Source organism: Bos indicus, chromosome 28 (genome assembly GCF_029378745.1).
Source record: "Bos indicus isolate NIAB-ARS_2022 breed Sahiwal x Tharparkar chromosome 28, NIAB-ARS_B.indTharparkar_mat_pri_1.0, whole genome shotgun sequence".
NCBI classification, from domain to species: Eukaryota; Metazoa; Chordata; class Mammalia; order Artiodactyla; family Bovidae; genus Bos; species Bos indicus.
This window is the reverse complement of record NC_091787.1, coordinates 29,374,947-29,837,499: the sequence shown is the minus strand read 5'-3', so window position 1 is coordinate 29,837,499 and position 462,553 is coordinate 29,374,947. Positions and strand designations below refer to the sequence as shown.

The 462,553-nt window shown below is 42.4% G+C and overlaps 13 protein-coding genes and 1 long non-coding RNA gene across 69 annotated transcripts; 10 read left to right on the top strand and 4 right to left on the bottom strand.

Moving 5' to 3' along the window:
• Positions 1 to 2,829: 2,829 nt before the first annotated feature.
• Positions 2,830 to 58,203, top strand: CAMK2G (calcium/calmodulin dependent protein kinase II gamma). Of its 22 annotated transcripts, none has more exons than XR_011564642.1 (23): positions 2,830 to 3,016; positions 4,370 to 4,464; positions 15,452 to 15,511; positions 22,731 to 22,785; positions 23,644 to 23,709; positions 25,896 to 25,968; positions 26,117 to 26,219; positions 26,648 to 26,731; positions 27,166 to 27,260; positions 27,828 to 27,950; positions 31,765 to 31,848; positions 32,122 to 32,164; positions 34,670 to 34,732; positions 36,632 to 36,675; positions 44,965 to 44,997; positions 47,215 to 47,283; positions 48,412 to 48,456; positions 49,895 to 49,943; positions 51,143 to 51,256; positions 53,215 to 53,290; positions 53,645 to 53,747; positions 55,436 to 55,680; positions 56,171 to 58,203. XR_011564642.1 is itself a non-coding variant. In XM_070782020.1 (23 exons), exons 1-22 carry the CDS (start codon positions 2,952 to 2,954, stop codon positions 55,666 to 55,668), a joined length of 1,743 nt encoding a protein of 580 aa, XP_070638121.1. In that variant the 5' UTR covers positions 2,832 to 2,951; the 3' UTR covers positions 55,669 to 55,680; positions 56,171 to 58,203. The 22 variants fall into 22 exon arrangements, 21 of the variants coding, with proteins under 21 accessions (XP_070638121.1, XP_070638120.1, XP_070638126.1 ...); XM_070782020.1 differs by having other exon boundaries at positions 2,832 to 3,016; positions 4,394 to 4,464; positions 53,645 to 53,739; XM_070782019.1 differs by having other exon boundaries at positions 2,832 to 3,016; positions 53,645 to 53,739.
• Positions 58,204 to 58,610: 407 nt separating this feature from the next.
• Positions 58,611 to 67,160, top strand: NDST2 (N-deacetylase and N-sulfotransferase 2). 4 transcript variants are annotated; one of them, XM_019953736.2, is made up of 16 exons: positions 58,614 to 58,942; positions 59,592 to 59,689; positions 61,074 to 61,113; positions 61,194 to 62,526; positions 62,727 to 62,814; positions 63,114 to 63,268; positions 63,455 to 63,640; positions 63,905 to 64,033; positions 64,163 to 64,345; positions 64,432 to 64,528; positions 65,162 to 65,285; positions 65,414 to 65,588; positions 65,769 to 65,939; positions 66,040 to 66,149; positions 66,347 to 66,449; positions 66,557 to 67,160. In XM_019953736.2, the coding sequence occupies exons 4-16, from the start codon at positions 61,522 to 61,524 to the stop codon at positions 66,680 to 66,682; spliced, it is 2,652 nt and encodes an 883-aa protein (XP_019809295.1). In that variant the 5' UTR covers positions 58,614 to 58,942; positions 59,592 to 59,689; positions 61,074 to 61,113; positions 61,194 to 61,521; the 3' UTR covers positions 66,683 to 67,160. The 4 variants fall into 4 exon arrangements, with proteins under 4 accessions (XP_070638119.1, XP_070638118.1, XP_019809295.1 ...); XM_070782018.1 differs by having other exon boundaries at positions 58,611 to 58,942; positions 59,592 to 61,113; positions 66,040 to 66,112; XM_019953737.2 differs by lacking the exon at positions 59,592 to 59,689.
• A 119-nt stretch (positions 67,161 to 67,279) lies between these two features.
• ZSWIM8 (zinc finger SWIM-type containing 8) lies at positions 67,280 to 81,282 on the bottom strand. Of its 4 annotated transcripts, none has more exons than XM_019953733.2 (26): positions 80,767 to 81,282; positions 78,466 to 78,619; positions 78,127 to 78,221; positions 77,784 to 77,956; positions 77,500 to 77,607; positions 77,303 to 77,384; positions 77,064 to 77,184; positions 76,463 to 76,664; positions 76,138 to 76,313; positions 74,778 to 75,771; positions 73,915 to 74,046; positions 73,606 to 73,785; positions 73,321 to 73,504; positions 73,016 to 73,114; positions 72,373 to 72,497; positions 71,714 to 71,954; positions 71,457 to 71,615; positions 71,127 to 71,355; positions 70,659 to 70,948; positions 70,279 to 70,502; positions 69,276 to 69,761; positions 68,849 to 69,032; positions 68,574 to 68,750; positions 68,292 to 68,411; positions 67,859 to 68,037; positions 67,280 to 67,758 (listed from the first exon to the last, which is right to left on the bottom strand). In XM_019953733.2, exons 1-26 carry the CDS (start codon positions 80,972 to 80,974, stop codon positions 67,555 to 67,557), a joined length of 5,526 nt encoding a protein of 1,841 aa, XP_019809292.1. In that variant the 5' UTR covers positions 80,975 to 81,282; the 3' UTR covers positions 67,280 to 67,554. The 4 variants fall into 4 exon arrangements, with proteins under 4 accessions (XP_019809292.1, XP_070638116.1, XP_019809294.1 ...); XM_070782015.1 differs by having other exon boundaries at positions 67,859 to 67,969; XM_019953735.2 differs by having other exon boundaries at positions 67,859 to 67,969; positions 68,873 to 69,032.
• A 1,936-nt stretch (positions 81,283 to 83,218) lies between these two features.
• Positions 83,219 to 84,523, bottom strand: CHCHD1 (coiled-coil-helix-coiled-coil-helix domain containing 1). Its single transcript, XM_019953973.2, has 3 exons — positions 84,357 to 84,523; positions 84,115 to 84,233; positions 83,219 to 83,541 (listed from the first exon to the last, which is right to left on the bottom strand). The coding sequence occupies exons 1-3, from the start codon at positions 84,478 to 84,480 to the stop codon at positions 83,428 to 83,430; spliced, it is 357 nt and encodes a 118-aa protein (XP_019809532.1). The 5' UTR covers positions 84,481 to 84,523; the 3' UTR covers positions 83,219 to 83,427.
• A 10-nt stretch (positions 84,524 to 84,533) lies between these two features.
• On the top strand, positions 84,534 to 93,430 carry LOC109553797 (uncharacterized). 2 transcript variants are annotated; one of them, XR_002180098.2, is made up of 4 exons: positions 84,534 to 84,661; positions 84,928 to 85,569; positions 90,547 to 90,710; positions 91,578 to 93,430. It is a non-coding gene; the product is annotated as an uncharacterized lncRNA (long non-coding RNA). The 2 variants fall into 2 exon arrangements; XR_002180097.2 differs by having other exon boundaries at positions 84,561 to 85,569.
• Positions 93,431 to 94,899: 1,469 nt separating this feature from the next.
• On the bottom strand, positions 94,900 to 101,727 carry FUT11 (fucosyltransferase 11). Its single transcript, XM_019953663.2, has 3 exons — positions 100,895 to 101,727; positions 100,150 to 100,775; positions 94,900 to 98,681 (listed from the first exon to the last, which is right to left on the bottom strand). Exons 1-3 carry the CDS (start codon positions 101,600 to 101,602, stop codon positions 98,534 to 98,536), a joined length of 1,482 nt encoding a protein of 493 aa, XP_019809222.2. The 5' UTR covers positions 101,603 to 101,727; the 3' UTR covers positions 94,900 to 98,533.
• Positions 101,728 to 101,799: 72 nt separating this feature from the next.
• On the bottom strand, positions 101,800 to 124,521 carry SEC24C (SEC24 homolog C, COPII coat complex component). 3 transcript variants are annotated; one of them, XM_019953948.2, is made up of 24 exons: positions 124,369 to 124,521; positions 122,437 to 122,636; positions 119,282 to 119,417; positions 113,130 to 113,305; positions 112,553 to 112,918; positions 112,097 to 112,233; positions 110,789 to 110,857; positions 109,391 to 109,502; positions 109,033 to 109,160; positions 107,758 to 107,896; positions 107,440 to 107,555; positions 107,142 to 107,266; positions 106,793 to 106,984; positions 106,513 to 106,606; positions 106,182 to 106,298; positions 105,669 to 105,839; positions 105,084 to 105,180; positions 104,845 to 104,990; positions 104,482 to 104,620; positions 104,222 to 104,340; positions 103,939 to 104,118; positions 103,500 to 103,691; positions 103,176 to 103,265; positions 101,800 to 103,027 (listed from the first exon to the last, which is right to left on the bottom strand). In XM_019953948.2, exons 2-24 carry the CDS (start codon positions 122,606 to 122,608, stop codon positions 102,887 to 102,889), a joined length of 3,354 nt encoding a protein of 1,117 aa, XP_019809507.2. In that variant the 5' UTR covers positions 122,609 to 122,636; positions 124,369 to 124,521; the 3' UTR covers positions 101,800 to 102,886. The 3 variants fall into 3 exon arrangements, with proteins under 3 accessions (XP_019809507.2, XP_070637956.1, XP_019809508.2); XM_070781855.1 differs by lacking the exon at positions 124,369 to 124,521 and adding an exon at positions 122,733 to 122,752; XM_019953949.2 differs by lacking the exon at positions 110,789 to 110,857.
• Positions 124,522 to 129,038: 4,517 nt separating this feature from the next.
• On the top strand, positions 129,039 to 140,259 carry SYNPO2L (synaptopodin 2 like). 3 transcript variants are annotated; one of them, XM_070781928.1, is made up of 5 exons: positions 129,039 to 129,277; positions 130,547 to 130,698; positions 131,105 to 131,619; positions 134,815 to 136,339; positions 140,184 to 140,259. In XM_070781928.1, the coding sequence occupies exons 1-5, from the start codon at positions 129,173 to 129,175 to the stop codon at positions 140,239 to 140,241; spliced, it is 2,355 nt and encodes a 784-aa protein (XP_070638029.1). In that variant the 5' UTR covers positions 129,039 to 129,172; the 3' UTR covers positions 140,242 to 140,259. The 3 variants fall into 3 exon arrangements, with proteins under 3 accessions (XP_070638029.1, XP_019809427.2, XP_070638030.1); XM_019953868.2 differs by lacking the exon at positions 140,184 to 140,259 and having other exon boundaries at positions 129,041 to 129,277; positions 134,815 to 138,486; XM_070781929.1 differs by lacking the exons at positions 129,039 to 129,277; positions 130,547 to 130,698; positions 131,105 to 131,619; positions 140,184 to 140,259 and adding an exon at positions 132,743 to 132,897 and having other exon boundaries at positions 134,815 to 138,486.
• A 577-nt stretch (positions 140,260 to 140,836) lies between these two features.
• Positions 140,837 to 148,650, top strand: MYOZ1 (myozenin 1). Of its 2 annotated transcripts, none has more exons than XM_070781940.1 (6): positions 140,837 to 140,944; positions 142,338 to 142,428; positions 143,329 to 143,507; positions 145,413 to 145,683; positions 146,051 to 146,216; positions 148,140 to 148,650. In XM_070781940.1, the coding sequence occupies exons 2-6, from the start codon at positions 142,356 to 142,358 to the stop codon at positions 148,369 to 148,371; spliced, it is 921 nt and encodes a 306-aa protein (XP_070638041.1). In that variant the 5' UTR covers positions 140,837 to 140,944; positions 142,338 to 142,355; the 3' UTR covers positions 148,372 to 148,650. The 2 variants fall into 2 exon arrangements, with proteins under 2 accessions (XP_070638041.1, XP_070638042.1); XM_070781941.1 differs by having other exon boundaries at positions 140,843 to 140,944; positions 142,315 to 142,428.
• An 8,120-nt stretch (positions 148,651 to 156,770) lies between these two features.
• Positions 156,771 to 286,779, top strand: USP54 (ubiquitin specific peptidase 54). 13 transcript variants are annotated; one of them, XM_070781914.1, is made up of 24 exons: positions 156,777 to 157,272; positions 167,265 to 167,306; positions 223,964 to 224,820; positions 227,345 to 227,437; positions 242,380 to 242,514; positions 244,142 to 244,255; positions 244,395 to 244,477; positions 244,897 to 245,002; positions 245,113 to 245,259; positions 246,918 to 247,067; positions 248,719 to 248,887; positions 250,304 to 250,474; positions 252,985 to 253,116; positions 253,287 to 253,667; positions 253,931 to 254,159; positions 255,069 to 255,202; positions 257,946 to 258,113; positions 260,559 to 260,678; positions 261,596 to 261,791; positions 263,600 to 264,987; positions 279,276 to 279,394; positions 279,995 to 280,135; positions 283,603 to 283,789; positions 285,479 to 286,779. In XM_070781914.1, the coding sequence occupies exons 3-24, from the start codon at positions 224,674 to 224,676 to the stop codon at positions 286,036 to 286,038; spliced, it is 5,070 nt and encodes a 1,689-aa protein (XP_070638015.1). In that variant the 5' UTR covers positions 156,777 to 157,272; positions 167,265 to 167,306; positions 223,964 to 224,673; the 3' UTR covers positions 286,039 to 286,779. The 13 variants fall into 13 exon arrangements, with proteins under 13 accessions (XP_070638027.1, XP_070638015.1, XP_070638022.1 ...); XM_070781915.1 differs by lacking the exon at positions 156,777 to 157,272 and adding an exon at positions 157,516 to 157,644; XM_070781916.1 differs by lacking the exon at positions 156,777 to 157,272 and adding an exon at positions 158,386 to 158,472.
• Positions 286,780 to 288,658: 1,879 nt separating this feature from the next.
• PPP3CB (protein phosphatase 3 catalytic subunit beta) lies at positions 288,659 to 336,577 on the top strand. Of its 7 annotated transcripts, none has more exons than XM_070781931.1 (15): positions 288,664 to 288,834; positions 303,582 to 303,782; positions 304,482 to 304,606; positions 307,435 to 307,546; positions 309,335 to 309,480; positions 309,746 to 309,885; positions 309,993 to 310,070; positions 310,176 to 310,270; positions 313,007 to 313,132; positions 320,381 to 320,458; positions 325,714 to 325,740; positions 327,803 to 327,884; positions 328,623 to 328,720; positions 333,533 to 333,562; positions 334,965 to 336,577. In XM_070781931.1, the coding sequence occupies exons 1-15, from the start codon at positions 288,750 to 288,752 to the stop codon at positions 335,141 to 335,143; spliced, it is 1,602 nt and encodes a 533-aa protein (XP_070638032.1). In that variant the 5' UTR covers positions 288,664 to 288,749; the 3' UTR covers positions 335,144 to 336,577. The 7 variants fall into 7 exon arrangements, with proteins under 7 accessions (XP_070638035.1, XP_070638036.1, XP_070638037.1 ...); XM_070781930.1 differs by having other exon boundaries at positions 288,665 to 288,834; positions 327,800 to 327,884; XM_070781934.1 differs by lacking the exon at positions 333,533 to 333,562 and having other exon boundaries at positions 288,659 to 288,834; positions 327,800 to 327,884.
• Positions 336,578 to 336,724: 147 nt separating this feature from the next.
• Positions 336,725 to 349,253, top strand: MSS51 (MSS51 mitochondrial translational activator). Its single transcript, XM_019953818.2, has 7 exons — positions 336,725 to 339,191; positions 345,502 to 345,746; positions 346,013 to 346,168; positions 346,787 to 346,911; positions 347,103 to 347,669; positions 347,976 to 348,069; positions 348,333 to 349,253. Exons 2-7 carry the CDS (start codon positions 345,526 to 345,528, stop codon positions 348,550 to 348,552), a joined length of 1,383 nt encoding a protein of 460 aa, XP_019809377.1. The 5' UTR covers positions 336,725 to 339,191; positions 345,502 to 345,525; the 3' UTR covers positions 348,553 to 349,253.
• A 4,387-nt stretch (positions 349,254 to 353,640) lies between these two features.
• Positions 353,641 to 379,343, top strand: ANXA7 (annexin A7). Of its 4 annotated transcripts, none has more exons than XM_019953953.2 (15): positions 353,643 to 353,824; positions 355,897 to 355,960; positions 357,118 to 357,172; positions 359,173 to 359,377; positions 359,953 to 360,054; positions 360,668 to 360,732; positions 361,143 to 361,208; positions 365,263 to 365,365; positions 365,582 to 365,676; positions 368,135 to 368,248; positions 368,489 to 368,659; positions 371,369 to 371,539; positions 371,620 to 371,695; positions 372,745 to 372,857; positions 375,233 to 379,343. In XM_019953953.2, the coding sequence occupies exons 3-15, from the start codon at positions 357,119 to 357,121 to the stop codon at positions 375,353 to 375,355; spliced, it is 1,458 nt and encodes a 485-aa protein (XP_019809512.2). In that variant the 5' UTR covers positions 353,643 to 353,824; positions 355,897 to 355,960; position 357,118; the 3' UTR covers positions 375,356 to 379,343. The 4 variants fall into 4 exon arrangements, with proteins under 4 accessions (XP_019809513.2, XP_019809512.2, XP_019809514.2 ...); XM_070781937.1 differs by lacking the exon at positions 353,643 to 353,824 and adding an exon at positions 354,143 to 354,166; XM_019953954.2 differs by lacking the exon at positions 355,897 to 355,960 and having other exon boundaries at positions 353,641 to 353,824.
• Positions 379,344 to 379,427: 84 nt separating this feature from the next.
• On the top strand, positions 379,428 to 461,686 carry CFAP70 (cilia and flagella associated protein 70). Of its 2 annotated transcripts, none has more exons than XM_019953771.2 (28): positions 379,428 to 379,875; positions 381,584 to 381,686; positions 382,876 to 383,065; positions 387,465 to 387,563; positions 387,733 to 387,812; positions 392,744 to 392,923; positions 395,061 to 395,243; positions 398,045 to 398,139; positions 401,819 to 401,918; positions 408,882 to 409,016; positions 417,806 to 417,976; positions 418,161 to 418,241; positions 420,564 to 420,655; positions 423,953 to 424,013; positions 424,323 to 424,517; positions 425,878 to 426,009; positions 430,944 to 431,069; positions 433,133 to 433,266; positions 433,379 to 433,494; positions 433,693 to 433,917; positions 445,148 to 445,306; positions 445,990 to 446,111; positions 447,854 to 448,006; positions 448,439 to 448,600; positions 450,725 to 450,814; positions 455,441 to 455,542; positions 460,023 to 460,070; positions 461,359 to 461,686. In XM_019953771.2, the coding sequence occupies exons 2-28, from the start codon at positions 381,624 to 381,626 to the stop codon at positions 461,437 to 461,439; spliced, it is 3,375 nt and encodes a 1,124-aa protein (XP_019809330.2). In that variant the 5' UTR covers positions 379,428 to 379,875; positions 381,584 to 381,623; the 3' UTR covers positions 461,440 to 461,686. The 2 variants fall into 2 exon arrangements, with proteins under 2 accessions (XP_019809330.2, XP_070638028.1); XM_070781927.1 differs by lacking the exon at positions 379,428 to 379,875 and adding an exon at positions 379,902 to 380,187.
• The last annotated feature ends 867 nt before the right edge of the window (positions 461,687 to 462,553 follow it).

Genomic DNA, 462,553 nt, shown 5'->3' with positions numbered 1-462,553 from the left:
ACTTTGAACTGCTCCATTTTCCTCAGCTCAAGAGTAAGTACCTTTATGGGGCAATGGTAAAGAATCCACTTGCCAAGGCAGGAGACACAAGAGATGCGGGTTCAATCCCTGGGTCAGGAAGATCCCCTGGAGTACGAAATGGCAACCGACTCCAGTATTCTTGCCTGGAAAATTCCATGGACAGAGGACTGGTGGGCTACAATCCACGGGGTCACAAAGAGTCAGACATGACGGAACATGTATGTACAAACCCACTCTAAACTTGCCTTCCAAAACTAGGACGGGAAGTGTCTCTCAGTCAGGGGGCTGTCCTTGGTGTAATTTTCAGAGCCTTCAAAAGAAAGATCACCAGAATGACAGAGGGTTCACCTAGTGGGGCCCCTCTGGTGATTATCAGGAAATCCATTTCCTGTGTAATCCTTCCCTGTGCTGTGGGGGATTGAGGGCTGGAGCTGCCCGGGAGACCAACTGCAACGGAACATCACAACTCTTGGACCCCATGGGGTTGCCGTAGATACTGTTGCAGAGGGAGCTGGCAAGCTTGTTATTATTTATATGTATCTGCCCTCTAATTGGCATGCGGTGGCTGGAAGTTGCGTGGGTGCGACAGCAATGGGGATCAAGGAAGGTGTGTGCCAGGGTGTGTTTGTGTGTGCACATGAAGGCATGCATAGTCTCCAAGTTGTCAGAGAGGCTGTTGAGAGCAGCGGGAGAAGCGAAGTAGTAGAGCCCTCACCCTCTGTCGAGAACAGGTCAGGTTTGTGATCCTGCTTTTCTGTTTTCCCCTGGGATACCCTAGGGGCCTCCTTAGAAGCCTTGATCTGTGCTTGCTCTGTGAGAAGAAGTGACATGTCCCTTCATTTTCTCACTCTGCCTTACAGTAATGAATAAAAGTTTCAGCATCTGGAGGTCAGCAACCAAGTTGTCTTGAGAGCTCAGGAAGGACACATTGATGATTAACCACGATGCAGGCCTTGTTTCTGGACTGCAGGCCAGCCTGCACTTCTGCCTTTAAGGTGGATGATTTACTGTCATCCCTGTGTGTAAAATCTCACTGCCCTGCCCCACACTGGCACTTGGAACCAGGCTCTTACCCCTGTGCTTCAAGATAGGAAGTGGCCTTACTCCCCAGCGCCTTACTTCCTGTTGCCCTGGGGAGGGGTGGGGCACGATATTCAGTCACCTCACCCCTTTCCTTCGGCCCTCTGCCCTTCTCCCAGGCAATCTATTAATTCTTTTCCTCTCCCATTCCCTTAATCACCCCTACTGGGCAGTCTGGTTCTCAAACCAGCTCCAAGGGCTGTTGGGTAAGGAGAGGAGAGGAGCCCTGCCTGAGAGCTTTGCTCCACCCACCCCCTGGGGGAGGAGGCCTGGGAGGCTGGGACACCTCTCAGCCTCTCAGCTGCCTTCTCCAGGCTGGCGAGTTAGCCTGCTGACAATGGAAGCCTGACTCCCAGTGGGCGTCCTGCTGTAATCAAGACTGAACAGCAGCAGTTGGCTGAGCTCTGCCCTGCCCAGTGGGGGCTGGCCTCTAGACTTGGGGGGTACAGCTGCCCAGGCAGGTCAGGAACCTGCCCAGACTGTTTCTCTTCCTCCAAGACAGTTATGTGTCCTGTTCCTACCATCCTCTGACAGTGGAGACAAAGAGATGGTAACTCCCTCTGCCAGCATCCCAAGGAGTCCCTTCATCCCACAAATATTTACTAAGGGTCTGAGGCTGAGTAGAGAGGTGAACAAAGGCAGCCCTGCCCTATTACAATTTACTGGGAAGCCAAATATTAAATAACGAGCACAGTTCTACTTAGGTACCAGGTACTATTCTGAATGCTTTATGTGCTTTAGTCCATTAATACTCAAAACTCTGTGAGGTAGTTAGTTACTATTCTTCCCTATTTTCAGATAAGGTAACTGAAGCACAGATGGACTACTTGACTTGCCCAGTGTCACATAGCTGGTCAGTGAGTCGTCCGGAAACCCAAGTCAAGCAGTCTAACCCGAGTTCACACTTAAGACAGCATGCTCTTGTGTGCTGCCTCTCATACCAGTAAACACATCATTATACAATGTGATGAGCCATAAATAAAAACAAAGGGTGCCTGAAGGAAAATGGGATTATTTTCTTCTTGCTTCCACTTGCTCTTCCAGCCCACACTGCACTAAGCCTTTTCTAAGTGGTTCTCACTTCATCCCTTTCTTTGCTGGCCAGAGAGAGAACATTCTCTCATCTCTAAGGCTGGAGTGCAGGAAGGCAGAGTTCCACCTGCATCCTTCGCCCTGGCCTGGTCTCCCTGAACAAACCGTGCCTGAAGGATTTTATCTAATAATGGCCCTGACGCTTACACAAGTCTAGACTGTCAGCTTCCCGAGGGAAGGCTGCTGAGAGCTGGCTCTGCACAGATTGGGGGCGTCTCCCAAGTTTTCAGTGTGACACGGGCGTTTTTGACCTTGGCCCTCTCTCGTCGTGTGAGCCGGACTCGGGGCTTAGGACTCTTACCAGAGGACTCGGTGGTCCAGACCTCTACACGTTCCCAACACATGCATACTTGCACTCACATCCTGAGCACTTGTAGGGTCTGTCCTGGGACAAGCCCACAGGTCAGGAACCTTCTAAACCCCTCCGGGTGGCTGGGGTCTGAGACCCCCACCCCCAACCCCGCTTTCGCTCCCCGGTGCCTCCGCCCAGCCCCAGCGGCTCCCCGGGCGGGGCGGGGCCGGTGGCGGGAGGCCCCTCCCCCGGGGCGGTCCGGGGGCCGGGCAGGGGGCCGGCGGGGCTGGGGGCGGGGCGGGCGGGCGGCGCGGGGGTGTCCCTCCCTCCCTCGCTCTCCCCGGTAAAGTCTCGCGGTGCTGCCGGGCTCAGCCCCGTCTCCTCCTCTTGCTCCCTCGGCCGGGCGGCGGTGACTGTGCACCGACGTCGGCGCGGGCTGCACCGCCGCGTCCGCCCGCCCGCCAGCATGGCCACCACCGCCACCTGCACCCGCTTCACCGACGACTACCAGCTCTTCGAGGAGCTCGGCAAGTACGGCTCGTCCGCCGCCAGCCGGGGCCCCCCACACCCTGCCCCTGCCGCCCGGGCGCTATGCGGCTCCTCGCCCCGCCCCCCGGCCCTGCACCGGCCGCTGCAGCGCCCCCTCGGCCCGCCCCACCCCCAGCCTTTCCCGCCAGCCGCCTCCCGGAGCCCCCTGGCCCCCAGCTCCCTGCCCCGCAGCCCCCTCCGCGCCCTGCAGCAGCTGCCCGGGCTGCTGCACCCCGCGCTGCCGCGGGGACTGCAGCCCCCGGAGCGCTCCTGGGCGCCCTCCAGCCCCGCCCCTTCCGCACCCTTCAGGCGCCCCCCCAATCCCAACCCCGCCTGTTTGCTGCCCCCTCCCCACTCCGTTCAAGAGCTCACTCAGCACCCTGTCCCGTGTCCCACGCGCCTGAGACTCAGGACCCTCCCCGGCCCTGCAGCTCCAACCCTGCGGCGGTGCCCGGGTGTGGGGGATGCTTGGTACCCGGCCCCGCCCCCGGCTAGTGCCGCTTCCAGGATCCCAGCCCCGCTGCTGGGCACTGCTGCAGCACCCCCGTCCCCTCCCCCCATCCCTGCAGTGGTCCCGGGAGCCGCGCGCCGCAGCCGCAGCATCCCCCTCCCCTCCGCACTGAGCTGGCCGCTGCACCAGCCCCGGCCCCCCACCCCCACCCGCGGCGCCGAGCCTGGCCACTGCAGCCCCCGCCCAGCCCGCCCCCCAGGATGTTTCCAGAGCTGGAGAGTGCGAGCCCTCATTGAGGGGTGGGCGGCGTGTAGAGGGAAGTATCATGGGGAAGGGGAGTTGTTGATGTCTGAGACCCACAACTGGATCCTCTCTTTCCCTGCTGTCAGTTGAGCTAGGATGCAGTGGGATGAAGCCGGCTGGGGGGATTTGAGCCTCACTTTCCTCCCCATGGTTGAGGGAGACATGTATTAGAAAGACATACCCTCTTTCTAATCTCTCCTTCCCCTACCCCAACTATTCCTGCTGAGAAAAGGGCAGGGTCTTCCTTTCTCCCGTCTTCTTGGCTGGGACTGCAGGGCTGTCCGTGAGATGCAGCAGGTGTGTGTTTTAAGCATCTCCCACCAGCTCTTGACGCACAGCCTGAGGTTAGGGCTGTTGCTTTACCCAGAACAGATGTGGGTGGGCGTGGGAGTAGCGTGGTCCTCCACCCACATCTGTTGAGCGGCCTGCAGAGGCCACATCCTTCTGCCCCATGTTGGATGGTGATAGTCACTACACTGGTATGTGTGTGTGATTTTGACTAAAGGTCTGGTGATGGGAGCATCACTGTCTTCAGACCTGAAGTGTGTTTGTGTTGCTCTGCTCTGCTCCGTGTCCCAGTTCTTTCCCCCTTCTCCCTCCAGGGGTGCTTTCTCTGTGGTCCGCAGGTGTGTGAAGAAAACGTCCACGCAAGAGTATGCAGCAAAAATCATCAATACCAAGAAGTTATCTGCTCGGGGTGAGTATTCCCCATCTCAGTCTCTCCCTGGGGTGCCTCCAAGGGCTAGTGTTCTTCTGAAGAAGAACCAGTTGGGGGTTGTGGCTTTAGCTCTTGGAGAAGAGTTGGAATTTCAGGGTGGGTGACATTTGAAGCTAGGCAGAGAATTATATAGGGAACAGATAGAAAAGAATGAAGATGTAAGAGATGTTGATTGCTGCTAGGAGGAGTGGTCCCTGAAGGCTCAAGGGAGTTTGGTTTTTATGGAGGGGGAGGATATTGGGAGTGGTGGGTGGCTAGCTCTTCGTTTGGGGCATTTGGAATCTCTGTGTTTGGGGCAATGGTAGCCACTCCAGGCTTGCACTAGTCTCTGTGCCCCAGTGGTGACTTAAGATGGAAATGCAGTAAGTGAACAGCTCTGACAAACCCAGCCTCCCCCTACCCACCAGGCGGCAGAACAGACTCCCAAGGGAAGGGAATCTGTAAACATCAAGGGAGGCTGCTACTGGCGAGGGCTTCTCGGGAACAAATCCTGCCAGATGAACTTGATTGCTTTTTTGATCAAATTACAAAGTTGGTGGTGCAGCAGCAGATGCAGTCTGTCCTGGGTGGAGGGTGATGCCTCATGGTCTGGAAATCTCAATGGCCTGGTCTGAATATGAGCAGCTGGGCCTCAGGATCTGAAGATTGTGAAGGCCCAGGCCTGAGAGCCTAACTTGTGAGATGCTCCCAAGTGCCTGGGGCTGGGGAGGGTCAGGCCCTGTGCTTCACACCTTGAACCTTCTCTCCCTGCACCCTGTGCTGGGTTCTTGCCAATGTGAAGTCCTCTTCATAGCTGTGGCGAGTAGGGAGGAATGTGGATGGGTCAGGTCATCGAGAGCTGCAAAGTGTAGTCCTGGGACAAAGGTTATAAGACTCAGGAAAGAGTTAAGACTGGGCAATAGAATGCCCTGGAGAAGATGTGGGCCATGACTAGTAATGACCTGGGCATCTCTGGAGTAAGAGATATAATACATGTCTCTAAGCATTGGAGAAGCTGTAAACTTAAGTGGGCTTCTTGTCAGTTATCCTGGGACCTGTTTAGCAGGTCCGTGTCCGCCTCCTGGCTGGGAGGACCGCTCTCCATCCCCACAAGCAGGGGTTGACTCGTTGTCTTCCTCCCAGTCCCTGTCTCCTGCTGTTCCTCTACATTGGCTATTAAGTTGACTTATTTGTTTGTTTTCTTTCTCTCTGGGTACCTTGAGTCGGAGGCGATGGTTGCCATAGAGATATGTGGGCAGTCAGATGCCCTCCTCCTTTGGAGAGGGGGGACAGTGCAGTGGTTTGGGCTTTTTGGCAGACATCCTCTGGCCAAGGATGCAGGGTGCAGGCAGGGATGACGGTTTGAGAATGGATACCTCCCCGTACCCACACAGCATAGCCCGTGTGCATCAGTAACGGGGCTGGTGTCTGATGTCTCCAGTTAATGATGCAATGCTTTGCTTTCCCAGTCTCACCGCTGTCCTCTGACCCAGGGGTGAGGGTGGGAGAGACAGCTGCAAGCTGAACTCTAGGGTGAGGAGAGCTGGTGTGGTGACTTTATGGAGTTGCCTGCCTTAGGCTATCTTTTTCTATTCCTTCCTTACCCACCTGAACTTCCCTAACCTGTGCAGTCACGTCCCTTTCCAGGCTTCACCTTCTTTCAACCTTGTCCCATCTTTCCCAGCTGATATCTTTTTTCCCTGCCCAAACTGGATGAGGTTTTATTTCCCTTTGATTTTTTTTCTTCAAGAAGATTCTTGTGTAAGATCATATGCTTCAGGCAGCAACTCCCCCTCTCAAGATGGTTATGCCAAAACTGGGGCTCTGTTGTGTGGCCTGTGTGCCAGGTTAACTTTGGGACAAAGGCCTGGTCCTGGCTGGTAGGTACAGTGCCAAGACTGTTTGGAGATTGAGAGTGGGAGGCTGTTGTCTTGGAGATGGAGGGAGTTGTCCGGGGGTTGCACTGTAGGTGTGGGCGTAGGGGATTTGAGCTCCCGGGGAGGGTTGGGCCAGGGTGCCCACTAGGCTAGTGCCCGTGGGGTTAGTGAGTGAAGGCCGTGGCTTTCCTGCAGCCTCTCAGTTTACGCTGTATATTTTATAAAGGTGCAGCGGCTGGGGCTGGGTTTCACTCATCGCTGTCTGTCTGTCTAGGGCTCCACAGGTGTTGGATTTCTGTGTCTGGGAATGTGGTGGGCCCACCAGGGTCATCCTTGAAGGTCTGAAGGGCGTATGCTGAGTCTCTCTGCCCGTTCCTTTCTTGTTTGTGATTCTCTGTGCTGCAGAGTGAAAGAGAGAGTGTCAGGCTGCTTCTCCTTGTCCTCCGTGGTGAGGTGGCCCAGGAGGCATGGGGAGAGATCCCCTGGTCTTCTGGGGGGTCAGCTCTGGATAAGAACCCTTTTGCTCTGCTGTTTCTTATCATGGTGGCCTCAGGGGCCCATGATGGTGGCTGTGCGACATGGTGGCTGTAGAGAGCTGAGGCGGCTGAGTGTCGAGCACTGTCTTCGTCTGCGGGTCTGTCTGCGTAAAGTCACTGAAAGTCACATAATGTCACTCCATTTGCTTTGGAACAGCAATAGGTGTGGAGTTGGGGCTCTTAAGGGAGCCCGCGATTCCAAGCTTAGCTCTCAGCTAGGCTGAAGGAGGCATTTAAAATAGGCTTGGATGCAGAGCTAGTGGGCCAGGTGATGGCAATGATAAGTCGTTATTTTAAGATTTAAGAGCACCCCCTCCCCCAGGAGCCTGAGCCCTTATGTCTTCTTTTATTTTTAAATCTTCAGATTCCCTTCTTATCTTTATTCATATGCATATAGATTTTCACCTCGTGGAACATAACATTTCATATCCCACTCTCTTGCTTATATCCAAACCATTTCTCATATTGCTACAGTTGAAGGGCAAATGGTCCTTTCTTTTTTCTACGTAGTTTAGGATTTATCCTTGGAGCAGTTTACATCATACGAAATTTCTCTATTTGGACCATTTATCTGAATTCCAGTTGCTTTCACTGGGAAGGGATGCTTAGCCTAACTAAGAGGTGCTATGGGAAGCAATATTATGAAATCTGTTAACAGCACTTGCCTTGTTTGTTTATTTATTTAATCTGTATACCCCATGTGAAGAAATTTCTATTGAAGTTAAATGTAAGCAAAAGCCTTCCCCTTCCCCAGGACCTGGGAGGTAAGGATGGGAATCATATCTGTTTCTTTACATATATGATTGATACATATTAATACAGGGGCCTGATACATATTGATAGAACAAAGTGCCTGATACATACTGAGCCTCCTATACAGGTTGAATGAATGGACTGTGTAACCAGCCAGATTGCCTTTTGGCTTTGGCTCTCAGGAAACTCATAGCCAAGTTGCTGGAACCCTTGTATCCTGATACTGGCTTGGGTTCTCTCTGATCCGTGGACCAGGCTGTAGTCCTGACACAACTGTAGGAGAGAACAGATGAAGTTAAAGACTTGTGCTTGGGGAAAAAGACAAGTGGGAGATATAGGAAGATATTGCAGCTTATCATCTTCCTTCCCTGTCATAAACGGCCTTTTAGGGCAATGTCAGGACTTCCTCTAAACAGCAGTTTTCAATTTTAGTGTGCAAGAGGATCACCTTGAAGACTGGTTAAGAATGCAGATTCCTGGGCTCTATTCAGAGATTCTACTTTGGGAGGTCTGGGGTGGAGTCTCAGAATCTACACTTTTAACAAGTGCCTTAGTGGATTTCATGCAGGTGGGCACTGAGCCACACATTTAAGAAATGCTGTCTAAAAAGCGACAGCCGTGACAGTTGCTCTTGCCATGCTCTTTGATATTTACCAGACACACCTTGGCCCAGCCTTCTCCAGGTGGTGTCTCTACTGCTCTGTGACCATCTGTGCACACGGGCTGTTCTGTGATTAGGGGCCTCTTCTGAGCCCCCAGATTGGGGTGTCAGTTCGCGTCCGAGGTTGTGGCAAGCTGAGTGGCTGTAATTGTGGCATGTTGGCCACCAGAAGGGCAAAGGCTGTGCCTTTCTTGGTCCAGCTGGCCCTGGGGACTGAAATAGGATCCCCCCGGGTGGTGCCAGCTGCAAGTCTCCACCCCCTTGGTGTTGGCCTGAGTAGCCCCCATGACATTTGTGTCCCCTGTGGTATCTCCAAGTGAGACTTTCCTGTTTAAGGATGAAGAGAGGGGAGGGTGATGCAGCGGTGAGTGGGGCGGGAGGAAGAGATATCTATACAGCACTGGAACGCTGGAATTCCGGGACTTGAAGCAGTTAAGGAGGTTAGATCCAAAACGGCGCTTTCCTCTTGAGGATAAAACAGACCAATTTCTGTGGACAGAGAAGTGAGCATCCTGTGTAGAGGTGACTGAGCTCCTCTGACTCTCCCCGCTGGATGAGGAAACAGCCTGGAGGCCCCTTCTTCATGCTAAGGGTCGGTTTCATCATCCAGCCATGCTGTGAGCTGTGTGATTTAGCTCCTACAACACTGGCCTGCCGTCCTGCCCACCTGCCCCTTCCCAGAGTGATTTTGGGTGCTAGCATCATAGAGTGGTGATGCAGGTTGAAAGGGGCCCCATTCTGTAGGAGAAGCCCCTGCTTGCTTCCTGCTGCTTGCTCTGGGCCTTGTCAGGAGCTGTGCTCCAAGCTTCGAGGCTGTGCTGAAACCCTAGAGGTGAGTGGCTGACCCCATTCTCTGCGGAGGCTGGAGGCAGAGAAGGGGTGGAGTGGGTGTGACCAGCTCTTGCCCCATCTCTGAGCGTGCTGTGCTCTGGACAGCCTTGGCAGGCTGACAAGGGCCTGATCCCATGGGTGCCAAAAGGGTGGTGACAGGAAGAGATGGGCACTTTGCACCTTTCGAGTACCTCTCGGCAGAAGCCCTTTGTCTTCTGTCCATGGGCCAGGCAGATCTCCTTTACAGCCGGTGGGGAAACCAGAACGCAAAAGACTGGTTTGTTTGTTTTCAGCTGTAGGCATGCCAGTGATATTGCCAGTGCTCAGATCCCAGCATCTTTAAGCAGTGTGGTCATCATTTACCCTTTGGCTCTTCCCTTTAAAATACAGATTCTGGATATTTTGTTTCTGTGCTAAATCCTGATAGATCACCTCCACACCTCTCCATCTAGACCCAGAGCTCTGAGCCCAGTGAAGCAGATCCCTCCCTTCCACTGACTAGGTCTCGCTCTCGTCTGAACATACCTCTGTGGGTAGAGACCGCTCTATGGTAGGGATGTTTCCAGCCACTTCCCCCCCAAACGCCACCTCTACTTCCTGGGCCCTATCAGCAGCAACTTCCCATCTGCTCCCCTCTTCTCTCCTCCTTCTCTTTCCCCTCCCCCAGCTTGCTGCTGCCCTGGGAGGAGCTATTTTTAGGGGCTGCTTCCTGGGATGTTTTACTTGGGGCTGGTTACCATGAAGGAAATGTCACCAAAACAGTGGGCATAGGCTGCAGGCACCCAGAGCCCTGCTGGGGGCACGAAGAGCTCAGTGGCTGACCCTGTTCTGGCCTTCAGAGTGTCCAGAGGCAGAGCCTTGCCTTCTTGGGGCTTGCTAGTGACCCCATGGGGATTTTCTCTGTCCAAGCTGGTTTGGGAAGACTTTCACTATGGGCCTCTTCTTGGAGCCTCTCTCCTTGTTCTCCTTAGTTAAAGCTTTTCTTGTCTTAAGATCCAAAGACCAGAGTAAGGCTCAGGTCTTCGTGCCACCCAGTTAAAACTGCTTGATTTAGGGCTGACGAGAAGGGAAGGACACCAGTTCAAAGGACAGAGCCTTGGGGGTTCACATGGGGACTTTTCAGGCCCCACTGGGCTGTTTTCACAGCCCTCAGCTAGTCCCCAGGTATATGGATATGAAGGAATTAGAAGCTGTGGCCCCTGCTCTTATGTGATACACAGACTTTTGCTCTTAATTGGGGACTTTGCACCTTTAGAGTGAGATTCAAAGAGGAAGGGCTGTGGCATCACAATGTCAGGGTGAGGTCAATGGGATTGTAGCTTGGGATTCCCAAGGCTAGGGGCTGTTTATAAGCAGCTGGGGAATGTGGATTATGACACCAAATCCCGGTGCTGCCCTTGTTTCTACTCCTCCGAGCGATGCCTCAGAGGGCCAGAAGGGGGAAGCAAGAGGAGACGCCCACACAGAGCATCTGAACTGGGTGGGCTGTGGGAAGCTTTTCCTGATCCACGCTGGGACCACAGGCACAGACCTTCGAAATAACTCCGAAAAGTCGAGGATGTCATTGAGATCAGAACTTGGGGAGGGTCCCCCTAGCCAGAGCAGGGCTCTGTGTCTTTTCCCGCTTAGAGTGGGCTGTATGTTTAGATGTCAGCAGGATCTTAGTTGAAGTCCATGCTAGCGTTCATGGTTTTAGAGACGTCACTGAATCAGCCCGTGTGTTTCTGCAGGGCTGTGGAGAACCTGGCTGGCTCTCCCTGCGCTCCATCCTGCTGGGGCAGGAGTGTGAGTTTGGAGTAGGCATCATCCCTCGGGGTGCTAGGGGAGAGGTGTTTCGAGGTCTCCTCACTGTCTGCTTCCTCTGCTCTGTATCTGGTCACGCCTTTGCTTCCTTCTCTTCAAGGGTATTCAGCCTTTGTGGTGCCCTGACCCCAGTCTTAAGCTCTTGTTCAGAAGGCGGGGGAGGCAAGGGATCCTGGTGTCCAGGGCCTGGCCCTCACCTGAGGGTGCTATCAGGACGGCCTGAAGGGGGATCTTGATAACGGCCGCTTCTGCTTTCTGCTCCTGTTACCACCTAGCTCTTGAGGGGGAAATCCTTGCAGAGGGCTGTGGTTGGAGCTGGGCTGAAGGCCGGCAGGGGTGGGTCTCTCCATGGCAGTAGCACACAGGCAGGCAGGAAGTGGCCCTGTGCAAAAGCGGGAAGTGGCTGTTGTCAAACAGGAAGGGGGGGCTGGGCCGTGTGAAGGGGTGGGGACGAGCCCAGTCGAAAGGTGGGTGGGAAGAGGGTCAGCCTTGAAGAAGGTCTGGGCTGTTCTCTAGGAACAGAGCTCAGCGGTCACTGGAAGGAGGGGTGTCTCAAGGGAGAAGGCCGCCTTCGTGACGGGAGCAGTGGCTGATGTGTTAGCACCTTGGGATGTCAAGCCAGGGCCTGGACCTACCACTGTGGACCAGGCCAGGTCAGTGGCCTTAGCCCTTCGGGACTTGGGGATTCTGAGTTTCGGACTTCCCTGGTAGCTCAGTTGATAAAGAATCCGCCTACAATGTGGGAGACCTCAGTTTGATCCCTGGGTTGGGAAGATCCCCTGGAGGAGGGCATGGCAGCGCACTCCAGTATTCTTGCCTGGAGAATCCCCGTGGACAGAGAAGCCTGGTGGGCTGCAGTCCATGGGGTCACAAAGAGTCAGACATGACTGAGTGACTAAGCACAGCATAGCATGCTGAGTTTATAGGACAAACCCTGCAGCTGGAGAAGATGCTCTGCAAACCTGACTTGTTCCTGAAACATTGCTGCTGCTTGTACGGAGCCCTGTGCTTCTTCCCAGACACACAGTGGAGAACAGGACAGGAAGTGAGGGGGAAAGGGATGGGAGACAGCAGCTGCAGGGGTTGGGGTGCTGGCCGCCTGAGCGAGGATCCTCCTGAGGAGCAGGGAGAGCGTGGTAGGCAGAAACCACACGGCTCATTGAGCAGAGTTTCAGGATGGCAGGGTGCCACAGCCCGTAAGGCTGGGGCCGAGGATGACCAGGGCTCCCACAGACAGTGGCTTTAACTGGGCCGTCCTCTCTCGGAGGTTACCCTGCTGGTAGCCTTCCCCTGCAGGCTGAAGACACCAATGGGCCCCACCCAAATGGGAGGCCTGTTATGGGGCCAGGTCGAGGGCTTGGTTAGTGTTCCAAGACCCCGTGACTGCCCAGGCTGATGGAGAGTGGGTCCAACTCTCTCCTGTCTCTGGTGATGGCCGTGGGCACAGGCCCAGCCTGGGAGACCTCGTCTGTCTTACTGCTGGACCCTTGCAAAGGAGGCTCTCCCTGAGTGCCAGGCACTCTGCGGAGCATTTACCCAAAAACGTCATTTAAGCCACAGATACCCCTGCCTTCATTTTAGAAGTGAGGAAACTTTTTCCCAAGCTATGTACCTGGCTCGCTCTGTCACCTCCGTTCCATCACATGTCACTCTGTGCCGAGGCTGTCCTTGACCATGCAGTTTAAGTGTGCACTCTCCCACTGCCCTGCTTTATTTTTCTTTATTGCACTTGCCATGACATCTAACATGCCATCCAGTTCTTACGGACTGTCCCCTAACCAAGCTCCACTAGCGTATCAGCTTGCTGAGGGTGGGGACTGTTGTCTGTTCTGTTCACTGCTGCATCCCCAGCATCTGAAACAGCACCTGTCGCATAGTAGGCCTCAGTAAGTATATTCTGAATGAATAAATGAGTCTCAGATGGGTTTGGGACTCACAGCTCTAGGACTCCATCTGGGGCTGTCTGACTCAAAACCAGTGGGTTAATAGCCAGACTCCATGACTGAGGGTCAGACCAAGGACCACGGCACAGCCTGGGGTTCAAAGAAGACTTGTGCAGAATGTGGTACTCAGCTCCGTGGAGTTAGGGTCAAACTGCGTGACTGTCTAGGACCCTCTGGACCCTGGGCAGCTCCTTCGAGGAGCTGGGCGTGTGACTGTCTCTTCTCTTCCCACTCTGAGTCACTGATAAAGCCAGAGCTCCCGTATTTTTAGTGCCGTTGCTGTTGTGGAACTGGAACCATTAGCCAGTAAGAGACTTAAGGGAGGAGATAAACATTAATCTTCTGGGCCTTCCCCTCAGCTGCCACCTCCGCATCGCAAGATACTGCTCTCCTGCACCTGCCCGGGCAGCCCAGCCCGAGAGTTGCGGGTTGGAGGGTGTGAGGTGAGTGGTGAGAGAGAGGGCTGGGGGGTCTTCAGCTTTAGTGGCTTGCTTGGTACCACCATCCCACGACCAGGGCTGGGGAGGAAGGTGGGGTTGCCCTGACATCCCCCAGTCAGGGCTGGAAGAAGCAAGCCCCCTGTCACCAGGCAAGGCTAGTGCCGCTTCCTCAACTGCGCTGCCTTCTGGAGGTCCCGGCCCCGAGGGGTCGCAGGCAGTGTGGGACTACCTGGGGCTTTCTTGGCTGCATCCCGGTCAGTCACCATACCGAACTCAAGGGTGGGAGAGAAGGCCTGACCCAGATCTCTGGGCAGCTGGGATAGATTAGCTGGGCAGCAGGAACTAATCTCTGCCTGCCCCTACCTCCTTCTTCCACAGAGCAGAGCCATCCCTAGAGGGAACGTTTAGGATAGAGCTGAGGGTGCTTGGTGAGACAGTAAATATGAGTTCCTTCTCGTCTGTAATCCGTATGTTATCTCAGGCAGGCCTGGGTTTGAATTCACACTTCTCTCCCATTCCTGCTATAGGACCTTGGGTGAATTATTTAACTTCTCTGGGCCTGTTTTATCATCTGTGAAATGCGGACAGTCAGTGTCCTGCCTGGTAGGATGGTTGTGAGGGTCATGGGAGGCTTTACAGAGGCTCTTTGCTGTTTAGGTAGAGGTGGGGTGGGCACAAGCCACTACCAAGGGACTCAGGACTCGCTTGGCAGGTATGGAAGGGACAGTACCCGCCTAGACCTGTTGGAGTTGGGGTGAACTGGACTGTGCCCCTAAAGTCTGGTGTCTTGACTTGATGCTCTCATTTTTCCTGATCCTGTCATCATAGCACAGCGATGGAGAAAGAGGGCTCTAGGCTCAGACCACCTGCCTCTGGTGCCTGTTTGTGTGACCTTGGGCAGGTTACTTGAAACTTTTAAGTCTCAGTTTCCTCCTTTGCAATGTAACTGAGCTAATCAGATCCTCCGTTTCACTGGGTTTCTGTGAGGATGAAATAAGATTGTCTGTGCCTCTGCCCAGCGTATAGTAAATACTTAATAAAGAATAGTTTTTACTAGTACTGTCAATGTTATTGATAAACCATTATTAAGCCTCTGATGTGGAAGGAACTCTAGGAAGCATCACACAGGGAGGTGCCACTCTGAAGAGCTTGTGACCGAAAGATACGTGATTTAAATGTGTGATGTGAGAATTATAAGAGGTGCTGTGGGAGACAGAGCTGGGTCATGAGGAGAGAAGTCACAGTCTACTGGGAGGAACAGGGAAGACTTTGTGAAGGAGGTGGTTTTGTGGAGTTCAGCAAGTAGAGATGGGGGTAGAGTGGCTGGGGCTTCTAGGCTACCTTGTTTTAAGCAGTAGCAGCCTCTCTTTCTGTGCCTGGAGCTCTGCCTTCCTCTGGAAGGAATCAACTACCACATCTTGCTTAGATTTGTGGGCTCTTGGATTCTGGTCATTTCACCAAAGCAGCGTGACCCCAGAACATGCATGGCAATAGGCCAGAGCTCCCAGCAGTGGGCAGCCAAGCGGGTCCTGGGAAGAAGCAGGATTTCTGCAAAATGGGCATCGTAATACTACCAACCTCCAAGAGTTGTTTTGAGACTAAATTAAAAGATGTATCTGCCTGGTGTAGAAGTAAGCACTCAATAAACATTAGCTTTTTTTTTTTTTTCAAATTATCAGTCTCCATTGTCAGCATGGTTATGTTTCAGGATTGCCATGAAGACTGCATTAGAGAATATATGCAAAACTCCTAGCACAATATATGTTCATGTAGTAGGTGTTCAATAAAACTTAGCCATTATTATTAGTATTTTCAACAAGGAAGAAATTCTGGACACCCTGGCCCAGTAAAATCCCTGCTGTGGTGGAAAGAGCACCAGAGTTTTAAGACTTGGATTCAAATCCTGGCTCTGCCGCTCACTAGCTTGGGAAGCTTTCCTAAGACACTGCTTCATGGCAAAAGGTTGTCATTAATACCTGTCTCCAGAATTGCTGTGACCTGCTATGTTAATTCAGCAAATTGTTTAAAAAAAAAATAAAGAGGGCCATAGTAGGTGCCTAAGAATTGAAGGCATATGAATAGCCAAGTGGCCGCAAATAGAATGGATGTCTGATAGCTTTCGTTTTCTCTCTTCCACTTTTAGATCACCAGAAACTAGAACGTGAGGCCCGGATATGCCGACTTTTGAAACATCCAAACATCGGTAAGTGCCCTTATATAGAGCATGTCTTGGGCATTTTGTAGAAGGTGGCGAGAACAGAGATCCACTGTTTTTGTGTGGGGAACCACTTCTGTCCCTGGGCGTCTGCCTGGTGCCTTTTTTTACCCAAGCAGGATCGCAGCTTGGAATTCTGGGGTGTTCTAGTTTAGAGACCTGAGTGTCTCCCTTCCTGTGGTGCCATCTCAGCGCTGGGAGTGAGGCATCGGAATGTGTTTCAGGCTCCCTTTCTTCCCCTCTCCTTCCGTCTCTGGGCTGAGGGCTGGGTCTTCGGCGTGTGAGGCTCGGGGCGAGTGGCCTGCCAGCGCCCCTCGCCGGGGGCCTTCCGCGGCCATCAGCAAAGGGTCTGCACTTTGTTTCTGGCCTTGAAAGAGTTTTGTTCCTTGCTGCGGTGTCCTGTGCACTCTGGGGGTTTCCATGGCGCTCCCATTCGTATTCCCCGGAGCCAGGAAAGCAAGCTGCCCACCCGCCTGGCTTCCCTGAAGCAGGGGTGGCAGGAGCCACTCGGCTGGAGAAGGAGAAAAAATTAAGAGGATTTCTCCCGCTCCCACCCTGACTCGGGGGACAAGAGCACATTGTTGGTTGTTCTAAAGCCTGAGGAGGTTTGCCTGCCACAACCCACTCTGGCTCAGTTTTACATTGTTCAGCTGAAGTAGTCTTTGCCAAAAGCGTTGGCCCCGATTTGGTGCTTCTCTCGGAGGGGACAGAAACTGGGCTGGCTTCAGCGTCTGAGCAGAAACCCGAGGCTTGACTTGAGGTGGAAAAGCAGGGAACATCTCCTAGGTTTTCCCTGAAAGCTCCAATTATCACAAAGGACAGTGAGTTTCTATGCTCGTCAGTTCAGTTCAGTTCAGTTACTCAGTCGTGCCCAACTCTTTGTGACCCCATGAATCACAGCACGCCAGGCCTCCCTGTCCATCACCATCTCCTGCAGGCATGGCCTAAATATTAGGGGTGCTCCAGAGGCTGCCTACTCTGCTGGGTTGGTAGCCACGACTGTGAGGTGACTTGCTGAAGTTCAGTGCCCCCTCCTGAGCTACTCAGCCTCCAGCTTCACAGGCCTAGGACTGGAATTTTCACCATGAGCTCTGACACGGGAGAGTGGGGTCGTACTCCAGCCCGAGGGGAAGGGAGCGTTGAGGTAACCAGAACTGAAGCCACGCACAGCTTTATAGATGGCAATCAGCAGCTTGGCTTACACGCGACACAGATTGGCGTAGCTGGTACTCAGTTCTGCCTGGTGCCGTCTTGCACGAAGCCAGCCCCTCTCAGCCCACGAGTCCTGGGCTGGGAACCTCTGAGCTCTCTGAAGTTCAACCCTCACCTGAAAACACCATGGTGGGGACCAAATTGTCGCCTTGGGTAGGAGAGAAACGACGAGAGAAACAGCTAAAACAGCAGTCACCAACTCAGGCATGTTTTGTTTGGCTGGCTTAGTGGTTTAAAAATATTTTTATTATTTGCCAGTTTTTTAAAATGAGATTTCACATTAAAAAAAAAAATTCTATTTCCCAATCTTTCAAATCAGAAGATTTGGCTCTGCTGAGCCCACATCCATGCCTGGCCAGAATCAGCTGGACCTGGGCAGTGACTGCCCCCTTAGCCTGCTGGCCACTGTCTATGCTGTTAACTTTCTACTGCTTACCTGGTCCCTCTGGGCTTTACGAGCTTGTCACTCTGAGCTAGCAGTGGCAGAACAGGAGAAAAAAAGCTGGTGGGTGACTAAAGCCATCCGCAAGCACAGAAGCATTTTGGTGTTCCAGTCCCAGGTCTCAGGGTCTGAGGACAACTTCCTTTCCTTACACCCCAAGTGACCAACTCATAGAGCAACGATGAATTGCCTGCCTGGAGGGAGGGGAGAACAAAGGGTGGGGTCCATGGTGCAGGAGGTGGAACCATGTCCTCATTACCTGCAACATGGGTGTGATTGACCACAGAAGGGTCAGAGTGGGACAAAGACAATTGAGAACCAACCAGAAAGTACAGAACTGGAATTCTAGCTGGAAAATACTCCAGCCTTCTTTTACTGTGCTTTTGAAAATTAGATATATACTTTTGAACCTTTTAGACTTGGTTTGGTAGCCCCTTCTTCTTTAACCACCAGTCCCCAGCTCAGAATCAAGGCAGATGGAGGGACTGTCTCCCCCAGCCATCTGCTCTGCTAGGGAGACAGCAAAACTCAGGGAAGACCAGGCAAGGCTCTCTCCCTTTGTCAGTGTCTCATTGCCTAGAACTGTGCTTTCATTTCATGATTGCTCCCAGACCCTGGGGGCCTTGGTCTGAGGCCCTATTTGGGGTCAAGGGAAGGGAGAAGGAAGGGTGAGTAGTCAGGACTATGTCCTGGGAGAATGATCTGGCCAGGCTGTCCGTCCTCCAGTGGGAACCGGGACTCCTAGAGATGAGGGAGCTGTGGGTCCAGGAGATGGGGGTTGCCATGGATCTTGACCTGGCTTGTGGCAGAAGAGGAGCCCATTTTGTCCGCTTAATTCGCTGTCCCTCTTCTCTCTCCACTGCTCCATCCTTCAGAGCGGTGGCCCTTTTGGCTTTAGCTGCTAATTGCATCCCACAGGGATACTAGTGGATCAGCCCAAGAGTGGTGCAGAGGTGAGGAAGCAGAGAGCACGTGGTCCACCCCTGATCGTTGTCAGACTCACCGGCACTTGCATTCAGAAGGGTATTTGGTACAAGGAGCCAGGCACCCCCAGTTTTTTCTCTTAATAGATACTCTACCCCAGGAGTTGACAGTCTGTGGGAAGAGTGGCCCCTAATGTAAAGCATGGTCTCTGGGTGATAATGCTGTGTCAGTGTAGGTTCGTCAGTTGTGATGAGCTTGCTTCTTTTGAGATGGTGATAGTGGGAGAGGCTGTGCGTGTGTGGGGACAGCGGGTAGGTGGGAGCTCTCTGTGCTTGCCGCTCAGTTTTGCTATGAACCCAAAATTGTTTTAAAAGATAAAGTCTTTTTTTAAAAAAAGCCTGTTGGTTTTGAGGCATACTGCAGAACCTAAAAGAGCCCTGGGAGAGTGGCCAGAGGTGAGAGTTGAGAGGAAGAAACGGCAGTAGTGCTGACCGTCTAGAGTCTGAATGAAGTGTCTTCTACCTGTGATCTGCTTGCTCCCTGCTCTGAATTCCTCTAATGAATAGACTCTGTCTTCCTTCGTGCTGAGCTGCCCCAGCAGTTTCGATCACAGCCTAGCATTGTGGTTTAGAGCAGTACTTCTCAAACTTTCATGTGCTTGTGAATCACCTAGGGATCGTGTTAAAATTCAGATTCTGATTCAGTAGGTCTGGGGTGGACCTGAGCTGCCCCACGTCTCCAGGTGAAGCTCCTGCTGCTGGTTCAGCATGCGGAGAAGCAAAGGTCTGTGGCCTTGGTATCCAGTCCTCTGGGTCTGAATCTGGGGTTTGCTGGGCAGCTGTGACCCCTGGCCCATGATTTTACTTACCCGTGCCTCCGTTTTGTCATCTATGCCTCCTAATGGAGTTCTGAGAAGGTTGAGCAAGTGAACGAGTCCTAAGAAATAAATGGACATAATGAAACTGGAGATTCCAGCTCCCAGAAGTAGTCCCTCCAGCCCCAACTCAGTTCACACATGTTTTTCAAGCCTGGCTGCCTTTTACGTTGGGCCCAGGCCACACACAGCTAATAAATAGTAAGTGTAGCAATAACAGTTGCAAAGAAAGAGATGGAAACGTTGGAGCATAGGCAAGCAGCTCCGATATCGTGCCCACCTGCTCCTTCCTGGAGGGCAGCCTTTACTCCCCTGCCAGCCCCCTGGGATGACACGACCTCCTCCCCCGCCCTGTATTTTCATGGGCATGAACAGTGATACTTTGTCAGTGCTTTTTTGACCAAAGTTTGTTAGTTAAAATGTGGCATACTGTCGGGTGGTTTTTAAAGAATTGGAAATAGCCACAAGATTTGGGTTGTGGCTTTGTCAGTACATGAAGGTATAAGACACTGAGTATGTTGTTTTTGGCCTGTTCTTCCTTCCACAGTTTGTAAAGAACAATAACTAGGTTTACGACTGTAATGCAGCAAATGCTTCATGCTTCTTTTCCCAGATCTTCCTGTCCAGGGTTGGTCTGGTTCTCTTGGCCTCCATACCCTCTCATGACTATGGAATGGCCTGGGTATTGGATTTTTTTTCCCCCATACATCCTTTACTTCTCCGCAACAGCCCCTAATGCTTGGTTATGTATTTGTATAAGTGCTTCTTTAAAGCCCGTCCCCCCTGAAGCTGCTGGGTCTCTCTTGTTCACAGCTGCGTCCATGGCATGAGCAGCCACGCCTGCTTCAGGGAGGCTGCCACAGGGACATCGTTGAGCAAGTCAGAATGGCCAGGGCTAAGAGGGACAGGTTAGAGCTCCTTTGCCCAGGAGGATGGAGAAAGTGACTCCCTCCGGGCAGTTCTACAAAATTAGGGATCTTAATATTGGCCTGCTTTGGCCTCAAGTCTCAGCTCTGCCACTCAGTGTAACTTTGGGTGGGTTTCTTTTGGAGCCTCTGCTTCCTGTCCTGTTACACAGACGTTAATAGAAGTACCTACCCCACAGAGCTAATGCAAGGGTTCAATCAAATAACATGTGTAAAGCTCTTGGCATAATGCCTGGCACATTGAAACAGCTCAACTAAGTGTTAGGTATTATCATTTGGATCTTTATTATTGCGAATCTGCTAGGTTGGCACTTAGAGTGGTGCAATCAAGTTTCTCCTCTTGTTCTCAGCCCCCTGTTCATTTTCTCTACAAATGGAAAGAGAAAGATAGCAGTCTTGCTCAGTGGTGGAGCCTTCCACACCTGTCCCTCCTTGCCTTGGCCGTGCCTGGCCCTGGGACACACATCAAAGCGGAGCTCTGGGCTGGGCGGCCTGGGAGGACTAGTCTTCCCTCGCTGCTCTGCTCAGCTGACTCTCCTCCCCGGCTCCTCACACCTGGACTCTGTGTGTGGTCTTCCTGGGGAAGGGCAAGTGCCGATGACTCCCTGTCTGGGCAGAGGCATGGGTGCCTGCCCTTTTTGCCCTTCTGGGCTCGGGGCAGGGGGTGGGGTGTGTGGGTCTGGGATCAGGGGTCCTGGGGAAGATAGCCAGTGCCAGGACTCCCCTGGGAGTCACTGTTAGCATCGTGCCTGCTGCCCTGTTAGTGCCTCCTGCCGCTGCTGTTAGTCACCTCCCTAATGAAGCTGGTCTTTAGCTTCTGGGACAGCTGATTTCCAGGGGATTATTTGTATTACACACTTTAATGCGTTTTAATAGCAAATTTTTAATTAAATGGAAAGTCCTTTTGGAAGCAAGGGAGCAGCAGCTGCAGCAGGGCTCAGCGTGAGCCACCCATTCCGGCCAGAGAAGCGCAAGTCAGGAGTGAGCCACCCATTCCGACCAAAGAAGCGCAAGTCAGGATCGGGGGTGGCAGGGCTTTGGGGGAGCTCGCCTGAGCGCGCCTGGGTTAGTGAGGGGAGGGGGGAGGCAGGGGTCTGGCTGTAGCTTCTTCATTCTGTCACCCACAGGCCTAGAGAAGTATGAACTTGTTCGCCCAAGTACAGGAGAGAATCATTTGAGGAGGAGGGATCTTAGGAGTACCACCCGCCTTTGATTCCGTTGGGAAATCGCAGAAGTACTGAGTTCTGGTGGAATTTTGAGGTTGAGTAACCAGATCAGATCTAATAAGGTCGGCAGTATGAAGCATAAACAATTGCTGGGCCCTGGTTCTCGCCCTGGCAGGCCCGAATCCTCATTTGTCAAGTGAGGAACAGCACAGGGCTCCAGTGAAGGCTGAGGGCCTGGATTTTACATTCAGCCCATCTTGCTGTAGGGCAAGGGGAGGTAGGGAAGTGCCTCAGTCCTGAGGAGACGCCCTCACACTGGAAATGGAAGGTATCATTCGAGCTGGTGGGGCCTGACACACAAGAGATTTCTTTGTATCTAAGAGCTTCACTGGTCGGTTTGGTGTCAGGCCATTCCTGAAGTGAGGAGCTCCTGGAACTGTGTGAAGGTCAAACAGAGGGAGCCCTTTGGGACACAGGCTCTCCATCAGGCGAGTGCAGATGAGGGAAGGGACCAAGCAGGAGGGTTGATCAGAGCAGACATGCGTTTGCATTAGAATGATGCTGAGGGGGGCGGTTGGCATTTAACCCCCTGAGGTGGCTTTGTGGGCAGAAGCTTGAAGAGGAGACCTCAGCAGCATCAGGTTGGGCTCTTGCCCAGGAGCTCTGGAGGCTGTGAGTGGGAAGAGATTCTGCTCACCAGCCTTTTCTTTCGCTTTTACTGCAGCTCCATGCAGTAGCCTCCCGTACCCATCTTGTGGGCACATTCGTGAGTGGTTTCTCTCCAGGCTCCACTGCTTTGTCGCCTCGGTGTGTGGGCTCCTCCACATTTCTTGTAGGAAACAGTGGTATAAACCAGTCTTTGGAGTCAGAAAGAGCTGGGTTTACATCTGGGCCCACCAGATCTTTGGCCTTCGGCAAGAAATTCTATGCCTTTGAGCCTCCATTGTCCTCATCTGTGGAATGGGAGTAATACGTATCTCGGAGTGGTCATCAGGAATAATAAACTCCTTGAAGTAGACACCATGTCCTTCCTAAATCCTACCATCTACCACACACAGCACTCGATACATACTTGTAGCTTAAGTAATGTATGCAAAGACCCTAACTCAAGGCCTGGCATGAAGTCAGCACTTAATAAATGGTTATTGTCGTTGCCTGAATCTGTGTGTTGCCTGCTGGGCTGTGCCTTTCCCACTTCTTCCCCTCCCCCCAGTTCTTCTGCTCCCATTTACTCCAGGGTCTCCCATCTTGCCTTTCTCTGTCCCTCTGCGGTCTGCATCCCTAGGTGCTTCTTGCTCTGCACTGCACCCTCACACATCACCCTCACACGTCACATCCCAGGACCACCTTCGCTGGGACCAGCCCCTCTCAGAAGAAGGTTTCTGCTTTTCTCCGTCTTGCCTCACTTCTTAGCCACAAAGCTTCTGTCTCTCGCCTACATCTGAGGCAGTCTGAGATGGCGACCCGAGCCCTGGACTGGGGTCTGGTCATCTCTGCTCTGTGGCTGCATCTTGGCCCCAGGGATGCTGGGCATCTGCCCCTTCTTGGGAAAGAGTCTGTGGGGCTGACAGGATGGGGCAGGGCTGGGGTGGCCAAGGAGGAGAGGAGTAGGCTTTCCAGGTTTTCTCTCTGTTAATCTCTGTCCCCATCTCCTCTCTTGCAGTACGCCTCCATGACAGTATTTCTGAAGAAGGGTTTCACTACCTCGTGTTTGACCTGTAAGTGCCACTTTCTGAGGGTGTGGGGGCCTTTCCCTTCAGCTGGCTCAAGAGGAAGGCTTGGGAAAAAAGCCCTAAACTGGGTCTTCAGCCTCTGCCAAGGGTCCCTCTCCTTTGCCCGTGGAGAGGGGTTTGATTTTGAACATCCTCTGGTCATGAGCAGATTGCCGAGGGCCTCCTTCCTCACTCAGTGGTTCTCCAGGGCTCTGACCCTGGGGTGGCATTGCTCTTGCATTTTCTGTTCAGCAGCACACCTTGTGCAGATGCTTTTTTTCCCCTTGTTTCTCAGTGTGTTGTCCTTAGCGGAGATACACAACGTAGCTCTTTGCCTGACCTTAAGAATTCTGGGAAATTGAAGGCACCTTTTATTAGTTGTAAACTGGGCTCCCATTGGTCTCTCCTCCACTCTGGTTGTGGTTTAATGTCTTAAAAGTGGTTCTTCACCTAATGGAAATGCCTCTTTGGTATTTTCAGGGTTGGGTCTCTGTGTCCTTGGTCTCATTGTTCTTCAGCTTCAGTAGTAGGTCAGTCCTTCTTGGGCAGCTGGATCTTAGTATTCATATTGGTCTCAAATAAGGCTAAGACTGTTTGAATAAGTCAGTTATTTTCTCTTAACTGCCTGTACATTCATCTCTACCAGAGTATTAGGTAATCTACAAATTATAGACAGAAATGTACAGGAGGTGGGGAGGGCTCACACTGTCCCAGGAAGCAGCTCCGTTTCATTGAAGGATTGGTGTGTTCTGAGCTTGCAGACGAAGCACATGTAGAGTTGCCATGTCTCTAAAACCGTTGTACAGTGTGGCTGTTGGTTACCTGTTGGGTGCTGCCTCCTCTGACCCTCTTTGTTGGTTGCAGTGTTACCGGCGGAGAGCTGTTTGAAGACATTGTGGCCAGGGAATACTACAGTGAAGCCGATGCCAGGTGAGACGAGGGCCCTAAGGTGTAAGTGTGCCTCTTAACCATCTTAGGGGGCAGGGCATTGTGCCTGTTGGAACCGTCTTTGGGAGCGGTCAGAAGAGCTCTTACCTGGACAAAGATTCTGTAGGGTTGGACTCAGGCTACATTCCATGGGCATGCTTAGAAGTTAATAATTCAGCACTCCCAGATCAGTTTTCTGCAAAGCTCTTACAAATCTCTTTCACCCTGTCACACCAGAAATACCTTTCCTTTGCACCACTGTATACTCATGAGGGCCCTAGGGCCCTCCCTATCTCCACTTTCTTCTTCTGACAAACTCTACTGCATACAAGGCATCCTGGGAATGATCCAGAGATGGGGAAAACATGGTTTGTGTCCTAAAGGAGTGTAAACGTCTGGGTTAATAATCCAACCAGGGAACTTACTGGGAGATTTCAGCCACCATCACCTTATGTCTTGACCACCAGGACCAGCTTTTCAGGTTGGAGGACCATTCCTCGGCCACACCCCTCAGCCCCCAGCCCTCTAAGAAACCCTGGCAGCTTCTCCACATGACGCAGCAGAATTCCTCCCACACCACAGCTCCTGGGCACTTGTTTGGTCTGCCTTTCCTGCCCCGGCTCCTCCCCCACCCCAGATTTTTTCTGAGGGTGATGTCCTGACAACCTGATTTTGAGTGTCCTGCTTGCAGCCTCCTCAGGCATATGTGGCAGCTCTGGCTGCCTCTGGGGGCGTGGAAGGGGACACACAGCTTCCTCACAGATTTCTCAACCCTTAGAGGCCAACGTTTGCTGATCAGCTTCAGATGCTTCAGCCTCAGGAAAAATTCTCAAGTGGGAGATGAATTCCAGTGCCAGCAGGGGAGGACCAGGCTCTGGGGCGGGAGGAGGCGGCGGCGATAGCTCGGGGAGCCTGCGGGGAGGAGGGGGAGCTGGGGCGGTGACTGTACCAGTGTGCTTGGCCTGGCTCTGCTGGGACACTTCGCACTTTTGCCATGTTTGGCCAGAAGGCTCTCCCTGCTAGCTTGGCTCTGTTCTAATTATATATTTCTGTGGAGACTCGCCTCTTCAGCTCAGTCTTAAAGTCTCTTCGGCCTACTCTTGGACCATGTCCTTATGGGGAGGCCTGAGCCTCAGCCTCCAGGAACCCAGCGAGACACTTTGGCTCTTGTGGAAGCCCCAGCCTCAGATTTCAGAGGAAGGAATACTGTCAGTCCAGGTTACTGACGTTCGGGCTGGATCATTTTTGGTCGTGAGGGCCCCTCTTGTGCATTGTAGGTTTAGAAGCATCCCTGGCGTCTATCTGCTGGATGCCAATAGCACCCTCCCTCTCAGTGGTGACTACCAGCAGTGTCTCCAGGCGTTGCCAGATGTCCCCTGGGGGGCCGAAATCAGCCTCTGGTTTTCTCCAGTGCTCTGGACTTCTGGTGCACTCCACCGGGAGTTGACCACAGGCGTGGAGGATGGTTTGGAAAGTGGACGGCCTTCTAGAATTTGAGAATCAGCTGCCGAATGTGACTCTAGGCTGGTTTGTCTTTTTCTGTGCAAAAGCATGATGAGAAGTGCTCTTTGGGGTGCCTCTTTGAAACTCTCTTAAGTGTCTTGTTTCTCGATGATGCCTGTGTACTCATTTCTCTCCCCTACTAGATGATAAACTTCAGGGCAGGCACTGGGTCCCCTATACAGCTGGTGCAATACCCAGCCCGGTGCTTATAGGTGCTTGATAAATGTTTACCTACCCCCAAAACAACTTAGGCTTGGCTGGACTATCCTTCCTGAGTTGCCACCACAAGCCTCTTCTCCAAGAACACAGTTACTATAGGGGTTAAGAGGAAGGAGGAAAGGGTTGGATGGTGGGTGTCTCTTTCTCAGGAGTCTGAGGTATTCTTCCTTGGAAACAAATTGGATATGTTGAGCCTTCACAATCTAAGGAGGCTTGGTGGACCCTGTTCTAGTCTATCCTCTGCTATTATCTAGTGGAAGACCCTGGACAAACCACTTAGTCTGCTTGGGCCTCAGTTTTCTCTTTTGTAAAGTAGGTTGAACAGATGATGTCCAAAGTCCAAGGTTTTAGCTCCTCTTTCAGTGATGCTGTGTGAATCCGTTACCCAGAGTTAAGTGCTTTAGTCTACAGCATGTGGTTGTGGATGGTTTTACCCTGCACTGACCTTTCTTTTTGTGCTTTTGCAGCCACTGTATACATCAGATTCTGGAGAGTGTTAACCACATCCACCAGCACGACATTGTCCACCGGGACCTGAAGGTACCTACCTCCCGGGTCCCCTTTGCCTCTTGTTTGTGAACCACTGGCGCCACCTGGTGCCAGGTGATAGCACTGCATGGTCCCAAGCTAGGCTCCCTCTGGGCTGAGGGATTGGTGCCTCACGAGGCTCTCTGTCTTCCTTATACAGCCTGAGAACCTGCTGCTGGCGAGTAAATGCAAGGGTGCTGCTGTCAAGCTGGCTGATTTTGGCCTAGCCATCGAAGTACAGGGAGAGCAACAGGCTTGGTTTGGTAAGAGTGACCCTGTCTTCCTGGAATGCAGCTCCCGCCCTTCCTCCTCTTCCTGATCTGCCTTCCTCTTTCAGAACTACAGGCCAGACCCTTAATGGTCCTGGCCTCCTCAGAGACTGGAGGAAGGGCGGGCACAGAGCTCCCCCTGGCCCTCCGTGACTCAGTACAGTGAGACTAGCTGCTGTCAGCACTGCGTTCTTGCTGCCTCTGGGGACAATGGAAGTTCCTTTAAGGCACACGTATTTGCCCTCTGGTTTAGATTCCGGGCACTGCAAGAAGCCCAGCCCGTCGTCTCTTGCTGCCCAAGTGCTGAGAGCTTATGTAGCCAAATCAACAGGAGTAAGAAGGGACTTGGGGAAAACTGCTGATGTGGATTTAATGAGAGAGAAAGTGGGTTCAGTGTGCCTCCGCTCTCTCTTCCGCTACAGGTTTTGCTGGCACCCCAGGTTACTTGTCCCCTGAGGTCTTGAGGAAAGATCCCTATGGAAAACCTGTGGATATCTGGGCCTGCGGTAAGCCCATTCCACACACTCAGCTTTTTGGTGTTAAGGGCGTTCAACTTCCAGTGATGACAAGAAAGAGGCATTGCTATTCCCTGTGGGTCCCACAGGCATCTGGTATATGTGAAGTCACAGCATTTGCTCTGGTGTCCCCCGGGATGGCTGTTCCTTTCACAATCTCCTCCCCAGCTTCCCAGACGATGATGTCTCCTTCTCAAAGAGGGATTTACCCATGCCTTAGTGGGTGGGTTGTGCCTGAAGAAGTCCTAGACGTGGCGTGGTGATGTGGGGCGTAAAGCACAGTGGCACAGCATTGTCGGCTGCCATCCACCTCTCTCTCTGGGATGGTCCTTGACTTTCTGGGTGGCTCAGAACCCCATGTGGCTTTTCTTGGTTCTTTAGCAAAGCAGGTGACTGACCCCAGTGACCTGTATTCTGTCTTGTAGGGGTCATCCTGTATATCCTCCTGGTGGGCTACCCTCCTTTCTGGGATGAGGATCAGCACAAGCTATATCAGCAGATCAAGGCTGGAGCCTATGATGTAAGGACCAGTTTGTTCCTGCCCCTCTGTCCAGGGGAAGGGGGTGTGCTGAGTGTGTTGCAGGGTGTGGGGAGTGTCAGGGATTTTGAGAACCATATAGGCCTCAATTCTTGTCACCACCTGTCCCAGGGAGCAACTTTTTTGCACAGCCATTGTTGGTGGCGGTAAAATCATGGAGTCCACTAAAGTCCTTTGTTCTGTTATTTGCAAAGAATGGCGTGGCTATGTAGTGTGCCGAGTGACACAGAGATAAGAAGTGTGGCAGCTCCTCCCACTGCGGTGGGGCCTTGGGCACAGTGTTGAGCAGTGGGTTCCTCCTCATAGGGAGATAGAGTTGAACCAGAAGACATCAGGGTCCCCTGGTATGATATTCTGGCATTCTAACCATGATTGTTCTGTTTTTCTTCAATCTTTAAGCTGACTCAGGCCCTGGGATACCCAGTGCTTAGCCCACTTCATGCTAGGCAGCTTTCGATAGTTAACCAGGGTTAACCTTGTAACCCTGGTTACAAGGGGTATAAGGTGCACAGATTTCATATCCCTCCTTCTCCTGTTCCCATTTCTTAGTTCCCATCACCAGAGTGGGACACAGTGACTCCAGAAGCCAAGAACTTGATCAACCAGATGCTGACCATAAACCCCGCAAAGCGTATCACAGCTGACCAGGCTCTCAAGCACCCATGGGTCTGCGTAAGTGTCTTCTCCTGAGGTCAAGGTGATCCAGGATATCTGCTCTCAATGTGCTCGTAGCACTGTCTTTACCCTCCTTCTTGTGACTAGAGAATAATCATCTGGGGCCTTGAGCTAAGACGCTGCAGAGGGGACAGGGGACTGGGTGGGGCCCAGGGGCAGCATATGTCACCAAGAGAAGCCAGGGGAGTGAATGGGACTAACTGGCTTCTCTCTGACCTTCCCCCACTCATTTGGCAGGTATGACTTAGTTTTGCCATTGAATGAGGGCTTAGGTTGACCCTTGCAGGCTCTAGTTGATGACAGAAAGCAGCCAGCAGAACTCAAAAGTAAATTGCCATGCCTAGAATGCATATCCAGATCCCAAATCAGACAACTCTAATGAGAAGGTGATGAGACCCAACAAATAAACAAAAGGGGCCTGTGAGCAATGAAAAAGAGCTCCTGAAGTTCAGTCACAAAGCTCATCCTAGGAGAGCCCCCAGGCTATCGATGGGGTTGTCATCATGCTCTGTTTTTGTGTAAACTTCTATCTGGCTGCAATATCTTTTTTCAAACAGGGTCTGCTATAGTCAGGCCTCCTGACAACCATGATGCATGTATTTATTTGTTCTTTTCCATGTTTACTGAATGCCTCTTTGGTGCTGGTCCGTGTGTGCTGGAGATACAAAGATGAATAAGGCCTGGTGCCTTCCCCCACAGATCTCAGAGATGATCTGGGGAGACAGGCACCTAACGAATGTATAGGAGCCCCTGCCATCGCTGGTGGGCAGTGGGATTGCTGAAGGCCTGGAGGAGGTGAGCTCTGTCCTGGTTCTCGCAGATTACTGGAAGTTCCCCAGCATGATAACCTGCAGACTGAGGTTAGCACGAGCTAAGGTGAGAGGCCATGGGGAATTATGGCGAGATTAAGGAACGTTAAGTAGTTTGGTGGTAGATGAAGGTAGGGCTACAGGAATATAAGAGAACGAAGCCAAAAATGATTCCAGTGACATACAAATTTCTGCCTAAGGAGTTTGGGTGTTATTCTGAAAGCATAGGGAACCATTTAAGAGTTTCAAAGAGGGAATGAAATACGCAATTAAGAAAGATCACTTTGGAAACTGTGTAGAAAATGGAATTGAAGAGGCAGGGGCAGAGAGAGCTAAAGAAGCTGTTGTGGTTGTCTAAGCAAGGCCAGACAAGGTTTCAGCTAAGGGTAATGATAGGATAGGTGGGGTGGCAAGGACTGGATACATTTGAGAGATATTTGAGAGAGGAGATAAAAAGGACTCTGTGACTTTTTGGATTTGGAAATCCAAATCCACTTTCTGGATTTGGAAAGTGAAGGTCTTTTGAGAGAGGGATCTATGCGAATTGCCAGGTTTTGAGTTGGTAACTGAGTTGGAGGGTTGTACCATTCACTCACCCAGAGGAAACCTAGAAGAGGAACACTTTTATGAGAAGAGATGATGATTTTAGTTTCATACATGTTAAGTATGAGGGCCTCCAGCTGGAGACATCTCGTGGGGAGTTAGGAGTATAGAGAAGAAGTTAAAAATCAGAAATACAGGTTGTGGTCATTTGTGTATGGATGGTGTTGGGGCTATAGAAATAGATGGGATTGGTTCTCTGCTAATTGAATCCTTACTGTGCGTTGTTGTAAGAGAAGATATGGCCACCAGCATTTAGTGGCCCAGAGAGGAGCCAGCAAAGGGGGCTGCGAATGAGAATGTCCATGGGAGAAGGAAGATCAGGAGATCCTAAGAAACAGGAGGTCTCAGGAAGGGAGCGTCTGTAATCAGATGCTTCAGAAAGTCCATGATAAAGATGGAAGAGAGCCTGTTGACTGTGACCAGTTAAAAGCATTGTTTCATTATTTCACTGAAAGAGGCAGTGGAGGCAGAGAGACTGATGATACTGCTTAGAGAAGATGGATGAGTCAGGGAAATTTTTAAAATCTTGCAATTGATTATATTGTGTTGACTGCAGAGAATATTATCCAGAATAAAGGGTTAAAAATATTGGCTAAATTTTGGCTCAATGAGACCTGTAGAAGGTGTCCTATCTACTAATCTGGAAGATAATTTGACTTGTTTTAGAAAGTGAAGTTGCTCAGTCATGTCTGACTCTGCGACCCCATGGACTGTGGCCTACCAGGCTTCTCCGTCCATGGGATTTTCCAGGCAAGAGTACTGGAGTGGGTTGCCATTTCCTTCTCCAGTGTAAAAAACAAAAAAAAAATATATATATATATATATATAGAGAGAGAGAGAGAGAGAGAGAGAAAGGCTAACTGAAGAACCAGTGTTTGGAAAGCACAAGAGAGGGGCTCTGGAGCCCAGGGCAGGGGGCCAGCACATGAGGGGTGATGCTTCTGAGACCTGAGATTAGGTTGCAGGGGGGTGAAAATCAGCTTGTGGGGGGAAGGCTGGAACTGAAGAAGTTCTTGCTTGATCATCTCTCATTTCTCTTGGTTTAGAAGTTTACACTTTGGAGGAGGAAATGAAATATGATACACAAACATACACACCCCCACTCCAGAAGGTAGACAGAAGGGAGAGTTGCTTCGGGATCCAGGAAAGGCAGAAGCCAGGGATGAGGGCAGGGATGGCAGGGTGGTCCCATGCGGGTGTGGGCACCAGGCTACATTTTGTAGGTTTAATTTTTCTAGCAGACTAGCCAAGATATCTGCCATCTATGGGGTCACACAGAGTCGGACACGAATGAAGTGACTTAGCAGCAGCAGCAGCCAAGATATAACAAGAGCAGAGTAAAGGGATAAGCCACTTAAAACGGGTACTCAAGAATTGTGGGAATAGTATGTTCTGGGGGCACGTTTGTGGGCCCTACTCCCTATCATCCTGTACATCTCAGTAGCCCCGGAGGACATCTCTGTATTAGGGTATTATGTAATAATTGATGCTTGTATTGCTGACCCTGAGTCATCAGGGAAATGTAAATCATGTCCAAGGGACTCTGTTTAAAAGTTAGCAGTAATACATTGAAGAAAACTTCCCATCCAAAATGGTGAAGAGAATTGATGCTTCATGGTAAAGAGCCTCAGTGTCTCAGATCACAACTTCATTTAGGACCTTGTAGGGGGCTGCTGGAGAAGGCAATGGCACCCCACTCCAGTACTCTTGCCTGGAAAATCCCATGGACGGAGGAGCCTGGTGGGCTGCAGTCCATGGGGTCGCTAAGAGTCGGACACGACTGAGCGACTTCACTTTCACTTTTCACTTTCATGCATTGGAGAAGGAAATGGCAACCCACTCCAGTGTTCTTGCCTGGAGAATCCCAGGGACGGGGGAGCCTGGTGGGCTGCCGTCTATGGGGTCGCACAGAGTTGGACACGACTGAAGCGACTTAGCAGCAGCAGCAGTAGCAGCAGGGGCCTGCTGAGAGGAGCTTTTGGAAAGAATGAATGCTCTCTGTAGAGAGCAAGACCCCTTCCTGTTTTCTCACTGCCCAGAACCTGGAGTGCTTTAGGTGCTCGCTAAATAGTAGGTGAAGGAATAACTGCTCGCGGATCACAACACACAAAATACTCGCACTTTCCATCGCCTCCATCCCCTAAGGAAGATCGGAACGCTCTCTCGGGCACCCTCATCCAGCATCAATTACCAGCGGTGTTTTCATGTTCAAATTATTGTCCTTACATAACCTTGAGTTTTGGGTAGAGCTCTTATTGTAAAAGCATTTTCACATCTATGACCTCATCTTATCTTTGGAGCAACTGGGGTGGCTGAGCACAAGGCCACCGGTGCTGGGACTATGGTGAGGGGCAGAGGATGTGCCTGGGGGCTCACAGGCCTGTCTGTTTGGCTTCCAGCAACGGTCCACGGTGGCATCTATGATGCATCGTCAAGAGACAGTGGAGTGCCTACGCAAGTTCAATGCCCGGAGAAAACTGAAGGTGAGTTGTGCCTCCTGGGCCAGGCTGCCAGCGTCCTGAAATCGTATCTTTTGGCAGTGCGCCCCCTGCCCCATCACAACAGGAGAGAGAGAGTGAATCTTCCTAGTCATCACCCCCATTAATCGGCCGACTGGGACAATCTCTCATGGCTGGAGCTGAGCTATGAACATGGTACCCAAGGAGGGCCCCTTGCCAGCTGTTGCACTCTGCCTGAGAACAGAGCACGCTTCTGGAGAGCCTGATGGAATTCACAGGACCCTCTTCTTTTTCCAGGGTGCCATCCTCACAACCATGCTTGTCTCCAGGAACTTTTCAGGTATGTGTTCAGCTGTGCACTTGCATTCTCTGAGGTGAGTGGGTCAGGATGGGCCGTTGCCAGGTATCATGCCATCCCGATGCTGGGTATCTCAGGCAGCACCTTGACCAGGATGGTGAGGATGCTGTTTGGAGGCCCTGCTACGGCTGAGTCTTGTAACCTGAAATTCTGGGGGGCTTTACTTGACTTCAGGTTTATGATCGGCATTTCCTAGAACCTCGCAAAGAGTAGCCTGCCCAGTCTTCCATTTATGTTGTCCTTGGGGATTCTTAATTCTCTGAAGACTCTCAGCACTTTAAGATTTTAGACAGTCTCAGGGGCACTGGAAGATGTTCTTGGGAAAAGAGATGAGATAGAGTGAATCTTCCCAGTTACCCCCATTAATTGGCCGACTGGGACGATCTCTTCGTCGTTGTGTCCAAGCAGCGATGACTAATAGAAATCATTCCAGATGTTTAAACCATTTACAGCGACTATGCTTAAAATATTCTCTGTGATACCAACTGTAAAAATGAAGAAACAGGCCAGCAGGATGGAGGGAAAGGAACTTGCTTAAATTTGTGTGCGGAATTGGGAGTCTTGGGACCAATAATTTGTAAATCACACTTGACGTTTCTTTTTAAGATGCAAGACACTCCACCTTCCCGAACTGCCCCCCCACCCCCGCCCTCATCATTGTTGGCCTTCCGTTGGGAAGCATCATGGCTTTTCTGTGAGGAAAAGAGTAATGACAGGACTTAAAAGACAGAAAGGTCTCTTCCCAACTTGCCTTTTCCCCTGGTCCTCCCTTCCCCTCCCTCCCAGCCCCACTGGCTTGACAGACTTCCCCTGCTTTCTCCTAACCAGACTCCTGCCCTTGCTTTCCCTCTGCACAGCCATGGTGTGGAGGGAGGGGGTGTGCAGGAGGTTCAGGTTCAGCTGGATGCTCCCTGGGCAGAGATTGCTCCCTTGAACTTGAGTCCATGGGCCTGGCTCTAGTAGTTCCTGGTAGCCTCCAGCCTTGCCTCTGGGGTTTCATGAACTCTAGACTGCGAGCCACAGGGCCCCGGAAGGTCAGGAATAGACAGTGAGGTGGGAGACTGTCCTCCTCAGAGGGACCTGTGACCCTGGCTGGGGCTCAGTCTTGCGTTGTGGGCACCCCAGAAGGAAAGGCTGTGTTTTGGCTTCACCTTGCAGATGGGGATAGGAGGGCGCAGTGAGCTACTTCCAGCAGAGGTGGCGCTGTTGTCCTGCGTCGGGCCTCTGGTCAGCTACTTCTGCTTACAGCTTCTATGTTCTGGGTTTAAGAAAGCCCTTCGAGAGGATGCTCAAGGGCAGTTCTGTGCCCACCCTAGAATGGGGTGATCTGTTCTCTCTCTGAGTAGAAGAGATGTGAAACAGGCTGCTAGGAAATCGATAGCATGTGCCCGGCCATGAGACAGCCTCCGCGTCAGCTTCTTCTGTCCATTTCAGGAAATTGGTGCCCTAGTTTCAGGAGCTCGGTCTCTGTTAGGACACAGCACCTTCCCTGGTCCCTAAAGAGCCTCCTGTCCTTGCTGCTCAGACTCTGTCTGGCCTTCACACTCACTTTGCCCTGGCTCAAGAGACACACACACACAAAATGTTGCAAGCATTCCAGGATAACCTCTTCTGCCCTGACTCTGGAACAGGTGAAGACAGAGCCTGTCTCCAGAAGCTTCTCTAAAAAGAGGTGTATACAGGTATAATCAAGAAGAAAGGGCACTTGGTGTGCTTCTTCAGGAACAAGTGAGGCTGTCTTCTGAGTTGATCCCAAGTAGAAAAGTTCAGCTTTTCCCTGGATTCGAGCAGGTTGGTTAATGGTGAAATCGGGGCTTCTACAATGTATTGCTTTAGCAGCCTTGATTTTCTTTCTGGGCGCTCATTTTTTGGGCATCTCCACCTTTGGAACACTGTGAAATACAGCCTTTCCTGGCCACCTGCCTTGAAGAGGGAAAGTGACCTGTGTCTCTGAGAAGCTGGGGGCTGTGGAGCATGGTGAACTAGGTCCACAGACCCTCCCTGGGCCCCAGGTGCCTGTCTCTCTACCATTTGGAATGTGGGCGAAGGAAAGGGCTGCCATCTGAAAATGTCCTTTTAGGTCCCCTCCGGAGGCAGGTCTGCAGATGAGATTCCGACTCCTCACAGCCTTAAGCTAGGGCTGGGCTGCCTCGGAAAGGACGGCCACCCCTCTCCAAGTCAGGTTTGGGCCTGCAGACCTTCCACCTGAGGTGGTCGCGGGACAGGCGGAGCCCCGGGATTTCCCCACGACCTGTCCGAGCCTGGCCCTCTCAGGTCCCCAGACTGCTGCAGGGCTGGCTGCACCTGCTCACCAGCCTGCCCCCGGCGCCTCCGCTCCCCCAGCTCGGCCGGCTTGGCCACGCCGCCCGGATCCTGCTGTGCGCGGCGGCAGCGGGTTCCTGCGCCTCGCGCTGGGGCATGCTCGCTGCTGACTGGCCCCCGTGGCTTTGCGGCAGCTCTGTGCACTGAGAGACTGTATCCCCTCAGTTGGCAGGCAGAGCTCCGCCCCCGCCTCGCCTGCCGCGAGCGCCGCCGGCCTGGCCGGGCAAGGTACGTGGCATGAGTCCTCCCCGACCGCCTGCCTCGGCTCCCTGCCACCCCACCAGGAGGGCCAGCATGCCAGGCCCGCTCACCAGGGAGGCGAGTCCCATGCTTGCGGGCTGAGATGGGCATGCCGGATGGACCACCTAACTTGGCATCTGCGAGCGCCTCGGTGTTACGGAGCCCCCTAACCAGCCGTGCATGCTGGGCGCTTGCCAACTCTCAGGAGGCAATAGCCTGGGGACGTGGAGCTGGGCAGCAGGAGGCTTTCCTCCCAACGCGCCGCCCGCCTGACAGCCTGGCCTACCTGTGAGGGCTGCGGCCAAGGCGACCGAGACAACCCTGGCCTGGCCGGGACCTGCGCTGGGGGCCAGGACTAGGCTTCAGCCGCATTGGTAGGCCCCGCCCCGCCGCGGGGGAAGCCACGCCCCTCAAAATTGTGAGGTCTGGCCTTGCAAGCCTCTGGGTCTGGAAGGCAATAGAGTGCAGAAGCTGTTGCAGACAGCCGTCCCTGGGTTTGGATCCTAGCCCTGCCTCACCCTGAGCAAGTCACAGCAGCTCTCCCAGTCTTAGTTTCCTCATCTCTCCAATGGAGCTAATAACATAACAATTAAAATCATTTTTGACTAAGGCTGTCAACGCTGCCTGTAGGAGAAGACTTGTCCAAAAAATATTCCTGTGGCTGAGACCCCACCCCAGATAAATAAAATCAGATCCCTAGGGCATGGGATAGGCATAAGCTTTTTTTTTTTTTTCCAAATTCCCAAGTGATTCTAATGGACTATCAGAGTTGAGAACTTTGAGGTATGTAAAGCACTTAACACAGTGGCTGGTCAGGCATAGGAGTAAGAGCATAAAAAAATTTTTTTTTCAGATCACCCCAGCATTAACTGGAGATAGGACCGAAGTCTGTTTTTGGAGGTCAGAGTTGTTGTGATTCTCACTGGAGACCCAGCTTGGGTAGGAATGGCCACCTGAAGGGAAGAATGGCAACAGTGTTAACACTTGCTGAGTGCTTGCTGTGTGCCAGGCACTCTGCTAAGTGCTTTTCATGCCACGATCCCATTTTATAGATAAAGAAACTGAGGTTCAGAGAGATTAAGTAACTCACACGGCTAGTAAGCAGTAGACCCAAGATGCAAGCCCATCAGAGTCAAGGTGGATCAGACAGTTGGACTGATTCCGTCTCCCTGGAATCTCCATCCACTGCCTGCCACCTTCCTGAGGCCTTTGTGGCCAACAGACATCACCATCCTTCCTAGTGGAGCTCATCAGCATCAGCCTGTCCCTGGCTACAGTCTGTCTGCCCAGTCCTTTCTGCTCAGTGGGTCCAGAGACTAGACTCTGAGGAAAGGGTGGCATTGAGGACCTGCCCAGTCAAGGCTTCAGCCCCCCGGCAAAACCCTCCTGTAGGTGGTCCTGGTCTCTATGTCTGTGTGTGTCTGTCCTCACGTCTGGTCTCCTTCGTGAACTGTGACACTCTTGTTTCTTGAGAACACTCAGGAGATGTCTTGCATCCTTGCAGCTTGGCCGTCCTGAGAATTTCCATGGCATCTGGGGGTGGAGCCCTCGCCTTTCACCCTGGCATTCTGCTTCCAGGCCTAGGTGGAAGCTGTTGAAGGCAGAGTTCCCAATCGCCCAGGCAGCCCCAGTGTTGACTGTGGTTTTCTCCTAAGCCCGGACTGTCCTTGTTTCTGCTGAGTTATCCTGGGGTGCCACCCTGTGGGTCTGATGCTGCCTGAGATGCCCTTCTTGCTTTGGGGCCTCAGGAAGGGCCTCATTTAGGGGTTTCAGGAGACTCCTGGCCCTGTGTCAAACATATCAGTCTCTTGTGGATCCAGCTGCCAGACTTCAGGTTGAGGAGCGGGTACAATGCAGGAGACTTGATTTTTCTCTTTGTTTTCACAGCTGCCAAAAGCCTGTTGAACAAGAAGTCGGACGGCGGTGTCAAGGTAGGTGTCTCCACTCCTGCAGCCCAAGTGTGGCCCTTCTCCCTGAAAAGTCACTCCTGGGACTCCTTGGCACTTTGTCTCCCCTTTCCCCAAGAACCTCCCTATCCTTGCTTTTTGCTTTAAGCCAGAAACCTCTGTGCTCAGAACAGCAGGTTCCACTGGCCTGGGAGGGCAGAGGGATACGTGCTTCACCTGACCCTAGCTTGATTGGAAAGACTCAGGAGGTGATTCAAACTATAGTTCGATAGAACTGAATCCTGAACTTGACTTCCAGACACAGGTTTTATCTCCCGGGCTTGACTCTCTGGGTTTTTTAGGTTATTGGTTAATCTTATTTTCTTTTTAAAGCACAAATCCATTTAATCAAAGGAAAGCAAAGTTCGCCTGGTTGACTCAGGGCACAAGGCTTGGGACCTGAAGCTACTATCTTTTTTCTCTTTTTTCTGATCTCCAAAGCACTTCCAGAACCCAGCTCAGATACTGTTGAGGGAAAGCGTCTTGAACTGTCTTGAGGCATAGGTGCCTTAGAAACAGGCAAGGGACTTGGTTATCACAGCTCATCTTCATTTGCTGAGGAAACTTTTCTGGGGGATCAAGGCAAGAGGAGGGACCAGGCCCCATAAACAGGAAGTCTCAGTGGGAATGGCTACTTGGCCAAGGTAGAGGGGTCCACACAAAGCTCAAGGTGTTCTTAGATGCTTTGGGGGCAGAAAGCGCCCTGGGCTGGGGAGATAGATAGGAGTTCATGCTATCTTGAAACCTACCAACTTATATCGCAGAGAATTTCAAACCATTATCATGCAAATCTTTAAATTAAGACAGAAGTTTTAATTAGACTTTTCCCTGGGATCTTATGTTCCCCACTGAGATAGACCTGTGCCCCTTTCCCTGCTCCCATCCCTTCCTTTCTCTCTCATTTGCATGCCTGCTTCCGTGTACTTCTGCCCTAAGGAGGGGAGCTTGGGCTCCACACACGCCTGCTGACATAGAGCTGGGGTTGATGGCAGCCCCTCAGTTTCAGGGTTGTGCACTAGATGGTGGAGCCAGATTAGGAAAAGCTGTATGTATGTGGACTCAGTTGCTCAGTCGTGTCCAACTCTCTGTGACCCCATGGACTATAGCTGCCAGGCTCCTCTGTCCATAGGTTATCCTGGCAAGAAAACTAGAGCGAGTTGCCATTTCCTACTCCAGATCTGCTTGACCCAGAGATTGAACCTGTGTCCCCTGCATTGGCAGGTAGATTCTTTACCACTGAGCCACCTGGGAATCCCTAGGAAAAGGTGGTCAGTTTATTTAGAGATTTTGCATGTGTCTTTCTGGAGAAGAAGCTAGAATCTGTCTTCACAAAGTGTTTATTAAACACCTATCAGAGGCTCAGTGCTAGGGGCACATAAGAGGTATAAGAGGAGATGCAGATCTCATTCAACCTCAAGAAGTTTCAAGGTTAATTAATTTAAAAGGAGAGTGGACACAGCTGGGATCAGCTAAGCACTGAATGGTATATGGACCCTACAAGGGATGGTTCAGTCCAAGAAGCTTCTGGGGAAGAAACTTATTGGAGAAAGCTACAGGATGTAGGAAGATTGGACCCAAGTCAGTGATTGCCTTTAGAAAATGGAACTGGAGGCAAGGGCAAGATGGGGAGGCACACCATTATTTTTTTTTAATTTGTATACATGTTTCTTTAAAATGGGAGTGTATTACTTCTGTAACTTAAAAACAAAAAAAAAAATATTTTATAGGTTCTATTATACATATTGATGTTCTCTGCTCAACTGAAACATGAAATATATGGTAAAGGGATACAGAAAACACAGCTGGACTGGTCTCGTTGGGCAGAGAAATTGGAGGTTTGTGTGTTAGACCACAGGAAACACCATAGGCCACTGAGCAGGGAAGGTTAAGAGTGATGTTTTCGAAAGACTTGGCTGAGTGTGTAAGGGTAAATAGAGGATGGTAGTGTCAACCACAAATTGGCACTTGCCATTGGTACTTACCATCTGCCTCTACAAGAATTAAATCATATGTTGCTGCAGGTACTAATTTCAACACCCCCTGAAAGGAGTTCAGGATGGAGAGCTGAAATGAGGCACTCTATGCTCTGGTAAAAACTGGCAGAACAGGTCTTCAGATAGTTAGATATAATCAGGAGCCAATTTTATGAGCCCAACTCATTCTTATACCTTCCCATATCTAGAAAACCACTAAAATCCTTCATGGTGACCGGTGTTCCTCATGACTAGCAGAAACCTTCTGGAAAAAAAAAAAAATGTGTTTGATTGCATGTACTTCCCTTTTACCAAAATCACACATATACTGACCTTGCCCTCTATTTCTTTGGAGCAGTTTCTCAGAGTTATCTGAGGTGCTGTCTCCTGGGCTATAGTCCTCATTTTTGCCCAAATAAAACTTAATTCACAACTCTCACATTGTGCATTTTTAAGTTGACAGTAGGAGCTAGACACAGAAGTATCAACTAGGGCTTATTATAGTCTGGGTATAGGGTGAAGTGAAGATGATGAGAAATGTAAAGAGTTAACATTCAAACTAACCAGAGGAGCACAGGCCAACCGGCTGGAATAGGTGCTGCCTGTGGACCATTGGTCCAGCTCTGCCCATGAGTGCCAGGCTTGGATTAGACATTAGCCCTGATAAGTATGACAAAGGATGTTCCCATTGGATTCAGGGATTAAAAGAGGGTCCGTCAAAGGTAATGTCAAAGGACTGTTAAAAGAAATGGTGGTATTTCTGCTGGAATGGGGAGTAGTGAAGGAATGTTTTAGAGGGAAGAGAGATTTTCTTTTGAACCACATTGAGACTGAGACAGGTAGAGATCTGGGTAGAGAGGTCTTTTTTTTTTAAGATTTATTTATTTATTTTTGGTTCTGCTGGGTCTTCATTGCTGTGCACAGGCGTTCTCTCGTTGTGGCTCCCAGGAGCTACTGTTCGTTGTGGTGCACGAGCTTATTGCAGTGTTTCTTTTGTTGCAGAACACAGGCTGTAGGGGCATTGGCTTCAGTAGTCGCAGCACAGGGACTCAGTAATTGGGGCCCGTGGGCTCTAGAACACTGGCTCAGTAGTGTGGCACATGGCGCTTGGTTGCTCCCCGGCATGTGGGAACTTCCCGGACCAGGGATTGAACCTGTGACCCTTGGCATTGGCAGGCAGATTCTCAATGAGTAGACCACCAGAGAATGGGCGGAGAGGTCGTTAAAGCTGCTGGTATTGCCCAGGGAGGTCAACTGGATGTGCAAAGAGGGACTCCCATGAGTGAATCTCATGAGTCCACTTACTCAGCCAGTTCTGGGTCTGAGGAGCTGGGAAGGCAGCAACATGATCCATCCTTTAAAATGTTCACCGTGGGAGAGAGACAGGGAAACCACGAGTTCTGGTGTGGTCTGTTAAGGTCAAGGAGGGAGTTGCATGCAGGATAGCCACTGGGGAGCAGAGAGACCAGCATCTGAGCCAGAACAGGAAACTGAGTTTGAAGGACTAGTTGGATTTTGCCCAGTTAAGGGGCAGGAAGAGAAAGACATTCCAGGCAGAGGGAATAGCGCATGTGAAGATACATGAGTTTGAAACAGCATGATGATTCTGGGAACTCTTGTTAGCTCTTGTATGGCAGAAGCAAAGAGTGGTTGCACAAAATAGGACCTGAAATAAAGCAGTGACAGCTGAGATGGTGAGAGGAAGGTTAAAGGTGTCATCATTAGGGAATAGGTTTCTAGCAGAACTTTGTAGTTCCTGGCCTCAGGCACAGCTATGTAAGACTAGCCTAAGGAGCTAGGTAAAATACACAGATGCCAAGGTCCAGCCTGGATTTCAGATTCAGGAAGCCTTGGGTGGAAGGAAGAATCCGACTAATTCCATTCCTCCATATGAATCCAAAGCACACAAAGGTTTAAGAGTCCAGGAAACTTCAGGGTTATCTGTTTTTAAGAGGCTGGAAGAAGAATCAGCAAAGGAAATGAAGAAAGAGGTAGTCAAAGAACAGAAGTGTACAACAAAGCCAGTCCTTACAGGAACACAGAAACGCAGGTTAAGGCAAACAGAATCAGCAGTTAAATTGCTTTGGGGAACCTAGCCCAGGGTCTGACCCTGATTGAGTGCTCCATAAATGAGTCTTATGCTTGGGAAAAAAGACTTTAAATATAGAGGTGAGACCAGAAACTAAGATGCAAGTTTTTAAGAAGGGCATGACCAACCAAAATTCAAAGGCCAGTAAGAGATTGGGGAAAATATTCCCAGCAGGTGTGATGGGATGTGCTGCGCTTCACTGCTTCAGTCATGTCCTACTCTTTGTGACCCCATGGACTGTAGCCTGCCAGGCTCCTCTTCCCATGGGGATTCTCCAGGCAAGAATACTGGAATGAGTTGCCATGCCCTCCTCCAGGGGATCTTCCCAACCCAGGGATTGAACCCAGGTCTCCCACATTGCAGGCAGATTCTTTACCATCTGAGCCACCAGGGAAGCCCATTAATGGGATGAGTTAATATTATTTTTATGCAAAAGAGCTTTGTATAATAAATAAGAATACCCTCTAAAACCTGCCAGATGAATGGTCAGTGAAGATGAACTAACAATATGAAACAGGAAGTAGCATGGGCCAACGAACGTGGGTGTTTGGTCTCACTGGTGTCAGAGGCAGGTTGAAATGCTTTACCATTTTCACTTTTTTTTTGGCCACACCATGTGGCATGGGAGATCTTAATTCCCCAACTAGGGATCGAACCTGTGCACCCTGCACTGGGAGGGCAGAGTCTTAACCAGTGGGCTACCAGGGAAGTCCCCATTTTTTGACTCTTAAGTTTGTGGTAGTGGTGTAAATCAGAAGGACTCCCTCCTAAAACAGCCTGCGTGTCAAAAGCCATAATAGTGTTCCTATTTTACCCTTTAGTTCTAATTCTGGGAATTTTTCCTAAAGGAATCATTCAAAATATGGAAAAACTGAAAGCAGAAAGATGTTCAACATGACGTTATTTATAACCATGAGAAGATGAGAAACATCAAAAGCTAACAAGATAATGACATGGGGAACATCAAAAGCCAATAAGATAATGACTAAATAATTATGGGAATCTAATTGACCATTACAAAGTTATTAATTTTTATGACTATATAATGATAGAAATGTTTTAAGTGGAAAAATGAGGTCCAAAGCAGTACATACACTACTATCTAAATTTTGTTTAAAAAAAGTTTTTTAGATTATATTCAGTGTATAATAGGTGAATAGAAAAAGAACCAGGAGAAAACCCACTGAAGTGTTAATAGTAGCTTCACTGCGTGATGGGAATTTGGAAACTTAATTTCATATATTTTTCTGTATTTTCTACATTTTTCACCTAGACTGTGTATTACTTTGATAATCAGAAGAAAAATTAAGATGCTATTTATTTTTAAAGTAAGGTATTAAAAGAAAGGAAGGATAAACTCATACACAGCTTACAATGATGCTTTTTAATTGGATACACAAAAGACTGGCAAGAGTGATAGGACTCTGGGTGTTTTTTCCCCTCTTTTCCAAGCTGCTTATAATGTGGTTGTGGTCCTTTTATAATCAGGAGTAAGTATCTAATAATGAACAGCGTGGTTGGATAAAAGTGCCGCAAAAGCGGAAGGAAAGGACAAGGCAAGGTGCGGGGTTTTTTCTTTTCTGGGCCTTCTTGAGCGTCAAGGTGATAATCTGTGTTATGAGGGAGACCTGTGAAGCTGCTCAGAAGATCCTGAGCTGTCAGCATCCCAGACCGTTATTTTAGATCCCATCCTCCTTTCCCAGCCCCACCCCACTCCCCAGTTCCTGCTGGGAGTCCACAGGGAGATTTCTTTCTTGTTGTCCAGAAGTTTTCACAGATGCTCTCGGATATTAGCATTGGTTTGAGCAGAGAGTCTTCCTTGCGAACTTGAATTTGGGGACTTCAGGTTCTGCTTGTTGCTGTTGCCGCTGCTAAGTCACTTAAGTCGTATCCGTGTGACCCCATAGACGGCAGCCCACCAGGCTCCCCCGTCCCTGGGATTCTCCAGGCAAGAACACTGGAGTGGGTTGCCATTTCCTTCTCCAGTGCATGAAAGTGAAAAGTGAAAGTGAAGTCGCTCAGTTGTGTCCGACTCTTAGCGACCCCATGGACTGCAGCCTACCAGACTCCTCCGTCCATGGGATTTTCCAGGCAAGAGTACTGGAGTGGGGTGCCATTGCCTTTTCCGCAGGTTCTGCTTAGGTTTCTTCAAAAGTAGATGCCAGTGACCCAGGGTCTGCGGAGGAGCAGAGCCCCTTATGAGGACAGACTTCTCACTGAGAATAGCTCGTGCATTCCACTAGTCCCAGGCCAGCATGGCCATCCAGTCTTTAAGGAGAGAGGAGGGAGAAATAAGGAAAGGAAAGAAGGAAGAGAGTGAGGAAAGAAGGGAGAGAGGAAGGGAGGAGAAAGAAAAGGGAGAGAGGTCCTGTTATTTTCCTTAAGTACTGTTTGAATGTTTCAGTGTGGGAAGGACGCTTGAACCTTCTTTTGGTTTAAAATTTTAAACGTTTAGTTGTTAAACATAAGTGAGGTGTGGTTCTTTAAAAAATGATCTGGAAATTAAACAGTGCTGCTGGCTGCAGGGGAGGAGGCCTGCTCTGCACAGCTGCGGGCAAAGCCCTAAAGGAATGGAGAAAGAAATGGAAAGAAGTCTGCTCACCTGGTAGAAACTAACCCATGAGTAGAAAGGATTATCCTGGGTTTTCCTACAGGGCAGTTTAGGAAAAAGAGAGCCAGTTGGGAGCAAATTGGGAACTTATTCCTCATTAGTTGAAGCAGATGGAAGAAAGTGAAGGCAAGATGTGAGTGAAAGCAACCTGCATGGCCTTTGACAAGACCAGCCTTGGGCTGTGCCCCCGCAGAGTTTTCGGTGCTGGGATTCCAGGCGAGTTAGAAGCCTGTGCTCTGCTTTAACCCGGGGGAAAGCCACAGTTAGCAATCAACAAACCCAGTTTAACTCTGCAAACATTTGTTGATCGAATGTTAACTCTAAGACATTTTGCTCAATTGCCAAGACAAATAAGATACAGACCTTCCTTTAAGGTGTTACCCCTCTGCTTGGATAAAGTGATAAATATATATGAATGTAAAGCAAATCCCTCTTTTTTGGATAACTTGGAAGTAAAATCTCCTATGTGAGTATATATGAAAGGGTAAAAGCAAGAGGCCTCATTATATTTAGATTTTCTTTTTCCTTAGATCTATTTCTAAATTGTGAGCCATTCTTTTAAATACTTGTAGTCCCCTTCTTTTGAAACAAAACAAAACGCATTCTCAAAAATGTCTTCTCAAGTAGAATATCAACTTCTTGAGGGCAGAAACATCTGTCTGTGTTCACCATGCCTAGAACAGTCCTCAACAAGCATTTGTTGGGTATTGTTAATGAATATGCAAGTCAAAAGACAGACAAACACGTTTAAAGAGGACTCCTGTCTCCTGGCAAGCTACTGATAAAATTCTTAATTACCTTTCAACTTTTAGACATAGTCTTCTGAGATGTATTTTCAGTGTTCCACACAATCTTTATTTTTCTTTGCATGTTTCATATCTGAACATAAAGCTTTTGAGCATCTAGTTGAGACTAAGGCATCCGTGCTTTCAGTGTTGCCCGTGGTTGGCATCTGTGTGGCCGTGTGATCACGTTTAACCACCTGCACTCCTGATGTTCCATTGCCCCCTAGTTGCAAAATGCAATAAAACACTGAAATCTTATACATGAGCATGGCCATACCAACAGAGAAATGGGTGCCAAAATATGATGTTTGTCAAATGATTTTCAAAAGCCCAACATCTTTGAAAAGTTATCGACGTGCAGTGAAAAAGTCTAGGTTCCGAAGTGAAGTGCTGTTAAAGCAGCTTTGACTCTTTACCTGGTAACTGTTCGCTCAACTCTCAGGCAGACCTAGTAGTGAGAGAAATAATCCTATAGGTGAGCTCAATAAACCGAAACCCATAAATTTGCAGCAAAACGTTACTTATTCTCATAGACCTGTGGCTTAATCTCCATTAAAAAAGTTTCTCTGAGCAAAGCTGAGACACCTCAGGATATACTCAGTGTTTGTGAACCTCCCTTTCTCCGGGTCTGGAGGGATGTGTGTGCCTGTCCGTCTAGACGCTGTTTTAACCCTTCTGGTGCTGGACTCCAGGTCTCCTCCTCCTCCTCTCTCCTGAGGCAGAGCCCACGCTGGCGCACTAACCTGCAGCGTCTCTGTGCTTCTCTTCTTACCTCCTCTTTCCCCTTCTCTTTCCCTTTTGCTGTGGTGTGTCCAGAAAAGGAAGTCGAGTTCCAGCGTGCACCTAATGGTGAGCCTTGCCTGCCCACCCATCCGCCCGCTCCATGCTGCCTGCGCCCGCCTGCCAGCCACGCAAACCCATTCTGCCATGTGCGTGTGCTTCCTTCATCCTCACTGCATGTCTGTGCCGTGCGGGCAGGTGTGGCCTGTCCTGCCAGGCGGGGTCCAGTGCCCGAGGTCACCCAGCGGCCTCAGAACTAGGCATTGGAAGGTGTGGTGTGGCACTCCCCGCCGCAGCGCTTGGACTGCCCCCAGCAGCCCTGGGGCAAGATGTAAATCTGGTAGGGATTCGGGGCCAGGTGGAAAGCACAGGGGGAGACCCTCACTCATGGTCACTCAGGAGGAGAGGCCCTGCTCCCTGGGCACGAGCACTATTTCCTACGGATTGGCAGCCAGGGGGCCTCCGTGTGGAGTGTGGAGGAGCCGGGTGGAGGCTCTGAGCCTCACTCTCACTCAGCGGCTTTCCCCTGTGCTGGTGCCCATTAGCCGGCTGTGCCCGTGTTTTGTCCTTCCCACCCCACCCACAGGGGCACCAGCTGAAAGGCTGCAGAGCTTGTCTTCTTTCTCAAGAGACACAGAGCACCCAGGGGAATGCAGCAGCCTGAATCCTTATGAAACATCTATTGGGTTGGCCAAAAAGTTCATTTGGATTTTTCCATAAGGTGTCATGAAAAACCCAAATGAACTTTTTGGCCAACTTGATATTAAAGCCAGAGGTGGGGCTACCTGGGTGACATCCCAGCCCTCCACAGATATGGCAGGTTTTACAGACATGATACAGTCCTTACCCCGGGCCAGGGTCTTTGTCTCAGCTTTGCAAACACAATGGCTTTGTTCAATTAGCCCCGAATAGGTCCATGTCAGCAGCTGAGTGAGGAGGGCTCTGCACTTTTTGGGGGGATATGGAAGAGAGCAGAGCTTTTGTGAGATTAGGCCCACATTCTGTCTATTCCTGGGGCCCCCTTCTCCAGCCTGCAGAGCTCAGCAGAGTCTTAAAGCACCTGGTACCTGGCTTGAGGTTCCATGCCGAGCCCCAGATTTGGGAACGTCTCAACCACTGATAGCAAGTTACAGCTTCAGGTGTGGTCCAAGGAGCCACAAAAGAGGCTTCCGGGCAAGAAGAAGTAGGGCAGTCTAGAGAGCTTCCTGGATGTGTTCTGGGGGAGAAAAAGCACGTCCTCGCTGCCAGTGTGCCCTCCTCGGCACCCCGCACATTGATGGTCGCTGGACATTTGTGTGTCTGCATGTTGAAGAGCTCACAGGCATCAGGCTGCTCCTTAGTGGCTCCTGGTTCCACACGGACTCCCAGTGAGACTCAGTGTATTTATTGGTTAGGGGATTGTAAGAGGCAGGGAGCATCAATACGGCTCCTTGCCCTGGAGATCGGCCTCCTTCCTTCCTCGCCGTCCTCTTCCTGCCTCCCTTGCTGTGCCACTCAGCGTGATATTCTGAAAGGCAAGGAGATAGCCTAGTGGCCTGCTGCCGTTGGCCTGCTAGACAGCCTGCTGTTTCCTGAGGACTGGGACTGCTGACACAGCTCCCACCTGGACCCACCTGCTGCTCTTTGGAGTTCTGCCCTTATTCCCAGCTGATCACGTCTAAGATCAGTCAGACAAAAAGGCCAACAGCACAGCCCTGTGTCTGCTCCCCCGGGTCAGTGGTTGCCTTTTGTATCCAGAGTCAAATTCCACCCCTTTCCTCTGTGGATACTGTCTCCTCGACCAGGTTTTCTTTCTCTTCTTGTTCCTCTTCAGATCAGGCTTCAATCTAGTGTTGTAAGGGGAAGGAAATGCAGGTGGCAGATGGAAAGGGCAGCAGGAGGCTGCCCACAGGGACCCAGAGTTTCTGAATGTTGTTCTGCTTTCTCATAAACTACATTTCTTTCCCCCTATAAAGTGAGAAAATCTGAATTTCTCTGCGTGAAGTATGATTGTACAATGACAGGGCACCTAGCATCAGCAAAGATTTCTGGAGAGATGCTTTTCAAACGAGTCTTTGGGCTCCTTCCACCTTGAGGATGCCTCCAGGGCTAGGTCTCTGGGTCCCTCCAAATAATCTCTGATCATCTGTCCAGCCACTGCTCCCACCCCAGAGTGTCACGGGAGTGTTAGCCCACCTCAGGTCTAGCGCCTCCGGACCAAGCTGGGGGACAAGGGAGGTCTGGGAGTCAAATCCAAGCAACTTTGGTGACTCTAGAGGAACTAAACCATCTGTTTTCTTGTCTCAGCCACAGAGCAACAACAAAAACAGTCTCGTAAACCCAGCCCAAGAGCCCGCGCCCTTGCCGACGGCCATGGTACCTCCTGACTACGGCTTCTCCGCCCCTGCCCCTGGCTGCCTCCCGCTTCTGCCCGCTTCCTTCTCTCGCCCCCCTGCCAGGCCTCCTTGGCCACGTCCCTTCTCATCCCTGTAGAGCAGGTGGCTCTGTGTACTGCCCCCTCGTGGTCCCGCTTGGCCATGCTCCCTCCTGCATGGCATAACTGCTCCTGCTCCCTGTGCTCTTGGGGGGGAAGAGTGATCAGGGCTCTCAGCTAAGCCTCCCAGCCCCAAATGGGTCTGCTGGGGGGCCGGGAAGGTGAGCTGCTTCTAAAGGGAGAGGGTAGGAGCTTCCCTGGGCTCTGTACCTCAGTTCTTGAAGGCCTCCTTGTAAAATCTGCCTCAGCCCCTCCTTTACAAAGCAATGAATAGGAAGGGGGCCTGGAGTCCCCCACCTCTGGATGGTGCTGAGGTGTCTGGGAAGCCCCCATGCTGTCTGAGTTCTGTCCTGGCGCAGTCAAGGGCACTAAGTGCTCTCAGGGCCCCCTCTGCTGCTGGCTAAGTGGAGATGGCTGGGGGGTGACTGGGAGAGAGGGAGGGGAACCGGTGCTGCTCCCCACCTCCTCCTCCCTGCACCCTGTCCCCCAGAGCTGCCTGCTGAGGACAGGAACTTGGGGAGAGGTAGGGGTGGGTGGAACAGGCAGCAGTCTGGGCTCAACTCGCTGAGGGCCACCTGTGAATCTTTCGGGGAGACCTCAGTCCACTCTCCCAGTATCCCTGTCTCCCACACACCCCCTGGTGAGCACTGTTGGCCAGGCCCAGCCTGTACCCTCAGCCCCACAGCTGCTCCAGAGTACTTGTCCCATGGGAGAAAGGACACTCAGGTCTGGCTGCATTTGAGAGCAGGGGCCCTTGTCCTCAGCTTCCCCAGTACCTGCTTCCATTAAGTACCAGGCCTCTCCTCCTAACCAGCCAGTGCTGTCCCCTAAATCTGGGCCTTCCAGCTGCCTGGGACCCAGTTGAACCAGGATATTTTGTCTTGTAAGAATGACTGGCGAGCAGGCCTCAGTGGTCATCATAGGGTCAATATTCGAGGGCTGGGGTCCCTCAGGGGAGAGCCGTAGGTCCGTTCCCAGGTCAAGAGGGTAACTTTCATCTTCTCTCACAGGAGCCACAAACCACCGTGGTACACAACGCTACTGATGGGATCAAGGTGAGTGGCTCCTGAGCTGGCCTCCTGCTTTCCAGGTCAGCAGGAAACAGGTGGGCTGGGTCACAGGGTCTCAGGGTCCTGGAGACAGCAGCCTAGAGGCTGCGCCTGGGGCCATGGTGTTTGCAGGGTCTAGGCTGGGGGCAGCAAATGGCCTGTCGTCACAGTGTTCCGGGGAAGGACATCATACCTCAGTGATTCTGAGCTCAGGCTCTAGAGGCAGACAGGTCTGCATTTGCATCCTGGCCCTGGGCCACTGGACAAGTCACCCTCCCACTCTGCATCTCAGTTTCCTTATCTGAAAACTGGAGATGCTAATAATAATAGAATCTTCCTCCATGACTGGTGAAGCTTAAATCAGAGTAAACATTAGCTAGTAAAACAGAGGCAAAAACATACAAATCCTAGAGCATTAATTCTCCATCGCCTCGTTCCTTGATGTCCTCAATATCCTTGTCTCCTTATTTTTACTACCATTAGTAAATATTTATTGAACCATCCACAGCTCTGGTTTACAGAGGTGACAAGAGGAAATCTCTCTCCACAGGTGTAAGGGAAGCAGATGATAAACAAAAACTGTACAAATAAGATAAAATCCAGTAGCGATAAATGCTATAAAGAAAATGTCACAAAGTAAATAGAGAACGAACAGGGCCTCTAATTAAGTGGTCGGGAAGGGCCTCCTTTAGGAGGTGATATTTGAGCTAAAATACTAAACAACTGGAAGGTGGCAGCCGGGTAGACCCTGAGGCAGAGTGCCCTAGACAGTGAGGATGCGGGGGTCGGGGCCTGGCGCAGAGGAAATCAGAGCTCAGAGCATGGTGAGCAAGGAGAGGGAGGCAGGAGGGTGGTGAAGCTGGAGGGGCAGGCGGGACCTGCTTGGTCAGGTTGATATGAGTTTGTATTTTTTACCAGCAGCAACAAAAAGCTGTTAGAGGCTCTTAGCGGGGAAGTAATGGAGTCCAATTTACACATCGAAAAACTGGCCGTGTTATGGGCAAGAACTTTAGGGAAGAGGCAGGTGTGGAAACAGGGAGGCCAGGCAGCTATGGTATGAGTTCAGGTGCCAGATATTAGTATCTTGGGCTCAGGTGTGCATTGGAAGAGAGGAGGTAAGACGCGATTTATTTTGGAGGTAGAACTGACCGATTTGGTTTTAGATTGGATAATTGGGACATGAGGGGAAGAAAGAAAGGCATCAGCATCTTATAAAATCAGACCTCCAGATTTTAGCCTGAACAACTGGATAAGTGGTACATTTACTGAGTTAGGGAAGACTCGGGAGGGTGTTTGGGAATCAGAGTTTTATAAGAGTCACATGGCAAGGGTCTGATTCCTCCTTGCAGCTCCCATAGGAACACTTACTCTGCTTTTGTTCGGCTTGGTTCCTCTGGTTTCCAAGGGCCTGAGTTTATAGAAACTTGTTCTTTTTGGCCCGCAGGGCTCCACAGAGAGCTGCAACACCACCACAGAAGATGAGGACCTCAAAGGTAGGTGTTGGCCCATAGTGGGGAAGGGGCCCCAGCAGTGTCCCGAGGGGACACCTGCCTCATCTCCCCCCAGAACTGAGATTGGTGGCTCCTTGTACCCTAGGAGAGGGTTTGGCCTAAAAGCTACTTTCCATGGGCCCAGGGATGAGGCCCCTGTCTCGTGTTGCTGGGCTGGGCAGGTGGCTTCTCTTCTTTGACCCCACGTCTAGGATAGTTAAACGAGGGCTTTTCCTGAGCCTGTCCAGGCCCAGGGCTCAGAGAGCTGCTCCTGTCGCTGCTACAGTGTGATAGCCCAGATCAGGGACATCTTGAGTCCCCGCAGAGGTGGCCTGCAGACGTCATGAGCCATTAATAAGGTCACCAGTGATCCCAGTTTCCCGGGCACTAAGGTAACTCCCCAGGATGTAGAACTTTGGGCTCTAAAACTAGAACAGTCCTGGACGCGTTGGGGTTGGTGGGTCACTCTCGTCACAAAGCCTTGGCATGAGTGACGGAGTCAGAGCCACATTTGGCCCTGCCCCAGTGGTCCCGTGAGAACACCAGCTTAAGTTTGGGCCTGGCCAGAGTGCCAGGGGACATGGGAAGGCATGGCAGGCCAGACCACTGTGAATCTCTGTCCGGCTCTTTGGTTTGGCCTCCTGGGATTGCTCCCTTTGCCTTCAGTAAGAGACCTTAGGCCAGGTTCTCAGAAAAGTCGGAGGAATGTTGCAGCTCACAGCTGAGCGAGCACACCCGAGGCAATAAGGGAGCAAGCAAACCTTTGGTAATCAAGAAAAGAAGAGAAAGCAGAAATATATAAGGCAGCAAAGAACAGTGCCTTCAGGGCTGCCGGGATTGAGATCAGGTCATTTCAGTTCTGGTGATACTGGCAGAGTAAGCGGCTCCTTCACTGCTGGGCTCTCGACCCTGTAGCCCTGGTCCCTAGAACATCTTCCCTGGGAGCAGGGCTCCTTGTACAGGCTGTTGGAAGGCTCCTCTGGAAGCCGCAAACCCAGGTCTGTGCCCCTTCCTGGGGCTTTCAGCTGGGAGGCCTCTCCGCCAGCGTGGACGTGGTCCCAGGTCCACAGCAACCCGAGGCATCGCCTTGCCTCGGTTCTTCAGTGCCACGGGCTCGGGTCCTGTCCGGCTTGCTCGCTCACCTGCCTTGTTTTGTTTGTTTTGGCTGCTCTGCCTTGCCCTGCCCTGCCCTGGCTGGCTAGCTGCCCCGCTCCGCACTGGGAATGGCAGCTCGATGCCTGAAGGACGGAGCTCCCGGGACAGGACAGCCCCCTCTGCAGGCATGCAGCCCCAGCCTTCTCTCTGCTCCTCAGCCAGTAAGTGTGAGGGAGGCACATTCTGGCTTCCGTCTCCCTGGCTCGTCCTGAAGCCCCTCAGGGATCCCCCCACCCACTGCCCAGAGCTGTCAGCCCAGCCCAGCTGTCATCTAGTGACTACAGCTTCGGGAGCTCAGCCTCTGCTGGGTGGGGGAGCTGATTGGAGGTGCTGTTAAGACCAGACAGAGGTCCTTGAGACCGGGGCCCAAAGACATGAAGAAAAGCGGGTGGAAGAATGTGGCAGGAGGGAAGGAGTAGAAAGCCAGTGGGATATGCAGAGAGCCTTGTCTCAGTGCTGAGCAGGAAGAAAGGTGGAGTCAGAAGTCGGGCCCACGGTAGTGGGTGTGAGGTGGTGGAGAAATTCATAGTCAAGAAAACGTGTTCCCCTCGGTGCTTCTTGAGGGTCAGCATAATATCACACTAAGAGCTTGGGGTGAGACTGACCTGAGTTTAAATCTAGCTCCACTACCTTCAAAAATGCATAAAGTAGCTTAACCTCCTGGAGCTACAGTTTCTTTATCTGTAAAGTGGTAATAAAATGACACCTCAGAAATATAAATGGGATAGTGGAACATCTTGATACGATGCTTAGCTGGTTAGTGGTAGCTTGTATTTACATCTTCAGTTGTGTTTTTGTAGAGGATGCCTTCGTCTGCTTCTTTCCCTCCTACCATCGATACTTCTAGAGTTTCTAAACACGAGCCTCTTCACCCGTAGGGCCCCAGTCAGGTCTTGCAGATGGGCTTGGTGGGGTTGGAGAGGGTGGATGTGTGTGTGTGGGTGTCTGCGTGTGCACATACCTGCTTGCCTTTGGAAAGTGGATGAAGCTCTGTGGTTCCCCTAACCTCCTGCTTATTCACCCGAGCCGCCCTCCTGATGGTGCTAACGCCCGTGGGGCCCCGTGCTGGCTGTACCTGTGGCTCCACTGTCCTCTCCCAGTTGTGCCCCTTGGCTGTGCTGTTCTAATGCTCACATTTGTCTTGCAGCCTCTCGCTCATGGCCTGGGCCAGCCTGGGGCTCCGGTCAGGGTTAGGCTGGGCCTCCCTTGCCCTGGCAGCGCCCTCTGCTAATAGTGGCGCTCCCTGTAAGTGAGAAGGAGCGTGTCTCCTGCTCATGAGAGCGGGGTGTCATCAGCAGTCCCTTGGCTTGGAATTGGGGTGGGGGGCACTCTGAGGGCACCAACTCTGCCTGCCTGTCAGTCTGAGCCTTGTCCTTGGTTTTCCTGAGGGACACATCCTGGCTTGAGAGCTGGTATGAGATTTAGAGTTTTTCCAAGGGTAAATGGAGCTGGTAAGAGGCTCCATTTAAAAAGTGTTTATAGTTCCAAGACCCTTTACCCCAAAAAGCCCTGTGGAGGAGACGAATAAGGCGAAGAGAATTAAGCATCCATCCCAGGGGTCTATTCATTCTTTGGAGCCCTCCTCAACCCTGGCTAGAGTCTGCTTTCAGGCTGGCTGGTGCCCAGAGCTAAGTTTTGGACCACTCTGTGAGGGCTGGGGGGATGGGGGGAGAGCTGGTAATTGAGACCTGACTGAGCCCCTTCAGGTGAGAGAAATGAGTGGTGGAAACAGCCATATCCAGGAGATGCTTCTTTGAGAGCCTGAACCTGTGGGGATGGGATTCAAAGACTGAGGGCAGAGTATTCACAGGGTGTCAGCCTCCTTGGCTTTAAAGACAAGAGTGTTTTCTGCATCCTGGTTATTGATGGAGAGGGAGGCAAAGGCCAGAGGATCATAAGGCGGGCTTTAGGACAAAAGGGTCATTAGCTCTGTGGACAACAGAGGGCAAAGGGAGAGAACGGTGGGCTCGCTTTTCCAGAGAAGGGCCTTAAAGAGAGAAGAGGGATGTCTTTGTCAAAGAAATCACAGGGGATTCTCTGATGGATTGGGGAGGGCTTTGCGTCACTTGGGAGAATCCCAGTCTCACATGGGTAAATTGCTGGATTTTTCCCCCTACAGTGCGGAAACAGGAGATCATTAAGATCACAGAACAACTGATTGAGGCCATCAACAATGGAGACTTTGAGGCCTACACGTGAGTAGAGACCCATTTCCTTGAGATCAAAGTCATCTCTCAAGCCTTTCCCGCCTTTCAAAAAGCAGCTGGGATCCAGGGAAAAGAGAAGGCTGGGCCTTGGGCACAGCATCTGAGTTAAACACCAGGCCCCTGGGAGCCCTTCCAGGTAGACGTTGGTGATTGAGCCCAGCCATGGTGCCCGGGCTGGTGGGTTGAAAAGGTGGAGCTAAGCTGCTCAGCTGGCAGGGCCCTGAGATCTCAGCCATCTTGTCAGGCCCAGCCTACAGCTCACCTGCTGCCGCTGGAGGAAGATAGACAATAATTCTCATAAAAGACTGATGGGCTGCTTTTTTTTTTTTCCCTCCCCTCTAGGAAGATTTGTGATCCAGGCCTCACTTCCTTTGAGCCTGAGGCCCTGGGTAACCTCGTGGAAGGGATGGATTTCCATAAGTTTTACTTTGAGAATCGTGAGTGGGTTCGTGCTGCCGAGATACTCCTGCCTGCCCCTCACCCCCTTGCCTCTGTCCCCGCTCAACTTCTCCTCTTCCCAGCCGCCCGCTTTTCCCTTACTGGGCCTGCCTGCCGCACTCTGGTCTGTGTGCTTGCCTCCGGGGCGCTGAGGATGGTCTTCAGCTGGCATCTCCAAAGGCCCTCCTCCCAGAGCCCCGTGTGCCCCTCTGTTCTGCAGCAGTGCCGCTGTATAATAATCAAGGCCACTGTATTTCTTTAAGCCTTACCTCTTTCCAAGGCACTTGGAAACCATGAGAGGTTAGGTTGAGATGATATCAACGAGTAATAATGAAGCTCTGTGTCTGCAGGTTTCACAATAGAGGAAATTAAAACCAGGATAAGAATGTGCAAGCAAGTAACAGGGCACCGTTGGCGACTGTGAGGTCGGAAGTTGTGGCTAGGGTCCTCCTTCCAGCCACTGAGGGAGACAGGAGTCCTGGCTAGGGGTGGGTGGCTGGGGTGTTGTGCTCCAGACAGTTCCTGGAAGTCCCAGAGCATAAGAAGCTAATTCATCACCTCCTCCCATCTTTCTTTCCACTAAGACCATCCCTCTCCTTATTTTTTTTCCTCATCTTTCCCACTTTATCCTTGGCCTTCCCTATCCTGCCCTGAATTTTATTTTCTCACTGTTTTCTCTGCTAACTACCATTCTCTTCATGTCTCAGCTACAGTTATAAACCCTAGGTTATCTAAGTAAGTCTATTAGCCAGAAGCAATTCCAGAGCTCACAGAAATTCTTTGAAAGGTCTTGTGTGGCCCCTAACATTCGAATTGAACTAAAATGTGAATCTCAGTAAAAGCAACACAGTTCATGGTGTTTGCTGATAATGGCCACACATCTTCTTTTGGTTTCCCCCCAGAGGATCCTGGGGGCTCTGGGAGTACCCTCAGCTTGGTGCTTTGCTGACTTTATTTTTTTTTAACTTTGGACCTTTATAAAAGTCAAAAATCAATTTTGAATATTTTAAGTTCCTGGTTTTACTCTACAGCCCTAGTTATGGACAAGCCAACCCTTATGAGGGCTTCCCAGATGACTCAGAATGGTAAAGAATCCACCTGCCAAGACAGGAGACAAGGATTTGATCCCTGGGTCGGGAAGATCCCTTGGAGAAGGAAATGGTAACCCACTCCAGTATTTTTACCTGAGAAATCCCATGGACAGAGGAGCCTGGCCTGCTACAGTCCATAGGGTTGCAAAAGAGTCAGACGCGACTGAGCACACACAACGCTTATGAAATCTAAACCCACCTGTCGGGGTAGAAAGATTGTCACAGGCTTTCGTTAAGATAATCTTGAGTTCAGATGTTGTGTGGGCAAATTACTTCACCTCCTTGAGCCTATTTCCTTATCTTATAACGAAGAAAATAATATCGACCAAGGAATATGGCTCATGCATGTAAAACCCGCAGTACATTGTCTGATTAAAATACTAGCTGCTGCTAACACTGCTCCCCACCTTTCTCTTCCTTTTAAATAATTGAAACTAATCTAATGGGGTTTCCCAGCCTCTGGAGAGTGTATGGGGGAACTTGGCGACTCCCAGAATGGTTACTGGAGAGAGGGTGAGACTTGGGAAGTGCAGGCTGGGAGGAAAATGCCCGTCCCCAGGCCTGACGCCCTCCTACCTACCTCACCCCGCCCTGCCCACTACAGTCCTGTCCAAGAACAGCAAGCCCATCCACACCACCATCCTGAACCCACACGTCCACGTGATCGGAGAGGACGCGGCTTGCATTGCCTACATCCGCCTCACCCAGTACATCGATGGGCAGGGTCGGCCTCGCACCAGCCAGTCGGAGGAGACCCGGGTCTGGCATCGCCGGGATGGCAAGTGGCTCAATGTCCACTATCACTGCTCAGGGGCCCCTGCCGCACCGCTGCAGTGAGCTCAGCCACAGGTGCACCTGGTGGGGCGCGGGGGGCTGGGACACGTGGGGTCAGAGGAGGAGGAAGGGGCTGAGAGGTGGCCTTGGGGGAGGACATTCGGGCCGTCCCAGGAGCGCAGTGAAGGCCGGCAGTGTGGTGGTTGCAATAAGTTATGCTCTCAAGTCAGACAGACTTGGGTCTGGCTCCATGACACTACATTGGGTGACCTTGAACAGGTTACTTCCCCTCCCTAAGCCTCATTTGCCTCAGCTGTTAAAAAGAGGGAAGGAGCGAGCTGTGCCTGCCTCCTTTGTTGTGAGATTTAAATAAGGTCCTTGTAGGTAAAGCAGTCAGTAAGTGCTCAGCAAATGGGAGGCGATGTTCTGTTTAAATACTAGCTTCCCCCCTCATCCTCCACCTTCTCAGGCAGAGTTGACCACGTGTATAATTGTGTTTAAGTCTCTGGAACTCCTGTGTGCGTACTGTCCTCTGTCCTGTTACCACGTCTGTCCTGTTTGACAGGGGCATGAGGAGATCCCAGCCGGAGGTCAAACCTTCGCAGCCAGTGGCTCTGGAGGGCCTGAGTGACAGCGGCAGTCCTGTTCGTTTGAGGTTTAAAACAATTAAATTACAAAGCGGCAGCAGCCAATGCACGCCCCTGCATGCAGCCCTCCCGCCCGCCCTTCGTGTCTGTCTCTGCTGTACCGAGGTGTTTTTTACATTTAAGGGGAAAAAAAAGAAAAAAAAAAAAGATTGTTAAAAAAAAGTGGGATCCATACCATGATGTGTTTTAAAACCATCGACAGCCCTTGGGCTGGCAAGAAGGCAGGAGTCTGTGTGATGCCCATCCTGGCACAAGCAGTGGGCTCACCCACCAGCCCTGAAGAGGTGAGCTCGGCCTCTGGCCTCCATGGACTCGGGACCAGGCAAGAACTCTGACAGAGCTCTGGGGGCTGTGTGATGTGACTGCAGCCTCTGAGATGGCCTGCCTGCCCCAGGTCTCGGAATGGACTTCTTCAGAATTTGTATACGCGCCTAGAACGAGGCTTATGAGAACACCGTGGCCAACAGACCTTCTTGGGAGAGAATGTGGAGCTCCCAGCCTGCCGTGGAGGCAGCTGAGAAGCAGTGGCCTCAGGACTGAGAAGCAGGGCCCGGACGTTGCTGTACTCTACCATTTAGCGTAGAAGGGAAGAGAATTGGTGCTGCAGAAGCGTGTCTGCTCCGAAGCTGATGAGAAACCTCGTGTTAGTCTGACATGCACTCACTTACTCATCCATTTCTATAGGATGCACAATGCACGTGGGCTCTGATCTTGAGGCCCAATCCTAGCAGCTGGGAAGTGGGAGGGGTTGCCGCTTTGCTTTGTGTTTGTTTTCTTATAACTTAGCAAAGAGAGAGCCAGGCCTTGGTCTGGGCTCCCCCTGCCAGCTTTGGCAGCTCTGTTTCCGTGCTGACTTGGACCATCTTTGTCTTGCCTTCTCTCGGTGGTGGTCCCTGTGTTGACTCTCATCTGGGCCTGGGCCCTCTGCCAAGTGCCCCTGTGGGATGGGAGGAGTGAGGCAGCGGGATTGAGTTGATGGTTGTTTCTATGCATTCGGGCTGCCCTCAGGGCTGCCTCCCTTCTTACTCTTCCCTTGCTGCACGCCAATCTCTTTTCCTGTCTTTGAGACTGACTTGACTACTCTGGCAAGAAGAGGTATCCTCTATAAAGAGACTTCTTTACTGACCAACTGAAGTATAGACTTACTGCTGGACAATCTGCATGGGCATCACCCCCGTCTCACCTGCATGTACCCAAAAGAGATATCCAGAGCCAAGGCTCCTACCTTCGTTGTCCCTCTCTGTGCTCAAGGAGTTCCATTCCAGGAGGGAAGAATGTATACTCTAAGCAGATAGCAGAGATGATAATGGAGGAGCAATTGGTCATGGCTTTGGTTTCCCCCCAAACAACTGTGCAGGTCTGTCTGCACAAATGTCTGCACTATTGGGGGAGAGATGGGTAGACCCCAGCTCCCTGGACTGCCTTAAGGAGGCACAGGAGCTGGGAGAAGAGGCAAAGCTACAGGTTTACCTTGGAGCCAGCTGAGAAGAGAGCATACTCACGGGTGCTGGTGCTTGGATTTAGCCAGGCTCCTCCGAGCACCTCCTGCATGCCCCAGCCCCCGGGTCCCAGCCGTCTCCCGCCCTGCAGCCTGCAGTACCAGCACGCAGACACCTTCACCACAGGGTTTGGTTTTGCTGGCTTGAAGACAAATGGTCTTAGAGTTCATTAAGACCCATAGCTTCATATGGCTGCTCCAGCCCCACTTCTTAGCATTCTTACTCCTCTTCTGGGGCTAATGTCAGCATCTATAGACAATAGACTATTAAAAAACAACACCACCACCACCTTTTAAACAGGAAATGGAAGGCATTTGATGCAGAATTTTTGCATGATGACATAGAAATAATTTAAAAATAGTGTTTGTTCTGAATGTTGGTAGACCCTTCATAGCTTTGTTACAATGAAACCTTGAACTGAAGATATTTAATAAAATAACCTTTAAACAGTCCATTGTGTTACTGCTGTGGGAGGCTTATGCCCAGAGGTTTAGATTTAACAGCCTGGGTTACAAGGCTTCTGGTGGAGAACTGGACCTTCTCCCACTCCTTTTGGACCCGTTTTAGAATAAAACTTCCTCCTAAACTAATCGGCCTCCAATCACCCCACTGGATTGCTGAGGCGAGTTTGGGATTGGGGTTGGGGAGAATTTGCGCTCTTCGGAGGTGAGCTCCGAGGCTCGCCCCGCCTCCGGGCCCCGCCCCCGTCTAGGGCCGCCCCGCCCCCTCCCCCGCAGCCCCTCAGTGTGCCGGCCCGGCTCCCCCTCCGCCGGGCCGAGTGGAAGATCCCGCACCCTCGTCCCGCCCCGGCCTCGGGAGCCGCGCCGCCGACGCTCGCCAGGCTGTGCCACCGCGCGGGAAGGAGGGGGGCGCCTCTCCCGGGGGCGCGCGGAGCCGGCTGTCTCTGAGGTCGCGGCTCAGCCGAGCGCTGGGGAGCACCGTTCAGCAGCCCGGCGCCTCGGCCGCGCGGCTGGCAGGCCCAGAGGCGGCGGGAACCCGAGCGGGGCCGCGAGCGGCAGCGCGCCGCCTCCCCCTGGTGGGAGCGGTGGTTGGGCCCGGCTGCGGCAGAACGTTCGCTCGGAGATGGCGGAGCAGCCGCGACGCGGCCCGAGGCCCCGAGAGCAGGGAAGCCGGGCAGCCCCGGGACGTGGCGGAGCCCGGGGACAGCGGGGACGCCGCCCAGTCCGCCGGGTGAGCCGCCCTTGAGGAGACCCCCGCTCGGAGTGTGGCCCCCGCCCACGGTCCCCGCAAGCTCTCCCTTCACAGATTTCCCTCAGTGTGGTCACCGAAACCGCCCGCAGGGGCGTCCCCGGCGGCCCCTCGGGGCGGCCCGCGCTCCCCTCCCCCTGTCCCTTCCGCAGGCCGCCCTGGTCGTGGCCTCATTCCTCTTGGCTGGTCCCCTTTGCCCCGGGTGCCTCCTCGCCTCGGGGCTCTTCCAGCCCGACGCCCGCCCCGATGTCACCGCAGACTCTCCTCCGCGCGCCCCTAGCCCCTTCTTTCCCCTTGAATGCTTCACGCCCTCCTCTCTCCATACCCACCTGTGAACCCACGTTCCCCCTAGCTGGGCCCTCCGTCCATGACCCCAGATGCCAGCGCCCCACGCTCCTGTCGCTGCTCGGTCCCCCTCCTCCCGCGGCATCTGCACTGCTGGTCTCCCAGCGCGGGGCCCACACCCCCGCCTTCCTCAGCCCCCACCTCAGTTGCTCTTCTCCCGCTGTTGCGCACACATTCAACAACCCCTCCCCGGCCGTGGTCCAGCTTCGGTATTTATCGTCCCACCTCGCGCCCTCCCCCAGGACTTTCTCATCACCCCTTCTCTGAATATTGGTGCTTCTTCTAGGTCCGAAGCTAAAATGCAGTGGTTAAGAGCAGGGCTGGAGCTTGACAGGCCTGACTTTGAATCCCAATTCCTCCATTGACTGAGCTGTGTGATCCTGGGCAAGTTACTAAGCTTCTCTGGACCTCAAATTACTCATATGTAAAACGGGGATATTACTTACCTCTTAGGACTGGTGTGAGCATTAAATATAGAGAAAGCTCTTGGAAGAATGTCTGGCAAAGATAAGCCCCCAGTAAATGTTAACTATTATCCTTAACATTATGAGTGATCACCCCCCAGTATCTACTTCCCCCATTGTACAGTGATTTCTTCTCATTACTGTGTTTACTGCAAAAAGTTTCCTCTTAGGATTCACCCCTTCCCATCACCATTTTGATCCTTTCCCAGCTCTCTTTTCATGCCAGTTAGTTTTACTCAAGCCAAAGCTGAACTGTTCTTAAACTGTCTTTCTCAATTCTGAAGGACCCCTATCTCTGCGTAATCACCCCAAAATGTGTATGTGTGGGGAGTGAGTGGTAGAAATTGTCAGCCACTGGCCTTACTGGAAATGATTAAGATGGGGAGAGTGACAGTAAAGCTTCTAGTTGGTCTTCTTAAGAAAGTCTCTGAAATGTAGAGCTCTTTACAACTATTCTCCGATGGTACTTTCTCCTTTCTCTGTTATTGATTGGATACTACTTAAGCTCCTGTTGCTCTCTGCCACCCAGCCCTACTCAAGCTTGCTCTGTTTCTGTAATAGGACTCAATCCTTCATGTCTGTCTCGGCTGGCTCAGGACCCTTCTGAGCTGTTTAGTGATGAGAATGTAGTACCATCCAGGCTAGGTTAGGAAGGAGAAGCAGAGTGGGTAGGGAGACAGACTCTGGTTTCACCTCTCTAGCTTGTCTTAGGTGCCAGTGATATGGCCTACTCTGGGGCTGCATTTTTATCACCCCTCCTGACATTGGCACAGGTGAGGTAAAGAGCAGGGGTGAGTAATTTTTCACAAGGAGTGGGGAAGAGAATCCTCAGGTTCTGGGCTTGGAAGGTAATAGAATGATTAGCTAGCACCATTTGTCTTTCCTCTTGAATTCCCCTATCATAGTGTCCACTGAACTGCAAGTTCGTTAGTGCTGTTAGCCTGAGATGTTGGGTTTGATAGATGAGGGAGATTAACAGGCACATGAGTTTCCTCTTATCTGATATTTCGTTGGAACATGGGACTTCTGGGGCTTTCCTTCCCTTCTTCACAGGAAGACCAGAACCCCTACTGGCTGACCAACTGCTCAGTCACAGGCTGGGAACTCCTTTCAGAGCAGGTTCATTTTCAGCCTCCTGGGCTATTTGGCCTCTTACTGATGGGAGACTTGTTCTCTTCCAGACCTTGGATATACTGCTTCAGTTCTGAACTTAGTTCAGGGAGGAGAATTTAGACAGCATTCTAAGAAAGGGAACAGGCTGTGAAGCTAAGGTATGAGACTCAGATTGTGTTGTTCTTCTACAGGAGCTTGTTCTTGGAGAACAGACCATCCTGTGAGCAGGAGGTAAGAGAGATGGGGTGAATGGGGGGGATGGATTAATGACAGTTTGAAGGAGAGAAGTAATGCACCAGTTTCTCTTACAGGTTGTGAGGAACTCTGTCTGACATCTGATGTGACAAGCTCAGACCGGACCAAAGGTGGAGCCTGACTAGACTTGCATCCTGAAGGCATGGGCCAGTGGGCCATGGTGACCTGAGACCAATGAACTCTGTCCAATTGCCCCCTGTTGCCCTTTCTACCTCCTCTACCCTATACTAAGGGGACTTGTTTCCGCCTTCGCAGGGAGCTGACCCTGCGGGAATCCCTTTCCCCTCTTTTCATATCCTTCTACCCTCCCGGAGAGCCTCAGCCTATAGAACTCCTACCTCCCATCCCCTGAGGTGGTCCCCATCCCTGCCTCACCTCCCCGCCATGCTCAAGCTGTGGAAGGTGGTACGCCCAGCTCGGCAGCTGGAACTGCACCGCCTCATACTGCTGCTGATTGCTTTCAGTCTGGGCTCCATGGGCTTCTTGGCTTACTACGTATCCACCAGCCCCAAGGCCAAGGAACCGTTGCCCCTCCCCTTGGGAGACTGCAGCAGTGGCGCAGCGGGTGGTCCTGGCCCGGTTCGGCCTCCAGTCCCACCCCGGCCCCCCAGGCCTCCAGAGACAGCGCGAACTGAACCCGTGGTCCTTGTGTTTGTGGAGAGTGCATACTCGCAGCTGGGGCAGGAGATCGTGGCCATCTTGGAGTCTAGCCGTTTTCGTTACAGCACTGAGCTGGCACCTGGCCGAGGGGACATGCCCACACTGACGGATCATACCCGGGGCCGGTATGTCTTGGTCATTTATGAGAACCTGCTCAAGTACGTCAACCTGGATGCCTGGAGTCGGGAACTGCTAGACCGGTACTGTGTGGAGTACGGTGTAGGCATCATTGGCTTTTTCCGAGCCCATGAGCACAGCCTACTGAGTGCCCAGCTCAAGGGCTTTCCCCTTTTTCTCCATTCAAACTTGGGGCTTCGGGACTACCAAGTGAATCCTACAGCTCCACTCCTACATCTCACACGTCCCAGCCGCCTGGAGCCTGGGCCACTACCCGGTGATGACTGGACCATCTTCCAATCCAACCACAGCACCTATGAACCAGTGCTTCTTGCCAGCCTTCGGCTGGCTGAGCCCCCTGTGCCAGGACCAGTGCCTCGCCGGGCCCGGCTTCCCACTGTGGTGCAGGACCTGGGGCTTCACGATGGCATCCAGCGGGTGCTGTTTGGTCACGGCCTCTCCTTCTGGCTCCACAAACTAGTTTTCGTCGATGCCGTTGCATACCTCACTGGCAAGCGCCTCTGCTTGGACCTTGACCGTTACATCTTGGTAGACATCGATGACATCTTTGTGGGCAAGGAAGGTACCCGCATGAAGGTGGCTGATGTTGAGGTCAGTCTTTCTTTTTCCTGACTCCAATTTCTTTCCTTAGAAGCTGTTTCAGGCTCTGTCCTTTCAGACTCCCTCCCTTGATTCTAAGCTTGTCATAGGTAATGCTCCCTGCCCTTTTACAGGCAAGAAGAATGCGACTTCTCAATTTTCTCCTTAGATTGCTCTCTCCTGATTTCTCATGTTCCTGCTACTCTTCCCAGGCCCTGTTGACCACGCAGAACAAACTCAGGACCTTAGTCCCCAACTTCACCTTCAACTTGGGCTTCTCGGGCAAGTTCTATCATACTGGTGAGCTCGTTCGCCTGTTCCTTCAGCATATCAGTCTTAGTTTGATCTGTCCATCGTGGGCAGACAGGTTGGAGAAAGGGGGCAAGGTTTGGGGTCAGAATGCTATGAGGAGCTAGTGGTGGCTGGGAATTTCAGTTAGCATGGGTGGCTGGAGGGCAGGTTGGCAATAGGGAGAATAGTCCTAGGTGGGCAGAGGTCAGCCATGTTGTCCCAAGGATGGAAAGCGGTTCATGTTGGTACAGAACGAAGGAGGACCGGGGCCTAACTGGCTGTGGTCAGTGGTCAGTGTGTGGTCATAGGGACAGAGGAGGAGGATGCTGGGGACGACATGCTGCTGAAGCACCGCCGAGAGTTCTGGTGGTTCCCCCACATGTGGAGCCACATGCAGCCACATCTGTTCCACAATCGCTCCGTGCTGGCTGACCAGATGAGGCTCAACAAACAGTTTGCTCTGGTGAGACCTTGGATCTCTTCCCCATACTTTTCCCCAAAGCTAATGCTTCCTTTTCAACCTTTCCCTAGCGGAGTACCCTTTCCTTGTCCTTTCCTATTTTCTTTCTGTAGAGGCATCCCCACCCCCTTTACCCTCTACTCCCCAAACCTCACCAGGTCCTGGTGAGAGTCTATGCCCCATTCCCAGGAACATGGGATTCCCACGGATCTGGGGTATGCTGTGGCCCCCCACCACTCCGGCGTGTACCCCATCCACACACAGCTCTATGAAGCCTGGAAATCTGTGTGGGGCATCCAGGTGACCAGCACTGAGGAGTACCCCCACCTCCGCCCTGCCCGCTACCGCCGTGGCTTCATTCACAATGGCATTATGGTGAGGGACTCCCAGTACAAACCTCAATCAAACTCCCACAATCGGCCAGCCTCCAACCTGCATTATCCAAGCTCGTCCATAATAATAGGGGGTAGAGGGGTGAAAAGTCATAATGCATAGAGCAAGAGCTTTATTGCTGTAACTTCAAGCTGTCCTCTATAAACCCAAGGAATCCTAAAGTGCCTCAAATCTTCTGTCCTTCATCTAGTTGTCATTCTACCTTCCAATCTCATCTCTCCCTGTTTTTTCTTTTTTTTCTTTCAGGTGCTGCCGCGGCAGACATGTGGTCTCTTCACTCACACAATCTTCTATAATGAGTATCCAGGAGGCTCTCGTGAACTCGACCGGAGCATCCGAGGTGGAGAACTCTTTCTGACAGTGCTGCTTAATCCGGTAAGGTGCTGAGAGGAAGGGCTAGAAGATGGGACAGCCGGTGTTTGCAGGCTGAGACTTTTGCTCACCAAGCCCGCTTTTGAAGTGGGGTAGGCTCTCCAAATCTGACATGCAGGCACCCCCTTTCAGATCAGCATCTTTATGACTCATCTGTCTAATTATGGAAATGATCGGCTGGGCCTGTACACCTTTGAGAGCCTGGTGCGCTTTCTCCAGTGCTGGACGAGGCTGCGCCTACAGACCCTTCCTCCTGTCCCTCTTGCACGAAAGTACTTTGACCTCTTCCCTCAAGAGCGAAGCCCCCTTTGGCAGGTAGAGGTGGAGCTCAGGCTGACCTAGAGACATGATGGGGGTGGCTGTTGAGGAAAAGATTATCTGATTATTGGCCTCCCCTTCAGAATCCCTGTGACGACAAGAGGCACAAAGATATCTGGTCCAAGGAGAAAACCTGTGATCGGCTCCCCAAGTTCCTCATTGTGGGACCCCAGAAGACAGGTGAATCATCCTTAGCCAAGTTCTGTTGCCTTGCCTTAAATCCAGAGAACTCTCTGGCCAAAGAATTTCCTTCTCATACCACCCCTCATTAATCAGTCCCTTGAGTGACTCTCGTTTCGGCTGTGCTGGGTCTTCGTGGCTGTGCGGGCTTTCTCTAGTTGCGGCACGTGAGCAGGGACTGCTGTCCAGTGTGGTGTGTGGTCTTCTCGTTGTGGCTTGTTGTGGAGCACAGTCTCTAGAATGCGTGGCGAGCAGGTTTAGTTGCTCCACAACATACGGGATCTTCCCCAGCCAAGAATCAAACCGGTGTCCCCTGCATTGTCAGGCAGATTCTTAACCACTGGACCACCAGGGAAGTCCCCTTGAGTGATTCTTAACCTGGTTGTATATCAGAATTATGTCTTTTTTTGTTGTCATTGTTTTTTTAAAGATCCACAAGTGATTCCGATGCACAGTCAAGGCGGAGAACCATTTTAACCCTTCCCTGGACCTCTCTCTAGCTTTTCTTTTCTCGCTGTAGTTTGGCTAAAGGGTGTTTTACTACCCAGAGTGATTGTTTTCTGACCTCTTTCAAGCTGATGTTGTTGAGCTGGATTCTCTTCCACCATGGCCTGGACTTTCTCTCCCATTTAGGGACCACAGCTATTCACTTCTTCCTGAGCCTGCATCCAGCTGTGACTAGCAGTTTTCCTAGCCCCAGCACCTTTGAGGAGATTCAGTTCTTCAACGGCCCTAATTACCACAAGGGCATTGACTGGTGAGACCTGGGATGCTTCTCAGAACATTCCTTTCCTCTTAAACCTCCCCCATCCTGCTTCTACCAGCACGGGCATCTGGCCCCTTCTCTATGCAAATTGTCTTCCTCTCCTCTCTACTACTTCCTAGGTACATGGATTTCTTCCCTGTCCCTTCCAATGCCAGCACTGATTTCCTATTTGAAAAAAGTGCCACGTACTTTGACTCAGAGGTTGTACCACGGCGGGGAGCTGCCCTCCTGCCACGAGCCAAGATCATCACTGTGCTCACCAACCCTGCTGACAGGGCATACTCCTGGTACCAGGTGAGTCTGAAGCTAGGGACACATTAGAAAAGAAGTGGTGACCACTGGAGAGACAGGAAGGAGTGAGGGTCGGGAAAGGAAGCTAGCACCTTGGGGAGGGGTCTGTCCACCAGACCAAGAGGAAAGGCAGAGTAATTGTCAGGTCACCGATTCCTTCCCTTCCTATCCCTTGTCCTTCAGCATCAGCGAGCACATGGAGACCCAGTTGCTCTGAACTATACCTTCTACCAGGTGATTTCAGCCTCCTCCCAGGCCCCTCCAGCACTTCGCTCCCTACAAAACCGTTGTCTTGTCCCCGGCTACTATTCCACTCACTTACAACGCTGGCTGACTTACTTCCCCTCTGGACAGGTACAGTTCCCCAGTAGCCCTCACGGGGGTCCCCTTCCTTTTCCTGTCAGCCCAGTGGCTTCTAAGGAATATAGAGGGAACCACATCCCTGTCCCTTTAGTTGCTGATTGTGGATGGGCAAGAGCTGCGTACCAACCCAGCTGCCTCAATGGAGAGCATCCAGAAGTTCCTGGGTATCACACCCTTTCTGAACTACACACGGACCCTCAGGTGGGAGAGCATGACCCAGGGGAGGATGACTCTGGGGGAAATGGGGACGCAGGTTGACCATGTCTGTTTGGAAGAGAAATGAATTTACCCTGTCTTGCAAGGAGAGGCATGTGTCCCTGTGGGCTGGGAGAGGTAGTAGTGTTCATTTGTGGGGCCTGGATTTCTTTTCTGTTTTATGGCCTTTTCCTGTTGAGCAGGTTCGATGAAGATAAGGGATTCTGGTGCCAGGGACTTGAAGGTGGCAAGACTCGTTGTCTAGGAAAGAGCAAAGGTCGGAAGTACCCAGATATGGACGCTGAGGTAAGGAAAACCAGGGACAGGGTTTCCCTCTCCACGTCTAAGAGCTATCTGATCCTGTCCACTCCTTACTATTCTTACTCCTCTGACTTCATTTTTTCTCCTGTTAGTCCCGCCTTTTCCTTACGGATTTTTTCCGGAACCACAATTTGGAGCTGTCAAAGCTGCTGAGCCGGCTTGGACAGCCAGTGCCCTCATGGCTTCGAGAAGAACTGCAGCATTCCAGTTCGGGCTGATGTATCAGCCTCTTGTACCAGCAAAAGCCCCCTGCTTCCCTAAGGGGCAAGCCCAGAGCAGGGCAGTCCCTCCCCCTTCTACCTCAGTGGCCTTCAGGCCTGGGATGGCTGAGAAGGGTAGGGCATCCCTTTCCCATAGTTTTGGGGTGTAATAAAGGGGATTCCCTTGATACCCTGCAAGATGGTACTAGGCACCTTTGGCCCATGGTCTTGGAAGGTGGAGGGAATGAGAGGGTCCAGGCAGAGGGTAGAGGAATGTATTAATCCAGTGCTTTCCCTCTTCATCCCCAGCAGTGTATCTACCTATACTGGCTATGGGAGGGACCCCTTACCGTGGGATCAATGGGATCTACCTGTGGCCCGGCCTCCCTAATGTCATTCACATTGAATGGGGATGAGGTCGGACGATGGCTCGTAGAGCTGAGTATGAGCCCCAGCTGTGGGCTAGAAATGACTTTAATAAACGTTCTTATTTTTCTGTTTTGTGTGCCTCGCTGGAGTGGGAGAAACCTAGAATAAAGGAAGTATCCAACTTTTCCTCTGCCCTAGTTCAAGGTTCATCCACACATGGAGGGAAAGAAGGGAAAGGCCCAGGCAGACGAGAGTAAAAAAAGTTTATATATTTATAAATGCCAAATAAATACCAGAGGCCACCCAATGCCCGCTCCCAGACAGGGCTGTCTCCCCCAACCCTAGGCTCCTAGGGTCTGAGGCATCTTGGCCCCAAGCTACAGCCCAAGAGCAGCTGCCAGTCTGGGCTACTGGGGAACTGAGTGGGGATGATCTGTCCAGCCAAGACTCATTACCCCTTGGTGAGGGGCCCCCATAGCCACAGGCCTGTGTCCCCGTATAGGGCCCTATGGGGGTCAGACTCAGGGGGAGAAGGTGGTCATCTCGAGTGAGACCCGCTGCCACAGCTCCTTGGTCTGTTTGCTGCGCTTGAGATTCTGCAGGATGTCGTTGAACTGCATCATACCCATGGGTGTCAGGCAGAAGGCGCTGCGAGCGCTGCGGATGGCATTCACAAAGTCGTCGTAGTCGGCAGGGGTCAGGTGAATCAGGCGGTGGTGGATGTACTGGACGGGGTGAGGAGGATCAGCCACTGAGCACAGGATCAGGCCCCTCCCCCTGCCTGCCCAAGTGTTTCACCCTGCTCCGTACTGCCCAGGTGGTCACCTGCATGTATGCCTGCTGGCAGCGCTGCACCAGCTGGTGGAAGGCCGGGGCACGCAGGTGGTTGTGGGCGTGAGCAGGGCTCAGCCGCTGCAGCGTCTCCATGACGATCTCCTGCAGCACAAACGGGCTCAGCACCCCCTTGGCTGCCCCCACACAGAACTGGTGCACGTAGTTCACTCCTGGGGGGCAGGGGAGGGGCATGAGACGGGGGTGGCCACCTCTGCCCTAGGGACCCAGCTTTACTCTCTCAGCTCTGGCCTGGCAGAGAGCCTCCCTCCACCCCAGGAGCTGAGGTCACCCCCCGCCCCCCGCGCACGCACACATACCCGACCAAGGCCTCAACTCTGAGCAAGAGCTAGGAAGGAGGTCTGGGATAGGAAGGTTGGGGAAGCAGGTGAGGGCGGACAATGGTCCTGGGGAGGGGAGGTGTTACCCAGCTTTGCCGCCAGCCCCAGCAACCATTTGACATCATCAGTGTAGGGAGGGGAGCGAGAGAAGTTGTTGGGGTGATCGTTGTGTGCCCGGCGACCCAGCATCTCCAGTGCCAGCATTCCTGGGAGAAAAAGGTGGGACCATGGAGAGGGTCCATCCCCTACCCCTTACCTCAGCCTATCACCCAGTCCCCCAGTAAACAAACTAAGAGATCGGGTGGGGAAGGGCCACTGAAGAGCCTCTGGCACTGCTGGTCAGGGTGCAGAAAGGGACGTCCTCTCACCGACGCGGTAGGCAGCATGCAGGTGGTGTAGGCTGTGCGGGTTGACAGGCTGGCTGTGGGTCTCCTCCTCGGGTGGTGGAAAACCCCCGCTCACCAGAGGGCTGGGCTGTGTGGTCAGGGCAGGCAGTGAGGCACCCTGGATGGCTGGAAACGTGGAAGCTGGATGGACACTGCTCACTGAGGGTAGGATGAAGGCCATGTAAGGAACTCAGAGCCCAAAGGGGGACCGATTCCCTCCCCACCTCCCCTGCCCAGCGTGCCACCCCTCCATTCACCTGTTCCCTGTCCCCACAACTCACAGGCCACACTGGTGGGCAGTGGGAGCCCTGGCTCTGTGTGGTAGGGATGTACTGTGATGGGTGCCATGGAAGGGACGGGGAAAGACACAGCAGTGGCAGCAAGTGAGGGGGGAGTCACCGAGTAAGGGTACTGAGCCCCTAGGAATGCAGGATGCACACCCTAGAGGTGGGGAGAAGAAAAGGAAGATAACCAAATTGCGTTAGGATGGAGCTCTTTCCCGTTCATCCCAGGCCTGGGCATCCCTGCATTTCTTAGCGTAGTGGGGCTGGTCCCCTGACTCTCAACCCCCTCACCAGGACTCTGGGACAGCCCCATCATCCTCCCGGAGTGCCCTCCTCCAACCCGTGAACCCCCAGTGAGCTCCCCGACATGCCCAGCCTCCCAGAAGAACACTGGTCTCACCTGCGGGTATGCAGAGCTGGCCACTGGGAAGACGGCAGGCCGGGGCATATGAGGCATGGGGTGGGCGGGGTGAGCTGGGTGGGTGAGGTATTGAGGGCTGCAGGGCAGGTGGGGCTGTAGAGCAGTGTAGGGGTGCAGGCCAGGGGAATGACCATGCCCCAGTCCTGGACCTGGATATAAACTGGACCCCACCGAGATGACTGGCACCACTGTGGCTGCTGTCACTGCTGCCGCCGCCACTGTAACCGGCTCAGTCCCTGGGCCCCCCCTGCCCTCAGGCAGCCCCCGCCCAGCCTCCCCAGCTGCCCTGATCCCACTGGCACTACAGCTTGTAGCCCCTTCACGGGCTGTGGATGAGCCACCTGCTGTTTGCTCATATAGCCAGAACCACTGGTGAGCAACCTCAAACAACACTTCGGGGTATACGCCCCCACCCTTAGCCGCCTCTTCCACTGCCATGCAGGCCTTCTCCAACATCAGGTTATCCTGAAAGGGAGGGGCAAAGAGGGTTAAGGATGAAGGGCTTTACTCAGGGACAGTTTTAGATGACAAATGCTGATGTCTTCTTCAGAGTTGGCTGGTTCTGGGGAGGCAGCCAAGGTCAGAGCCAATGTTCAGAGTCAGTGTCAGAGCAGTGAATGCTTCACACAGACAATGAACAAATCTCTGTTGACCAGCAGAAGTCAAGACCCAAGTTGCAGTCCCAGTTCTAACCTAATGTAGCTACTCCCAGCCAAGTTCATCATCTCCCTCAGGCCTTCCCCAAGGACTCCACCCCCAGTGATAATCTCTCTGGTATAGGAACAGTCCCATCCTTAGAGTTGTAAAGGATGTAATGGATGTTAAAGCACGTTACTATGTCAACTGTCACCATGAGAGGACCAATCGCATAGTTCATGAATGCCAGGATTGTGAAATCAAGACCTGGGCCATCAGTTTTTCCCATGCCCAACCTTCCTGCCCAGATGTCCCAAAGCAGGTCCCCAATGGCCTCTAGAAATACCTGCTCCTTGCACTGCACCAGGGCCCGCTGGATCTCATTGGGGTTCAACGCATGGGCATGAGGCAGGCAGCTTAGGGCGAGTTCCGCCGCTGCCCTCACCATGTTGGAGTCTCGTGCCCGTGATGCCCTGTCAGCCAGGGACGCAACCTCAGGGGGCGTCAGGTGCCCATCCCAGCATTCTACCAGTATAGTCAGGGCTGCACTGCCAATCTCCATTGCCTGGCCTTCAGGAAAAGGAGAGAAGAACAGAATGTGGTTAACACAGGCAGTGGGAATGGGAATGGTATCTCTCCTATCGGGTCAGTAACTACAAGGATAAGGCTCTTACCACCATGCATTAATTCCCTTCCCATACCCAAATCAAAAGATACTAGACTTACCTGTAATCCAGGAAACGTGGGAAGAGTAAGTACGTGAGAGCCAGTTGGGAGAAACAAAGTTGTGCAGGCCAAGGGCATAAAGCCCGATCTCAAAGGCGCAAAGGTGCAGGTTGCGGTGAGGACCCTGGTGGCCCCCTGAGGAAGATGGGTGTGTGAAAATGGAAGTGCTGCTGTTGCCCCCTGCCTTGATCAGCACTGTCTTCGCCAGCTCGAAGTAGAAGTGTGCAGCTGCCTCTGACGGCTGATTGGGTACATGGGGGGCATGACTCTCGGGACGGCGGCCCTTGTACCTGAAGGGGCAATGGGGTAGGGACCGGGATTGGGGTTTCTCTGAAATGGGTGTCCAGGGAGGCTGGAAAAAACCAGGGAAGTGAGGACACTGAGGGGGACTGGTTGCATTACCCTAGGGATGTGGCTCTCGGGGTGGGCCAGGGCAGAAGAGAAGGGTATTTATTTCTTCCCACTGACCTGCCAACTTCAACAGTCTTCGCCCGGGCCCCTCCACTGGCACTGGCCCGGCGACTTCCACTGGAGGACGAGGAGCCAAGGGAGTCTGAGGAAGAGCTGCTGATGCTGTCACTGTCCTGTCCTCGACCCCAGGAGGTAGGGGCCCAGCCCCCTCTCAGTGGCCTCCTGCTTAATGTTGGGGAGCTATCCGACGTTGTTTCAGGGGCACTGCTGTCAATGCTGGCCATGCCTAACCCACAAGACAAGTCAGTCTCAGAAATGTGCTCCAGAAGTCAGACTCCAACCTTTAGGAATATCCTTCCCTCCACGTCATCCCATGGGTTGTCGTACCTGTGTGCTTCTTCTTAGGCCGCCCTGGTGAGCCCCAGCCCCGTCCGTTGTAGCCTCCACGGCTGCCAAGTGCCAGGCGGCTGGGGACCTTCCCCTCTGGCCTTGGGGTCAGAGCTGCTTCAGGTGGAAGACCCTCACAGGGGGAATGTGGGGAACTCTCTACATCGGGAAAATAGGACACCGGGATGAGCCTGGGAAAGGGGACCCCAACATGGCTCCAGACCATTCATCCCCCCTGCCCAGTGCCCCCACCTCACCAGGCACATTCTTCTCTGTGAAGCCCTCAGTGGGGCCTGGCCCAGCCCCTGCCACACTCCCTGGCTGAGCAGGCCCTGCAGAGCCTGAGGTCAGAGGCTGCAGGGCCCCTGGGGCAGATGGGCCCCCATGCTTTGAAGGAGACCTCTGGCTGGCTGTGGCCGGGCGGCTGGATGAATAGAATGAACTCAGTGTCTGTGGTTTATGCGTCTGGCTCTCTCGGTCCAAGAGTTTGTCTAAGATCTGAAAGAGAAGCGGTGACAGGAGGACCTTTATCTCCTGTCTTCTATTAACTTTTCTTTCTCCTTGTAGCAGCTTAAAACTTCCTCCTCAGGTAGGCTTTCCTCCACAGGAGAACCTTCTAGAAGAGAGGGGCTGGCTTACATGTCTTGGTATGCCCTGTAACACTGACCACAGGACTGAGTATATTCATATTCAATAAATATTGAAATGAATGAACGACTTTATGCCCTCTTCTCTTCTTCCACCTCAAGCCCAAGCATTCCTATAAGAACCAATGGTCTCTCATGTTCCTGACGAGGTGTTCCAAGATTCCCCCGTTATCTCCTTAAAGAATAGCCCTTTCTCATCATACTGGAAACCCCAAGAAAAGTAAAATGTGCTCTCTTTGCCTGTTAACCCCAGTGCCGCAGCCCCTCACCTTCTTGAGTCTGGCCTGGTCGTCTTTGTAAGTGATCATCAGGGCCAGGGCAAGGTCGCCCTTCTCCCGGCGTGTGCCTTCACACAGCAGTGGGTGCTCTGCCTCACTTACTGTTGTCTTCATGCCTGTGAGAAAAGAGGTGCCCAGGGGGTTGTGAGTGGCCAGAACTCCCAGGACAGGGCTCCCAGCCACCAGCGTGTGAAGTAAGGGGTTCAACTGTATTCCCTGTGGAAGGTGCCCACTGCCTAAACTGGTCTGCTATCTGAGACTTTCATAGTTTGGCCCCTCTACTGTCCTGATACATCCATCACTTCAGGGAAGCTGGGCTCCTCACTCTCACGAAGACTTAACTGCCCCTGTGTCTTCATTCAGTGTTTTGTCCACCTACCTGGAACTTAACGGATCCTTTAACACATCCCACACTCTATCCCCTTCCTAGAGCTTTACCCTAGAGTTCGATTTTGCTGTCCTTGTAACACCCAATGTTCATAGCACACGTTTTTGCCCTAAATTCTTGACAGTCTTGTAGGCCCTACATCTTACGCTAGCTTTCCCCTTTCCACAGAGGGCCCATGTCTCAACGCCCTTCAAGACCTGGGCCAGGCTTAGCTCACACATGGGCTCAAGACACTGACAGACTCACCCAAGGCAGCAACTGCTGCTTCAAATCCCAGCTCCTCATCCCCGGGCATCTCGTTGTTCCAGTTGCGACTTGGGGGTCGGGAACCCGTGGGAGAAACCACTGGATAAAAGTTGGGGTAAGTTACATAGAAGTAACATGGGACAGAATAAAAGGGAAGAAACCCAAGATGTTCATCATTCTAGATCCTTCTAAGAAGCTGTCCGATGTGTCTTAAAGGGAGCTCAAAGCCTTGGGGCTCTTGGTTTCTCTTTAGAGAAAGCTACCCTGCCCCAGTTCCCCACTTTCTGTTGAGTCAGGCATCATACCTGGAGCACAGAGCACATCAAAGATGAAACTGGCCAACATGAGAGGCAAAACTGGCCGATAATCACAGAGCGTCCCCTCACGAAGCTCCTCTGCCCGGCAGCGCACCGTACTCATCTCACTTGGACCCAGAGGGATCTTCTTGAGCAGAGTGGCCACCTCAGACTCCTGATAGGCCAGCTTCACCTGAGGGCACAGGGAGGAGCTCAGACCGCTAATACCTGATGGACATCAAGGTGCAAGGCTCTAAGGAGATGGCAGCACATGGTCCAGAGAGAACCTCTGACCTCCAAGGCCTTGGTAGAAGCTGGGGGCCGCTGGAGCTCCAAGGCAAACATGCCCACTCGGAAGGCCAGGTTGTGGTGCTCTGGACGCTCACTTAGCACTGTCAATAGGAAAGCTGCCTTGGTCAGTGTGTTCGTAGCCACCCAGGTCTGGCGGCTTGTAGATACCTTATTCTTCTTGCCCTAGTGAGGGAAGCACAAGGAGGCAGGCAGATGAGTCTGACTCACCTTGGTGGAAGAAGAAGGAGACTCTCACCTGGGGGTGTGGGGGAGGGTTGGGGGTGATGCAGAGGGAAGGGTAAGGGGTCTCACCTTGGCAGGGGGCGGCTCTACCTTGAGGTCAGGTGGGTTGGCTAGCAGGTCCTGGGCAAGTTCCACGGTGAGGCGGGAGGCCTCACTGCTGTAGCCATGCGCATGCAAGGCCTCAGCACAGGCAAACAATATCTGGATAAAGGACATGGGCACCAGACGTGTTGAAGCCCTAATGCTCCCAAGGGGCAGGACACCACACTCACTCAGGCAGCACATCTCCCGTGAACACCGACTATCCACTGGGCCCTGTGCCAGTCCCACCAGAAACTCACAGCCAGTTAGAGACACAGACACATACACAGGTGTGCAGCCAGCCACTACTGGGAAAGGTCCAGAGGGGAGCAGATGGGGGGATGCCTCGCTGGGACCTGGGGCAGTCTCAGAGAAGACCTTCCAAAGGATGGGATCTCTAAGATCTCTGAGGCATGAAGAAGGAACAGGGGCTAACCAGATGAGGGAAAAACAGTCCAGACAGACCGATCCATGCACAAGTACGGATATAGGAGAGTATGGCAAGATATGGGAATGGCTCAACTGAGTATAGTACAACAGTAGCTAGATGAAGCTGGAGAGGCAGGCAAAGATCACAAGTGGAGCCTTGCAGGCCATGCCGAGGACCTTCATTTCCACCCTAAGGGCGGTGGGAAACCACTGAAGAGTTAAAGTAGCAGAATGACACAACCAAACATTCTAGGAAAATCAGCAGACAGAGAAGAGAATGGACTGTAGGCAGCGAGGCCAGTGAGGAGCCTGCTACAGGATTCTAACCATCGCACAACAGTCCTCTAACTCCCAGAGGCTGATGGTACCTCTCCCAGCTATGGCCATGGGGCACCCTCCGAGTCCTGTCCAAGTCCCCTCACCTCCATGCGGCTCTCCTGCTCCAGCGGCTTCAGTCCAGCAAACAGGTCGTGCTCCTCCCCAGCCCCACCCTCGGCCTTCTCTTCCTCGCCCCCAGCCCCGTCCTGGGCATTCAGATAGTATGCCTGGTAGTCGTCATCCTCCTCGCCAACCACAGGGGCTGCCTCTTTGGTTTTAGGGAGTCCATTGCCACTCTCATCTGTGGAAGGGAGGTCGTCCCGGGTACAGAGCTCCCTGGGCAACAGGCCAGGGGGGCCAGCAGAGGCTGTGGGAGGCTCAGGCCCTTCTGAGAAGTACACGCCACCATCTTCTTCGTAAGTATCTGGAGGTTCAGGAAGGAAGGTAGAAGGGCCTCGCGAGCCACCAGGGTGGGGGCAAGGTGGCGGGCTCTCAGGGAATCCACCGAAGGTGCTGGCCTCTGCACCCAGGGCCAGGCTGCTGTCGTCCAGGCTCATCTCAGCCAGATCCGGCTCCAGGGAGCTGTCCTCACTGCTCAGCCGGCGCTTGCTCCCGCTGCCCACTGAGCCCTTGCCCCCACAGCCAGCCCCACCCAGCGTTTTGGCTTTGCCCCCACCTGGACCCATCTTATGCAGTGCCTTATCTCCCCCCTCAGCCGAGAGGCGGCGGGGACCCCGCTGTGACGCAGGGACACCCTCACCCAATCCCTTGCGTTTGGCCCCCGGCTCCTTGGGCCGCACAGCTGGCTCGGCAGGAAGAGGCCGGGGCCGCTCCCGGGATTCTTCCAGGCCCCCATTGCGTGAGGCGCCTGGCCGAGGGGGCAGGGCTCGGGCCCAGCACAGGGCCAGCTTCCGGTCAGTGGCGCTGTAGGTGACACCGGGCAGTGGGTAGGCCTCTTCCCAGTTGAAGTAGCAGGCCTCCACCGCCGGCCGGAAGCCAGGGAAGAGCCGCTCCAGGGTCTTCTTGTGCTGTCCCCGCTTCACGTTCTCAATCACCTTCAGCTGCCACTGGCGCAGCTGCACACACAGTTCCCGGCGGCTGGGGGAACAAAGAGGGGGCACGCTGCTGGGAGGTGTGGGCGGCTACACTCTGTACCAAGGAGGGAGGGGTGCAGAGGGGGCGATGACGAACCCCAAAAGTGGGTTACAGGGAAGGACCCTGGGAAGCACTTCTTGAGCCAGCCCCACAGACATCACTTGAACACTCAGGGATTTGGGAGAGTGGGCTACTTACGGAAGGGCCTTCCAGGAAAAGGACTCATAAATCACTGGAAACCTAATGCTCAGCACCTCCCATCTCCCCAGGACTAGAAGAGTGGTAAGTGTGTGTGCATGAGGAGATGAAGGCTGGGTCATCCAGGGCTGGGCTGCCTCCGGACCGTGGTGAGCCTTGGGGGAGACTCACCGCTGGGGGCTGAGTGCGGGGTCCAGCACGGCCAGTCTCCACAACGTGACCATCTCATCACACATGCTGGCGCAGGCATGGGCCGCCACCTCGGACTGCCCATTGCTCCGGCCTGTGTGCCCACTGGCGCTGCTGTGAGAGGCTGAGGTGCGCACGCTGTACCACCAGCCTGTTATCTGGAAACAAAGAGGGCTCTGAGATGAACCTACTAAGTCAGAGAAAGACAGAGTAGCCCGCTCCAGTGTCCCTGTCAGCAAGAAGGGGGTGCGGCTGAGAAAGGGAGAGGATGAACCAGCATGGGGTTACCTGGCTCTGGGAGAACTACCTGCTCATAGGTGAGGCACTGGTCAGTGAGGATTTCCAACAAGGGGGCAGCATTACTGTCCCTTCGCTTGAACATCTCCCGCACGATGCTAAGCAAGTTCCAGACGCCCTCTGGCTCACGGCCCCTCAGAGGGCGCAGCAGACATGCCCATTCGGCGGCGGCCGGAGGCTCCGTGGAAGACAGATACATGGAGTTCACATCACTGTGAAAGTCGCAGAGTGGAAAATGATGACCCTAAGATGGGGCTGAATAAAGCAGGTGAAAGAGCAACACGACTTTGACACAAAAGGGTTCAAAACACAAAGTACAGGGGAAAAGTATGACCCTGACAAAAATTCTTAATCGCTCTCTGCCTCAGTTTCCCAGTTGCTGAAAGGAAGAAAAGTAACGCATGCTCTACCTGAGGACAGACCACTCTGTGACTACTTAAAATTCTCACCACCCACTGATTGCACAAGTAACGTCTCCTCTGCACCAGGCAGGGAACCGACACAGGGAATGGAGGTGGGGGAGGCGGGCCCTGACGAAACAAACGACCTGTCCACAGCCTGGAGGAAGTGCCCCTTCCACCACAGACACGGCACGAAGAGACCCAGTTTACCTGAACACCACAGGGGAGGGGCCGCAGAACTTGTGCAGTGTCTTCTTGATGTTGTCGGTGAGCGTCGACTCGTCCAAATACCACGTACTCTGATCGGAGGCGGAGGGCCCTGCTGTGGGGTCTGGGGGTAACAAGCAGTCAGTCACCTGGAGGCAGGGGCTTGGATCTGCCTTGGTAAGTGGCGCTCTGCATCCCCAGCTTGCTTGCTTCCTGCTACCCTTCTTCCTCACCACACTCACCCGGGGCTCCACACACTGTATTGATGGCTGTTGACTGGGAGGAGAGGAGTTCATCCAGGAGACGTTGGGCTGTGGGGAGGATCTGACCAGAGAAAGGGACACAAAGGCAGAAGTGACCTGAGGAGGCCAGGGCCTCACAGGAAGGCTGATACGCAGCCCTAGAGCTGGTTGGAGAAGGGCGTGCCAACCTCCCTCACCTGCTGTGGGAGCTCACTGATGAGGTACTGAGCAAATTTTTGCAGTTGGTCCCTCTGCAGCCGAGACAGGGACTCTGACACGGGGGCCCGCAGGCAGACTGCAGAAGCCTGAAGGGAGCACCGAGAGAAGTCAAACAATCTGAGGAAAGACTTGCCGACACCGGAGCTGGGGACAGAGAGGCAGAGTCCAGGAGGCAAAGGGGTTCACACTGTGGCCAGGGATGCAGCAGAGAAGGAGGGGATGGAGTGGAGGATAGGGCCAGGATAAATGGGGAGGGCCTCACGTTGTGGATGCGGAAGAGGCAGAGGGCCACGACATGGGTGCACCATTTGGCCCCAGCACCACAGGTGCAGCTGCAGGAAGTGACTCGGCAGCGGTCAAACATCACAGCCACGTTGTAGGCTCCTTTGGGGGGGACCATCTGAGGCGGCACCACTGTAGCACTCAGGTGGAACCCTGGGAAGAAACGTGGGTATGGCCAGGGAGGGCCGCCAAGACGCAGGCATCTGCGTTTGAACCTGTGGTCATTTAGACAACCTGCTCCAGCTTCTTGCAGTAGTTCCTGAATTCTTAACACAGGGAAAGGGAGGAGCCAGAAGTACCACAAGGCAGGACAGGACCCATACCTATCTGCAGAGGGTCCTTCACAGCCCTCATGCGGAACAGCTGATCCCCTCGCTGGAACTCATCTGCACTGCCGTTGGCCAGGCAGGAATAGAGTCTGTGAGTGAAGAAGAGGACATGGCCATGTGTATCAAATACCCTACAGACCCTGTCAGAGACTGCCCTGCCCTGGGCACTCTCCCCAGTGTTACACCTTCTTGGGGAAAGTCCCAGGTACTCCCTGCCCCTGCTGTCTTTTTACCACAGCCCCAAGCACAGCATCTCCTCTGCTCCTTGGGAAGCCTGGCACACAGGCGCAACTTCAGGGCCCCACCCCTCCACCGTCAGGCCTTTAGACTCACCGAATATCCTCTTCATTTTCAGGGAAGCTCCAAAAAGCAATGCGCAGTTGTAGCTGCTCAGGCACTGGGGGGTAAACTTTCTCCACCACTTCAAATGGGATATGAAATGCCACCTGCTTTGCTGACAGCTCCACCAGTGGGATCACCAGTCCATCTACGGAAACAAAGGTCAAGGTGAGGAGAAAGAGGAAGGGCAATGCAAAGGGCCATGATTATTCAGCACCAATGCCAGTCTACATCTTGGGGTCCCCCACTTTCACTATGAAAGGAGGACATCTGGATGAAAAACCAAGGGACCCCCTCTGTCAGGATACATTAATCCTTAAGACTCTATCTGAGGAAAGGGAGCTAAACAAACCCCGGGCAACAGCCTACTGGAAGATGCCTGGGATGTCCCAGAAACTCCTGGCCAAACAGGTGTGTTCCAGGGTCCCTGAAAGTAAGGAGTCTCACTTGGCTTGGCATCTAGTTTGCCATACACCTGGCACTTTAGATTCATATTGCACTATTAATATATCTCACAGTCATTCTCTTCTCTAATTGCTTTTTTTTTTAACTATCCTTCTTCTCTAAATGACTCCGTGCCTCCACCTAAGGAGGAAAGGCAGTCTAGAACCCAGAAGAGTTTAAGAGAGGAGCCTCCGGAAGCAAGCGAGTCTGCCCTTTCTTTGGCACTTGAACCCTGGCTTTCCACAACAAATGCCCTGGAGTGGGGGATTGGGAAGGGGGTTAGGTTATCCTAAGGTAATCTGACTGCTGCTCCTGGAATCACCTGGAGTTGAATGTAGTTACCATTCAAAGTATAACACATTGTTTTAATCAAAAAGATACAAAAAATTGCATATTTCACCAAACTGATGGATTAAAACACATATTAGAAAATGATGGAGCTGAAAGGAACTTTTCTAAATAAGTTAGTTTCCTTTGGTTCTTCCAGTCAGTGACCGAAAAAGGGTCGGGTTGGGAAGGGGTGGAAATGACGTGTTTTCCTAGATTTTAACCTGTTCAAGAAGATACCAATATGTTGAAAACTTTTTTTTAAAACTGGAGTATAGTTGACTTATGTTAAAAATCTTCACCATCTTCAGTTATTTCCCTGAATGAGGGAGCTCTAAGCCCCAAGACTACCCACACATGCAAATATGAAAGAAGCAGAGCGGCCACAGAAGACCCACAGCGAAACTGCCGCCGTGCACGTGCGTGTGTGGGTGTGTGTGTGTGTGTGTACAGGGCATATGGTATCTAAGTGAAGATAAATATTATCACTTCTAAGTGGTGACACATGTAAGTTACTCTCTTTCCCTAAGGAGTGCTGGAAATCTCTGCAGGACAGTTTGAAAAACAGGACCTTAGAATGTCCACAGTAGAATCACAAATTAAACCCCTCAACTGGTGAAAAAAGTCCACTTCCAATGAAGCCCAGGAAAAAACTGTGCCTTGAGGAAGGCAAAGAAAGAATGTCCTGAGTCCTGAGCCTGCAGGACTTCTGCTATCACGACTCTCCTCTTCCATCCTCTTTAATAAAAACAAATCCTTCACAGCATTAATCAGTTAACTCACTGAAAGACCCAAGGATGGAAGAAACTCAAGTGAAAACAATGTTTCATGAGACTCTGGAAACAAGTATCTACACTCCTCCCCAGGCTCCAGGTGACGGAAATCTAAGGTTTTAATACATTGGTCCCAGCCATGGTTTCTGACTGGTATTCAATTCGGCCAGGAACCAAGCCTCTGATCTAAACCTATGTGACATCTGCTCTCACCAGCCAGTTCACCTCCACTTTCCTCTGGATGGAATCCCTTCTTGGTGCAGCTGGGATGAGAGATCATCACCTTGAAAAGCAGCTCCAAGTGCACTTTGCAATGGGGTGACACCTCAAGTGGTCACTTCTTCACAATCGGCCCCCTACTCATATTCATTTCTATTCTCTGCCCTGCCTCAGGCTGAACTGGATAAGTACTCCCAGGTCAAAGTGGGAATTCCCTTTTACCCCATCTCTAAGGCCAACGAACGACAAAAGATCTACTTTCTGTTGTTAATCCTATCCAACTCAGGATTCCCCAGTCATCACTCCAACACACACACACACACGCAGGTGTGGAGAAGACAGCCCCAGGAAGACCGGAAAAGCGCGCGCGCACACACACACACACGCAGGTGTGGAGAAGGCAGCCCCAGGAAGACAGGAAAAGCGAGTCCTGAAGTCCGTTCTAAGCTTGGGACAGCTCCCCGTCCGGGACAGCTCCCGGTTAGGGACAGCTCTAGAGAAAGGCCGGAGCACGGCCAGCCCACTCTCTCACCTCGCATTCTGGTACCGCCACTGCCACCTCCGCCACCGCCGCCAGTGGGGGAATTGGGCCCCGCTGACTGTTTGCGCCATCCCCGCCAGTTCTGGCAGAGGCTCTCAGCCTCAGAGATGAAGGAACAGAGCGAATCCTCCTCAAAGCGGTCCGAATCCTCGAAAGAGAAGCGCTCTCCGTCCTCCCACTCGGCGAACATCAGCTCCATGGGGCCCGCACCCCCTGGAGCCGGGTCCCCCCCCGCGGATCCGGGGCCTGGGCCGCCGGCCGGGGACTGTGGGGACGCCCGGGGCCTGAGGGGCGAGCCGGGGCTGGGGGTGGCCGGGGCGCTCAGGGCGGCCGTGCCGGACGAGGATCTCAGGCCTGGGAGAGATATGGGACGGGGCCTTGCCCAACTGCTAGGTGTGAACAGGGATCGCAGCCAGACTCGGAGACTCAGGGCCCGGACGAAGCGCTCGGCAGCCGGGGCCTCTTAGAGGCTGCGGCGCCGCCTCCCCCATCAGCTGATCTGAACTTCCGGCCGCGCCGGCCACCACCACTTCCGCCCTCACGCGCCCAGGAACACGACCCGGTGCGCGCGGACAGAAGGGAGCCGTTTAAATGCTACTTTTATTTTCTTTCTGGAGCTCACCCCCAGTACCGTTAAGAGAAAGCCAACCCCCCAAAAGTATACGAAATGACTGTAGATCCCAGCAATAAGTCGGCGCCCGTAACACTCCCAAGGAATAAACAGCCGCCACGCATGTCGGGAATTGTAGGCTGTCAAGAGACAAACACAGGAACCATTGGGTGGGGTTATTGTCCTAACTCTGGATAGGCCCAGGGCCCCACCACCTTCTGGGAATTGTAGTTCAGAAGCCTGCATTCCAGAAGACTTTTTATGGGGCCTAATTGGCGAAGCACCAGGAAAAGAAGGCATTTGATTTCGGGAGGTGGTAGTACTGTTGTCAGTGGGGCCTTTGAGTCTAGATGTTCCTAACCTTTTCTATGTGTGTGCCATAGCAACCTGGTGAAGACCCGGGACCGCCCCCCCCCCCGCCCCCCCCCACCCCGCCACCGGCCCCCGCAATAGTATTTTTTTAAGTATTTATTTATATATTTTTGGCCACATGTGGAATCTTAGTTTCCTGAACAGGGATTGAACCTGTGCCCCCTGCACTGGATGCAGAGTATTAATCACTGGACCACCTGGGAGGTCCCTCAGATTGTTTATAAATAGACTAAATCAAAGAATTATAAAGAAAATATTTTATGTTGATATACAATTATCAAAATATTAATAAATTTAGTTCAGTTCAGTCGCTTAGTCGTGTCTGACTCTTTGCCACCCCACGGACAGCAGCACGCCAGGCTTCCCTGTGATGAGTATAAATATTGAGACATCTGTAACAAACTGTAAGGTATAAAATATTGTGGTTTCATATAGGTATTGCTAATAATAGTGTTGTTTCCCAGTGCTAACTGAAATACTCAATTTCAGTTGTGGTTAAAGATAACTTTTTCTGTTCTCATCCATATTCACAGACCTCTTACTGGGAGTCTATTGACCAAAGGTTAAGAACTTCAAGGCTAGTCCACAGTACCTAAGCACGGAACTTCTTCCTAACAGCCTCAGCCGGCGGAATAGGCAGTTGTCCAGTACTCCATCAGTGGGATATGTGGTGGTATGGGGTATGTGCTTCAAGGAGGCATGGCCCCTTCATTTATCTTAATAATTATCCCACTGGAGCTTTAAAACCCCCGCTGATCCCTTTGTACATTTAACGGGGATATTATGTGCTGTAAAGTACATAAAAAAGTTAACTCAGTTATGTCTAAAAGGGCAGGCTATAGAATATCAAGAGGTCACAAAAGCAGATAATGACACTACTGAACAGGTAATACATAAAGATGATAATTGCCAATTAAGTCTTAGTCTCACCACTTGGGGGAGTCCCATGACCAGATCTCTGGAGAATGGAGATAATCAACTCTATTTGATTAATCTTTATTTCCATGTGGAGATAAGAAACTAGGATTGTCAGATCTTTTGATTTTTTTTTTTTTTTTTTTAAGGGAAGCGAAAAAGTGGACTTTTTATGACAGTTTCTATTGTGGTCAGCTAATTTAAATTTTACCTGTGTGGGCCAAATAAAATTCATCTGCAGTAACTGTGGGTTATTAATTTGTGAGCCTGATTATTCCAGCAGCACCTTACAGAGGCTATGCACAAAAATAGGTCGTCTCTAAATATACTTACAGATGATGGCAAAAAACTGCACATACGGATAACAACCTTAACGCATCCTAAGGCAAGGGCACTAAATGGTATAAAGGACCTCAACTGCAGGACAACATAAAGGTTTTTGTCCTGCTCCTGGTGCAAATCAGGGAGCAAACACCTTTCAGAATGTAGGGGAGGACGCAAGGTTCAACTACGGTGGGAGTACCTAATCCACGACAAAAGGCCAAGTTCTCTTCAGAAAATTTTATTTCAAAATAAAGCAAAATTTCCACCCACATAATGTTTCCAAAGGGTAAAAAAAAAAAAAAAAGACAAAAAAAGACAGTGTTTTGCCTCTTTCTACTCTTCAAAGAGAGCATGGCAGTGCAAATATCTCTAAAATGCCTCTGTTTAATTCTCAGAAGCTAAGTCCAGTCATTGAAAATGCTCCTCCATTTTCAGCTGAGGTGAGGCTTGTTAGGAAACCTCTGTAACAGCTTATTCAACTTCCTGGGAGGTAAACTCCCCAACTCTCCCAGATCCTCCTGGATTGATCTCATTTTTCGGGCTGCCTGAAAACACAGAACAAAAATTAAAATGACAGCTCTTAAGTTGGCCCTGACCTAAGCTAATAGTTCTCACACAACCCAAATTACGCTAAGGTGTTACAGCCTGGAGATCTGTGTCATCTTCCCAGTTCCCTTTCATTCATAGGACTTGGGATCCACGAATGATTGTAAAATCTAAATTATACAATTTAGTATACAATTCCCAGTCGGCAATTTAGTCTGGAAACTAAACAATCTGTCCTTTACTGTCTCTAGTTTAAACAATAATGTCTATTTGAAAAGCAATTTAAACTTTAAAAAGTGGCTTTCCCATGCATGTCTTCACTTGATAAAAAAAAATTCTATAAAACGAATATTAATTATTAACCTCATTTTGCACCCGGTAAAGCTGAAAGCAATGAAACAAATCTCTCAGCATCACAGCGATTTCAAAACAGTAACCTTTCCCACTCTGGCGTGATCAAGTAGCTTCCAAAAATCTCCTCTCCCTTTCAGAATGAAGCAAGAGCAGAAAGAACCACTACTGTATGCCCCCTATTTTCCTCTCAAAAGGGCACCCCAGAAGCCTCCTGTCACCTCAGCCCTCGAAGCACAATCGAAGAAGTCGCGGATCTCTTTTTTGCACGCTTCGTCGCGGAATTCATTCTGCTTCCAGCAAGCCATCATTATCGACATCTCCGTGATACAGGTCGCCTCTGGAGGAGCAGAACGGGAGGATCCTCAGTCACAAAGAAACCCTTACTTTCCGACCCTCCCACCCAGTAGCCTTCGGCACTATTCCAGCTTCCGCTCTGGGGCCTCCAAGGCTGAGGACTCACCGCCCTTCTCCCGGCGCCGTTCCCCCACATGGTTAGCTAGGATGAGAGGCTTATTGGGCTTCAGTATAGGCTTCCGCGGATTCCCAAGCCGTGCTAGCCGACCCCGGAGGCTTGGCGTCGCCATTGCGCACGGAGCTCCCGGCAGGCTCTGCGGCGCCGTGCGTGACCCTGCGTGACCCCTACGAGCCGGATGAGGTTCGGCTGCAACCCACCCACCTCCTGCCCCGGGATGCTCTTCTTTCTTTTCTTGGCGGGGTCGCCTTGATTCCGGTTTCGGACCCTGGCTGGTGTAGACACTTGTGCAGGTTAGGAGGAGAATCTTTGGGGCTGTTTTGTGGGTCCACGCTGACTTTTGTGAGCTCTGGGCCCTGAAGTCTTGGGCAGTACTGAGCCAGGAACACCCAGGAAAGAGCCCAAGTTTCGGGTGGTAAAGTCTGCATTAGAGAGTGATTGACATAGGCAAGGACAGAGAGGATGGGAGCGGATCAAAATGTGAGACTTTAAGGTGCTAACTTGGGAATGATTTAATTTTAATAAACCTTAAAGAACTGTTGGTTTTGATTACCTTTAGAGCCACGTCGAAGCCGTGAAGAAAAATAGATTCATTTATTTGAACAGCTGCTGCGGCTTAAAGAATCGTTTTTGTAGGAGACAGGCCTACTAAAAGGCCTGACAAAAGAATTAAACAATCTTGCTGAGAGGACATGACTCAGTATGTGATTCCTGAAGGAATCCAAGAAGGAACAGAAAACATCTTGAAAGCAGGATGGACACCTGGGGTTGGAAAACCATCAACAGACTGTTCCTATCCTTGGTGCCTGGGAGGCACATAAAGATTACCTGGGTCTCTGTCCTTGAGGCAGAAAAACAGGGATACAAAAATATTAAATGTTAACTGCACAGGATTATCATTGAAGGCCACCTGACCTGCTATGCTCATGTAAACACGTACAAGGAAGTCTCAAAAAGTATAATAAAGCAGACTTGAAATCAGTTTGGGCGCCTTCACCTCGTGGGGGTGTTGGTTCCCTTTCTTGAGTGTTTCTCATTCTTTTGCCACGGTGGCGCTTTGGGGAACCCGTGCTGTCGAGCTGGACTAGACAAGTGGCGCCCCAACAGGGACCTGAAAGGGAAACCAGCTTTCGGAGCTTCTCCTTAGGAGGCAAGGAACGCAGGGAATTCCGACCGAAGAGGTGGACGTGGAAAGTACCTGGTGAGTACACCCCATGGATAATTCAATCAGAGTAACAATGGGGCATGGGTTGCCGTTTCCTTTTCCAGAAAATCTTCCCGACCTAGGGATCGAACCCTGATCTCCCGCATTGTGGGCAGACGCTTTACCGTCTGAGCCACAAGGGAAGCCCTAAGCATATATGCAAGTCTTTTTTTTTTTTTTTTAGAGAACTCCATGATTTAATCCGCGATAAATACATAAGTACATAATTCGAAAATCCAAACCTCCACCTATATGCAAGTCTTAAAAGACTTTGTTGAAAAGCTTGGGAGTGCAAGTTTCTCATTCTGCTTTAAAAGACTTACTTTCTGCTATTGAAAAACATTGCTATTGACTTGATCCAGATAGAGGGACTTTAAGGTATAAAGAATAGCAAGAAGTTATGCGTTGCCTATGCAGAGCTTATCATAGTGGGGTATCATAGTGGGGAACGTAGTCCTTTGCCTGGTCACTGGGAAATCTTATTAGCACTGCGCTAGGACCTTTACATTCAGAAGCCTCTGATTCTGAAAATTCTGTAGAGACAACACATGAACAATCAGAGAATGAATCTCGTTTATATGAGAATAGTGATTCTGAAGGGGGAAAAGCACCTCTGTGCCCCAAATGAAAAGAGCGAAAGAAAATAAAATCATGTGGGAATAATGATCATTTTCCCATGGTTAATGTGGCTCATCCTTCAGCACCCTTAACAGAGCCACCCCCTTTAGATCTGCAGACTCCGTGGGATGACGGCATTTTGAACCTCATCTGACAGTGCCCAACCATATTTCTCCCTTTCAAAGGGGAATTAGACAGGCACAACTACAAGGGGATGAAGATGCCCTAGCCCTCCCTGTGGTGGTCACTCAGGTTTCCCCTGGTCCACAGTATCCACAAGGTGCTATTACTTATGATTATCACCCTCTGCCTTTTAAGACAGTCAAAGAGATAAAACAAGCGTGTACACAATATGGTACTAACTCTCCATATACTGTGGGTTTAATTCAAGGACTTTCACAAGCTGAAAGGCTGATCCCTTTTGACTGAGATACGGTTGCAAGAACTTGTTTTTCATCCTCTGAATTTTTACAATTTAAAACCTGGTGGAAAGATGAAACAAATCAACAAGCTCATAAAAATGCTGCTTCAAATCCACCTATTAACATTTCCTTGGAGCAGCTGATGGGGTCAGGAGGATATTTTGGAATACAGGCTCAATTACAATTTGACGATCAGGTCCTCTCCCAAGTACGATTTGTATGTTTAAGAGCTTGGGAAAAACTTAATCCTCCTGGACATACTACTCCATCATTTACACAAGTTAGACAGTCTAATGGAGACACTTATGTTGACTTTATAGCCAGACTTCGAAAAAATTTAATGAGCTCGGTATCTCACCCTAATCTAAGGGACATGCTTTTACAGCTGTTGGCTTATGACAATGCTAACTCTGAATGCCAAAAGGCTCTCCAACCTTTAAAAGCTCAGGAAAGCAACTTGGAAGATTATATAAAGGCGTGTCATGATACTGGATCAGAACCCTATAAGATGCAGTTACTGGCACAGGCCCTTTCAAAAGGAAAAAAGGACAATAAAATTAAATGTCATGGATGCAGAAAACTGGGACAAATGAAAAAAGATTGTAAAATAAATAATAATGATCGAAAAGGGGAAGCTAAAGCCCCTGGATTATGTTCTAAATTTCAAAAAGGAAATCACTGGGCTAATCAACGCCATTCCAAATTTCATAAAGACGGGACTCCTCTGTTGGGAAACACCTTTCTGGGCCGAACTAGGGGCTCCCAAAACAATCCGTGTTCATGGAATGCAGTCCCATTCACATATCCCACTCAAATATTAGAAAACAATCAATCTATGATTTACTCCCAACAACCTCGGGCAATGGCAACCCACTCCAGTGCTCTTGCCTGGAGAATCCCATGGATGGAGGAGCCTGGTAGGCTACAGTCCATGGGGTCGCTAAGAGTCAGACATGACTGAGCGACTTCACTTTCACTTTTCACTTTCATGCATTAGAGAAGGAAATGGCAACCCACTCCAGTATTCTTGCCTGGAGAATCCCAGGGACAGAGGAGCCTGTTGGACAGCCGTCTATGGGGTCGCACAGACACGATTGACGTGACTTAGCAGTAGCAGTAGCAGTAACCTCGGGCAGCGCAGCAATAGATATTCCTGCCCTAGATAATCAATTATTGATGCCATCTATGAGAGTATGTAAAATTCCTATAGGAATATGGGGTCCTCTTCCAAAAAATACTGTTGGACTTATGATTGGTAGAAGTAATCTAACTATAAAGGGCATTCAAGTACAAATTGGAATCATTGAAGACTTTGAAAGGGAAATTCATGTTATGATGAGTGCTAGTATTCCATATCAAATAAATAAGGGAGACTGAATTACACAACTCCCTTCTGTTGCCTTACATAAAGATTAATCCCCTAGAAAAAGAGAAGGAGGATTTGGAAGTACGGGAAAACAAGTATATTGGCAGACCTATGTTACTGATGAGAGACCAAAACTAGATACAGAAATAATGGGAAAGAGATTTTCTGGGCTCATGGATACAGGAGCTGATGTTTCAATAATAGCTATAAAACATTGACCTCATTCCTGGCCATTAAATTAGTTCCTACTGTTATAACAGGAATAGGGACTATGAATATCTGTCAAAGCTCTCAAACAATGCTCTGTAAAGGCCCAGAACAACAAACTGCCACTTTGCAACCTCTGGTTGCAGATATTCCAATCAATTTTGGGGGACGAGATTTATTAATGCAATGGGGAGCATATGTAACCATACCCACTATATCCCCACAAGCTAAACAAATTATGGCCAATATGGTGTATAACCCTTTCCAAAATCCAAATTTATCCTAGGGGCCACTGCTTCAAAAAAGACTGCATTAAAACTGACTTGGCTTTCAGAAAAACCCATATAGATGGAGCAGTAGCCCTTAACCAGAGAAAAATTGGAAGCATTCTATGAGCTAATACTAGAACATAAAGAACAAGGACATATAATTGAATCTACTAGCCCCTGGAACTCCCTAGTTTTTGTTGTAAAAAAGAAATCAGGTAAATGGAGAATATTAACAGACCTAAGAAAAATTAATGCTGTAATGGAACCCATGGGAGCCTTACGGTCAGGTATTCTCTTACCATCTATGATTCCTAAAAAATGACATCTTACAATAATATACTTAAAAGATTGTTTTTTTACTGTTTCTTTAGATCTTTCTGATGCTCCTAAGTTTGCTTTTACTGTCCTAGCATTAATACCAGTCAGAGATATCAATGGACTGTCTTACTTCAAGGATGATGAATAGTCCTGCTGCTGCTGCTGCTGCTAAGTCACTTCAGTCGTGTCCGACTCTGTGTGATCCCATAGACGGCAGCCCACCAGGCTCCCCCATCCCTGGGATTCTCCAGGCAAAAACACTGGAGTGGGTTGCCATTTCCTTCTCCAATGAAAGGACCTTAATGAAAGTCCTACTTTATGTCACATTTTTATTAATCAGCCCTTATCTATCATTAGACAAAAATATCCCCAGGCTTATGTTATACATTATATGGATGATATTTTATTGGCTTATCCAGATAATCAGTTATTGCACCATATATTTTTAGACACTCAAAATATATTGAAAGAATTTGGCTTAATAATTGCCCCGGATAAAATATAGAAAATAATTATTTGGGATACATTCTTAATCATCATACAGTATCCTCTCAAAAGATACAAATTAGAACTGATCACCTTAATACTCTGAACGACTTGCAAAAATTATTAGGAGATACTAATTGGTTATGACCTACACTGCTGCTGCTGCTGCTGCTAAGTAGCTTCAGTCGTGTCCGACTCTGTGCGACCCCATAGACGGCAGCCCACCAGGCTCCGCCGTCCCTGGGATTCTCCAGGCAAAAACACTGGAGTGGGTTGCCATTTCCTTCTCCAATGCATGAAAGTGAAAAGTGAAAGTGAAGTCGCTCAGTCATGTCCGACTCTTCGTGACCCCATGGACTGCAGCCTACCAGGCTTCTCTGTCCATGGGATTTTCTAGGCAAGAGTACTGGAGTGGGGTGCTATCGCCTTCTCCGATGACCTACACTGGTTATCCTTAATTATGCTTTGACAAATTTATTTAATACTCTAAAAGGAGATACAGATCTCAGCAGTCCATGAACACTTAGAGCTGAAGCCAATCGAGAATTACAAGAAATGAATCAAGGCATGCAACAAAAACAGTTATCTCGAATTGATATTCAGCAACCTTTAACTGCTTTAATTATGCCTACACCTCATTCTCCTACAGGAATAATACGGAAAAATGAATTTATAATTACAACAGGTATTTTTACCCCATAAACAAACAAAATTATTGACTGCCTATGTAGACCTTATTAGTAAATTGATTTTTAAATCGAGGACTCGTATTCAACAAATTTCAGGATATGATCCCAAATATATAATAGTTCCTTTAGCTAAAGGTCAGATAGAATGACTTTTTGCACAAAACATGGAATGGCAGATAGCATTATCTGATTTTATTGGTACAATTGATTGTCACTCTGGGATTTCTTTGGAAGGAATGATGCTAAAGCTGAAACTCCAGTACTTTGGCCACCTGATGCAAAGAGTTGACTCTTGGAAAAGACTCTGATGCTGGGAGGGATTGGGGGCAGGAGGAGAAGGGGACGACAGAGGATGAGATGGCTGGATGGCATCACTGACTCGATGGACGTGAGTCTGAGTGAACTCCGGGAGTTGGTGATGGACAGGGAGGCCTGGTGTGCTGCAATTCATGGGGTCGAAAAGAGTCGGACACGACTGAGCAACTGATCTGATCTGATCTGATCCATCTTCTAAATTAATTTTCTTAAAAAACATGTTTTTAAATTGCCTAGAATAACTAAAACAAAACCTATTGAGTGTGCTCCTATCTTTTTTACAGATGCAAATAAAGAATGTAAGGATGGATATTATGGTCCAACCACCAAAATTTGGCAATCATCATATTCATCAATACAACAAGCTGAAGTAGATGCCATAATTACTGTCCTGTCAGACATTGTAATACCCATTAATATCATCTCAGATTCTCAATATGCTGTTAAGGTAAGTTTCCAGATAGAAACTATTCATATTCCTGTCTCGGACCTTCCCATTCATCAGTTATTTTTGAAATTACAAGATATAGTTAGGGATCGACAATTTCCATTTCATATTACTCATACCCGCTCTCATTCTCAATTACCAGAACCTTTATCAGAAGGTAATGACCAGATTGATGTTAAATTAACTACATTCCTTACTCCCACTTAGTTTCATGCTTTAACTTACATTAACGTCAGAGGATTACAATATTGATTTCAGTTATCCCGACAACAAGCTAAGAATATTGTTTCTCAGTGCCCTACCTGTCAGACTTCCACAATAGTGCCCATAAATCAGTGCCCGTAAATCCTTGTGGATTATATCCTAATGACTTACGGCAAACTGATGTTACTCATATGCCCTGTTTTGGTAATTTAGGTTTAATACATGTTTCCATTGACACATATTCTGGAATGATTTTTGCTTCAGTTCATAATGGAGAGTCAACTGTTCAATGTATCCCTCACTTACGACAAGCTCTTGCCTATATGGGCCTACCAAAAACTATAAAAACTGACAATGGGCCTTCTTATAAAAGTCATATCTTTCAAAAATTTTTAGCTGACTGGTCTATTAAACATATTACAGGCATTCCTTATAATCCTCAAGGACAAGCCATCATCAAACATGCCCACCGAACTTTAAAACTTATACTACAGAAACAAAAAGGGGGAGGACAGTATGGCTTGGGACCTGTTTCCCCTAAGGATAAAATAGCTCTAGCTCTTTTTACTCTAAATTTTTTGGACATAAGAGGGCTATATGAGAAACCAGCAGCTGAGGTTCACTGGAACTTTTCACAACAGACTAAAGATACTTCCCTTAAAGTTTCTCCCTTACAGGAGGTTTGGCAAAAAATATTGTGGAAAGAGGACAGGGAATGGAAGCTGGATATCATGCTTAAACAAGGAAGAGGGTATGCTCTTACCTTAATAGAGGAAAATGAACACCAATGGATCCTGAGGAGGAGAATCTGGTATTGGAAAGAAAAAAACATGATTTGATATAGACCCACCCTCCAGACTTCTGACGCATGCCATGCCGCATCTTACGTTAGAACTTGGGCCTGCCAAGACCAAGTGAACGTGAACTGCCACAATACCCACTTGGGGGCAGAAAAGTTATCACAGGAAGCTGAGAGCCTAGTTCATCATCATGGCCTTTCAAAAACATCTGCCAATCTACTACTGGCTATGGTAACCCTTATCACAATGTCAGTAAGTGTTCAGGCTGATTCCAGTCATCATTATTGGGCATATATTCTCAATCCTCCTTTATTAAGACCCATTACATAGGAAGATTCAGTATTCCCATATTTGTCAATGATTCAGCCTGGCTTCCTGGTCCTTATGATCCAAGCCTTCCTTTAAAAGAGGAAGAAGAAGGACAATCTCTAAAAAATTATACAGTAAGAACAGACAGCACATCCATTTGTATAGGATTTGGAGAATTCTGTTTAAAGACGGGATTCTGGGGATGGCTTTCTATTGTAGAAAAGCCTGGAGAGAATAAGAACACTTTTTTCTTATTAACAGCACTTACTTTTAAAGAAAGAGAAAATTCCACCATACATTATCGTCCTCCTAATCTCCCAGGCTATGCTTTTAAGAATAGGACATGGTATGGATGGAGGACTGGATCCAGTGGAAAAATGGTAGAGGGTCTGAAGGTCATCTGTTACTAAATACTCCTGAGGGACAGATTATAGATTAGGGCCCTAGAGGAACCCCTAAGATTAAAGGAACAAGTATTTCTAGTCCATGGATATATCATAATAACACACTTGGTACATATGGAAATGCATCTTTGATATGGCATGGAGAGGGATTTGCTCCCCCCATTCCTCAACTTATCCATCACCCAGTACATAATGAGATTTGGAAGATACCTATGGCTTTAAAAACCCTTAAGGCTTGGAATGGCCATTATACTGAATATATCTTAAATGATCCTAAGGCCACTTTTAATTTTACTAAAAATTCTACTCATACTATTCAGGCCTGTGTAAGATTACCTTTTGTGCTTATGTTAGGGCCAGCGATATGTAACATCTCTACTGGTCTCATAAATTGTATAAATCATTCTTTTTATACTTGTTTAAACAATACCATTCCTTTCAATGAATCTTGGCAAAGTATTTATGTTTTAAAAACTTGGACAGGTATTTGGATACCAGTGGATTTACAAAGAGGCTGGCAAGAAAGCCCTACTCTTTATGCCATAGAAGAAATTATAAAAGCAACTTTAAAAAGAACAAAAAGATTTATTGGTATGTTAAATAGCAGCTATTCTGGGAATTATAGCAATAACCACCACTACAGCAGTGTAGCATTGCATCAATCTGTTCAAACTTCATTTTGTACAAGATTGGCATAAGGATGCAGACGTTCTTTGGTCCACTCAACAAAAAATAGATGAAAAATTGGCTTCACAAGTGGCTGGCTTACAACATACTGTTATTTATTAGGAGATCAATTGGTAAGTCTACAAAAACAATTAAGACTAGAGAGTGACTGGAATTACACATCATTCTGTGTGACTGCACATAAATATGTATAATCAATTGACTTTTAACTGGGATAAAGTTAAACGACATTTACTAAATCAAGGAAATATTACATAAGATATACAAGAGTTACAATGTGACATTCTAGACATGTTTAATAAAAAACTTGATGTGATTACTGGCTCTTTGCTTAATGCTATAGCTGATGGACTGTCTTCCTTAAATCCTCTCAAACAAATCAAATCCTATGGTTATGGACTTATAATTAGTTGCAATGTTTTATTCTGTTTTGTCTCTGTATAGTCTGGAGAAGAACATGAAAGCAGCAGCAGAAACAGTTAGCCTTCATTGACTATATTCAGTTATCTACAGAAACAAAAAGGGGGAGATGTAGGAGACAGGCCTACTAAAAGGCCTGACAAAAGAATTAAACAATCTTGCTGAGAGGACATGACTCAGTATGTGACTCGTGAAGGAATCCAGGAAGGAACAGCAAACATCTTGAAAGCAGGATGGACACCTGGGATGGAAAGCCAGCAGCAGACTGTTCCTGTCCTTGGTGCCTGGGCGGCACACAGAGACTACCTGGGTCTCTGTCCTTGAGGCAGAAAAACAGGGATACAAAAATATTAAATGTTAACTGCACAGGATTATCATTGAAGGCCACCTGGCCTGCTATGCTCACATAAACACATACAAGCAAGTCTCAAAAAGTATAATAAATCAGACTTGAGATCAGCTTGGACGCCTTCACCTCGTGGGGGCGTTCATCCCGATCCCCGCTGTAACTTTGAGTGTTTCTCACTCTTCTGCCACGGCGGCGGTTTGGGGAACCTGTGCTGTCGAGCTGGACACGACAGTTTTCTCATTTGTAGTGATCTCATTGGATAGGGTGAGGTTTAAGCACTTTCTCACATTCATTGTTTTATTTAATCTTCTCGCCAATCCTGCTAAGATACTTTGCAGTATCATCTCTATTTATACACTTGGCCCTTGGATTGTAATGCCTAGCTTTAACTAGACTTGGTTCTAAGTGACCTCTTCTACCCCCTGCCCCTCTGAAGTGACTTAGCTGTTTACAAAACTCAGTCCAAAGATGTACCACTGATGCTCAAGGCATTTACACATGATCTCCAAGAAATGTTTCTGGTAATGAAAGGATAACTTGGACAGTCTTATAGTTCATAAGATGATTACTTTGGAGGAGCAGTTTTTATTTGGTTATGTAAATTGAGTGTGCGCTAATCACTTGTCAGATATTTAGAATCGTCCCATTTATCTCCGTCCCATTTATCTCCGCATGACTGGCTCTTTTTGTTCTGTTGAGTCTCACTTGATGTCAAAGAGGAGTTCCCTGACTTCCATGCTAAACCACCATCAACATGTTTTATTTTCTTCATAGTATCTATCATACTCTGGATTATCTTATTCATTTATTGTTTGTTTACGGCTTTAACCCCAACACCCACTTAAAATGTACACATAATGAGAGAAGGGACCTTGTCAATCTTGCTCAGTGCCATATCCCAAGGCCTAGAGTAATGCCAATACATATTTGTTAAATGAACAAATGTTTGCAATATTTTTGCAAGTCTCCAACTTTACCATGTTCACCCCAGAAATAAAATCAAGCAGAAGACACTGTTTAAAAAGAAGCCATTTATTAATACAAAATTAAACCTGAGATAATAGAAAATAGCAACTCTTGGGAATTATAAAGGCATCAGCCCCATGCTCCACCCCCACTCCAGCAACACAAATAAAGTTGATTCCTATTGGACACTTCTACCACTAATAACTTCAAGCCTGCTGCAGTATACAGAGCAGGCTGGGCCCCAAACCACAGAAAATTCACATTGCTGAGAAAGTGAAGCCTTTAGTTGGAGAGCCATGTGGCTACTTCTGGTTCTGCTTTCCCTTGTGGAAAGGTAGCACCTGGCTTACCCTGCTCTTTTGTGAATACTTTTGTGGTAAGAGGAATAAAGAAAGTCTCCGAAGCACTGACCACAAACCAGGGATGAGTCTCCACAATCATTCATAAACAACTGGCCTACTTTGTACATAAAAGTGCTAAGGTAATGCCAGTTGAACTGGTGTAATTAAACTGGAGAAGAAAGAATGATTCTACACCTTGCATAACCATTGCCTACCCATTTTATTGCACATAATGAAATTTGAGTCCTAACCTTAGTTTGCACTTGGTAATACTGTATTTTGTATACAATATAAACCGGTGTCTGCATTTAAATAGTTTGCACGCTTAGAAGTCTAAGTCCTGAATTTGGCTTTTGTAAGAGTCCGTACTATATCAAATTTTAACATTAAGTATTTCAAAGGTCTGTCTTGTTCTTTTCTGCAAAAGTCTAAACAGAAAACTTTCTATACTGTTACGAAGGGCCCTTTTTTTTCTTGGCTGCTCCTTGGGGCATGTGGGAACTTAGTTCGGGACCAGGGAATTAAGGATCAAACTTACCCCGCTGCATTGGAAGGCAGAGTCTTAAACACTGGACTGCTAAGGAAGTCCTGAAGGGCATTTTTTATTAAATAAAATGAAAATAGGGAGTTCCCTGGTGGTCCAGTGGTTGGGACTCTGCTCTTTCACTGCCACGGGCCCAGATTCAGTCCCAGGTCAGGGAACTGAGGTCCCACAAGCTGTATGACACAAAAAAAGAAAAAAAGAATCACCCTGGCAGTGAAATCCAGCCTAAATTATAACTTTGGTTGGCTACATCTTCAAAGGTCACAATAAGTGTGGGGCCCTAGTGGAAGCATCATATATGTATATATGAGAGTGGAAATCCAACTGCGACCCCATGAACTATACACAGTCCATGGAATTCTCTAGGCCAGAATACTGGAGTGGGTAACCTTTCCCTTCTCCAGGGGATTTTCCCAACCCAGGGATCAAACCCAGGTCTCCCACATTGCAGGCAGATCCTTTACCAGCTGAGCCTCAAGGGAAGCCCAATATATATATGAACACCCCACATATATAAATGTTTATTGTGAGATCTGTTGCAACATTTCCATTTTGTGGGATATTATATAGTTTCATGTCAGCCAAAAATTATAAAGTCTCTGATCTTTACCCCATTCAAAGCAAGTGCCATTATGTTTTAAAATAAACACTTGATGTTAGCTTTGATGTAAATAGCTAGATTTTTTTAATTTAAAAACAAACTGGTATATCACACATAGAACAGCTTAGCAGGCTGTTCAAAATATTAAAAACAAAACCTTACAGAAACCCAAGGTCCTATTATACAGTCTATACTGAAGTCATAAGCATCATCTTCCTCTTCAGTCTTTACAACCACATATATGTCTGTAAATAATGTGTGTATATACACATGCATACACACTAAACCAGATATATTGATAAGCTATGGGAGTTCTCTAGTGATAATTCATTAATACATTACAACCAGTGTAGTTCTAAGATCCAAGGTGTTCTTGTTCCACTGCCCCAGAAAAAGCAGATGATCTCCCTCTCCATTAAGCTGTATGTTTAAACCACAGTAGTAGAAGTGTTTGGCTACCTCCCCAAATCTAACAGCTTTTTATTTAGCCAGCCACTCATGATGGCTTAAGTGGTCTTGCTTCATCTCTCATTCCCTTGGGTTTAGGGCCTTAGATGGACTTCATCAAAATGTGGCCTCAGTAAGTGCTATAAAGTTATGTACTGTAACAGTAATAGAATGGATGAAGTTGGAATGTTTATCCCACTTAAAAGTGCCACAGAATATGAGATAATGTGAGATAATTACTAGAGCTATATTGCTGGGCTGATTCTTCCTCCATAATTTTCATGAGTTTTTGGGGGAAATGGACTTTTGTAGCATATAAAGATAATAAAATAGAAGAATTCATTAGGCAGACAGAAAAAGACCAAAGACCTGTAACAATTTGTGCTTTGATTCACATTGACCTATTTTAACCTTTTGAAATGATGATAACTTTTTCTGCTATCATTTGCAGCCTGAGTCTCCATCTCTAAAATAGAGCAGGATGATTCCTTAAGTTGACGTGATATTTATTAGCCTCTGAATTTTGATATTCATGAGGTGAGAAGGAATTTCAGATATGCCCTAGATATGAAGCAAATCAGCACTAAGAAAAGGTGTCCAATCTCTAGCCAGTTTAATGCAGGTGGGAATAAGTGTGGGAATGGTGGTAAGGCTACTCCATCTCCAACAGAAATTGTGGAAAACCAGGCAAGAAAAGCCACTCAAAAAAGCTGACATGAAAGGCAAAGTAAGTGATATAAAAAAATTACAACTCCAGAGAGCCAGAATACAACCCACCAGGAGTTCTGCTTCACCACCAACATAAATAGTTTATAAAGCAAGAGAGAGGAATGGAAATTAGGAAAAGGTGTTGAATAATAGTGGTTTATGAGGTGCATGAAACTGGAGCCGATTAGACAGAGTGAAGTAAGCCAGGAAGAAAAACACCAGTACAGTATACTAACGCATATATATGGAATTTAGAAAGATGGTAATGATAACCCTGTATGCGAGACAGCAAGAGACACAGACCTATAGAACAGTCTCTTGGACTCTGTGGGAGAGGGAGAGGGTGGGATGATTTGGGAGAATGGCATTGAAACATGTATAATATCATATAAGAAACGAATCGCCAGTCCAGGTTCGATGCAGGATACAGGATGCCCGGGGCTGGTGCACTGGGATGACCCAGAGGGATGGTACGGGGAGGGAGGTGGGAGGGGGGTTCAGGATTGGGGACACGTGTACACCCGTGGCGGATTCATGTTGATGTATGGTAAAACCAATGCAATATTGTAAAGTAATTAGCCTCCAATTAAATAAATTTAAATTTTAAAAAAATAATGAGCAGTTTAAAGAATACAGGAGAGGTTTTCATACTCTAAACCTGGCCCGTCTTACCTCATTCACAGCCAAGAACTAACATGTCCCAAATCATGACTGAGAGGCTGAAAGAGCTAGAAAAAGAAGGAGTTCTTTAAAAATTCTGTTGATCAGCACCTTGAATCAAATGGGGTGTTTCAGGCTTCTGGTTCCCATTGAATCAAAAACTGGATGCCTCCATCTCTCGTGAGAAGAGGCTCTATTACCATAGGCTGAGACCCTGGCTACACATGATTAGAATAAAATATCAGTGGATATAACTTACTCCTTGGATTCATGGTAAGACAGTGTTCATTAAGGACTTGTGCATTGGATATCCTTCATGTCCCATGGTTGTATAAGGACTTCCATCTCCTTAGCTGTGTCAAGTTAAATACTTGTATGAGCAATTAGAGATTTTGGTTCCTTTTCATGAAGATCTCTGTTAGGTAATCCCAAAATTTCCCCTGAAGTGTCTCATTGTTGTGGATCATGGCAGTGAGAGCTTCCCCCTGGTCCAGACCTTGCCAATAATCTTGCAGCCACATCTCCTTCCAGCTGAAACATCAAAATGAGAGTTGGATTATAGAGCCTCAGTACAACTAGGAATCCTACCTTTCTCCCAATGGCCAAAGAAACCTTCAGCAGATACACTGATTTCTGGTTAGGACCAAGGATCTGCTTTGAGGGAAGGAAATGTGAAGTAAATCCAGTACTAATCTAAGTGACAGGCAGTGAGCCAAAAACACAAATTCATTATCCAAGCCCCCCTACACACATACACATATCCCAGTGAGTTAAATTTCCTGACTTGCCTGCTCTTGGTCTCCAAATGTGGAGGGAATTAAGAGGTAGGCAGAGCAGGGGCCAAACTATGGAAACAGTAATCTTCCTAAGAAAAGCAAGTGAGTGTATTTAGATGGTTACTTTTTATGTTACACCTGTTTCAGTAATCAAGAAGTGCAAGAGTATCGAGTGTCTAGTATCCAGTATTTAGATGGTTACTTTTTATGTTACACCTGTTTCAGTAATCAAGAAGTGCGAAAGTATCCAGTGTGTAGATGAGCCATAACGTGAATGTTTCTCTTTTTTTAATGTTACACTTTTCTTCTGATAAATCATAATATGTTCTGCACAAACTAGATACAAATTACCTGATGTAAATTACTGGATACAAATCCACTCCACTCCCAGGACCAAACTGTGCCAGCCCTCTGCCGCCATCCACTGTCCACGGTGATCTCTGCAGGTCATTCTAGCAGTCTCTCTCAAACATTATCTCACCGCTCCCCTAACAGCTGTGGTTTGCTGCAAATGGCTTCAACGTTTTTATAACCCATCTCCTATGCTGACCTTGTTTCCAATGCCACCACCTTCTGCTGCCTACTTCAGTAGCCTCCTCACTTCCCTTCTAATCCACATTGGCCACAATCATTAATCATCTTTTGAAAGCATCCCTTCTATTCTGTCTAGGACAAACATAATTTATCATCCAAATCAGGGTAATTTTAAGAGTCAAAGGAGATGCTGTTAATAGTTAGACCAAGTTAACAGGCATAAACCCTGATTACTGCAGGCAAACCTCCCTGGAAACACTAATGTATTTCTCATCCACAGCCCCACCATGTTGAAGATGCTCAATAAACAGCTGAGTTGATTTTCAGGACAGTCCAGCTCCAGGGCCTGGTATTCAGAATACGTATAACCTGGCCCAACTTTGTCCCTCATCACTTCCCTAAACAGGCCCTCTGCTCTAGTTGAAGCTTTTTTTGAATCACTACTACAAACACCGTTTATAAAAGCTGATTTTCGTATGTTGTTGCCCTCAATTACCTCTCACATTTTCTACTGCTCTTTCGCAATTTGTCTTCTCTTAGATTCTTGATACCTTAAAGGCACAGTGACCTCATGTCATAATTTCCTTATACAACATCGCCTCAGCACCCAGGGCTAGTTTATTGCCTGCAGGAAGCAAGTCTGTAACTCATTTGATTTGATAGCCCCAGGGGACCCCAGCTATCCTTACCTGTCATTCTCAGGAATCTCCTCCACACTGCCAAACCCAGGTGTGGGCACTGGGCAGTCCATGTGTGAGGGCTGGGCAATATAAGGCTCAGGGACCGGGATGTTCCCAGGAGAGGCTGCGTGGGCCTTCTCGGCATCCAGCCGCGCCAGTTCGTGGTCACAGACAAAACACTCGAAGCCGTTAAGGTAGTTAGGTAGTAAGGGGTCATTCACTCCCCATTCGCGCTGCTTCAAACTATCCAGAAGGAACTGGTTAGTGATGCCCCCAGGTTGCTTGTATGCCAAGTATTTCATATATTCTTCATCATTTTTGTCCAGGAAGTCAATAAACTCTGCCAGCTTCTGCGGCGACTCAAAGTCGTCAATGAGGATGATGGAGTGATTGTTCGGCATCCAGTCCCTCACAGAGGGAGAGCCGCGGTACACGGGCACAGCACCGAGGTGCATGGGGCGCCACAATTTTTCTGTCATGTAGTCGTCGCAGATGGCATTTTCGAGAGCCAAATGGAATTTATAGCGGGACAAGAAGGCCAAGAGCTCTGGATCCTCGGTGGTGGCTGTGGCTGTGTCCCGTAACCGCGGCGCGGGCAGCTCCCGATTCTGCAGGCACTTCCCATAGGAGTCCACCTGAGAGGGGTAGAGCACGGCCATCAAGAGGGTACAGCACGTCGGCCAGGACACCAGGAGTCCCGGTCTCAGCCCCACGCGCCACCCTCCCCTTCCCGCTCCGCCCGGCCCTCACCCACCGGAATGTAGCGCATGAGCTCGCGCACGTAGCGGTCTCGGTCCGCAGGCACGTCGCAGTGGGACTGCAGATAGAGCAGCGGCGCATAGCCGCGGCGGCGCCACTCTGCGCGCTCCTCGAGCGGAGGTGCCGCGCGGCGCAGGTAAGCGATCCCTGGCAGCCACTGCAGCGGCAACGGGTAGTCCGAGTAGCGACTGAAGGTGGAGGTAAGATTGAAGAGGCGGATGCCCGGACCATGGCTCAGCAAGAAGTTGTTGAGGGGCGACTCCTCGTGCAGAAGCGCCCAGCTCTGGTGCGCCAGGCGCGGAAGCGGCGCCTCAGACGCGCGGAAGTCGGTGCCGTAGAAGAGCAGCGCCCGTGTCCGCGAGTCTCCCCGCACCCGTCGGTCTCGGGACGCCACGCACGCCCCGCGCGCGCACTCGATGCGCTCCGAGTCGCCCGGGAAGTGAGGAAACAGCCCCGGGCTCCACCACAGCAGCACCGGCAGGTCCACCGCCTCCTCCCTCCCGGGCCGCGGGGCCCCCGGACTGCGAGCCACCCCCACTGCGCCCAGCGCCGAGGGAGGCCGGAAAACCGCGCCATCCCACGGCTCCGCCCACTCCGCCTCCCCGCCGGTCTCCCCCTCCGCCGCGAGTCCTGGGCCTCTGGTCGCACAGACACCAAGCACTCCCAGGACAGCAAGCACAGACCCCGGGCGGCCGGCCCCCATGTCTACTCTGGCGGCCGACGGCCGCAGCACCGGTCCCCGCCTGGCTCTGAGTAGCGATGGGTCCTACGCCACAGGGGCATGTGGCGCATGCGCGGCTTAGCGGCCAGCTCAGCCGGCCACTTCCCCAGAGCCGCTAGTCCTGGCAGGAAGGACTAGAGGGAAAGTGATACGTGGCAGAGAAAAATGACGCTACTGGATACATCTTAATTTATTTTTATTTCTTTACAAATTAAAGATGCATTGAAAAATAAACCAATGAAGAGAAATGAGAGGTCCAGAGCAGGGGCATCCCAGGCTGGGAGCAGGCAAGCCTGGCCACCATCAAGCCTAGCCCTTGTCCTGCCCCAGCCAGCTCGGGTTGGAAGATAACTGTCAGCCACTCTGTCAGTTCCAAAGCCTGAGTGGTGTCCTAGCAGGAGAGACTAGCCACTTCTGCCTCTCTCCCCAACAGCTTGGAGAGCAGTGTTTCCAGCGGAAGCTCAGAGTGGTATATAGGCTGGCTCTGTGAGGTATTGCAAGTTGATGACCAGGCTCCCTACAGAACCATCCAGTGTTGGGGCCGCTCTGGCTGGAAAGGAGGCTAATACCTCTCCTAGGTCTCAATGTTCTTTGCAACTATTCCCAGGCTCCTTCATTTCTGATAATGTGTCTCTGTCCACCAAGGGATCATCAGTCATTGCAGGAGAAAGAGCAGTGGAAGCAGAGCAAGAAAGCTAATCAACCACCCTCAGTCACTTTGAGTTGGCTGTTGACTTCCAGGCCCAAGAAGACTGACCACTTTTCTACCATCTACGGCCTACAGCCCAGCTCTTGTGCACCTGTATGTATGTTTTCCCTAATATAGGAAGTCATTGATGACAATGAGCTGAATTAGCAGCCCCTCCCCCCGTAGTAACCCCCTGGGATCTCTGTGCCTTCCCACCTGCCCTTCTCTTCTTGGAGGCTGGTCCAAAGGGACACATAATATTGCCAGGGTCTGGGTGGCTTCAAGTCCCCCAACACCAAATCATATACAGTGAACTGAGAAACTACATTCATTACGACAGGATTAGCAGGAAAAGGAGGATAAAGTGAGGGGATAGGGGCACCTTCCAACAGCAGGACACGACAGAGTGGTAGGATACTTGAGCCCAGAAAGAAGGTGTCTCCTTATACTTCCCCCTCCCCCCAAAGAGACTGAGGTCAGCTTACATGACATATAAGATATGGAACTGTCCCAGTTTCTCTGCTGTCCTGGGTACTTTCTGGAAGCTGGCCTGGACCCTGTGCTGTTACCCATGTGCTCTAGCTCAGAAGCTGTCGAATCTCCTTGTGCATGTGACAGAGAAAGTCCACATAGGATGCTCCCCCGCTCAGGCTCTTGTCTTCCACCAGGAAGTGTTTGAACAGCATCTCCAGCTTGTCCTCTTGTTTCACCACAATAAGCTATAGTCAGAATACAGGGTCATGAGGCAAGGCTGAAGAGAATTAACCACACGCCCTGAAATCCCATTATCTAGTCGCTCACTCTCCCACCCCGCCTTCAGAGTGAGGACTTGACAAGGTAGGAAATGCAGGTTTGGATCACTGTTACCTTCATGTACCGCGATCTCTGTGCCCTCAAACTATCAATGAGGCCTCGCACCTTCTTAGACAGCAGATTATCCAGAACTGGCAGAACACTCTGAAACACAAAATTCATTTATCCTTATTGTAAGGTACGCTGAATCCAGAAGACAAGATGGGGCAGCACAGATTTACGCATTATCTGAAATATGGAAGCCTGTGAAGAATGACAGCACCCTCCCTCTCGGTGTCCCCTGCTGCTAAGAGAATGAGCGCACTAACTTTACTGGCTTCTGCTCTCATCACGAAGCCTACTTCCACACCCACATTCTCCTTGACGCCCTGCCCTCACCAGGCCACTGGTGATCTGACTGAAGGATGAGACGCCGAAGAGGCTCTGGACAACACCCTGCTGGACACTCGCTCCCACCCAGAGGAAGAGGTTGAGCCCGTTCTCCAGCAAATATATATCCCCATTGCTCAGACGCTCTTCAGATGCTCGGACTGCTGGTGGTTCAGTGGTATTCTCAATGGGAGACTTTGTCTGGACAAAAGGAAGAGGGCAAAAGGTTACCAATGACTGTAAGACTTTTTTGCCCACCTGCACCCCCATACACACAAAATTTCTGAAAACTAAGCACCTGAGTAACTCTCAGTATGAAAATATTACATCAGATAATATAGATAAAAATGTATTAGTGTCAGATACAGACAATATTAATCCTTCCCTTCCTCCTCCTATGATGCCCCTTTCTCAGTACAGTGTCTCACACGCCAGCATTCAGTCGCACCAACGGTAGGAGCCGAGGATAGAAGAAGACATTGGTCTCAGCCACGTCCATGGAGGTAACCAGCTGCCGGACGTAGGCACGGTCATCAGTAGTGACTTCAGCTCCAGGCTGCAGGACCTCACTCTTCAATACACAGTTCAGATAAACAGGGAGGAGCTTCATGCACTCAGGAAGGATCAACTAAGGGAGTTATCAAAACAAAGTCAGTGATCATGATCATGAGAAATCCCTCCCAATGCAAAGGTGTATCCCAACACCTTCTCCACCAACAAGCTTGCCCAACCTGTCCCGCAGAGGAGGGGCTGGCACAGTTCTTTCTGTAACAGGCCAAGATCTGGGCACACTGAGTGATGAGAGTGTCACGAACAGTCTTCACAGGGCTGCTTAGGACCCCCCGGTATGCTGGATGGGAAAGGAGACAGCATGGTCACTGGTCAGCCACTCCATCACAGGTGCCTTCCCACCATCACACCCACCCAGGAATGCTGGATTGCTGTCCATCCTCTTAGCCCCGATTCCCCTCTGCCTGGCCTCTGCCCTCACCAAACTTGGCCATGTAGTTGATGAGCGTGTCAGTCTCACAGTTTCGGTACAGATCAGCCAGCTGAGTGCAGCAGTTGAGAGCCAGGTTGTGGATGCGGAGCCGTCGCTGCCCTGCACAGCTGGTGTAGAGCAGGGCACACTGGGGGGAGAGTAAGAGGGGCAATTCACACCCCTCCCTCACCAAGACCCTTGCAACACCTCCTCTTTGCTATTTTATGAAGCTAGAAGAAAGATGGGAGCTATCCCTTCTCCAGCCTCTTCTAGTTCTCTCTGCGCACCCCTCACCCCCTTCCCTATGGCCTACTTAATCCAGTGAAGTGACCGCTGACACTTCTTCCCCAACCCCTGCCTCCGGTCCAGCACCTGCAGGAGGGCTCCATTCTCTTCGTTGAGCCGATCATCATGCTTGAACTCCACAGTCACCGTCTTGTCCCCATCCAACCCAGCCAGCTCCACATCTGTGGTGTTGCTCATGTAGAAAGCCCCAAAGAAATCTACAGCACGGATACCTGAGGCCACACGGATAGGGACACGGTTAGTAGTATGACAGGTGCCCAGACTGAGGGCCCCCGCTCAGCTGCTCATCTCCAACCAGAACTGACCAGTGCTTGTCCGGACCCGCATCACAGCATCAAAGCCAACGACCTTCTGGACATCCCGACGCAAGTCACTCAGGAACCGTTCCTGGTCGTTCTCCACCTGCATCCCCAGGCCCAGAGTCACCTCATCTACTACATACAATCCACCAACAATCCCTGTACCCTCTCCACTCTACAAGCCTGCAGAATACTAATGACAATAAGGTAAAGGTAATAATAACGATGTTATTATTTAAGCTTTTAAGCACTTATTACATGCCCAGTACTACATTAAGTGCTTTACATGTGCTCACTTAATCCTGATGACAAACCCTACTTAAAAACTACTGAAAAACCCCATTTTATAGATGAAGAAACAAAGGAGAAAGTAAGTAATTTATCCTAGGTCATATAGCGTCTAAGTGGTAGAGCCAGACTATCAACCCGGTGCTAATTTCAAGCCCCGTGCTCCTGTTCGCTACACTCTTTATATTGTGTGGTCTTCTCAATGATACTCCTATCAATGAGTCAGCAGCTAAGGAGCCACTCCACTTGTAGGCAGGCATCCCAGTCCTGCCTCCACCTGCCACCCAGAGTCCCATGCCGTACCTGAAAGCAAGCGTATTTATAGACAGAGCCACCAGTGAGCTGGGGTACAACAGAGAGGGTGGCCACGTCCACATACTGGTTAGGGAAGAGGAAGAGGTCTACGCAGCAGCCTTGGGCCACACACTCTTTGGCCAGGGTCTGATAGGCACCTGACTGAGGCTGGAACAGAGTCTAGGGAGGAACAGAAGAAGATGTTCAGAGACCTGAGTTCCACCCTGTTTGAGTACTATGTATGTAATATGGGCTATTATTCAAGGACACGTAAGACTTCAGAGCTACCTTACAGTTTGCAATAGTAGTAGAATATTCTCTTTAAAAAGTCTACCAAGGGCTTTGGGATGAGATGAGGTAGAGAGGTGTGGGAGCGGTGGAGAAGGCTGGCAGCCACAGATATGAAAGGACAGAGGGTCTAGTCCTAGTACCCCCTCGAGAAAAGTGAAGAGTATTGCACTGTAAAGAGACAGCACGTTCCTCTGTGATCGGAAGTCCTCCCCCCAGCTCCCAGTCCCACACCTTCTCCTTGTCTGTGTTGATCAACTTCCTGTCGTCTCTGTTCTTCAGTTTCCCTGGGGCCTCTGCAATGGGCAGGGAGGTGTGGAATAGAAAGAGCTTCCCTGCACACTCAGCAGCCTGGAAGAGGAGAGAGATCTACTGGTCCATTCTTTCCTTTATTCATCCATTATTCATTCATCCCGTCCCTCGTCATTTATTCAGTGCCAACTGTGTCAGACAAGTTGACTCACTGGACAGTCACCAATCACTAAAGCAACAGGGGTTGTATCCCAGAGGTAAGATGCTCAGAAGAAAGCGTCACACAGGCGGCTGCCCAGGACTCTCGCCTTACCTTCAGAGCCTCCATCCCAGCCTGAACCACCGGGGCAAATACTGTCTCCGTCTCCCTTGTGTCTGCAAACATTTCTGGAATCTGATCCAATAAGCTGAAGAGATAGGTGATGGGAGGCAATCAAAACTGCTATCCAAATTTCAGATCCCTCAATTCCCCCAAAAAGTCATCTGGCCCTCAGACTCCGAGAACTCCTGAGGCATAGCCTGTGTCCATCACTGGCTTTCTGTGGTTGTACCCTGCCCTCCACCTCACTTTACCCCCACAATCTGACTCTTACCTGGTGATGACTGCCCGAGACTCGCTGACATTGACCAGGAAGCCATCCAGCAGTGGCACAAACATGTCACCCACATCAGATACAACCATCATCTGTGGCTGGGCCAATGAGCTCTTCACATTGTAGAAGTGGAGCACCTTATTATAGGTGACAAAGCCAACGCGGATTGCTGACTCTTCTGCCCCACCCTCCCTGCAGAAAGGGACGTTGTTACCCAGACTTGCCACCTTCTCCACCAGCCAACTTCATGACATCCGGATTCACGTGCTGAGTTATCCCAACCACCCACCCTTGCGCCCCCTCCCCAGCCATCATCATCCATAGGAGTACCTTGGCTCCTCACTCTCACCTAGGCAAAAAGTCTAACAGTGACTTGAGCTCCTCACAGAGGAGCCTGACAAGACCACTCCTGACGGCATTGTAGGAGACATCAATCATAAAGATGAAGGCAGGAGGGATGGGGAACTTATTGTTCTGCAAAAGAAGGAAATGTTGGAGGGGAGAGGGGTATCGGTGAGCAGGTCAGCTGACTAGAGATAAGTCATCATCCAAGGGCACAGTGACAGGGTGAGGGAAATGACCACAGCAAGTCTCAGCTGCCTCATTGTCCTTCACCCACGGCTCCTCCCCACACTACCCTCCCTCACCTTGCAGTAATCTACAGTGGCCAAGAATTCATAAGAGCCCAGGGACAGCTCAGGACGGTCATAAGCATCCACACGCTTGCCGGTATGATCCAGGTGTTGAAAATACTGGGGAGGAACTGTGGGGAGTAGGGCAGAGTGTTACTCATGGGTCCGCTTTCGGTCCTCATCTGGTCCTGGCTGAGCTCACTGTAATGCCCCACAGCCCCAGAGGCACTTCACGTCCCCATCGCCTAAACAACAGAGCCTCATCTATCTAACTAGAGAGAGAATAATGAAGATGCAGTCCAGATCCCCCAGCCCCAGGCTCTGTGAACGTACCATCGTTGATACAGCTGCAGAAGCAGCACTGGAAGCGTCTCCCTCCCTCAACGAACTGCATAAAGGGGCACATGTATGCTTTGCAACGATTGCAGCGCAAAGGGCCAGATTCCCCATGGTCGACAACATACGGTGAAGCCTAAGGAGCAAAGGGGAGGGGCTCAGACACAGAAGGAAGCTAGAGTGATATGTGGGAACAGATGAGGAGGAACAACCTGGAGGGAGAAGGACATGGCTCAGACAGTCTGCCTGCGGAGGGAGCAGAGAGAAGGGGTATGAGGACAAATGTCCCTAAAGGTCTAAGGACTAGAGTCCCTCTCCTTACTCCTCATCTCTAGAATTTCACTTCTTCAAAGAGAAGAGCAACAGTGGACCTGGCCCAAACAATCCAGGGGCTGACATGGGTGCATGAGGAAAAAGTCAAAGATTACCCAGGATTCTCATTTCTGGCCCAATCTTCAATCCCCTTCGTTCCTGCCCTAGGATCTTGACCCCTGCTTCCTTTCCCACCCAAGTATCTGTGACACTTGTCCTCCCCAATCCCTGGATTTCTGTGATACCTACTGACACCCCAGGCAGATGGTACCCTACAGATAAGAGACCAGCAGGCAAGTGTCCAGCCATCCTCACTGAGACCCAGGAAAGAGAAAGAGAAAAAGACAGAACAAGACAAAGAAGCAGGATGTAAGGTGAGCCCTGAATGTCCAGTTACAGAGAAATCCCCCCCAAGTTCATTAAGGCATGAACACAAAGGTATCTACACCATGGCACGGTGTAGCAGCTGCAAACACTGTCTCTTTTCATCCTGATTCCAGGTACTGGGTGACAGATTATAGCCCAAACCAGGTAAAAGAAGGACCCCTGGATTCTGTTTCTTAATATGCTGTCCTAATATTTCTAACCTACCTGGGATGACAGGACAGAGGATAAGAAAAACCAGAGTGACATGCCTCTCATCACCGGGTGATGACCATGCTACGGCAGGCTCCTGCCTCCAGCTGTCTTCTCCCCTACAAGTTGGCCTTGACTCTTTTAAAAGCGTGTTTCACGTGTGAACTCTGCTCCATCCAGCAATTTCTTGGGCTTTTGCTTTCCTCCCTATCACCTTCTTCAGGCATGGGCCCTGGGATAGAAAGCTATTGACGATACGCTCCCCTCCCGACCAACTAAGCCTTCATCTACTGTGACTGCCAGAATCACATCTAGGAAGAAGTCTTATCCTCGCTCCCCCTCACTTCCTCCCTCTTATTATACTCCAGTCTGTCCCTGACTCACCTCCTCTGGGGGCAGCCTTGCCAGTGGCTTGATGACAGCTGCCAGGGGCACCTGAGCCTGCTTAGCCATGTCAGAGGTGCAAGGGATGTTATACGATGTGCATCGAATGTACCGGGGACTTGCATTTCCTGAAGGAGAAGATGGAAAAGCTGAGTCAGATCACAGAGTCACTCCAGACACCAGCTCGCCGTTGTTGACCCACCCCATCACCCCAAAAGATGCTAGAGGTGATGGTGGCTCTTTCCCCCTAGAGACCAATGAGGGACTGGTCTCTGACCAAAGACTGACAAAAGCCCCATCCAGAAGCTGATAATGCTGGAGAAAAAGTCCCGCAGGGAGGAGTTATTGCCCTTCTCACCTTGGTCTTTCACCAGGAAGTTGGTGGTGACTAAGGGTGGCACCTGGCCCCGTACTCCAGTAACAAATGGCTCTGAACCCCGGTTGTTCCTGTCATCTTCAATAACCTGAATCTGTAGGGAAGAAGTGAAATGAATGAAGTGACAGATGAAAAGGGAGAAGGGAGTACCACGTCCCCGAGGCAGGAGAAAGAAAGGCTGGAGCCGCAGCACAGAAACTAAGAATTTGCCAAGGAACACACCTCATGCACCAGGCCTGCTCTCCTTTTGGAGATCATATAAAATGCTGTAATGCCAATCTTCCACTCTATAGTCAGCAGCAACCTGCTGCATGGGCAACACTGAGAAAGGGCTTCTTTATGAATCGCCCTGACCCCAATAAACAGTGATCACCCTGTTCCAATACCTACTCCAGGAAAGCTCCAGCTCTAATCACAAGCCTTCAGACATGGTCAGATTCCACTTCCCTCCCCCATCGAGGCTTCCCCTCCCCTTCTCTCCCCAAGAGCAGGAAAACAGACAACAGTAACCATGTAAAAATGAAATCTACCTGGAATGACTCTACAGTCAATGAGAGTAGAGGGACAGGGTGAGGAGAGGATTACACAGCCAGAAATGATCAGGTAAGGTGAGGAAGCAGATGCTGCCTTATTTTCAGGTAAGCATCGGTGTGTAAATATGGGAGAAGAGGATCGTATAGCCCAATCCTCAGTCCCCCACATTTGGACAGACCCAGCGAAGGAAAAAAAAGAGATATTGCAAAGCCGGTGATCAGATCTTCGTGCAGACTGATAACCTTTGTCAGTTACTTCAAGATGGGTTTGGTAAAACCAGAAAAAGTAAAGGGAGAATAAGACTCTGTGTCCCATAGAATAAAGAGCTGAAGCTTAGAAATATATCAGAGTCAAACAGACTTTCCAGATGAGAAAGTGACCCACACTTTCCCAAACCAGCAGTCCCTTTCCCTGTAAGAAATGCTAGTTTCCCAGACTTGTACATTAGTAGCCACCTACCCATGTTTCTCCGCAACAAGCTGTAGACAAACCAAATCCAAAAGGGAAGGATCTACTGTTTTGTCCTGTTCCATCACATGTCACAGGCAGGCTCCTGGAGGAGCCAGCAGGGTTAAAACCAAAGCTTAACAAGCTAGTTGATCCCGCCCTTCGAGCCTGACCTTCTACCATCCCATACTTAAAGGCACTGCTAACAGCTTGCTACTTCATTATATGGTGACTTGAGGCATGCATATCCTTCTAGCTTGTAAAAGCAAGGGTCTAGAAGGACTGAGGGAAGAGGATGGAGAGGGATGGACATGGTGGATGAGGTGAAGACAAGGTCATAGGCATGCACGGGTGATTTAACACAGGGATCACACACACACACCCACCCCCTGCACTTACTGGACTAGGAATGGCATCAGGGTCTATTCTGTGCCTGGTTTTCTGCTGAGGAGGCAGCTCATTGAGTTGCTTTTAGTGTTTTAATAATAAAGGCAGCAGGGGAATACAGGGAGACAAAAGAACAAGAAGCAGATGTTACTTCTCTCAGCCCTGATGAGTTAGACATGAACAGCTGGAGCCCAGCTCCTACTGCTGAAATCAGGCCCCCTCTCGATCAGAAACTCCAAATTTTTCTGGGCCAAAAAAGAGCCTTTAATGGCTTAGACTATGATGTAGAAAGATAAGGAAGGGGGCAAACAGGAGGCAAGAGGGGTTATATGGAGGGGCTGAATAGGAGAAATTTTAAGAAGGAAGAAGAGGGATGTTCCCTCCAAAAGGCCAAGCCTCCCATGTAAGAACTACTCTTACACTGAAAGAAGCCTCCCCTCACATCCAACCAGACTCTCCTTCTCACTAGAGGAGGAAAAAGGAAAGAGGCACTGCTTCATCCTCTAGGGTCCCCCTTAGCCAGCTGGGTCCCTCACCATGATGGTTCCCCAAAGGAAGAGGGAAGAGAACAGGATGGAATATGACAATGGCTAAGCATGGTGAGGCAACTGACATAGCAAATGTTGCAGACAGAACTATAAAGTGGCCTCCACTTGGGAATACAGTGTCAGCCTCTACTCTTGAGTGTGATGAGGAAGGTCTGAGCATTCTGATGGCTCTAAGGGTAAGATTCACCCTCTTCCTGGGAGAAGGAACTTCCCCACATTGCCCTTAAAATTGTAGATCACTTTTCTCCATCCACACAGCAGAAGACTAGCAAACAAAAGTATCGAAGGCTTTCTCCTAAAACACTATCCAGGTAGAGGCAGAAAGAGTCCAGAGAGGCTTTCCTTTTCTCACCAGTAACACCAGAGATTCCCCACCAGCTCTAACCATTAAGAAGACTGCTATCCTATCCTACTAGATCTTAGAGGACAACACCTGGACACGGCCAGTACTCCACAGAAGAGCAGAGGCTACCAGGCTCTGTCCGGTGGTGACAGAACACTGCACTCAACCCAGAGCTCTGTGACACTGCTGATCACTCCTGGCCTCCCTTCCTTTCCTGCCCAGCTATGAAGTAAGAATACCCCTAAAATACTTCTGGGACGTCAAGTTCTATTTAGAGAGTCAAAAATTACATGTAGGCTCTACACCTGCAACATGACAAACAAAAGGGAAAAATAATCAGGAAAGGCTAGGCAAACATCTCATCTAGGTTGACTCACTTATCTGGTAGCCACAAGCTCCTTCCCCAGGACCATATAAGTATCTACTTACAGGGCTCGGGATGGCATCAGGGTCCAGGCGCTTAGGAGGCAATGGCTGAGGAGGCCCAGGCTGACTGCCAAAAGTGGCTGCTCCTGGGTAGGGACTTCCATAATTGGACTGAGGGCCCCGGGCTGGTCCAAAGGAACCTGGGAGACAAGGGCAAGGTTGATGAACAAAATATTCCTTCCCTATCTCTTCTTAAGGCCTCACGGAAATGACTAAAGTATTATAAACATAGAATTGAGAGGTACAGTAATAACCTTTCAGAGAAAGCCTATGTTATCTGAACTATGAGAAAAAAAAAATCTTATAAATCCCACATCTGAGTACCACATCTTAATACCCTGAAGCTGTCTATCTAGTTCACCACTTAGCAAGTAATACTAGAAGCAAATAACAACAACAACGAAAACACCTGAATAGCTGAAGCTTTTGGCTCCTAGGTAGTCCTTGGGAAAAACTCACCATTTTGCTGCAGCTGATAGCCTGGCTGCTGGGAGGAGTGCATAGGTGGTGGTGGTCCTGGGGGCCCAGTCATTTGGGTACCAGGGGGCAGAGCTTGAGGAGGAGGTGAGGACACATGGTTGGGCTGGCTCACTGGGGGCCCCCCAAAACTCTGTCCAGGCAAGAGTGGACCAGTCATCGAAGGCATCCGAGGACCCCCTGAGGCAGGGGGTGTGAAGCTGGAGGCCTGTGGTGGGACAGATCGCTGGGGAGGCTGGGCCCCTGGATGACCCTGGCCAAGGGGAGGAGCTTGGCCCTGAGGATAGGAGCCATACAGACCAGAATTAGGGAAACTTCCTGAGGCTGAGGCCAGTGATGTTGGTGAGCCTGAGAAGTAGAAGAAGCAGAGTCAGAACCCCAGTCATTCTGCCTCCTTGTTCACTAAACCACCTTCCTTTCCACCCGAGGGGCAGGAATGACTTGTCCCATCTGCTGGGGCTCAGAGGAATAAATAAAAGAAATAAAAGGGATCCAGGTATACCCCAGAGACAGATGTCTCTAAAAAGGAAACAGTATTCCTGTGGTCATAGGTACTCACCATAGCCCAGCCCTGAAGCGGGAGGAGCTGGGGCCACAGCACCACTGATCTGCATTCCGGCCAGCTGAGCAGTCACCTGTGCACTTGTCGGGGGAGGCCCATAGGGCTGAAGCACAGCTGGCTGACTGACCACAGGGGCCAATGGGGCAGACGCAAATGGCTGAGACCCAGGGAGCCTGTGGGGAGATGGAAGGCAGAAGCTTCTAATGGGCCAGGAATCCCTTCAAAGTTGACAGGAGCCCCACATCATATGGGAAACAATACTGTTTTACAGCATCTTACTCTCATCTGGGCTCTTATATGGCTTCATATTTTTATATATTTGTGAATAAATCACATTCCTCATAATCTACACTGTGATTATTCAGGGCAAACCTTGTTTTCCATTAGGTTCACTCCCAAAACACACGCCAAGCACCCTCAGATCAAACAGTATTTACTCTGGTAGTTAGATTATCACCTCGTCTGCCTTAATCCTTTGTTAACAAGCCACTTCGGTTCTGTATTCAAAAGCACTGAAGAAGTCGAAATGAAAGGTGCACAGAAGCATTAACACAACAGAAGCTTAATAAATGTGGGCTTGAACAAATATAGTTTGATTGTTTAACTTTTTTTTTTAAAGGCTTAAAATGTATTTTAATAAGTTCATGTTGCATTATTTCATTTCTCAGAAGAACTTCAAAGGTATTAGGGACAAATCAAACATGGTGCACCAATAAAAAATGCACAGCTTAACTACCTAAGACAGGCAAAGCTGAGAGCTACCGTCTGACACTCAGCATACAGCAGCCCTGTTCTCAAGATTGTATTAGGCCTATCAAGAAAGCTGTGAATGGCAACATCACAGACACACAAGGGCCATTTCTGGGTTGTCCTTACCCAAGAGAAAGATGGAGGCAAGTTTAACACAAGATTTTTTAAAGATACACTAAATGAAAATCTCTAAGAGAAAATGTCTTCCTTGGGACATGAAAGGGTGATATATGGGACATAACAGAACCGTATGTATGTTGTCTGTGATCTCTGTGGACATGTGCCTGAATTCCCACCTGGGAGTGATTGGAACAGTGGGGCCAAGGTCACTGGGGGATGTTTGGTTTTTGTGGTATATGTGGCAGGATCTCTGGGGTGAGACAGTGCACTAAGTCGTGTCCGACTCTTGCGACCCCATGGACTGTAGGCTGCCAGGCTCCTCTGTCTATGGGATTCTCCAGGCAAGAATACTGGAGTGGGTTGCCATTTCCTTCTCCAGGGAGATTGTTTAACTTTTAAACCAAAGGATCACTTAATCCTGGGAAAGGTATTAGAAAACTCTTAAGATCAGAAGAGCTGGTGAGCTAAGTTTGGCATTCTGTACTATGGAGAAAGATGATACTATCTGACCAGAGTTAAGGGCTAGACACAGAGGATATAAGCCAGGCAGCCTGCTAGCTGAGTCTATCCAGCAAAGTCTCGTCACTTGAATAGCTGCGCTGGACACTCCCATGGTACCAGCTGCCACATTAAAATACAAATACAGCATCAATGCAGTATCACTGCATACCAACTAGCCACTGCATCAGTGGTTTACAATAATATTACTGCAGAAATCTACAGCATAGATTATTGTACATAACAAGCTCCTTCTGGAATTTCAAGAATGAATCAAATTCTTCACCATAGTTGCCTGTTACAATGAAATCCTGATTTATCCTTCCTGTTTGTCTTTACTAAATAACTGGAACTTTATTATGTTTGGTCAGCTTCTACTGGTCCTGCAGTTTCACACTTTTCATTTGTTCATTCAACTAGTATTTTCAGGGCATTATGCTAGTGAAACTTACCTCCCTAAGCTCTTTGCTGGGTTTTGCAGTTTTTGCCTTCCATAGTAACAAACATACTGTTAGCCCATGGCAGATGCTTATAAATCCTTGTCAGAACAATTGTATTCCATGGTACTACTCTATTAACATGGATAATACTCTCAACTGCCTACTGGTATTCTATCATATAAACCAACACCTCATCTGCACATAGCTTTATAGTTTACAAAGGATCTCTAAATGCTTTAATTCTTACAGCAAATTAATGAAGGGAAGCGAGCAGATGGAAAACTAAAACACTAAGGGTAAAAGTAGCAGGCTAAACTGGAACTAGAACCCAGGTCCAGGCCCAATTCTTAGTCCAATGTACTTTAAAATTGTGAAATGTAACATAAATAGAAAAAAATACATAAAATATACGTGTACTGCTGAATAACACAAACACCCATGTAACCAAAGGGCAAGTCAAGAAATGGAATACACCAAAGGCCCTGTGTGCCTCTCCTCACAACCCTTTCCTTTCTCCCAAAAGTGAAAGTGAAAGTCACTCAGTAATGTCCCCGACTCTTTGCGACCCCATAGGCTGTACAGTCCACGGAATTCTCCCGGCCAGAGTACTGGAGTGGGTAGCCATTCCCTTCTCCAGGGGGTCTTCCCAACGCAGGGATCCAACCCAGGTCTCCCGCATTGCAGGTGGATTCTTTACCAGCTGAGCTACTAGGGAAGCCCCCTTTCTCCCAAAGATAACTACTTTCCCAACTTTCTAAAAATTGTTCCCTTGTCTTTAAAACAATTCAGTTATGTCAGGTTTTCAAACTTTTGTAAACAGTATCACATCATACATACTTTGAGTTTTGCTTCTTTTGTTCAACCATATGTTTATGAATTCATCTATGCTTCTGCATTTAGCATTCTCTTTCATCACTAAATGTTATTCCATTAAATAAGTGTTATTCCATTAAATAAATATGCCACGATTTACCTAAGCATTTTACTACAGATGGATATTGAAGGTTTTCTAAGTTTTGGATATTATCAATAATAATGTTACTATGTTCAATCATATATTTAACTTATACATACCTGAGCTTTTTCTAAGGCATACAGCTATGAGTTTAATTACTGGTTTATAGGATATGATATCTTTAATTTTAACAGATAATTCCAAGTTATTTTCCCATAGTAGCTGTACTCATTTGCATCTGACCACCAGTGGATGAGGAGAGTTCCTGATAATCCATATGCTCAGCAATATTCAGTACTATTAGCTTTTTAATTTTGCCAATCTGATCAATACATAGGATAATTCTGTTGTGGTTTTTAACGTTTACTTTTTTCTTCATTTATGAGGTTGAACCGCTTTTTAATTTGTTCTTTGGCAATTAGTATCCCTTCTTTCATAAAATACTATTCCAGATTTTATTATTTTTTCAACTGAACTGACTTTTTCTTATTGACTAGTAGGAGTTCTTTACATATTCTGGACACTATTTTATGTTTTTATCTACTTTATGTGTAAATATCTTTTTTTATTCTGGAACTTTTCTTTCCAAAGTACTTCCCATTCAATGTCTTTCTCCTTGATCATTCCCATCAGCACAAAAAGATACAAATATCTCAAAAAATAACCAACTATTAGTGAAAACAACCCAAATGTCCATCAACAAATAAATGGATAAAGAACATGTAGTGGTATAATCATACAATGAAATACTGTAATAAAAAGAATGAAGTACTGATACATGCTACACATAAACGAACACTGGAAACATTATGTTAAGTGAAACAAATCAGTTACAAAATATATATGATTCTATTAAAATGAAATATCCGGAATAGGTAAGTCTATAGGGACAGAAAGTAGATTAGTGGTTGTTTACAGTTAGGGGAGTGACAGAGTTAAGGAAAAGCTGAATAGGGATAGCTCCTCAGATAAAGGATACTGTGTGTCTTTCTGAGGTGATGAAAATGTAGTAAATCGGACGACAGTGATGGTTGCACATATCTGTGAATATACTTAAAATCGTTAAACTTGTGCACTTTAAAGGGTGAACTGCATAGTATATGAATTACATCTCAATGAACTGAGATGTAATTGGATTGGATTTAAAAAATCCAAACAAATAAAATTGCCCTAAAACCGTGCATCCCCCTCAAGCTTTTATCTTTTAGCCAAACATTAGGGAAAAAATTGGTCTATGCTTTTTTTTCCTTTGGCTACACCATGCAGCTTGTGGAATCTTAGTTCCCACTTCAGGGATCAAACCCGAATCCCCTGCAGTGGAAATGAGGAGTCCTAACCGCTGGACCGCTAGGGAAGTCTCTCTCTCTACTTCTTTAATTACTATTCCTATCTCTTTTAAAAGATCTTTCTTTCTAGGTTCTTCTTCCTTTTTTTCCCCTAGTCTATTCCCTGGTACTTTTCTTGGCCAGGGCCCATACAGGGTAAACTATCAATCTCTGTAAACGCCTTTATTTGCCCTCTCTTAGGTAGGTACATAAAAATCCCATAGACCGAGAAAAAGCTACAGTCCATAGGGTCGCAAAGAGTCAGACACGACTGAGCGACTCCACTTTCACTTTCAGGTAGGTACATAATCCTATGTTGACAGTTACAGTCCCTTAATCAATGTACTAGCTTACTATCTGCTCTCCTCTCATAGTCTAATCTTTTTTTTTCCTTTTAGAAATCCCTGAATTGAGGGAGAGTGGTTGTTAGCATTTGATTTGCTTCTGGAGGGTACTCCAATGATACTGCTGCCCAGTATCAAAGTTTTTTTTTAAGTTTAAGTTGTAATTTCCACATCATTAAATTCACTCCTTTTAAGTGTACAATTCAATGATTTTTAGTAAATTTAAAGAGTTGTGCAACCATCACCAGATCCCAATTTTAGAATATTTTCGCCACCCCAATGACCCCTGGTGTTCACATGCAGTCCAAAAACACCCCGCCCCCCACTCCCCTGCAACTTATCCTCAGCCAGCCTGGGAGAATCAAGACTCCTTATTAACTCCCTCTGCCAGTATACAGATTTTTTTTTTTCTAGTTTACCTATTTACTGAAGTGTAGCCTAAGTTCAGATTTCATAAACAAGATTTCAGTTCTAAACCTCAGCTCAGAAATGCCCAAGTTACCTGCTTAAACTTAAGCCCCTAGGTTCTCAAGATAATTTCCACCCTTTGCACAGGCAGCCACAGTATCAACTTAACCACTCTGATTTTCAGTTCCCACTTGTTATCTGGCACTTGAGGATTTCACTTTCCTTGAAGCTTGATTATGCATTTGAAAAAAAAAAAATTGTTTCTATTTCCTCTCCCCTTTCTAGATGTTTGTAGCAAAAGGGTTTTAGGTTACATTAGTCCACTTCCCAGCTGAAATTCTTTCACCTGCTCCAACTAGACAGCTGCCTTCATATCTCCACTGAAACTACATTTGTCAATGATGTCAAACCTTGCCAAATCCAACAGTCAATTCTTAGTCTACATCTCACCTTCAGCAGCAAGTGACACACCTGATTACTCTCTTGACTTCCTAAAATACTTTCCTTGCCTAATTTCAGGATGCTATGACACCTGGCTAACCTACCTCACTACTGGTCTTTCTCATTGCGTTTTGATGGCCCCTACTCTGAATGCCTTTTATAAGTTGGTAAGCTCCAAGGCTCAGTCCTCTGGTCTTACATTTGATGCTAAAAATGTATATTCTGGACACCTAATAAAAATGTCAGAAAGCAACTCTTCCACTACTACACACCCTACCGCAGTTATACTTTATTCTTTGTTTACCAAAAAATAAATAGCACTCCAATAGAGATGACTACCCTCCTTTAAAGGACTTCCACACAGAGACAGGGGTTTATTGGGTCACACACCACCAAGTTTTCATCATTTATGTAGTTTTCCTTTGAGGATCTTTCCTTTCATGACAGGTCACACCCAAACTTAACCAATAAGCCCCACTAAGTGCCTGTTCAAGAGGAAAAGGGGAAGTCAAAAGAGACAAATAATCCTAAGGTTCCTTCTTCCTGTTTCTTCCTTAGGGTAGGTTCTGAAGGACCATAACAATTATTTAAGATACATGTCTAGTCAAGGAAAAAACTCCAGTTCACAGAAGTGGAAAGAATATGCCAAAGAAACACAGGTACTTAAATGAGTCAATAACCCACAGAGGCACAGCAGCAGCACCTCTAATCTGGAAAAATGAAAACGAATTACAAAAAGATGAAGGGAAGAGGAAAAGGAATCTAAGAGAAAAACAAAGGGAAAAAAAAGAAAAGTAAAATAGGCCCTCATACATTCCTAATCCTTCCAGTCTCATCTGACCAATTTTAGGTTGACCCAAGTACATACCTCTGCATCTGAACACCGGAGCTTGGTCCATTCTGCACATCTCCTTGGCCAAACTGGCCATATGCAGTCTGGCCACAAGGGCCCTGTGCTGTTGAGGCTGGAGGTGCCCCTGAAGAAGCTGGGGCTCTTGAAACACCTGAGGGTGATGAAGAGAAGCTAAGAAATTAGGAAATGTCTCCACCACCTTGAGCAAGGAATGCAAAGCAAAGATCAATAAGCTCAAACCTTCACTGCAATATCACAAGTGTAATATCACAGCTTGGCAATGAAAAGGACACCATCAGGATGCAACTCCAGTTACAAGAGATTCTGAACCTGGATGCCCAGCCAGAGAGTTTTCACTCTCTTAAACAGGTATAACAGGTATACTACTAGTGAAGCTGTAGCCAGAGCCACAAAAATGTAGGGCCTTCTGTGATCACTATACACTCTCACTCAATCCAGGACAGTCTAATAAACCTACCCTAGACAAAACATCAACTCTTTTAAGGAAATGATCCCACCCTAGAAGTCAAAAACTTAGAACATATGTGAGGAATGTGGCTTAGAAGATGACCAAGTAACATGCTGAACTAGGCTGTAAAGAGATACCCATTGGGACTTCCCTGGTGGTCCAGTGGTTAAGAATCTACCTTGCAATGCAGGGGATGGAGGTTCAATCCCTGGTGGAGGAACTAAGATCCCATATGCCACAGAGCAACTAAGCCCCTGCATCACCACTAAGAGAAATCCATGTGCTGCAATGAAAGATCCCGCATGACGCAATGAAAAACCAATGTAGCCAAGTAAATAAATAATTTTTTAATTCTTTTAAAAAAAAAAAAAGAAAGAAAGGCGCCCCTTAGAGAGACTATTCTGCCAACCTCTTCTTCATATATTCTACAGATCCTAACCATCTTCTTCTCATCCACTTCTAAATGTTGACACTCCCAATAGTACATGGCTCAGGGAAGTGTTAGCATGGGTTGGAGACTTTGTTTCCGCCCAATTATTCAGTCAAGACAGGTTGTACATGTGTGCTAAGTCAATTCAGTTGTCTCTGACTCTGTGTGACCCTATGGACTGTAATCTGTCAGGCTCCTCTGTCCATGAGGATTCTCCAGGCACGAATACTGGAGTGGGTTGCCATGCCCTTCTCCAGGGGATCTTCCTGACCCAGGGATCGAACCCAGGTCTCTTATGTTTCCTGCATTGGCAGGCAGGTTCTTTACCACTAGCACACCTGGGAAGCCCCCAGGACAGGTCTCCTGGCCTCCAGTTACTGCTGTCGCTTATGTCTTCACAAAAGCTGCACTACGTGTGTTCTGCTCACCAGAGCTGCCATCAAAGCTACTTCTATGACTGCTAATCATCCTTTCCACATGAAATGCAGGAAGAAAGCAATTAGTTACTTGGCATATCACTTTGGAAATGCTGCTGACCCCTGTTCAAACTACTGTTTTTCTTTTGCTCTGCCTTCAGTAGAGATTCCAGTACTCTTGCTTGGAAAATCCCATGGACAGAGGAGCCTGGTAGGCTGCAGTCCATGGCGTCACTGAGGGTCGGACACGACTGAGTGACTTCACTTTCACTTTTCACTTTCATGCATTGGAGAACGAAATGGCAACCCACTCCAGTGTTCTTGCCTGTAGAATCCCAGGGACGGGGGAGCCTAGTGGGCTACCGTCCATAGGGTCACACAGAGTTGGACATGACTGAAGTGACTTAGCAGCAGCAGCAGCAGCAGTAGAGATTAGACACTACAGAACCTGCCTGCAGGAATATGATTAATCTGAATTCACTAGCCATTCACTAGCCTGCTCACTAGCCATCACAGAGCCAGATATGTTTTCCTCTCAGTTCAACAGAGCTTCTTCTTGGGGCAATGCCAGCTCCATCTTGATAAGCCACAACTTGGCAAATCAGACATGGACTCTGTCCTGCCAAAGTCCCAACCCAGAGTAAGGCTCTTCCAAAGCCCTGAGACCTAATCTCATCACTCCAAATTTTTTCTTTCCCCAAAGTCATAACAAAAGTGGTAATAACTTTGGGACTTCCCTGGTGGTCCAGTGGTTAAGACTCTGTCTGAGCTTCCACTGCAGGGAGCATGGGTTTGATTCCTGGTTGGGGTACCAAGATCTCACGTGCCACATGGCAAAATTTAAAAAGGTAAGAACTTCATTCATTTCTCAAATTTTACCAATGCCTCTTTAGTGCCTTCTTTTTCACGTATCTCTTTATGGAATTAACTCTCTTAAAACGCATAAAGCATCTGGCATACCCTAAGGCCCTAACCCTAACCCTGACCCTAACCCTAACCCTGGCTTCTCTGGTAGCTCAGATGGTAAAGAGTCTGCCTGCAATGTGGGAGGCCTGGATTCGATCCCTGGGTCGGGAACATCCCCTGGAGAAGGAAATGGCAACCTATTCCAGTATTCTTGCTTGGAAAATCCCATGGACAGAGGACCCTGACAGGCTTGGCAGGCTATAGTCCATGGGGTCGCAAAGAGCACTAACACTTTCCCTTTCGCCTAACCAAAGATCTATTGTCAACCATCTTCTTTTGCCCCCTATGAATAACCCACAGGTTATGAGCTCCTCTTCATGAAAAATGTAATATAAAAGCCAAACACTGACCCTAAGGACAAACAGTCTCCTTTAATTTCCCTGATATTAGACAACATCTAAGAAGCCAAAGAAACTTGAAAAGGAATGTTATCACCAAAAAGATATGAGAAGCACCAAAACCCAGGCATACAAACATCATACATTTTGTCCATGAACCAATTCCCTATGCCCCACAATCACGTATAGATAGAACCACGAGTCCGATGAGAGAAATTATCACCGGCTCTGGAGGAGCTATGACCACAGTCCTTCCATCCAGCTGTGAACAATTCAACCAGGTGAGGCTGCACAGGATGACACCCATATGAAGTGAACTGCCATTGAACCTGGAAGATGAGGCGCCCTACTAGATGTTTTAAAGACACAGTCACCTTGTATAAAAACAGGAAAGGGCAGATGGCCCACAGGACTCTCAGTGACCAAGAGCCAGATTCATGCTCCTCAATCCCAGTCACCACAACCATTTAGGCAGCTTAAGTAGGGCAATACCACCCAACCTGAAGATTACAAATTCCCTTCCTTAGCTCAAAGGAAGCTTGGAAACATACCTGGGGGAGGGGTTTGCTGATAGCCTGGTACTGGGCCATTGTAAGCTCCATAGGGAGTGGGGGCGGCTGTGGACCCTGGTTGCCCACCATAGCTGGATTGATGATACCCTGGGTAGACGGGCTGTGGCTGCCCAAATGGCGGCACAGGTGGAGCTGACTGGTTAACATTCATTATGAGAGCATCCCCGACTTGGTCTCACCTATTAGATGGGAGAGAAGATAGAAATTAGTCAAAATCAACTTTCTAAAGTGAAAGCACTATTCATGGTAGGAAGCAGAGCTAGAAAAGGACTGACCTTATCAGGCAGTGATTAGCCTAATCATTCTCATACTATTACAGGATCTTTGTAATTTTCTTCCCCAGACAGTAGACAGACTGCCTCCTCAAAGCAAGGATTTTGTTACTCTGAACCCTATGCTTTGTCACTGCCAAGAGGGTATAAATTTCAACTTCAGAGAGGCCCAGTGGAATGGAGCAGCAGCCTCCATTCCCTAGTGGTATGATTTCTAGTGTCTAGTCATACAAGGAGTCCTGCCACTGATGAACTATTGTGATATTACAGGTAAATGAAACAATGTTCCCACTTTCTGTTCATTCACTCTAGCATCCATTCATTCCACAAAACTGAATACCCTGCAGTGTGCTAGTCATTTTTAATCATTCAAACTGCATGTCTAAAACAGATCAACTAAATCCCCTCCCCCTCAAAAGACAAATTTTAGAGTGACCATTTAGAAAAACGACATTCTTAGGATAAACTGCAGTAAATCAGGTGCTTACTCCATCCTCAGTCTTCCCACCAAAAGAGTGTATGGACCTTAGTACTGAAGCATTAAAATCACTAAATGTAAAGGACAGCTGAAAACTCTAGCAAGATACCAGATTAGAACTGAGTGCAGGTTTGGCACAAAAACCTCACACAATAACCCAGAGAAACAGTTCAAAGATCAATAGCAAAGTTGGATTTCATGGGAAAAGATCATTCACCTTATCCTTCAAGCAGAAGGACTGTAATTATTCTAAATCTCAAGGCACTCCTCCAACTCTGTTTCTGCTCTCCTTATAGGCTTGTCATGAATCTAGGCCACATCCAAAATTATTACAATCTTGCCCAACAACAGAGGAATGAATTGGAGGGTCTTTCCAGGATCCTTCCAAGAACAGGACTATCTGATCACATCTACTCTACACAACCTGATCATTCCAACTATCCTACAGAAGAAGGAACCCAGGAAGCAAAAGAGCTCATAGCTGCTGCAGTGGAACAACGGGCCTCTCGCCTGTGCTAGGAAGGGCCATCTTAACTACAGAAAAGCTGAGCTGCACTTGCACTAGAACTTTTTAAATTCAAAGCCATCTCAGGAGCTATTCTTCCAAATCCTGAACCTTGCACAGGTCACAACATTAAGCTTGAAGGATGTCCCCCTCCCTTTTATTTTTCTGAAGTCGGTGTGGGGGTGGGGATGGGAGGAAATAGTTCCCTCAAACACACACAAGAGTTTGGAGTCAGGCTCAAGTTTCGACTTCACTCTGCGTGGACAGTCAAGGGTGGCAACCCAGGGGGCGGGGCAAGCTTCCCTAGAACTCCGAAAGTAGTCGAGCTGTGGAGGCTGGGAGTGCCGGGGATCAAGACCAAGAAACCAAACAAGCTTCTCGGGCCACGATAATAGGACTGTTGCTCTAAGTAGAAGATCGAGCGTCTTGCGCCCTTCAACAGGCTCCGGACAGGAAGCGGGAGCCGGAATCTGGGCCAGGAGAAAAGGAGGGTCCAGGACTGATTCTGGATTGTGAATGCATGAGGTGAGGGTCTCTCCCCGGGCTCCGCCCCCGATCCTCTCTCTTCCTTCGCAAACAGGACGCCGACCTGGCCAGTGATACCCCGGGATCTCCTCTGCTTTCCTACCCACCAACCTCCCGAAGCCACTCCTCACCCGGCTCCAGATCCAGGTTCGACTTCGTTCCTAACGTCAAGGCTCCCAGGCTCCACTTCCGGTTCCGAGGGGGCCGGCGCGTCGCCCCCGGAAGTTCCACCCCACGCTCCAAGGCCACGCCTTCTGCCACGTCTGCAGTAGGCACGCGCCGAGGAACCCGGATTCCGCGCACGCGCTAGTTTCTGTTCTATGATGGCCGTCTGCGGGGGCTTCTGAGGATTCTTATGTATTTCCTTTTTTTTCCCCCCACTCTGAGATGTCGTGGTAACTTTATGGTCCCACCCCAAACCGAAATGCGACTGAACTATCTTTAGTAACTCTCCTTCCAATGGCATATTAGACAAAGTCTTGTAGCGACTTCCTGCTGACCCCTGGCCCCTTTGATTTCCGTCTTGGAGGTTCTCTCACCCATGACCTTTGCCGGTCATAAGACTTGCGGCATGGATGATGTTTTTTGGTTTGGGAATTTTAAAAAATTATGATTATTCTGATACAGTATACTTTTTGTACATTTACTTCCTCTGGCCGGGCCATGTGCCTGGCGGGATGTTAGTTCCCTGACCAGGCATCCAACCCCGTGCCCTTGGCTGTGAAAATTCAAGAGTTCTAATCACTGAACCACCAGGGAATTGCTGCAGCACTTAGAATTTAAAGGGCAATAGTTTTGCTTTTAGGCAGCATGTGTTCCAGGTTCTGTCCCTGCAGTTCCCTAACTTGGGTAATTTAATCTCGGCCTCAGTTTCTTTCATTTGTAAAATGGAGAAAAGAGGAATGCCATTGTAATAACTTGTTCAGAGGATGGAATTAAGTCACACAGATTGCCTGGCACCATAGTAAGTGCTCAGTAAAGGGAAGCCTTTATTAACCTTTTTTTCATTATTAACCATTTTTATATAGCGCCTTGGTTTAGATGCAGAACTCTGCCAGAGGCTGATGGTTTGTAAGAATGCCCCCAGCCTATAGGAAGAGCTACAGTTCGTGAAATGATTACTACCCCATTTAATGAATAACAATAATTGTAGATAATATTTGTGGGAGTTTTAAAAATATACGTAACTACATTTAATCCTTTCAATCTTTTCATTTCATAATTATTTTTTAAGCATTGTTGTGTACCAAGCCATGTTCTTGGTTCTGGGAATACAGTAGTGAACAAACAAAAGCTTTTGGCCGATTTAAACTGTATCGTTTTGTAATTATATACACATGATAAAGCTATAAAGAAAAACAAAGTGAGAATTCTCTGGCGTGCTCTTTCACAAATTTCAGTCTGTTGGTTACCTCTGGGGAAGGAAAAAGTATAATTTGGAGGAACATAATGGAGCATCAGTAATATTAACAGTGTTCTATTTCTTAACATTCACATGGATATTTACATTATTGTTATTTTAAAATAGTACATATGTATTATGTACAATTCATTTCAGAACAAAAATTTTTAATAAAAGAAATGAGGGAAAAGAGCACTGGTGGAATGGAAGCCTTAAAAAGGGAAAAAAATGTTCAATTAAGAGTTTTATAACCAATGGGGTAGAAAAGTTCTTGCTATCATATTGTTCATTAATCTTTCATTTAAAGGGGAAAAAAATGAAGAATTTTATGACCAATTTTGGGGGGGGGAGGTTCTTGCTCTCATATTGTGCAGTAAATATTAGTTATTCTGAGGCACAAAATGGTTCATTCAATTTAAAAATTGCACTGTTAGTGTTTGCTGGAAGCTGTATTAGTCGTTGAGCATATTTTAGAAAACAGCAAGATTTTTCCTGTCCTCAGGAGTTTATAATGGAGTCAGATCACAGTTTGTTTCTCTATCTGTGATCCTGGTGTCAACAGTGTCCGTTTCACCTGGGAACCTGTTAGAAACACAAATTTCAGGCCCATCCAAGGCATACTGAATCAGAAATTCTGCAAGTGGGGCCAGCAAGCCATGACCCTCTAGATAATTCCATTGCACACTGAAGATTTAAGACCCACTAGTCTGGATTAGTAATTTGTGAAATTTAGCTAACATTTGTTGAGCAATTGCCACATCATTTATCCCAATGAACCCATGGGTTCATTAACCCAGCATTCGGTTCATCCCTCAGCACCAGTTCTGTTTACCAGCGCCACTGTTTACCAAAAGTGGCTCACTAGGCACTTGCATTCCACGCCCAGCTCCACGCCAGCCAGTCGGGCTTCTTACCCATTTAAAGTTCAAGAATAGGTTGAGATTGTTTTGGTCCCAAGACCTCTAATCATTTGCTTTACCGGATAAAACTGCATGGTTTGTGCAAGAGCGCCAGCTATCCTGAGGGAAACTTTAGAGGGAGCCAGCTACTAGATGGTTCAATTAGTCTTTCGCCCCTATACCCAGGTCGGATGACCGATTTGCATGTCAGGACCGCTACAGACCTCCACCAGAGCTTCCTGTGGCTTCGCCCTATCCAGGCATAGTTCACCATCTTTCCAGTCCTAAAGTGTGCTCATGCATAGGAAAGTAGATATCCTCTGTCTTGCTTAATGCACTCCTAGTAAGTAGTAGAGTTTAAATTCATAGTTTCTCTCTCTTTTTAAAATTAATTTGACTATGCCAGCTCTTCGTTGTAGCATGCAGGATCTTTAGTTGTAGCATGTGGGATCTAGTTCCCTGACCAGGGATCGAAGCAGGCACCCTCCATTGGGAGCACAGAGTCATAGCCACTGGACCACCAGGGAAGTCCTCAGTCGTGTCCGACTCTTTGCGACCCCATGAATCGCACCACGCCAGGCCTCCCTGTCCATCACCAACTCCCGGAGTTCACTCAGACTCACGTTCATCGAGTCAGTGATGCCATCCAGTCATCTCATCCTCTGTTGTCCCCTTCTCCTCCTGCCCCCAATCCCTCCCAGCATCAGAGTCTTTTCCAATGAATCAACTCTTCTCAAGTCCTAAACTCAGTTTTTTGAGAATACAGACTGATATGTTGCATTTTATTGGTTTCTGTATCCCTACTCTGGTTCTCAGTCTTGGCTGCACATTAAAATCACCTTCAGTGCTTTTAAAACTGGCCAGTAAAATTAGAATCCCTAAGGTTGAGGAGCCTGAATGTGTGTGTATATAATATATAAATTTATATAATATGTAAAATGCCATTATACATCATCTAATCCTATACACAGTTCTATTTTAAGGAACCAGTAGCTTTAAAAGTTTTCCAGGTGATTTCAATGTGTAGAGGTAATTGAAAGCCACTGATATGGCACAATGGCTTACATGTATTACTAGCTGCTGCTGCTGCTAAGTCTCTTCAATCGTGTCCGACTCTGTGCGACCCCATAGATGGCAGCCCACCAGGCTCCCCCATCCCTGGGATTCTCCAGGCAAGAACACTGGAGTGGGTTGCCATTTCTTTCTCCAATGCATGAAAGTGAAAAGTGAAAGTGAAAACACTCAGTCGTGTCCGACTCTTAGCGACTCCATGGACTGCAGCCTACCAGGCTCCTCGGCCCATGGGATTTTCCAGGCAAGAGTACTGGAGTGGGTTGCCATTGCCTTCTCTGGTATTACTAGCTAATACTCAATAAATGTTTGAATAGTGAATGAATGGATATTTAGATACTCTTTTTACTGATGAGGTCAAGTGGCTGCCCAAGGTCACGCAGCTAAGAAATAATATAACAAGAATCCAAGTCCAATTCTGACTCTAAATTCCAAGAGCTTTCCATGACTACATCATACACCAAGGCAAACAGCATTTAGCAGGCTAGCAGAGCACCTATTCCAGGAAACTCTGTAGCTTTTAATAATTACAGCACCATAATATTAATATAGGGACATTAATGTAATGGAAACCTAAAAATAAGTAAATATTGTATTATTAACATGGGTTGGCATGTTTAGGCACAGCTATCTATACCCACCTTTCCACGACCAACTATGTATTGTAAAAGGTAATTTATTTCAGCAAACATTGAGCACCTGTTACATCAGTCATTGCTCTGTGGGCTATTGATTGGCTGTTGCACACAGTCCTTGCCTTCAAGACTCTCACAATCTAGGAGGGAGACAGGTATATAAACAAACTAATATTGGCTGAAAACTACAATAACAGACATATAAACAAGCTACATATTTTGCCCAGAGGAAGGAAGGATTAATTCTAGAGGTAGGGAGTTGGGAGACAGTCAGGAAAACTTTACAAAGCAGGCAGTACTTCAGCTGGAGTGGGCTTGTCAGAATTTCTCTACATTGTACCCAGCACTGCAAGTGGGATATGGATATCCACTTTGATTAATTGGTTAATTCATACAGCAAAGGGGCACTGTCTTTCTGGAGAGCTTGCCAACCTGTGGGACAAACCCAGCCATTCCTTGCTCGAGAATCGAGGCCCCTGCTGCTGCCATTTTGGAATCAGCTTTGGAGGAAAGCAGCTGGAATCAGTCCATGACCCCATCAGGGAAGGCACCATCCCTGAAAGGATGTTCATTAGTGATAGAGCCCACAGAGCTAGTACTCTGAGTCCTGAATAAAAAGTCCATGAAGAAGAATGGGGGACTGGGCGGGCAGAAATTTTCACTATAATTAGCTCTGGGAGTAACACAGCTGGGGGAGGAAGGGGAGTACAGCCGGTAACTATTTTGGGCGCAGCTCCGATTGACAGGACACGTGTGTGGACTGTACTGATCTCAGGGCCAGGCTGCCTGCCTGTGGTGTGTGGTGTGGGGGGGAAGGCCTAGGGCAGCAGAAGCAGGACAGCCAGACAGGCCGGACGGGGTACCAGCGCCTCGACTTCTCTCCTTGGGACGCTGTCCAAACTCCGAGGGCCATAGGCCAAGCTGAGCGATGGGTGCTGAGGAGGAGGTGCTGGTCACACTGTCAGGGGGAGCCCCCTGGGGCTTCCGACTTCAGGGGGGGGCCGAGCAGAGGAAACCTTTACAGGTGTCCAAGGTAAGGGAGCCTATATTGAGGTTTCAGGGAAAGGGGAACCCAAGGGAACTTGGGAAAAGTCACATGATGGCCTATAGGGGAGAAGTGGGAGGCTGTGAAGAAGTGGAGTGGGAGTGGGTAGGTGGTCGAGGGAGCATGCTCAAATCTGATGGGGTGGCGGGAGTAGTATCTGAGCAGTGGCTTCTTGTGGGGGGCTATAGAAAAGGGAATCCCTGGTTTCTGGGAGCAGAGAAAAAGAAAGACTCTGGCTCGGTTCCCTGTGATACCATAGGAGCAGAGGCCCAGAGCTGACCCTCCAATCTCCTGGGTCTGTGCCTCTCTACTCTAAACTCCAGGAATGTAGGGAAGGTTCTCATTTCTAACTAAACTGGTGTGTGATGAGCTGAAGCTGTCTCATCCAGCTCAGCCCAGCCCTGCCCCTGCCTTCAGTCCTCTTTCCCTACGCCAGATCCCTTCTCTCACTAGGCAAGATTTATTTTAGGTACTAGGAGGGTTATGGCAAGATTTGACCTGTCAGATGAAGTTGTTACCATTTTGGTTTCATAGCACAAGCTTATTTTTCTCAACTGTAAAATGTAGGTAATAATAGTACCTACTCCATGGATACTAAGTTCTGAAGGATTAAATTCAATAAAACATGTTGAGTGCTTGGCACTGTGCCTAACATTTAGTAAGCACTCAGTAAATGATAGCCACTAGTACTATTATTACTGTAACATACGTATGTGTGTGCACACACGACACACACACAATCACAATCTCAGAATCTGCTGGACTCCCTCCAGTCTGGAATACTGTTCTAAAATCTTGACTGTATAGATAACGGTGCCTAGGATTCCAAGGACTAGAAGACAAAGAATATTGGCTAGTATAGATATTTCCTTTGGAGGAAAGCCTTGAGGCGATAACCGCCATTTCCAGTACGTCTCTCCCAGGCATTTTTCCCCAAGCCTCTTTGATTTAGCGATTACGCTACCTCCCTTCATATGATGTTATTTTCTCCAGTTAGCACCTTCTTCCCTCTAGATTGACCCCCTTAACTGTCACCCCTTGCCCCTCTCCACCCTTTCTTATCCTCTAAAGTAATGGGTTGGCCAAAAAGTTCATTTGGATTTTTCAGTAAGATAGTAGGGAAAAGCCTGAACAAACTTTTTGGCTAGCCCAATAAAATCCCCTCCACACATGGTTCCTTCCTGTCCTAACTCCTTTCATTCTATTCCCCCTTGGAGCCCTCCCTCACCTACAGTCTCTCCTCCAACACCTTCTCAGATCCGAAGACGAAGCCAGGCGGGCAGAGCAGGACTCCGAGAGAGGGATCAGCTTTTGGCCATCAATGGGGTCTCCTGCACCAGCCTCTCTCATGCCAGTGCCATGGGCCTTATCGATGCCTCAGGGAATCAGCTTGTTCTCACTGTGCGGAGGTATGGATTCCTCCACCCCAGCCTATCCCCAGCCCCTAGTCCAGGGCTTCCGTTAGTAGCTGACTTCAGCTACTAACAAGTACCTATTTCTGCTTGTGTATTTTGCTGGAGCATGGATGTTTGTGTATGCCTCTCAGAGCACTTGAATGTGGGTATGTGGGCCTGTTTTAGACCCCTTGCCTGTCTCTTCATCATCATATCTCTATTTAAGCCCATTTCCACTCAAAGCCTGCCAAGCAGATTTGCCTCTCAGTTCATCTTCAAATCTCTACTCTATCCAGCCCATCCATTTCACCCAAATGCCAGTCCCCTCTCTCCCCATACAGCCTTCTCGCATGTCCTCCAGATCTCTCTAGCTATCAGTCATCCAGCTCATTTCTCAAGTTCTGTCATCTTTCCTATACAGGGTAGAGGACGAGGGACCTGTGCGATCTCCATCCCCGGGTGAGCTTCAGGCACGGTCACCCTTGTCTCCACTGAGTCCTGAGCCCCCAGGAGCTCCAGTTCCCCAGCCTCTCCAGCCCGGGAGCCTCCTCTCGCCCCCTGACAGTGAGGCTTACTATGGAGAGACAGACAGTGATGCTGATGGCCCAGCCACCCAGGAAAAGCCCCGCCGACCCCGCCGCCGAGGCCCCACAAGGCCCACCCCTCCAGGAGCCCCACCGGATGAGGTCTACCTGTCTGACAGCCCTGCAGAGCCGGCACCTGCTGTCCTTGGCCCTCCCAGCCAGGGTGACAGTCGTGTGAGCTCCCCATCTTGGGAGGATGGGACAACTCTTCAGCCACCCCCTGCCGAGGCCCTGCTGTTGCCCCATGGCCCCCTCCGGCCTGGCCCTAATCTCATCCCTATGGTGGGGCCTGTTCCTCACCCAGTGGCAGAAGATCTTACCACCACCTATACCCAGAAGGCCAAACAAGCCAGTGAGTGCATGAACTCCTTTTCATTATTCAGGATACTTCAGTTTGAGTCCTAAATCTAAGCCGCCTTCACCATACATTCTATCAATATCTACCTTATGCTTTCCTTGAATACAGTCTTGGGAATAGGTGGAGAAGAGGAAGGGAAAATAATTAGTCTCACGATCCCCATTATTTTTGCTGTTTGAACCAGTGGGATAAAAAGATACAGGGGGTTCCTTCAACCTAACCCAGGAACGGCCTAAGTAGGGAAGTTGGAAAAGGACATGAACTGATGAAGAGTTTGCCTATTGTTGTGACATTGCTAGATGTCAGATGGGTGAGGGGAGCACAGACATGGGGCAGGGGAGTATTTAGAAGCAGGACAGGGACATAGGGACTCTTCAGTGTTACTACAGGCATAACATCAGAGCTGCCTTTGGCATTGCTAGTTCCATGAAGATTCCTGGGGACTGGGAGGCTATGGAATAGTCATGAGATCCCTAGGAAGTGGTGGAGGGAGAGATCTTTGGCTTCTTATCTCAGGCGATAATGTAGGCCTGGGCAGAAAAAGCCTATTCCACTTATCTCAGGCTCTCTACTATTTTTGATGTGAGCTACAGTACAAGGTTTAAGAGTGAAGTTTCTCCCTGTCTTACGCCTCCCACAGGACTCCTTCCTTGTCACCTTGGAAATCTCAGGATTACCCCTCTAGTTCTCATCTCTCGCTCCTCTCCCCCACCACTCTGATTCCTGATCAATAGAATTTTGTGCCTCTGAGTCTGGAATAGAGGCTAAGGACATGACAGTTCACCCTCTGACATTCCTGAGAGTGTCCCATGTCCCACAAAGAAATTCCAGATATACACTTAGGATCCCATGCTTAACCCCAATTCTCCTTTTAGCACTCTCTCCCTTCCCCATCATGCTGGATGAGACTGTAGTTAGTGGCTCAGGGATATTTTTAGCCAAGCAGACCTCATTGTTCAGTGCACTGGAGTTGGGGGGGAGGGGTAGGCAGGTGCCCATGTCCATCACACCGGGGCTTGTGGGGCAGCTGAGAGGAGGGAAGGGGCCAGGCTCCAAAAATAGCACAGTGAGCTCATTCAGCTGCCAGCTCAGGGGCCAAGACAAAGGGGCTTTAAAAGGCGTGGGGGGTGGCTCAAGCTGGTCCTGCTCCAGCCAACACTGCCTTTCTCGGCATGGAGACTTTTGAGCCCATCAGCCAAGAGCCCCTCAGCCAAGCCAGCTGCGACAAAGCCCCAAACCCAGTTCCTGAGCTCCAGGACCCATTCTATGCAGGTACTACCCTCCCATAGCCAAGAGAGTTCTGGAATCTAGAATGAAGGGGACTATATCAACACTATAGGAAGGGAGGTCTTTGGGAAAGATCTTACCCTCTTACCCCCTTCTCCTTGTTGCCTTCCTATTCCTTCTTTTCTCAGGAGTTTCACTGCCCTTTTCTCAGGATGGGCTAATGCTATGGCCACATGTCACAGGGGTTTGTGACAACATGAACTGTGGAAAACTCATGGAGAAAGGGTGTGTGTGAGAGAGAGAAGTGTGAGTACTCTATGAATATATGGAAGCATGTGTGTAGGAGTCTCTGGGAGAAGATATGAGTGAACAAGACATTTGTGTGCAGCTAGTATCAAGAAAGCTTTGATAGTAATGATTACTCATAATGGACCTTAGGTTAAATGCTAAACTGACCTACATTATCTCACTGAATCCTCATAGCAACTCTGTGAGGTAGCCATTAGCCTCATTTACAGATGAGGAAACTGAACTTCATTGAGATGAAGTAACTTTCCCAGGAACCAAAATCTGAACTAAGCTATGACTCCAGTGCCTATCTCTAGTACTATTGTGTGGTACAAATGTTGGAATGGGTGGAATGACCGCCCAAATTAGAAAGGAGCTTGATATCTTGAGTGGAAAGTAGGTGGAATTTCAAGAATTTTTCAGGAGGAACGGGGGATCACGGATTAGAGAGTAACTGTGTCCAAGTCAGGGTCCTAGCAGCAGGGCAGCCTCTCCCATTTCCTGGCCCCACCTCCCAGGCCCCACATGGCCTGGGAGGCCCTGTCCTGGCTCCCCCTTAGCGCACAGTCCTTTTGTGCCTGCCTGGTGGTGGTGCCTGAGCACTCTACCTAGAAGGTTTGAAATAGGGGGGCAGCTTTGACTCTAAAAGAAGCCCACCTCACTCCCACCCTCAGCTTGGGGGAAAGGAGACTGTATCAACTGGTGACCTTGAGATATTCTAAAGATTTGGAAGCTCGCCTTGGAGAGCAACACTCTGGCTTTTCCTGCATCTCGGATCTGAGGCCATCCCTGGCTGTGAGTAGCAGGGGTTTAAGGCACAAAGGAGTGCCTTGGAGGTTAGAAGGCACGAAATTGTGTCCCAACTGTTAGTGACAGTGTCTTGGCTAGGGGAATTCTGGGAAGAAGAGCTATCTGGGCTATGCATGTATGTTTTTGTGTGGACACATGGATTTACATATGTGTCTATTAACTGGGGTGTATATAAGCTAGAGTATATGGGAATGAGGGAGAAAAATACATCTGAGAACATAAGCTCATAGGTCTTTCCCTAGAGCCATATTCTTGTTGAAATGATGTGTGGGAGTTATTTCTGTGAATGTATATGATGTGGCTTAGGTGATGGTAGTGAAATTATGAATGAAGATCCCCACTGCTAAGGATCCTTTTATCCTTAGTATAGGGTAAAGGGCAGGAAAAGGGGAAGTCTCAAACTTTCCGAGAAGCCCTCTAGCGTGGACTCTGGTGGGAGAAGTGTCCCTTCTCATCCTTTCTTACCTTGGGACCTGCTTCATGTCCTTGCCTACCACGCAGAGTGACCCCCCCCATCCCCCACCCTCACACTGCCAGCCAGAAATGGAGGGGACAGGGGGGACAAGCGGGTGGTGTGAGTAAAAGTGATTTCCAGAAAGACAGGAGCAGAGTAGAGGGAGGAGAGCTGTGTGGTGAGTGGTGTCAGGGCAGCCAACTAGGCTCTGCCTTCCCTTCTATCGTCCTTGGTTTCACCTTTCACCTCCACTCTGCCCCCAAGTCAGAGGACTCTGCCGCAGGTAGGAGAGCCCTTGTGGGTTAGGCCAGTGAAAAGGCCAGAGGTAGAGGCCTAAAGGAACTGGGAGGAGGAGGAGAGCCTTGGGACTCACAGATGCATACTGACCACCCGCCTTCTCCTCTCCTCAGAGCTACAAAGGGCAGAGAGCCTCCAAGAGAGGAGTGTGAAGGAGGCCAAGACCAAATGCCGGACGATTGCAGCCCTGCTCACTGCAGCCCCCAACCCCCACTCCAAGGGGGTACTGATGTTTAAGAAACGTCGGCAGAGAGCCAAGAAGTACACCCTAGTGAGCTTTGGGGCTGCAGCGGGGACCGGCGCTGAGGAGGAGGACGGCTTGCCTCCAACCAGTGAGTCCGAGCTGGACGAAGAGGCTTTCTCCGACGCCCGCAGCCTCACCAACCAGTCCGACTGGGACAGCCCCTACCTGGACATGGAGCTAGCCAGGCCGAGCTCAGGCACAGCAGAGGGCCGGGGGCTGAGTGAGGCCTCCGGGCGAGGGGCCCAACTCTTTGAACAGCAGCGCCAGCGCACAGCCTCCATCACCCAGCAGCCGGCCCAGGAAGTTCCAGTGGCCACGCTCAACGGGCAGGGCCTGCAGTCTCCACCTCGGCCACAAAGCGCTCCGCCAGAGGCGGCTCTGCTCCCATCCAGCCCTTCGCCAGCCCCTGTGGCCAGCCCCAGACCTTTCCTCCCTGGCTGTGGAACCTCTACCTCAGCTCCAAGCATATTTAACCGTTCAGCTAGGCCCTTTACTCCCGGCTTACAAGGGCAGCGCTCAGGCACCACCTCGGTTATTTTCCGGCCTCTAGCTCCCAAGAGGGCAAATGAGAGCCTGGGAGGCCTCAGCCCCGCCCCACCGCCTTTCCTGTCTCCTCCGCAGGGTACCACTCCTGTGCCCAGCCTCACTTCAGGGGTTCCCAGCCACGTGCCAGTCCCCGCTTCCCCCAGCACCCCACGCCCCACCGGCCCCGTGACGGCCACCAGCTCCCTATACATCCCAGCCCCTAACCGTCCTGTTACACCAGGCGGAGCCCCAGAGGCCCCCGCCCCCGCTAGCGGAGCTGCCATGACCTCCACCGCTTCTATCTTCCTGTCGTCGCCTCTGCGACCTGCTGCGCGCCCAGAAGCGCCTGCCCCTAGCTCCGCGGCCCCTGAGCCCCCCAGCGCTCGGGAGCAACGCATCTCCGTGCCAGCTGCTCGCACGGGCATCCTCCAGGAGGCCCGGCGTCGGGGAACCCGAAAGCAGATGTTCCGGTCAGGAAATGAAGAGACGAAGAACTCGCCCAACCCCGAGCTGCTATCGTTGGTGCAAAACCTGGATGAAAAACCCCGGGCTGGGGGCGCGGAATCTGGTGCCGAGGAGGATGCTCTGAGCCTCGGGGCTGAAGCCTGCAATTTCATGCAGCCACCAGGGGGCAGGAGTTACAAGACGTTGCCTCACGTGACAGCTAAAACCCCGCCTCCAATGGCTCCCAAGACCCCACCCCCTACGACTCCTAAGACTCCACCCCCAGTGGCTCCTAAGCCCCCTTCTCGAGGGTTCCTCGATGGGTTAGTGAACGGGGCGGCCCCTTCGGCTGGAGTCCCTGAAACACCAAGGCTTCAGGGGAGGGGAGGGGAGCTGTTTGCCAAACGTCAGAGCCGAGCGGACAGGTATGTGGTGGAAGCTCCACCTGGTCCTGGCCTTGGCCCTCGGCCCAGAAGCCCTTCTCCCACCCCCTCACTGCCCTCTTCCTGGAAATATTCACCCAATATACGTGCTCCACCTCCTATTGCTTACAACCCACTGCTCTCACCTTTTTTCCCCCAAGCTGCCCGAACTCTCCCTAGTAAGACCCAATCCCAAGGGCCTCGGGCAGCCACTAAGCAGGGTATCAAGGCTCTGGATTTCATGCGGCACCAGCCCTACCAGCTTAAAACTGCCATGTTCTGTTTTGATGAGGTTCCCCCGACTCCTGGACCCACCTCCTCAGGGCCTCCCAAAACTGCCAGAGTCCAGGAGATCCGCCGATTTTCAACTCCAGCGCCCCAGCCCACTGCGGAACCCCTAGCCCCCACTGTGCTTGCCCCCAGAGCAGCCACTACATTGGATGAGCCCATCTGGAGGACAGAGTTGGCCTCAGCCCCTGTCCTTAGCCCACCCCCTCCTCCAGAGTCTCCCAGGGGTCTTGGGACCTCCCCCAGCTCCTGTGGCTTCCAAGTAGCCAGGCCCCGGTTCTCAGCTACCAGAACAGGATGGCAGGCTCATGTGTGGAGGCCCGGGGCGGGCCACCACTGAACAGGGCACAGCTCCCAGGCCCAAGGGGAGGTGGAACATCCAGTTCCTAAAACTGCTTCTCCTTCCCAGCGCTCTCCCTGCCCTGCCCCCCCACCTCAAGCAGGCTAAATTTCCCCCTGCCAGAGATAGTTTTGTAGTTGGTGTCCTGTTCCCCAGCTTCCTCCTGGCTCCCAACCTCCCTGCTGCTTTCCAACCTACTCTCTCTGCTTTGGTGTCTGTGCTTCTCTTTGTAGTTCCTTGCCTGGATCTCTGTCTTTAGGTCTCTTCACCTACACTCCTGTGCTGGTCCTTATTTCTCTACATTTGTGCCTTTTTCTGTGGGCCTTGTTTTAACATTCAATGAGAAACACACAGGGAAGTTACTACTAAGACCTCAGGAGAGAAGCTCACCACCAGACAGGCAGCAAAGGGACTGAACTGACTCCTATTTGCATTAAGTTACTCGCTGTTCCTCACTCTTCTTTCCTAGCTTGGCTGGTATATTCCTAGGCATGTGTATGTCTGTGAATGTGTGTATGTGCAAGTGTGTGCCTGAACACAGACGTGCTCTTCTGTCTGAGGCAAGAGTAACAGGAGAGGTCTAAATAAAGACCCAATCTGGGTCTCACCTTTGCACTGATGAAGGAAGAGTCAGCTGTCCTCACATAGAATGTCTGGAGGGGAGAAAGAGGTTGACTAGAGTTAAATATCATCATCTACAGCAAATGTAGAGCATCTTGTGAAATTCACAGAGTGTGAGGAGACACGAAGGACCAGGGCAGTTTGTATGGGTTGAGTTACATCAGTTAGACCAGGAATAGAACTAAGAATTCTGTTCCTCAGAATTTCAGAAAGCTAACAACTTGAGAGGCCCATGCTGAGCAACAAAGCATCCAGGAAATGAAAGAAAGAAAATGTCCTCTGAGAATGACCAAATCATTGGCTTCATGGCCTCATGAACCTAAGACAGAAAGGAAGGGGAAAAGAACCTTAATGTGGCGAGTAAGCTAGAAGCCAGAAGCAGGACAGAAATGAATGAAATGGATTGAGCCTTAGAGAGGAGCATGGTTAGGGTGAGTGCAGTGTTGGTGGAGTAAAATTGGATAATAAGAATCCAGCCATGTACAAAAGGGGGACTGGGAAAAAATATGAGGAAGAAGTATGTATTTGTTAGAGAGAAGGGGGATGATGGTAGAGGGATGCGAGAATGTGTGCTGAGTGTTGAAAAAACAGGTATAATCTGTGTTCCCTCCTGTGAATCTGTTCCTCTGTCTTCTGCAGCTTGTCATAACTACCTGGGAAAGGGTAAGGAAACACCCAGAGCCAAAACCTCTTTTTAGTGCTATCCCATCCCTCAAATCCTAGCTCTTTTTCCTTTCCAGCTTGAGGTCCTGATCTCTGTCTTAGAGAGATATGGACTCCCCTCTCACCATGACCACCAGTCACTTTTACTGCTTGACCTGCAAACTGATCATTTCCTTTGCATATTGAGTGTGAACCACAGTGCTTTGGTTTGTGCACAAGAATAAACTTATGCCCTATATCTTCTGTTGTCATCTTGTCTAGTTTCTTGCCTAAATCCAGGTCTCCCCTTCATCTTATCTAATTCACTTTCCTGATCCCTGATCTTTTTCTCAGCTCCTGTCCTCCTATTTTTTACTGTTTTGCCCTTCACCCCCAGGCCTTTTGCTCTTCTCTACCAATTTTGTCCTGCCCCCATGTAGCCACCTCCATTCGGTTCCCTCTATCTAGATTCTCCCCTTCTCCGTCCCCTGCTCCATACTTCTCAGATGAGGCCTCAGCTTACAGAACCAAGACAATTTGAAAAGGCCCTCTGACCCTTTTGCCATCAACATTTTCCAACTGCCTGGAGGAAATGAAGGGAAGGCAGTGGCTGAAGGTGAAGGTGGGGTGAGAGAAGGAAGAGGGAGAGAGAAGGCAGATCAGCCTGGATTGAGACTAATAAAAGAGAAGGCACTGACTGGAAAGCAGGCTGCTAAGCTGCTAAGTCACTTCAGTCGTGTCCAACTCTGTGCCACCCCATAGACGGCAGCCCACCAGGCTCCCCCGTCCCTAGGATTCTCCAGGCAAGAACACTGGCGTGGGTTGCCATTTCCTTCTCCAATGCATGAAAGTGAAAAGTGAAAGTGAAGTCGCTCAGTCGTGTCTGACTCCTAGCGACCCCATGGACTGCAGCCTACCAGGCTCCTCCACCCATGGGATTCTCCAGGCAAGAGTACTGGAGTGGGGTGCCATTGCCTTCTCCGGAAAGCAGGCTAGACTTAGACTTTTGAGAAGTGAAGTTCTGTTATCCCAGTTTTACCAGCAGGGGGCAGATTTGTGCCAATAACCAGGCCTATGACTCTGATCCTGTCACAAGTAAGCAGCCTCAGAAAATTCCACTGGAGGAGGGCATGACGACCCACTTCAATACTCTTGCTGGGAAAATCCCATGGACAGAAGAGCCTGGAGGGATACAGTGCATGGGGTTGCAAAGAGTCGCACACGATTGAAGGGACTGAACATGCACGCATGCACACACACAGAATTCCAAAGGAAGGGCTCAGAAAGCCTACAATACATATTCTATCTTCATTCACATAGTAGTTTTAGGTACTCAATCATAGACGACCAAAATTTTGGTTGGTTTTTGTGGGTTTTGAGGGGAGGATGGTAATGATGACAAAATCATGTTTTCCTACTTATGTTTTTTCGTCTAACTGCTTTTTTGGGTTAGGAGAGAACAGAGGAAAAGGACAAAAGATGAGGTATCTGGAGGCTAAACTGGTTTGGTCAGAGGCCAAGTAGAGAGGAGCAGGGAGACCTTTTGGCCTCTAACCTGAACCTATAAAGTTCAGGATGGGAAAAGGACGTGGTCAGGAAAAGTGGATAGCTCACAGAAAGACAAAATGGTATTCTGGGAGCTACAGAAGCCACTTCCTAAGGCGGCTACAGCACGGTGGTGGCTACAGCAGAGGTGAAGCAGCTGGTTGCAAAACCTGAGCAGAAGACAGGAGGATCCAGGATGTTCTTGCAGCTACTAAGAAAGGGCTCAGGCAAGTGACAGACTTCCCTCCAGGGTGCTCTCAAGCTTGTGCCCCAGCCCAGAGGCTTCTGTAGACCAGTGTGAATGGGATAGTCCAGATCCCATGGGGTGTGTGTTCCCTTTGAAGAAAATTCTAAGTAGGAACCTCAGAGAGTAAAGCCCTGGCAGGTCAGAAGCCTCCATGTCCTTCTCAGGAAGAAGCGTATCTATCCAGGGAGAAGTGACATCTGTCCTCTGAGCAGGCTGAGCTGAGCACCCCAACAGCAAATGGTAAAAATGAGGAAACTGGCTCAAGTTTTGCCCCACATCATCCCTGACAGCCTAAGCACGGGATTTGGTTAATTTGGTCCCTTATCCTGCTAAGATCTGGTCCTCCCAGCAGAAAGACCCGCTTAGCCAGGAACTTTCAAAGGGCACTTACATTGTGAACAGAAATTCCCTTCTCCAGACATAGCATCTTAAGCCTTCCCACCCCCAAAATGTCCCTCCAGCCCCGGCCTACATTGGCTCTGCATGGCTCTCCAGACACGTTCTCCTGGTTCTCACTCTCCCACTCCGAATTCCTATCCGCCACTTGCTGCCTGCTTCCTCTCTCCCTCTCAGTTTTCAGTTTCTCCGTGAGTGCTTCTCTGGATCTGAGCCTCTAGGTGCCAAGGAAGGGGAGTCCCTGGGCAGAGTGATCCTTGGCTCAGACAGCTTAGTGGGAGAATTCCAAAGGCTTTTCCTATGCTTCCCGAGCCTCTGGGCAAGGAGGGCGGGATCTTGGTTCCAGGGTCTCAGTACCCCCTGTGCCATTTGAGCTGCTTGCGCTCATCATCTCTATTAATAACCACGCTCCCTCCCCCACTGCCAGTGCTGCCCCCACGCCTGCCTAGCTCGGGTTCTCTAGTCACAGCAGCTCAGTCCTCCAGAGCTGCTAGACCCCAGGGAGAGCTGACCACCGCCTGAACAGCCGGTAAGTCTCCAGCTGATGGCCCAAGGGGCTGAAGCGCCTTCTGTTCACGTCTGTGTCTGTGTCTGTAATAGTGACCCTTGATCCCAGGGGAGCTGCCCCCCTCCTCCATCTATACTCATTCCCTAGTTGTCCAGTTGAGGGGAGCCATAGAGAGTTGGAGGGAGAAGGACCCCAGAGGGTCGGGGGACTGAGATGTTGGGGGAGGCACTGAAGAAATGGGCAGAGGGGTGGAGACTGAGAGGCTGGGTGGAAAATAAGAACCTGGTTGGGGCTGAGAGGAGTACAGGGAAAGTCCATTTAGCAGTTCCTGGGTTCCAGCTGCAGCAGACCCCACTAAGCGAGTAGGATTGCAGGTGTGTTGTGAGACAGGACTCAGCAGAAGACAGCATTTTGCTGAGACCCAGCTTCTATGAAGGAGGGGCTGGAATTTGTATCTTTTTCCAGCTTGTTCCCATCTACTGCCAGGTCCTATGATTATGTTTCTGTCCTCCCTAAATTTTCTGCTGCTGTGATATTGCTGAATTGATATGCATCGAGGTTCAAATGTCCCCTGACCTCCCTCTGCACTCTGGTTCTAGGGTCCAGTCAGGGCTGGGGAGGGGAGTGACAGAGAGCAGGAGCAGTGCTGTGACCTCCCAGGCCATGATCCAGCTGGCCCAAGGGAGGGGCAATAACCTCTTCATCCTATGGAGAATGTTTTTGGCTGGTTCTCCTCAATGCTGGCAGAACATTTTTTCTGCTCCACCCCCACCTTCTCACCCCTGCCCTGGGGCTTGGGGAAAACTGAGAGACTAGAACTTGGAATGACAGCCCCAAACTGACAGCCCCATGCAAATAAAAACTTCATATCATGCCAAACCAATTAAATGTGGGTGCATTACCCTACCTGTAATTTGTTTTATTCCCAACATAATGTTGTGTTCCTAAACCCTGCACCATCTCTGTGTAAAACAGCTGAACAGAGAGGTTGGTAGGAGGTAGGAACAGAGGGTACACCTATACTTTCTGCTCTGCTTCCTAAGAAGAGAAGCCATAAAGCAATGGGTTTTCACCTTTTGTGTGTGTGTGTTAGTTGCTCGGTCGTGTCAGACTCTTTGCGACTCCATGGGGTGTTGCACGCCAGGCTCCTCCGTCCATGGTCCATGTGATTTTCCAGGCAAGAATACTGGAGTGGGTTGCCATTTCTTTCTCCAGGGGATCTTCCTGACCCAGGGATCACACCCAGGTCTCCTGCATAGCAGGCAGACTGTTTACTGTCTGAGCAACCAAGGAAGGCTTTTTCTCTGAAAAATCCAATGAAATGTTTTCCCTGAAGTTCTTAAGCAGTACCTTACTGGAGACACTCACTCTAGACCCTGTCCATCCTTCAGCTTCTCCTTCCCACCCTGTCCAGGCTCCATCCACCTCCACAATGCCACTCTCAGGGACCCCAGCCCCCAATAAGAAGAGGAAATCGAGCAAGCTGATCATGGAACTTACTGGAGGTATGGCATGTTTGCACCTACCTAGTATGGGACTTCTCAGTAAGAGTATCTCTGGCCCAAGAGTTCCAGAAATATCATAAGGTTGTATATGTCTTAAGGTGAAGAGATATGAAGAGACGAGAGGAATTTGGGGTGGGGGTGGGGTTTACAGGGGTGGGGGTGGGGAAGAAAGAACAACAAAGAATTCAACACTGACTGCTCCCCCTTCCACCCTTTTCACCTTGTAATCTGAGACAGTACTATCCCTGCCATGTTACCCAGCACAGGTCCAAGACAACAGGACCCACAGGTCAACGAGGTGTGTTTGAGGAGAAAATATATATGATGCAGACTGGCACAGAGTAAGGTCTCAATAAGTGCTTAATTTCCTTACTTCTTTCCCCAGAACTCAGGAGCTTTGAGCACTTAAAACGGAAAATTCCTTGAACATTTTTCCTGGGGGTAGACGAGCTCTCCTAATACCGAGAGGCTGTTTGCAGCCAGAGTTTATGAGAGGAAGAGAAGGGAAAGAAGTTGAGACAGGAGTCTATATTTAGAGGTGGCCTTTGGGCTTCCCCCCATGCTAAGGCTTCCCCAATGTTCTCCACCTATGATGTTTCTTTACTCTTTTGCCTTGTACCCCATACCTCTGTTATGCCATGTACCCTCTCCACCCCACTTTAGTATTCCCCATCTCCCCCTCTACACCCCATTTCCCATACGTTCTCTCCAACTCCAAACCCAGGAAATCGAAATCCTTCATAGACTAGACAGAATTTAACCAGACATCAGAGACAGCATCTGGTTCCCTCAGTGATCTCTATTGGGACACACACTTAGTTGTGGATGGCAGCTGCATTTGGAACTAGAAAACCCCACTTTCCTCTTTCCCTTGTCTCTGCCTCCCCACCTCCCTGAAAGGTGGACAAGAGAGCTCAGGCCTGAACCTGGGCAAGAAGATCAGTGTCCCAAGGGATGTGATGTTGGAGGAGCTGTCGCTGCTCACTAACCGGGGCTCCAAGATGTTCAAACTGAGGCAGTTGCGTGTGGAGAAGTTTATCTATGAAAACCACCCTGATGTCTTCTCTGACAGCTCAATGGTGAGTTCAGAACTCTACAGCTCTTGAAGCCTAGTGCCTCTTCTGACAGCTTCTTGGCAGGCCCAGAGTTTCCAAAATATTATCAACCTCCCCTCCCTGCAAATTTATAAACTCATTAACCCCTCAGATATAGCACGCCTCCAATAGATGTAGGGTGAATTACGACCCACCCCGAAACTAAATTTGTATCTTAGAGCTGGTGAAGCAGGGTGAGGAGTACCACACCTTCAGAGAGAAAATTCCTCCCCAGTATGGTTAAGTATTAAAGATAGGATTGCCAGATAAAACATAGGATGCCCGGTCCAATGTTTTAAATTTGAGATACACACTAAACAAACTATAGAGATATATTTACAGCACCGGAAATAAAGCCAATATTTTATAATGCCTTTAAATGGTGTATAATCTATACATAAATCAACTCTACTTCAATTACAAAAATAAAGTTGAGATACACACAAATAGTTTTTTTGTAAAGTATATCTCACACAATATTTGGGATGTAACTTTCTTTTTTCTTAATTGAAGGCACTTAGGGAATTCCCCGGTGGTCCAGTAGTTAGGACTTGGTGCTGTCACTGCCAGGGGCCTGGATTCTCTTCCTGCTTGGGGAATTAAGATCCCACAAGCCATGCAGCACAGTCAAAAAAGAAACAAAAATTGAAGATATTTAAATTTGAATTTCAGATACACAATAATTTTTTAGTATAAGTGTGTCCCATGAAATATTTGGGACCTTAAAAATTAAATTAGAAAATATAGGATACCCAGTTAAATTTGAATTTCAGATACATGATGGATACTTTCTTATATCTAAATATGGCCCATGCAATACGTAGGCATATTTGTACTAAAAAACTATTGTTGTGTGTCTGAAATTCAAATTTAACTGGTGTCCTGTGTGTGCAAAAATCTGGCAACCCTAGAAAGAGGTAAGTGAATTTTTATAGCCGTCTCTTCTTGAGCCATTATTTTATTTAAAGGGTCAGTCTAAGGGCCATAGATGCAGGGACTGAAACCATCCATTAAGGCCCAACATCCCTTAGTCAGGGTCATTCTCCAAAGAGAAGTAGGGATTGGAGAGGGGCCAGGCACAAGATGTTACAGCTGAGGAGGAGGGGATCGTCTCCATTTCCTTTCTTCCCCCTCCATCTTTCCCAAGCAGCCAGGGGAGAGTGAAAATAGATGCCTACATGGGGCCAGGGGCAGGAGTGTCTGCCATTGGCCCATATGTATGAGCAGAACAAAATTGCTGAGCCGGCCACATCTAACTTTAGGAGGCCAAAAGCCCTCCTCCCTGCCTGTGTCTGGTTACACTGGGTGGAGCGTGGGGGTGTGCGTGGTGGGTGGCCAGGAGAGCCTCCTGAAGGAGTTGGCAGGGTTATTTTTAGGCTTTGGGGATGAATCCAGTGTTGCCCTTTGGGCCACCCTTCCCCCTACCCACTACAGTTTCACTGTCAGGAAGTCCTGGTTCCCTAGGCACCGAAAGGAGGAAGGGAGAGGAAGAGACACATTTTTTATCTGTTAGACAAGATGGTGGGAGAGAGGCAGAGATCTTAGTTCCTCAAATTAAGGCTGGGTTCTCCATGCCAAACCGAATCTCTCAAATTTTAGTGGAACAGAAGTCTCGATCCTTTTTGCATTGGTAAGGATGGGAAAGGGGAGTTTGGACAATAACTTGCCTCTATCCTAGATGTAATTCGAAGAACTGAGCCAAAGGGGTTGTATCCCTTAAGGAGAGTTTAATTTCTCTCAGTCAGGTTTATCCACTAACATTTAGTGGGTGGGAAGTCTCAGAGGATTCAGCGTCTTTGAGTTGGCCATTGACTCTGATCAGTTCATAGTTGCTATGGTATTCCCTGTGCCCATTGCTAACTTTCCCCTCACTCTGTCCTTTCTTTTCAGGATCGCTTCCAGAAGTTCATTCCCACAGTGGGGGGACAGCTGGGGACAGCTGGCCAGGGATTCTCCTACAGCAAGAGCAGTGGCGGAGGCCAGGCAGGGAGAAGTGGCTCTGCCGGGCAGTATGGCTCTGACCAGCAACACCATCATCAGGGCTCTGGGTCGGGCTCTGGGTCTGGCTCTGGCCCTGGATCTGGTGGGGCAGGTGGTCCTGGGGGCCACTCGGGCAGAGGAGGTGCTGCTGGCACACCAGGGGTTGGTGAGACAGGAACAGGCAAGTATCCTCACCCAAGAGTCAAGTGTCTGGTCCCTAAAGCAGAGAAATCCCTAGGAATGAGGCCTGGACTGGGTGTTGGATGCAGGAAAGGCCTGTTGAGATATCTTGATGAGTCTTCTGGGTCCAGAGGAATACAGAGACATGTCTATTCCACCCAGAAGTCCTATCTCTCAGTCACCTTTCTCTCATTCATCACATGTCTGACTCCAGGCTATCATGGTTTCACAAACCATAAACAATTCCTAGCATGTTTTACCTTTGGTCCCCAGCCCCTAGCGAGTTTTCCAGTACAGAGCTCTAGACTAATTTCCATTTCCTCCTAACTGCTATCATTTGACTATTATTTCTCTCCCTTGGCTGCCAGACAACCAGGCAGGTGGAGAAGGAAAACATATCACTGTGTTTAAGACCTATATTTCCCCATGGGAGAAAGCCATGGGGATTGACCCCCAGCAGAAAGTGGAACTTGGCATCGACCTGCTGGCCTACGGGGCCAAAGCTGAACTCCCTAAGTATAAGTCCTTCAACAGGTAAGGGGGATGAGAAAGGAACCTGATGCATTCCAGTGTATGGCAACATGTCCTTAGTTGGAATCGAGACTTTGGTTCAGATGTTTCAGAAGGAGACTGAGGAGGCGTAGGAGTAATATGGGGGCCCTAATTGGAGGCTCTTGCTCTTTTCACTGTAGCTCAGAGAAACAGCATGGTATGATGAAAGAAAAATTCGCTAGGAGGCAGGATCTGAATTTTGGTTCATTGTTATTAGCTGTGTGGGAGAAGGCAATGGCACCCCACTCCAGTACTCTTGCCTGGAAAATCCCATGGACGGAGGAGCCTGGTAGGCTGCAGTCCATGGGGCCGCTAATAGTCGGACACGACTGAGCAACTTCACTTTCACTTTTCACTTTGATGCATTGGAGAAGGAAATGGCAACCTACTCCAGTGTTCTTGCCTGGAGAATCCCAGGGACGGGGGAGCCTGGTGGGCTGCCATCTATGGGGTCGCACAGAGTCGGACACGACTGAAGCGACTTAGCAGTAGCAGCAGCAGCAGCAGTGTGGGAAAATAACCCTACTTCTGAACCTTGGTTGCCTTGACTGTGAAATGGGAATAATATATTACACACATGTAAAGGCCTCTTGAGTGGGGGTCCCTTCATTCAAAGTTATAATTTTCATTACTGTCCTTGTAGTAGAATTCTATTTCTCTTTTCTTTTTTCATTGAAGTATAGTTGACGTACATTATATTGTTTTCAGGTGTACAACAGTGACACAGTATTTTATAGATTACGTACCACACAAAGTTGTTATAATATTATTGAAGATTCTGTTTCTTTATTCCCTACTTTGAAGTAAAATGTGAAGTGAAAGTGTTAATTGCCTAGTGTGTCCGACTCTTTGTGACTCCGTGGACTGTAGCCCGACATGCTTCTCTGTCCGTGGAATTCTCCAGGCAAGAATACTGGAGTGGGTTGCCATTCCCTAGTCCACCTGGTCCAGGGAATCTTCCCCACCTGGGGATTAAACCCAGGTCTCCTGCATTGCAGGCAGATTCTTTACGGTCTGAGTCACCAGGGAAGCCCCATTCCCTACTTCATTAAGGCTCAAATAGGCTCAAATATCTATCGTTTTGGAGCTAAGCGTCTCTGGACTGTGTGAAAACAGGACAGGGAGCACTAGAGAAATGCTTTTGCTTTTGGTCCTAAGTGAGTGAGTGAGTGAAAGTTGCTCAGTTGTGTCTGACTCTTTGGGACCCCATGGACTATACAGTCCATGGAATTCTCTAGGCCAAAATACTGGAGTGAGTAGCCATTCCCTTCCCCAGGGGATCTTCCCAACCCAGGGATCAAACCCAGGTCTCTCGCATTGCAGGCAGATTCTTTACCAGCTGAGCCACCAGGGAAAAGCTCAGGAATACTGGAGTCGGTAGCCTATCCCTTCTCCAGCGGATCTTCCCGACCCAGGAATCAAACCAGGGTCTCCTGCATTGCAGGTGGATTCTTTACTAGCTGAGCTACCACGGAAGTCCTTTGGTCCTGAGGTGCCTGGATTTTCCAGGAAATGTTAATTATTCTCATTTAGGGCACACATTATCCACCGGAGGTGGGGTAGGGGTTTTGAGGGAGGTCTCTACAATTTAAGGTGATCTTAGACCCTTGGGCCTGTAGTGTTTGGTGTCAGTTTCTCTGAAATGTGACTGGTTTGGATCACAGCTATCCATGAGACTATTTAGTACCCTCTAGACTACTTTTCTCTTTATTAGCCTTGGGGAAACAAGCAAACCAGAAGGCACAATGGATTACTAAGGGAGAAGAAGAAAAAGCAGTGCAGAAATGATCTTAAACTAGAATTCACAGACTGCTCCATCCTCCAAACAGGGTAACATTTCACTGACAAAAAAAACTCTTTTTCTTTTGTTCTGGTTTTTAATGAAATCATTTTTCTCCTTTTCAGGACAGCAATGCCTTATGGTGGATATGAGAAGGCCTCCAAACGCATGACCTTCCAGATGCCCAAGTTTGACCTGGGGCCCTTGCTGAGCGAACCCCTAGTTCTCTACAACCAGAACCTCTCCAACAGGCCTTCTTTCAATCGAACCCCTATTCCCTGGCTGAGCTCTGGGGAGCCTGTAGACTACAATGTGGATATTAGCATCCCCTTGGATGGAGAAACAGAGGAGCTGTGAGGTGTTTCCACCTCTACTTTGTATCAAGTTTCCCCTCTCGGGTTCCATTTTGGAGAGGGAATGCTGAGCAGGATACCCCCACTGAAAATCCAGGATCCTTGTGGGAATGGAGGGAAAAGGCAAGGAAGGATCTTTCTTTCCACCTTTACTCGAAGTCCCCACTCCAAGCACCTTTTCTTACCAACTCAGAGCTCCCCTTCCACTGCTCTGTATGGAACCTGCTCTTTTATGGAATTTGCTCTGCCTTCAGTAACAGTTAATAAACTTCAAGGAAATGAACTCATTCTTCCTCTCATATTTGAGGGCAGACAAAAACTGAGGCTAACAATGCACAGGGACTAATTAAAGTAAAATACCATACATTCATTATTCAGACTTCAAGACTAGACCTGAGTTCTGATTACATACCCACTCTCATCCACACCCACCAAACCACATTCATAGGTGTACACAAAGACATACTTATTCAGTAGTACATAAGACAATCAGCACAAACACACGTGCTGGCCCCTGTGTGGGCAAAGCTAAGAAGTAATTGTGTGCTGTGTTTAGGAAATCAGGCGTTGGTGACCCTGGTGTTAATTCTGTTTATGTAGCTGATTAGAAATTGGGATAATCAAGATTATCCAATTATCACAGAATGAGAGCATGCCACAAGACTTCCAGATGACACGAGGGTGAGCTTAGGAATATCTGTCAAAGGTTACAGGTTCCTGAAAGGATGGAGTAGAACAGGGAGCCATGTCAGAATTGAGAAGGAAGTGGGAGAAACCAGCTGCAGTTATGGTATGCCTGGCTCGGTGTGAAAACATCAAGAAAAGACCTAAGGGTCATAGGGGCAACTGCAATTGTGTCCAGAAAGCACTATGATTGGGAAGAAACCATCAAAGTCCAATAGGAATGAGTGGCAATACTCTTTTTATTGACTTCAAGCATGGGGTTTCTTTCAAGTTTTTTAAAGATTTATTTATTACTATTATTTTTTAGACTGTGGTGGGTCATTGTTGCTATACTTGGGCTTTCTCTAGTTGCAGCAAGCGGGGACTGTTTTTAATTGCTGTGTGTGGGCTTCTAATTGAGGTGGTTTCTGTTGCAGAACACAGGCTCCAGGCACTTGGGCTTCAGTAGCTGCAGCACGTGGACTCGGTAGTTGGGGCTCGCGGGCTCTGGAGCACTGGCTCAGTAGTTGTGCATGGGCTTACTTGCTCCCTGGCATGTGGTATCTTCCCAAACCAGGGATCGAACTGGTGTCCCTTGCATTGCAAGGCAGATTCTTAACCCCTGGACCACCAAGGAAGTCAGCATGGATTTTCTTTAGAGTCCCAGATTTACTCTTATGTTTCACAAAATAAGAGTTTGATGCAGACCAGGAAAAATAAAGAGATGACTTACTAGGATCTGGGGAAGTAACTTCTAAGGAGAGCTGGCTGAATTCAGTTCATTCCATGAGCCATTAATGATTACAGTAAGTTCCTAGACTCTGCCTAGACTCATTCAGTTTTCATGGACCTAGAGTCACATGATATTTACTCTGGTCACTTTCCTTTATAACCTAAATAAATTTCAGAGGATTCATACTTCTAAAGTGAAGTGAAAATGAAAGTCACTCAGTTGTGTCTGACTCTGCCACCCCATGGGCTATAGAGTCCATGGAATTCTCCAGGCCAGAATACTGGAGTGGGTAGCTTTTCCTTTCTCCAGGGGATCTTCCCAACCCAGGGATCGAACCCAGGTCTCCTGCATTGCAGGCGATTCTTTGCCAGCTGAGCCACAAGGGAAGCCATACTTCTAAGTAATACACAAAACTATTTCTATATGCATTTTTCTAAGAAGAGTTGTCATAGTTTGGATTTCAGTAGATGCTGAAACAAAGATTTGGATGCAAGTAGTAAATTTGGGAGATGATCCAAGAATCTAAGCAATGTAAGGGAGTGAAAAGAAGGCCAATAAATATCTTTTGGATAAATGGGGCTGATTCTCATTGGCAACTCTGAGAAAAGATGTTCAAGTGTGGTCCATGGACTGGCAGTATCATTTTCTCCTAGAAGTTTGATTAAAATCACAAATTCAATGGAATTCCCTGGCTGTCTAGAGGTTAAGATTTGATGCTCTCACTGCCAGGGACCTGGGTTCGATCTCTGGTTGGGTAACTAAGATCCTGCAAACTCTGGCCAAAAAATACGGAAATTCAAGAATTTATGTCTTACTAATTTCTCCAGGTGATTTTTATGTGTTAGTAAATTTTGAGAAATACTATAGTAAAACATACTTTACAATTGCCTCACTGAGGAGGGGTAGAAATTGGAATATTTAGCTATCAAATCCCATCTCTCATTGGTTATAGATTGCTATGGGGAATGTTAACTCTGCTGACATTTTCAGGCAAGGAGAATACTCAGGTGTTTAAAGTAGAAAGCTATGGGCTTGTATAGGATTTATCTGCCAAAGCTTTAGTGAACTCTAGGATAGGCTGAGGGAATATGGGCAGGGAACAGACAGGACCTGAATAAAGGTTCATAACTTTTATCAGATTCTCATGTTTAAAAGTCTGTAAAGGACTTTCCTGTGGTCCAGTGGCTAACACTCTTCACTTCCAATGCAGGGAGCCCAGGTTCAATCCCTGGTCAGGGAACTAGACTCCACATACCACAACTAAGACCTCGCACAGCCAATAAATAAAATAAAATTTTAAAACATTTTTAAAGAAGTCTGTGAGCCCTCCCCAAAAATTAAGGACTAATTCCTTCAGCAGATGTTTCTTGAATGCCTACTATACACCAGGTACTATTATCAGGCATCAGAGATACAAAAGCAAATAGGAACTTTCAGGTGACAAAGAGATTTCCCTGTCAACTATAAAACTATTAAATGCCTATCCTTAAAATTGAGGTAAAAAAAAAATGCCCAGGCCTAATAGTCCACAGCTCTGAAAACCTAAAAATTTAATTTTTCCAATCTCAGAATATTTGAAATATTGATGTAAACCTATTAATTTACAGGGAGCCCAGGTTGGTTGAGACATTATCTTCTTAGTTCAGTTCAGTTTAGTTCAGTTGCTCAGTTGCAACCCCATGGACCACAGCATGCCAGACCTCCCTGTCCATCACCAACTCCTGGAGTTTACTCAAACTCATCTCCACTGAGTTGGTGATGCCATCCAACCATCTCATCCTCTGTCGTCTCCTTCTCCTCCTGCCTTCAGTCCTTCCCAGCATCAGGATCTTTTCAAATGAATCAGCTCTTTGCATCAGGTGGCCAAAGTATTGGAGTTGCAGCTTCAACATCAGTCCTTCCAATGAACACTCAGGACTGATCTCCTTTAGGATGGACTGGTTGGATCTCCTTGCAGTCCAAGGGACTCTCAAGAGTCTTCTCCAACACACCACAGTTCAAATGCATCAATTCTTTGGCGCTGAGCTTTCTTTTTTTTTTTTTTAATTTAATTTAATTTTATTTTTTAACTTTACAATATTGTATTGCTTTTGCCATATATCAAAATGAACCCACCACAGGTATACATGTGTTCCCCATCCTGAACCCTCCTCCCACCTCCCTCCTCATCCAGCTCTCACATCCATATGACTACTGGAAAAACCATAGCCTTGCCTAGACGGACCTTTGTTGGCAAAGTAATGTCTCTTTGCTTTTTAATATGCTGTCTAGGTTGGTTATAACTTTCCTTCCAAGGAGTGTCTTTTAATTTCATGGCTGCAGTCACCATCTGCAGTGATTTTGGAGCCCCCCAAAATAAAGTCTGTCACTGTTTCCCCATCTATTTGCCATCTTCTTAGTAGAAAAGTCTATATAGAAATCAAATTATCATTAGAAGTTGCAGTGGTGGTTTAATGTATTAAAGTGCATACTTGTATCTAGCCAGAAATCTAGTCAAATCCTCAATTTTGGTTTCGCTATCCCTTTGCCTGAACATCGTTGTGTTAAAACATCGTTTCTTCAAAAATGTTTCATTCATATGAATCCCACAGTTCACAGAGGCCACATTCTGGTAGAAGATCTAACTGTCCATATTGCTTATAGACATCTTCTGCTTGCCATCATTGTGTTTTAAAATTCAGGAGAGTTTTGAACTCCTTTATTTTTATTAAAATGTTTTTTCCTTGTGATCAGAACTCACAGGATTTGTTCTCTTAACCACTTCTATATATAACATACATCAGTGTCGATCATTTATCAGGTTGCACATATTTCTCTTACATCTGGGAGTCTGTACCTTTTGATTACCTTCATCCAATTCCCCACTCCTTGTCAACTCCCTACCTCTGATAACTACAAATCTCATATTTTTCTATGAGTTTATCTTTGAAGTATAATTAACCTATAACACTACAGTTCCTGTTATACAACATAGTGATTTGATATTTTTATACATTGCAAAATTATCACTACAGTAAGTCATTACGATGTCACCATAAAAAGATTTTACACAATTATTGACTATATTCCCTATGTTGTACATTTCATACCAGTGACATTTATTTTGCAATTGGAAGTTTGTACCTTAGTCTCCCTCTCTTTCTTCTCCCCACCACCCTTCTGTCAGGCAACCACCTGTTTTTTCTCTGTACCTGTAACTGTTTCTAGTTTTTGTTTGCTCATTTGTTGTTTTTTAGACTTCACACTTAAGTGAAATCATACAGTATTTGTCTTTCTGTCTGACTTATCTCACTTAGCATAATGCCTTCTGGGTCTATCCAAGTTGTTACTAATTACAAGATCTCACATCTGAATGCAGAGTTCCAAAGAATAGCAATAGATAAGAAAGCTGCCTTCAGCGATCAATGCAAAGAAATAGAGGAAAACAACAGAATGGGAAAGACTAGGGATCTCTTCAAGAAAATCAGAGATACCAAAGGAACATTTCATGCAAAGATGAGCTCGATAAAGGACAGAAATGGTATGGACCTAACAGAAGCAGAAGATATTAAGAAGAGATGGCAAGAATACACAGAAGAAGTATACAAAAAAGATCTTCACGACCCAGATAATCATGATGGTGTGATCACTGACCTAGAGCCAGACATCCTGGAATGTGAAGTCAAGTGGGCCTTAGAAAGCATCACTACGATCAAAGCTAGTGGAGGTGATGGAATTCCAGTTGAGCTATTCCAAATCCTGAAAGATGATGCTGTGAAAGTGCTGCACCCAATATGCCAGCAAATGTGGAAAACTCAGCAGTGGCCACAGGACTGGAAAAGGTCAGTTTTCATTCCAATCCCAAAGAAAGGCAATGCCAAAGAATGCTCAAACTACCACACAATTGCACTCATCTCACACGCTAGTAAAGTAATGCTCAAAATTCTCCAAGCCAGGCTTCAGCAATATGTGAACTGTGAACTTCCTGATGTTCAAGCTGGTTTTAGAAAAGGCAGAGGAACCAGAGATCAAATTGCCAACATCCGCTGGATCATGGAAAAAGCAAGAGAGTTCCAGAAAAGCATCTATTTCTTCTTTATTGACTATGCCAAAGCCTTTGACTGTGTGGATCACAATAAACTGTGGAAAATTCTGAAAGAGATAGGAATACCAGAACACCTGATCTGCCTCTTGAGAAATTTGTATGCAGGTCAGGAAGCAACAGTTAGAACTGGACATGGAACAACAGACTGGTTCCAAATAGGAAAAGGAGGACGTCAAGGCTGTATACTGTCACCCTGTTTATTTAACTTATATGCAGAGTACATCATGAGAAACGCTGGACTGGAAGAAACACAAGCTGGAATCAAGATTTCCGGGAGAAATATCAATAACCTCAGATATGCAGATGACACCACCCTTATGGCAGAAAGTGAAGAGGAACTAAAAAGCCTCTTGATGAAAGTGAAAGTGGAGAGTGAAAAAGTTGGCTTCAAGCTCAACATTCAGAAAACGAAGATCATGGCATCCGGTCCCACCACTTCATGGGAAATAGATGGGGAAACAGTGGAAACAGTCACAGACTTTATTTTTCTGGGCTCCAAAATCACTACAGATGGTGACTGCAGCCATGAAATTAAAAGACGCTTACTCCTTGGAAGGAAAGTTGTGACCAACCTAGATAGCATATTCAAAAGCAGAGACATTACTTTGCCAACAAAGGTCTGTCTAGTCAAGGCTACGGTTTTTCCTGTGGTCATGTATGGATGTGAGAGTTGGACTGTGAAGAAGGCTGAGCACCGAAGAATTGATGCTTTTGAACTATGGTGTTGGAGAAGACTCTTGAGAGTCCGTTGGACTGCAAGGAGATCCAACCAGTCCATTCTGAAGGAGATCAGCCCTGGGATTTCTTTGGAAGGAATGATGCTAAAGCTGAAACTCCAGTACTTTGGCCACCTCATGGGAAGAGTTGACTCATTGGAAAAGACTCTGATGCTGGGAGGGATTGGGGGCAAGAGGAGAAGGGGACGACAGAGGATGAGATGGCTGGATGGCATCACTGACTCGATGGCCGTGAGTCTGAGTGAACTCTGGGAGTTGGTGATGGACAGGGAGGCCTGGCGTGGTGCGATTCATGGGGTCGCAAAGAGTTGGACACGACTGAGCGACTGATCTGATCTGATCTGATTCTTTTTTATGTCTGAGTAATATTTCATTATATATACATTTTATATATATATAATATTTATGTATCACATTCTTTATCCATTCATCTATTGATGGGAACTTTGGTTGCTTTAAATTTTAACTACTGTAAATAATGCTGTCAAGAACGTAGGGGTGCATATATCTTTTCTAGTTAGCATTTTCATTTTCTCCAGATAAATTCCCAGGAGTGGAATTGTTGGATCATATAGTAGCTCTATTTATAATTTTTTGAGGAATTTCCATGCTGTTTTCCACATGGCTTCAGGAAACCTCCCTTTGAAATAGAAGCTTGTAGTCTTTAGTGGGCCCTCGCCATGGCACCCCACTCCAGTACTTTTGCCTGGAAAATCCCATGGATGGAGGAGCCTGGTAGGCTGCAGTCCATGGGGTCGATAGAGTCGGACACGACTGAGCAACTTCACTTTCACTTTTCCCTTTCATGCATTGGAGAAGGAAATGGCAACCCACTCCAGTGTTCTTGCCTGGAGAATCCCAGGGACGGGGAGCCTGGTGGGCTGCCGTCTATGCTCCACTACCACCTTATGTTTTATACCAGGTCATCTTTTATTGTCAGTCTCCTAGGCTCTGCAGTCATTTGAGTTAGCAACTTCAGGGATTCTTTTACATAAACCACATGCCCATAATACTGTGCTCCTAAAGTCACTCAGATAATGCATTATCTAGTGCAGGGTTTAGAGCTTTCCAGTAGAAACTTCTTCCACTGCACGGGACTCCATTTGGATCCCTAGCTGGGGACCTAAGATCCCACATGCTGCAGGACTACTGAGCCCACTTGCTCTGGAGCTGGTGGGCCACAACTAGAGACAATCCCTCATGCTGAAACTAAGCTTGCCCACAGGCAACTGCTGAGCCTCTGTGCTCCTGTACCTGGGCAGCACCACAGTCAGAGAGAAGCCCAGGCCCTGAGACAAAGAATCTGCACATCACAGCAAAAAATCCTGCATGCTGCAAGGAAGATCCTATGTGCTGCAACTAAGAACCGATGCAGCCAAAAATAAATATTTTTAGAAATTTCAAAATATTGATTACATGTCGAAATATTTTGAATATGTTGGATTATGTGGATTACTAAATTTCCTTTTTCTTACTTTTAAAAAAATGTGGCTACTACAAATTTTAAATTGCATGTTATGGCTCACAGTATGTTTCTACTGGACAGCACTGGTCTAGATTATGAGAGCTATTCAGGGGCTTGGAGAGAAGAGAATGAGTTCTCCATTTATTCCTTTTATTCTCACTGAACAACGTTCTTTATATATCCATCTTCTGTTCCAGATCCTACTCAGTCTGCATTTACAGCTTTCTGAGAGTAGAGAAAGGAAAGGAAAGTGAAGTCGCTCAGTCGTGTCCGACTCTTTGCGACCCCATGGACTGTAGCATATGAGGCTCCTCCATCCATGGGATTTTCCAGGCAAGGGTGGAGTGGGTTGCCATTTCCTTCTCCAGAGGATCTTTCTGACCCAGAGATCGAACCCGGGTCTCCCATATTGCAGGCACACGCTTTACCGTCTGCGCCACCAGGAGAGAAAGCCCTTAAAACTGTGTTGAGAGTCATCAACTAAGGATGTGCCCACAGGGTGGCAAGCAACTGCAAAGTTCAGATCACGCACCAACGCGGCCCCCTTCCGCATCCAAACACCTGTGCTTATGCTCGATTAAAAACAACAACAAACTTTTATTTCCTATTTTGGTAGGGAGAATTGATGGGGGCGGGGCACCAGTATATAAACATAAACATTTCTGTTAAGTCAAATGTCCTTTCCAAACCAGGGTAGGGGAAGAACGGATGAATTTCCTGAAGAAAGGTTAACGAAGATACGGAAAGATCAATTTCTGGCTTGCTCGCTCCATCTCTACTGGGCACGCAAAAAGAAAATACCAGGAAGACGGAACTTCAGTTAAAGGTGACACTGTTCCAAGTCTGAGACACTGGGAAATGACGGCCACATCCCTAAAGTTATTCCAGTGTAGGATTCGCCATACTAACTTTCCTCAGATGGGACCGTTCCTGCGTCCTACCTACAATAGTTTTCCGACTCTCCCGCCAGCTCAAGATCCTTTCCCGCCCTCGCCTACCTCCAAACCTTTCCGGGCCACCCCCGAAGCGCCTTACAGCCGCCATTTTACACAACACTATCGCGAGATATACTTAGCCGTCTCGAGCCTGACTCATTTACTTTCTTGCGAGAGGCTCTTCCCGGCTGTTCTCGCCGTAGCTGTGGAAACTGTCGCGAGAGCTGGTTGCCTTGGCTCCCTGTAGCTATAGCAGCCGCGGCGGTTAAGGATGCGGCGGCAGAAGCGGTGAGTGCGACACCCTCAGGGGGGCGGGGCCGGAGGTAACAGGGTGCTGGGGGGGGTAGCGCTTAGGGAGGGGGTGGGGAAGGTCGGGTCGCGGGAGAAATGGGCCCTCGTGTGACGTGTTGGGTGGGACCCAGGTCCAGTGGTTATAAGGACAGGGCGCCGGTCTGCACCAGGGCACGCGGGAAGGGCTGGAGCTGCCGCGAGGTCCAAGGGGGAGGGACCCGGGTGTAGAAGGGTTCAAGGGGCAGGGGCAGGAGTATAGAAGGGTGTGTGTGTTGGGAGCAAGATGGTTATGGGGAGTCAGAATTGAAAAAAGAGACCGGGCTACACCGAGGAATAAGTGGGAAGAAATGGGGTACAGCGAGGAGGAGGGTATGTTGAATGGGAGCCCAGAGATTGGGCCCGGTTTGCTTTGCCCTGGCGGAGAGGCGGCGGGGGTGGGGTGGGGGGGTGGAGCGGCGGGTGCGGTGTCAGACCTTCGCAGTTTACTGGGGTCCGCCTAACACTAGTCCGGGACTGCGCGCTAAGACCTGGTTCCTTCTTAAAGGGCTTGGCGGGAATGGTGGCGTGCCGGAACTTCACCGCCCCCCGCCCCTTCCAAAGAAATCCCCCACGGACTCTGAGATGTGAATGGAGGGTTTGGGTGAAATAGTATTAGTTGGAAAGGTTCCTTCGGTGGAGAGACTATGAGTGGGGTTATGAATGATTGCTGCTCTGAAATAACGTGTGGGATGGGGGCGGGAGAGAGAAATTCTTGAGGAAAAAAAACTAAGATGTGCGTATTGAGTTGGAAGAAGGGGGTGTGTGCAAAGCTCACGTTTCTTTCCAGATTCATTCAAGTGTAGAATTTCTTTACGGTGTACTTATGAGATTATATATGCGGTGTAAACTCAGTTTAGATCATACAGTGAAGAATGTGTAGTACGACTTTTAAACCTTCCATGAATATGATTTTAAAACTAAGAAAATGTTTCTGTTGCAGAAGCACCAGGCTGAGCACTAAGGATAGTTTTAGTTACTTGAATATAAAACCTTGTGTCTGTTCAGGTTCTTTGCCTTTTAAGAAATGAACGAATTTTTATTTTAGGAGACAGAGTTTTGAATATCCGTCAGTCTGGAAATAAAAGGCTTCTAGGAGTTAAAATCACTGCGAGGGCAAAGCATTTACACTGAGTCTCAAGGAGTGTTTTCTAGAGACAGGTTTGGACCAGTTTTCTTATTTCTAATGAAAACAGTGGTTTCAATTCAGGCATGAAAAATAATTTGTTCATTTTTATCTACAGATGCAAGCTTTCTGATAATTTTTTCTCACTATTTTTGGTACGTTTAAATTTGCAAAAGCATAACCTCTCTTTTGATTATGTAACTGGATTTTTCCATGTTGAGTTCACAAATTCATTAATTAGAATAATGGATTTTAATCCTTCTAGAGCTAGCCTTGTTGTGGTTAGTCATTGAACCTATTTATTTGATATATGTTAGATTAAAACTTTTAATTTGTAATGTTAGTAGCTAATCTTTAAAGTTGAAATGATTTTCTGAGGCAAGATAAAGCTTTATGTGGTTGAGTCCAAAAGACTTCTCCATGAATCCATTAAGAAGCTTTACTGAGTTCCTATTATGTGTAGAGTACTGTGCAAGGCATTGCAGGGGTTGGGGGAAAAGATAAATTCATTCATTTATCCTTTCGACAAACATTCATTGAGACCTCTCTGTGTTTGATAACTGAGCCTTCTGGGTACAAATACAAGTAAGCCTTGCTCTTTGCCTTGAAATTGCTCAGAGAGCAAAATAGAGTAGCAAATCATTACAGTGTAGTAAACACAATACATTTGTGAACACAGGCTTATGAAACAAAATTCTGGCCCTAGGGAGTACTTGTCAACAATAGTTGACAAGAATAAAATGGAAAAAACTATTTAAAAAATTACAAAATATTAAGCAAATTCTAAATTATGATGCATTAATAAAACATATTATGTTTTTCAGAAGAGATAAAATTAGAATGGAAGCTTGAAAAAATTAAGGGGTCAGTTCATAATTTAATAGTCTTTTAAAAGTATTCTTAAACATCACTGAACATTCTTAAGTCAATAATAGTAATAAGAAGCATAAATGCTATCATTCATTGAGTGATTATTAATGTCCTAGGCACATTATCTCATTTCATTTATTTATTTTCCACCCCTCTTCCCACCTCAATTTTCTCATTTTATCTTAACAATACTCAGCTGATACTAATACTTCAATTTTAAAGATAAGAAAATTGAAGCTTAAAACATTAAGGCAGTTGTCTAATATCACGGCGCTAGTAAATGGGAGATTAGGGACTGGAGTTGGAAATCTATGCAACTGAAAACCTAAGCAGGATTCCTTTCTTTTTGCAGTAAAGGAACCTTGGAATGGGGATAGGGGGCCAGACATTGAACATGGAATTGGCCAGAAGACTAAAATTCAGTCTCTCTTTATTCATAGATTTTGCTCCCTCAAATATTTACACTATGGGGGAACTAATTTGAATATTAGCATGATGCTAAATATGAGGTTTGTATTGTACAGAGAATTGAGTAAATTACCATATTCATGTTGTGTATAATTGTATAGGGAGCTTTGCTTGGGGAAATAGTTATAATAAGCAATTGTTAACATCTGTAAGCTTCCAGAAACTGATGATTTTGACAGTGGAAATGGTTATCTATATTCATATATAGGGCAACTGTTATTACAGCAGACTGAGGGATTTAGGCAAACATTTTTGTAGACTGCTGCAGTTCGGGGCTTTTTTTTTTTTTTTTTTGGTGTATTTGCTTTCAGGTTTTGCTAGTGTTACAGAACCCGCCTGCCAATGCCAATATAAGAGATGTGGGTTTGATCCCTGGGTTGGGAAGATCCCCAGAGGAGCTCATGGCAACCCATTCCAGTATCCTTGCCTGGAGAATCCCGTGGACAGAGGAGCATGGCGGGCTACAGTCCAAATGGTCATCAAGAGTCGGACATGGCTGAAGCGACTTTGCGAGCATGCACACACACACACACACACACACACACGCACAAATATTTGCTTTCAGATTTTTAAAACTATATTCCAAAGTCCAAATTCTGATTTCCTGGTTGAAATTCAAATTTTATGTCTCCCTTTTATATTGAGGAAACTGAGAACTTTTAAATGACTTGCCTAGAGTCACACAGCTGCAGTGTCCTAGGTGTTTTTAAGAAATACATGCAGATTTGAAGGTGAGTCAGTGGTTTTTTTTTTTTTCCCATTGAGTTGACTTTCTGCATCAGTCCCTCTATATAGATTTTAGCTGGAATAGCACGTGGGTGTGAATGAGATTCTCATGTTTTCTAACACCTTTTAACTAAGTGGGCTGTGTGCCTATGTTTTTATGTGAGTTATTTTTGAGGCATTGAGACATTTTTCCAAGAAAGGTTTAGAGCAAGACAATGAGATGAGAAAGAGCCTTGAGGGGTAAGAAGGGAACTTCTCCAGAAGGGTTGAAAACTGAAAGCATTTGATGATGTGTTAGGAGGATGATGATCTAAAAGCTTTTCTTTAACTCCACCCACCACAGGAAAGCCTGAGACTTTTTCTACACACACCCTCTGGAAAGGTTTTATCCACTGGAAAAAAGTATTTCTTTCTCAGCATTTATATTAGCAATAGTAAATAGACATTGAACAAACCAGAAACGATTTACTCTCATGGTAGGTGAAAAGTGATATCTCACTTTAGATTTCAGTCTCTTTGATTACCTGTGAGGTTGAACATTTTCCTGTATTTATTTATTTTTTTTATTAGGCAAACTCCAGGAGATAGTGAAGGACAAGAAAGCCTGGTGTGTTGCAGTCCGTGGGGTTGCAGAGTCGGACACGACTTAGTGACTGAATGACAAATTAGGCAAAGAGTAGAATAAGCAGTTTCACAGAGAGAAATAGAAATATCCAATAAAGAAATAAAAAACAGACTCTCAGACATAGAAAACTAACAAAGGGAGAAGGCAGAGTGGAGGGAGTTTGGAATTAACAGACACGCTGCTGCTGCTGCTGCTGCTGCTGCCGCCGCCGCCAAGTCGGCTTCAGTTGTGTCCGACTCTGTGCGACCCCAGAGACAGCAGCCCACCAGCCTCCCCCATCCCTGGGATTCTCCAGGCAAGAACACTGGAGTGGGTTGCCATTTCCTTCTCCAATGCGTGAAAGTGAAAAGTGAAAGGGAAGTCGCTCAGTCGTGTCTCTTAGCGACCCCATGGACTGTAGCCTACCAGGCAAGAGTACTGGAGTGGGGTGCCATTGCCTTCTCCAACAGACACGCTACTATATATGAAATAAATAAAACAAGGACCTACTGTATAGCACAGGAAACTATATTCAAAATCTTGGAATAAAACCTATAATGGAAAAGACTCCGAAAAACAGTCTGATATATGCTTCCCTATCAACCTATATTTGAGTCACTTTGCTGAAATTAACACACCATTGTAAAATAACTCCTTCAATTAAAAAAAAAGATGCGTAGACTCCTGTGATCTGAAAACTGCAAATTAAACATTTTTTGTTGACCTTGTTTGTCTTTTTTAAAACATTTAAAAATCTTACAGATGTTTAAACTATATACTTGATTTGAAGAAAGAGAAAAAAGAGTACATTCTTTAAAAATAATAATAACTTTATATGGAGGCTAAGAAGCAAAGGTTCCACTTCCAGAACTATCCTGTTTGGTGAATTTTCCAGTTCTTTTTCTACACATTATATGCAATTTCTATTTATAATTTCTATGTCTATATATATCTTTTTAAAGTCAGTGGAATGATGTTTTTTCTGCAGCTTTTTTTAAAGTTAGCAATATGCTTTTGAAATCTCATCCTGTCAGTGCGTACTTTTTAACAGCTGATTGTATTTCCGTTTGAATGTATATAATCTATTTAACTGTTTCTTTATCTATGGACATTTAAGTTGTCTCAGATTTTTGCAGTGATTGGAAACACTGAAATGAACATCCCATATTCTTGTCTCTTGTGCAACTGTTCTATAATACCTCTAGAATAGGTGCCTAGAAATGTTGTTTAAAAGATTTACATGTTTTTAGTTTTGAAATATACAGCCAGTTTGCCTTTCAGACAGCCTGTGTGCCATTCTTTATTCCACCAGCAGTTTATGAAAGTGCCTCTGACACTGAATATCAGTCTTGTACATTTTTACTAATGTAACAGGCGGATTTTTACATTTTAATTTGTAGTTTTCAGATTACTTTTTAGTTTGAGCATCTTTTTGTTTGATGGGCTGTTTATTTCTGTCTTTTTAAATTGCTTATTCTGTTCTTTATGTATTTTTTAATTGGATTGTTTTCTTTTACCTGTTGATTAACAAGAACTAAGAACTCTTTATATGTATATAGATACAGATAAGTATTTTAGTATCTATTATGCATATTTTCTACAGTGTTGCATTATCTATTGTGCCTATTGATATACTAAATTTTTTGTATTTTACACAAAAAATACAAGTCACATCTTTTTCATAATGGCCTCTGGACTTTGAGGACTTTCTTAAGAAGGCTCTTGGGACTTCTCTAGCAGTCCAGTGGTTAAGACTCTGCATTTCCACAGCAGGAGGCATGGTTTTAATCCCTGGTCAGGAACTAAGATCCCACATGCCACTCGGCCAAAACAAAAAAGCTGGGAAGAGGATAGCTAAATAAAATTGGTCGGGTTGAAAATCTACAATAGAATGTATAAATATTAGTGGTGTCTGATATTTAATCATACATATGGAAGAAGCTGGTTTTTCTGATTATTATTATGCCTGGGGAGAAGCAATAACTTTTCAGGAGCAATGTTCCTCCACAACTCTCTTCTGAAGGGAAATCCCGACATGTGGACATTCCTGAGTTAAGCATTGAGGAGAAGGTTGGCATAGCAGAAAGAATGTGAGCTTTGGAATCAAGCAAACCTTGGTTCCCTTACCAGTTGTTCAGTTATTAGAATTGTGATCTTTAGCTCATTGTCGTAGCCACCTCTGTAAAAGAGTGTGCTCAAAAAAACGTATGTCACATCAAATAACATCAACTGCTCAGAATTGATATTTTTGTGCAGCTGTATTACATGGTACAAATATTTGATGACTGAAAAGCGTACTGTTATATTTAGGAAATCTGAATTAATGTTTGCTGCTGACCCATCAGTAACACCATTCAAATCAGGGGGTAGGAGAACCAAGAACCTAGGGTTAAAACCATATAGAAGCACTTTGAAGCATGTTAGAAATGCCACATTAGAACCTACATCTTAACCAAATCCCAAGGTGATTCATAAATACCTTAAAGTCTGAGAAACAGTGATCAAATGTGCAGTATCTGAAGGAAGGTGGTAACTCCAAGCTCAAAGCAGCAGGAGTTGAGGTGGTAGGAGCTATAGAAAATTAGGCAGATACTCATACTGTGGTTCGAGATGATTTATTTATTCATTATGTAGGGTCATCTCATCAAGTTGGGGGATGCAGGGAACATCTTCCAGGAGACAGGACTAGCAGGATCCTGATTGGGTGTCTGGACACCAGCTAAGGGGTTTAGCATTACGGCACTAGCTGTCTTCTCTGCAGGAATCTCGGCTAGCTGTGCTGTTCAGTATGCAGACCACTAGCCACATGTGGCTTTTAAAATTAAAGTAAAAATTCAGTCCTTCAGTTGTACCAGCCACATTTCAAGTACACAGTAGTCACATGTGTCTACTGTATTACACAGTGAAGATACTGAACGTTTCCATTAGTGCAGAAAGTTCTGTTGGGCACCACTTGAGAGGAATAGGTATCTGAATAAGAGTATCTGCCTTAAAGACTGTCAAAATGGCCAAGTACAGAAGGTAGAGAAAAACCTAGGAATTGCTGCTCACGTATAGCTTACCATCCCATTCTAGAACTTTTCCATTACTGCTGCTGCTGCTGCTGCTAAGTCGATTCAGTCGTGTCCGACTCTGCGACCCCATAGACGGCAGCCCGCCAGGCTCCGCCATCCCTGGGATTCTCCAGGCAAGAACACCGGAGTGGGTTGCCATTTCCTTCTCCAGTGCATGAAAGTGAAAGGTGAAAGTGAAGTCTCTCAGTCGTGTCCGACTCTTAGCGACCCCATGGACTGAAGCCTACCAGGCTCTTCCATCCATGGGATTTTCCAGGCAAGAGTACTGGAGTGGGGTGCCATTGCCTTCTCCGTCCATTACTGATAGCTGCAGATAATTCCCTGTTCTGTTAAAGTTTGGGTGTACCTGCAAGTGAAGGCATCAAATAAAAGGTGAGAGAGGGCAGAAGCAGAGGAAAATGTTCTGGGAATTGTGGGTATTAAGTAAAGGGATTTTCCAGACATACATTGCTGAGCATTGGAAAGAGGTGGAACGGCTGGGTATGGAGTTAGGAAAATCATATAAAGTACTTAAGTATTTAGCTGCTAGTAAAACAGTATTATTCCCAGAAGAAATAATACTGAATAAATTCTAATGTCCAAGTTAATGCTGAGTCGTTCACCTATTTGATCATACCTTCACTAAAGTGTTTAAGTTGGTTTATCAGTATTAAAAATATGAACACTTTTTTTTTTATGTTTAATGAGAATTAGTGGGAAAGCAGAATTCAGTTTGAGGTTCAGTTTTCAGCCTTTCCCCTTAGAGAATACATCTATAGAAAAGGCTATCCAAATTCTATTTATTTTTGTTTTGGAGACAGTGCCATATAGTATATTTATAAGTTGTTTATCTGTTTTAAATTGACGGTTTATAGCAGACACATACATGAATATGGTTTATAAGTCAAGACCACTGTTTAAGTCACAAATTGCCCTCTAGCAAGTTATTTTGAGTAGGAAGTCTTTTTTTTTTTTTTTTTTTTGAGTAGGAAGTCTTTATGAACCAAACTCTGATTATGATTTTAATTGGGCAAAGTATAGAAGTCTGATTTAGAGTTGTTTTTCCTGTGCTTCCTCTTAACAACTCATGAAAAGAATCAACAACTGCTTTTAAAAAAATTAAATTTGGAGTTCTTATTTCACAATGACTTTCATCCTTTTTATGCTTTATTTCAATAGACAGTTGTTAAACATCTGCTTTAAAAACAAATTTTATTAAGATATAACTCACATGTCATACAATTGGCTCATTTAAAGTGTACAATTCAAAAGTTACTGTATGTTCATAGTTGTGCAACTGTCACTTCAATCAATTTTATTACATTTTTATCACCCCCCCAAAGAAACTATATCCATAGGCAGTCATTCTCCTTCTCAACCTTTCCTCCCCTTTAGGAGCTACTAATTTACTTCTATCTCTGTAGATTTACCTATTCTGTACATTTCATATAAATGGAATCATAAACTATCAATATATAGTCTTTTGTGACTGACTTCTCTCATTCAGCATAGTATTTTCAAGGTTCAACCATGTTGTGGCATGTATTAGTATTTCATTCTTTTTATCACCAAAAATATTCTGTATTCCCTTATATGAATAAAGCATATTCTTTTTTATCCATTTGGATTGTTTCTGCTTTTTGGCTATTATGAATGAGGCAAATGAAGTGCTTAGCTCACAAAATAAGAATACTAAGGGTTGTGCAAGTGCAAAATTTAAGGAGGTACTCACTCTTAGGGTTGTGTAAGTGCAACCCTACTTGAGAGTGAGGGCCTCCTTAAATTTTGCACCTGGGAGCCTCCAGTGTCCCATGAGTCTTGGCTTTGTGGTTTTGATTTACATTTCCCTAGTGGCTGTTAAACATCTTTAAACATGTTAAACATCTTTTCACATGTTTATTTGCCAACTGTATACCCTTTTTGGTGAGGGATCTTTTGTCTTGTACTTATTTTCTAATTGTATAGTTTGATTTTTTACTGTTGAGTTTTGATAGATCTTTGTATATTCAGAGTACTAGTTCTTTGTTGAATATGTGGTTTGCAAATAATTTCTCCCAGTCTATAGCTTTTCTTTTCATTCTTTCCCCTCAGCTTTTATTGTACAAAAGTTTTTAATTTTGATGAGGTCCAATTTATCGATTTTTCCTTTATGAATCAAGGTTTTGGTGTCAAGTCTAAGAACTCTTTGCCTGACTCTAGATCACAAAGATTTTCGTCTATATTTTTTTCTAAGAGTTTTATATTTTACATTTAAGTTCTTGATAATTTTGATTTAATATTTATATTAGGTATGAAGTTTAAGTTTAATTAATTTCTTTGCAATGGAATTTTAGTTGCTCCAGCACTATTTGTTGAAAAGGTTTTCCTTTTTCCTTTAAATTGTTTTTTCATTTTTGTCAAAAATCAAACTGTCTCCTTCATTGGCAAGTGGATTCTTTTACCACTGAGCCACCTGGGAAGCCCTAAGAATATTTATGTAGGTCCTTAATTTGGGGTTCTCTATTCTGTTCCATTTGGAGAAGGCAATGGGACCCTACTCCAGTACTCTTGCCTGGAAAATCCCATGGACGGAGGAGCCTTGAAGGCTGCAGTCCGTGGGATCTCTGAGGGTCGGACACGACTGAGCAACTTCACTTTCACTTTTCACTTTCATGCATTGGAGAAGGAAATGGCAATCCACTCCAGTGTTCTTGCCTGGAGAATCCCAGGGATGGGGGAGCCTGGTGGGCTGCTGTCTATGGGGTCGCACAGAGTCAGACACGACTGAAGTTACTTAGCAGTAGCATTCTGTTCCATTAATCTATGTATCAGTATCAAACTCTTTTGATGACTAGAGCTTTGTAATAAGCTTGATATTGGATAGAATAATTCCTTCCACTTATTATTCTTTATCAAGATTGTTTCAGCAGTTTTAGAGTCTGTACCTTTCCATGTAAATTTTAGAATAAATTTGTTTAAGTCTTAAAAAAGCCTTACTAGGATTTTGATAGGAATTGCATTAAACTTATATATTAATCTGGGGAGAATTGACAGTTTTATCATGTTGAGTCTTCCGGTCAATGAACAAGCCTATTTATTTATGTCTTCTTTGAACTCTTTCTTTCAGCATTTTTTAACTTTCAGCATACAGACCCTGTACATGTTTTTGGTAAGTGTATATACTTAAGTATTTAATTTTTTAGAGTGATTGTAAATGGTAATATGTTTTTAATTTTGATTTCTGCACATCTTTTGTTAGTACAATTGACCCTTAAACAACACAGGTTTGAATGATACAGGTCCACTTATATATGGATTTTTAGAGAAAAATACATACTGTAATACTACATACTCTTCCTTTGGTTGAATGGCGGGGTATGGAGCCATGGATACTGGCGGGTGACTGTAAAGTTATGTAGGGATTTTCCACTGCTCAGGGTGTCTGCTTCCCTAACCCCTGTATTGTTCAAGGGTCAACTGTATATAGAAATCTATTGATTTTTGTGTGTTGATCTTATATCCCGTGACCTTATTATTACTTCTAGGAGTGTTTTTGTATATTCCTTGGGATTGTCTATATAGACATTATGTCATTTACAAATAGAGTTTTATTTCTCCCTTTGCAATCTGTGTGTGTTTTATTCCTCTTTCTTGCTAATTACAGTGCCTAGAACTGCTGATATTAAATATAACGACAGCAGACCTCCTTGCTTTGTTCCTGTTTGTTGTTGTTCAATCACTAAGTTATGTCTGACTCTTTGCAATCCCATAGACTGCAGCATTCCAGGCTTCCCTGCCCTTTGCTGTCTCCTGGAGTTTGCTCAAATTCATGTCCATTGAGTTGGTGATGCTATTTAATCTTTTCGTCCTCTGCTGCCCCCTTCTTTTGCCTTCAGTCTTTCCCAGCATCAGGGTCTTTTCCAATGAGTCTGCTCTTCATATCAGATGGTCAATATATTGGAGTTTCATCTTCAGTATCAGTCCTTCCAAAGAATACTCAGAGTTGATTTCCTTCAGGATTGACTGGTTTGATCTCCTTGCAGTCCAAGGAACTCTCAAGAGTCTTCCCTAGCACCATAGTTCAAAAGCATCATTTTTTCAGCACTCAGCCAACTCTCACATCTTTTACATGACTACTGGGAAAACCATAGCTTTGACTATATGGACCTTTATTGGCAAAGTGATGTCTCTGCTTTTTAATACACTGCCTAGGTTTGTCATAGCTTTCCTTTCCAAGGAGCAAGCATCTTTTAATTTCATGGCTATAGTCACTGTCTACAGTGATTTGGGAATCCAAGAAAATAAAATCTGTCACTGTTTCTACTTTTTCTCCTTCTACTTGCCATGAAGTGATGGGACTGAATGCCATGATCTTAGTTCTTTTTGAATGTTGAGTTTAAAGCCAGCTTTTTTACTTTCCTCTTTCATTGTCACCAAGAGTCTCTTTAGTTCCTCTTCATTTTTTCCATTAGGGTGGTATTATGTGCATATCTGAGGTTGTTGATATTTCTCCTGGTAATCTTGATTCCAGCTTGTGATTCATCCAGCCCAGCATTTCCCATGCTATACTCTGCATATATGTTGAATAAGCAGGGTGACAATATACAACCTCATTGTATATTTCTTAACCTTAAGGGGAAAGTATTATTTCACCTTTAAGTGTGATGTTAGCTGCAGGCTTTTGTGTAGATGCTCTTTATCAAGTTGTAATCACATATTTTAAAAATTTCAGGTGAAACTGTGTCTTCTATGGTGCTTTTTCTTATTCCCCTAAGCTAGTATTTAACCTCCATATTTCAGTAGCATTTGGCTTATATTACTATTATTGAATTCTTACTTAATTGTATTCTGGTTGATTTGTGTTCATCCATCCCTCCTTCAGACATACACACCCTCTAGGCTATGAGAGCAGATGCTGTTTTATTAATTTTTATATTGGTAGCTTACAGCAGTGTGCTGGCACTGTTGAATTGTTTGATTGAGTGAAGGAGTGAATGAAAGAATAATTGAATAAGAGAATGAGAAACTCTTATAGGGCTGAAAATAGTTTTTAGTCATATGAATATGAACTTTGGAGCTAGACAGAATTCAAATCTCAGCCCTTCAATTTAATGCTGCTGTGTGAAGTTGGTCAAACTACTAAATATTTCTGAACCTTAATTCTCTTATCTGTGAAATTAGGATAATAATAACCTACCTGAACAAATTAAGTGAAATACTACAAGTTAATTCTCAGTATAGTAGCTGTCATGTAATAGGCACTCAAATTTTAGTTTTCCTTTGTTTCTTCATTGAACTGTTGTAAGTATTAAGTTACAGTGATTGTAAAAATAACTTTGTGAACTGCGTCAGTTCAGTTCAGTTCAGTTGCTCAGTCGTGTCCGACTCTTTGCAACCCCGTGAACCACAGCATGCCAGGCCTCCCTGTCCATCACCAACTCCTGAAGTCCACCCAAACCCATGTTTTAAGTTTTGTACATGTTTGTGTTAAATACAGTCAAACTAATTTTGATGATGTTGGCTTAAGAGGGAAAAATGGGGACATGAGAAAATGGAGAAGGTTTTCTCCAACAATAACTTCTGTTGAGCAATACCATGTACCAGCCACTCTGCTCAAACTTTACATGCAATGATTCATTTATTCTTTACAATAACCCTATGAAGCACATACTTCCTCTGAAGGATTATTTCTTAGTTTTTTAATTATAGTTTCCTTATCTCCACCCTTTCTAAATAAACCTCAGGAATTGGGCTAATACAATTTAATGCAGATTTCAAACTTTGTATTAAATGTGAAGAATAATAATTATTTCTTTTTTAAGCTCTCATCTTAGTTTTGGGGACTGCATACCTTTAGGTTAAATCTTCATTTTTTTCAGGAAATCTTAGTAATGATATTTCCAGGCAGTTTGGTTCCAGAGCACCACAATAAAAAGAATACTGCAATAAAGCGGGTCAACTGAGTTTTTGTATGCCACTGGATATAAGAGTAAATATAGTTTACTATATAATATACTGTAAACATACACAGTATACTGTAGTCGCCTAAGTATGAAATAGCATTATATCTAAAAAATACACTTCTTTTAACTGTGCTCTCAGGCTTGTGGGATCTTAGTTCCCTGACCAGGGATTCAATCAGGACCATGGCAGTGAAAGTCCTAACCCTGGACCACCAAGAAACGCCCCCAAATATATATATATCTTAGTTAAAAAATACTTTATTGCTAAAAAATGCTAACCAACATCTGAGCCTTCAGCAAATTGTAATCTTTCTGCTGTTGGAGGGTCTGCTGCAGACTGAGCCATCAGGCCATCGAGGTGATGGTTGCTAAAGCTTAGGGTGGTAGTGATGGCTTCTTAAAATAAGAGAACAATGAACTTTGCCACATCAAGTGACTATTCCTTTTACAAATGACTTCTCTGTACTATGCAATGCTGTTTTGATAGCCTTTTACCCACAGTAGAATTTCTTTCAAAATTGGAGTCAGTCCTCTCCAAACCTGCCACTGTTTTATGAACTAAGTTTATGCAGTATTCTAAATCTTTTGTTGTCATTTCAGCAGTCTTCAAGCATGTTCACTAGGAGTAGATTCCATCTCAAAAAACCATATTCTTTGCTCATCTGTAGAAGTAACTCCTTATCTGTTCAAGTTTTATCATGAACCCCTCAAAGTCATCCATGAAGGTTGGAATAAACCTCTTCCAAACTCCTGATATTTGACCTGTTCCCATGAATCACAAATATTATTATTATTATTATTTTTTTTTTTGATCAGTCCTCATGGCTTGTGGGATTTTAGTTCCCCAACCAGGGATTGAACCCAGGCCCCTGGCAATGAGAGTCCTAACCACTGGACCACCAAAGAATTCCTCACAAATATTCTTAATGGCTTTTAGAATGAAGAGTGTGCTTTCCAGAAGGTTTTCACTTGACTTTGTCCAGATCAATTAGAGGAATTACTGTCTATAGCAGCTGTGTGTATGCGTGCTCAGTTGTGTTTGACTCTTTGTGACCCTTTGGATTGTAGCTTGCCAGGCTTCTCTGTCCATGGGATTTCTTAGGCAAGAATACTGGAGTGGGTTGTTATTTCTTCCTCCAGGGGATCTTCCCGACCCAGAGACTGAACCTGCATCTCCGGTATCTCTTGCACTGCAGGTGGATTCTTTACTGCCGAGCCATCGGAGAAACCCTAAAGGGATGTGCAGTATATTCTGAGTCAAACCTGGGCTTCCCACATGACAGAAATTCTATCACTTAACCAGCAATACAAGCAGCATGGCAGCTATGGCTTTACAAAATGTGTTTCTTAAATAATAATGAAACTGCCCACCCAGATTGAGACCTGATCCCACTGTCTTTTAATTGAGATCACACGCCTGGTCTCAGAACTTAATAAAGCTCAGGTTCTCTATGTCTCAGTGAGGGACAGAGTGATAGATAGGAAGTGGATTTATCTAGATACACAGTCCATAGACAGACTACAATCCATCTCAAAAGGTGAGATGAGAATGGCCTTAGGAGAAACACTCTCCACAGATAGAGTGTGTGGTTAGTTTTAAGGAGTGGGAGGGTTTTGGGGAAGGGGCAGAGATTTCCAGGAATCGGGCCACTGCTCACTTTTAGACCTTTTATGGTTAGCCTCCAAAGTGTCATGACACCAGTGATACTGTAGGTGTGTCATTTAGATGCTAATGTATTAATATTGCAGTGAGCATATAATGAGGCTCAAGATTCATGAAAATCAAATCTTCTGCATCTTGGACCTAGCTGGTTCTGACCAGTTTGTGTCTTATCCTCAAGGGCTGTGTCATTCTTTTAGAGGTTATTTCCTTCCCTCCTGTTTTTATAAGACCTGAAAGTCAAAATTTCTCCTTGATCCATGAGCTACAGAATGGATGTTGTGTTAGCAAGCATGAAAACATTAATTTGGTATATCTCCATCAGAACTCTTAGGTGACCAGGTACATTGTCAATGAACAGCAATATTTTGCAAAGAATCTTTTTTTCTGAGTTATAGGTCTCAACACAGGACTTAAAATATTCAGTAAACCATGTAAACGGATATGCTGTCATCCAGGCTCTGTTGTTCCATTTACAGAACACAGACAGAGTACTGTTGTTCAGTTGCTCAGTTGTGTCCAGCTCTTTGCGACTCCATGGATTGCAACACGTCAGGCTTCCCTGTCCTTTACCATCTTCTGGAGTTTGTTCAAACTCATGTCCATTGAGTTGGTGATACGATCCCATCTCATCCTCTCTCATTCCCTTCTCCTCCTGCCTTCAATCTTTCCCAATTAGGGTCTTTTCCAATGAGTCAGCTCTTCGCATCAGGTGGCCAAAGTATTAGAGCTTCAGCTTCAGAATCAGTCCTTCCAGTGAATATTCAGGGTTGATTTCCTTTAAGATTGACTGGTTTGATCTCCTTGCTGTCCAAGGGACTCTCAAGAGTCTTCGCAAACACCACAGTTTGAAAACATCAATTCTTCGGCACTCAGCCTTCTTTATGATCTGGCTCTCACATCCGTATGTGAGTACTGGAAAACCATGGCTTTGACTATATGGACCTTTGATGGCAAAGTAACGTCTCTGCTTTTCAATATGCTATCTAGGTTTGTCTTAGCTTTTCTTCCAAGGAGCAAGCATCTTTTAATTTCATGGCTGCTGTCACCATCCACAGTGATTTTGTTGAAGCCCAAGGAAATAAAATCTGTCACTATTTCCATTGTTTCCCCATCTATTTGCCATGAAGTGATGGGGCTAGATGTCATGATCTTAGTTTTTTGAATGTTGAGTTTTAAGCCAGCTTTTTTGCTCTCCTATTTCACCCTCATCAAGAGGCTCTTTGGTTCCTCTTTGTTTTCTGCCATAAGGGTGGTGTCATCTGCATATCCGAGGTTATTGATATTTCTCCTGGCAATCTTGATTCCAGCTTGTGCTTCATTCAGCCTGGCATTTTGCATGATGTACTCTGCTATAAGTTAAATAAACAGGGTGACAATATACAGCCTTGATGTACTCCTTTCTCAAGTTTGAACCAGTGTGTTGTTCCATGTCCAGTTCTAAGTGTTGCTTCTTGACCTGCATACAGTTTTCTCGGGAGACAGCTAAGGTGGTCTGGTATTCCTATCTCTAAGTATTTTCCACAGTTTGTTGTGATCCACACAGTCAAAGGCTTTAGTGTAGTCAGAGAAGCAGAAGTGGATGTTTTTCTGGAACTCATTTTCTGTGTTCCAACAAATGTTGACAATTTGATCTCTGGTTCCTCTGCCTTTTTCACTTCCAGCTTATACATCTGGAAGTTCTTAGCTCACATACTGTTGAAGCCTAGCTTGAAGGATTTTGAGCATTATCTTGTTAGCATGTGAAATGAGTGCAATTGTGTGGTAGTTTGAACATTCTTTGGCATTGCCCTTCTTTGGGATTGGAATGAAAATTGACCTTCTCCAGTCCTGTGGCCACTGTTGAGTTTTCCAAATTTGCTGACATATTGAGTGTAGCACTTTAACAGCATCATCTTTTAGGATTTGAAATAGCTGAAATTCCATCGCCTCTACTAGCTTTGTTTGTTGTGATGCTTCTTAAGGTCCACTTGACTTCGCACTCCAGGATGTCTGGTTCCTGACATCCTGGTAAGTGATCACACCATTGTGTTTATTCTGGCCATTAAGATCTTTTTTGTATAATTCTTCTTTGTATTCTTCTGAATATCTTCTCTTTCTGTTAGGTCCCTACCGTTTATGTCCATTTGTTGTTCCATTTATAGAATACAGACAGAGTAGACAGCATAATTCATAAGGGCCCTAAGGTTTTTGAAACAGTAAATGATTGTTGGTTTTGACTTAAAGTCACCGACTATATTGAAACCGAGCAGGACCCTGTGGGGCCTTACCAAGTACAAAAGCGCTTCCATAACCCCTGTTTCTTGTTTGTAGAAAATGTTTTAGTCTCCTAGGCCTTCCCTAGGAGGCAGAATTCCACAGAGCAGACTCAAGTAGTTATTAATTAGAGAAATGAGGAAATGCAGAAACAAAGGAAAAGCAATCAAGCGAAAAAAGTAATGATAGCTTAAACCATAGTTCAGTGATAAAACAGAATCACAGGACTCTTAGTTCCTCCTGAAGGGATATACGTAACAATATGACACATATCTTTGAGATGCTCTGCAGAAACTAAAATCCCCACCCAGATGTAGAATGGTGACTGTATACTAACCATAAGCACTAGACCTTAGATTCAGTTCAGTTCTGTTGCTCAGTCATGTCTGACTCTTTGCAACCCCATGGACTGCAGCACACCAGGCTTACCTGTCCATCACCAGTTCCCAGACCTTGCTCAAACTGATGCCCATCTAGTCGGTGATGCCATTCAACCATCTCATCCTCTGTTGTCCCCTACTTCTCCCGCCCTCAATCTTTCCTAGTATCAGGGTCTTTCCCAATGAGTCAGTTCTTCACATCAGGTGGTCAAAGTATTGGAGTTTCAGCTTCAGCATCAGTCCTTCCAATGAATATTCAGGACTGATTTCCTTCAGGATTGACTGATTTGATCTCCTTGCAGTTCAAGGGACTCTCAAGAGTCTTCTCCAACACCACAGTTCAAAAGCATCAATTCTTTGTCCCTCAGCTTTCTTTATAGTCCAACTCTTATATCTGTACATGACTACTGGAAAAACCATAGCTTTGACTAGACGGACCTCTGTTGGCAAAGTAACGTCTCTGCTTTTTAATATGCTGTCTAGGTTGGTCATAGCTTTTCTTCCAGAGAGGAAGTAGCTTTTGATTTTATGGCTGCAGTCACCATCTGCGGTGATTTTGGAGCCCAAGAAAATAAAGTCTGTCACTGTTTCCACTGTTTCCCCATCTATTTGCCATGAAGTGATGAGACCGGATGCCATGATCTTAGTTTTTTTGAATGTTGAGAGTTTTAAGCCAGCTTTTTCACTCCTCTTTCACTTTCATCAATAGGCTCTTTAGTTCTTCTTTGCTTTCTGCCATAACAGTGGTGTCATCTGCGTATCTGAGGTTATTGGTATTTCTCCCGGCAATCTTGATTTCAGCTTGTGCTTCCTCCCGTCCGGTATTTTGCACAGTGTACTCTGCACATCAGTTAAATAAGCAGGTGACAATATAAAGCCTTCACATCCTCCTTTCCCAATTTGGAACCAGTCTGTTGTTCCATGTCCAGTACTAACTGTTGCTTCCTGACCTGCATACAGATTTCTCAGGAAGCAGATAAGGTTGTCTGGTAGTCCCATCTTTTTAAGAATTTTTCACAGACCCTAGACTGATTGGAACCAGAAGGTTGATGATTAAAATTTCTAAAATGTCATCCTGTTACCTCATCATCGACCAATTGGAAAGAAGTCCATAAGCTGATCACGCACTCTGCAATCCTCAATTCTAATGTTGCCTTTAAAAACCCTTGCCTGAAAGCCATCAGGGAGTTTTGGTCTTTTGAGCTTGAGTTACCTGTTCTTGCTTGGTGCCATGTAACAAGTGCTGTACTTTCCTTCACCACAGCTTGGTGTCATTAGATTGACTTTGCTGTCTGTTAGACAGGTTGAATTTGGTTTGATAACAGGATTAGCCCCTAACAAGAGAGTCAGGCTGTGTTTTGAAGCTTTGAAGCTGGACTTTGACTTCTCTCCAGCTATGAAAGTCCTAAATGTCATTTTCTTCTAATAGTAGGCTATTTTGTCTACATTGAAAATCTGTTGTTTAGTGTACCCACCTTTATTAATTGTCTTAGCCATATCTTCTGAATAACTTGCTGTACCTTCTACATCAGCACTTGCTATTTCACCTTGGGTTTCTGTGTTACGGAGATGACTGCTTTCCTTAAACCTCGTGAACCAACCTCTGTTAGCTTCAAACTTTTCTTCTACAGCTCCCTTACTTCTCTCGGCCTTCACAGAATTGAGTAGCGTTTAGGGCCTTGCTCTGGCATAAGTTTTGGTTTAAGAGAATGTTGTGGCTGGTTTGATCTTCTACCCAGACCACAAACACTTTCTCCATATCAGCAGTACGGCTGTTTCACTTTCTTATCATTCATGTGTCACTGGAGTAGCACTTTTAATTTCCTTCAAGAACTTTTCCTTTGCATTAACAACTTGGCCAACTGTTTCCTGCATAAGACATAGCTTTCAGCTTGTCTTGGCTCTTGACGTTCCTTCCTCACTAAGCTTAATCGCTTCTAGCTTTTGATTTAAAGTGAGAGACATGTGACTCTTCCTTTCATTTGAACACTTAGAGGCCAGTGTAGGGTTTTTAATTTCTATATTGTTGTGTCTCAGGGAATAGGGAAGCTCTAGAAGAGGGAGAAGGGGGAACAGCTGGTTGGTGGATTGGTCAGAACAGAGCAACGTTTATGAAATTTGTTGTGTTACATGGGCATGATTTGTGATGCCCCAAAATAACATTAACAGCAGAGATTGCTGATCAGAGACTGCCATAACAAGTATAATAATGAAAAAATGGGGACTTCCCTGGTGGTGTTGTTGCTAAGTCACTTCAATCGTGTCCGACTCTGTGTGACCCCATAGACGGCAACCCACCAGGCTCTGCCGTCCCTGGGATTCTCCAAGCAAGAATAGTGGAGTGGGTTGCCATTTCCTTCTCCAGTGTATGAAAGTGAAAAGTGAAAGTGAAGTCGCTCAGTCGTGTCCGACTCTTCGCGACCCCATGGACTGCAGCCTACCAGGCTCTTCCGTCCATGGGATTTTCCAGGCAAGAGTACTGGAGTGGGGTGCCATTGCCTTCTCTGGACTTCCCTGGTGTCTCAGTGGTAATGAATTCACCTGCCAGTGCGGGAGACATGGGTTTGATCCCTAATCTGGGAAGATCCCACATGCCACGAAGCCCCTGGGCCGCAACTATTGAGCCTGTATTCTAGAGCCTGGAACTGTAACTAATGAACCCATGTGCGGCAGCTCCTGAAACCTGCGTGCCCTGCAGCCCACGCTCTGCAACAGGAGATGCCACTGTCATGACAAGCCTGCGTGCCACAACTAGAGAGTAGGCCTTGCTCACTGAGACTAGAGAAGAGTGAAGAGCAGCACAGCCAAAATAAATAAAGAAATAAACTACTGTTAAAAAAAGTGAAGCTCAATTAAATGAGGTGTGTCTACACTTTGTACTTCTTCACGTGTACATTAGCTGCCCCCCAATATATTAGGTTCTTCAGTTGTATGAAATTGATGAGAGCAATGAATTTGTTTATTGTCTATGGCACGTCAGTTTTTTCCCACAGAGATCACCAATAAAGCTTGAATTAATTTCTGAAAGAAGAGAAAAGCAGCAGACTGTTTGAATTCAATATATTTAGTGGGTTAAGATCTATTTTGATTAGTTCTCTCTGTTTTTATTTGTGGTAAAATATACAAAGAAGAATTTATCACCTTACATTTTATGAGTGACAGTAGTTCTAAACATAGGCACATTGTTGTGTAACCAATCTCCAAAACTCTTCTTATCTTGCAAAACTGAAACTCAATACCCATTAAACAACTCCTCCCCATTCTTCCCTTCCCACGGTGCTTGGCAACCACAATTCTACTTTTTGTTTCTAAATTTGCCTCTTTAGGTACCTAACATAAATAAATTATAGAGTATTCGTCCTTTTGTGCATAGCTTATTTCACCTAGCATAAGGTTCATATGTATTGTAGCATGTATCAGAATTTTGTTCCTTTACAAGGCTGAATAATATTCCGCTGTCTGTATATTTCACATTTTGCTTATTGGTTCACTTGGGTTGCTTCCATCTTCTGGCTGTTGTGAATAATGCTGCTGTGAATATGGGCATACAGTAGTCTCTTTGAGACCTTGCTTTCGTTTCTTTTTTCCTTCGGTTTTATTGAGATATAATTGATGCATAGCACTGTGTAAGTTTAAGGTGCACGGCATAATGATTTGATTTACATACATCATGAAATGATTATCACAGTAAGTTTAGTGAACACCCATTATCTCATGTTTGGTTTCCTGGTGGCTCACATGGTAAAGAATCAGCCTGCAATGCAGGAAACCCAGGTTTGATCCCTGGGTCAGGAAGATCTCTTGGAGAAGGAAACGGCAACTACTCCAGTATTCTTGCCTGGAAAATCCCATGGACAGAGGAGCCTGGAGGGCTGCAGTCCATGGGGTCACAAAGAGTCAAACACAACTGAGTGACTAACACTTTCACTTTCATCACCTCATATAGACACAAAATTAAAGAAATAGAAAAAATTTTTCCTTGAGATGAGAACTCTCAAGATTTGCTATCTTACAACTTTCATACATAACATATAGTTCTGAGTTCAGTCGCTCAGTCGTGTCCGACTCTTTGCGACCCCGTGAATCGCAGCACACCAGGCCTCCCTGTCCATCACCAACTCCCGGAGTTCACTCAGACTCACGTCCATCGAGTTAGTGATGCCATCCAGCCATCTCATCCTCTGTCGTCCCCTTCTCCTCCTGCCCCCAATCCCTCCCAGCATCAGAGTCTTTTCCAATGAATCAACTCTTCGCATGAGGTGGCCAAAGTACTGGAGTTTCAGCTTTAGCATCATTCCTTTCAAAGAAATCCCAGGACTGATCTCCTTCAGAATGGACTGATTGGATCTCCTTGCAGTCCAAGGGACTCTCTAGAGTCTTCTCCAACACCACAGTTCAAAAGCATCAATTATTTGGCGCTCAGCTTTCTTTACAGTCCAACTCTCACATCCATACATGACCACTGGAAAAACCATAACCTTGATGTTGTACATTACATCACTAGTACTTAATTATCTTATAGCTATGAATTTGTACCTTTTGATTACTTTCATCCAGTTCTCCCTCCTTCCCCTTCCTGCCTTGGTAACCACAAAGTTGACCTCTTTTTCTATGAGTTTGTTTGTTTTGAAGTACAGTTGACCTACAACACTATGTTAGTTCCAGTTACCCATCATAGTGATTTAATATTTCTATATATTTCAAATGATCACCATGCTAAGTCTGCTTACGATATATCACCATACAAAGATATTTCTTAATTATTGAATATATTCCCCAGATTGTACATTTCATACCAGAGATTCATTTATTTTACAGCTGAAAGTTTGTACCTCTTGATCTCCCTTACCTATCTCTTTCCTCCCCCAGCTCCCCTTCCCTCTGGAAATCACTTATTTGTTCTCTGTATCTATAATTATGTTTTGTTTATTCATTTGTTTTGTTTTTTAGATTCCAAATATAAATGAAATCATCCTTCTTTTGATCTTTTACATTTTAATTTGATGGCTATCTGTTCTGTTTGAATTCCTTTCTCTTTATTATGGTGTGTTTGTTTATTATAGATTTTTGGTTTATGGTAACCATGAAAGTTTTTACATAGTTATATGTCTATATGGGCTTCCCTGGTGGCTCAGTGGTTAAGAATCCACCTGCCAGTGTAGAAGACATGGATTTGATCCCTGGGTCAAGAAGATCTCAGGAGAAGGAAATGGCAACCCACTCCAGTATTCCTGCCTGGGAAGTATTATGGACAGAGGAGCCTGGGGAGCTACAGTTCATGGGATTACAAAAAAGTTGGAGATGACTTAGCTTCTAAACAACAACCACGTGGGTGTGTGTGTGTGTGTGTGTGTGTGTGTGTGTGTATGTGATTATTTTAAGCTGCAGATCTTTTAAGTTCAAATGCATTTTAACAACCCTGCATTTTTACTCTCCCCCCCAACCCATGTTTGCTGATTTTGAAATCATATTCTATTACATCTTTGTGTATACCTTAACTACTTACTGTGGATATAGATTATTTTTGTCTTTTAACTTTCCTACTAGCTTTATGTATGGTTGGTTTATTACATTTACCAATGAGATTTTGCCTTTTGTAATTTTCTTTTTTAAATTTTTATTTATTTATTTTTGACTGTGCTAGGTCTTCATTGCTGCATGGGCTTTTCTCTAGTTGCATCTAGCGGGGATTACTCTCTAGTTGCAGTGTACAAGCTTCTTATTGTGATGGCTTCTCTTGTCACAGAGCGCGGGCTCTAGGGCATGTGGGCTTCATTAGTTGTGGGATCCCTAAATCAGGGATCGAACCCATTTTTCCTGTGTTGGCCAGCAGATTCTTTACCACTGAGCCACCAGGGAAGCCCCTTTTGTAGTTTTTGTATTTCTAGTTGTGGATTTTCTTTTTACTCAGAGAAGTTACCTAAACATTTCTTTAAGAAACATTTATTTATATGACTGCACTGGGTCTTTGTTTGGTACATGGGATCTTCAGTGTGGCGTGTGGGCTCTAGGTTGCAGAGCGGGCTTCTCCAGTTGCGTCATGTGAGCTTCTCTCTAGTTGCGGTGCAGGGGCTCAGGAGTTGTGGCGTGCAGGTTTAATTGCCTTGCAGCATGTGGAATCTTGGTTCTCTGACTAGGGATTGAACCCACATCCCCTGCATTGGAAGGTGGGTTCTTAACCATGCTAAATGTTTCTGTAAAGCTGGTTTGCTGCTGCTGCTAAGTCGCTTCAGTCATGTCCGACTCTGTGCGACCCCATAGACGGCAGCCCACCAGGCTCCCCCGTCCCTGGGATTCTCCAGGCAAGAACACTGGAGTGGGGTGCCATTTCCTTCTCCAATGTATGAAAGTTTAAAGTGAAAGTGAAGTCGCTCAGTCATGTCCGACTCTTAGCGACCCCATGGACTGCAGCCCACCAGGCTCCTCCGTCCATGGGATTTTCCAGGCAAGAGTACTGGAGTGGGGTGCCACTGCCCTCTCCGAAAGCTGGTTTGGTGGTGCTGAACTCTTAGCTAGCCTTTGCTTGTCAGTAAAACTTCATATTTCTCTATCAAATCTGAATGAAAGCCTTGGGAGGTTAAGTATTCTTGGTTATAGGTTTTTCTATTTCATCATTTTAAATATATTGTGCCACTCCCTCTGGCCTTCAGAATTCTACTGAACAGCCTTATGGGAGTTCATCTGTAACTTTTTGCTTTTACGTTGCTTATTTTTAATATTCTCTCTTCTTTAGTTTTTGCCGTTTTAATTACAGTGTGTTTACTTGTCATCCTCTTTGGATTGATCCTTTTGGGATCTCTCTGTTTCCTGGGCCTGAATGTTTGTTTTCTTTTCCAGGTTAGGTAAGTTTTCCTGTATTATATCTTGAAATATGTTCTCTGTCTCTTTTTTCCCACTTTTCCTTCTGGGACCCCTACAATGTGAATGTTAGTGTGCTTGATATTGTCTGAGAGGTCTTTCAAGCTGTCTTCATTTCTTTTCTTTTTTCTTTTTAGCTTTAGTGATTTTCACGACGCTGTCTTCCAGCTTGCTGCTCTGTACCTCTGTATCATCTAATCTACTGTTGCTGCCTTCTAGTGTATTTTTCATTTCATTTACTGTATTTTTCAACTCTTTTTGGTTCTTTTTTATATTCTCCAACTCTGTGTTAAAAACCTCTAACTTCTGACTCTCTTCATCCAGTCTTCTCCTGAGTTCCTTGAACATCTTTATGATCATTATCGTGAACTCTTTATTGAATAGATTGCTTATCTCCACTCACTTAGTTCTTTTGGAGATTTAATCTTGTTCCTTCATTTGGAGCATATTCTTCTGTCACCTCATTTTGCCTGATTTGCTGTTTTTATTTTCATGTATTTGGTAGATTGGTTTCTTTCCTGATCTTAGAGAAATGTATGTGGGATTTTCCAGACAAGAGTACTGGAGTGGTTTGCCATTGCCTTCTCTGGAACCAGGGCTAGGAGCCTGGATATGAGGCGTGGACTCCTCATTCTTTGAGGAGAACCATGGTAATTGTAATTGTCTTCCCATTTAGGCAATTGTAATTGCCTTCCTGGGGATGTGAGTCTTGACTATACCATATCACCACCCCTCCTACCCATCTTTTCTTCTTTATATCTTTAGCTGTAGAAGAAATCCTTTCTGCTGGTCTTCCAGTTTTTCTCATCAGTATTTCCTCTATAAATAATTGTGATTTTGGCATACCCATTGGAGGAAGTGAGTTCAAGGTCTTTCATCCTCTTGGCCACTTCTCTTGATTCTTTTGGATACCCAGAAGTGGAATTGCTGGATTGTATGATAGTTCCATTTTTAATTTTTTTTGAGAAATTGCCACACCATTGTCTACAGTGGCTGCACCACTGTACATTCCCACTGGCAGTTCCCATCTCTTCATGTCCTCAATAACAACTGTAATATTCTAGTTTTTTTTTTTTTTTTGATCGTAGCCATCCTAATGAGTGTTTTCGATTTTCATTTTTTTTGTGCTTTGCATTTTCCTAAAGACCCATGATTTTGAGCATCTTTTCATGTGCTTATTGGCCATTTGTATATCTTCTTTAGAGCAATGTCTACTTGAGTCCTTTGTACCCTTTTAAATTGATTGTTGTTAAGTTTTAAGGAGTTCTTTATATATTCTAGATATTAGCTCCATATCAGATAAATGATTTGCAGATACTTTGTCCATTGTGTGGGTTGCCTTTCACTCTTCTGACTATGTCTTTTGATGCTCAGAATTTCTCTGTTTTAAAATATTTTATTATTTATGACTTAAGATATTTAAAAAGAATAATACAGTAAGTATCCTTGTGTCTACTATCCAGCAAATTAAATATTACTAAATAAGTTGAAGGCCCCTGGGTTTTCCCTTCTTGATCACAAATCCCTTGCCATCTCTCAAAGGTAACCAGTAGTGAATTTGATGTTTTGCTGACTAATTTATATTCCAAAGTCAGCCTCTTAGTGTATTAGAAGCTTACCATGACAGAGAATACTGCAGAAGTCCTTGGAATGCTGCGATGAGAAGGGTTAATTCTTAGATTTCTGGGTTTTTTTTTTTTTTTTAAGTTGAAAGCCCAGTTTGGCACGCTGTCAAATAGTTTTATGTAACAGGTGCACAGACATGTTTTTTGAATGACTGTTTGGTACCCACGTACTTTTGATGGAAAATAATTAAAATACCACTATTACATCATTTTGATGTGAGTTCTACGTATCTTTTCAGTTAGGATTAATATTTGCTTTGCTAGTAAATAGCCAGCTATGGCAAAGTGAATGTTTTCTTAGAGGTAGTGAAATGGAGGGGCAAACTTGAGTTTGGAGCATTTAGCTATAACTGCAAACAGTCCATTTAGCTGCCTCTGTTAATTGAGACTTGTAGACAGGACAAGCAGAATAAGAGAGATGTACAAGTGTTACATTCCTAGTTTAAAAAATGAGCTGTAAGTTCTGAAAAAGAGGAGTGATTCTTGTCAGGTCTGACTCTGGTCAAGGACCTGTTGAAACAAGTAGTGTGATGTTCACAGGATTGTAGTGAAGGACCTGACCTCCATGTAAAGTGAAAATAAGATTCTTCTCTAGTGAGGCCATAACGAGAGCAGCAGCAACTGCCAGTTCTGCCGTGACTGCCTAAACGTAGTGGCTGTGTGAGGTGGCCAGAGCAGGAAATGACTGGGCGACAGTAGGCGTGTCCGGGGAAGGAGTTGTTCTGGCTCTGGCCAAGTGCTTACACAGGTGAGAGTGTCACTTTAAACATACAAAGACCTGCTGGCTGGAGGAGGAGCTGCTTCCTGAGGATCAGGTGCACATCTGAAGGGATGAGCTCATTCTTCCAAGCAGACCTGCCCTAGATGCTGAGTGAATGTTTTCCTTATTGCAAGTCCTGCAGCTGAGAGAATCAGGAAATGGTTGAAGCTTTAGCCACTTTGTAAGTAGCAAAAAAAAAAAAATAGAAGCAGTTTTGGGACTCTTCTGAAATGTGTGGTTGTAAATATCACGGTGAAGGCGACACATGTGCACATTTGTTTTTTCTCCAAGTTGAGGATTGCGGTAAAGTGTACCATGGGTTGAGGAAAGCTTTGGTGGTTCTAGCTTTATTCTAGTGATTCTTTTTGAGGTGATTTAATAATTTATTTCCTAGACTGTCTTGTTTTATTTTTCTTCTTTAGGAAATAAAAATCTTGAGGGCTCCCTTTTAATTAATAAAGATCATTATGGCTTTTTTAAAGCTTTAGTTTGTGGGACTTACTTCACTTTTTAGTCCATTCTGCTTACTTTCAGAGCTCTATGCCTGATTCTGTTTTACTTTTTGTTTTAATTTGCCTATTCAGTTTAAGTAAGCTTCTTTAAAATTAAGTTGGCTTAAAAGAGAAATATCAATTATTAATTAGTTTTTCTTAAACTTTTTTTCTTTTGAGATATTTCTCAAAATTCACTCAGAATTAGTTGTGATATATTCTTTACCCAGTTTCTCCCAGTGGTAACATCTTGAAAAACTATAGTACAGAGTCACAACCAGCATACTGACATTGATACAGTGAAGGTACAGAGCATTTTCACCACCATAGGATACATCATATTTCCCTTTTACAGCTACACCCACTTGCTTTACACCTACCTGCTCCTTAACTCTTGTCAACCAGTAACTGAAAAATCAGTTTTTAAGCAAGAAGTTTTGTCTGCTGTCTTAAGTAGTTTTGTGTTAGAGAGCTACATAGCCTTATGAAAAAGAGCCGTAGGTAGACTGCAATAGATTTTGATTCATTGTAGCTCTTTGACCTTGGGTAAATAATTTAAGTTTCTCTGTGCTTCAATTCCCCTATATATAGAATAGCATAATGGTATATTAATTTCTTTGTAACCTATTTAAAGGGTTTTTGAGAAATTCTAAATGTCTTTTAAAAGTATTGTATCAGTTTAGTTCAGTTCAGTCACTCAGTCATTTCCGACTCTTTGCAACCCCATGGACTTCAGCACACCAGGCCTCCCTGTCCATCACCAGCTCCCGGAGTTTACACAGCTCATGTCCATTGAGTCAGTGATGCCATCCAACCATCTCATCCTCTGTCGTTCCCTTCTTCTCCCGCCTTCAATCTTTCCCAGCATCCGGGTCTTTTCCTGTGAGTCAGTTCTTTGCATCGGATGGCCAAAGTACTGGAGTTTCAGCTTCAGCATCAGTCCTTCCAATGAATATTCAGGACTGATTTCCTTTATGATGGACTGGTTGGATCTCCTTTCAGTCCAAGGGACTCTCAAGATTCTTCTCCAACACCCAGTTCAAAAGCATCAATTCTTCGGCGCTCGGCTTTCTTTATAGTCCAATTCTCACATCTGTACATGACCACTGGAAAAACCATAGCTTTGACTAGGTGGACCTTTCTTGGCAAAGTAATATCTCTGCTTTTTAATATGCTGTCTAGGTTGGTCGTAACTTCTCTTCCAAGGAGCAAGCATCTTTTAATTTCATGGCTGCAGTCACCACTGGCAGTGATTTTGGAGCCCAGAAAGATAGTCTGTCATTGTTTCTCCATCTATTTTCCATGAAGTGATGGGACCAGATGCCATGATCTTAGTTTTCTGAATGTTGAATTTTAAGCCAACTTTTTCACTCTCCTCTTGCACTTTCATCAAGAGGCTCTTTAGTTCTTCTTCGCTTTCTGCCATAAGGGTGGTGAGATGAGATTCTAAATGTCTTTTAAAGAGAAGTACTGTATAAATTATTATTAACAGCAAGGACAATAGTTTTCAAACTGGAAAGTATATAGCAAATTCTAAACTAGAAACTAGCCCAGGATAGTAAGTAAGAATGATCATTTTAAAGTGAATTAAAATTTTAAGGCTCAGTTGAGTTTCATATTACTGAATTAACTGGCTGATGATTTCAGAGTCACCGTTGTTAATCTTTGAGAAATCATAAAGACCAGAAAGAGTCAACCATCCTGATATCCAAGGAAAAAAGGAAAGTAGTTGGAAAACTGCAGACCTGTAAAATTAATGTTAATCCAGAAAAATTACATAAGTGGTCAAACAGATGATATGGCGTATTAACCAAGAAGATTTAGTTTAGGTTTGATTATTATAAATAATTTCTTGTTATTTCTATTCTTAAATTCTGTTACATCTCTTTAGAACCACTAGGTTATTAGATCAAATTTAAAACATGTTAATTAGATATGTAGGTATTACAAAGATGAAGGAATAGTTAATTTGACAGATGATGACTATAGCTTGAAAAATTATGCCCATAAGGTGAAATCATGGGGTCAAACTGAAATTAAATTTATCAAGTATAAGTCCTGTGTTTAAACTCAAAACCTCAAATGCCCAGTAACAGGATGAGGAAGAGCTGGTTGGGCAGTGGTTCATGTGAAAAATAACTGGGAATTTTGGTTAATCACAAATGTAACAGTAATTGCCTAGGTAGTATGGCTGCCAAAAATGCCTTTAGCTATGTTACAAGTTTATCCAGGTCACAAAACTATTGGTTTCAATATATTTTTGTACTAGTTTGGAAACACATTTTGCATATTGGCTTAAGTGTACACTGACAAAGTTGAAAGCATTCTAAGGGAGGCAGACTAGACCAAAAATGGTCTGAATCCATTTATGTAGGAAACTGTTGGGATTTGGGTATTGGGAAATTGTAAAATAATTTAAAATGAATGTGTAGAAAGTTATTTAAATTTTATGGCATTTAAAATGGAAAAAATATATAATACCACGTTCCCACCTTTCAGAATTAACTACTATTAACATTTATTTTTCTTCTTTCCCTCTTAGAAATAAAACAATAGAGATAAAATCGAAGCCCCTTTCCTCTTTCTCCCTACAAGGAAGTTTATCTTATTTTTATCAAAGTAACCTATGTGCATAGTTTAAAAAATTTGAATAGTTTATATGCATAGAAGAAAGAATAGCAGTTATCCTCTCTCACAGTGGCAACCACAATCAGCTCTCTTAAGTATTTGTAATAGTATACTTATAACAATTACTTTTTTTTTTTTTAGCAATTACTTTTAAAAGCTATTAAATCTATAAAAAGTGTTTAATATGAGGGACATGAGGTATTGGCACTTTTAAACACATATATGTCTTCTCCCTTATATTTTTAACTTAGTTACGTATTTTGTGAGTGAAATCATTGTTGTTTATATTATACAGATATTGAACTTGGGCTATATACTCTGATGATAATTTTTTCCTTACATGGCTTTTAATTTTCCATAGACATAATGGCCTTGCTTTTTTGTGTTTCTTTTTGACTGCACTGGGTGCTCATTGCTTTGTCCAGTTGCAGCGAGCAGGGGCTTCTCTATAGTTGTGAAGCGTGGGCTTCTCATTGCAGTGACTTCTCTGTTTCTGAGCACAGGCTCAGTAGTTGGGCCTTGAGGGCTCTAGAGCGTGGGCTCAGGAGTTGTGGTGCACGGCTTAGTTGCTCCACAGTATGTAGGATCTTCCTGGACAGGGATTGAACCTGTGTCCAGTGCATTGGCAGCGGATTCTTATCCACTGTGCCACCAGGGAAGTCCTGCTTTGCTTTTTCCATTTGATTGGTGTTCAAAGTTCTGATCAGTATTATAGAGGACTTCCCTGGTGGCTCAGATGGTAAAGCGTCTGCCTACAATGTGGGTTCAGTCCCTGGGTTGGGAAGATCTCTTGGAGAAGGAAATGGCAACCCACTCCAGTATTCTTGCCTGAAAAATCTATGGACGGAGGAACCTGGTAGGCTATAGTCCACGGGGTCACAAAGAGTCGGACACGATTGTGCTGGTAGGCTAAGACTCGTAGATAGGATCTAAAACTTGACTCCATTCATTCAAATTCAGTAAATAAGTTATCAATCTTTTTCCCCCCTTAGAAATCTACCTTGTGTATTCCATTTTAAAAATGATATATAGCATTAAATCTTAAGACTATATCACATTGTATTTATCCATTCTCCTTTATGAACATTTAAATTGTTTTCGGTTTTCCTCTATTTAAAAAAGATACATGTATGGGAATTTTCCTAGGCTACAATGAGAAGTGAAATTGCTAGTTATCTATTGCTGCGTAACAAATTACCTCAAAATTTTGCAACTTAAAACATATTTGTTATCTCTGTTTCTGTGAGTCTGGTATCAAGGTATATCTCTCATAGGCTGTCATCAAGTTGTTAACAGGGGCTTTGATTTCATGTGAAGATTCAACTGGGGGATGATCACTTTCCAGGTTCTGCCTCTCATGTGGCATGACTCAGTTGCTCACAGCTTAATTGATTGAGGACCTTAGTTCTTTACTAGCTTGTTGGCTGAAGCATCCTTTAGTTCCTTGCCTTGTGGGAGTCTCCATACAACACAGAGACTTCCATGACAGTGAAGAAGATGGAAGCCAGAGTCTATAACCTAATCCTGGAAATGACATCCCATCACCTTTGCTACATTCTGTTCATTAGAAGCAAGTTACCAGATCCAGTCCATAGATTAAGGGTGGGGATTATATGAGGGGATGAATAAAGTTGTATACTGCTTTCAGTCATGGCTGTAGTATAGAGTATTTAGCTTGGAAAGAGATGATTAAGGGAATGCACGAGTTTTGTCTTCTAAATTTGAAAGGCTTGCAGGCGTGCATGCTAATAAGTCTCTTCAGTCATGTCTGACTCTTTCTGAATCCCACCAGGCTCCTCTGTCCATGGGGATTCTCCAGACAAGAATGTTAGAATGGATTGCAATGCCTTTTTCAGGGGATCTTCTCGACCCAGGATTGAACCTGCGTCTCTTATGTCTCCTGCGTTGGCAGGAGGGTTTTTTACCAGTTGCGCCACCTGGGAAGCCCAAAAGGCTTACATAAAGAGGAAATAGTAGATCTGTTTTTGATCAGAGATTAAACTAAGAGCGGTGGATGGAAATTAAATTGTATGGCCTTATAGGATAATGTGATTTCTGTTCTTCAACATATTCTGATAGAAGGTAGGTGATCACTTGTAAAAAGGATTATAAAAAAGTTTCTTGCATTAGGTTAGAAACTTAACTGTATGCTCTCTAAAGATTATTTCTACTCTAAGATTTTGTGATTATAAACGGGTGAGTTTCAAACTGTTAGTATTTGAGTAGTCTATTAATCACTACTCGGGAAGAAGTGTATAGGATTACATGTGTATTTGCATATATGAGGCTTCATTTAGAAGATCTAGGTTAAAAAGTTCGGAGGAGAGCTATAAATTTACACTTTTAATTACTGATTAATTATTACTGTTCTTATCCTGTTTTTATATTCCTTTGGCTACCATGAAATGTTTACTGATACAATTCTTATTTTAAAATAATAGCAGTAACTCAGTTTTTTTTCTTCTAACAAAAATCTTTTTATTGTAAAGAAAATAGAAAATACAAATAAGGAAAAAATTAAGAAGTAAATATCTTATAATCTTCACACCCAAAGATTATACTAGCAATAACTATATTAACACCATGGTATAATGGTATATTGGAGAAGGCGATGGCACCCCACTCCAGTACTCTTGCCTGGAAAATCCCATGGACGGAGGAGCCTGGTAGGCTGCAGTCCATGGGGTCGCTGAGGGTCGGACACGACTGAGCGACTTCACTTTCACTTTTCACTTTCATGCATCGGAGAAGGAAATGGCAACCCACTCCAATGTTCTTGCCTGGAGAATCCCAGGGACGGGGGAGCCTGGTGGGCTGCCGTCTGTGGGGTTGCACAGAGTCGGACACAACTGAAGTGACTTAGCAGCAGCAGCAGCAGCAGCTTAATGGTATATGGGGCTTCCCTGGTGTCTCAGTGGTGAAAAATCTGCCTGCAGTGCAGAAGATGCAGGAAGCTCGGGTTTGATCCCTGGGTCAGAAAGATCCCCTGGAGGTGGAAATGGCAACCCACTTCAGTATTCTTGCCTGGAGAATCCCCTGAACAGAGGAGCCTGGCAGGTTACAGTCCATGGGGTTGCAAAGAGTTGGACGTTATTGAAATGACTGAGCACGCACACATAATGATATATAATCTCTCTGCCCTGTTTCCTTATTTGTGGTACTATGTTCTATAGTATCACTGCAAATGCTGAATTAATTAATACTGAATTATTGCTCCTAGGGGAAATACAGGGTTAGAGTCCTCTGAGCTGCTGGTTGCATTTTTGTTAACTAATCAACATGTAACCTTGTTTTATGTGTGTTTTTGTTAAGACACGTTATTTAATATATATTATTGATTCATTAACATTGAACTCATGGTGAATAGCACTGTAATTTATGCCTGAATTAACCTTATCTAACACATGTATTCTGTAGAAGGCACATCACAGCCTTCTTGCACCTAGAAACTACTAGACAGCACTTCTGCACTACACTTGGGAGTCATTTTAAACAGTGAAGTCACCCACCAAAAGCACAAAAATGTGAAAAATATTGCACTAAATAAACCACTAAAAGGACACTCATTTATAGTTTGAAATCTGAAGCCAGAAGGCTGCATATCTCCCAGCCTTGGACCTCAGTTGGTAATGTACACATCAGGCAACTCAAATTTTTCACCATCTGTGCATTCACATGTCCGTGAATGACCATGAAAATGTTGCAGGTCTTGATTTTGAGGTTACACATGAATTTTAGTGAGTAGGAAAATTTACCTATGAGGAATCCATGTAATAAGGATTGACTCTGTGTGTGTAGTAGCTTTTGTTTTCCATTTTGCTTAATTTTATAAAAATGAACAGTTTTGAAAATACTGTTATAACCTGCCCTTTTCACCTAACATTCTAACCATTCATTCATTCAGCAAGTTATTTATGTATGCTCACTATGTGTCTGCATAGTGTACTAGACTCTGAAGATTTGGGTTGTTGTTGTTCAGTCACCAAGTTGTATCCGACTCTTTGTGACCCCACGGACTGCAGCATTACAGGCTTCCCTGTCCCTCACCGTCTCCTGGAGTCTGCCCAAGTTCATATCCGTTGAATTAGTGATGCCATCCAACCATCTCATCCTCTGTTGCCCCCTTCTCCTTCTACCTTCAGTCTTTCCCAGCATCAGGGTCTTTTCCAATGAATCGGCTGTTCACAACAGGTGGCCAAAGTATTGGAGCTTCGGCTTCAGCATCAGTCCTTCCAAGGAGTATTCAGGGTTGATTTCCTTTAAGACTGACTTGTTTGATCTCCTTGCTGTTCAAGGGACTCTCTGAAGATACAGTAGCAAGTAAGATAAACAAAGGCCTGCCTTTTGGAGCTTGTGTTCTAATGGGAAAGGCAGATAATGAGAAATGCCTGGTAGTGATAAATTCAATATAAAAAAATAAAGCAGGGTAAGGAGATAGGTGTTTGATAATTTTATTTCATTATTTTAATTTAATACACTTTTAAAAAGTAAATACTGATTTTATTGGTAGTTGGCAATTTTAATTAATTTTACTGAAATATAGTTCAATAAATTGATTTACAATGTTGTGTTTCTGGTGTACAGCAAAGTAATTCAGTTATATATATCATTTATACATCTGAAGTATATGGTTATATACAATTATAAATGTAATAACTATATTTATATATAATTATTAACATTTAAACTTTTTATTTATTTATTTTTGTCTGTGCTAGGTCTTGGTTGCCACATGTGGGCTTTTTTCTAGTTGTAGAGAGTGGAGGCTAGTCTCTAGTTGTGGCACACAGACTTCTCTTGTTGCAGAACACAGACTCTAGGGCGTGCAGGCTTCAACTGTTACAGCACACAGGCTCCGGAGTTTGGGCTCAGTAGTTGTGGCCTACGGGCTTAGCTGTGGGAGTCTTTCTAGACCAGGGATGAACCCACTGAATGAGCAGGTGAATGCTTATAATCACTGAACCACCAGGGAAGCCCGAGGAGGGTACCATTTAAGTAGAGACCTAATTGAAGTAAAGTAGTAGCCTATGCAAAGAGCTGGGGAATGGGCATTCAATGGAGAGAGATTCATGGTGGAAAAGCCTTGAGATGGGAACTAGCTTGTCATTTTCTGAAAAATGATGGGGTGGGCAGAGAGCAGTAAAAATGAAATTGTTGAGAGAAGTAGGGACTAAATCATGAGGGATTTAAGATTAAGGATCCATGGGCTTCCCTGGTGGTCCAGTGGTTAAGAGTCCCTTGAAATGCAGGGAATGCTGACTGGATCTCTAATTGGGGATCTAAGATCCCACTTGCTGAGGAACAACTAAGCCCACATGCCGCCACCACAGAGTCTTCCTCAGACCATAACAAAAGATCCCCCATGCTGCAGCTAAGACTGGAAGCAGCCAAATAAATAAATAAATAAATAAGATTAGAAATCTGGATTTCATTCAGAGTGTAATGGGAACTTATTGGAGTGTTTTATGTGGAATAATAATATTGATTTTTTAAAAAAGATTATTCTGGTTGCTGTGTGAAGAAGTGATTGTAATGGAAGCAAGGACAGCACATACTGGCTATTGCAGTATTCTATGCAATAAACATAGGTGACTTTGTCTAGGATGGTAGCAGTATAGGTGGTAAGAAGGGATAAGTTTTGAGAGTAACATCAGTAAGATTTGCTGATGGACTAGTGAGGCATCAGGGAAGAAAGGAGTCAAGCCTGACTCCAGTTTTGCCCTAAAGAAGTGAGTGAATGGTAGAGCTTTTAACTATGATAGGGAAGACTGTGGAGGAGCTGATTGGGGTATATATGCTAAGAATCAAGATTTTTTTCTTTGGGGTGTGTTAGGTTTGAAATACCTAGTAGACATCCAGGGGGTAATATTCAGTAGGAAGTTGAAAATACAAGTCTCGACTTCAGGGGAAGAGATTGGAGCTGGAGATAAAAAGAAAGATGATTATATCTCCATTTCAATAAATATTTATCTACAACATAATTTTTTCGTGGCTGATTCATGTTCCATTGTATTGATGTGTGCTATCCTTTGTGATGAATAACTTTGTAAATTCTTATTTTAAGTGAATTCCTCTTGGGTATTTGCAATACAGTTCTGACATTAACTAACCAGAGTTAGCCTAACATTCTCATGTTAAGGGCACAGTTTCTCCTGAGACTATCTGAACTTTGGACTCCAAGTGCAAGTTCAGGTGTCTCCAGGATACCTGCATCTCTGATCAATCAGCTATAAATTCAAGAGTTCCCCTGATTCTTCTCAGGTTAGATCATTTGGTGGAGCAACTCACGGAACTCATGAAAACGCTATACTTATGATTACAGTTTTTTTTTTTTTTTTTGGCTGTGCCATGCAGCTTGTAAGATCAGTCCCAATTAGGGATTGATCCTGGGCTCTGGCAGTGAGAGTTGAGTCCTAACCACTGGACCACCAGGGAGTTCCTGATTACAGTTTTATTATAGGGAAAAGTTACAAATTTGAACCAGCAAAAGGAAGAGATACATAGGATAAGTCTGGGAGGATCCCCAAAGCAAAGCTTCTCTATCTTCAGGATGTTTCACCCTTCTCACACATGGATGAGTGTTATCAACCAGGGAAGTTCACCAACTCTGTGTTCAGAGTTTTTACTGGCACTCCGTTATGTAGACATGATTGATTGAATCATTGGCCTGTGTGATTGAACTCAGTCTCCAGCCTCCCTCTATTTCCCAGAGGTCTGTCTGAGATCATGTGACTCAAAGCCCCAACCTTCTAACCACACAGTACTTGGGTTTTCCAGTACTGCCAGTCCCTATCCTGAAACTATCAAGGGGCCCACTATGAGTCACCTGGTTAGTATTAATTCAGTGTGACTGGAAGGGCCCAACATGAATAACAGAGGTACTCGTTATCATTTGAGAAATTCTGAAGGTTTAGAAGCTTCCCTGTCAAGAACCAGAGACAAAAATTAGATTCTTATTATACAACTGTATTAAAACCCAGTTCAGATATTACTTTCCAAGGTCATAGTTCTTTTTTTCTCTCATTAGACAGTGATCATTTAGAAGGTCCTCTGATTTTAGTCATATTTGCATTTCTAACATTAGCACTATATCTGGCTTGGAATTTTCCAGGCCAGAATACTGGAGTAGGTAGCCTTTCCCTTCTCCAGGGGATCTTCCCAACCCAGGGATTGAACTTAGGTCTCCTGAATTGCAGGTGGATTCTTTACCAGCTGAGCTACAAGTGAAGCCCATGAATACTGGAGTGGGTAGCCTATCCCTTCTCCAGGGGATCTTCTCGACCCAGGAATTGAACTGGGGTCTCCTGCATTGCAGGCTGATTCTTTACCAACTGAGCTATGAGGGTAGCCTATAATAGATGCTCAGTAAGTAGTTTAATGAACTAAAATATTTAAGAAATAACTTATGGGTAGATGGGAGGTTCAAAATTTCTTTGTAGAGTTGCTTTGAGATCAAATAGTCTTCATTTCTTTTTGCTTCATTCATCTTCATTTGCTGTTATTTAAATATTTTATGGTTTTATGTAGATATCAAATTTACATAATAAATAAAAAGGAAATTTCTCTTTTTAAAGTAAATTCATCAGGGACTTCTCTGGTGGTCCAGTGGTTAAGACTGCATGCTTCTAATGCAGGGGGCAATGGTTTGATCCCTGGTTGGGGAATTAAAATCCCACATGCCATGTGGCCAAAAATAAATAAATAAATATTTTTAAAAAGAAACAAAAATGAAATTTAAAATAATAAATTCAGCAGTTCTTTAGATAGCAACCTTTTCTTTTCTTTAATTGAAGTGTAGTTGACTTACAATATTGCGTTAATTTCTACTGTACAACAAAGTGATTCAGTTATGTATATACTTAAAAAATTCTTTTCCATTATGGTTTGTCTCAGGATATTGAATATAGTTCCCTGTGCTATACAGTAGGACCTTATTATCTGTCCTATGTGTAATAACTTGCATCTGCTAACCCCAAACCCCCAGTTCATTCTTCTACCACCCCCCACCCCCTTGCCAACCATGGTCTGTTCTCTATGTCTGTGAGTCCCATTTTATAGATGGGTTCATTTCTGTCATATTTTATTTTACTTCTATATCTTTAAAACTTGAGCTTTCCTGGAATTCTTCCTTCCTTCATTTCTGGCTGCATTGGGTCTTAGTTGCAGTATGCAGGATCTTTGTGGCTGCACCCAGGATCTTTTGTTGCATTTCACAGTTTTCTAATTGTGGGCTCATGGAGGCTAAGTTGCCCCACAGTGTGAGGGTTCTTAGTTCCCCAACGAGGGATTTAACCCTCGACCCCTGGTTGGAAACACAGTGTCTTAACCACTGGACCACCAGAGAAGTCCCTTCCTTGATTTCTTTAGTGACTCATGGATTTTTAGGGCTTCCCAGGTGGCTCAGTGGAGAAGGCAATGGCACCCCACTCCAGTACTCTTGCCTGGAAAATCCCATGGATGGAGGAGCCTGCTAGGCTGCAATCCATGGGGTCGCTAAGAGTCGGACACGACTGAGCGACTTCACTTTCACTTTTCACTTTCATGCATTGGAGAAGGAAATGGCACCCCACTCCAGTGTTCTTGCCTGGAGAATCCCAGGGACGGGGGAGCCTGGTGGGCTGCCGTCTATGGGGTCGCACAGAGTCGGACACGGCTGAAGTGACTTAGCATAGCATAGCATAGGTGGCTCAGAGGTAAAGAAACTGCCTTCCAGTGCACGAGACTTGAGTTTGATCCTTGGGTGGGGAAAATTCCAACCCAGGAGAAGGAAATGGCAACACACTCCAGTATTCTTGCCTGGGAATTCTCATGGACAGAGGAGTCTATTGTTTAGCCTCCACATGTTTGTATGTGTTTGTATTGTTGATCTCTGCTCCATTTAGTTCCTTTTCTGAGGTTTTATCTTGTTCCTTGTTTAGAACATATTCCTCTGTCTTCTTATTTTGCCTAATTCTCTGTTTATTTCTGTTATTAGATAGGTTGTTTAAGTTTCCTGACCTTGGAGAAATGACCTTATATAGAGACTTCCTGTGAGGCCCAGCAGCAAACTCCTCTCTGGTCACTGGGCTGTATGCCCTCGTGGTATCCCCTGTGTGGGCTGCATGGGGCCATTGTATAGTTGTGGTTGGCTGATTACTGTAGCCAGTGTCTGGCTCCAGGCACAGTTGGCTGCCAGCCCAGTGGTGGACAGGACTGAGTCCTGGCATGGCTGGCTGCATGGTCCAGGGTTCCCTTGTTTGGTGCTGGCCTGCTGGTATGGGCAGGGCTGTGTCTTGGAATGACTGGCTGTGTGGCTCAGGGTGTCCCAGTGCTGCTTTTGGCTCACTGGTGGGCGAGGCTGGGTTCTGGGGCTGGTGTCAGTCTGCTGGTGGGTAAGTAAGCCTCCAATGCTAAAGGACAGTGAAGTGAAGTGAAAGTTGCTCAGTTGTGTCCGACTCTTTGCAACCCCACGGACTATATAGTCCATGGAATTCTCCAGGCCAAAATACTGGAGTGGGTATCCTTTCCCTTCTTCAGAGGATCTTCCCAACCCAGGGATCGAACCCAGGTCTCTGCATTGCAGGAGGCTTCTTTACCAGTTGAGTTGTAAGGGAAGCTCAAGAATACTGGAGTGGATAGCCTATCCCTTCTCCAGCAGACTTCTCAACCCAGAAATTGAACCAGGGTCTCCTGCATTGCAGGTGGATTCTTTACCAATTGAGCTATCAGGGAAGCCCAAGGATAGAGGGAGGACTCCAAAATGATAATTGTTAACACTAGTATCCTTGTGGTAGAACAAACTCCAAAAAAAAAAAAATGGCTATTGCCAGTATATGTGTTTCCAGGATGAGCTCCAGTTATCTTCCTACCTCAGCAGAAGGCTCTCCAGGATCAGCAAGGTGTCTGACCCAGGCTTCTTTCAAATTACTGCCCCTGTACTGGAATTCAGAGCATGTGAGATTGTTTTGCTTGTCAAGAGTAGAATCTCTGTTTCTACAGCCTCTGGCTCTTTCCTTTGCAAGCTCCTCTAGCCCTCACAGCCAGATGTTCTGGGGACTCATCTTCCTGGTGCAGGACCCCAACTGAGGAGCCCAATGTGGGGCTCAGAACTCTCGTTCCTTAGGGAAAGCCTCTGCAACTGTGATATCCTCCGGTTTGTGTGTTGCCCACCGGAGAGAGTGTCTTTACTGCATCTCTGTGCCTTCTGCCCTTCTGCTGTGGTTCCTTAGTTATACTTGTAGTTATGGAAGATATTTCAGGTCATTCTCATTGATACTCTAAATTGTTGTAATTTTGATATGCCTGTGGGAGAAGGGGGCTTCCCTGATAGCTCAGTTGGTAAAGAATCCACCTGCAATGCAAGAGACCTGGGTTTGATCCCTAGGTTGGGAAGATACCCTGGAGAAGGGGAGGGCTACCCACTTCAGTATTCTGGTGGGAGACCGTGAGCTCAGGGTCTCCCTGCTTCAGCATCACGCCTCCATACTGTACTCTTTGGAGTACAGTTTTTTTCTTTTTGAAATTTCTTTTTTCTTTTTTTTTTCCCTAGTCTCAGTATGTGAGGTCTTAGTTCCCTGACAAGGGCTTGAACCCAGGCCATCAACAGTAAAAGCGTGGAGTTCTAACCACTGGACCACCAGGAATTCCCCAGGAGTACTTTTCTTTATATCAGTGTGGACTCATAGGTATTTATTTTATACTTTGGGTTACTCCAGTACTAATTTTTTCCCCCTCATATTGTTTCAGATTTGGCCATTGGGAACTCCTTTGTTTGTCTCCTGTGTACCTTTGACATACCTCTGTCAGTTTAGGATTTTTGTTTTCTTTTTGTCTTCAACATTTCCTTACTTTTGGACATTACCGGATGCTCCAGGCTCATCTCATGTGTTTCCTCTTCCAGGCCTAAAATCAGCCATTTCTCCAAGGAACCTTGGATTCTTTTATTGGAGAACGGTTTTTGAAACCAAGGTATCAAGTCTGTAGGACTTCCCTGGTCCAGTGGTTAAGGCTCTGAGCTTCCACTGCAGGGAGCATTGGTTTGGTTCCTGGTTGGGGAACCAAGATCCCACATCCTGTCCATGGCGTGGCCAAAAAGTTAAGAAGAAAAAAACATCGACTAAGGTGTAGATGTGCTTGTTGCAACAGTGATGTCATTGATTCTAAGCATTCTCAGCTGATAGAGCAAATAAATATATGGGTATATGTGCTTGTGCTCAGTCGAGTTTGATTCTTTGCGACCTCCTGGACTATATCCCACCAGGCTTCTCTGTCCATGGAATTTTCCAGGCAAGAATACTGGAGTGGGTTGCCATTTCCTACTCCAGGGGATGTTCCCAGCCTAGGGTTCAACTCTTGTCTCTTGTGTCTCCTGCATTGGCAGGTGGATTCTTTTACTGGGAAGCCCATATGGGTGTATACATATATACTTATCTATAAATATTTCTAGATGTAACCATCTATATTTTATTTAAAAAGTTTTTTGGCCATGCCACTCCGCACATGGGATCTTAGTTCCCCTACCAGGGATCAAACCCCATCCTCTGTGCTTTGGAAGCACAGAATCTTAGCCACTGGATTGCCAGGGGAGTCCCCCATCTGTGTCTTTAATAAGCTAATCACAAGTTCATTCTTCAACTCTAATCTGTTACCACATGGATAATTTTAGCTTTTTCCCTCTTATCTGTATCTTCCCATTCCAAAAGTAGGAAACCTTCCACCATCTTCCATTCATTTACTTAATTATTCAACTCCAGTATACATGTGTCTTCGGAATTGTTAACCTGTACATTTGTGGGAATGTACTCTACTAGCTGGAATGTAGTGCTAATATACAGTTCGTTATGCCCTAGGCTTACAAACTCTAGTCATTTCCAGGGTTAAGTCAGTACTTTTATCCACTACCCCCTTTAGTGAGATTGTTTAATATGTTTGTATCATTTTATTATGCAAAATTTTGAACATATATAGAAGTAAGGAGAAGAGTGTTGAGTCCACCTTGTACCCATCACCAGCTTTGTGAACTATTAAGTACATGGTCAGTTGTGGTTTTGTTTATTCTTCCCCTGCTTCTCCCAAGACAACCTATAATTATTTTGAAGTAAATTCCATACATATTATTTCATCTGTAAATATTTCTAAATGAGACTCACCATAATTTAACCAATCCCCTAATGACAGACCTTTAGTTTTTATTTATTACAGTGTAACTATATTTTCATATTATCTTTGCAAACTATAGGACAAGTTTTTAGAATTTGAATTGCTGAAACAAAGGGTATAAGCATTTTAAATTGAGAAATACCACCAAATTCATTTTATTTCTGCCAGGAGTGAATGAGAATTTATCCCTCTCCTCACTCTCACTTGGATTCACCCAAGTTTTAAATGTTTGGCATTGTGAGATACGAAAGGTGATAGTATTTTTATTTTGCATTTCCTTAATTATGAATCCTGGAGAAGGAAATGGCAACCCACTCCAGTATTCTTGCCTGGAGAATCCCACGGATGGAGGAGCCTGGTAGGCTACAGTCCATAGGGTCGCAAAGAGGCGGACATGACTGGGTGACCTCACTTTCTAATTATGAATGAGATAGGACATTTTCCCTATCTTTATTGATCATCTACTTTTTTTTTCTGTGAACTGGACATTTAAACTCTTTGTTTAAGGAAAGAAAACAAATTGGTATGAAGGATTTTATCCTTTCTCAAAACGTTAATACTATGCTGTCATGTTTCCCCTTTCCCCGTCATAGTTCAGATCACCAATTCAGGAGTGGTGCATAAGTCTCTTTAATGAAGGTAAATACTTGCCCACTTTCCCCCTTTCCTCTGTCCCCCTTTTCACTTACCAAAAGTTCATTAGTTGTTTGCTTTTTTGCACTCTGAGCACAGTCAAAATTGTTTATCAAACAGATGATTTTATGTCAGCTTTTGAGTGAGTACTCTGGGGAGATTTGCCCAAAACACAACAGGAAGGATTTCTACAGATGTGTAGGGGAATGTTTGTAGTTGTTTAGCAAAGGGTGTCGGAGAAGGCAATGGCACCCCACTCCAGTACTCTTGCCTGGAAAATCCCATGGACGGAGGAGCCTGGTAGGCTGCAGTCCATGGGGTCGCAAATAGTCGGACACGACTGAGCGACTTCACTTTCACTTTTCACTTTCATGCATTGGAGAAGGAAATGGCAACCCACTCCAGTGTTCTTGCCTGGAGAATCCCAGGGACGGGGGAGCCTGGTGGGCTGCCGTCTATGGGGTCGCACAGAGTCGGACACGACTGAAGAGACTTAGCAGCAGCAGCAGCAGCAGCAGCAGCAGCAGCAAAGGGTATGTCCAGCAAGTATCATTTCAGGCTGCTTCTTCATCTGTTCTGTCTTTCTACCCAAACATAAAACTTGTACTCTGACTTTTGTGGATATACCATTTCAGTGGCATTTTCAGCCTTATTTTTGTCAAAGTGAGTTATCTTGTCCATTCACTTTGAACATTTCTATTATCAGTAGTATTACTGTTGACTTCTTGATTAGAGAAATGATTATTGCATCCTGTCCTGAATTAAATGACAGTGTCAGAGACTAAGAATGCCTTGATAGCCTGATTTTCGTGCTTATGTATACTTTAAAAACAGCTATTCAAAATGTCATACACACAGAAGTTGTTTGCCAAGCATTTGAAGCCCATTTACTTTTACCAGGTGACAGCTGCTATTGTTTATGGGAACCTAATTTAAACCACAGACATGAAACAAAGAGTGCCCTTGTTTTGCAAAGAGGAAAACTGTGATTAAAAAAAAGAAACAAAAAACAAAAATTTATTGACATATAATTCACATAACACACAATTTAAAGTTTTATAATTCAGTGGTTTTTAGTATTTTTAGAATTGAATAACCATCACCACAGTCAATTTTAGAACATTTTTGTCACCTCCGAAAGAAATTGTTTATCTCTTAGCAGTCACTTTCTATTTCTTTCACACCTCCTCGCAGCCCTAGGCAACCACTAATCTACTTTCTATCTCTGTAATTTGCCTATTATGGGTGTTTCATATAATTGGGATCATACAACAGGAGATCCTTATTACTGGCCTTTTCACTTACTGTTTTCAATATTTACATGTGGTAGCATGTGTTAATACTTTATTCATATAATGACTGAATACTATTCTGTGCAGTGAATATGTCACATTTATTTATCCATTCATCTGTTGATGTATGTTTTGTTTTTTTCTGAAACTGTTCCCATTCCCCTCTCCAGGGGATCTTCCTGACCCAGGGATCGAACCCATGTCTCTTGAGTCTCCTGCATTGGCAGGTGGGTTCTTAACCAGCTGAGCCCCCAGGGAAGCCCAATGAGTGGGAAGAGTATTCCAATTATTTTGGAGAAGGAGCAAGGATTAACAGGAATTGGGCTATTGCCTACTTTTTGCTCTTTGATGGTTGGCCTCAGCATTGTTGTGTCACTTAGCTCGCTGCTGTGGTACAATGAGTGTATACTGAGGCTCAAGGTTTAGTGGAAGTTGACTGGTTCACCATCTTGGACCTGTTTGGCTCTAATCAGTTTTTGTTGTGTCCTCAGGCTATGTCATTCTTTTAAAGGTTGTGCCCTGCCCCCTTCCCTCCTGTTTCACCACCAGGAAGAAACTTAAGTCAGACCAAATATGGGCCAAACAAGATTGTCCAGCGACAACCCCCAAACTAATAACCCTCTTAGCATAAAACCTAAGACAGTGAGCCATGTGGTAGAACAGTTCTACCCTCCTGCTGTCCACCCCAGCGCCCCTTCCCATAAAGTCTTTTGCTTTGTCAGTACATGTGTCTCCTCGGACAATTCGTTTTCAAGCCTTTGGAAGGGGTCTCCCGGCAACATCTTGACCTAGTAATCATGCCACAAAAACACTCCTACAAGCAATTTGGCACTCGTCTAGCACAAAGCTGTAGTTACTTAATTTATTTTTAGTTGAGAGGGCCAGTGGTTGACACAGGGTTCTCGTTATGAGATAGACTCCTATGCAGTCTAATCTCCTCCTATGAAAAGGAAATAAGAAAAGTCCAAAAATAACTTTTACAAGGCAGAATGTGAGTACACAGGAGAGTTTTGCGTGGAATATTTTCTGAGGGGCTTCAAAAAAGATTACAGTCCATTAATGTGTTTGCCTGTGGATAACATCCCTTACTTGACTGAGATGAGAAGTCATGGTATTTAGTTACATTGTAACCAGGGTTGAAGCTCTGTAACTCTGCCCCAGTACGCTAGTTTTATTTGATTAATTCCATGAATTATGAATAAATATGTCAACTTAAAAATATTCACAACCTAAAGGTTGAGAGTTATATTTTATTTGGTGGAAATTTTTAGGGCCTAAGTCCAAGAGGCAGCATCTTAAGTAACTCTGAGAGATCACTCGGAGATGAGGGAAGGAGCCAGGTTATATAGAAGTTTTTCAACAAAGGGCAGGTAGTCTGAACATCAAAAAATTGTTGTTAATTGAAGAAAGCCAGATATCCCAAGTGAAGGAATTTGGTGCTTTTCTGTGTATGGGAAGATGGAAGAATCTGGGCTCACTGTAATCATCCCTTGCTTATGTAACTCACTTATCTGGAGCTGGGCTGCTTTGGTTGTTCAGGTGGTAAAGAATCTGCCTGCAATGCAGGAGGCCCCAGGTTCAATCCCTGGATTGGGAAGATTCCCTGACAAAATGGCAACCACTCTGGTATTCTTGCCTGGGAAATCCCGTGGACAGAGGAACCCAGTGGGCTACAGTCCATGGGTTGCAAGGAGCTGGACACAACTTAGCAACTAATGCTTATCTGGGGCCAGTATCCTGTGTTTTTCCATCCTGAGCTTCTTTTCCTCAGGGCTCATCATAGGAAGTAGTTGTAGTCTGATGGCTGCAGGTACACACACACACACTGCTGCAGGTACACACACACACACTGCTGCTGCTGCTGCTAAGTCGCTTCAGTTGTGTCCAACTCTGCGACCCCATAGACGGCAGCCCACCAGGCTCCCCCATCCCTGGGATTCTCCAGGCAAGAACACTGGAGTGGGTTGCCATTTCCTTCTCCAGTGCATGAAAGTGAAAAGTGAAAGTGAAGTCGCTCAGTCATGCCCTACTCTTCGAGACCCCATGGACTGCAGCCTACCAGGCTCCTCCGTCCATGGGATGTTCCAGGCAAGAGTACTCGAGTGGGGTGCCATTGCCTTCTCCAACACACACACACACACACACACACACACACACACGTATATAAATGAAAGTGAAAGTGTTAGTCACTCAATTGTGTCTGACTCTTTATAACCCCAAGGACTGTAGTCCTCTAGGCTTCTCTGTCGATGGAATTCTCCTGGCAAGAATATTGGAGTGGGTAGCCATTCCCTTCTCCAGGGATCTTCCTGAACCAGGGGTTGTTGATTCCAGGTTGTCTGAGCTACGAGGAAAAACATATATATGTGTGTGTGTATATATACACACACACACACACACACACATAGGAGGGCTGCAATTGCTGATGACTGTGGTATCCTTGTTTATTGATATGGCAGGAAATATTCCATTTCTGGAATATATAACCATCTCTGCAGACTTTCCTTCCTATTTGGCGAGGGTTCTGCTGGTGAGTTTTTCATCTGTATGCTTATAAAACAACTCCTTTCAGTAAAACTGGTTTCTAACAGGGAGTAAGCAGTACATAGAAGGGTGTGTGCTGGTCCTCTGGGGCCTTTGTGCCCCGCCTGCAAATGTAAGTTCTGGGTGGACTGATCACATGTTTGGGGGTAGGACTCTGCCTGCTGATTGTTCTTGATGATATAATTTGTTTGGCCTCTTCCCTGAGAGAAGTAGGGAAGATCTTTACTGTCTTTACTTTTCAGGTTGGGACCCTTTGAGATTTCAAGCTTTAGAAAAATTATTCTTGAATCTAACGGCTCGGTTCACACAAAAATTTTCTTTAAGAATATCTTTTTTTAAAGGAGTTGAGATAGTTTTGCCTCTTAAAATGATCTAATTCAACTTAAGTCTAGATAGTCTTAGAATTGTGAATTAAGGATTTAAATAATCACAGTGTTACGTGTCTTCTGGTGCTCCTTTTGACTGTTAGTGCAAAGGACTGTTTTTTAGTGCTAGCCCTCCATTTGAAAGCAGCTGCCACTCTGCAGACCTTATTGTTATACTGCTGACCTTTGTCATCAGGAATGCCCCTGGAGGAAACCGACTCCTAAATGTTTTTCTTAAGCCTCTATGAAGTTTGTGATATGTCCTTTCAAGTTACTTTTGGTTAGTTTCTTAAGTTTACTTTGTGTTTAGTTGGAAGCTCCATCTTTTTAGCTTTATTATGAGTTATCAGTGCTGAGCTCCTGGTAGGTGGTGAAAAGAATTGTCCTTCCCCTGTTACCCTGTTCTGTGGGAAGCCTTTGTGGCTTAGAATCACAGTTTTCCATTGTTGTTAGCTGCCTCTCCTCACTCCGTACCCTTCCCTCCCCAGAACTCCAGCTCTTTGCTTGCCCCTCCCCATTCCTGTATCTCTCGTCCCACAAATGCCCTTGATTGCTGAAGGCCTTTTGCTGGGAGTTGAGTCTGCTCTCTGGTGAGTGTGTGTTTGTGGTAAAACGGGATGGATGGAGGGATGGAGGGAACTGATCAGTCTTTGTGAAGTGTTGCTTTTAACAGCAAAAGTTTAAATTTTGAAATTGAGGTTATAGGACTCTTAACTTTCAGAAGGCTTCTTTAATGCTGACTGTTGTTTCTGTTCTTCCCTCCTCTGATTCAATTATTAAGGCTTTAGAAAATTGATTTTTATTATTGGTTTAAAAACCCATTCTCATAGATTTTCTTGAGCTTATAGAATTAAAGATAAGGGATGTGGATTTAAATTTCCTTCAGACAGAAGATTATTTGTGATTTCTTTATATTTATTTTCAGTATTAACATATTGATAAAAGTAATAACAGAGAAAAGACCGTATTTTGTGGCTAAACTGAAAAGTAGCACTTATTTCAAGAACTGGAATGATTCTTTTTTCCTCTCAGCAGAATGTTGGCAAAATTCACTAAGATTTTGGCAATATATTGTCAGTTCTGGGAAATGGTTTGCTGAGTACTTGAGGATAACAGATGCTTCTGGGAATTATTTTTGGGAAGTTAGATTTGTTCATTAGCACCTTCTCTCTTGAGATGTGAGATCTATAATCTTTTTGTAAGTAAAATATTTAATATTTTGGTACTCAGCTTAAGGCAAATATCACTTTCATAATGGGCTTTCTATTTCCTTGGGTTATACATTTTGATTCTCAACTAAAAAACAGTATATGTGTGTGTGTGTGTTTGTGTATTGGCACTGAATGGATGATCCTATGGTATTTTAAACAGTTATAAAGTTGTAAACCTTGGGTTCTACAGAAGTACTGCTAATTATTATTTTTGTATGGAAGATGATATAAAGGAAAACTTATTTGTGGGATTTCATTGAAGTTCAATTGAGTCACTTATTCAAGTGATAGGTGCACTTGTATAATAATGAATTCCTAAGCTCCTACTGTGTGACAAGTGCTAGTTCATGTGGTAAGTGCTTTGCATTTACTTCTAATTTCTAGTACAACCTTGTTAAGTAGGTAGTATTATCCCCCTGGGAAACAGTTGAGCACGAGTGGAACTTGGGTTTTACTTTTCTGGAAAATGAGGGAAATAATGCCTACTTGGTAGATGAATCATGAGAATTAAAGGATGTACCATTTGTCTTGTGGCTAGCACAGAGTTGGTGTTCACTAAGTGATGGCTTCCCAGGTGGCACTCTTGGTCAAGAACCATCTGTCAATGCAGGGGACACAAGAGATGGGGGTTTGATCCTTGCGCTTGGAAGATCCCCTGGAGGAGGAAATGGCAACCCACTCCAGTGTCCTTGCCTGGAAAATTCCATGGACAGAGGAGCCTGACAGGCTACAGTTCATGGGGTCGCAGAGAGTGGGACACAACTGGGGAACAGGGCTCGTGGCACACGTGGCGGCTGCTGTTATTATAATCTTACAGCCGGAAGAGGTGCCGCAGGTCTCTCAGTTGTCAGTGGTAGAAGTAAGATCTGAACTGGCTTAAAACCGGGAGTCTGGTAGCATGTTTTTGCTTGAGTATCGTGAAGGCTTCTGGAGTGAACTTCAGTGGACTCCTGCCCACCCCTCCACTCCTTCTCTCGGTGTCCTCTGTCACCTTCCCAGTCATGTGCCTAGTGTCTCACACTGGAGTTGCTTGTGCCATTCAGTGCCAGTGTTCTCCCAGCAGAAGGGAGGCAAGTCAGTGCAGGCAGTGGCTTTTGATAGAGCCATCATGCTTTCATTATTGTTTGTGCTGAAATAATTCGGGTAATGGTAAGTTTATAATGATTCATAAATAGTGAATGGTTGTAATTGAGCATTTAAGTTAAAGAAAAAACCTCAGTGGTTTAAAAAATTAGGAAAAAACTTTGATTCTAAGATACTGAGCTAAAGGATAGTATAAGGCAACTTTATTTAATGCGTAGTTATCATTTTGCTGTCTTGGTGCCTATAATTGCTGTTGATTCTCTTTCCTTTATCTGCCATTGTTACTAGTTTGGATATTAGCTATGTATATGAGTAGAATGTTGTGTTTGTCCTACTGGCTATTAGGTAAAGTATCTTTCTTCCATAGACCTTTGAGAAACAGAAGGTACAATTTAGGTATAATATGATTTAGGTATGATAGATTTAGGTAGATTCAGGGAAGAAATAAAGAGGTGACTGATTATGCTTATAACTGAGTTCTCTCTAAATTGAAAAATGTGTTTAAAAAAACTCAGTTCTTCATTTATTTATTTAACAGTCACTGAACATTTGTTGAAGGTAAAGCAATGTAACATTCTACTTTGTATTCTAATAAAGTACTTATGTGTTGGGTAAGCACTGAATAACAAAGTTCCTGAGACAGAGTAAGTCCCAGTTGGTGGGGAACAGTATTTAGAAAATCTTTTGGGAAATGAACTAATTATAAATGACTACTCCTTTCTAATAGGGTGTGATTGTCATTAGTCATCATTACTATAACTTACCAGCTGAGTGGCTTCTTCAAACAGGTTTGTTGAGTGGAGTGGATTTCTAGTATTAGGAAGTACTGGGAAGATGAGGCCAGGGCAAGGATAATACAGATGACTCTTGGACAACAGGGGATGGAACTTCATGGGTCCACTTATATGCAGACTTTCTTGAATAAATGTACATATTCCTTATTGAGTAAAATGCTGGGCATATATGGAGAACAAATCTTCTATTCTGTTTTAAGGGGAACAGTGATACTTGAGGTTGGAAATACATGGGTTAAGACTGTGGAAGACCATTTAAGTCCTAGGAGTTTTGACTATAAGTATTTTGTCACTGAAGTTTTTTGAGCTAAATGTTGACAGTGATTGTTCAGTTGCTTGGTCGTGTCCGACTCTATGACCCCTAGGACTCTATGAACTGCAGCACTCCGGGCTTCCCTGTCCTTCACTATCTCTCAGAGTTTGCTCAAATCCATGTCCATCGAGTTGGTGATGCCATCCAGCCATCTCATCCACTGTCGTCCTCCTCCTGCCTTCAATCTTTCCCAACATCAGGGTCTTTTCCAGTGAGTTGGCTCTTCACATCAGGTGGCTAAAATATGGGAGCTTCAACTTTAGCATCAGTCCTTCCAATGATTATTCAGGACTGATTTCCTTTAGGATTGACTGGTTTGATCTCTTTGCTGTCCAAGGGACTCTCAAGAGTCTACTCTAACACTACAGTTCGAAAGTATCAATTCTTTGGCACTCAGGCTTCTTTATGGTCCAACTCTCACATCCATACATGGCTACTAGAAAAACCAATAGTTGAATTGTATTGAGAATGCATTATTTTTGGAATACATTTTCCTTCATTTTGATATGGCTTTCTGTTTGTACTATCAATTATAATTTAATCTCATAGAATTTTTATAGTAAGTGTATGTGTGTCTGTGTTTGTGTGTATAAGAGAGAGAGGGAAAAGGAAAGAGAGACAATTGGTATGGGGATGCAGTTTTCATCATCATAGCTACTACTTATGGAACTTCTATTTTGTATCTGGCCCTGAATATTAGAATTTTGTTACAGTACTCTCAATAAATCACATTTATTACAGGTGGTAAATGACCTGAACGTGATGGAGCAGGATTGGAATGTAGATTCATCTTATTCTTCTTTATGATAATTATCATCAAAACATTTATTTATTAATTTTTATCATCAAAACATTTATGCCTCATTTACTAAGTCCTAGATACTGGGCTAATTTTACACACATGCACACATACACACTATTTCATTTAATCCTTGTAAGAGTTCTGTGGGAGACATGTTATTTTTTAATCCCACGTCATTATCGGAGACTTCAATAATTGATTCAGTAAGTTGGTCAAGATGACACAGATGTTAGGTGGTAGAATCCAAAACTGTTCTGCCCTGTGAACTCTAGCTCCCAAACTTTTAAAATTCACATTGTATTCTCTTAGAATGGTACCTCCTGGATCTCCACAATGAGCATGGTGTTTCCTGAGGTTATGTAAGGCAGTTGCTCCTGTAGACGCTGTGTTTTTAGCCACTGAGTTCTTTCTACTGTCTTGCTGCCTCTCTTATGTTCATTTGTGCTCAGTTGCTTCAGTTATGTCCGACTCTTTGTGACCGCATGGACTGTAGTCTACCAGGCTCCTCTGTCCATGGGATTCTTCAGACAAGAATACTGGAGTGGGTTGCCATGCCCTCCTCCAGGGGATCTTCCCAATCCAGGGATCGAACCCTTGTCCCCTGTGTCTCCTGCATTGCAGGTGGATTCTTCATCCCCTGGCTGCCTGGAAAGCCCACTGCCTCCCATACAAGTCGGTAAATTACCCATATAGCTCTGGATCTTTGTAAGGAGGGGCTAAGTAGCATACAACTGTCATTTCTTAGTTATTTAGTTTGTCATTTATAACAAAGTGAAACTTGGCTTGTTTTTTTTTTTCCAGCTGGTTTTGGACAGATTTATGGTAAATGACAGTTTTCCAAGTTCTCACAAAAGAAAAAAATAAAGCTTTCTGTCTTTTATCAGCATAGAGTTTTTCTTGTTGTACATGATGTAATAATTTGAGGCTGCCAAAGTCCAACCCACAGGAAATTGTTTGAGTTGGGTAGCAGTATTCACTGGGGAGTTTGCAATAATCAGCCCATAAATCAACAAATAGTGTGACCTTTTTTTAATGCTTGTAGATGCTATCTGTGTTTATTTTTAAGCTTGAATCAAAAGCAAATATTGATTCACTTATATAGTCTTCTTAGAAAAAAATGTCTGCAATATCTCAAGCTAGATATGGAGATTTGGGGGACTCATTTAAGGAGAGTCAGAGTCTATCAGAATGTTGGAATTGATTGTTCTAGATCCTTATCCCTTCAAACAGAAAGTTTCCTCTTGAAATAAACTTTCAGTGATTCGGTGCCTGTTATATTCAACTTCTCTGTGGAATGAAAGATACCCTTAAGGAATATATGAGGTAGTCCCTGTATACAAGTAACTGTAATATGGGAGAGGATGGGAATGCTCATCTTGGAGTGGAAGATGAGTGAGGGGCACTTAATAGGGGCTCAGATATCTGATCAATTGATCCAGGTATATCTTCTACAAATTCATTTGTGAATGAGTGAGTACAAGATGTAACTGGAAAATGGTGGTAAGGTCTAATGACTCTTAAACTTTGTGTAAGTGTCACACATATTTAATTCAATTTTATAAGTTAGTAGTTAATTTTACTAGCAGAATATGTGAATATAAAAACATGAAAAAGAAAACAAAATAAAAACATGCAATAAGAAAAACACAATCATGAACATGAGTCAGTAACAAAAATTGTCAAAGTAGGTCCTGCTGACTGCTTTGGTTTTCTTTAAGTTTACTGTTTGTTCATGTTTTTGCCCCGAGAGTGGAATAAGTGGACAGGAAAAAATTATGGGAGAGAAACTTGTGAAAACTCCATCCATTAATTTCTCCCCTTGTGAATTATGAAAATTCCATTTTTTATTTTTTAAAGTACCATTTTTCTCTAGCCAAAAGAATCCTCATCACTAGAAGCCATCGAAAAGGGGAATGGCATGGTATTTTAGGAGTCCTCTGCTGGTCTCATATGCAGCAATGGAGGTCTGGCAATGAGTCAGTAATGTGGTGTAGTAGCCCAGTGGGGAGAGGATCTGAACATAGCAGCAGTAGCAATGAGATTGGAATGAAAAGAAATAGAAATCGAAATCTAGCCTCCTGTTTTTAGATAGGCAGTAGTTACCAATTATTAAACAGCTTTCATATTGTTAGGATCTTAGGTGTCTCAATGATTTGTTGCCTCTGGTCCAGAGCCCTTTCATTCTGTTCTTAGGGAAAATGAGTTTAAAATCCAATTTTAGTTTTACTTGAAGGAAATTGTAAACTAAACATAATTTATCCGTGAATTATAGATAATTTAGAAAATAGAGAAAAGAGGGGGAAAAAATGCATCACCCTAACAAGACCCCTGTCCTTTTACATTTACTTTTTCTTGATCTTACAGATTGAAAAACTTTTCTAATAGTTCATTCCAGGTAAATCAAGCTCTGAGAAACAGACTTCTGAACTAATAGAACTTAACCCATTACCTGCTGAACTGTGAGGGTAAACATCGTAAACCCATAGATTTCAAAGAAGTCTTCACTGGACTCTTAAGTTCCCCATGATCACAAACTATTCGTCCACCTACACTTGTAAGTGTAGAAAGTTAATCCTCCAAATACCTCTGTTCCTTACTGGGGCCAAGCTTTCATCTCCCTCAGTGAAGTATTTGCATAGTTAAAAAGTTTTTTGTTTTGAACTAATTTGGGACTTACAGAAAAGTTGTAAAGATGGTACAGAGTGTTTTTAGATATCTCTTACTCAGCTTCCTTTCATGTTATCATCTTGTATAACCGTAGTACAATGATGAGAACCAGGAAATTAACTTTGGTTCGATACTATTAAGGAAAGACCTTCAAGCTTCACTAGTTTGTTCATCATTATTCTTTACTGAGGATTCTATCTAGGATCTCACATTGCATTTCACGCATTTTTCTTCGTTAGTCTCTTCTGTTCTGTAAAAGTTTCTCAGTCTTTCTTTGTCTTTTATAACTCTGACATTTTGGGAGAGTATTAGCCAGGTATTTGGTCAAATGTCCCTCAATTTAGATTTGTCTTTTTTTTTTTTCCCTCTCATGATTGAACTGAGATTATAAGGTTTAGTCAAGACTATCACAGAAATGTGTTCTCAATGCATTATTAACACGGGATTCATAATGTCATTATTTATTTTTGCTGGTGATGTTTGACCCGATCACTTGGTTAAGGGCCTCTCTGCCTGGTTTCTCTACAGTAAAGTTAAATTCTTTCCTTTGTAGTTGATAAATATCTGGTTGGAGATATTTTGATACTGTCATTTGCATGAATGTCATGGAATTCTCTGTGCATGGAATTAGTAGTATTACTTAGAGACCTCACTGAACTTCATTTAATGATTATGAAATGAATTTCCGTAAGAGACTTATCCCCTTCCAGGGTACTTGTACCTTATTCCTAGTTTCATCAAAGGACCCTCAGGTTCTGCAGGAGCAAATCCCTCTAGTCTTTACTGGTGTCAGTCACACTCGTATCCCATTCATAATGAAGTCTCCAGTGCTAATAAGCTATATGTCTCTGAACCCCCTTCACCCCACTGTCTCTTAGGGTGATGGGCTCTTCCTGTGGCCCAGTGTCCTTCCAGGCCTCATTTCTCTTTAGGCATAAGCCAGTTTCATTTCACCAAACATTTGAATGACTGCTTAGGGTTTTTTCAGAAATAGAGGCTACGAGCAGCTTAGCTGTTTGGTGTGGAATACAGTAGTGGATAGCTAGGGTAGCTGCATCTGTAGCCTGGTTTAATACTTTGGCCTGAGAAATATGGCAGCACATTATGATGTATTGTATATACTCATTGTGAAGTAATCATTCTCTGTGTTTCATTAATACAGAGAAATAAAATGATTTTTTTTTCTGAAGGTCATCAGCTAGAGCTTTATTGCTCTAACGCTGTCAGTCTTGAGCCTTTTAAATTTAGCCCTGCCATTTCTACTCTGTCAACTGTGGATCTGTAGTAGAAATATTACAGTCTGCCTAAGAATGAAAAATCCAAATGTAAACCAGACAGTACAATTTAGGTCTATTTAGTGCTAAGAAAATTGTAAACAATGAATAACATATTAGATGTTTGATTAGTAAAATACAAATTTATTAGTATTACTGAATTCAAAGTAGCTTTTTGAATTAAATATTTTTTCAAGTAACATGTACGATAGAAGCCCATTTTCTGTAATATGATTCAGATTCTGTGGGTCCTGGAGCTTAATATAATTTAGGGGACCCACTTTAAGGAAAACATTTTTTAAAAAATAGAAAATTGAATATTGGGCCTGAGGGCCTGTGCAAGAGAGTGCCTTGAAATTTAATCTTCATGGTTTCTTGTTAAGTCTGCTTCTGGATGTGGGAATCTGCAAAAAGTTTGGGACCCACTGTTTTCTGTCATTTCCCACAGGGGAAAGGTTTTTACCCTGCCCACAGGAAGTTAGTATGTTCAGATTGGGAACAATATGGGACATAAAGCTTAGTAACTGCATTTCACTAATAGGTAATAAGATGACACGCTTCCTTCCCAATTTTGGCTTCTAAGCTTCCTAGGAGTATACCTGATGTTAGAGACAGGAAAGTGAGGCAGGCTGTTTTGACTTAGTAAATCCCAGTAGTAATGATGATTTAAAAAGTCTAAAGTAGATTACTTTAAAGTAGATTAAAGATTAAATAAATATAAGAATTTATGTTCAGATTTTTAATTTCTTCATGATTCAACCTTGGTGGTAGTGGTGGTTGTTAAGTGGCTCAGTCGTGTCCGACTCTTTGCAACCCCGAGAACTGCAGCCCTTCAGACTTTCCTGTACTTCACTATGTGTTGGGGTTTGCTCCAGCTCCTGGCCATTGAGTCAGTGATGCCATCCAACCATCTCATCCTCGGTTGCCCCCTTCTCCTCTTGCCCTTAATCTTTCCCAGAATCAGGGTCTTTTCCAGTGAGTCACCTCTTCACATCAAGTAGCCAAAGTATTGGAGCTTCAGCTTCAGCATCAGTCCTTCCAATCAATGAACATTCAGGACTGATTTCCTTTAGGATTGACTGGTTTGATCTCCTTGCTGTCCAAGGGACTCTCAAGAGTCTTCTCTAGCGCCACAGTTCAAAAGTATCAATTCTTTGATGCTCAGCCTTCTTTATGGTCTGGCTCTCATCTGTACATGACTACTGGAAAAGCCATAGATATGACTATACAGACCTTTGTTGGCAAAGTGATGTCTCTGCTCTTTAATGTGCTGTTTAGGTTGGTCATAGCTTTTCTTCCAAGGAGCAAGCATCTTTTCATGTCTGCAGTGATTTTGGAGTCCAAGAAAATAAAATCTGTCATTGTTTCCACTTTTTCCCCATCTATTTGCCATGAAGTGATGGGACTGGATGCCATGATCTTAGTTTTCTGAATGTTGAGTTTTAAGCCAGCTTTTTCACTCTTCTCTTTCACCCTCATCTAGAGGCAAGAGCAAAGAGTTCCTCTTTGCTTTCTGCCATAATGGTGATGTCATCTGCGTATCTGAGGTGGTTAATATTTCTACTGGTAATCTTGATTCCAATTTGTGATTCATCCAGCCTGGCATTTCGCATGATGTACTCTGCATGTAAGTTAAATAAGCAGGGTGACAATATACAGCCTTGATGTATTCTTTTCCCAATTTTGAACCATTCCATTGTCCCATGTCTGGTTCTGACTGTTGTTTCTTGACTGTTGCTTCTTGACCTGAGGTTTCTCAGGAGGCAGGTCAGGTGGTCTGGTATTTCTTTAAGAAATTTTCACAGTTTGTTGTGATCCACACAGTCAAAGGCTTTAGTGTAGTCAATGAAGCAGAAGTAGATGTTTTTGTGGAATTCTCTTGCTTTTTCTGTGATCCAGTGGATGTTGGCAATTTGATCTCTGGTTCCTCTGCCTTTTCTAAATCCGTCTTGTACATCTCGATGTTGTTGGTTTATGTACTGTTGAAGACTAGCTTGAAGGATACTGAGCATTACCTTGGGAAGCATGTGAAATGAATGCAGTTGTGTGGTAGTTTGAACATTCTTTGGCATTGCCTTTCTTTGGGATTGGAATGGAAACTGACCTTTTTCAGTCCTGTGGCCACTGCTGAGTTTTCCAGATTGGCTGGCATATTGAGTGCAGCACTTTCACAGCATCATCTTTTAAGATTTGAAATAGCTCAACTGGAATTCCATCACCTCCACTAGCTTTGTTTGTAGTGTTGCTTCCTAAGGCCCACTTGACTTTGCATTCCAGGAGGTCTGGCTCTAGGTGAGTGACCACAGCATCATGCTTATCCGGATCATTAAAACCTTTTTTTGTATAGTTCTTCTGTGTATCCTTGCCACCTCTTCTTAATCTCTCCTGCTTCTATTAGGTCCTTGCCATTTTTGTCCTTTATTGTGACCATCTCAATGAAATGTTCCTTTGGTATCTCTAATTTTCTTGAAGAGATCTCTTTTCTTTCCTGTTGTATTGTTTTCCTCTACTTCTTTGCGTTGTTCACTTAAGAATGCTTTCTGATCTCTCCTTGCTATTCTTTGGAACTGCATTAGTTGGGTATATCTTTTCCTTTCTCCTTTGCCTTTCCCTTCTCTTTTCTCAGCTATTTGTATGGCCTCCTCAGACAACCCGTTTGCTCTGACCAGCGTGTTCTCTTGACAAAACTCTTAGTAGCCTTTGCCCTGCTTCACTTGGTACTCCAAGGGCAAACTTGCTTGTTAGTACAGTTATCTCTTGACTTCCTACTTTGTATTCCAATCCCCTATGATGAAAAGGACATGTTTTTTGGTTTTAATTCTAGAAGGCCTTGTAGGTCTTCATAGAACTGTTCGACTTAGCTTCTTTGGCATTAGTGGTTGGGGCGTAGACTGGGATTACTGTGATGTTGAATGGCTTGCCTTGGGAATGAGCTGAGATCATTCTGTTGCTTTTGAAATTGCAACCAAAGTGGACTTCCTCATGGCCCAGTGGTTAAGACTCTGTGTTCCCGTGGCACACAGCATAGGTTCAATCCCCGGTCTGGGAAGATCGCACATGCCACTGTGGTCCAGGAAGGGGGGAAGAAAAAGATATTTGGAGAAGGAAATGGCAAACCACTCCAGTATTCTTGCCTGGAGAATCCCATAGACAGAGGAGCCTGGCGGGCTATAGTCCACGGGGTTGCAAAGAGTCGGACATGACTAAGCGACTTCACTTTCACTGCATTTTGGACTCTTGTTGACTATGATGGCTACTCCATTTCTTCTAAGGGATTCTTGCCCACAGTAGTAGATATAATTACCATCTGAATTAAATTTGCCAGTTGCCATCCATTTTAGTTCACCAAGTACTAAAATGTCAATGTTTACTCTTACCATCTTCTATTTGACCACATCCAATTTACCTTGATTCATGGACCTAACATTCCTCTACATGTATAGAGGTAGTGTAACTCCCAGCACAATCAAGACATGTAACAGCTTCATCATGCTGGTACTGCCCCTTTGTAATCAACTCTTACCCTCACCTCCAACTTCTGGCAACTACTGGTCTGTTTTGACTTTTGAATTTTAATTTTGACTTTTCCAAAATGTCATAAAAGTAAAATTGTATAGCATATGACCTTTCGAGTCTCATCATAGTACATTTCAGATTCATCCATATTATTTTGTGTGTTAGTATTATTACTTTCTATTGTTGAGTTTAATGTATGTATGTACCATTTACTAGTTGAAGAACATTTGGGTTATTTCCAGTTTTCGGTGATTATATATAAAGGCACTGTAAACATTTGTGTAAAGGTTTTTACGTAGCATAAGCTTTTATTTCTTTTTGGGTAAAATACCTAGAAATGAGGTTGCTAGTTCAGATGGTAAAAGTACATTTAACATTGTATGTAATTGCTAACAGAGTCATTTTGCATTTTTGTCAGCGGTTTGGGAGACTTTCAGTTGCTCTCATTCTTATTCTCTAGTATTTGTTGTTGTCAGATTTTAAATAACTTCTTTTTATAGTTTTTGTTTTTAGCTATGTAGTGTGATTTTAATTCCATCCCCCTAAAGACTAATAATAATGGTAAATATCTTTTTATATGTTTATCTGCTATTTAAGAAAATTGGATAATTTTGCTCATTAAGTTTAGTGTTCGATGCATATTTTGGATACAAATCATTTATTCACTATGTTATTTGAAAATATTTTTTAATCTTTGGGCCTTTTCATTCTCTTAATAGTGCCTTTCAAATAATAGAACTTCTTAATTATGATGAAGTCCAGTTCTATGTTTCTTTTTTCTTTTATGTATTGTGCTTTTGTTTTGTATGTAAGGAGTCTTTACTTAGCCCAAGGTCACAACATTTTTGTCTTCTAGAATTTTTATAGTTTTAGGTTTTCATTTAGGACTGTAATCCATTTTGAGTTATTTTTGTATAAAATGTAAGTTATGGGTCAAGGTTCAGTTTTTTTTTTTAACAGGTTTGTCCAGTTGTTCCAACTTCATTTGTTGAAATGACTATCCTTTCTCCTTTGAGTTACCTTTGCACTTGTACTGAAAATCGGTGACATTATTCGTGTCAGCCTGTTTCTGGGCTCTCTGTTTTGTTCCAGCGCTCTGTGTGTCTGTCTTTTCACCAGTACCATATAGTACTGACCAGTGAATGTTCCACCTTGTTTCTTCTGTTTTAAAATTCTTTTGGCTATTATACTTCCCTTGCCTCCATTTAGAATCAGCTGGTTAATTTCTACAAAAAGAAATCTTGTTGGAGTTTTGATTTGAAATTGCATTAAATCTCTGCATTAGTTTGGAATGAATTGGCATCTTAAAACTGAAATGTCCAGTTTACAAATGTCACATGCCTATCCACTTACTTAGGTTTTGTAGTTTTGGGGATATAGAGCTTACATATATTTATGTTTTTACCTAAGTATTTTGTATTTATGGTGGCTCAGTGGTAAAGATAGTATTGTAAGTAGTACTTTAAAGGAATTTAAGTTTCCAGTGTTCATTGTTATTATACAGAAACACAAGTGATTCCTTAAAAAATATTGACTTTGTATTCTGTGACCTGACTTCACTTATTAGTTCTTAGAGGTTTTTGGGTAGATTTCTTAGGATTTTCAAGTATAGAACATAGTATCTATAAAGATGGTTATTTTATTTCATTATAATCTATATGTTTTTAAAATTTCTTTTTCTTGCCTTGTTGTACATACTAGGACTTCCAGTATGATGTTGAACAGGGGCAGTTAAGAGTAGACATCATTACTTTTTTGGGGGACCTAAAAAGGTGGGACTGGTCCTATCAAAAACCTTTTTTAGCTGAATAGCTGACATTGTTCTACTGCTAAGGAACAATTCAAGCTTTCCACTTTTTGTGTGTGTGAAATCACAAGTAAGTAATGAAGTATGTTAAAGAGAAATATTAGTTCAAAAAACTAATTTTATGAATGAATTGGCTAGCAAGAGACAGGAGGCCAGAAAGACTTATGTATTGTAATAGTCTAGTGTTAGTCACTCAGTTGTGTCTGACTCTTTGTGACCCCGTTTTACTGTAGCCCACTAGACTCTTCTGTCCATGGGATTCTCCAGGCAAGAGTACTAGAGTGGGTTGCCATTTCCTTCTCCAGGAAATTGTCCTGACCCAGGAACCGAACCTGGGTCTCCTGCATTGCAGGGCAGATTCTTAACCATCTGAGCCACCAGGAGGGGTAATTGTGGTACCAACTAGGTGATGACAGTGGAAGTGAGAAAGAAGGATCGATGTAAGAGATTTTGAAGGGGTAATTGACAGACCTTACACTGTGGATGCGGAAGGGAGAGAGGGATAGAAAGGTGTCAGAGACTGATAAACAGCTAAGATTTAGAACCTGAGTAATTGGAGATGCCATTAGTTGACAAAATAGGTGGGGGGAGAATAAGAGGAAGGACTCTTTTGTTGGAGAAGGATGTGACTTCAGATTTTGTCGACATGTTAAACTTGTTTTGAAAGTGAGACAATATGCACATAGTTAGTAATTTTGTTTCAGAGTTCATGAGATTTATCATTTATCAGCCAGAAGTGATGGTTAAAGTTCTAATGGAAAAGGGGATGAGAACACCATGGGGAGCACTCTAGACAAGAGCAGGCACACCTGATTTTAACTTTAGGGAATGTTCGCTTTTAAGAAAGCAGCAAAGGAGAGAGAAAATGGATTGTTGGAGGATAGGAGAATCAGTATTCACTTGTCATTCTTTCATTTTTGGTATTCTCTCATTTTCTTTTTAATTCACCCTATGAATTCAGGATTGTGTAAGATCAGGCAGCCAGTGTTAGGTGCTGCAGAAAAGTTAAGAAGACTGAAGCATATGGAAGAGCCAGTAGGTTTTGAAATTAGATTGCTTTTGAAAACAAATGTACCATGGAGTAATGTTGTGGTGGTAGAGTGAAGGAACAGTACCATGTTCTGACGAGATTAATGGTGAGCAAGGAAAAGTAGCAGTGGTAAATTATTTTACAGAGATGTTTAGCAGTGAAAGGCTGAAAAAAATTTAAGACAGTAGGCATAGGAGTAAATAAGTTCAAGGTGGTGTTTGCTGTTACTTTTTTTTAAAAAAAAAGAATATGGGATACCTGTATATGGTTATCTTTAAAGGGGAAAGAGTTCATGAGAAGGGAATGTGTGAATGATAATAATAACTAATTTGTATAGGGGTTACTATATTGATATCCTCATATTAAGCAATAAGATATTGTGAATGTGGTTTGTAATTTTTTAAAAAATTGGAGTATAATGCCTTTACAATGTTGTGTTAGTTTCTGCTATACAACAAAGTGAATCAGCCATATATGTGTAAGTAAGTAAAGTTACTCAGTCGTGTCTGACTCTTTGTGACCCCATGGATTGTAGCCCACCAGGCTTCTCTGTCCATGTGATTCTCCAGGCAAGAATCCTGGAGTGGGTTGCCATTTCCTTCTCCAGGGGATCTTCCTGACCCAGGGATCTAACCTGGGTCTGCCGTATTGCCGGCAGACACTTTAACCTCTGAGCCAACAGGGAAGCCCATATGTGTGTGTATATATATAAATATATAAATATCCCCTCCCTATTGAACCTCCCTCCCACCCCCACCCCCAATTCCCAGTTTGTAATTATTGATGTGTGGAGTGTACCAAGGAATTGAGATAACTGTCTGTTGATTTATCAGTGCAAATATAGTTCAGTTCAGTTCAGTCACTCAGTCGTGTCTGACTCCGTGACCCCATGGATAGCAGCATGCCAGGCTTCCCTGTCCATCACCAACTCCCGGAGTTTGCTCAGACTCATGTCCATCGAGTCGGTGATGCCATCCAACCATCTCATCGTCTGTCATCCCTTTCTCCTCCTGCCTTCAGTCTTTCCCAGAATCAGGATCTTTTCCAACGAGTCAGCTTTTTGTATCAGGTGGCCAAAGTATTGGAGCTTCAGTTTCAGCATCAGTCCTTCCAATGATTATTCAGGACTGATTTCCTTTAGGATTGACTGGTTTGATCTCTTTGCAGTCCAGGGGACTCTCAGGAGTCTTCTCCAACACCACAGTTCAAAAGCATCAATCCTTTGGTTCTCAGCCTTCTTTATGGTCCAACTCTTAAATCCATACACGACTACTGGAAAAACCACAACTTTGACTATATGGCAAATATAGATTCTTCAGTAAATTATAAGTAAACTGCTCCACAGATGAACAGAAACCAGAAATGTGAGCAAATTTTGACTCACGTTTGAGTCAAATGTGACTTCAGTCACAAAGTCCAGTTTGACTTCCTATTGTTTGGGTTACTTTTGGCTTTAATCGCTAGTAATGGGGCTACTGTTCCTTCATTAGAAACTGAGATACTTTTCATGGTTTTCTTGTCATTCTTTAGACCTTCTAAAATGTTACCCTATTTCTTGTTAACAGACTGGGTTGTTTTTTTTTCCAATGAGTCAACTCTTCACATGAGGTGGCCAAAGTAATGGAGTTTCAGCTTTAGCATCATTCCTTCCAAAGAAATCCCAGGGCTGATCTCCTTCAGAATGGACTTTTGGATTGGGGGCAGGAGGAGAAGGGGATGACAGAGGATGAGATGGCTGGATGGCATCACTGACTCGATGGACGTGAGTCTGAGTGAACTCTGGGAGTTGGTGATGGACAGGGAGGCCTGGCGTGCTGCGATTCATGGGGTCACAAAGAGTCGGACACGACTGAGCAACTGAACTGAGTTGTTTACCTTTTCATGTTAATCTTTGTATTTTTAAAATAATTGTAAATTTTAAATGTTTCTTCAAGCACATGGCTCAATAATACTGATATGTACCTTGCTCTGTGTGAGCCCTATTACAGTTCTTTTTGTACAAGTAGAAGACTTATTCCTGTTGGCTTGCAACTTTCTCGTATCCTGAGGTGCCCAAACAGAAATTTACTTCTCTATTTTTAGGCACAGCAGTTCACTCACAATTTATTCTTTGTTTTGAAAACTTGCTTGCACATACCTATCATGTTAAATCTCAGTCATTGTGTGAAATAGATATTGTAAAGCTGTTTTATAGACCTAGAAAACAAAGTTCAGGACAGCTACGTTGTTTGGGATTACAGAAAGTAATAAAAATCTGGAAATTGAGCCCATATTTTCCAACTGCAAGTCTTGTCCTAGTCCTCTTAATAATATCATAATTGTTGTGTGTGTGTGCTCAATCACTAAGTCATGTCCAACTCTTTGGACCCCCATGGACTCCAACTCACCAGACTCCTCTGTCCATGGAATTTTCCAGACAAGAATACTGGAATGGGTTGCCATTTCCAACTCCAGGGGATCTTCCTGACCCAGGGATGGAACCCTTGTCTCTTATGTCTCCTGCATTGGCAAGCGGATTCTTCATCACTGCACCACCTGGGGAGCCCCAGTATCATGATTACTGTACATCATTTACTCCTTACGACAACCTGACCTTATATTCTATTTCAAACTCTCCTTTTCATAGAAATAGTATTCCAGCCTTATTTCCTTTTTGGAGAAGGAAATAGCAACCTACTCCAGTATTCTTGCCTGGAGAATTTCATGGATGAGGAGTCTGGTGGGCTATATCCATGGGGTCACAGACAGTCGGGTACGACTAAGTGACTTAACACTTATTTCCTTTTAATTTGGCCACATAGCTATACATTTTTTATATTTTCTTATGTAATTTTAAATTGTTTTATTATTTGAAGATATCAGTTCCTTTTCAACTTAAGAAAATAATTAAAAACTTATAAACAAGTTCTACGAAATGGAATAAAGAATTTCCATATACCCTTCAGCCAGATTTATTTATTGGTAACATTTTGCTGTTTTCAGTTGATTATTTTCTCTCTCCTTCTTTCTCCATGTATATGTAAGTATGCACACATACCCACAAGTCTTTTTTTCTGAACCATTTCAGAGTAAGTTGCAGACATTATGCTCTTTTACCCCTAAAATACTTCAATATTGCCTAGGAAGTTCTTTTTCTTTTAAAAATTGGTTGTTAGGGACTTCCCTGGTAGACAGTGGATAGGAATCTGCCTGTCAATCCAGGGCTGCTACTGCTGCTAAGTCACTTCAGTCGTGTCCCCCCTCTGTGTGACCCCATAGACGGCAGCCCACCAGGCTCCCCCCGTCCCTGGGATTCTCCAGGCAAGAACACTGGAGTGGGTTGCCATTTCCTTCTCCAGGGCACATGGGTTCAATCCCTAGTCCGGGAAGATTCCACATGCTGCAGAGCAACTAAGCCTGTGTGCTTCAACTACTGAGCCCACATGCTGTAGCTACTGAAGCCCGTGTGCCTAAAGCCTGTGCTCTACAATAAGAGGAGCCACTGCAGTGAGAAATTCCAGCGCTGCAACTAGAGTGTAGACCCTGCTCGCCACAACTAGAGAAAAGCCCGTGCACAGCAACGAAGACCCAGTGCAAACAAAAATAATAAAAATACATAAACTGCTAAAAAAAGAAAAAAAAGAAGAAGGTTGTTAGATAAATCCAAGACTTCCTGGTGGTCTGGTGGTTAAGACTGCGTGGGCGAGCACAGGTTCCATCCCTGGTCCAGGAACTGAGATTCCACATGCCATACGGTGCCTCCCCCACTCCCCCAAAAGTTAGGGCTTTGTGGGTAGAATTCTTTATTTACTTTCTCATGTATGTTTCACAGATGGATTATATTGTTTGGTGCAAGACCTGCAATTTAATTGAAATATTTTGTCTTCAGTGTTTCTTTGGACCGTTTGTTACTGCCCCTCTTGGCTTTGTTCTTTTTGGCTCTCACCTCTGGTTTCTGACACACCTAATTCAAGCATGAGAGCTTTTTGCCTTCCCCTACACAGGCCATCCAGAGCCTGAGAATCTTTTTCTGCTACTGCCTTTTTTCCCTTTGCTCCCTGAACTCACGGGTGTGTATCATAGGGCAGGCTGAGTTTCAGTGAGCTCCTCACGTGGATCCTGCTGCCAAGTTTTTGGCTTTGAGCAGAGTGGAGGCTTGGTCCTTGTCATTCCTTTGCAGCAGTTAAGCTGAAGGAATGCTGCATGGCTTGTTGGAAATTGCTTAGTGGCCTCCGGTGGGGTGTGTATGAGGGTGTGTGTAGAGAGTTGAGGGTCTTGTAGTCTGTGTGGGAGACGTGGGATGTTTCCTGGTGCTGTGTGCTAATCATCAGGCAGTATTTATTGAGCGCTTCCTTATGACTAGCACTGTGTTAGGAGCTTTTGGAATAATATAATAAAATGCATAAGTAAGTCACAGTAAGTAGTCAAACAAAACTATGTCTCCCACTTACCAACTTTGATTTGAGCAAGTTAATGTCTTTAAGCTTCCCTTTATGCTTCTGTAAAATGGAACTATTAATACCTACTGATTGGGCTGTTATGAAGATTGAGTAAAGAATGTAGGTATTGTTTAGCACATGTCTGACACTAGCTAGTATTCCATTTCATACAGTCATGGTCAGAATATATGACTGACACCATATAAAACAAATAAAGAGCAATAAAAACAAATAGAGAATAATATGACACTATAATGTATAATCAAATACTTTAATTGTGACCTGTGGATTATAAATAGTCTGGGAATTTAGAGAAGGGAAAGAACATTCTTATGCAACCATTTAATGTTCCTGTGCCTCAGCTTTTCCACTGAACACACTATAGATAGTGCTAGGTGATCTGAGAAGGATGAAACTGTTATAGCATTTTTGGTTTTTTAGGTCATCCATATGATGGTGAGAAGGAAAGCAGAAGCTTGGGCAACTGTTAGAAGCCAAATTTAATATTTAACATTCTAAACTTTTTCTTTATGTGGACCTGGCGGCCTTATAGGAGAACTTAAAGGTGAATATTAGAAGCATTTTCTTCCAAGGAAATTTTTGCCTCTTGCTTCTTTGGCATTTTAATTAGTTGAAGATTACTGTTGGTCAATGGATGGCCTCTGATGGTGACTGCCTTGGATATAATCTGAGGATTAAGTGATTTGTAACCCAAATTATCTCTCTGATCCTCTGGCAAAAAAAAATGTAACATACAAACAAACAGGGCAGAAGAAGATTTTGTTTTTTTGGACTGAATATTAAGGACATATGGTTTACTCACCATGAGGGTTTCTCTGGGATGGGACATCTTTACTCAGTAAAGTGATAACATGCCCCTCCCACCTTTAAATAGGCTTTTATAGCCATGGGCATGTAAAACACCTTTAAAATTTTCTGTACTCAAAACATCCAAAAGAAACTGTTTCAATTTCCCAGTTTGGTATGTGTTTACTTGGTAATTTTTTTCTTAGCCTGGTTGTGGAAAGTTCGCATTGGAGTTTTATATTTGTCCAGATCAACTTTCTTCTAGAAAATTTGAGAGAAGTCTCCTATGAAAGTAAGGCTGCTCACACCTTTTCCCCCTGCCTGTTGAGTGGTTCTCCTTTTTGTTGTTGTTGGGCTTATTTTTTTGGTTGGGGGAGGGCTATGTATTGTTTGCCAAGGTTTCAAGTTTATAGTGCGAGGTGAGGCAACGTTGATCTTGGCAGAACAGCACAAAGCTAGTAGAGTCATTAAGTGACGCAAGCTTTTGATTTTTTTTTTCTTTCTGTTAAAGCTCTCTGGCACAGCTGGCTAGTCTGGTCACAGAGGAAAAGAGAAGAGATTTTCTGAAGTTGTGGATGGAATAATAGAAGATGTTTGGGACATATTAAAGAACAGCAGCAGAGCAACAACAGCAGAAACTCCATGTATTTCAAACAAACTTCTTAGCTTTCTGAAATCTATGTCAATTGCTTAGAACCTGGGTTTTTACTTCAGAGGATGATGGGACAATGGGACAGGGCAGTAGAAGGCAAAGAGAGTTGTGCTGGATTCTTGGTTGTCTGTCTGGCTTCTCCTTCCAGTTGGGAAAATCTTCAATCCACAGGAAGCATTATAAACAAGCCTAAAGAACACACTCTACCCTGATCCTGGATTCTGTTGGAGTTGAGGATTACAGCCACTTCACCAGAATTTTATGGAGTCGGTTCAAGAAAAATAGAAGGAAGCGATACTTAAGGACTTCTCGGTTTGAATTTGTCCTGTGCCATGTTAAATTTTAGGCATTGTTTGGAACAAGTTGAGGACAGCTCTGGCTTGTGGATCTAAGGATGCCTGAGTTTCTTGAGCTACCTATATGATGTTTGAAAGGTTGTAAATTCAAAGTCCTTCAACATAAATTTGTTAAATTCTGGATTCTCTTTATATTAAGGACTTCCACAAAGACTAAGGACTCCCCCAAAGATACAAAATATTCTCTTGTTTTCAGGCTAAATGTGAACAGTAATGTCTTGGAAGAGAAATTATTTTTCAGGGGGCCGTGGTAGTGTCCAGGGGATGTTTGCTCCTCGAAGCTCAACCTCCATAGCTCCCAGCAAAGGCCTCAGCAATGAGCCAGGACAAAACAGCTGCTTCCTCAACAGTGCCTTGCAGGTAAGGATAATTTCTTTTTGGTGAACTTCAACTTTCAGTTGCTGATGCTGTATTTCTGTTTACTTTTTAAAATCTAATACTTGATAGTCTCTGTTTGAGATCAGCAGCTTAAGATCATTTTTTAAGTTCATCTCTGTGATCATAGGCAAGTCACTTTATCTGTTTGAGTCTCAATTACCTGATTTGTAAAAGAGATTAATAATGGTAATAGAAATAATAACTAACTAAAGGGAGGTACATGGACTAGATCGTACTACTTGCTTGACTTTTTTCCTGAACAGTCTCTACTGTTTTTTTTTTTTTTTTCCATTTGAGACTAAGGTGTCTCATCACCCTAGTTGCTTTCCTCCAGTCTAGAAAGCAAAATTCTTTCCATAAGTCAAAGATTTTCAGGTATGTTATTCTTGTCTCATAATATTCAGGCTCTCAGCATACTCACTGATTGGGGTCCAGTCTTTGTCCACTTCTTTGTCTCCTTCCTCTGAGCTCTCCTGTAGTATCTGATTAGATATGCTTACACAGAGCTGGTAGAAAATAAATTCCCCTAAGTTGATTAGCTACTCTAAATTTTCCCTTTTGGTTTTGCTTGCCACATTGCTGCTGCTGCTGCTAAGTCGCTTCAGTTGTATCCGACTCTGTGCGACCCCACAGACGGCAGCCCACCAGGCTCCTCTGTCCGTGGGATTCTCCAGGCAAGAACACTGGAGTGGGTTGCCATTTCCTTCTCCATTGCATGAAAGTGAAAAGTCAAAGTTAAGTCGCTCAGTCATGTCCGACTCTTAGTGACCCCATGGACTGCAGCCTACCAGGCTCCTCCGTCCATGGGATTTTCCAGGCTACGTTAGCCTTCTCAAAACCCCGGTGCTTACTGTCTGTCTGTCTGCCCTGGCCAATCAGGGCCATAGTGTGATAGGTTCATCCCTCTTAGTCTAACTTTCAAGTGATAACTTTCCCCTTTCTCTCCTCTTCAGAGTAAAAGTAAATCTTAAGATAAATATGCTTGGGTAAAGTATTAATTAGCTTTACACCTCAGATATATGAGAAAATAAGTTGTTATGAGAGAAAAAAAGACATGACAATGTATTTGGTATAAAAAGCACTGGACTTAAGAATTAGGAGACCCAGGTCCGAGTTTTAGCCTTTCTTTAGACTAGCCTTGTGACTTTGTACAGGTAATAGTATTTCAGTTTTCTCACTTGTAGTTCAAGAATCTTGTCAAGCTTATTTACTTACTTATTTTGTATTATGAATGTTCATGCACACAACAACCAGGCTCAACAGTGATTAACATTTACCAGTCTTAGTTCATTCATTGCCACTACTCAATTATAGAACATATAATTTATCTACATATACATATTTCTATTTTTATACTTGAAGACATTGATAGTTTTGGAGTGCCTATTATAATCTTGTTACAAGTTAAAATTAATTGTTTCATGAGCTAATATTCTAACTTTTATGGTATGAAAGCTATGTTCACCACAGGTGTATTGAATCCATTACATTTATTATAAAAAGGTGTTACTTATTTCGGAGTGTAGCATATTTCAACAAACTTTGGAAATATATACCTATAGATACCTAAGTATCAATGTGAAGATACCCCAGAAGTGTCTATTATCTGGTACGCCTAAAGTGTAGTGCCTTTTCAGATATGATGCTTTTAAAATGTTTTCCAGATAAGAGAAGCTTCCTAAGGCATTTATGCTATATATTACACTGTTTCTTTCTTAACTAAAGTTCAAAGTTTATTCAGATTTCCTGAGTTTTTTACATAGCGCCTTTTTGTATCCCAGAATCCAATCCAAGATGCTGCATTTACTTGTCAGGCTCCTCTTGGCTGTGATAGTTTCTCAGTTTCCTTGTTTTGATAATCAGGACAGTTTTGAATAGTACTAGTCAAGTATTTAGTAGGATGTCCCATTATTGGAATTTGATGTGATTCTCATGATTAAACTGGGGTTATGGGTTTTTGAGAGAAATACCATAAAAGTAAAGTGCTATTCTCATCACTTTCTGTCAAAGTTACATTCTGTGAACAGATTTATCACTGTTGATTTTACCGTTATTTTTTAAATTCTGTTGACTTAAGGAGGTCACACCTCTCTCAGAAAGGTCCAAAATGGAGAAATCTAACAAAGACAAAATTCCACACTGCAATTCAAGCTTCTAAATAAGTTTTTAAATATTTTTGCTTTTCTTGTGTGGGCCATTAAAATAAATCCTTATTCTGCAGTTTTTAACCCATAAAATACCTCTTTAGGATCGCATTTGATGTATGTCATACCACATTTTCTCTGTGTGATCTACTTTATGTTTGAATTAGTGTTTTTTCTATAATATGGTCATCTGTGCCTCTGATTGGATACTTCACTTTATTTGGACTTTTTTTGATAGATTAGAATGAACTTTTCTCTTGAGAGTAATGATGTCTTCTGTGATCGTTACCTATATTTGCTTGACTTCTTGATTTAAATGGGGAATTTTTGTGGTGTAATGAAGTATCCTCCCTTTTCCTCAGGTTTTATGGCACTTGGACATCTTCCGACGTAGCTTTAGGCAGCTTACAACTCACAAATGCATGGGAGATTCCTGCATCTTTTGTGCTCTCAAGGTAAATACTTCAAACTTGTTTCTTCTCACTGTCATTAGGTTGCCAAATGATTGATATTGAGGTGGTTTGATTGTTCAGATTAATGCTAAAGAATTTGTTGCTACATTATCTGCCTCTGGTTTAGTGCAAAGGATAAGTATGATTAATTTTGCTTGCTTCAAAGAAATACTACTTGGTATTCTGTTTCTCTGAACCTTTTGCCCATACAACTCTATTTAATGTGATAGGGTACTATTTACATGTGCTCAGACTTTGAGTATTTATCTGAAAAACTAATACTAAATTTTCATTTTGAAAAAACAAACAACCAGCTGTTTTTCATGGAATTAACTATTGTCTATAAAAGCTAAATTTAGCAACAAACTGTTTCTATGAAGAAAAACCAGTACTAAAATTTTCCCATTTTCCCATTCCCTAATATTTCCCATTATCACATGTAATAGATTCTTTATATTGGTTCTATTTTAGTCTGACTCCAATTTTTTCATTTCTGAATAAAGTGAAACTGAGGATTCATTTAGAGACAAATAAAATGGTGTAATGTGAGAGAGTTCTGACTCAGAGATTTTAGGTAAGTTGCTAAAGAGAAAGAACTAGGATGTATAAAAGGCCCATTCTCCATCAGTTTTCCAACATGTATGCTCTCTGTTTTCTTGGTCCAGATATACAATGCATTATTTGTGGTTGGATGATGAAGCTTCTAGGGTCATTTTTCAGTCGCATGAAGTCTGAATCCTTGGTTTGTCACAAGGATGCTTGGTTGTGATCATTATTAACTTAGTTGTTTTTATATCTGAGAACAGGAATTATAACCAAAAAACTCCAGGGTTATTTCCTAGTTAAATTTGCAACAGCTGAGTCAAAACAATTTTTTGGCCAACATCAGTTTGAAGTTTTAGTCCACGGTAGGCTGATATCTCTGAAAAGAGATAACTGAGACTTCTGAACTTTTTGCCACTAGCGTCACAAATATCTTTTTTTTCTCTTTGTTTGCAACCATTATAGCTTAGTAAAATATAGAATATAAATTATTGAGGACTTCCTTGGCAGTCTAGTGGTTAAGATTACATGCTTCCACCACAGGGGACATGGGTTTGATCCCTGGTTGGGCAACTAAGATCCTCTGTACCTCTTAGTGCAGCAAAAAAACAAAAAAATAAATTAGGAAAGTAAATTATTGGTTAATTGAGTTTAAATATGAAATTTTAATGAAACCAGATTTTTTACAAGTTGTAACATTTCTGACTATATCCATTCAGACAGAAGTCCATTCAAAAAAGTATTTGGCTTGATTTTCTGAAAGGTACATTGACATTAAGTATCTTATTTTAGATAGACAAGAAACATAGTGGTCCTTTGGCCATCAAGTCCAAGGGAAGTCTGGTTCATGACATTAAAACCAAAAAAAACAGGGCAAGTTACTTGCTAGGGGTATCTGAATCCTGGGGAATACCTGGTAGGAGAATCTCCTACAGATAGAATTTCTACTGATAGATTTCTACAGATAGAAAACTCATATCTATACCAGGAAGAGATGATGGCACTTACATGACCCTCTGACATGCCTTTGATTAGTTAGGACTGTGCCCTATTCTTCACTGACCCAGACTGGACTCTGGAGAATTGGTTGTCACGGTCTTGTTATGTTTCATTTTCCAGAGGGACAAATTGTTACTTTAATATAAATCAATACAATTATATAAGTCAGATAAAGAAAACCAACCACCAGACCTTATGGGACACCTGAGACATCTGGTTTTTCAAGCTAGAGGGCCAGGGGTGTATCTTGAGAGTTTTTCAGAGAAGCAGTTGCTTATGATAGGTAAGTAAATGGGCTTAGTGAATCAAAGATTATGATTTAGGACTTTCTAGCTCTGAGGATGTGTTGGAATTCTGGTGCTTTCCTCATCAATCACATCATTGCCTGGTCTATCCATTAGATTTCTTTTCCTTCACTGATGCTTTTGCTATGTAAAGTGAAAGTTGCTCAGTTGTGTCTGGCTCTTTGTGACCCCATGGACTATATTGCTAAGTCACTTCAGTCGTGTCCGACTCTGTGCGACCCCATAGACGGCAGCCCACCAGGCTCCCCCGTCCCTGGGATTCTCCAGGCAAGAACACTGGAGTGGGTTGCCATTTCCTTCTCCAATGCATGAAAGTTAAAAGTGAAAGTGAAGTTGCTCAGTCGTGTCCGACTCTTAGCGACCCCATGAACTGCAGCCTACCAGGCTCCTTCGTCCATGGGATTTTCCAGGCAAGAGTACTGGAGTGGGGTGCCGTTACCTTCTCCATGGACTATATAGTCTATGGAATTCTCCAGGCCAGAATACTGGAGTGGGTAGCCTATCCCTTCTCCAGGGGATCTTCCCAACCCAGGAATCGAACTGGGGTCTCCTGCATTGAAGGCAGATTCTTTACCAAATGAGCTATCAAATTTGCTATATCGGAAGATTAAAAACTTGATTTTTTTTTTCGTAAAATGCTTTTCAATCCCTCAGTGCTAAATAAATGTTACATAATTAAGCTCTAGTTTGCACATACTTTGTTTTAGATGGCATTATTTGCATTAATTTAATTATTGTGCACTTAATTTGAAAATTAGAGTCTTAGATTTTCCAATAAATGTGCTTAGATAGTTGGTTATTTGTATAAACAAAAAGGAAATTAGATCCCCACTTCATATTATACCAAAAGTAAGAATTTCAGATGAATTAAGGACTAAAATGTGAGAAACAAAATTTTGTAAGTTTTAGAAGAAACTATAAGGGAGTATCAAGGCCTAAGTGATAGAGAGGATTTAATAAGTAAGTCATGAAAAATACAAAGCTAAAAAGTTTGACATATTTTACTATAGAAAATTCAAGAACTTCTGTTCATCAGGGGATTCCATAAAGACAGTAAATATACAGGGCTACAAATTGTGAGAAAATGTTTGCATTATATATAATCAACAAGGATTGGTATCTAGCATAGCACTTAGAGAACTCCCATGAAGAGTAAGTAAAAAATAAAATGAGTCAACAGAAAAACTAACAAAAGACATAAATAGGGACTTCCATGGTAGTCCAGTGTTTAAGACTCTGTGCCTGTGCTCCTAATGCAGGGGTAACAAGTTCAGTTCCTGGTTGGGAAGCTAAGATCCCACATGCCCAAACATGGCCCCCCCCAAAAAAATTTTTTTTTAAAAAGACATAAATAGACATTTCTCAGAATGGGAAAGCCAATTAACTTTAAAGGATATGAAAAAGGCTTACCCTCTTTAGTAATCTCAGGCAGTTCAGTTCAGTCACTTAGTCGTGTCCAACTCTTTGTGACCCCATGAATTGTAGCACGTCAGGCCTCCCTGTCCATTACCGACTCCTGGAGTCCACCCAAACCCATGTCCATAGAGTCGATGATGCCATGCAACTATCTCATCCTCTGTCATCCCCTTCTCTTCTTGCCCTCAATCTTTCCCAGCATCAGGGTCTTTTCCAGTGAGTCAGCTCTTCACATCAGGTGGCCAAAGTATTGGAGTTTCAGCCTCAACATCCATTTAGTAATCTAAGAAATGTTAATTAAACCATACCCTTCAGATAGTAGAAATTTAAAAGTTGGATAAAATTGTTACCTAAAAGGTAGAATAATGAGAATTTATGTACATTATTGATTGGAATATAAATTGATACCACTATTTAGGAAACCAAGTTGTCATTGCATTTGTCAAACAAAATTGAAGTAACAGGTATCCTGCTACTCAGTAACTCTACTCCTAGATATTCCCTGTAGAAAACTTCCTGTACATACACACCAGAAGATACATTAGAGGATATTTAAGGTAGTGTTTTCCTATGATGACAGAAAAATGGAAGCAACCCATTCCAACTATAGTGTAATGAATTAAAAATTATGGTTTATTCCCAGAGTAAAATACTATATAGTAGTGATAATGAATAGTTGGCAGCTACGTATATCAACTTAAATTAATCACAGAAACATTACAGACAGTCCTCGACTTATGATGGTTTGACTTATGATTGTTTTGACTTTATGATGATACGAAAGCGATATGCATTCAGTAGAAACCTTATTTTGCATTTTGATTTTTTTCTTGGGCTAGTGATGTGATATGATACTTTCTTGTGTTGCTGGGCAGCTATAATGAGCTGTCAGTCAACCACAGTCAGTCATTCCCTGTCAGCCACACAATCATAAGGTTAAACCAACCAATACAGTTATAACCATTCTGTACCCATACAACCATTCTATTTTTCACTTTCAGTATTCAGTAAATTAGATCAGATATTCACTTTACAACAAAGTAGGCTTTGTATTAGATTGTTTTGCCCAACTGTAGGCTAATGTAAATGTTCTGAGCATGTTGAAGGTAGGCTATGCAACCCACTCCAGTATTCTTGCCTGGAAAATCCCATGGACAGAGGAGCCTGGTGGGCTACAGTCCATGGGGTCACGAAGAGTTGGACACAACTGAGCGACTTCAGTTTCCCTTTTCACTTTCATGCATTGGAGAAGGAAATGGCAACCCACTCCAGTGTTTTGCCTGGAGAATCCCAGGGACGGCGGAGCCTGGTGGGCTGCCGTCTATGGGGTTGCACAGAGTCGGACACGGCTGAAGCGACTTAGCAGCAGCAGCAGCAGCAAGCTATGATATTTGGTAGATAAGTTACATATATTTTTGGTAGGTTTATTGGGATGTAATCCCATTGGTTTCCTAAGATGATTGGTTTCCTATCATCTCTAAGAGCAGTAGAGATGTAATCCCATTGAATGAAAAAAGCAAGTCACTGAAGACTGCTAAACTATGATTCCATTTATATACAAAGCAAAAACAGGCAGAACTAAATAACATATTGTTCAGGGATGCATACATATGATAAAACTGCAGAGAAAAAAGGAATGATTTTCACACAATTTGGGATAATGGTTACCTCTGGAACATGGAATGGAGAGGATATAATCAATTAGGGAGTCTCAAACTCAATTTTTCCATTTTTTTAAGTTGTGTGGTAAGCACATGGGGATTTATTATTCTTGGGTTGTATATACCCATCATGTTTGTTCTTTATTTGAATGATGATTTTTATTATAGAAAAATACAGCAATCTGGAAAGCCTAAAGTGTAGAGAGGGAAACAAAATAGTCTGTATTCCCTCACAGGCGTCTTTATTTCGCTTTATGCCTCCTTTCTGGTCTGTGATATTTCTAGTAATGTCTTTTTGCCCACCATTTTAGTAAAAAGAATACTCCCCCCGCCCCATCTCTAATATCTTCCTATTTGTTTGAACCTTAGACTGCCCTGGAGTGATATTTTGAAGTTACTCCCTTATAACCCTGGAGCGGCTTCCAATCGTCTGTTAAATCACTTTAAAAAGCAAGATTATAGACATGTAAAAAACTAATTTCGCACTTCCTTTCGCCTTCCTCTCCTTGCCAAGACTGTTTCAGCTACGACAGTAGACAGTGGCACATAGTGTGCCTGCTTCTTAGGTACGCGTTGCAGATGCCATTCACTCTGCTGCACCCCTTGTCACCCCAAACAATAGCATAATGATAAATAAAACAGTAACACATCCCTTTTGAATCAAACCACATCTACCTGTCAGGACTCTTAAGAATTTATCTTCTTTATGAAGTTTTAAAAATACTCTCTCTATGTAGCTCTGTGATTGACTTAAACAATGTTTGGCGTGGCTGAGTGGGTTTTGGGGAAGGTGGCCAGCTTTTCTTCTCTCTTGGTGCTATGCTCAGTGCCTGGACCTTAATATAAACACAGCTTTTCTGGGTTCATATAGTCTTTTAGTTGCCCTGCCTTCCTCCAGGTGATCTTCCCAACCTGGGGATCAAACTCAGGTCTCCCGCATTGCGGGCAGATGCTTTACTATCTGAGCCACTAGGGAAGCCCGAGTCTTGTAGTAGTTCTTGGTGTTTTTGTTACGGAGTTTGGGTATTGCCTTTTTCTTTCTCTCTTATATGCTCTCTCACTTTGTCCTGTTTCACAGATTTTCATATTGTGACATTTAGCCTCATAATTTTTTTAGTAGGTCCACTAATCTAAGCCTTCCTGCCTCATTTAATAAGGGAAGAGTGAGATATGCAGGGGTGGGGGTGGGGACAGGGAGGGGAGTCCATGATGGTAAAGGTCAGCTGTTGAAAGAGTGAAAGGCTAGGGTTCTGTCAGCATAGCAGTTTTACCGTATCCTGTGGTTAGGTTACATGTTAACTTTGTGGTGACCAGCGTGGGCATAATTCTATATTTTTTTCTCTGTGAGTATAATTGTAAATATTTTTCTATTTAAAAATTAGGGGAATATTTGATGAGGCCAGTAAGAATTCCTTTTTGCTGATACTTCATGACCTGTTTGCATTCTTTAGTGCTAAGTTTTATACATAAAATTCTTATTTCTTAGATTTTTTTTTAAAACAAGAGACTCCAGAATCCCTGAATTTGAAATTGTCTGCAAAACTTTCCAATTCTATAAAGTCAGAATTCTTTATGTTAGAGCATAATTGCTTATCTCTAGAACCTACTATTAAGGACAAAAAGAAACACAAACATGTTCCTCGATGAGTCAGAAGTTAGCCAACTTTCTCTTAATCTGATGTTTGGATGAAGGATTTGCCCTTCCAAGTCTGGCTGAAAGATATGTATCCCTGCTTTTTCTCCAGTTGTTCACTTTACCTAGCACCTTAAATATACATTTACTATTGGCCTTATGTGGATACATTTGGATCATGTCTTTATTTTGTTTTTTCTTTTGGTCTGTGAATGTCTGTCAGTAATCCTGTGTCTTACAACCTTCCCTGGTACACTAGGATATGTTGTGTCCAGTACTTTTTGGTGGTTTGTACACAAAACCACAGAAATGGACTAGTTTTGATAGTCTATTTCTTTTGGTCCTGTAGAATATACTGTTGGCTTTTTTTTTGGTGTTACTTGACATTAAGTCCCTAAAGTAATTGCAGCCTCGAAATCTTGCGTGCAAATTATTAATGAAGAATTTGTTAGTCTTTCTGCTTACTTTGAACCACGATGTCTTTCAACTCTGATTTAGCAAATAGAAGGGACTTGTGTGCTAATTACCCTGTCCCTTCTAAAACACCAAATTTATTCTCATCTAGTATTACTGACCTAAACCCTTGTCATGCCTACAGCCCAGAGCTCTTACTCATATCGAATCTGCTCGTACACCCTGGCCCCCAGGGTATGATTTTACTTTGGTGTTGGTTTATTTATTTATCTCTATCCAGAGGAGGAAATCCGTCCTCTGTACTTAGTATGCCACAAAGATTTTGTTCTCCTTCCAGGGATTGTACTAGAGGCTTTGCAGTGCCAGGATGTAGGACAGAGTGTTTTTTGTTATAGGCAAAGAAGAATGCTGCATTGATTGATTAAATCCAATAAATCTTCTCAATTAGTGAATTTTTTTTTTTAAGACTTAGTATAAGGCCTAAAAGCCTCAGAGTGGTGGTGATGATGGAGGTAGGGATGGAAGAAATGGGTTTTTGTATATTAAGGTGTCCTGGAATGTATAAGTCTATATCTGTAGAGCAGTAAGACTATTGTGAAGGAGCAGTAAAGTCTATGCTCTGCTGATTGCTCACTTGTTAACTGGGAGGAAATTTGAAGGTTAAGGGAACAAATCTCAATATTTTTTTATTTTGTACCATGTAGCTGTTACTATGCAGGGGACTGAAACATACACATACGGAGTAAAGTGGTATAAGGAATTACAGTCTGGTCATTTTTGTTTGTTTTTTCTGTAGATTTTAGGAAGGTCTTCATTGTCTTGTAGTCATTGCCACTATCAGAAAACAATAAACCCATTATCCTGGACTGACTGTGTAAACCAGGAAATTAGATTTCTGGTATGTTACCCAGAAATTTTAGCTCATAACAAACAGCCCTCACATAAGGAAGGTCCTTATGTCTAAGGCACATGTCTAAGTTGAACTTCATTGTTTTGCCTATTTGTGGAATATGACTGTATTTTTGTGATCTTTCTGTTAACCTTTCTTAGTCTTTTTTTTTTTTTTTTTTTTTAACTTTTTGGCCACACTGCACACATGGCATGCTAGATCCCTGACCAGGGGTGGAACCTGTGCCCCCTACAGTGGAAGCACAGATTCTTAACCGCTCGACCATTGGGGAAGTCCCTAACTTTTCTTAAAGTTGTATTAGTCTGTCCCTAAGTTTTCTGAGTTAATTTAACAATTGACATAACTTGGATAGTATAAAACTTAAGCTCTTATCCTTTGAAAAATTATATATGTGCGGCTGAGTCTCACTGCTGTCCACCTGAAACTATCACGGCCTTGTTAATTGGCTGTGCTGCTACTCCTCAGTCACTTCAGTCGTGTCCAACTCTTTGCGATCCTATGGACCGGAGCCCATGAGGCTCCTCTGTCCATGGGATTCTCCAGGCAAGAATACTGGAGTGGATTGCCATGCCCTCCTCTAGGGCATTCCTGACCCAGGAGTCGAACCTGCATCTCTTATGTCTTCTGCATTGGCAGGCAGGTTTTACCACTAGCATCACCTGTTAATTGGCTATACTCCAATATAAAGTTAAAAAAAAAAAAAAGCAAAAATGAAATTCTAGAGTTCAGAATTTTACATGATATTTCAAATAGAGAATATGACTACAGGGAAAAATATAGTAGATCACCATGATTCCTTCCTTTCCAGAGTTTATGGCAGAACCTGAAACTTATACAATCTCACAATCCTTGTGCTTGTCCAGAAGGGTTCCATTTTTTATTTCCCCATGGAGTAAATGGTTAGGATATTGATTCTCAAAATTTGATTTGAATTCTGTTGGTAATCTATATGGTCCTACATTTTTGATCTTGGCAAAAACTAGCAGATTGACTTATATTTTAGTTTAGTTTAGCTCAGTATTAGTTTATGGTTTCCCACTGAAAGCAGTACTATTCCCTGATGAATCTGGCCTATTTATGCCTCTGTGTCTACCTGTCCAGTGTCTTGAAGTCTTGGTATTTCTGTGTCTCTACCTTTGTGTGTATGTGGGTGTCTTTTTTGTATGAGTGGGAGGAATGAGGGTGAAAGGTAGTTTATGATGGTCTTTTACTTCACCACTGCAAGTCCAAGGTTTTAGATTATGAACTGAGTGCAAATAAAGCCCTAAACTCATGGGGAGAAAATGGTATTGATAACTGAATTTAATTTAAAGGAACTGAAATAGGATATGTGGTTAATTTTCTAATTAGGAAGTCCAGAGGCTATTTTAAGACATAAAGTTAAAGAATCCCAGGAGAGAAACTGGCCAGCTGTTCTCTGCCTCCCCCAGAGTTTGAGCAAGCGTTTCTGTTGAACTGACTGAATACCTTTTTCTAAGAGTGTGGTAGTAGTATTATGGTTATGTTTTAAACTAGAAGTGTTCTTACTTTTTTAGAGGCATCTCCTGAATATTTACAGATGGATAATGTCTGGTATTTGTTTCAAAATGATCTGGGAAAGGGGTGAGTGGGTGGGTGATATATATAGAATAAGCTTGGCCACAGGCCAATAATTGTTGAGAATGGATAATGGGTACAAGGAAATTTATTGTGCCATTTTGTCTAACCTGGTATGTTTGAACTTCTTTGCAATAAATGTTAAAAATCCAGTGTTACTGTTTTGGGTGCCAGAATGGTAAACATTTAAACATTCTTTCTCCTCTTGAAAGAAAACGTTCAACTTTCTTTTGAACACACAAAACTAGGATGAAATTTCTCTCTTTCAGCAGTCAGTGACCCACTAGGAGTAGCTCCTTTATCTTCCTTTCAAAGGATTGTGTTTACAAACATGCTCAATTGGCCATGTCTAGGTTTATGATTTATTTAGGTGTATGATTTCCAGGAGGTGTGGGGGAAAAAAAGATAGTTACAAGAGCCAAAATTATAGATTTGGGAAGCTCAAAGCAAGAAGAGAAATCCTGAGAATTGAGTTAGCAGCAGTGTGTAACATGCGTCATGCCTTTGTAGAAAATATTGCTGGACACCTCTCAGAGGTGAGTTGGACTGCCAACTAGGGCACTTTCCAAAAACCTTGGGTCCATAAAGCATCAAATTTAGTGACAGCCCTTTTCTTTGACCTGTATCTTCCCTACTCATGACTTCTTTTTGATACAGAGCTAGGACGTTCTGAGAGAGAAATAATCAGCTATTCCTTGCTTAAAGACAAAGTCTGTGTTTTAAGGGAAAGAAAAAAAATCTCAAGCAACAGCTGCATTTGTACATGCCAAAGTACAAAGACTTTCTGTCTTTATGGTGCTTTTATCTTATTTACATGGTTTTTACTAATCCAAATAATTATATGCTCATGTGGGTAGAATTGTTTTGCTCCTTGATCCAAGAGAGATGGGTGGGGAAGCACCTGCTTTTAGTCATTAAAGTCTTGTTGCTTTTGCACCGCATCCAGGAAAATAGTTAATAAACAAAAAGTAATTTGCCTTTTCCTGAGAATGAAAAGGAACACCTCTTTGGTTTCACTCTGTGAAGAAGAGCAGAGAGAAACCTCCAAGTTGGGTTTTCTATTTATTGAAATGAAACTGACAGGGACCCCACAGAGGAAAATGATTCCTGGGTTTTGGTTCTTCCTGCCCTCTCTCCCTCTCTGCCATAGAACTCAGCAACTGGAAGAATACCAGTTTTTGTTCCTTATTGGTGCTACCACCTGTTCTTATTGCTGAACTAAATGTTCTTGGCTTTCTTTGGTGTGAATAGGATCTCCCTCTGGGAAAGGTGGGAGGAGGGCGAAAAAGGGAACAGGAGAAGGCTCGTTCCAGCCTTGTGCTCCTGTGAGAGGGACACACAGGGGTTAGTGTGCTGCCCTAACAGAGGGGCTTTGTGCTCTAGCTTCTTCCAGAGCTGTGGCTCCACAGATGCACGCTGGGCAGGCTGAGGCTGCCTCATCCCTTATGCACATGCTTTTCCTAACAAGACCGATAATAGTTAAAATAAGAAAAGAAAGAATATGCAAGCAGAGGCTATTCTGAAAAGATATTCAGTGCGTATGGAGAAAGCTGTCTGTAACTAAGAGGTTAAAAACGAGTAGCATGGAGATGATGCCACTGAGCGCAAGAGCCAGATCTGTTGTTGCATATGCACCGTGGATGCAGGCAGAGCTCTGACTTTAAGTCTTTCTTTCCCTTGTTATCTAGGTCATGGGAAATCAGCCTCTTAAATACAAGCGGCAGAATAGAGAAGAGTTTCAACCTTCGTACCCAGATCTCAGAGACTGAGGAGGTAGCTCAAGGCAGAAGTATATCTGACTCAAGGCCTTTCTTCATAGGTCAGTGCAGGCAGTAACCTAAAATAACTCCCAAATAGAATGGTGATGATAATAACAGCAGTTAGATAGCACTTTCATACTGTCAGACTAAGATATAAGTATCTGTCTAAGATATAAGTATAAAGATAGATAATTTAGGTAATCCTTAAATAATCCTAGGAGGTAAATACTATTATTAATTCTCTTTTAGAAGAGAAAACTAAAGCCTAGAGGAGTTAAGTAACTTGTTCAAGGTCATATAGATGATAAATAATAGGGCTGGGATTTTGAACACAAATAGTATGGTTCCACAGTCCATACTATTATGCTATTATGCTATGCCATCTCTCCATGGAGCTCTGTCCTTTCTCAAATAGGGTCATCGGAGCCATAAAGTATTTTGAGTGGCCATTTTCTTAATTCTCTCTAGGATGGTAACATAACTAGTACTGTGTGTAGGAGAGAAGTTAATTCATTAGGAGCTGTTGATGCCTTCGAGTATTAAGACTTAATTCTTGAGGAAACCCAGTTGAGAAACACTAAAGGGGCTGTAGTTTGCATTCGTTGTGTTTGTACAGAACTGTCCTGAAACTAATTTTGTATTGGTTTGTTTTGGAACTGATTGTGGGCTCTGAACAAAGGACCAAACCTTATCCATCCCTTGCCCAAGAGCATTGATGCCTTACCATTAATGATTGAGAAGAATGACAGGTGGGAATATGATAGCGCTTACCAAGTTTGGCCATGCTCAAGTGACTCTCTTTCATTATATCATTAAGTGTTCAGATCACCATATGTAGAAGCAGTCACTACTTCTTTTCTTACTTTCCTTGTCCTTTTTTCTTCACATTTTCCCAAGTTTCAAAATACCATTGGTCACTTGGTCGGTATCCAGTTGCCCTCTGGGAGTGTTTAAATGTGTTGGCCGGTATCCACTTGCCGCTGGGAGTGTTAACTGTGGACCTAGACCTTTTCTTTTGGTCTAGTTTAAGGGGTCACTGATAGATGTTCTTTCACTTCCAGCAACAAATTATGGAAGATCTTTCTCTGCCTTTACCTGATCTTATAATAGACTTTTTAAAACTTTCTAGGTCAGTCCAAAATAACTTAAAAGTAATTATAAGAGACCTCTGCCCCCAACTCCATGCTTGTTAAATAATACTAAATATAGTTTGTTGGTACTGCCTCCTTCATATCATAGACTTGTTTATAGGCAAATAATAGCCAGGTACAAGGTAAATTGTTCCCAAGTTATTATAGGGATAGATGTTCAATGTGTATGAGGTGGAATGATGATATTAAGAAAATAGTATGAAGAAAACAGTTCCTACTTGAAATTAGAAGAATGAGGTTTAGTCCCATTTTGCTTGAACTGGTTATATTACTTTAAAAATTTTCACTCAGAAAGTTGATTCTTCATCTGCTTAAAAAGAGTAGGGACTTAATGTTTTCCCTTAATAAGATCTACTCATATAAAATCATACATTCATTTAAAACTAGATTTTTTAAAATTAAAAAAAAACGTTTAAAATTTATTTATATACTGTCTTAGCCACACTGGGTCCTCATTGTTGTGTGGTTCTCTGTCCCGTGACAGCGAGAGGGGTTGCTCTCCAGTTGCAGTGTGAAGGCTTCTCAGCACGGTGGCCTCTCTTGTTGCGGAGCGCAGGCTCTGGGGAGTGTGGGCTTCAGTAGTTGTGGCGCTCAGGCTCGGCAGTTGTGGTTTCCTGGCTATAGAGCCAGCCTCAGTAGCTGTGGCGCACAAGCTTAGTTTCCATGCAACATGTGGGACCTTCCCAGGTCAGGGATCAAACCTTTGTCTCCTGTATTGGCAGGTGGATTCTTTACCACTGAGCCACCAGGGAAGCCCAAAAACTAATTGTTGATAGCCTTTACATGCCAGTACTATTCTTGGTGCTGGAGTATAGCAAGGAATTAAAGGATAGAAATTTCTGACTTCATATTCTAGGGAGTGCATTTAGACAATAAATAAATAAAATACATGGAATGACTGTTGGTAACAAGTGCCATAGGGAAAGTTAAAACAGATAAACGTGGGAGGTTTAGAAAAAGTGGGGGAAGCTTGCTGTTTTAAATAGAGTGATCAAGGAATACTATATTGAGAAAGTAATGTTTGGATAAAAATCTGAAGGGAATGAGTGACTGAGGTACTGCAAGTAAAGTGTCGAGTAAAATGAGGACCAAGAATAGCCATTTTAGGTTGGTGGGACCTCTTACTGTTAGCTCACGTAGGTAGGTTGATAAAAGTGGTCTCATTTCTGGTCTCATTTGTAAGTCTGAAAAATAACCCTGGATTTTTTTTTTTTATGTGAATAATTACTAACAAGGATTTCAGGAGAGAGACCTTCTTTTTCATGTTGATATGTCACTCACTGTTGGGGGAGTAGTTTATCTGGGTGGCTTAGTGTGGATCTGGGCCATGTAATGTCAGCGAACACATTCTAATCTCCGGGCGGAGGGTCTAATACCACTGGGGAAGACACCTCAAGCCAGGTGCCACTGTTGCCACTCTCTGTTTCCATTCTCTGCATATCACATTAATCATTGTTTCAAATACAGGTAAAGATGGAGAAGGCAGATACATTTAGTTACACCAAAATAAAAAACTGCTTTGCTTGAAAGATACCAGAAGACTAGAAGAAGGTATTTGCTATAAGTAGTACTCACAGAAGACCCAGAAAAACTGAGGCAGTTAGAAAGACTAAAATTAACCAGTTTGACTATATTAATTGCTGACAAGGATACGGGGCAATTTATTTATATTCAGGCACTGGTAGAAGTTTAAGTTGCCATAATCTCTTTATAATAGCAAAAAAGTGGAGACTGCCAAAATTTCTGTCAATTAAAAAATGATAAATAGATGTGCTAGAGTAACCTGATGTAATGCCATACAGCAAGGAGAAGGGGTGAAATGTGTGGATAACCTCAAAAATAATGCTGAATTTTTTTTAAAAAAGTAAAATTCAGTGTGATACTTGTTACATAAACAAAGAAGCTGTACACACAAGCATACTATATGTTATTGAGAGATAAATATACACACACACTTAAAAATAAAAACAAAAGATTGTGCTGTGCTGTGAACTCATGATAGTGAGTGACTGGGCTTAAAGGGGACTTTAGCTTTATCTGCAGATTAGAAGTAAACATGATAGAATGTTTATTTCTGAGTGTTAGACATGTACGTATTTGTTATATTATTCCTTTTACTTTTGGGTAATTTTCTAGTAGCTAAACAGTTTAAAAGAATAGGGCCAGATTTCATAGGATGAGTCACCAGAGAATAATTAGCCAGTTTATTGACCTATAATTTATCTTTATTTACTATAGACCATTTATCTCTTTATATATCAGAGGAAATGAGGTAACTGCATTTCTTTAACGCATGACAACAGTCTCTCCTAATGTGTCCTTAATGGTATATCACACTCAGATGGAAGAGCAAGGATCCTTATGAGCGCATGTCATGCCCATTCCTATGAATCTTGTTTTTTACTTTTTTTATTACTTACTGCAGGCATATCAACTCCTGGAAGGTACATTTGGTTCCACAGCCAGAAGCATGGAGATGCTAGCCTGGCCGACTGGGATGCATAGAAGCTGAGTAACAGCACTGTGCTTTTCCCCTTGTCTAACCTCTTCTCCACAGGGAATCTTTAACCAGTTTCAGTGCAGTAGTGAAAAAGTGCTTCCATCTGACGCTCTCCGCAGTGCTCTGGCAAAGACTTTTCAGGATGAGCAGCGTTTCCAGCTGGGAATTATGGATGATGCCGCGGAGTGCTTTGTAAGTGCTGGCCCCTGGCCCTCTTTGATACGGGGTGAGTCTGTGGATGGTCTCTGTCAGGGACTTGCTACTTTACTGTGGTATTTACTGTATTCCTCATCTCTACAGCTAGCACTAGAATTTCCCTGGTTTCTCAGAGCTCTAAGTTGTCTCTGCTGAGTATGAATTCATTCTCAGTGTGAATTGTGGGTTTATTCTTTTTCCTTCAGGCTTAGGGTCATTTCGTGCTTGCCATTGCACAGAACAGTAGCTCTCACCTTCAGAGGAGACAAGGCTCGTTATATAAATATAAATTGCTGGGTCCTACTCTCTTGAGTTTCTGATTTGGTAGGTTTGGAGTAGGGCCCAAGAATATCTGAAACAAGTTCCTAGGTGAGCTAATCCTGATACTCCTGGTCTGGGGAACCACACTTTGAGAGCTCCTGCATTACCCAGGATAATTAAATAGACAGTAGCTGAGTCCTTAGCACAAACATGATGTGCTACTTTGGGTGATTTTTAGTAGACAACCCTCACTTTTTTCAACTCCAGGTGCCACCCTAAATGTACATCCTATTACAGGTTAAAATGTACCCCTGAGAAACTGGATCCCTGATTTATTGCTGGTAGGAATCTATAATGATCTAGCCACTCTTGAGAACACTTTGGCAGTTTCTTTTTTCCCTGTGCACCGCACAGCATGTGAGATCTTAGTTCCCTGACCAGGGGTTAAATCCATGCCCCCTGCATTGGGAGTGCAGAGTCATAACCACTGGACCACCAGGCAAGTCCCCTGGCAGTTTCTTAAAACACTAAACTTGAAAACTACCATAAGATTCAGAAGTTAGATTCCTAGGCATGAATCCCAGAGAGATGAAAACATATGTTCATATGAAAACCTATCCATGAATATTCATAGAAGCTTTATGTATAATAGCCCCAAAGTAAAAAGCCCCAAATAACTTTTAATGGATAGATGGTGAGACAAACTGTGGTACTTCTATGCCATGGAATACTATGCAGCAGTAAAAGTAAACGGTTGATGTGCAACTACTTGAATGATCTAAAGGGAATTATGTTGAGAGAAAAACGCAGTATCAAAAGGTTGATCCCATTTATATAGCATTCTTAAAATAATAACATTGTAGAGCTAGGAGAACATATTAGTGGTTGCTAATATGTTAAGGTTGGGATTGAATGGGTAAAGTTATAAAAGGATAGCATTAGGGAGCTTTGTGGTGATGAAACTGTTTTATATCTTGATTGTGAAGGTGTTTATATGACTATACATGTGATAAAACTGAATTGAGCTTTACAGACCCACCGATGAATGTCTGTAAAGCCAGTGAAATCTGAATAAACTCTGGATTGTGCTGATGTCCATTTGCTGGTGTGGGTATCATACTATAGTTATGTAAGATGCCTTCTGTGGAGGAAACTGGGTGAAGTGTGCATGGACTGCCTATACAATTTTTTTGGGAAACTTTCTGTGAATTGATAATTATTTCAAATTAAAAACTTTTTAAATATATCAGAGATATTCTCACCTCCCAGAAAGATTGCTGTCTCTCTGAGTAAACTGCCAACAAATTTGTGCTTTTCTTTGTTAAATGTTTTTCATACGCTGCTTTTGTTCCTTCCCTGTTAGGAAAACCTCCTGATGAGAATTCACTTCCACATTGCTGATGAAACCAAAGAGGACATATGTACTGCCCAGCACTGCATCTCCCACCAGAAGTTTGCGATGACACTGTTCGAGCAGGTGAACCTTATCTTTATCCCTATCACTTCTTAGACCTTTTCTTTAAGAACACTTTATCCGAGGATGCAGAGTGTCACATGGGGGCCAAACGAGTTAATGACTATGGCTACTGGTTTCACTTTTTTCTTCCTGGGCTTAGTGCGTATGTACCAGCTGTGGCGCCACTTCTGACCCGCTGCCTTTCATCCAGATGGTGCATTATATCTCCACTACTTCCCTTTGGTGAGTCTTACGCGTTTCGTTCTCTGTATTCATAGGCATTCCTGGGTTTTAACCAAAGGCTCCCAGGTAGCTGTAGCCTTATTGCTGAGTCTTTGCTATACTGTGGGATCTCAGAACAGTCATTTTGAATAACCTTTGTTCTCTTCCTTTCCTGTCCCATCTCTCCCCTTCTCTTAGTCCCAGTTCTGGCCAGCAGAGTGGGAGGAGGAATGGGGATTCTATGAGCTTTGGATTTGGGACCAGCAGGCTCACTTACTCTGTGGGACACTGAGGCTGGTCAGGACAAGGGGTTTTAGCATAGTGGGCAGAGGAAGGAAGTCAAACATGTGAGTTAGGAATCTGCATGAATGATTTATTTGATTTAGCTATAACTCTGTACAACTCCCCAAATCATCCCCCTTCAACTTCCCATCTCGAAGCAATCAGGCTATTTGTATGCTGGAAAGACGAGAAAAACCCTCACCAAGCATGTTTGGTGAGCTGCTGCAGAATGCCAGCACCATGGGGGATCTGCGGAACTGCCCGGTGAGTTGTCAGGTGTGGGGTTCAGAGTGGGGAGGAGAGCCCTGGGGTTAGTGGAATTAAGGCAGAGCCAGTGAGAAACATGTCAAACTGACCTTATATGTGTATTTCAGAGCAACTGTGGAGAAAGGATTCGGATTCGCCGTGTGTTGATGAACGCACCACAGATTATCACTATTGGGCTGGTATGGGACTCGGACCACTCAGACTTGGCAGAGGATGTCATTCACAGCCTGGGCACCTGCCTTAAGCTGGGTGATGTGAGTGTTAATTACCTGTATCTCTCACTTGGAGTTCTTGTATCTTAGTATTGCTCAAGGGCAATGAGCTCTAAACACAAAGGTGTATCCTAAATGACAAATATTAAAGAGTTTTGAACAAATGGATTGTATATGTATGTAGACATGCATATGCATGCATGTACATGCTCACATTTCTGTGTATAGGCGGCAAAGGCTTTTTGGAAGATATGGAATGATCTTGGCCTTGAAAGCTACGATGGGCAGAGCTTAGTTATTGATAAAAATGAAGTAATTCAGTACTTCCTTGGTGGTCCATTGGTTAAGAATCTGCCTGCCAGTGCAGGAGACATGGGTTTGATCCCTGGTCCGGGAAGGTCCCATGTGTCACAGACCAGCTAATCCCATGTGCAACAGCTGCTGAGCCTGCAGACCCTAGAGGCTGTGCTCTGCAACAAGAGAAGCTGCTGCAGTGAGGAGCCTGAGCGTCACAACTGGAGAGGAGCCGCTACTCACTGAATCTAGAGAAAGCCCACACAACGATGAAGACCCAGCGCAGCCAAAAATAAATAATTAATTTAAAAAAAATCAAATAATTCATAGAGTTATCCTGTGCTCTGCTCATTGTTAGTTAATACCAGTGTATTCATCCATGGGAGGTAGTAAGGTCAAAGAGGTAAGCAGTCCTGACTAGTGCTGCTGTGGGCGATGAAAGAGGTAGAAGTTGGTGACGTGAGTCACAGATATTAAATTCATGGTGAGGAACCAGTGTCTGTTGACACGGTAATGAATTGGCTTGGAAGAGAGTTCTAGTGGTTTTCCACGCATCTATTCAGGGAAGTAGGGAACAGACTTCAAACATGGGGTCATTGCCTTATCAGCTGCATGTCCTAATATAGGTACAGCCAGAATTTTCCTTCAGTTCAGAGGAAGAGCCAGGAAGTTTGTAATTTCCTTTCTACTGGTTTCTCTCTCTGATGGTCCTGTGGCTAAGGAGATCCTTTGTTGTCTTTTAATGTCGTTAAGTTGTGGCTGAGAATAAGTGGACTACTGGGATCTTATTTTAGATTTCCTTGCCAAAGACTCTCTGACATAATAGCTCTGCACAATAAAGAGCTCACTTTTTCTGTAGCATATGTTTTCTCTTCTACTTTTGTTTTGTTTTTATGATTGCTTTCTCAACCAAACAGGTTCCTTAAGGCAAGAGTCCTTGCCTTCAAACATTTTATATGTCTCTTTGTACCCAGGACAGTGCTGGACATCTTGGAACTGAAATGCTAGTAACCAGTGTGAAGCAATTCCTCCTCCTAAGGCCTTTCTTATCCTCTACTTATTGTCTCAGCAGGAACTTTGTATTTATGGCACCAGCTGATAAATAACTTTTGAAACTTAAGAAAGTTTTATTCTTTTTTCCCCCAACATTCCTGGCTCCTCTTAGGATAAGCCCCAGCAAGAAAAATTATTAAAATGTATGAAGAAGCATCACCACCTTACCAGTTTGACCATTTTCTCTCTTTTCCTTAAATTCTGCCTTTTTAGGTTCATTACTTATGATAATATGGACTAGCCAAACAAGAAGCAAGTCAGTACCTTAATTAAGAAATGATGGAGTCTTTTGAGAGATGATATGAGAGGATTGAGTATGTGACTCTTCTTTGCTTTCTCCTCTTTCCCCACAGCTGTTTTTCAGAGTGACAGATGACCGGGCTAAGCAGTCTGAACTGTACTTAGTAGGAATGATCTGTTACTACGGCAAACATTACTCTACATTCTTTTTCCAAACAAAAATCCGCAAATGGATGTATTTTGATGATGCTCATGTCAAGGAGGTAGGAATATTCAAACCCTTCTTGATGTGTTTGGTGCCTGGGACAAAAAACTACGGTTATTTGTCTTCAGTGTTTTATTTTCATAATTTTGTTGTCTGTCTGCCTGTCTCTCCCAACAAAACAAGTTCCTTAAAGACAGAATCAATTTATCTTCTATATTGTCTTTGAATCCCCTCACCAAGCATTCAGCACAGTTCTCTATTTATAGTTAAAAGGGCTTTTTAAATACAGTCATTGGTTGATTTGAGCAAGAACAATCTAATGTCTCAAATTAGTTTATAAGCTTAGCACGGAATTCAGAATTCCAAATCTTGGAATTAACAGTGAGTAATGCTTTGTCTCAGGACTGCTATAAATTGTTTTGTAGTAGTTATCTCCCTGAAATACTCTATCGTGGATTAACGTGTTTTGGGATAGTGTAAAAAAAATAAGGCCATGATGATATTTAAAGCTGGAAATTTGGTGCTATCTAAACCATGGAGCATGTGGCTGAAGTAGTTTAAATGATCCATGTGAGTTAGGAAGCCTCTTGTGATAAGGTTAGCATCTAGGAAATTGCTGACTCTAATCTATCCCAACTGTGGACCTTTCGTAATATCTTCCACAAATCGTAAAGTGGGAATTTGTCAAATTCCCTGATTCTCTTCTTCGTCTCTTTTTTACTGTTGTAATTTTGGGCGACTTATGTAAGTTCTTTGAGCTTTAGATTTTTTTATTTGAAAAATAATACCACCGCCTTATAGTAAATATGATTTGTATGAAAAAAGCATATAAATGTGTTTCAGTTAAAATAACTCAGTTACACATTTACTGAACATCTGTTATGAAATAAGCACTGTGCTAGTTGTCTGACTGCAAGAACACACCGTCTAAGAACGTGACTGGTGCAGACTTAGGAGAAGTCAGTGTGGGGTTTGACTGGATTGTTGTTTCCGTGGCTGTCCTGTCACTTTTTCCCACTGGCAGCACTGAATCCAGCACAAAGCTAAAGCTGCAAGCTTCAGCTGTCCATGCTAAGCGGTTTGACATTTTATGTCCTGCCACATGTGAACTCTGAAACGGAATGTCACTTATTCTAAGGCAGTCTGTGAGAGTTTCTGTGTGCTCTCTAGCTTCATACAAGTGATTGTAATATTTAGGAGAAAATGATAGAAATGCAGATTTCAAGGAGGGGCTTTTATTTGATGTCTGTGAAAAGAAATTGGTCCCCAAGTACAACTGAAATTGCCTCACATAGCATATTCAGCTTTGAGAACTTTTATTCATATTTCACAACTGAATTGATGTTTTACATGAATAAGAATAATTTTATTCATCATTCCTTAGCTAAAAGGATCTCACAAAAAAAGAATTAACAAAAAATTCGTTGGTACTTTCCTGGTGGTCCGTTGGTTAAGATTCTGTGCTTTCACTGTGTAGGAGGCACAGGTTTGATCCCTGGTTGGGGAACTACCTGCATGCCTCATGGTGTGGCCAAAAATTTTAAAAAAAGATTTTGTCTTAAATTTAGGTCTGTGATCTCTTCTGTTGTCTTTTTACCCAGTTCTTGTCTTTTCATCTCTTTTTCTTTAGAAAAATAGAACAGAAAGATATATGTTGAATTATGGACATGAAGTATAATTGTCTTGCTTTTCTGGTTGTTCTGGTTCAGATTGGGCCCAAGTGGAAGGATGTGGTGACCAAATGCATCAAGGGGCATTATCAGCCTTTGCTGCTGCTTTATGCAGATCCCCAGGGTACCCCAGTGTCCACCCAGGACTTGCCCCCCCAAGTTGAGTTCCAGTCGTACAGCAGGACATGCTACGATAGTGAAGATTCAGGTGAGCAGCCCAGCTCTTTACTTTCCTCCCTCCCTCTGGCCATGTGATGACTAGATAGTAGGGTCTCATAGCCATGAGCCTAGCACTTGACTTAGCTTGGAGAAAGATAAGGCAGATTTGCCAACTCGTGCTGAAGCCCACGTTGTGCCAGGCTTAGTTGCCTTCACTGTTGTCTGAATGTGTTGTTTTGATCATCTGGCCCCGATTCAAAAGTCAGAAGGAAGTTATGTTGATTTAGACTGAGATATTAAGTTTATGAGGAAACCTCATTATTTAACCATCTCATATTGCTAAGGTGACTGATTTTTACTAGCGATTTAACAGTGATGTGAATTGTTAGGACCAAGAAAATGATACGAGTTACTACAAAGCTAGTCACTTTGTTCGGGATGAGAGATTTTTGTTTTAAAATGCCAAGTGCAGAAGCAATATTCTGTAGCTGTTCACTTCTAATTCAATTATTTGGAACTTAAATCATGTTTTCCTGTGGAAACAATTTCAGCTTTATTGCTAAGATCTCAGGCTGTCCCTCAGAAATTCATCCTATAATAGAAATACAACCCTGATGGTTTTGGCTTGATTCCTAAAATGAGGGAAAAGTCATGTTCTTTTTCCTGTTTTGGATCTAGGGCTGGATGGCCCTGCATATAATTTTGAAAGAGAAGAGACTCATCTCTGGACTCTTTTCCTCTTTCTTTGTGCCTCCCTCCCACTTGGTGTGCTCACTCCGCCCTTGCGCCCCACCCAGACCTGCTCTGCCGCTTCTCCCTTCAAACACCCATTCACACTGTCGTGCTTATCTCAGCCAGGTGTGCAGAGGAAAGCAGTCCAAATGAACTAATTCACACCAAAGTATAAATAACTGCCCCTGAATGTCTCATGCATGTTAAACATGCTTGTAATTTATAATATAAACTAAATTTTTACAAATGACTTTTCTGACAGTATAGGAGAAAAATTATGGGATAGGGAAGCAACGTGTTATGTGTCAGCCTGGGACTTGCCATCTAACTAGATTTTGCTTTCCACAGCTTTTTTCTTTCTTCTTACTTTTCCCTCCTTCAACGTGTTATGTGTCAGCCTGGGACTTGCCATCTAACTAGATTTTGCTTTCCACAGCTTTTTTCTTTCTTCTTACTTTTCCCTCCTTCAGCTTTCTAAAAGCCCCACAATTTTTCACAGTGGCAGGCAAATTGAGGGCCTCAGCAAGGTAGGGGCAGGAGTGGGAGGCATTATTTATATGTGTGTGTGTTATCTGAGGTTGGGTGTCAGAAAGAACAGCTCTGGTATATCCTTCTTATCCTACTGTTTAGGAAGTTCCTACCTCATGGACTTGTGTTGCCATCCAACTCTTTGCCCCTCTCTCTGTCACTGTCATCTCTCTCCTCACCTTTGGCTGTCTCCTCCTTCCCTCAGGGAGGGAGCCCTCCATCTCAAGTGATACTCGAACAGATTCCTCAACGGAGAGCTATCCCTACAAACACTTCCACCATGAGTCTGTGGTCAGTCACTTCTCTTCTGATTCTCAGGGGACAGTCATCTATAATGTGGAGACTGATTCCACGTCTCAGAGCAGTCGGGACACAGGTAGGGACTTAACACAGTCAACCCTGCCTGCCTTACTCTATTCTACATGGAGGGTCTCCCAAGAAAAAGGAAACGTGGCAAGTCAGAAATGTTTGTCATGCAAAGGGGGCAATGCAGAGAACTTGAGTAATTGACTGGGATGAAAGGAAGCAATGCAATTCTGAATGAACAATGGTGTTCCATTGGACATGTACCTGTCAACAGCAGCCTCTCAGTAAGGACCATTGTAATGAGATTATTTATGTGATTATAATGTGATTGTTTATCCTGAAGTCTTTTTCTAAAAACTTTTGTCCTGCTGTGCTCTTGATCCCTCATTCTCATAGTGTCCCATTAACCATTGTGATCCTGCACCTCATCACATTCACATCTCAAAGGGATTTTCGAGAAGGGATGTATTTGTGGATGGGGAACCTGCTCATCACCTTGCTAGGCTTCCTGAAGGACAGAGAACCAAAAAAATGAAAAGTTAGCCTGTTTGTTATTGTGAATTCCATGCAGAGAATGTTCTTGAATTGTTCTGTTAATCTATAGAAGATTGTGCCTGTGTCACTAGAAGAAATCATTACAGGGTATAAAAGGAAGAACAGTGAGTGACTGCTGAGACAAAAAGCTCATCATTGAAAGCATAGAACAGTACCCATACTCTTAGAGACTTGGGAATTAGTGTTTACATCCTGTGCATACCCTTAAAAAAAAAAATAGAGGCTCTCAAACATATTCAAAAGTATACAGAATAGTATGCAGCCCCTTCACGTACCTGTCACCTAGTTTCAATAATTATAACTCTTTGTCAGTCTAGTTTTATCTGTACCTCTGCCCACTTCCCCTACTCATGGATTATTTTGAAGCAAATCCCAGACATTATATCCCCTTTTCCAGAAGTATTTTAGTATGTATCTAAAATAATCATTTTTTAACATACCATTAACTTCTTAAAACCGTTAAATAACCAGTGAGTGTTCAAATATCCTAGTGTCTATAATTTCACATTTTTAGTAGTTTTTTTTTTGACTCAGAATCCAAATGAGCCACATTGTAATGGGTTGATAAATCTTGCATTTCTTTTCATCTGCAGGTTTCTCCTCTATTTCTTCCTTTCTATTTATTGTTGTACAACTAGATAGTTTGTGCTACAGTTTCTCCTCATTCTAAATTTTGCTGATTGTGTCTATGTGGTAAACTTTAGCATATTTCTTTGTCCTCTCTATTTTTTATAAATTGGTAGTTGGATATAGTGTTTTGGTCAGATTCATGTTGGATTTCTTTTGATGACTGTTGTATGAATGACTACGGCAAAGTGTGATTTTTGTTAGATGATACTTCTGAAACTGAACCAGGGAGAAACCAAGTCACAGGATAAATGAGGAGAGTCAGGTTTATTTTAAGGGTTTGTGAATGGCCGGGGGTGGGGAAGCATGCACATTGGTTTAACATTAGTGAATTTAGTTGTTCCAGTTGATTTCCTCCTTTCTTAAATCTTTCTTAAATCAGCCCAGAGATTGCAAATTATTAGATAAAAGCAATAAAAGATTGTGTTGGTAAGTGATTGTAAATATGTAGCCATATCATTGCATCTTGTACCTGAATATGTATAAGGATTTTCATAACTAACATATGAAAGCAAATTTCTGCTAGCTCTCAGACATTTTGAGAACCCTAGGGGGTTTCCTCTAAGTCTACATTCCAGTTTATTTCAGTTGCTTAATTCACCTTTGGCTTCCAGCAGCTTAAACCTTTAGAATCTGACTGTGGTCAGATCATACATACGTACATACAGTATGTACATTTACGTACTGTGGTCATGAAATGTGGCAAGTTACATAAAAGAGCCCAGATCTCCCGGGTTTCCCAGAGATAAGTATTGAGGAACTATGAAATGTAATCTCTGGGTGAAGTCAAATTTGGTAAGACTTGGGTTATGGCTGGGAATGATTTGAATTATTCAAAGTTCAAATGTCCTTTGGGATGATTCCCAGACCCAGTTCTTAACACATGTTTAGAATTGGGTCTTAAAGCCATACATAGTCAGAGCTTTTGTGGGCAAAGCCTAGGGCCCCCTGGGATAATACCAGATGTAACAGAAATTAGCCTTCACTTAATTTGTGTTGTTAAATAAATAGAAGGGAAACTCTGTCTTCTTTTGATGAGAATGAAAATATATTGGTACATGACATTCTTATAAAATCTTTAAAACGTTTGCTTTTTACAGACTACCAAGTGATATATCCTTCTGGGTCACCAGAAAGGATTATGAGGGAGACTGAGACTGGTCATTGCTCAGGAGACACTGTAAATTTGGAAATTCCTGATAAATACTTGAGCTTAAAGCCTTTGTCTACTGAGAGATTCCTGCTGCACTTAAATCAGATACATAGTTTTGGCCTCTGCAGCTTCTGATCCCCTAAGTTTGGTGACGCTGCCAGGAATCCCAAAGGGAGAGTAGGTTCTCAAATGGATGGAGGTCAGTCTCAGATACCAACTTACCCTCATTTCCTTGTTTTCTTCAGGACACCTGACTGATAGTGAATGTAATCAGAAACTCCCATCCAAGAAAGGGTCATTGATAGAGCGCAAGAGGAGCTCTGGCCGGGTCAGGAGGAAAGGCGATGAGTCTCAGGCCTCAGGGTACCACAGTGAAGGCAAGCCCCCTGCAGAGCTTCTCTTTCTTTCTTTCCTCTGTCTCGCTTTTGTCACACTTCAGCCTGTGGCTTCTTCTCTCTGCTCAAAGGCCTTTCTTTCTCGACTCTGGGGTCTGGGTATCCATGATGGCTTTAAACGTTTACAGTTGTTTCATTCTTTGTGTTTTTAGGAGAAACACTGAAAGAGAAGCAGGCTCCTAGGAATGCCTCCAAATCATCCAGCAGCACCAACAGGCTAAGGGATTTTAAAGAGACAGTCAGCAATATGATCCATAACAGACCATCCCTGGCTTCTCAGACCACCCTAGGACCTCCTTGTGTAGGGAAGGGAGGAGAACAGACGGACAAAAAACCTCCTCGGAGCCTGCCTTTACACTCTCGTGACTGGGAAGTAGAGAGTACCAGCAGCGAGTCAAAATCCAGTTCTTCTAGCAAATATCGTCCAACATGGAGACCCAAACGGGAGTCTCTGAATATTGACAGTATCTTTAGTAAGGACAAAAGGAAGCACAGTGGCTATACCCAGCTTAGCCCCTTTTCTGAAGATTCAGGTGAGAAGATAATTAGGGAAGAATTGAGCTTTTGAATAAAGTTGATTTTTATTTATATATGTATATATATAAAGCCTGGGTTTTCTGGTAGACTTGGCAAGTATATTTTTACCTTGAAGGGTAAAAATTTTACCCTCATGAGTGGCCTACTGTGGATGTGAGCTCAATGAATGAGTTACTAGAGGGAGGGGTTAGTTGTGTCTTGTTTTGAGGCAGATGCTAAATCTACCTCCCTTTCCACACTTGTCCTTTGATTGGTATAGCAAAAGAATTTACACCAGATGAGTCAAGCAAGCCGCCTGCTTATGACATTAGAACTGGACCAAGCCCCCAGTACAAGATCTGGGGCCCAGCACGGCCAGGCTGTCACTTTTTAGAGCAACACCCTCGCCTCATCCAGCGAATGGAATCTGGCTACGAGAGCAGTGAGAGGAACAGCAGCAGCCCTGTCAGCCTGGATGCAGCCCTGCCTGAGAGCTCAAGTGTCTGCAGGTATTGTTTGGCCTTTGAATAGCTGTATTGTTCCTCACAGAATGTAAGCCACCAAGAGGCTCTTAACTCACACAAGTAAAGCGATGCACTGTGTTGCCCTGGTGTGGGCAAGCAAACTGTGCTCTATCAATTTCTGTGGCAACAGCACCCTCTGCTGGGGGAAGAAGCAAAGGCATTTGAGAAAGGGGAGACAACTTTTTTAAAGTGTTATATTCAAAATAACTGGCAAACTTTTAATGAAAGAATGAGTTAGTGAATTGAAACTTGTATACGATCAGAGAGAAAATCCAATTTTTGTTTATTCCTGCCTTTTATTTTACTATTTTTATTTTTAGGTTCACCAGGGAGTCTGTGTCTTATGAAGCCAATGATATTCATCATTCCATAAGATAACAATGACAGTTTAATAGTGGTCATTGCACCTTGTCCATAAAACCCATTTGCTTTATATATTTCAGATCTCCATACATTGTTTTTTTACTGAGTTGCCTCAGAGACAAGTTTGCTAACAGTATAGTTGCTTTGAAAGGAGGGAATCATCTACAAGATTGATAAACTGTATCATCATACTTTCCCACTGCTCTTACCTGACCTCAGACCCTGTTCAGTTTTACACACGCAAAGATTCTATAAAAGTGTAGGAAAGAGGAAGGCAGTGTATATGAGAACATCTGTTTATTAATTCATTAAAGAAATTTTGTGCCAGACACACACAAAACGTGAATGAGGTGCGATAAGATGGGGGAACGAATGGGTGTTTCGATATTCAGAAATAGTTTAGCAGATATTTTAATGTTAGTTTGGTGCTTTGGGGTTTTGTTGTTGCTTTTGGAGGGAATTTGGTCCTATGACTATTGCTGTTTACCAGCGTTCTGATGCTTTCCCTCGCCTCTGGTTTCTGTTTTGAAGGGATCCAAGTGCTAAGAGGTCAGCAGGATTGGCCCCTTCCTGGCGTCACATCCCTAAGTCTCACAGCAGCAGCATCCTGGAGGCAGACTCTGCCGTGTCCAGGAGTGGCTGGATGAAGAACCAGCCCCTTTCAGGTAAGTGGAGGGACACTGGGTTTGGAGAGCTGGATTTCACTGCTAGTCCTGTCTGGAAAACAGCCTAACCTGAGCACATTTGAAATGAGAGGGCAGTTGCACTTTGTTTCACCAGGACGTGAACGTGAAGGCGATCGATCCGCTGTCTCTCCAGGTTTATCTTTTTCGCTGTTGTTCTGTCACAGCTCACTTGCGTGCTCCTTTCCTTCTGGTGGAAGCAAGAAGGAACAGAAACACGGTGAACAGTGTCAGGAGCACCTGCTTTCCTCAGAAGAATACGTCCTGGGGCTTTCCTCGGTGTAGAGGCATCCTCTTGGGAATGGACTTTTTATTGTTTATTTCTCTGAATTGAGATAACAAGGGGGACATGTAGACTATAGACAAAATTGGGAAATGAGCAGGTCAGAGCTACCCTTACCCCTGCCTCTCTCTCCTGCCTAGTATCTCTGCTTGGTTTTTCCTTCTTGAACGTGCCTGTGTCCCTCCTTCTCCAAAGAAGCTCTAAAGGGATGATCTGACTCTTTCACACTAGATGTATGTGACTGGAAATGCCTGAAAATGTGCTTTCTTTAAGAGAAGCTAGTATTTTCACAAGTCAAAGCTTAAAGATAAAGGAATATTGGAATTTTAGGCATCATACACCAAGCATAGAGATTTGAGGTAGTCATAGATTTTATATCCTATTTACATTCTTCTCACAACACACATATATACTTAGAGTGCATATTCAAATAAGCAAAATAAATAGATCCCTACTTAGAGCAGAAAATCGAGGTAACAACTGTATAGTCTCCCCAAGATGGAGACTTTTTGTGATTTTTGAGGGAAGATAATATGTATTCAGTATTGTTTAGTCAGCTGAGGATTTCTGGGATCCGCTTGTCTAACTTAGAAATCAACCTTCTATGAAAGATGTGTTTCATCATCCCCCTTTTTTTCTGGTATGTTAGATGAATCGGGAGTCGCATGTGTGGGCAGAAGTTTAATTATGGTCTGATTTAATGAACATCTGAATATAGATTTGTGGCCAGCTCACTAGGGAGATGAGGACAGAATGCTACACGGAAAACTGTAGAGATGAGACCAGGAACTTTACTGGTTTGACAGCCAGTTCTCTTAATGACCACGGAACGTTCCTAGAGGTGGCTGGAAGTGTGATATGCAGCAGAAATAAAAAGGTCTGAACTCTTTCAGGTATGAGTGACGGGCATGGACTGCTAACATCTGGCAAAGCAGAACAATGCATGTAGGGGCAGATAATCTCTGAAATTCTGGGCTAGAGTAGGTTACAGTTAGAAACCCATGGAAGAAATTTATTCTTCCTAATGAAATTATAGGTTTAGTTTATTTCCCACATTTTGTCTCATATTGACTAACATAGTTTTGAGATACCTGTGCTCTTACTTTAGCCTGTTCTCCCTTCTCTTTTAACAGCCAGTAGCTTTTCAGCACACTAAAGACTGAATCTTATGACTTCACTGATAGCCCTAATTCTAGACTAGCTGTATAGAACTCACCAACTGGATTCCTCAACTTGTAAAAGATATTTGGCAAGGAGTTAGAATAAATTCCTTATATACTACACTACACTACCATCCTCCTTGTAAACTCTATTTTTTTTATCTGGTGACTGATCACCCTTTTAAAAAATTACAGAGGTTAACACAAGTCCAACAGTTTGGTAACCTGCCCTGTGCCTCTTGAGTTTGAAGGAACCAGTGTTACCATTATGGTATATATCTTTCTACATCTCTTTCTATGCTTTGTATTCTATGTACAAGTATAATGATAAGTTTATTGTAGTTGTTGTTTAGTTGCTAAGTTGTGTCCAACTCTTTTGCGACCCCATGGACTATAGCCCACTAGGCTCCTCTGGCCATGGAATTTCCCAGGCAAGAATACTGGAGTGGATTGCCATTTCCTTCTCCAGGGGATCTTTTTGACCCAGGGATCGAACCCACGTCTCCTGCATTGGCAGGTGGCTTCTTTAGCACTGACCCACCTGGGAACCCCTAAATAAATTTATTACTACCATTTGAAAATAAATAAAAGAAAGTTATACTATAGATATTATTATATCACTTGGCTTTTCACTTAATATATCGTGGTTATCCTTTTAGATCTATTTGATTCCATCTATGAACACTGATAAAATTAAGGTTTACTACCATGGATATTTTACAAACTCATTTGGAAGGTGGTGGAAATTAAGGGAGAGAAATTGACTTGCTTGAAACTTCCTGGTGAATCAGTGGCAGTAGAGAATGCTCCTTAATAGTTAAAAGCTTGGATTATGAATTTAAGCTATTTGACTTTAATTCAGCTTTACCATTTGCCATCTTTGTTATTTTGGGGAAGTTATTTATTGTCTTTGTGACTCAGTTTCTTCATTCTTAAAATGTGGGCAATAATAGTATCTACCTCACATATTGTTGAGAGAATTACATGAAATAATACAGGTAAAAGCGCTTGCAACTATGCCTGTCGCGTAGTAAACGCTCAACAAATGTTGCTGTGTTGTTATTTTTGTTATAAAGTGCTCAATAAACATCACTCTTATTACTATTATTCATGCCCCAGGCCTCATCCTGAATCTGATATGGAAAACACTATCCAAATTTGCATTCCAAACTGAAGCCAAGAGTTCCAAAGAAAAAGCAGTGTGGTGACCGTGAATATAGCAGGTGCTTAGTCTTGGTTATGGGAAAGTGGCGATTTCTCTTCTCCCTTGCTTGTATTCCAGGTGGGGAGATATCTTCCAAAACTGAACTGGATGAATTGCAGGAAGAAGTGGCCAGAAGGGCACAGGAACAGGAACTTCGAAGGAAACGAGAGAAGGAATTAGAGGCAGCTAAAGGGTTTAACCCTCATCCCAGCCGCTTCATGGACTTGGATGAACTGCAGAATCAGGGTAATTGTTGTGAGCATTAGGTTGTGGGTGATGGGGACAGAGAGAGGGGGAAGGAAAAAGGTATTTGAGCTCATAAATTCTGTCTTTTCTTTAGCAGAGTTTTATTTTATCTTAATTTAGCCATTTCAGTGAGAACTAAAGTAGGAGGCAACAAGCCAGTTGGTTAGAGACAGGCGCTGATTTGGGGCCTGTTAAAAGCTTGTAGATTGGAGATAGTATATTGTTCATGGAAAGTATTTCTGATGAGCAGCTATAGAAGGTGTAAATTAAACTACTGACAGTTCAGAAACAGCAGAAAAAGGCAATGAGTGAACCTCACTGACTGTGAGGGGAATTCTTGCTCAGCAGAAAAATGCCCTTGAGATTTCCTACCTGGAGCTTCGGGAAAGTGGATCTACCAAGGAGGTTCTAAGAACAAGAGGCTGACTGCCTTTTCATCCTCTGATGGTTCACTTTCCAATCTCACACAGTTGTCCTGGCCTTTATTTCAGCTGCTCTGGCTGCCCCAGATTAGTTACTGTTTTTTTCTTCGATTGCTTTAAGATGTCATTTTACACCAGCAGAGACTAGCCTTCAAAATAAGAGTTTAAAAAGGCTGAGGTGTCTATTTTAAATAGGCCCTGAAATCTATATCTCTGTTTGTCTATGAAATAAATTTACTGTTCAGAACCTCCAGCCAGATACAGCAGATTGTGCTAAAGCAGTGTAAAGAGCAGGAGCCTGGGCTGTTTTGGGTGGCTGCTTTCTCTTGCTCACTTCTTTCTTCTTATCAACACTCAGAGAAACTTCCTGGGCTTTTTGGGGGGCCCCTTTTCTCCTCTAATTCTACTGTCTTTTGATTCAAGGCCATTGTTGCCTTACACTTCCCAGAATATTGTATTTGTCTCCAAATTAGCTTACCTTTCCTAATTTCTTAGATATCCCTCTACTTAGATAGCTTTTTCTGATTTTTTTTCCTTAAGCTGTATCACATTGGGGTCTCAGGTTTATGTTGCTTCTGAAAGAGGGGTCTTGTCATCTTCCTCCCTTGCCCTTCTCCCCGCTCTGTCAGTTGGGTAGTACGTCAGAGTTGAGAATGGGTCCCTCTGGTTGTATTTCACTATCAGTGCTCCAAATGTTTTGGTTTAGCATCTCCTGGAAGAGCAAGGAATGGGGTGCTAAGAATTCGGGAGGATAAGAATTAAAATTTAGTACAATGATTGGCCAGCTGTAGTTTTCCTATGTCTCTGTAGAGAACATTTTTTAATTGCTGTAGCCACCACCTCTGATTATAAAGGTTGCATAGATTCAGTTGATTTCAGATATAATGAGAAAATTTCAAGCCTGTGTACCCCCTACCCCAGGAACCATAACTCTAGAGGTGGAGTAGAACCCAAATGCTACTTCCACTGTCTTCCCATTATTCTCCAAAAGTTATTAGTGAGTTAGGGAGTGAATGATAGGGGTATGGAAGAGCTTTTCTTACCATGCCCAGCTGGAGTTTAATGGAGGATGGGGATATTATGGGAGAAATAATATGATTTTTTTTTCCTTGTGAGCTTGTGAAACTCACCATTAATTCCAATCACAGATGAAGTTACATTACAGCTGACTACTGATTTATGGTTATGAGTGAGGAAAAGGCAGTGGGATACATAAACCTGAGAATTTACACTTGCAGTAGTTTGTCACTTTTTATCTGGCACTGCTCTTCGACTCCTGTACCTGCTTTGGCACATATTCACTTTTGGGGAGAAGGCAACATTTCATGGTCACTGTGTGGGAAGGTGACTCTTTAGTGGTAGGTTTGGTGAGCAAGGGCAGGATAGAAGTAAATACTTAGCTGTGCTAATGAAAGGTATGTGTGTGCAAACCAAGAACAAAGATGGTTCCACTGACTTGGTAGATGTATTGAAGTTAGGAACTGTAGAACACCTGTGCCCAAGAGGAGTACTGATTTTCCAGGTGCGGGTGGTATAGAGAGGACTACGAATTAGTACAGGAAAGAAGTGTTACACATGGCTGTCCACAGAGTCATGAAGCCACTTTGCCTTAACACAGCAGTGGAGGTCTCAGGGGAGATCTGGGGTTCTGGACACACACTGCCAAGATGTATCTTGTTACACTTTTGTGGGGAAGCAGGTCATTTCCAGGCAGAAGAACCCACCCTTCTATTATAGACAGTACTTTGTTCTTTCTTGAGGGCCATCCTAAGAGGTCTTGGAGTTGAAATATGTGGTGGGCAATGACATGCCCGTCTTTCATGGCTTTGGTAAGGTCTCAGTTAAGGCAAAGAAAAGTGGATGTCCTACAAGTTTCAGGGAATTCTTATTAGCAATGGTCAGTTGGAGTAAAGGTGTACCAGACGCTCAGCACTGAGGATTTATGTGCACCGAAGGGAAACAACAGTACATATGAAAAGTTGGAACAGGTTGTTATGAAAATGAAAAGTGCTGGCCCTTTCAGGGAGGAGTGACGGCTTTGAGAGGTCCCTGCAAGAGGCAGATTCAGTGTTTGAAGAGTCGCTGCATCTGGAGCAGAAGGGAGACTGTGCTGCCGCTTTGGCTCTCTGTAACGAAGCTATCTGTAAGTAACTCTAACCGCTATGGCTATGGCACTTTTGACTAACTTCATGATAGTAATTCACTCAGATAGGATAAAAAGAGCTTTTAGGTTTCGTTACTCTCACTCCCCAAAACTGAGGCCCTTTAGCTATCTTTTCCTTTCAGATTCCTAAATGTGCTGGGCACTGTCACTGTGGCCTGTGGATATTTACTGGAAAAATCTCAGCGGGAGTCTACAAATGAACTATCCAGCCATACCTATCTTCTAATCCCCAAATAAAGTTAGGTCTCAGAGGCGAGGTTAGTCTGCTCTTGGCGCTAGTTACTGACTAGCGTGGTGGAGCTTAGGGCAGGAAGAAATGAATAAATTGGCTGTGACTTCCTAGGCCTGTGACTTCTTACCGCATATTTGATTCTTTATGTTTCTCCCCTGCCTTCCTGGTATGCTGCACCATAGGGTTACAGCAAGGGACTAAGAATTTGTATCTGGTTCTTAAATATGACCCACAAGAAGCTGTGTTCTATAAAGACAGATGCAGGTTTGGATCTTAGTTCTGCTGTTGGCTGTCAGGAAGGGGGAGTTGGGAGCAGAGAATGGAGACCAGAATTGGACAGGTCAGTTGCAAAGGACAATGAGAGTGGTAACATCTGAGATGGAAGCACCAGTTTATCTTCTTGACTCATTTTAGTTTAGCTTTCTGTTTGTTTGATTTTTAAATTTGAATTAACCTGTTTGGCCTCCATGGCTTCCATGAATGTTCCTTACAGCCAGAGGCAGCTCTGTGCCCTGGATACCATATGCATGGTCCATGCCTTGTAGTTCTGCTGCATATTTTCAGTTTTACTGCCTAACTTTGCTCATTTTTGGTTGAATTTTATTTTTTATTTTTGTTTGTATTTTTGTGTTCTGTTTCTGCTATATTTTCTTTTGCATTTTAGCTAAACTAAGACTTGCCCTGCATGGTGCCAGCTCTAGCACGCACAGCAGAGCCCTAGTCGATAAGAAGTTGCAAATCAGTATTCGAAAAGCACGGAGCCTGCAGGATCGCATGCAGCAGCAGCAATCATCTCAGCCGCCGTCGCAGCCCTCAACCTGCCTCCCCTCACAGGGAGGAGCCCTTCCTCAGCCAACAAGGTAGTGCCTGGGAACCACTGTAGTTTATGGACGCCAGGGGAGGAAGTGACCTTGGGTGCTCCATAGCCAGCTCTCATTGTCTTGGCGACTCCAGGGAGAGAGAAGAGTCCTCTGAAAAGATTTCTTCTCTCAGGTCAGATATACAAAGAAAAGCTCATCCCACTGCTGGTCCTTCTCTTAACAGTTCCTAGAAAGATACAGAAAGTATAGCATCATAAATAGGCCACTTGTCCGTATTTCCTGTGGGTGAGTTTGTCTCTGGACTTGTGTAACAGCATGATTATTAAATTGGTACATGTTATGATCTTAGACATGGCAATCTGAGTTGCATTTCACTTTGCAGTAGAAACCATGTGATTTATTTGCGGATTTCAGTGTCTCCTGTCCCTTAAGGAAGCAGAGAAAGCAGTCTTCCTTGCTCTGACTGAACGATTGCGAGGAGACACAAAGATTCCCTTTGTTTTACTTCCCTGTGGTCAGGAATAGGAAAAAAGTCCCCATGGTCATTAGTATAGTTCCCACATTTTAGCCCTTGAAACTGGCTGTTACTTAGAATAGATGGAATTAAGTAAGAATTAATGTTGGCTGTTAATAAGCCTGAGTAGTTTTCAGAATATAAGTGTTATAAAGAAAGCTAACATTTTTTGAATATTTGCCCAGGCAGTAAGGTAAATAAATACTTTCATGTTTTATTTTACCTATCTCGCAATAACCTTAGGAGACAGGGATTACTATTTAGCAATGGTTTATAAATAAGGAAACTCAGGCTCAGAGAGGATTAACTAAGTATGATACCCAGGATTACTCAGTTAGTAAGTGGTAGAAGCATGGAATTTCAAATCCAGGTCTTTTGGACTCCATTAGGTTTCCCTTATAAGTAATATATTCTTCACAGTGTTATAAGGGTAATAGAATTAATATATCCACAAAAGTTTATAGTATATTATCATTGAAATTTAATGCTCCTAGCTAGGATCTTCCATTTTCTTCTTTTCTCCTATTGTTTACTCTACTAGTTGAATGCTGATTTGAGAATCTGATCAGAGATATATTTGAATGTAAGCAATTGAGGGAGCTAAACTCTTTTCAGAAATCTTAAGGCCACTTGATATATGTGAGTAATTAAGGTTATATCTAAGTGCTTCTAATGAGATTTTCAGATCAGAAATATAAAACAATTAGTAAGAAACCAATTAAATGCATTTAATCCCTACTCCCACTCCCAGATCTCAAGAGAGTCACCATTTGTTACTCTGGGGAAGCGTCTCAGTGAATAAACACGATCAAATCCAGATTATAAGAATACACTTGAAATGGTTGATCTTTCTATTAATGCCAGGAGCCCAAGTCATCCTGTACTCTGTAAATATGGCCTTCTGGTTCTTTTGGCTGATCTGCCTCTCAGGACCCTAGGTATGAGTGATCTCTAGGCTTTGCTTACCTTTTCTTGTCATCTGCATGTGGGACTAGAAATTTTTGGTTTTGAATTTTTAAGTAGAGGATGATTGGAATGGGACTTTACAGGTAATGAAGAATATTGGCAAGAGCTTTGCTTACTATTACTGTGTACAACTTTGATGAGGATATTTAATAAAGAGAATTAATATTACCCGTTACTTGGGTATGAGCTGACCACATGCCTTCTCTTGTGAACCTCCAATCTGTTGACTCTACTTATGCTTGTCTTTCTATTTCTTTTCACATTCCCTCTGTGAATAGCTAGAAATGGGAACCAGATGAACAGTTCTTTTTGTAAGTAATCTTGTCAATTAAGACAGCTTATGACTGGCTCTCTTTATTTATTTCAGTGAACAGCCTATCCCGCTCCAAGTATTGTTAAGCCAGGAGGCCCAACTGGAACCCTACACGAATACGGAGTTTGGGGCCAGTACTTTCATTTACTCACCTGCTTCCTGCCATGAGCCACACTCGCCATTATTCCCAGAGTCATCCTCCCTGTCTGCTCCACAGCACAATTCCCCCAGTGGGTCTGCCTCGAACCTTCTTACTTCTGTTGAGGTGGACAGTATTGACCCCTCTGTGTTCCACAGGCAGGGCTTACCTAAAACACCAGGGAGACCTGAGAAGAGTTCTCATCATGGTTGGGAATCAGAGGATGAGCTGCAAAGCTGCAGGGGTGAAAGCAGCAGCTGCGCCAGGTCCCCCCAACGAGAAGGAAGAGACACTGATCGAGAACAGCTATTCCGAGAAAAGAGGGATCCTGCTGACTCGTCCCAGGTGATGCCTTGGCCACAGCCAATTGGAATAATAGCCACCTCTGAGAGAGGAGAGGCACACAGTCTAGGCTGTGGTCCTTCAAATTCAGCAGCTCAGCCTAGCCTTTCTCTGTACAGGGCCTGCCACCCCATAAAACCTGCTCCTTCCTCATCTGTGCTTCACTCCTCTAATACTGTACAGAAAACTAACCAATGCCTCCAAACCCAAAACTTCAAAATTCCATTGACTTCAAATATGGATCGAGGCAGCGAGGAGCCCTCTATGCCAGAGTTTCCTACCACCAAGGGGCTTGTCCGCTCTTTGGCAGAGCAGTTCCAGAGGATGCACGGAGCCTCCACCAGGGATGGTACAGGTGCCCAGGATAGAAGTTTGCCAAACAGTCTAAGGAAGGACTCTCCACCTTCCGACTGTAAGCCTCCTTTCCCACAGAGTCAAGGGAAAGGCCACTGGTCTTGGGCAAAACAACAACCCTCTTTGGATGGTAGGAACAAACTGCCTTCCTGGGAAGAGCCTGCTAATCATCCTTCTCTTGCCACGAACTCTGGGCCGCCTAATGGTGAAGCTTCTAGGGGAGGACAGCCCCGGTTGGCAGAGTCAGGTATTTACCACGGGAAACCGTCTCAAGTGAGAGATGCTGGGCCTAAGGAGCTGGGCAGCAGCGTCGACTCGGGCACTTCCTTGCCTTCGGATTCTTGGGTGAATGTCACAAGGCTCTGTGATTCTCAGCTTAAACATGGGGTCCCTGGGCCAGGAATGAAGTCCTCCCCTCATGATTCCCATACCTGTGTAACCTATCCAGAAAGAAACCACATCATTTTGCATCCACATTGGAACCAGGACACAGAGCAGGAGACCTCAGAATTGGAGTCTCTCTACCAAGCCAGTCTTCAGGTTTCTCAATCTGGCTGTTCTGGATGTGGGCAGCAGGAAGTAGCCTGGAACCCGCTGAGCCAAACAGGTAAGAATGCAACCAGGGGCAGGAGGTGTGGGGGACACAGAAAAGCTGAAGGCAGGAGGATAAGATCAGAAGGGGGGATGGTGTTCTATCTAAATAATATCCTCAGCTTAGGTGGCAGCAGCAGAATTTCTGACTTTATTTATAACGACTTCATGATAAGAGCTAGACATTTTCCTGGCTAGAGAAGAGATGGGGGCAGAATCATCACTCACAGGCTAGTTCCCTCCTTCTAAAGAAAGAGACCAATGACTGTATGTCCAGGGCGGCTGCAGTATATATGCTAAGGAGTGGTTCTTGGGCCTTTGAGAGTGATTCAGCATGAGACAGGGGAGGCTGAGTGGGTAAGTCATCCTTCAATGGCTTAGGAACTGAACTGATGGCAAGATCCAGCTTGCCACAAGGATGTCCACACTGAGCCAGGTCTCCAGTGTAGCATTTCCAGATTGTACTGAACCAGTTATATCAAGACCTTCCCTCATCCATTCTGGAACTACCAGGTTTAGAATTTTCAAGGAGGTAAGCTTGTAGGGTACCTGTTTACTGACTCTTTGTGAGATTATATTGTGTGAAGAGTGAAGTCTAATGTTAAATGCAAAGCATGCACATAGTTCTATAAACTGAAGACATAAAGGATATTTATAATTTAGGATTGATATACTTAAGAACTCCAAAGCCTGAACTATCATCCTGTCTCCATCATTAACTGTCAGTATAAATTTGGATAAGTCATTTAATATCTAAGATTTTATCTATAAGAAAATTGGTTCAGTGATTTTCTTTTAAAGATACTTTGCAACTCTTAAAATGATACGTATGATTCTGTGAAATTGATTTAGAGAAATGTATCTTCAGTTCAGGTGGTATAGATTCTTTGCATGCTGCCAACCAACATTTAATTACAGCCAAACAAGTGTTTATTCAGAATCTTCTATGTTTCCAGTAGTGTCAGAGTGGGGGTCACCACATAAATATAAGATTTGATATTAAAATATGTTTTTCTTAGGATCTTCACTCTAGACTTTGCAATAACATTTTTATGATCCTTAGATACATAGGACAGAGCAGTATGGGAAGATTCTAAAGAAAAAGGAAAAGTTGGAGTTTGCCTCAGTTAGATCCTGTCTAATGTAACAGAGAAAGAATATACAAATGTGAAGTGTTTTAAGAATAAGAAACACATATAAAAAATATATTGTGACTAAAATTGAACTAAGCAATTGAATGTCAAACATTATAGTACAAACAAAACAAAAAGTCCATATGTTAACCCAAACAGTGGGCTTCCCAGGTAGCGCTAGTGGTAAAGAACCCTCCTGCCAAGGCAGGAGATGTAAGAGACATGGGTTCAATCCCTGGGTCAGGAAGATCCCCTGGAAGAGGGCATGGCAACCCACTCCAGTATTCTTAGGTGGAGAATCTCATGAACAGAGGAGACTGGCCGGCTACAGTCTGTAGAGTTGCAAAGAGTTGGACACACTGAAGCGACTTAGCATGCACCCCAAATAGCAACAATTTTTTTTTTTTTTTACTATAGATACTTTTGAAAAAGACTTTGTATATATTTTCAAAAGTATCTATAGTAAAAAAAAAAAAATTGTTGCTATTTGGGGTGCATGCTAAGTCGCTTCAGTGTGTCCAACTCTTTGCAACTCTACAGGCTGGATCATGGAAAAAGCAAGAGAGTTCCAGAAAAACATCTATTTCTGCTTTATTGACTATGCCAAAGCCTCTGACTGTGTGGATCACAATAAACTGTGGAAAGTTCTGAAAGAGATGGGAATACCAGACCACCTGACCTACCTCTTGAGAAACCTACATGCAGGTCAGGAAGCAACAGTTAGAACTGGACATGGAACAACAGACTGGTTCCAAATAGGAAAAGGAGTACATCAAGGCTGTATATCATCACCCTGCTTATTTAACTTAAATGCAGAGTACATCATGAGAAATGCTGGGCTGGAAGAAGCACAAGATGGGAATCAAGATTGCCAAGAGAAATATCAATAACCTCAGATATGCAGATGACAACACCCTTAAGGCAGAAAGTGAAGAGGAACTAAAAAGCTTCTTGGTGGAAGTGAAAGAGGACAGTGAAAAAGTTGGCTTAAAGCTCAGCATTCAGAAAATGAAGATCATGGCATCTGGTCCCATCACTTCATGGGAAATAGATGAGGAAACAGTGGAAACAGTGTCAGACTTTATTTAAATCACTGCAGATGGTGATTGCAGCCATGGAATTAAAAGACACTTACTCCTTGGAAGGAAAGTTATGACCAACCTAGATGGCATATTGAAAAGCAGAGACATTACTTTGCCAACAAAGGTCCGTCTAGTCAAGGCTATGGTTTTTCCAGTAGTCATGTATGGATGTGAGAGTTGGACTGTGAAGAAAGCTGAGCACCGAAGAATTGATGCTTTTGAACTGTGGTGTTGGAGAAGACTCTTGAGAGTCCCTTGGACTGCAAGAGATCCAACCAGTCCATTCTGAAGGGGATCAGTCCTGGGATTTCTTTGGAAGGAATGATGGTAAAGCTGAAGCTCCAATACTTTGGCCACCTCACGAGAAGAGTTGACTCATTGGGAAAGACTCTGATGCTGGGAGGGATTGGGGGCAGGAGGAGAAGGGGACGACAGAGGATGAGATGGCTGGATGGCATCACTGACTCGATGGACATGAGTCTGAGTGAACTCCAGGAGTTGGTGATGGACAGGGAGGCCTAGCGTGCTGCGATTCATGGGGTCACAAAGAGTTGGACACGAGTGAGCGACTGAACTGAACTGAACTAAACTGAAAGTAGGAAAAATTGATAATCCCACTCAGTAATTTCATGAGTTTACTTCTGGCTTTGGGTTGTGTTCCAGCCCTGGTTGATACACTTTTTTTTAAAAAATTGAAGTATGGTTGATTTACAGAGTTGTATTAGTTTTAGATATATAGTATACAGCAAAGTGATTCAGTTCATATATTAATATATATAATGTATGTATGCGTGTATATATATATATATATATATATATGCATGCTTGCTTAGTTATGTCCAACTCTTTGTGACTCCTTGGACTATAGCCCGTCAAGCTCCCCTGTCCATGGAATTTTTCAGACAAGAATACTGGAGTGAGTTGCCATTTCCTCCTCCAGGGGATCCTCCTGACCCAGTAATGAAACCTGCTTCTCCTACACTGCAGGCTGATTCTTTACTGCTGAGCCATTGTATACATATGTACGTTAATATATATATACGTGTGTGTGTGTATTGTTTTTCATATTTTTTCCAGTATGGGCTATTACAAAATATTGACTATTACCTGTGCTATGCAATAGGTCCTTGTTTATGTATTTTCTGTATCAGTTCAGTTCAGTTCAGTTGCTGAGTCATGTCCGACTCTTCGCGACCCCATGAATCGCAGCACGCCAGGCCTCCCTGTCCATCACCAACTCCCAGAGTTCACTCAGACTCACGTCCATCGAGTCAGTGATGCCATCCAGCCATCTCATCCTCTGTCGTCCCCTTCTCCTCCTGCCCCCAATCCCTCCCAGCATCAGAGTCTTTTCCAATGAGTCAACTCTTCGCATGAGGTGGCCAAAGTACTGGAGTTTCAGCTTTAGCATCATTCCTTCCAAAGAAATCCCAGGACTGATCCCCTTCAGAATGGACTGGTTGGATCTCTTGCAGTCCAAGGGACTCTCAAGAGTCTTCTCCAACACCACAGTTCAAAACCATCAGTTCTTCGGCGCTCAGCTTTCTTCACAGTCCAACTCTCACATCCATACATGACCACTGGAAAAACCATAGCCTTGACTAGACGGACCTTTGTTGACAAAGTAATAATGTCTCTGCTTTTCAATATGCCATCTAGGTTGGTCATAACTTTCCTTCCAAGGAGTAAGTGTCTTTTAATTCCATGGCTGTAATCACCATCTGCAGTGATTTTGGAGCCCAGAAAAATAAAGTCTGACAGTGTTTCCACTGTTTCCTCATCTATTTCCCATGAAGTGATGGGACCAGGTGCCATGATCTTCGTTTTCTGAATGCTGAGCTTTAAGCCAACTTTTTCACTGTCCTCTTTCACTTTCATCAAGAGGCTTTTGAATTCCTCTTCACTTTCTGCCATAAGGGTGGTGTCATCTGCATATCTGAGGTTATTGATATTTCTCCCAGAAGTCTTGATTCCAGCTTGTGCTTCTTCCAGCCCAGCGTTTCTCATGATGTACTCTGCATTTAAGTTAAATAAGCAGGGTGATGATATACAGCCTTGACGTATTCCTTTTCCTATTTGGAACCAGTCTGTTGTTCCATGTCCAGTTCTTTTTTTTTTTTTTTTTTTTAATTTTTTAAAATTTTATTTTATTTTTAAACTTTACATAATTGTATTAGTTTTGCCAAATATCAAAATGAATCCGCCACAGGTATACATGTGTTCCCCATCCTGAACCCTCCTCCCTCCTCCCTCCCCATACCATCCCTCTGGGTCGTCCCAGCGCACCAGCCCCAAGCATCCAGTCCATGTCCAGTTCTAACTGTTGCTTCCTGACCTGCATATAGGTTTCTCAAGAGGCAGATCAGGTCATCTGGTATTCCCATCTCTTTCAGAACTTTCCACAGTTTATTGTGATCCACACAGTCAGAGGCTTTGGCATAGTCAATAAAGCAGAAATAGATGTTTTTCTGGAACTCTCTTGCTTTTTCGATGATCCAGCGGATGTTGGCAATTTGATCTCTGGTTCCTCTGCCTTTTCTAAAACCAGCTTGAATAGTATATATATGTTAATCCCAAACTCCCAGTTTATCCCTTCCCCTCTTTCCTCTTTGATAACCATAAGTTTGGTTTCTATGTCTGTGAGTCAATTTCCGTTTTATAAATAAGTTCATTTGTATCATCTTTTTTGATTTCACGTGTAAGTGATGTATATTTGTCTTTCTCTGATTTACTTCACTGAATATAATCTATAGGTCCAGCCATGTTGCTGCTGGTTTTGTTTTTTATGTATATATACTATATATGTATTTGTATTGTTTTTACCGAAAGTAGAATCATTGTAAAATATGGATACAGTTTAGTCCCATGATTTTCTTATATCCATAAGCATTTTCCCTTTGGAAAAAACTACTTTTAATGACTATCATATGCTTCACATCAATGTACCATAATATAGTCAACCACTCTACTTTGGTTGAATACTTCCAATTTTTTGGTAATATAGCACTGTGATAAGTATCTTTATACTTAAGAGTTTGGCCACATTTCTGATAAACTCCTTAGAATAAGCTTTTAGAAGGATAATAACTAGTTGAAAGTTGTAAACTTTAAAAAAATCTCTTGATACATACTGATAAACTCAGGAAGATTATACTTCTGAAGGCAGTATGAAAGCATACCTACCAACCTTTAATTTGTACTTGGTAGTGAAAGAAAACATTTTTAAAATCCATTTGGTGAATCAGTCCTGAAAGTAACTTGTCAAACCAAAGTACGCTGTATTTTGGTTAGTCTCTTTTCAATCGAGTCTTTCAGAACTAACATGACAAAATAAAGAAGAGATCAGTGGAATAAATTGAGAAGTAGATGAAGGAAGGCAATCGAGAAGGAAAATGCTGGTTAGGGTCCATATATGATAGAATATATTTTAGGGGAGCCCTCTTTTATTTGAAAGCATTTATTAAGCACCAAATTACCTCCAGATTTATATCTATAGTTGATAAGTAACACTGTAAGTTTAAAGTATACAGTGTGATGGTTGATACATGTATATGTTGCAAAGTGGTTACCACAATAAAGATAGTGAACAAAACCATCACCATACCTAATTACTGTTGTGTGTGTGTGTGTGGTGACAATATTTAATTAAGATCTACCATCTTAGCAACTTTCAGGTATATAATAACACAACATAGTTAACTATAGTCACCATGCTATCCATTAGGATTCTCAGAACTTATTCATCTTATAATTGGAAATGTGTACCCTTTGACCAGTATCTCTATATTTCCCCTAACCCCTAGCTCTTGGCAACTATCATTGTATTCTGTTTCTATGAGTTTAATTCTTATAAGACCCCCACATCTAAGTGTGATTGTATGTTTTTTGTCTTTCTCTGACTTACTACTTTAAAAAAAGCTTTATTGATATATAATTTACAGAGTGGACAGCTCACCTATTTAAAGTATACAGTTCAATGGTTTTTTAGTATATTCATAGTCATCCACCCTTCACCACAATCAGTTTTAAAGTGTTTTTCAGTACCCTAAAAAGGTGTCAGTAAACCTCTAATCTGTCTAGTCAAGGTTATGGTTTTTCCAGTGGTCATGTATGAATGTGAGAGTTGGACTGTGAAGAAAGCTGAACGCCAAAGAATTGATGCTTTTGAACTGTGGTGTTGGAGAAGACTCTTGAGGGTCCCTTGGACTGCAAGGAGATCCAACCAGTCCATCCTAAAGGAGATCAGTCCTGGGTGTTTATTGGAAGGACTGATGCTGAAGCTAAAACTCCAATACTTAGGCCACCTGATGCAAAAAACAGATTTATTAGAAAAGACCCTGATGCTGGGAAAGATTGAAGGCAGGAGGAAGAGGGGATGACAGAGGATGAGATGGTTGGATAACATAACCAACTCAATGGACATGAGTTTCAGCAAGCCCTGGGAGATTGTGAAGGACAGGAAAGCCTGGTGTGCTGCAGTCCATGGGGTTGCAAAGAGTCGGACACCACTGAGCGACTGAAAAACAACAATAAAGTATTATGATCACCCCCTTTGTACTTATCACTAACTTCCATGGTGATTATCTTGGCCAATTATCAACATGTGGCTTATTTTGATTTAGCAGCCCTCTTCCCCTTTCCCTTCCCCACTGGAATTTTTTTTTTTTTCCTTCTTTTTTTTGCCTATGCTGGGTCTTTGTTGCTGCAGGGGCTTTTCTTTAGTTGCAGTGCCCAGGTTTCTCATTGTGGTAACTACTCTTGTTACAGCGTGTGAGCTATAGGGTGAGCAGGGTTCAGTGGTTGCGGGTCCCAGGCTCTAGGGCACAGGCTCAATTGTTGTGGTGCACGGGGTTAGTTGCTCCGCAGCATGTGGGATCTTCCTGGATCAGAGAGTGAATCTGTGTCCCCTGCAATGGCAGACGAATTCTTCACCACCGAGCCACCAGGGAAGCCCCCCTTTAAAAGCAGAACTATGATACTATTATACCTAAAAAATTAACAATAATTTCTTAATATAATATAGTAGAAATTATATAATATAGTAACTAGCCAGTATTCATTTTTTTTCTAGTTTTCCCACAAATGTCTTTTCACAGTTGTTCAGTCTCTAAGTTCTGTCTGACTCTTTGCAACCAATGCACTGCAGAATGCCAGGCTTCCCTGTCCTTCACTATCTCCCAGAGTTTACTCAAACCCATGTTCAGTAATGGTGATGCCATCCAACCATCTCATCCTCTGTCGTCCCCTTCTCCTGCCTTCAATCTTTCCCAGCATCAAGGTCTTTTCTAATGAGTCTGCTCTTCACATCAGGTGGCCAAAGTATTGAAGCTTCAGCTCCAGCATCAGTCCTTCCAATGAACATTCAGGACTGATCTCCTTTAGGATTGACTGGTTTAGTCTCCTTGCTATCCAAGGGACTCTCAAGAGTGTTCTCCGACACCACAATTTGAAAGCATCAATTCTTTGGTGCTCAGCCTTCTTTATGGTCCAACTCTCACATCCATATATGACTAATGGAAAAGCCATAGCTTTGACTAGACAGACCTTTGTCTGCAAAGTGATGTCTCTGCTTTTTAATACACTCTCTAGGTTTGTCATAGCTTTCCTTCCAAGGACCTAATGTCTTTTAATTTTGTGGCTGCAGTCACCATCTCCAGTGGTTTTGGAGCCCAAGAGAATAAAATCTATCACTGTTTTCACTTTTTCCCCATCTGTTTGCCATTAAGTGATGGAACCAGATGCCATGATCTTAGTTTTCTGAATGTTGAGTTTTTTTTTAATATAAATTTATTTATTTTAATTGGAGGCTAATTACTTTAAAATATTGTATTAGTTTTGCCATACATCAACATAAATCTGCCACAGGTGTACACATGTTCCCCATCCTGAACCCGCCTCCCTCCTCCCTCCCCATACCATCCCTCTGGGTCATCCCATGCACCAGCCCCAAGCATCCTGTATCATGCGTTGAACCTAGATTGGCGATTCGTTTCATATATGATAATATACATGTTTCAATGCCATTCTCCCAAATCATCTCACCCTCTCCCTCTCCCACAGAGTCCAAAAGACTGTTCTATACATCTGTGTCTCTTTTGCTGTCTCGCATACAGGATTATCATTACCAACTTTCTAAATTCCATATATATGTGTTAGTATACCGTATTGGTGTTTTTCTTTCTGGCTTACTTCACTCTGTATAGTAGGCTCCAGTTTCATCCACCTCATTATAACGGATTTGAACTGATTCAAATGTATTCTTTTTAATGGCTGCGTAATAGTCCATTGTATATATATACCACAGCTTTCTTATCCATTTGTCTGCTGATGGACATCTAGGTTGCTTCCATGTCCTGGCTATTGTAAACAGTGCTGTGATGAACATTGGGGTACACATGTCTCTTTCAATTCTGGTTTCCTCGGTCTGTATGCCCAGCAGTGAGATTGCTGGGTCATAAGGCAGTTCTATTTCCAGTTTTTTAAGGAATCTCCACACTGTTCTCCATAGTGGCTGTACTTGTTTGCATTCCCAGCAATAGTGTAAGAGGGTTCCCTTTTCTCCACACCCTCTCCAGCATTTATTGCTTATAGACTTTTGGATCGCACCCATTCTGACTGGCGTGAAATGGTACCTCATTGTGGTTTTGATTTGCATTTCTCTGATAATGAGTGATGTTGAGCATCTTTTCATGTGTGTGTTAGCCATCTGTATGTCTTCTTTGGAGATATGTCTGTTTAGTTCTTTGGCCCATTTTTTGATTGGGTCATTTATTTTTCTGCAGGAGTTGCCTGTATATTTTTGAGATTAGTTGTTTGTCAGTTGCTTCATTTGCTATTATTTTCTCCCATTCTGAAGGCTGTCTTTTCACCTTGCTTATAGTTTCCTTTGTTGTGCAGAAGGTTTTAATTTTTTAAAATTTAAATTTATTTATTTTAATTAAAAGCTAATTAGTTTACAATACTGTATTGATTTTGCCATACTGAATGTTGAGTTTTAAGCCAGCTTTTCCACTCTTCTTTCAACCTCATCAAGAAGCTCTCAGTTCCTCTTCACTTTCTGCCATTAAAGTGGTATCATCGGCGTATCTGAGGTTGTTGGTATTTCTCCCAGCAATCTTGATTCCAGCCTGTGATTCATCCAGCTTGGCATTTCACATGAGGTACTCTGCATATAAGTTATAATAAGCAGGGTGACAATATACAGCCTTGATGTACTCCTTTCCCAATTTTGAGTCAGTTGGTTGTTCCATGTCCGGTTCTAACTGTTGCTTCTTGACCCACACACAGGTTTCTCAGGAGACAAGTAACATGTTCTGGTATTTACACCTCTTTAAGAATTTTCCATAGTCTGTTGTGATCTACACAGTTAAAAGGCTTTAGTGTAGTCAATGAAGCAGATTTTCTTTTGAAATTCCCTTGCTTTTTCTATGATCCAACAGATGTTGACAATTTGATCTCTGGTTCCTCTGCCTTTTCTAAATCCAGCTTGTACATCCGGAAGTTCTTAGTTCACAAGCTACTGAAGCCTAGCTTGAAGGATTTTGAGTGTTACCTTTCCAGCATGTGAAATGAGCATGATTGTATGGTAGTTTGAACAATCTTTGGCTTTGCCCTTCTTTGGAACTGGGATGAAAACTGACCTTTTCCAGTCCTGTAGCCACTGCTGAGTTTACCAAATTTGCTGACATATTGAGTATTGCACTTTAACAGAATCATCTTTTAGCATTTTAAATAGCTCAACTGGAATTCTGTCACCTCCTCTAGCTTTGTTCATAGTAATGCTTCCTAAGGCCCACTTGACTTCACACTCCAGAATGTCTGGCTCTAGGTAAGTAACCACACTATCGTGGTTATCCGGGTCATTAAGACTTCTTTTGTATGGTTCTTCTGTGTATTCTTGCTAGCTCTTCTTAATCTCTTCTGCTTCTTTTAGGTCCTTGCCATTCTGTCCTTTATTTTGCCCATCTTTGCATGAAATGTTCCCTTGGTATCTCCAGTTTTCTGGAGAAGATCTGTAGTCTTTTCCATTCTATTGTTTTCCTCTATTTCTTTGCACTGTTCTTTTAAGAAGTCCTTCTTATCTCTCCTTGCTGTTCTCTGGAACTCTGCCTTCAGTTGGGTATATCTTTCCCTTTCTCCCTTGCCTTTCGCTGCTCGTTTCTCAGCTATTTGTAAAGCCTCCTCAGACAACCACTTAGCCTTCTTGAATTTCTTTTTATTTAGGATGATTTTGGTCACTGCCTCCTATACAGTGTTATGAACCTCCGTCCATAGTTCTTCAGGCACTCTGTCTGCTAGATCTAAGCCCTCGAATCTGTTTATCACCTCTACTTTATAACCATAAGGGATTTGCTTTAGGTCATACCTGAATGGCCTAGTGGTTTTCCCTAGTTTGTTCAGGTTAAGTCTGAATTTTGCAGTAAGGAGCTTGTGATGTGAGGCACAGTCAACTCCAGGTCTTATTTTTGCTGACTATATAGAGCTTCTCCATCTATAGCTGCAAAGAATTACAATCAATCTGATTTTGATATTGACCATCTGGTGATATCCATGTGTAGAGTCATCTCTTGTATTGTTGGAAGAGTGTTTGTTATGACCAATGCTTCTCCTGACAGAACTCTGTTAGCCTTTGGCCTGGTTCATTTTGTATTCCATGGCCAAACTTGCCTGGTCTTCCAGGTATCGTTTGACTTCCTACTTTTGCATTCCAATCCCCTGTGATGTAAAGGACATCCTTTTGGTGTTAGTGCTAGAAGGTCTTGTAGGTCTTGACAGAACTGTTCAACTTCACCTTCTTCGGCATTAGTGGTTGGGCATAGACTTTGATTACTATGATGTTGAATGATATGCCTTGAAATGAACTGAGATCATTCTGTCGTTTTTGAGATTGCACCCAAGAACTGCTTTTTGGTCTCTTTTGTTGACTATGAGGGCTACTCCATTTCTTCTAAGGGATTCTTGCTCACAATAGTAGATACAATGGTCATCTGAATTAAATTTGTCCATTCCTTTCCATTTTAGTTCACTGATTTCTAAGATGTCGATGTTTACTCTTGCTATCTCCTACTTGACCACATCCAGTTTACCTTGATTCATGGACCTAATAGTCCAGGTTCTTTTGCAATATTGTTCTTGACAGCATTAGACTTTACAACTTTTCACTACCAGACACACCCACAACTGAGTGTCATTCCGGCTTTGGCCCAGCCTCTTCATTCTTTCTGGAGCTTTCTCTCTGCTCCTTCCCAGTACCTTATTGGACACCTTCTGACCTGGAAGGCTCATCTTCCGGTTTCATAATCTTTTTGCCTTCTCATGCCGTTCGTGGGGTTCTAGAGGCAAGAATCGGAGAAGGCTATGGCAACCCACTCCAGTACTCTTCCCAGAAAATCCCATGGACGGAGAAGGCTGGTAGGCTCCAGTCCATGGGGTCGCGAAGAGTCAGACACGACTGAGTGACTTCACTTTTCACTTTCATGCATTGGAGAAGGAAATGGCAACCCACTCCAGTGTTCTTGCCTGGAGAATCCCAGGGATGGCAGAGCCTGGTGGGCTGCTGTCTGTGGGGTCGCACAGAGTCTGACACGACTGAAGCGACTTAGCAGCAGCAGCAGCAGCAACAGAGGCAAGAATACTGGAGTGGTTTGCCATTGCCTCCTCCTGTGGACCACGTTTTATCAGAACTCTCCACTATGACCTGTCCGTCTTGGGTCGCCCTGCACAGCATGGCTCATAGCTTCATTGTGTTATTACGCAGGCCCCTTCACTATGACAAGGCTGTGATCCATGAAGGGGCACCTTAATTCTGCTTTCTATCAAAGCCAGAAGTGCCCTCAACAGTACCCCTTACGGAGGCCACCTTCACCTCTGTTTAAATGTCTTTAAAGGAATCAGTGTTTAGTCTCTTCAGGAGATTCCAGTGGCTACCTCGTTCGCTAGATGGGAATCATTTGATTAGAGCAATTCCAAATTCTAGATTCTTAGATTGCCAGGCTCATGGAGAAGTTCCTATTAAGGTCACTTGGTTGAAAAATGAAGCAAAAGTGTCTGCGAATAAGCGGATCCAGGTTCTGTCCAACAGTTCTTTATATATCAGTGAAGCAGAAGGCAAGTAAGGAGTTCAGTCTGATGAAGGATTTTATCAGTGCTTGGCCATGAATAACATGGAGCCGTTCTTAGTCAAAAAGCTCACCTTGCCTTATCAGTGTGCTCCTGGGCTTCCCAGGTGGCTCAGTGGTAAAGAATCCGCCTGCCAGTGCAAGAGACACAGGAGACAGGGGTTTGATCCCTGGGTTGGGAAGATCTCCTAGAGGAGGAAATGACAACCCCCTCCAGTATTCTTGACCGGAGAATCCCATGGATAGAGGAGCCTGGTGGGCTACAATCCGTGGGGACACAGAGAGTCGTACACGACTGAGCAACTGAGCAAACTCTAACCATTACAACTATAATTCTTAAATCTGGCTGCCCATCACAGTCACTGAAGAAATGGCTTAAAAAAAAAAAAAAAAAGAGGAATAGTTTCATATAAATGGGATCATAACATGCCTGATGTTTTTATTATAGAAAATTTCTCTTTCCTTTCCTTAAATCAGTCCCTACTGTTTACCCCTGCCCTCAGCCTTCTCAGACAATAATCTACTGTGCATATATCTGTATTTTTCTGTTCATGTAATCCTATGCAGATGTATATATATATATATCATGTCTTTTTGTTGGGGATTATTTTACAGATTTCTTTTAACTCAATACTTGAAAATATTTGAAAATTCCTCTAAGTCATCTAGTTTAATTAAATTTTTTTTTTTTTTTTTTTTTAGTGGCTGAACAGTATTTGATATTGAGGATACTATAAAGTATTTAGCCATTCTGCTGTGGATAGGCATTACTTTATTTCTAGTTATTAGTCAAACAATGCCACAATAAACTGATATTTTTGCTTCTTATTCTCAAGAGGGTAAGAGGGTAAATCTATTTTCAATCTTAATGGTTATCTCTAGATTGCTTATTAGGAAGACTATAATATTTCACATTTCCTCTAACAATGTTTAAGGCTATTCTCCCACATTCTTTATGGAAATCTCTTAAAAATAAATATTCCCAGGCTCTAACCAGAAAGATTCTGATTTAGTATGTCCGTGGAGAGATACACAAAACTGTATTTTCAAAAAGTTCTAGATGAATCAGAGGTAGTATTGGAACCACTGCATTTAAGCACAAGAAAATATTAAAAATAACTGGCCTTTTAGCTTAGTATCAGCAATATCATGCTTTAGCTAGGTATACATATTAGAATCAAAATATCAAATCAAGATGTGAATTGGCAATAGACATATATATCAAATGTAGGTCAAGGGTGTGTGCGCTTTCAGAAGGCTTAATTAGTTGTATTGGAGCAAGCCCCTTGGGAGTCACATATCCAGTTTGGAGCAGCTCATCTCTTTACAGTCTCACAAGATTTTTAGGAAGAGATAAACATTTAGAATTTGTTTAGAATGTAAGTGATTAGAGAGATGCTAATGAGGAAATAAAAGACCACACTACACATATAAAATGTTGAAGAGCTCCTGCTCATAGTATATAATTGGAAGTGAACATCCAAAGACTTGAGTTTTAATCCTGGTTAAACTACTTACTACTTGTCAGACTCTGGAACTTATTTTCCTGTTTTGTAAAATGAGATGGTTTAATATATGATTACTATGATAATTTCCTAACTAGACTGGAGACAACATTTCCCTTGTCATCGCAGATGCTCTAGAGAATTACTGTGTCAGGTAATTTCCTCTATATCTATTATAAGTCTTGGACCCAAATCTGACAGCAGCAAAGCTGATTATATTTACTATTTAGCTATGTGTCCACAGAGCCCCTTCTCTAGGGCCTGTATTTGAGATCCCTATGGCCTATGGGAAGCTATCCATATTCTGAAACTCCTGTTTCTACATTCTAGGAATCCATCCTCCATTGAATTCAGAGATGAATATTTGTTATTTAATGAAGCAAAAACTCCAGAGTTTTGTGTTGCAGGCTGAGTGCAGACTCTGGGAGAAGAGATGGGTTCAACTTATGTTTGTTTTCCTCCTCAGGCTCTGCAGATGGTGTAGGGAGGAGGTTGCACTCAGCCCCTGGCCTTGGTCTCTCAAAGACCCCAACAGCAGAAATGGAGCACAGTCTCCATGAAGCCAACTCAGTGTCTGCTTCTCAGGTAGCCACCTCAGGTTCTAGAGTTCTGGGCATGGGGTGGTGTGTTGGGAAAGAATTACGGGGAGATATGAGTGGCGGGGTTGGTGATAAGGCAGGGCATAGGAATGTGGGGCTATTAGAAGAGAACATGATCTATGATTGGGCTTCTTTTGAGTGAGAGGAGGTTGCCACATGGCTGCTGCTGCTAAGTTGCTTCAGTCGTGTCCGACTCTGTGCAACCCCACAGACAGCAGCCCACCAGGCTCCTCCGTCCCTGGGATTCTCCAGTCAAGAACACTGGAGTGGGTTGCCATTTCCTTCTCCAATGCATGAAAGTGAAAAGTGAAAGGGAAGTCGCTCAGTCGTGTCCGACTCTTAGCGACCCCATGGACTGCAGCCCACCAGGCTCCTCCGTCCATGGGATTTTCCAGGCAAGAGTACTGGAGTGGGGTGCCATTGCCTTCTCTGGCCACATGGCTACTACCTTTCAAATATATCTAATTCAGATCTCTACTAGTGAGTCCTACTTACCCTATTCTCTCCCATATCCCTCGGGACAGAGTCTGTGGGAAAACCACAGGTCTGATGTTATGTGTCTGCCTGTGTGTCTGTGTGTTTGAAGGCCGCACCTTGCCAAGGCCCCAGCCGGGAATGTGGGGAGGATGATCAGTATGGTGCAGAGAACTTTCGGCGCATCTCACGCAGTCTCAGTGGCACCGTTGTCTCAGAGAGGGAGGAGGTCCCAGTCTCGTCCCACAGTTTTGTAAGTAGAATCAGGGTCTGTCTGTTTAGAGCATCTTCTTTCTCTTGCTAGGTAAAAATGTACTGTGGGTGAAGGGGCAAGAGAAATGGAAGGTTGTGATTTGGGGAAAGCCATGTGCACTCAGCAAAAATGAGGACATGGAATCATTATTTTTTTTGGTCACACATTCACTTGGAGCCCAGAAGAACGTTCTTTCCCTGTAGCAGTTCTGGAAGGTGTAATGTAGACTTCCTCAGGATGAGAAGAGTCCCAGAAGCCTTGAGAGGAGTCTCTGAGGAGCCATGACTGCTGACTGGGTCAGAATCCATTGCACTAATCAAAGGAAAAAGAAGAGATGGGATGACGTCTTGTTTTTCCTGTTCTTCCCCATCCTAGAAAATGACCCAGTGGGGTCCAGTGGGCTTTCAAGCTGAAATGAAGCATATGCATTGGCAGCAGAAGGAAAATGATTTAAAGTCCTCATCTTTGGGGCATTTCATATAGAATTAATGCAGTAATCTACAGATGAAAGGGACAGGGATATCCAAGTCAGCAGAGATCAGCAAACTCAAATAGTTTCAGTGGTTGGATTTCTAAAATGTGCCTTTTGAGAATTTCATACACTTGCCTGAGGCAACTTGAGATTTTATTAAAGTATAGGTCAGGATATAAAGCACCAGTAGTACATTGAAGCTTGCTCACCATGTCAGTTTGATAAAAATTTTAAAAAACAGGTCTTAAATATGTGGTATAAAAATAGAAAAGTACAAAAAGGAAAACTAAGTCTCTTCCACCAGTTCTTCAGATCCAGTTTCTTTCCCAGTGACTACCCAAGAGGTAGTCATTTTTTTCCAGTTTATTGTCATAAATTTATAAATAGCTCTGAACAGTTGGCCACTCTTTTTGGGAAAGGTGGTCTTTTCTGCCCAGCATTTGTTCTCATATACCTTTAATGGCAAGTTGTTATTTTCCTAGGAGAGTTGGCTTCCTTTTGGCCTGACTTCTGTATCATTCATTGATTCATTGATTCATTCTTTTAAACAAATGCTTTCTGAGCTTATCTTCTAGGTATTGTGCCGAAAAATGGTGTTGAGTGAGCTAGATACAGTCCCTGCTCTCTTGACTTTACAGTCTACTGGAGGAGACAGATAAACAATTATAATATAAATATGATAGGATTTGATGCTATGGAAGCAAAATAGAGGGGATATCTAAACCAGGCTTGAGGAATCAGGGAAGTCTTCCTGGAGAATTAAAATGAATGTAGCAGATAAAGGGGACTGAAGCAGATATTAACTGAGTTAGAAAAAGCTTTTTGGTGTGGTATGATTAGAGTCTGGCGAGGGATAAATGGAGAATGTTGACAAGTGAGACTGTTAAGACTATAAACAAGGGTCATCTCATGAACCATAGTAAGGAGTTTGGGAGAATAGAGAGATGTGGACATATTGGAGAGTCAACTAGGAAATTAAAATGTTTGGTGCCTACTTGCCTGGAAATGGGGAAAAGAGAATCAAGGATGATATCTAGGAATTGTGGGTTGATGATGATAATATTTGAGGGAAGAAAAGCAGGAATATATTTGGGGGGCGAGATATGTGCAATTCTGGACGTATTAAGCTTGAGTGGAGATAGATATCTGGTAGGCTTTTGATTCTGAGACATATAAACTTAAAATTTAGATTTGAGAATCATAGCCACTGAAAAGAGGAAGAGAATCGCAAAAAGAGGAAAAAAAAAACCAGGACATATCTCTGAAGAGAATCAGATTTAAGGTTCTTCTTTTGAAGAACCCCAAAAGGAGACTTGGTAAGAGGCTATAGAGATGCAGAGAGGACTGGCATCTGGTCCTTAGGCTACTTGGTAAATGCCTACCGTGTGCCAGGCTGTGTTAGGCGCTATGAGCACACACTGCTGAAACAGCACAAAGTATCTTACAATTTCAAAAAAGAAATAAGATACACTGGCATATAGATTATTTTATTTAATATATTATTTATTAAGTGCCTATAATAATCCTCCAGGAGCTGTTCAAGGTTATGGGGACACTGGAGTGAAAAGAAATGTATTCTAGTAGGAGAGAAAAGACATTAAACAAGTAAACTCCAGACAATGTGTGATAAAGAATAAAACAAAGCAAGAGGCTAAGGGGTAAAGAGGTAATAGTGGTTATTCTCAGGGCTGGTTTTGATAGAGTAGTGAGGAAAATCAGCTCTAAGAAAGTAACATGTGATGAGAGACCTCAGTGATATGAAGGTGTAAGCCATGGGAAGAGCATTCCCAGTAACAGAAACACAAAGTGTAAAGGCCCTAAGGTGGAATAAGCTTCGTAGGTTTGAAGAACGTTACGAAGGTTGGAGTGTAAAAGGCACAGGAATGGTAGGAGATAAAGGGAGAAAGATCAGCTTTGCCATATCACATGGAACTTGCAGGCCACACTAAAGGAGGCTGTGGGCTGGAGATAGGAAGACTAAATTGGAGGCTGCTGCAGTGGTCTAGTTGACTTTAAATATAAAACCTGTAGGTAGAAATGACAGTATATGGCATAGGCAACTAATGGAATTGTGGATTAAAAGTGCAAAATCAAGGGGAGTGTCAGTATTTTGAGTCTAGGTGACTTAAGAAAATACAGTACCAGAGGGAGGAGTTGGGAAGAATGTTGGTTCAGTTTTGGACATGTTAGTGTCTCATATATTAAAAGACATATTTCTGAGACTTTGCCACATAAGTGAATGACAAATGAACAAAGTAGGTCATAAGCAACAGTGGGTACAGACTTAACAGGCAGCACCAAAATGGAGACTGGAGTGTAGCAGTAACAGGAGAGATGGAATAGAGAGTTTCTGACTGGACATTTAGGGAGATATTAGTTCCCAATATCTGACTGTATATTTAGGGAAATATTAGTTCCCAATATTTAGAGTGAGTGTAGAATTTTTCCATCTTTTTGGCTTTCTGAATTTCTCTCTCATTTCTTCTCTGTTTTACACGTTTATTAATTTTTTTAGAGGCTTCTGTTATTTTTTTTTTTTTTAACCACACCACACGTCTTGCAGGATCTTAGTCCCCTGACCAGGGATTGAACCTTGACAGTGAAAGCTTGCAGTCCTTACCACTGGATAGCCAGGGAATTTCCCTCTTCTCTATTTTTAAATTTCTATCTCATTCTCTAATTTTGATAGTAGCATTAAGGACTTTGCTAAAGACCTTGATTGGGAAAGTGAGGGTTATGAGGAAGACATATTAAGAGAAGAGAACTGTACTTTGGTGTCTTAAGTTCATAGTGGAGGATGTTTCACAGTCAGGATGTTTCCTAGAGGGGCTGATGGGAAGAGTGTCGAGTAGATTGGGTCCATCTCTAGGTTAAGGAATGTTTGTACTCTAGTTCCTTCCATATCCCCCTGCTTCCCTCACTGTGTTTACCCAACCATAGCCTGCTGTGTGTTAATCCTCATCTCTATGTTTTTTTTGTCTTGTCTCATTGTAAGGATTCATCAAGCGTGAGGAAAAAGCCTTTGGAAACCCGGCATCGTTGTTCCAGCTCCTCTTCCCTCCCTGTCATCCATGACCCTCCTGTATTTCTCCTTGGTCCCCAACTCTACCCACCCCAACCACAGTTCCTGTCCCCAGATGTCTTGATGCCCAGCATGGCAGGGGAGCCCCATAGACCCCCAGGTAACTCTCCCCAAATCTAATATTATGTGCTGGAATGTAGTACTTTTCCAGGGACCTGGAAGAATCAAATCGGTGCATCTGTTGGGGGGTGGGGAAGGGGAAGGAGGGTCCTAAGGTGGAGTTGTAAAGGGAAATGAATTATTGCTTTAAAGATCAAGCATTGATCTTGATGAATCATGACTGAATCATTTCTTGGGCAACATGGGGTCTAGACCAGAGCTCCCAGAATCTAACTACTCATGAAAATGAACTGCTTCAGCTGTGATAAGATATGATTTTAACTGACCCAGGGAATTAGTACCCAGTCTTTAGGATCCCCCAAAACAGGAAATATCATCTCTATCGGCTGTTTTTCTCTCCTTTTATCCCAAGTCTCAGTTGAGGGATGGTCTAGGAGGATGAGTAGTGAATGGCAGACTTGGAAAGATCCCATGCACAGAATACCCATGCCACGTATAGAGACCCAGACAATCCTGGGGAAGGTGGGCAGCATCCGTCTGGCTTGCTTTGACGCTCCACAGCAAGATTTGTTCCATTTTCCCCCTCATGGACCAAATCTACAATTTGAGGCAGTGATTCTTAATGAGAAAGGGGAGGTGCCAGTGGCATCTACTGGGTAGAAAGGCCAGGGATGCTGCTAAACATCTAGCAATGCACAGAGAAGTTTCCTTGCACACCCCTACCCTACTCCTAAGACAAAGAATTATCAGCCCCAAATATCAGTAGTGCCAAAGTTGAGAAACTTGTCTATGGGTATAAATCCCCAGGGAAAAGAATCTTCTTAGACCTGAGTAGTACTGTTGATATTTGTGCCCAAATTTTAGGGAGCTTTAGATAAGCAGGGCTTCTGGATAAATGGACTTCTTATTACTCAGTGGAGCTGCCAGGTCACCAGCATCCTTTGAGAGTTACTAGAAGTATCTGATCATTAAGGCAGCATTTATTGCAACTTGTTCTGCACCAAATACTACAGTAAATACATGGGACAAAGAAGGCAGTTCTCTGCTCTTAAAGAGCTCAAAGTTTCAGTAATCAGGTATATATATATATGTGTGTGTGTGTGTGTGTGTGTGTGTATAATACAGCTATTGATGGAATTTAAAAAGTAAAAATGAGAAGTACTGTTTAGAAGTGACATTTGGAAAATTAGTTATTTTGCTTCTTTTAAGTAAAGGGGAATCAATGTATAGAAAAGGCATTCTACATTATGTATGTGGGAGTAGTGCAAACAAAAGCAGAAATCTTGGAGAATGAACACGAATGTAAGCAGACACAGTTCAACTGGAGTGAAAGTACCATGTTAAAAACTGAGTGATGTTTTGGAGTGGTGGCTCTAAGGAGTAAAATTATCACAGAGAACATATATTTGGAATATCAGAGAGCCATTCATGTATGTGTGTTTGTGTCTGTCTGTCTGTCTTTTGGAGGACAGATTATAATGCAGTGAGATAGGAGTATGGCAACATCCAGGAGACTGTTTCATTTGCACAGATTGGCAGTGACTTGATTTTAATGTATATTAAGAATTTTTTTAAATGACATTAAAAGCAAAGCTAGGTTCCTTCTTTCCCTTATTTGTAAGTTTTTAAAGAGGCGGGGAGTTGAAAGGAACAGCCAGGAATGGTCCTCTGGGAAGGATAATGGTTTTACTGAAGATGCTCAATCTTTGGGTTTCTTTTCTCTCCCCAGGAACTTCGAGGAGTGTCCAGCAGTTTCTGGCTATGTGTGACAGGGGTGAAACTTCCGAAGGGGTCAAGTACACAGGAAAGACTTTGAACTACCGGAGTCTCCCCCATCGTTCCAGAACAGATGCCTCCCGGGGACTGTGGTCAGAGGCCAACCAGCATGTTGGGGCCAGATTCCTGACTACTCCAGGGTGCAAGCCTCAGCTAACCCACACTGCCACGCTACCAGAAAGACACCAGGGCCTTCAGGTTCCTCATGCTCAGTCCTGGGGGGATCTTTTCCATTCACCCTCCCACCCTCCTGTTGTTCACCCTGTGTCGCCACCATCAAGCAGTCTTTGTGTACCCCTGAGGTCAGCTTGGAATTCAGGTCCTGTTCCAGGGTTTCGAGCCCCTGGTCCTCGAAGAGTAGATATGCCCCCGGATGATGACTGGAGGCAAAGCAGTTATGCCCTGCCATCTAGGCACAGGAGGACAGGGAGAGAGGAGTTTCTGTTTGTCCTAGCAGATGCCCCTAGCAGAGAACAGATCAGGGCTAGAGCCCTGCAGCACAGCAGGTGGTAAGGGTCACCCCTTTCCTCTCCTGGAGCCACAGCTTTCTCTGTTAAACTGTACTGCAGCAGAATTGGTACCCTGCATCCCTGCCAGGGTTGTGCAAGTCTTATCTCAACACAGAGTTGGCAGTTTCTCCCAGGGGTGCCAGGAACCCCTAAGGAGACCTGGCTCTTTGAGGGAATATTTGAAACTTCAATTTCCATTCACCTAGCAAAAGGAAGCAGCTGCTGTTTAGGGTTTTATTTGATCCACTTTAAAGATGAATCCATGTTACTCTGGACACCAACCATTCATTAGGATCTTAGGGTCACCATTTTATTCTTGAATACTCTAAGCCCTCATATTCTGTTCCCTGTTATATTACCAACTTCTATGCTTTGTTTTATCCACCTATCCCTATGATCCAACCTTCTGTCTTCTCCATCCCTCATCCTTGGCGGGACATGTAGCCCTGTAGTCTTGGTCCTGACCACATCATTCAGGCTAGCCCACCTGCCCGGACTGTCAGCCTTCCCTCAGCCCCAAACCTTAGGCCTAGAATGTGGGGCTGCCAACATAACATTTACTCTTCAGAACAAATGGGAGTCAGGCACACTAACATACCCTCCTGTCCTCAGCAGCACAGCCATTACTGCCACTTGCTCAGTCGCCGCTGTAAACCCTCAGAGTCAGCTGAACTATTTTAGGGCCAAACATACTGTTTTTGTAAAGTATTTTTCATTAATAAATCTATAAGATAGTTCTATTTAATTCCTTGTCATTTAATTGTCTATTTGATTCCTTTTATATTTTCTTGCTCTTTTGTATTGGGCTGGGGAAGCAAGAAATAGCAATTCCCAGTGGCCTGGGGCTCAGTATATGGCTTTTGACTGAGTGAAAGTGAGGAGCCAAAGAGGAGTTGAAGACTGGTTGAAGGGTATGTATTCAAGGTAGGAGTCAATGAGTCCTAATATGGAGTGACTTTCCTTGTTGTTATTGCTGCTAGTATATTTTCTATCCCTTTCCTGCCAAGAGGCACTCAACACATTACATACTTTCTCCTTCACTCCTCAGGGAGATTTTCTGGGATTCAGACTCCTCTTACAAACTCACTCCTGATCTAGGTACCCATTGTGCCCTCCCTCTACAAGTTTATCATGTGCCTCTTATCCCTTCCTTGCTCACTTCATATGGCTGCCCCTTCCCTTCCCTCCAGAATTATATGGCACTTCCATGTAAGAAAGATCCAGTTTCACCCCTTCCTCACTCGAAAATTCATCTCCCTCTAAAAAATAATATGTGAGCTCCCTTAGCAAACATTACCCACTGGGCATTTCTCTTTTTCTTAGATTATTCCAGCTCTCGGGATCATTAAGATTGACAAGTCAAGAGGTAGAGAGATGGTCTTTAAGTCGTTTGGACTGTTGCTTGCCTGAGCACATGTAGAATTGAGCAGGAGGATGGGCAGGCATTTCTCACTCTATCCTACTTGAGTCCTATGCCGTCAAGATATATAGATCTGGGACTTCCCTGGCAGTCCCGTGGTTAAGACTCCGCGCTTCCACTGCATAGGGCACAGGTTTGATCTCTGGTTGGGGAACTGAGATCTGACATACCTCTCAGTGCAGCAAAAAAAAAAAAAAAGATATATAGATCTTAGGATATTCTGATCCCTGCTACTGATCCAGTACCTCTCCTGGGGTTCAGTTCAGTCGCTCAGTCGTGTCCGACTCTTTGCGACCCCATGAATCACAGCATGCCAGGCCTCCCTGTCCATCACCAACTCCCGGAGTTCACTCAAACTCATGTCCATCGAGTCGGTGATGCCACCCAGCAATCTCATCTTCTGTCATACTCTTCTTCTAATAATTATCCATTGAACAATCATTTCTTGTCCCAATACTCCCTTCCCCAAGAGTGTACATCTCTTTAAAGTTTCCGTAGAAAACCTGGGCCCACATTCTATCGTAGAGGTATTTCTTATGAGGAACTAATTTCCAATTCCCTATTGCCTTCGAAATCTCTTTTCTCAGTGAATTAAGAGGGAGGCTGTGTCCTTTTCAGGTGAATTTCGTAGACTCTTTGAACATCTGTGACAAAACCCTTCCTTTCCTCTTACCTGTTTTGATTCTGAACCCTTGGAGACTAGTCTGCTCTACCTGCATTCTTTGCTTTCAGACTCTTGACAATTCCAGGCTCTAAACACAAGGGCCAGATTCTCTCTCAAACTCCATTCTGAACCGTTGCTTCGCTCTAGAACCTACAACGCTTCCTCTAGTTCTTCTGTCAGTTATCAACCGAAGTACCCGGATCTGATAGTCAAATTGTTATACTTTTTTTTTTTTCTCTCTATTTGCGGGAGATTCTTAGGTTTGGTCAGGTCTCCCCATCTTTCTAGGAGCTCCATGAAAGCCGGTGTCGTGCTCCCCAGCACTCATTCACCGCAGGAACTAGCTACAGACAAATCATCTCTCCTCACTCTTTTATTTCTGCTTGCCCAGAATTTTAAGCTGATCCCTTGGCATGGTCTTGTTTCTCTCCTAGCTTCAGTAATTTTGCTCAAGTCCCTAGAGCCTGCTCCGCCCCCGCCCCCGCAAGCGCGGTGCATGCCGGTCTTAGCCCCTCTGTAGGGAAAGAGGGTCCGCCATGTTCCCCGGCGGCGCCGCCGCTTGGCTCTGGTAGCCGCCGCCCCCGCCCCCAGCCCCGCCCGGCCCAGCGCGTAGCCGAGCCCCGGGCCCAGCATGGCCGCCCCGGAGCCGGCCCGGGCTGCACCGCCCCCACCCCCGCCCCCGCCGCCCCCTCCCGGGGCTGACCGCGTCGTCAAAGGTGAGAGGTGGACGAAGCCCTGGGGGCCTGGCCTGATGAGATAGCTGTGTGAGGGCGGGCGGGAGACCGTCCCCTCCGGAGCGGGCCCGGAAGGGCGGGCGAGTGACTGGCTGCCTCACTTGGGGAGTGGCCCCTGGGCGGGCCCCTGCTGGGCTGGGCTGAGTCGGTGGCGGCGGCTCCGAGGTCTCTCGCTTGCCTTCGGGCCGTGGCAGAGGTTTCGTTCTGTAGGTCTCCTAGCTGGAGGGGTGAGGCTACTAGTCGCAGTGAGCCTCTTTCTTTTCCTGCCCGCCGTGTCAAAGCGGCCCAGAGGCCGCGATTAGCTTCCTGCACCGCGACAGCTGCACGCCTGGCTTGCCGGGGCGAACGGAGGGGCTCTGAGACCTTCAGCCACGCGGGGCTGGGCGATGAGCAGTCAGAAATCACCTCGCCTTTGGCCCACGCCTGCTCCCCTGTGACAGCCATCCGCCCTATTCGCGCCTAGTTAATGCCAGCCGCAGGGGTTCGCACTCGGCCCTCAGGTGTCACCCCGCGCGGAAATTGGGGGAACTGTATGGGATTGGACAAGGGTGAAGGGACAAACCAGAATTTGAGGGCCCCGGGTTTAAGTGCATACCAGATGAAAAAAAGACAGTTTAAAAAAAAAAAAAAAGAGCTTCGGGGATAGGAAGAAGCATTTACTTAGAACCCGCAACACTGGTCAGAGGGCAAGAGGGGTTAGCCCTCCCGTGCATGCAAACGCCTACAGACTCCCCCTAGAAGAAAAAATTAAATATTTCTCAGCTGGTGCAGAATTTATGATTGTTTAACTACAACAGGTCATCACATTAATTTGAAATAGAGAAATTGAAGGCTAATTTAGAATTGCTTAAAATTTCCATGCTTTCTGGGAGAGCCCATCAGCTTCAAACCCTGCTGTGGAGGTGAAGAACATAATTTGAAATGATTTTTCTTTATCATGTAGCTTGGTCAATAAATTGAAGTCATTTTAGAATAAAGTTTTCTTTATTGTATCACATTTATTTTTGAAAGATAGATACTTCTTTTATTTGTTTTATTTATTTCATTCAACTTCTCAAACATACTGGCATAATGTTTAAACACTGTTAGCCCAGTTTTGGAAATCTGACTAGACATGTTTCCATTAAAATATTTAAAAACAAGAAAAACTTTTTGTTCTGTGGTTTTTATCAATTCTAGCCTCCTTTAATGATAATACTAATTTGTATCTAGATTTATGTAGACAATTTTAAAAGCTTAATCGTGTATATATTCGGGCCAGGCATCAGCTGAAAAAAGCTTTTATGGAATCCTTGTCCCAAGAAGTCTTTTGAAAAAGAGAAAGAAAAAAGATTGGCAGTTCAGACATTCATGCTATCTTGAAGTTTTGTTGGGTTGGGAATAGGAGACATGAGCTGCCTGTTAATCTTCTGACAGTATGCCTGTGCTGTGTTAATTTCCCCTGGCACTTTTCACCCTACTATTAGATGGGACAACCAGTCACATTTCTGAACAGTAAGTTTATGCTGTACTTAGCTTGTGAATCTTCTTGTTTTTTTTGTCATTTATATGGTAATGTTTCCCTTTTACTGCTTTAATACAGTAAAAATAAGATTCCAGACATAGGGCATATTCCTTAGGAGTGGGTTGTGAATATAAGACATAGTCATATTTGCAGTTTATTGGTATGAAATAAAAGTCATTTGATTTAGGTAAATGGGAGTTTGTTGATATAGAAAATCATAGTCGAACTCTTGGATATAAGGTCCCATGTACTTAGTAGTATGCTCTTCAAGACAACTTTCATTTCTTTATGGAATTCGTTAGCCAGTTGGAATGGCAGATACGGATCACATGCTTTAGAGACAGTGTGCAATAGACTGGTTAGTGATGCTCCAGGAGTTTTTGGCTTCCTTGGAAGTTACTGGGAAACTTACCTTTCATTATAGAAATCTTTTATATTTCATTTTCAAGCTTCTTTCTTGCCTTCCTCAGTAAGTAATTGTAATATAATGTTGCATTTGATGATAACACCAGTTTGCTGAAGCTATATAACCACGGTGCTAATTCAACTTAAGTTTAACTTGTTACAAATCTAGATTTAAGTCTAGTATGTGCTAGTTTTGCACCATTTCATAGTGGTAAGGTTATAGAGACCATTATTGGCATTGAATATAAATAGTATTTTACTCCCTGAAACTTTCCCCTGTTGTTTCAGATTTTATACTCTTACACTTCTAGCCAAGAGGCCTGTGTTTTATGGTCACATAGGTTTTAAAGGGGAATAGGTCTTCTGTGTTTAGTATCAAATGCCTGAATTTCACATCATGTGAAGTTTGAGGTCTTGGAATATGGTAGGTGATTCATGTATAAATTATCTATTCACTGAAATTATTAGTGGTAATTCCATATCCCTGATGATGGGTGATTAGGTTTCCTGGTTCATTAAGACAGTTCAGTTCTGGGCCTGCTCCAGCTTCTGGCTCTGGTAAATTCATCTGTTTGAAAGTTGGTGGAGCCCAAGTGGTTTAGGTGAGAGAGTATGCCCTCTTAACTATTTTCTGTTAAGCATTTTTCTGTCTTTAGCTAACATAGTAAGTTGGCAATAAGAAAATAGAAACAAACTAGGAAGAACAGTTAATTTTTCCTAGTGCCTTTTTGCCACATCAGCAAAATTGGTGTGTGTAAAATTAAAGCATAAAACCCTGAATTTATTTATATTGTTCTTCCTCCTCCCCCTGAAATTTACTTGACCTGAAATGTCCAGGTACTTACTTTTTTCCCTCAGATACTTTTAAAATGTACTTTTTGCTGTATAGAAGAGGTCCCAGATTTGTAAAACTAGATTTTCCCTTGAAATTAATAAATCTATTACACTTAATGCAAAAATTCACCTTTATTGCTTACATTGCATTGTCTGTTTTGTGTATGTGTTCATTTTAGCACCCACAGTGCTACTCACTTTCTTTTTTATTCAGCATGTTTTACTCCCTAGGTTTTATTATCCTTATCTCTTAAATTATCAGACTTTGAGATTGAACCAAAATGTGTGTGTTGTAAGTTTTTTACCTGTTACGTATCTAATGGGCAGCCTTATGATTCATTTAGGTTCTGTTGCCTGCCGCCCTGCTTAAAAATCAGAGGTTGTTTGGCTAATGTGTTTTCCAGTACCTTAGCTTTAATAGGATTGCTTATTTTCATTACAGATTTTTAGATGACCCACATAGGTCTTGGAGTCACATAGCTTCTTCAAATGTGTGAGTGTGTGTGTGTGTGTGTGTGTGCGCGCGCGAGCGCGTGCGTGCGCTAATTCTAGTTCATTATGTTTGCTTGTTTTTTTGAATGATTTTATTTATTTATGGCTGTGCTGGGTCTTTGTTGCTGTGTTTTCTTTTTTCTAGTTGCAGAGAGCAGGGGCTACCGTTTAGTTGTAGTACGAGAGCTTCTCCTTGTAGTGGCTTCTCTTGTTGCAGAGCATGGACTGTAGGGCGTGTGGGCTTCCGTAATTGTGGTACGTGGGCTCAATAGTTGCGGCTCCCAGGTTCTAGAGCACAGGCTCAATAGTTGTGGTGCATGGGCTTAGTTACTCCGTGGCATGTGGGTGGGATCTTCTCAGAACAGGGCTCGAACAAGTGTATCCTGCAATGAAAGACAGATTCTTTACCACTGAGTCATAGGGAAGCCCTAGTTCATTCTATTTTAAAGCAACTTGATTTTTAATTTTTTTTTAAACAAAATCTGTTTTATGGACTTAACCTATCTAAAAAAGATAATTCTTGAAAATGATTTTCCTTTTCTTTTTTACCCTAGTCAAACTGTTAAGCATACTAAAATAAATCTTCAGTACCATGTGTCCCAGAGAAAGCAGGGGAACAGAGAATAGTGTGTGTGTATGTGTGCATGCGTGTGTGTGTGTGTATGAGACAGAGAGAGCAGTGAGAAGGAAAGAGAACACTCTGGCAACAAGTCATCTTAGAAGGAAAATGCCAAGGAAGAAATACAGGTGCTCAGTAGTGAGGCAAAAGCTTCAGGTTCCGGTGCTATTGAATGAATTGGCAAGAGTTATAAGGAGAAGTTGGGTGAAAGAATTTTGATTTATTAGATGAGATGTGTTTTAGTGCCAATCCTGTGATTTCATTTCAGTATAAAAATGTTTATTTTTACATAGAGATGAAATAAGCTAACACTAATTGACATTTTTATATGGTATGTAAAATTTATTTTTGAAATTCAAAGTAACCAAATAGCAACTACTTATTTAATGCCTGCCATATACCTAAAAATTGTTCAGAAACAGTGTAAAAGGTAAAATACAATCTTGGTCCTTGGGGAAATAGGTTCTCATGAAAAGTTAATAATTTATGTCATAAGGCTGTGTGATTAATAATTGCCAGTTAAGTGGCAGACCCAGCAAGTTGAGTTCAAAGGAGATAGGAATGAATCTAGATTTGATTGGTCTAGCAAGGGTTTGTATAGGAAGAAAGAGCTTTGAGGATGGGTAGGATTCAAATAAGCAGAAGATTGGGACCATTTATTTGTGCATCATTTATTGAATACCTCTTTGTACCAGACATTATACTAGGCATTAGGGATACGGAATTGAATTAGATATATTAAGTAAGATAGATTTTTCTTGGAGGCAGTCTAGTGGAGGAGACGCTATTGCAAATAAATAATATAATGAATTAGGTACGAAGTGCTGTTGGAGCTGTATAGAGGGAATTGACTCTTACTTGGAGAGAAAGCTTCACTGAAAGGATTATATTTTGAGGGGAGCCTTACAGGATGAGTAGAATTTCTCCAGATATTAAGGTGGGGCTGAGAAGGAGAAAATATTTTCTAATAGAGAAAACAGCAGTAGAAAGGCATGGAGTTTGAAAAAAGCATGGAGTGTGTGACAGTATTGTGTAAAGTTCTTTGCAAGAAATAGCAGATGAAAAGGTTTTTTTTTTGCACACCAAGTTGAGGACCTGAAACTTAGGGAGTATAGCCTCTGGATGATTAAGAACACTGGATGATTAAGACTGCCTGGGTTTGAATTAAGACTGCCTAGTTCTGCCTCCGGAGAAGGCAGTGGCACCCCACTCCAGTACTCTTTCCTGGAAAATCCCATGGACGGAGGAGCCTGGTGGGCTGCAGTCCATGGGGTCGCTAAGAGTCGGACACGACTGAGCGACTTCCCTTTCACTTTTCACTTTCATGCATTGGAGAAGGAAATGGCAACCCACTCCAGTGTTCTTGCCTGGAGAATCCCAGGGACGGGGGAGCCTGGTGGGCTGCCGTCTTTGGGGTCACACAGAGTCGGACATGACTGAAACGACTTAGGAGCAGCAGCAGCAGTTCTGCCTCAGTCATTTCACTGAGGACAAGATACTGAGTATCCCCAGCCCTCAATTTTCTCATCTGCAAAATACAGTTAATAAAGTTACGGGATTTTTGAAGGATTAACAGAGACAATTCATGAAAATTTGTACCATAGTGCCTGGCCTGACACATTATTGAAAGTTTTAAAGTAGAGGGATGACCCAAATGTTTTGGTTTTTGAAAGGTAACATGATATTGTTGATAAGTGATTACTGATTAAAATGGAAGAGACTAAAATCAGGGTGTCAGAAGGTTAATGGAGTAGTCCAAGTGTAGAATGACCATGGCATGGATGAATTATGAGAAAGAGAAAAACCAAATATGACACAAATCCTGAGTAATAATTAGAAAGTAGATATACAGGAGCAATGACTGGATGTGGGAATGAAACAGGTAGAAGAGCAAACTTTTTTAAGAAAACAGTAATGAGACTAATTTTGCTTTAGTGATTGTTTAAATTGAGCAGTTGTAGTTAGAGGCAGAGATTGGAGTGATAGGTAAGAGACAGGGGATGGTTAAGAAGGACTTTGAAAAATAAGTTTCAGACTTTTGTCTCCTTTATTCATTAGTCCTTTTTGGACTAAACAGGAAAGGGTAGAAAAGAAATTAGGGTGGAAACCACCCCAGTATTTTGAGTAGATTTATTTAGCTGTGCTTTGTACAATAAAGGGGGAGGAAAAGTAGAACTTAGATTTTTCTAGTACACAAAGTGATAAGAACTTGAACTAGCATTGCAGCAATGGAGATATTAAAAAAAAGAGAGAGAGAAAATTTTAAATAGAACTAGAGTCCAGAAAGAGAACAGTGACATCGAAATTTTAAATCTGAGTGACAAAGAATGATGATATCATAACAAAAATAAGCCAGGAAGGAGAAACTAATTTTTGAGGGAAGGGGATCGTGTTCAGAGAACCACCACAAATTAAAAGGAATTCAGGGGATACCTAGAAATTTTGAAGACAGTTCTGTAGTATTTATTGGAGACGGCAATGGCACCCCACTCCAATACTGTTGCCTGGAAAATCCCATGGATGGAGGAGCCTGGTAGGCTGCAGTCCATCTGGTCGCTAAGAGTCAGGCACGACTGAGCGACTTCACTTTCCCTTTTCACTTTCATGCATTGGAGAAGGCAATGGCAACCCACTCCAGTGTTCTTGCCTAGAGAATCCCAGGGACAGAGGAGCCTAGTGGGCTGCCGTCTGTGGAGTCACACAGAGTCAGACACGACTGAAACGACTTAGTAGTATTTATTGAACCTTTCCTTAAAGCATGTGGCTAATGCATGCTTCTACCCCTGGCAGCTGGGTGGGTTATACCATTTTTCCTCATCAGGAGATTTTGATGACTCTCAGTCAGAAGAGCATTGTCGCTGTGTTGATATAAGACAAGTGGTACTGGAGTAGCATTCTGAAGACCTCAGTTTCAATCATGACTCTATCCCTTACTAGTTGAAACACCTGGAGAGAGCCATTAACTTGTGTGAACCTGTTATCCTCTCTGTGAAATTGAGATAAAATTGTCCTACCAAACTCATAGGATGTCTCTGAGAATCATAGGATTGTGTATATGAAAGCATTTTGTAAACTGTAAACAAAGCACTAGAAATATATTGTCATTGCTATATAAATTAGTGTACTGCTACTGCTGCTAAGTCGCCTCAGTCATGTCCGACTCTGTACGACCCCCATAGACGGCAGCCCACCAGGCTCCCCCGTCCCTGGGATTCTCCAGGCAAGAACACTGGAGTGGGTTGCCATTTCCTTTTCCGATGCAGGAAAGTGAAAAGTGAAAGTGGAGTTGCTCAGTCATGTCCAGCTCTTAGCAACCTCATGGACTGCAGCCTACCAGGCTCCTCCATCCATGGGATTTTCCAGGCAAGAGTACTGGAGTGGGGTGCCATTGCCTTCTCCAAACTTAGTGTAAAGATAAGTAATTTAGAAACTGTAACTCATGTTTCATTAATTCAGTAAATGTTCATTAGTACCTATGTTCTAATCACTAGGTATATGGCGATGAAAGACAGCTTGCTCCCTTTCAAGGAGCTCATAAGCTTGAGGGGGAGGCAAGGTAGTTACAGTGTAGCTGATAGGCACCACGCTGTAGGCGGCATCATATGCTTTGCTATGAAACCACAAAGGAGGGGGCACCATTAACCTAGCCATCTACAGGAACATTTTTCAAGAATTGGAACACTGATATGAAGTTTAAGGACAAAGAAAAATTAGACAAAATGTGGAAATAGTGTACCCATAAATAATAGGGAATGCAGTGTACAGAGGTTTTTTTGAGTGATGTTATTTTAAAAATGAAAATAACATCTGGAGTATAGTATGTGACTGGAATATGAGTAGTGGCAAAAGATGAGGGTTGGAAATATAGGCAAGGGTCAGATTAGAAGGGATTTTGTATGACATGTTAAAGTACAGAATTTGGATTTTACGTGATGCATCCAGTTTTGCAACAGGTGGATGTTGAGTTCTGAATTTTAAAAAGAGTATTCTGAGTTACTGTGAAACCTGGGCAAAATTGAAAAGATTTTTGTAATTTTTGGGGAAAAAAGTACTTATTCAGTGTCTTGGAACCAAAGGGATGAAACCAGGTAAGAGAATTATCTAGGACCTGTTTATTGGCTGTGTTAGGGTGAGGAAGAAAAAGACTTTTAGGATAATTTCCAGATAAATAACTATATTGGTTCAGAGGGAAAGTTCATGCATTAAGTTTTGGCTGTGTTAAGTTTAATATACTTATGGAACATCCAAGTGGAGATATTTAATAGTTAAATAGGGATTTCGAGTTTAGTGGCACAGTCTGGACTGAGTAATCTATTTGGGAGTCCACAAAATATAGATTTTGGTTGAAGCCATAGTTATGAATGAGAGGAGTATAATATGAGGACCAAGGACAGAATCCTCAGCCACACTGTCATAGGATTAGGAAAAGGACTAGAAGTTCATGAGATAGGCTAATCAGGTATGACCAGAGAATTATGGGAAAAACCAGGTGAGTGATTTCAAGAACCCGAGAGAGAGAGAGTTATAAGGTGAAGGAATAGAGCAGAAGCCAGATAAATGTGGGTTGAGGAAAGAAGACAAAAAGTGAAAAAATGACGGTATCCACTGTAGATTACTCTTTCAAGAAGCTTAGTTGTAAAATATACGATATATATGGCAGAAACAGGGATGAGGAGTAAGGGAAAATTACTTTTGGGGTTGTTTTTAAGATCATAGAGAATTGCGTACAGTCTTCCCTTAGTATCTGTGGGGATTTGATTCCAGGATACCCATCCCTCTTCCAAAATCAGTGGATGCTCAAATCCCTTCTATAAAATGGTGTAATATTTGGATATAGCCTATCTGTATCCTCTCATTTACTTTAAATCATTTCTAAATTACTTATAATACCTAGTACAATGTAAATAATATGTAAATAGTTGCTGCTGCTGCTGCTGCTGCTAAGTCGCTTCAGTCGTGTCCGACTCTGTGTGACCCCATAGACGGCAGCCCACCAGGCTCCCCCGTCCCTGGGATTCTCCAGGCAAGAACACTGGAGTGGGTTGCCATTTCCTTCTCCGATGCGTGAAAGTGAAAAGTGAAAGTGAAGTTGCTCAGTCGAGTCCGACTCTTAGCGACCCCATGGACTGCAGCCCACCAGGCTCCTCCGTCTATGGGATTTTCCAGGAAAGAGTACTGGAGTGGGGTGCCATTGCCTTCTCCGAAGTAGTGCTAGAGAGGCAAATTCAATATTCTCTTTTTGAAATTTTATTTTTAAAATATTTTCTATCTGTGGTTGGTTGAATCCTCACATGCCAACCTGTCATTTTGGAGGGCTGACTGTATGTTTATCTCCTCAAAGGGAAGACCCCATGGAGAGTTGGAGGCAGGAAACACAGAATAAGGGCATGGGTGGGTGGGAAGGGTGACTGAAGTGAAGATGTTGGGGGTGGGGTGGGATTCAAAGCACAGTAGAATGTTTAGTATTGGGTGGGAGGAATCCTCTTTCTTGAGATAGGAAGAAATGTAAAGATGGATACTGGTATAAATGTAGATGGAGAGGAGCAGAAAGATGACATTTGGTCTGAAGGTCTCAATTTTCTCCAAAAAAGATGCAAAGTTGATTACTGAGTAAGAGAGAAATTAAGTTTAGGATTCAAGGAAGAGGTGACCATTTGAAATCTCCACTGAGGAGAATGGGAGAGAGCACAGACAAGGATGTTTAATTGGATTGCTGGCAAGTGCCAATGACCAACAAAGTTGGAGACCATTAATTTGTATAAGCACTGAACTATTTTGATGATTTTTTACTTAATGTCCAACTTTAGAAACTAGCTCATTCAAGAATTGGAGTTTTATAAGTAGAAGTAGAAAAGAACAAAACAATTCAGGATGTTGTTTAAAAAGTGGGTGGTTGATGGGATAGCTTCAAAATTACAGGAAGCAAAGGTTTCCAGAAGTAGTTGATTAGGGGACATGTCCAGGTTCTTCATATAATTGGAGAACAAATAGAGAAAAGGGAGTGAGTCTGAAAGCATTAGAAATTTTGGTCATGGAGTAAGAGATTGGAGTTCAGGATTTCAGAGGTGGAGCAAAAATTATGGGCAAGGCTGAGAAAGTTTAAGTGGAGTGGAGCTCAGAACCTCTCATTTCTTGGGTTTACATAGGTCATCTTCAGGGACATTGATGATGGTGGTGCTTAGAGAGGAGAAAGCTTTTGAACTAGGAACCCGAGTTTCATGTGAGAGTTGACCAGAAGTATAGTAGATGGCTGCTAAGTCACTTCAGTCGTGACCGACTCTGTGCGATCCCATAAACGGCAGCCCAGTAGGCTCCCCCGTCCCTGGGATTCTCCAGGCAAGAACACTGGAGTGGGTTGCCATTTCCTTCTCCAGTGCATGAAAGTGAAAAGTGAAAGGGAAGTGGCTCAGTCGTGTGTGACTCTTAGCGACCCCATGGACTGCAGCCTACCAGGCTCCTCCGTCCATGGGATTTTCCAGGCAAGAATACTGGAGTGGGGTGCCATTGCCTTCTCCGTAGATGGCTAGGACAAGAATAAACTAGCCAGAAGACATGAACCTCAAAGGAGGCAGCATTTTCTTCTTCACAGGAGTGATGATGTTAGATGTGGAAATGGAGAGCTAAAAGACTGTAGCCTTTTCTGCTCAGAGTGGTGGGAATTCTGGAGGCTGAATTAAGAGGATTGGGAGGGAGGGGAACAGCCTGAGCATGTTCTTGTTCAGTCGCTGAGTCCTGTCTGACTCTGCGACCCCATGAACAGCCACATGCCAGGCTTCCCTGTCCTTCACTGTCTCCCGGAGTTTGCTCTTACTCATGATGTGAATAAAAGAAATACAGAGAAAAAATTCAAGAAGAACTTATTTTGGACAGTTGCGAGTAATGGCAGTGATGAAAAGCACAGACATCTGAATGCTACTTTGGAGTAGAGTTTTCAGGTGGCACAGGCTGTGCCCCACATTTTTTTGGAGGCCTCACTGGGCTGATAGTTTGGAGTCTTTGCTTAGGGTTGGGCAACAGGGGAAAGCTCCTCTGTTTATTGGCCATTCACATTGTATGTACATACATTTATGTGCTGGTTTTTCCCTATCTAAAACTTAGAAGAGTTGGAACACAGGAATAGTTGGCTAAAGACAAATTAGAAATGTAAAAAAACAATTAAAAACCTAAAATTAGATGGAAATGCTTTAAAAGTACCTTAGGAGTTGCAAAATGGTAGTAGAGAATATTAATTTCTCAATTAATAGCAAATTCAACCCTCTATTGACCACCAGTGTCAGTAATTAATTTCCTATCAGGCCAGATTCTATTTGGTCAGTTTTCTTTTGCTTAGTTATATCACCTGCTATGGCTCCTTTTTCCACCTGCCAAAGAGCACAGTGCCTTTTTGCCTCTTATTTTCTTATTTACTGATACATTAAAACATTTTTCCAAAACGATCTACTCTCCCGTTTCAGTGTTGTGTTTAGTTTTCATCTGCTTTTACCTATGGTGACATTTCTTCACCCCTCTACCTGCCCATTCCTTAAAAGGTATTGCAGCTGTTGTTGAGATTTAAAAGTATGCCTTGAATTGAAAAAGAAATGGAAAACACAGGTCTGGGGGCAGTGTATACTTGTTTCCCCCAAATGAGTAAGACATTCTGACTCTTGGTTCAGGAGGAGCAGTAGCTCGGTGTGACTTGCAGTGGGGCATCACAGTGTGCGTGAGAACATGCAGTGCCACAGGTGGCTGGCTGATGCAGGGGAGGGCCTCCCACTTAGGTTTTTAGGAAGTTCTGTATTTTGAACAAAGTTCAGCTATTAGTGGAATTATGTTGTTGATTATTAGGAATTATGTTCTGCATAATCTGGAATGCAGCATCTTAAACAGTATCTCTTTTCCTGAGTAGAGGAAAAATTCTCTTGGCCTGATGAGAAAAATATCCCAGTTTGATCTCAGAAATTTTTATTTAAGAGATATTTAAACTTTATATTTTCATAATGTCCCAAAAGTAACTTTTGATTTATTTAGCAATTGTTAATTTCTGTAGTTTTTAAACAGTTGATTTACTGATAGTGGCAAATTTGGTTATAGCATACAGTATGCTGCTGCTGCTGCTAAGTCACTTCAGTCGTGTCCGACTCTGTGCGACCCTATGGACAGCAGCCCACCAGGCTCTGCCGTCCCTGGGATTCTCCAGGCAAGAACACTGGAGTGGGTTGCCATTTCCTTCTCCAATGCATGAAAGTGAAAAGTGAAAGTGAAGTCCCTCAGTCGTGTCCGACTCCTAGCGACCCCATGGACCGCAGCCCACCAGGCTCCTGTGTCCATGGGATTTTCCAGGCAAGAGTACTGGAGTAGGTTGCCCTTGCCTTCTCCGATAGCATATAGTATAATAGTCTGTTTAATCTTTGGTTGAAGAAAAACATACATTAATAAAGGTTTTTATTTTTTTAGAATCTGACATAGCTATATTTGAGCGGCCCCATGGACTGTAGCCCACCAGGCTCCTCTATCCATGGGGATTCTCCAGGCAAGACATAACTGGAGTGGGTTGTCATGCACTCCTCCAGGGGATCTTTGCAACCCAGGGATCGAACCCGGGTCTCCCGAATTGCAGGTGGATTCTTTACCATCTGAGCCACCAGGGAAGTCCTATTTGGGGTACTTTAATGCCTTGTTCTAGATGCAGTAAAATAATGGGAATAAATGTGTTCTCAAGAAGGGGGCGGGAAAAGCAAGTTTTGTTTTACTATCAAAAAAACGTAAAAGCTAGAGAGATTGATGATTTCAAAGTCTTTAGAAATGGTTTATATTCCTCTGCTTTAGTTTTTATTTCACTTCTAAGAACTGAGCTCTTCCTAAATCATTTTTCTGCTATGAGAATATGGTTATTTATTATTCTTTCTTAGGTAATTGATAAAATTCTAACCCAGTCCCCTGTTTTAGTTACTTTAAGTTGAACTGTGAAGAAGCAGTCCATCCTATACTTTGCCAGTCTTCTGTATAATAATTGATAATCACAGTGATGGTCAGGAAGATACTGTGTAGTCTATGCCCATACACAAAGTGAGTTTTTTCTTTAAAAATTTATTTCAGAAAAGAGAGAAATACATTTGGGTCTATATGTAGACTACATTCTTACTATAAATTTCTTTCTTTTTTTTTTTGAAAAACAAAGTACTGTTTGGTAAAAAGCCTAAAACTGCTTCAACCCAAGCTGATTTTGAATGCATAAAGAGGTCATTTGTTGGATTCAGTTAAAAAGGAATAAAAAATTTTAACAGATATATAATAACTTTTCCTAGGCACATGACCTTAAGGTAGATGCCATTGAAAATGGACTTTCATGTTCTCTATTCTACTTAACAGATTTCAATTTAAAACAATACAGTTGGTAAATACTTGCGGAAATCATAAATATATGCTACAGGAGTAAAAAGGCCAACTATTTCAGTAGTTAGACAAGTGGAAATTGTGTTTTAGGATAAATTTGCAGCAATAGCATTGAACATGTATTTAAAAAGTGCTGTATCTTAAGCAACTTAAATGGAAGGGAGGATGATTTGCTTATAAAAGTGTTTTAGATGACGAAAAATGAATCCAGTGGCAAGGAATGCACTGCTGTCAAAAATGTGTGTAAAGATTTTGAATGAAACTGTTATGTGAAAAATGAAGGTGAGAGAAAAAGCAGTATTTTATTAATATTATTTTAAGTATATATATGCATCTAGATTAATTTAAATCTGTAAGTAAACGTTTGGCTGTTTTAATCTATATTTCTAGAAATTTCTGGGCTTCCCTGGTAGCTCAGCTGATAAAGAATCCTCCTGCAATGCAGGAGACCCTGATTTGATTTCCTGGGTCAGAAAGTTCCCCTGGAGAAGGGATAGGCTACTCTCTCCCATATTCATGGGCTTCCCTGGTGGCTCAGACCATAAAGAATCCGCCTGCAGTGCAGAAGATCTGGATTCAATACCTGGGCTGAGAAGATCCGCTGGAGGAGGCATGCCAGCCCACTCCAGAATGCTTGCCTGGAGAAACCCCATGGACAGAGGAACCTGGCAGGCTGTGGTGCATGGGGTCGCAGAGTCGGACACAGCTGAGCAACTAAACACAGCACAGAAATTTCTGCTCAAGTTGGCCAGCAGGCATTGTTTTATATATTTTTATTGGGAAGTTGGTCAGTCACCTTATATTTGGGATTTCTATTTATGCTTGTATGATATTATATTTATTATACTTCATTTAAGATGAAGAGTGTGTAATATGTTTTGAGAGTTTTATCAAAAAATGTTTTAGTTAGCTTTAGTTAAAGCTAGGGAGAAGGCAGTGGCACCCCACTCCAGTACTCTTGCATGGAAAACCCCATGGATGGAGGAGCCTGGTGGGCTGCAGTCCATGGGGTCGCTAAGAGTTGGACACGACTGAGTGACTTCACTTTCAGTTTTTCACTTTCATGCATTGGAGAAGGAAATGGCAACCCACTCCAGTGTTCTTGCCTGGAGAATCCCAGGGGCAGGAGGCCTGGTGGGCTGATGTCTATCGGGGTCACACAGAGTCAGACACGACTGAAGTGACTTAGCAGCAGCAGCGGTTAAAGCTAAAACATTTCTTTTAGTTAAAGAAAGCTCTAGTTATCCTGAAAAAACTTAATTTTGTGAGACAATTCATTTTTCTAATAATTCTCATGTTATATATAATTTTAAAAAGAAGTATAATTTGATTTCTCTTTTTAAGAAAGCTTTTAAATGTTAATACCTCTATCTAGTAAATGAAGAAACAAAACAAAAACTTAAGCTTTTCAGTTTTGACTCTTACTTACCTAGATCCATTGATTAGTTTTTATGTTAATATATTAATAGTGATTTTTTTTATTAATTAAAAAAATTGCAGCTGTTCCTTTCCCCCCAACACATCGCTTGACATCTGAAGAAGTATTTGATATGGATGGGATACCCAGGGTTGATGTTCTGAAGAACCACTTAGTAAAAGAAGGTCGGGTAGATGAAGAAATTGCACTTAGAATTATCAATGAGGGTGCTGCCATTCTTCGGAGAGAGAAAACTATGATAGAAGTAGAGGCTCCAATTACAGGTACACTTATTTATGTTTTGGATATTATTTTTTTTTACTGTACCATTATTTACCTAATTATAAAACTGTTTCTTCTTCATGCATATTATATACTAAATTAGTATTACATGGACATTATCTTGAATTTCCAGATTATTTCCTATAACTTTTGAAAGTTTTTGCCTGTTTTCAATGAAGAAACATGATCCTAAATAATCTGAGTGCAGAAGTTAGTCTAATATGCTTTTATGAAGGTTTCATCAGTTGAGTTGGCCATCATTGAATTTGATTCAACAAATACTTATTTACTATGCTTTCAGTCATCAGGGGCAAATACCTCAGTGCCATATCAGATACCAAAAATGATCATTCAGAAGTCATCAGAAAATAAGGAGTTAGAATGGATATTTTACTGCCAATATAATTTTATCATCCTAAGATGTGCATGCTTGACTTCCTAAAGAAGAGTTTTATAAATTTAGATGAAAATTTTGTCACTTACTACAAATTTTAATACTCTTGTTATATCTTGTTCTAGATCTTGAGCACATGAACAGTTGGGTACACATTATCCCTGTCATGACTCTTCATAGATTGCTTCCGTCTTAGATCTTTCTTGATAGAATTTTATGCTCTCTCTTATGTAGACGAAATTAGAATTTAAGTAAAATTTGTTATTTTAGAGTTTTTTTTTCATATCTAATAATCTTCTTGTTTCAGTGTGTGGTGACATCCATGGCCAATTTTTTGATCTGATGAAACTTTTTGAAGTAGGAGGATCACCTGCTAATACACGATACCTTTTTCTTGGTGATTATGTGGACAGAGGTTATTTTAGTATAGAGGTAATAATCATATACTATCATTTGATTTGCTTTTAAGTGTTATCATAGATGATTTCTATTACTTCCTCATAAAATAAGTTCTTTAAATTACCTGTGTTGGGTTCTTTTTAATACTTCTGCATATTCTGAAGTTTTTAGGTAAAGCTATTATTTATTCCTCTTTTGTCTTGCAAACTATTCTCTTAATTTTTTTTTGTGTTACTGTAATTACCATTTCCCAGTGGAAATTATAAGCAAAATGAGGGGCCTTTATTGCCCTGTTATCTAGTGGCCCTGAGGAGCTAATGCTGTTTATCTCTCTTGCCCTTAAAGGCATTTAGCCATGCAAAAAAAAAAAAAAGATTAATTGTATTTTTCTAATTAAATAAAATAGAATGCTTTTATCACTTAAACTCTACTGCTTCTGTTTTTCCTCCTGTAGCCATTAAGACCCAAGTATATCATATGGAATCTTTATGTATTCTAAAAGTATTAATCAGCTTTTAAAAACTTGAGAGGCATTAAAATGACCTGTTTATTATCACTTAATAGTAGATTGTTCTTTTTGCTCCTTTTATTTTTCTAATTATAAAAATTAAGACATAGAACAATTTGTGTTTTCTAATATATGCATTTCTCCCCTTTTTTGGAATGAAAATGAACTCCTATTATAATGTTCTGTAACTTCTTTTTTTTTATTAATTCCTATGCTCTGATGTCATGCCAGTTCAACTATAAATTTACAGCATCATTTTTAATAGCTGCATTGTATTCTGTTGACTAAACTAGTCACAGTCAATCAATTCTTATTGTTAGGCATTTAAGGTATTCCCAGTTTTTTGCCATGGCAGTTGATGCTTCAGTGGACCATATTATTTATACGTCTTTATATATTTGCCCAGTTATTTCTATAGGACAAATTCTTAGAGGTTAAATTGTTGAGTAGAAGCTCCGCAAATAGATAGGTGTGTTATCATTAATGTGTTTCAAGCATATTGTAAGCAGTTAACATGCTTGATTAATTTTTACAACAAAGTTATGAGGTAAGTACTATTATTTTATCCATTTTATAGAGGAGCCTGAGGCTTGGAAAGGTTAAATAACTTGCCCAAGGTCATATTGTTAGTAAGTGGTGGAGCTAGGCAGTTTGAGCCTGTGCTTTTAACCATGTCCTCCACTAGATATTGAAACCTTACCTGATGAATTTCTATGCCAGTTACTGCTGTTTACGTCTCCTGTAGTGTTTTCAGCCTCTGTTCTGAGGTATACTGGGATCCCTGGTGGGAAAGGGAGCTCCAGGCTCTGTCCATCCAAATTCCCTTGGGAATTTTATCATCCTGAGTTGTTCTTTCTGTCCATAGTGTCATCATCAGCCCCTCTCAGTCTTCCCTTGGAGCCTTCAGAAAGCTAGAAATTGGCCCTTCTTGATAGAAAGACTGGGGCCTTTGACAGAAACAATAGAACAATTTTAGGAAGCTTAGTTGGTAACTGAGCGTTTGGTATTAGAGGGTTTTGTAGCAGACTTTTTTTTTTTAAACAAGACTTTTTCTTTTAAGTTTGTTTTTTTATTTTCAATGTGGACCAATTTTAAAGTCTTTATTGAATTTGTTATACTTTTGTTTTTGTTTTCTGTTTGGTTTTTTTGACACGTGTGATCTTAGTTCCCCCATCAGGGACTGAACCCCCATCCCCTGCACTGTAAGTCTTAACCACTGGACCACCAGGGAAGTCCCTGTAGCTGACTCTTTTAATTCATTTTATTGTTGGAAAGTAATAAAGAATCAGAATAAGTGAAAAGGGCAGGTATTTATTAAGTACTTACCAGGCTTAATTATTTTTTTTCTTGTGAATAAAATGAAATGTGTTACACATTTCAGTTAACCTTAACTTGTTTCAAACAAAGTTTGTGGGATTCCCTGGCAGTCCAGTGGTTAGGACTCCACACTTTCATTGCCAAGGACCCAGGTTTGATCCCTGGTCAGGGAACCAAGACCTGCAAGCTATGCAGTGCAGCCAAAAAAATAAAGAGTTTGTATTTTCTTTTTGTATGTGATCATGTAAACCAAACTTATTTACATATGAAATAGTCTTTCCTTTTTTTAAACCAAATAAGTAATATGTGAGTCTGTTTCTTAGGTGTATTTAGAGAAAAATAGCTGCTGTTCTAATATTCTTTTTATTTAAAATTGCATTGTCTTTGAATCATTTCAGATAATAAGCACTTAATTATATAAGGCAACATTCATAACGAACAAAGTAAACATAAAACATGACTTATCTCTTCATTAGGCAGCATGGCATAATGCTTAAAATCAGAGGATTAGAATCCTATCTCCATTACTTAGAGGTTTTGTGATTTTGGACAAGTTACCTAAGCTCTTTGCTTCTGTTTCCTCATTTGTAAAACAGAGATAATATTACATACTTCATAGAGTTGTTTGAGGAATAATTAGTGCTTGGCATATTATGAATACTCAGTAAATATTAGCTGCTATTATTTTTGACATTGTTACTGTTTTATTTATTGGTATACCTAAGGAGGAGACCAATCTGCTAATTGTTTTTACAGCAAACAATTTGTAAGTCAAAAGTAAATTATTTGACTCATTTATTCAACAAATGTTTACTGCTCTTCTTCTACTTGCTAGGTACTTTTCTGATCAGGTGTGAATAAGACAACAAAGTCCCTAATTTCATGGAGCTTATGTTTTAGTAAGGGACAAAGAGAAAAAGATAATAAAAAGATAATGAAGAGTAATAGAAATTATAAGGGTAATAGGGTTAGAGGAAATGAAACAAAGATTAACAAAAACATAAGATTAATTCACTGGAAACATTTTCTTTTGTAGTGTGTCTTATATTTATGGGTCCTGAAGATTCTGTATCCAAGTACATTATTTCTTCTGAGAGGCAACCATGAATGCAGACACCTTACTGAATATTTTACCTTTAAGCAGGAATGTGAGTACTGCCATGAGAACTATTTTCACTTCCTCAGGGTTCTTTTAGAGTGATGTGGGTAGTAAGAGTTTGAAGATTTTACAGTGTAAGATGTAAGAACAGATTTTGTGTCCAAACATGTAAAACTTTCAGGAAGATTGTCTACAGTTCTCTAGTGTTTAATATTATTCAGATGTTTTCATTTCAATATTTCCTATTAAATTTGATTTTTACATATGTACTTAGGAACAGTTTTGAGCTCTGTGTATAGTTTTAATTTTAGAATTATTTTTTTTCTAACAGGAAGAATATGAACCAAGTGAAAAGAAATGTTGCATTGGAGATTTCTCTCCACCAATATTGAGACATTCCCATGAACATTCTTAGCAAATTAATCATCCTGTCATCACTGCAGATTGTTTTATTTATTTTTTAATTATGCAGATTGTGTTATACACACACAGTTGATTAATTGAAGGTCTTAGTCTACAATATTTATCCCATTTCTCTCAAATTTTTATGGCTGTGGTAATCTAATAGCTGTAAGCAATCATATAGTATAGAGTTTGACCTTTTCTCACATCTCGTAGCTATGTACTTGTTAGTACTCATGGCTGTATTAAGTCTTAGAATTAAGATTTAAAATTAGAAAATAACTTCAGATTACTGAGATGCAAAACATGATGCAATAAAGATCAGTATAGTGACAGGTAGTGGCAGAAGTGGCAAACTCTGATATAACTTCAAAGACCAGGTGGGTAACTTAAATGAATATAAGATGAGGCCTGGAAAGTTCATGCTTGACCTCAAAGCAATCAAATTAAAGTTTTTATTAAACTGCAGTGTTGGAAAACAGGTCTGTCATCAGACTACCAGTTTATAACCTCTGATTGCTAGATATAGATCTTCTCGTATTTGAATGTTAGAGTGTTAAGCAGTGAAATAGGAACTGAATTCTTTTTTTCTTATATAAGTAACAAGCCGTCCAGCAAAATCCCAAAATATCCAGGACTTTAAAAATATAAAGGTGCAAAGGAATACGTATGACAGACTTTTAAAAGTAGATGACCGTTTAATTCTTTAATTCTTTCTTGTGTTACGTTGACTTCTTGCTTCGCTGCTCATTGTAGGCTAAAGGAAACCCTCTGGTCCTCCAAAATAAGAATAAGATCTTTTCTTTTTTTTTAAATTGGATGGACTTTGAATTTTGTTGTGATGTTACAGTAGTCTTCCCTGTAACAAAAAAGTAGTCACTGACTCGTAGAATAAAATAATTAACACTGCCTTTAAGTATAGTACTAATTTTGCCTTACTTGGCCTATAAAGGTAAAGAGTTGAGCTATTTTTAGAGATTTGACTTATTTACTTTTAGTAATATTTTATGACTATCTGCTGCATACACAAAATAAATCTAAGGAGAGCAAATATTTTGTCTTTGTAAGTACAGTAACATTGCTTATCTTTATTGATTCTTATGGGTAAGATGCTGGCCTTTTTTAAAAAAAAAAATTTTTTTTATGCAGTAAAATTTACTCTTTGAAGTATTTAGTTCTCAACTTTAGCAAATGATTAAAGCTGTCTACCATCACAGTCACAATACAGAAAAGTATCATCCCATAAATTCCTCCTTGCTGCCTTTGATACTCACCCCTTTACCAACTCTGAACCCCTAGCTAAAACTTGGCTGTTATCCATATCTTTAATTTTTTTGCCTTGGTTTTAATAGTCATTTATGTATGTGCATGTATATGTTTTAAATGATTAACAAATTATGCAGTTTTCAATTACTGAATTTTTTCTTTTCTCTAGGTAAAATTAAATATTCAGAAAGAGTCTATGAAGCTTGTATGGAAGCTTTTGATAGCTTGCCTCTTGCTGCACTTTTAAACCAACAATTTCTTTGTGTTCATGGTGGACTTTCACCAGAAATACACACACTGGATGATATTAGGAGAGTGAGTATATATTTTAGTAACAAGAGTTGATTCCTATTTATAGCATTTTGTTGAGTAGAGACTAGAAACTTCAAACGTCTCTTCACTGCCAAGATTAGGTAATGGTAAAAATTAATATACTGGTATTTTAAGAAAATATCTTTTAACCATTCAGAACAATGTAGTATGCACAGTATTCAGAGTTGGTACCATTTTCCTTTGTCCATTCCATTCTCACTTTTGACAAGTTATTTCTGCTCTTTGTTTCTTTTTTTTTCTTTCACAGTTAGATAGATTCAAAGAGCCACCTGCATTTGGACCAATGTGTGACTTGCTATGGTCCGATCCTTCTGAAGATTTTGGAAATGAAAAATCACAGGAACATTTTAGTCACAATACAGTTCGAGGATGTTCTTATTTTTATAAGTAAGGAAAAATATTCAAGCTTAATCACATTTTAGTTGTAAAAATAGCATATGCTTTCATTATATAGAAAGTCATTATTTTACTTAATTTTCTCTTTTTCCCCACAGCTATCCAGCAGTGTGTGAATTTTTGCAAAACAATAATTTGTTATCGATTATTAGAGCTCATGAAGCTCAAGATGCAGGGTAAGAACTCTGTTTCCCTGACCCAAATTAACACCTTATATACAAATCAAACTTAGTAACCATAATTGATGCTTTACGATGCATATTAAGTTATTTGTTTTGCAGCTATAGAATGTACAGAAAAAGTCAAACTACAGGGTTCCCTTCATTAATAACAATTTTTTCGGCACCTAATTACTTAGATGTCTACAATAATAAAGGTAAGATGTTGTTGATAAAAAAATATTGTTAAACAACTTAGTATTTTAATTGACTTATTTTTTGAAAATATAGTAGAAAAGGGGCATTGTTTGAAACTGTAACTATCCAAATCTCTTTATGAAAAAATATAAGATATAAGGGAGGGGAGAGGACAAGAAATGAAAATCCAAAATGTGAAACTTAAGTCATAACATTAACCATTTCACAGCTTTGTCATTTACAAAAACTGCCTGTGAAAGAATGTTCTGAGGTAACTGTCAAGTAAAAATGCACATGATTTTCTCAAACTCCCCTTTCTTAAATCTTTTCTCTTATAATCAAGAGAATGTTTTCTTGTTTGCATAAAGCTGCTGCTGCTCCTTTGACCATTTCATGTATTTGGACTATATGGTTGTTTGCCCTGTTTCTTGTTTTATGTTCACTGATGTAGGTTTTCTTTTCCTTTCTTATTCTCTACTTTTATATCCACTGCCCCATGATGATTTGTAATTGAACCTTTATTTAATTCAATCCGACCTTCTTTCAGGAAGACAGTCTCCCCTTTCCTTTCTTTTTACTGCTCTTTCTTCCTTTTTTTCTTATGTCTTTGTAATTTACCTTCTTTTCTAGTGGTTTATATTCCATCTCCTTCCCTCCAAATTTAATCTGTCTGTAACAACTGGGTTTCCTTTAACTTGGAACATAATTCACTGAGAGATAATACCAAAGGATCTTAATCTAGTTAAGTGTGTGCCAAGGACATTGAAGATGAGCTTGAGTATGTTTAGGCAGTTCACATTTTCAGAAGAGGAAATCCAGAAGCCAGCTCCTATTCTGTCTTGACATGTCAGAAATTCAGTTGACTATGCCATAGTTCCCAAGGTCAGACAGGAGTGGTTGTGCCAGGAGTAAAGAACAGAGGGTTAAAGATTTTTTAAAGTACATTTAATGAGGTCATTGCTAAATACGGGTTTGTGGTGTGAGTTCAAAAGAGGAGCAAAATAGAGTTTTTGGAAGATTATAGGTGATAGTTAAAAGGTTAAAACATTTACCTGAGGTCAGATAGTAGCAGTAGCAGGCTATCAAATAGCTTGGATACAGGGTATGTTGTAAGAACTCCATACTATATTAATCACCAAAACAACCATACCATTGAGATTACCCGAGTTGGTGGTCTTTAGAAACTATAATGCCTCCAAGGATTATACCAGTGCTAAGATAATCATTTAAATTATATCTTGTTTTATAAATTTTGAAACTTCTATAAAGGTACCTAATGAAGCAAGCCTTCATTTTTAAAGAAAAATACATCTAAGTTTGGACTCCATTCTCCGAATTGATTTGTTACATTTAACTTTGTACCTGTAACCTCCCTTTGTTAGTATTAAAGGAACTGGTGTTCAGTGGTCAGTTGATTACTGCCATACTGGTTGTCCTTTGTGAGTTTAACTCAGGAGATTAAGGGATACTTTTCTTAGTACTCCAAAAAGAAACTCAAACCATTCAATCTGTCTTGTCAAAATCAAATGTCTCTTGATAGTGCCAATTCTGTACATGGTGTTAATGATTTGAGTGCTTACATGGTACAGGACGTGTTCATAATGTTTCATTCCATCTATAGGGCAATTTTCTAGATTCTTTATCTTTCTCTTTTTTTAAATTAAAAGCTTGGTATCAGTCCTTAATTTCTGAGGCTAAATTTGAAATACATTTATTTCATGGGAATTTCATCAGAGAAACAAAACTCTACATCAGCTAGAATCCCAAATCATGGAATTTAATACATACATTTCAGTGCTTTACATTAAATTAAAAAAAAGTAAGCACATAACTATTATAGTATCTGCCAAACATTTTATACTTTTTTGTAGTTTCACGTGAACTATATTCTCTGACCTTAAACTTCTGAGATAGGCAGGATGTTTTATAAATGAGAAACAGATTAGTTAAATAATTTACTATTACACATATGGTATATACTGTAGTTTAGATTAGAATCTAGCCCATTAATCCAATGTTCCATAAAATAATGTAACCAGTGCCTGAAATCTTTATCAGGTTAATTTAAGGTATTATTTATATCAACTTACGAAGCTTTAGAAAGATACTTGAAATTGAGATGAGTATGTTACTTTGAGTTTTTCTCTTTTGGTATTTTAATGGAATTTTTTCCTAAATGAAGTGAAATATTCCTTTGTAGTAGTTTCACTTGATTTCTTTTAATACATGAAATAAGTACATTCCTGTATTCATAAATAAAATGTTCCAAATGTTTCTTTTTCTTCTCTGTGTTTTTTTTTTTTCTTGCTTTATTTCCATTTAGCTGTCCTTTTCAGGTTGCCTGCAACTAAAAAGAACCCTCTTAAATTCCTCCAACTTGTATGAACTCTTAGACCTAGAAAATTGCTCATTGCTGTTCTGTGTTTCCTCAAAAAAACTGAGTTCTCACAATTTTGGATTTAGTAAACGTGCATGTTGGATTATTTGTATTGGATTATAAAGTATAACAAGCATTCTAGAAAGATTGGGAATTTCATTAATAATGACAAGTAAATATCTATGTTCTACATAAAACTGTGTTGGAAGCAAAAAGTGTATTACTACTAAAAATTAGTTCCTACCTCTCTACTACCCTTCATTCCACTCACCCCTTGACTTCCCACCCACCTTAAAAGATATTTTTTCTGCTTTTATGTGTTTTAGACTTTTGGGGCTAAAGACAAATTGTTACATTGACATTCAAACTTATCTTGCAGCTGCTGTATTAAAGTATGAAAATAATGTGATGAATATTCGACAGTTTAACTGTTCTCCACATCCTTATTGGTTGCCCAATTTTATGGATGTTTTCACATGGTCTTTACCGTTTGTTGGAGAAAAAGGTATGATTTTTGTTTTAAAAAAGTTGTTATACTGTTATATTTATTCCAGTTTACTATTGCAGGCACATACTACTTGCTAAAGGGAGCTGAAGTCTAGTTTCACTGTGGATACAGCTCTGCTTGTGTCAGTGGGTGTGGATATGAGAGCCTCAAAGATATTTGAGTTAGCTGTTTACAGCCCCCATGTGAGGGTATCTGGGGGACTGGGAGAAGACTTATAAATAGCCTGATGTTGTCTTCAGCTGTTGGGTTTTCTTTCTTTTTTTCTTTAGCTTAAATCTTTTATGAAGGAATGGAGAGATGGCTTTGCTTTGGAACTGACGCTTTTGCATATTTTAACATCACTCTTGGGGATGTCATGGCAATTCATGGGAGAATTTAATAGCCTTCATTTGGGGCAGTATTAGTCATTTTGTAGCAGCTCTGTACTGTCAGAAATGATAAAGAGAAATTCAGGTTCTGACCTAATATTTCTTCTCCTATATGGAGCAATATGTTATATGTATATAATTTTAGTGGTAATGGTTTCCTGATAATTTAGAGATTCCTATTAGTATGTACTTAATAGGCTTAAAAAAGCATAAATACTATTTAAGAGGTTTTATTTTTGTTTTTTATTTTAGTTCTGTAGAGTTCTTAAGACTTCCTTACTTTATCACATTCTTCTTTTTCCATTTTAGCGTTAATTTTCCGATGAGGCAATACCTCAGTTTCCATATGTGGAATATGAGTATTAGAGTATAGATATGATTGTAAAACATTTTGTTCTATATCCCTCTCTATTTTTTCTCACCTCTTCTATGTTACAAAATGTTCCTTTCTGCCTGAGATATGTTACTTCTGCCAAGGCATTTTTGGTTCTAAAATTCAGAGTTACTACTTAAACTGTATGTTCAACAGGTTTTTTGCAGATTCCCTTTGGGCTTCATCAGTTACTCCGTAGGTCAGCATTAATATGGAGATAGAATTACCCACTTTAGCAATTGAGAAGGGGGCCAGTAAAGGGCTTAGGTGCAAGGGATGCATTACACTTATAACCTTCTATCTTTGGTATATGAGAAATAGTTCAATCATAGCCTCATCAGGCTAAAGGGAATTTAAGAATTCATCTTGTTTATTCTCCTGCCTCCAGGCTAGACTGCAACACAACTGTTTTAACGTAGTATGAGTGGGATGGGGGGTGGGGAAAGCAGGGAAGATAAGTAGGAGGAAAACGGATATTTCTAATTTGATTTTCTGATGCCTCCACGAAAAAGGAAGTAGTTCGTTATATCTAATCTAAATGTTTATGCTATGAGTATTCAAACAAAGAGAAGTTAATAGGTTTTCTCAGCTAATGCACCTGTCAAAAACCAGGGCATCTGATTTTTGCCCTGGTTTTAGATAGAATTTTAGATCTCTTAGTGATCACAATCATGTAGTCTAACTCCTTTTGAGAGATGAGAAAACTTAATCTAGTTTCTGTGGCTCTCTCAGAAGTGAAAGTGGATTTCTTTCAGTGATCCTGTATTTGAAGTCTGCTACAAAGTGATCTTTTGTTCTTTTTTGCCACTCTATATCATCTTAGCTATTGTGAGGAAGTATTCAAACTATCTGACCATTTTTGTTGTTTTTCTGTGGATCTTCTCTAAATTATTCATATCTTTCTAAAATCAGAATTTCAGATTTGAACATTATACACAAATAGAATTCTAACCAGTGTTGAACACAGTAAGAAAATTTTCTTAAACTCTTTGCATATTTTTCCATTTTAATACACGTTAGCTGTTTAAATAGCCTATTTACTTCTTCATTCTAATGAAAATTTTCTTTTGGTGTGAAAATCTGCAAATGACTCTTCATTGGATTCCACATTGAGAAAACCAGTTTGACTCTGATCTAGTCCCTGGGAGGCAACTAACCTAGCCAGAGGCTTCCTTGAAGGCTGGTTTAATCCCAAAGTTAGGTGAAAGTAGTTTTTTAACCTTTTGTGGACTTTTTACTTCATTTTTAAAAAATCTTATGTTATAAAACTTGCAGCATATAAAAGGTAGAGCGAATAATATGATGAATTACTATGTGCCAATTATTCAGCTTTGACAGTTATCAAATCATGGCCAATACTGTGTCATTTATATCCCCATCCACTGCTCCCTATCCCACACCTCAATTGTTTTGAATCAGATCTCAGCTGTTATTTTTTGTATGTATAAATATTATAGAATGAATCTCAGAGATAAGATTAAAACCCTTTTGAGAACGTGGTGAAAGTTAGAGACTTTTACACCGCCCAGAAAATTTCATGTATGAAATACATGTATAATCTTTACATATGTAACATTTTGAGGATGCTCATAGATCTGAAGCGAATTGGTAATGCCATCAGGTTTATTGGCCGCAATTTAAGAACCTCTGTTTCAGAGAATCCAGTATGGTGTGATCTGCCATAGAAGGTCATATATGTAAGATTTGTTCATTTACCAGATTTTTTTTGGAATTAACAGGAGAAGGAGATTCTATCTGAGAGATTAAAGTAGCATTTGAACTGGGGCTTAAAGAATGTTGGAATTGTGCAGGTAGATGTGAGCAAGACAGTTTTAGGAGAAGGTACTTCCCAAGGCTGAGTCTGACAGAAAGAAAGAAATAAGGTCACTGACAAATGTTTAGGAGTTCAATTTGATTAGCAAGTAATGTTTGAAAGATGAAATGAAATGTTCATCACTTAGTTGTGTCCGACTTTTTTGCAACCCCATGGACTGTAGCCTGCCAGGCTTCTTTGTCCTTGGGATTCTCCAGGCAAGAATACTGGAGTGGATTGCCATTCCCTTCTCCAGGGGATCTTCCCAACCCAGGATTTGAACTTGGGTCTCCCACATTGCAGGCAGATTCTTTACCATCTGAGCCACCAGGGAAGCCTCTTCATACATTAGAAAGAATGATAATAGTAGAAAAAGAATGAAAAGTCAAAATTAGATCAGGAGGATTTTGATCATTTAAACAGAGAATCTGGAACTTTGATAAATGGTGGGATGTAACTGCAACAGAAAATAATCATGATAGTCATTTAGAAAAATTACTCTGGTGAAATGAACTGGAAGAAAGACTAGAGATTGGAAGACCTGTTATGAAACTTCATCAGGAATCAGAAACATAATGAAGCCCTGTTAACATCAGGAATGGAAAGCATGGGAGAACTCCAAGAACTGTAAAAGTAGAATCAGTGAGACTTAACAAGATTGCTTGTTTAAGAGGAGGGAATGATTGAATTTGGCTTGGATGTTTTGAGTGTGATAATGATAGTGCCATTAACACACGCTGATGAGAACTCCTGTTATTCTAGCAACCCCTCACTTCAGTTATAGGCTGCTCTTCGTCTTCATTGGGATTGCTAGGCCTTTGACCCTGTTGTTTTCTTTTTAATCTGATGCCCTTTTGCCTCTCTCTCTTCTTAACACACTCCCAAACTCTTTTCTCTCTTGTTTTTCTACTTTGTCCTATGAATCTTAGCCCCAGTAAAGTCTAACTATCCATTTTCTCCATTTTTACAGTTAGGATATAGAGTGCTACTGGAGATATTTATATCGCCTTGGGTCTTCCCTGGTGACTTAGTGATAAAGAACCTGCCTTCCAGTACAGGAGATGTGGGTTTGATCCCTAGGTTAGGAAGATCCCCTGGAGAAAGAAATGGAATCCAATCTTGCCTTGGAAATCCCATGGACAGAGGAGCTTTGTGGACTATAGTCTGTGGGGTTGCAAAAGAGTTGGACACAACTTAGTGACTAAACAACAACAACAATGATTTGGTATCACCCTTTGATTTCTAGCATTAGCTACGCTCTCAGTAGTACCCAAACATCTTTATGTCACTAGTCTCCTTCCCCACTTATTGCCACCAGGATGTATTCTAAAATTCTTTTTTTTTAACTTAAACATTTTCTTTTTCTAGCCACTTCCCTTACTGTCAGAGAAAACACATACCATCTATGGAAGCTTTCTCTGCTTACTGTTCCCCTGCTTTCTAAACTGCACTCATCTTTTTTTGGTGGGGGTGCTATACTGCATGGCTTTTGGGGATCTTAGTTCCCCAACTAGGGATTGACTCTTGGTAGTGAAAACATGAATTCCTAACCACTAGATAATCCTGATAAACTGCACTCATCTTGAATTCTTAGCCTGTTGAAGATGTGACCCTTCAATCCAGGGCTACTGTTTCTAACTTGTTCTTATATTCCATTATCCTGCTTTTTCAGGAAACTTACTTTATTACTTAGGTGTTCTATATCTTCAGACTCTCTCTACTAAGCTCTTTTGTAAATTGTTCAAATATATCTGATCTTTAAATAAAAAATAACATTTCCCCTATCTGATATCTTTCATTGGCCACTATTATGCTATGATTCTCTTGCCTTTCCTTCACAGCAAAGTTTCTAGATGGAAAGCAGTACACACGTAGAAGCTAGTATTTAGTAACCGTAAATGACCCTGGTAACTCTCAAACCTTAACCTGTCACATGAGGTCTTTGTACCTTGCCTAGTTTCTCTTGAGTTTCATTTTTTTGTTGTTTTCTTTTCACGTTTTCTATGTTCCAGCCATGAAACAGCATAGCCAACTTCCTGAATGTACTATATGTATATGCTCTTTCAAGTTTCATGCCTTAATACTTTTTCTTTATTTTTTCATAACAGTTTTGTTGAGGTATAATTCAAATACCATACAATTAACCTATTTCCATTGTGTACTTCACTGATTTTTAGTATATTCAGAGTTATGTGTCTGTCACAACAATCAGTTTTGAAACATTTTCTTGATCCTCCCAAAGAAACCTTGTGTCTGTTAGCAGTTCCCAGTTCCCTCCATATCTTCTCTCCAGCCCTGTGCAACCACTTGTCCGCTTACTGTTTGCACAGGTTTGCCTGTTCTGGAAATTTCAGATAAATGGAATCATGCAGTATGTAGTCTTTTGTGACTGACTTCTTTCCATAATATTTTTAAGGTTTATCCATGTTGTAGCCTGAGTCAATATATTATTCCTTTTTATGACAAAATAATATTCTACTGTATGGCTATACCACAATTTGTTTATCCATTCATCAGCTGATGGATATTTGGTACTCTTTACTTTTTGACTACTATGAATAATGCTGTGATGAATATTCCTATACAATATGTTTTCATTCTTCTTAGATATGTAATTGAGAATAGCATTGCTGGATGATATGATAACTCTATGTCTGACTTTTTGAGGATCTGCCAAACTATTTTCCAAAGCAGCTATACCATTTTATAATCCTACCAGCAGTGTATAATGTTTCTAGTTTTTCCTTATACTTGCCAATACTTTTTTAAAATCTTTTTTTTTATTATAGCCATCATATTGGATATGAAATTGTATCTCATTTCTCTAATTAATAATGACATTGAGTGTATTTTTATGTGCTTATTTGACATTTGCATGTCTTATTTTAAGAAATGTTCATTTTTAAATGGATTATTTGTCTTTTTACTATTGAATTATAAGAGTTCTTTGTATATTTTAAAGGTGAGTCCCATATCAGATATATGATTTGCAAATATTTTCTCCTGTCCTGTGAATTATCTTTTTACTGGTGATATTCTTTGAAGCACAAGCGTCTTTAATTTTGATGAAGTCCTCTTTATTTTTTCTTTTGTTGCTTGTGCTTTGGTGTTATATTTAAGAAACTATTGCCAAGCTCATTAAGATTTGCCGCTGTGTTTTCTTCTAAAAATTTTATAGTTTGACCTTTTACGTTTAGGTTCTTGATCCTTTTTGATTTACTCTGTGTGTGTGTGTGTGTGTGTGTGTGTGTGTTGTAAAGTGGGAATCCAACTTCATCCTTTTGTATGTGGATATCCACTTGTCCCAGCACCGTTTGTTGAAAAAACTATTCTTTCCCCACTGACTTGTTTTATTTCTGGACTCCTTAATTTTATTCCACTGATTTATTGACTGTTGCATACTTTTTCTAACTTCTGTTTAGAATGCCTTATCTGCCACTTCCACCTGACAAATTTCTATTCCAAACCAAAAGCCTGCTTTTCTTCAGCAGATCTTGTGCATAACTCTGCATACTTAGAGCATAGTGCTCATCGCATTTTTGTGATAGTTTGTGTATATATATATATTTATAACTATATGTCCTTTAGTAGTTAGTAAGCTTTTGGAGGATCAAGACTGAACCTTTTCTATCTGAATCCCAAAGCTTTAGCACAGTGCCTGGCATATAGTATGCTATTAATATATTTATTAGGAGAAACAATAGGGGCAGTATTAAATTTTGTTTTGAATGTGTTCATTTCCAGGTGTTGTCAGGATATCCAGGGGCTAATACTCAATAGACATTTTTATTTATTAATTGAAGTTTGCTTGTACCTTTCTTTTTTTATTTACTCATTTGTCATATATTTACTGGATGCCTCTCATATGCATGGCTCTGGGGATGCAGGAGTAAACAGAACAACCCCTTGCACTCAGGAAGCTTTCATTCTAGTAGGGGAAACAGACAATATACAGATAGTGTGAAACAGTTGACAATAAAACCAGCAAAGAAATCCAGAAATTTAAGGGGAGGTAGAGACCGGCAGTAAAGACTTCAGAATCATCCTCAAAAGGTGATACTTGAAAATATATAGGAATGGATGGAATCACCGAGAGATTGAACATATAAAAAGAAGATTCAGGGGAAAAAAATGTCTAAAAGGTAGAAAAACCAGAAGAGTAGAATCCTGGAAACCAAGGGAAAAGAGAAGGCAAAATGATGAAGAAGAGTTAAGCCTAAAAAAGAACCGTCGGTTCTAGTTGTTAGATAGTCATTAGTAGTCTTAAGATTAAGTTTCAGGGGAATTGCTGGAGCCAAGTTTTAAAAGATTGAATGCTAAAACTTTTTGAAACAATGAAACTGTGCCATTGTTTTTTTTCTGACTCCTTAATGTATCCATAATGAAAAATTAATGTATGTGTTTAGATGTTATTCATCCCTGTATTTATCCCTGTGGGGGCTGCTTTTTTTTTTTTATTTCCCTCTAAGGGACCTGATTACTTGCTCCATAAAGAATCTCTCTCAGGCTTGTTAGCCATTTGATTTCTTTACATTTGAAAGCCCATATAGCTTTTTAATTCCATCATTTCTACTATCTAAATGTGTTAATCTTGTGTTATAAATCATTTGATCATTTTTATAAATGGTTGCTCTGTATACATATAGAGAGTTGAATATAATCAGCTAATGTGTAACATTTGTTTTTAATAGTGACGGAAATGTTGGTAAACGTTCTGAGTATTTGCTCTGATGATGAACTTATGACTGAAGGCGAAGACCAGTTTGATGGTATGACTATTTATTTTACTGTTTTTTATTGTGAAATGGTATTGTTTAACTGCCCAATTTCAATATACTCTTGTAAATTATAGTCATTGCTCTCAAATGGCTATACTATTTGATAAGTGACAAGTCACTTTTTTCAGATACTACTTAAGACTTTAAAATAATTTTAGTGATTTTTTTTTTTCTGTTGATACTGGGAAGAAAATGAATTTTGGGAAAGGGGAAATTTGAAAGAGAACAGAAGGAAAAGAAAATTGAAGTGCTAAAAGAATGTGGTTCTTCATGAATATGGACACTACTTAGAGAAGGGAGGATAAAAATGCTTTTTGTTGCATTGGTACTGTATTCTTGGTGCATCAGAAACATACCTGAATACATAGTGTTGTTGTCACTTCTTCTTTTCAAAAATCAAAATAAGCTGTTCCCAATTTTGAGTGGTTATGTTCTAAGAAACCTCTTGTTAGTTTAGTTGGAGATTCAGAAAGCCCTTTTTTTTAATAGAAACAAAGTTATGCATGGTTATTAGTTCTTATGTAAGACAGCCAGCCTGTGTATCTAATGGACATTTATAGTATAAACTACAACATAGAAGCAAAATTACTTTTCTTTTTATGTTTTGAAGATTTTATTTAGAACTTAAATATTTATTGCGTTAATTAATTGGATAAACAAAAAATATAAATAATTTATAAGCTGAAAACTCTTTATTTCCTTCCATCTGCCCCTTACATCTTTGTTGCAGCATATTTTTCATAGTTTTAATCAGTATATAAATGTTCTCATGTATTAAACATGGTCTACATAGTGCTAAAATGATACACCTGCATACTTTTATATATTACTATACCATAATCTTTGTAGTTAATCTTATGTTGTTTGGCATTTGGGTTGCTTTAAATTATCTTTATTATGAATAGCATGCAATAAACATAGTCATATAATAGTTTTAATTTTCCTTCTTAGAATAAATTTCTTGAGGAAAATTACAGAGTTAATGAGTATGAAGAATTTTAGCTTCATTATTTTAGCTGTGAACTGCCAGATTACATAAGAATTGGACCAATATGAAGTGTTTCTAGCAATGAATCCATAGACCTATTTTTTCACAGGCCCACCTAATTGGGTTTTGGTCATTTTTACTTAGAAATAAGTTACCGTTGGTTTAATGTATATTTGTTTGAATTCTAATGATGCTAAGGAAGAAATCTGCTTTACCAGCTGTGTAAACTTCCTCTCAGGTGACCACTTAACAAGTAAAATCTGAATAAAGCTATTTAGAAATATCTTTACTTTTTTTTTTTTAGTTCAATTTCTCCCCCTTGCTTTTTTTTTTTTTTTCCCAGAAATATCTTTACTTACAAACAGGTTCAGTTCTTAAACTGTTTTAATTCTGTTTGTTCAAAGTACAGAGTGACTATATACACATGTCTGCTGTTGCCATCTGTTGGTGGCAGGCAGCGAGTGCTTTTACTCTGGCTTATAGTTTCGTTAACTGAAATAAATTAACTTATGTTAGTTCTTTTTGGGGGGGGGTAATAAGCTTCAATGAGTAATATTTATTTTTCCTTATTTTAATTCTCTCTATCTGATGTTTTGTAGAAAAGTTTTTAGTTCTAATATATTTCATCATCTGTCTTTTCTATAGCATTTTTATAGTTTTAATTAAATATTTATTTTCCCTGTTCTGCTACCATTGTTGTAAGATTAGTTCTAGGTTTAGATTTTAGTTCACAGTGTTATAGATACTGATATAATGATCAATAATATAATGAAATAATTTTTGTGCATATCCCATGAATTTTTTTTCAGTAGAGTTTTTTTGTTAATATCAAATTCTGTGAACTATCTAGTAAGAGTTTTTTTTAATTGTTCATAATATTTTTAATAATTATTTTGATATCCATGATTCAGTAGTTATAACCGATTTTTTATTTCTAAAAATAAATTTCAAAAAAATCTTTATTTTCTTGTTTAGCCTGGTTGGTGGGGACGTGTATCACTTTTATTTCTACTTCTAAAAGAACCAGTATTTGATTTTGTTGATTTTTCTCTGTTATTTTCTTGGCTTGAATTTCATTGATTTCTGCTCTTCATTTCATAGTAGGAGTTTTGTTTTTTTTTTTCATAGTAGGAGTTTTAATTGGCATTACATTCCATCTATATCTGAATCTAGAAAGTTTTTTAAAAATAATGTATAATTTTCTAAACTAAGATAAAATTTTTTTGCACTATATAATTCATTTATTATAATTATTCCTTTTAATATATTCAGTATATCATTATTGTATTTAAAATTATGTGTTTTTTCTTTGAAAAAATTTGTTATTACCAAGTTAAATTAATATTTCACTATTTTGTATTCTAATTACTGTTGCAACTGGTATCTCTCTTAATGTATTTTCTAACTGTATAATTATATATTTTGGGGTTTATCTTATGTTCAACAAGTCGGATCAGCAGAATTACTTCCTACGATAATTTTTATTTTGTTTTCCATAGCTTTAAAAAATGTCATTTGCATAAGGCTGATACTGTTATTTTCTACATTTTAATCTTTTATTTCTTTTAAAAAATTTGAATCAATAATGTTAAATAGAAGTAGTGACAGGTGATCCTTGAGTCCTCTTTCTATAATAAAAAGGAAAACATTTCTCTGTTAAGTCTAATATAGTACTTGGTTTAGATATTGATGATTTATATGAAGATAGACACAATTGTCAGAGAGGGCAGTGGCACCCCACTCCAGTACTCTTGCCTGGAAAATCCATGGACGGAGGAGCCTGGTAGGCTGCGGTCCATGGGGTTGCTAAGAGTTGGACACGACTGATTGACTTCACTTTCACTTTTCGCTTTCACGCATTGGAGAAGGAAATGGCAACCCACTCCAGTGTACTTGCCTGGAGAATCCCAGGGATGGGGGAGCCTGGTGGGCTGCCGTCCATGGAGTCGCACAGAGTTGGACTCGACTAAAGTGACTTAGCAGCAGCAGCAGCAGCAGACACAATTGTTTTTGGGAATTCAACCAAGAATAAATATAAATTTTTATTATATTCCTTCTAATGAAATTTATGCATCTTATCAATATTCTTTCTATCAATGAAAATTATACTTATTTATCAACTTGTTATATCATTCTTACACTCCAGAGATGAATCAAATTTGATCATTAAAAGGCACTGTAGTTTAGTGAAAAGGATCAGTGGTTCAGATGTCTTGGTGCTACCATTATACTAGCTGTGTAATCTTAGGAAAGTAACCTAACTTCTCAAAATCTTCTCTTCCATATGAGGGAATAGAGAGGATCAAAATTCTTCCTCACTCTTCAAGTAATTTTAAAAATTGGGAAGCATCATTTATGGGCTTTCCAGGTGATGCTAGTGGTAAAGAATCCTCCTGCCAATGCAGGAGACTCAGATTTGATCCCTGGGTCTGCAAGATCCCCTGGAGGAAGGCATGGCAACCCACTCCAGTATTCTTGCCTGGGAAATCCCATAGACAGAGGAGCCTGGCGAGCTACAGTCCATAGGGTCGCAAAGAGTCAGACACGACTAAGCGTCTGAGCATAAGCACCATTTTTGACAGTGTTTCTCTGGGGAAATACACTGAGTTCCAACTTTGCATACTAGAAATAGATCTCCCTTCACTGCCAACATAGCAGGTGCAGTTACTTCACATTGCTTCACCTTTGCACTACCAAGTATTAAGAGTTGGGACTCCAAGAAAATTTTGAGGATATGGATCTGGGAGTTTGTCTAGGAACGAGAGTGATTTGGAGGAGAAAGAACCTTGAGTAATGGAAGAAAGGAAGGGAGTTTAGGATAGATACTAGGGTGGGTTGGGAAAAGAGCTGCTGGAGCTACATTTGTTTCCCTTTCTTATTCATATTCCCTTATTTCTTCCCCTCAACTCCATCTTTTTCCTTTCCTTTGACCACAATAACGTGCCTTCTGTCCTCTCCTTCTCCTTTTCCTGCTCAGCAGTGAAGCTATGCTGTGGATTGAGCCTGCAGAGAAACCTGACTTAGGAAGAAAACTTACTGAGTTGGGGATTGCTGTGGAGGCAGAATAAGAGTTTAGCTTTTCCATGGGGAAAGGGGAAAAATAGGATTGGAGATTTCCCAGTGGGAGGAAGAAAAGAGTAGTTTTTGCATATTCAAGGCTGAAATTGGCCAAAGGAATGACTCTTTCTTCTTAAGTGATGGACTTTGATATTCTGTATTGTTTAATATACCTGTGGGTTTATTTTTGAAGGCAAAAATTTGAAGGAATATATGGCAATAGCATTCCTTTTAGAGGTATTATGTAATCATTTAAGGGAATTTTTGAAGACTGATTTCTATGATATTTAGAATGAATACTGTTTCTTTCAGTTATATTTGTCTTAAGTTTGGTAAAGGAAATAGATAACCTATATGTGTTACAGTTTTACTAAGCTAAAACTTTGCATTTCCCGTAATGGAATCATGTATATCAGCATTTCAATGGAAAGCTCAAATGAAACATCTCTGCTGCCTACTCTTAGAGCTATTACTTACATTGAAACAGTCTGTTGCTATTTGTGTAAAACGATGTCCCTCAAACTTCCAGATTGGATTGGGAACAGATAGCACATACTGTTGATCCTGAGTATGTGCAAAAGTTCCACAATTCTGATTTCAAGAAATTACAGGCTTTTTGTTACAATGGAGTGTGGGAGGCTTTGCCTTTTCTTTATTGGGAGTGGGTAAGGTTTTTCACCAAGGTAGTTTATAAAGTTACCTACATTTCTCTGTGTATGCTACAGATTTTGCAGATTTGGTGTCCTTGAAGAACCACATGAGTTTGTATCTCATTTGTGTCATTACCTTTCACTTAACATACTTTCATGGGTGACACATTTCCTTAGGGGTATTAATATAAATGTGCGATTGTTGTTAGCACAGTCTTTTATCAGTCTTATGTGTTTTCACGTGTTTTTTTCTGTCCCTAATTTGTCTACTTTCATCAAATATTATAGTCATTCTGTCCATAATTTCTTCTGAACACATATCTTTTAAGAAATCTTTCCTTTAGAGCTCTACCCAGTGGCATCCCTCCTTATTTGCCAGATCTACAGTACTACATTTTTCAAATTTCAAGTATGAGGGACTTCATTTTTCTCCCTTTCTTTCTACATTCATTCTTCAGTACCACTGCCAAGTTAAATCTCTATCTTTTTATTTGTCTCAACCACCTTTTCTCCATCATTCACTTCCTTTTTTCTGGACTCTCCATCTGAAGAACGGCTCATATATGGCAATAAAAAAGGTACAGACCAGACAGAGTAACATCGTTTTGAAATATGACTTCATAAGTTATTCTCATGTCCATGTAAGTTAGTGTATTCATTGAGTATATTTATGCAGAGTCCTCTGGGCCTTGTGCAAATTTAGTTTAAGTTTAATCTAAGTTAGAATTTGATGTTTTTAGAAGTCATATTCCAAGATATCTGTCTTTCTGTGCATGGAAATATTTTTCCCTCTTTTTCATTCCTCTTGTTTTAAAATTTCATTCTTTTGCTTATTTGTAATGTTTTGTACTCTTCCCTGCATGACTAGGGGTGTTTGATTGTCTGTCTTACTCCCCAAAGTAATTTTACTGTGGACATTTACTTTAATATTATGCATGATGTGTTTGTAGACTGATTTAAAATCCTGATTTGTAAAGTGTTTTTATATTCCAGTGAATTTTTAATTTGAAATTAAGTATAGTTTACATATCATTCAGTTTTATAGATATAATAATTAAAGCTGAAAATATGAATGTATCTCCTTACAGCCATCCTCCCCTATCCCCATACTCCTCTCCTCCAGTCTAGCTATTTTAAAAACTCCATCAATTTTAAAATAAAGTATCTATATTAATTTATTTGAAGAGAATCAGATTTATCCTTATGTCCTTGGACAAGATACTTAGTAAAGTTAGTTTCTTTGTCTATAAAATGAGGAAATTAAGTTTTGCAGTATCTCTAATGTCTCTTCAAATTCTAATATTCTATGATTTTGAAACTTTAAGTAATTTTTTGGCATTTTAAAAATACCTGTATAATACCATGGTACCCACACAATTTCGGATTTGTAAAAGCTGTAGCTTCATTGCTCATACTATTACCCTGAGAGCATCATAAACATGGTTGTGCAACCTGTTTTCTCTAAAATATGTCCTTTGTTTTCATCTTTGAAATTGGATTTCTTTTTCTGTTTACTTACAGTAAAGTCCAGTCATCATCTTAGTTTTTAATTATATGTGCTTGTGGACTGCTTTAATTTTAAATGAGATACTGTAGCTCAAAAGACTGGTGGTTGTCCAGACCTCCATATACCTAAGGCCCCTTTTGGTCTAGTGTCTTAGCCTTTCCTTAACCTTCTCCTCAACTATGGTGCTTCCATATGTGCGTTGTCATCATGTTGAAGCACAATTCTAAGGAACCACACTCTTGGGTCAGAGTGATTCTAGTTGCTATATATGAGATAACAGGACGGAGATTGTTGTTCTTTCTGGAGGCCAAGGGAAGGAAGATAACAACCTTTGAGTCTTTTTTTCAGGCATATATTCAGTTATTTTGATATATTCTCTTCTGTATCAGTGATAGGCAGTACAGCTAACCCTTTGGAGATGAAGCATTAGTGATTTTTTAGCCATGTTTTTTGGGAGTCTTTTCTCATTGTCACTCTCCTTATGTCAAACTCACCTAGGGATGTAAAAGCTTGTATGTATTTGCATGACCTTAAAGGACTTCTAGTCCATGAAGTTGAGATGTACATTGTTGAAATGTGGGTATGGTCCTTAGTTCTGGGTCACCTGCCCAGTAGTCACTTCATATCACATTTTCTGACCAAATTTGAGCAAGGGAGCTTCTTTTGTCATAGTATAATGGCATATTTCGAGCCTGCATGTCAAAGGCTTTTATGTTAACCAAGCAGAAGGCTGTAGGCTGTTACCAATTCTAGTCTGTTAGTCTGCATGCTGTAGGCTCTCATGAAAGTTAGACAGACTGTAGGAATGTTACCATTTTTTTGTCCTCTGGTTTGTGGTATAGGTTGGACTCTAGTTTCTTTTCCATCGCTCTTTTACTCATTAGTCAGTAGTGTGAGAGTCAAAGTTGTGGATTACTTTTCATTTGTATCTGTATCAGATCCCAATATTAGACCAGTGGTGAGCTAAACATTGAAGGGGAAGCTTTTTGGCATGAGTTCATCTAGTCTCCATGTGAGCTGGTGCTAGGGGGCTTGGTGTTGTTTCAGATGACCGTGAAACAGGCTGATAAGATGATATAAGTATGGATGCCCTAAACTTGAGTCTTTCTTTCTATTTATTCCATTGAAAGTAGGTTCAGCTGCAGCCCGGAAAGAAATCATAAGAAACAAAATTCGAGCAATTGGCAAGATGGCAAGGGTCTTCTCTGTTCTCAGGTAATGATACATTTTCCCACTGATTTGTTTTACAGAAATCACTTTTATTGTGCTTTACTACACACAGTGTCCTGTTTGATATCTAAAAACAATATAGTAGCAGTCTTTCTGTAAAGAAGTTGTATATTTATGTGTTGCAAATGGTAACACAAATCTCTTTGAAATTAGCATTTTTGACCCCTTGATTGTTATTTCTCACCTTTGGTATCTCTTATCCTTCTGTGATGAAAGTAGTAAATCTGTACCTTGAAGATTAGTGCAGAATAAGGCAGGGGCACTTTTTAGAGTGATCCTGATGAACTTGCTTATCTATAAAGGAACTCCTTTATGCTGGAGCCCCAAATTGTCTTCCTGGGGTTAATTCAGGAAGACCAGGTTTAAGAGTGCATGCGAATGAGTCAGTCCTTAAAAAGTTGTTTGCAAAACTGCTTATATCAGACATTTTATCTTTAAAGCATATGAAATCCCATATTTTTTCAATTTTATGATACCTGTTGCTGATGAATCTCATATAATAAACTTTTCAGGAGAAACAATAAATGTCTCAGTTGTACATCATACCCTCATATCTGAAACATTTAGAATGTGGAAAAATGTGTATCTTGGAATTGAGGAAAATATGGTAGTAGCAGCAAATGTCATGAGTTATATGCATGGCCTTCATCTGGGCCCCATTCCCTCTTTTTAACTAGGAACTCGTTGGAAGTCTCTGATCTTTGTTATATCTCTCTGCTGTAGGGAGGAGAGTGAAAGTGTGCTGACACTCAAGGGCCTGACTCCCACAGGGATGTTGCCTAGTGGAGTGTTGGCTGGAGGACGGCAGACCCTGCAAAGTGGTAATGATGTTATGCAACTTGCTGTGCCTCAGATGGACTGGGGCACACCTCACTCTTTTGCTAACAATACACATAATGCATGCAGGGAATTCTTTCTGCTTTTTAGTTCTTGTCTCAGCAGCTGACACAAACAGAATACTGTATGATAGGTAATATCTGATTAAGAACCTGACCAGGGCAGAAAATTGATAGAATCAGTATTCTTTTCAATTGAAAATAATGATCAGTCTCTCAGCTTTTCATGAAATGATATGGGAGTAACTCATATCATAATGTCTAAAATATTTATTCGTTTGTCTAATGCACCCTTTTCCTTTTAAAGCCTCAGTTTCAGAATGTGAATCAGGATATTCATATTACTTAAAATGGAAATGTAATTCCAAGTTTCTTATTTTTTATCTTTTTAATTTATGTAATTGTATTAGACTATGCTTATATTTTCAGATGTTAATTTTAGAATTAACAATCTGCCTGAGCCCCAGAACATTACTTATGCACTTCACTTGCCAAAACATTTGTGCAAGGTTTTGTACCCTGGGAAATGATGCCAAAGTTTGTTTTCTGTGGTGTTTGTCAAATGTTCTATGTATAATTGACTGTCTGTAACATGCTGTTTCCTTCCTCTGCAGATGTAGCTGCTTTCCTAAATCTGTCTGTCTTTCTTTAGGTTAGCTGTATGTCTGTAAAAGTATGTTAAATTAAATTACTCTATCAGGCACTTTATCTGTCTTGATGTAGAGGCAACTTTGTAGCGCCTTGTTTTAAGGTTTGCTGCATTTGTTGCTGTGCTTTGTGCATTCTAAACGTGAATGTAACATTAGATATTAAGTCATTGTTATAAGGGGTTGAATTTAAATCTTGTAAGTCAAAATTGAAAGGGTGTTATTAAGTGTGCCTTTATTTTGCATGAAAATAAAAAGAATTATACGTAAAGCATTCCTGTAATCTGGCTCATTGAATATTTTATACTAAGAAAACAAGTTTTTTTGGCGTAAATATTTGTGTAAATACTGAGTTGACTTTCTGAAAGCCCATTACAGATTAAATAGAAGAAAGTGATATGAATGTTATAGTCTATACACAGTAACTCCAAGTCTAGATTTCTTTCCTTTTTGGTTGGAAAGCAGAAAATGTGATATGTAAAGCCTTACTTTATGTTTTATTGTAACCACAGCCCTCCAAGGGTCATTGTTGTATTAAGACAAGAAGCAACAGATCTGATGTTTTCCTTAGTCATGATTGACAGTATCTTTTTGGTATCATAGTTAGTCAATTTTTTAAGGCAAAAAAACAGGAAAGTTTTAATTTTCATTTTTCAATAAATTTAAATTAGATTGACTTCTCGTAATTTCATTTCACTTAGTCTCATAATAAATGCTTAAATAAATAAATAAAAAGAATTTTTTTCTGTAGACAAATAATTTCTACTTGTAGCCTATACATGTTCTATTTATATGTTATTGTGTTGTCTGCTACCACCACTGGTATATGTGAGATATACAAGTATGTTTTGAAATTATAACTTCAAATTTTCATTTTGAACAAAGTTTCTTTTTTTTATTTAAAAAAATGTACTTTGATTCTCTTTATATTTCTTGCCTTTCATTTTTCTTATTATGTTGTAAGCATTAGGAAAATTAGCTGAAAAGAATTTCATTAAAACAAATTAAGATCTTAAACATTCAATAAATCGAGTAATAGAAAAGGATGAATTTCAATAGCTTGAAAATTGTTCTACACTTCTTCCTGTTTATTCAGAAAAGGGAAAAAAAAAACCCAGAAGGGTCTCATACTTAAATCTAAACTACAGTCATCTCTCAGTTATCCTTGGGTATAATATTACTTTTATGTTGTATCCACAACAAACCTTTCAGATTTCGTAATTGGCACCTGCTAATTACAGGCTTTGCTGATAGCTCAGCACTTCTGTTCATCGTAATTTGCATGCAGCCTGAAGCTCAGTCTTCCAACTTTGAAATCACCCCCAACTGCAGGGAAGGATTGAAAGACGGCTTTACTGAGAGACTGTCTATTCCTGGCATGGAGTGAGTTACTGGATAGTGCTGAGCTTAAGGGGTCTAGTTTAGGAGACTAGATAGCTCTACAGCTCTGCCAGCAATGGATCTTGATAGTGTGGTTTAAGTATTTGATTGAAGTAATTTCTCTAGCATGAGTAGACCCATTTTGAAACAACAAAACTCATATCGCCTGTGTGATTTTTATAAATTTATGTAACATTTAAAATTTTTAATAGACATGATGACCCCTTATGTGAATAATGGAGAGCTAAGTATTGCAAGAAGAAAGTTTTAAAATTCTGAGACCTCTTTCCTGTTGTCAGAAAATTGAAATTGTCTTATCAATAACATTACAGTTAATTTATAGTATTTTTCAAGTGTTTTACAGACTGCCTAACTATCGGAGTAGGATTTGTTAATCATATTTTATGTTGATTTTCTTCTGGGAGTTTGGGAGCTAGCCTAATGCTGCCTTCACTAGGAACTATATGAGAAAATATGTGACCATCTATGTTATAGTAAGGTCATTTCCTCTTGATCACTTACTCTGTGTAGTACTGAGGAACACAGTTTGAAATAGCATTGTATCCAAACTTACTAAGGCCATGTCAAGATGCCCTGTAAAATTGAAAAAAATTGAGGAAAATTAGTGCTTTTCAGATTGAATTTTGAAATTATCAGATTTCTTTCTTTCCAGCTTAATGTGTAAGCTTCAAATGATCTTTGAATTCTAAGCATTCAAGCTTGACATGGTGTGCAGTTTTGAGTGTGATGTATATTTTGTGTTCTGAGAAGGATTTAGAAGCATTTAGAGGCCTTGGGAAAGAGCAAAGAATATAAATTGACCTAGAAAATGCTTTTACATATAAAATTAAAAGCCCACAAAAGTATATTGTCAAATTTTATAATTTGAAAAAATTTTAACAGACTTTTTAAACTATTGATATACCCAAATAGATACCAATTCTTATAGTAATATCAGTTCTTTAATTTATTACTGTATATAATAGAAATTATGAAATATTTCATGTAAAGTCATTTCTGTTACCACAAGCTCTTTAAAGCATACATTCTGGTAGGCATCTTATTTTCCCAATTAATTTGTAAATTATAAAGAAAATAGTCCATGTTTTGAAGAATAGGAATTCCAGGGATGATCCAGTAGAGGTGGGTCACTTATACCAGTTTTCCGTGTGGACAAATTATAAGAGTATTTTACAAGCATACAAGGCTAGATTTTTTAAGTGATGATGTGTACAGTGGGTATACAGTTAAGTATATCTGCTTTAATTTGTAATATGATTTAACAGTTAAGAAAAATTCTTCCTTTACTCAGTGTTCATATTTCTTTTGGGGAGTCCCCAATTTACTATCTGATTGAGATCTACAAACTTATCTAATTTAGCTTTCTTTAATTCCTTAGATTTATCAGTGTCCTTTCATATTAATAACTGCTTTGGATAAAATTTATCATTTTTAAATCATGTATACTGCTAAAAGGTCATTTTAGGAATAATTGTTCTAATTGACCTTCTTGTAGAAGAAGCAAAATAGAAGGGATGGACATTATTGTTAAATATTCTGAGTTTGTATACTTTGGGTAAAGTGAAGAATTAAGACTTGGCAATATTATCAGACAATATTGTCTTCTGCAGTTTTTGGTCCTGGTCTTCAATGTGAGTGCTTCATACAGTTTGAACCCAGAATTGAGCCCAAAGAATCTTTGCCTACAAAAAATATATGACTAAATATGTTGAAATTCTCTAAATAGGCCAGAGATAGGCTATATCAGGAATGCATTTTTTGTTTATATGACTTATATGTATGTCCATATCATGAAATGATTAGGATTTAATTGCCTGAAAGACCTCAGTTCTATCTCTTGATTCCTCTCTAGTTGGTAGATGGGCTTGAAAAGATAGATGCTCAGTAGCCTTTTTATCTTCACTTAAGAATGCAGGCTCTTATTATCTGAGGCAGATTTGGGTTCATGATACACTGAACATATATGGATTTTTTTTTAAGGCTATTATGTTAATATCTTTAGATATTTGGAACACCAGTGTTAGAATAGAAAGGAAAATCCTAGTAGATGAGCGGAGTCCTTTTAGATTACCCATAAAGGATAGGACTACAAAATTGTTCTAGTTGGTGTAACTTACCAAGTTTACTGCCCACAAATTTTATTTCATTGTCCTCTGAACATAGCAACTTCTGCAGCTTTTGCTTCTCTCTATGAATTAGAAGTGACAGGAAAAGCATTGCTAAACTCCTTCTAGTTTATATCTTAGGGAACCAACTGGTGATAAGTATTATTTCAGTTAGAAATGAAAGAAAAGAATTTCCTTCTATTTGCTCTGCTACAATTCTACTATCTTGGTTTCACCCTAGAGAATTTCATAATTTCATCCTAGAGATTTCCTTGCAATTGTTATGGATGTGATATAATAAACATATTGAAAAATTCTAAGGCCATCAAAATACTGAATTCAAGATGGATAATTTTAATACTAGCATTTGCATGGATGCTGAGGTGTCTGTGTTTATAATAGGTCTATGTGTTCTGTGCATTGAGCGATGGTGTCTTAGTGCTGTGTGTAAACTGTGCTGTGTCAGGAATTGGGGGATTGGATGGGGTTCTCTAATATGGGTACTATATATGTTAAATTGTAAATGATGATGTAGTATGGGGTACTGTTATATTTTTTAAGTGATCATTGCCTTTTCTGCTGTACAATATGACCCTTCTCATCTCTCTCATTCATTTTGCATGCCTCTGCTCACTTCTGTACAGCCACAGTTGAGGCTATTGAGGCTGAAAAAGGTACGATCAGAGTCCTTGCGCTGGGCAGAGATCTGTGGTGTGTGGGTGGGCATCAGAGAATGTCCTATGGGTGTGTCTTACTTCTAGCTTGCACAGCCCAAGATGAATCATACTCACTGACTCAAGTTTAACAGTCATATCTTCTTCTTCCTTTTTTTTAAAATCACAAGGACTGATATTCATAGTGACAATTTGGTTTTTTCCCTTTTCTAGTATAGTAATGAGACCAGCATTTAATGTTTCAGAATTCTTTAGAGTATAGCATGTTATGCTATAATATTATAGCATTTATAGTTGCAAATAAAGACCTGTTCCATATTTTGCATGATTCTTTGCTACTCACATTTTTATATTCTTGAGTGAAATCCTCTCTAGATACAGGTTTGGTATTCTCGTGATAAAAAAATGATGAAGTCATTTTCAGTAATTCCCTTGAGAGTGCAGGAGCTGTCACTATGATTTTGTGCTGCAGTTTGGGCTGTTGTTTGCTGGTAATAGTATATTCATGTGTATCCTGTATTGACTTGGTATTACACGTTGCTGAAAGCTTTGCTGCCCCAACCATTTATTTGGTTCACATGCACAGACTTTTGAGTCTCAGGGATTGCATATTGAAGCAACTAGATCATAATCAATAGTATGGAAATCTTTTCTACGCACATTTTAATAATAGAGGATACATCACTCCAGATGAAGTGAATAAGAAACCATACCAGTTGAAGGAGGATTGCTGTCTGTTTTGATTTAGGTTTCCAAAAAATAGGCAATGAATAGCTAGTGAATTAGGGAAAGCATCTCCTAAATATGGAACTCTAAATACTTTTTGTTACCTACAAACACAGATCTACCTCCTGGAGGCATTTCCCACCTTTTTCATTTCATATTGGTGGTGATGGAGTGATGATACCTTGTCCTCCAAGGTAGTTCTAATTGCTAAATTTTAGCTTTATTTCTTTTCTACTCCCATGTTCTTGGTACAGATTTGTATGTGAAGGATTAATTCGTTTAGCCTCCTCACTTGCCCCTACTCTTGTTGCTGTCTTACTGTGATAGCCACTGTTGATTTTAGAGCCTGAGGTAGGAGATAATTGATGAAGTAGGAGTCAGGTTGAGACCCTGAGACCATTGCCTGATCTCAGGGTCAGGAGAGGGCTATTTTTGTGTCTTGTTTTTTTAAGGCTATGCTAACACTTGCCATCTATGAAGCTATCATGTTTATATTTAGGTTTAAATGTTTCATATTTTAAGGGGAAATCTGGAATGGGGATAGGCTTCAGTTACAGTACAGTTTAAATGTTGCTATGTACAACTAATTTCTTTCTTCTTAAAAATCATTAATTATGTTTTTGAAATCTCAGAAATGTTTTCAATTACTGACTTATCAAATTTGCATTTTGTTAAGCAATACGAGGATTCTCTCCACCACATAGAATCTGCAGTTTTGAAGAGGCAAAGGGTTTGGATAGGATCAATGAGAGAATGCCACCCCGGAAAGATGCTGTACAGCAAGATGGTTTCAATTCTCTGAACACCGCACATGCCACTGAGAACCACGGGACTGGCAACCATGGTGCCCAGTGACCCACGGCTTCCCAGGGACTCTCACATCTCGGGCCCCAAATGGACAGATCACCCGAGGAACTGGAGGGGTCGGCCAAGCTGACTGTAAATGTCACAGTCCCTCTGGAGAAACCATTGTGCTTTTGAGACCCCAGCCCCCTTCCTGGATGGAGGCTTGAGGGCCCTGGGACATGTGCTAACTGATAAGATTGGGTCATCGCTGCCAAGGTGGAGAGCAGTGAGCAAGGGGCTTGGGGCAATTTCCAGTGGAGGGCGACTACACCTCCATTTATGCTTGTGGTTCACACATTTACGTTTACAAATGAGATTTCTTTTTCCCCTCAGTAGAATTAGATTTTGTTTTTCAACCATTACTTCAAATACAATCCTAAGAGCTAATGTGGACTTTTTTTTTTCCATGAAATGTCTTTAAAGGATGAATTAGCATGGTCTTAAAATACATTTCCGAGGTTACTAAGCTGTATTTTGAATTATGGGCAAAATGCTGAGAAACCCAGTTGGCATTTAAATAAAATGCTGACCTCAGGTCTATAGTTCTTAAATGTGGCTAATTCTGTAATATAGTCTTGGTTTTTTTCAATTATGAATGCATAACCTGTTTCTAGGCAGACTCTCTTACTTGAATCCAAATCCAAAAACTAATTTAGAATCTTTCTTGCCCAGATCTTTTGAGATTTAAACCCCACAGATTTAAGAAGAAAATCTCTAAATTTCAGAATTATGAAGAATTACAGAATTACTCATTTAAGGTACTTTAAAAAGAAGTTTGTACATTGTCAAAGTAATTTTAATTCAAATCATGTCTGTAAAACTTGACGTATTTTGTGTATGCATGTTTTAATTTTGCAGATATTTAATATATAGACCTATGATGTACAGGTACGACATGTATAGGTTACCTAGATGTTATGAGAAATTTTAGTTTATTGTGAGTACTCAAGTTGCTTATACAGCCACCAGGGTGATTTACTGCTGGCTTTCTATCATTTTATGTTTTGATGCAAAGGAAATTTTAAAATGTTCTGGAAGTGTTTTGATTACACAGTGCAGCATAGAAGCAATGGTTCTGTTCAGTCATTCAGATGTTAGTGGAAGCATAAGAGTCAAGACTGCATGTTGAACATTTTCTTTTGATAGTTACAGTACTGCTTGGGTAAACTAAATGGAACCATGTGCTAATTTTACACAATTACTGACCTGTATTGACTGCCACTGCAGTTTGGTATTTACCTTTACTTTGGTGGCTTGCTTCCCTCATGCCCTGGAATACAACTCAGAGCTCCAGGCAGCGGAACCATCTATTGTTTGTTTGCCAGAAAGTGCACCCTGTATGGTCTCCTGTCTAAGTTGGAAATATTATGCATGTGCAGGACTATTCGAGTATTTTATAAACAGTAGCACACAATAAATTCCATGCATGGGCCGCTGCTCCTATCTCTGTGTTGGGTTTTATTTGGAAGATATAGTCTGATTTGACCTTCTCCTGCAAATCAGAAAATCCAGTTAATAGAATTGGGATATATCCTTAAGAGAAAATTATCTCCTGGATAGTTAATGCTAATTTGATTAATTAAATTCTTGTCTTCATAAATTTTGCTCTTTTTTTTAAAAAAACTTTGACTGCACTTGTTTTATATGAGTACTAGTGACTGAGCACTAGGAGACTCTGGATACCTATTATAGGCCTAAATCTACTATTTAAAATCAGTGTTTCAGTTAACTTTTAATTGAAAGAAAACATTGTCTATAATTTTGTTACAGTACTATTTGGAATATATTAGATGTTTTAACAATAAGAAAAAAACGATACTGCCATTATACTCCTTTCTTCTTTGTCATAATCAAAATAAGTATAGAACTTTGCAAATTGAGGGAAATTTGCATTTTGTTCAACATTTTATAATATAACTGTATAGGAAGTTTAATTACAGTTTTCAACATTATGATACATTATGAAACATTAAATTGAAATATTTATACTTGCCTAATTTTTGGTAGCAAAGAGAGCTCAAATTGTTAATCATTACAGCTTCTTGCTGTAATAGCATTTCTAAATTAAGAGCTTAACTGATCTATCAAGTAGTATTAACTTCTTTAGTCCTTAGGTCCATCACTAGGGTTATATAATATTTATGGAAGCATAGGTAAACATGAAGCATCGTTAGCAAAGCAGAAGAATTAGGGTTAATGGTAAAAATTAAAAAGAAGAAAATAAGAGGAAAGAATGGAATTCAGAAAAAGGGGTATACATGAAGAGTGGTAGAGTATTATCACCCAGTGTCTCATAGATCCTTTCCTATTTGTTGAATAGGAAGCTCTTTCTAGTCTGTCTTTTAACTAGTTTCACAATGAACTATAGAAATATTTTAAAAGTTTTTTTAAAACATAACTGATGATGAATGCAAGTTGTGAAAAGTTCAGATCTTCCTAAATTATAAATATCTACCAGAATAGTAGTAATGTTGGTAAAATTACTATTCAATATCAAATTTTTCCTATATATCATCTTGCTTTACATTCAAAGATGACATTCTGAGTTAGAAAAGACGATCTGACTTCTGTGACCTTTTGCAGTTTAGCCATTAACAAACCTCAAAACCTTTAAATGCTCTACCAATTAAATTTGAAATTGGCCTGAAATCTTTGCTTAAAATGAATTATCCTTATTTTATTCAGGATTTTTGCCTATTGCAACTGGTTTTCCTTTTCCACAGCTATTCTACATAATGTTATGTAATGGTTTTTTTTTTTTTTTTTGGCATCCTTAACACTTTTCTTCCACCTTCCCTGCTTGTAGTTTGTGCTTCTGCAGTTTGAGGTTTCCTTGGAATCCACTCTCTGCATCTGTTCATATGTAGATTTATTTGCCACGGTCCAGGGCCTCACTGCAAGTGGTTCTGTTCCCTAGTTTGATGATGTTCACAGAAGCAGGTAAGTGACATAGCTGGGGCCAGATGTGAGCAAAGTCAGGTCTTAGAGTCATACAGAACCATGCACTAGCAACTTCTGATAGGTTCTAGTGCTTAATAGCTCTAAGTGACAAGGAGCTAGGAATGTGGAATTAAAAATTCTCTGGATCAGCATCCATTACAGGAAGGAATGAGGTATTTGAGTTGATTGTTTTCTATTTTTTTTCTGTTCCTAGAAATAGTGTGTTTTTAGTCATTAATATATTGCTCTTGCTTACATTAATATCCCAGAAAGTTTTATTCCTTTTTTTTTTTTTTGCCACATTCTGTGGGTCCAACCCACGTCCCCTGCAGTGGCAGCTCAGAGTCTTAACCACTAGACCGTGAGGAAAGTCACTATTCCTCTTTTAAAATAAACAGGTGGAATACCCTGATGACATCTCCTCAGAAAGTGCCTTGCTCTCTTTTCAGGGAAATTGAATTTTACAAATTAATTCTGGATGTTTCTCCTACAACTGATTTCCCTTTGTTTACCATTGAATGACTATTTCTATTCTTCTTTTCTGGGCATTATATTTGTACTTAAGTTGTCAAGTTAAGTTAGAGCAGTGTTTGTTATGCTAAAAAGGACTCTGGGCTTGGGAGAACCCATCCTAGGTCTAGATTGACATCTTAGAACTGTAGGAGTTCCTGTTTCTCTGTGCTAATGTGTATCAAATACTGACTTCTGAACTAACCCCGGGGCTTATTCTTGACGTCGTGGACTGGGAACAGAAATGTTGCCTTAATAAGAGAGGCCCAGGAAGCAGTAGGCTTCACCTTTCCTCAGCCTTCTTGGCCTTTGGTGGGGTTGGGAGTGTTGACAGAGTTCTGAGCCTTCTTGGCAGAGAAGGAAGGTCAGAAAGAGAGTAGTCCACGGGCAGGGGGCCAGGCCGTTGCTTGCCTCGTTAGGAAGAATTCAGTGTTGTCTGTCTGGTTGGCAGGGCACACCTAATCACAGAGACCCAGCATTTCAGCAGTTTGCAAATGAAAGTGATATGAAGGGACAGCTGCAAATCAGCCACAACCTGGATCTGAGGAGATCAAGCATTTACTTCACTTGGAAGAAAGAGAAGGAAGGAAGCTGAGGGCTTAGCAGGGTAAGTTACTTTTCCATCAACTCCTCTGCTTGCTTAGTTTATAGTTAAGTAAAGAATTTATCACCCAAGGGAGTGTTAATCACTGATTAGGCAGCTAAATGTGGTCATAATAGCAATGTTCCTAATGTATTTCTCCTTTTTCTTTTCCCAACCCCTTTTGAGGATCCCCAGTGACTAGCTTTACTTACCCTTCTCTTCCTTACCTCCCTAAAGACATTTTTTGTTTGCTGGTGAATTAGAGAAAATTAGATAAGTCTCACCGGTCTGGAGATGGTGAAAAGATGAGTATGATTTGGTGAAATTTGAGTCTGTTGGTGGTAAGGAGCAGGGACGATGGGAAACCTAGGTGTGGGAATAGGCTAGGTAATATTTTAGGAAATTTAGAGATGAGAAATAAGTTTTTGTAGGCCATCGAATTCATGTCTCTTCTCCAGTGCTTGGTGTTGGTGTTCTCTCTATATACTGAGAATAAATTAGAGCTCAAGTCACTGCCTGTGTTTCTCTCAGGTCAGCCCCCAACCCCACCCACAAACTTGAAGGATCCTGGATCTCATTGCAGGAAAGTTAGGACCAGGGAATCTGGGTATACAAACTCAGACATGAGCCTGATGATATATACAGATGCAAATGCAAAGATCTGGCTCCTCATTCCCACCTTCTTACCTTCCTGTCAGAAAATTAGTCCATTTGTATCAGGAACCCACTCCAGACACAGAGGCAAGTATGACGTCAAAGATTTCACCAACACCATACTTCCCCAAACTCTGTGATCCCTTGACTTCTAGCGGGTTCAAACAGTCTTCCTTTGGACTTAATCTTCCATTGGAGGAAGGACCTCTCTTTGGAAAGGCAGATAAGCACCTTTTGGTCTTATTTGGCTTCTATTGCAGAATAAAGGCCTTTGGTTGAATATCAGAAAGATACTACTTATGGAATTAAGACTTGATTTCTCTCAAAAATACTTTTCCTCCATATCTATAAAGAAAAGTCCATTCTTTCAAGGTTTAAGAAGGTGATGTCTTGCCAGAGGGGGCTAAGTAGAGAGAGCATATAAATACTTATTCTAGAATTGTAGTGATTCTGGGATTCAGAAGAATCCCAGTGAAGCAAATGCTTGGTGATTAAAATTGGAGGGAAAAGCCAGGTCAGTTTTTGGAAATGGGATCCTAAGGCATGAGGGCAATTCCATCCACCCTTTAGTAGAGAGAGATGACTCTTGAATCCTAAAATAATGTACTATCTTTAGGTCTAATTTTTTCTTTATTGGTGGGAATATAGAAGGTATGATATACAGATGAGCTTAGTTATTTCTGTTTTGTGGACTTTGAAACTGTTCCTTTATGCAATGAGGGAAAAGAATACAAGGGTAGAATGAAAGGATGAAGAGAAAGAAAGTACAAAGGAAATCAAATTAGTTCTTCCATTAGCCTGGGAACAGTGGTTTACAAGAGTCATGTTGTAAAGTGATGTGTGTTAGCTGGATGATTAGGGGAGGGTTTTTGTTTGATTGTTCTGCCACCTACATCTCAGCTGAATGAGCATTCTCTCCAACAGATCAGGTCTGGAACGATTCAGTGTTAGACCATTTTTGGAGCAGAACACAATTCTTGATTTGAACTTTAATAGTTAACTCATTCATAGTAAAACCAGCCACTGTCGGCATTGTCATATCCTGTCATTTCCCTGTACCTACAGGCATTTTTATCTGGGGAGCAAAACAACTTTTTAGCTTCAAGAGCTCTTATAGGTACCTTTCTTTTTTTTTTTAATTGAGGTAAAATTCACATAACAAAATAATCCTTTTAAAATGAGCAATTAAGTGACATTTAGTACATTCACATTATTGTGCGACCATCACCTCTATCTAGTTCTGAAACATTTTCGTCACTCCCCCCCAAAACACCCATAACCAAGCAGTTATTCCTCATTCCTCCTTTAACCCAGCCCTTGGAACCATGGATCTGCTTTCTGTCTTTGGATTTACCTATTCTTAATACTTCATAAAATTGGAATCATATAATGTGTTGTTTTATGTCTGGCTTCTTTCACTTAGCATAATTTATCCACATTGTAGCATGTATCAGTATTCGTTTCTTTTAATGGCTGAATTTATATGTATGTATGTGTATGTGTGCGGAGAAGGCGATGGCACCCCACTCCAGTACTCCTGCCTGGAAAATCCCATGGACAGAGGAGCCTGGTAGGCTGCAGTCCATGGGGTCGCTGAGGGTCGGACACGACTGAGTGACTTCCCTTTCACTTTTCACTTTCATGCATTGGAGAAGGAAATGGCAACCCACTCCAGTGTTCTTGTCTGGAGAATCCCAGGGACGGGGGAGCCTGGTGGGCTGCCGTCTATGGGGTCGCACAGAGTCGGACACGACTGAAGCGACTTAGCAGCAGCAGCAGCAGCAGCAGCAGCATGTGTATGTGTGTATGTATGTGTCTCCCAGTTTGTTTATTCATCCATCTTTTGGTGACCTTTAGTTTGTTTCTGCCTTTTGACTGTTGTGAATAGTGCTGCTATGGACATTTGTGTATAGGCATTTGTTTGTGTGCATGTATTCAGTTATTTTGAGTATATACCTAGGAGTGAAATTGCTGAGTCATATGGTAATTCTATATTTAACTTTTTGCAGAGCTGCCATACTGTTTTGCAAAGCAGCTGCACCATTTTGTCCTTCTACAGTCAGTTGAGGAAGGTTCTAGTTTTTCCATATCCTCACCAACACTTTTGTTAATTTCTAGTATTTCGATAATGGCCATCCTAGTTGGAGTGAAGTGGTGTCTCACGGTTTTGATTAGCCTTTGATTAGTGATGTTTAGCATCATATGCTTATTGGCAATTTGTATATTTTCTTTGGAGAACTATTCAAGACTTTTGCCCAGTTTTAATTGAGCCATTTGTTGAGTTTTAGAAGTTCTTCACATATTCAGGATATTAATCTCTCATCAGATACGTGCTTTACAAATATTCTTTCCCACAGGATATTAATCTCTCATCAGATACGTGCTTTACAAATATTCTTTCCCATTCTGTGGGTTGTCATTTCACTCTGTCCTTTGATGCACAAAAGGTTTAAAATTTTGATGCAGTCCAAGTTATCTTTTTTATTTTATTGTGTGTGTTTTTTGTGTTATATTCAGGAACTTGCCAAATCCAATATCATGAAAGTTTTCTCCTGTGTTCTTCTAAGATTTTATAGTTTTATCTCTTACAGTTAGATCTTTACACTTAAACTCAAACCATTCTAGTTCCTTAGTTCCCAGGATTTTCCCATCTACATTTGTTATGCTCATACTCTTCTCTATGCTTAGAATTCCTCTTTCCCTGTATTTGTATATTCAAAACATCACCATACTTAATGGTCTATTCCAGCTGCTACCTGCTTCATAAAATCTGCCTGCAGCTTACCAACTGAAGAGACTCTCTTCTGATCTCCCATTAGTGCTTTTAGTTTCATTTTTCTTGTAAGATTTATATACTGCCTTTTGTTATGGTTTACATCTATCCCTTCTATAAGACATTTAAATGTCCTGTATATTTTTTTTCACATTTGTTTCTGTTATGGTATTTTGTGAATGATTTCATCTGTTTATCAGTAAGTATTTATTGAATGAATGGGTGTTTTAATTTTTTCCAATATAGTCTCTTTGATTTCCTCAGTCCTTGTAAAAGGAATAGAAGACAGGCCAGGAAAGGAGGACATCACAGAGTTCTTGCTAGGTAGTTGGTGAATGTGGGCCTAGTTATACTTCAGAACTCATCTCTTTAGGAGATTTTCCTAATACTACATATCAGATCAGATCAGATCAGATAAGTCGCTCAGTCATGTCCGACTCTTTGCCACCCCATGAATCACAGCACGCCAGGCATCCCTGACCATCACCAACTCCCGGAGTTCACTGAGACTCACGTCCATCGAATCAGTGATGCCATCCAGCCATCTCCTCCTCTGTCGTCCCCTTCTCCTCTTGCCCCCAATCCCTCCCAGCATCAGAGTCTTTTCCAATGAGTTAACTCTTCGCATGAGGTGGCCAAAGTACTGGAGTTTCAGCTTTAGCATCATTCCTTCCAAAGAAATCCCAGGGCTGAGCTCCTTCAGAATGAACTGGTTGGATCTCCTTGCAGTCCAAGGGACTCTCAAGAGTCTTCTCCAACACCACAGTTCAAAAGCATCAATTCTTCGGCCTTCAGCTTTCTTCACAGTCCAACTCTCACATCCATACATGACCACAGGAAAAACCATAGCCTTGACTAGATGAACCTTTGTTGGCAAAGTAATGTTTCTGCTTTTCAATATGCCATCTAGGTTGGTCATAACTTTCCTTCCAAGGAGTAAGCGTCTTTTAATTCCATGGCTGCAGTCACCATCTGCAGTGATTTTGGAGCCCAGAAAAATAAAGTCTGACACTGTTTCCACTGTTTCCCCATCTATTTCCCATGAAGTGATGGGACCGCATGCCATGATCTTCATTTTCTGAATGTTGAGCTTTAAGCCAACTTTTTCACTCTCCACTTTCACTTTCATCAAGAGGCTTTTTAGTTCCTCTTCATTTTCTGCCATAAGGGTGGTGTCATCTGCATATCTGAGGTGATTGATATTTCTCCCAGGGCAATCTTGATTGCAGCTTGTGTTTCTTCCAGTCCAGCGTTTCTCATGATGTACTCTGCATATAAGTTAAATAAACAGGGTGACAATATACAGCCTCGACGTACTCCTTTTCCTATTTGGAACCAGTCTGTTGTTCCATGTCCAGTTCTAACTGTTGCTTCCTGACCTGCATACAGATTTCTCAAGAGGCGGATCAGGTGTTCTGGTATTCCCGTCTCTTTCAGAATTTTCCACGGTTGATTGTGATCCACACAGTCATAGGCTTTGGCATAGTCAATAAAGCAGAAATAGATATTTTTCTGGAACTCTCTTCCTTTTTCCATGATCCAACGGATGTTGGCAATTTGATCTCTGGTTCCTCTGCCTTTTCTAAAACCAGCTTGAATATCAGGAAGTTCACAGTTCACATATTGCTAAAGCCTGGCTTGGAGAATTTTGAGCATTACTTTACTAGCGTGTGAGATGAGTGCAGTTGTGCAATAGGTAGTTTGAGCATTCTTTGGCATTGCCTTTCTTTGGGATTGGAATGAAAACTGACCTTTTCCAGTCCTGTGGCCACTGCTGAGTTTTCCAAATTTGCTGGCATATTGAGTGCAGCACTTTCACAGCATCATCTTTCAGGATTTGAAATAGCTCAACTGGAATTCTGTCACCTCCACTAGCTTTGTTCGTAGTGATACTTTGTAAGGCCCACTTGACTTCACATTCCAAAATGTCTGGCTCTAGGTCAGTGACCACACCATCGTGATTATCTGGGTCATGAAGATCTTTTTGTACAGTTCTTTTGTGTATTCTTGCCACCTCTTCTTAATATCTTCTGCTTCTGTTAGGTCCATACCATTTCTGTCCTTTATCGAGCCCATCTTTGCATGAAATGTTCCCTTGGTATCTCTAATTTTCTTGAAGAGATCTCTAGTCTTTTCCATTCTGTTGTTTTCCTCTATTTCTTTGCATTGATCACTGAAGAAGGCTTTCTTATCTCTTCTTGCTGTTCTTTGGAACTCTGCATTCAGATGTTATCTTTCCTTTTCTCCTTTGCTTTTCGCTTCTTTTTTCACAACTATTTCGTATAACTTGCTCCAGCTATATAACTCAGCATTGTAAGTGCTAGTGCTCATTTTACATCCATTTGATTTCTACTTTTGGGTTTATTGCTTATAATTGTGATGATAGGTCTTTTAAAATGAGTGTTTTCCTTCTCCAACTAGATTAGATTGATTATTTCTCCAGTTACACGATAGTTTTGGACAACCAAAACCTTTCTTGCTTTTTCCTTTATTTTAAGTTGATTTTTAGGAACACACTAATAGCACATGAATATATTCTTTGTATAAGAAGTCACACATTGCAAATAAGGCTAAAGTTCATTGACCTAGTTCCCACTGTAGGGCCTTTGCCCCTTCTCAGAGGAAAAATAACTGTTATCAGTTTTATATGAGCTGTCCCAGACTTTTTCTAAGCATCTATATTATATATAGAACTTCATGTATAACACATATATGCATAATTATATTCACATATAATTAATTCTCTGTTTTTTACAACTGCATGTGGTGATAAATAATCAGTAGATATGAAATAAATCTTACTATTACCTGGGCCTGAGAGACTAGAATGACAAGTAAAAGGTCAAACATATGAAAACACATCATGTGTGTCCAACTTACAAACTTACATATCTGTTCTACATATAGTCCCCAGGTATTATTGGATAGACCATGGCTCCACGGTCCCGACGACGAAGGCACAAGAAATCCCCCTCATCAGTGGCTCCTGTGGTTGAGACCCCACCTACAGTTGTGGCTCCTGTGCCTCTGATCCTCACTAAACCTGGCCCTAGCATTGATAAACTTGGCTTCTCCTCCTTGGAGGATAATGTTCCTGGCCTATCCCAGCTGATCCTTCAAAAACTGAACATGAAAAGCTACGAAGAATACAAGTGAGTGAGTAGCTCTGTGAAAGAGTGATATATTGTCTCCGGCAGAAGGTGGAGAGGAAGTATAGCTTGGGAAATATGGGGTATTTGCAATGAGGGATTTTCTCATCCCAAATTGTGCCAGTTTTATTACTATAAAATATAATTTGCTTAAATGAGAAATAATGGGAGTAGGAGAGGTGAAAATATATAGAAGTCAGGGTAGGTATCATGAGAACTTTTGGAGATATTTTTCCTGTTGCCATTCCTTCTCCATACTGTCTCTGCAGGTTGGTGCTAGACGGGGGTACTCCAGTGTCAGGCTTTGGATACCGATGCCTTGAAGAAATGTTCCAGAAGATGGAGGACACATTCCGATTCTGTGCTTACTGTAAAGCACTCCCTAGGGGCCTTTCAGACTCTAAGGTCCTCCGGCACTGCAAAAGGTGATTAGTCAAGAGCTGGTTGGGGAGACTTCTGGAATGATCCTGTTCCAAGACTTCATTGCAGGAAGAAAGGTCTGAGACTTACAAGACCTTTAGACATTTCAGACCTTCATAACTTTAGGTTCATTCCTCATTTTGTCTGATCTAGGCCACAGAGAAATTAGAAAAGAGTTGCTTATGAGGTTCATGTTTATTTTGGTATGGGGAGATTAGACAGAGACGAGAATATAATCCTTTCTACCTCTCTTCTCTTGAGTACTTAAGTATTAAGACCATATATGTTCTGAAGAGGTTGGGGCCACGCCTGTGATAACAGGGCAGCTACAAACTCCTGGTGGTCTTTTTTTTTTTTTTCTCTATAAGAGATATAAAAAGTTAGTTCTAGATAGAGGCTGAAGTGTCACTCTGATCCAAGAGAAAAATTGCATTCCCACACCCTCCTTCCTCCTCTGCCAAACGTAGTCCCCAAATTTGGTGCAGCAGCTGTCGTTCCTCTCCCTACCTTCCTCACCCAGTGATCTTTCTTCCTAGGTGCGGAAATATCAGTTCCCTTCCCCAGGCGTCCCCCATTCACCTATGAGGTATAGGAACATCTATTTCTGGGGCTCATTCTCTCAGGTGCAGAAATGTCTATTACTGTGGTCCAGAGTGCCAGAAGTCAGACTGGCCAACACACAGGAAGGTTTGTCAAGAACTGCGTCTTGTAGCTGTGGACCGTCTCATGGAATGGCTTCTGGTCACAGGTAGAGTGACGGTATTGGGAACTCTGCCATAATGGTCATATGAAAGCATATTGTTTAAAAAAAAAAAAAAAGGAACTGAATGGGACAGGGGAGTGGGGTAGCAGTTGTGGAGACAGGTTGGGAGAATGAACATAGAGGGAATATTGAAGGCAGGAAAAGATTAGAATCTTCTTATTCCTTCTTTCCTGCAGGTGATTTTGTCCTACCCTCAGGACCTTGGTCATGGCTGACTGAAGTTGTACAGGGTTGGGACACTTGGTTTTCTATGAGACGTTTACAGCTAGATGATACAATGGATGCTGTGCTTGACAGTCAGGCCATGACCACCCTGTGGGCCAGTGTAAGACGGCCAAGACCAGACCCAGATGTCCTGAAGGGCTCTTTGAAGCGGTTGCTGACAGATGTCTTGTCTCGGCCCTTGACACTGGGCTTTGGGCTTCGGGCCTTGGGAATAAATGTTGGGAAGGTTGGGGGAAGCACAGTGCACGTGGTTGGTGCTTCTCATGCAGAGACATTCCTCACTCGCCCTGGGGACTATGATGAGCTTGGCTACATGTTTCCTGGACACCTTGGCCTCCATGTAATCATGGTGGGTGTAGATGTGGCTGCTGGCTTTTCACAGAGTACCTCAGCTTCACTCCTGGAACCTGGCACAGTACAGCTTAGTAGCCATAGGGGCCTCTATCATGACTTCTGGGAGGAGCAGATAGAGACTGGGCAGATAGCCCATCCAGATTTGGTGGTGGCATTCCATCCAGGTAAGAGCCGTTGGTTTGGGGGAATAAGGGGTCAGTCCTCTGGGAGTTTTCCATCCTGGTCCTTATACTTTTAGAGCCCTCTTCATTGGATCAGGTTAAACATAATATAATGAAGACCCTGTTTGATCATTATGTGCTTTATTTCGGTTCATAATTTTCCGTTGAAGAATCTAGGGTAGGTGGTGGTGGTGGTAGATGAGCCTTGGAGGTGAGCTAGGTGAGGGTTGGACACAATTATAGGACTATGTTGTTTGGGGTCTGACTTTGCATTTCCCCTTTCTATTCCCATCTTACTTTCTTCCATAGGTTTCCATGCTTCCCCGGACTTGATGGAGGCTTGGCTGCCCACCCTCTTGCTACTTCGTGATTATGGGATCCCTACAATGATTACTGTTTACAGGTTTTGACCTCCTTTCTTTGTGGTACCTCCCTGATTCACTCACACCTCTATAGATAAACTCATTTCTCTCCCCCTTGCTCATGTTCTACCTTCTGGTGAGGATTTTCTTCCTTCACATACTTGGCTTTCTTATCCCTTCAAAGTGCTATGCTAATTAATTGAGCAGTTAGTATAGACATTTGGTAATTTTGGGGGTTAATGAGCAGTTCTTCTATCTTTTTCATAATCAGCAGAGCAATTTTTTTTTTCTTTGTCTTCCATAGCCATCAGGAGTTGGCAGCCTCGTTGCAGATTTTGGTGGACCTGGATACACACATCACAGCCTATGGAGCTAACCCTTTTGCGTCCCTTAAACCTGAACAGGTCTACTCCAACCCCAACAAGCAGCCAGTTTACTGCAGTGCCTACTATATCATGTTTCTTGGAAGCTCCTGCCAGCTGGATAAGAGGCAATTGGAAGAGAAAGTAAATGACAGGGTATAAATAGCTGAGCCAGATCATGACTGGATGTCTAGAAAATGGAGAGGCTATGATGAAATATCTGCTGATGCCAGATTGTTGCCAACTTTCAAATCTACTATATCGTAAACCTAATTCACTTGTCTGGGTAGATTCTAAGCTGAATGAGAGCTCCTGTATGATGTGACTCATTTCTAAGAGGTTAGTCACATGTTGCTTCTAGAGACAAGATTCTAGATTTAGTGTATCGCAAAAGGCCCTCATATCAGTCTTTGTAAACCATAAAGTTCTTAACAGTTTCCTTCGTGAGAAAGTTATACCTTTTGACTTGAACCAGATGGCACCAAGGAGAAGAATGGCACCTTACTCTTTTGAAAAAGATTTTCTTCTTATACAGCAGTTTGGGCTAAAAAAATGCAGATGTCTTAATGACTTGAAGTGGTGGAAGAATGAGCAATTCAGAGAAGTGGTTGGGAGCATGGGGGAGGTTGTGAGGATTGGCAAACTGTTGTACTTCCTGGCTTTTTCAAGATACATTTCTCATTTTCCTGTTTCTTTTTTTCCTGTTCTTTTTCCTGTTTCCTGTTTCTTCTAACTTTAGAGCAACTTTTTGCCCTTGTGTTGTATTTTAGATATCCCAGGGTGTCTCAGACTTTACTTGAATATACTGCAGTTTGTTATCACTTGGTCTACACCACAATAAATTCAGTTTGGGGCTTCTTAAATCACTTGTCTTATCTTATTTCCTATTCACTGGCAAGTGTTACTTGTCTACATAGACCATCTCAAGATTGGAGGTTTCTCTCTTGCCAAAGGAGTGGTTAACGTCAGTTCTCTTTTTAGGCCTGTCACTATACCACACCCTGTCTGTTGTCATCCATTTCTTACCACACTCTCAGGATTAGGATATTCCCTAAGTATTCATTTCTACAACTTGTTAAGACCTCAACCTCTCCACTTGTATCCAGATTATTATATAGAACTCTTACAGCTCAATAATAAAAGGACAAAAACCTCAATTTAAAAATGGGAAAATGATGTGAACAGATGTTTCGCCAAAGAAGATACACAGATGATCAATAAGGACATGAAAAGATGCTCAACATCATTAGTCATCTGGAAACAAATCAAAAGAAATTTGCATTTGTACAATAAAAGAAAGCACTTCTTTTGCAAGTATGACAACAATAAAAAAGATAATAAGTGTTAATGAGAATGTAGAGAAATTGCAACCCTCATACACTACTTGTAGGGATGTAAAGTTGTGCAGCTACTTTGGAAAACAATCTGGCAATTTCTCAAGAAGTTAAACATTGAGTTACCATTTGATCCAGCTGTTCTGCTCCTAGGTATGTAGGAGCAGAGAAATTAAAACATTTGTGCACAAATGTTCGTAGCAGCGTTAGTCATAATAGCCAAAAGGTGAAAATAACCCAAGTGTCCGTAAACTTGTGAATAGATAAAATGTGGTATGTACATATAATGAAATATTTGGCCATGCTGGGAAGGGTTGAGGGCAGGAGAAGAGGGTGACAGAGGATAAGATGGTTGGATAGCATCATCAACTCAATGGACATGAGTCTGCACAAACTCCAAGAGATAGTGAAGGACAAGGAAGCCTGGTGTGCTGCAGTCCATGGGGTTGTAAAGAGTTGGACATGATTTAGTGATTGAACAACCAGAATGAAGTACTAATTCATGCCTCACATGGATGAACTTTCATTCATCCGTCTTCATGTTAAGTGAAAAGCCAGTCATAAAAGACTACATATTGTCTGAGTGCATTTATATAAAATGCTTAGAGTAGGCAAATGTGGAAACAAAGTAGATTAGTGGCAGCATAAGATGACTGATGAGAGTATTGAGGATGATAGATAAAACATATGGGGTTTATTTTGGGGGTGATGTGTTTGCTAAAATTGATTGTGGTGATGGTACAACTCTATATTGAAAACCATTAAAGTGTACACTTTGTATCAGTGAATTAAAATGAAGCTGTTACCAAAAAACAGTTTTTTAAATCAGAGAATGTAAAAGTGAGAATCTTTGTTAAGTGCTTAACACAGTGCCTAGCACATAGTATGTATTTAATAAATGGTAGCTATTACTGAATACATACCACTTCAAATTTTATTCAGTAACATAAGTAGATTGAATTTACTGTGCAAGATGGCTTGACAGTGGAAAAATGGGTTGGAATGCCATTTTTATGGTTCAAATGATGTACACGTCAGCTAAAGTCGTTTATAGAACGTATGGCAAAGAAGAGGTAATTTCTAGCTGTAATGAGGAAAGCAAATAGGTAAATAATGACATTTTGTAGCTAGAACATATAAGTAAAATATATAGGGCTTGATTACTGATTGATACGTGTGAAGTGTGATATAGCTAAGAGTCTAATCAGGAGACAGAAACCACATAGCAATGGGTGACACAAAAATTTCCAGCTTAGAATGGTGATGACAGTACATGAAAGTGCCTTCACTTCATGCTAAATGCTGACGATTCCAAATCTGCTTTTGCCCTTAAAAAGTGTTTACAGTTTGCTAGTAGAAGACTGACAAAAGCAGGAGCAATATAATGAGTTATATTTTCTAAAGTCAGCATATGAAGTAAAAAAAATCTGTATTTTCAAAACTACATTGAAATTCCCTTAGGATAACACTCTACTGTGGATGACAACATATCCATCTCTCAATAAGTCTATCAGAATCAGTTTTTTCCTCCAGTATTGGAAAAAAAAAACCAAAAAACTATTTAGTTATCACTGGATGAAATAATTGGCTTGAGTTTGGGGGGCCCTGTTGTAGTCAACAAAGGATTTATTGAACATTTATTTCTCGTCACTAGGGATATCCCTGTTCTCAAGGAGCTTACATTCTGAGGGCAGCAGAGGGAGATGACACATAGTAAATACAGAACTTGATCTGCTTTTAAGTGCTACAAAGAAAATTAAATAGGGTAATCAGTGTGTTTAACTGGTGGTGGTGGTAGTGGCAGTGGGGCTACTTACGCTACAGTGCTCAGGGAATACGTACCTTTCTGAGGAGATGGATGATATTTGAGATATACAATGCAGAACATTCTAAGTAAGAGCAATAACAAGTGCAAAGATCCTGAGAATGTCTGGTGTGTTTGGTCACAAGGCTGGTATGTTTAGACCGAAGGTCGTTTTGATCAGAGTTTACTGCTTGAGAAGGTAGATGAAGAGGGATGAAGTCAGCAAGGTAGGCAGGGGCCAGATTATGTGGGGCATAATAGACCATGGCTATTTGAATTTGGATTTTATTCTGCTTTCAGTGGAAGCTAGTAGAGTTTAATCAAAGAAATAATATGATCAAATCCGTTATTTAGGAAGATCAGTCTAACTCAAGGAGTTTCTTAACCTCAACATTACTGACATGTCAGGCTGAATAATTCTTTGTTGTAGGAGGGTGCCCAGTGCATTGGAGAATGTAACATCCTTGGCGTCTCCCACTGATTCTAGTAAAACCTTTCTCCTGGTTGTGACCAAAACATCTCCCAACTTCGCCAAATGTCCCACTGGGGACAAAATTACTGTTCTGTCTGTACAAAAGCTGTGTGTTAAGAATGTTCACATTAGGAGAAGCAAAATGGCTCCTGTTTCACATGAACTCTGGAGAAATTGATGACCTTCAGAGGTGTTTTGTTTTGTTTTTGCAAAGTTTATGTGGTTAAATACAGGTAAGGTAAATGTATGCTATGACTACTGTTAAATGTGCCATAGCAGATATCTACAAAAAGTTTAGTTTGGTGCACAAAGGGAGTCTACCCAAGAGAAGGTAAGGAAAAGGTCAGGAAAAGCTGCTTGAGGCAGGAAGGAGATGGGTGATCTTTGAATTGAATCTTAATAGATTCATAATTGTTGGAAGGCATACAGTGCTTTCTAGGGAGAGGCAGTATGAAGAAAGGACCTCTGATCCTAGAAGGCCTTGTCAGGAAAGAAGGATGAACTGAAAGGATGAAGTGGAAAATCCAGTGGTACTGCCTGAATAGGCTAGTGGATATTTGGGCCTATAGCTCAGGAAAGTGGGCTGGAAATAGGCTTGGAAAATAACCTCTCAAGGTGATAGGGCAGAGGGAAGGGCAGGGATGAAATCAGCAAGGTATTAATAGTAATATAGAGCAAAGAGAAGTAAGGACACCCTTGTTATGGAATGCTGAGATTCCAGAAGTCTCCAGGCAGACTGGGCAGAAAGGCCCAGTGTTTGCCAGACAGAGTGGTGGGAGCTGGGAAATTAATGCTGGGTTCCCAGAGAGTTGTGCAGTATCGTTTAAATTTTGGCAGTGACCTTTCTCAAGTACCTTAGATTTCATCCCTGTTGTAGGGCCATGCATATTTTGCCCTTCCCACTTAAAAATTTCATCTACCCTATCCCACCCCCATGAGGAAGCCTTGGATAAGTTCTCGAAGTTTAGTGTGCATAGACCTACCTTGAGGACTTGTGAAAACAAACTGCCAGGCTTCACCTCTAAACTCTGGAGGTGAATTAAACTAATTCAGAAGGTCAAAGGTGGAGCCCAATAATTTGTGGTTCTAACACGTTTCCAGGAAATGTGGCGGCTGCCAGTCTGGGGACCACAGTTTGAGAACCACTGTAAAAGGTAGCTGTCTTTTTGTTGCTTTGGAATATAAACTTTCTTAATGAGTTTAAAATACTGCTCTGGGCCTTGAAATGCCCTCAAATGTTTAATGCTAGTGTGTGTGTAAATTAGATAGGGCTCTGGTGTGAGGGGAGCCTAGAATCACCTAACAACTCCCTTCTGGAGTGGTTTTGATTAATGAATCTCGTATTCCCACTATTTATGATCCCCATGAATATGCATTCCACAAGGCACTATTAAAAGACACCGTTCTTGTCCTTAGAAGATAACCAGAGAGGATTGCACATCAGGCAGAGAGGCTGTCCCTGGTCTCCAGTCTCGAGGCTTCTGCCGCCCTCCACTGATGCCTCAGAACCGGCTGAGTTTCTCAAATGGCTTGAGAGAGCCCGGAAGGAACTGTGATAAAACTGGCTGGTGCACCCGAAAGGACCTCCTCCTCGCAGGTGGAGCGGCGACGCGGGGTCGAAGGGAAAGCCCGAGCCGGGGTCCCAAAGGTCGCCCGGACGGGCCCCGCCGGCACCGCCCTGTCCTAGCCCAGAGGCGTTCCCGGCCGCGGCTGCGGCCCTAACGGGCTCCGGTGGCGGCCCGGCGCCCCGCCCCTCCCGGACCCGCCCCCGGCTCCATCTTGCTCCGGACCAGGTTGGGCCGTGACGCTGCTCCGCGGGGTCAGGTGAGGAACGGCGCCCCCTACCCTTGCAACCCCTCAGCCCCTCGGATACCTCGCCCCGCCCAGCTCCGTGGCCGGCCACCCGGGAGTGGGCGGGGCCCCGCCTGCGGCCTCGAACCGGCGCGGGGGACTGGGGGGAGGCTGGAGGGGCCTATAGGCCCCAGGGGTGGCCGGCGAGCCGGTGCGCGCATCTTGGGACCCGGGCTGCCTGGTGGGGACGTTCGGCCGGGGGTGCATTCGGGCGGGGTCGGCGAGGTGGCCAGACCACGGGAAGTCCTGTTCGCCAGTTGTCTCTGCCCCTCGTCTGTCCGGGGATCCTAGGGAGCAGTGAGGCCTCCGGCGCAGGCAGGTGGACCACAGGTGGAGGGACTGAGGCCAGAGGATGGGCCTGCTGAAGCGGCCCTCTAGGAGAGCTGAGTAGGAAAGCCAGTGAGCGCTAAGTCCGACTAGATTTCTTGGTGACACAGCAAATTTAGGGAAACTTGGGGAATTTGTACTTTGCTTAGTGAGCCCTAGGACGAATGCGGAAGCCTGAAATTGTACACTGGCCCAGGTTTATAATTCTTGGAAACTATTGTAGGAAGTAGCATTCCAGATTTGATTCCTAGTTCCTAAACGGCAGCAAACCTATGCGGATATGAGCCTAACCTGGGTGAACTCTTCTTCAGAAGAAGATGGCTGATGTCCACTGTAAAGTGACAGAAATGAAAGGAAGTCGTCCAATTGCCTCTAAACTTCCTTAATTTCTGCCAGTTGGTGGGGAACTGATCTGATAAAGTAACCTGTCCTAATTAGATAATGAGTATAATGAGTTACCTACCAGTCAGGGAAGGGGTTTCAAGCACTAGATAAGGAGGTAGAACTACTGCAAACCGAAGCCTTTCAGTCCTCACTGGTGGTGACCTGCCTCCAGTTCTTTATCGAAGAGCCCTTGCTGACAGATTTAAATGGTCCTTCCCAATCAAGAGGCAGATTTTGGAAAATCGTAGTATCTACTGTTGGCCATCTTCATTCACCCTTCCTGTTTTGTTTCATTTGTTTCATAAATTTTGAACAGCTACCTCCTGTGTTCCTGGGCTTCATGCCATCTCTGAGACTTGCCTAGGGAGACCCAACCCTTTTAGTAGTTGACTCACTGGGTGGAGATGGTCTGGAGAACCAGGAATGCTTTTCTAGTCTTTTAAAAAGTAGTTGCTGACTAAGAATGTTGAAAAGGACGTAAAAGCTGTGGTTCACCAGTAAAGTCTAATTGTTCTTTGGGCAAAATTGAGTAGTTTGTTGAGTCACCCTTGGGTTTGTTTAAGCTTTGTACAAAAGCTTTTAAAATCTGAAATAGATGATACATGCATAATTCCAAAAGGTCTATAGCTACTTTGAAAAGTCTCCTTATGCTCTAGTTCTCCTCTCCGAGGTACTGTTTCCTACTTTGTTGAGTCTACTTTCAGGGATATTCTCTATATACAAATAACTGTATGTTTTACACATTTGGTTGCAGAATATCTATGCAGTTTTTCACGTTGCTTTTTTCCCACTTAATGTGACTTAGAGATGGTTTCTTATATGAATAAAAGGAGAGCTGCTCATGTTTTTTTATTCAACTGTTTCTTTTGTATTGGAGTATAGCCAGTTAACAATGTGATACTTTCAGGTAGACAGCAAAGGGACTCAGCCATACATATAAGAGAGCTGCTCATTTTTAATAGTTGCGTAACATTTTATTGTATGGCTTTCTGTAATCTGTTTTAGCTGTCCCTTATTAATGGTCTTTTAGGTTGTTTTTAATGTTTTATTTTAGCCACACTGTATGGCTTGTGGAATCTTAGTTGCCCGACTACGCCCTAGCAGTGAAAGTGCTGAATCTTAACCATTGGACTGCCAGGGAATTCCCTAACCTTTTTTTGTTACAAATAGTGCTGTAATGAATAGCTTTGTATGTATAATAATTTTGCATTTTTGTAAGTATTTTTATAAAGTACATCCTGGAAATGGCATTGCATTCTACTCTTTTAAATTATTTTTCTTTAAAATATACCCAGATTCACTTTCTTAAAGTTGCATTGTTTTCTTATATGCAGATAGTGTTTATCTTCATTCTGTTCTGACACTCTTGTTGGCATAATTCCTCTAGAACCCTTTAAGGTAAGACTTAATGTAGTAGTTTTAGACTGTAGAAATAGGACTTTGTCACTGGAACAGTTCCTGAGATTCAGAAATTTAAATAACTTATGTAGTCTTTGGTGCTATAACACTTGTCTTTAAAATTATTATTAATTTCTCCCATAAATTATTTTCAGACTTTTTCTTTGGAACCTGACCTCTTTTACCCTTGGTCCCTCTGACTGTTCTTAGAGGGTATTGCTTCTCTTTTATTCCTTTTATCAACTGGGCTTGGAGAAGAAGGGAAAAAAAAATGATTTAACATCCTTTGCATCCAGGTCTTTGGATCCCAGATGACTGGTTCAGAACTGTCTGAATCAGTATTCTTATTATCTTTCTTAATAATTTTTAACTTCCGCTAGATATATGCCCACTCATTTTCAATTTAGCAAGTTTTTAGCTTCTGCACTGTGCTATGTCATAAGGGACACAATAATAATTTAAATTTATTTTCTAATTTTCCTGTACTATATATTCAAAAGGCAGGCTACTTCCCCCTGCCCCTCTCATCTCTTTATCAGCACCTAGAACAGTGCTTATTACATTATGGGTTTTTGTAAATGTTGAACTGGATTTGTTTGGGATCTTTTTTATTTTAACTGGAGTATAGATTTACAGTATTGTGTATATCAGTGTTAGTTTCAGGCGTATAGCAAAGTGAATCACTTATACATATATCCACTATAGATTCTTTTCCCATGTAACCCATTACAGAGAATTGAGTAAAGTTCCCTATGCTAAACAGTAGGTCTTTATTTGTCATCTATTTTATATATTTTAGTATGTATATATCATTGTTTGGGGTCTTGATAAAAGAGAAATACAAATCATTTATAGCTGTACTGGGGAGAAGAGCCAAAACACACATTGATAAACTTGCCAAATTAAATGGTAGATTCAGAAATGCCTAAATATTCTGATATCAAAATATTGCTCACAGACCAGCAGCAACAGCATCACCGGGAAGGGTAGTTAGAAATACAGAAGCTCGGGCCCCATCTCAGAACTACTGAGTCAGCCTGCCTGATAGGCTCTTTCTTTCAGAAGATGTGATTTGATTTAGATTGTGACAATGTATATCTTCAAAGGTCTTATTCCTTATATGAAATTACAGAGGACATTTCTTATTGTTGTTACAGAATGTCATACCCAGGCTATCCGCCCACAGGCTACCCACCTTTCCCTGGATATCCCGTAAGTATTGCCACTTAGGATACTAAAATAGCTCATGTCCTGGGAACAGGTGTTGCATAGGACCAGCCAACCCATGACAGATGTTACAAATATGCTAGAGCAGCGGTCATAAATTCAAACAGCCAGAAGTACTGAGTAGAGTACGTGAGTGAAGGCAGGGTTGTGGAGGAACTACAAAGACTTGTGTCACCTATGGAAAAGCACCTGTTAGTCCTCTTCAGCCTGATGTGTCCATACAGGGAGGTTGATTCAATGTTGCTGGATATTCTATTTCTTTAAGTAAAGCTTAAATATAAATAAAATCTAGATTTTATATGAAACTGCCCATTTTTTTAAATTGGGAAATGCATATTTTAAAATGTTAAATACTGTATGATTCAATACAACACGTATGTAAACTAAATCCATCCTATGAGTCACTGGTTTTTAACCTGTGTGTTGGATGTTTAAATTAAGAAGGGCTTGACTCAGAGAACGCAAATTGCAGTGGATTAGAAGGCCCTGGATTTGTAGTTCTGAGACTTTTAGTATTCTGAGTACATGTTATAAATGTGCTACCAAGTTCTACTTTGCTGTTGACCTGTACTGTTCCGAGGACTAACCTCATAGCTGAGGTTAGTGTATTTCCGTTTTATGCTCATAAGTATGTAGGGCTTCTTTGTAATTCTGGGTAAATAGAAAGAGGGGCCTATATGGATTAGTGACAATATGTGTACCTGTGTGTAAAGTGAATATATAGTTCTCCTGAATTTGTCATAAGAGAAATGAAATTTGTAACTATGTTCCCAGGTCCCTATATACTAAACTGGACTCTGGCAACCATTTCTGTCAGTATAGGCTAATGCTAAAACAGACAATCTCAACATCCCGATGGCTCAACACAATAAAAACCTATTTCTTGCTTACTCCAGTCTCCTAGAAGTCAGTGGTGGGGATGATGGGGGAAGTGTGTGGTAGGGAGCTAAGAGACCTTGTTCCATTTCATCCTGTGGGTTTTCAGGCTCCTTCTATCCTCTGTTGCCTTAGTATATTGACTCTACCATCCTCTAGTGCTTTGGAGTCCTCCACTGGATTCTTTGCTTCCAGCTGGCAGATGAAGGAAATGAGAGAGGAAGAGACATCTTAGAGGATTGGGCAGGAAGTCATGGGGACCAGGCTGGAAGTGGTGTACATTACTTCTGTCCACTGTCCTTTACCAGTATTCAGTCATATCCTGGGAAATGTAGTCTCTGTGGCCTGGAAAAAAGTTTAGTGAACGTGTAACAGTCTCTTTGGGCTTTTTCCCAGGTGGCTCAGTGGTAAAGAATCCACCTACCAAGCAGGAGAAGTGGGTTCAATCCCTGGGTCAGGAAGATTCCCCTGGAGAATGAAATGGCGACTGATTCTAGTATTGTTACCTGGGAAGTCCCACGGACGAGGAGCCTGGCAGCTACAGTCCATGGGGTCTCAAAGAGTTGGACACAACTTAGTGACTAAACAACAACAGTCTCTTCAGACTTAGACATTGTGTGATCTGAATTGAGGTCCCAAATGTCACACCTAGTATGTGCTCAGGTCACTTTTTTATTCTTTCTGTTATACACAGGTCCAGGTGTATTACAAGAAAGCCATGAATTCTTCTCTTTAGGGTAGAGAGGCAGATCTTTCCCGTATTTCCAGGTGCTAGGAGAATGAAGAAACTATACTGAGCTTTGCTAGTTGTTCATGAAGCCTTGAGGTGTTTTGTTTTTTTTTTTTAGCCTTGAGGTTTGAAAAGAGACACTCCCAAATAGAGAAACAGACTCTTCTTGCCTAACACACGTAGATTTACATAAAACTGAATTCTGACAGGTATCCTGACAAACTACTATACTGATAAACTAATATGAGATATCAGGACTTCTAATGGGCTTTTTAATATGTAAAAGAATAAGCTAGATCTTAACAGTTATCTCTGTTTTCTTAGCTAGGTTCTGTTTCTCAATGATCACAGTCATTTGAAAACTTTTCTGGTTTTTCAGCCTACGGGTCAGGAGTCATCTTTCCCCCCTCCTGGTCAGTATCCTTATCCTAGTGGTTTCCCTCCGATGGGAGGAGGTGCCTACCCACCAGCACCAAGTAGTGGCTACCCAGGAGCTGGAGGCTACCCTGCCCCTGGTGGCTATCCAGCCCCTGGAGGCTATCCTGGTGCCCCACAGCCAGGCGGAGCTCCATCCTATCCTGGAGGTGAGTCGTGGGTTGTGGAAGTAGTGTAACACTTCTTTTCTTGTCTCTTTAATCCTTTTTGTTCCTGCTTGTTTTGTATGAAATCAGAGTTTCTCTTAGCCTGCTTTCTGCCTTAGATAGTAAGGACTTAGCTGGCAAGGTAGAGGAATAAAGATTCTGAGGAGGCATGAAAGCTGGAGAATTCTCAGGAGCGATCTCCAAAATTCTGTGGGAATTAGAATAAATCTCATGGTCATAAAGGACTAATGGTTCACTTGATAATTTGTAATCTTAAGAACTGATTGAGACATTTGGTTTTAGCATGATTGTGACCTTAGGACAGCTCTCGCCACAAGATGTAAAAAAAAAAAAGAAAGAAAAAACTTAGCACTTTTATATTGTAAGTCATTAGGGCAAACGAAGGAAGTAACATTTTTTTAATGTATTTTTTAATGGGGAAGGAGTTGTTGAGAAGTTGAATTTAGACCAAAGGGACTGCTACTGTAGCATTATAGATTATTTCTTTTATTATTTGTAAAGTTTTCACTTCGATCATGAGACCTGTCACTATAGTTTATTTTTCTCTCTTCTTCCAGGCCAAGGGTTTGGAGCCCCACCAGGTGGAGCAGGCTTTCCTGGCTATCCACAGCCACCTACACAGTCTTATGGGGGTGGCCCAGCACAGGTCCCACTGCCTGGTAGGTATCAACTGTCCAGAAAAGCACAATGGCTTGATATTTTGAATTTTTAAGTTGCCATTGAAAGAACTTAGTTTGTGTTTGGGATCATCTTTAGTAAATGTTTATACTAAATACTTATTAGGTACTATCTGGTTTCATGAAAATGTATTAACCTGATAAAAAAGGTTTAATCATAAGATGGAAAGAAGGACCAGTTTTTTTCAATTAAAAAAAATTATCTCTCCTGAAGCCAAAAAAAAACGAAACCTTTAGGAATTTCTCTGTCATTCGTGTAACACGAAGGGAATGAGCCCAGAACCATGTGCTGCCATCCTTTCCAAACAGAATCAGAATTTAATCTGGTTCAACTATTTTGTTCTTCTTTTTAAAGTATTATTTTTAAAGAAATTGTGTTAAATTGTTTTAAAGAAATTACAACATGGAATATTTTTAAAGGTCCTTGTGACCAAAGTTGTTTTTTGATTCAGTATATCATGATACTTAAAAATTATTCTAGTGAATAACATAAGTGTGAGTGTTCTCATATGTTTCCATATTCGTAATAAATCAGTACTGTTTTGAAAAAATAAATCAGTTAATACCTTTTGCTGTATTTTTTCTTAATATGTAGGTGGTTTTCCTGGGGGAGCGATGCCTTCTCAGTATCCTGGAGGACAATCTCCTTACCCTAGTCAGGTATTTTTGGTTCCTGTCTTTTAAATTAAGTCTGCTAAAGAAGGGCCCTACGCCTTTATTGATCTTAGAGATTTCCTTGAAGCAGGGAAGATGGTCTGTAAGAGACACTTAAGACTTTAATCTTTGCTTCTGATAGACTGCATGCGCTTTGGTCCACCCGTGTCCTGATGACTTTGATAAGACAAACATAGGTCCCTTCTCTCAGGTGATGACACCCATACTCTTTTTTCCATAGAGATTCAGTCATTAGATTGGATTCTTGGCATTGGTTTTAGTTCTTTTTCCTCCTCCCTTGCTGGCAGTATAACTATGAACTCAGGTGGCTGGGTGATTGATATTTCTAGCCGTGTTTTATGAAGTATGGTTTTATTTTCCATTTTTGCCTTTATAACTTTCCACTCTTCTTTCAGATCAATACAGAATCCTTTCCTTCCTATCCTGTTTTCTCTCCTGTTTCTTGGGATTATAGCAGTGAAGTGAGTAAGGTTTTCTAATGTTCACTAATCACTCAGTCCCCTAAACGTGCCTTCATTTGTTTCTAATTTCTTGTGTATTTGTCTCTCACCACTTCCTCGAGGGCTCACGATAGCTATTTTATCTTCATGTCCCTGTAGTGCTTGGCAGGCCCTTTAAGCATGATAGTGATTAATGTCTGTTAAATTGATTTTTCAGTAGTCTCAGAAGGTCTCCCATATATCAAATCCTTGCCCCATTTCAGTATAGCTCCTTACTTTAATATTAAGTTTTATTCTTTAATTGACTTGTTAATTCCTTTATACCCTATGCAGGTTATTAGGAACATAAGCAGTTTTATGTTTACTTTATCTTGATTTTCTCATTTCATACTGTCTATTCATAAAAGTCTAGCGTTTTTAAGCTTTTTCTTCAGCTGGGTTGGGAAAGGGATTACAGTATTGGAAGAGAAACAATTTAGCCATTTTCTGGCTTACTTTCCTGATTTGAGGTATTTGAGCTCCAGAGAGATTAAGGAACTTGTCCCGGGCCACACAGCTAGTGAATGACAAAGCTGAGACTAGATCCTAGCTCTTCTGCTTTTCAGAACAGCAGTCTCTTTGTTAAAATATGCTACTTTACTGATAGAGTAAATGATATTCCTTGAAAGCCCATAGTAAATTGCTTTCACTTCTTTTTTTAAAAAATCGTTGAAAGTTGATTGTTAATCATATTATAAATCTGTAGCTATTCTAAACATTTGTTATGAGAATTTTTATTTTAGTTTAGTTTAAGCATGCATATACTTTTAAAGACATCATTTTATGACTGAATATAAAAGATTTTTAAACATAAAAACACTTAAAGTAAAATACACGTATACCTGCAGCTTATCTTGTGTAACAATTACTACCTTAAACTAAAACCAGGCAGTTAACAGAGCAGTAGATTTTGGAAGAGCTTTTAGATGGAGATGGAATAGACTACCTCGTGAGCTCCCTGTCACTGAAAATCCGCTGGTGGAGGTTGGTTGCTGTGTGTGTGACTTGGTTGAGTAGTTCAGGCAAGTGACCTCTCTTGATTGATCCAGTTCTAATTCTATGGCACTTTTTCAGCAAGAAGGTTGGAATCAAATGGGTGTCAAAGGGTGGAAGTCTTGGTGGCTGATAGTATGGGCTTTGCTGTGCTGGGAAATCCTCTGTAGTTAGAGATTTGACCTCAAAAACATGGACCCTGATTTCGAGTTCAAAATAATGCCTGCAGGATGATAGTATTCTCGATGACAAGAGACACTTCAAACTTAGACTTTGAACAAAGAATAAAACAAAGCCATTTTTCCCTCCAGATGAAAAATGGAATAGGTTTTTGTTGTTGTTTTTGTTTTTAGAAACAAGATGACAAAATGCGAGTGATGAAACAGTACCTGATGGGAGTTGGTTTCTCTTTCTACCTAGTTCAGTGTATTTTAAACAGAACCTTCTGCCCTGCTTAGGATTTTAGTCACAATGGTTACATCAAAGGAAACTTTCATAGTTTTTGATACATTAAGCCTCATGTAAAGGCAATATGTTGAAAAAATTTTTCAACTTGAATATATGCTACAAGTAGAATATTTTTAGTTTTCCTTAAAACCACAATACAAATATTTCTTGTTAGTTCTTTGCTTACATTGCTAGCTTAGAAACTAGTGACAGATGATTGTTAGGCTTATTGGTAGGAAAAAATGTATAGATGAGTGGGAGGAATTACAGACTGTAAAAGTGTTTGCTGAAAGATGGTCTGGTCTGCTTCTCCCCAAACACTTTGTCCCCACTGCTGCTGCTAAGTCGCTTCAGTCGTGTCCGACTCTGTGCGACCCCGTAGACGGCAGCCCACCAGGCTCCCCCGTCCCTGGGATTCTCCAGGCAAGAACACTGGAGTGGGTTGCCATTTCCTTCTCCAATGCATGAAAGTGAAAAGGGAAACTGAAGTCGCTCAGTCGTGTCCGACTCTAGCGACCCCATGGACTGCAGCCCACCAGGCTCCTCCGTCCATGGGATTTTCCAGGCTAGCATATTGCTGTATTCAATGGGTATAACTTGAAATACAGTTTCAGTTGCCTACATAGCAGCTGAATAATTTTATATTTTGAAACGATGTTGATTTCATCTTTAAATGATACTTTAGAAATACTTGGTTAAATAAAATATATTATTAAAATTAATTTTTAAAAAATGTGGTGGGATATCATCTTGTCTCATCTCATCTCTCTTAAGCCCTGATTTGAGTCTTTTAAGAAAACTAATAAACTGTTTCATAACTTTGTATTCAGAATTTTTAAACTTAATTTTGTAATAATTTCAAACATTGAAAAGTTGTAAAAATTATATATGGTTTAGTTACTAAGTGTGTCTGACTCTTTGCGACCCCATGAATTGTATGCAGCCTGCCAGGCTCCTCTGTCCATGGGATTTTTCCAGGCAAGAATACTGGAGTGGGTTGCCATTTCCCCCTCCAGGGGATCTTCTGACCCAGGGATCAAACCCAGGTCTCCTGCATTGCAGGCGGATTCTTTACTGACTGAGCCAATTCCTATATACATACCCTCTACTCAGATTCCCCAAATATTAACTTCTTACATAAATACAGTGATCAAGAATTAATGTTTTAATGACACTATTACTCCACCTTTAGACCTTATTCAGATTTCATTAACTGTCCCAGTAATGTCCTTTCGGCTCAGGATCAAATCCAGGATTAAACACTGCGTTTGTTGCCATGTCTCTTCAGTTTCCTTTAATATGAAATAGTTCTTCAGTCCTTGTTGTTCATCACCTTGACACGTTGGAAGAGTACTACCAGTTATTTTGTAAAATATTCCTTTATTTGGGTTTGTCTGATAAGTCCCTCTGAGTAAATCTAGGTCATGCCTTTCTAACAGGAATACCACAGAAGTGATGCTGTGCCCCTAGTGCCTCTTACCAGGAGGCACTTACTGTTGATGTGCCCTCTTCCTGGTGATAATTGGTGTTGATCATTTGTTTCAGATGATGTCTGCTAGGTTTTCTGCTGTAATGTTACAAAGTATACACATTATACTTTTACCCACTAATTTTAGCATCAAATTAGTGATTCTTGCCTGAAACACTTATTACTGTGGTCTTTGTCATTGGTGATTTTTAAATTTCTTCATAGATTGGTGTTTAAAAAATGTATCCATTGTTTTGCTTTTTGGTTTATCCTTAAAAAATTGATGAATAACTCCAAGAGTCTCTAGTCATCAATTTCATTTTTTGTGCTTTTCTTGTTGTAAGATGTTTTATTTTATGTCTAATAATCAGAGCCTATACTGAAAATGAAGAGAGATTACCAAAATTACATTGCTTGTTTGAAATCTCACTGGGCAACTCCGACTCTGCCTCCCTAAAGCCATTATTATATTCTTTAAATAAAACACTGCCAGTCATCTCACACTGCTCAGGGATCAATCTCTTTTCCCCCCTATTCTCCCTTGAAGGAAACCAAGGCATAGAAAGATTGTGACTAACTTCACAAGCTTGACTGTCTTGTTTCCTGAAAGTTTGGCGTCTTGCTGTCTTTTGGCAGGAGAAGGATGGTCTGTATCTGTTCCGCCACAAAAATAAATATTCTTGTCCTGAAATCTCAGCACTGGCTTTCTTGCCTAAGAGTGATGATTGGAGAAGTCTTAAGTTGTTGTCTTATTAGCAGAGAAACCTGAGTTGGGAGGGATTTTTTTTTTTAAGCTAGTGTTTCTAGTATTAAAGATGTTGAACATTTTTTCGTACTGTTTTTCTCCCAGTTTTATTGAAACCCAATTGAAATAGAACATTGTGTTAGTTTTAGGTATGTAACATGTTGATTTGGTATATGTATATATTGGAGAAGGAAATGGCACCCCACTCCAGTGTTCTTGCCTGGAGAATCCCAGGGACCGGGGAGCCTGGTGGGCTGCTGTCTATGGGGTCGCACAGAGTCGGACACGACTGAAGTGACTTAGCATAGCATAGCATAGCATATATTGTGAAAGGATTAGATTACCACAACAACTGACTTGGATTTTATGCCTCTTGTTCTTAGCCTGCTCCGATGACTCAGGGAACTCATGGAACAATCCGACCCGCTGCCAATTTTGATGCCATGAGAGATGCTGAAGTTCTTCGTAAAGCAATGAAGGGTTTTGGTAAGGAAAACGTATTTTTGTCTTATTTATAGTAAGTTCAAGTGATTGGATATAAAGTAAAAATAAGGTTTATATCACAAAACCAAGTTTATATGTGAGCCTGTGTGCACACGCCTCAATTTAATCTAGCACCAGGCACCTTGTAATCGAAAAAATGTCCTCAGCGAGCACCCCACAGAGACCTCATCCTTATTTAGACATGTGTGGTTCTTTCAGGTACAGACGAGCAGGCAATTATAGATGTTGTGGCCAATCGTTCCAATGACCAAAGGCAAAAAATTAAAGCAGCTTTTAAGACCATGTATGGCAAGGTATGTTTTGTTTTGTTTCATTTTCTTTTTAGGACTCAGCAAGAACAGTGGCCTGTAGGCCCTGAATTCTGTCAAGTTGGATACTACATTTTTATTAGTACTGATAAGTATAAAGTAGAGATAGCTAGACTTCAGAGACCCCAGAAGAGGTGTATTCAATATTTATTTCTCTTAAAAGCCTTTCCAATTCTAGAGTAGTCCTTGATCTCATAATCATACCCATTTACTATGTCTGATAGGTGACACACGTTCAGTAGAAAGTAGATTATGACCATAATCATAATCAGTACCTTGGTTCTCAGTCTTCTCCTTGAAGTGGGATTCAAGGACTTCTTATGTGGCCGTTGCTTATTCTTGGCCTGTGGCATCATCTTTCACTTCTCTCCCTCCTTGTAAACATATCCTGTTTTACAATTTTATAGAACCTCTTGCCATTCCCTGCACACATGCTTCTGTGGTTGATATATGTTGTTTTCTTGTCCTGGAATACCTTTTCTTCTTTTGCTGCGTGGCAGACAAGCTCTCCAGAATTTGGCTTGTTTAAGCTACTTTGTGAAGTTTCTCTCATTGCTTGTTCCACTGTGATCTCATAGCACTTTGTAAAACCTCTACTGTAACTAATCTCAGTGCCCACTCCCTAAAAACTGTGAGCTGCCCTAGGGCAAACCATGTCATATTCATCTTTGTGTTTATAGTACCAAGGACAGGAACAATAACAGATAGCCACATAAATATTTGTTGAGTGGATGATCAGTGACTAAATCCAGCAAGGTTCTATGGCTGACAGGTGCCATGGCTTCTTAAATATAAAGGGCAAGAGTGGGTAGCATTGGTTTGTCATTCAGATAGGAATCCTAAAAGTTTTCTGACATTCTCTGGATCCAATTAACTTTTCTCAGAGTGGGAGTAGAGGCCCACTGACCTGATTGATCTTTTCTACTCTGCTTTCCCTCTCTGCCCAACCCAGAGTCCACTTCCTTACTCTTAAGGCTCCTTAAGCGACACAAGGTCTAGATTTCCCTTAGGGTTCAACATCAGACTCATTTTTCTCACAAAAATATTTTTTGTTTTATGAATTTCTTTAGTTCACATGTAGTCTGTGCTTTCTTGTCCTAAATTTTCTCATGTATCACTTTTGAGTTAAAACTAAATTCCCAGACTATTTTCCTTACCCACCGCCACTTTTTGTTTGGACTTCTTATTAGTAAAAACCCTGTCCTCTAGCCAGCTGTGGAGTCTTTGGTCCCACATTCTTCTTTCTCAGTCAGTCAGTGAATATTGTTTCAGTGCCTGTGTATGCCAGGCACTGCGTTGTCCTGGCAACTGGTTATTGCTTGTCTTGTTGATCTAATCTGTAAAAAGGCTCTTTAGAAATGTGTCTTCTATCTCCTTTTTTTCTTTCCATTTACACTGTCACCACTCAAACCCAAACCTTTATTACTCCTTATCTAAATATTCCAGCAGGCTAAATTTCATATATATCTTTGGTCATTATAATCCATACTGCCTGTTGTTTTCTTATATAAAAATTTTCAGTGACTCCTCCCAGCATGCAGAATCAAATCCATGTTCTTTAGCTTGGTATTCAACGTAATAATCCAAGAATATAGTTACAACTTTGTTTTTATTAATGTCTAAAAACATTATTCGTAACAAAATTGGTTGTCTTATTGTCCCATTGAAAAAATTTTGCTCATTCTTGTGTCTATACTAAGTAATTCTCAACCTGAGCAGAATATCATAATTTCTTTCCAAATTTAAAAACACATGCAGAATCTGAGTATTCATTCTTGACATAATTTTTTTTTTTAGAAAAATTCTGCAGATTATTTTAATGCATATAGCCAAGGCTAGGAACAACTTTTCTGTTCTTGTTTGTGTCCCTCCTCCTTACCTGAAATATCTTTCTCCTTTCTCTTTGCTAATTTTTACATACTCTTCAATACCTTCACTAAAATTTTCTCTGAAGCTCTCTAGCCCACTTTAACTTTTCCTACTTCAACTTATTTCTGTGCTGCTTATTCATCTGGTGCTGGAGAACAGGCTGCTTTATTTTAGTTTTTAGATGTTTGTCTTTTCTTCTCAAATAAGAACACAATGATGATGATTTCTGCTTCCTCATAAAACAAGAACAGTTTTTTATACTAAGAAAATACGTGTTTATCATTTTGTTAATTTGAACTATTCTTTGTTTCCGATTCCTCTTTTTTGGTACCTGGTATAGTGGCGGAACTACAATAAGTTTATTATTAAGTATTTATTAATAGAACAACTAAAATATATCTTCTTGAATATAATAAGCTTAAATACTTAATTCTGTAGTGTATGATATTCTGAACAGAAATTGAGGTTTTCTTAAAGTAGTTCAATTCCATTTTTCTCGTATTTCCCTTAAAAATTTTAAGCAAAACAAAATTTGGAGAGCTCATATACTGAATTTGTGTTTGTTATGTAACAGGATTTAATCAAAGATCTTAAATCAGAGTTAAGTGGAAATATGGAAGAACTGATCCTTGCCCTGTTCATGCCATCTACGTATTATGATGCCTGGAGTTTACGGAATGCGATGAAGGTACTATATGGCATTTACTTTGAGTATTTTATCCTATTTCAAATGTAAAACCCCATAAATTATGCAGTTCTGAGTTTACAGTGACAGGTAAACCAATACATTATTTTATACCATCTGAATATATAGAGCTTTTCAGTCTGGAGGCCAAAGTTATGTTTGGTAGAACATTAAGATTTAATAACTTCCAGAAATTTGCTTTTTGTTTGTAGTTCTCTCTCATTCTCCCTTCATTTCACATAGGGAGCAGGAACTCAGGAACGTGTGTTGATTGAAATTTTGTGCACAAGAACAAACCAGGAAATCCGAGAAATAGTCAGATGTTATCAATCAGAATTTGGACGAGACCTTGAAAAGGACATTAGGTCAGATACTTCAGGGCACTTTGAACGTTTACTTGTATCCATGTGCCAGGTGAGTATTGAATTCAGTGTCTGAGTGTTGGTGGAGGGAACATTCTTTACTGCCTACTGCCAGTGGGCATTCTTTATTCCTTTTAATATCTAGCCTCCGTGGAATCTTGACATCTTTAAGAGGGACAACAGAGAATCATCTGTATGGGTTTCTTTGTTTCTGTATTGAAAATTATTTCTGTAAATCTGGTTGTTGTAAGGAGTCAGCAATTAACCACATGAAGGTTGTATGAAATCAGAAATCAACTTGAGGCTCTGTGTCTTAGAATGAAGCTGCATCTGTATTTTTAAGGTTAGCATTGTTCTGCCAGTTAATTGGGACCATCGGCTGAAGATATGCAGGTCTGCCATGCGAGTGCAATAAGAGTGAGACAGAAATGCAGAAAACATGTCAGCATCCACTGAAACACTGTGCTTAAGTACCGTCCTTGTTCTGATTCCCTAGATGTGCTGGCAGAGTTGCAGAAAATTCTCCAAATAGGGTATATGTAATGATACTATAAATAATCAGGGTATATTTGAAAGAGATGATGCAAAAGACTAGCACACTGATTCGGTATCAGGAGTTACTGGCTCTCCTGCTAGTGCACAAGGTTGGACAGTCTTGAAGATTCTAAAAGTAGACAGGCTCTCAGAGCAAAGGGATGTAGTTGCAGAAAAGGCAGTGTGCCAGAGCGTGTGGGTATGGAAGTGAGAAAACAAAGCAAATGGTGGGAGGACATTGAATTTACCTCAACCAGTAACAGAGCAGGAGGGTAGGTTAGCAGGAAAAGAAAATCAGAAACAGAGTTAATGCTAAAAAACGAGTATTCAGACTTTAATGAGGTGCTGAATGTCTCTTTATGCAGGGTTCAGGGCCCAACCATTTTACAAAATAAAGAGCCCTTGTCCTGGAAGTGGCTTTCTAGGACAATGGGACCATATTGTGTGCTTGAAGCCAAAGGCAGTCATCTGGGGAGTTGTTGTTGAGCTCCTATTGCCTGTGCTGTATTCAGCCCATTTAGAATAGGCTTCTATACATTGCTTGTGCCAGTGCTCTTCAGACAACAGCTCCTCAACCTTCAAGGAACACATCTCCATTCTGTTCCTCAGACAGACACTAAGACTCTAGAGGGCGACCTTTTCCTTGTTTGGGTTTGTGTTTCTGTTTTAGAGAGAAACCAACTACCCAAGAATAAGCTTTACTCTTATTCAGGCCCAGAGCTTCCTCTCTCCCTCCCTCCCCGATCCCATCCCAGGGAAGAGTTTGGTCTATAAATTGATACAGCCTGTCAGTACTTGTGTTATTTATAGCTTCTTCTTAAAGTCTCACGCATCATTTTTATGCATACATTCATAATAAATACTTACATATTAAGATTACACTTGGATGAATGAAAGGAAGTTCACGGAGCCTCTATATTATATGCTTCCTCTTTTGGCTTAACTTCCTTGGAGGGAGGGGCCTTGTCTTGTCTTGTGGCCCCACCACATAGCACATCCTGTTGGTTCTGTTCCTCTGGAGAACCCTGACTAATACGGCCTGATACAAAATAAGTGCTCCATACCTTTCAGGGACATGGTGAATATAAAGTGGAACTCAGTATAATGCTGATCTTAAATCCCAGCTAAGCAGAATCATACTTTGTTAATTTGAGTGGTAGTTCTTATCTCCTAGGAGACCAGGTCCTCAAAGCATGGCTTAGGAGTCGCTTCATCATGAGAAATCTAAAGTTACTTCAGACCTTGGAGTTCAGGGATATCCAGCTTCTGGGACGTCTCAGTGCGTCTCTCCCCAAGCTAGACGAGAGACAGTGCTCACTGGCTCAGAACTTGGACTGATGGAAGGAGACCTTATCACCAGAGAAGCGAAAAGTGAAATTCCTTTGATGGCCAAGGGATTTCTCCCAGAGGGTGGAAGTGGCTGCATTGTTAGTGTTCAGGACTTGCTGGATCATGAGTCTGTGTGTGTGGCTACAGCCTCTGGAGGTGCTATAGTTTGCAGTTTCAATACATACCAGTCTCTTTCTCCTGGCCCAGTTACCACCCTTCAAAGCACCTCCTCAGAGAAGCTTTCCTGGACTCTCCTGGGCCATTTGTCATTCCCTGCTCTGAGCCTGCATTTAATTCCCAGAGATTTTGGTTGTAGCCCTACTCACTCTTTGGAGACATCTTTTATCTCCTTCATGGGAGGAATGAAGTAGTGATAATCATTTCCAATCTCTGTGGTTTGTATCATACCTAGACTTTCAATACCTGCTACTGGAGAAATGTTTATTGAATAAAAACAAAAAAACCCTGCAGCTTGTAAACCAAGGATCAAACCCAAAAGAGTGATTTATTTAAGAATCCCTGTCTCTTTAGTCTATCGAGAAAGCTTTTTAAACTGAATATCAGTAAAATTTTCTATACCTTCAAAAGTAAAATGTCTGTGTAATTTTTTATGGAAACGTTTTCTAATTTAGCTCTCAAAGCCCTGTAAAACCTCTCGTTTTAATATAACCTCATCAAACCATGATCTACATTATAAAATCCATAGTTGGCAATGTAATAAAATATTAGTTACACTAGTATAGTTTCTTTGGAAATGAAAGATAAGCGTGACAAACTTTATGCATTAATTTTTAGTAAATTGTCCTTTTAAATTCAAAAATGACCAGATTGGAAAACCTTGTTTTAAAAATAAGACTTGTATCACTTTCTTCTAACTCCTGCATTCCTTTTTTTGCAGGGAAATCGTGATGAGAACCAGAATGTTAACCACCAACTGGCTCAGGAAGATGCTCAGCGTCTCTACCAGGCTGGTGAGGGGAGACTAGGGACAGATGAATCTTGCTTTAACATGATTCTTGCCACAAGAAGCTTTCCTCAACTGAAAGCTACCATGGAGGCCTATTCCAGGGTATGAACTTTTCTTTTGAAGATTTTGCTTCTATTTTAAGGTGTCAAAATATTTCAACCCCTATACTTTTTTGTCTACAGATGGCTAATCGAGATTTGTTAAACAGTGTCAGCCGTGAGTTTTCAGGAAATGTTGAAAGCGGTTTAAAGACCATCTGTAAGACACTTTTCCTGTTTTCGTGATTTGCTTTGTTTTGTTTGTAAATGAGTGAGGCTTTGAATAGTTGTTCCCATTAAAAGGTGATTCTTAGTATAGCCTCCCTGGAGTCTGCTTAGGCAGAGACAAGATAATCCTATGTTTTTATATGCAGTTCCCTATGAATGGTTGGTGGTGTGATCAAATAGGATTGTTTTGGAATTATTTGGTCATTATTTTCTATGCCCTTCTTGAGGACTATACAAAAATATATAACGGATTGTAGCATTTCCATTAAGGTAAATGGGAAAGCCCTAAGGAAACTACAGAGTGCCACCACACAAAGCATCATTTTGAGCCCCCAAATGCTTTTCAAGTATTTAGCCAAATGAGACCCTTTTCCATTTGAAATTAAAAACCCAGTTTTTGGTCCTGACGTCCAGAAGCTTAATGAAATGGAAATTTTGTTCTCGTGGAGAATATAAGACTAAAGAGAATATTAGTAACACATTGGTATTAGCAATTGAATATCTTATAAATACTACTATTGTAATTGTAGCTAACACAATAATGTACAGTTAGTCCATCTCTGTGAAAGGTAGAGCCTTTGCTAACTTAATTTTCCTATTATCATTCTCAAGTCTGTGTTTTCTTATTTATATTGGAATCTGTCTTACATCCTTCTTTCAGTCAAATGATACATTTGACATCTAGAATTCAGATTTTAGTCATTATTCCATTTAGTTAGGTATTACCAGGGTACAGTTGCTACACATTTTCTCATGTTAAGGGGGGAAAATGTTAAGAATTTTAAGTGACTGCATCTGTGGAGAGAAAATGGGATTTACTGGCCAGAGGGAATCTTGTAGAATTGAAGGTAGACCGTCTGATGCAGCTGGAAAGAAAGATGGATGCTGAGAAAAATCAAGGGGGAGAGCACTCTACAACTCACCTAAGATTTCTGAGATAATTACATAGGAAATGATCAAAAGCAGCTGCAAGTGATAGATGAAGCTGGTGTGTGGACATCTTTGTCATGATTTCACGTCTGAAGCCTCTCTCACTTTCAGTGCAGTGTGCCCTGAACCGCCCTGCCTTCTTTGCTGAGAGGCTCTACTATTCTATGAAAGGCGCCGGCACAGATGACTCCACCCTGGTCAGGATTGTGGTCACTCGAAGTGAGGTGAGGCGCTCACTTTCTGTCTGATCTTCACTTGATTTTGAATATTGATTCTTTTTTCTTAGCAATATTAAACACAATTTTTCTTCTAGTTTTATTGAGATGTAATTGACATACCTCACTGTATAAATTTAAAGTGTGCCACATAGAAATTTGACTTACATACATCAGGAAGTGATTATCACAGTAAGTTTAATGAACATCCATCATCTTACAAAATATGAGATTAAAGGAAAACATTTTTCCTTGTGATGAGAACTTTTAGGATTTACTGTCTATACATAAAGCAGTGTTAATTATATTTATCACATTGTATATTACACCCCTAGTAACTTATCTTATAATGGGAAGTTTGTGCCTTTTGATTGTCTTTCTCCAATCTGCCCCCTCAATCCGCTACCTTTAGTAACCACAAATCTTATTATCTTTTTGTTTGAGTTTGTTCATTTTTGAAGTGTATTTGCCTACAGTACTCTGCTGGTTTCTGTTATAAAGCATTGTGATTTTATATTTCTATACATTTTAAAAGGATTCCCATGAAAAGTCTAATTATGACATATCACCATACAAAAATACTACTTAGTTATTGCCTGTACTCCCCACTCATTCACACTCTTCACTCATTTACTTTGCAGCTGGCACTTTGTACCTCTTACTCTTTCACCCATTTCCTTCCCACCCCCAACCCCCTCCCTTCTGGCAGCTACCTGTTTGCTCTTTGTGTCTATGACTGTGTTTTGTTATATTTGTTCATTTGTTTTTTCAGATTCCACATGTAAGTGAAATCATGCAGTATTTGTCTTTCTCTGTCTCACTTAGAATGTTAATTTCTTAAAAGTTCCTCCGTTGGTTGTCAGTCCATGAGTGACGTTAAGAAAGAGCTCTCTTTCATTGTTGGCAGAGGTTGTATAAAGCATAGTGTTCACCTTTTTCCTGCTGTGAGAGACTTGCTTTAGTGAAACAGACTGCCAGGAAATTCAAGAAGAGTTTATCTTTTGGGTTTCATTTTGCTTATGTAAAAAAGTGGATGAGGGAATTCCCTGGTGGTCTAGTGGTTAGGGTTTGGCACTTTCACTGCCAGGTTCAGCACTCAGGGATTGAGATCCTGCAAGCGTGAGGCGCTGCCAAAAAAAAATCAACAGGAAGCTGTATGAAAGACCTATGCAGATCAACCCTATTGGACATAGAAATTCTTAAAATTTAGCATGCACTGTATAATAAAATAACTTAAAGTTTTATCTTTATCTTTTTACTTAAATATAGCCTCAAATGTATTCCTTTCTTTGACTTAGTATATTTAGTAGACTTTTTTTTAATTGAAAGAAGCATATACTATGAAATTATATGAAAGAAGGTAAATCATTTTTTAAAAGACAACTATAATACAATATTTGGAAAAACTTTGTTGTGTCTTTGTTTTTAGATTTAAATTTTCTAAGCAGGATCTCTTTTTCTTTATAATAAAATACACGTAACACAAAATTACCATTTTAATCACTTTTAAGTGTATAGTTCTGTACATTCCCATTGTTGTACAACCATCACCACCAGAACTTTTTCAACTTAAAAAAACTGAAAATCTATATTCATTAAACAATAATTCACCATTTTTTTGCTTCCCAACTCCTAGCAGCCACCCTTCTATTTTCTATCTTATGTATTGCAATATTTGACTACTCTAGCTAATTTATATAAGTGGAATCATAAAGTATTTGTCCATTTTAACATTTTTAGGGTTCATCCACATTGTAGCATGTGTAAGAATTTCCTTCTTTTCTAAGGCTGAATGATATTCCATTGTATGTATACATCATGTTCATGTCTGACTCTTTGCAACCCCAGGAACTATAGCCCACCAGGCTCCTCTGTCCATGGGATTTTCCAGGCAAGAATACTGGAGTGGGCTGCCATTTCCTTCTCCAGGGAATGTATACACTACCTTTAGTTTATCCTTTCATCCGTCAATGGACACTTGGGTTGCTTCCACCCTTTGACTGTTGTGAATAATGCTGCTTTTAACGTGGGTGTACAAATATTTGAGCCTGTGTTTCACTTTTGTGGATACTCAGAAGTGCAATGGTTGTGTCATGTGGTAATTCTATTTTTATTTATTTGAGTAATTACTATACTGTTTTCCAGTGGCTGCACCATTTTACATTCCTACCAGCAGTGAACAGGGATTCCAACTTCTCTGCATCCTGGCCAACACTTTGTTAGTGCTGGTAGAAATGCTAGCTATAAAATGTCAGTCCTTTGGTGTTTTTTCCCCTCTGCTTTGGTTATACTTAGGATCTTTTCACTATTAAAGAACAATTTAATAAATTATCAGTTTTCTTTAACTTTTTTCTAATATTACAAATATCGTGTCTTGCATGCAGATTGATCTTGTCCAGATAAAACAGATGTTCAGTCAGATGTATCAGAAGACGCTGGGCACAATGATTGCAAGTGACACGAGTGGAGATTACCGAAAGCTTCTTCTGGCCATTGTGGGCCAGTAGGAGAGATTTTTATAAATGAATGAAGCTATTCAAAGCTTATCTTCAAAGCAATGACTGACCTGCATGCAGCAACATCAACCCTCACCTAACCAAAAGAGCTTTTACTAAGGACCGTGTCAGGGTATTGTGCTTGGTTTGCACATGTGGTTATTGCCTTAATTCCAATGTTCTTTTTTTCTCTATGTACAATCAAGTAAAGCCATATCACAATGATGAAGTAATAATGCAATGTTTGTAAAGCATAATTCTCACTGCTCTTATTCTAAATAGGACACCGAATTGAGTAAAAGTCACAACAGTTTCAAATTCTGTGTGATAATATTGAATAAATTTTAATAAATAATATTGAACATTAGATAAACCCTTTGCTTTCCATTGGACAGTTATAGTTGGTAGTATGTCAAAATTGTATTACTTTTTAAAACAAATTCAGCTGCTTTGACCTAAAAGAGTAATTTGCATCTTACTTCACATAAATCAGTATTCTATATTCATAAACGTTGAACTTCCCACATAGAAAATAGTTTAGTATTGGCTGTAGCAGCTTTTTAAAAAGAGATTATATGTTTATATGCCTAAAATATATAGCCTACTTTTATGTCTACTAAGACTGCCTATAGATCTTTATTGGCCCTTGATTTAAAAAAAAATTATAAAATACTTTTAGTTGCAGTTTAATCATGATTCAAGAAAATGAAGCTTGACATAAAAGGTGCCAAATTAATAAATAAATGAAACTTAAATCATCTTCCTGGGAGATTGAATATTAGTTCTTTGGAGAAGTCGTTCAGGAACTCAGTGCTATAGCAGTGTGATTTCAAACCTGGGTTTATTCCCAGTACTGAGCAATTGCTTATTATGTTGAGCATTACAATAGGTAGTTAGGGAAAGTACAAAGGAAGGAGGTTTGTAATCTAGTGGGTGATCTAAACAAAACTTAGGATACAAGGATATTGTTACATTATAAATTCTTCTGAGAATAATAACCCTATTTGTTCTTTTTGTTGAACTCCCTGGCACAAAGCAGGTATTTAATATATATATGGTGAATGATTGTAGTAAAAATTGAGGGAAAGAAGAGTAAATATCAGTTATAATTCAATGAACAGTTGTTTGGGGGTAAGTGCCAAGGGACATACATGCAAGGTGGTATAAGACACAACCTGACTCTTAGAGAGAGAGGCCTATGTACAAGTGTAGTGTGAGGCGAAAGCAAGATACACTGGTAGAAGGGTAACAGGCCAAGGTAGATTTCTGACATAGATTTTGGAAAAATAACTAACAGCAATAGGATTTGGTAAAGGAAAAGGGGTGTAAGTTATTAAAGGAAGAAAATTTGTGAGGAATATATTTTTAAACTTTTAAAGATTGATATATATCATACCATTCATCCTTTTAAACTGTACAATTTAGTGGATTTTTAGGATATTCACACACTTGTGCAACAGTCACCACAATCAATTTTTGAATATTTTCATCACCCAAAAAGAGAACTTACATCCATCAGCAGTCAAGCCGTCTTTCCTTTCTTCCTGCCTGTCCCCTGGCAGTCACTAATCTACTTTCTGTCTCTATGGATTTCCCTCTTGGGGGCTTTACGTATGAATGGAATTACACAGTGTGTGGCCCTTTGTGTCTGGCTTCTTTTAATCAACGTACTGTTTTTAAGGTTCACCTGTGTTGTAGCATGAATCAATACTTCATTCTGTTTATGGCTGAATAATCCATTGTTTGGATCTACATTTTGCTTGTCCATTTATCAATTGATGGACATTCGGGTTGTTTTCACCTGTTTACCATTATGAATAAGGCTGCTATGAATATTCACGCACAAACTTTTCTATGGACACAAGTTTTCAATTCTCTTGGCTATAATAATAGGAGTGGAATTGCTGGCAGTAGTATCTTTATGTTTAACTTTTTGAGGATCTTCCAAACTATTTTCCAAAGCAGCTGTACCACTTTACAGTCCTGCCATCAGTGAATGAGGCTCCCAGTGTCTTCATTCTTCCTGACACTATCATTGTCTCTTTGATTCTAACCATCCTAGTGGATGTAAAGTGGCATCTCATTGCAGTTTTGATTTGCATTTCCCTAATAACTAATGAATATATTTTCTTGATTGGCCATATTTTCTTGATTGTCCATTTGCATATCTTCTTTGGGAAAATATTAAAATGCCTGTTTTTAAACTGGGTTACTGAGAATTCCCTGGCAATCCAGTGGTTAGGACTCCATGCTGCTGCTGCTAGAGGCCCAGGTTTGATCCCCTGTTTGGGGAACTAAGATCCCACAAGCCACATGGTCCCAAAAAAGATTACGTTGTGTGTAAGGCAGGATAGTTATCTCAACACAAATACAGTCGCAATCTTCACTTGGGAAAAAATCCAGGGAGAAACGTCTTACTCAACAGTTACATGTTTTTATATTTGAGAACTTTTATGACTTATAACACTAACTTTAAAAGCATTTTTCTCAATTTTTATAATTTTAACATGTTTATTAGCAGAAATGCAATTTATTTTTAAAATTAGACTCTGGTGACTATCCGTGGAAAGTAATGTGTGAGTGTGTGTATAGTTTAATAATTTGTTTTGAAATAATTTCAAATGTGTAGAAAAGTTGCCAGGACAGTACAAAGAACTCCCATGTCCTCTTTACCTAGATTCTCATACAGTTAACATTTTATTGGTTCATTACTTTGAGTGTGTGTGTGCGTGCATATGTCTTTTGTTATTGGTCTTTATTTGAACTGTTGGTGGGTTGAGAGAGCAAACTGCAGTCATGCTGTCTCATCACTCCTAAACACTCCAGTGGGTGTTTTCCCCTGAACAGGGTCACTCTTCTACATAATGGCAAACAATCTTCCACATCAGTAAATCAATATTGGTACAACACTACCACCCAATCTAGTAAGCCTATTCAAATTTTGCCCACTATCCCAACAATGTCTCTCTTCATTTCTGGGTCAACATCCTATACAGAAATATGTACTGCATTTAGTTGTGTGTTTTCAGACTCCTTTAATCTGGAAGAGTTGCCAGTCTTTTGTAGCTTTACAGTTTTATTAAAAGGTACAAGCTTTTATTATAGGATGGCTTACAACCTGGGTCCTTTGTCTGTAGGAATACCACAAAATGATGCTTTGCTTTTCTCAGTGAGTCTCATCAGGAGGCATAAAATGTAGACTCGTCCCCACACTGGTGATGTTAACCTTGATCACTTGATCATGCTGGCTTCTCAAATTCACTGTTTTTCCCTTTGTAATTGATTAGTATTCCAAAATCATGCCAGTAAACTTATCGAATCTCCACATACCAGCCTTAGCACTGAAGACTCCTGTCTAAATCATCCACTCCTATAGTTGGTGCCAAGTGGTAATTCTCTATTTCAATCATTTCCTCTCCATTATTGGATTAGCATTCAACTGCTATAAAGAGCTTTCCTTTCTCTTCATTATATCAATGTGAACTTGTGTATTCCTATCTTATTCAACAGATTGTAATCCATTATTATTGTTTACTTTGATGTTCAAATTGTCTGATCTGGCCAGTAGCCCCCCTCAAGTGGCTCCTAACAGTGTAACATTTTAAAGTATGTATACTGCTAAGATTCATACACACGGTGAATAGCTATAGTTCATTCATTTCGACTGCTTTGTAATATGCGATTTTTTAAATATATTATCAGTGTATTCATCCTCTCTTCCTTTGGGTTGTTTCCAGGTTTTTGCTATTGTATTTTGCCTTTCCAACTCTGAGGTAATGCTGAATTTCAAATGTATTAAATTTTTCCATTAACATCATATACTTGGAGTCTGTTTATTGTGTAAATATTGCGCACTAGAAGCAGAGAGGTTTTGCATTCTTCCCAACAATGTGTGAGGCACTTATTTTGCAAATATTGTCTTAGCTGCATTTTTCACGGAGAAAGACTTAAATCATCTGTTTTCAAAATCGTTTAATAAAGATTTTTATCTTTAAATAAATTTCCTTTTGGTTTGTCTATTTATGGAGGGTTATTGAAAGAAAGGAAATGGCAAAAAAAAAAAAAAGAAAGAAAGAAAGGAAATGGCAACCCACTCCAGTACTCTTGCCTGGAAAATCCCATGGACGGAGAAGCCTGCAGGCTACAGTCCATGGGGTCGCGAAGAGTCGGACACGACCTTCGTGTGTGAAATACACGAATTCAATAGTGAAATTAAACTTTCACTATTGAAAGAAAGGAGTCGAGAAAGCAAACTCGAAAGTGGAAAACTTTGTACTTAGCCAACACCCTGGGTAAGGGAAAGTGGCATCTACGAAAATACGAAACCCCAGCCAGACAACGGAGGTCGTGGCTCAGGAGCAAGGTTTCCAGGGCGCACGCGCAGAATCTCACCTGGCGCCCCCATCCTTCTTTCTTCCCCCGGACAATGTTATCGCGAGTCTTGGGATCAACTTGTGGTGATTGCGGAGGCAAAGTTATCGCGAGAAGTAATTGGTTGCTATAGTTGCGAAAAACGCTTCTGCGGCTGTTCGGTAAGACTGATAGTACTCCTTAGAAAATCATCTCTTTTCGGGCTCACCACTCCATCCCTGTGGCCACACCGCGTTACCTTAGACTCTTCTCCTTCAGCTTAACCCACAGGCCGCATCTCTGCACGATTTTACTCGCATACAGACCTGAAAGCTGTCGACCCCGCTAAGCCCCCGACTCTCCCGCCAGGCCCAGGCCTCCCACTCAAAGCCAGACTCAGAACCCACTAACCGGTTTGCGCCGAGATTCCCCCACAAGATAAGCGCACACTGGACTTCTGTCCCCAGACCACCGCCAGTAACATCATCTTTCATGTAAACTGTTCCTTTTTCGTTGCTTTTTTTAGCGATTTAAAAATTGTTTTATTATATTAAAATTTTAAAGATTGTAGTATAGTTGATTTACTGTAGTGCATCTAACCTATTTCTAATCTGACTTCCCCTCCTGAAACTTCTGAGCAGATAACAAGAAACGCGTACCTTGTCAGTGGCAACAGGAGCCCCCACCTGACTGCCTTGACTATAACTTTTAGCTGGCCAGATTTCTTGCACTCATTTAACAAATATGCTGCTAATGACTCTTGCCGACAAGGCATGATGCCAGGCACTCAGGGGCTGCAGAAATGTGTGACAGATTACTTGTCTTTAAATGAGTAATTGAGCATTCAATAGCACTCAAGTAGTGCCTGTCAATAACACCTTTTGTGCAGTGCTTCATTGATTAAGCAGTTTTACTATTTTAGTGGATATTCATAACAAATGTGTAACAGAGCAGGTTATATTATCTGTTTTACAGAAGGTGACACTGAGGCCCAGAAAAGTTAGGCATTTCTCCAGGATCAGGCTAGTGAAGGCCTAATTCGTGTACTGCTATTGAAAAAGAAAAAAGGAAACTTATGTACAAGATCATTTCAAATATAAACTTGGTAAGAAAGTTGTCAGGGCCACTTAGGCCCTAAGTCAGCCTGGAGACAAAACTGTTTCACAAGTGATCTGAGACTTGTAGGTAACGGAAAATGAGCGAGTTGTTAGAAAGAGGCAGAATACTTACAAAGCTTGGGGACAGAAATATCTCTCTTTTTTTGGTACCACCAGCCTAGACACACTTAACAAAGTATATCCTATGAAAATGTTGGAATTGCATTAAGTTCCATTTTTAATTGAGTCAGAAAATATGACCTCTTTTTTTCCTTAACAGCTATCCAATTTATTTTTGAAATTGTGTCCTTGAAAATATCTTTGACTAAATAAGACATAATGTCAGAACTTTTTTCAGTGGGCTAACATTCTGTATGCTTGCTACTTTCTTGTTATCAAAAGATGTTTTTCTAAAACTGAGAGATTAAATAACCCTTGAGGGGAGTCTTGCACATCAGAAAAAAAAAAAGAAAAAAGCTACCAAAACCACTATGAAGGATGTGGGGGATGGGAGGTGGGGTGATGGCTTTCCTACCCTCTTTGCCTTGTCATAATTTGTTCTTAATGGGTAGTTACATGTATAAGGACAATTTTTTAGCACTAACCAGCAGAGTCATCCTTGTGACTAGCTCCCTAAAGCACTGCCTGTCTGGCACCAATGATTGGAAAGGGGCAAAGCAGTACCGGAGTAAGGCATTTCCCTAGGTTTTCCCCTTGTATTGGTTATGCTGTACTGTGGATAGTCGTGCAGCTGTGGCGTATAAGGGAACAGGTTCACTTATTATGTTCACAGAGCTCAGAGAAGACCAGAGAGACTTTGCCCAGGTGCTGATATGGAGCAGGTGTCATCAACAGGCAGACCTGTGCAGATCACTGTGACAGAGGGATATGACTTGGTAAAGTTATTTTCGGGAATCCTGGAAGTCCCTAGTTTATTCGTTCTTCTTGAAAGTACTTTTGTCTTCAGTCTCTTGTCTCCCTGTCAGTCATCCTATTGTGGCTTGGGGAAGAATATGTTGGGAACATTAGCAGGAGGAATGGAGTTCTGCATATTTCTGTCCCACCAGATCCCTTGGCTTTACATAGTAATGGCACTTCCTTCTCAGTGTTCCTTATTGTCAGTCTATAATCTGCAAGTCATGTCAGTGTGCATAAAATACCTGGCAATTTAAATACTAAACTTAATGAGGGTAAAACAGCTGGTTTTCATTTTCCTAAACAGCAGTTCCTTTCTCCTGAAAAGGATCTGAATTCTTCCAGAGCTTCTCTTGTAATTAATTTCATTCGATGAAACTACAGTATAAGTATTAAACTTTAAAAGAATAATGAAATGTCAAAATATTCATTCAGTACTATGAAGTCAAACAGCTTATTCCAAAACAGGATATAATAAATGATCTCTACTTTATTTTAAAGGTATATATAAATGTGTGTATATATATCTACGTAACAGCAAAACACTAGAAAATATATTATTACAGGTAATTAGTTTTTCTATGTGCTTTCCTCACTTTTTCAAAACTTCCACTCCAATTAAAAATGAAATCATAAAAAATTTCCACAGTGTGCTTTTATAGTCATATAAACACAATAACTTATTTTTCAAAACTTCCAACTTAATGGCCTTTAAATAGAATATTGCATTTAGCTACAGCTGTATTTGTTTAATGACTTTCTGCTGCTGCTGCTGCTAAGTCGTTTCAGTCGTGTCCGACTCTGTGTGACCCCATAGACGGCAGCCCACCAGGCTCCCCGGTCCCTGGGATTCTCCAGGCAAGAACACTGGAGTGGGTTGCCATTTCCTTCTCCAATGCGTGAAAGTGAAAAGTGAAAGTGAAGTCGCTCAGTCCTGTCTGACTCTTCACAACCCCATGGACTGCAGCCCATCAGGCTCCTCCATCCATGGGATTTTCCAAGCAAGAGTACTGGAGTGGGTTGCCATGACTTTCTACTTCCTCCATTTGTATTCGTGGTATAGCTTGTTAGAAAAATGTTTAAAATGTGTCAGTTTAAGTCACAATGGGTTGCCAGACGTGGGAAAATTTTCTATTTGAATATAATTGTGAAGTATGTTTCTGTCAACAGAAAGGTTTTAAAGGAGATACTTCAGTTACCTTTATTCGTGCAGAATTCAATCAAGTGGTTCTGGGAGACTCTGCAAAAATTACTGTTTCTCCAGAAGGAACTGCAAAATACAACTTCACTTGCAGCTTTGAGTTCAATCCTGAAGGAGGAGGAATCGCTTTAGATGACCTCGCCCACAAACCTGTGTTCTGTAAGTCCTTGTGATTCTAGATACATTAATTATGTGAGTGATCAGGGTATTCTGAGGTATTTAGTAGCTCTTGTTGGGACAGATGAACACATCTTAACCTTTTTAATCTAGGAATAACACAGAATAATTTGAGTCTTACCTGGTTCTGGCAGTTGTCACTATGACCTGCTAATTTTAATCAGTTTGTATCAAAGACCTTTTGACATGTAACTGGACTTTTTAAAATGACTTAAAACTTTTTTCCAGATTGGCTTTATTCTTTCCAGCGGGTGGTAATAAAACACATATATGATAAAAAAAAAAAAAAAAAAGAGAATTTATACAATTTTGAAGAAACAGTAAGCAATAACATAGAAAGAAGTAAACATACTCTTTTATGAAAAAAAAGAACCCCAAATTTGAAAGCAAGACCAGTGATATATAGATAATTTGATCTATACATGTGTACAACTCATTTTAATTTCCCTAAAAATATTATTTAAGAACTATTTAGTAACTAATAAATTCTGTTAACAGTCAAACAAGAATGAAGATAATCCTCAAGTAAGTCCGTGGGCATAAATGAATAGACATATAATTGGACTTTGCCTCATTGGTCTCCTAAGCTGGTTTGGAAGCTTTTCCTTTGTATTCTTATATTTAGGGCTGTCAGATTTAGGGGGAAAAAAAAAAAAAAAAAAAAACAAAGCAAAAAACTATTTGAGACATATTTACACTAAAAAATTATTTGTTCTTTATCTGAAATGCATATTTAATTGGGCATGTGGCAACCCTGTCTATACTTCTGTATATTCACCATACTGTAGAATGGTGTAGAATTCACCATACTGCAGTTTTTAACTATCTTCCTTTTTAGAGGAGACACTTTTTCAAATCAGACTGTATCTTATTTCAGAATTTCTAGCACCTAGAAATATCTGGGATATAAAAGGGCTCAAAAATATTTGTTGCAAGAATGAATGGATAAATAAATGGATAGTTTCTATATTCACACTTTTACAGTTTCTAGCTACATAATATTATCTCTGAAACACTTTGTCCCTAAACCTATGCTGCTAAGTCACTTCAGTCGTATCCGACTCTATGTGACCCCATGGACAGGCAGCCCACCAGGCTCCCCTGTCCCTGGGATTCTCCAGGCAAGAACACTGGAGTGGCTTGCCATTTCCTTCTCCAATGTGTGAAAGTGAAAAGTGAAAGTATCCGACTCTTAGCGACCCCATGGACTGCAGCCCACCAGGCTCCTCCGTCCGTGGGATTTTCCAGGCAAGATTGCCGTACTGGAGTGGAAGTCTTTTTTTGTTTTATTTTGTTTTAACCCATATCCTTTTTTTTGATAGGGTGATTTTAAATTTTTTATTTTATTTCTTTATTTTTATTGAAGTACAGTTGATTTATAATGTTGTGCTTGTAAGGTAAGGGAGTTAGAGAAGGCGAGGTTCAGAAAAAAAGGAGACTGGCACTTTACAGGAACAGATCACCTTTAACGAGGCGAGAGGGGGCAGCAGTCAGATCAGCGAGCTGCTGCACTAACCTAAGAAATGAGTAAGTGTAAATAGGCATGTATGTGGAAAGTTACGGTCTTAAGGGGGCCTGTTCTTCTCCAAGATTGTTCAGAGTAGTTATCTCTTAAATGCCTGGGGCAAGGAATTTTGGAGATTGGCCAGGGGCTGGACTAGCTAGGAGCTGGGTGAAATCGACCTTAATGTCCATTTTTTCCTTCCCTTGAGAGTTCTTTGTTTTGCATAGAATGGTGGGGAGGACCAGAAGGGGAGTGTTAGCTCCAGGCTATTTTGAGCCATGTAACTTTCCTTCAGTGCTAATTTCTACTATACAACAAAGTGACTCAGTTATACACATATATGCATTCTTTTTTAATATTCTTTTCCATTCTGGTTTATCCCAGGAGATTAGATATATTCCCTGTGCTGTACAGTAGGACCTTGTGGTTTATCCATTCTAAACTTGATAGATTGACTTATTAACCTCAAAATCCCAGTCTATCCCTCTCCCTCACCCACTTTGCCTTGGCAACCACAAGTCTGTGGTCTGTGTCTGTGAGTCTGTTTCTGTTTTATGGATAGGTTTGTGTGTGCCATATTTTATTTATTTATTTTTGTTTTGTTTTGTCTTTTTTATTATTAACATTAGTAGCCTTGAGATATGTTTAAATTAGAATTGTCATTTTGAATGTTCACATAAAGATATACTATAATTTGACTTATGAGGACTTTTTTAATTTAAAAAGTTTTTATTGGAATATAGTTGATTTACAGTGCTGTGTTAGTTACTGCCATACAGCAAAGAGTCAGTTACACATACATATATATCCACTTTTTTGTGCCATATTTTAGTTTCCATGTATAAGTGATATCATATGGTATTTGTCTTTCTTTTTCTGACTTACTTCACTTAGTATGGTAATCTCTGGTTGCATCCATGTTGCTGAAAATGGCCTTATTTCAATCTTCATTATGAATGTCTGATATTCTGTTATGTGTGTGTGTGTGTGTGTGTATGTATGTATCCTCCTTATCCATTCATCTGTCAGTGGACATTTAAGTTGTGTCCCTGTCTTGGCTATTGTGAATAGTGCTACTTTGAACGGGAGTACATGTGTCTTTTTTGAATTTTTTGAATTATGTATCTTTTGAATTATAAATTATAGATGGATAAAATGTGTGTACAAAATTAAATTATGTACCATAATTAAAGTATGTACCATAATTAAATAAACAGAATAGTGAAGCCTATCTAAGTATTTTGCTAATGCAGAAGCCACAGAAGGAAAACAAAATACATTTTACATAAGCAACTATAAGATATCACAAACTGAGATACAATTTGCAGTTCTGTTCTGTACTTTCCCTTTAAGGAGCTCCTATATACCAATTAAAAAAACACCTAGAACCTAATAGATAAGTCCACAAAGCATATGAAAGAGATCTGAAAATTTCACAGATAAACATAACTTACGGTTAAACATATGGAAAATGTTCAATCTCATTTAATACGAGAAATAAAATTAAGCAGAGATTCCATTTTCACAATTAGCAAGATCACAGAGTTTAATAATGTAACATTTAGGCAAGTATGTTACCAAATTGTATTAACTTTGCCAAAAATGCTGACAGAGGAACCTAAATTTAGAGGAAACAAGGATTGAGAAATAAATACAATGAGAAAGAAAAAAGATGAATCCAGAAGGTGAGATATTCTCTATAACTGTCCTGATGTCTTCAAGAAAGCAGTGCCATATTAAAATAACATATGTGGGAGGAGGGACGGTTGTAAATGAAAAGAACATGAAGAAACATGACAGCCAATTGCAACATGTGGCCTTTGAGACAAACCAGCTACAGAATAAATTTTGGGGCAGTTAAGAAATGTTAGATGTAGACTGGGCATTAGATGCATTAAGGCATTATATTTAATGCTGTTACACGTATTTACTAGATGCAATAGAGGTGTTGCGGTTATGTAGGAAAGTATCATATTTTGGATTTGTATACTTTAATATTTGGGAGTAAAATGTAAAGATGTCTGTAACTTCCTTGGAAGTATTTCCACAAACATGAAGCAAATATATGCTAACTGTTGTTAAACCTCCGTGATGGTTATAGGGATATTCATTATACTGTGTGTGTGTGTTAGTTGCGTCCAACTCTTTGACCCCATGGACTGTAGCCTACCAGGCTCCTCTGTCCATGGGGTTTTCCAGGTAAGAATACTGGAGTGGGTTGCCGTTTCCTTCTCCAGGGGATCTTCCCAACCAAGGGATTGAACCTGGGTCTCCTGCATTGCAGGCAGATTCTTTACCATCTATGCTATTCATTTTTACATATTTGAAATTTTTCGTAGTAAATATTGACACATAGAAGGAATGATGCTGCAGTGAAAAAACTGGTACATACCTTGTATGCTCTATAAATTACTCCAAGGTGTGCTAAGGCCTGTGCTAGGCAATATGGGAAGATCTGGAACAGTGTTTTTCAAACTACAGATGGTGATTTTTAGTCTTTCTGAAAATTGATTGAGGGAGTCATGACCAGTAATTTCTTATACATGAAACATAATAGAAAATACCTAAGGATTTTGAGCTAGTAAGGATGAATATTACGTGAAACTTTGTTATAATCATATGTACCAGTAAATTATACTTATGTGTGTACATGATTATGATATAAAATCCTTTTTAAAAATAATTTGCATGGAAAAAAGTTTAATAAGTCACTGAGAAGGTCCAGTATCTCCCACAGGAAGTCGCTAATAATGGTGCCTTCTCGAGTTTCCAGTTCATTTCTCTTAACTTGATTTTCTTTGACAGTGCTTTGTTGCACCTTGGTTATCTGATTTGTGAGTTAGACATGTTCTCATTTCTTTGTTTTGATTTTTCTAGTAACAGTGACTGAAGTTTTACCAAAGGAAAAGAAACAGAAAGAGGAGAAGACCATGGTTCTTGGTCAAGCTGTGGTGGACCTTCTTCCTCTACTGGAAGGTCAGATGTGTGATTTGCTCAACAGCAGAAATAGCAAAGCTTGTAAAACTTAGTTCCAGAGAAGCACAAAAATACCCTCAATGGATTTGAGAGATGCGATGAAAAGATGAGCACAGCTATCTCTGCAAAACCCTTCCTTTTCTGGCTTGACTTGGGCTTCTTTTCACAGGAGAAAGTTCGTTTGAAACAATGGTACCACTGCACCCTGTGCCAGGTTCGCCCATAGAACCTTTTCGATCAGGTGTTAAGGTAATCAGAGTTTTAACTCTCCAACATTTCAGCCTGATACTCAGTCAAGACTGTCTGCACTTAAGGTTCAGTTTAGTTGAGTTTAATTCTTCAGGCACCTTCTTTCCTTGTTTTCACAGGCACAGTAGTACTAGGTTCTGGGAAACAAAGATAATAAGGCAGAATCCTACCTTAGGAGTTCATAGTCCACACATCAAAAGTTATGACCACCAGTGTGATTAAATGGTGGGGTGGGGTATATGGACACAGAGTAGATATCTGTTACTTTGCCCAGGGGTATATATAGGGAAGGTTTAACCGTAAAAATACTTCTTTAACTATGTCCTGGTGGGTTAAATTAAGTAGTATATGAAGGCACCTAACACAGTTTCTGTCATGGCAGCCTGCCCCTGACCACTGGAAGAGGGGAAGCATGAATTGGTAGGCTGTGCCACTGGTTTGTATCCTGGGCTTTGTTTCACAGTTTCTCCTGGCATCGGTAGCTTCTTGAGGCTCTGCTTTTACCACTCTTGTGCAGGTACACACTCACTCTTCAGCGGATACCACAGCTGTCTTCTGTTTCGCACAAGTCAAGGAGAGAGAAAGGCCTAACTGTCCCAACTATTCTGAATGCAGTTCCCTGTTTAACAATTGAGGTGGATCCTTCCTGATTGTTGTGGATTCTGCCACAATCCACTCCTACCTCTGCTGTGATTCTCTCCTCTTATTGTAGGATATGATTGTTTTTTTCTAGTTTTTTTTGGTCTATCTGATTTAATTTTCTTTCTGTCTTTCAAGGATTCCTAAAACTGTGTAGTCCGGTGATGGCATTTCTTGTTCTTGGGCTGTTATAGCATTATTGTTTTATTGATGATAAGGATAATCATTTAGTATCTTTCTGTCATTTCATATGCTGGAAAGAGGTAGATATTTGAGCTCCATTTGCCTTCCTTGGTCCAGTGTCCCAGCCTCTGTGCTGTTGATTTCCTTTAAATCACTGTAGGAGAAAAGTTAGTCAAATGATTTGCCAGTCCTCATGACCTCTGCTCATAATATTCCTGTGTTTAATTGTTTCACATACTCAAGGAAAAAATATATGACAAGAGTTCTCACTAATTTTATGTATTAGCATATATACTAGTTTTTTCAAGATTCAGAGACTAAAATGATATAAACCTGTCCTTGAAAAGGAGACTTCAATTTGTCATCTGGTATTCCTTGTCATATTCAATAATACATATTAGAAACCTGAGGGACATTTCACTTATCTTCTCAGAGACATATTGATCAGAGATACCACATTCTCCAATGTCTCTCTTTCTTAAAAGTCTTTCCTCCCTTTGATATTCTGATTTCTAGCTCACTGACTATACCTTCTTAGGTTCCTGCATTGCATCTCTTTCCCCTGGTGGTGGTGGTGGTAGTACTAAGTCATGTCTGACTGTAGCCCCATGAACTGTAGCCCACCAGACCCCTCTGTCCATGGGATTTCCCAGGCAAGAATGCTGGAGTGGGTTGCCATTCCCTTCTTCAGGGGATCTCTCCAACCCAGGGATTGAACCCAGGGCTCCTGCACTGCAGGCATATTCTTTACCATCTGACTCACCACTGAAGCTCCTCTTTTTCCTCTATCTGTTGCTTAGTATGAAGGTTCTGTCCTTGGTCACCTTCTTTTCTTAATCTGTGTTCAACTCGTAGGGGAGGGCTATCATCCATAAATTTGAGGGGAAGGGTATCGTCCATGAATTTCACATGTAGAGTCTGACATTCTGAAATTCAGGAGAGGGGTCTGAGCTGCTGAATTAAATTCTTCAGACCCCTCTCCTGAATTTCAGAATGTCAGACTTTACAATTACCTACTGATTTCTCTATAATGAAATTCCACTCAACATTTTAAAACTGAACTTAGCATTTCCTTTTATTTTATTTTGGATAGTGGCATCACTCATTCATAAATCATAGGACATATATAGAATCTATATTACTTCCATGACTGCTCACCTGGACTCTGACACTAATCTGCAAATTGGGCCTACACCAAATCCAGCCTTTTCTATCTCCTCAGTGCCTTTGGAATCTCTCTTCTTAGCTTTATTCTTACACTTTATCACCTTGTAATCTCTCACCTGGAACATTACAAGTAGACTTGTAGCTGCCTTTGCTTCCCTCCAGTTCTGCCTCTTTGCCACCCCATGGCTGCAGCAAGCCAGGCCTCTCTGTCCATCACCAACTCCCGGAGTTCACTCAAACTCACATCCATTGAGTTGGCGATGCCATCCAACCATCTCATCCTCTGTCGTCCCCTTCTCCTCCTGCCCCCAATCCCTCCCAGCATCAGGGTCTTTTCAAATGAGTCAGCTCTTCGCATCAGGTGGCCAAATTATTGGAGTTTCAGCTTCAACATCAGTCCCTCCAATGAACACCCAGGACTAATCTCCGTTAGGATGGACTGGTTGGATCTCTTTGCAGTCCAAGGGACTCTCAAGAGTCTTCTCCAACACCACAGTTCAAAAGCATCAATTCTTTGGTGCTCAGCTTTCTTCACAGTCCAACTCTCACATCCATACATGACCACTGGAAAAACCATAGCCTTGACTAGACGGACCTTTGTTGGCAAAGTAATGTCTCTGCTTTTGAATATGCTGTCTAGGTTGGTCATAACTTTCCTTCCAAGGAGTAAGTGTCTTTTAATTTCATGGCTGCAATCACCATCTGCAGTGATTTTGGAGCCCAGAAAAATAAAGTCAGCCACTGTTTCCACTGTTTCCCCATCTATTTCCCATGAAGTGATGGGACCAGATGCCATGATCTTAGTTTTCTGAATGTTGAGCTTTAAGCCAACTTTTTCACTCTCCTCTTTCATGTTCATCAAGAGGCTCTTTAGTGCTTCTTCACTTTCTGCCATAAGGGTGGTGTCATCTGCATATCTGAGGTTATTGATATTTCTCCCGGAAATCTTGATTCCAGCTTGTGCTTCTTCCAGCCAAGCATTTCTCATGATGTACTCTGCATATAAGTTAAATAAGCAAGGTGACAATGTACAGCCTTGATGAACTCCTTTTCCTATTTGGACCCAGTCTGTTGTTCCATGTCCAGTTCTAACTATTGCTTCCTGACCTGCATACAGGTTTCTCAAGAGGCAGGTCAGGTGGTCTGGTATTCCCATCTCTTTCAGAATTTTCCACAGTTTATTGTGATCCACACAAAGGCTTTGGCATAGTCAATAAAGCAGAAATAAATATTTTTCTGGAACTCTCTTGCTTTTTCAGTGATCCAGCGGATGTTGGCAATTTCATTTCTGGTTCCTCTGGCTTTTCTAAAACCAGCTTGAACATCTGGAAGTTTACGGTTCATGTATTGCTAAAGCCTGGCTTGGAGAATTTTGAGCATCACTTTACTAGCGTGTGAGAAGAGTACAATTGTGCGGTAGTTTGAGCATTCTTTGGCATTGCCTTTCTTTGGGATTGGAATGAAAACTGCCCTTTTCCAGTCCTGTGGCCACTGCTGAGTTTTCCAAATTTGCTGGCATATTGAGGGCAGCACTTTCACAGAATCATCTTTAAGGATTTGAAATAGCTCAACTGGAATTCCATCACCTCCACTAGCTTTGTTTGTAGTGATGCTTCCTAAGTTCCACTTGACTTCACATTCCAGGATGTCTGGCTCTAGGTCAGTGATCACACCATCGTGATTATCTGGGTTGTGAAGACCTTTTTTGTACAGTTCTTCTGTGTATTCTTGCCACCTCTTCTTAATATGTTCTGCTTCTGTTAGGTCCCTACCATTTCTGTCCTTTATTGAGCCCATCTTTGCATGAAATATTCCCTTAATATCTCTAATTTTCTTGAAGAGATCTCTAGTCTTTCCCATTCTATTGTTTTTCACTCTTTCTTTGCATTGATCACTGAGGAAGGCTTTCTTATCTCTTCTTGCTATTCTTTGGAACTCTGCATTCAGATGCTTATATCTTTCCTTTTCTCCTTTGCTTTTTGCTTCTCTTCTTTCCACAGCTATTTGTAAGGCCTCTTCAGACGGCCATTTTGCTTTTTTGCATTTGTTTTTCCTGGGGATGGTCTTGCTCCCTGTCTCCTGTACAATGTCACGAACCTCCATCCATAGTTCATCAGGAACTCTTGTCTATCAAATCTCGTCCCTTAAATCTATTTCTCACTTCCACTGTATCATCATAAGGGATTTGATTTAGGTCATACCTGAATGGTCTTATGGTTTTCCCCACTTTCTTCAATTTAAGTCTGAATTTGACAATAAGGAGTTTATGATCTGAGCCACAGTCAGCTCCCGGTCTTGTTTTTGCTGACTGTATAGAGCTTCTCCATCTTTGGCTGCAGAGAATATAATCAATCTGATTTCGGTGTTGACCATTTGGTGATGTCCATATGTAGAGTCTTCTCTTGTGTTGTTGGAAGAGGGTGTTTGCTATGACTGAATCTTGGTAGCCTTACTAAAAAAGATCATTCCTAGAGCTTTTCATGCTGCCAGAAATGCTCTTTCATCTTTGAAAAACAGAAATATGTTAAAGAACATGATTTTCAAATATTTAATAAAAAACATAAAATTTTTTTCAGCACTATATTTAAATTACAGAAATAATCATAAAATACAGACTGGCAATAAAAGCACCCTAATCTCACTCACTCATGTGCAACTATTAATAACATTTCAGTATAAAACTTTCTGATTCCTCTTCTATATATATTTGTATTCACACTTGCCCTCAGAAAGAAAGGGCTCTAACTTTGAGATAAGATTCTCTTCTTGGCTTTGTCTCTAACTTATGGGACCTAGAAAGAGTTATTTGAATCCTCTGTATGGAAATAATTAAACCTGACCTTCTTACCTTGAACAGTGATGTGAGATTCAAATGAGATAATGTAAAACCTGGGGAGGCCTCTGGTGTTTTAAAATTTCTGTGTAATTTTACTCTTTTATAGCAGTGCAGCCTTGAAGTTAAAGTATTTGTCGCGGAGCCCTTATTGACCCCAGCCCAGATCTCAGGAGGCAATCTTCTGAAGGTCACATTGGAGGCTGCCTACTCTGTGCCTGAATCCTTCCTTCCGATAGGGCCGCTGCAGAACTACATGGTTGGAATGCAAGTTCCGTCAGCTGGAGAGGTAAAGACTTACAGCGCGATATTTATACAGATTTAAACACTCGTATGGCCATCTCTTCCTCACCTTCTAAGATTTTATTCAAAGCAAGCTCTGTTAACAGCTGAGTTTTTTAGGCTCAAAAAAATGAAGTTTACTTCTGTTTTATACATTTATGTTAATTGTATAGTTTACATGTTACATATAGTCTATGTATAATTTATATCAATAAATACATATTTATTGTGGAAAATATGTAAATCACTTAACTGACAATTTTTGGAAGTCGTATTTGTACAAAGATTACTTTTTTGCATATATATTGTAAATTTTGTATGGTGTTTTACATTATAGTCTTTTACATGCAAGTTATTTCCTTAGTCCAGATTTCTATAGAATGATGTGTATGGGTTTTTTGAGGCTCTTAAAAGAGATTTCAAATTGCTTGCTAAAAAAGCATAATTAGTTTCATCTGCTTTATTGCCATTTTACACTTTTTGTCTGGAAATCTCCAATTCCTCGTCACCATCAGCACTCCCACCTGCCGTGCGATGTCTCCAATATTTACCAACTCTTGTTATTTTCTTTTTTCATAATAGCCATTCTAATAGGTATGAAGTAGCAAACCTTATGTGTTTGATTTATATTTCCCTAGTGAAATAAAAATTAAAAGATGCTGAGCATCTTTTCATGTGCTTACTGGCCCTTTTATATCTTCTTTGGGGAAATATCTATTCAAGTCCTTTGCTCATTTCTGACCTGGGTTGTTTGTCTTTTTGTTGTTGGCATTTTGGGAGTCCTCTATATTTTTTAGCTGTTAATCCCTTACCAGATACGTGATTTGTAAGTATTTTCTCCCATTCTGTTGGTTGCCTTTTCTTACGCTGGTTAGTATCTTTTGATACCCCAGAGTTTTCAGTTTTGATGAAGTTCTGTTTATCCATTTTTTAATTTTGTTATAACCAAGAAATCATTGCCAAATACGATGTCCAGAGGCTTTCCCCCTGTGTTTGCATCCAACAGTTTTATAGTTTTAGCTCTTATGTTTTGGCCTTTGATCCATTTTTGAGTTAATATTTGTATATGGTGTTAGGTAAGAATGAATCTCATTCTTTTGCATGGGAATAACTAGTCTTCTTAGAACCATTTGTTGGAAAGACTGTCCTGTCCGTATTGAATGGTTTTGACATCCTTAATTTTGGCAATTTTTGCTAGCATTATTGGGTTTTTTTTTGAGGAGCAGATTTTCAAAGATTGTTACTCTACTATCCTGTAGAGGCCCCTCCTTCACAGAAGTCTTAAAACCCAAAGAATTAGAATATTTGACTTATAGGTTATGCCAATTTTAACTTTTATAATAGACTACAAAATTGTTTTCCATAGTTATACCAAAATACATTTCCATGAACTATGTGTAAGAATATCATTAACTTTACAGTGCTGTCAACACTTAATATTTTCAGACTTTGACTCTGCCAATCTGTGGTTTAAAACAATATCTCATGGTTTTAATATGCATTTCACTTATTCATATTTAGCATGTTTTTATTTAAATGTTGGATTTTCTAATTTGCTTTTCTCTAAATTGTGTATTTATAGACTTTGCCAATTTTCTGTTGCAAATTTATTTTAGATGAATTGCAAATACAAAAATGTTTATATTTTTAGCCTTTGTCACATTTGTTTTGTAAAAGAATTTTTAAAAAGGTACATCATGACTCTCATATAAATATAAAATGAAATAAAGGGATTAAACCAATTCAAACAAGAATCTGAACAAATGACCCAGATTTGTTCAGAGGTGAGGTTGCTTACCTTTTCCTGGTAAGCAACCAGGAAAGTTGTAATATGTTTGCTGATAATTCAAAACTTATCATCAGCCATAGGGCAATAATCAGTTATATTTTTACTGGACGAAATACATGTGCATATCTATGGACAAGAATAATTTGCATTATTATCAATTTTCTATAAATTACAGAATTATAAAATAGCACAAAGACAAATGAAGGACATAAGCCCGTCTTTAGACTCAGATAATCACAGAAGGGTCTATTAGACAATACCTGATATTCCATTGAAAAGACACTTCAGTAATCTTTTTTTGTCCACTTCATAGTCTTTTATAAAATTTCCTGTTACATGGTATTTATTTCTATAGAAGGACTATCCCATCTTCTTCAAGAACGGAACTCTGAAGCTTGGAGGGGAAAGAGAACCTGTTCCTAGGCCCAAAAAATGGCCTATTCCCAACATTCTGGCTCCCGGAGCCAACAACATTCCTGACAGTTTCATCGTTGGTGGTCCTTATGAGGAAGAAGAAGGGGAGCTCAACCACCCCGAGGTGAGAGAATGAGATGGTTTGTGGTGGCAATCTCAGTGCACTGGCATATGATAAAACACGTTTACAGTTTGTAAATCACTGTAACTCATACACACCCATTACCTCTTAAACAGTTATGTCAAAACAATTATCTATAAAAATTCTGATTAAAATGTTTCCTGACTTAAGTCCAACAAGCAAAATAATTGATTTACTTCATATTTTACTCTTTATCTCATTTGCAATTTATTTATTTATGAGTAGGTTATGATACAGTCACAAGTTGAAAAAGCATTAAGAGATATGCAGTTGAATTCTCCCTGCTCGTCCTTGTCTCTTCTTCCTAATTCCTTCCTCGATCATCACCCTGAAAGTTAACCTTCACTATAGTTTCTTGTGTTCCTTTTCGGATACTTTTTTATGAACATAAATAAAGCAAAAGTACATAGTCAAAGGAAGACTCAGAAGCAAAAACGTTTAGAAAAGTAAAGTTTCCTAAAGATTCCTCACAAAAGGTGCAAGGGAGTCAGATTCCAGAAAGACTGGCTTATAGACATCGACAAAGTAAAAGGCAGGGATCAAATTGTTTTTCTTTAGGGAGTCCGGATTTACAGAAAGTATTCAAAGTCTTGCTGTTTTCAGAACTAGAACCTGTCAGGAATACTATGCTATTTTTGCTTTATTTCAAGTGTGAAGTGTTTATTTATTTTTAACTGAGTATTAAACTACTACTACTGCTAAGTCGCTTCAATCGTGTTCAACTCTGTGCAACCCCATACACGGCAGCCCATCAGGCTCCCCGTCCCTGGGATTCTCCAGGCAAGAACACTGGAGTGGCTTGCCATTTCCTTCTCCAATGCATGAAAGTGGAAAGTGGAAAGTGAAAGTGAAGTCGCTCAGTCGTGTCCGACTCCTAGCGACCCCATGGACTGCAGTGCACCAGGCTCCTCCGTCCATGGGATTTTCCAGGCAAGAGTACTGGAGTGGGGTGCCATTGCCTCCTCCGAACTGAGTATTATATAAAGTGCTTAATCATATTGGAAGCACGGAAAATGTGTTTTTTCTTCATGTATTCATACACACAAATATCTACATGTATTCTTTTCCTATCATTTTTTTCCACAAACGGCGACATACTCACATACTTCTGCAGCTTGCTTTTTTTGCTTTATAGTATATCGTGGAGATTTTTCCCACATAAATATACGAAGAGCATTCTCATTCTTTTTCTTTATTTGTACTTGCTATATGATATGAAATAGTATGAACATACTTTAATTTGCTTAATTAGTCTCCTGTTGGTGGACATTTAAGTTGTTGAAATTATTCTTTATATTCCTTCCTTTGTTCCCTCCTTCCCTCTCTCCTTCTGTTCCTTCCTTCCTTCCTTCATATTTTTCTACAACATATGTTTGTCAAGGGCATAGGAAATTCTGTAAACACATTTGCAAATGTGTCTTGAACAAACTGATAATCATTAGTGGAAACATTTGATGAAGTAATTATATAGTGCGTGGTTGAATTATTTTGGTGTCTGATTCTAAATATTTTAAATAGCGCCACTTGGGAAGCCCAGAGATAAGGCTAGCAGTATTTTAAAAATATTGTGTAGTGTCTTTTCTCATCATTGTGATTACTAAAAATTCATGCTTTACTTTTATTAATATTTTCACTTAGATATTTTATTTTAGATATTTAGATTTTATGTCCCATTTTAGTTTGGATAACTAGTTCTCAACCTTGGTTGCTCATCACAGTCACCTAGAAAACTTTTAAAACAATGGTGGCCAAACTCTAACCAGGTCAATTGTATAAGAATTTACTTTTAAAGTAATACCATTGTGTATATGTACCACAGCTTTCTTATCCATTCATCTGCTGATGGACATCTAGGTTGCTTCCATGTCCTGGCTATTATAAACAGTGCTGCGATATGTCCATCAGCAGATGAATGGATAAGAAAGCTGTGGTACATATACACAATGGAGTATTACTCAGCCATTAAAAAAAATACATTTGAATCAGTTCTAATGAGGTGGATGAAACTGGAGCCTATTATACAGAGTGAAGTAAGCCAGAAAGAAAAACACCAATACAGTATACTAACGCATATATATGGAATTTAGAAAGATGGTAACAATAACCCTGTATACAAGACAGCAAAAGAGACACTGATGTATAGAACAGTCTTTTGGACTCTGTGGGAGAGGGAGAGGGTGGGATGATTTGGGAGAATGGCATTGAAATATGTATAATATCATATATGAAACGAGTCTGCAGTCCAGGTTCAATGCACGATACTGGATGCTTGGGGCTGGTGCACTGGGACGACCCAGAGGGACGGTATGGGGAGGGAGGAGGGAGGAGGGTTCAGGATGGGGAACACATGTATACCCGTGGCAGATTCATTTTGATATATGGCAAAACCAATACAATATTGTAAAGTTAAATAAAATAAAATTTAAAATAAATAAATAAAGTAATACCAATGCCCAAGTTTTGATTTTTTGTTTTTAAAAGCTTCCAGATAGTTCTAATATGCATTCAGGGTTTAGAATCACTGATTGAGGTTATGTGAATGAATGTTTGGCAGTTAGTATTGGATTGAAAAAAGGATAATATAAGTAATTTATTCTGTGTACTAAAGTACTCAAAACTTTAAGATGGTGTTAGTGTTTTTAGTAGTAGTCATACTTAAAGTAGTAATAGTAGTAGTAATAAAACTATTATGATCAAATCCATTAAAAGAATGCCCTCAGATGGAGCTGGAGGCAACCATGCCATACTGAGAGAATAAAAGTCTCTGTCTTATGATTTTATAGGATAGGGAATTTAGGAACCAAGCGGAATGCATGAAGAAAAGGATTACTTGGGACTTGGAAAGTCGCTGCTACCTTGATCCTCCTGCAGTGGTCAGGTAGGAAGAGGGAGGGAGTATGTCTAACCAATAGGGACTGTGGGAAGAAATGTTTTATTATACTTTTGTTTATTTACAATTGAGTTAAGGTGATCTGAGAGTCTCTTCTACCACATGTACTAATAGCAGGCTTCTAGTGATAGTGGTTTAACCATGTGGATTCTTCTCTTTCATATAAAAGAAGGTCAGACCTAGTATGTGTGGTGGCTCTAGGTACTATTAGGTATGCAGCCTCTTTCTCTTTGCTCTGCCTCTTTGATGTGTGCATTCCATACACAAGGTTATCTCATGGGTCAAGATGGCTCATTGGCTCTCTAGCCTGCACGGTCACATTCCTGGCAGAGAGTTGGAAGAGGCAACTGCTCATGGATTAAAAAAGGAAACATGCGGGCTGTATTAGCCCTTTTTGTAGAACCTTCCTTCATCTCATTGCCCATCTCTCGAAGAAAAAGAGACTTAGGAAAGAGTGGTTTTGTTGGACACATTGTCACCCATACCAGATCAGGATTTATTTACTAAAGCAGAACATGACACAGTTTTGTGTGGTTACCTGTCAATCTCTGGTTGACCTAGTGATTAGGGAGAAGTGAGAAATAAAGGATTATCAATGTATGTATTATCTGAATGAAAATATATATCTTTTTTAATTAATAGGCTATTTTTAGAACAGTTTTAGAATTTTGGAAAAATTGATTACATATTTCAGAGTTCTATATACCCAACTTGATTGTAGTGTATAATATAAATGTACATTGTTTGATTTGCTGATACTTCATTAAGGATATATTTTTTGCTATTATTACTTTGAACAGTTATCTATTTGACTAATTAAAAGTAAGAAAAAAATTTAAATTTATTTTACCTAAATCTTTTTCATTCTGATTCTCTTCCTGTCTTTATATGGATCCATATTTTCTGACCCACCTCATATCTTTTTCTGTGAAGACTTTTAGCATTTCTTGCATGACAGGTTTACTGGCCACAACTTGTTTCCATTTTTGTTTGACTAAAAGTCTTATCTTTCCTTCATCTTTGAAGGATAATTCCAGTAGATACAGAATTCTAAGTTGGTAGTTTGTTTCTTTCAGAATTGTAAGTATTACACATCATTCTCTTCTTGCTTGCATGATTTCTGAAAGAAAATCCAAGATAATTCTTATCCTTGTTCCTCTATAGGTAAGTTTTTTTTTTCTCTGACTTCCAGATTTTCTTTCTCTTTGGCTTTCTACAATTTGAATATGATATACCTAGGTGTAGATTTTATATATATATATATATTGTGCTTGGTGCTCTCAGCTTTCTCGATCTGTGGTATCTGTCATTAATTTGGTAAAATTTGCAGCCATTGTGACTCAAATATTTCTTCTGCTTCTTTCTCACTTTTTTCCCCTCTGGTATTCCTATATACCTTTTGTAATTGTCCCACATTTCTTAGATATTCTTTTGTGATTTAAAAACTTTTTTCTCCTTTCTGTTTCAGTTTGGAAAATTTTTATTGGCTCAGTAGCTTCAAGATCACAGATTTTTTTCCTCAGTTTATGTCCAGTCTGTTGATAAGCCCATCAAATTAATTTTTCTTTTTTGTTAGTGTTTTTGGTTTTCAACGTTTCCTTTTGATTCTTTCTTAGAATTTCCATCTCTCTATTTATATTACCCATCTGTTCTTACATGTTTTCTACTTATTCCATTAGAGCTCTTATCATATTAATCAATTATTTTAAATTATCTACCTGATAATTTCAAAATCTGTGTCATATCTGAGTCTAGTTCACACGATAGCTTTGCCTCTTCAGATGGTATTTTTCTTGCCTTTTAGCATTTCTTGTAGTTTTTTTCTTTTGAAGGCTGGACATTATGTTTTGGGCAATAAGAAATGTGGTGATTGGGTTTTCTGGGTGAGGTTTTATGTTAACCCGATTGGGAGGTAGGCTGTATTTAATTCTTTCAATAGCTGTGAGCGCTAGAGGCTTCAGCATCCTTTTACTCCTTCCCTATTGTCTCTGGGTATGCTCAGAGCTTTTTCCCAAATAGGGTTTGTGTTTGAAGATTCTCACTTATAATTCACTGTTATTATACTGGATCCTGTTGAATGGTGGTAAAGTGCTGGGGAAAGGAAGTTTTCTATAATCCTGTGATTAAATCTCAGTATTTTAATGAGTTTGAGTCCCGAGGTTGTGACTTCATAAGTGTATCTTTTTTTCTTCCTCGTCTCATGTGAGAGAGGAAGGCTAAATAGGGCTACTACTACTACTAAGTCGCTTCAGTTGTGTCCGACTCTGTGCGACCCCATAGACGGCAGCCCACCAGGCTCCGCCGTCCCTGGGATTCTCCAGGCAAGAACACTGCAGTGGGTTGCCATTTCCTTCTCCAGTGCATGAAAGTGAAAAGTGAAAGTGAAGTCGCCCAGTCGTGTCCGACTCTAGCAACCCCATGGACTGGAGCCTACCAGGCTCCTCCATCCATGGGATTTTCCAGGCAAGAGTACTGGAGTGGGTTGCCATTTCCTTCTCCAGTGCATGAAAGTGAAAAGTGAAAGTGAAGTCGCTCAGTTGTGTCTGACCCTCAACGACCCCATGGACTGCAACCTTCCAGGCTCCTCCGTCCATGGGATTTTCCAGGCAAGAGTACTGGAGTGGGGTGCCACAAATAGGGCTAGAGTTGTCTAATTGCCCTTTCCCTGGGTCAAATAAAACTCTGATGTAGTTTCCCTTATAGAGCAGGCCTTTATTACAGAGAACACTCTGGACATATTGTAATACAGTTACTTTTCCCTTCTTTCTCCCTAAGATAATTTTTCTTCTGTTTTCACCATAAGAATCTGATGGAACTCCTTGATTTAAATCCCAAGAAAGTATAGAGACTCCCTAAGAGTGGGCATCCAGTTTTTAACTCTCTGGTTAGTTCATTCTCAGTCTCCAGCAGTTTTTCACAATTATCTTTAAAGTGTTTCTACCAGTTAAACTGGCTCTAGTGGCTTCTGACGCCTGTAAGCTAATCTTAGCTATGCTTCTTTGTACTTGCTTGTTTCTCTATATTTCAAGGTGGTGATTTGCCGTATGAACTTAATTCTTAGGTGGATCTAAGAAAAGTCATTGGTTTTTTATTTGAACAGCTTTTTTCTTGTTGTGAAGACAAGAATGACAGCTTTCAAGCTCTTTATGTGTCCAGGGTGACACTGGAAGTCCTACTGGGATTACTTTCACAGTAGAAATAAATGTATTTTGTACTTTGTGCATACTTGTTTGATTATTTCTTTAGAATTAATCGCTAGAAGTAGAATTTCTGGGTCAAGGACTATGAACATTTTAAAGACTTTTGATTCGTATTGTCAAACTGCTCTCAAAAACTATAATTTGCTTCTCCTAGCAATATAGGATAATTATTTTTGGAATTTTATAACTATGAGAAGGTTTTAAAAGTTCACATACCGAATAAGAATTTTTGCATATAAGTATTCGGTTACTTTTAAAGAGAGGAATACTTCATTTTTTTTTCTTCTTCTTTTTTTTTTACGACCCCATGGACTGTAGCCTACCAGGCTCCTCTGTCCATGGGATTTACCAGGCAAGAATACTGGAGTGGGTTGCCATTTCCTTCTCCAGGAATACTTCATTTTAACCTTAATTATACTAACCTCATTTTTGCATATAATGCTAATGGGCTGATTCTTGATTTGCAGCTTTCAGAAACGAATTGCTGATTGCCGATTTTGGCCTGTAGAGATCACAAGGGTTCCTCTGGTTGCTGTGCCCAAAGGGAAATCTGCTAAATTCGAAAAGGTAAATTTGTTCACTTAAAAATAATTGTAGAAGAAATGCTATGTCAGACCCAGCCTGTTACTCTGCTTCTAATTCTGATACCAAAGGAAAATGTGAACCTTGTGGCTGTTCCCTAGGGTAGCCAGCTCATCCTAATTTGCTTAATATTAATAATTTCCCAGTTTTAGTGCTGCAAGTCTCATGTGTCAGGAGACTCCCTTGTTCCTGGCAAATCAGAATGACTGGTAACCCTAGTTCCCTGTTGTCCACTAAAAGTTATTTAGGCTTTATTCTCAGATATCCTATTTCCCTTTAGCCCTCTGTTATAGTTTTACCACAAGTAAAACTATGAAATAGCCTTTGAATACATCAAAAGTAGCTAAATATTGGCTGTATGGTTCAACCTAATACATCTTTCCAAATTTATTTTAGACTGACCTACTTAAAATGTTTTAGCCTGCTAATTTTCATAGGTGTGCTACTACTCTGAAAAGATATAGCTTTGATGAGCCTGGAACAAGTTCTCTACTGTTTTTTGTTTGTTTATGATAAAAATAAATGCATGTGTCCGAATGACTCTATTTCCAATTCATCCCACTGACTATGCCAACAGTTGCTTCCTATCCTGCTGAAGAAGAAAACCAGAGGAAGTAGGTCAATAAATGTCTACTGCAAAAGACCTGTCTTTAAAAAAATTGAAATATAGTTGTTGCACAATATCGTTAGTTTTTCAGGTGTACTATATAATGATTTGACACTTACATACATTATGAAGTGTTCACCATGGTGAGTCTAGTAGCCATCTGTCCCCATGTAAAGTTATTACAGTAATATTGACCACATTCCTTATGTTGTGTATTATTACAGTATATCTCTGTGACGTATATTACATAACTGGTTGTGTGGACCTCTTAATCTCCTTCAGTTGTTTTCTCTCACCCACTCAATCACCGCTCCCTTCGGGCAACTACCCGTTTTTCTCTGTTTTTGTTTTGTTTTATTCTTTCTTTTTGATTCCACATATAAGTGAGATGATGTGGTATTTGTCTTTCTGTGTCTGGCTTATTTCACTTAGCATAATACTTTCTAGATCCATCCATGTTGTCACAAATGGCAAGATTTCTTTTTTATGGCTAAGTAATATTCAAAAGCAGAGACATTACTTTGCCAATAAAGGTCTGTCTAGTCAAGGCTATGGTTTTTCCTGTGGTCATGTTTGGATGTGAGAGTTGGACTGTGAAGAAGGCTGAGCACCGAAGAATTGATGCTTTTGAACTGTGGTGTTGGAGAAGACTCTTGAGAGTCCCTTGGACTGCAAGGAGATCCAACCAGTCCATTCTGAAGGAGATCAGCCCTGGATTTCTTTGGAAGGAATGATGCTAAAGCTGAAACTCCAGTACTTTGGCCACCTCATGTGAAGAGTTGACTCATTGGAAAAGACTCTGATGCTGGGAGAGATTGGGGGCAAGAGGAGAAGGGGACGACAGAGGGTGAGATGGCTGGATGGCATCACTGACTCGATGGACGTGAGTCTGAGTGAACTCCGGGAGTTGGTGATGGACAGGGAGGCCTGGCGTGGTGCGATTCATGGGGTCACAAATAGTTGGACATGAGTGAGCGACTGAACTGAACTGAATATTCCATTGTATATGTGTGTGTATATATACCCACACATACACACACACATATATATATATGCCACATCTTCTTTGTCTTTTTATCTTTTTAAATAAAGGTATATATTTATTTTTGGCTTTGCTGGGTCTTCGTTGCTACATGGGCTTTTCTCTAGCTGCGCTGTGTGGATACTAGGCTCCAGTTGAAGCGCACAAGCTTCTCATTGCACTGCTTGTTGCAGAGCGTGAGCTCTAGAGCGTGTGGGCTTCAGCAGCTGTGGCACGTGGGCACAGTAGTTGTGGCTCCCGGGCTCTGGAGCACAGGCCCAGTAGTTTTGGCACTTGGGCTTAGTTGCCCCGTGGCATGTGGAATCTTCTGTACCAGGGATGGAACCCATGTCTCCTGCTTTGTCAGATGGATTCTTTACTACTGAGCCACCAGGGAAGCCCTTTCTTTATCTATTGATAGATACTTAGGTCACTTCCATATCTATTTTACATAATCCTGTGATGAATATTGAAGTGCATATTTCTTTTCCAGTTAGTGATATTGTTTTCTTCAGGTAAATATGCCAAAGTGAAAATGCTAGATCAGATGGCAGGTATATTTTTAATTTTCTGTGGAACCTCCCTAGCGTTTTCCATAATGGCTCACCAATTTATAATCCCATCAACAGTACATTGTTGTACTGTTGTACTGAGAAGAGACTTCCCTTTTCTCCACATCCTTGCCAGTGCTTATCATCTTTTGATGGCAGCCATTCTGACAGGGGGCTTCCCACATGGCTCACTGGTAAAGAATCTGCCTGCCAAGACAGAAGACACAGGTTCAATCCGTGGGTTGGGAAGATCCTCTGGAGGAGGAAATGGCAACCCACTCTAGTTTCTTTGCCTGGACAGTCCCGTGGACAGAGGACCCTGGTGAGCTACACTCCATGGGGTCACAAAATGCTGGACACGGCTGAGCACACGTGCATGCTTTCTTACAGGTGTGAGATGATGTTTCGTTGTGGTTTTGATTTGCATTCCCCTGATGGTGCTTGATATTGAACATCTTTTCACATACCTGTTGGTCATCTGTATGCCTTCTCTGGAAAAATGCCTATGAACAACTTCTGCCCAGTTTTAAATCCAGGTGTTTGGGTTTTTTTTTTTAGGTTGTGTTGTATGAGTTCTTTGTACTTGTTGGATATTAACCCCGTTTTGAATATATAGTTTGCAAATGTTTTCTCCCATTTAGTAAGTGGCCTTTTTGTTTTGCTCATGGTTTCTTTTCCTATGTAAAAACTTTTTAGATTGATATAGTCCAATTTATTTTTACTTTTGTTTCCCTTGCCTGAGGAGTCATATCCAATAAATACTGCTGCCAAAGAGTGGATTGCCTCTGTTTCTCTCTAGAAGTTTTATGGTTTCAGGTGTTACATTTAAGTCTTTTATCCATTTTGAGTTTAGTCTTGTGTACATTTTGAGAAAGTAGGCCAGCTGATTCTTTTGCTTGTCCAGTTTTCCCATCACCATTTATTGAGGAGGCTGTATTTTTCATTGTGTATTCTTCTTTCCTATGTTATAAATTAATTGACCATATGAGTGTTATTTCTTTACTCTCTATTCTGTTCCATTGATCTATGTGTGTTTTTGTGCCAGTACCATACTGTCTTTATTACCCTAGCTTTGTGCTGCTGCTGCTGCTGTTAAGTCGCTTCAGTCATGTCCGACTCTGTGCGACCCCATAGGCGGCAGCCACCAGGCTCCCCCATCCCTGGGATTCTCCAGGCAAGAACACTGGAGTGGGTTGCCATTTCCTTCTCCAGTGCATGAAAGTGAAAAGTGAAAGTGAAGTCGCTCAGTCGTGTCCGACCCTCAGCGACCTCATGGACTGCGGCCTACCAGGCTCCTCCGTCCATGGGATTTTCCAGGCAAGAGTACTGGAGTGGGGTGCCATTGCCTTCTCCGACTCTAGCTTTGTAGTATAGTTGAAATCAGGGAGCATGATATCTTCAGCTTTGTTCTTCTTTGTTGAGATTGTTTTGGTTATTCAGAGTCTTTTGTGGCTCCTTTTAGAGCCTTTAGAGCCTCCTTTTTCGCAAATTTTAGAATTATTTGTTTTAGTTCTGTGAAAAATGCCCTTGATATTTTGATAGGAATTGCACTGAATCTTTAGTGCCTGGAGAGTAGTATTTTAACAATATTAATTCTTTCAATCATAAGCATGGTATATTTTTACATTTGTTTGTGTCATCTTCAGTTTCTTTCCTTAGTATCTTGTACTTTTCAGAGTACAAGTCTTTTGCTACCGTACTTATATTTATTTCTAGATATTTTATTCTTTTTGATGCATTTTTAAATGGGAGTGTTTTCTTAATTCTTCTTTCTGATAATTCATTGTTAGTATGTAGAAATGCAGTGGATTTCTGATATTGATTTTATATCCTGAAAATTTATTGAATTCATTTATTAGTTCTAGTAGTTTTGGGAGGCATCTTTAGGATTTTCTATATACAATACCATGTCTGCAAACAGTGGCAGCTTTATTACTTCTTCCTTTCCAATTTGGATTCCTTTTTTTTTTTCTTTTTGTTTTCTAAGTGCTGTGCCTAAGACTTCTAATACTATGTTGAATAAAAGTGGTAAGAGTGAGCATCCTTGTCTTGTTCTTGATCTCAGAGGAAATACTTTCAGCTTCTTACATTTGAGGATGATGTTGGCTTTGGATTTCTCATATATGGCCTATATGATGTTGAGATGCATTTCCTCTATACCCACTTTCTTGAGGGTTTTTAATCATAAATGGATGTTGAATTTTATCAAATGCTTTTTCTGCATCTAGTTTGCAAATATGATTTTTATTCTTCAGTTTGTTAATGTAGTATATTGCATTGATTGATTTGTGAATATAAAGCTCCAGGAGTTAGTGATAGAGAGGGAAGTCTGGCTTGCTGCAGTCCATGGGGTCACAAAGAGTTGGACACGACTGAGCAACTGAACTGAACTGAACCCATTCATATATCCCTGTATTAAATCCCAGTTGGTCATAGTGTACAATTCTTTTAATGTATTGTTGAATTTAGTTTCCTGATATTTTGTTGAGGATTTTGAAATTTATATTCATCAGGGATATGATTTCTAAAACAACATAATGCTATCATATGAAGACAGGACTTTAAGTCTAATTTCTGATTATTGTTTTTGTCTTGTTTTCTTTTTTTTTTTTTTGGTTATGCTGCATATTCATTGCTGAGCAAGGGCTTTCTCTAGTTGTGGTGAGTGGGGGTGACTCTGTAGTTGTGGGCTTCTCATTGCAAAGTACAGGCTCTAGGTGTACGGGGTTCAGTAGCTGCAGCACACGGGCTCAATAGTTGTGGCTCATGGGCTTAATTGCTCCATGGCATGTGGGATCTTCCTGGACCAGGGATCAAATCCATGTCCCCTGCATTGGCAGGTGGGTTTTTATCCATTGTATCACCAGGGAAGTCCTTTGATATTGTTATAATCAGCAAAATCAAAGAGATTACTTTTAACGTTGTAGAAATTAAATGTGTTTTCCTTCATTTAATTGATTTTTTCCTTGTAAATGTTTTCTATGGCAAACCATACAACCATTAAAAATTGTGTTAACATATATTTACTGACATGTTCTTCATCTTTGAAATGAGAATGTAGATGAGGTTAGGGTTGACAAATACATGATGGCAGACTGTCATTCATCCACCTTCATCCATGGCAGATATTACTGATCAATCAAAATATTCTTTCCTTTTGAATCCAGATAAGGACGTCGAATCTTTGTCAACACAGTATTCTAAAACACCTCCACTGATATCAGAATTTAAGCACAAGTTAAATCCTGTTTGTCATCACTGGTCCAGATGATTTGTAAGGCTCTTTTCATTTACGTGAACCTGTGAACTAAAGCTAAGGCCACAGTCTGATTTCTGTTAAGCTTTTGTTATTGTTGTTTTTTTGCAAAATTTCATTTTTTTTATTTTCTTTTTTTTAAATATTTTATTTTGTTTTTTAACTTTACAATATTGTATTGGTTCTGCCATATATCAAAATGAATCCACCACAGGTATACATGTGTTCCCCATCCTGAACCTTCCTCCCTCCTCCCTCCCCACACCATCCCTCTGGGTCGTCCCAGTGCCCCAGCCCCAAGCATCCATTATCATGCATCGAACCTGGACTGGTGACTCGTTTCATATATGATATTATACATGTTTCAGTGCCATTCTCCCAAATCATCCCACCCTTTCCCTCTCCCACAGAGTCCAAAAGACTGTTCTATACATCAGTGTCTCTTTTGCTGTCTCGTATACAGGGTTATCGTTACCATCTTTCTAAATTCCATATATATGCGTTAGTATACTGTATTGGTGTTTTTCTTTCTGGCTTACTTCACTCTGTATAATAGGCTCCAGTTTCATCCATCTCATTAGAACTGATTCAAATGTATTCTTTTTAATGGCTGAGTAATACTCCATTGTGTATATGTACCATAGCTTTCTTATCCATTCGACTGCTGATGGACATCTAGGTTGCTTCCATGTCCTGGCTATTGTAAACAGTGCTGCGATGAACATTGGGGTACACGTGTCTCTTTCCCTTCTGGTTTCCTCAGTGTGTATGCCCAGCAGTGGGATTGCTGGATCATAAGGCAATTCTATTTCCAGTTTTTTAAGGAATCTCCACACTGTTCTCCATAGTGGCTGTACTAGTTTGCATTCCCACCAACAGTGTAAGAGGGTTCCCTTTTCTCCACACCCTCTCCAGCATTTATTGCTTGTAGACTTTTGGATCGCAGCCATTCTGACTGGCGTGAAATGGTATCTCATAGTGGTTTTGATTTGCATTTCTCTGATAATGAGTGATGTTGAGCATCTTTTCATGTGTTTGTTAGCCATCTGTATGTCTTCTTTGGAGAAATGTCTATTTAGTTCTTTGGCCCATTTTTTGATTGGGTCTTTTATTTTTCTGGAATTGAGCTGTAGGAGTTGCTTGTATATTTTTGAGATTAGTTGTTTGTCAGTTGCTTCATTTGCTATTATTGCAAAGTTACATTTTGTCCTAAAAAGCAACATGGAGAAATTGACTCTTTGGTTGAATATACATTATTAGAGTATTTGCTGATCAAACTACTATCTTTACTGTTAATTAACACTGTTAATATATATTATCTCAGTGATCATGGTATTATTAAACCCACTTATAAATAAATAAGCAGAGACCCAAGATGTCTATATAACTGGCTCAAATCAAGTAGCATAGCTAGTTCCTAAAGTCAGGTCTTTGCTCTGCTCAGTCAGAGCTCCAGACCTTATGGTACATTACTCTGTAACACTCTAACAGCTATCTGTTTTTATTCCTTTAGACTGATGATGAAGGTCAGTTTTCATTTCATGGTGTGGCTTATGTTAATATGGTGCCATTGCTGTATCCAGGTGTAAAGAAGATTCGGGGAGCTTTTCATGTTTACCCTTACCTAGATAGTACAGTCTATGAAAAGGTAAGAAAAATTAGTATAAAAGTTATCATCCTAATTTATTCTTATATATGTGTTTACTTATATCTTTAGCACACACATCTTTGCAGTTGATATTTGAAAACAAATGATACACTGGGATGTTAAATATAGAGCCTTGAAGTCTTTTGCCCTTGAATCTTAAAAACTTTAGGATAACAAAAAGCCCCAAACTGGAAACAACCCAAATTTCTATCAACAGGTATTCAGAAAAACAAATTATGTGGTATAACCATACAATGGAATACTATTTGGCAATAAAAAGGAATGAACTATTAAACATGCAACATGGATGAATCTCAAATGTATTATGATAAATGAAAGAAACCAGACAAAAGAGAGTGCATACTGTATGATGCCAATGAAATACAGTTATCAGAAAGTAGAAAGCAAATCAGTGGTTGCTTGGGAACAGGGATAGAGGGAAGAATGGATTACAAAAGAAATATGAGAAAAAATTTAGAGATGATGAGAATATTGGTTATTCTGACTGATGAAATCATATACTTTAAATATGTAGTTTATATTGAAAAGCAGAGACATTACTTTGCCAACAAAGGTCCATTTAGTCCAGGCTATGGTTTTTCCAGTGGTCATGTATGGATATGAGAGTTGGACTATAAAGAAAGCTTAGTGCCGAAGAACTGATGCTTTTGAACTGTGGTGTTGGAGAAGACCCTTGAGAGTCCCTGGCACTGCAAGGAGATTCAGCCAGTCCATCCTAAAGGAGATCAGTCCTGGGTGTTCATTGGAAGGACTGATGCTGAAGCTGAAACTCCAGTACTTTGGCCACCGGATGGGAAGAGCTAACTCATCTGAAAAGACCCTAATGCTGGGAAAGATTGAGGGCAGAAGGGGACAACAGAGGATGAGATGGTTAGATGGCATCACCGACTGAATGGACATGGGTTTGGGTGAACTCTGGGAGTTGTTGATGGACAGGGAGGCCTGACATGCTACAATCCATGAGGTCTCAAAGAGTTGGACACGACTAAGCGACTGAACTGAACTGATACAGGCATGAGTGCGTGTGTAGTCACTCAGTCAGATCTGACTCTTTGGTACCCTTTGGACTGTAGCTCACCAGGCTTCTCAGTTCATGGGCTTCTCCAGGCAAGAATACTGGAATGGTTTGCCTTGTCCTGCTCCAGGGGATCTTCCAAACCCAGGAATCGAACCACGTCTCCTGTGTCTCTTGCATTGGCAGGCAGATTCTTTACCCACTGAGCCACTGGGGAAGCCTTATATCAATCAGAATATTCTTTCCTTTTGAACCCATCCTTTTGAGTCCAGATAAGGACGTAGAATCTTTGTCAACACAGTATTCTAAAACATCTCCACTAAAATCAGAATTTAAGCATAAGTTCAGAGAAGGCAATGGCACCCCACTCCAGTACTCCTGCCTGGAAAATCCCATGGATGGAGGAGCCTGGTGGGCTGCAGTCCATGGGGTCACTGAGGGTCGGACACGACTGAGGGACTTCACTTTCACTTTTCACTTTCATGCATTGGAGAAGGAAATGGCAACCCACTCCAGTGTTCTGGCCTGGAGAATCCCAGGGACGGGGGAGCCTGGTGGGCTGCCGTCTATGGGGTCACACAGAGTCGGACACGACTGAAGTGACTTAGCAGCAGCAGCAGCATAAGTTAAATCCTGTTTGTCATCACTGGTCCAGATGATTTTATAGGCATACCTTATTTTATGGTACTTTGCTTTATCATTCTTCACAGATGTTGTATTTTCTTTTTACAAATTGAAGGTTGGTAGTAACCCTGAGATGAGCAAGTCTGTGGGTGATATTTTTCAGCCGCATTTGCTCACTTTGTGTCTCTCTCTCACGTTTTGTTAATTCTCACAGTATTTCAAACATTATTGTTTTATTTGTTATAGTGATCTGTGTTGTTCCTAATCTAATCATTTTGGCCTTTTTTTAAGTGAAGAAGTATTTTTAAATTAAGATCTGTACATTGGTTTTTGAGACATTGCTATTTTACACTTAATAGATTACAGTATAGTGTAAACATAGCTTTTATTTGCATTGAGAAACCAAAAAATCCATGTCTTGCTTTACTGCAATATTTGCTTTATTGATGTAGTCTGGAACCAACCTGCAGTATCTCTAAAGTAAGCCTATATTTCAATTTACCTCAATAAAGTTGGATACAAAATCTTTAGAATAATGCAAGAAGTCTATTGTGTTCAGTATGCGAAAATTTAAATCCATATACTGATTAATGAGCTATAATATGGTTCTTGCAATTTTCAGATGTTAAAATTTAAATTATTTATTTAAGAGAAAAATCAGTTTTATCATGTTGCTTCTTAGGAGAAAGTGCACCTTTATAAAAATCAATAATAATAAAAACACATTACTATTTCATCATCATTAGGACAGCTATTACTCAATAATAGAGTCATGAAAGACCCATCATCTCTATTTGAAAACCAAATGAGTAATAAACTCTGTATAAGTATCCTTTGAATCAGAAGTCAGGTTTATAGGGATGTGTCTGAAATAAATAATAGGATCAAAGCCCTTATATTCATGAAAACTTTTGGGGATCAATAATAGCAAAACTAAACTTAAGATTAAATGTCTAATAATACAGGATGGATTAATAGATTTTTGTAAATAAAAATGGTGGGACTTGCACCCATTAAAAAGGTAAGCATCATGGCTTCCCTGGTGGTCCAGTGGTTAAAGAATCCACCTTGCAACACGGGACATGGGTTCAATCCTTGGTTCGGGAAGGTCTCGTATACTGCAGGGAAACTAAGTCTGTGCATCACAACTGCTGAAGCCTACTTGCCTAGAGCCTGGGCTCTGCAACAAGAGAAGCCACCATAATGCAAAGCTTGGCCCCTCAACTAGAGAGCAGCCCCCATGCTCCACAATTAGATAAAGCCCAGTACAAAAGTGAAGACCCAGTGCAGCAAGAAAAAAAAGTAATGAAGTATATATACTTAGGAAATAAAAATTTTTAAAAAGATAAACATTAATGCTTTGTAGATAATTAAATGCAAAAAAGAAAGCAAAAATTTTGCATATAGCATGCTGCTGCTGCTGCTGCTAAGTCGCTTCAGTCATGTCCGACTCTGTGCAACCCCATAGGCTCCCCGTCCCTGGGATTCTCCAGGCAAGAGTACTGGAGTGGGGTGCCACTGCCTTCTCCGATAAAAGATTTAGATTGCCAAAAAATAAAAATCTTCTATACATAGAAGAAACCATCACAAACCAAATTACAGTGTACCTAAAAAATCAGGGAAAATGTTTGAGTATGTATCAGAACGATGACTATTATTCCTAAAATATAAACTACTTTATCCTACCAGTCGTTTCAAGGTGTTTTGGGTGAATCTGAGGGAAACAGAATATCATAATCAAAAGGTTATAGGCTTTGATGTCAGGCAGTTTCTAGATTGAATTCTGGAACTTCCAGACTAGCTGCTATTTACTGACTCTGGGCAAGTAACTAAATTTCTCTCAACTTTATGCATTAGTAAAATGGAGACAGTACTTGTTTCCTATCATTGTTTTACATATTAAAAGAGATAAAATATGTAAAGCACTAGAGATACAGTTGACACACAGACATTTTTATTTATTACTTTTATTATATGCATGTGAAGAAGATTATTCAAATTATTCTTAGGAAAAACTTAAAAAACTTGAACAGATACATGTGATAGTCTGTTAAATGAAAAAGGATGTAAAACTACATCCACTGTGATCACAACTTTTTATAAATACATAATCATAATTTTTTAAATATATGAAAAATACTTGAATCACTTCTGGCTATGTCTGAGTGACAAGGCAGTCAAAGTATTTTCTCCCCCTAGAAGCAACTATAAAGCTCAACCCATTGACAAAATGCCATTTCAGCACTCTGGAAATTGACCAAAGATATCAACAAACTGAGAAGTATTAATGCATGAAAAACTGTGGAGTTTGAGGCATTCTTGCCAACATCTGCTTCTAAACCACCTCCTCCTCCCTTTACTCTGAAAGTGAAAGTCACTCAGTTGTGTCTGACTCTTTACGACCCCATGGACTGTAGCATGCCTGGCTTCCCTGTCCTTTACTCTCTCCTGGAATTTGCTCAAACTCATGTCCATTGAGTCAGTGATGCCATCCAACCATCTCACCCTCTGTCATCCCCTTCTCTTTTTGCCTTCAATCTTTCCCAGAATCAGGGTCTTTTCCAATGAATCAGCTCTTCACATCAGGTGGCCAATGTATTGGAGCTTCATCTTCAGCATCAGTCCTTCCAATGAATATTCAGGGTTGATTTCCTTTAGGATTGACTTGTTTAATCTCCTTACTGTCCATGGGACTTTCAAACGTCTTCTCTAGCACCACATTTTGAAAGCATTACATAGATATAACTTATATACGATAATAGTAGCATAAAGGATGGAGAATAGAATGGAGCTGTAGTACAGTAAAGTTTCTGTTTTTACAAGAATTAAGTTAGGCTCAATGTGCAATAGATTGTGATTAGTTCAGATGCATACTGTGATCTCTAAAGCAACCACTAAAAAAAGTATGTGTGTAGGTACCATACACATGGAAAGATCCCCTAGAGGAGGGCATGGCAACCCACTCCAGTATTCTTGCCTGGAGAATCCCATGGACAGAGAGGAGCCTGGTGGGCTACAGTCAGTAGGGTCGTAAAGAGTTGGACATGACTGAGCGACTTAGTACTCACTCACTCACCATACACATGCATAAAAGTATATATATATATATATATGTATTTAATATTAAAAGAAGGCACTTAAAGGAGGAACAGAGGAGCAAAAAAGACAAGATATATAGAACACAAATAGAAAAATGTCAAATATAAATGTAAATATTTTAATAACACATGTGAGTAGTCTAAATACACCAATGAAAAGAAAGAGGTTATGAGACTGGATTTTTAAAAAATGTTGGGATTTGAGAAATCAAATATATGATACCACTTATGTGTGGAATCTAAAAAATAATACAAATGAATTCATATACAAAACATAAACCTACTCAGATTTAGAAAATAAACTTGTGTTTACCAAAGGGGAAAGAAAGTGAGGGGAGGGATAAATTAGGAGTATGAAATTAACAAACTACTGTACATAAAATAGATAAGCAACAAGGACTTACTTCAGAACACAAGGAATTGTTTTCAATAACTTGTAGTAACCTATAATGTAAGATAATCTGAAAGATATGTGTAACTGAGTCACTTTTCTGTATACCTGAAACTGAAAACTGTAAATCAACTATATTTCAATAGAAAATCAAGATTCAATGATATGCTACCTACAACAAATACGTTTTGATTCAAAGACACATAAGTTGAAGTAAAAGGATGGAAAAGATAAACTCTGCAAATAGAAACAGAGCTAAGTGGCTATATTTATATCAGATAAAATAGACTTCAAGATGAATAATATTATTACAGATATAGTGTGGCATGTCAATTAATCAGGAAGATGAGATTTATAAATTATAGATTATTATATATAATACATGTGTAAATAATAAATGTACATACATATATACTAACAGCAGAACCTCATTATGCATGAAGCCAAACTCAACAGAATTGAAAGAGGTAATAGGCAGTTTGGCAGTTAACATTTAGAAATTTCAATATTCTACTCTTAATACTTGGTAGAACAACTATTTAGAAAATTTTTGTTAAACGTAATTAATTTATGTTTAATAATTGTTTATAATTAATAATTTAATAAACAAAATTACTTTAATATAGAAAATCTGCATTAAATATAACCATAATCTATATTAAACTTACCATATGTGTGTATGTGTGTGTGCTCAGTCATGTCTTTGCACCCCTATGGACTGTAGCCCACCAGTCTCCTTTGTCCATGGGATTTTCCTAGCAAGAATACTGGAGTGGGTTTCCATTTCCTCTTCCAGGGGATCTTCCCAACCCAGGGATTGAACCCATATCTCCTGTACTGCAGGCGGATTCTTTACTGCTGAGCCACCTGGGATTCTCCAAATTTACCATGTGAAGTGAAGTGAAAGTCACTCAGTCATGTTCTGTCTTTTTGCAACCCCATGATCTGTCCATGGAATTCTCTAAACAAGAATACTGGAGTGGGTAACCATTCCCTTCTCCTAGGGATCTTTCCAAACTTACCATACAACCCAGCAAATCATTCCTAGGAACCTACCAAGAGAACTGAAAACTCGCTTTTACATAAAGACATGTATATGGATGTTGATAGCATTATTCATAATAGCTAAAAAGTCACAGCAGTCCAAATGCCCACAACTAGTGAATCAATAAGCAAATTATGGCACATCTATACTAGGGAATCAGTTCAGTTCAGTCGCTCAGTCATGTCCGACTCTTTGAGACCCCATGGATTGCAGCACGACAGGCCTCCCTGTCCATCAACAACTCCCGGAGCCTACCCAAACTCATGTCCATTGAGTCGGTGATGCCATCCAACCATCTCATCCTCTGTCGTCCCCTTCTCCTGCCCTTGATCTTTCCCAGCATCAGGTTCTTTTCCAGTGAGTCAGCTCTTTGCATCAGGTGGCCAAAGTATTGTTGTTTCAGCTTCAGCATCAGTCCTTCCAACGAACACCCAGGACTGATCTCCCTTAGGATGGACTGGTTGGATCCCTTTGCAGTCCAAGGGACTCTCACGAGTCTTCTCTAACACAACAGTTCAAAAGCATCAATTCTTCGGCACTCAGCTTTCTGTGTAGTCCAACTCTCAACATCCATACATGACTGCTGGAAAAACCATAGCCTTGACTAGATGGACCTTTGTTGACAAAGTAATGTCTCTGCTTTTTAACATGCTGTCTAGGTTGGTCATAACTTTCCTTCCAAGGAATACTAGGGAATACTATTTAACAATAAAAAGGAATGAACTACAATTAATGTAATATGCCAAAATCATTGAATTTTATTTTTCCAGAGCAAAACTGGAAGAATTCATTTCCTTGTCTCTTTTGGACTTGCTGCTGAAACAGAACCTTATTTCGCCTTTATTGATCGTCTGCTCCATTCTGAAGCTTGCTTAGATGTTGCCCAGTGAATTCCATTTTTAATATTCATGGGCTAGCAGTCTTTAGTACCATCCCCCTAGCCTAAACAGAAAAGATCCAAAATTGTAAATGCTTCATTCTGTTTCAACCAAGCAGAAAAACAGATTCTCATAGGAAGATGCTGTTTAGACCTGGAAAGCAGATTTTTTTCTCCCCCAAATCATGGAATTTTGACTGTACTTTAAATGGGTAAATTGTATGGACAACAGAACAACAAAGCTGTTTTTAAAAAGGAATGAACTACTGATACATGCTGTAACATTGATAAGCCTCAAAAACATTATGCTGAGTGAAAGGAGACATAAATGACTGCATGTTGTGTAATACCTCTTACATGAAATGTTCTCTTCCAGATGTTAACATTTGGAAAAATCTGCATCTTAGAATATATGAAATACAGCAATTATGGTAGAGGTGGCAGGGTTGTGAATAGTATTTAGTATTCATAATTTCTCTTTAATATTGCCATACTATTTTTAGCAGGTTTATTAAGGTATAGCTGACATATAAATTGCATATATCTAAAGTGTACAATGTAAAACTTCTAATGTAGGTTTGCATATGTGAAACTATTACCACAATCATGAACTGAAAATATCCATTATCCTCATCTGTTACCCTTCTCTCCCTCCTCTGTCCGCTCCTCCCCGCTTTTTGGGGGGAGGGCAGTCTTATTTCTTTCATTTATCATAAATTACATTTAGATTCATCCTTGTTGTTTAATTATAAAGATTATTTTTAGATTCTTTTCTAGTTATTTATCTATAGTTTGAATTTCCCCTTGCATAGTTTTACTTTAAACTTGTACTATTCTTCCAACTATAAGTGATAAGCCAGTAGTTTTTAGATAGATAATATTTCTTGTACAGAAATAAATTCTATCGCTTAAAGTTAATCTGAAACTATGTGTCAAAGTTTAAACACTTTGTGGTACCAAGTTATGAGAAACCAAAACAAGTGAGTTTGAAATTTCTCTTAAATTTCAAACCCTAGTTTAAAAACTAGGATAGGCAGCTAATTTTCTATGAATGGTTTTATCAGTTCAACCTGTATGGCAAGGCAATTAAGCTTTTTTGCTTCTATTTATCTCTGATTGTACTATACTAAAATTATCTGGAAAACTAAATGATGTTAAAGAATAATGTGCTCAGAAGTTCCTCCACCCTTATACATAGTGAAATCAGCAAGAGAAAAACAATATACTGTACTAATGTATATATATGGAATCTAGAAAAATAATATTGATGAACAGCAGGGAAGGAAAAGAGACACAGATGTAGAGAATGGTCTTGTGAACACAGGGGAGGGAGGGAGTGGGAGAAATGGGGACAGTAGCCTACGGGGTCGCACAGAGTCAGACACGACGGAAGTGACTTGGCAGCAGCAGCAGCAGCAGCAGCATATACACGCCATCCGGTGTAGGAGGGATAGCTGGTGAAAAGTTGCTGTGTAGGACAGGGAGCCTAGTCTGGTGCTCGTGATGACCTGGAGGGGTGGGATGGGGGAAGGAAGGAGACTAAGGAGGGAAGGGGCATGTATATAATTATGGCTAATCTGTGTTGTTATATGGCAGAAACCAACACAACATTGTAAAATTTTTAAAAACTCAATAAGAACAATATAAAGTTGTTTTTTTTTTTTAAGTTTGTTTCATTTGCCTGTGAGTAATTACATTTTTTGTTTGTTTCTTTTCAGACCAAGTGTTTATTTAGCTTGTTCCGGGATACTGGCCATAATTTGATTCAGAATAATAAAGTAGGCGGAATTAATTCTCCAGTGTCTAAACCAGTTGTTTCTAAGAACCTGAAAGAGGATAAAACAGTCAAAGAAAAGGATATGGAAGGAAAGCCTAGGCCTGGGGATGTGGTAGGTTGTCGAGAAGTTGATGATTTTGCTGGTTTTGTTACTTTCCAGAGGCTTGCATTGGTTTCTATTTTGATGAATTGCTTCATTTTAATTGACATTTTGATACAACATAATGGTCCTTGCTCCTGCTGTTGTGGAGACCATGTAAGAATTGAATTTTTGATGTGTGCTTATTTTGTTTCAGCAAGCACCTAGTATAAAATCTCAGAGCTCAGATACTCCTTTGGAAATGGAACCCTCCCTTTGCAACAATCCAGAAGGACAGGTAACTGCATGAAGAGTTAGAAAATTAAGTTTGAATCCATCAGTCCTTTACTAAGCAGGATTGTATCATATAGTGGAAAATGCTCAGGAAAATTCATTTTCTGAGTAACCATCCCATATTTGCCATGACTAGCTTATGACCTTGAGTAAGGTCATGTCTTTGTCTTGTTGAGACTCTAAAATGAGTGGATAACAGATTAATTTCAAGGTCCTTCCTAGCATTAAAAAATCATGTCTCATTAATTATGCTTATTAAGCCCTATTAGGGATGTAGAGATACATCATGTACAGCATTTATTCATATGCTCTCAACACTCTGGTGGGCAAAACAGATTGGTATGTAACTAAGTGTGAGACAGACCCTTGATGACCGCTGTAGCAGAGGCACAAATGAAAGCGCTGTGTGGGCTCAGGAGTCAGAGGAGGCAGTCTCAGAAGTCTTCAGGAAGGGGTGGCATCCAAGCCAAGTAGTGAAAGATAAAGAGAACCCTCTGCCAAATGGAGACGGAAGGAGAAGAATTTCAGGATCAGAGAATAACTTGAGTCAAGACACAAAGAAGGTAGCAGAACTCAGGGTATGTCAATTAATTCAGTGTATGATATAGAGAAATGACAACCCACTCCAGTATTCTTGCCTGGAGAATCCCATGAACAGAGGAGCCTAGCAGGCTACAGTCCATGGGGTTGCAAGAGTCGGATACGACTTGACGACTACACCACCACCACCACCACCACCATGATACAGAGAAATGAAAAGAAAGTAATGGCTCTAGAAGGAGGTGATAAAGAAGAGAGAGATTGAGTTGGGGTTTAGAAATGCTTTGAAAGGCTTGCTGAAAAGTGTGGGTTTCATTCTGTGGATGATGAGGGACTGTTAAGCCTTGTCTCAGAAATGCACATTTAAGTTTTTAAGTCATGTAGAAATAATACCTCATGAGTGTGTCAGGGCAATACTCTTGCCAGGATATAGAAAAAAGAGACTGAAGTTGTGGTAGGGGATTCAGACGTCGGTGTATAGGTTTTTCCTATAGTACAGGTGAGTGTTAATGACAGTTTAATCTAGGGACAGGGTTGTAGTAAAGAAAGTAAAAAACTCGCAGAGGCAAGGTATGAAATTTGAAAGCTTTGGGTGTTGAGGAATAAAATTAAAGCTAACTTGGGTTTCAAGCCTCACTTTCTGGAAAGATGACAGAATCATTAGAGAAAAATAAAGATAGTGGTTATTATAGGGGAATGATAAGTTCAGTTTTGGACCTGATATATTTAGGATGCTGGCAAAAATCTAGGTAGAAATGTCCTAGGTTGAAGTTGATAGATGGTACTTAGAAGGGTGTGGGTGGGAATGTCAGAAGGTTATGATATTATTTCTGCAAGACTCCTGAAAGATGTTTGCTAGAAGATAGAATGACACTCACTTAAAAGAATTTTAAGAATGATATTGAACAAATTAAACAAGACTTCAGCTGGGGTAGATGTTTTCAAGAGTAAAATTGAAAACCTTTTTCTGCAAGAGATAACCACTGCCACTATTTTTTAAAAATATTTATTTATTTATTTACTTATGGCTGCCCTAGGTGTTCGTGGCTGTGCTTGGGGCTTTCTCTAGTTATGGCAAGCTGGGGTTTCTCTTCGTTGTGGTGTGCAGGCTTCTCCTTGCAGAGGCTTCTCTTGTTGTGTAGTAAGGGCTCTAGGCACACTGGCTCCAGTCATTGCAGTACTCAGGCTCAGTAATTACGGTGCATGGGCTTAGTTGCCCTTCTGCATATGGGATCATTCCAGACCTGGGGTCAAACCTATGCCCACTGCATTGGCAGTCGGATCCTTAACCACTGGACCACCAGGGAAGCCCCCCCCCCATTACTATCTTTCTTTCCAGTTATTTTTCTATCTAAAAAATATTTTAAGTCGTAATCACACTTGCTTGCTTGCTTGCTAAGTCACTTCAGTCGTGTCCTACTTTGCGTGACCCCAGAGATGGCAGCCCACCAGGCTCCCCTGTCCCTGGGATTCTCCAGGCAAGAACACTGGAGTGGGTTGCCATTTCCTTCTCCAATGCAGGAAAGTAAAAAGTGAAAGTGAAGTCACTCAGTTGTGTCCGACCCTCAGCGACCCCATGGACTGCAGCCTACCAGGCTCCTCCGTCCATGGGATTTTCCAGGCAAGAGTACTGGAGTGGGTTGCCATTGCCTTCTCCGCATAATCACACTATATATAGTTAAATATACAATTTTCTCATTTATATTGTGAGCATTATAGTACTAAAATTTTTTCATGAATATGTATTTTCCTGGAAAGAATAAATTAGAGAAAAATGTCTTTGCAGCAATATGTAGAAGCAGGGACTTACATTGTGTTGGAGATTGAACTGGACAAAGCCTTGGTTCCGAAGAGAATGCCAGAGGAACTAGCCAGAAGGTGTGTGCCGATGGTTCTTATACCTGTTTTGCAAGACAATTTAGGTGACTTCCTTTAAGTCGTTTTGTCCACATAAATGTAATTTTTCTTGGGTTAAGCAGCAGACAGTTTTCTGGGTGTTTTTTTTTAATGAAGTTTTTTTCATTACTTTTGTCTTCTTTTAAAAAAAGCCATATATACCAATTACAAAAATATTGAAAATTTCAAGATCAGCAAGAAAAAAAAAATCAACAAGAAAGTATCTAAAAATACCCAGATTTCTTTCTACTCACCCAATGATAACCATTTTTAACACCTTGGTATTTATCCTTCTGGAGTTATTGTAAGTCTCTATATTACACACACACACACACACTCCTCTCATATAAATATGTGTAATTTTTTAGAACTATGCTTACGTTGTACCACAGTGCTTTGATTGTGTTGATAAGAAGTTGTCTGTTTCATCAAGGTTATCCAATTTATTGATGTATAATTATTCATGGTATCCTTTATTGTCTTTTTTATATAGATAGATGGAGAATAATGTCTCCATATATATGAGGAATCCCTCTACATTTCCTCTCAATCCTCATGCCATTTCCCTACCAACACCCTGCACCCCAGGCCTAAGCAATCACGTATCTACTTTTTGTCTGTATAAATTTGCCAACTCTGGAACATTTCATTTAAGTGGAAGCATATACCAATGTGGTCCTCGTTGGCTGGTTTCTTTCATCTAATATGATGCTGTGAAGGTTCATCCAGCATGCAGCGTGTATCAGTATTTCATTTCCTTATTGTTGAATAGTACTTCATTCTATGAATGTACCACATTTGGGCAATTTACTCTTACTATAGCATTCTGTAATGATTATATTAAAATGGAAATCAATTCATATAACTCCTCTCTTCAGAAGCTACCAGTGACTCCCATCATACTCTGAGCAAAAGTCAGTCTATATGACCTACAAGGGGCTGGCTATGTACTCTGCATGTATTTTCTCCTCATTTTTTTCTGTCTAGCCAAAGTGGCCTCTTGTTATTGCTCACACATGCCAGGCATACTCTTGCAGCAAGGCCTTTACACTTGCTGCTTGCTTTTCCTATAATTTCCTTCACCCCAGATATCTACATGACTTGCTTCCTTACTTCTATCAGGTCATACTCAAGTATTATCATCTCAGTGAAGCTTTCCCTGGTGAAATATGCTCCCCATCTCCACCACTCCCAACCCCCAACATAGTTTGTCTGCCTTCTTGTATTATTTTTCTGTGTGGAACATATCACTAACATATTTATCTTATTTATTGTCCTTTTTTCCCCCAACTAAAATGTAAGTGCCACGAGGGCAAGAATTTTTGTCTTTGCTTAATACTCTATCCCTGGCACCTGGAAAAGTGCCTGGTGGATAATAGGCACTCAATATATATTTTCAATGAATGAATAATATTGTCTCTGGAAAGGAAACTGGGTGGCTAAACAAGGTTGGCAGGAGACCACTTACTATATATTGGTTCATATTTCTTAAATTTTGAATCATATGGATATATTATCTAGTAACATAGATAAAATTAAAATTAAGAGTTATGAGCAAGGTCTACAATTACATAGAACCTATTCTCACTTTTCTTTTTGGCCATGCCACATAGCTTGCGAGATCTTAGTTCCCCAACCAAGGATTGAACCTGGGCCACTGCAGTGAAAGCACCAAGTCTTAACCACTGGACCACCAGGGAATTCTCATGCGAAGAGCTGACTCATTGGAAAAGACTCTGATGCTGGGAGGGATTGTGGGCAGGAGGAGAAGGGGACGACAGAGGATGAGATGGCTGGATGGCATCACTGACTCGATGGACGTGAGTCTCAGTGAACTCCGGGAGTTGGTGATGCACAGGGAGGCCTGGCATGCTGCAATTCATGGGGTTGCAGAGTCCGACACGACTGAGCGACTGATCTGATCAGAAAGAAAAATTGGATTTGTGAATTTTTTGGTAAATTTCAAGACAGTATAGTATACCTAAGTAGGAATCTGAAACTCTTAGAAGGAAGAACTATAATTCCGTTTGTCTGTATGCTCAGTCACTCAGTCGTGTCCGACTCTTTTCAACCCCATGGACTGTAGCCTGCCAGGCTCCTCTGTCCATGGGGATTCTCCAGGCAAGAATACTGGAATGAGTTGCCATGCCCTCCTCCAGGGGATCTTCCCAACCCAGGGATTGAACCCAGGTCTCCCACATTGCAAGTGGATTCATTACCAAGTGAGCCATCAGGGAAGCCCCTGATTTCTTTTGGGTTCTTGTAAGAACTCCTGGAAATGGAAGGTAAAAGTTTTGGTGTAAGTAGTTTAACAGTGATAAAATGTATTTTCTTATTCACTGTAAAGTTTTTTTTTCCACTGTAAAGTTTAATGTCTTTACTGTAGCTTAATGCAGTCTTATAAATTATGACCAAGAGTATACTTTTTATCCTTATTGTTATTCAGTCACTCAGTTGTGTCTGACTTTTTACAGCCCCATGGACTGTAGCACATCAGGCTTCCCTGTCTTTCATTATCTCCCAGAGTTTGCTCGAACTCATGACCATTGAGTCGGTGATGCCATCCAACCATCTCGTCCTCTGTTGCCACCTTCTCCTCCTGCCTTCAATCTTTTCCAGCATCAGGGTCTTTTCAAATGAGTCAGTTCTTCACATTGGGTGGTCACTGTATTGGAGCTTCAGCTTTAGCATCAGTCCTTCCAATGAATATTTAGGATTGATTCCTTTTAGGATTGACTGATTTGATCTCCTTGCAGTCCAACAGACTCTCAAGAGTCCTCTCCAGCATCACAGTTCGAAAGCATCAACTTTTCCTACTGAAGAGGAAAGAAAAGCTTTCACTTGCTTGTACCATTTATATTTCCAAAGCTTTGTGCTTTCAGAGACTCTACCAAAAGTCATAACAGCTACTGTTAGTAGCTACATAAAGCTACTAAAGTCGAAACACCCATTTCTTTCTAATGCCTGAGTTATGTAGTTTCTTGTGTACAAGAGATTTTAAAAAAATGAATAAGGGTAAAGCCTGGCCTCAAATTAGCCAGAAGTGCAACTTAGCTACTTTCCAGGTAGCTATTTAGTGGTTTCCTACCTTCCTTCCTAATTCACAGTTATATGCTGTTCTGAAGTTCACATCTAGGTTCTTACATGAGATAATAGCATAGTGGTCCAGTGTGATGGGCAACTGACCTTTGATATCCCTCACCCAGACCTTTGGCGCTGGGAAATAAAAGAACATACATCTGGATATAAGAAAGTTTTTGTGTTTTTTTTCTGATACAGGGTCAAGGAAATGATTCCTCCAAGGCCACCTCTTACCCGTAGGACAGGAGGAGCTCAGAAGGTAAGTGCCAAAGCCAAGGTGAAACTCTGAGATGTTGAGTGCACCCACTTGAAAATAGAGCTTGGGCTCTTCGGTGTGTTTTCCAGAAGGGGTGAGAAATTGTAGCTTCACATATTTTCCCTCATGCTTCTATCTGACCAGATTAAACATACAGTGTTTAATCTTTGGCTGATGGTTTCTGAGATGGGAAGAAAAGGGCAATTTATACCTAAAGTATTACTGAATGTAAAACCCAGTCCAGTTTCAGACTTTCCTTCCATGTCTTGACCTCTTTGAGGCCCCTTTACCAGACACTTTGTATTTTTCTAGGCGGTGAGTGACTACCACAAGCAGATCAAGAACATTTCTAGAGCCATTCTGAATGAATATCACAATATGTTTGGGAAACAAGTAGTCAAGACTGGTAATGATATAGACAGTGAAACCCTGGAGGAGCAGAAGTGCCAGCTCAACTATGAACTTAATTGCTCTGGAAAATACTTTGCTTTCAAAGAACAACTCAAGGTAAATATTAATTTATTAAACCGTGGATTTTTATGAAGCATCTTATCTGCATATGTAGTTATCATTTCTTTTCCAGTGATGTTCAGCTATGCTCTACCTTTCTTGCTACTGATACAAAGACCTATGTCCTCCATGATGGAATGTCTAGAGACATTCTTCCACTCCTGTATAGTCTTGGTATGGTTCAGTATCCATACTGAGTGTAAGCTTGTAATAAACTAATTCCTCACTTGAAGTTAGGCCAGATTTGGGGCCAGATTTCGTGTTGCATTAGCAGGCAGACACTCTGTACCTGGTGTTGATTCCATGACAATTTTCTGTTTCCCATTGCAAACCTTTTCCAGCCCATAGAATCACTAAGATTTGAGAAGTATTTACTTAACAATAATTTCCCAAATAATAATGGCTAACATTTATTGAGTATTTGTTGTATACAGACGAATTTTTAAATATTCCATATTTTACTAATTTAATCCTCACAACAACTATAAGAGAAAGGTACTCCTCATTTTATAGATAGAGAATTGCAGTATTTAGTTGATTAAATAATTTGCCTAAGATTACAGAGCTAGTAAAGGTCAAAGATGGGATGTACATTCAGGCAATCTGGCTCCAGACTCAACATTCTTATTTGCTAGACTGCATTGCCTTTGTATGTACATTTACTATGTGCCCTAAACTGTACCAAACAGATACAAAGAAAGTATGTGGAAATAATAAAGTGAAAAGCAACGGATACCCATGGAGACAAGAGGCCATTCTCAGGTGGCATAGGCACATCTCAGTTTGATTCCTGGTTCTACTATTACTAGCTGGATGTCCTTCTTCACCTGTTATTTCTCTTTGGCCTCTCAATCCTCTTTTGAAGTAAGATAGGAATACCAGAAGTACATATCCATTTAATAAATGAGGAAACCGAAATACCAAATGTAAAATAATTTATGAGGTTGTACAGTGGCAGGATTAGAACCAGGATTCCATTGTTCAGTCTCTCAAATCAGGCCTTTCTCCTTTTCTCCCTTGAATCATGTTGCCACTATGAAAAACATGATGCATAAACATAATGCTAAGGTTTTCTTTGTCTTTGTGACTCTCTTTGCAAAGTGTGAATCCTGTATTGACCATATTGATGATGATGGTAATGTCAAGAAAAGAATGATGTCATGAATACATACTTTGATGTCATGCAAAGTATGTTGATTGGGGGAAAATCAGAGAGCCAACGGTCTAGCAGTCACCAAGGAAAATCATTTCACCTTCTGGATTTCTGATGAGCCTTAGATCAGAAGCTCAAGGGAGGTCTGTGCTGTTAGCATGCTGCTGAACTGTGTTATCACATGGTGATGCGTGTCTCTTGCAGCATGCTGTGGTAAAGATTGTGAGAGAGAAGTACTTGAAGACAACATCATTCGAAAGCCAAGAGGAGCTGCAGAAATTTATCAGTGAGCTGTATGTTTTCTTGGTGGATCAGATGCATGTGGCCTTAAACCAGGTAGGTGCCTTAGAACTAAGCACTCTTCCTTTTCTCTGTAGGTCATCAGGGTCTCCTCTAAATAATTCCTTTCTTCTTGCCTCTTTTCTTCCTTAACTCCACAGACATTTATTGGGGTAGCTGCTCTGTGCTAGGCATTGAAAACACAAAGATGAATGAGAAACTGCCTAACTTATAAGACTAATTTTTGGAAAAATAAGGGGGTATCCTCTTTCATGCAATCTCAGAAACTACAGAATGATCTCTCTTCATTTCCAAGGCAAACCATTCAATGTCACGGAAATCCAACTCTATGCCCCGACCAGTAACACTGAAGAAGCTGAAGGTGAACAGTTCTATGAACACCTACAAGACCTTCTAGAACTAACACCCAAAAAAGATGTCCTTTTCATTATAGGGGACTGGAATGCAAAAGTAGGAAGTCAAGAAGCACCTGGAGTAATAGGCAAATTTGGCCTTGGAATATGGAATGAAGCAGGGCAAAGACTAATAGAGTTCTACCAAGAGAACACACTGGTCATAGCAAACACCCTCTTACAACAACACAAGAGAAGACTCTACACATGGACATCACCAGATGGTCAATATAGAAATCAGATTGGTTATATTCTTTGCAGCCAAAGATGGAGAAGCTCTATATAGTCAGCCAGGAGCTGACCGTGGCTCAGATCATGAACTCCTTATTGCCAAATTCAGACTTAAATGGAAGAAAGTGGGGAAAACCACTAGACCATTCAGGTATGACCTAAAGCAAATCCCTTATGACTATACAGCAGAAGTGAGAAATAGATATAAGGGACTAGATTTGATAGTGTGCCTGATGAACTATGGACAGAGGTTCATGACATTGTGCAGGAGACAGGGATCGAGACCATCCCAAAGAAAAAGAAATGAAAAAAGGAAAATGGCTGTCTGAGGAGGCCTTACAAATAGCTGTGAAAAGAAGAGAAGTGAAAAGCAAAGGAGAAAAAGAACGATACACCCATTTGATTGCAGAATTCCAAATAGCAAAGAGATAAAGCCTTCCTTCAGCAATCAATGCAAAGAAATAGAGGAAAACAATAGAATGGGAAAGACTAGAGATCTCTTCAAGAAAATTAGAGATACCAAGGGAACATTTCATGCAAAGATGGGCTCAATAAAAGACAGAAATGGTATGGACCTAACAGAAGCAGAAGATGTTAAGAAAAGGTGACAAGAATACACAGAAAAACTGTACAAAATAGATCTTCATGACCCAGATAATCACGATGGTGTGATCATTGACCTAGAGCCAGACATCCTGGAATGTGAAGTCAAGTGGAACTTAGGAAGCATCACTACAAACAAAGCTAGTGGAGGTGATGGAATTCCAGTTGAGCTATTTCAAATCCTGAAAGATGATGTTCTGAAAGTGCTGCACTCAATATGCCAGCAAATTTGGAAAACTCAGCAGAGGCCACAGGACTGGAAAAGGTCAGTTTTCATTCCAATCCCAAAGAAAGGCAATGCCAAAGAATGCTCAAACTACCACACAATTGCACTCATCTCACACACTAGGAAAGTAATGCTCAAAATTCTCCAAACCAGACTTCAGCGATATGTGAACTGTGAACTTCCAGATGTTCAAGCTAGTTCTAGAAAAGGCAGAGGAACCAGAAATGAGATTGCCAACATCCACTGGATCATCAGAAAAGCAAGAGAGTTCCAGAAAAACATCTCTTTCTGCTTTATTGACTATGCCAAAGCCTTTGACTGTGTGGATCATAATAAACTGTGGAAAATTCTTCAACAGATGGGAATACCAGACCACCTGACCTGCCTCTTGAGAAACCTATATGCAGATCAGGAAGCAACAGTTAGAACTGGACATGGAACAACAGACTGGTTTCAAATAGGAAAAGGAGTACGTCAAGGCTGTATATTGTCACCCTGCTTATTTAACTTATATGCAGAGTACCTCATGAGAAATGCTGGGCTGGAAGAGGCACAAGCTGGAATCAAGATTTCCGGGAGAAATATCAATAACCTCAGATATGCAGATGACACCACCCTTATGGCAGAAAGCAAAGAAGAACTAAAGAGCCTCTTGATGAAAGTGAAAGAGAGTGAAAAGTTGGCTTAAAACTCAACATTCAGAAAACTAAGATCATGGCATCCAGTCCCATCACTTCATGGCAAATAGATGGGGAAACAGTGGCAGACTTTATATTGGGGGGCTCCAAAATGACTGTAGATGGTGATTGCAGCCATGAAATTAAAATATGCTTACTCCTTGGAAGGAAAGTTATGACCAACCTAGACAGCATATTAAAAAGCAGAGATATTACTTTGTCAACAAAGGTCCATCTAGTCAAGGCTATTGTTTTTCCAGTCATCATATATGAATGTGAGACTTGGACTGTGAAGAAAGCTGAGCGCCAAAGAATTGATGCTTTTGAACTGTGGTGTTGGAAAAGACTCTTGAGAGTCCCTTGGACTGCAAGGAGATCCAACCGGTCCATCCTAAAGGAGATCAGTCCTGGATGTTCATTGGAAGGACTGATGTTGAAGCTGAAACTCCAATACTTTGGTCCCCTGATGCAAAGAGCTGACCCATTTGATGCTGGGAAAGATTGAGGGCAGGAGGAGAAGGGGATGACAGAGGATGAGATGGTTGGATGGCATCACCGACTCAATGGACATGGGTTTGGGTGGGTTCTGGGAGTTGGTGATGGACAGGGAGGCCTGACGTGCTGCGGTTCATGGGGTCGCACAGAGTTGGACACGACTGAGCAACTGAACTGAACTGATGCCAGTTATATGTTCATATAGCTAGGGAGAAAAGAGAAAGTCTGAAAAGATTTTTTTGAATTTAGCAATAAAGAGGCTGTTGTTAACCTTTTCATAGCGGTTTCATTGGTCTAATGAAGTAGATCCAAGTTATAGTGAATTGAGGAGTAAATGAGTGATTAGAAAGCAGGTGGATAAACATTCAAGAAGTTGGAAGATAAAAGGAAGGAGTAGGAAAGTAGTAGCTAGAAATTAGAGATTTTCTTTTTAAGATGGAAAAGTCTTTAGAATGTCCTCAGGTTTAGGAAAAGGAGTCAGTAGATTGGGAGAAGTTCAAAGTTGAGGGGAAAGAGAGGACAATCAATGGCAAACTTGGGATATACAAATGGAAAAGGATCAAGAATTTAGATGTAAGGATTAGCCTCAAAACAGAGAAGGATGTGATACCTCTTCCTCTGAGGTTGAAAGCAAAGACATACAATGGATGCAGGAATAAACAGTTTAGGGGCTTCCCTTCTTGAGCACTGGTGGTTAAGTGGTTAAGAATCTGCCTTGCAATGCAAGGGATGCTGGTTTGATCCCTGCTCTGGGGAGATTGCACATGCTGTGGACCAACTAAGCCTGTGCACCACAGCTACTGAGCCCACGCTCTAGACCCCGAGAGCCACAACTGCTGAGCCCATGCGCTGCAGCTGCTGAAGGCCTGTGTGCCTAGAGCCTGTGCTCTGCAACAAGAGAAGCCACCGATGAGAAGCTCACACACCGCAATGGAGAGTAGCCCCCGCTCTCTGCGACTAGAGGAAGCCCACATGCACCAACAAAGACCCACCACAGCCAAAAAATTAAATAAATCTTAGAAAAAAGAGAAACAATTTGGTTGTGGGATTCAAAAGTTGAAGGATTTTTTTTTTTTTGCCTAATAATTTCTATTTCCTCTGTGAAGTAACATCTTTACTGAAAGTAAAAGGAGTAAGTGTTGAATGTAGTTTGAAGAGAAGAAAATTTAGATACTGCCTAGCATAATGGAAAATGTTGCTGAACAAGGACAGATACATAGATTGTTGAGAGTAGTAAAGTCTTCAGCTAAGACCATATGCAGTTTTCTTCAGGCTCAATTAGCAGCTTCTGCCTAAGAAGGAAGAAGTCAGATTGTGGGATTGTTTTGATTTGGGAGTTGTCTGAGCAAGTGCAGGAAAAGGACAAGGATGCCCAGGACTTGAGTGTGCTGGTGAGAGAGCAGTATGAGTAGATAATCATGAGGTCCAGGCTTATCCATTTGGGAAATTATAGGTGTATTGGAAGTCAGAGAGCAGTTTTAAGGGGACTAAATGACAAGAAGACAGAAGGCTTGTAATGTGGGTATGGGGAGTGGATATTAGAGGTAAAATATTTCTGGTTTGGGCATAGGAGTGTGTTGCTATAGGGATTTGGAGCTCAGAATTAGAAAGAACGGAGTACAGAGGCATTAACAATGATCAGAAGCTCTCTTTGGCCCATCTCAAACTGAGCTTCACTCTTCACATTCCTTAGTAACTCTCCTTGTTAAAGTCAACGATAGAAGTTTTATTTCTGGTTAAGAAATCGGGGGAGGGGTCTTCCCTGCCCCTGGCCTCTGGCCCAAGAGATTGCTTATTAGACCTCCTGTTTCCTATCTGGGTATAAAGGATATGTTATTTTTCCTTCTACCTTTCTGGCTATGTCTAAAATGTCTCCTTGGTAGAATCTGTCTATCTATCCCATTGAAAATATAGATGTAGCTGCCAAAGATTTGTTTTCTCGATATTTGAAGATTCTAGGTACTTCTTGCCAACCTTTTCATATCATGACCCCTAAAAAATGATTATATTTCTGTACACTAGAGAAAAAGAAAGAAGCTATTTGGGGTTAGAAGTGACTTAGGGATGCTGACTGCCCAGCCTTGAGGAGAGCTGTTCTGCTATAAATAATTTTTACTCACTTCCATGAGCTCAGACTGTTGGTGTTCAGATACCTGAGATTCTATTTCACCCTCGATATTTATCTGTTGGTTCACACTCACTCTGTTACTGTACTGGCAAGACTGTGAGAAACCTCAATATCATTTTAGACATCATAACTAGAGCCTCATATCTGGTTTATTCTTATAAAACTTCTCTGCTTATAATTGCTTCATTTTGTCTACCTGTCATCTTGATGCTGACAAGACCATGCCAGATGATGTCCAAGGCACCCCTCCAGCCATTTATACTAGCAGTGAACAGCTTCGACTCTTTGCATTTGAAGCAGAAGTCAATGAGAACTATGAAATGGCAACAGTGTACTATGAAGAGGTAATTAAACATCTTTCTGGTGGTTGTTGCTACTGCTAATTGTATAATATGGGTATAATACATAGGAGTGTTTGATTGTTTGAAATCCAGCCTTGTTGGTGAAAAGATGGACACATAGATCAATAAAACAGAGTCCAAAAATAGGTCCACAGAAACAGAGCCATTATATTTTTGACAAAGTTGTTTACAAATTTAAAAATTCAATGCCGAAAGGATAGGCTTTTCAAAAAATTGTGTTAGAACAGTTGGTTATCCATATGCAGAAAATGAACCTCGAGAGGCAGAAATAAAGATGGCAGAGTAAGGGGACATGGAGGTCACCTCCTTGCCTTAAGCATGTTAAAAATATACCTACATGTGGAACAATTCTCACTGGAAGCTGACAGAAGGACTCGTGTACAAGCAAGGCTGTAAGAAAGATACACGCATAATTTAGCTGAAAGGGAAGAAAAGTGAGCTGGTTGGGACCTGTGTCCCTAGGAGGGGACTCAGAGGAGAAGGGAGGGTGCAGTGGTGAATATTCACACTGAGGGGTAAGTGAGTCAAGCTGCAGACTGGGTGTCCCAGTCCTGGATTACTGTGTAGAGAAGACAGGGCGCCTTTGCGGGTTGGAGGACTGACTGCTGGGACAAACAGAAAGGCTGGAGAAGCCTGGGCTCCGTTTATGAAGAATGCAAGTGTCCTGGCTTGCCCCTGAGGCAGGGCAGAGCGAGATCTGCCCTACAGGCTGGCACATTCCTCACGGCCACCTTACCATGCATCTGGGCCCAAGCCAAGCCAGTGCTCCAGCCCCACTCAGACCACACCACAGCATGGCACTGGATCTGGGGGCCACAACCAGGAAAAAAAAGTCTAACCTGGGCTGCATCTGAGAAGAGCCACAGATGGCTACATAAGCAGCCATTGTTACAGCTATATGCACAGGGCGCAACTTGCTTCACACACCCTTCCTCTGGTACAAATGTCCCAGTGTAGGGAGAGGGAGAAACATGCACTTAATGGGAACATAGCTGGAGGAAGATTGTCACATCCAGTTGTGAAACTGTTGCCCTGTGTTTTCTTAGGAGAATTTTATAGTTTTAGATATTACATTTAGGTCTTTGATTCACTTGAATTATTTTTTTGTATATGGTGTTAGGTAAGGGTTCAGCTTCATTCTCTGCATGTGGATACTCCGTTTTCCTAGCATAGTTTGCTTAAAAGATTGTCCTTTTCCTACCGAATGGTCTTGACACCTTTGTCAAAAGTCATTTGACCATATATGTTAGGATTTATTTCTGGGCTCTCCATTCTATTCCCTTGGCTTATATGTCTGTCTTTATACCAGTACCAGACTGATTATTGTAACTTTGTTAAGTTCTGAAATCAGGAAGTGTGAGTTTTCTCGTTTTGTTCTTTTTAAAGATCATTTTGGATATTCAGGATCCTTAAGATTCCATATGAATTTTGGAATGGGCTTTTATGTTTCTGCAAAAAAATATCATTGGGATTTTGATAGACATTGCATTGAGTCTATATATTGCTTTTCACAGTATTAAGTCTTTTAATCTAATCTGTGAACATGCGATGTGTTTTCATTTGTTTATCTCTCTTCTTTTTAATTTCTTTCAGCAATGTTTTATAGTTTTCACTCATTATAAGTTGCTTTTATTATTACATATTTGTGGATAAGCTGATATTTGCCTCCTCAAGACTGTGACAGAAGTGATTATATGTAAATTTTTAAAATGAAACATAAAATGAACCTTTTGGTTCCCAAGTAATTGGATGAGCATATGGTGACCAAAACACTGATACTAGAAAGCAATGAATTGAGGATTCATTTTTTTTTGAGGATTCATTTTTTACATTATTTCAATAAATATTAATTGACCACATAATATAAGCCAGACAAGTGACTGTTCTGGGCATTCAGAATTTAATGGTAAGCAAAAAAGAAGTTATATTTCTAATTTCATAGAGCTTATAGTATTTCTGGAGTGCTTGCTATGTGATGTTATGTGCATGAAGGATGTAGCATAGTGTCACGGTAACCTTGGTCCTCCTGATGTTTCATGTGGCAGAGGTTAGTTCGTGAGCCCCAGAACCTGGAGCACTGGCTGGACTATGGTGCTTTCTGCCTCCTAACTGAAGACAATATCAAAGCACAGGAGTGTTTTCGAAAAGCCCTTTCCCTGAACCAGAATCATATCCAGAGGTATGGTTGGAAGGGAGAGGAATGAGTAGGAGCAGATAAGCTTCTGTGTGCGTTTGCCCTGGTTCCTGTGACATGGGCCATGTGGTCAATCATGCTGGTGGTCTCTTCTCAGCTTGTTGCTGTGTGGTGTCCTGGCTGTCCTGATGGAGAACTATGAGCAGGCAGAAGTTTTCTTTGAAGATGCTACTTGCTTGGAACCGACCAATGTTGTAGCCTGGACTTTACTTGGTTTGATACTTTCCTATGATACAAATGTATCTTCTTTCATTAGAAGATTTTTCCTTTCTCCTTCCATTCTTTAATGGCTCATCATGTAATTCTTAAACTTTGGTAGAAGTGTGGGAAATTTAAATGAAATGTTGTCATTCTTCAGTATTTGATAGTGGGAAATTAGTCACCTTTGTTTCAACGTCTTTTTTTATTCAGGCTTATACTATGAAATTCAAAATAATGATATTCGAATGGAAATGGCATTTCATGAAGCCTCCAAACAGCTTCAGGCACGAGTTCTTCAGGCACAAGTCACGAAGCAGAAGAGCACCGGTACTATAGAGTATGTTGAAGAAGGAGGGAAAGCAGAATCCAGCTTAGGTCCTTGGGGAGTTACCAATGTTTCTTCTACAGCAGCCCTCAAAGTGGAAGCCCCCACAGGTAGGACCAGGGAGATGGTGTGTGGCTATTGGAAAAATTACTGGCCTCATGAGTAGGCTCTGGCACATAGTAGGTACTCAGTAAATAGTTGTGAAATGAATGAGAAAGTGGAGTTTTGAGTTGTTCCAGGGCTACCAGGCAACAGTCCTTCTAAACATTTCCTCATTCATGTGACTGAAAGTCGGAAATTTCTACTGTTGTTGCTTGTCAATTTTTTGAGACTTAAAATTTTTGAGAATTTAACATCTCTATGTATCCCTAAAAGGGGTATCATTTTAGCAGATTCTTTTCCCCCTCACTCACTTCCCCAGGATCTAAAGTCTCAGTCTTGTGATTGTAAAATTTTTAAATTTATTTAATCACTTTTTTTCCCTGTTTTTCACTGACATTCTCCTTTCCTCCACTTAAGGAAATCATTCTAATGTGTTTAAGTTGTGTGTTTTTGTATGTTTCTTGCATATGTTATTTTGTTTATAAGTTATTACACTTATTAACACAAAATTGTTATTTTGTGTACATGTATTTTCAACAGTTTAGGGTATAATGAATATTTCATAAACTGCACATATTTAATGTGTACAATTTGAAAAGTTTTGACACGTGAACACATCCATGGAAACATCACCACAGTTAATATAATGAACATATCTGAAAACTCCAAAACTTTCTTTGTGCCCATTTGTAATCTCTTTCTCCCATCCAAGTACTCAACAGGCCTGACCCTGATCAGATGAGATCTGGCACATTCAGGGTGGTGTGGCTGTAGACTGTAATCTCTTTCTCTTGCCCCTGTTTCCATATAACCACCAATCAACTTTCTGTTACTATGGATGAGTTTGCATATGTTAGACTTTTACTTATTTATTTACGGCTGCCCTGGGTCTTCATTAATGTGTGCAAGCCTTCTCTAGTTACAGCGAGTGGGGACAACTGCTCTTTGCCGTGGTGTGTGGGCTTCTCATTGTGGTGGCCTCTCTCATTGCAGAGCAAGGGCTCTAGGGGTATGGGCTTAGCTGTGGATCACAGGCCCAGCTGCTTCGCCGAATGTGGGATCTTCCCAGACCAGGGATCCAACCTGTGTCCTCTGCATTGGCAGGCAGATTCTTAACCACTGGGGATGTCCCAATTTTAGAATTAAGAAGAATTACACAGCATATACTGGTTTTTTGTCTGACTTTTTGCACTTCAGTTAGTCAGTCAGCTCAATCACTCAGTCATGTCCGACTCTGCGACTCCATGACTGCAGCACGCCAGGCCTCCCTGTCCATCACCAACTCCCGGAGTCCACCCAAACCCATGTCAGTTGAGTCAGTGATGCCATCCAACCATCTCATCCTCTGTCGTCCCCTTCTTCTCCTGCCTTCAGTCTTTCCCAGCATCGGGGTCTTTTCATGAGTCAGCTCTTCACATCAGGTGGCCAAAGTATTAGAGTTTCAGCTTCAGCATCAGTCCTTCCAATGAACATTCAGGACCTATTTCCTTTAGGTTGGATTGCTAGGATCTCCTTGCAGTCCAAGGGACTCTCAAGAGTCTTCTCCAACACCACAGTTCAAAAGCATCAATTCTTCGGCGCTCAGCTTTCTTTATAGTCCAACTCTCACATCCGTATATGACTGCTAGAAAAACCATAGCCTTGACTAGACAGACCTTTGTTGGCAAAGTAATGTCTCTGCTTTTTAATACGCTATCTAGGTTGGTCATAACTTTCCTTCCAAGGAGTAAGTGTCTTTTTATTTCATGGGTGTAGTCACCATCTGCAGTGATTTTGGAGCCCAAGAAAATAAAGTCTGCCACTGTTTCCACTGTTTCCCCATCTATTTGCCATGAAGTGATGGGAACGGGTGCCTTGATCTTCGTTTTCTGAATGTTGAGCTTTAAGCCAGCTTTTTCACTCTCCTCTTTCACGTTCATCAAGAGACTCTTTAGCTCTTCTTCACTTTCTGCCATAAGGGTGATGTCATCTGCATATCTGAGGTTATTGATATTTTTCCTGGCAATCTTGATTCCAGCTTGTGCTTCATCCAGCCCAGTTTTTCTCATGATGTACTCTGCATATAAGTTAAATAAGCAGGGTGACAATATACAGCCTTGACGTACTCCTTTTCCTATTTGGAACCAGTCTGTTGTTCCAATTCTAACTGTTGCTTCCTGACCTGCATATAGGTTTCTCAAGAGGCAGGTCAGGTGGTCTGGTAGTCCCATCTCTTTCAGAATTTTCCACAGTTTATTGTGATCCACACAGTCAAAGACTTTGGCATAGTCAATAAAGCAGAAATAGATGTTTTTCTGGAACTCTCTTGCTTTTTCGATGATCCAGCAGATGTTGGCAATTTCATTTCTGGTTCCTCTGGCTTTTCTAAAACCAGCTTGAACATCTGGAAGTTCACGGTTTATGTATTGCTGAAGCCTGGCTTGTAGAATTTTGAGCATTACTTTGCTAGCGTGTGAGATGAGTGCAATTGTGCGGTAGTTTGAGCATTCTTTGGCATTGCCTTCCTTTGGGATTGGAATGAAAACTGACCTTTTTCAGTCCTGTGGCCTCTGCTGAGTTTTCCAAATTTGCTGGCATATTGAGGGCAGCAGTTTCGCAGCATCATCTTTTAGGATTGGAAATAGTCCAACTGGAATTCTATCACCTCCACTAGCTTTGTTCGTAGTGATGCTTCCTAAGTCCCACTTGACTTCACATTTAGGATGTCTGGCTCTAGGTGAGTGATCACACCATCATGATTATCTGGGTCATGAAGATCTTTTTGTACAGTTCTTCTGTGTATTCTTGCCACCTCTTCTTAATATCTTTGGCTTCTGTTAGGTCCCTACCATTTCTGTCCTTTATTGAGCCCATCTTTGCATGAAATGTTCCCTTGGAATCTCTAATCTTTCTCATTCTCTGGTCTTTCTCATTCTGTTGTTTTCCTCTATTTCTTTGCATTGATCACTGAGGAAGGCTTTTTTTTTTTTATCTCTCCTTGCTATTCTTTGGAACTCTGCAATCAAATGGGTGTATCTTTCCTTTTCTCCTTTGCTTTTGGCTTCTCTTCTTTCCTCAGCTATTTGTAAGGCCTCCTCAGACAGCCATTTTCCTTTTTTCATTTCTTTTTCTTCAGAATGGTCTTGCTCCTTGTCTCCTGTACAACGTCACGAACCTCCATCCATAGTTCATCAGGCACTCTGTCTATCAGATCTCGTCCCTTAAATCCATTTCTCACTTCCACTGTATAATTGTTAGCGATTTGATTTAGGTCATACCTGAATGGTCTAGTGGTTTTCCCCACTTTCTCCAATTAAGTCTGAATTTGGCAATAAGGAGTTCATGATCTGAGCCACAGTCAGCTCCCGGTCTTGTTCTTGCTGACTGTATAGAGCTTCTCCATCTTTGGCTGCAAAGAATATAAGCGATCTGATTTCAATATTGACCATCTGGTGATGTCCATGTGTAGAGTCTTCTCTTGTGTTGTTGGAAGAGGGTGTTTGCTATGACCAGTGTGTTCTCTTGGCAGAACTCTATTAGCCTTTGCCCTGCTTCATTCTGTACTCCAAGGCCAAATTTGCCTATTACTTCAGGTGTTTCTTGACTTCCTACTTTTGCATTCCAGTCCCCTATAATGAAAAGGACATCTTTTTTTGGGTGTTAGTTCTAGAAGGCCTTGTAGGTCTTCATAGAACCGTATAACTTCAGCTTCTTCAGCATTACTGGTCGGGGCATAGACTTACATTACCGTGATATTGAATGGTTTGCCTTGTAAAAGAACAGAGATCATTGTATTGTTTTTGAGACTGCATCCAAGTACTGCATTTTGGACTCTTGTTGACTATGATGGCTACTCCATTTCTTCTAAGGGATTCTTGCCCACAGTAGTCAATTTAATGGTCATCTGAGTTAAATTCACCCATTCCAGTCCATTTTAGTTCGCTGATTCCTAAAATGTCGACATTCACTCTTGGCATCTCCTGTTTGACCACTTCCAGTTTGCCTTGATTCATGGACCTAACATTCCAGGTTCCTATGCAATATTGCTCTTTATAGCATCAGACCTTGGTTTCATCACCAGTGACATCCACAACTGGGTGTTCTTTTTGTTTTGGCTCCATCTCTTCATTCTTTCTGGAGTTAATTCTCCACTGAGCTCCATTATTAGCATATTGGGCACCTATTGACCTGGGGAGTTCATCTTTCAATGTCCTATCTTTTTGCCTTTTCATACTGTTCATGGGGCTCTCTAGGCAGGAATACTGAAGTGGTTTGCCATTCCCTTCTGCAGTGGACCACATTTTGTCAGAACTCTCCACCATGACCCATCTGTCTTGGGTGGCCCTACATGGCATGACTCATAATTTCATTGAGTTAGACAAGACTGTGGTCCATATGATTAGATTGGTTAGTTTTCTGGTGGTTTTCATTCTGTCTGCCCTCTGATGGAGAAGCATAAGAGGCTTATGAAAGCTTCCTGATGGGATAGACTGACTGAGGGGAATACTGGGTCTTGTTCTGATGGGCGGGGCCGTGCACAGTAAATCTTTAATCCAGTTTTGATTATTTTGAGACTCAAACATGTTGTTGCCCATATCAGTAGTTCATCCTTTTTTATTGCTAAATAATATCCTGATGTATGGAGATACCACACTGTATTTATTTAATTACCTGTTGATATATATTTGGGCTGTTTCTAGTTTGGGACTGTTAAAGTTGCTGGGGATATTGTGTACAAATTTTTATATAGACATGGACTCTCATTCTTTTGGATAAATACTTATTATTATTTTTTATCACAAAGTTGTGTCTGAGTCTTTGCAACCCCATGGAATGCAGCATGCCAGGCTTCCTTGTCCTTCACCATCTCCCAGCATTTGCTCAGACTCATGTCCATTGAGTCAGTGATACCATCCAACCATCTCATCCTCTGTCGCCCCTGATACTGGGAAAGATTGAAGGCAGGAGGGAAAGAGGATGAGATGGATAAATACTTAGAAGTTGAATAGCTGGGACTGTTCAACTTAGAAATTGAATATCTGGGTTATCTAGCCATATGTTTTTTAATTTTCTAATATATGAGAATTTTTCCAGATATACTTGTTTCTTACTTCTAATTTAACTTAATAGTGGTTAGAAAATGTACTTTACATGATTTGAATCCTTCTACTTGTTTTATGGTCTAGTGTTTAATCTGACTTGATCCATGTACACTTGAAAAGAGTGTATATTCTGCTGTTGCTGAGTGGAGTGTTCTATAAAGTGAGTTTAATTAGTTGATTGTGTTGTTCAGCTCTGCAAATGCTTTGTGGTTTTGTGCCTTTGAAGTTTTGTTTAACTAGTTCTTCCTACCTCAAGTCACATTTTCTTCGATTAACTTTATAATATTAGTTTTTTTAACTTTATAATATTAGTTTTACATTTACATGTTTAATCTATCCAGATTCCATCTCTGAGTGTGATGCTAGGTGGGAACTAGTTTCATTCCACGTAGAGAGATAATTTTCTCAAAAGCATCTGTTAAACAATCATCTGTTATCATTTGATTTAAGGTGTACATGTCTCTGAGCTCTATGTTCTGATTTGTCTGATCTTAAAACAGCATCACACTCTGTATTGCTGTGGTGTTACACTGTGCCTTGGTTTCTGGCACATGAGGTTTTCCCATTTACTTGCCTTTTGTATACCTGATTTACCTGTTCATGAATCTTTATTCACCTATATGAATTTTATAGTGAGTTTATCAAGTACGTTAAAAATCCAGTTGGACATTTTGTTTTGACTGTATTGAATTTATAAATTAATTTAGGGATAATAGACATCTGTGCTTCTGTGCTTGGTCGCTCAGTCATGTCCAACTCTTTGCGACCCCATGGACTGTAGCCTGCTAGGTTCTTGCCTGGAAAATCTGGGAATACTAGAGAGGGGTTGCCATGCCCTCCTCCAGGGGATCTTCCCAACCCAGAAATCAAACCCAGGTCTCAAGCATTGCAGGTGGATTCTTTACCGTCTGAGCCAACAGGGGACTCCAGTAGACACCTGCATATTATTAACCATTCTATCCAAGTATGTGGAGAATCTCTCCATTTACTCTGGTCATCTTCTGGGTTCTTGATTAAAGTTTTTAACATTTTTTCCCCAGTGAGGCCCTGTTTAAGTAATTCATAGTTGTTTTATTGATTGCATTGCTATCATAATAGTAGCTTATTTTAATTATTTTCTCCTTTTATCTATTAGTATAGTGAACAACATACTTAATATTTATTTTCTAGTTGGTTATTGCTGGTATTTTTTAATGTATGCTATTGATTTTCTACATTTTAGTGTGTACTATTGTTTTGTAGATTTGACTTGTATATGATAATCTAATTTGACTCATTTTTTTAAAATAGGGAGCTTAGTTTATTTATTTCTTTATTTTCAGCAGTGCTGAGTCTTCGTTACTATGCGGGCTTTTCTCTAGTTGCGGAGAGTGAGGGCCACTCTCTGGCTGAGGGCAGAGTTCTCATTGCAGTGGCTTCTTTTATGGCAGAGCACGGGCTCCAGGGCATGCAGGTTCAGTAGTTGCGGCACTTGGGCTCTAGAGCAGAGGCTCAGTAGTGGCGCACAGGCTTGGTTGCTCCTTGGCATGTGGGATCCTCCTGGACCAGAGATGGAACCTGGGTCTCCTGCACTGGCAGGAGGATTCTCCACCACTGAGCCACCACGGAAGCCCGTAATTTGACTCTTATTGATTCAGATAGATTATTACTTCTATTGTTTTTTCCAGATATGATTATTATATCATCTGCCAATAATGATAGTGTTACCTTTGCTTCCCAATTCTCATACTGCTCACCTCTTTTTATTATTTACAGTAATATGTTGTAGTTGTAGTGTTCAGCCTTGTCTTCTTTCCCTAAGGGGAATGAGTTTAAAGTTTGTCTGTTAAATCTAAAATATGGTTTAAGATTTTTCTTAAAAAAAAACAAAACCTTTACAGAATTAAGAAAAGTCTCTTATGTTCTTAATTTCCAAAGTTTTTTTTCATTAATAAGTATTGATCCTTATCAGATTCTTTTTCTGCATCAATTAAAAAAAACTATTTTCTCCTTTTATCTATTAGTATAGTGAACAACATTGATAGATTTCTTTTATATTTAACAATCCTCACAATAATTGAATAAATACTGCTTGATCATAATGTATTAATTTTTAATATACCTTTTGATTTGAATAGCTAACTCTTTATTTTGGATCTTTGCATCTGTATTCATAAATGAAAGCCTATAATTTTTTTTGTCTAGTTTTATGATCCAGATTAATAAGTACCTTTTATTCTTTTGCTTTTAGTGTTTAATGTATTTGTATTTTATATTTATTAGAGTTATTCATGGCATTTTCTACTTTTTTTGCATTTTCTACTTTTTAGAGTTTGTCAATTTCATCTAGGTTTAAAAAATTCATTAGAAGGACATGTTTTTTCATATTAATATATTATTTTTATACAGACTTTATTTTTTAGAGCAGTTTAAGTTTCTAAGGTTGTGTCTTGTTCTTTTATTGATAACATATTCAGCTATCTCTTCATTTCCCCATTCTCTGTTTACTTCTGTGTGTTAGATAGGTCGGTTGGCTACATTTCCCAGTCTTGAAGAAGTGCCTTATATAGGAGATGTCCAATGGGGTCCAGCAGGGCACTCTTCTCAGGTCACCAGAGGTATACACTCTAGAAGTATCCCTCTTCTCTTGTGGCAAGGTGAACTTTATGGGCATGCTGGTAAGCAGGACTGGCCCCTGGCCCAATTGTCCATGAGGCTGTGCCTCATGTGGTAACTGAGGGCCCACTGGATGGCACAGTATTTTTCTGTGTGGTTGGTTGTGCATCCCCGAGGGACTCAAGGCTGGTGCCAGTCCACTGGTGGGCAAGTCCGTGTCCCCAAACAGCTGTTCTTGAGCTCCAGGGGAGCTCACAGCTTTGCCAACCCACTGGTGAGTGGGGTCGATTCCCAGTGGTAATAGGCCAAAGGGAAGATTCTAAAATGGCATTTGCTAGTACCAATGTTATTGTGGTAGAATGCTTCAAAAATGGCTGTTTCACCAGTGTCTGCATCCCTAGAGGGAGTACCAGTTAACTTCTGCCACTCCAGAAGGTTCTCCAAGATCAGCAAGAGGGTCTGACCTGGGCTCCTTTCAAGTTAATGCCTCTGCGCTGAGACATGGAGCATGTGACATTTTGTGGATGCCCTTTGAGTGGAGTATCTATTTCCTATAGTCCTTTGCCTCTTCTTATCCTAAGCCCCACTGGTTTTCAAAGCCAGATGTTCTCGGGGCTTGTCTTCCTGATGCAGAATCCCTAGGTTGGGGAGCCTGATATAGGGCTTAAACCCCTTGCTCCTCGGGGAGGACCTCTATGATGGTGATATTCCTCTTGTTTGTGGATCACCAAACTGAGAGTGTGGATCCTGACTATACCATGTCCCCATCCCTCCTACCATCTCATTGTGGTTCCTTTTTGTCTTTAGTGTGGAAAACATTTTCTTCTAGTCTCTGTCATTTTCATAGATAAAGACAGCTGTTCTATAAGTGGTTGTAAATTTGGTGTATCCATGGGAGGTGGTGAGTTCAGGGTCTTCCTACTCTGCTATTTTGGCCACCTCCAGTTTCTTTTTTTTCCTTAAGATCATCATGTCTCAATGATCAGTCTGCATATATAACCAGTCTCTTTTTCCTGAAATGCATATTGGATTACCTCCATCTCTAATAGTTTGGGTTTCCTTCTCTTTCTTGTTCTGCCTACAACGTGGGAGACCCGGATTCAATCCCTGGGTCAGGAAGATCCCCTGGAGAAGGAAATAGCAACCCACTCCAGTACTCTTGCCTGGAAAATCCCATGGATGGAGGAGCCTGGTAGGCTACAGTCCACGTGGTCACAAAGAGTCTGACGCAACTTAGCGACTTCACTTCACTTTCTTGTTACATCCATTAGGTGTAATCATTTCCCACTAATACTGCCTTCCTTTCTAAGAGCTCACCTCCCCTCACAGTTTCTATTTCACTTCTCATAACTCTCAAATGTCTGTCTTTAATGCTGACGCCCCTCCAGAGTCCAGCAGTGGATTTTCCCACTAGGTAACTCATCTCCTCATATGGGAAACTGACTGCATTGTTATATTAGGCACCCAAGCTCGTGATCTCAGAGTCAGTCCTGCTTCTTCTTGCTTGCTTACTTGACCTTCCGTATCCTTATATCAAGTTGATTTCCCAGACCAGTTGATTTTCTTTCGAAATGCTCTCTGCACCATCCCTTTATATTTCCACTGCTATCCATTACCAATATCCAGAGCATTATAACAGCCTCATTACAGACTTCTTCATCAACATTTTTTTCTCCTTGCTGCATAGTACTGCTAGAGTAATCTTCATAAAATACCACTTTAATCCTCTGATTTTTCTGCTCAAACTCTTCACTGTAACCCTCTTCTTTTTCTTATAGAAGAAAACTCCTAGCATTCAGATATCAATACAGTCTAGCCCCTAACCTCCCTTTCCTTAATTTTTGCTATGCAATCCTCAGTACCCATTAAAATAATTAACTTGCTACTCCCAAGCTTTAGCCCCTACCTCTTTACCTATCCAACTTTTACCTATTTTTCAAAGCCATATCTTTTTCTCTAGCTGCGAGTGACCTCTTCTAAGTCAGAGCCAGTTGGCATTGATCATTTCCTAACTGACATTGCTTTTTATTTTTATTCCTAAAACATGTATTTATGTGAGAGGCAGCATGGTATGTTTAAGAGCTTCAGGAAATTAACTTTTCTGTGGTTCACTTTGTTTAATGGAACATAACAAACATATCTCATAGTGTTGTGAAAAATAAATAAAACTATGCATTACGGTCCTTATGTTCAAATACAGTCATGTTCAAATAGAGCTACTTTATATGATGATGATGGTGATGATTTTTGAATAATGAGATAAAATAGAATTCTTGTCCTTAAGGAGTTTTAATATTTTCTAAAACTATGTTAATATTCTCCTTTGGATTCTTGAGATTCTAGGTTTGGCATATAGCTTTTGCAATAGGTATTTGACACTATCCGGACTTGGCTTACAGCAGCTTTGGACTAGGGAGTCACAGTGACAGGAGCTGTGCTGTCAGTGGGGCTTGTACTCTTTAAATTAATCAGAAACATGAAAGTCTGCAGAACAACGTTTCTTCCCATGAAATATTTAGGGGATATGTATGCTCTGGAAGTTACTTGTATTTTATCTCCTTTTATAATAAAATTTTTTCACTGTATTTGTCTTTCATTTTTTACATTATGAAAACATGATAACACATTTATAGGAGACTTGAAAATGCAGAACAGAGTTACATGTAGTTCCACTATATATTACAATTACTTTTTAAAGTAGGTAAATTAAGAGTTTTAGTTGGAGATTCAATATCAAGCTCTCAAAAATTAACAGAATGAATATACAGAGAAATAGAAGGATGTAGTAGACCTGAAAAGCACTATAACCCAATTTGACATAATTAAGATTTACACAATTTTCATATAACAATAGGATACAAATTCTATTCAAGTTCCCATAGACTATAAACTATGAAGACATTGGAACACATCCAGGGATATAAGACCAGGTGCAAAAATTTCATGGTCTAAATATACTGAAATCATGCATTCTGTTCTCTTTTCACTGTGGTATTATGTTAGAGATCAATATCAAAATATATTTGAAAATAACCCACATATTTTCAAGTATAATATGACATTTAGCAAGAGAGATATTTGACTTAGGTATTGAGAGCCTCAACAAAATTAGAAGACTCAAAAAACACAGAGGGTGGTTGCAGAGAAGAAAGTGTTTGAATGAGAAATTAATATCAAAGATACTTTAAAAATCTCATTTTGGGGAAGTTAAATGTCAAAATTATTTGTAACAGAATAAAAGTGAAAAGAGAATTTACCAGAATTTGTTGTACACTGAAGCTGCTCAATGCAATTAAATACAATGTGGAGTCTTGAATGAACTATGAAAAGAAATAATGGACACTAGCAAAAGATTTTGTGAAATTTGAACAAAATCTTACTTTAATAATACTGTATCACATGTTAACTTCTTGTTTTTTTACAACATAGTATTTCTTTATAATTTTCAGAATTGGATTAGAAGTTTCAAGCCTCGTTCAAATTTTTTCCTATAATAAACATTTAAATATTAATACAGTTTAGGAAGGTGTTTTTTTTCTCATTAAAATATAATCTTTTTTAGGACTAGGAGCTCCATTATCCATTCTAGATGAATTTCTTGATGAATCCTCTCAACTGCAGTCTGATTCACATGAACCCATTTTGTCTGTACAATGTCAGGATCCAGCTACCAGCCAAAAAGCATCCAACATATTTATCAAGGAAACAGGATCAAAAAAAGGTAACTAGAATAAAGATTTCTGCTTGAAAGAAGGGCATAAACAAAGTAGACAATGATAAAGACTCTTATGACGACCAAAATGGCAGTCTCGTTTGAAGTTGATTGGCTTATCTGTTATGCTAAATTCCTTCATATGAGGCTAGTCTCTGAAATCTAATCTCAGTAGTGCCACTCTTTCACTTTTAGCTCAGAGAAATAGCCAACAGATCTACGACTTTCTAACAGTGAATTTTCATGTTTGGAATATCTGAAGGTTCAAAGTATCTAGAAATCTGTTTCACATTTAAGAAGATCTGAATACTTTTTTTGGCCAGAGAGGGGGTGGGTGCATGCTGTCCAATGTGTGGGATCTTAGTTCCCTGACGAGGGATTGAACTCATGCTTCCTGCAGTGGAAGGGTAGAATCTCAACCACTGGACTGCCAGGGAAATCGCAGGAAGATCTGAATTTAAAAAAAAAAAAAAAACTTTCATTTCAGTCAACTTGTATTTGGAACCATCAGTAGACTAACCTTGAGAACCTGTGAGATCTCTTTGGGGGTCATTGTTGTAGAATAATCTATTGCTTTCAAGATTATACTTTCTCTCTTGTAATTGAGTAGAATACTCTCCCTTCTATGTGTCTGAGCTTCTGAATTTTTTCTTTATATCTAATTGTCTATTATTTTAATATCATATTTTCAGAAGCCCTAAAATCTCAAGAGTCATCAACTTGTCTGCATTCCACCCCTTATAGCGTTTCCCAAACTCCTACCACCATTTTCATGGAGACCATACGCTTCTTGATGAAAGTCAATGCTGTGCAGGTAAGAATATTTGGAATAGGGCAAGTAGAGGGAAAGATTTTAATGAACTACTTATTCTGTTCTGCTGCTGCTGCTGCTGAGTCGCTTCAGTCGTGCCCGACTCTGTGTGACCCCATAGACGGCAGCCCACCAGGCTCCCCCGTCCCTGGGATTCTCCAGGCAAGAACACTGTAGTGGGTTGCCATTTCCTTCTCCAATGCATGAAAGTGAAAAGTGAAAGTGAAGTTGCTCAGTCGTGTCCGACTCTTAGCGACCCCATGGACTGCAGCCTACCAGGCTCCTCTGTCCATGGGATTTTCCAGGCAAGAGTACTGGAGTGGGGTGCCATTGCCTTCTCCCTGTTCTATTATAGTGGTGTCTTTGCAAGTTTAAATGTGTATGATGCAGAAATCAAACATGTTTCTAAGAGCACACTGTAGGCCTAGTGGTATAAACATCCAAATCTGAACTCCTCTCTGTGGAAAGCGTTAGCAGACCTCACTGCCAGTCTGCTCCCTATAGAACATCAGCAAAGCAAAGTCAGACTCTGAGCTGTGTAGCCTGGTGTTACTTTAATATGGGAACTCATATTATGTGAGCGTTAGGGATTCACAGGAGCCTAAGCACACCCTTCTTTCCTTCCAGATTCTGAACCAATTGAAACTATTACACAGTGCTATTGAGGGATAAAAATATTAATTTTTTATTGGTAAAACTGGGCTGGATATGTGATTGATCCCAGATCTGACTTAGCCATGCAGTCATAGGTGGAAGAGCTTGAGAGTTGCAGTCTCCTCCCAGAGAAGAAGAGCATCCTGCAAGGTCTACCTACCGCATAGGCAGTGAGAAGCATACCCATGAAGCAAGCAGTAAGAGAGAGAGCAAGATTCAGGAGCCAAGAGAGCTGGCCCTCAATCTGTAGAGTGCATGCCCCACTGAGGGTGGGCAAACTCAAGAAAGGGCAAGAATTACAAACTCATTGAGAGTGGACCACATAAAACAGGAGCCTTTAATATACTAACCATTCACAGTAGAGAAACAGGCTTTCTGTCTCCCTAATTAGATGAATCACTTCCCCCCATATCCAAGAGCCTGAATGCAGATAGAGGAAAGAGCTGCAGAACCTTCTCCTGTGTTTTCCTAACCAGGTATTAATGTCAGTGGAAGTTTCTGTGTTATAGGCTGGGATGAGAACAGAGGGAGAAGAAGGGTTTCCCCTCTACCTAGCAAGTACATATGAGTTTGTCAAATTTGCAGGCCTTAAATCATATTAAAAACAAAGACTAGCCCAAAGTGTAACTGGTGAATATAACCAATGTTTGAGAGTATGTCAGAAACAGACATTATGTTTCTAAGATCCCAAATCTACAATTTTAGAAAGGGAAGTTTTGCCTCATTCTGAGTTTCCTTGTAAACACAAATGCCTGAACATTTACCTTATATGTTAATTTGGTGGTTGATGAAATGCCTATGTATGCTACGCAGCAGGCTAAAACTCGTCTAGTGTAACGAACAAGACCAGGATTGTATAGTACTACAGGTAATTAATTTGGAAATATTTCTACATGAATAGCTCTTAATGGAACCATGATATGCTGAATGTTCATAACTCACCTCTAACCTTTTGAAATCGATAATCATCTCATTCTATAATATGCTCTTTATTATTTATTATCAGAGACATAATCTTCAACCATGAGAGCTGTGGAACTGACACAGTGCAGTCATTTACATGTTTCTTATCATCTGATTTTTCCTTGCAGTACGTACACAGAGTGCTTGCCCATGAGCTACTGTGCCCTCATGGAGGCCCCAGCTGTGAGTATTATTTGGTGCTGGCCCAAACACACCTTCTCAAGAAGGACTTTGCTAAAGCAGAGGAATACCTTCAACAAGCAGCCCAGATGGACTACCTGGTAATTACTTTTGCTAGAGCATCTTAAATTTATTTTGGAGAAGGGACAAGCAGTTAAGTCATTTTATCTGGTTTCCTCCCATTTGTTTTTCTTACTTAATCATGACTTTTACAAAGGCCAGAGAAAAGATAAGGACAGCTCTTTAGCAGACAGCTTATCTACTTCAATTTTCCTCAACTTCTGCTTTCTCTTTGTGAACACCGTCATGGTTATGCTTGAATGTTTTCTTAATATTTACCCGAAGGACAAAATGACTTTGAAGAATGAGAGGGCAGTCCTAGAGCAGTATTTCCCAGTGCAACTGTGAATGGCTCTCTTTCTAATTTGCAAAAACACACGGACTTCATTTAAATCAAAATGTTAGACAAAAATCATTAATATGCTTTTAAATACTATCTCATCCCCTGTGCTGCTTGTTCTTCACTTTCTCAGAACCCTAATGTCTGGGGCGTGAAGGGTCATCTCTATTTTCTGAGTGGAAATCATGTGGAGGCCAAGGCATGCTATGAGCGAACCATCAGTTTTGTAGTGGATGCTTCTGAAATGCACTTTATCTTCCTGCGCCTGGGGCAAATATACCTGGAAGAGAAAGAGGTGAGGAATAGAGGATGGGGAATAACTGGTCATGGTCTGGGACCTGATTAACATTAGCATTCTTCTTTGAGGACTAAAAAATAGTAATATGATAATGATACTTTTACATCCAAAGGTAAAGTGACTTGCTCAACATCAGATAACCAGTGATTAATAGAAGTAGAATTCAAACACAGGCAGTCTAATATTCAGTACAGTTCAGTTGCTCAGTTGTAGCCGACTCTTTGTGACCCCATGGACTGCAGCACCCCAGGCCTCCCTGTCCATCACTAACTCCTGGATCTTACTCCAACTTATGTCCATCGAGTTGTTGATACTATCCAACCATCTCATCCTCTGTCGTCCCCTTCTCCTCCTGCCTTCAATCTTTCCCAGCATCAGGGTCTTTTCAAATGAGTCAATTCTTCACATCAGGTGGCCAAAGTACTGGAGTTTCAGCTTCAGCATCAGTCCTTCCAATAAATATTCTGCAAAAAAACATTTATAAAGGATATACTGCTTTGTAATAAAATAAAAATACTGTGAAAAAAATACTGAGAAAAAACATTTACAAAGGATACACTGCTAAAGGACTGCTATCCAGAATATACAAAGAATTCTTAAAACTGAACAATAAGAACATTAAGAACAACAGTTCTTTAAGAAAACAATATTTAAGAAAAGGGCCAAAGACCTTAACAAACAAAATACAGATGAAATACAAAAGAAAGAAGGGACCTGCCTGATCGTCCAGTACTTAGGACTCCATGCTTCCACTGGAGGGGTGCAGATTTGATCCCTAGTCAGGGGACTAAGATCCTGCATGCCACACAATGTGGCCAAAAAATTTAATGAAAGAAGACATACAGATGGAAAACAAACACATGAAAAGATGCTCCACATCATCTATCATTAGGGAAATGAAAATTAAAACAGTAACGACCCTGGGGAAGGAAATGGCACCCCACTCCAGTACTCCTGCCTGGAGAATCCCATGGATGGAGGAGCCTGGTGGGCTACAGTCCACGGGGTCACAAAGAGTCGGACATGACTGAGCGACTTAACTTTCAACAAGCATACAAAATGTGTTGTATGAAAGTAGGGAGACATGCTAATTAAAATTAAAACATCATTAAAAAAAAAAAAACAGTAACGAAATATAACTATACACCAAAATGGCACATTGACATTGCCAAACGCTGCTAAGGATGTGGGAGCAACAGGAATTCTCTTTCATTGCTGGTGGCAATGCAAAATGATATAGCTACTTTGTAAAACAGTTTGGCAATTCCTAACAAAATCAAAAATATTTTTACCCTATGATCAGCAGTTATGCTCCTTATATTTACATAATGAAGTTGAAAACTCATCTCCACACCAAAACCTGCACATGGATGTTCATAGTAGCTTTATTCATAATGGCCAAAACTTGGATACAACCAAGATGTTTTTCAGTAGGTGAATGGATAAATAATCTGTGGTATAGCCAGATAATAGAATATTATGCAGTGCTAAAAAGCTATCAAGCTGTCAGGCTATGAAAAAACAAAAGGAGCTTAAATGCTTTATTTAGTGAAAAAATCAAATGTGCGCAAGCTAGGTGGTGTATGATTCCAACTGTATGATATTCTGGAAGAGGTAAAACCATGGTGACAGTAAAGGTGTCAGTGATTTCCAGGGACTGGAGGAAGGAGAGTGATGAATAGATGAAGCATAGAGGGTTTTAAGGGCAGTGAAAATACTCTAATGATGGAAAAATGTCACCCGTTTGTCCAAACCCATAGAATGTACAACACCAAGAGTGTACCCTGAGGACAACCGTGGACTTTAGGTGATGATGATACGTCAGTGTAGGTTCATTAGTTGTAACAAAGATAGCCCTCTGCTGGAGGATATTGCTAATGGGAGAGCCTATGCATGTGTGGGGACTGGGGTAATTGGAAAATCTCTGTATTTTCAGTTTTGCTGTGAACATAAAACTTCCCTTAAAAAGTTGTAATGTGAGTCCTTAATGATCCAAGGACTCATCTAACTTAGACTGGTGTGGAGTGTTAATACAATTACAGAAGCCCCATGATTATTCTGGCAATGCAGTATTTAAAGCTTCTAGAGAAACAACAGCTTAGTGGTGCTTTCTTTCTACAGTATGAAAAGGCAAAGAAAACCTACTTGCAAGCCTGTAAAAGATCACCTTCATGCCTTACCTGGCTAGGACTGGGAATCGCCTGTTATCGGGTAAGAGTATGAGGTATTGAGACTAGCCTGTGCATACAGCTGACCTTGACTCCTTGGCCTTCCAGGCATCCATGGGGTTTGAATGATGGTGGGAAGGCTATCAGGGCAATCTTCTCTAATAAAAAGCTGCTCTTCAAAGCTGTTCAGTAGAAAACTGAAGTTCAATCTGAACTACAAAAATAAAATGTTCTTTAAAAATCTCACAAAAACTAGAGTGTGAAGCTATATAATAAAAAAAATTAATGTTATTTGGTACATAAGCTCGTAATTTTATGATGTTACCTGTAAGAGAAAAGTGATATAGGATGTGAAGAATCTACTCAATTAAAGAAGCTAATTGATACTTATTAAGCTCTGTGGCCCTTCTATATTCAGGAAAAGTTGCTACAGCTTCTTGTAGATCTTCTGTTCCTCTGCCACTGAAAACTCTTTAGTCACCCTTCCCTCCTTTCCTCTAATCTTTGAAAGAGGCATGCATTCTCCTGTTCTGGTCTAACTCCTTCGTGCGTGTTTGTGGTCTTTCTCTCTCCTTTTCTCCTAATCCCTTACTTTATTAATATTTTTTTTTTATTTACATCGTTAAGCTTTCCTTCTCACTCAGCTCTTTCCATGTACTTTCCTCCTTCTTCAACAACAACAACCTCCCTGGTTGTTACCCTTAACCAAAAGAGTGTTTATGTGCCTTGATTCCTATCCATCATTGCTGTTTTATTTTTTAAATCATAAAAGTAAAATATGATCATTATAGAAAATATAGATGATACACAATATGAAGAAAACATGAAAGTATTCTTAATCCCGCCACTGATGATAACCAATGATGTTAACATTTGAATGCAATTTCCTCCAGTCTTTTTTGGTACATATATGGTGCTAGTGGTAAAGAATCTGCCTGCCAGTGCAGGAGACACACGAGACACAGGTTTGATCCCTTGGTTGGGAAGATCCCCTGGAGGAGGGCATGGCAACGCACTCCAATATTCTTGCTTGGAGAATCCCATGGACAGAAGAGCCTGGTGGGCTATAGTCCATGGGGTTGCAAATAGTTGGACATGACTGAAGTGACTTAGCATGGAAGTAATTTTAATGTATAAGATTGTAAATAATATATTTGCTGCCTTGTAATCTTTTTTCTACTTGACAATATAGCATTGGTACTTTCTCACATCATCAAATAGTCTAAAACATGAATTTCGATAACTGTGTAGTATTCCCTGGTTTGGATGAATAAGTAAGATTACCATGTAATTTATCATATAAACCTGGACTTTTAAGAATGTAAAGGGCAATATTAATAATTACACTGGGATATAGCCAACTGGGACTTATATAGAAGCTGTGTGCCCTCGGTTCCACCTTCCCAGAAAGGATGTAAAACAACTGTTGGTGTTAAAAACCAAACAGCACTTTCGAAAGTACAAGAAACCAGCTATATAAACTAGTCAGCATAAATCATGCTTCTGTTTAAGTAGCATGAAAATATTTTTATTGATATAGAAATTCAGAAAAACTTGTGTTAAGCCCTACTGCTAAGATGTCCAAGTAATCTCTGCCCGCAATGAGTGTTTCAGGCATAGTTATACTGTATCTACGTGTGGGTATATCACAATTTACTTGACCAGCCACTTAGTATTGGACTTGTCATTAGTTTCTACAATTATTATAAATAAAGCAGGAATAAACATTCTTAGACATAAATCTCTGTGCTTAATTCTGTTATTTCCTTAGGATATATTCATAGAGAATGTAGAAAAATGTTAGTCTTTATACTGTCAACTCGTGTTCTAGAAAGGCTATATACTGATTTTTACTCTGCCAGGTATGAGAATCCATTTTACTGTTAACTTCATCAACAATGGGCGTTATCTTTTGCCAATTTGATATGTATCTTTTTTTCTGGCTGTGCCGCACAGATTGTAGGATCTTAATCCCCTGACCAGGGATTAAACCTGGGCCCTTAGCAGTGACAGCATGGAGTCCTAACCACTGGACCACTGGGGAATCCCAATATGTATCTTAATTTACATTTTCATCACTAAAGAAGTTGAAATCATGTGATACAAGTATTTCTTTACTTGTAAATTATATGTTCATTTCCTAGGTTGCATTTACCCTTCACTTCCTTGCAATTGGATGTATAACCCTAACACTTGGCTGAAACTTCTCTGACAAGGACCACATATAACTTCCTAATTGCCAAATGCAGTAGACTCTTAGATGAATTCTCTGTGACACTTAACCTGGTGACTGCTAACTTCTTGAAGCCCTCTCCTCCATTGACTTCCACAAGGGTGTCCTTCTCAGCCATTTTGCTGACTCCTGGTCTTTTACCCACCACAATTGTTGGGTCCTCCTGGGTTCTATAGCCAGCTCTTCTCCTGTCACCGTATTTCTTCTCACTAAGAAATATCATCCACCCCAGTGGGCTTAACTACCGCTTGTGCCCCAGTGAATTCTAAAGTTTCAGTTCCTAACACTTGCATGTTCTGACCCTTATGTCAAACAGCTCCCTTTGGTGGAACCCTAGACACCTCATAATGTACATATCCAAAGTATAACCTAACTTGTCTCTGAAGGATTCTCACTTTCCTTAAGCCTGTAAGTTCCCCTTTATTCCCTGTCTCAGTGAATGGGACTAAATGAACTCTGTCAACCAAGCCAGAAACTTACAAGCTCTCCTAGTCTACTTCCATTACTTTTAATTAGGCACTGAATACCCTATTAATTTTGTCTCCTAAACATCTCTTGAATCTGTTCTCTCCTCTCATCCTACTTTTGCTGCTCGAATTCAAGCTTTATCCCCTTTACTTGCTAGGCTGGTCTCCCGTCCTCCCTCAGTTCATCTGCTGCGTTGTTGTTATCAAAGTGGTCTTTAAAATATGCACATACCTATTACTTCCCTATTTAAACCCTTCAATACTACCCCTTGTTTCAGAATAATAATCAGATTTTTTTTTGAATGATCTGGTCTCTCCCGAACTCTTTCAGTGTTATCACTTCCTCTGTTCTCTTTCTCTCTCACCTTATTTCTCTCTCCCCCACCCATCTCTTCTCCAGCCACACAGGTTTATTAAGAGTTTCCTGAGCATGCCATTCTCTCCGAAGCCTCCATGCTTCTGTATATGAAATTCCTCTTACCTGGAATGCCTTGAAATATAGCTAACAAACTCTTATTTATTCGTCAAGATTGACGTCAGCAATGTTTCTTCTCTGAAGCCATCCTTTACTCTCAGGAAGAACTATTCCTCTGTCCCTCCACTAAATTATATATACATACATGTATGTGTGTGTGTGTGTGTGCTTGTTTTGTTTCAGAACTCTTCATGTGTTTGAGTTTTCATTTTGTCTTAACTTTTTATATATCGGTCATAAAAGGGCAAAGGTTGTATTTTTTTCTTTTGTATTTGAGAACAAAGGTTGTATTTTTTTCTTTTGTTCAAATTATCTAGCATATTGCCTGGCACAGAGTAAAGCCTTAGCAAGTATAGGTTGATTAAATAATTAATATCTCCAAGACATTTAAAGTGTGGGAAAATGTATGGGCATTTTTGAAAGGCCGTTGTTCATATTGTCTTGGGCCTAGAAACCTATTATCATCTTTTATAAAGTAGGAAAATGAACAGCAGTTTTACTAGGGAGAGAGAAGTATTTTATCCTTTCCTTAGGTGGCCTTTTGGAAGATTTTACAAAGCAAACTCACCATATTAGGAGCAACAATGATATCCATGTGCCCAGAGCTCAGGGAGCACCCTAGAATCTCTGAATATTTTATAGATTGCTCAAGACTGTGCTATCAATAACTAATGTTAGGGGGAAGAGGAGCTTTCTGACCAATAGTAATTTGACAGACTAATAGGACTTTGACTTAAGAAAGGGATACATGATGTAAATGAAACAACTACAGATGTGTCTGACATCCCATTGTGTACAGGGAAATCACTGAATGATGCACATATGATAGTGAATACTTTTGGTTTTTTCATCCCTGGCACCTGAAGCTCCATGGGGCATGGAAGCCCTCATGGGCCTGCTGCAGAGAGAGGGAAGAAGAGGGGTATAAATTGAGAGCCCAGCAGACAGGGCTCCAGATTCGCCTACCTGATTTTTTTTTCAGTAGTATTTTTTTCTGCATGCTTCTTATTTACTTAATTATTTTTGGCCACATGTGGTCTTAGTGGCAGCATGTGGAATCTTTGTTGTGGCATGTGGGATCTTTGCAGCACATGGGCTCTTCCTTGTGGAAGCATGCTTCTCTCTGTTGTGGTGAGAGGGCTCAGTTGTCTCATGGAATGTGGGATCTTAGTCCCCCAGCCAAAATCGAACCCACATCCCCTGCACTGGAAGGTGGATTCTTAACCACTAGACCACCAGGGAAGTCCCCTACCTGACTTTTTAATCAGAGCAGTTCTACTTTTAACTCGTTCATATATGGTAACACCACCACAAAAGATTTTGTTTGAACAATGATTTTTGTTGCTAATTTTTTTTTAAGTTGGAAATTATTAGTATGGGTCACATATACACCAGTACTATTTGGACATAGCATTTTCAGCTGAACAGATTCTAGCTGGCTTAAGTGGAAATTTCTCTGACTTAACAAATCACGTATCTTCTTTTTCTTTCAAGCTGGAGGAGCTCACAGAGGCTGAGGATGCTCTCTCTGAAGCCAATGCTTTGAACAACTACAATGCTGAAGTGTGGGCATATCTGGCTCTGGTCTGCCTGAAAGTGAGTGTTTATTATCATTACACAGTGTCCTTGGGCAGAGAGGTGAGGGGCCAAGTAAAGAAAGGGATAGTGGGAAGGCCATCAATTCATGATAGTTGAGGTTTGATGAGCTTAGATTTGGTCATTTTACTGATGATGAAGGAGGGCCCATGTCTAGGAAGCTTCTCCTTAGAATGTGCCTGAAAATTATATGTTTAGGCGTGTTTGGAAAAGAGGTTCTAAAAACAGACGTGAGGCACTTGGACTTGGTGGCCTCAGGTGAGTGGTAAAGGGGTGGACTGGAATTGACCACCAGTGGGGGTTTCAGGTGGAGTGGGCTCTGTACGACATTTTTGAGCTGCTCATCAGGCCCAGCCCCAAGCCACACAAACCAAGCCCAGCCCAGTGTGTGCCCTGTCCCAAGATGAAGGAGCATGTACAGATCAGATCGTGGTCTGGGGCTGTAGTTAGGAGATGTGCAAGGGTTATGCCGTGGGATGGCAGATTAGACTTGGGGAAGAGAGGTTCTCCTTCCGCCCTCCTTAGCACCCCTCTCATGTTTAGGACCTCAAGTCTGGGAATTGTATAGTCACTCCACTTATGCTCTGGATCTACCAAATGTAGTATATGGTCTATAAAATCCATATAAAAATCCAGTGATTAAAAAAAAAGGCAAAGTAGCCTATAAGGGTATAGACATAAATGAATTACCAACAACAGGAACAACAGAAATCTCTGATAGACTGAATCTATTTTCCCCAAAAGTCCTGTCATTTAAAACATGTACCCAATGCTGTGAAGCATTCTTCTTTGTAATTGTCTCTGACATTTTTCTCTGAGAGCAGAATTCAGGTAGATAGTTTAGCTATTCAGAAAGATAGGTTAGATATTTACCTGAGTTCTTACCTCAGCTCTGCCAAACTAATCAGGAAAGGCAGGGTGTTTATATTTTAAATGTATTCAGGACTGAAGTGACTTAGCAGCAGCAGCAGTTATATTTAATGACCTGAGTTCCTGTTTCATTAAAGTAGTTTTCATTTAAGGGAATTAAAAATGGGAGTGATATTGTATCAGAATGTAACAAGGTCAGATACCAGCAAAGGAGAGTCTCTTATAGTGTTTCTGAATCATTCCTTCCTGTTGAACTGCTGGCTAAGGGTGGAAATTTGTGATAGCTGCTTTACCTGTAGGAAATAACCCTCTCATAATTAAAATAACTTGCTTCAATAACTTGCATATTAGCGTAAGATTCAAATTGGGGATGAGAGTGGCCCTCAATTTTTTGTTGGCCAACATAACACAGAACCAACAGGGGATATTGTGATTATAAGAGAAACTAACAAACTAAAAATGATCGAATTTTCTCTTTGGAGTAAATATCAGTATGAGGAATACCTGAGTTCTTACCCCAGCTCTGCCACAACTAACTGTGGGATCCTGGACAATTTATTTAAACTTGCTGGGCCTCAGTTTCTTTATCTATAAGCTAAAATGCAAGATTTCAATACACTTTGCTCAGAAACTGATTGATAAAATATGGAAAAAATTATGGATATGTAAGTATAGGAGACAGGGATCAAGACCATTCCCATGGAAAAGAAATGCAAAAAAAGGAAAACATCTGTCTGAGGAGGCCTTACAAATAGCTGTGAAAAGAAGAGAAGCGAAAAGCAAAGGAGAAAAGGAAAGATATAAGCATCTAAATGCAGAGTTCCAAAGAATAGCAAGGAGAGATAAGAAAGCCTTCCTAAGCCATCAATGCAAAGAAATAGAGGAAAACAACAGAACGGGAAAGACTACAGATCTCTTCAAGAGAATTAGAGATACCAAGGGAACATTTCATGCAAAGATGGGCTTGATAAAGGACAGAAATGGTATGGACCTAACCGAAGCAGAAGATATTAAGAGGTGGCAAGAATAGAACTGTACAAAAAAGATCTTCACCAAGATAATCATGATGGTGAGATCACTCACCTAGAGCCAGACATCCTGGAATATGAAGTCAAGTGGGCCTTAGAAAGCATCACTATGAACAAAGCTAGTGGAGGTGATGGAATTCCAGTTGAGCTATTTCAAATCTTGGAAGATGATGCTGTGAAAGTGCTGCAATATGCCAGCAAATTTGGAAAACTCAGCAGTGGCCACATGACTGAAAAAGGTCAGTTTTCATTCCAATCCCAAAGGAAGGCAATGCCAAAAAATGCTCAAACTACCGCACAATTGCACTCATCTCACACGCTAGTAAACTAATGCTCAAAATTCTCCAAGCCAAGCTTCAGTAATACATCAACCGTGAACTTCCAGATGTTCAAGCTGGTTTTAGAAAAGGCAGAGGAACCGGAGATCAAATTGCCAACATCTGCTGGATCATGAAAAAAGCAAGAGAGTTCCAGAAAAGCATCTATTTCTGCTTTATTGACTATGCCAAAGCCTCTGTTTGGATCACAATAAACTGTGGAAAATTCTGCAAGAGATGGGAATACCAGACCACGTGACCTGCCTCTTGAGAAACCTATATGCAGGTCAGGAAGCAACAGTTAGAACTGGACATGGAACAACAGACTGTTCCAAATAGGAAAAGGAGTATGTCAAGGCTGTATACTGTCACCCTGCTTATTTAACTTATATGCAGAGTACATCATGAGAAATGCTGGGCTGGAGGAAGCACAAGCTGGAATCAAGATTGCTGGGAGAAATATCAATACCCACAGATATGCAGATGATACCACCATTATGGCAGAAAGTGAAGAAAAACTAAAGATCCTCTTGATGAACGTGAAAGAGGAGAGTGAAAAAGTTGGCTTAAAGCTCAGCATTCAGAAAACTAAGACCATGGATCTGGTTCCATCACTTCATGGCAAATAGATGGGGAAACAGTGGAAGCAGTGTCAGACTTTATTTTTTTGGGCTCCAAAATCACTGCAGATGGTGATTGCAGCCATGAAATTAAAAGACACTTACTCCTTGGAAGGAAAGTTATGACCAACCTAGACAGCATATTCAAAAGCAGAGACATTACTTTGCCGACAAAGGTCCATCTAGTCAAGGCTATGGTTTTTCCAGTGGTCATGTATGGATGTGAGAGTTGGACTGTGAAGAAAGCTGAAGGCCGAAGAATTGATGCTTTTGAATTGTGGTGTTGGAGAAGACTCTTGAGAGTCCCTTGGACTGCAAGGAGATCCAACCAGTCCATCCTAAAGGAGATCAGTCCTGGTTGTTCATTGGAAGGACTGATGTTGAAGCTGAAACTCCAATACTTTGGCTACCTGATACAAAGAGCTGACTCATTTGAAAAGACCCTGATGTTGGGAAAGACTGAGGGCAGAAGAAGGGGACGACAGAGGATGAGATGGTTGGATGGCATCACCGACTCAATGGACATGAGTTTGGGTAGGCTCCAGGAGTTGGTGTTGGACAAGGTGGCCGGGTGTGCTGTGGTTCATGGGGTCGCAAAGAGTTGGACACAACTGAGTGACTGAACTGAACTGAACTGACAATATACAGCCTTGACATGTTCCTTTCCCAATTTGGAACCAGTCTGTTGTTCCATGTCCAGTTCTGTTTCTTTTTTTTTTCTAACTGTTTCTTCTTGACCTGCATAACATTTCTCAGGAGGCAGGTGGGTGGTCTGGTATTCCCATGTCTTTCAGAATTTTCCATAGTTTGTTGTGATCCACACCGTCAAAGGCTTTGGCATCATCAATAAAGCAGATGTTTTTTGAGAACTCTCTCTCATGCTTTTTCGATGATCCAGCAGATGCTGAGTGAAGTCTATTAGTGAAGTCATATTATTCTCATTTAAGTCTTACATGAGTACTTCATACAAGAAATAACTAGAAGTAGTGTTCTCCCTTCATATCCAGATCTACATGCAAGTAATGCCAGTATCTGCTTCTTCCAATTCATAGAGATGGGATAAATTTTTGCAGTTAAAAACTTGGACTCTGGAGCCAGGATGTATTGTTTTAAAACCCCATTTACTAGCTTCATAACCCTGGCAAGTTATTTATCTTCTCTGTGCCCAGACTTCTCTATCTGTAAACTGGGAAATATAAATAATAGTGTCATGTAAATAATATACAATATAAATGTAAATAATAGTGGTATATATGTAAGTAAAGCACTTTAAAAGTGTAAGTGATTAAAACAATGTAAACTACAAAGCAAGTGCTATGTGTGAGAGCTAATATTAACAGAATAGCTTCAATACTGAGAGGAACAAATGACTTATGGTGCTTTCAGGAAAAAAAAAAAGGCCAAGTTGTCTTTCAGCTATTTGAAATGGAGGAGGAATATATATATATATTTATTTATAAGTATATATTATATTTACTATCTGGTTTTCCCCCCACCTTTCATTTTCCTGCTTCCACTCTTCATTCAGAGGTTCTTAACCAAGAAGCTGTGGAATCTTCTGCTTTAGGTAGCAATGGCGGCAGTGTGCCTTCTCCTTTGAATGATTATGGTATGTCATCATCACTAAATTGTGCTGTTTTTTCAGGCTGGACGGCAACTGGAAGCTGAGCAGGCCTACAAGTACACGATGAAGGTATGATGCAGATACCTTTGCTATTTGTAGTATACTGACGTTGGGAATGCTAGGAGGAAGGTGCTGGCTTAATTCAGGACTTGACTTCACAGCATTTCATGATATGAAGATTTTCTAGAGGACTTTCTTACCATCTTTGCCATACCCCACATATTACCATGGGATATCTTTTTTTTACCCTCCATGGGCCTCATTATCCTCACATACAAAATGAAGGTGTTCTTCTAGTCCAGCAGTCAGCAAATTTTTCTGTAAAGGGCAAAATAGGATTTGTGGGCCACGTGGTCTCTCTTGTAGCTACCACACTGTGCCCTTGAGGTGCAAAAGCAGCTACAGGCAATATGCAAACAAATGAGCACAGCTGTATTTCGAATAAAACTTTACTTACAAAAACAGGCAGCAGGCTGGATTTGGCTCATGAGCTCTTGCTTGTGAATCCCTGGTCTAGTCTATCAGTTATGATTGCAAATAATGTGACTTGGAAGCCAGTGGCTTAAACAAATTAGGAGTTTTATTTTTTCTCATCTAATGAAAAGTCCAGAACATACTGGTACCACAGCTCCACAGTGTTAACAGAAACCCAACCTCTTTCTGTTTCACCCATCATAACATGAAGTTCCCAGCCCTTACAGTTGCAAGACAGCCATTGTACCTCAAGCTATCACATGCATATTTCAAGTATAGTAAAGATCAAAGCAGGCAAAGGACAAAAGGGCCACACTAGCTATTTCACCTCCCTTTAAAGAGATGTGACTTTAGCTTATATTTCATTGATCACAATTGAAATTATTGCTAGCTGCAAGGGAAACTCTGTCGCTTTTTAGTTGCCTACATTGCTGCCCTGAAAAGAAATGAAGATTTTGTTAGTAAAAGAAGAGAGTGGATTTGTAGGCAACTAGATGTGTCCATTACACACTGAGATTTTAAAATTAAATTCAAATCTAATGATTTTGATTCCTATGTATTTTATTCCTGTCTCTCACCTGCCAAGAATATATTTGGGTATTAGGGTAAATTTTTTAAAAATAAACTTTTTTTTTTACACAAGAAAAATGCACAAATTGTGAGCATTCATACCATGTAAATTTTTGTAAAGTGGACACTTCCATGTAACCAGCACAGTGTTCTGAGGACTTTTTAATGGAGTTACCATGAAACAGAGAATATAGGAAGAGCCAATTCCAACCTGAGGAACTATGTTCTTTAGCTGTGGCCCCACAAATAAGGAATCTCCACATAACTATGTCAGGGGTGACGTATGTGTTCTTCCCTTCTACCTCTTACACAGTTAAAACTGAAAGATGAGAATCTGCTTGCAGAGCTCCACATGGTTCAGGAGACGGTTGGCTTTGGAAATCCATCTTTCTGACATCCTTCTACCTGAAGAATTTTCTGCATAGGATGCTGAGCCCCTTTCTTTCCAAGAGAAATTAAACCCTGGATGTTTTACCAGAATAAAGACTGGGGATAAAGAAAGAAAGGATCATCAATATAACTGATATCCATTCATTTATTTCCATTGTTTTACTGAATGGCTATTGTTACTGGATGTTTCACCGTTTGACAGTTAACTGGATGGCAATAAAAAAAAATCTAAATAAAAAACTCAGAATTCATCAGTTATGGTATGCTGAGATATACATAAGAATATAACTATTTGTGTGTGTGTGCATAAGTAAGGTATAGTATGTTCATTATTAGTTTCAGGTGAAAGCTTATCAGAATTACTCCTGTAGGAAGTCAACTGCTAAGATCTGTGACCAGGTTCACTTACTGGAACTTAGGAATTAAGGCATCATTTTCTAAGGTGGGTGGAAAGGAAGAATGCTGTGCTGGGTCACTGCATTAGGACAAAGAGCACATGAGTTGTGCCCAGATCTAACAGTGAACAGAGAAGCTGAATCGAGTGGTCTTTGCTTACAGTATCTTCATGGATGTAAATCACAAGGGCTCCATGAAGGATCCATTACTCTATAATAGATATAAAACTCCTCACAATTGAGGCCGTTATTCTAGGGCTAGAAATGACAAAGGAACCATACCTCACCCTTGTCCTCTTGGATCAGTGCACAGCAAAACCAAAAATAAAGGCTTCCTGTCTTTATTTTTTAAAGGAGGACACAGAGAATAAGAGGGACATGGAAAAACAGGAGGGGAAGTGAGAGGCACATTGGTAAACACAGGATAAAATCAACTCTACATTCATTTATAGTTCTTCTCTAGTCTCAGCCCTAATGCTACCTCCTTTATGAAGTCTTCCTGAGGAATTACTAGGTTCACCATCTCTTCTGCTCACCCCAAGACTGTGTACTGACCACCCCTAGTTACTCTGATGTAACCTCACCGTCTCTCCCCGCCGGCCCACAACCGCCTGCCCCTCCACCTCCCGCCACGACTGTCAGCTGCCTAGGGGCAAGGACAGCCCTCTTTCATCTTTGCGTTCTCTGGCACTGCGCCTAGGCCCTAACTGGTGCTCGGAAAAC

Coding starts and splice junctions, on each gene's coding strand:
- MYOZ1 (XM_070781940.1), top strand. CDS start 142,356: ATGCCACTCTCAGGGACCCCAGCCCCCAATAAGAAGAGGAAATCGAGC. Junction 143,508..145,412: donor TCTTCTCTGACAGCTCAATG/GTGAGTTCAGAA, acceptor CTTTCTTTTCAG/GATCGCTTCCAGAAGTTCAT. Junction 146,217..148,139: donor AAGTATAAGTCCTTCAACAG/GTAAGGGGGATG, acceptor TCTCCTTTTCAG/GACAGCAATGCCTTATGGTG.
- MSS51 (XM_019953818.2), top strand. CDS start 345,526: ATGGCTCCACGGTCCCGACGACGAAGGCACAAGAAATCCCCCTCATCA. Junction 346,169..346,786: donor GTCCTCCGGCACTGCAAAAG/GTGATTAGTCAA, acceptor TCATTCTCTCAG/GTGCAGAAATGTCTATTACT. Junction 347,670..347,975: donor GGTGGTGGCATTCCATCCAG/GTAAGAGCCGTT, acceptor TTTCTTCCATAG/GTTTCCATGCTTCCCCGGAC.
- FUT11 (XM_019953663.2), bottom strand. CDS start 101,602: ATGGGGGCCGGCCGCCCGGGGTCTGTGCTTGCTGTCCTGGGAGTGCTT. Junction 100,776..100,894: donor AGCTCATGCGCTACATTCCG/GTGGGTGAGGGC, acceptor TACCCCTCTCAG/GTGGACTCCTATGGGAAGTG. Junction 98,682..100,149: donor GAGATTCCTGAGAATGACAG/GTAAGGATAGCT, acceptor TTGATGTTTCAG/CTGGAAGGAGATGTGGCTGC.
- SYNPO2L (XM_019953868.2), top strand. CDS start 129,173: ATGGGTGCTGAGGAGGAGGTGCTGGTCACACTGTCAGGGGGAGCCCCC. Junction 129,278..130,546: donor AACCTTTACAGGTGTCCAAG/GTAAGGGAGCCT, acceptor ACACCTTCTCAG/ATCCGAAGACGAAGCCAGGC. Junction 130,699..131,104: donor CTTGTTCTCACTGTGCGGAG/GTATGGATTCCT, acceptor TTTCCTATACAG/GGTAGAGGACGAGGGACCTG.
- PPP3CB (XM_070781930.1), top strand. CDS start 288,750: ATGGCCGCCCCGGAGCCGGCCCGGGCTGCACCGCCCCCACCCCCGCCC. Junction 288,835..303,581: donor GGCTGACCGCGTCGTCAAAG/GTGAGAGGTGGA, acceptor AAAAAATTGCAG/CTGTTCCTTTCCCCCCAACA. Junction 310,271..313,006: donor AGATGTCTACAATAATAAAG/GTAAGATGTTGT, acceptor CTTATCTTGCAG/CTGCTGTATTAAAGTATGAA.
- ZSWIM8 (XM_070782015.1), bottom strand. CDS start 80,974: ATGGAGCTGATGTTCGCCGAGTGGGAGGACGGAGAGCGCTTCTCTTTC. Junction 70,503..70,658: donor CCACGTTTCCTGGATTACAG/GTAAGTCTAGTA, acceptor CTTTTCCTGAAG/GCCAGGCAATGGAGATTGGC. Junction 69,762..70,278: donor TGGTGCAGTGCAAGGAGCAG/GTATTTCTAGAG, acceptor CCTCCCTTTCAG/GATAACCTGATGTTGGAGAA.
- SEC24C (XM_019953948.2), bottom strand. CDS start 122,608: ATGAATGTTAACCAGTCAGCTCCACCTGTGCCGCCATTTGGGCAGCCA. Junction 107,267..107,439: donor CCACTGTAGATTACTGCAAG/GTGAGGGAGGGT, acceptor CTTCTTTTGCAG/AACAATAAGTTCCCCATCCC. Junction 104,119..104,221: donor GCCCCTCCTCTGCGGGACAG/GTTGGGCAAGCT, acceptor TAACTCCCTTAG/TTGATCCTTCCTGAGTGCAT.
- CFAP70 (XM_019953771.2), top strand. CDS start 381,624: ATGGAGCAGGTGTCATCAACAGGCAGACCTGTGCAGATCACTGTGACA. Junction 420,656..423,952: donor CCAGAGGAACTAGCCAGAAG/GTGTGTGCCGAT, acceptor TTTCTGATACAG/GGTCAAGGAAATGATTCCTC. Junction 450,815..455,440: donor TGGGAATCGCCTGTTATCGG/GTAAGAGTATGA, acceptor TTTTCTTTCAAG/CTGGAGGAGCTCACAGAGGC.
- CHCHD1 (XM_019953973.2), bottom strand. CDS start 84,480: ATGGCGACGCCAAGCCTCCGGGGTCGGCTAGCACGGCTTGGGAATCCG. Junction 84,234..84,356: donor ACGGCGCCGGGAGAAGGGCG/GTGAGTCCTCAG, acceptor CTGCTCCTCCAG/AGGCGACCTGTATCACGGAG. Junction 83,542..84,114: donor ATTGTGCTTCGAGGGCTGAG/GTGACAGGAGGC, acceptor CTGTGTTTTCAG/GCAGCCCGAAAAATGAGATC.
- USP54 (XM_070781921.1), top strand. CDS start 224,674: ATGTCTTGGAAGAGAAATTATTTTTCAGGGGGCCGTGGTAGTGTCCAG. Junction 253,117..253,286: donor CTCAGGGTACCACAGTGAAG/GCAAGCCCCCTG, acceptor TTGTGTTTTTAG/GAGAAACACTGAAAGAGAAG. Junction 255,203..257,945: donor GAAGAACCAGCCCCTTTCAG/GTAAGTGGAGGG, acceptor CTTGTATTCCAG/GTGGGGAGATATCTTCCAAA.
- CAMK2G (XM_070782019.1), top strand. CDS start 2,952: ATGGCCACCACCGCCACCTGCACCCGCTTCACCGACGACTACCAGCTC. Junction 4,465..15,451: donor CAAGAAGTTATCTGCTCGGG/GTGAGTATTCCC, acceptor TTCCACTTTTAG/ATCACCAGAAACTAGAACGT. Junction 44,998..47,214: donor GTTCCAGCGTGCACCTAATG/GTGAGCCTTGCC, acceptor TTCTTGTCTCAG/CCACAGAGCAACAACAAAAA.
- ANXA7 (XM_019953954.2), top strand. CDS start 357,119: ATGTCATACCCAGGCTATCCGCCCACAGGCTACCCACCTTTCCCTGGA. Junction 360,055..360,667: donor AGCACAGGTCCCACTGCCTG/GTAGGTATCAAC, acceptor CTTAATATGTAG/GTGGTTTTCCTGGGGGAGCG. Junction 365,677..368,134: donor TTAAGACCATGTATGGCAAG/GTATGTTTTGTT, acceptor GTTATGTAACAG/GATTTAATCAAAGATCTTAA.
- NDST2 (XM_019953737.2), top strand. CDS start 61,522: ATGCTCAAGCTGTGGAAGGTGGTACGCCCAGCTCGGCAGCTGGAACTG. Junction 64,529..65,161: donor TGTGGGACCCCAGAAGACAG/GTGAATCATCCT, acceptor TCTCCCATTTAG/GGACCACAGCTATTCACTTC. Junction 65,286..65,413: donor TACCACAAGGGCATTGACTG/GTGAGACCTGGG, acceptor ACTACTTCCTAG/GTACATGGATTTCTTCCCTG.